This window comes from Puma concolor, chromosome A1, assembly GCF_028749965.1.
Source record: "Puma concolor isolate L17-30 chromosome A1, mPumCon1.1.hap2, whole genome shotgun sequence".
NCBI lineage: Eukaryota > Metazoa > Chordata > Mammalia > Carnivora > Felidae > Puma > Puma concolor.
In genome coordinates, this window is record NC_141667.1 from 141,703,948 (window position 1) to 142,270,431 (window position 566,484).

General features: G+C 37.9%; 1 protein-coding gene and 1 pseudogene across 3 annotated transcripts; one reads left to right on the plus strand and one right to left on the minus strand.

The window, feature by feature from the left end:
- Window positions 1-34,935: 34,935 nt before the first annotated feature.
- Window positions 34,936-35,217, plus strand: LOC112860695 (dolichyl-diphosphooligosaccharide--protein glycosyltransferase subunit TMEM258 pseudogene; annotated as a pseudogene).
- A 142,799-nt stretch (window positions 35,218-178,016) lies between these two features.
- On the minus strand, window positions 178,017-486,804 carry PRR16 (proline rich 16). 3 transcript variants are annotated; one of them, XM_086705653.1, is made up of 3 exons: window positions 485,770-486,237; window positions 280,216-280,972; window positions 178,017-179,292 (listed from the first exon to the last, which is right to left on the minus strand). In XM_086705653.1, the coding sequence occupies exons 1-2, from the start codon at window positions 485,926-485,928 to the stop codon at window positions 280,217-280,219; spliced, it is 915 nt and encodes a 304-aa protein (XP_086561779.1). In that variant the 5' UTR covers window positions 485,929-486,237; the 3' UTR covers window positions 178,017-179,292; window position 280,216. The 3 variants fall into 3 exon arrangements, with proteins under 3 accessions (XP_086561779.1, XP_086561771.1, XP_086561785.1); XM_086705645.1 differs by lacking the exon at window positions 178,017-179,292 and adding an exon at window positions 486,700-486,804 and having other exon boundaries at window positions 278,803-280,972; window positions 485,770-485,931; XM_086705659.1 differs by lacking the exon at window positions 178,017-179,292 and adding an exon at window positions 342,813-342,904 and having other exon boundaries at window positions 278,803-280,972; window positions 485,770-485,901.
- Window positions 486,805-566,484: the final 79,680 nt, after the last annotated feature.

Here is a 566,484-nt window from a genome sequence, read left to right on the forward strand (position 1 = left end):
ACTGAAATAACCAAATCACTGAGATTATTTACAGAGTGCATAAATTCTCTTTCTCTCTCTCATGTACACACAGGCACACACAGACAGAAAATTAACAATAAAATATTTCACTACCATGATTCTCAGGGGGAGTCTTGTAAGTGTCTATAGGAATAAATGTAATTTTGAATGTTTATTGAAAATGTTTCTTTACTTATCAACTGCTAAGAAACATCATACTACATTTATAAACATCACACTTTACGCAGGCAGACTACACAGTGTTCTGGCTTTGTTGATGCCCCTATCAAACCATTTTAGAATCAGAAAGTCTGAACTGTATTTAAATACATTAATTCAGCTTCAATGGTGCCATGATTTTTCTCTGGGACATTTCTCGCAAATTATTACTTTTTTTTCTGATATGTGTAGATTATCCAGAGTTTACTTCCTAAGAAGGGTGGTTTGATGGTGATGATGGGAAGCAGTGACGATAGCCCTGGAAATATCAACTAAATCCAGAGAAATGAACGGCAGATGCTACAAATGAAAAAGCTTCAGAAACTATGTCACTAGTTCTTAGTGTTCTATTTCTAGAGAAAAACACCTTGGTTTTCCATAAAATATTACCAAAGTGTAAATATCAAGCTCCAGCCTTTCTAGTCTGCTCAATTTTCTATAAATTTCAAACGCAAAGTCCATTAATTTAAAAAAAAATATACAGAAATAAGTGATACCCCTAGATTCTATGTATCATTTTTTATATTCAACAAGTAGTTCCAGATATGGTTATTTAGTTACAATATACGTAAATCATTATATAAATATGCTTCGCCGAAGGTTTTCATTAGGACTGCGTATTTAGAAAGGAAAGGAAAAGATTTCTGTTTTACAGTATTTTCCAAAAGAGCTCTCAGGTTCCATTGAATTTTTATAACCTAATTTTTTTCCTGTTTAAAATTTATGACATTTACTGAACTTGCTCCAAGCTAACAGACATTGGTTTACATTGCTTTTGGTATTTTCTGAGCAATTTATTTAAGAGAGTGAATGGTATTTATTGCTCATCCCATGAGACAAACATGATTCTGGCCAAGTTTTCAGTCCAAAAAAGTCTGATGAAATATGAGAAGATGATGCATTCTTATTCAATCTTAATGAAACTTTAAAATTAGCCATATGGACTCAGTGAAAAGCTGAGGTTACTTTTATGCCTTTGAGCTGCGATAGGTCTTGTGATGTTGAGGCATCATTAATTCTTATGCCTCAAAAAGGAAAATTAAGACTCCACCAAAAACATGTTGTGAAAGGGAATTCTGCTGAAGAGCATGGAAATGCCTCAAATGATACTGTTTTGTTTTGTTTCTCAAATGATCTTGTTGCCTGCATCTAGTGCTTAATACTAGCACGGGAAAGGAAAGAAAGGAAATTTGAGCCAAGAAATAAACTAGGTTGCTTGTGCTTGAGAGCGCTTATCTGCCTTTCTTCACACAACTTGCTTCCAAAAATCATTGAAGGAAACAAGAATGTAGGAGTATGGTGGCGATACTGCATAACTTCATAATCAAGAATGTCAGTAACTGGCTCAGGAGTATATTAGCACAGGAACATCATATCACATTCTTTTTTTTTAGTGACTTAATTTTAATTTGTAAGCAATTATATAAAGTATGAAATAATCAAAAGCATTCAAGGAATTTTAAATGTTATCTTATTTTAACTAGTAACTTATTAAGCCCTTTGAAATAGAATTATTTTACTGGAATATAATAACTCTAAATTTAGAATAATAATTCACATTTGGTAGAGTCCGTTAATACCCTCAGAAAGAAATGGCCTTTTCATTAAAATATTTAGTATTTTTACTATTTTTTTTTTGTTGCTGTTGTTGAAGAGTGAGGGTGAAGGGAATATTTGTTTTTACCTAAAACGTACAAGCTTATAGAGTAATATTTTACTATTTGTGTAAGTTATTCAGGGAGTGCTTTGAGTAGCTATATAAAATTTCTCAAACAGGGTTAGGTTACATGAAATCTTGGAATACATGCCAAGTATATGTGAATAAGCTCCTACAGAACAAATAAAGCATATTTAATTGGAATACCAATCTTATTCACATATTTACAGAGGAAAAGTTAGTTAATATACTCCATAAAAAGCTCTTGATGGATATTTAAGGTAATAAAAATGTGGTACTCTTTGAAGAAAAATTAAAAGATCAATGTGGGGGTGACTGGGTGGCTCAGTTAAGCATTCGACTCTTAATTCTGGCTCAGGTCATGATCTCATGGTTCATGAGATGGAGCCCCATGCCGGGTTTGATGCTGATAGTGCCAAGCCTGCTTGGGATTTTCTCTCTCCTTCTCTCTCTGCCCCTCCTGCTCTACTCATGCTCTCTCACTCACTTTCTCTCTCTCTCAAAATAAATAAACATAAAAAAGATAATGTGAAGGTTTGAGTGTAAACACAGACGTGTAAACAAATTGTATTCATGAAGCAGGCTACTTCCAAATCCAGACCAAGCCCGTGATTATCCTTCAAGTTAGGTAGGGAAAACATGAGAAGCTCAGCTCTAATTTAAGTGCATGACAGTAGGTTAGTATGGTAAAAATATTATTACTGTTACCCTGTCCCACCAAGAAAACCTTGAGAAATGAGAAATCACAACTTCTAGCATTACAAAAGAATGATAAAAGTGAATTCACTCATTCAATCATTTATGCATGCACCCACTGCATAAGTATTGAGAAGCTATTATGCGTCTTGAAGAGTCAGCAATGAATAAAATAATCTCAGCCGTTCCTTTCATGGAATTTACATTCTATGTGGCAAATGCTTGGCTTAAATGAACTCAACCACAGAAGACTTTCAGGCAACAAAGCGCCACTTCAGGACATAGTTACGCAGCCTGGGAAGACTGATGAGCATAAGCACCACAAAGATGGCTGCCTCTTACATTATTTATTATCAGGATTGTTTTGAAAAACATTTTTCTCCTTGGATAGATGCAGTGCACAGACTTAGCTACACCCAGTACCCCATCATCTCTGAACAAAGCAGCCTTCAGGCTACAAGCTCAAACCCATTACCTACTGGGGTTCCGTTTTTTTTCTCCTGTTGCTACACATTCCATAATTTATGAGCAGTGGTATACTGGGAAATAATTAATACTGGCTCTCCGAAAAAAAGTATACGGCTATAGATCTACGGAGATGGATAGAGAGAGACATACATCCATCGTAAACTGTACTCATAAATGGATGGCACATCATTTATAAATGATGATAAAATATAAATACTCATTGTCATTTCTACATAGTCAATTAATTCTCACAGAATGCTTTAGTTGATTTCTGCCAACCTCTTGTATTTGTTGCCAACTTACAGTTTCACTTGATGAGGTGGTATAGCGGCATGAATGGTGGTGGGTATTTGGTTTCCTTTAACGAGTAAAATGAAAAGGAAGCAATGAAGAATTGAATTAAAACTTCCCTCATCTGTGAATGATGGGAGCTACATTTTTATTGAGAAAGGTAACAGTTCTCCAACACTGAAGAATATTTCCTCTTTATTGAGTACACTACATACAACGCAACAGTTGGACACACATCATGCACTATGAAGTTTAACCAACATTAACGTTTTCCCCACTGCATTCTAGACCAACAATAGAACATCTCCCTTCCTAATTCGTGCCACCAGTATGATGCCACTGAACGCACAGCTGGGAAGAGATGGGCAGTAGCCTACCATTTGTAGTAGTTCTAACCGTATGAATCCACACAGTAAACATCAATAACCTCAAATCACAGATGTGAGAGGCCTTCTCAAAAATTAGAAAGTGGTGACTTTTGAATATTTAATATTTCAGTATAATTAATTGTAAGTTTATATAATTTAACTTTTAATAACGGTTAGCCAATGGCTTAAACAATTTCTGAAAACTGAACAGTTTTCATGGGCAGCTTTGGCATAGCATTGCTTATGAGCTTCTAGAAAGCCCCAAGTACCTAAAGACCTAGAATTCTTCTCCTGGTTTGCCGGAAACATTCCAGGTTTTAGTGCTGAAAGCCCCACATTCTGAGGAACACTTCAGTCTGAGGCAACCTGGGACATCTAGTTATCCTAATCTGTGGACTCTCCAGAATATGTATGTAACTGCCTACTTACTGATAGAGCTGGTGTCTTTGAACCTTAGAGTCCTTGCCCTCCGCTCTGGCTGTGGGCTTGGAGATAGAATCCATAAAATAAATTATTGTCATGGTCCCGGTCAGTCACTGTCAGACTGAATAGCACAGTGCCGCTCGCACTTGGAATGTGTCCTAATTCAGGAACATACCACCTTCTTTTGCTTTATTGTAACCAAGCCTTTGGAACCATTAAGCTCTTTTGTCTTCACATAATGGGGGCTCCCAATATTTACTTCAAGGAGTAACTCAGAAGATTAAATGAGATCATGTTCACACAATGCTTAGGTTATATGTTCAATAAGCAGTAACAGCATTCTTATAAGTAGTCCTAGTCCCTTTGTAAACCATCTGCTTTTGCTGGTGGCCCCTGCAGAGAGCCAGCTGCCAGCTAGCCTCTGAGTACATGCAAGCCTGTCTCCATCACATGGTAATTGGGTTAAGCAAAGGAGTCCTATGTCTGGCATTGACACCGGAGTAGCATCAGTCATGACCTTATAGCAATGATTCAGTCCTTGGCTCCACACCTTTCCTCTAAGCCAGTTGTAATCAGAGCTAATTCCCATAGTCAACCCCTGTGAACCATGTGTTACTTCAAGCCATTCGTCTCACAAGTGCTTTTTCAAATTTAATGCATGTTCCCATCCAGGAAGAATAGGGGACTGTTTCTTGCCAGAGTGACAAATACTTCCCACCCCCGTGTTATCACTTTGGCTGGAAATCAAATCTAGGAAAAGGAGTGCAAAATGTGAGGAGCAGGGAGTTTTCAGTTTTCTTAGGAAACTGTTTATACAGGGAACTGGACAGATGACCTGGAAGATAATCCAATGCTCTAGAGTAGAGGCCAGCAAACCCTGGTCAGCCCACAGTCTGCTTTTGTAAATAAAATGTTATTGGAACACAGCCTTGCTCATTTATTTACATACTGTCAAGAGCTGCTTCTGCGCTTCGGCAGCACAAAAAAGTTGGGTAGTTGTGACAGAGACCATGTGGCCTGTGAAGTCTAAAATATTTACCATCTGGATCTTTATAAAGAGAATAAGGTTGAAAATCCTCGCTCTAGTGTCTAAATGAGGAAACACTTTTATCGATTCACCTGGTCAGGGGGAAATGACCTGGGAAGAGGGAAACACTGGTTGTCTCCAGCTGCTCCCAGATTTTCAAGTAAGTAAGAGGCTATGCTTACTCCTCCTCCAAATAAAGCCACAAAGGCTTTGCTGTGACTGCATTTACCTAGAATGATTAGAGACCAAGCTTGTGGCCATTGTTTGTTAGAATTTCCTAAAACAAAAGCTAGAGAGTCCTAAGAGCCTGCACTGTCAGATACTGATATGTTTATTCTAAAAATGCAGGAATTATTTCTGTTTCCCATGCAGCTTTCAGAATACCATCATCACTCTCCAGACATTATACCAAAAATCTCTGACAGGGAAGCACTAGCAACTTTTATCACCCTGGGCCAAAATTAAATTTGACCTTTAATGAAAAAAAAAAAAAAAAATTCATCTTTTATGTAGAGAAGTAATCATGAGTATATATTAAGAAATTCTTAGCAAAAGCTGGGATTTATGTAAGAAAAATATAATCTGTCAGTCTAAGAAATGTGTTAATTATACCACGATTCTCTTATTTTGCTTCACCGGAGAGTTGTTTAAATTGGCATCATTTCTTTTTCAGTTGTCACATTGTTTTTCTCCACAGGTTTTCATAAAATAAAACCAAAAGCAAATCACAATGATTATTGAATTTTGTGACGTATGCTTCAAGTGATACAGTAGAAAATTAGGTTAGACTGTCTGGATGGATCCTTGTTTTTCAAAGTTGTTTTTTGTTTTTTTTTTTTTTTAGTCACTTCAGACAAGATGCCACATTCTTGCCTGAAGCACTGGCAATAAAAGAAAGGTGTTAGATACAATAGGGAAGCACTTCCAAGGTTAGCATACAATGCCTAATTTTTTGTTTGTTTGTTTAAGGATTTCATAAGGCTCCCTAGTTGAGTAGCTATCCTATGAAGGCTTTCCGTTAGAAATGATGGCCTGAGTCAGGCCCTAGAAAGAGGCACATTTCTATACTTCAAAGAGAAAGGAAAAGAAACAAAGGCTGGAAGAGAAGGACGATCTACCTTAGGAGTAGATTTCTTTTTTTGCTGTGCTGCACAAGTGTGGGATGAGCGTGGGAGGAACAATTGGGATGCACACTGTACCGCCAGGCCTGGACAGTTCTGAACCAGTAGTCATTACCACCTCTCCCTTCCCAGGGCTCTGCCGCTCTCTGTGGGCTGTGTCTCCCCACCACACACACAAACGGACACACACACACACACACACACACACACACACACACAACGAGTCATTCATGGCTTCAAGAAAATTAAAAAGTAACATAAAAGTTGTCACCTCACAAGCCAGTTTGATCTCACTGCAGTTAAGTACCGACTCTGTCTAATCTTCCTTCTCTGCAACCTTCAGTGCCCCAGGCATGACCAGAGTGAAGCAGACATCACTTCTGCATCGTCACTCTTGACTGAGCTTCAAGCAAGATTAGTTTTAACTTATAGCAGAATCTCAGGGCGCGGGGAAGAAGATGCGGCCTGGTGATCATCATGAAGATTACCTATCCACCTACTCTGCTTCAGGACTCAATCTCTTAGCTATATTTTCATTTGGTGCCAATGGAGGGAAGAGAAGGGCATGCTTTCTGTCGTCTCTGTCGTCAAAACCAGCTCCAGTCTTTAGGGCAAATGTTCCCCTATTTGAAAAGCATTCCTTCACCTGGAGAAGCAGATTTAATTAAATTCTCTTGGGGAGCCTTGGTGGCTCAGTCGGGTGAGTGTCCCAGTTCGGCTGAGGTCATGGTCTCCCGGTTTATGAGTTTGAGCCCCACATCCAGCTCGCTGCCATTAGCCTGTCAGCATCAGCGCAGAGCCCGGTTTGGATATTCTGTCTTCCTCTCTCTGCCCCTCCCCCACTTGCGCTCGCCCCAAAATAAATATTTAAATAAATAAATAAATAAATAAATAAATACTCTTTACTGAAGTACTCAGAAACTGTAGTCCCAGCTTTACCACTTTTTTTTTTTTTTTTTTCCCCAGGGTGACCGATACATAAAGAGACATTCACATGATTTGACTATGACTGAGAGGCCAAGCTGGGGAAATGGAGTGGACCCTTTTTTTATGATTCATTTGTTAAAACCGAATTGACTGACTCTTTCCTGTTTTGTTTTGTTTTTCTCTGAAAATAGACTCTTCTTTCTCCTACTTCAAAACTCCAAACATGAGCAAAGTGACTCTTGTAAGCCATAGATTTCTGAACAAAACACTAGTGATTTAAGATGTAAAAACGGAACAGAAAAACTAATATAAAAGGAGATTCAATGAAATATGCACTACATATTTTTTTTTTAATTTTTTTTTTCAACATTTATTTATTTTTCGGACAGAGAGAGACAGAGCATGAACGGGGGAGGGGCAGAGAGAGAGGGAGACACAGAATCGGAAACAGGCTCCAGGCTCTGAGCCATCAGCCCAGAGCCTGACGCGGGGCTCGAACTCACGGACCGCGAGATCGTGACCTGGCTGAGGTCGGACGCTTAACCGACTGCGCCACCCAGGCGCCCCATGCACTACATATTTTTAAGGCTAAATGTTACAGAATTAATGAATGTTTTGTTATTTATACACATAAGCACAGCTATGTTGATACGCACACAATCTTTTATCTTTGTAACACCATTTGATAAATGTGTATTGGGTTAATAAACAAAGAAACTATTACACGCCTAGAACCTATTTAGTAATCTAAGTAAGTTCAATCGTATAAGAGATCCAGCTCAAGAGATGACATTTTTGCTCCCAAGTTAAATATATAATCTATATAGAAGGATATTATTATCGAATATTAAATTGAGATTAATTTTTTTCTTTTCTAAAAAATATGAGACCTTTCAGACACTGAGAAAATTGATAATGTTTTTAAAAAGCCCACGAACCCATCATGCAGCTAAAATTATATTGGTCTCTTTAGAGACATAATTCTATGAAACATTAGACGTTGATATGTCTATGTTGAGATAAAGATAGTTACAGATAGATCTATTTCACTCATTTTAACTGCTGAATACATGTAACACATTATTTTTCATTCCTCTGTTGGATGACTTCCACTGAATAAGGTTTTTATTTCCAGAAAATTTCCTGCTGCAATGTGATCCTTGAACACATGGAGCCAGTGCTATCCACTGACCAGGAAGGCAGAAGGTGCTGCCTAGAGGGACAAAAAAACTAATCACTTAGACTTGACCTTAAGAAAGGTTTTTAAAAGTGCTTATAGGAAACAATAGTCTGAAGAAAGAAAGAAAGAAAGAAAGAAAGAAAGAAAGAAAGAAAGAAAGAAAGAAAGAAAAGTCTGGAAAACAATGCATTCATTTGCAAGAGCTGGATTTCATTAAAAGCAGAAAACTTTTTTTTTTCTTTTTTTTTTTTTTTTGAGAGAGAGAGTGTGCATGAGCAGGGGAGAGGCAGAGAGACAAAAGCAGAGAGAGAGAGAGAGAGAGAGAGAGAGAGAGAGAGAGAAAGAGAATCCCACCAGGCTCTGTGCTGTCAATGCAGAGCCTGACACAGGGCTTGATCTCCGAACTGTGAAATCATGACCTGAGCCAAAATCAGGAGTCAGATGATAATCTGGGGCGCCCGGGTGGCTCAGTTGGTTAAGTGACCGACTTTGGCTCAGGTTATGACCTCGCGGTTCATGGGTTCAAGCCCCGCGTCGGGCTGTGTTGACACCTCAGAGTCTGAAGCCTGCTTCGGATTCTGTGTCTCCTTCTCTCTCTGCCCCTCCTCCATTCATGCTCTCTCTCTCTCTCAAAGGTGCATACATATTTTTTAAAAAATTAAAAAAAAAAAGAGTTGGATGCTCAACCGACTGAGCCACCCAGGTACCCCAAGAAATTATAGGTTCAAAACATAAAGACAAAAATGAGAGAACAGAGAAGCAGAAAGAGAAAGACCCTTACTAGACTGTAGGGAGGGCAGGGACAGGACTAGAGAGAAGAGAACCAGTTTGCACTTGAGTGCAGAGGCTGACCCTGACCTTTCTTTCAAGTTTCTTATCTACAGCACAATAGGGAAGCCTAGGAATTAAGTTCATTACATATGAAATGACTTAGCTAAGGTTTTCTAGAAAACCAGCTTGAGGGAGGGAATAAGTGTTGATGCTTTCTTGGTGTGATACTGTGATTTATAATAAATATTTTGTCTTTGTCCTCATCGCTGGTACAGAGCTACTAAAACCCTTGGAATTTTCTAAGTAATGAGAGCTATAGAAGTGTCTTGTTTATCTTAACGAGGTCAGTTTTGGAAGCACCTAGGAATAGCGGCTTCTTGCCAGAACTGCCAAACATGTGATTAGGTTAGAAATTTTAGTCCCACCCCACCCCCTGAACTTCAGGGAGGGGAGATGGGCTGGAGTTTGAATCATTTGCCAATAACAATCATGCCTACTTCATGAGGCCACCATAAAACCCTGAAAGACTAGGTTTAGAGAGCCTCCAGGTTGATGAACACATGGAAATGTCAGGAGAGGGTATGGAAGCTCCATGTCCTTTCCCCATACCTTGTCCTATGTGTCTCTTCTGTCTGCCTATTTCTGAGTTATATCTTTTTATAATAACCTGATGACCTAACAAGTAAAATGCTGCTCTGAGTTCTATGAGCCATTCTAGCAAATTAATCAAACCCAAAGAAGGAGGGGGTTGTAGGAAGCTCTGACTTCTATCGGTTGATCAGAAGTACATGTAATAACCTGGACTTGCTACTGGCATCTGGAACCTAAGGCAAGAGTTGTTGGAACCTCCAGTCTACAGCTGATTGGTCAGGAGCCCATGCTTCACACTGGTGTCTGAAGTTTTTGTGGGGGGCAGTCCAGTAAGACTGAACACTTAATCTAAGGGAACTGATATAAAAAGACAGTGTCAGAAGTGAGGTGAATTGTAGGATGTCCAGCTGGTATCTAAGAACTGCTTAGTGCTGTGGAGGAAACCAACCCCAACCTTCAATGAAACTGGTTCCAGAACACCCCAAAGATTTGGTAAGATGTCTGAGCAAGAGAAAGAATATATGAAGTATGGAAGGAAGGGAGCCAACCCATGAAATGGCCTCAAGGCCCCATATTGGCTGTGTCTTCACAATAAACTATTTTCTAAGCAAAGGTCTCCACTCGATGAGAGAGGACATTTCTGGATAAACTCCATAGAGAAACTATACTTTAGGGAAGTTTTTCAGAGGGAAGAAAAAGAGAGATCATGTTTATCTGCAAAGCTTCTTAGAATGTTCTGTCTTCTCCATAGGAAGTTAGTTACCTCCAATTCCAAAGTGTACAACCTTGGTAGATTATTGAAAAGCAGTGTCTCATGCCAGTAGGCAGTGTTTTGTCTCAGTCCAAAAGTGGTAAGAACTCTGAATAAGCAGGCAAGTCACAGGGCAAAGTGGTAGCTGACCCGGTCAAACACGCACACCAAAATAGCTATGCCTGAGGCTAAGCAAACTGCTAAGTGTTTAAAGGAAGAGAAAGCCAAGAGAATCTGAAGAGACCCTTCAAATGTGTTCCCTCCCTGCCTTCTTAGAAAACTGAGAGGAACCATGTATTTGGACATATGACACTACGAGTCTGCCAGCATACAACAGACACAACAGCCATACCACCCCATCTGGTCTCACACACTTCCAGAGAGCCACAGAGGAGATCTAGAAAAATGTCCTGGAGCCTTTCCTGCTGTGGAAACTGAGATTTCCTAGTGTGTGATGAGATTCTTGAAAACTAATAGACCCTTCATCAGAAGAAATGTGAACTCCAGAACTTGGCTTAGTTCCAAGCAAAGCTAGCTGTGGTGTGAAAGGATAACTAAAATTGCACATGGGCATATCTTGAGTTGCAAATGTAAATCTGAAATCGTTTTAGATGAAAATAAACCCCCCCAAAAAAACAAAATAACACCAACACAAACCCCCCAAAAAGATAAGGTACAAATTAGATCAATGGATGTTGCGTACCATATGGACGGCACTTCTCACGACAGAAGCTAATTGATGGCTGGAACATCAGGGACATTTAATAAAGATGGTGTGACTAAAACTAGGCCTCTAGGAATGACGAATTTTGAGAAGCAGAGAAGAGCTCCAAAAGTGTACCACGAAAGGGAAAGAAAGGCAAGAAATAAGGATTTTGGCAGTGCGTTTGATGTAGGTGAATGCAGAAGTGAAATGAACCCAGATCATACGGCTTTGATGGCCAGACATAAGCAAGTGTTATTGTAGAAATATAAGGAAAACAATACACAATCTTAAGCAAGGGAGTAACATGAACTAAGGTAAGCTAGAGGAAGAAAAATCAAGAGGCCACGATAGAGTCTGTTAGGAAGAGAAATGGAAAGAAAACTAAAGTGGCAATCACAATGATCCAGACATGAAATAATAAGGTCTTGAATCAAAAGAGATGACAGTGGAGTCAGCAAGACTCCAAGGAAGAACCAAGTCTATTGTACTTAGAGATCATACTTGATATGGGGTAAACTACAGGAATACTTCAGAGACGACTGAATTTGGGGACTGGCTGACTGGGTCATTGTTGGCTCAAACCAGAGAATTAAGAAAGCCTACAGGGATACTGTGAGAAAAATATGAGCATAAGTTCAGTTTGGGGCTTACAGAATTTGAAAAACTGGTAAGACATATTAGGAGAAATAGCAAGGTGGCAGATATAAATGACATTGTAACTCCAGGGAGAAAAAGACCAGGTTGTAATTAAGATCTGGCCATTCGTACTGTATCGCATTAACAATAGAAGTCAACAGAGAAAAATGATGACCCTGCATCATGGCTATGATGATAAAAGTCAAATACTAAAACTGGAAATCGTGTGTGAAATAAAAGTTGAAAACAAAATGCTCCTATAAAGCACTGTAACAGACTGAAATGTTTGTGTTCCTCTGAAATTCACACATTGGAACACTCACCCTCAATGTGATGATACTTGAAAGCAGGCCCTTCGGGAGGTGATTGGGTTTTCATGAGGTAGTGAGGGTGGTACCTTCATGGGATTAGTGTTCCTATAAGAAAAGGATGAGACCCAAGAACTCTCTCTAGAAGCAGCCTTGAGGATAGGTCCTTTGAGCACACAGAGAGAAAGGAGCCGACTACAAGCCATTCAAGCAGCTCTCACCAGGCACCCAATGTTAATACCTTGACCTTGGATTCCCCAGCCTCCAGAATTGTAAGAAAAAAAAAAAAAATGTCTATTGCTTTAGCCATCCTATCTAAGGTATTTTGTTATAGCAACCTGAACTGACTAAAACAAGCATTTCCTTTCAAGTACAACCTGAATCCTTCTTGTTTTTTTTGAAGGATTTAGTAGCTAAACTGCAAAATAATTTTCTGATAATTTTGTATCCGTTTAGCTTTTGTTATACATAAAAGGATTTTTCCCTGTTTCACTCCTTACTTCTCAGAGCAGCCACATTTTTGGTCTTGGATAATATCTGGCTTTCCCTAGAACCTGAAAGTGTTATTTGGTGTTTTGGGATGTCCCAGCATGGCTTCAAAACTTCAAGGGAGAAGGGGATGATTCAACTACAAAGAGAGAGGGAACTGAGTTTCATGACTGATGGAGAAGGAAGAAGGCTCTTGGAAAAGCAGCTAACTTAAAAAAAAAATCCTTCACTGCACCAGAGAACAGAGGGTACCTGTGAGGGGTTGACTTAGCTACCTGTGGTCTGAACACACACAACGCCCATCCCCCTTGGGAGCCATAGCCAAGGGTCAGCAGTGTGGCATGGCAGTAAGGAAGCAAACATTTGGATTTATGGGGGCTTCCTGCTTTGGAAGAGATTAATTCAGCTCGATCATCAGTGACCAGCATGGACAGAACAACAGAAATTCCTCCCCCAAATTTCCTGCATTACTCAGCTCCAAAGTTTGTGTTGGGGAAGGGGCTCCAGGAAACTACTAGCATTAGCTGTTCCTGCAAAAGTTATGGGAGGGATGTGAGCCGTGTTAATTGTGATTTAGAAAAGTAAACAAAAAGTTAACTAAATAGGACCACTTCTAGTTGCATGCCTTGTGCATAGCATTCTAAAATAAGGACGGGAGATTATGAGACAAACAGGACTGTCTGGCATCTTGCTTTTCATAGAGATTTCCAGACTTGATATTTAAATTTAAGTATTATTTTAGAGCAGGTTATTTTCCCGAAGAACTAAAGAGTGAACAGCTTTTTATATGTGTGAGGAATGTGCCTATTATGATGTAAATTTTCAAAACTCAATATTTTACTGTAATGCCACCTTACAGCGCTTGTCACATTACTGATACTTACTAAAGTGATGTCATTTGCACATTTTTAGAAACTAATCCAAATCATAGCTTGCAATTCTGAAATCCAAAAGACTGAGTGCACAGAAATGCAAAGGAAACCAAAACTATGTAAACAAACCTATACTGTCCTGTGCAACTAAACTGAAAGGCGATGGAACCCTGATATTTTCCTTTGATATGAGTCCATTAAGTGGCATCTCTTTCTAGACAACATTTAAAAATGCACAGTATGGCAGGCTCCCTCTGCACTATAAAAGGATGAGTTAATGTTCTTGGCTCCATTTTTTTCTCTTCCTTACTTCATGTGAACGATTCTATTTAACATTCAACACTTATTTAAAATATTTAATTTATGTTTATTTTGTTTCCATCACTTCAACATAACCAAATTATAGTTCCAAGACTTTACATTATTTATGATATAGAAACGGGACGTCTTGGTAGCTCAGTTGGTTAAGCGTCTGACTTAGGCTCAGGCTAAGATCTCACGGCTTGTGGGTTCAAGCCATGCATCAGGCTCTGTACTGACAGGTCAGAGCCTGGAGACTGCTTCAGATTCTGTGTCTCCTTCTCTTTCTGCCCCTCCCCCCAGTGGTTCTCTCTCTCCCTCTCTCTCTCTCAAAAATAAATATTAAACAAATTTAAAAAAAAAGGAAAAAGAAATGGCAGTAAGCCAGCTTACAAGGAAACTTGTGCTTTAATTATAGGTGAAGTATGTTAAAAACCAAAGAAGTGTTTGAAGTAAATATTTACTTTACTTTTAACTACTCAAATCCAAGGCAGGATGGATTAAAATCTTTGTCTACCTCTTTTAACTTCTCCCTCACTTTTTTCTTCGCAGTAGAGCAAGAAAAGTTTATCAAACCATTTTTCTATATAATACCCTACATTTCATTTTTTTTTTTCAATTTTTTTTTAACATTTATTTTTGACACAGAGAGAGAGCATGAACAGGGAGGGTCAGAGAAAGAGGGAGACACAGAATCTGAAACAGGCTCCAGGCTCTGAGCTGTCAGCACAGAGCCCGACACGGGGCTCGAACCCACAGACCGGGAGATCATGACCTGAGCCGGTCAGACGCCTAACCGACTGAGCCACCCAGGCGCCCCATACATTTCATTTTATAAAATTTTTGTTAATAAGACTTTGTTTGATTAATATAATAATAATTCTATTCCTGTGTTTTCTCATGATGACCTTATGTCCTTATATATGTAATAATCACACAATAGCATATGGACACAAAGGGACTCCCAAAGCGAAGAGGATTCTTTTTTTTTAATTTTTTTGATGTTTGTTTATTTTTGAGAGACAGAGAGAGACAGAACATGAGCGTGGGAACAGCAGAGAGAGAGAGGGAGACAGAATCCGAAGGAGGCTCCAGACTCTGAGCTGTCAACTCTGACGCGGGGCTCAAACCCACAAATTGTGAGAGTATGACCTGAGCCAAGTTGGACGCTCAACCGACTGAGCCACCCAGGCACCCTAATAATGTACATTTTAGATCTCAAAGCAGTAACTTTCTTTGATTTTCCTCAGCTAATTTTGTGGATATTTAAGGAAGATAAATGATCTTGGATCATTATTATTCAGCAAATCAGTAGGAGCAGATAGTTACAAAGTCCTATGGCAAATCCAGATGGCTAAGAACATTTTTGCCAAAATTGCTGAAAGAGCGACAAGTAAATTTTAAAGGTAACATATTTGAATGAAAATGAGGAGTATGTTAATTTTATGAGAGAGTTCTATTCAGAGGTGGAGGAATAACTTTAAAAGGTAATCATGCAGTGGCTCTCCCTGTCAGGTATCCTGATAGGTTTTCTCTTATCGTACTACCCCAAATTCACTTAAACTTGATTCCTGGATCATTTTGTTTAATAAATTCTGTTTTGCTTCTCTCCTGATCTATCCTCCCTGTATGTCTATTATTTCTCATATTGATTTCATACCTTCTTCTCTCTCTGTCTCAATCTTTTTCTGTCACACACACACACACACACACACACACACTCCATCAACTGTTTGTGTATCAGGTACAGATCTTTAAGTTTACAAACATGGGTGTATAAAAACAATCATATTTATTTGTTTTCCTTACAATGATGCTCTGTTTTTCCAGAAGAAGCACCTAAATTCTGGTACCCTGTGCCAAGAACTGGGGCCAGGAACATATCACTCTCAGGTGGTGTTTTCCCTACTTGAATTTCATGCCTGACTTTTCTATTTCTGAGTCCCTCAAGAAGAAACCAGAAATGTTGCATATTGGTCTTTGAAATAGATAGTAATATAACTAACTTTACGAAAGCTGTATTATCTTGATTCCAGAATCAGACGTGTGCAGAAAAACCAAAACAAATAAAACCAAAAAACATTGTGGGTCGATTCTACCTATGAATTTTTATGCAAGAATCCTAAGTAAGATATTATAGAAACACATAAAAATCCTCAGAATAAATCATTACCAAGTATAATTTAATCACAAGAATGTAACTGATCCTTTAACCTTGTGGGCAGTCCCTTTAAGTAGTTCACCAAACTGACCCATAAAAAAAATCAAAAGCCAAATGATAATATTAATAAATGCATTAAAAACTGGGTGAAAGTTTAATGAATCATGATTTAAAATAAAATCTTAGTGAATAAGGAATAAATTTAAGTTCTTTAACTGATAAAGGATCTATGTCAAAAAAAAAGATAACATCACACGTAATGGTGATATGTTGCAAGATATCTCTTAAAAGTTAGAAGCAACATGTGGATGTCTGCTATTATCATTCTCTTCACTACTGTACTACAAAATTCAGGTAATGCAATGAGACAAAGTAAGAGAGAGATTGAGAGAGAGACAGAGACTGATTTTACGATTAGAATAGGAGAAACAGAAGTGTCATTGTCCACTAAATGTGCAACGTATTAATAAAAAAATCCAGAAGAATCTACAAATTATCAAAATTGGTAGGTGACATCAGCTGTATAAGAGTATGAAAGTTTATTACACACAAAAAATCATCTTTTTCCTAAAAACTGGTAAGAAACATTTAGGAACAGAAGTTTTTAAAGTTATTATAATAGAAATAAAAAGTATAGAGTAATTGGAAATACACTAAGGAAAGTTATAAGAAGAATGATTTAAAAATGTATAGAATATTACAGAAGGACATGAAGGGATACTTAAAATGTAGGAATATACTATCTTAATGGATGGGAAAACTGAACAATAAAGATGACAATATTCATAAAATATATCCTATCAAAATCTAATTGGCTTTCTCATAATATTTGAAACGTGTTCTTCAAATTCATAAAGCTAAAATATTAAGAATAAAGGAAGGCATATCCTAGCAGACATGACACTTTTTATAGTGTTATTTACACTAAAGGGTTTAGCAATATGATGAACAAATATACCAAAGGACAAAATCAAGAGCCCGCAAAGAGCTCTATTCATATTTAGAAGTAGTATCAATGAGAGCTGGCATTATATATAGTAAGGCAAAGGAAGCTGGAAATAATACATTTGAATCATCATCTTACTCCATAAGAAAAACTAACCTAGCTACAATTATATAACACGACATCAAAAAGGGTAGGCAAGAAGGGCCTGACTCAGTAAGTCTGGCAAACAGTGCTTTGACTGGATGCTATTAGACTAGAGAACCACACTAGCTCTGCAGCATAGATGGTGAATTCATTTCTCAGAGGGGGAAGGGCTAGCATTTCTGATATTTAGAATCAGTTTCTCACTGTCAGATAAAGACTCTACAAATAAGCAAAGGGGAGGTGGGGGAGGGTGGAATGACTTCCGAGGTGAATTAAGGGTAAGAGATGTCAGTATGAACTCATGTTTATTGTATCCACATGAGAAAACATCACAAAAACAAACTTGTGGGGCTCTTAAAAATATCTACCTGTTACTTCTAAAAAAACACTGTCCATTCCATGGAAAAGAAAAACACTGAAACGCTTTCACAGATCTGAAGACTAAGCACACATAACAACTAAATGCAATGTGGGATCCTGAACTGAATCTTAAAACAAAAAAAGTGGAAGAAAAACTGACAAAATCTAAAGAAAGTCTGTAGTTTAGTTGGAAGCATTGTACCCATGTTACTTTCTTGGTTTTGATAAATGTACCGTAATTATTCAAGGTGGTAATCGTAAGGGAAGTTGGGTAAATCGTATATTGGAAATTTCTGTGCTGTCTTTGGAATTTGTCCTGAAATTTGAAATTATTCAAATAAAACAGTTTAACAAAACAACTTAATTTCAATTTTATTCACTCCTTGTTCCTTGTTTCCTTTAAAAAAAATGGCATACATGTAATAAATTACATAGAACATGAATCTTGTTTTATCTAAGAAATTCATGTAGAAACAAAGTATCAGCAAATACATTTACTTATTCAAAATTAAATTATGTAAGATATGACCTCCTTACACAACTTAACTTCCCATCAAGTGAAAATTGCGTATCTGGGCAGTAAAACTAATTGCATGTTATATTTTCAAGGGAGTTTTTTAACAGACAACTTGTCCTATTTTTTCCTAAGTAACTAAAATATTTCTAGGGCTAACTGAAGTATCTCTTTGTATAAAGAAATAGATCTAAATGAAAACTGGCAGGATTATAACAGTCATTTCTTTAGCAATTGTTTCTTATGTTCATTAACATATTTCATTTTGAAAGATGCTTGTGAAACAAGATTTGATATGAGACTTTGAAAAATTAATCAAGGGGCACCTGAGTGGTTCGGTCGGTTAAGCGTCCGACATCGGCTCAGGTCATGATCTCATGGTTGGTGAGTTCGAGCCCCGCATCGGGCTCTGTGCTGACAGCTCAGAGCCTGGAGCCCGCTTCAGATTCTGCGTCTCCCTCTGTCTGCCCCTCCACTGTCTGCACTCTCTCGCATTGTCTCAAAAATAAACAATAAAAAAAAAATTTTTAAATAATCAAGACAATTTCACAGCTAATTCAGAGCAACACAGAGTCAAAAGTGACTTCTATCTGATTTGTTTCCATTCTTCCATGTGAATTATGCATGTGTGTGTGTGTATGTATATGTGCTGGGATTATATAATAATCATACACATTCCACAAGCAGTCTGTCAGTGGATATAGAACAGAAACAATTTGGGATTTTAGTTGGTTCCCAGTCTCTATGAGGCACATAAGATCTGAACTTCATATTAGTTATTCATTTCCTCTAATTCAGTCAACAGCCTCTTTTGTTTTACAATGCTTCAAATATTCATTATGTAATAATCATATTTTCCCAATACTTATTGCAATGGAATCCCTGTTCTTTAGAACAGTCACTCACAAAGTTTAGCAAGCATTAAAGTCACCTACAGGGTTTGTTAAAACAGTTCCTCAAGCCCCATCTTCAGAATTCCCGATCCAGTAGGTCTGGGGTGGAACCCAGGAATATGCCTTTCTAAGTCCCTAGCTGCTAAGGATGCTACTAGTGGTGTTAGATGCACACATTCTTACTGTTTCTGTCAAATGTCTCTGCTTCCAGTATTTAAAGTAGGTATTTTAAGCTTCTCCTCTCTCCTAACATCCATCATGGCAAGAGAGAATTACAAGCTGATATGTGAAACTGACTAAAGGAAACCTCATCTAAAATGGAGGCCAGAAGAGGGAGGTCTAATGCACCACCCCTCCTTGTCAATTGAAGACCCCAACAGAAAGACACACCTTGCATTCCCAACAGGAAGAAGCTTACTTTACTGCTGCTGCAGGAGAAAGGAAGAACTTCTCCTTGCTCAGCAACAAGTTCAGCCAATAAATACCTTAACTCAACAAATGAGAGGCCATCACCACACTGAATGCTCACTTCCTTCCTGACCTTCCTTCCAAGCAGCTCTTCTCAACTTCCTTCTCCAGGCTTGCCTATGGTTTGCCAGAGCTTGCTGTTCTGAATTGCAATTCCTCTGCTCTTCCTGAATAAAGCACCGTGCTGGCAAAATAACCAGCTGTTTTGTTTTTAAGGTCAACAGGGATTTATACATAATGTGTGTAATATGAATCAACAGGTAGAATGAAACAGATTTGCAAAGAAAGAGTCGACATGTTTCCAAAAGCCATTTTATTTTCTAAGAATGCTAACCCAAATTAAGTACCAATTGACTACACAGCTGTTTATCTCTAGAACAACCCTACATTTTGCAAATCAATATATACTTGTCTGAGTACAGTATAAATCAGAGAGCTCCTGAGACAGAAAGGAGTTCCTCATATACATTGTTCTCCCACCTGGTGAACAATGAGAAACTTCTGGTAGTCAACAATTTCAAAATATTTCCACGGACATTTGCTTTCTCAGTAGTATAGTAACAGCTTTAATCAGAAGTAGCTTAATAAAGGAAATTTACTACAGGGATTCTTGTATTTGTATTTCTGAACTACAGCCATACCTGTGTATGAATTAGTATCACAAGTCTGCTAGGGATTTTTAAAAACTATTATTATTTTTACTGTATTTAGTGGTCTAGTAGCATAAAGTCATCACATCATCACAACAATAAGAATTACATTAAAGTACTGTTTTGTTGTTATTCAATGTAAGGTTGTTTAAAGGCTTTTCTTTTTTAAAGAGTAGTTTTAGGTTAACAGCAAAATTGAGAAAAAGATACAGAGATTTCGCATATCTCCTCTATGCCCACACATGCACATTCTTCCTCATTATCCACATTTACTAGAACGGGGCATTTTTTCACCACGGATAAACCTACACTGACATATCATAATCACTCAAAGTCTATAATTTACTTGTGTTCACTGTTGCTGCTAAACATTCTATGGGTTTGGGAAAATGTTTAACATATATACCTCATGTATAATATATACATAATGATGTATTTTCACTGCCCTAAAAATATTTTTATAACTGTAACCTTTCACTCACTGGTAGTTCTTGATCCAGAAAGTCACAAATATATTATCAAATCATGGGATTTCGAAGGATTCTATAGAAGAGGAAAAAAAATTTCTTCTACCATTCTAGATTCTTGGCTGAGACTATGGTGTAATAAAAAAAAAAAAAAAGATTAATAGGAGAAAAACAAACACAAGTTTAATAACATGTACACCTCCTGTATAAATGAAAGATACTCAGGAACACTGAATAACTCCCCCAAATGATCAAAGCCACCACCTTAAATATCATCTCCAGCTAAAGACAAAAGAAATACATTGGATGGGTAGAGAAGGCCAGTTGCAGGAAAAGATATTGTTCTTATACAGTGTTAAGACCAAGTCTCCTCCACAGATAAGAATTTCTGGAGATTTAGTCCTCCTCTTCCAGGTATAGAGAGGGAGACACCCTTACACATGTAGATTTTACATAGGTAAAGCTCTTTTTACATATGTAAGTTTCTTTTACAAATGGGTTAACTTCTAACCAGAAGGAAGCTTATTTTGGACTGGTATATTCTGTTCCCTTTTAATTTCTTCTAAGACAAGATGGAAGCTACCAAACCCAATGGACAAAGATTCTCATCCTGTAACATTCATGTGCATCTACTTGCCAATTCCCTTAAAAAGTGCATACAAAACTTTAAAATCATTTGCAAATGATTACGAACTCACTAGAAGTTATAAAAATCATATCCTGTTTCAGATATTCATTGGGTCTTCCAAATAGCTCTTTCTAAAATGTATCATTAATTAACAGCAATCATTTTATTATATTAGTGCACTGATCTGTTTTTTATTTTTTTGTAGGTTTTTCTGGAGAATTCTTCTTTTTCTTTGTATTTTCTTAGTATTGGGAGGTTTATAGCCTTATATAGTTAAATAAACGTTCTCAGAGATGAAATTTACTGAGAAGCTATGCCCAAATTTTTTTCATATACTATCTTAAAATCTTCTGACAACCTTTTCAACAAATTTAAGAATGCATTATAATTCTCATTTTGTAGGTGAGGAAAAGAGCTCACAAAAAAAATCACTTGCTTCAAGTCACACAACTGGTAAACATCATTAATATATAGAACTCAAGGATACATTGATTGTACTCACTGTACAAGTAAATAAAAGAAAAGAAGTTTGGGACAGATGTTTTATTTTCTATCAAGTAACAAAAATATAGCAATTAACTTGGAATGGCATTCTCAAGTTTGGTTTACTTTACCCTAAAGAAGCAACTTTTAATTTCCCTAAATTCCTTGAGCCAAGATATCAAGAGAAATGGACTCCAGAAAGGCAAAGGGGAGGGTTGTACCCTATCTTTGGCTTTCTCTTCTGTTTACCTTATAATCTCAACTACATTTCAGTGTTTATCTTCTTTTGTTTAATGGTAACTTATGATTTCCTGCTCTTCAGCAATTCAGCGATTTCTGAATATACTGAGCTTTGCCTAAAGGGAATGACTCCCCACTGATATCTGATTCTGTTATTGGGTATCTCATTTGACTGGGAGGTTAGTGTTGCTTTCAGTTCAGTTAGTTTCCATTTGGGAATACACATCTGACTTACTCAAATCTTAGAATGCCATTTGCTAAAGTAAGTGGAAAATAACATCTTGCAGATCCTCAACTGACTTAAGAAATAGACATTAAACATTATTAGAGGCAGAATTTGTATGATCCTATTCAAAAACTTTCTTCATGCCTTCATACTGTTCCCTCCTTCAAATCATCTATTAGAATTTTTCATCCCCATCTCCCTAATGAAAACCCAGTTATGTTCATTCAGCTGACAAATATAACCTGGGTTTGGCCCTGTTAACCTATACTCTCAGGAAAAAACAGAGAATGGATGAGACAAAAAAAACCAAAAAACAAAAACAAAAACAAAAAAACAAAAAACAAAACCTTCCCTCTTTCCACATATGCCTGATTGGCCTGAGATCCAAAATGTGTTTTATTTAATGGCCTAAGTCCAGAAGCCACTGCTGATTGCATCATTACATTGTCATTTGTTTATTTGCTATTTTTCCCCCCTGACTGACTTGAAATGCTGTTTCTAAAACTTTTTATTTTTTTGTCAGTTTCGCTCCTGGCAGTTGATACCCTAAAATAAGGCAAGTTCCACGACGGTGGACTGTCTCTGTTCCCAAGGCTTTGAACTATCTGGGACAAACCAATTATAATTGGATCACTTAGCTTTTAGAAACCTACCTACCTCTTCTAACTTGTTCATGCTGCCATCCCAGAGTCTGTATGAAACAGGCTATAATGAGCCAGGGACTGCCTTGGAAGAACTCAGAAGATTAAATTCCAGTTATATCAAAATGGTAGTTACTTTTGCTTTCTAAGCAGTGTTTCTGAAGAGGAGATGAGTGAGAATAAATCTAGGCCTCAGGTAAAAACAAACACCAAATAACACAAGGCAGGAAGTCTCATCTTATTCCTGATGATGAATGGTAAGAGCATCAATCTGCTAGTGATCAAGAATGGACAGTTATTTGAATAGAAGCCCAAGAAAGAAAAAGAAAAAAAAAAAAAAAAAGGAAGATTAAAATTAATTCAGGAAAAAGACCATGTAGCTATTTCCTTCCTTCATCATTTATCCTTTCTTCAAAGGGGCCACTTCCCACCTGTCTCTTTTCTTTACTTTCTATGCTTCATGCTTGAAACTTTAAGGTAACAGGTCTCAGGGCAGAAAAGCGGGTGGAGCTGTCAGGACAGGAAAGGAAAAATTTGGTAAAATGATCAGAGGTTGTTTCTGAGGGACGGGTTGAGATGTGTGTAAGGAACCAACTTTCCTTCCAAATTTCTTATATTCCAGATCAGCTCCTTCCCACGATGAAGCTTTGTCTGCTGTGCTCCAGTCAAGGAATCCTGAGCCCTAAGAAAGCACGACTCCAACCACTGTGGCCAAAAGGCTAATTTGTTTCTCACATATCTACAGAAAAAAAAATGTTTCCTTTTTACTTATAAATGCTTTCTCCAGAATCAATAGGATACATATGTTTTAAATATATGCCAAACAAATACAATATATTTTCATAGCTTAAAAAAGTTCCCACTGGTAAATAAATAAACCCATAATTCAGAATTCAGCCTGCCACTATGGAAGGGCTGTAGGGACCTGAGGCTAAAGAGGCTGAAAAGAAAAAGACTCAGAAGGCTGGAATGGGAGTTTCTAAAGCTCAGAAATTCTAATGACTATTTATTTATTTTTTATTTTTAAAAAAATTTTTTTAACGTTTATTCATTTTTGAGACAGAGAGAGACAGAGCATGAATGGGGGAAGGTCAGAGAGAGAGGGAGACACAGAATCTGAAACAGGCTCCAGGCTCTGAGCTGTCAGCACAGAGCCGGACGCGGGGCTCGAACTCACGGACTGCGAGATCATGACCTGAGCCGAAGTCGGACGCCCAACTGACTGAGCCACCCAGGCGCCCCTCTAATGACTATTTAGAAGTGGACACTGACTCTTTAGAGCCATAGGGATGGCTATCACAGAAATAAAATGTTTCTTACCCTTAGGCATATGCAGTGTCCAGGCTTACAAGATTATTGGAATTCTATAAATAAATATTTATAACTAATATTGCAGAGATAATTTACCAAAGATACACCTAAACTGTCCTGGCTGATGCCTTAAATTTCTCCAAAATCAATCTACTCTGTTGGCTTGATGCTCTATAACATTATGGGTGGCTAAAATTTATTTCCAGTGTAGCTTAAATTTTGAGTTACAGATCCATTCCTAACAGTATGGTCAATGGAGAAAAGCAAAGGGTGGCAATGAGGATCTGACAGATTTGGGGAAAGTTATGCCACCAAGGTTTAAAAAAAAAAAAAAAAAGAAAGAAAAGAAAAGAAAAAAGGCAATGAATCTTCAGGGGTTTGACTATTCTCCAAGTTGATTAAGAGGAAGACTTAAACCTAAATCACTATTAGACTCCAAAATTGTGTCATTATGCCAGAACTGAACAAAGGTAAAAGAACAAAAAAACAAAAAACATCTGATTAAAAATTCTTTAAATATCTGGTACTTTGAGCTATCCTATTCAGGATATTAAGAGAAATGCTGTATATTATTACAAGTTATTTTTCCTTCCTGCTCTATTAATATGGAAAATTCCAAATATATAAAGTAGTTGACTATAAGATGAGGATCCTATTTTGATTCTGAATTATATAAAAGAATAAGAAAAGACAATGAACATTGTCAATGGATTTGCACAGTGATCTGAAATTCACTTCTCAACAAGAAGTGACTTATTTTATAAAAGAAATGTTTTCTTTTAATATATATTTATCATATCATCAGTATAGTTGGTAAAGATTTACCACTAATATTATTTTACATTCTAAAAAGATTACAAGCTACTTTCATAGACTGCCTGAAATCTGTCATTTTGAATGACATTCAGAGGGGACACAACACTGAAAAAAATTAAAGATACTGTTTAGCCCCCTGAGAAGCATGGAGCCTGCTTGAAATTCTGAGCAATTCATTGGTTATTTTGAAGGCTTTAAGTTAAAATTAGTAAACTCTCAAAAACTGTTTGCAGCTCTAAGATCAAATTTTATATTATATTTATGCAACACAAATGCAGACATCAGGAACAAAAGGCTTGCCCGTCTTAAAGGCATTCCTAGTTTTAAAATCACAGAGGTTACACTTTTCTCTGTGTGTTTCTGAGTTTACTGTCAAAAAACCCTTAGACAATCTGTTTACTCAGATCCCTCTGTGACCTTTCCTTTCATTTGAACCTTTCATGCATAATACATTTTAATACTGGGGTTGCGCACAGAGTCCACCAACTAAACACATGAGCATTGAATAAACATTCCTGAGGACAAACGAAACTTGTGGAATGTGAAAATCATTACAACTAAGTTTCATTTCTGTCCTTTCTTTATATATATATTTTTAATTTTATTTATCTGAGAGAGTGGGGAGAGGGGCAGAAGGAGAGAATCTTAAGCAGGATCCATGCTCAGTAGGGCACCCAACATGAGGCTTAGGATCATAACCTGAGCCAAAATCAAAAGCTGGACATTCAATCAACTAAGCTACCCAGGCCCCAACATTGCTGTCCTTTTAATTACATAGTTTGTAAGTGTAACATGGCCAAGAACCAGATTTACCTCCATTTCTAAAAAGGTATATGCCAGCCCCAAATCTATGACAATCAACCATTTTGGTCCATTCCCATGTGTTTTTTCTATTTTATCTTGGCTTTTGGACCCTATCTGTAATTTTTGGATGCTCCTCTATTATAAAAACCCTGAAGTCATTCTTTCTGGGTTGTCATTTTTTATTCACCTCTTCTACTCAGTATAACCTGTTCCTCAATCTTCTAGAATGGTCTAGATATATTTTTCTTGATCAGTGTTATCCAAAATGGTATTATATAGCTGTCTTATACAGTTCAGTTTCTGAGATGTGAGTTAGGAAAGGCTGCATTCTACACTGTCTTACATAGTTACCATGGACATCTTACATGAAAGATTCTGAGAAAATCATGATTAAGAAGAAACAAAACTGTTATATATATATAACTTTTTCTCAAATTTATCTAATTACAAAACATTTTTTTTCCATAACACACAAGAAGATCTTAGAGAAAGACACAGTGACAGGAAATATTATTCTGTATTCTAATCTCTTGAGCAACTGCAGCCCTTCACTACTGGCCTCTGATATGCAAACCATTTAAAAGGCATATTATTTTATTTTTTTTTATTTTTTTTCAACGTTTATTTATTTTTGGGACAGAGAGAGACAGAGCATGAACGGGGGAGGGGCAGAGAGAGAGGGAGACACAGAATCGGAAACAGGCTCCAGGCTCTGAGCCATCAGCCCAGAGTAAAAGGCATATTATTAACAGCAAAGTAGTATTCAAGGCACAGGCAATACTCCTAATTACAGATATTGAGAAGGCTATGTTTTTAATTCCTTCATATGCAATAAGCAAAGATCGCATGACTCAAGATGGCAACAGCCAGAAAGTGTCTTCCACCCATACATAAAGGTTAATGAAAGCTTTTTAATTCTTTACTTATATCCTACAATTAATTTAACAGAGCTAACTTGTGTTGTTCCCGTTGTTAGTCACCTGAAGATTATCTATATAAAAAAAAAAATAGAAGAAATTTTACAAAACAAATAGTGTACAATGAAAACTAACCAATCAATAGAATCGGACTATCTCAACTTAATGGAAGAGTCTGAACTAATAAGCTATGTAATAACAAATAATTTTTTTTTAATTTTTTTTAATGTTTATTTATTTTTGAGACAGAGAGAGAGCATGAACGGGGGAGGGTCAGAGAGAGGGAGACACAGAATCCGAAACAGGCTCCAGGCTCTAAGCTGTCAGCACAGATCCCGACGCGGGGCTCGAACTCACGGACCGCGAGATCATGACCTGAGCCGAAGCCGGCCGCTTAACCGACTGAGCCACCCAGGCGCCCCTAATTTTTTTTAATAATAAGCCCACTTAAGGTACAGAAATCCAGATCCAGATATACTCCTTGAAATCTGCCCTTTATATAGACAGAGCCATTTAAGAGATTGACAAGGGTGAGATGATGTACTATGAATTGTCACTGGTTTGTATAAATACTTGTATAAATATAAAAACACATATTGTTATGTAAAATAAAATAGATATAAATAAAAAATAAAAAGTACACATTTATACACACACATATGTTTACATATATGCATATGCACAAAGAATAAGAAATAGATGGCATTGTTCATATCTTTAAAAGAGACATAAACTGAACCACAAAACAGAAATAAGAAAATGATAATCCTCAGAGGTTCTCAAATGATAAAACTGAGAGATCCCAGGTTGTGAGGGGGTGTGCCCTTAACTAATTTAGGAAAGAGGCCACTGTAAGAAAAAATACAAAAGTAAGTTTAAGACCCACATAGTATAGACATATAGACCAATGAAATAGAATTGAGAGTCCATAATAAAAATAAACCCATACATCTATGATCAGTTGATTTTTGACAAGAGTACCAAGATATTCAACAGGGAAAAAAGAGTGTCTTCAACTGGATTTCCACATTCAACAGAATAGAACTACATCCTTACCTTATGCCATGTACAAAAATCAACCCAGAATGAATCAGTGACCTAAATACAGAGATGAACAATAAAAGTCTTAGAATAAATCATAAGGATTCATCTTTATTACTTTGGATTTGACAATGGATTCTTATATATGACACTAAAGCATGAGCAACAGAAGACAAAACAGATAAAGTTGCTCTCATCAAAACAAAGTTAAACAAAACAAGCCTTTTGTGCATTAAATGACATTACCAAGAAAATAAAAAGATAACCTACAGAATGGGAAAAAAATTGCACATCATGCATCTGATAAGGGGTTAATGCCCAAAATATGTAAAGAACCCCTAAAACTCAAAAACAAAGTCCCTTGTAAAATGGGGCAAAAGACTTGAATAGACCAAAGAAGACATATAAATTGCCAATAAGTACATGAAAAGATTCTCAACCCTATCAGTCTTAAGAGAAAAGCAAATCAAAACCACAATGAGATACCAGTTCATATCCATAAGGACGGTATATATAAAAATACTGAAAACAGCAAGCGTTGGCAAGGATATGAAAAAAAATGAGGGACCTCATACACTGCTGGTTGGAATATCAAACGGTGCAACCAGTGTAGAAAATAGTTTGGAAAGCTAAACAGAATTAGCATATGACAGCAATTTCACTTCCAGCCATATACCCAAAAGAACTGAAAAAATAGACTGGAAGAGATATTTGTATTTCAAAGTTTGTTTTGGCTTTATTCACAGTAGCTAAAGGTAGGAAAAAAACAAGTGTCCCTCAGTGGATGAATGGATAAACAAAACATGTTATCTCCGCACAATGGAATATTATTCAGTGTCAAAAGGGAGTACAATGATACATCTGATACATCTGATACACACTATAACATGGATGAACCTTGAAAACATACGAAGTGAAGTAAGCCAGACACAAAAGGGCAAATATTGTATGATTCCCCTTATATGAAATATAAATAAGAGGAAAATTCACAGAAACAGAAAGTAGAATAGAGGTTATAAGGGGCAAGGTTAAGGAGGCAGTGGGGAGTTATTGCTTTATCAGCCCCACAAATATTCAGAATGGTTACAGAATTTCTGTGTGGGTGATGAAAAACTTCCAGGAATAGACAATGATAATGGTTGTACAATACTCTGAATATAATCAATGCCTTCAATTTGTACACTAAAAACTAGGTAAAATGGCAGATTTTATGTTATATTTTAACATTTTTAAGCTAGGTATAAGTAATAAAGATTTTAATTTTCTATTAAGACCATGTATAGATAAAAGATAAAAGAACTATTAAAACAAAATGGGGCACTTGAGTGGCTCAGTTAGTTAAGCATCTGACCCTTGATCTCAGGTTAGGCCATGATCTCACAGTTCACAGTTCATGAGAACAAGGCACACATCAGGCTCTGTACTGACAGTGTGGAGCCTGCTTGGGATTCTCTCTCTGTCTCTCTCTCTCCCTTCCTTCCTCCCTCCCTCCCTCCCTGGCTCGCTCTCTGCTCCTCTCCTGCTCATGTTCTCTCTCAAAATAAACATACATTTAAAAAAAAAAAAAAAAAAAAAACTAAAAGGGAAGAAGGCCCATCCCGTGCTCTTCCTCCTAGGGAAATTACTGAATTTATCTCACAGATGTGTTTATCATATGAACAATATATTAATCTTTAGAAAATCCCTCAAAAAACTAAGCACAAGAGTAAACACTGATTTTGAATAAAGAAACACATCACAAAAAATTACCACTTCAAAAACTCACAAATGTCACACAAATCCACACACATAACTTTTGTATTAAATGACTGCTTGAAACACTCCTATGCTTTTCCTATTTCTTTTTGTTCTTTATTCTTTGAAAGTTTCCTCATAGGATAATGATTTGCAAACCACTGTCTACCAAAGGGACAAAAAGATGATTTTGTGTTTCTTCTAGTATGACCTGTATTAGGAACTCAGCTGTGTGGTGAGAGATTTCCCAGAAGCTTCAATGTCACTTCAGGGAATCTGTCTTTAACTTTGTTTGTGTATGTATGTATGTATGTGATCTCTGCACCCAATGTGGGGCTCGAACTCATGATCCAGAGATCAAGAGTCACCTGTTCTTCCGAATGAGCCAGCCAGGCACTCCTAACAGGGAATCCTTCTTATCCTCCAGCCATTCTAGTTTACTTTCGCTCATCATCAACTGAAACCTCCTGTCCTGCAGAAGTAAATGCATGTCCTAAGGGCCACGTTCATTATCCCAAGGGACTTAATTTATACCTGAGGCAAACTTCTGAGCATCCTTAGTATAACTTCATGTGGATTTCTTGCCATACCTCACTGGACACTTCAGTCTCTGAGAAGTTTCAGGGTTTCCCATAAGGAAAGATATTTCATAAAAGCACTGAACGTTGAGGTTCAAAATGATCATAAAAAGCACCTAGTCCAGAATTTTTTGAACGTTAGTCACTAAGATCTACCCTCAGAGCTTTTTCATTTCAAAATACCTCTTCTTAAATAAATGTTAAAAAAAAATTAAATGCCTCTTCTGAGGCTGTTCATGTACTATCGCTTTTCCAATTTTTTACTTAGTCACGGACTTCAGTCTGACCTGACACCATTCTTTCTACAAAACTGTATGTTTGAATCGCAACATATTTTTTTTTTATAATGGATGTTAAAATACATTGATGGCTGAAAAAAGAAGAGACAAAAAGAATCTCCCTGGGTCCTGCTAAAATTGCCTCATACCCTGTGCACCAATGCAGCAGATGCTTAAACAAAGTAACTCACAGGGACTGGAGAAGACTTTTATTGGGAGAGTTAATAATAGAGAATAAGAAATCCCCTGGGACGCCTTGGTGGCTCAGTCAGTTGGTTGAGTGTGTGACTATGGCTCAGGTCATGATCTTGCAGTTCCTGAGTTTAAGCCCCCTATTGGGCTTGCCACTCTCTGTGCATAGCCGGCTTCACATCTTCTTTCCTGCTCTCTCTGTCCCTCCCCTGCTTGCACTCTCCTTCTCAAAAATAAATAAAACATTAAAATTAAAAAAAAATCCCTTACGTGATGGAAACTACATAGAAATCTTGTTATTTTCCAAGGCCAACGTAATTATCCCTTTTATTAAAGTTAGGTGGTGAAAACAGCTATATGTGCAGTTGTTTTCTTTTTTTTTTCTCTACAAGTGCTTTAACGAAAGTAATGCCGTTCATTACATTATTGCAATGGTTTATGCACTCCAAAGTCATTTTAATCAAATGAAAAAAAATGAGTAAAATTAAGTAATAAAGAAAGCAAGTAAGGGATCCAGACCCAGGGTTAATGAGGGGCAGAAAACAGATCTTGGTTAGTCACTTCCTCCCTGAACCTATGAAAACTTTCTCTTTCAATTCCTTAGTCAGTCTCTACGGGAAGAAACAACCATTCTATGTTTCACATACTACCCTGCCTGTGTAGGCTTTCGCACATTGTTTCCTACTCTTTTCTCTATGCTCTGTAAGCACAGCAAAGGCATTATTTCCATAGACATCCCTAAGTCACGCTGAGCACGTGGAAGGTGTTTCAAATTGTTGAATAAATGGTCAAATGGTATACATAAAAACAGACATCTAGAAAAAAAATCCTTTTAATAACCATCATTAATAATACTTAATAAAATTGATAGCGTTCTTAAAACTAGAGCACCCAGGATAAGAACTGAATAAATACAGATTTAAGAGGAGGTAAGACTGGGAATATTTTTGTTAACTTACATAAGACATCGTATTAACCTATATTTAAGTGAGACAAGTGTTGCCACACTCAACACTATAAAAATATGGTTTTAGTGTTTTCTACCCATCAGTCTGACAGATAGTATTGTTGGCACTTATATGAGATCGAAAAAGGGGAAAGAAAAGATTTCAATGTATCTAAAGCAAACACAGTCTGAGAAGGGCAATGGCAAGATTAAATTCAACAGGACAGAAGTTCACTGGTGGGCAGTAGGATTTAGAAACCACCTGAGTATAAGCAGAAGCAGGACAGAAGGACCCCCATGTAATCAACCTAAAGGTTTGTGGAAGAATAAAAGTGAGAGATGTGGCAGTTAAGTCTGAGACAGTCTGGACATGATGAAAGAGAATCCTCTTTGCTGAGCCTTGGGGCATGTTCCATGCTTAAGGCCTCACCAAATCAACTGTCCCCAGGAGCTGGATGGCTGATACAAATGCACATACATAGTGCATCAGGCAAGGATATGCTGGAGAATACATGGTCCCAATTCAGACTGAAGTTGCTCCCCGGCATCTACCAAGGCTTCATCACATAAAAACAGAGGGCCAGGATTGCCAGCACTGGAATTTGCTAAAGAAAAGCCACAAATCTTGACTCCTACGTGAAAGTTAATGATTATTAAGTCTTAGTGATTACTTACAATATTTAGAATACCATATAGGACAGACAAAACACATCTGTTACTCCAACTTGACCCTTCATCCTTCAGTTTGCAAACTGTGGTGTCACTGCACTCAACAAAATTTAAATTTTTATAGAGGTTATGTTAGCAAAACCATGGCTCTCAAAAGTTTTCCTGTGATTAGAGTGCTAAATATTAATGCATTGAGAATGTATTAAAATGCTAGGAGCGCCTGGGTGGCTCAGTCAGTTAAGCATCCAACTTCAGCTCAGATCATGATCTCACGGTTCATGAGTTCGAATGCCCTGTCAGGCTCTGGGGCTGACAGCACAGAGGCTGGAGCCTCCTTTGGATTCTGTCTCCCTCTCTCTCTGCCCCTCCCCCACTCGTGTTCTCTTTCTTTCCAAAATAAAAATTATAAAAATTTTTAAAAAAGATGTATTAAAATGCTCAATAGAAAGATCACTTCCAAGCATTATATACTTCCTAAGCATTATATTATTGCACCAGATGATGTGAGACCTCAAAACTCTTGAATATGGAGACCACTGACTTTTACATTTTATATAATTGCATTACAGTTTGCATAATAAAATTCTTATAATTTATATTGTTTCTGCCTCCCTCTCTCTTCTAGAATTATGCACCTTAATTCATGGAAGATTATTACCATTAGTCCCTTCCTCAACTCAATTATTTGGTAGATTTCACCTATGCCCCAATCCCATTCCATACCTCCCTAAAAGTATAAACTATTCCAAGGTATTTGATGTATATACTTCTTTTCTGTGTGGCCTCATACATTAAATAGTTTTTGTTCCTACCTTATTTTTTAAATTTAATTTTACTTTTTTAATATTTCAAGGTTTTACTTAAATTTTAGTATATAGTGTAATACTGGTTTCAGGAGCGGAATTTAGTGATTCACTAATTACATATAACACCTAATGCTCATCCCAATGAGTGTCCTCCTTAATGCCCGTCGCTCATCTAGTCCACCCCCACCCACCTCCCTCTATCAACCCTCAGTTTGTTCTCTGTAGTTAAGAATCTTTTTTTTTTTTTATTTTAAAAAAAATTTTTTTTTCAATGTTTATTTATTTTTGGGACAGAGAGAGACAGAGCATGAACGGGGGAGGGGCAGAGAGAGAGGGAGACACAGAATCAGAAACAGGCTCCAGGCTCCGAGCCATCAGCCCAGAGCCTGACGCGGGGCTCGAACTCACGGACCGCGAGATCGTGACCTGGCTGAAGTCGGACGCTTAACCGACTGCGCCACCCAGGCGCCCCTGTAGTTAAGAATCTTTTATGGTTTGCCTCCCTCTTTTGTTTTTCCCTTCCCTTATGCTCATCTGTTTTGTTTTGCAAACTCCACATATGAGGGAAATCATACGGTATTTGTATCTCTCTGACTTACTTCACTTAACATAATACACTCGAGCTCCTTCCATGTCTTTGCAAACAGCAGGATTTCATTCTTTTTGAGTAATATTAATGGAATCTTCCTTACCCATTCATCAGTCAATGGACATTTAGGTTCTTTCCATAATTTGGCTATTGTTGATAATGCTGTGATAAACACTGGGTTGCATGTGACCCTTTGAATCTGTATTTTTGTATCCCTTGGATAAGTACCTAGTAGTGCAGTTGCTAGGTCATAAGGTAGTTATATTTTTAACTTTCTGAGGAAACTCCATCCTGTTTTCTAGAGTGGCTGTGCCAGTTTGTATTCCCATCAAGAGTGTAAGAAGGTTCCCCTTTCTCTACATCCTTGCCAACATTACTTGTTTTCTGTATTGTTAATTTTAGCCATTCTGACAGGTGTGAGGTAGTATCTGTATGGAAACACAAAAGATCCCACATAGCCAAAGCAATCTTGAAAAGGGAAAGTGAAGCTAGAGGCATCACAGTTCCAGATTTCAAGCTATAGTGAAAAGCTACAGCCATCAAGACAGTATGGTACTGGCACAAAAACAGACACACAGATCAGTGGAACAGAATGGAAAACCCACAAATGGACCCACAACTATCTGGTCAGTTCATCTTTGACAAAGCAGGAAAGACTATCCAATGGAAAAAAAGACAGTCTTTGCAACAAATGGTGTTGGGAAAACTGGACAGCGACATGCAGAAGAATGAACCTGGACCACTTTCTTATACCATAAACAAAAATAAATTCAAAATGGGGAAAGCCCTAAATGTGAGACAGGAAACCACTGAAATCCTAGAGGATAAAACAGGCAGCAACCTCTTTGATCTCAGCCACAGCAACTTCTTACCAGATGCATCTTTGGAAGCAAGGGAACAAAAGCAAAACTGAACTACTTCATCAGAATAAAAAGCTTCTGCACAGCAAAGGAAACAATCAACAAAACTAAAAGGCAGCCTATGGAATGGAAGAGGTATTTGCAAATTACATACCGGATAAGGGATTAGTATCCAAAATCTATCAAGAACTTATCAACCTCAACACCGCCCCCCCCCCCAAAAAGCAAATAATCCAGTTAAGAAATGGGCTGAAGACATGAATAGACATTTTTCCAAAGAAGGTAGTCAGATGGCTAATAGACACGTGTTCTTACCTTCTTAACTTACAGAAACAGTACACTGTGTTCTAGAGCTACTTTTACTTTCCTACAAAGCATGTTGTTTTCAACATGTGTGTTTATTTAGTACTGAAATTACGGATGCCCAGAAAGTCTGTAGCTTGCTGGTACCACAAGCAACATTGCACGAATCAATCTGTGTGCATTCCTTTGTAAACTTTAAGGTTCATGTCCAGGACTGGGATTGCTGGCTCAGAGAGCATTAATTTTACTAAGTACTGCTTCAGTGCCTTCCAGGACTCCTGCAGCCATCACATTCCCACCACAGAAGGTGAAGATTCCTGTTGTTTATGTTCTCCAAACATGTGGCATGATCCATGCCCATAATGTATCTAGAATGATATCTCTTTATGTAATTTTCATTTTTTTCTATTCCAGAGGTGGAGCAATGGATTACCTTGCTCCTGGCAAAATGGAGCTCGAGGCCATGAGTAGATATACCAGCCCAGTGAAACTGGCTCTCTTCCCCCACCTGACCACAGTGCTATTGGCTGCTAGCATATTCTTTACCCTCTGGTTCTTCATTTGCAAGGTTACCTCCCCCAAGTGCACTCTGGATATCTACAAAGAGTTCCTCATCTCTTTGGTGGCCTCGCTCCTCATGGGATTTGGAGTCCCCTTCCTGCTGCTCTGGGTCAGCATGAACTCTCAAAGGTTCCAATCAGGTCGCTTCATGGAACCCCTGCTTTGGTAAACTGATTGTTTTACTACTGCTGGGAGCGCCCTCACCAGCTGCTCACAATAAAGGTAGATGTGTGCAAAAAATTTTTCATTTTTGTATTTACCAATGAACATGAGCCTCTCCTTATAAGACTAGTGATTTTTTTAGGCTTCTTCTGTAAGTTCCTGGTCCAAATTTTTGCAATCCTATGTTGAGATATTTATATTTTTCTTACTGATTTGTAGTAATCTCTACTGTAGTAAAACACACACAAACACACACACACACACACACACACACACACACACACACACACAGAAACACATGCATACAAATCACTTGGGGACCTTGATACAATACATATTCTGACCTACTGGGTTTGAGGTGAGTCCCCAAAGTCTATATTTTCCATAAACTCTTAGATGGTAATGATAATGATGATGAGGCCTGTCCAAGAACCACACTTTAAGTGGCAAGGTTGAAGATTATATTTGACTACCTGTTAACCTTTATCCTTCCATTTGTATTTAAATTTATCACAGTTCACAGAAGTATCCAACTGGGGGTTTGCATGATATTGGTCAAAGTAATTAATAATAAAATTAATTTAAGTATTCTAAAAATATATATTATTCTTGATTAAAGGACAGGCACATCTTTCCACTTACCCAGATCATTTTCTATGTTATTAACTTCAAAATTTTTCCATAGATTTCTCATGTAGCTTTAGTTAAGACCTAAATACACATTAGTTTTTGTGAATTTTCTGAAAAGTGTATTATTTATAGTTGGTTATAACTGGTTTGGAGAGGGATGCTATTGATTTTATTATGTTTGTACTTTACCGACAACCGTGTTGAAAACTAACCCTTATTAGTCCAAATACTTTGCTGATCGTTATTTACGGTCATTGTTGTTGTTTTTAGGTACATAACCACTTAATGTGCCCCAAATCCCAATTTTATCTTTTCTCTGTCAATTCCTAACACTTATTCTCAGAGCATTGATCAAGATATCAAATACTATATTATACAGTAGTTGTGCTAGCGAATGTCCTAATCTTGACCTATATTTTAAAAAGAGCATCTAAATGTTTTCAGTAGGTATAATGTTTGTGGTAGATTTTTAGCAATCATTGAACTTAATGGGAAAAAATGTATTTTATATGTTTTTAGATATATTTATTAGGAATATGTTTTTATAGGAATATACCTGCACATATGTACAATTATACACACACACACACACATGTCCTTATATAATATAAAAACAAATACATTTAATAATTATCAGTCCCCAAGTATCCCTAATTTATGAAGGGTTTTTACCAAAACATTACTGAAGAATTTTCTGCATCTAAAGATATCAAAGAGTTTTCTTCCTAGAAATCATTAACACATAAATGGAGTTATATGAATTATAATGATAGAATTTCTGATGTTAAATCATGTTGTAACTTATGTAATTATTATTTGATCATTATGTATTATAAAATACATCTTTATTTTATCTAGCTCTTGCCTTGTTTCAAATTTTTCACATATAATCATAAGAAGAGCCAATACTTTTCTCTTCCTCTTTATCTACTGGGATTAAGATTACAATAGTCTCCTTAAATAACTTTGGAAGGTTTCCTTTTTCTCTTTTCCTCAAGTTTGTGTGGACAGATTAACAGAATTCCTATAAAAACAGACCTTGGATACTTATGGTCACGAAGTTTTGAATACTATCTTTATTGTTTACCTGTCTTCATGTTTTATTTTCTCCTGTTTTAAGTTCAGCAGTTTGTAGTTTTGTAGAAATTTTTCATCTAATTTTCAAAATTATATCAATTTTTTCTATGAAATAGCTTTTAGTTTTGTAATCTTCTCTAGTGTTCTAATTTTCATTTAATGCAAATCATTTAAGAATATATCATTTGATTTCTAAGCATACTGAATTTTTAATATAGCTTTGTGTTATTAAATCTTAATTGCATTGCATCATAACTGAAGAATTTTTTGTGTATAATATTGATACCATGGATCACGCAGGCTTTTTACTAGCCTATCCATAGTCTGTTTTATAAATGTCCTAGTTTATTTAGTATAGGTGCTTTTACAATTAATAATTCAAGGTTCTATTCATTCTGTTGCTCTTGTCTCAGATATCTTTTATTATTATTTCTTACATGATTTGTCAGTCTCTGAGATGTTTAAATGGTTGATTTATTAAGTATTTTATGCAGCCTGTTTTACACACTTTTTTAAGCTATTTATGTAAAAATTCATAAATATGCACTGTTATATTGACTTTCTATATTGTTCCTTTTTAGAGGATAAATTATTAACCATCATTCCTCAGAGAAATTAAATCACTGCTTTGAATACAATAAACTTCTGGTAATCTTTTTCATTGAATTAGGTAAAAGCTGAATTAGATAATGTAACTGGTTTTTAAGAGTGGGCAAACAGGGAATAAGGAAGTGGGAGGCCTACAAATGAATTAGAATTTGCAATATGTCCTTCTCTTCTTGGAATTTTACTGAGATTGAATGTCCCCAAGAGTTTCAAAAGCCAATTTATTTTGAGCTGCAACCTAAAATATCACAAGCTTATGAAACCAAGACTAGAAACCAGATCTTCTAATTCAGTTCGAAAAAGAAAGGGAAACAAAGTCAGAGAGAGAATCCGAGGCATATGCACGCTCAAGAGACCAAAGAATGAGAAAATCAGACGAAGCCAGCAAGAGAAGGAGAAAGAAGAACTGAAAGAGAGAGACAGAGACATAAAGACAGAGAGAAAGAATTGCCACATTCCTTAAGCAATCACTGTGTTGCAGGCAATGGGATATGTTCTTTAAAAATACTATTTTGGGGGCACCTGGGTAGCTTAGTCAGTTAAGCATCAGACTTTGGCTCAGGTCATGATGTCATGGTTTGTGATGTTCGAGCCCCGTGTCGGGCTCTGTGCTGACAGTTCAGAGCCTGGAGCCTGCTTAGAGTTCGGTGCCTCCCTCTGTCTCTGCTCCTCCCCTGTTCATGCTCTCTCTCTTGCTCTCAAAAATAAACATTAAAATATATATATATTATTTTGGTGCACCTGGGTGGCTCAGTCGGTTAAGTGTCTGACTTCAGCTCAGGTCATTATCTTACAATTGGCTCATGAGTTCGAGCCCTCATTGGGCTCTGTGCTGACAGCTCAGATTCTGGAGCCTGCTTTGGATTCTGTGTCTCCCTCTCTCTCGGCCCCTCCCCAACTTACACTCTATCTCTCTCTCAAAGATAAATGAACATTAAAAAAATTAAAAAAAAAATAAAAACACTATTTTGTTGAAATGCACAAACATACTCCACAGAATCATTTTTAACACACATGAAAACCATTTATAAGAGACAGCACAGATCAGATTTTTTCCAACACAGCCCAAATACTTACAGTTTATGTCTTTATAGTCAATTCAATTCAGGACAAGAAGATGATTTTCATAATGCACAGGCATGATTTATTTTTAGCACATTTTGTAAAATATTTTACTAATAATTTTAGCAAAAACTAACAAGGCCAAAAGGTATGCCATTGGCTAGTATATTTTTCCGACATTTCTACTCTAATGCTCTCCAAACCCCATTATAAAACTATACCTAAATAGGGGCGCCTGGGTGGCGCAGTCGGTTAAGCGTCCGACTTCAGCTCAGGTCACGATCTTGCGATCCGTGAGTTCGAGCCCCGCGTCAGGCTCTGGGCTGATGGCTTGGAGCCTGTTTCTGATTCTGTGTCTCCCTCTCTCTCTGCCCCTCCCCCGTTCATGCTCTGTCTCTCTCTGTCCCAAAAATAAATAAACGTTAAAAAAAAAATTAAAAAAAAAAACTATACCTAAATATATATCCAATATATATTGGATCCAAATATATATCCAACATATATGTGAAAGAAATGCCCTTAGGAAATAGAATTCGAATCTGTTAGTAACAAATAATCAATAATTTCTAATGTTACTCAATCTAAAAATCATATAATCATAGCTGCCTAAAATATGAATGTTAAAAAATTATATATATAATATATATAAATTATATATATATAATATATATAATATATATTATATACATATAATATATATTATATATAATATATATCATATATATCATATAATATATATATGATTATAATATATATAATCAACATATATATATGTTGATTTTTTTTACACTTTGGTCTTCAGTTTCTTAATCAGGGATCCACCGAAACTTAGGGTTTTCCATTGGCATGTTTTCACTTGATCTTCTGAATTTCTTATTTAAATCAGCTTGAATTAGTATAATACTAATTCAACTAGTAAAGTTGAAAATAATAATTGGATTGATTCTAATCAACAACATTTATTCTCTCAATAAACCAGTAAAGCACGGGGCAAATCAAGTGTTAAAACTAGCAAAAGAGCAGACTCCCCCAAAATCAGAAAATACTCCACACCTGTAACACCACCTCTTCCCCTGAGAAAACTCTAAAATTATTTGCAAATGTGTGTGTACATGTGTAACAATTAGGGGATTACTTAAGGAGTAATAACTGCTTTGATGAATGACATTTAGATCGCTGATTTTTGTTAATATGTTTAAAACTTCAAAGACGCTAAGTCAAAAATAATTAAAAATCATCTAACCACTAATGCTTTCCATCTGATTATTTGTTGTAAATGAATCTATGAGTCATGTGTAGGAAGACAAAGGTCAGGAAAGTTGTTTAACACTCAATAACCATGGTTGAATGAAAATGTTTATTATGAAAACTTTATTCTCTGACTAGGGATTCTACCACACCAATCCAAATAAACATTTATTACATAGACTTGATTTAGGATATATAAATATGTCCTGAGTTAAATTTATCTCAGGTATAAAAAATTTATATTAAAGGATAAACATAAAACATATGCATTGGTTCATAAAAGATTGTCTAATAGTCTGTAAATGAGCCATCATTTTAAAGACTCTCATCTGGAGATAAGAAATTAATAAGTCTCTTGAGGATAGTAAATTGTTTTAGTCACTTAAAAAAGATTGGCCCCTCAAAGGACACAGAATAAAAGTTTTAGGGCTGTAATTCTTGAAATTGTGACAAATTGTTACCCACACATAAGAATTAGGTACTTGACAAAGCAAAACAATTTCAACATTTATTGGAAAATAAAAGTACAAGAGATGAGACTTACCCTTTGAAAAGCATCTATACTGTGAGAGTATAAAGCAGGAGTATATTGTAAGAACCAGATTTGTTGTTTGTTTCCATTTCTGAAGGAAAGTTATTAGAAACACCAAGTTCAAAACAGTGAAAATAATGTATATTATGCCCTTTATAAGAAGCTATAACTAAAGATGCCATAAAATTTGTTATCCAAAGTGGTAACGTTTAATAGTTTTAATATACTAATTATACTGGGCTGAAAACAGAGGCTTTCCAGGACAAACTGGAAAATATGATTACCTTAGCTACAAAACACTTTGAATCCTTCCAATTTACTTCTTTTTTCCCAGGAAAGACTGTCAGCACATGAGGCTTTGGGCTCTGTCTAGAGAAACAGACTCCGGATGGCAAATTGGTTTCAATTCAAGCATCACCTCCCACTGACGCTTGGAGCACTGCACTAATTGAAAGGCCATGTTGGGACCTGGAAGGAAGGCATGCCATGATCAATTCTTAGTGGAGTAAGTAGTGCTATAGGTGTGTAATATTTTCCGATTTTTATTGAGTCTGCTGCTTTACTAGTTTTAACACGTGATGCATCCCCTGCTTTCCTGGTTTACTGACAGAAGAAGCAGTAATAAAAATGTGCTAGCAAGTTATTGACACCATCTACATTATCAATCTTCAAAAAACTTTATATGATACATTAGAACTACTGTGCCCATTTTACCAATAAGAGAGCTCAGATAATTCAGAATTTTAAAAACTTCTCAAGGTTACAAAACTGATAACTGGCAGAGCTGGGACCCACACGGTAGAATTCTAGCCCCAGATACTGTATATTTAACCAAAATAAAAAAAAATCCCAGTTGGATATTACATGACTACTTATAAATAATGTATATACCAAGTCACCCTAAAACTAACAAATTCCTATGATGAGCAAAAAAAAAAAAAAAAAAAAAAAAAAAATGAAGGGAAATATTTAAGTATGGATGAGACGAGAAAGTCAGAGTCCACAGAAGAGGAGGCCATAAAAATCATCTATATTTTTTTTTATCCATTTTGCTTAAAAGAATCACTTTGTTCACTTCTGTATCCATGGTAACTAGAACATATTTGGTATATTGATGGTGCTTAAGATATCATTGTAAAATGAGTGACTGGCTACAGATAAACCTGTGAGCTTGTTTCTTGTCCTTTATTTCAATCACTGTCCATAAAAGCCAAGAGGGATAAACATTAAGGGAAAAGTGAGGCTTCTCAACAAGCTGTAAGTATATTTAACTGGAACCAGACAATTGGAATGCCATAGGTGATGCCTGGACAGGCCTTGCATCAAGATGAGTAATCAGTTCATTGCCACATTCTGCCTCTAACTGGTGGTCTGGTCTTAAAATCTGATGTGGAAATATGTAAATTCTCTCAGTTTCTCTTACTCCTAGAATAAGAGGATTAAACTAAACATTTCCAATGTCCCTTTGAAATTCTTTCTTCAATCTATTCTGAGAACATTTTAGCAAACTTTTTCCCCTAATGGTTATGATGTACCCTACTTACTTCGGATTGAGCATATCTGATATTTTAAAATTTTTCTGTTAAAACATATTTGAGAAAGATGTGCATCTGGCAAAAAAAATCAAAAGGATGTTACTACTTAAAAGGCTTTGTGTTGGAAGGAGTGATACCCGTTTCTATGTATCCATGCTGATATATTGGAGGGTTGATCTGGGTGGCTGATTATCATCCCTTTGTTGGTTAAGGATTTCCCAATTAGCAAACTGTGGTCCAACTCTATCATACTTAATAGAATGAAGAGATTTCCTCAATCCCTACATTAGCGATTGAGAATAACCTAAAACCCCTGGAAATCATTTCTAATTCACAAAAGATCCCCAGTGAAAAATTTCCCAGGTGCTCAGATCTCAAAATCAAAATGTTTCTTACTTGGGGTCAAAGGAGGAAATTTGTATGCCTCATACTGTTTTATGTGTTGTAACAAAGATATATTACTTTGCAATATAAAAATTAAGTTTGGTTTGTGGAGTATAAGCTTAGGAATCCCCCAGGGCTTACACCAAAGGGTTGACAAGGCATAAAGAAATACACAGTCATAATATGCTCACACCCGAGTTTGGGTAAATCAGATAGGCACCCCAAGAACAGAGCTGTGCAAAGACACCCTGAGAACAGGGAGGCACAAAGGTGCTAGGAATAGGGAGGTGCAAAGGCACCCCAAAACAGGGAGGCGTGCAGAACCCCCAAAAAGAGAGAGAGAGAGGCAAAGGCCTGAAATAGAAATGGTGCAAAGGTGCCCAATACATAGGAATAACAAGATTAGATATTCAGGGTGAAAGCACTCCAAATTTAGTACTATAGCAGAAAGCTGCTTGCACAGGAGGAGAATAGGGCCAGGTTAGGTAAACTGGACTATGGACTGCTGCACTGCAGGCAAAGCAGCCCAGAGCAGAGATGGTAAACAAAAGAAAAGGTGCCTTGTCAACCCTGAGGTTACCCCCCCTATCTGTCTCATCCCCTAGGCTAGCTAAGGTAAATAGAGATACTGCCTCATGTCCAGTGTAAACAACCTCTTCCCTGACAGCCTGGCACCTGGATTTTGTTTTATATTAACCCAAAACCCTAACCATGAATATCTTCAAGACTCCCTTTCCCTCCTATCCACAAGGTAATGTTCACAGATTCATTGTCCCTTTGTGCATGTCCATCACCATGTTTGTGAGCCTTCTGATAATACTAAAAACGAGGCAAGGACCCTTATTTGGGGCTCTTAACTTTTCCCGGACATTAGCCATCTCTTGCTTTCAATCCTGCGTCCACTCTTTTGCTGGCCAAAAGAGAACTTTAGACTTAGAATCTACAACATCGGTTGATTAAAGGTAATAAAAATTTTGTTTTTTTTAAACATTAAAAATTGTGACTGCTAGATGCAAATTGTTTAATACATTACTTTGTACAACACTCAATAAGATAGATTCTATTAAGATCACCAATTTATAGGGGACTTAAGACTTTAATAGTTTTTTTTTTTTTTTAATTTTTTTTTTCATCGTTTATTTATTTTTGGGACAGAGAGAGACAGAGCATGAACGGGGGAGGGGCAGAGAGAGAGGGAGACACAGAATCGGAAACAGGCTCCAGGCTCCGAGCCATCAGCCCAGAGCCTGACGCGGGGCTCGAACTCACGGACCACGAGATCGTGACCTGGTTGAAGTCGGACGCTTAACCGACTGCGCCACCCAGGCGCCCCAAGACTTTAATAGTTTAACAACATAAACTCACACAGTTTGTATATGATTTCAGTGAGTATTTTTTTTCTATCTATTTGCATAATTGAGATGTAGGAAATTCTCCTAGAGGTATAATGGCTGTGTCCAAAGTTTATGTTTTAATTTTCAGAGTTATCAGTAAACTGTCCTCCAAAATTGTTACTTACATTTACACACTCACCATCAAGGAACATTTGCACACTTTCTTTCTAATATGGGTTATCAGTCTTTTTCATTTACCAAACTGACAGGTGAAAACGATATTTCATTTTTCAAAGTTTTATGCCACTTATTTTATTCTTAGTGAGGGTCAACATTCTTTCACATGTTTGTTGCCCATTTATAATTTACTGCTGAAGACCAATATCAATGGAAAAAATACAAAATATCAAAGATATAAGCAGATTTTTTTTACAGTTTCAGAAGAATGATTTTACATGTGGGATTGTGTCTTTGCTAATTGAAAAAAATACAACATCATAACTGACCCCATGAATCGTACTGTTAAAACCCTACATCTAAATATTTCAGAGATAATTATTGGCTATATGCAGTTAACTGTGATATGAAAATAATCCTAATGCAATATAAACATTCCAATCCAAAGTTATCAATTTTATTTCTGAAATTACCCCCAAAATAAGTGACTGTCTTGTATCTCCTCTTTCTTTTTCTTTAAATGTTCTAAAATGTGGATTTGGGTTCCAACTATGCCTCTGTGGATCAATATTGCCATGGATTCCTCACTTAACCACCTTAAGGTTTGATCTTCTAATCTGCAAAATAGGAATAATGATAGTTTCTCTTACAGAGGAATGAAGAAAGAGAAGAAGATAATGGTTGTCAAGAACTAGTCACATTAAATACTCTCAATAAATGTTGCTATGACTAAAATTTGAAAAGCCAACTGATATCTATAAAGGTTTATAATGAATCATTTATATCGAAGAAAAAAATGCAAGGAAAGTTAGAACATGATGAGATTGAAACTGGTTTGAATTTAAATAAAAATGGAGGCTAATGTTGCTCCTTTAAATCGTGTAACTCATTCCACTTCTTTCAGAGGGTCTGATTAAAAGATTAGAGAGGGAACAAGAAATTCTGTAGAATAAGTATTCAACCATATAATGAAATACTACATGGTGAGTGTGGATTAATAAAATGCAAAATGAAAAAGAGAAATTATTATAATTTTGTGTGTGAATTACATTTTAACTTGATTTGTTAAATTATTTTGTTTTGTTTTATTGCAGTAAGAATACTTAACATGAAATCTAGCTTATGCAATCTTTAAGTGCACAATAAATATTGTGAGGTATAGGCACAATGTTGTCCAGATCTCTAGAGTCATTCATCTTACGTAACTGATACTTAACACCTGTTGAACAGAAATTTCCCATTTTCCCTTTCCCTCAGCCATTCTGCTCTCTGCTTCTGTGAATCTGTCTTAGATATTTCATGTAAGTTGAATAAAGTAGTATTTGTCTTTCTGTAACTGGCTTATTTCATTTGGTATAACGTCCTCCAGGTCCACCCATGTTGTTACATATGGCAGAATTTCCTTCTTTTTTGAGGCTGAATAATATTCCATTGTGTGTATACACTACATTTCCTTTATCCATTCATCTGCTGATGGGCACTTATATTATTTGCACATTTTGGCTATCATGAATAACGCTGCAATGAACATGGGACTACAGATATCTCTTTGAAATCCTCATTTCAATTCTTTTGAATAAATACCTAGAACTGGGATTGCTGGGTTATATGTAAGTTCTATTTTTAATTTTTTGAAGAAACCCCATATTGTTTTCCAGAGAGACTGCACCATTTTACATTCTTCCCAGTATACAAAGGTTCCAATTTTCTACATCTTTGCCAACAATTGCTATATTTTGGGGTTTTTTGATAATAGCCATCATAACAGGTCCAAGATAATATCTCACTGTGGTTTTGAACTGCATTTTCCTGTTGATTAGTGATGTTGAACATTTTTTTTATATACTTGTTGGTTCTTTATATGTCTTCTTTGGAGAAATGTTCATTTAAGTTCTCTGCCTATTTATTTATTGCTATTTAATTAACTCTTTGTCAAATACATCATTTCAAATACTGTTTCCCATTCCATAGGCCGCCCTTTCACTCTGCTGATTGTTTGCTTTGTGGTGTAGAAGCTTTTCAAGTCCTACTTGTCTACTTTGCTTTTGTTGCTTATGCTTTCAGCATTAAGCTGAAAAGCTCAAGAGCTTATCCTCTTGGATTTCTACTAGAAGTTATACGTTTCAAATCTTAGACTGAAGTCTTTAATTTTGAGTTGATTTTTTATGTAAGGTGTAACATGAGTTCAGTTTAATAAAGAAAGCAGAGAGTAGAAAGCAAATTTAAAAATCAACAAAGCTAAAAGTTGACTTTTTGAATAGAGAAATACAACTCACAAATTTTAGCTAGGCTAAGAAAAAAAGGAGAGAACACTCAAATAAGAAAGATCAGGAATGAAAGAGGAGACATTACAACTGCTGCCAGAAAGATAACAAGGGTAATAAGAAGCCACTATTAACAACTACACATCCACAAACTGAATGACCTCAAAGAAATGGGTAAATTCTAGAAGTATAAAACCTACCAAGATTGAATCAGGAAGAAACAGAGGTGCACCTGGGTGGCTCAGTCAGTTACATGTCCCACTCTTGATTTTGGCTCAGGTCATGAAGTCACTGTTGGTGATAGCTTTGTACCGGGTTCTGTGCTAGGCATAGAGCCTGCTTAAGAGTCTCACTCTCCTGCTCCTTCTGACCCTCCACCTCTTATGCATGTGCATTGTCTCTCTCTCTTTCTCTCTCTTTCAAAAAAAAGGAAGAAATATAAAATCTGAAAAAAAATTAATAACATGAAAGGAGACTCAATTAGTAATCACAACCTTGTGGGGCACCAGGTTGTCTCATTAGGTTAAGCATCCAACTCTTGACTTCAGCTCAGGTCATGATCTCATGGTGGTCAGATAGAGCCCCCTACCTCAGGCTCCACAGTGGGCATTGCTTAAGATTCCCTCCCTCTCCCTCTTACCTAACTGTGTTCTCATTCAATCTGTCTCTCGCTAACAACAACAACAACAACAACAACAACAACAACAAACAATAAAGAAAAGCCCAGGACTGATGCTTTCACTAGTAAATGTTAACAAAAATTGAAAAAAATATATTAATGCTGAGCATTCTCAAACTCTTCCCAAAAATTAGAGGAATAAACACTCCAAAACCCATCTTATGAAGCAAGAATTACCCTGTTACCAAAGCCAGGCACAGATACTACAAGAAAGCTATAAGCCAATGTCCCTGATAAATACAGACACCAAATCCCTGAAAAGTATCAACAAAATGAATTCAACAGCACATTAAAAGGATCATGTGCCATGACCAAGTAGGATATATACCTAGATCCAAGGATGGTTCAACAAACATAGATCCATTAACATGATACATCACATTAAGAGAATGAAGAGTAAAAATCAGTCATCTCAATAAATGCAGAAAAAGTATGACAAAATTCAACACCTTTTCGTGATAAAAACTTTCAACATCCTAGGTATAGAGGGAATTTACTTCAACATAACAAGGCCATATATAACAAGCCCACAGCTAACATCACATTCAACAGCTAAAAACTAAAAGCTTTTCCTCTAAAGATCAAGAGAAAGGAAAGGATTCCCACTCTTGCTGCTATGCAGTAGGGAACTGCAAGTCTTACCCAGAGCAATTAGGCAAGAAAAAGAAACAAAAGGCATCCAAATCACAGAAGAAGAAGTAAAATTATCTGTTTTTTTTACTGATGACATTTGCTGATTGCATGTTCTTATACATAGAAAAACTCTAAATAATCCACAAGGAAGCTGACAGAATAATAAAAGAGTATAAAAAAGTTGCAGGATAAAAAAAAAATCAACATACAAAAAGAACATCAGTTGTGTTTCTATATATTAACAACAAACTATGCAAAAAGCAAATTAAGAAAATTATCCCATGTAAAACAGCAACAGAAAACAAAACAAGACTTTGGAACAAACCTAACCAAGGATGTGAAACACCTGTATGCTGAAAACTAACAAAATTAATGAAAGACACCAAAACTTTTTTTAAAAAATCAACATTTCACCATTAATAATTGAAGCTGTTGTTAAGAATGAATGCTTTTTAATTTTATGTGAATATGTTTATTATTTTCCCCAACAGCTACTTTAATATTAGCATGACTGATGACTCTAGGGGAAAAGTAAAATTAAAATAATGGAGACTCTAAAGATTTGGAAACAGAAAAGGAACTCATAATGAAAACTTTTAAATAGACTCCAGTAACACGGTGTATTTAAAACTGTCCATTCTGAAAACCAAAACGTCAAAATATAATTAGACGAGAATTTATTTGTGGAAACGGAATTAACTGACTCTAAGAACAAACTTCAAGCAGGTTTTCTTTTTGGCACCAGATAAAATATAATTATACATTTTCAGAAGATTAATGACAAATCTGAGGAGGCAGGTCATTTTGCTAGGTGTTTTCTTTGCAATGTAGACCACAATTGAATCTTTTCAGTAACATGGCAGGGATCCAGGGGAAGGATGAGTTACCTGAAAGGTACTGTGCATCCACTGTTTTAGAAGTTCACATTTATATCAATGATGTTTAATCATAAGCATCACAAGAGTCTCAAAATGCTCATGAAAAAATCACGTGAGAGAAAGTTACTCAAGATAACACAGCAAGTGAGCAACAGAGGTAGCATCCAAACTCATCTCTTTCTGAGGTTAAAAGACACCAGAAATGCATGCATATGTGTGGGCTTTAAAATCAGGCACAAGAGATGTAAAACTTTACCATTAAAATTGCATTTCAAATTCCATTTAATCCTAAATTACTATTTTTCTAGTACCCTAATTTCAATCCCAGTTTCTTTTAGACACTGTTTTTTTTTTTTTTTTTTTCTTTGGTCAATCTCTAAGCCATGGAAATTGTATGAAGCTTCAAAGGTGGTAATTAAAATAATTAACAACTTCCAGGGCTTCGCTGCTACCCAGTCAGAACTGACATCAGGTACTGGCTTTTCCTTTTCCTCTATGTATACTTCCCATTTCCAGCCCCTCTGTTTACCTACCAGGCTAAACCTCACCAACCCTATACAAACTGGTGAGAGGGAACGCCAAGAAAGGATTGGCAGACTTAAAATAACAACTTTAAAGATAAAAAAAGATAGATGGTTTTCTTTTGTTTTAAGTTTATTTATTTATTTTTGAGAGAGAGAAAGAGAAAGAGAATGAGTGGGGCAGGGATAGAGAGTGGGGGGAACCCCAAGCAGGCCCCACACTCCTCGCTTAGCTTGATGCGGGCCTCAATCTCATTACCCTGTGATCATGACCTGAGCCAAAATCAAGAGTTGGACGTTTAACCAACTGAGCCACCCAGGTGCCCCAAGAAAGATGGTTTTCTTGACATGTGTCTCCAATTTAGAAAATTAATAGAGGTAGGCACTTAATTTAAAAACTAAGATAAAAAGAGACTATGATTTAACTAAAAATATCTTATATTGCACTCAACTAAAAATATATAAATGGAACTCTATCCAGTAAAGATGAATATATATTCTCCATATAGTGTTTAAATGACCAGAGTGGTCATATCAACAAAGACAAAACATTAACCCACTTCAAAGTAAAGACTGAAATTCGAGGTGAAGCTTCCAAAAGACAAGAAAAATGTATTACTTGAGGTAAAACTACTATGGTTTTTTACCCAGAATATAGAAATGGAAATTTTTTTAATCTGAACTGCATTTTCTATGCACTAAGCCAGGTGTTTTTCACGTGCTATTCATATTTTTCTCCTAATAACACTGTATTAAAAAAAAATTACTAGTCCTCATTTTACAGGTGAAAAAACTGAAGTCCAGAGTATAAATAACTTCACTAGGGATTGAGTGGCAAAGACAGGGACAGGGCATGCTTTTTTTTTTTTTTTTTTTTTTTTAATGTTCTGCATTCCAGGGAGAAATTCTCCTAGAATAGAAACTATTGCTCATAACTCAAGGGAGTGGGAAGAAAACAACAATTACTACTGGAAGATTTAACTGCAGGTGTATCTAATTTCTGAGGGTTTCATTTGGCTAAAACAATGAGTCCCCAAAACAATAAACACAGAAATATTTTCACCTACAAACAAACCTTTCGTTAAACTACGTACTTAAATAACAGAACTGTTCTCTTTAGGATCCAAAGCTTTCCCTCTTCCTCATCCTGAATGTTACTGAAATTGACGGCACTAACATCACTACATTCCAAAGACTGAAAAATTTAATGACTTGCCATCATAAAATGACACACTTCTATGCTAAAAAAAAGTATTAAAAAGTGTGCTCACGGACATTTTCCTGGAAATCATGATATCTGTGGGACATCCTGTGTTTTGCAGTATGTGGTCAACCAAATAGTGGCTCTGGAACAAAATGGGTCAGTTCCAAAGATAACATTATTCCATCTCCATACTATTCCTCTTTGGAGATTTGGGGAGGGGGGTGGTTACAGATTACCAGTAATTAAAAATATTATCAGCTTGGGGGCTCCTGGATGGCTCAGTCAGTTGAGCATCTGACTTCAGCTCAGGTCATGATGTCACAGTCCATGAGTTACAGCCCCGCATCGGGCTCTGCGCTGACAGCTCAGAGCCTGGAGCCTGTTTCAAATTCTGTGTCTCCCTCTCTCTCTGACCCTCCCCCATTCATGCTCTGTCTCTGTCTCAAAAATAAATAAACGTTAAAAAAAATGAAAAATATATTATCAGCTTCTTGGGCAAAAGCTTGGAGCAAACTTTCTTCTGCTTCATTCTCTCTGAGCCCAGCATCTCGTGAATCCAGCCAAAGGCCTTCAGAGAATGTAATACCTGCAGTGCTTCTGGCATATTTTGGAGACTAACAATGTTTCCAAGCTGTACTGATAAAAGGTTGTGCATTATGAAGGAAGGCAGCCTACCATAACTGTTCCATAACTGGCATACATGCAGCATGTCCTTCCTAAAAAATGCTTGAAAGCCAAGTAAAACACGAAGCCTACTTCTCACTAGCATCTGTTGTATATCTGAACTACTGCTCCTTTGGCCTTCTTGGAGCAAGTGACTATCGTAAACTGAAATAGGAGAGTGCTTTTCAGTCTCCAATGAACTGTCATTCTTTGAAATATTTTATGTTGTCTGTCCAATTCCCTTCTACCCTGCTGAATGCTGGGTGATGGAGCCAGAGGCTGACTGAGTGAATGAGTGACCTTGGGTTCTGCCAGTTGAGGACTCAAGTAATCAGTTATCACCTGAAAAGAACCAGAAGGTCAGGACTGATGCCATGAGCAGAGAATGGAAATATCAGAGCCAAGAAGTGAGCTTCACCTGCTGGGCAAGGCCTAATTCGAAAGAACCAGAGAATATCAGTCATAAATCACAGAGCCAAGAGGTGAGTGATGGGGAGAACAAATGAAAGTAAAGTAAGTGGAGAAATATCTTAGGTTGTTTCTGTGCAATTTTGCCAAAAACTGACCAGACTCAGGAGCAACCCTTTGGGGATTCTCGAGGGATTTCAACTTAGGTAAAGGGTCCAATTTGGGTTGAACACCCTCTTCCTTGGCTCGTGTGGCACAGCTTTCCTGTCTCTCCCTGGAAGAAAAGTGAGGTATATGTAGAGCTTTCAGAGTTACCACGGCTGCCTTCAAGCCATTTCTTTCCAGATAATGAGATTCGTTTTGGTGCAGATGGGGCTCAATATGTCCTCCACTATGGACTCTGGTTCCTGTCACGGGCCACTAGGAATGAACTGAGAGGCACAGAAACATGAAACCACAAGCATTCCAACAGAGATACTAAAGAATGGGCAAGAAGACACAAGGGCTAGGAGAGGGGAACAGTGTACTTCTCACCAGCATCTGTTGTATATCCAAACTACTTCTGGCCTTCTTAGGCAGATGTTATAAACTGAAATATTAGGAGAATGCTTTTCAGTCTCCATTTAACTGTCACTCTTCAAAATATTTTATGTTGTAGATCCAGTTTCCTTTCATATAAACCATGTAATGTTTCATAGTACATGAGTAGGTCATACAGTACAGAAGTAAATAGTCTATAGAACCTGGACCTGTTATGAATTGGAAGGTTTTAAGTTTCTCCAGAGCATGCTGGAGAAAGCTATGCCAGTGTAAAAGCCAAGAATCAAATACCAACCAAACAGAATTCCAAAATCACACAATCACTCTTCTCCTCCTTTCCACACACTTGATTTAGAGGTGAAGGTTCAATAATTGATAGACATGACTAAGCCAAGTCGAGGTTCATTTACTCGCAGGCTGACAACAATGGATCCCATTACTGGGGCCATGATTATATCCTACAAGTAGTGGCTTTAGCATTATAAAGATTATCACCAATTTTTAGAATTATGGGATAAGCTGGTTTCTATTAATAGAATTGGAAATATTGGGGGTGGGGAACAAAAAAAAGGCTCACAGCAGTCATCTGCTAACTTAAGGTACAATCTGAAAGCCAGAGGGTCTCTCCTCCATCTTTGTAAAGAGACTCCCATCTCTCGACATGTTAAATATACTGAAAATCAGCCCAATATACTATGACAGTCACCAAAGAATTACAGACAGGCCTGAATGTACAATTTCAACAAGCAATTTGTCAAATTCAGATCCTTGATAGAAAAAGGAGAAAACTAAGAAATCTAATATGGGGGTATTTGTTAGAAAAAGCATGAGAATCTTGAATCCCCAAATTCTCTGAATCTGATGCATGACTAGGAGTAGCCTATTGATCCACTGGGCAACACGTTCCTGACTGGAATTCATGCAATGACTTCAGATGAAGCTGATGCATCTGATGACAATATGTGTTTCTTCCAGATCTGCCCCAGTTCTCCCCATTGCCTCTATGAAGATAGTGTCATGTCTTTGGACGGCTCAAGTGGTAAAATAAAGCCCCTTCTCCAGGCAAAAATAGCTCACATGCCAAAGAAATATGAGTACTTGTCTAAGTCACATGGGTAGGCACCAGGGGGATGCACGTACAAGTGGATCTTACAGAGCTGGACTAGAACATGAAGCAGAATATATATCAAGTTGGACAAGGAAGAATGTATCTTGAGCCCACTCACAAACTGACATTGAGTGTTCTGACATCTGCAGAGAGTCCTAACTGTCTGCTGGCATGAGCCCTTAAAGCTGTATACAATGTTGACCTACCAGAAATGAGTAGAGATGCTGGACTCCCTCAGTACAGATGTGAGAAAGGGGGTCAGAAGACAGATGTGGCAACGTAAGGCTAAGACGTTATATGAATTTGGAGGCGATAATCTCTCTGATTTGATCTTTACACATTTGAAAGAGAGACATAACAATACCCTACATCAGACTATACATTCCTTGACAGTAGAGACTATGTTTTAATACATTCTTGTATCTCCTGCTCCTTACAATATATCACAAACATTTCTTGATTGAGCAAATAAAGGAATAGGTTTTACTCTCGGGATTCAAGCGACCCAATGTACAGATATACATAAAGTATCTGACACATAAAAGGTACTCACTACATCAAAGATTTCCCTTCCTGACTTGCTTTCTTTTAAATGTACCTCCTATCTTTCCATCCCACTCTGTGCAGACAGTCACATGCTCTGTGCTGTTTAAGACCATTATTATCTTCTGCCATGTGTATTAGAAGGACCTTTTATCTGTTAATCCCTATCAGTTTCAGCACCATTATCCAGAGAGCTGGCTGTTACAATTTCTTTCTCCATCTAAGATCTAATCACACTAACATTTGCTTTCCACTTACATGAGGACAAAGCCGAAATTCTTTACCCTAGAAATCAATGCCCTTTGTTGGTATGGTAGAAACTGTGTGGGAAGAGTTAGCAAATGCTTAAGGAATAGCTGTTAATCAGTGAGTACTTATTGAATTTAATCTCTTAAATTCATTCCTTTATCTGTGGAAGTTGTATACAAACAGCTAATGTAGAGATACTGCTGTAGTGAAGAATAAAAGAGACAAAACTTGGGACACCTGGGTGGCTCAGTCGGTTAAACGTTCGACTTCAGCTCAGGTCATGGTCTCACGGTTCATGAGTTCGAGCCCCGCGTCAGGCTCTGTGCTGACAACTCAGAGCCTGAAGCCTGCTTCAGATCCTGTGTCTCCCTCTCTCTCTGCCCCTCCCCATCTTGCACTGTCTCTCTCTCTCTCAAAAATAAATAGAACATTTTTTAAAAATTTAAAAAAAGAGAGAGACGAAACATGAGAAGCACTTAGGACATGATGGGCGCCAAGTCAGCTTATATATACATGTATTCGTCTTTCTAGAAATACCTCCTGTCATCTCCCCTTTCAACTCATGGTGGGAATCACCCAAGTATTTTGTTTTGAGAAAGTGAGTTAATGATGAGACGATCCAAACCAATTCCAAGTTAATATCCATAAGCTAACAGCTTCTAGGTGTTTTCCATACTGCCTTTCTTTCAGGGTGTCCCATTTCTTTCTTCTCCCAGAAAATTCCTATATTTTATCTGAGCTCATCCCCCAGATGCTCTCTGTGAAAGCACTATTTTCTTTTCTTAATTCTATCAAGTGTGTTGCTTAACTTCATTATATTACTGATCCCACTGTAAAGTAACTGCATGTGCCACTGCCACCTGCCATTAGACTATGTACTCTTGAGGGTAAACGCCACTGAGTCGTCCTTGTATCCCTTCCAAATCTAAGCAGATTCTGGCTCACATGCTCACGTCCAATAAATACATGGATGTGACTCAGTGAATGATCGAAAAGTCCAAATGTCACCAATTTATTTTTTTTTTTAAGTATTAAACATTTAATGACAAAGGTCCATTTAGGTAAAATTTATGTGTAACACATCAAGTATTCCCTATAAAATAATAAAAGGCAATGCACCTTATGAAATAGGAAGGCATCATATTAGAAGACACAGTGAATAAACTCTTTACTTAGGTTATCCAGACACTAGTAAAAGTTTTCCCCAAAACCTTCTGAAAAGTTTGGCATTAAAGAAAAGTGAAGAAAAGCATAAATGCAAAAAGTGAACAAAATTATAGTAGATGGGACATTTTAAAATGGTATATTCTAAAATATTTATGTTTGCCACTTTCTAACAAGAGAGTTAGTGTCTTATGCTATCTCACTGCCTCTCATCCATATGTTCATATTTTGGTTAACAGGTCCCCTGTGAGAGGAGATAAGAGGAGAAGCAGGAGTTTAAGATTGGGAGTTACTACCTGCACTGAGTCCCAGTCCAGAAGGAATAAGGAGGAAAAATAATAACAACAGAAAAGGAAAGTATCAACTGATATGATTTATACATCATTATACCATACAGTTTTCTGCCACTTGCTCAGCCAGCTTTCTTGGAGTTTGACAGTTGTGAAAAGAATTGAAAGAAAGAAAGAAAGAAAGAAAGAAAGAAAGAAAGGGAAAGAAAGAAAAGAAAGAAGAGAAAGAAAAGAAAGAGAAAAGAAAGAGAAAACAAAAGAAAAAAAGGAAAGAAAAGAAAAGAAAGGAGGAAAGGAAAGGAAAGGAAAGGAAAGGAAAGGAAAGGAAAGGAAAGGAAAGGAAAGGAAAGGAAACACTTCATTTGGCGGTAGAATAAATTCAGTGCCTGACTTATTATGTGGGGCCATCAATATCAAGAAAGTAGATGGTAAAAAAGCACTTTGGGGATTCAGTTAAATGTATACATATTAAAAATTATACAAAGGATCCTGACACAGAGAGTCCATGGGCTCCTTCAGATCAAAGCATGATAAAGAACCTTCCAGATGTAAATAAAAATTTAGTTTCAAGCAAAGGGAGCAACCTCTAAGTGCCGGAAATGTTATGCATTTACCAAAATATACAAATAGAGCCTTCCAGGTTTTTAGGTGATTAACTCCTACAAGTCTGGGTATTTTGTACAACAGACTAGATGGAGTTTGCTTTGCATAGCACCTCCAGGAAATAGACTGAATGCAATATTTTAAGTAATAGTTAAGAACAGCAGTATAAAAAGATGAAATATCCTAAACTCGCATCCCATAGTCTTGCAGAGGGGAAAAAAAGGAAAATTAAACAAAAACTAGACATAGCAACTGCAAGTCTTCCTTTTGATCCTCCTCAATTCAAGAGCAATAATTGGATTGGTTCCATGATTAAAACATACGGGCAAAAGTCGATTCGTGTATTCTCTTGTCCTTCAAATGACAATCAAAGTGTGATTTTAATTAGAACTGTCTGAACACATTATACACGGCGCATTTTGATCTTTGACATCACGTTACCAAGTGCTGCCTACATTATATGGACGCTGACCTCTGCAGGCCTGACAACCTCAGCCATCAGATTCTCCTTATATACGGTGCCTTGGATTATTTTATTTTCTACATTAAAAGAATAAAAGAATAAAAGCCTTTGCGTTTTATCTCCACTGAATTCTACACTAAAAACATGCATAGAAATCCCTAAGGCAACAAGATCCTTTTCTGACAACATTCAATGACTGACTTTTTCTATAAATCCACTGCTCAATAAATCTATCAGGAACAGACATTTACATCCCCGCCCCTCTACTTCTTGTGTGAATTAATCTCAATTGTGTTCTTCAGATTCTAAGCCTTTTGGAAAAGGTACATAATTTTTTTTCTGGCCTCCTAAAAGCTGTTAAGACCTAGAGATATTCGCAGCTTCACACACAATAAGTATCTTAGATCATCAGTGGAAATATGTTTGTGAAGCTAATAAGCCTTGAGGCATGTATCCTGAAATCCAATCTGATGTGAAGCAGGTAAACTTAGCTCCAGAATGTATACTGTGTACCTGCCCATTTTGAAGGTACAGACTGAATTACCCTGGGTCATTTAATTTCAATATTTTTAGAAAAGCATTATCTGTAAAAGTAAAAATGACAAGCCATTCCATTTTAAAGAGAGAAGACTCCCCAAGACCTTTAGTAATACTTACCTATTTGGAGTCATGTGAGAAGCCTGGTGACCTACAAATCAAGGGTATGATGAGGAATAATATACCTATCCACTATAGGATCCCCAATGACACTCGATAAACCATGTGCTGGAAGCCCTAAGACATTCTTGGCTCCCATGAATAACTGTGGAGGATCTAAAATCCTGAAGGAAACCAGAACATCATCAATCTTTGTTCAAACTTATATTTAGACCATACTTTTAAATGGCTGCGAAAAGTGGGCTTCCACAGGCTATGCCCAGAACGGTTAGCCCTCATAGACTTCCTCCCTTCCACTCCACCCCAATCCAGAGACAGGGGTATGTAAAGCCTTCTGGGTCTCCCATTGTTTAATAATGATATTCAAATAAAAGAATTGGTTTACATGAGTTCCCTAAGGAGGTAGACAGGCTTTTGGTCCACGTATAAAGGATTTGGGGAAGATACACCCCAGTTCACAAAGAACGATATGGTACCAATGATTCAATAGCGTCTCACGACATATCCTAACTTCGCTGAGCCTGCCAAGCTAAAGAACTATGGACATTAGGATCCCAATTTGAATCACATCATGTATTTCCATGCAGAGCACTTCATGTGTACAGACATAAGTAGAATAGAGAAGAAAGTCTTTTGGCAGTTTCTCTATTAAGATAATGAGGTGTGTTTCAGAGAGTGGACAGGGCATTATGATTTCTTCACTATTTAAAGTAAAGGAACAATTTCTACTGTAGTCATTAAAAGTTCCCAAACCTGAGGTGTTCAGATCACTGCTAGACTGCTAGACAGTCTCAATTCTTTGCATAAAATGGATAAAGTTTCCATATTCTTCCTTAAACTATGCTTTTGGATCCTACTGAAAAATACCCCCATTCTTCCTTGGGATTCTGAGCCCAAGCTCTTCCTAGTTATGTTAGGTTACAAAGCACTGTATAATCTGTTTAAAACGTCCAATCTCATATCCAAGGAAAAGCTCTTTCCTTCCCAACATTCATGCTCCTTTTCACAGACGCTTGCTCTTCTGGGTAGTGGAGAACCAGAAAGATTATAAAGGACCACAGTCTGTTTACTTGGTTTCAGACCACTGCTCATGGAGAGCACAGATGGCTTCTCTGAAATGCACTACAGGATCTCAGATCCAAAAAATGTCTTGATGTGGGTAATGTGGATCTAGCTTCAACTCTTCCATTTGTAGCTGTTCACATATAGCCCCTTTACTTCTGGGGTCCTGTCTCCAGCGAGCAGCCAGCTTGGATGGGGCACTAAGACCCATCTGAGCTATTTCTTTATGCCCGCTGCCTAGGGAAACTAAGCCTGCATCACAACCAACCCCTCCTCCATCTCCCCCCACCCTCTTTTCTTGGTTGTCCATGGAACTGGGCCAAATATAAGCAGATTCACCAAGAAAAATCACATCCTAATTTCCCCTTCTTTCAGAAGTCCCTAAATGTTTAGAACAAGTTTTCCTAATGTTCTATTTTCCAATTGGCTTCAAGGAGGGGAATGAATCACCTCCTCTTCTACTCATTGGAGAAAGAGTCTCTCAGCAAGAATCCTATCCAGTGCACAGACTCAAGAATCTTTCCCCAGGTCCTTTCCCCTGCAAATCAAGCCCCCTCCTCCTCCTATATGCTGGAGTGAAGTGGGGGTCATAGGAGCACCAATCTATGATCCTTAATAACATACTTAGAAGTCTTTAAGCCCCCTGTCTGACAGCGGTGACCTTGTTAGAGTGCAGGAAGACTTATTTTCATGTGTGGGTCCTGGTAGCCAATTCTGGGTCCCAAGAGCCGATTGTAGGTATGTGGAAGAGCCCCTGGAATCCTGTTACCTAGCTTTTAGGAAGAAGGACATTTCAAACCTCCCCCATGGCCACACCCCATAATTAACCTCACCAGTCGTAATAGTAGCTCTGACTCCACTCATCATAGTGGCAGAGCAATACAGAACAAATACAGTCTGATTTTTAATTAAAATCTGTATCAAGGAAGGTATTGTATACACTGCTTAGTTCCACTTAGTTAAAACTCCATTAACTGGATTTCCAGATTATCAATAATCTCTGTGCTCTATGCCCCTGGGAGCAGTAGCAGCAAAGGCCGTCTTGACACAGAACACCAAGCTTGGATCTAGAAAGCATGCAATACATCTCGGCATTAAGCCTCTGCCTGTGAAGCTGGTCGTTTTGTTTGATTTGATTTTTTTTTTTTTTAACCTGCAGATTACAAAGATCTGCTTGAAACTGGTTGGACTAACCCCTCTTCCCTGTTAAAATATAGGGAAGAATGGGGTTTTAGGAACCATTCTTCTCAGATGGCTCAAACAGAGACATTCAATGCTTATGTTGTGGCACTTTATAATAAAAGCAATCTTAGGGCTTCAGAACGAATCAAAATGGTCCTTAGCACAAGAGTCAGAGGATTTTTCATCAATAAGTAGAACAAAAGCTATAAAAATAGAAAGCATTTTTATTTTTCAAAAAGTACGATATGGTGCTGTATTTTTTTAAAGAAGAAAAAGGCATAGGTATTACAAAGATATTTTGAGAGAGGAGCGATTGCAGATCATACTGGTGGAAAGTGGGGACTAGAAGTAGAGCCTCCATGTGTGGACACCCCTCCCACCCCTGGGATCCCATCTCCACTTGTTCCCTGCAAAGTGACTTTTTTTTTTTTGACATGTATATTGCATAATGATGTCAAAGTTAAGGGCATCATTTATATACATCACAGTCACATAACTGTACTGACTCAAAGTTATCAGCGGACAGACAGGTGCAAAGCTTCTGAATCCCCCTGATGAAGCCTAGAGCTGGAAGGGGAGGGACCCTGCCTGCACATATCCGGGATCTGCACATGCAGCCACAAACACAGTCCAGAAGACAATGTGCACACACATACCTCAGCACACCTGTGTACGGGAGTAAGTGCTGCCCCTGCCCCTGCCATACTCTCTATGAACTCTGAAGCGGCTCTTCTCTCCCAAACCTGAAATGCATGCCCTTACTTTGAGGAGATTGACAGGGAAGATGCACAGCCAGCTAGGGAGAAGGAGTACTTTGTAGAAGCTTCGCCTGATCTTTAAAGATCCAATGTGTATGTTCAAACCATTTTAAAAAAAGGTTTTATATGTGAGACAACTTTTCACACAAACTATATATTACCAAGTAAACTCCTGAGCTCAAACTTCTCAACCTACTGAGTGAGCGATCATATGGGATCAGAATTTGCAACAGTATACAAGCTTGCCCTCCCTCCCTTCCTTCCTTCCCCTCCCAACACCCCTCCCCTCCCTTCTGTTCCCTTCCCTTTCCCTTCCTTCTCTTCCCTCCCTCCCTCACTCCCTTCCTTCCTTCCTCTCCCTCCCTCCCTTTCCCCTCCCCCCTTCCTTTCCCTTCCCTCCCTCCCTTCTTTCCTTCCTTTCTTACTTCCTTCCTTCTGAGTTAGATGGGAAGTACCTTTGTGTATTACAAAGGCACTTTATGCAGAGCCTTAGCAAAGTTTATGCTTAAGGAAACCTGAGTCTGCAGGATATAGGAAAAGGAAGGGTCTCAAGTTCCTTCAAGAAATAGGAATGTGTGAAGTTTTGTGAGGAAGAGGATTTTTGATAGCAGAGATGAGGCTGAAAAGAATTTACGGGTAACCAGAAAAACTAGACTAGAGGACAGTGGAGTGATACTGTGAAGTTGTGAGAAGGACTATCTCACGCACTCCAAGAGCCTAAACTGTCAGTGGTCCTTCTGCCATATCCAGCCCATTTTGAAGTGCATGGGAATGAGTTCCTTAAGTCCCAACTGGTAATTTCCTCTTTTTATAGCTTTGGGATGCAGACATGTCTGTTCACTTACAAATAACAAAACATACTGTAAACATCTTTCTGAGTGAGTGGTGTGTGTTCTCTCTGGGGGAGGCTAAGGAAGAGGCAGCATCTCTCTCCAGTCACCTGACCACACTCCTCCCCTGGGCTGGGGGACAAGTGTCTGCCCTCAACAGCATTCCCAGGTGAATAAACCACAGCAGCAGACAACTCCCCAAGCAAGAGAAACCAGAGGCCATTTGTCTTGTTTTTCTCTCATAGCTCACGCAAAGACATCCCACTCTGGGAAAGACAGAACCAGTCCCAACACTAGGGTCCTCCACAGAATTAACAAAACAACTGCTGAGAGAAGATTCAAAAAAAGTTATGTGTTCTCTTGAAGTGGCTAAATATAGTAAATAAGCCAGCTACGATACGCCATTTACCATGTGGCAAGTCTGATAAGGAAGAGCAATCCTTCTCGCTGCCTCTTCCATCTATCTAAGCTATGTCTTTCCCCAGACACACAAAATTCATCTTTCTCCCACTCTGGGATTTCTGGCTACGTTTCTCTACCTAGCTCTATTTTTCTTGTGCCCCTTTTTCCTCCATGTTTCTTGAAATGGTGGTCCATTTCCCCCATCTCTGCTTGTCTCATTTTCTCTTCATTTCATTAATCTGGCACCTTCCCTTTTCTAGTCACCCGGTGGTTTTTGTCATGATGGACATCCATATTATCCAGTGCAAAGAATATTTTTGGAATTTCATTTTTGTAATGGCCTACAGTTTCTAAGATATTTTTATATCTTTCTGAATACATAGTGCCAAAATCTTTTCAGTTTTCTGTGTTCATCTGGGATCCCAGAACTAGACCCTTGGTCTGTATTCTTTGCTCCATGATTTTATCCAGGATTAGGGTTTTCATTACACTGCCCATGTGCTGATGAACCTTCTAAGCCCTAATATACACATTCCACTATGGCTGGACTCACCCCTATAGGATGTCCTTAAAAAGTCACACATCTACCTATCTTTATATTTATCATCTTTCATTGAAAATCTTCCTTTGTTTTTTATTCATGTATAGTCTCTGGTGTAGTCCTTAATCCGCAATATTGCCCATACTTTTTTTTATGTTTTTTTTAACATTTTATTTATTTTTCAGAGAAACAGAGAGACAGCATATGAGTGGGGTATGTGCAGAGAGGGATACACAGCATCTGAAGCAGGCTCCAGGCTCTGAGCTGTCAGCACAGAGCCTAACATGAGGCTCAAACCCACAAACCACGAGATCACGACTGAGCCAAAGTCAGACGCTTAACTGACTGAGCCACCCAGGCGCCCCAGCCATAAATACTTTTTGAATGAATTTGTAATGTTTAATCAGAGTCAATGATGGCTTCTCTAAATTGACTGTGTGAACCAAAGTAGTTTACATATTCACCCAAAAGCATCAAGTTACTTGAGTGTATAGATGTAATCCCAAAGACTGAAAATATAAAAACCCTAATGGGGCTCCTTCTATGAAGACTTTCCTGACTCTTTCTGTTTCTCTACCACCTTGCCTCTCACTAGCTTTAGATAGCTAGGAAAATAAATATGACAATTTGTGTGTCAAATAATATATTACTTCATCTATAAAAGTATAGAGTCGACCACACTGTAACATGGTTAGTTACATATCTGTCTTTCTTACTATAATGCAAGCAAGCTTCCTAGAGGCAAAATAAGACTGCACTTAATTATTTTTATTCCATCTGTGCCTGACATAGTTGGCATTTGATATACTTGGACAAATAGTGAAATCCATTAGACTTTGTTTTAAATGTAGGAGTTTCTTCTCACTTTAATTTTTATGTAAGGTTTTACAAGATGATGAAATATTCGCTTTTAAACATTCTTTAATTAATATGTTTTAAGCCACCTACTCTGCTTAGAATAAAGGACAGGTTAATCCTAACATCACCTGTTTGAAGGTAACCCCATGAGTGATGAATCGTAGGCTCTTAAATATTGAAATAAACAGTGCTATTCAATTTCAGACACAAGGATACAAATATCAATCTTTGGAGAGCTTCTTCAATTGCATGCCAGAGACTCTGATAGCCAATCTGGGCACTTTTCCTTTCACAACCCTCAAAGAGTCATGGCCAGGAGCGATGGAGTCTTTCCTGTCTCTCAGGTGAACAATAATCGAAACACATCAGAGAGGTGATAAAGGTGAAAATTGCCACAAAATACTATTTTCTCCATCTGCAAAAAGTATGTAAATATTATTTTATAGCAATATTCCAAGAATGAATGGTCATCTAAAATAAATAGTGAAACTTACTACCGTTATCAGAGCATTTTTATTTAATAGGACTACTGTTCACATCTCATATCTTAACCCTTCAACCAGCTTTGTGAATTTCGACCAGGAAAATGGCAACTTTTTGGGATATGGATCAGAGTATCCTTAATCAGTCTCCTATAATCATTTCAAATGTCAGACCTTACAAAGACCCCTGACTAGATGATTTTGATTTAGTTTTAAGCTACCCAAAGAAAATGAAGTTAATTACATGGCAACCTGAAAACTTAGTCAGCAATCCATCATTCTTGTGGTTAAGACACCAAACTGGCAAATAATCTATTCAGTGATGTGGCTCAAATGGTTTCATAGTCTGAAATGTTTCTGGTTCATTTGTTGTGGTCAATAATCTGAAAATTGTTTCCTCAATGATCCAGTAAATTCATAATCTTAACTATGATACTGTTAAAAGGGACAACAAAAACATACTTCAGGAACAAGTGACACAAATTGTCTGTTATGCAGAGGAAATTAAAGAGAAGCCAACACTTTGGTGAACAAAGCTAAAATTCTATTATAAAAATACAGCTGTCACCCTACCAAAAATTACTTCTCCCTTCAGAATCCACCAGCCAAGAGGGTGATTATTCACTGACAAAATTTTATTTTTTAATATTTGTTCCCCATAATAGACCTAGGTTAAATTCCTTTGAATTTAAAAAGTTAAAGCAACTCTTTCATAGAAGTAATAACTCAAACGAAAAGCAAAATGAATAAACATGATTTTGCAATCATTCCTTTATCTAAGAACATATCTCAAATATTCACACAGCTCTACACTGATTAGCTGAGTCAATGACTTTTAAAGTGAGTCACTCCACAAAACAAAGACATATAAAGTCATTATTTGCTGAAACCCAAATGAAAAATATACCACATATATTTAGATAATTAATCTCAGGTCCAGTTATGAAAAGGAGAAAAGATCAATGTTTCATGGCTTTAAAAACCAAACATACTTGATTATTTAAGTCTCATGACAGTAAGAGTTTCTGAACAAAATTATTCAATGTTATGTGAAAATATGGGCATAATAAAACCTTCTGAGCACTAGATAAAGTCAGAAGTTGTGGGTCCTGATTTCAGTATCATGAGTCACCATGGCAAATGTGGTGCAAGCTAACTTTATCTCAGCTCTCCTTGTACACATTAAGCAGCTCATGACTACACCATAACCCAATATTCATAAACAGTCTATTACGTAGCTGAGGCTGCCAGATTTTCATTTCCTACTGTCTAGACAGCCAGTCTAAACACTGTATTATGAAGCCTCCATGGAGTATAATTCCCCAAAGACTTCTTAAAGCTCCTGGTGGTGTTAACTATGCCAGACACTCCCATTTTGTTGCCTTTCTATGGTACAGTCTGTGTGCGCAAAGACAGAATATAGGATTCCTTGGGAGAAAAAAAGAGTCAGTCATTCTTTAACTTGTAAAATCAATAAAGCCTTAACAACCAAGCACCCTCTCTCAGCCTAGAATCCTCCCGATGGCTTTTAAACTGTGTTCAGCAGTCAGGGTGCACAGTTTTCAGTAGAGAAAACACTGCATTTTCATGAAATACACAGTGCATAAAATATTTCCTGAGAGAGAAACTCCTGGAATTAAAATGCATGCTTTTACAGATTATTATAATATTCAGGGTATTGACATGCCTAAATACTTTGTAAAAGTATTTGTAAAAAATAAAATAACTCTGTCTTCAGCTTTAACACCAGGTGAAGAGTCAATTATAATCAGTTTTAAACCAAAACTAGAAGAAATGGTTTAAATCTGAGAATACCCAAAGGACAACCAATGACAGTCAGCCAAAGTCAGGCAGGGCTTCCAAAAAAAGTGTGTAAAATAAGAATATAACCTAAACATCAGGTGCAAAAACCAACATGGGATCAAAAGTCAGAGAAAGAAAATGGCAGAAAGAATCCAGGCAATTATGCCGTCCAAAAAACACTCAACGGAAAGTAAGACACTGAAATATGTGAGCAACAGTTTGACATCAGGAGAGTTTCTAAAACTATTAGAGCAGATTACATGGAAATTATTAGTTTGTGTATGCCTTCCTACAAAATTGTGATCTTACAGGCAGGAATGGATTTTTAAATCTAAATCCTTATTATAAAACACCGTTCCTGGAACATAACAATATGGTCACAAGAAGTTTGTAGAACATACTGAAGGAAAAGAGGCAAAACTGGCAGATATAATCACAAAATGATTGATACCTGACTCAGTTTACCTGTAAACCTTAGGCTACACCTTGAAAAGAGAAGTAGATATGTAGGAGTATATGGCAGAAATGAAACAGAAATTCGTCAACTTACAATAAGTACACCGGACATGAGTTTCTCCACGTAAAATTAGAAGGGCAGAGGACACATTCTGGGTTTATGGTATATACGGTACACCAGCTCTTTAATATGTTTTTTTTTTAATTTTCTTAAATGTGTACTTATTTTTGAGAGAGAGAGAGATAGTGAGCGAGCAAGCGGTGGGGTGGGAGTACAGAGACAGAGGGAGACACAGAATCCTAACTAGGCTCCAGACTCTGAGCTGTCAGCACAGAGCCCAACGTGGGGCTGCAACTCACAAACCCTGAGATCATGACCTGAGCCTAAGTCAGAGGCTTAACCGACTGAGCCACCCAGGGTCCCTGATACACTAGCTCTTTAAAACATGATACAGGATGGTCCCCTGCACACCAATCAAATCAATGATCAAAAAATATTTTCTAGTTGTCAGTATTTACATATTTAGGATATACATTTTGTTAACCTTATCCCCAACTATTTTGTGTTGTGGGATGGCACTATAAGTGCAATTTATTTTTTAGTTGTTTATTGCCCGTGTATAGAAATAAAACTATTTCAATCGCTTAAATCCATTAAGACTCATTTTGTGGCCCAGGGTATGGTCTTAATGCATGTTTCCTGCATGCTTGAAAAGAATTTATGTTCTGCTGTTGAGTGGAATGCTTTAGATATATCAACTAAGTCATATTGGTTGACAGTGTTGTTCAAGTATTTTTATCCCTAATAATTTATGACTTACATTTCTATCAATTTCTATGACAGAGATGTTGAATCTTCAATTGTAATTGTTCATTTGTCTATGTTTCCTTTCACTTCTGTCAACAGATGTTTCATGTATTTTAAAATAACTACTATTAGATTATTATATATATCTAGGATTTTTAAGTTTTAGTAAATTGACTCTTATCACTATGACATGTCTCTATGTCTGCTAATATCTCTTGTCATGAAATTTACTTTTATATTTACATTAAATTTTTGAAGGTATATAATTATGTCTAGATTTCTACTCTTATGGTTGCTACATTTTAAGTGGAGAATTTATACCATTTACATTTATAATATTTGTTAATATGGGTTGGTTTAAATCTATCATCTTGCTGTTAGTTTTCTAAATTTTATATTTGTTCTTTCTTCCTTTTTCCTTTTTTTGCTTTCTGGATTACTTAAATTGTAGTATTTCATTTAATGTCTCCCTTTAGCTTACTAGCTACACTTCTTTTAAGTTTTTAGTGGTTTCTCTAGATTTTACAATAGATATTTTTCACTTTTCATGGTTAAGGGTAAAGAATATATTTATTATATTGATTATAGTGATGTTTCATGGTGTATGCTTGTGTCAAAAGTTATCAAATTTATACCTTACAATGCTGCATTATTGCATGTCAATTATTCCTCAAAAAATCTGTCTTAAAAAAAAAAGAGGAAAAATAACATCAGGGTAATTGGCACTAATATTTTTATAAGGTTTCATAAGGTCCACTGCATGGTAAGAACTGTAGTACTAGACAAAATCCTGCCCAGTATATATATACACTATACATGTTGTATGTATGTATGTATGTGTGTGTGTATATACATATATACACATACATATATATATAGCATGTGTATATATATACGTATATATATGTATACACATATGTTATATATGTATATATATTGTGTACATACACATATATACAATACCAAGTAATATTGTTGAGTTTTTCCTTTGGGAACTTAGAACATATTATTTCCTTCTTTATTTATTTTTCTAAAGTTTATTTATTGAGAGAGAGAAAGAGAGCACAAGCTGGGGAGGGGCAGAAAGAGAAGGAGACACAGAATCTGAAGCAGGCTCTAGGATATGAGCTGTCAGCACAGAGCCTGATGTGGGGCTCGAACTCACAGACCACAAGATCATGACCTGAGCCGAAGTCAGATGCTTAACCTGAGCCACTCAGGTGCCTCAGAACATATACCTTTTTTAAAATCCAAGATAAATCTTGAAACATCACAAGTCATTTTTGAAATGTTGGTACCTCCAACTGTCTTAACTACAGAATAGACTTGGAAGAAGAAAAAAAATGACCAAAATTTCATAATTTAAAGGAGCCAAAAATCAAATATTTAACTATGAGTATTTCATTCCAAAATGTGCTCTTACCTATATTAGATTCATCTATTCCATTTTTTTTCCTCTTACTTTTCCTCAGTAATGCTTCTGAAAATAGGTTGGCAATTTTTTTTTCCCCATTAAGGGCCATAAAATAAATATTTTAAGGTTTGCATATTACATTCAGTCTCTGTCTCATATCTTTGTTTTTCTTTTTTATAATGCTTTCAAGATGTGAATACAATTCTTACCTTGAGGGCTGAACATAAACAAGCTGCAGGCCATAGTTTGAAAACCCTGCTCTAGAATAAATTGCTTTTTGATATTATTTGGGACCTCATCAATTACCCTGGGCCATAAGCACTCCAAAGGCAGACACACAATAATTGGGCATCATAGTATACATTCAATATATTTCCTTCTTACATTTCACCTAAATATGTATGAGAAAAATATTCAAAAACTTTTGCCTCTATTCAGTTGGCACAGAGTAAGAATTGACACGTTAACATTTTAGTGGTTTTCTTGAATTCTAGGCTTGGCTTCCAAATACTTTTAAGTTAACGGAAATCTTGAAAAACCTTGAACTAAGCTGAGGAAGTCAACTGTCTTGTTATTGCAAATATATTTTATGCTAACTGGTAATATTTTAGCTGTACAGTTTTCTCATAAGAATTCTCATAAAAATTCATTTTTCCCAAATAAAAGTCCATATACATGTTGTACAATAATGCCTCTCTTTTTTTTGTTTTTTGGAAACTATGTGATTTTTAAAAATTGAATTAGAGGTAATATTTGGAAAGGCTAACAAAAATACATAAAACATTTACTCTTACAGAGCACATTTTTTTTATTTTTTTTATTTTTTAGAGAAAGAGAGAATGTGCAAGGGAGTGAGAAGGGCAAAGGAAGAGAGAGAATCCTAATAAGCAAGCTCCATGCTCAACATGGAGTCACACGTGAAGCTTGATGAAGGGCTTGAACCCACGATCCCAGGATCATGACTTGAGCCAAAATCAAGAGTCAGACACTCAACTGCCCCTAGAGCATACATATTTTTAAAACTGTCTCCTCTATCCTCATTTTGTTTGAATGTTTCAGCATTATTATTTATACATTCATTAGATGTTTATTAAACATCTAACTTTTCTTCTTAGAATACAATGGAAAACAAGATAATCATGGTCCTTACGATGATGGAGTCTATGGTCTATGAGAATGAAAGGTGAAAAAAAAGAAATAGACAACATAATTACAAACTACTGAGAGTGAAGGAAGTAAACAGGACAACTCTGGATACAGTAGCTTCCAATATGAAAGCTAGGACCTAAAGGTAGAAGAAAAGACAACATTTTGAAGATATCAAAGATACCAAATGAAGTGAAAAGATATCAAATGGAAGTAGTCTTCTGCGTTTAAGGAGTTATTTAGAGATTAGTTGTCTGTGGTGCTGCCCATGAGGAAGTGGCCAGAAATAAGGCTGAGGAGGTAGTGGGGAGTAAGACTCACACTGCTACTCAGAAAAAAGACTGGAGGGGGAAAGAGAAGCAGAAAGACCAGGAAAGAATCCATATGCCCTCTTCCCCCAAGGAAACATAGTCCTGAGATGAGAAATGACAGTGGTTTAGAATAGACTGGGGGCAGATGGATGAAAAAGGATGAAGGGACATGGAGGTATAGAGCAAAAGGGAGGTTAAATACCACAGTCTATTTGCCTATCTGTAGGAATGATACAATGGAAAGAGAAAAGGTAAAGACACACACACACACACACACACACACACACACACACGGAAGAAATAAAGATTCAAAGTGCCTTAGAACTTAAATTACACTGTTTTATTCAGCATATTTTTTAGAATAATAAAAATGAGGGAGGGGGAAGTTGTTAGTAGACTAAGCTCCTGCAAAATTTAGAAGTGTAGTTTAAAACGCAAACCATGAAGTCATCCCATGCAAGTTTTAATTCACTAATCATAAATATTTGCTACGTGCCACGCCATATGCTACATACTGAGAATACAAATATGGAGATATATATAACTTGACATCTGTGAGCTTATAATTCTGACACTACTTAGTCACTGCAGTGTAAATATTTTAGATTTTTCCTTTACATTTGCAGTTGTAGACAACTGAACCAAGCAAAGAAAGTAGATATCTTAAAATGGTGCAAGGGCTCTTCCTCTTCTGCCTGTTCCTTTCCTTTTCTGAATAACTCACTTGCCAAACAGTTAAGTGAAGCAGAACAAGGTCTATCTGGACCAGGGGGTGGAGTTGCTGTGGTGGCCCAGAGCTGGATGCTGGAATACAAGAACAATGACAGAAGTGGGATTAGGGGTAAGGCTGGGTAGAAGGAACTGTTCAGCTAGAACAGGCAGAGGAGGGTATCCATGCATCTGGGCAGTCCAGTGAATGAAATGAGATCTCGAGCAGGACGAGGACAGAATCTACACCGGACGGCAACTTGCTGAAGGGTTTTAGAGCCCTAAAAGAGTGAGGAAGGTATTCACACAAAGAGTAGCCCTGTATGTGAGGTCAGAGGGAATGCTCAGTAAGGAAGGCATCCATATTCCAGGGTCAGCCCAGCACAGGGTGTCTGAGTAAATGTTTTATGTATTTTTGTCAGCCTTTCCAAATATACCTTTAATGCAGGAAGGAGTCCCCATATGGGGGCAGCCTGGTGTAAAGATTCAGAACTTAAATGGGACATGTAACGTGGGGCAGAAAGTCTGATATAAGGAATCAGAGCCTCAGAGGAATAGGGAAGGCATCCATGAGACAATGCAGCCCCACGAACTGAGAACAAAAATCAGGCTTAAAGGCACCTAATAGGGTTCACAGGGCATCCACATGGGGACAGAGCAACCATGAAGATGGGTGACTAATTACATACACAGGGATTGTGTATATACTGATAGTAATGGGAGCCAGGATTCTCACTGTCAGAGAGGAAATAGAGAAAAAAATTAAAAAAAAAAAAAATAGAAAAAAACCCAGAGGTGTTGAACTGGAATTAGAAACATCAGTGTGCTGGGGCACCTGGGTGGCTCAGTCAGTTAAGCATCCGACTTCGGCTCAGGTCATGATCTCGTGGTCTGTGAGTTCAAGCCCTGCGTCGGGCTCCGTGCTGACAGCTCAGAGCCTGGAGCCTGTTTCGGATTCTGTGTCTCCCTCTCTCTCTCTGATGCACCCCCATTCATGCTGTCTCTGTCTCAAAAATAAATAAACATTAAATAAAAAAAGAAACATCAGTGTGAACTCATGATATACAATCTTTCTAGATCATATAAAAGTATGTATAAAGGGTCAAATGTATGTAAACACTCTAGCTCTGTCTACTCCGAAAGCCTGATGACAGTAAGCATATCTGTGATCTAGAGTGTGGCTTCTGAATGCATTCTCCTCTAAAAGAAGTACAGTACCTTGAAGATATGGTTAATTCCATTAATGGATCAGGAAAAATGCAAAATAAACTTGGAATCCACTGCTGGCCCAGAAAAAAAAAAAAAAAAAAAAAAAGAGCTTAAAGAAAGAGGCATATTAAAAGGACACAAATAAAGAAGCCAACTTAGATTCATTTAATCAAAAAGATTCCCAACTAACTTCCCAGAAAAACTAGCAGAGGATCAGGATGGCAGTGTGAGCCAAAGGAGGCTGAGCTACAACCAATAAAAATCCTTCGTCGCTTTTCCTTTTTCTCTGAGAAAGAAATTATTCTGACTTCAACTTTTTTACCGGAGATCGAATGGGTTGCTTTCCATTGCAACCACTAAGAATATGAGCGGGAGTAACTGTGCCTCCCACGCAGTCTGAACAGTAGGGAAAATGAGTGAGGGAGGACTGCTCAGCTCAGGGACAGAAGGTAAAGATGAAGGTCCTGAGGATGAGGGCAGAATGTTGAGTGGGCTATGAAGAGCTCCCTCCCGGGCTACCCACTGTCCCTCAATATATAGGCCAAAGAGATCAAGGTACTATTGGTGTTTGGGTTCATGGGAAAGCCAACAACAGACAAAGAATGGTATCAATCCACCCTTGGGGCAGAGGTTGTAGGAAGGTTCTAGATCTGCACAGCTGGGAAAATGTGGTTACCGGCCTCATCCTCCTGAATCTCAAAGAGCTAAGAAGCCCTGAAGGGTGCTTGGGTTGTATAAAAAGTGGTCCATACACATCATCAGATTACCATAGTCATGTATATTCACTGGAGGGTGAGGCCAGGAGAGAAACAGAGAACCAAGATTGTTCAAACTTGAACTGAAATAAAAAAAAAAAAAATTTTTTCAGTTTTTTCCAACTGTGAAGAATTTTGAAGTTTTCTTCACCTGTAATTTGTATCATGAAATTCTTAAATATAACTGAATTATATCTATATACCTATACATATACATACACTATCACAAATACTGACTGATTTTTACACATGTGAATGCATACATACCCATATGAAGTAGATTATATACAGAGAGTGAACATACACAATGAAGTCTCATTTTGTGATGAATTAGATTATACCATGAAGAGTGAAAAGTTCTTGGAAATACTTCAGGGGAAGTGCCACACCTTAAAACACAGACCTGCCCTCCTCCAATATTTATAAACCAATAAAGACTTCTGAGTAAGGAATAAGACATCATTTATTTGGGGGTGCCTGGGTGGCTCAGTCCATGAAGTGTCGGACTCCTGATTTCAACTCAGGTCATGATCTCAGGGTTCCTGAGTTCTAGACCCGCATCAGGATCCATGTTGACAGTGCATAGACTGCGTGGGATTCTCTTTCTCCCTCTCTCTTTGCCCCTCCCCTGCTTGCACACGAACTTGCTCTCGCTCTCTCTCTCTCAAAATAAATACATAAATAAAACATGTTTTAAAAAGCATCATTTATTTGAGGACCACAGGAAGTTGGCAGACATCTCTGTACCTTTAAACATGGGAATGGCACTTAGAATATGGGTTTATAAGGAGATGTGATTCTCAGAACCGAGATGGGCTCTGACGTAGTACATTCCCAACTCCCATCACTTTCTTTCCCATAATGGAAGCTCAGGTGTAAGGAAATACCAGAAGTACTTAAAATATAATCATTTTCTTTTTGTGGGGAAAGTATGCAGATTTAGATTCACATAAATTCAATACACCTGATAAAACTACATTCCATGACTGTGCATTTGTATGTATGGATTGTGTCACAAATCAAAGTGTAGACTAAAAAAATCCATGCCAAAAAAAAAAAAAAAAAAAAAAAAAAAAAAAACTGTAACAAGAATACCTGGAGGAAAATTGATAAGAAAAGGCATTTTACCTTGCCACCTACTTCAACGAATAGCTATGTTGTGCCAATCCATGACTGCATGTCAAGTACCATGAAAAGCCTCTTGCCTAAAGATAGGAGAAAAAAAATTAATTGGGTTGGGGGGTAGCTAACTAAAGGAAAGAAGCTCTATTTTATAACTAAAAATATATTTTAACTTTGCTTTATCATATTAATAAATTATACTAGATTTCAAAACGCAGAGAATTTTTATTAATTCAACAAAACTAGAAATTCTGAAGACTCAATAGGCATTGCTAAAAATAAGAAATCTGAAAGAAAAAACACGTCAGAAAATTCAAAGTATTGGCCGCAGATTAAAGAGTGGGTTAAGTGGGATTATACTGAGCATGTCTGAGTACAAAATTGATGATCAAAGGAAGTTCAGTGCTCAAAATGTGTTTGTGTATATGTAACGTAACATCCACCCTATCCGTGCAACCTGGTAAACTGGAAATACATCTCTTTGCAACCAAACTATAGAAACCAAAACCTATCCCCTGTAGGAAACCAGATCTGAAAAACCAGAAGCCCAACTTGGAATGTTCTGTGAAATCTGATCCATTTCATTTTCCTCCCCCTGCAGGCCCACAGAGCAATCCCTCATGCAACAGCTCCACTGCTGAGGTCTGTGTGGCAGCAAGTGACATAACAGGCCCATATAAATTCTCTTAAGGGCGGCAGGATGGTTATTAAATCACTGCTGAGTCACATCTTTGTTCATCTTACAGAAATGCTACAAGCGTGATGGCCGGTAACTGTGGATATGTCGCTGGCTCTACTTCAGTAATTGCACAGAAGCCAAATCCATCTTGCTTCCTGTGGAGAGTATCTGAGGAGAAAGGAAAACTGCCCTAGCAGGTACGCATACACACACCTGAAACCTAATGTAGGCTGGGGCCTCTCCAGTCCTTGAAAGCAAGGTATGGATGCTGTGAAAGCCTGTGCAGAAAATGCCTCATCTACTTTCTGCTAAGAACTGAGAATTGTTCTCTGTTTCCAATGTGTTTCTCTTTCACACTGTAGTGCTTTATTCATTCCAAATATTGGTGTTCACAAAGTTCTGAAAAGCATATAATGAATTTTAGCAAACTTTACCTACAGTCACAAAGTAGGGAGAAAGCGGGTCAATGGGCACCTTCCCTCTGAACGCATACACTTCTGTCTCATCTCCCTCTTCCATAACACCCTTCTTCTACTCACAATTCAAGCAAAACTTTCTATCATCTAGAGAAGAGACTCATCCTCTTCTTCATAATGCTGGTAGTATCTGACACACAAACACTGATTGAAAGTCTACCTTAAATGGGTTTATCAAGTCAGACACTGATTTCAAAGTCTATCTTAAATGGGCTTATCAAGAAATCACTCTCAATACATTGTGCACTGCAGGAGAAATTTTCAACCTTATTATCTGTAATAGAGAAATGTAAAAGTCATGTGTACTCAGTACAAGTTTAAAAATCTAAACATGTATGCCAATCATTTTTCGAGAAAAAGTGAACTCACAAGGGGCTGAAGAGAGTCAAGAAAGAGGATTAACTTATGACTGTTAAAGCAGGGCTGAGATCATATATTAACAGAAAACCTGTAATAGCTATGATGTTCAGATGTCCCCTTTCATATTCAAGTGTTTACAAAATATGGTTCCAATGGGTCTTCCAGCAATGACCACCAAATGCCAAGTTACAGGGTGGCCACCGTTACCCTGGATTCATACTTTTATGACATTTCTCTTAGAAGAATGCTACTGTCCCCCCCCCCCCACCTCTGTCTGCCCTATTGCAAGAATCTGCCCAAATCTGGAAGAGGGAACTGAATGTACCCTGAAAGCAACTAAGGACCAATGCAATCTCTGCTTCTCCACTGAGAGGGGCTTCCCAGTTCTCTCTCCACACAGCATTTGATACAAGTGCCTTCCCTAAAAAAGCAGATGTGAAATTACCCCATCATGCCATTGTTTGAATATGTTTAGAAGAGCAGTAAAGCAGGGGTGCCTGGTTAAATGTCTGGCTTCGGCTCAGGTCATGATCTTGCAGTTCATGGGTTCAAGCCCCGTGTTGGGCTCTGTGCTGACAGCCTGGGGCCTGCTTTGAATTCTGTGTCTACCCTCTTGCTCCCCCGCCCCTGCTTATGCTCTGTCTCTCTCTATCTCTCAAGAATAAACTTTAAAAAAAAAAAAAAAGAGCAGTAAAGCATTAGGAAGCCCATTGTTAGTACATGCCTAAAACCACATTATCCTTTTTATGTATAAAGTGGCTAACATTACACCCCTCCTTTCCTCCCTCCCTCTTGTCTAATCCACTCATATGTTCTAAACTCTGAGCATCAGTGTATAAGGACAAGAGTCAGTGCTCTCTCCAAAATGTCAACATGATGTAAAGTAGCTTTGCAGAAAACATTTAATGTACTATGATTATGAACTCATCAGTGAGCTGATGACTGGTGTGAAATAACCTAGAATTTCCCAAGTTTACAGGCTCTGTAGAAATATCTTTTATTTACAACCCTGTCCCAGCTTTATATGACCTCCCCCTGCAAAATGACTCAAGCGAACATTTGTCGTGTTTTAATCATCCAGCATTTTTAGAAGATCCATTTTCTGTTTAGAAAATTCCCTGCATTCTAAGTTGTGGGGTTAGTAGGCTCTTCTCTGGTAAATCAACACCATCAGCCTCTAAGCTGGCTCTTAAACTCTCCTGAAATGATGAAACATTTGCAATATCCTTTGATTGATTCCTTGACTACTTAAACTACACTGGATTCTGTTAAATACAGTGAAAAGCCCAAATAAATCTCTGAATCTTTTCCAGGTAGAGTTAACCAGAATGACCCCCACCACCACCTCCCGCGAGTTACAGTGGTCTTCATTCACCTGTGGCTTTGCACCTTAGAACAGTATTAGAACTAAATTATTAGAAATATTATTAGAACTAAAGTTCGAGGTACATTAGATTTTTTTTTACATTTTTCAAGTATTAGAAGAACTTCCCACATCCCCTAAAAGCTTTTGCTAAATACATGAAGCCCTCAAGTTTGTTCCTTATTTGAACTCTGAAAACATAAACTGTCTCTACAATAAAAGTACCCTTACTGAAAATAGATTGCTCCTTAAAGAGAACACAGGGAGCTAATCATTATTGTATACGCACTATGAGATACACACTGAAATAGATGCTTTATGTAAATTATGTCCTTTCATTTTCCCATTGTAACTACAAAAATAACATGAATTTCCTATTTTTTTTTTTATTACAGATGAGGAAAGTATGGTTCACAGAAATGATGTAATTTTTAGAAAGTGACACAGCCAGGACTTGCACACAAGCCTCATATAAATCCAGTTATTTTCTTTCACTACCTCACCGTGATACAGATCTCATTTCCAGGTCCATCTTATAAACTATTGAATACTATGTCAGGTATAGCATGCTGTATTTCAGGCAAATGCCACAGGGCAGGATGGTTTCCATGGAAACATGGGACCACAGAAGAGGGAAAAAAAAGTGAAGCTTGAAAGAGCTCACACACTGGAACAGGATAGGCCTGGCTGGTAGGTCCTTAGGAGCAGGTTCCTAGGAACATCAGTCAACACAGAGTAGTCTCATGCACACTGCAGAAAATGGTTTGCATTTCAAAAGTGATGGCCACTAGAGCAATTTCTATAGTGGCTAGCAGCAAGAAATCTGGATTATAGCTATTCAGAAGCTACAAATGGACCGTAAGGTCACTTCTCATCCATTAAACAGTTATTAGGCATTGACAATATAGAGAATAATTTGATATTTGGGATATCTGACTGCCAGTAGCAGGAATCAGCTGCAAAGTTTTGAGATCACAGCATTATAACAATTCCAAAAGGAGGAGAAATCTAGAGAATCAGAGTGAAAAACAAGTTGTAACCTAGAGGTAGGATCTCAGGCACACTATAGGCAAGAACTGAGGATGATGGAATGAGGGCTGGATCACAATGCTAAGAGCCAGTGGTCACCACATGAACAAAAGATTCCAGAGATAGCTATAGACATAACTGCAATTTCAGTAAAGACCCCTCTACTCTTAGATCCTTGCTTTTAGATTTTAGTAGAGATTTCCAGATTCAAGAAGATTTCGGATTCAAGAAGAGGACACACTGTTCTCTATGTTATGTTTCACATCTTTCCATTAAACTCACTGTAAAAGCATAGTACTGAATATCTTATTGTTCAATTGTAGTTGTAAATCTTAATGTATCACCTATGGCCAAGGTTGCTCTTATACTATATCATAATACTTTCTTATCAATCTATTGAATTTGGGCTATTTTCTTGATGTGGGACAGTGAATATTTCATTTTACATCTCTTGAATACAGGTTTCACGTTTGGGACTGGTCAACGATCATCAGCATAACAACTGGTTATCATTAGAAGGGTAATATTTTTGAAGATGATCTTTGAGCTTTTTAAAATAAACATGTACCTACTATATTGGTGTTGCGTGTGCCACCTGATATGACTGTGGAACTCCGATGGGCAATACGTGTTCTTTTGATGGTTTTTCATGTACTTCTGGATATTCTAGGTAAGTATAAAATTTCCATATGGATAGAGGTATCAAAACTCAATCCAGAATTAAGCTGAATGCTCAATCATCATCACATCAAATGGTTGAAATTTTTCTAAAGTAAATCTATTTTTGTCATCCCATCCCCAGTATTACCTGTTAGAGACAGATCCCAATTACTGATCTTATATTGTTCCCTTATTTCCCTAGTCCTTTCCATAGTGTGTATTGATTTTTGCAGACGTTTTTAATGCAACCCAAAAATCTAAGACACATATGTACCTGTCCTTGGTACACATGATACTCAAATTTTATGATGGGTTGCATTATGAAAATTATAGTAATAGTGACAAACTGATGAATAGACAAATGGAAGTAATTTAGACCAGGGATCAGCAAACTTTGTACAAGTTCATATGAAAAAACATATTAGGCTATGTGGACAATGTAGTCACCACTGCAATTCGTCAACTTTGTTGTTGCAGCGCAAAAGAAGCCATTAACGATAACCAAATGAGTATGGCTATGCTCCAACAAAACTTTAAATACAACAAGGGTGGGCTATTTAGTCTACGGCCCATGTTTGCTGACCTCTGATTAGGCCACCATCTCTAACAACACTGTGGTTTATTTAACTGTGATAAAATTATAGGATGCTTTTAACAAGGGCTCACACATTTAAATAAAAAATGACAATTATTCTGCATTTAAGGATGGCCAAATATAATTGGGACACACACCATACATGAGGGCATAACAAGGTCAATAAAATCAGATCTACTACCATCATCCCCGTGTTCCTCTCTTACAGCTGCCATGACCACTCCACATTCTACTCCTTGATAAACTTCAGAGGAGGAAAAAAAAAGTTTGAGAAATATTGCCGAGAAACAATGCCCCTCTCGGTAAAATGAAGAAGTTATTTCCCCCGGTGTCAAGTTCTCTGGAGGCAGATCTAGCTGAACCACTCACAAATAGTTGAGGTGCTGAGAAGAAAGGAAGACGACCACTTCATTCCCTGGCAGGTTAACTCATGAGCTGTAGAATCCTGAGTTCCATCCTTGTGCCACAGTCAGAATGAGATTGATCATGTGAACTGAGCACAATATCCATTTCTAGCCTCTGAATTTCTAAGGATTTGAAATTTGGGGTGAAAGCTTAGAAGAAAGAGCAAAAAATCATTTATAATATTTTTGTGAAAAAAATATAATCCTCCTCCCCATCTCAATCCTACTTCTTGGAAGGTGTTCTTCAAAGCCTTCACAAGAGGAACTTGGTATTTCTTCTGAAGGGGCACAAACATTAGAAGACGTGGCAAACACTAGAAAAAACACCCAGGGCCATCACATCTATTGAGAAGAGCATGTATTTACACAAGAATTACTTGGAGACATGTACCACTGTCGAGACTGAAAATGAACCAACCAACCCTCTCTGAAGGTTCTTCAGTAAAGAAAGGAAACTGCATGAAATTCAACATCTTCCCAAAGAAAAGCACACACATCCCATACAAAGACAATCACATTGGTGGAGTTGGGATCCACCTGCTGAAGATGAATTCAGACAGACTGACACTTCCCCAAGATTAATAAAACCTTGCTTATAATAAAAAATAGTTTTCTCTCACGTCCATGTGACTCCAATTCTGGTACTATAACTAAACATTAGAGATGGATTTATCATGGTTGCCCATGCCTTCCCCCTTTACTCAATGTTAAGGAACATGAAAGGACATACTTTGTATATCATACCTGAAAACAGAAAAAGTCAAACATTTCATATATTCCATATATGCCAACTCAGTATACAACCCACAGGACAATGGACAGTTCACTAAGAACATTCTTATTTTATTTTTTACACAATACTTGTTTCAAAAAGAGATACAGTGAAAATTACTATATGTCATAGACATTATACATTTTATCTAGACCATTAATCCATGACACTGATTCCAAATTTGGCTAGTGCTTTAGTGTGTTCCTTCAAGAAGAAAATTGTGAAGTCATTTCTGTTCCACCTATTTATCATGAATTCTAGAACATCCAGGGGACAGCCTCCTGGACACATTTCATTTACATATGTCACCTACACCTCAATTAAGAGTCAAGAAGCCATCTCTGAGAGTTGGGCATGGTTAAAGTAGCAGTGCATTGTCAAACTGTAACAGAAGCTTATTCTGTGACTGAGTAATAAATCCAATGATATCATCATGTATCAAGACGAGTATGCCATAGCTATTAGGTGAACTATGTGCTAGTTCACAATGAATTTTTTTCAATTACTATGGGATCAGTTATTCAATATGAGGACAGTAAAGGAATCAGAACTATTAAATATCATGTGAGTATTTAAGTGCCTTGTCTCATAAAATCCTTTAACCAAACAGTTCTGCTTTCACTAACAATGTTAATCCCAAACACTGGAATTTATTACTCTTAGAACATGACATAAAAATTATATATTGTGCCCAGTAAGGAAATGAAAGATTTTATAACACAATTTTATTTTTTTTCTATTAGTCAAGGTAATAATTTTAACAGAAAGTGTTATCCTGAGGGCATCTGGAGAAAAACACGTTAAAGACTCAGAAGCACATAAAAGCAAAAAGCATACAATCTTATTTTTCAACCTAACTCAATATTGTATGAATCCAATATAGAGATGAATATTCTAGAGATTTGAGTAAAGCTATAAGACGGTTGTACAGTATGAAGAAAAAACAATACTGTATTAACTAATCTGGTAGATCAGTGTCTTTTTAATACTTAGAAGAGGTATGTAAAAAACATAAGAGCAATGAATAAGAAAGCAAACAACCATAGCCATAAATGTAGATGCCATGTGATTAAAAAAAAAAAAAAAAAAGCATGATGATAATTAGCTGTGTGGTGACTAACATGAGCCTTTCAATTAAATGTGATGAGTTAAACATATGTTTTTCTTTCTAAATCCTTACTGAAATAATATTCAAAATATATAAAGCCACACGAACAAAACAACAGGAAAGAATATGACAAAATGACAGAAGATTAAAAACATCAAAAAGTTTTGGAAATAGGAAGCAGAAGAGCTAGAGAAAACTATCTTGTCAGAATGAAATATATATATACAAGTACACATATACATATACGTTATATATATATGTATAATATGTGTGTGTGTGTGTGTGTATTTACAATTGCTTGTGGATGAGTAAGCCAACCAGAAGCAAACTCATGGCCACAGCATAATTCAGAGACTAGACACTCCAGGATCTCTGAAAGGCAGGGTGAGGGGTCTGTCTCAAAACAGGAGAATTTTTTGAAAATGTATATATGTGCATCCTAAGATCTTTTCCCCAGTTTCACCCAACACAGGGCTGCTGGTCACCTATCCCAGCAAACACTTAGAAATAATGTATCAAAATCAGGTCAGGAATGCTTCTGGACTTGGGGAAGCCAGGCACAACTGAATGTGATAAAGCTATATACCGAAGACATGATGATTAATTATAACTCTAGATTGTGAATAGTGAAATCCCCCAATTCCCTATTCAAATCTCAAAACAGGCTGGAAAACATATATATATAGAGAGAAATAAATATGTATAGAAATATGTATATTTCTAAGCATTGTGGCCCAAAATGAAATGTAAACTTAAAAGGACTGTGATTATGGCAGGACTTGGCATGGTAGACTGTATTTTGCCTACTATGTCTCTCCCTGTACCATTGGCATTACTGACTGTGATTTTCTTTGTTCAATTATATGTGACCAGAGACAGCACTTCCTGGCAGATGTTGTTAAAGCTCTTTCTTGATTTACTTTATTTCTTTTTCCTTTGCCATCAAATCTTGCAGACATATCAACATGGGTCCCACAGTAAAAACAATATGGAGGAGAGCCACAGTAGAGCAGCTGTGGACAAGTGGCATGAGTGAAAAGTAAGAGATATGGCCTTCAACAAAACAGAACCACTTTGGAATCCAGTGAAAAAATAAAAGACATAAATAATATGTAGAAAGTAATAAGGTGGCAGAAGAGCAAGTCTCATACAAATAATCAGTTTTGTGAAAAGCATCAGATTATTCATTTGAAACACTGGAAGCCACAGGAGAGTGAACGAATGCCTTGCAAATCTTGACAGACTACTGTTTCCAACACTGGTGACTATATTCATATAAACTATCCATAAAATGTGACAAAGAGATGTATTTTTAGGTAATATCTGAGAAACAATGCACTTCTTATGAACCAGGGAAAGCTTCTCAAAGATGCATTCCACCAAAATAATGTAACAAACCAAGAAACAGGATGAAACACTGTTGTACAATGAGAAATTTGACCATTATTTCTGGTCCCTGGAGAAAGACTAAACCCTTGGAATTTCCAAAGTGAGAGGAAGGTCTCTGTTAATCAAGAACCCTTTAGATCACACCTCAGTAAACATTAATGAGATGATGAGGACTAAGGGCTGGTCGAGAGAAAGGCCAACCATCTGATCAGAGGGTTAGGACTTTGAGCCAACCCAACCTCCAGGGAAGATCAGCCATGGGGCCCATGATTAAATCAATCGCACTTACATAATGAAATCCCAATAAAAAATTTCTACATCAAGGCTCACTACAGCTCTCTGGCTGGCAATATGCTTACAGGGAGGCACACTCTGATTCCATGGGGACAGGGTATGGAAACAGGGTAGGAGAAGACAGGATTCAGTAGGCAGAGAGGGAAAGGATTAGCACCTGAGGTCCCTGGATTGGGAAAAACATGTATTTTCGAACAATGCCTGGAGGGTCTGACCACAGCAAACCCCCTCAGGCATAAGGTTCCTCTTAAGAATTTAATAGACCCCACCTACCCCCTCCCCCCACCTCAGCTTTCCTTCAGTAATTTGACAAAAGACTTAACTGTGGCCAAAGACTACCCCTGATACAATGAAAACAAGCCAATCAGGAACGGATAACCCAACACCTAGAGCTATCAAACCTGTAAGGGTAGCATGTGAGAAGGAACAAGGGGGAAGGGAAGATAGAGGGTTGATCAGCAATTTATAAAACAAGGACCCTCCCGTATAGTACTGGGGCATTCACTTAAGAGAATATCACCTCTCTGTAAAGAGAGCTTATCCTACAATTCTTCCTTTCTGATGTTCTAATTTGCCTGCTGCTCATTTTGTGTCAACCTCTCTATTCTTCAAAGCAGCAAGACAAGGAATCCAGGTATTGTGGTAAAAAATCCTGCAACAGAAGCTCTGGGTTTGGGACTCTCCCAGACCTACTCCATAGTATCCTGTAAAATTAAAATGTAATTCTAAGAATACTTTTCTCAGTTCTGTGAGTCTAACAAATTATTGAATTTGAGGATATCCTGGGAACCTGTGAATTTGTATACAGTTGGTCGGAGTTGTGGGTGGCCTTGGGAGACCCAAAGTGGAGCTGGTGTCTGAAGTGAGGGCAGTTGAGAATCATGTCTTTAATTTGTAGCGTCTGTGTTAACTCTGACTCATTATCAGAATTGTACTGCCATATACCAGTTGGTGTCAAAATATATGCAATCTAGGGAATATAAAAGCCACCAAAGGAAAACAGTCAAAAAATTCTAAGCCTGCTAATGCAAGAAGCCGCAGTTCGGTAGCCTGCAGAAGAGCTGAAGAGAAATCAGCCCAGAGCGCAGGATGAAGGAGGCCTTCAACAAGCTGATAGGTGGCTTGATGGTTTTGGTCATATTTACAGAATATTTTTAATTCTTTGATGAATTTTGGGTAAACTTGTGAAAGTTATATTAAAAAAAAAAAACTAAGCAAATAATAAAAGGCACTTATTCACTCCAGATAAGTCCTAAAATTATAGAAAATAGAAAACATAATACACTGTATGTCTCAGTTCTAAATTATAAAGGCATAAAATTTAAACACCCCCCCCCAACTACAACTCTTTTAGAAATATAGGAGAGTAAAGGTTTGTTTGATATGAGAGAAATAAATATCCATCTTCCATATTCTTATTTGTGTCAATACTGTCCAAAATTGGAAATTCAAGAAATTGCATAAAGTGGGTTATTAAGAAATATGAAGGCACAAACCATAAACGGTGTTTGGTTAAAACCTGTTTTTAAAATCATATACATGCTACCAAGTGACAACAATGCAAATCCATTTTTAAAAGGCATATAGGTAAAGAGTCAACCATAATTAGGAAAAAGTTAAAAAATACTTCGGGTCCACATTTTCAGAAAAAAAAACAAGCAGGTTTACAAAATATGGCTGATGACTAAAGGCAAGGAAAAGCAGAAGGAAAAATTCTGAGTTTTCAGTCTTTGAAACTAAAAGAGCCAGCTAAAGGGTGAACCAAACCAGTTAGTATGAGGATAGCCCGATAAATTTTACTATGTAAAAGTACATTTTTAGAATGGAACAAATTCAGTTTATCTTTAAAGAAAATATAAAAATGGTAAATGGTGTTACAATAAATTTATAAAAAATAAATGATCAATACATGCAGAGTATTTGAATGACTTTACAATGGTTGAGAAGAAGCTGTTCTTAAAGACTCTTCACTTAATGGTTTTAGTGTTTGGGCACGGAGATAACATAAAGTGCAGGGGAGGGCTAACCTAACCTTTATTCAGGACTGCTCTTGGCTGACTCATGACTGCTGAGCTCTGAGCCTTTGGAAAGATTTGCCTAATAAGACTGTTTTTAACTGCCTGCAGTCTTGGGCTATACTGTTCCTGTTTGACCAGATAGTTTATGCTAGTAATATGACTTATGGTAAACCGAAGCTTCTTCTCTTTGATGTTCTGGAATTTAACTAGCAGGGTAGTTACCTGTATAAGCCACATGCAATGCCTGCCTGAATGACCACTAATAAAAAGGCTCAGTGCATCCTGGGAGATTCCACTGGAGAAGACACCTAGAAGCTTATGACTGGTTTCTCCAAGACCTTCTCTCCCATGCACCTTTTGCATTTGTTCCAACTGGCGATTTTCACCTTTTTCTCTTCATACTTCTAAGCCATACTCATGTATAGGAGCTCCTATATAGAGCTCTGACTCCTGTGAGTTCATCTAGGGAATCAGTCATAGGGTGGCCATGGGGACTTCTGACATTCGTAATGTTAAAGGTTATCCTAAAATACTAAAATTTGGCATTATGTAAATATGCATGTGTTTCTAATGCCTGAAAGTTAAGTTAATGTGACTTCTCTGGTTAAAGTTGCCAGCTATTGTTACTCTTATTTACTATAAATTTCTTTTAACTTTAGATGTATTTTGTTGTTATTTCACATGTTAATAGCCTACATGCAATCCAAAACTCTTGCATTAGAGTAGAAGTGAGCTTTACCTGCTCTCCTGATTTCTTCTAAGTAGATCCATTACCTCACCAATCCTGCACATAAAATTTAACCCCAAATTTTGCTATGAGCCACAGTAACTAACAGGTACCATATAGAAGAAACTAGTAACCCTCCCAGCTGAGTTCAGGACAGCCAGCCTACCAAAATCTCTTTTTTGCTATAACTAAGGTCAAATTGGTAGCCACCAGTACCAAAAACAGATACACATTTCTCCTAATTCACAGTGCTGTTTAGAAGGCTCACCAAAATAAGGTGCCTGAGAAGGGCTATGTAAACTCAATAAAGATGTCAGTTGTTCCCATGACTAGATGTTTACGGATTAAAGCAGTTGCCAACAACAGGCTCAAATGGTTTCTTTTACTCATGTTTGACTCCCTACTCAGCTTCATCATGAAGAAAAGACTCTCTTGAGATATGTTTGGGTCTCAGTGATGACCCAGTAACAGAGGAAAGATTTTCAGAGTAATATCCTGCTTACCAAGGTAGCACAGGATCTGCAATGAGGTTTTCCCAAAGTCAGGATCAAGAAATCCCTTTTGAGTGGTGTTTATCAGCTCGCTGGAATGGGTCACATTCCCTCAGGAATTTCTAATTTGAAGAATAATTAGAACAGATTCTTTCAGACTAATGAGACTGGGTTTTCAAGGTTGAACACCAAGTGTGGGGAGACTAATTTTTGTGTGTGTGTGTAAACAAAGCTGCATCTGCTGTGATCATTAACTGAACACCTTTCTCTAATACATAATTGATGTTTCCTATTTTTTTTGTTTGTTTGTTTGTTTTGTCTTTGAGCTGTTGTTTGTGCCAAGCATGCCCTGCCCCTTGCTGTGTTTCTGGTCCTTCAGACTCCTGTCACAGTAACAAGAAGCAATCCTGCAGGGAGAGCATCAGGTCTTTTCCTTCCCTCTGTGCTTTCAAAAGTTAGTTTCTATGAAAATGCATGGTGCATGTAGAAAAAGATTACTGTAATGTGTGAAAAGCCTAGCTTCAAATTTTTCTAAGTAAAATGAATGCTTTATTTTCCTTGAGAAAAACAGCAAACTGTAATGTGAAGAGGAAAAGGAAGAGGTACAAACCATCAACCCTCTTCTCTTTCTTCCCCTCATGTCTCACACACAGTACGGAGAACTCAGCCCACCTTCCCCAGCAGGAAACTAGGAAGGTGCCCTTTAAAAGGTAGAGAGAAGTACTGATGTGACTAAAAATATAGAGAGTGACAAAAAGGGTTTGTCTGATCTTTCTCCACTTTCCCTGTTTTCCTTTATTCTTACTCTCCTATTTGCAGCCTGCAAGTTTTAATAAAAGATGAAGGTATTATTGTAGAAGACACAGAGGCCATTACCAATGCAAATCCACTGAATAAATATGATCATGGATTGTTTACACCAAGGATATCCTATTAAAATGAAGAGTAGCCTAAGAAAAACAAAACCAACAAAATCAACTTTCTTCAACATGATTATGCAAACGTACAAAGCCAACACTTCAAAAAATTGTTACTGATCTTATTTCCCTGTACCAATATTTTGTGATAAATTGACAATCTCATTTTGCTTCCAAAGCAAATTCCATCTTTGATTTGCATCATATTTATTCACTCAAAAGCAAGTTACTGACTGCTGGATCTGCTAAGTGCCACTCTTTTAAGGACCAAGGATACAACACTGAACAAAACAGACCAATCTTTCTCATGATAGAATTTGCGCTTTAACGGAAAAGGGGAGACAACACACGACATGAGTTAACACGTTTGATAATGTACCTTAAAAGTAACAAGTGATTTGGGGTGCCTGGGTGGCTTAGTCGGTTAAACGTCTGACTTTGGCTCAGGTCACAATCTCGCAGCTTGTGAGTCTGAGCCCTGCATCGGGATCTGTGCTGACAGCTCAGAGCCTGGAGCCTGTTTCAGATTCTGTGTCTCCCTCTCTCTCTGACCCTCCCCCGTTCACACTCTGTCTCTCTCGGTCTCAAAAATAAATAAACGCTAAAAAAAATTTAAAAAAAAAGTAACAAGTGCTTTGATGAGAAAGAAAGCAGGCTTATGGGTTGCACAGCAAGGGGGAAGGGCAACTTGACATGAGGTCAGAGTAGTAAGGGTACTCAACACAAGGTGGGCTTTGCAAACCATCATTAGGACCCTGGCTTTCAATGTGAACAAAATGAGACAGGCATTGGGCTGTCACGTGAAGGAATGACATTATCTCAACTAAGAATTTTTTTTTTTTTTAACATTTATTTATTTTTTGAGACAGAGAGAGACAGAGCATGAACGGGGGAGGGTCAGAGAGAGGGAGACACAGAATCTGAAACAGGCTCCAGGCTCTGAGCTGTCAGCACAGAGCCCGACGCGGGGCTCGAACTCACGGACTGCGAGATCATGACCTGAGCCGAAGTCGGCCGCTCAACCGACTGAGCCACCCAGGCGCCCCTCAACTAAGAATTTTTTTAAAAATCTCTGGGATATGAAATCTTAGAAACTTATGTCTAACTTCAATTTCTTCTTCCTCTTAGAAGCCTCAGGAATTAGGTGTTTTTTGTTTTGTTTTGTTTTGTTTTGTTTTTTACGTTGTTAAATCTGAAGCTATGGCATGAACCAGCAGACCTGATTTACAATCTTTGGAGGCAAAAGCTAGGTTCAGAAACAAAAAAAGGCTGAGGTAAGCAAATCATTTAGAAAAATGTTCCAGAAATATCAAGAAATGGCTTGACAAAATAAAACACCAATGGAATCATTCCATCTTCTTTCCCTCCTCCAGTTCTTCTTTGTTTTCCACTCCTGACAGTCCCCTCACTCACACCCAAGTGTCAGCCATTCAGCCAGGCCTCGAAGTTACAATGCACCTGCCATCACAGACATTGTGTGGTCACGCCACATCAGAAACACATTATATCCCCTTGACTCAGACTCAGCCTAACTTACTTCATTTACTGCAGTCCCCTTTAACATAGTAATTTTTCTAAACTGCTGTTTTAAAGACCTCTCACTTCAATTCCACAAGTATTCTCAAGTGCATATTGTGCTTTAACCCTTTCATAGATATTCTTCAAAGCAAAAGCCATCTTAAGAAGGCACAGTCTAAATTGCTAATCCCCAAAATGAAGACATCCAGGGCAATTTCCAACCCTTCAGAAAACAAAACAAAACAAAACAAAAAAACAAAACAAACAAAAAAAAACTTTAAAGGAAATAAAACCATTAATTAATTAGAAAAACTTTTATGGACTGTATAATACATCTACATACATTCACTGCCCTAGAGTTTTATATTTGAATATTACACACTCTGAGCTTTTTAGGAGCTCACAGTCCAGTCAATTATAAAGAAAAGAAAAAGCCAAATATCAGTGAGAGAGATAAAGGGAGAGACAGAATATACAGGATTAGTAGCTTCTACACTTTTGGTAGATGGGAGTAGGGAGTTGTTGAGGTAAAGAGTATTTCTGGAGGCACCTGGGTGGCTCAGTCAGTTAAGTGTCTGACTCTTGACTTCGGCTCAGTTCATCTCAAGGCTCCTGAGTTCGAGCCCCAAGTTGGGCTCTGTGCTGACACTAAGGAGCTTGCTTGGGGTTCCCCACTGGCTCGCTCTTTCTCTCTCTCTCAAAATAAATAAACAGACTTAAAAAGTAATTCTGAATACAACTAACATTGTAGGTTAAAGAAAAAACAAGTTCCATGGGGCAGCTTAAAGAAGCTCATGAAGGAAATCCAATCCTCCAAAACTCAAAGGGTGAAGTTCTAACCCTAAATGTGACTTTATTTGAAGAAAAAGCCCTTTAAGGAGGTCATTTGAATTAAGTGATGTCAGAGGGTGGGGCCCTAATCTGTCAGGACTGTTATTTTTTTTTTCTAAGTTCACTTATTTATTTTTAGAAAGAGAAAGCACGGATGGGTAAGGGGCAGAGAGAGAAGAGAAAGAGAGAATCCCAAGCAGACCCTGTGCTGTCAGGGTTGAGCCCATTGCTAGACTCTTAACTCACCAACCATGACATCATGACCTGCGTCAAAGTCAGACACTCAATGGACTGAGCCACCCAGGCACCCAAGAACTGGTGTCTTTATAAGATGACAAGACACCAGGGGCATGTGCAAAAAGAAAAGACTATGTGAGGACACAGCAAGAAAGCAGTCACCTGCAAGCCAAGAGAGGACTCAGGAGAAACCAAATGTGTCCACACCTTGACCTCAGACTTCCAGCATCCAGAACTGTAAGAAAATAATTTTCTGTTGTTTAAACAACAGAGTCTGTGGTATTTTGTTAGGGTAACGTGAGATGGCTAAGACCAAGAGAATCCACACAGCCAGGACTTCAGTAAATATGACTAGAGAACAGGACGTGGGGGAAGATTTGGAGAAAGGGGACTGGCTAGCCTCATCTCTAGTGATAATGGGAATTATCGAATCATGAAGGTGGTTTGGGAGTTAAGTTTGGGCTGAAGCCTTAGAGAGAGGTCACACTTAAGCAAGCTTAGGAAAAGAATACGAAGTGAATTACAACTTGCTCTGAAATACATGCTTGTGTCCCCAAGAAATTCTCATGTTGAAACCCTAATACCCTTCCATTGGGCACCTTCATCACAGACTTCAAGCCTCCAGAACTGTGAGACATAAACATCCGTTGTTTGACACTGGTATTAAATGATCTCTGGTATTTTTGTTACAGCAGCTCAAAACTGCTAGGGTTGTGTGACTAAGACACAAACAATCCTTAAAAATCATGTGGAAAAAAAAAAAAAAAGATCTTTAACACAGTTCTGCATCAAATGAGCCCAAAGGCACAAGATGTAAATTCCAGTGACATCTAACTATATATAACAAGTGTAGATTACCCAATTATGAAGCACACGTGATCTATAAGGTCTTTGAACCTCACTTCCTTCATCTACTCTAGTTACCACAATATTCCCATTCTTTATTATCTCCAACACAACTGAGCAAATCAATGTATCTGTATACAATAAGCAGCATGATTAATATTTTCAGGAATTTACAAATAAGGTACAGAATTAAACAAGGCTTATACAAGAAAAAAATCCCAGGTAGGGACACACTTAAGGTTGAGAGACAGTGCAGCAGTTAGAACTCAGATGTGTTTGGAGTGCCTGGGTGGCTCAGTCAGTTAAGCGCCCGACTCTGGATTTTGCTCAGGTCATGGTCTCACAACTTGTGGGACTTGAGCCCCGCATGGAGCTCTGTGCTGATTCTCTCTCTCCCTCTCTGTTTCTTCCCCTACCCCGCTCACACACGCACTCACTCATTCTGTCTCTCCTAAAAGAGATAAACATTTAAAAAGAAGAAAAAAGAACTTACATGTGTTATGTTTCCCACATCTGCTCCATAAGCTCTGCTTATGGGCTACATACACTCAGACAATTCTTATCACTAAATCCTAAGTAGCTTTAATTCACAGATTGAATTTCAGGAACTATGTAATTGGACAGTCTTGCCCTTATAGATGGTAGAATTGAAACTTAGATGTTTAACTGATGGGACAAAACATCATAGACCAATCTCCTTGTAGATATGGAGCTAGACCTGAGATCTATTGACTTACAGCACTGCTTGGTGCCTAAAGCAATTGTGTACAAGGACAAGGTGGTCAGGGCAGGCAAAAAGAGGATGCACTGTCTGAACAGAAATTAAGACCAATAATAAAACTGACTACAATTTGGTCTGTTTCTAATTATCCCCACGCACCATTAACTCTAAATAATTACCATGCTAAAATACGTCTCCCTGACATAATCTTATTCGTCAACATCCTAAATGATTGTTGAGAATACTGTTTAGTTTTAATAATGGAAGCCTAAGCTTCAAAACTGCACATATTATTTAGCCTTTAATAAACACTGTGTCCTACATGCAGGTAAACTTAGAGAATCCCCAGTTGTACAGTTAAACACCTGGACTCATTTTATGTATCATAAACAGTTCAAACTATGATCAGCTGTTAAGACAGTAAAAACACATTTTGTTTAATAACTCACCTTCAAATATAATTTGAATATATTCACCCCTGCTTTTAAGTTAGCTTTCATTATAAAATAAGTAAGGTCATAGTTAGTAAGACATTCAACAAATCTTTCAACAAACATCTTTGGGGCTAAGAAAGTTTCATTACAACATATGTTTAAAAAACACATGAAAGTTCCCTGTTTTATCACATGGCTTAATGTAGGAGAAATCATGAAGACTTATCTAAGCTGAGCACAGTGAAATACCACGTCTAATAACCTGCATTCTCCATTCTAGTCTCCATATTCTATCAGAGGACAACCTGAAAACAGTCATCGACACACACACACACACACACACACACACACACACACACACACACGTGTATGTATATAGCTATATGTATATTTATGACCGTGTTTCATACTACTTGAAAAAATGTTCTGGACTTTACTACAGGATCATTAACTTACTCGAAACTATTTATTCAAAAAACAGTTTAAAATTACCTCCACTTATTTAAAACTTTTATAATTTTGAATCCAAAGATTCCAGCTGCCTTTTGTTATTATGGACTTACTCAATTTTTCATAAACAAGTTTCTCAAGAATGAATTTCCTTAAGACAAAAGCAATAAATCAAAATTTCTTTAAATCAAAATCTTGTCTTAAATTATTTAAATGTCTTTAAGTCAAAACATTGTAATAACATTTCAGACAGAGGTACAGTTTACTATGTGGACTTTAACTATACAAAGAGACAGATATGAGAATAAAACATCTATACTAAAATAAGTCCAGATTACTATGTTAACCCACTGGAAAATACTGAAGAGAATTGAAGTTTCAACTATTGTGTCATGGTAAAAGCTGTCCCTAAACCTCCAGGACTGAGTGTGGGTGCTGAGACCTTTGTGAAAGCTTCATTTCACTTCAGAGTAAAATGTGTGCCTTAGAGAACATGTGGATGGAGAGAATCCATTCAAAGCCATTTGAATTAAAAGTACTTTCCCTACCATTTTTTAAAGATTAAACTCTTCCTTTTCTTGTTTTGATAAATATACTACTGCCATTTACTTAATGCCAGAGTAATTTTGTTCAGTTTGTACCAGTGAAGTCTTAGAGAGAGGGAGAGCCAGAAGGAAGGAAGGAGGGAGGGAGGGAGGGAAGGAAGGAGGGAGGGAGGGAGGGAGGGAGGGAGGGAGGGAGGGAAGGAAGGAAGGAGAGGAAGAAGGGGAGAGAGAGAGAGACAAAAGCACTAGCATTTTTTTTTATTAAAGGAGGCAAAATTCAATCGCCTGCACAATAAAATCACCATTACTGTTCTACATTTAGTCAGCACAGTTTAATTTACCAATGGCTAGGTTCATACATTAGAGAAATATTAAAAGGTGTCCTTAATGCCCAAGTCACTTACATTATTGTAATTGCTAAATTCACAATTTAAGGACCTTCCAATGCAATGTAAAAAGAAATTACAGAAGCTTTTATTTGCAAATCTCTGGTTTCAATAGGGGGAGCATAACATAAATGAGTAAAGCATTTTTCTCCCTAAAAGATTATCTTCTAGTAAGGAAAAAAAGGCAAGATAAATTTGGGTTTTTTCTTCTTTAAAAATAAAAAAAAAAAAAGGCATGCAACCTAATAGTATTATACTTGCAACCCAGTAACTATTCATTTAAGCACCACTCAGATTTAACAGGGGTTAACTTTTTGCCATATGTAATTTGTTTTTAAAAAAATAAGATGTTAGGTATTTTTCACTTGTTAAATATATTTACCTTTTACTTCCTCCACCTCAGTCCTCTCCCACCAAATTGCCACCCTGAAGTTCGGAATATCCTTCCGTGAATGTACTTACAGCAATGTATAGTAACTGTTTTGTGCAGTTTTTAATTACTAAATGGAAAACATAGCTCTGTTTTAATTTCTAAATAAAGTAGTCTAGCCTTCTCTTTCACCCATTATCAAATATCTGTTATCAACATTTTAGTATTTAAAAAATTGCTCTATTTGGAAAGTGAAAGTGTTCTATTATCTGTGAATGACTGATATAGATACGAATTAATCCATATTAAATAGAGGAAAAATGGTTACATAGTGAACAGAAAAGTGATGAGGATGTTACCTTCACAAACAAAAATTATGAATATATGCTTACTCTACCCTGATCATTTTTTATAATTATGGTTTCAGTGTTTACATCCAATATGTATTTTGCTGAGGAAAGCTATGATAGGGTAGCAGTCATCATTTTGCATATGACTTTATCCTCATCTTTTTGTTATTCACTTTTACAAAATTTCCAACAATTCTTTTATCTACTGACTTTCAAATCATTCTCTGCTGAAATTCAATTATGTGAATACTCTTGCAGATTATCTTTTTTAAATGTCAACTGTCCCATCTCTGCTATAATTTTATCAGTGGCTTTGTTTGTAATTTATACTTAATACCCCTTTTATTAACTTTCTAAAATTTTTCAATTGGCAATTAGTTTACATTGTCTTTTCTTTGTTTCCTGCGACATTAACCACATCAGATTATGAGGAAAGACTTATCAACAAAGATTATAACAGAAAAAATGACGGCAATTAGATCCACTTTATAATAATTCAATTCATCAGTAAATAACTGCACAAATTTTTTTTATTATGAAATACCAAGATAGCCTACTGCTCTTCTTACTTTGACTAAATTTTAGACCCCTTTCTTCCTGACTTCAGGCCCCTTGACCTCCCTTTTCTTAGAGTGTTTACTCCAGAAAATTGACTGCAAACTCTGTTTTGCCCACTTTTACATATATGTGCATCTCCTTTAAAAGTCTCTTGCCAGCTTTAAGACCCAGGAAAAGTCTTCCTCAAATATCTGGAACCCATCTTTTTGAAATGTAATCATCCAGGAAGATAATACCCCCATCTATAAGTCTTTCTGGAAAGGTAAGAGACTAACTTCAGTGGGTATCCTACTGCAAAGTAGAATTGCTATAATGAAGGTACCAGCCGGAAGATACCCTTTCCACAGGGTCAAGGCTCATTAGCAAACAAAAGTAGCCTGTGATAGCCCCACCTGGCGCCAGCCCTTTAAACTCTCTTTCTTCTATTTCATTAGTTTTCAGCAAAGCCTTCCTTGCCTGTTGAACTTGTCTGAAAAATTTTTCTTCAACAAGGTTTTCCCCAATTCATTTTACTAACTGCCAGAACTTCCATAATGATATCTGCTAACCACAAATTCCTGAATTTCAATATGTGGAAATGTGGAGAATCCTAGTGTTTTTTTTAAAGGGCAGTCAAGATGCCTTGAAATGAACAAAATGTCTTTATGAACATATTTACTGCTTAACCTCCATAGTTATGTAGTATTTTTATCATTCAAATAACAATGTTTGATTTTTAAAAACAGGTGTCCTGCTTTACATTTTTATTTCTATAATACCTGACATAATACCTACTGCATAAAATTTATCTCAAAAATGTGTGATGTTCTACGATTATAGCCATTTGATTCCTAGATTCTACATCTCTGAGAAATGGCTAAAATTAATGACAAGTTATATGAAGTTAAATGTATTTACTTGTGTTTCAGATAGCACAGTTACACAAGACATGAAATTAACCTAAGAGTCCAACTGTAGGGAACTGGTTGAGTAATGGTTAATAAAAATGTATTTGATGGGATCACCTGCAATACATATGCCAATATACTTGATTAGAGAAATGAGTGATTAATGGAGCGGGATGTAGGAAATACACAAGGTGTAACTGTGATATCTCAATGGCAAACGGAAGCCATCCTTGAATTTAGGTCTTAACAAAATAGCATAGAGCCAGCTTGAACGGGACAAAATGAAACAATTTGAATACACAATTAATCATACATATAATCATAAATATATGTAAATATATATAAATACATACCTATATGTAAATACTATGTAAGTACAGGGTCAAGCACACTAGTATCAAAAACTTTTGAGTTCCTTCTGATATTTTAAACCAGGAAAAAGAAAAGTAAATCCAAAATCAACTAATTTTATGAAGTCAGAGGAAACTTAGCATCAACTACTTGTCCTGAAAATTATTTGAAAGGAAATAATTAGACATTTATCCTGACTTTCTTGTACAAATAATTTCAGTGTAACCCAACCAACTTAGTTTTTAAGAGAGAAAAAAATTATTTTCGACAGGTAAATTCCAACTAATGTGCACTGACCAAGTTTAAAAAAACCATTATGTTATAAATGCAGTGAAATCAGCGGCTCAGACAGTATTTATAGATATATTAAACCATTAGATGAAATGTTAGGATAGTTACAAAAGAGGGTTCAGGATGCCACGAGCTGAACCCAATGATTAGTCGTAGACTTTCTAAGTCTACGATAAGCAGACATCGCACGAACGTCTCAGGACTCCATGCAATGTGAAGATTAAAATACCACCTATCAAGTATTTTGCCAGAAAAAGAAACGTCTAATCTAAATGTAATCAAGACTGTAGAGCCAAATTACATTATGATAAAAACAAACAGGAAAAGTTAATTGATGTAACAGAATGAAACAGATACAAGGAGAATGGAAATGCTCTGCAAGACATCTATATTAATTTTTTGTGGCTGGTGTAACAATTTACAAAAAACTTAGTGGTTTAAAGTAATACAAATTTCCTGCCTTAGGGTTCTCTAAGTTAGAGGTCCGATGTCTATGAGCTATGGTCAAAATACTGGCGGTGGTACATTCACTCCGGAGGCTCTACTGGAGAATCCACTTCCTTCTCTTTTTCCGCTGACAGAATTCCCCAAATTCCTTGTTTTGTGGCCCTTTTGCTCCATCCTCAATGCCAGAAATACTATGTTTCTCTGACCACCCTTCTGAATCACATTTTCCTCTGAATCTTCTCTCTTGCTGGTCTCACAGTTTGAAGTACACTCGTGGTTACATCGTACACACCTGGATAACCAAGGAAGCTTCTCAACTTGAGGTCCTTAACCACAGCTGCAAAATCTCCTTTTCCCTATAAAGTAACATATGCACAGGTTCTGGGGATTAGGATATGGATATCTTTGGGGACTACTGTTCTGCCTACCTCAACAAACGACTCATTTTCTTTAATGAATCAGTGCAATTAAAAAAAGCTGAGAGTAGAGATGATTGTTCTAAGTTTAGGTATAATTAAAAGACATAACAAAATACTCTGTATGGTCCTTTTAAATACTAATTCAAATTTTACACGGTAATTTTACCAGACGCGATGATTGCATTTTGCGTTGTGGGCAAATGAGAAAATATCCCTATATTTTAGAGATCTATCATTCCATAGTTAATATATGATATGCCTTTCCAGGTAATGCCTATGTGTGTGCATATACACACACATGCACACGCACGCACTCGTTTAAAAAAAAGAATGGATTTAAGTGTGGTTATTACCTAGGATAGTAATTATGGATAACTTCCTCCCTAGTTTTACTTATCTATACTTTATGACTAGCCTAGAGTGAGAATGTGTAACTGTAATGATGAAGACTCGTGATGAAAATGAGAAACCACCAACAGCATAGGTTTATATATTCCAAGACTCAGAAAAAGAGAAGCTAACATGTATTATGTAGTTTGTGCCAGACAATATATCAGAAGTTTTGTATACTTTTTTTAAGTTTATTTCTTTCAGAGAGAGAGAGAGAGAGAGAGAGAGAGCGCGCACGCGAATCCCAAGCAGGCTCTGGTCTGTCAGCACAGAGCTGGACTCCGGGATCCAACAGACCATGAGATCAGGACCTGAGTCAAAACTGAAAGTCTGAACTGAATGAGCCACCCAGGTGACCTGGAAGCTTTGTATATATTTCCTATGACCATTATGGCAGTCCCACGAACCTTACACCATAATCCCCATAAGGTAAGTTCCTCAGCATCCTACTTTCAGCAAATAATCACTTTGGATTTAAATCCCTATCTCTCTGGTTTTGAATCCAATTATTTTTTGAAATGCTGTGCTAGGGGCGCCTGGGTGGCTCAGTCGGTTAAGTGGCCGACTTCGGCTCAGGTCATGATCTCGCGGTCCGTGAGTTCAAGCCCCGCGTCGGGCTCTGTGCTGACAGCTCAGAGCCTGGAGCCTGTTTCGGATTCTGTGTCTCCCTCTCTCTCTGACCCTCCCCCGTTCATGCTCTGTCTCTCTCTGTCTCAAAAATAAATAAACGTTAAAAAAAAAAAAAAAAAGAAATGCTGTGCTAACACAACTGCTTCATCCCCGCACTTAGAACAAACAGGCTTATGCACAAGCTGAACAGAAAGAGCTCCATTCACTTGTACAAGCTACGTGTTGATGTAGAAAGCTGTCACTTCATTTTGAACCCAGCTTGCACTATGGTTCTCCATAAGCTTGAACAAACTTGCCATCACTAAAATGTTTTTAATGTTTATTGACTTTTAAGAGAGAGAGAGAGAGAGAGAGAGAGAGCGAGAGAGAGAGCACGCAAGTGGGGGAGGGACAAAGAGAGAGGGAGACACAGAATCCTAAGCAGGCTCCAGGCTCTGACCTGTCAGCATAGAGCCTGGAGCAGGGCTCGAACTCAGGAACCATGAGATCATGACCTGAGTCTAAGTTGGACATTGACTGGGCCACCGAGGTGCCCCTGCCATCCACTTAGAAATAAGTATCATTTAAATGACATTGCCAAATTTGCTCCCACTCTTCTGAAGCAGCTTCACTTCTGCGATTATTTGCAATTCCCTCAGGCCTACTGGAACTCTGTGGCTGTACTGCACACACTCTCAGAGAGATGGGCTGGAAAACAGTCTCTTCCCCTCCAGGCATGACACCTGATTCCCCAAAGTTCATTCACTGCTCCACCACTCTTCTTTGATGCAGAGCATCTGGGTGACATCTCATTTGTTGTCATGACGCTCAACAAAAAAAGTGGGGCCCATTTTACACAATCATAACAGGAAAAGTGAATAGTGCATGACAGAAGTACTAATTACAGAGAGAAAGCAGATTGCTTTATTTTGTGTTGCTTTGTTTTCAACTTTTTATCATTTTCTTTTCATTTTTATTTAAATTCCCGTTTGTTAACACAGAGAGTAACATTAGTTTCAAGTGCAGAATTTACTGATTCATCACTTACATGCAACACCCAGGGCTCATCACAAGTGCCCTCCTTAATACCCATCACCCCGTTAACCTATCTCCGGCAACCCTCCCTTCCTCAGTTCCCTTCCCTCCGGCAACCCTCAGTTTGTTCGCTATAGTTAAGGGTCTGTTTTTTGGTTTGCCTCTCTTCCCCCTTTCCCAGGATCATTTGTTTCTTAAATTCCACATATGGGTGAAATCATATGGTATATTTGTCTTTCTCTGGCTGACTTACTTCGCTTAGCATAATACACTCTAGCTTCATCCATGTCATTGCAAATGGCAAGATTTCATTCTTTTTAATGGCTGAGTAACATTCCACCATCCCCCCCACCCCCACCCACCCACACATACACCACATCTTCCTTATTCATTCATCAGTCGAGGGGCATCTGGGCTCTTTCCATAATTTGGCTCATGTTGATAATGCTGCTATAAACACTAGGGTGCATATATCCTTTCAAATCAGTATTTGGATAAATACCTAAGTAGTACAATTGCTGGATTGTAGGATAGTTCCATTTTTAACTTTCAGGAATTTCCATTCTGTTTTCCATTTTGTTTTACCATTGGAAACCATTGGTTTACTTCCACTCTGTTTTACCATTTTGCATTCCCACCAAGAGTATAAGAGAGTTCCCCTTTTTCTTCATCCTCACCAACACCTGTTGTTTCCTGTGTTGTTCATTTTAGCCGTTCTGACTGGTATAAGGTGGTATCTCACTGTAGTTTTGATTTGTATTTCCCTGATGATGAGTGATGTTGAGTATTTTTCATGTTTCTGTTAGTCATTGTATGTCTTCTTTGGAAAAATGTCTATTTATGTCTTCTTCCCATTTTTTAACTGGATTATTTGTTTTTTAGGCATCGAGTTTTATGTAGCTGGTCACCCTACAAAAGCAGTACCCATCCCAACTTTCTGTGACACTGTCCTTCCAAATATCAAAACCTTTATTCAACCAAATCTGTCAAAATAAAGGCAAGGGCTGGTTAGTGGACAACAAACATTAAGCTGTCTCCACTAAAAACTAAAACTTAATAGGGGTTGTGTCCTCTGATTTAAGGATTTATTAGAGAATTTCTATAATCAGTCCTCATGCCTTAGAATAAATTCTTACCATTTGAAATCCAAATTCTGTCTTTAAATTAATATATAATTGATATATTAGTTTCAAGTATACAAAAGAATGATTTGATAATCATACATACTGTGAAATAATCACAATACATCTAGTTAACATCCATCACCATACAGTTACAATTTTTTTCTCGTGATAGGAACTTTTAAGATCTACTCTCTTTGCAACTTCCAAATATACAATACAGTATTGTTAAATTCTTAGTGAGCCTGATGTCTCTCACACTAATTACACAACAAAAGGAGATCATTTCCTTAGGAACAAATGTGTTTATACACACCCAGATTTCTAACCTATTACACGACTCTTGAACTACACAGGTTTGAACTGCACAGGTTCGCTTATACGTGGATTTTTTTTTTTACAGTACAGTTACTGTAAATGTATTTTCTCTTCCTTGTGAATTTTTAAATAACATTTTATTTTCCCTAGCTTTATTGTAAGATATAGTATATAATACACATCGCATTCAAAACATGTGTTAATATGTGTCAAAATACTGCGTTATCAGTAAGGCTTCCTGCAATAAAGTTTTGGGGGAGTCAAGTTACATGAGGATTTTTGACTCTGCAGGGCGTCAGTGCCCCTAACACCCACGTTGTTCAAGGATCAACTACAGTCTCTATGCGTTTTCATTTATTTTTGACATATTTCCTGAATCTACCTAACTCTTTTGCAGCCCTTTTACCAGAATGTGTCTCATCATTTCTTTAAGGTAGCTCCCTCCTACCAGGCCACCTGCTTCTGATCTTACCCTTCTTCAAATCACCTTCCACAGTAAAACAGAGTGGTTTCTCCAAAAAAGGAGGTATGCCCAATAGCTTTCCATTAAACAGGAGATACAATCCTAGGTATTTAGCATGACATATATATGATTCTTATGATTTTAGTCTTGCCAAATTTTCTTTTTTTTTAATATTTATTTTGAGAGAGCAGGATAGCATGTACATACACATGCATGCAAGCAGGGGAGGGGTGCAGAGAGAGAGACAGAGAGAAAGAGAATCGCAAGCAGGCTTCTTGCTCTAAGCCCAATGCAGGGCCTGAACCCACAACAAGGGAGATCATGACCTGAGCCGAAATCAAGAGTCAGACGCTTAAGACACCCAGGCACTCCAAGGCTTGCCAAATTTTTAATTTCACCTGTGCTCTGCATGAAATTATCCAAATCCACTCGTATTCCCCCCCGCCCAAAAATAAGTTCAAATCTCAGAAATACTTTGCTTCCACACATACTTCTATAGCCCATAGACATAAAAACAAACAAACAAACAAACAAACCTCCTGCTTAGCAGCAGCACCCTTGGACTCTCTTTAGACACTATACTGTTTGTTTTCTGAAACAGACTCTTTTTTTTTCTTTTTAATGCTATTTATTTTTGAGAGACAGAGCGTAAGCAGGGGAGGGGCAGAGAGAAAGGGAGACACAGAACTCTAAGCAGGCTCCAAGCTCTGAGCTGTCAACACAGAACCTGACATGGGGCTCCAATTCATGAGCCCTGAGATCATGACCTTAGCCAAAGTCCAACGCTTAACCAACTGACCCACCCAAGTGCTGCAAGAAACAGATTGTCTTAATGACTCTATGATTCTCATCCCACCTTTGGTCTTCTACTATGCCTTCATTCTCCCACCAAATGTTCTGCCTTATCCCCAAGTTCTGTCCAGGTTAAAGCCTTGATCTAGGTAAAAGAGACCCCCCCAAAAGAAAACTGTATTTCCTCTTTTGAGAATCACCAGACCTTTCCACCACCATTGACAGCTAGCGGAACTCCTACAACACATTAATTATCAACCCAGATATCATCTTCTCTGAGAAGGTTTCCTTATATCTCCCATGAAGCAACACTCTTGGATCTCTCTGCTTCTACAGCACTATTGGCATATTTTTATAATCTCAGGTATGTGTTTTCTTATCTGCCCTTGCTAGACTGTGAACACCTAGAGGTCACAGGCACTCTTTTATATATAATTTCTAGTGCAGGGACTGGGATATCCCGGCTGCTTTCTAAATATCTTTTTAAATTTACTTTACAAAAAATCAGGCAATCTTCTATTCACTCTCCTATTCATTTTCCTCACCTCAGGTTCTGTGTTACTAGTGCCTTTGGTCCCTACATGAAGAACTAGATTCGAATGACAAGATATATTAAATAAATCTGTGTAGAATCTCAGAGCAAGGCAGGAATTGGTCAACATTTGTTTTTTATAAAAGATGGTGAAAAGATGATTTTATTAATGACCAAAAAAAAAAATTGTATTAACATAAATGAAGTTTCTCCTCCCCCATCTCATGTGAAAGAAACTGTCCCAAACATAATCCTACCACTATGAAAATATGAGAAGCATTACATGGAACCACATGCAGCTAACTCAATCCTAGTAATCCACAGCCCTCAACTGATGCATTACAGTATTTACACTTGCTCTTGTTATTAGAACGGATGAGCACTACCTCCTTAAAATGTATACACTGGTAATGTGGAAAACAAATTTGACACAATCAGTCAGCAATTATTAAAACTGCTCGACTCTAGTTGAAGAATGCTTTTAACCTGTGGGTATCCATAAATCAGAGCCTGATACTTTACAAAAAGGAAAACACTCAGGAAAAGCATATGTAGGAGAACACACTATGGAAGCTGGAAGTTTTAAGGGGCTACAAAGAACATTTTCACCACTTGGTTTCTAGTCATTCTATATTCAAAACAGAGCAGCGCATGAGTAGTAACTCATACTCTGCCAAGTATAGGCTTCACTTAGAATTCAAACAATGGTGAAATTTAATGAAATAAACAAGACCTCTAAATTCCAAAGGGCCAAGCCAATAGGCTACATTGTTAAAGTTCCCAGAGATTAAACGGTCTCTCCTTTTTACTCACCGATGTGCTTTTTCCCCACTCTAAGCAAAATCATGTTATCTAACTCAGAGACTCTTGGCAAATAGGTGCTATATACACCCAAAGTGACAAAAATGGGTTTTGATCTCCTGACGCAACAGGCCAAGTGCAAGTGTGCTCTGGAAGCAAAGTGGTCCCAACTGTCAGAATCACCTGTACTGAAGTTGTAGAGGTGGAATAGACCCAGACAAATGGAAGCTTCTCTTTTCACAGAAACTCCTGATATAATTATATCCTAAATGATTAAAATCCTACAAAATCCTAGGAATCCACCTAAATCCTGTTAGAATAAATGAATTCAGGAGTTTTAGGACACACAAGAAAAAAAAGAAAAATCACTTGTATTTCTATACACTAACATTGAACGATCCCTCCCACCAAAAAAATACAGAAAACAATCCCATTTAAAGTCACATCAGAAACATAAAATACCATAAATTTAGCCAAGAAAAAGAACTGCACTCCAAAAACTAGAAGACGTTAATGAAAAATAAATTGAAGAAGACACAAATAAGCAGAAAAACAATCTGTGTTGATGGATCAGACGAGTTGATATTGTTTCTAATCTATACTCCCTAAATCCATGTACTGATTCAATGAAAACCCTATCAAAATTCTAATGCCACTTTTGCAGACATAGATACATATCCTTAAATTCATACAACCACAAAAGCCTTCCAAGTAGCCAAAGCAATCTTGAGAATGAAATACAAAGCTAGAAGCACCACATACTTCCTGATTTCAAAATACATTATAAATCTATGGTGATAAAACAAGTATGATACTAGCATAAAAACGGACACAAAGGCCAACAGAATCAAGAACCCAGAAATAAGCCTTCATTTATAGAGTCAACTTATATTTGACAACAGCGATTTTGGGGAAAATGGACAATCACATGCAAAAGACTAAAACTGGAACCCTATCTTTTACCACAACAGAAACAACAGAAAACCCTCAAAATGAATTAAAATCTTAAACAAACTTGAAACTGTGAAACTCTTAGAAGAAAACATAGGGGGAAAGCTCCTTGAATTAGTATTAACAATGAGTTTTTGGATATGACATCAAAAACACAAGAAACAAAAACAAAAATAAATAAGGAGGACCACATGAAAAACAACTTAAGGAACGGGAGAAAACATGTGCAAATCATATATATGATAGAAGCTTCATATCTAAAATATACAAAGAACTTATAAAAATCAATAGTAAAAAAAATTAAACAAATAATCTCAATAAAAATGAGCAGATAACTTGAACAGACATTTTTCAAAGAAGATATCCAATGGTCAACAAATACACGCAAAGACGCGCAACATCACTAATCATGCAAATGCAAATACAACAACAAGAATGCTATTTTTTTAAATGTTTATTTGTTTCTGAGAGAGAGAGAGAGAGCGTGTGAGCAGGGGAAGGTCAGAGACAGAGGGAAACACAGAACCTGAAGCAGGCTCCAGGCTCTGAGCTGTCAGCACAGAGCCCTAAATGGGGCCTGAGCTCACAAGCCAAGAAATCACGACCTGTGCCTAAGTTGGACACTTAACCCACTGAGCCACCCAGGAGCCCCAAGAATGGCTCTTCACAAAAGTGCAACAGATAAGAAATGTTGGCAAGAATGTGGAAAAAAGAAACCCCTATATATTGTTGATGGGAATGTAAACTGGTACAGTTACTATGGAAAACAACATGGAAGTTTCTCAAAAAATTAAAAGCAGAATTACCATAATATCCAGCAACCCCATCGTGGGGTATATATCCAAAGGAAGGAAAAGCACTATCTTAAAGATAGAGTGCACTCCCACGTAATCCCATGCTTATTGCAGCATTATTAACAATTGCCAGGGCATGTAAACAACCTAAATGTCCATCAGTGGATGAACAGATAAAGAAAGTGTGTGTGTGTGTGTGTGTGTGTGTGTGTGTGCGCGCGCGCGCGCGTGTGTGTGTATTCTAATATTCAGTCATTAAAAAAGAAGGAAGGGCGCCTGGGTGGCGCAGTCGGTTAAGCGCCCGACTTCAGCCAGGTCACAATCTCGCGGTCCGGGAGTTCGAGCCCCGCGTCAGGCTCTGGGCTGATGGCTCAGAGCCTGGAGCCTGTTTCCGATTCTGTGTCTCCCTCTCTCTCTGCCCCTCCCCCGTTCATGCTCTGTCTCTCTCTGTCCCAAAAATAAATAAACGTTGAAAAAAAAAATTTTTTTTTTAAATAATAAAAAAAAAAAAAAAAAAAGGAAATCTTCCCATTTATAACAACATGGATGGACTGTTAGAACATTATAAGTCAGATAAAATAAGTCAGATAAAAATAAATACTGGATGATCTCACTTACATGTGGAATCTAAAAAATATCAAACTTGGGGCACCTGGGTGGCTCAGTCAGTTGAGAATCTGACTTCGGCTCAGGTCATGATCTCGTGGTTGATCAGTCTGAGCCCCGCATCCGGCTCTGTGCTGACAGCTCGGAGCCTGGAGCCTGGAGCCTGCTTTGGATTCTGTGTCTCCCTCTCTCTCTGCCTGTCCCTGTCACGTGCTCGCTCTCTTTCTCTCTCTCTCTCTCTCTCTCTCAAAAATAAACATTATTATTTTTTTTTTAATATCAAACTCAGGGAGGGTAAACTCATGGTTACTAGAGCTTGGGAAACAGAGGAAATGTGAAGATGTTGATCAAATGGTACAAACTTCCAGCTACAAGATAAATAAGTTCTAAGGATACAAGGTACAGTATATGGACAATTTAGAAAAATATTTTGGCAATTTCTTACAAAATGAAACATACTTTTACCATAAAATTTTTTGTGTGTGATTGAATTTAAAAGAAAAAAGTCTGGGGTGCCTGGGTGGCTCAGCTGGTTAAGTGTCTGACTTAGACTCAGGTCATGATCTCGTGGTTTGTGGGTTCGAGCCCCGTGTCGGGCTCTGTGCTGACAACTAGAAGCCCAGAGCCTGCTGTGGATTCTGTCTCCCTCTCTCTCTGACCCTTCCCCATTCAGGCGCGCTCTCTCTCTCTCTTTCTCTCTCTCTCTCTCTCTCTCCCCCCGTCTCTAAAATAAACAAACATTAAAAAAATAATGAAATAACTAAAAAGACTATATTATTTACATTTAAAAAAAATTTTTTAACGTTTATTTATTTTTGAGACAGAGAGAGACAGAGCATGAATGGGGGAGGGTCAGAGAGAAGGAGACACAGAATCTGAAACAGGCTCTAGGCTCCGAGCTGTCAGCACAGAGCCGGATGCGGGGCTTGAACTCACGGACTGCTAGATCATGACCTGAGCCGAAGTCAGCCCCTTAACCGACCAAGCCACCCAGGTGCCCTATATTATTTACATCTTAACAATGCACATTAAGATTAGGTTATTCCACAACAAAATAACAATTTCTGTGTAATTCATCAGAGGAGAGAAATTTCTCTCTGTTCTAGAAGTCCTTTTTGAAAACTGGTAACCTGACTGAATGTTGCATAACAACGTTACTTTTAAATAGACTACTTTTGAAAGAAGAACCATTACAGATATAAATGTTATCTATTTGATATGTATTTGCAGGCAGATTGATATTATTATAGTAATTACTCAGTTAATATTTTCAAGTAGTTAGTTGAATTTAACTGTTTCTGATAATAGTTGAATGCCTTTAGCAAATATACTTCCCAAGAAAAACAACTAGAAAACAGCTACCAAGGAAACTAGGATTTCAGAGGTCAGAATTCAGGGAAAGAATAAAAGCTCACTGAAGTGAGCCTGGCATAGAAGTGAACTACACTCTTCCCTGAAGGCATGTTGCAAAATCCTAAACTACATAAGGCAGAGAGGCCAGAAAACCAAGCAGGAAAAATAAGCTAGAAGGATAAGAATGTGAGGTAAACTTTCATCAGCCTTGGAGGGTTGGGTAACCCAAAGTTAAAACCTCAGGGCTACTAATCAACCAGGATCTCCAGGGCAATAATTCCAGAGAGAAAGAAAGTGCATTAAAGTAAATACAATATATTGTGTTGCTGAGGCATTTACTGATTTATAAGCAGCTTTGTGGCCAAAAGGCTCAGAAGGTAAGCAGAATACTGACTAAGGACAGAACTTTGGGAAGTTTCACAGAGCAGGGTTAACAGAAATTAGAAATTAGAGCCTGCCAACAGAGAGGGACTTTGGCATACATCCCAGACTTCTACATAGGACTTTGGAAGCTGCACTTCAGGAATAAGAAGAGACCTGAATATGGATCTAACCTAACAAAACACTCAAACCTACCTTTGCATAAATGTAATACCGAACTGAATCAAAGTAATTTGCCCCTACTTTAGCTACAAGTCAGAAAGCAATTACAATTCCTTTCTGGTAAGAGATAACATTTTCTTGTGTTTATAATGGTCTCTTAAAGTATCATAAAAAATGTCTGGTATCCAATTGAAGATTACCAGTTATATCACGTTAAAAAAACAAATGGCTGAAAACCAATGGGGAAAAAAAACAGAAAAAGATTCGAAGGTGACCCGGGTGTTAGTATCTTACACAGATGTCAAAATAACTGTGACCAATATATTCTTAAAAGATGAAAAGTTGAAATTTAACCAGAGAACTGAGTCTATTTTAAAACATTACATGGAAATAAAAAAATAAAAAAAAAACCTAAAATATATTATACCTAAAATTAACACTTGTTCAATAGGCGCTAAGACAAAGTAGAAAAGAGGAAATGACAGGCAATATAAGTAAATAAAAAATATTCAGGGGCACACTGAATTCAGTGGCTCAGTCAATTAAGTATCTCAGGTCACAATCTCACAGTTTGTGAGTTTGAGCTCCATCTTGGGCTCGTACTGAATTCCTGCTTGGAATTCTCTTTCCCTCTCTGTCTGTCCCTCTTCTGTGCGCTCGCTTGCTCTCTTTCTCTCTCTCAAAATAAATAAGCATTTTAAAAATTATTCAGATTTATACATGGACAGCTATAAATGAGGGAAAGTATATAATGTAGCTAGAAATGTGGGATAAAATGTTTTTAATTAATTACTTAATTGAGAGAGAGAGAGGGAGAATGCTGAGGAGGGCAGACAGAGAGGGAGGGTGAGAAAGAGAGAATCCCAAGCAGTCTCCACATCCCAGCACAGAGCCCGACACAGGGCTCAAACTCATCAACTATGAGATCATGACCTGTGCCAAAATCAAGAATCAGACACTCAATTGACTAAGCCACCCAGGCATCCTGATAATAAAAATGTTTAATTGGAGATCTGGGGAGAGAGGAAGAAATATTTGGAGATAATGATTAACATTTTTTTAATGATTAAAAAATGGAAGGCACATACATGAATCTCCCTAGAAACAAAGGAGGATAAATGTAAAGAAAACCACACCCAGGCACAACACAGTAAAACCTTTAAAAATCAAATATCAAGAGAGAATCTTAAAAACAGCCAGAAAAAACTTCTACTGACAAAGAAGCAACAATAAGACTGATAGTTCTTTTTCAACAGAAACAATGGAAACCAGAAGACAGTTAAAGCACGCTTTTAAAATGTTAAGGGAAAATAAATGTCAACCTAGAATTTTGTAGTATTACTCAAAATTAGTGAAACAAAGATGTTTGTAGGTAAAAAAAAAAATAGAATATGTGACTAACAGAGCAATACTAAAAAAATAATTAAAGGAAAATTTATAGGCAGCAAGAAAAGAATTTCAGATAAAATTTAAAAAACTGCAGGAAGTAATAAACATGAATTAGAAAGCATATCCTTGGGAATGCAAGCTGGTGCAGCTACTCTGGAAAACAATAAGGTGGTTCCTCAAAAAGCTAAAAACAGAACTACCCTACGACCCAGCAATTGCACTGCTAGGCATTTATCCACGGGATACAGGTGTGCTGTTCCAAAGGGACACATGCACCCCCATTTTTATAGCAGCACTATCAACGATAGCCAAAGTATGGAAAGAGCCCAAATGTCCATCGATGGATGAATGGATAAAGAAGATGTGGTATATAAATACAATGGAGTATTACTCGGCAATCAAAAAGAGTGAAATCTTGCCATTTGCAACTACATGGATGGAACTGGAGGGTATTATGCTAAGTGAAATTAATCAGTCAGAGAAAGACAAAAATCCTATTACTTCACTCATATGAGGACTTTAAGAAACAAAACAGATGAACATAAGGGAAGGGAAACAAAAATAAAAACAGGGAGGGGGACAAAACAGAAGAGTCTCATAAATATGGAGAACAAACCGAGGGTTACAGGAGGGGAGGTGGGAGAGGGGATGGGCTAAATGGGTAAGGGGCACTAAGGAATCTACTCCTGAAATCATTGTTGCACTATATACTAACTAATGTGGAGGTAAATTTTAAAAAATAAAAAAATTTAAAAAAAAGAAAAAAAAAAGCATATCCTCATCTAAAATGATGGGGACACCTGGGTGACTCAAATGGTTAAGCATCTGACTTGATTTTGGCTCAGGTCACGATCTCATAGTTGTGAGATAGAGCCCCGTGCTGGGCATCATGCTGGTGAGGAGACTGCTTAAGATTCTCTGTCTCTCTTGCTCTGCACCTCTCCCACATGCATGTGAGCTCTATGTCTCTCTGAATGAATGAATTAATGAATGAATGATGATAATGGGGATACTGGTTTGGGGAGTTTAAAATGTAGAATTACAATAATCCATGTCAACAACTGCAAAAGACAGTGTGTTAAAAGGACAAAGAATGGTATATTGCACAAGTGGTAAAAGTACAAAGTTATGTCAGATTTATTAAACCAACAATTCATATTATAAACTCCTGGGTAATCACAACAGAGGAGTAGAAGAATATTTACTTAAAAAGCTAATAAAGGGCAATGATGAACACCAACAACTCAAACCCTGTACTGACAAAGTTAAGAAAGAGAAAAAGAACACAGAGCATTAAGGCATACACGGGGGAACTGTAAGAAGACAGGCTTAAACCCAAATATAAGAGAATTTTATTCATTAAAGTCTAAAGATTTCCAGTTACTTGGCAGTCCCTGCTAATGCTGAAAACAAAATATTATATGAACTGGTAATTACACTCAGAGTCATAGAGCCCACAGAAATGCATGCGTCCTCACATCAAACGACATGCACAAGAAGCTATGTAACAGCATTATTTGTAAGAGCTGAAAACTGGAAACAATCCAAATATCCATCAACATTGAAAAAAATAGACTGTGTGACACAATTTATCCAATGAATTACTACACAGCCAATGAAATGAAGAAACCACTGTCAGAAGAATCACACAGCTGAATTTTGTAAAATTCTATGTAAAAAAAAAAAAAGACATTAAAGAGTATATAATGCATGATCACATTTAGTTCAAAAACAGTCAAAACTAATATACGGTATTTAAAAGCAGGGTAATGGTTAATCTGAGGAGGATGGAGAGGCGTTAAGTGGAAAAGGTACCAGAGATTTTCTAGCGTGCTGTTAATGTTCTCTTTCTCCATCTGGGTAATGGTCATGTGGGATCCCTTTATGAAATCCATTTGAGCCATATATGTATGATTTGTGTTGTTTTCTGAATGATGTCATACTTGAACAAACAAATTCACTTTTAATGTGAATAGGTAATAAGAGGCTCTTGATATAAAGTAAATTTTAATATGCAGGATTTAGCAGTTAATTAAAATAAATTTAACATTTAGACCCACATTGGAACTTTTTTTTAGTTTTGTTTTTTAATGTTTATTTTTGAGAGAAACAGAAAGACAGAGAACAAGCAGGGAAGAAGCAGAGACAGAGACACAGAATCTGTAGAAGACTCCAGGCTCCAAGCTAACAGCACAGAGCCTGATGCCGGGCTTGAACTCACAAACTACGAGATCATGACCTGAGCCAAATCGGACGCTTAACCAACTGAGCCACCCAGGCTTCCCAGACCCATATGTGAACTTATTTCTAAGAGATTACTTTCTCGGGGTGCCTGGGTGGCTCGGTTGGTTGAGCGTCTGGCTTCAGCTCAGATCATGATCTCATGGTTTGTGAGTTCGAGCCCTGCATTGGACTCTGTGCTGACAGCTCAGATCCTGGAGCCTGTCTTGGATTCTGTGTCTCCCTTTCTCTCTGCTTCTCCCCCGCTCATGCCCTGTCTCTCTCTGTCAAAAAGAAATAAACATTAAAAAAATTTATTATTTTCTTGCTTGTCATCAAAACAATAAAATTAGCAAAGGCTAGTTTTCCAGTATGGATGTTTTCCTGCAAAAGGGATTGGGAAATAACTTTATTTTCATCTACTCCTTTGGCAAATACTTTCTCTTCCATGTGAAACTTTAGGGACCTCAATGAATACAAAAAATGTAAATGAAATAGTAACACTCCAGTTTATGTGACATAGGCATGAGAGAAAAAATGTGCTTCCAGGTTAATTTTCCATTCCAGACTATTTTCATATCTTCTCAAGCATCTCCTCCAAGGATGCTATATCATGTCTACGAAATTATAACCAAAATGCTGAGCAAATTTCATGTTAGTTGTTCTCGACTTAGAAAATCGTACCAGAGGTATCCAAAAATTATAAAATTCAAAATTTATTTTCTATATTTTAAATAAACTTTACTAGGACAAATCTATCATGTCTTCCTGCCAATAATATCTGAGAATAAGAAACAAAGCAAAAAATATGGGGGAAGAGCTCACATGTCAAAAGAACAATTGAGAGCATTCTTCATGAACTGCTTGGTTACATTTCATCTCAGACTTTGGGGGCTGGTGTACATTTAAGTTCAAGACTAGGGCATGGACGACTACTTGATGGCAGTCTGCAAGGCCTCTTGAGATGGATCAGAAGATGCCAGGCTGCACTTCCAATGCACCATCTTTCACAGCAGATATTAAGTCCACGACAACCTAGGGAAACATTAAGGCACTAGCTCCAGAGTTGGTACAGAGAAAAGGGGCATGCTCCATCTCTTAGTAATATCCTCTCCAAGGCTCAAGGTCAGTTTTTAACACTTGCTGAGTATTAAACTGCAGCTACATCTGCTACCAAATCCCCAAAATTATATGATGCATCTCTTTATAGAGAAAAAGTGCTGGCGATTTGTAGAAGACATGTGCTGACCAGAAACCTGAAATCTTTGAAATTGACTGTAAACTACTGCCACCTGATCCCTGAGATCTGGAAACAGGTATTTATGAGAACCTGAGGGTTCCTTTAGAAAAGAGGTTCTGTTACACGCAGAAAACCATATGTTCTCACATCCTACACTTCTACCCTACCATAGTTTTTACATTTCATACAGAGAGTTACGATCTAATTTTCAGTAAATCAACTGCACCACATTGGTTGAGGGCCCATTCTTTACTGCCTTCCTGTTGTTGTGTCGTTCGAGGAGCTCACAACTTTGTGGAAGTTATAAAAGAGTACAAGGATTGAAACACTATAATATCAATATAGTACAATCAATCTAGAACCAAATGCCAGACAATATGCACCAAGGAAATCTTGGTTAGGGTGAATTCTAGGCAGGATAAAGAACATACCTGAAGACAGAAATAAAAACAAAACAAATCAAAACAAAATCAGTTGTAATTAGAGATAGTGATAGAAGAAGTTATATGCTTGGGAAAGAAGTTGTAAAATGTAAAGAAAGCATTAAGATGCAAGTAATGTTTCAATAAGCTAGGATGCCAGAATAAGCATTATGGACTCACTTATTTGGACAAATCCAGCAAAGTGTTAAAAAGAGTAAAAAGGAATGAAAGGAGCCCAAAATGGATGAGACAGCTAAAATATCTGTGGAGTTGACTCCAACATGTGGTCTTGAATACCATTTCTAAGTATTAAGGGGGCACCTGGGTGGCTCAGTCAGTTAAGTGTCCCAGGTCAGCTCAGGTCATGATCTCCCAGTTTGTGAGTTCAAACCCCACATGGGGCTCTGTACTGACAGCTCAGAGCCAGGAGCCTACTTCAGATTCTGTCTCTCTCTCTCTCTGCCCCTATACCACTCATGTTCTGTCTCTCAAAAATAAACAACCATTGGGGCACCTGGGTGGCTCAGTCGGTTAAGCATGTGACTTCGGCTCAGGTCATGGTCTCACGGTCCGTGAGTTCGAGCCCCACATGGGGCTCTGTGCTGACAGCTTGGAGCCTGGAGCCTGCTTCAGATTCTCCCCTGTTCATGCTCTGTCTCTGTCTCAAAAATAAACATTAAAAAAAATTAAAAAATAAACATAAAAAAAAAGTCTAAATGAGTGTTCAGCCAATCTTTTATAGTGCTCTTTACTTGACAGAGTTGAAAGACTATACCACAGGAATTAAGATACCTGGCTTTTTAATATGATCCAATAATTCCACTACTGGATATTTACCCAAAGAAAACAAAAACACCAATTTAAAGCAGCACTGTTTACAATATTACAATATTTACATTATTCCAGTAGCTAAGATATGGAAGAAATCCAAATATCCATCATTACACACACACACATACATACACAATGCAGTATTAAGCAGCCCCCAAAAAGGTTAAGATCTTGCCATTTGTGACAACATGGATGGACCCAAATGGTCTAATGCTAAGTGTAAACAGAGCAAACCAAATATCATATAATCTCACTCACATATGGAATCTAAAAAATACAAATGAATAAACAAAAAGCAGGATCAGACCCATAAATACAGAGAACAAATTGACGGTTGTCAGATGGGAGAGGTGTGGGGGGGATGGACACATGCGTAAAGGGTAGTGGGAGCTACGGATTCCACTTATGGAAGGAATAAGTAATGGGAATAAAAGGCACAGCATAGGGCATATATTCAGTGGTATTATGATAGCACTGTATGGTGACAGATTGGTAGTGACACTCATGGTCAACAGAGCCTAACATACAGAAAAGTTGTATGTTGTACACCTGAAACTAATGTAACATTGTGGGTCAACTATACTCCAAAAAATTAAAAAACATATAATATGCACATAAATAATTTTATTTCTAATGTATATTCTGATACAATTGCTAAATATTGAAAAAAAAAAGTTGATAAAGTAAACAAAAGTCCTCCCGACTTTTGTCCATGGAGGAATACAGTTTGGGTTGCTGGCCAAATCTGTGCTCATGAATGGCATTTCTGAGACCCTAAATAAACACTTTTGGGGAGAGATGCCTGGGTGGCTCATTTGGTTAAGCATCAGACTTGGGCTCAGGTCATGGTCTCACAGTTTGTGAGTTCGAGCCCACGTCAGGCTCTGTACTGACAGCTCAGAGCCTGGAGCCTGCTTCTGATTCGGTGTCTCCCTCGCTCTCCTCCCCTGCTCGTGCTTTGTCTGTCTCTCTCTGTCGCTCAAAAATAAATAAACATTAAACATATTTAAGAAAAAAAGTTACCTGGATTTTAAACTTTGGTCTGTCAGTAACTGGTTCTGTCACCTCAGAAAAGTCCATCTTGGTGGCTCACAATTTCTCCACAGATAAAATAGGAGACTGGGGTATTCAGATTCATTTACGCATAAATAAACTAAACTAAACTAAAATATTTACCATTGAATTATGTTTTCAGAATCACCAGGGATTTGCAATTTGCGCTTTTCTGGTTTTGGTATTCAGAGCGATAATGATCCCTTGTTTTTCTTTATAATCAGAGACTTAAGGATGCTTGCTGCTTTCAACCTCGACTTTTAAATACTTCACTTCATAGATGTTAATAAATACTTATTTCTTTCAAAACACATTCTTTTGTCCTGATCACTCTGCCGGTTGTGTTTTATTCTAGATTTCATTGGGTAGAATAACTTTACATTTTTACTATCAGCATTAACATTCAATCATGAGTTATCATTAAACTCGTGATATTATACCAGTAAATCCATTTAACACATAAAGGCATTTACAAAAGACACGCTTAGCATGGATTATACTGGCACTCTACAATTAGGATTCATTCTCTTCTAGAAAATTATAACTATGAGAATAGTGCATGAAGTTGGAAAAAGAATTTAAATTATGGTTTTTAATTTTAAAATCACGATATGCATACACACACGTATATCTAAAAGATATTTTTTGCTACTCCACATCTGGTAGTAATCTGAGTCACAACTTCCTCTTGCTTGAGTTTGGCACTAACTGCTTTCTTAAAATGTTAAGCATAAGCTCTATGAATAGGTTCCAAAGTCAAACAGCAAATCCAGTTAGATAAATTAACTAAAGGATAAACAGATTACGGAGATTAAAGTCAATCTCATGGCATTCAGTTAATTATAATAAAAATTAAAAAATCATATATTTTATATACACTGATTTTTTAGACGAAAACAATAATGAACAGCCATAAATCTGGTTCAGGTTTTCCTGAAATATCAGGAATAACTAAATATTTCATTTTTTCCAAAAACATAAATATGCAGTCCGTCTAATGATATATCACAACACTGGTGTTTCTTCTGTTACATGTAAATTGATAGAATTTTTAAGTCTCCTTCTTTGAAACATGGGAAGCAAAGTTACATCAAGCTGAACATACATTTCACTTGTACTAACTGAACTCTAAGTAAGAAATGAGTGAGAAAAAATATCAATTTTAATAGTTAAAACAACTTTTCACTAGTTGCATAAGCTTAGGCACGAGACAGGAGGCAGAATTTGCTAATTCTCAGGGCATCTGGGTGGCTCAGTAGGTTAAGCGTCTGACTTTAGCTCAGGTCACAATCTCACAGCTCATGAGTTCAAGCCCCACACTGGGCTCTGTGCTGACAGCTTGGAGCCTGGAGCCTGCTTCAGATTCAGATTTCTCAGGTGACTCTTCATCCCACTGTGCATCTTGACATGAATATCTCACTGGTTTTAACATAACAGTTTAATCTCAGCGGATGAAAGTACAACATGTACAACAGGTTTACAACATGTCCCCATACAGTAGCCAAATGACTTCAACATATTTTTGACCAAAAGAAACCAAAACACCAATCTGTCCCCATGGTAAAGACATTACAGGCTTTGTTGGAGTTATTAAAAGTCCTTATATCTCTTACATCCTGCTCGCCCAAGGAATTTTCAATGGTAAACCTGCTAACATGCTACTTTGTTTTTGTCTATCAGACTCATTTTAGAATAAAATTTGTTCTATTGTGTAACTCTGCTAGAATGTGTTCTTCAGTTAGACATCCACGTATTTGTATTGACACTTTATATAGCAATGTAAGCACACACCGCTGTGTTGATTTCCCTCCCCCACCCCATGCTGTGGTGCAGTCCCACAAAACCAAAATAATCTTCTTGTGGACTTTGTAGACAATACATGCAGATGTGAAGACACAAATTCTCCAAAGTATGGGTATCAGACTTTCTACTCCACTCAGCTGGAGGAACACAAAATGTAGAACAGATTCTGAAGCCAAGACCAGATTGCATGCAAGTTCCCAGACTGTGCATGACACAGGACACCTCACATACACAGAGAATTAAAGCACTTGTCTACCTCCTGCATTTAGTCCTCTGGGAGGCTTCTAATTTTTTATTCAATGTTTATTTATTTTTGAAAGACAGACAGAGTGGGAGCGGGGGGGAGGGGGGGTGGCAAAGAGAGGGAGACACAGAATCAGACCAGGCTCCAGGCTCTGAGCTATCAGTACAGAGCTTGACGTGGGTCTCAAACTCACAAACTGTGAGATCATGACCTGAGCCAACATCGGATGGATAACCGACTGAGCCACCCAGGGAGCCTCTCTGGGAGGCTTCTAGGAAACCACCAGATCCTGCTGGGCATTGGGGAGCTCTGATGAACAAAATTTCTGACACATCATGTGGTTTGGAGAGAATAGATTCTACACTTCTATCTGTAAGAGAGACCTAACACTCACCCCTCCCCTAGCCTTTGCTTCTATTAACTATTTGAAAATTAACCAGTTGGAAATCAAGACTCTTGTAAATAAGTCATGAGTTAAAGGGAAAATCAAAACAAATTGCAGATCACTTGAAGTTAATACAAATGTATTTTCTTTAAAACATAAGAGCACTTTGTTCTATGTATCTATTAAGAACTTTGAAATTACTCGGCAATTACAGGAAATGGGTACCTCTGGAGACAAGCTTCTAGAACAGAGTTCAAAAGCGAGGATTTTTATAGTCCTGAATCTGGAACATTCTAACCCCTCTTGAACTTTAAAAGAATTCTGGAACAAAGTTTCTCTCTAGAGAAGCAGCTGATCAAAAGAGCTTTGGATTTAGGCATACCAGGACAGCTGATGGAAAAGACAAAGTGTACTACAGAAGCAATTAGGTCTCTGCATAATGAATGGTGATCTCCAATCAAGACAAGAAAAATAAATTTTAAATGAAAATATACAGCATATATTTTATAATATGCATATCATATATCACAATGTATAAGTTTTACGTTAATATTTTACTATTAATATGGCTGAAACATTAACATGTGAGATTGTATTTAAATAGAGTCATCTCACATTTAGCTAAGTTGAAGCCATAAAAAACCTAGGGCTTTACACATAATTTTTACCTTGCCAACACAATGATATTTTGGTTGAGGGAGAAGGGTATAACATTTTTTATTTAGCAATATGTTTCTGGATCTTTTTTAACTTTTAAGTGATGAGATATGTGAAATGTGGGCCTGCATTTGTATTACTATAGCAGGTCTTACAAATATGAATGGTGGGCCTGTTTTTCTTATGCTAGTTTTCAATCAAAATCTATTCAGTGAAAGAAAAAAAAATACGTGTGTTTTTGTAACACTCACAGGTCATATTTTAACTGAAGAACATTTCTTAACCATCAACTCTACTTATTACCAGAAGAGAACTCAGGATATAAAGCCAGTAACAGACACAAGAAAGGAGAAAGCAGAAATCAGTACTTGGTCTTTATTTTTACTTAAATTACTATCTTTAGAGGTTGTTCATTTTGATGGGCTTTCTCCTATACTTGTGAATGCAGGAGGGATAAATTTAAAGACTTATTTCTTCAAAAGAAAATTTATATGAATGAAACCCAGTATTGGCAAATGGGCTTTACTCAATACAGATTTCTAACAGGAGATATTAATGTTATCTCATTTCTAAAATGAGATATTAATGTTATATTAATGTATTACTCATAAAAGCAATTTCAGTTCTACAAATAGTTTTTAAAGGAGTAGTTATGATAATTGCAGGGTGACTGTACTTTAACCATAATATTGATAAGTATTTAGTAAGCTGAAGGCACACTAAAAACTTCACACTATTCCCTATGAAAAAGTGTGTTGTAGGAACCCCACATAAAGTCATAGAAATAGTCATCCTCTTTCAAATCAGAACAGGTCCATATGCCGGAAGCACAATGCCCCAGTCATACAGATTACAGCTTGCTTGTTTTCCTTTCTTTCTTTTATTTTCTTCTTTCCTTCTTTCTTTCTTTCCTTCTTCCTCCCTTTCTGCCTTCCTTCCTTCCTTCCTTTTTCACTTTTCTTTTCTTTTATTCTTTTATTTTAAAGAGAGAACACATGCATACTCGCAAGCAGGGGAAAGGCAAGTGGGCCCCTCATGCTGTCAGTGCAGGACCTCACATGGGGTTTGATCCCAACCCTGGGATCATGACCTGAGTGGAAATCAAGAGTCAGATGTCCAACCGACTGAACAACGCTGGCACTGCCCCCCTTTTTTTGAGATTACAACTTTTCTAAGACACATGTGGAAATAATATCTGCCCCACAAATTGTTTGACTGACATTTCTTACGACATCAGAAATTTCCTATACCAAGAATGTCAGTATACCAACACCCATGTCCACCAAAAAAAACCTTCAAAAGATAGAGTGATCAAACAAATATTATATATATTCAATGATACCAATCCTAGAAATTTCAACTAAACTCAGCCTGAGTAGAATTCAACTATTAATGGATATTATGAAAAAAGCCATTTGGGGTTTCCTTCATCATCACCTATTTCAGAGGTAATAATGTGGCTCAGAAGGAAGTGACAAGAAGAATATCAAACGTCAGTTCAGAAATTTGCCTAATCACAGATTCCTTGGTGGAACATAAACATTACTTTATGTTTCTAGTCACTAGGGATTGACAAAGTTTTTAATAACTACTTCAAAAATAATACTTTTTTGCCTTTAAAATGTTTTGGGCAGGGCACCTGGGTGGCTTAGTCGGTTAAACACCTGAATCTTGGTTTTGGCTCAGGTCATGATCTCATGGTTTCATGAGTTCGAGCCCCACATAAGGCTCAGCACTGGCAGCTCAGAGCCTGCTTGGGATTCTTTCTCTCTCTCCCTCTCTCTCTCTCTCTCTCTTTCTCTGCCTCTCCCACACTCATGCTATCTCTGTTTCTCTCAAGATAAATAAACTTTAAAAAATAATAATAAAATAAAATAAACCCAATACAACGTTTTAGACAAACTGGAAGCTGGTACAGCTCCACTGTCAAACTGGGCACCTCCAAAGTGGCATAAGGTCAAGAGAGCACAGCACGCCTGGTACACCTAAACAATAACTTTCTGTTTGTGTGTTTACAGAAAGTCTCTGCAGGAGCTCCTTGCTTAAAAGCAGTTGGGAAGATAGATAATGGATGCTTGCTTTGGGAGAGACGACTTTCCAGCAATACATTTACATGAAGTTTCACAAAATGAATGTGATCACTGTACAATTACACATTGTCAATGGAAAGCACTACATGAGAAAAGCCACTCACAGGCACACATCTCAAATTTGAAACAGTGAAAAGTCACCTGAAGTCCAATGTAAACATCCATACTTCTGGAAAAGCTGATTCAATTTGATTACATTTTTAAAGTCTGGAAAGTGTTCTCTTCTGCAACAGTTTCCTAGAATCTGGCAAGAAAAGACTGTTGTGCTTATGTAAACGTGTATGCAGGTAACCCTGTCAGCAGTAGCTTCCTTCTTCTACTCCTGTAAATCTCTGATAGTGTCTTTAATCTTGATATATTTAAATATTTTTTAATGTTTATTTTTGAGAGAGAGAGACAGAGAGAGAGAGAGACAGAGAGAGAGAGAGAGAGAGTGTGTATGAGGCAGGGGAGGAGCAGAGAGAGAAGGAGACCCAGAATCTGAAGCAGGTTCCAGGCTCCGAGCTGTCAGCACAGGGCCTGATGCGGGGCTCAAACCCATGAACCGCAAGATTAATGACCTGAGCCAAAACCAAGATTCAGATGCTCAACCGACTGAGCCACCCAGGCGGCCTTAATCTTGGTATATTTTAATTAAAGGAATAACAGATGGCTACAGTTTTATGTATGTCATTGCCGCTGGCTATAACATTGTTTTCTTTGAAAAAAAAAAGATAGATACTTGCATACTTGGATAAAAGGAAACAAATGTTTAAACACAAAACAAAAGCAACATGGATTTAAATCTATTTTTTGATGTAACAAATAAAATGGACAAGTATCACAGGCAAGTGATAACTCAGGTCACCCTCATGATGGCCCCTAAGAATAGATGCAGCTGCACAGTGAAAAGGCTCTGTGGCTGTTAGATTAATAGCATTGCCACAGATAACATGGCGAACCCAGGAAAAGAATGAAAGCAGGAGGACAGCACAGTGAATCCCATGAGCCAAACTGTAAGAGAAAAATGTAGAGGGGCACCCGGGTGGCTCAGTCAGTTGAGTGTCTGACTTCAGCTCAGGTTATGATCTCATGGTTCATGAGTTCAAGCCCTGCTCCAGGCTTGTGCTGACAGCTCAGAGCCTGGAGCCTACCTCAGATTCTGTGCCTCCCAGTCTCTCTGCCCCTCCCCTGCTTGCGCTCAGTCTCTGTCTCACAAAAAGAGGGAGAGAGAAATATAAAGAATTGTAGAAGTTGTTCAAAAATAAGTGGAAATGATAGAAAAACAAATCATAGTACACTGAGAAAATGCAGTATGGTTCAAAGGAAATGCCTTGATGGGGTGTGAAACTTGTGTGTACACTTGTATCTATGTCTGGGTGTGTGTTTATGGACATGGTATGTATCTGCCTGTCAAGCATGTGTTTTCTGTAAATTTTCTACCCTACTATCAAACATGTAATGGGAATATGTGGCTATGCTGCTTTTGGTAATTAGTCTTAATGTTTAAGCATGTATTTTTGTAGTTATTCTTTGTGCCAACAAGCTACCTGGAAATAAATTTCTTTCAAGATATATTTACAAAGAAAATATAACCTTTTTATTTCACAGTATCTGCTGATAATTTCCCTTTTATAGCTGATATGATTACACAGGCTTTCTACAAACATCTAGGACACTTTTTTTTCCCCTTCAATTTCTTCCATTTCTATTTAAAAAACAGACTGAACTGTAAGTATAGTATTCAGGGTTTTCTTTTTTAAGGCTGGAAATTTCTCAGAATGGACATGGGTATTCTTCAATTACAGTGCATGCAATTAAAGTATGTGCACAGGCAGGAGCGTGCACACACACACACACACACACACACACACACACGTGCACACACACACACCAAGACCTAACTCAATGCATTTTCAAAATCAACCTGAAGGAAGAAAGAGAAATGGAGCGTGTGGTTATGCAATTTGGAAGACAGAGACTAGATTGGAGCTACATCACACGAAGGCAATGGCAAAGGTACTCTGGAAAGCGTCGAGAATGGCCAAATTGCTGGACATACTATAGAGGGAATGCCTGGGAATGGCAGAGGCAAGAAAAGATTTAGGGAAAGTAAAATGTCTCATACAATTTGTAGATTTATATATGTATTTCTCCCTCATTTCCTACTTGACATTCTCCGTAACACCTATACAGCATTCCAAAGCTTTTTCAAATGAACTCATTGGGGAAAATTTAAATTGGTCCTAAGTCTGGAATAAAAGTTCAGAGAGGATGAAAGGCAGAAAAGGGATAAAGCAAGGAATGGATATAACCAGGATACATATGTTCTACAACATTTCTTCTCCATTTTTTATTAAGATATAATTAACATGAAATATTGAATAAATTTAAGATGTACAAGGGGATGATTTCATACATGTATATATTGCAAAATGTTAACAAAATGTTAGTTAATACACCTTTATGCTCACATGAATACCATCTTGGATTGTAACTGTCACGGTGAGAACATTTAAGTTTGACTCCCATAACAACAATATGGTACTGCTTAGTGCCTTGCTGTACATTACATCTCTAGAACTTATTCATCTTATAACCGAAAGCTTATACCCTTTGACCAAAATCTCCACATTTCCCATATCTCCCAGCTCCTGGTAACCATCAATCTACTGCTATTGTGTGTTCAAAGTTTTGAGATTCCACAGATAAGTGAGATTATCATACAGTATTAGTCTTTCTCTGTCTGACTTATTCAGCGTAATGCCCTAAAGGTCTATCCATGTTGTTCAAAATGACACTTTTTTTTTTTAATGGATGAATAATATTCCATTGTATGTATATACCAATTTTTCTTTATCCATTTATCTACTGATGGGCAGTTGTTTCCATGTCTTGGTTATTGTCAATGCTGTAATGAAGGTGGGAATACCAATATCTCTTTGAGATTGTGATTTCATTTCCTTTGAAGATATGCATAGAAGTGAGACTGCTTTTCATTGTATTTATTTTTTATGTTTATTTATTTTTGAAAGAGAGAGAGAGAGACAGAGTGCAAGCAAGGGGAGGGACAGAGAGAGAGGCACACACACAGAAACTGAAGCAGGCTCCAGGCTCCAAGCTGTCAGTAGCCAGTGTGAAGTTCGAACTCGTGAGCTGTGAGATTGTGACCTGAGCTAAAGTCAGACGCTTAACCAACAGAGCCACCCAGGTGCCCTGGATTATTTTTCATATATTGGTTCTATTTTCAGTTTTTTGAGAAACCTCCATGTTGTTTTCCATAGCAGCTGAACCAATTTATCTTACCACCAACGCCACGAGGGTTCCCTTTAATCCACATCCTGGCCAGTATTTGTTATCTCTTGTCTTTATGAAAAAAGCCATTCTAAAAGGTGTGAGACAGTATCTCACCGCGGTTTTGATGTTTTATAATGTTTAATACACTCTGATCTACATAATTCTGAGCTGACCATACTAGAAAAAAAGGATTATAGTGATTATTTTAATGCACTGTCAATGTTTCTAAATCAAGTGCTGTTCTGGGGCCAGTTAGGAAATGGACTAGCACAGACAAAATCACAGGTGTGATTTATGTATAGGCCAGTTAATATCATTCAGTGCTGTAACCAGGGAGTAAACCCTCTCCTTCGTATTTCTCTGCTCTTAAGAAGACCATTGCAAAAGACACATGAATACACAAACACTAGATTTGCAGGGGGGAAAAAAGGCTTAAACATGATGAAACTGCATTACATTACAAATTACAACTGTGCACATTTGACAATTGTTAATGTCATCTTAACAGGTTTAAATGAAGTTTTCCCAATTTTTTAAATGTTTATTTACTTCTTTTGAGAGACAGACAATATAAGTAGGGGAGAGGCAGAGAGAGGGAGAGACAGAATCCCAAGCTGGCTCTGTGCTCTCAGTACACTGCCTGACATGGGGCGTGATCTCATGAAACATGAGATCATGACATGAGCCAAAATCGAGAAATGGAAGCTTAACCAACTAAGTCACCCGGTGGCCCAAGTTTTCTCAACTTCAACACTACTGAAATTTTGGACCATACTAATTCTTGTCCTGTGGGGCTGTCCTGTGCATTAAGATATTTATCAGTATCTTTGTCCTTTACCCACTAGACGCCAGTAGTCCACCACCCTAGTCACAAAAATTAAAATTGTCTCCAGATATTGTCAAACATGTCTGGTGGAACAGGAATGGGGGAAAACTACTAGTTGAGAACTACTAGTTTATACTAAGATAAACTAAGCCTCAAGATGAAATGCTTTGGAAACACAATTTTTCTAGAAACATTAAATTTTAATGTTTACTTTCAAAGGTGAAAATAATGTTTTCTAAACAGTTACTAAATAGCTTCAGCAGTGTTCAACTTTCTAGTGTACCATTTCATTGTGGATATTTCCCCACACCTTAAAGTAACTGAATTGAATGCATGAATCTACATGTGCCTCATAAGCCAATATTTTAGGCAAAAAAGGAACTTGGAAACTGTTTAAATGACAGTTATGCTGGATTTCCAATTAGGATGTCACCATCCATCCACACTCCTAATACATTATATCTGTCCAAAAGACACAGTGATAATAAAATATAAAAAGAATGGGGATGTCTGGGTGGCTCCATTGGTTAAGCATCCAAATTTCAGTTTTGGCTCAGGTCATGATTTCACAGTTTGTAGGATCAAGCCCGGCACTGAGCTCCACACTGACAGGGCAGAGCCTGTTTGAGATTCTCTCTCTCCCTTTCCCTTTGCCCCTCCCCTGCTTGCACATGTGTGCGCGTATTTGTGCACACTTTCTCTCTCTCTCAAAAAAAAAAAAAAAGAGAGAAAGAGAAATGTAACGCTACGATCAAACATAAGATAAAATTTCTATAGCTTCCAAAAAGAATTCCAAAGAAGAAAACAGAGCCACATTCACAAATCTCTCCTCACAATGTTTTAGAATCACAGTGCGGAAGTGGGGAAGAACAGCTGAAAGGTAAAGGTGATAAGGCAAACTGGAACTTAGATTACTGAGAGAAATCAGCAGTTAGATTGGAGTTCTTTAATAAATTAAAAAAAAAAAACCCATTCTGAAACTCTGTCTGGGCCTCAGTTTACATATGGAAAGAACCTTCCTCTCCTGAATTTCTTTTGAGATTTTTGTTTACTTCTTCCTGTAGTTTATCTTTCAGAAAAGAGCTTCCCAAAAAGGGGTGTCCTGAAGAGCTTACAGATGTGCATGAGATACTGGAAATCCCCAGCCCTCGGTGTGGTTGGTGGACACCAGAATGGCTAGAAACTCTGGACTGATTTCTGGACCATGACCATTCTCCTCATCTTCTACCAGAATACTTGAAAAAATATTATTATTTGAGTATGCTGTGATTTGAAAATGCTTAGGAATCCAAGTATTAGTACTTCCCTTCATGAGGGTCTTCATTAAGACTGCTAGGACTGGGGGCGCCTGGGTGGCGCAGTCGGTTAAGCGTCCGACTTCAGCCAGGTCACGATCTCGCGCTCCGTGAGTTCGAGCCCCGCGTCGGGCTCTGGGCTGATGGCTCAGAGCCTGGAGCCTGTTTCCAATTCTGTGTCTCCCTCTCTCTCTGCCCCTCCCCCATTCATGCTCTGTCTCTCTCTGTCCCCAAAATAAATAAATGTTGAAAAAAAAAATTTAAAAAAAAAAAAAAAAAAAAAAGACTGCTAGGACTGCCATAACAAAGTCCACATACTGGTGGCTTAAAAGTTTACCTCCTTACTGTTGTAGAGGTTGGAAGTCCAAGATCAAAGTGTCAGTAAGATTCCTTTCTCTGAGACCTCTCTCTCTGGCTTGCAGATGGCTGCCTTTTCACTGTAAGCTCACAGGTCTTTTCTTTTCAATTTTTTTTAATGTTTTTATTTATTTTTGAGAGAGAGAGAGCACACAGCAGACAGCAAGGAGGGGCAGAGAGGGAGGGAGAGACACAAAATTCCAAGCAGGCTCTAGGCTCCAAGTTGTCAGCACAGAGCCTGACACAGGGCTCAAACTCACAGACCATGAGATCATGGCCCGAGCCAAAGTTAGACACTCAACTGACTGAGCCACCCAGGCGGCACCCTTCACAAGGTCTTTTCCTGAGGCACAGGCCCCGAGGGTCCTTTTGTGAGTCTACATTCTCTCTTCTTATAAGGACGTCAGCCAGATTACATTAGTGGCCATTCTCATTTTTACTAAATATCCTTTTTAAAGGCCATATCTCTAAATACTGTCACACTGAGGTATGAGGGGTTAGAGCTTCAACATGTGAATTTTGAGGGAAAACAATTAAGCACAAATAAGGTCTTATTGTTAATAAACTGAGTATTTTACTTTAAAACACCTTCATCTCACCCCCAGTATTAAGTGATAATTTATTAGATATAAAATTGTCGGTGGAATTATGTAATATCCAAAATATAATATTGCAGATTTCAAATTATCTTTCACATGTATCTACATCTTTCACATATATGTATATACTTACACATTCATACATATTTAAATATATGCTGGAGGGGCATCTGGTATATGCATACTATACATATTTAAAAATAGCCAGGCACTTGAAGATATAAAGCAATGTGAACCAAATTCTTGAGGAATGAAAGATAACAGAGCAGATACCAAGGGCTTCCAGATAGTAGAGGTAACAGACACAGATTGCAAAACAATTATTCCTATTTTGTCCCAGGAAATCAACAAAATGATTGAAAACTTAAGCCCAGAACCGAAAATTTAAAATGATCCAATGGAATTTCTAAAAACAAAAAAATGTAATGACTAAATTGAAAATTTCCTGAATGTATTTACTACCAATTTTCACATGATAATAGCATTAGTAAACTGAGATATGTCAGAGAAAATCTATAAATTAAGCACATAGGAAATATAAAAACATGAAATACTGAAAAAAAAAAAAAAAACTTAAGGGTCAAACATGTGCAGGAATTAAAAGGGAGAGAAGAGAAAAATGAAGAAAAAGCAATATTTGAATAAATAAATACTGACAAATACCAAAACTGACGTAAAACTATCAAGCAACTAATTGCTTTCGGAATTCTCAGGGAAGATAAATATAAAGAAAATTAAACCTGGACACATAATAATAAAACTACAGAAAACTAAAGAAAAGAGAAAATCACACATGCAGCCAGAAAGAAAATGTTCAAATGAACACTGAAGGAGTTTAAATTGCAACCAAACATAATGGGAGCCAGAGACAAGGGAATTATATCTTCAAAGGGCTTTGGGGGGGGGGGGGGGAAGGAGACTGCAAACAAAGTATTTGATTAAAATAAAACACTTAATGCAGTAGAGTGTCCTTCATAATATAAAGTGCAAATGTTTTTGAACTAGATGGAAGTTTTGGTTGTACAACACTGTGGATGTACTAAATGTCACTGCACTGTTCACCATAAAATGATTAATTTTATATTATGTGATTTTCACCTTGGTAAGTTTTTTTTTAAGAGAAGGTAAAATAAGTTCATTTTCCTACAAACAAAACTGGAGAAGATTCATATCACCAGTAAATCTATACTAAAATCACATAATGATCTCAACAGTTTCAGTAAAATAGATATATATATAGATATATATAGATATAGATATAGATATACAGATATATATAGATAGATATAGATAGTTAAAATTTAACAGCCATTCATGATTTAATTAATCTTATACCACACCATTAGGAAACCTCTCTAATGTAGAGTAACATGATACTGAATGGGAACATGTTGAAATCTTTCTTCCTGAGTTTAATAAGGAGCTATCATTGTAATAAAGGTTCTAGCCAAATAAATTAGATAAATTTTTAAATTCTTAAATACAAGTCCCAAGTATCAATCACTAGAGGAACTTGGAAAGACTTTATGTTCATTATAATAATAATAATTAGTAAAATCCAAGCTATTTATATTTACTTTGGAAGCTATATTATTCAAAAAAGATCCACCATGGTAAAGGAGACGTTCAAACCCAATGATTTGTGGAGAAAGAGAAGACAGCTAAAATGATCAGCACTCACCACACACACACACACACACACAAAATTATAAATAGCTAAGACTCCAGAGCAATGTATTTGTTTTCTAAGAAAAATTAACAAACAGACAAAATCACATGAGATGGGATTTATGTTACTGTCGTTATTGGAAAAGACAATAAGGAAGCTATTGTCTAAGTTTTTTCCTTAAAATCTTATCTTTTATTGATTTCACACACAGAATCTAAATTAGTATTATCATTTTAATGAATAGACATGTTTATTTTAGAAACATGGAGTACGAAAGAATTGTCTTCCTTGACTCTCTTTTCTCTTTTAAAAATTTTTTTTTTTGGGGGGCGCCTGGGTGGCGCAGTCGGTTAAGCGTCCGACTTCAGCCAGGCCACGATCTCGCGGTCCGTGAGTTCGAGCCCCGCGTCAGGCTCTGGGCTGATGGCTCAGAGCCTGGAGCCTGTTTCTGATTCTGTGTCTCCCTCTCTCTCTGCCCCTCCCCCGTTCATGCTCTGTCTCTCTCTGTCCCAAAAATAAATAAACGTTAAAAAAAAAAAAAAAATTAAAAGAAAAAATTAAAAAAAAAAAATTTTTTTTTTTAGTGTTTATTTATTTTTGAGAGAGAGACATACAGAGTATGAGCAAGGGAGGCGACAGAAAGACACAGAATTCAAAGTTGGCTCCAGGCTCTGAGCTGTCAGCACAGAGCCTGATGTGGGGCTCAAACCCACCAACTGTGAGGTCATAACCTGAGCAGAAGTCCAAAGCTCAAACCACTGAGCTACCCAGGCACTCCTCTTTTACCTATTCCTGATGAAAGCCTAATGAGATGTGCAAACTTCTATCAAATTCAAGATGATAACCACTAGGCATTAGAAAATCTTTAATTATTAATGAATTATAAGAAATCTGTTGAATACATTTTAAGAAACATTTTAACAACAGTGGCTCAGTCGGTTAAATCTGACTTCGGCTCAGGTCATGATCTCACGGTTCATGGGTTCCAGCCCCGCATGGGCTCTGTGCTGACAGCTCAGAGCCTGGAGTCTGCTTCAGATTCTGTGTCTCCCTCTCTCTCTCTGCCCCTCCCATGTTCACACTCTGTCTCTCTCTCTCTCTCTCTCTCAAAAATAAATAAATGTCAAAAAAAATTTTTTTTAAAAAGCAACATTTTAACAACAACAAAAAAACATTTAAATATGATAAGCCAGAAGATGCTGATCCAAAAGATTTCCAATTATTAGGAGTAAAAAGTTAAAGTTTGTTTAAAGTATATTTATTTATTTTGAGAGAGAGAGTGCAAGAGCAAGAAAGGGGCAGAGAGAGAGGAAGAAAGAGAGACAGACAGAGAGAAGGTTGCTCAAAAGCAAGCAGGCTCAATGCAACATGGGGCTCGAACTCATGAACCATGATATCGTGACCTGAGCCAAAATCAATAGTCAGATGTTTAACCGACTGACTGACCCACCCAGCTGCCCCCAGAAGTAAGAAGTTAATTAAAAATGTGGACAGCCAGAGGAGCTATTTTCATGCATTTACTCCGCCATTCCTTTTCCATGTAAATACCCTGTCAGGGTTAAGGAATTGCAATATAACAAGATTATTTTACAATGCTGCTTCTTTCCAGGATTTTATAGGCTAATCTGGGACCAAATAAGTTTCTTGGTGAAACAGCAGCAAACTGGGTCTTTGGGACATCTCTCCTGGGTTTATCCCTTGTACTTCCTCCCAAATCACCAGGAGTGACACAAAGTATGGCCTAACATGGAAACATGACCTCATAAGCTAAAGTAACTATATATGAGAAGTAGAACCATATAAAAGAGAAGCAACAAAGTGGACATCATGGACCATATACAAACTTTTTAGAAAAGAATGTTCTAGAACTTTTAAAAAAAATAATAAATATCCTAAATTGTATGAGGGACGACATAGTAATATGCTTATGAGATGCTATAAAAGTAATATATGAAACCAAGATTCCATCCAGAATAGTAACTGCAAAGGTGTCGGGGAAGTATGGTCTTCAGCTTTCCATTCTTCCCACACTCTAAGACAGGTCACAGGTGATAGGAAATGCATATAGATTAGGATCATTTGCTATATTTATTTCTAACAAAAATATCAGCAAGAGAGTGGGTAAGTAACTTGTGATGTAGTCATATACTAAAATAATGTACACTATGGACATAAATAAGTCATATCTTCACACATCAAAATGGATGAATCTCAAGGACAGAACAGTGACAGAAAACATCAAGTTGGAAAATACAGTAGGATTCCATTTTTGTCAAGTTCAAAACTATGCAAAACCAAATAGTACTCTGTTCAGAGATACTACTGCATGTGGTAAATGTTTCAAAAAATATTAGATAATACACTTAGTGAGTGTTTATCTCTATGGGTAGAGAAGGACAACAGGATCTGGAATGGACCTCCAGAGGCTTCCAAGATTGGGGAAGTTTCTGCTTTTTTGCTAAGGCAGAAAGGAAATAAACAGGTGTGTGTATCAGTATTCTTTCTAGTTGAATAGAAATGTTATTCTGTAAATATTCAAGTTTTTCTTCAAGTTTTATAAAAATGATTTTGACAAAGAAAAGCAAAAGGAAAAATTCAGGATAACCATAATGAGAAAATAAATATTATGTAGACTTTTTTTAACTCGTTGGAAGAGGGAGGACACTCAGAGAAAGAATTCCACCAAGTAAATTCAAGAAAAGGAGAGCTGAAGCATAAATTGATAAACAGGATCTCAGCAAGTGGAAGGGTAAATGATACATTTGGAAAAGGGAATACAGCTGTCAGGGAAAGGCAAGAAACTGGTGGCTTTCCTGTAGGCTGGACAGAGCCAAAGATGAGAGATGAGCCTGAAAATACAGAGGCAATGTGAAAGGACTTCAGTGCAGAGTTAATGAACTTTATTTTTTAAGAAACATTACAGTTTTGTTAAGAATTTTTCAATGTTTTTTTTTTTTTTTAAATAATAAATCCTCGGGGCACCTGGGTGGCTCAGGTGGTTAAGCATCCGACTTCGGCTCAGGTCATGATCTCACGGTCTGTGGGTTCGAGCCCCGCATCAGGCTCTGTGCTGACAGCTCAGAGCCTGGAGCCTGTTTCGGATTCTCTGTCTCCCTCTTTCTCTGACCCTCCCCTGTTCATGCTCTCTCTCTCTCTGTCTCAAAAATAAATAAATGTTAAAAAATTTAAAAAAAATAATAATAAATCCTCAATATTTGTTGGAAAACAAACCTGTTTATCCTATGGAGGATGAATTGGAAAGAGAAGTTAAGGCACAAGAAGAGGAGTGAGGAGCTCAAAATCATCTAATCAAGGCCTGCTTGTTATGTTTCACATTCAATGCAAGCACTATCCATTTTCATAAAATGCATTTCTGCAATGTGACTTGCTGTATCCCCTTGCTCTGTGACTAGAGGCATTTCCTCCCCACTTTAAATTATTGCACTTCAAATATTTACAGTAGCAACAGTGTTAGTTTCTTTCCCCAGAAAGCAGAGGTAGAAAGAAAGGAAGAGAGAGAAAAGAAAGAAAAAGCAAAAGCTAACATGAATAAACAAAAGTCAAGTAAGCAAAAGAAAAAGAGTGAGCAATAAATAGAGGCAGAGAGGCCAAGAATGTAGTGGGCTGGGAAGAAAACAGCCAAGCTCAGCGAGCCTGCATGGCTGTAAGCAAAGTACTTAACCTTTCTTGTTTTCTCTTTCATCTGTAAAAAGAGACATTCAGCTAGATAACCCTAAGTCCCTGCAGATACATAAATGGTCAGCATGCTTCTATTACATTATACGAGTCTATTAAAAAGGTACAAAGTCATTCTTGGGTAGCTTTCTTGTATTCCAGATGCTAAAGCAAGTATTAAAATGAGACTAAAAATGTATTATACAATTATATAGAGACATTAATTTCAACTTTATAGTGTTTTTAGGGGCTTAATTTGGATCTAGGAACAAAATAAAACATGAATGCCTGCCTGAACCTCTCAGCAAGTTATTATTTTGTTGATGGAAAAAGGGGAGATTCAGTGATGTGCCAGCCCTGCTCACCATCCCGTGTTGTTAGTGAGACCAGAATTCAGTATCTTTTCCCTTTGCTGTTTTAAAACGATCTCATTTTTCCTAACACATGCAGGGTTTTTCATTCTGTTAAGACTGGCCTATTTAAGCAACCTAATCCTTCATTCCCTGATAACTATTCCAAAAAGAACATTTTCAAAAGCAGCAAAGGGAAAGATTTGATGGTTAAAAAATAAATACAAATCAATCAAAATGAATACCACCAATAAAATGATAATGGAAAGAATTGCTATTATTACAATTTACAATTGTAAAGGTTGTGGAATGAGAATGCTCTATGTGGTTAGTACCTCTTAGATTAATTTACCTGTATCTTTCCATTTCAACTCTAAAGCAGAATAATATTTGTGGACTGGTCCAATGTTTTTTTTTTTTTGTTTTTAGTTTTGTGTGTGTGACCTGACCGCAGTTAAATCCTCTTTTGTCCAGGTGCCTTGCTAATAGTTAAGACTTTAGTTAAACGGTTAAATAGTTAAAACTTAATTACTAAAATAATAAAATTCGCAAGTATAATTTGAAATAGCTAATATTGGGCGGAGTTCAACTGCAACAGAAATTTTGCTGAGAAATTTCGGTACATTATTGTAATTAATTGCCAAGATTCTCTCCTAGGCAGTCTTTTCTGAGACCTTTCTCAATGAGGCCTCCACCTGGACCTATAAAGATTTGAACAAAGCACTAGCACAGCTTCTAACATGTTGGTCAAGGCCACAAATCTCTAGGAGATTCTAGGCCCATTAATAGGGCATTCTTGCAAAAACTCAAGGCTACCAAAAGAATTTGCTATTTGCTCTAGCCAACACCTGAAGATAGAGCCCCTGTCTCCAAGTTTCTACAACAAGGTAGGAGTCTAATGTCTGTAAGCTCGGGTTAGAGCAAATCAGTCTCCTAAGGAACAACCCTCCCTCCTTACTGCTTTTTATATTTTTTCACTTCCCTTACTCTACTGAGTCCCAACTCGCCCACCTCCCTACTCCCTCATTTTCCCTATAAAATCATCTCTGTACAAATCAAACTTGAGTTCAGTTCATACTAGTATTTTCCTTATTTTTCTATTGCTGACTAAAATCTGTCCTTACCACTCTAATGTCCAACACTGCTTAACTGTGACACTAGTAAATCCTGATTTCGTGGTAAACAAAAGCCAGAAAAGCAACTTATTCAGCAAGATAACAAAATTAGTAAATAGGAGAGCCAAAAGTTCAATCCAGGTCTTTGTGATAATCACTGTTAATTACCTCACTTCTCATTTGGATAAGTATTTCCTAATATTGAGAATAAATCCTATCTTGAAGGTTAGTGAATGACATAAAAGTATGAGATCTGGGTTTTTAAAACCTATATGCCATTAGAATTTACAATTGAGGGATATAACTTCTGTTAAAAATCAGAGTAAAATAACTGAATTCATAAAGAAAATTATGAAAGCCTAAAAATAGATCTATGTAAAATACAAACAAAAAAGACCATATATTCAAGGAAAAGAATATTGACATGCTTTCCTTCTGGAATTAATGGAATCAGTATTAATGGAAAAAATTTTTTGTATAGAATTCAAACTAGATGTTTATAAAGTTCTTCAGCAGAAGATACAGGTATCAACAGTAGAGTTTATAGTCCTCTGTTTATCGGTCATGTGATGTAGGCAAATTATTTAATTATCTGAGCCTCCATTTCTTGAGCTACACAATAAAGACAACATCATGTTACACAGAATTCCAAGACAGTTTCCAAGATTTCTGGTCCTTTCCATACATGCCCTATGAGGTATTGTTTTTGAATGTGCATGGGACCTATAAATATGATGAACTATCAAGTTCACAATTAGGTTCCATTATATGGTAAAAGTGATCACATTTTGCAGGCATACTAAATTTCCTAATCCATTAATTTTGCAGTATAAAAGCTATTATCCCAGGTAAGTTGGGAAGCTCTAAAGAGAGGATTCTGATGTTAGAGAAACACACTTCTGCTGGCCATGAAGAAGTAAGCTGCTATGTTGTGAGAGGATCTAGACATATAAGTATGCAATCTCTCGGAGGTGAGAGCAGCCTCTAGTTAACAACCAGAAAAAAAAAAAAGAGAGAGAGAGAGAGAGAACCTCAGCCGTACGACCACAAGGAACTGAGTTCTGCTAACAATATGCATCCAGTTCTAAGAGAACCTCTAGCTTCAAAGGAGATCACTGCCTGACAACTTGATTTCAGCCTGCCTAAGACCCTGAGCACAGATCCAGCTAACTTATTCCCCCTTTCCTTCGGATGGCTGAATCACTCCTTGGCCCTATCATAGTACCATCACAGTACTAAAAATGCAATCCCAGATCATAAAGCATTTTTTAAAAACATCTCAGCTTTTTCTCCTACAACAGAGTTAAGAAGGAAATAATAAGGTCCCACTTGACTTATTATCATTTTATTAATTATTTTCAAGACAATTTGGGGAAAAATAAAACCTCATGATTGCCATACTCTTGTTTTCTTTTTTTCTGTACTCCAAATATTCAAATCCAATTTCTAAATATGGAATGAACTCTCATATATAGTCATCTTCTTTCCAAAACTATGGATGGTCACGGAATGGGTCATCTCTGTTACATGGCAGCTATGTCAGTTAGGATCTTTCAGCCACAAGTAAAAGAATATTTGACTAAAGTGGTTTAAGCAAAAATGATGTTCTCTTGTTCCCTATAAAAAAGAAGCCCACAACAGGCTGGTTTAGCAGTTGAATAAGTGGAACCTTGATTTTTCCCAATTTCTATCCTACCATTATCAGATTATCAGGTGTTGGTGATGGTTTTTCTTAGCACAGGATGGCTGTTGTAGTATTGATGGTCATATTCTTTTTTTTTTTTTTTTTTAACGTTTATTTATTATTTTTGGGACAGAGAGAGACAGAGCATGAACGGGGGAGGGGCAGAGAGAGAGGGAGACACAGAATCGGAAACAGGCTCCAGGCTCCGAGCCATCAGCCCAGAGCCCGACGCGGGGCTCGAACTCACGGCCCGCGAGATCGTCACCTGGCTGAAGTCGGACGCTTAACCGACTGCGCCACCCAGGCGCCCCTTGATGGTCATATTCTTAATAGCATTCCAGGAAGGCAGGAGTGGATAATATCATAAAGGGCCTTTACCTTATGATGCCCCTTTTTTTTTTAATTCCTAAGTTGAGCTTGATAAAAAGCACTCCACCAAGACTCCCTGTTAGTCTCCGCCATTAACGCTGCCAAAGGAGAACGGGATTGCTATGGTTGGCACAGACCAATACAACGTATTCCCTAGTAAGAAGCATGTTACCATCCAAATATACAAAGATGTCTCTTAACATGAAAAGAAGGAGAAATGGCTACTGGATGAACTAGCAACAACAACCACCTTAACAGGGATCTTTCCTGGATGCTGTACAAGCTGAAGATGCTTTTGGTGACTGTCTTATACTACAGCTTGGGACAAATTCCATAAATTCCTACAGTGTGGATTAAGGAATAACTTTACTGGGAAAAGGGGAAATTTTTAACATTTACAGATTCTTTGAATAACAAAAGAAGGGAAGGCAATTATTCTCCATTGTCCAATTAGTCTACAAAGAAATGTGCTGGGGCCTGAGAGGTTTGTTGGAACAAAGTTCAGGTTTCTATTTCAGCGAAGGGACCATGCTCCCACATTACTTTTAATTCTTGTATGTATCCATTAAAGGATGCACAGACTGCATGGACACCAGGATTTTGATGCTCCCTTTTTCTAGGAGCTCTGGGGAATGACTGCTGCCCAGCACTTGAGTAAAGTGTGTTCTATAAAAAGTTGCAATGTCCCTCCAAAAAAGAGATCTCTATTTCTATGCAAACTTTTACCGGGTGTGGACCCGTTCAAGCTGGCTCATTTCCCAGGCAATCCAGAATGAAAAAATACAATCATTTTCAAAAAAAAAAAAAAAAAAAACTCTTCCCCATGGTCTCATTAAATATAAATTTTTCCATCATGGGAAGTGGCAAATCCATCTGATGAATGGGAAGAGAACGATGTTATCTGTCATTCCTTCATCCTAATCTCCCATTCCCTGTTTGACTTTGATGTCCAATTAATTGGGATTTACCATTCTTCTTGGGGGTGAATCAAATTGGCCATTTTTTATTTTGTTTTACTGTTGCGTAACAAGCTCTGTGGTGACAGAAGAGTTGAATTTTGTCATCACCACTGACCTCCAAAAACAAGGGGGGGTGAGCAGAGAACCATCCAATGCAAAACCAGTATCTCTTTGGGCCCTTTTAGATACAATCTACCCTTTTCCCATCAAAATCAAAGTAATAACTGGACAAAGATTTACTGTTCTTGTCCCTTCCTCACAGATTTCCAAGATCAGGGGCCCTGCAAAGACAGAGCTTTAGCTGCTCTCTCGATGGACCTTCCCTTCAATACATCCATAAGCAGAAATCATGGATTTGAATCACCTCAAAGTTTCAGCTTTTGACGAGCACAGAAACCACTGTTACTGACATAAGAGATCATTTCCTAAAGTCACAGTTGGCACCAGTGATGTCAAACTGATAATACTGCCGTGAGTGTAGAGGAGTGCATGACCATCACCTCTACCTTCCAAAGGAATTAAAAGTGCTGATGGTGATCCCAGCCCTGAAGTGCTAAGGGCCACACTGCAGCTAGAAATGTCAAGGTTCAGGGGTTGATTTCTAAACAAAAGCCAATGGCTCCCTTTGATGCTGAATCAAGTTCTGCAAATTCATTGTTAACTTAAGTCCTAAGTCTTTTTATTTGTTACTTTCCCCCCCTACAATTCTACCACCTTAAGATTTTTATTTTTCATATTAAGCAGGAAAGTAATTTGAGTGAAATACCCTTTACTGTAATTGTAATATTTTCTGTAGATCAATGACACATGTTTTAATTAACATCCCTTATCATCTTCATTAAAAGTATCCTCATTGTACCACATAATAGACCAATGCTTGTATTAAAGCATTAGATTTCCACACGTGCCTGAATGCTGGGATACACAGAGCACAGGCTCAAGCTAGTGACCCCTTCCTCTCAACTCCCAACATAAAAAGCTAAAATATTTATCCTTTCCAGTATTTATTTCTCATTTGTTCCCCTATGTTGATTGTCAACAAAGTCCCTGAAAAGTAAATAAGCCCAAGTGACTATTTCTAAGAACATCAATAAAAGAGTTGCTTTCATACTCTCCCAAATGTATTTCTACATTGCTTATAAGATTTTAAAGAGCGCGTTCTGTTTTTACACTTTTAAAAAATATAAAAAATAAACAAAAACACAAAGATACAACAGCTAGAAATAAAGAGGAAAGGAATCTTCAGAAGACAGGCAAAGCAGTGACAGCTACTGAGTGAAAAGAAAGGAAGCTGAAGGTTGGGACTGAACATGGGGATTCCTATGAGATCAGGACAGGAGATGCCATCAATCAACAGAAATGACCCTGCCCTGTGGGTTTACCACACCCCCTTTTCCCACTTACATTACTTCTTTCCTTACTTAAGCTCTTCTCAGACCAAAGTTCCTGCATGCTGCATCTAGAAAGGACTAATTCTCCCCCTCTTTCCTTTTTAAATAAAGGACATGGGAACTCTGAAACTATATTTACGATAAAGAGGATGTAGTATTCCCACCACAGATGAGATTTCCTTTCAATGTTACCTTATAGAACAGCAAGTTCAAGGAGCAACAAGATTAACACACACCAAAAAAAAAAAAAAAAAAAAAAAAAAAAAAAAGTCAAACTGACCTGAGTTTTCCATCCTTCAGTGAAAGGCAATTTGTAAAACATTAAAAAAGAAAGAACAAGGATAAGAAGGGTCTGCCCAAAAAATGTAAATTGGAAGAAAATCATCACATCCTGGAGGTAAAAGAAATCTTAGCACTTTAAGTATATTGCATTCACATGTCCAAGTCTCTACCCCTCTTCTTCCTATCCACATCTTTTGCATAGGACTTGGCTGTTCTTCCTCTCAGGAAAGAAACCACATATATATCACCACCCCTTGTTTCTGGGTTGGCCACATGATGTGCTGTGGTTAATGGACTATGAACAGGAAAAAAAAAAATTGTGCTATTTGCCTGCTGTCTTTCACATGTGCCACAACACAAGAATATGCCTGGGCTGGCTGTGGAGGAGGATCAAAGACATGGGCAACTGAGCCACTCATGGCCATCCCTAGCCTAGATCAGTAGACCCTCAGGTGCCCTGCAGATCTGTGGGCTAACTAAATGCATACTGCTCTATACTACTGAGACTATAAGGTTGTCTGTGGCCATAAATGAGCTGATACCACAAACAGCAATTTCAACTTCTTTCATTTACAGAGGAGAAAGTTGGACCCCATGAGTGGAACAAACCAAGTTGGTGGCAAGGCTGGAAATTAGGCCCTGAGACAGAACCTTGAAGGCTTGCACTAGTACTCTACACTTAGATACTTACCATCCTTATGGGCATTGGAAAGCCAGTTAATATCTCTGAACCTCAGGGTTTTATTTGTTCATGGAGGAAATACATACCCTGAACAAATAACTAGAAACCATCTGGCCAAAATAAGGGAATCAATGTGAAAACACTTTATAAAAAAGGGAGAAATAAGTTAAAGATGTTAGCATTTAGTGTAGGCCAAGTATGTGATTAAACACTTACATTATGCCATTTGATCTCACTTAATTATTGGGATAAGATTTAATTGACGAGAAAACTGAGGCCTCAAAAAACCTAAGTAACTTACCTAAGGACATTAACCCCACAGCACTTGGCCTGTTTTTATTGGTCAGTAGGTAGCCTACTGATTGTATCTCAAGAGAACTGTTAACCATTGTGAAATTAATAAATGTCTGCCCTTGGTCACCTAGAAACATGCTACAAAGTTATTCAAATTAGAATGACAGTTTTTGGGGCGCCTGGGTGGCTCAGTCGGTTAAACGTCCGACTTCAGCTCACGTCAAGATCTCGTGGTCCGTGAGTTCGAGCCCCGCGTCGGGCTCTGGGCTGATGGCTCAGAGCCTGGAGCCTGCTTCCGAGTCTGTGTCTCCCTCTCTCTCTGCCCCTCGCCCGTTCATGCTCTGTCTCTGTCTCAAAAATAAATAAAACGTTAAAAAAAAATTTTTAAAAAATAGAATGACAGTTTTTATATCTTTGATCTTAAAAGTACATTAGCAGCATTTCTGTTTTTACATGATGTAGACACCTGTCACCTGCCATCAATGGTCACCTTTGTTGCTAATGACAGCATTCTGCTCTGGAAGATTATTACCCTTCTCTGTGAGGTTCTCCCAGAGGCATCAAGTACATTCCAAATATGCCACATGGGCTATATTTTGATTTGAATGACACCAAACATACCTTCCAAACACATTTAAAATATGTATTTTTAGGTTTAATCCTCTCTGGATGAGAAGGACTGTCTTAGAGGTGTCCCTTAATATTTTTCTAAATTAAAAACATCAAGAAATGCCGCTGCAAAATTGGGGGTAAAAACATGGTAAGAAACAAAACAATTTCATTTGCACCAATAAATACTATTTGAGAAAATATGAGGTCAGTGCCTTAAATTACTGGGAATGCTCATTAGCAGTACAGCATCTTGACTTAAATGGGATTTAAGAGAAGCAACAAAAGAATGAATATTGTATAAGAGCAAATAAACACTCTGAACTTTCTTCAGCCTCAAGAGTCCTGGGTTAAAACTTCTTTACTGGCTTTCTAATTGCATGGTGGGTTGACATATAAGAACAGCTTTCTGTGAGATAAAATCTCATGCAATTTCTTAGGGTCTTCAGGCATTTTGGTTAATCCAGATTAAAGTAAGTCAATCAGAAGGATTAAAGGAATATACTTTTATTCCACCTTAAAATCTCTTTCCCAATAAAATGTGTTTGACATAAATTCTACTAGTAGGTCTTACAACTTGCAATATCCTGAAGAAAATGAGGAGTGAAGCTGAAGAAAGATAATGGAATCCTGCTGAAACGTGAGATGACTTTTCCCACGGCTAAATTTCATTCTAATTATTTTCAATGCACTTAGTCACAAATTTCAGGACACAAAGAAAGGAAGGGGCAAGGAGTGATAACTTCCTCTTCAACTTCCTAAAAAGCATTGTATGTCCATGTGTCTTATTTTTGAAGAGAAATATATTTTTAAATTGTCTTATTTATTGCTTTCACATTTATTTTGGAAGAGAAAAAGTGTGCAAGTGTAAGCAGGGAGGGATAGAGAGAGAGGGATAGAGAGAGAATCTCAAGCAGGCTCAGCACTATCAGCATGGACCCAGATGTGGGGCTTGATCCCATAAGCCATGAGATCATGACCTGAGCCAAAACCAAGGATGCTTAACTGACTGAGCTACCCAGGCACCCCTTAAATTTTATTATTTTTAAGTAATATCTACACCCAACTTGGGGCTAGAACTCACAACCCCCAGATCAAGAGTTGCATGCTCTACCAAATAAGCCAGCCAGACACCCTTTGAATAGAAATCTTGAAGTCATAATTTCTGAGCAAAAATAGACTGTGGACAAGAACTCTGCAAATGTTTTATATTCCTTCCCTCATTAAATTAGCTCTAAATTGTATTGGGGCTTGAAGCGCACAGTTGGAAAGAATCTCTCAGGCAACTTGTTTAATTGTGATAGTTAACTGTTTTAACAGTAAAAAGCTAGTTTAATAGTAAATTGTGTGGGTGCATGTGTGTATGTATAAAATGACAGGGCAGTATTCAGTTCACAAAGGCAATTTTTAACTTGAAAAGCCCTCTTTCAGGGACAAAATATACAGTACTTTCAGTAGGAAAATATGAATGTATACCTTGAAAATTACTAACTGGAAACCTCACTACAATGAAGTCATGAGGCCAGCAGGGGGAGTTATCATGCTCTACCACTTGTCATCAATTGCAGACCCAACAGGAAGAGATGGCCTTTCAGGTAGATACTACTTTGCTCCCTCAGCAGGAGGAAGAAAGGCTTTCTTCCTCCCCTAGCAACAGCCCAGCCAATAGAAGACAGCCACAGCTCAGCCAAGGAAAAGCCACTACACTTCCAACTCCCAATTTACTCTAATAGACTTTATAACAGTCTTCCCAACTTACCCCTTTTCCTCCTTTGTTCAGTTGATTTGTGTATGAGTTTGCTGTAGCTTGCTTATCCTGATTCCAAATCTCTGCTATTCCCACATAAAGCCACTTTTTTGCTGGTAATACAACTGGCAGGTTAATAATGCTGTGGAAGACAACTGTGGCTTTGCAGGAGAATCCTTTCTGCATTTTGTAAACTCTGGGAAGTGCTTGCTGACATCTTGTCTGCATTTCAAACAATACTTAAGGATGTGCCAGATTCAAATTATGTTTTATGTTCACCAATACAAAAGTGCTCTTGAAAAACCATTATTTTAGGGGCGCCTGGGTGGCGCAGTCGGTTAAGCGTCCGACTTCAACCAGGTCACGATCTCGCGGTCCGGGAGTTCGAGCCCCGCGTCAGGCTCTGGGCTGATGGCTCAGAGCCTGGAGCCTGTTTCCGATTCTGTGTCTCCCTCTCTCTCTGCCCCTCCCCCGTTCATGCTCTGTCTCTCTCTGTCGCAAAAATAAATGTTGAAAAAAAAAAATTAAAAAAACAAAACAAAACATTATTTTAGTATTGAGCATTACTGAGGTATAACTGACAAACAAAATTGTAAGGTATTTCAAGTGCACAACGTGATGATTTGATAAAAATATGTGTCTTAAATAAAAGTCATCTACAGGTAGGAGAATGAATTTTGTGTTTGTCATGTGTAATCTCTACCCAAATCCATTTCCCTTTTATTTGGGGTTAACAAAAATAAGCAAGTAAAGCCAGGGCTTTCATATCTTCTGGGTGTGTTAATGCTTAAAGATAATAAAGGATAGTATCTAGGCCAAAACATCTGCTGATATAAAATGAACAAACCTTTTAGAATCTCTAAAAGTAAGAAAGAGAGTTTCAATCGAGCCAAAGTTTGGACAGTTGCCCAGGAAACATGCTCTTCACATGAAAAGTATTGTAGAGAATGAACAGTTTTCACAGACTTATATACTTTTTATATCTTGTCAAAGCTCAAAAGATTATAGATTAGCATACAAGCAGGAATCACAAGGTTTTTTTTGTTTTGCTTATTTTTTTATCTTAAAAAAGGTTTTTTTAATGTTTATTTTACTTCACAAGTTTTAATGTCAAGGAGTGTAGGGAGTAGGAGCATTGATAGATACTAAAGGACAATATGGTTTTCTTTTAGGCTCCACATCTACAAAGCAGGTGCACAATGTATGCTTGGTGGGTCATAAAGTCAGGCTTTTGGTTTAAACAAAGTTTATGTACAGTCATTGCTGACTTAGAAAGATATCCAAAGAAAACACTATAAATAAAACACTTCCTTTCCCTATTTTTTGTCTTGGTTGTGTCTTTTGGCTAGACACCCACCAAGAGATGAACCCAGTTACAGTTAATAGTGGGTCCTGGTCCCTGTCCACAGTAGGCCGAATAACTGAAATCTGATTGTTTCGAGCTGGTTATAGATGCACACGAAGATCACTTGAATCTGTATCTAGCTATCTTTTCTTTCTTTCTTTTTTTAATGTTTATTTATTTTTGAGAGAGAGAAAGAAAGCGAGAGCAGGGGAGGAGCAGACAGAGAGGGAGACACAGAATCTGAAACAGGCTCCAGGCTCTGTGATGAGGTGTCAGCACAGAGCCTGATGCAGGGCTCAAACTTACAAACTGTGAGATCATGACCTGAGCTGAAGTCGGACGCCTAACCGACTGAGCCACCCAGGCGCCCCTCTTTTCTTTTCTTTTTAATGTTTGTTTATTTTTGAGAGACAGAGAGACAGAGTATGAATGAGGGAGGGGCAGAGAGAGAGACACACAGAATCTGAAACAGGCTCCAGGCTCCAAGCTGTCAGCACAGAGCCTGGTACGGGGCTCGAACTCACCAACCATGAGATCATGACCTGAGCCAAAGCTGGATGCTTAACTGACTGAGCCACCACCCAGGTGCCCCTGTGCTTTTCTTTTTAACACTTTCAAAGGCAAATGCAGAATGCTCAAGTATTCTTAAGAAGCCACTCTCCCCAGTGCCATCACAAGACTGAGATCTACTTATGTGAGTCACTGAGGTGGGAAGACACACATGGGCTCATCTGTCAGCCTGAGCCCCTCCAGAAGTAGTTGTTAGACATGGAGGTCACAGAGAATAAAAAGGAGGACAAAGGGGGTAGAAAGTGAAAGCTTTGCATTTCTCAAGGTTCCAGGCAAAGGGTCTGCAGTTGCCAGAGCCCCCACCTTGGTGTGGGGGCAGAGGGATCATTTAGTGAGAAAAGAAGACACAGGCAGAAATCCTCAAACATTAAAGGAGGAATTTGCATTTTGAAGTGATAGGTAGGGCTAGAAGCTCAGAGCTTAAATGTGTGGAAGCACTACTTTGCAGGTCTCTGTTATGCCTCCCTGGAGTGTGATGTGCAGGCGCAAATGTGCCTGACAACCAGGAATGTGCTGGTTACTTATGCTAATTCTGGGCAAGAGCTCTGAGCTCCCTGCCCCAGAGAAACTGCTGAATAAATATGGTTGGATGCCTCTCATAAAGCACAGCTGTGTGAAATAACCTGCAGAACCTGAGGAAAGTTTGAGGAACTAAAAGAACAACTTTGTATTTTCCATTTGTACTTTGCAAATAGCGCTTTTGTATTTAAAAAAAAAAAAAAAAAAAAAAAGAAGCCACTAAGTGCATTTTAAATCATGCTCATAAAATTAAACCTGGGATTCTCTGTAAATATATATACTTTTTTTCTATTTTAGAAAAATGTTTAATACAGAATATCTAATAAAAGAATTTGACAGCTCAGAGCCACACACTACCTCACATTAGAAGGGGTATTTGAAATTTGGACTTTGAGAGAGTTATAAATACAGACTGACTTTGCAAAAAAAAAAGAAAAAAAAATGGGAGCAGGGAAATTTCAAAGAAAAACCACAGAGGCTAGCAAGACTTCATTCAAGACTATAGCATTAGGGAATCAAGACTATTACAGCCACGGAGAGAAACTGAACTGTGTTGAAATAAAAGGCAGGAGATAGCATTAAACTGCCTTGGTTAGAAGGCAGAAGTGGGTTTGGGGAGGATTTGGAGATATGCTTCCCTCCTAGCACAAGGGCACCATCTTAGGAAAACGGCAACTCATGACTTGCAGAACCCTCTTCTGTTATTTAGGAAAAGAAGAAAGAAGCTTTTGTCTCAATCTCTGCCTGGGTTCTTTCGGCAATGGTGTGCCAGGGTAAAGGTTTAACATGTATTTTTCTTTGGCTACAAAAGAACGTTATTTTGTAGTGTTTGTTAAATTCTCCCACTCTGGCTGATTCCCAGCCATCAATGCAATGACACCGAAACGTTAATATGAAAGAAACACATCAAGTCTTCGGAAGTAGAACCAACCAGCTCAAGTAGACCCCCACAGCCTCGTAACCACACAGGCTGGCAAAGGGCAAGCGGCACAGACATCCAGAAATAGTGGCAAAATATCTTACTGATCTAACTTCTAATTAATGCGACTTTAGATACATGCACAAAGAAAAGTTAGGGATATGAACAGTTTAAGAATTATAAACTAGGGCGCCCGGTGGCTCAGTCAGTTAAGCATCAGACATCGGCCCAAGTCATGATCTTGTGGCTCCTGAATTGGAGCCCTCCGCATCTGGCTCTTTCTCAGCGCAGACCCTGCCTTGGATCCTGTCTCCCTCTGTCTCTGCACCTCCCCACCCCGTGCACATGCTCTCTCTTTGTCTCTGTCTCTCAAAAATAAACATTGTTTTAAAAGTGAAAAAAAGAATTATATTGTAAACTTATCAACTTATGATACCTTACAACTTACAGTTGACTTAATTCCCATTACTGAATTCAGATGATGAAACCAAAGGTCCCAGCTTCACATAACGAGTAAATGGCCAAGCTGAGAATGGACCAGAGGACTAACTGCTTCCTAAACTATCTCTTTTCCATAACCTCAACTATGAAAAACATTCACAAATTCTTTTCTCAAGACCCACATTCTCAAAAATATCCTTTATTTACCTAAGAACCCACAATTCTTACAGGGTGATACCTCCTTTAGAGGTAAACACAATTCAGGATATTGACGATAAAATGAAAATGTGTGTGTGAGGGATATCACCCCTCCATCATCATCCCTGCCATATTAGTGTGAGATATTCTGATAGTATTCCATGGGACAAGAAAGGAGCCATTTTTTTTTTAATTTTAAAAGAGAAAGATATAGGGGATTTCAATAGTTTGATGCCCTATGTGATAGGTGGGAAAGCAAATGTAAGTCTAGAGGGGGAAGAGGCAAAAATAAAGGCCCTCCTAACAATAAGCATCTAACTTACTCATCTAGCCATTCTATCAGCCTGTGGCTAACCTCATAGCAGGTGCTGGGTACTAGTTTGAAGGAGAGAGAACTGGAAAGATAGATGAATGGCAGGAAGGGTCGAAAGACAGAAGGACAAGAGGGGAGGATAAAGTATAGGAGGGTTCAAGGGCCCCTGATGGGTTGCAGTCTTAAAAATAAGAAGAATGGGGCATGTGGGTGGCTGAGTCAGTTAACTGTCCCACTTTGGCTCAGGTCATGAACTCACAGCTTGTGAGTTCAAGCCCCATTTCAAGCTCTGTGCTGAGAGCTCAGAGCCTGAAGCCTACTTCAGATTCTGTGTCTCCCTCTCTCTGCCCCTCCCCTGCTCAAGCTCTATCTCTTTCTCCTTCAAAAAAATAAACAAGTATTAAAAAAAAAAATACAAAGAATGTCTGAAAATGGAGCTCTGTTAGAGCTGGGAAATATGGCCTTACTTTGACATGTACTTAGGTGCTGGCTTCTGCAGGCCCCTAAAGTTAGATGAATTTTATCTGTAACCTTCACTGTGCCCATCTTGCCACAACATAGAATTCTCCTGCTCACAAAGGGGAGTCTAATTTGTACTTTTACATTTAACAATAATTACAATGAAACCAACAAACTATGTACATACTTAGATTCTGAATTGCATGGACATGATATGTAACTTTTTCTATGAAAAATAACGGTGACTATTTTATTCAAAGCACATGGCAATAAGGAGTGAAATAAAAGTTAGAGGAAATGCTCCCTTTTCATTCAACTAGGCAAATGGACTCTCCACCTGGAAGACGATACTCTTTTTGGAAGAACTGTCGTAGATTAATGGCAGCTTTTCCTATGCAATGATTGATAAAGGCTTTTTCTGTTTTTTTATAAAGTACGTTCCACCAAGGAGGTTATCATCTCTCCACATGGTTCTTTTACGGAGTGGTTTATTTTTTTTTTCCATTTGCATAATTTTCATTTGTTATTCACACAGTAATACTCTCTGAAGTACACTTAGCAGAGTAGACTTAAGATTGTTAATGAATTTTTAATTGTCACAGTTTTAAACTCAGTCACTACCAAGGGTTAAACAATACTCCATTCTACATGAGAGAATGTAAGGCCTTCCAAATTCTCTGTACTACTGCATGCTTTAACTGCTAAGTTTTCCACTACCCTCAATAAACAAATTGCATTCTATTACCACCACAATGGTAATGATCAGTTGCTTGTTGAGCTGGGATAACTGATTTTCAGAAGCAGAAGCTGATTTTTATTGTATGAGGTGCAAGATGTCATTTGCTTCCTGGTTTATAATCAGTAAAAAGTCTTTTTCGTCTATGTGTGTCTGTGTGTGTCTGTGTGTGTCTGTGTATGTGTTTCCTCTGCTTTATCTCCACCTGTTCAGAAGAAAAATGTTTATTGTTGGTAGGTGCTAAGTGCCTCAGGAAAAGTAGAATCCCTTGACAGAATGGGTTTCCACTGGATGAGGGGAGATGATGGACTAAAGTCATTTTGCTGACTGAGGTTTCCAAAATAAACCAGAGGAAGACATCTGAGATCTATTGAATGAGCTGCTGTGAAGATAAGGCCACACTCTTGTGCCCTCAAAGAATGAGACCTGGGAGAAGCAGGCAGGAGCAACATATTTAATGAATTCAATCAGCTCCTACTCTAGGAGCCTCAAATGCACAGAAATGGCATGAAAATGGATGTTACATTGAAATTTAATTTAATAAATGTTGGGAGATTTTTGCTGCTTACAGAGAAAAAGTGTTTCAACATTCATGTACATCAGAGGTGATGATCAGAATGGCACTCATCCATCAGGAAGGACACAAGTGACAACAGGAATTTTGGGTCCTCCAGGTGTCTTGCCAAACCAGGCTTAACCCTTTAGATGCTGAACCATGGAGACTTGGGGGATGCCGGGTAGAAAAGGTTAATGAATGAGGCGCCTGGGTGTTTCAGTACATTAAGCATCCGGCTTCAGCTCAGGTCATGATCTCGTGGCCTGTGAGATCAAGCCCCACGTCAGGCTCTGTGTTCACAGCTCAGAGCCTGGAGCCTGCTTCAGATTCTGTGTCTCCCTCTCTCTCCGCTCCTCCCCTGCTCACTTACGTGCATGCTCTCTCTCAAAAATAAACATTAAATTAAAAAAAAAAAAAAGGTTAATGAGTATCTACCAATTTCAGCATTTTATTATCAGTGCCTTCTAAGTGAACATAAGTCCTGTACCATATTTAATTTTGTGCATGCTTGTTCTAACAGATACTCTTCACGTTCTTTTTGACTGATGCCAGTTCCTTCCTATCTTCCTAATCCTGATACATTTTCAACCAGGCAATATTTCATCCTGCCATCCAATCATAATGTTTAAAATGTTATTTTTAAAGTGTTTTTGTAATTACTTTGAAAGAGACAGATAGCACAAGTGGGGAAAGGGCAGAGAGAGAGAGAAAGGAAGAGAGAGACAATCCCAAGCAGGCTCCACACCACCTGTGCAGAGCCTTAATGCAGGGTTTACAGACCCTGAGAGCACAACGTGAGCCGAAATCAAGAGTCCGGATGCTTAACTGAATGAGCCACCCAATTTTCAGATTTTTCCAGTTTTCAAATCATTCCATTCTTTTTTCTTCAAACTGCAATTATTAAACTCATAGGAAATGTCTCATCATTTAACTCACGAGACAAAAATTTACTGTCTTATACAGAAATACATGGAATAGCCACAAAAAAAATTAACATCTGAATATTATACCCCCTCCTCCTCCTACCATCAACTTCATCTGAACCCATAGAAGATTTTGCTCAGCACTTTTCCTCTCACCTGCTTAATATGCAAATAAAACAACAGGGGTAGTACTGGCAAACAGAGAAGAGAACCAAAATATGAGTACTCATGTGAGTCATAATTCCTGTTACACACATACAGCTTTAATGGGATTGTCTCGCCTAACTGAAAGAGTAACACTGGAAGAGGTCTTCCAGGTAACAGGTGCTGACTGTGGATTTGTGAAGACATGAAGAGGTTCTGTCCAGGAAGGTTCCTCATTAGATACATCTGCCCAGTCATCACTGCTAGATTACACTGTGTAGTTCAAACTGGGAATAGCCAATTATCAGAATTGGAAGGTAATCTTAAATCAAATTCCTGTAGACTCGCAAATGCTCATTTCACACATTGAGTAATGGCACTATCTTTTTCCTTTTTTAACTGAGTCCTCTAGTATGGTGAAGTCCGTGCAAAGTTAGAGGGGGGAAAATATGATTAAATTCATTCTGTAAATGCTTTCAATACCTAAATGTGCTGACGCATACATCACTCAAAATCCTTTTGAGAGGTAGGTAAGGCACCAGGGCACCAGGCACCAACCAGGCATCAGGAATGCGAGAGAGGCAACAAGGATTATGATGTGGTAATAACAAGTGCAATGATAAGGACAGAAGTTTTGGGTATTAGTTACAGCAGCAACACAGATGACACCCGTGCAAGGGCAGGGGTAACTACGGAAGGCTTTTTGAAGGTGTAGATGCTGAGCTGGGTGAATACCAGTGAGCCTCTCAAAGCAAAGAGGGAAAGGATGCCCCATGCAGTGACTATTGAACATAGTTAAAAAGAAAATAGGCTGTAAAGTTTTAAAGGTGTAATGGGTCAAGGAGAAATCTGAGTCTAAATTCTCTGGTTTAATAATTACTGGGTCTCAGCCGATGACTCTTCTATGCATGTGTTTAATCATAGGCAGCTTTAGAATTACAGAGTGAAAGAGAGCCCTCAGCAGCATGTAAGTACTCTACAAATGATATTTCATCTGCAAAAATCTCAGTGATGCCTTCAGGGGACAGTAATGATTTCTACCTATTTGGAGTGAAAAGATTTAAATCAGAAAATGATAATCAAGGCAGAAGAATTGAGAGCTAACAGATTCACTGGTAGAAATGGCTAGTTGTTGCAGGCTGTGATTTTTCAGAAGCAGATAATGACGTACAACTTGGGATATTTGTAAGGGATCAGAAGTATGAAGGAAAGGATGAAGCAGGGTAGGGAAGACAAGTCAAACTGTGAGGCAAGCCTCCCCCCTGCCCCAGCACCACCCAAGGGAGCTTTTAAATAAGCAATGCACCTCAAAGTTGTGTGAGTGGGTGGAGACAGGTCTTTATACTTCTAGAAGGTGGGGAGCCCCAGGAGGGGCCTGACCTCAGACAAAGCAACTTTCAGCTACTGATAATAGACAAACTCCCTGCAATTTGGCAGACACTCCCTCCTTGAAAGGAAACCTGGAAGATATCTCTCTGCATCTATCAAAATAGTGTTCCTTAAAAACATGTCCTCCTTCCCTTCTTGGTGAATGAAAGATGGCTCTTCTCAGCCCTCTCAGAGCCAGGCAGGGTACCTGACTGTACACAAGGGAGATTCCAAGTGTGTGTCTTCTGTTTTTCTCCTCCCATACTATGGTCATCAAGGGGACTATATGTTCCAGATGAAACAGCTGCTGGAGAGAGGAGCCTCCATCCACTAGCATGGCAGAGTGGCTACATGGATATCATTCAGAAGAGTTTAACCTTCAGGTGTAATGTATTGAGGAAATGTTACAACATATTAAGGAAGATGGTGATCTTTATCAGATCTGGCTTCAGAAAGGTCAAATGGGCTACCACATGAAAGATGGGCTACCATAGGCAAGGCTGAAGACAGACAACTTAGTATCAGCTTTTGAGCGAGACAAATAGGATGATAAGATGAAAGGATTTATAACCAAGTGGGAGAAAGTAAAGTTACAGTAAAGGGTTAACTATACAATTTGATGACAGATCAGATGGAGGGCAGAGTATACAGTCTGGGATATGAGGCTAGTGTCATTTATTTTATTTCCATCAGAGAGGCTCTGATAGGATGATAAAAGCAGCTAATATTTACCAAATACTTTTGTCCATCAGCCATTGTGCTAATAATCACTTTGCATGCATTTCTCCGTCTTCTCAATAGTCATTAGGCATGACTTCTATTTTGCTGGCAGAACCCCAGCTTTATTTAGAAACTAGTTTTTGTTTTTTGTTTTTGTTTTTTTTTAAGCATCCTTAGAGGTCTTCCCCATCCCAAGGAGTGAATGTTCATTAGTCTATGCCAATTGTTATAATTCTATTTTCCTTATCAGTGATTTGTTAGACACAGTGCTGTGACAGAAAAACAAAAAGTGGAAAGTCTACAGAGAGACTTCTGGGATCATTTTCCTCATAATTAAAAAAGAGGAAATTAAAAAAAAATTCATTCCTGCCTTTTAGCATTGCCATGTGAGGCCCCTCTGCTGGTACCATCTTGCTATGCTCCAAAAGGGAAAGTCTAGAGACTCCCAAAGAAAGTGACCAGGATCCCTCACATCATGGAGCCACTGAAGTAACCAGCTCTGATAAAGCCTACCTTCTGAGTTCTTGTGATCTGAGGTAGCACATTGTTCTCATTGTTTAAGCCACTATTAGGTTACTTGATCTTAAAGGATCCTAGCTGATATAAAGGCTGCATTTAGTGTTATCTCTGCTTGAAGGAGGTAGGAGAAATAAGAGAAGAGTCCAAACCCCATATCTCTCTGTGACAGCGGAGATTCTCTTATAGATTTGGTAGTCATCCCTATCGAAGTATAAAATCTTAAATGCCAGTATTTGGGAAAATAATTGGGTCATTTTTTTTTCCCCCTGAGACCTGCGATCAGACTGTCACAATCTCAAGTTTTCTTCTCATTTGTAAGATATCCTTTGTTTCACGGGATTTCAGTCATAGCTATTTCCTCCATTCTTGCTATGACCCTTAAATATTTCACCAGCACCAATCACCACATTAGATAGAGTGCCATTAGCTCTGAATGGTTGTCAGAGGCTGTTAAAGAACTATTGAAATGCAACCTTTCATTAGTGACTGGTGTGCAATTTTGTGACATCTAACAGGGCCCTAGGCTGCTACTGTGGCAGCAGACTTTTCAAGGACTATATTCTTCTGAACAAAAGACGTTACCAAATTCAAAGGTTCTGTCTTTTGTTTCCAGCCTCATTAGTGGCTCAGGTGAAACTATCCTTTTCTTCTGAATAAAATTGTTCATGTTTTCTTCAACGAAAACAACCTCACACTGTGTAACCTTTAGAAAATGCATTATTTTCATTTTAATTTTATAGTAGTTGCCTAATGAAGGCAAGATATTCCTGAAGAATACACAAAACTGGGAAAATCACTTATTTCAAAAAAAAAAAAAAAAAAGAATCAGAGAATTTTAACCAAATCTTAACTGTAACCAAAACTTATTTTGCTGAGTTTATTTTGTTTAGTCCTCCATTGAGTATGAAAGCATAGAGAACAATGACAGTAATACATTCCCTCAGCATGATGTTGTCATTTCCCAAAATGAAATATGGTATTAAATGCCAATCCTGCACCTAATGTTTGCATCCTATGTCTTCTCATCTTCACAGTCTTGTCAAACACTCCCTCTCCTGCATCAATAACCTCTCACTTCTTGATGTCCTATTACCACCAGCATACAAACACACACTAATACTGTTCTCTGTGAAACAAACAAAATAAAACCTCCCTTGACCTTGATGTGAATCGTTTCTGCCATTGCTCCACTTTTCCCCAGTTAATTGTAAATCTTCTTGACAAACTTAAGAGTCGTGTTGTAGGATCTTCTAAATGTCCTCCAATCAGGTTTCTGCCTCTCTATTTCAAGAGAGATATCTCATCAGAGCCACTACAAAAATTTGTCCAGAGGTCAATGTTCTTTCCTCATCTTAACCACAATGATCCATTGATGTCAGCACAATTGCACATCTTTCTTCCTAAAACTTTCTCATCTCCTGATGTCTAGAACCCCACATACTTGTGATTGACTGCCTACTTTGTTAGCGGCTTCATTACAGCCTCCTTTGCTGGTCCTTTTTCCCCTGCTGAACCAGTGCATGTCCCCGGAGCTCTTATCAGCTCTAAATAAGCTTTCTCTCTAAGTGACAGCTTTTCAAGTCTCTGGCTTCAAGCAGAACCTGTTTGCTATGACTTCCATGTCTGTACCTTTAGATCCACATTTGCCCTAGAACTCTAGACTCACACATTGACCCCCTGCTTGATATCTGTCCACAGGTGTTTCAGTAAACTTCTTAAAATTAACACAGCCCAAACAGAACTCTTGATTCTCCACAGGATCCATCCACCAAACTAGCTACTGTCTGACATTAGCTTCTTTGAATAAACAACTTAATTCAGTTTCTCAAATCAAACTTAAGGATTTTTGTTGATTTCTTGCTATCCACCAGAGATCCCCACTCTCAAGTATACCTACCAAATCATCAACATATCATGTTCAATTTTGCCTCAAAAAGTTTAGGATAAAACCTATTTCCTAGTTCCCCATTTCTACCATATAAACCACCACTGCTCAGTCAGATTATTCACAGCACCATAGCTAGCCTCTCTGCCTCCATTCTGTCACCACACTAGATTTTTGTTTTGTTTTTACTGATTAACTCCAGAGAGCTATGATTTACATGCAATACAAAGCACCTATTTTAAGTTAACAAATTCAATGTGTTTGTCAACTGTGGATCCCCAGAAAATCATTACCCCAATGGAATATTTCCAACAACACCCCAAATTTTCCATTTGGCTAATTGCATTTTACCCTCCCTTACCTCTGGCCAAGGGAGTAACTGTTAAGCTCTGTTACTGTGTATTAGTTTTACCTGTTTTGTAATTATAAATACATGGGTTTATATAGTATGTGCTCTTTTGTGCCCTACGTAGCCCAACATAATGTTTTACGATTCATCAATGTTGTAGGTCTAAGTAGTTTGTTCCATTTTATAGCCTGGATATACCACAACTGAAGAGAGAAAAAAAAAAAAGTCAAAGAAAATCTCTGTGACTTTAAAGGGTAAAAGCACTAAGTAGATTATAATAAAAAAATAAACATCACCACAATGAACTCACTAAAATTAGTTAATATTCCTAGTCCTGAGGACTTATTTGATATTAAAATATATTTTCCCATTGTCTTACTGTTAAAACTATAACTTCATATACAAAATGCATTTTCTCTAGATGAATCCACTGTAATGTACTTTGGTTTTTAGTTAAACAGTTTAGAGTATTTCTAATGAATATAATTATTTACATAGTTGTTTTTAAGTATACCATATGACTATCTGTTTTTCAATTTGTCCCATATATATTTTTTATGTTCTTCCTTGCATTCTTTTTGACTGTTTAAATATGTTTATCATTAAATTTTTCTTTACTGTGGTCTTATTAACTGTAATTTTTAAGTTGATAAAGCAGGAGCTCTAGAGCTTGCAGAGCACCTTTTGTCACTATTTTCAAGTATTATGACACTTCAGAGATTGGAAATGCTTAACAGTATACTTCTAACCCACTCTTCTTTATACATTTTATGTCAATCTTCATCTACACATCATAAACTCCCCAAATATATTACATTTAAAATTAAACAATAAAATATATTTTATAGAAATTGAAAAATGAGGGAACATTTTTATTTACCCACTGAGGGACTATTCACCGTACTTTTTCATTCCTTAGTAAAACTTATTAAAACGTTCCTTCAGCTGAAGAAATTTAAACTTTCTTTTTGGGAAGACCTTCTGGTGAGGGATTCTCCAAGTTTTTCTTTTCCTGAACATACATTTATTTTATTTTATCTTCATTCCTGAAGGGTTTTTTTTTTTTCTGGATATAGAATTCTAGATTGACATATGACAAAAAGTCAATCATCTTCTGATGTTTATTCCCCTCCATTTGATCTTATTTTTCTCTTCTAAAATTGTATTTTTAACAATGATTTTATGTAATTTGAATTATGTGTTTTGGACTTTTTTCCCTGATTGGAATTTTTTGAAAATCTGGGACACGTGACCATATCATGTTTGTGCAAATTTGGAAAATGTTAGTCCGTTACTTCTTCAATTTCTGTCAACCTCCTTTTGGAGTTCCTTTTGGAACAACAAATATATTTGTTGCAGTAATATTTTTTTTTCTCTCAGGGCTTCTGTATGCACAATTTCTATCACTGTGTCTTTCAATCCACTGATCTTTTTTCCATGGTGTTCAACTTGCAGAAAAATTTATCAATGCACATAATGTATTTGGGGTTCTAGACATTCCATTTGGTTCCTCTTAAATACTTTGTATTTCTCTCCTCACTATGTTCCTATATACATCAATTCTTGAATGATCTGGATATTTCCTTTTCCAAGAGCTCAGGTACCTAAATTAAAGGTCATGGGTCACTTTGGTCAAGTACTGGGGAATTCTACTACACATTTATCACAGTGAAAAATGATCCTTCATCATAGGCAGAACCTCTCTTTCAGTCAATAGGTTCATGGTCTCAGAAATGGATCACACCTAGAATCCGGGGAAACACTATCGTGTTTTGATGGGCAGCTTCTCTCTGCTTCTTCATCTTCCATTTTTTAAATCTATTTTGATTGTATACATTATGCAAAACCCTTATTTGCTGTCTACTCATTTTTCCTTAAGGACTAACATATTCTGTTAACCATCTCCTTATCTCATTGTGAGGCTAGCCTCCTCTGTCTGCCACTCAGAACTTGCCACCTACTGTGATCACTGCACTTACCTTGCTTTTGATTGCTAAGCATGAGCATCTGGTCTTATTTGAGATGCAACCATAACTAATTGCTATCAGTTCTATAATAGCACCCCCTACTGTCATTCTTTGCCTAGAAAGAACAGCCCTCACTGAGCTAATTTTTTATTCCCCCTTCACCATCCCTTATTGCACTGGAATGTTCTCTCTGCCTTCCCATAAAACATTATAAGCTGTTCATCCAGCCTCGTGTAATAGGTTCTGCCCACCTCTCTGGGTCCTTTAATTCTTTTTCCTGCCATCCACCCTGAAAACTCTGGAAATTCTACTTAATTTACTTCGGCTCAGTATTTGTTCCCTGTTTCCAAGAATTATCCTAGGAGAGAATTAGCATGACTTCCCAGGGTAGATGCCAGAATATTAAATTGTTTCACAGGACACTGCTCCCATATTGATAAACTCTCCTTTCCCCAACTTTCTTTCTCCACTGCCCTACTGTGTTCAGCACCATCAGGATCCAAACTGTGCATAGACCCTCGTCTTCTCCTGGTATACTGATACGTATTAGTGAGATCGTGCAGCAACTTCAGCATGTTGTCACTCTTCTCCTTCCCAAGCCCTATACTTCTTCATATTGGTATTCTGGGATTTGAGATGGCAGTGCCTTATATTGGGTTCCCTGGAAATGGGATTTTTCAATGATAAAGGTGACTGGACAATGCTCTTAGAAAGTTCACCTGAGACAGTGTGGGAAAGGCGGGCTTTGGCAGAAGGAGAAGCTGAATCACAAGGTAGTTGTAACTGAGCCCTCAGCCAATCTACACAAAGTCCTGGGGTTTTGGATGCCCTTTGGAGTTTTTCCCAAATAAGCTAAGGATGCCAGGTCTTCAAATCTCTGCATCATCTGGTCATTGTCCACAGGTTTCCTACCCACACTCCTTACCCCATTTCAGGAAGGAATGTAATTTTGAGCAAAGCAGCTGCTCATTGCCAAATAAGAAATCACAATGAAGGCTTAAGCTTCATGCAAGTCTATCAGCAGCTGGTAGACAGATAATTTGACCTTGAAAAGGTGACCTGGGTGGGACACCTAATATCCACTAAAGACATACACAACTGTTGAAAGCAGTTCCCAAGTTTCTTCTGATTTCCATACTTATGTTTTTTTTTAATTTTTTAATTTAAATTCAAGTAAGTTAACATAGAGTGTAGTATTGGTTTCAAAAGCAGAACTCAGTGATTTATCACTAACATATAACACCCATTGATCATTCCAACAAGTGCCATCCTTAATGCCCTTTGCACATTAACCCATCCCCCCACCCATCTCCCCTCCAGCAATCCTGTTTGTTTTCTATATTTAAGAGTCTCCTACAAGGTTTGTCCTCCTCTCTGTTTTTATCTTATTTTTCCTTTCCTTCCTCTATGTTCATGTTTTTTTTTTTAACGCTACATAAGTGAAATGATGTATTTGTTTTTATCTAATTGTGTTTAGCATAATACACTCTAATTCCATCCACGTGATTGTAAATAACAAGATTTTGTTCTTTTTGATCACCAAATAATATTAGTGTGTGTGTATGTGTGTGTGTGTGCGCGCGTGCACGCCACATCTTCTTTATCCATTCATCAGTTATGTTTGCAATTGCTTGGTGCTTACAAAGCCATCCTGGTCAAATTCAGCATCATGCTACTTCACTCTATTTAGTCAAATCCATCTAGTTTTTCTATGTTTTATCTGTTGGTGGTATCACCATTCACCTTTTTAAACAAGATAGAATTCATCTCTAATTCCTGCATTTTGCTAATTTTTTTTCATGGTCGAAATGCCCTTTCACCCTTTTCTCTACAAAGTAAAATTTTATTCACCCTTCAAGGCCAAGCTCAGGTATCACTTCCTTTCTGGAGCTGTCTTTGGTTGCTCTAAGCAAAATTAATTATTCTGTCCTCTAAGCCACCGACATAGGCTATACATCATACTCCTCTTCTACGGCTGCCTTAACAAAATACCACAGACTAGGGGGATTAAACAAGAGGAATTTATTCCCCATAGCTTTGGCATCTGGAAGTCCAAGATCAGGGTGCCAGTATGGTCATGTTTTGGGAGAAGCTCTCTTCCTGACACGCAGATGGCCACCTTCCCCTGGTCTTCACATCCAGAGCATGTTCTCTACTGTGTCTTCTGACAAGAGTACTAATCCTGTTGTGAGAGCCCCATCCTCATGATCTCATGTAAAGTAATTACCTCCCAATGGCTCCATCTCCAAATATCATTACAATGGAGGTTTAGGGCTTCAATACAGGACTTCGGTGATGGGGACAATGTATAGACACATTTAATCCATAGCACACATTATTCTGTAACAGGACTTATCACACTGTGTTAATGTAAGTAGTATACATGTATACATTCTCTTTAAACCATGGACTTCTAAAAGGCAGGCACAGTCCCATTTCATTTTGATCTCCAGTGACTTACACAGGTTCAGCTATTGGGTTATGCTTAAGGCTTATTTGCTGAATTATAGATAAAACTGTATTATACATGTGCCTTTTTAAATATAAAAAGGCAAGTCTGGGTTCCTAATTCTATGTTGATATCTTGCCAGTATCAAGATTCTGGTAGTGACAAATTAGTTATGCTTAAATGGCAGACCCTATTTTGTACGCACAGAATACTGTACTTGCACTTCACAGCACTTTACAAAAATGTAACGAGTTAGACGTATATTGAGCTCCTTAGTATTTTATGCTCTAGTTACACACAGAGTCTATGTATGTCCTATTTACCACTACATATCTTATGCCTAGTACCTAGAACTTGATAATTTTTTTAATGAAATCATAGACATGAATATATTGATCTCCCAGATGTGGAAAACACAGCTACAGAAAAAAAAATTTCCAATATTCATCAAGGAAAAATTTTAGACAGATTAGCTTGAGTACTGATGGACTGTAAAAAACAAAAAGAGAGACAAGAAAGAAAGAAAGAAAGAAAGAAAGAAAGAAAGAAAGATGTAAACCAAGGAGTGAATCACATAGAAGTAGGACTAAGAAAAGAAAGGGCCCGCTTTCTCTGAGAAAAAGCATGTAGACTATAAGGCTAACTTAAGTTCAAAGTAAGGACTAACTGCAGTTACCAACCAGTTAGCAAAACGTCTAAACATTCCAGATATTGAAAGCTCTGAATGCCCCACATCAGAATTTAGTTCCATACAAGCACATGGATGGAAAAGATGTAGATTCCAAGGAAATAAATGTGACAATAAGCACATTAATAAGCATAGTATTTTCTAAAGCCAATACCAACTCTGCCCACACTGAAGTAAAAAAGGCAAAATGCCTTATGAAGGATTACTACAGGATACGTATTTCACAAAATGAAAATAAGAGGTGCTTACTTACTGGCACATTGAATTCTTAGAATACTAAGTTGTCAGTGGATAGGAACACGACAAGGATTATGTTTTATATTAATATGTTCTTTTTTTTAGTACTTATATGTATTTTCAAAAGTGCAAAAAAATAAAAATGAATTAGTTTCAGTGACTTAGTCAACTTTTTTTTAAACTAAATTTTAGAATTAGTTTCAGTGACTTAGTCAATTTTTTTAAACAAAATTTTATTCATTTTTATTTTTTTAAGTTTATTTATTTTTCAGAAAGAGAGTACAAGAATGGGAGGGCAGAGAGAGAGGGAGACACAGAATCCAACAGGCTCCAGGCTCTGAGTTGTCAGCACAGAACATGACCAGGGCTCAAACCCACAAGCAGGCTCCAGGCTCTGAGCCATCAGCACAGAGCCTGACGCGGGACATTAACTCACAAACTGTGAGATCATAACCTGAGCTGAAGTCGGACTCAACCTGCTGAGCCACCCAGGCACCCTGACTTAGTGAACTTCTTGTTGTTAATAACAAAAATCAACTGAGCCTAGAACTATCTATCGCATCTCTGTTTCATTCTTTGGTTGAGTCTCCTTCAGTTGATTGCTAGTGAAGCAGTGTAATACTGGTTCTTACCAAGAGTCATTTGATGGAGGAAATGGCTTTATCAACTAAAATCAATGCTTGGCTTAAATTATGATATGAACTCAAACCTCCATTAGCCAAAGGACAGTGATAAATACAGCAAGCCCATCAGGGCCTCCAAATATTGATGACTCAACAGGCTGATTTAAATAGGGATGACTCACATTCCAGTAAATTTTCATTACTGTGAGCAAACCAGGTTGTAACCTTTTAGTGTTCTTAGAAAAAATTGGTTATTGATCAAAAACAAAAGTTATAGAATCTGATACACACATAATGCAGTGAGAAACAGGGAAGTATCCTTCATGTTAATGGCAGTTGACACTGCCACGGACCTTCTTCTGAAGCAATTCAGATCGACTTAATGGGATTTTCTCCCATAAGAAACATTTTCCAAACCCTGAAATTTACTGTGTTCATTTCCCATGTTTTGTGGCAGGATTTATTTTCTAGAGTAATGGCTTTAAGCCCATAGAGCTTTCTTCAGTTTTGGACTTATAACCTCCTTGTTCTTATTTCTTTCTTAGTTTATGACTAAATGGAATAGCCCATATAAATCTTCACAATTAATCATTAATTTCTTATAGGCTTTTCTTCATGCAGTCTCAAACTAATTTCCAAACAGATAGTCTTAAGTCTATCAGCAGCCTGCCTTTAAAAAATAGTAAGTAGGGGCGCCTGGGTGGCGCAGTCGGTTAAGCGTCCGACTTCAGCCAGGTCACGATCTCGCGGTCCGTGAGTTCGAGCCCCGCGTCAGGCTCTGGGCTGATGGCTTGGAGCCTGTTTCTGACTCTGTGTCTCCCTCTCTCTCTGCCCCTCCCCCGTTCATGCTCTGTCTCCCTCTGTCGCAAAAATAAATAAAAACGTTGAAAAAAAATTTTTTAAAATAAAAAAATAAAAAATAGTAAGTAAAATATATCTTTTGCCCTATCTCCATACTTTTGGATTAAAGTCTGTTATGTTTTTCCACGACATGTCTCCTTGCATTAGGTGCTCCATGTCAAATAACAATAAATGTTTTAGTATTAAACCAAGGAGTAGAAGGTGTAACAAGTAGATATCTTAAAAATAGCTTCTTTTTAATGATGAATATAAAAATGGCTCAGAATAGGTTGAGATATGAATAGGATCCTCTCCTTTCTTACCTCAATACACAGAAATTATGAATAAAATAAAATCCTGGATAAATATCCTTAGTTGCACAGCACAGTTCCTTGTTAATTAGCATTTAATTACAATTTTTTTGTGTGTCAGCTTAAAAACTAATTTATACTTTAGGCAGAAATACATCCATATGAAATTATAATCTGAGCTCAAGTTTTTGTTGTTAAATTAAAATGCAGAAATATTATGTCATTTATTAATAAATATTAACAATGTAGCAAGATATCTATCTAAGCTCATAAATTCTAAAAGTAGGTCACTAATTATGCATTACTTTGCAAAGCTTGAATGGTAGACATAGCCTTTTTTGGCAGGGCGGCTTGACACATTTAGTATCTCTGATTCAACCTTATGTAACTTTGTAAAATAAGAACATTACTTGAATATTTAAATATATTTAAAGCCTGGGTGGCTTAGTCGGTTAAGCTCCCAATTTTGGCACACGTCATAATCTCACTGTTCAGGAGTTCAAGCCCCACGTCAGGCTCTGTGCTATCAGCAAAGAGCTCCTTTGGATCCCCTGTTCCCCTCTCTCTCTGCCCCTCCCCTGCTCATGCACTCTCTAGCTCTCAAAAATTAAAAAATTAAAAAATTAAAAATTTAAGTGCAATCAGAAGTAGCATGGATACTGTTTGGTTAGAATTAAGCAAACAGAACTTACAAAATTTATAGAACCTTAGTAAAACTGTCAAGAAAGCAGAGAGAAAATAAAATTATCAATATTTGGAATGGAAGAAGGGTATTTTTACAGATCCTTTGGACTTAAAAAAAAGTAAGAGACAATTATAATCAACTTTATGATAATAAACTTGACAACATAGATGAAATTGAAAAATTCTTTGGAAAACACAATTAACCAAAATTGACATGAGAAGATATAGAAAGTTTTGATACCATTGTAAATACTACAGAAGTTGAATTAATTATCAGAAATATTTCCACGAAACTCCATATCATTCCACTGATGAACTGCATCAAACTTACAGGGAATAAATATTACAACTTGACAAAGACATGTCCAAAGATGATAGAAGAGGAAACACTTGCCAATATATGAAGCCATCATAACCCAAGTCCCAAAACTGGACACAGACGTTTTAACAGAAGATTATATAGGTTGACAGAAATCCTCAGATGTAAACTGAATCCAATATTTAAAAAGAAAATACACAATGATCAAGCTGGGTTTCTCTCTGGAATGCAGTTAATTCAACATTTGAAAATCAACCAATACAAGATATGAGAATAAAGGAGAAAAACTATATGTTTATTTGAACAGTCACCAAAACAGAGCAAATTAAACTCACATTCATAATAAAAGAGAGGACCAGAGAGGGAATTTATTCACTCTATAAAAAAAAAGTCACCTAATAATACAGGTGAGACCACATACAATGGTAGGGAATTGAATTTCTGATCCTGAACATCAGTACATGGTATGCATTTCACATATAGTATAGGTTCTAGGCAATGAAATAAGGTGATAATAAATAAAAGATATGAAAATCAGAAAAGAAGAAAACTGTATCTATAACTGTAAATGACATGATTGTCTATGGAGGTAATTCTTCTAATTTCAAATCAACTCTCTCAACTAGCAAGTCAGTCACAGAGAGAGGTTTCCAGGAACAAAGCGAAAATACAAAAATCAATTGTGTTTCTATTTAATTGTAGAAAACAATTGGAAAATGAAATTTTAAAAGACATATGTAAAATACTGTAAATATATCACACTTCGATAAAATTTTTCAAAAAATACAGGATCTTTGCACCAAAAACAGGGCTAAGACAAGACAGAAAGAAATGAAAATATACCTTTTCCATGTATTAGAAGATTCAGTCCTGTTAAAAATGACAAAATTTGACCCCAAATTCAATAATACCAAATCAATATCGCAGCTGGCAGTTTTGTAAAAATTGACAAGCTAGCTCAAAAATTTAAACAGAAATGTAAAGGCGTAAGATAGCCTCAACAATTTTGAAAAAAAAAAAAAAAAAAAGAGCAAAGTTGGAGGATTTAAAAATCCACCTGAATTTAAAGTTTAGTATACAGACATAGTAATCAAGACATTGAGGCATTAGCCTAAAGAGGGGCAAATGGACTAACAGAAAAAAAAGAGAACAGAAATGGACCCATACTTACAAAATCAACTGAATCAATGTAATTCAATGGTGAGTGAAAGTACAATCTTTAAAACAAACGCTAATAAAATAGATAGGTAAAACATTGGGGACAAAGATTATGACTTTTAACTCATACCAAATTCTAAAAGATAAACTTTGAGATGGATTACTGTCCTAAAAATAAAAACTAAAATTACAGTACTCTAGGTGAAACCACAGAATATGTTTGGGATAGGAGTAAGTAAATATATCTTTAGCAGGGCATAGAAGCAGTTCTAAAAGAAAAAAAAAATGACAAACCATCACAATTTCAAAAATCTGTCCATCAAAGGACATTATAAAGAAAGAATAGGTAATCAGAGACTGGAAAAAGTATTGCAAATATGTATCTGATGGACTTACAGCCATAATACATAATTCTACAACTCATTAACTGAGATAAATAATCCAATAAAAAGCAAGAAAACTACTTTCATAAATACTTCACAAGAAAGGTATATAAATAGCCAATAAATAGCAAAATATGCTCAATGTCATGTTTTATTAGTCATCATGGAAATTCAAATGAAAACCACAACAAATACCACTACACACCCACTAGAATGGTAGGAATAAATTTTTAAAAGAAGTTAAATGTTAAAAGACTAACAACTCAAGTTTTGTCAAGAGTGGGGAACACCAGAATTCTCATCTATTTATGGTAGAAATACAAAATAATACAATTATTTTTAAAAATGGCACTTTATTTGAAGTCTAAATATATACCTAGTTTGTAATCCAGTCATTCCAATTCTAGGTACTTACCCAGAAGAAATTTTAAAAAGTACATTCAAAAAAAAAGTTAGAAAAAACAGAGATAGAAATAAGCATAGCCCAAATCTAGAAACAACCCAAATGACCATCAACAGAAAAATGGATAAACAAATTGACTGTAATACAGTCATATTATGCAATACTACTCAGCAACAAAAAGAAGCAAATTGCTTATACATAAAACAGGGTTAAATTTCACAGACATGCTAAGGAAAAGAAGTTGAGCACAGAATATATACTTGAAGAATGAACTTCTCCAAGAGTGAAAACTAATCCACAGGAAAAAAAAAAAAAAAAAAAAAAAAAAAGCCAGAGAAGTGGTCATCCCTAGGTGAGTGGAGATTGAGTGTTAGGGACACACGGAAATTTTTAGATACAGAAATAATGATACAGAACAGAGAAAAGATGGTTACTGAAATGATACCTTGATCAAGCAGCTGAGATAGAATATAGTGCATAAACAGAGGAATTAACTTCAGACAAAAGCACATATGGAGAAATCATGATGATGTGAGGAGGAAGCAGAATATATAACATGAGTGGAAGAGAGAAGCAGAGTAAGCTTTTCAGACAACATTAAATAAATCCCATTGGCTCTTTCTGTTCAGAATTTATAATGGGATGAAGAATGTTGTGTGTTCTTCCCAATCTTATCTAACTTCATGGATATGTATGTGAAGTATCTGAAGAGTTGGATTTAACCATAGCTGCAGCTGAACCCAACTAGCTAATGAAATAACAGAAGACCAAGGGAGCTGAGGGTTTATCAAAAGGAAGGTTTCTAATGATTAAGCAAGTAATTTGAGCTATGTAATGTGGGTAAAGTTGCTGAGAGGGTGAATGCCTATTATTTCAAGTGAATAAAGCAAATGTGGTGTTAAGAGTGACTAGTGAGTACTAAAAAGGGGAGCTGGGGAAAGAGAAATGAAATATAGGAAATAAAGAGGAATAATGCATAACGTGGGGTAAAAATAAGGTCTAGCATATGGCTAGGGAATAAAGAGCTCAGGAAAAAGGGAGGTCAAAAGAAGAGGTGCTCAAGAAATGGAGGGAGCAAGGTGCTGGAAGATTTATCTATGAATCCATGAATATTCACATTGCCACAAATTAAAATGGAAGAGGTATTGATAATGACAGAGCTGAGAGCTAAATCTCCGAGAAATGAAGGGAGAATGACCAAGGCATAGGCAAATGCCAGAAACAAGGAAAGGTAGTGGGTAATAAATCTGTCATCATGAGGTTTAAACCTTGATGGTGGGGGTGCTTAGAGAAGAGCATAAGGGAATCGTCCAAAATGGTCTGAAAACCACCATGAAAAGCAGAGGTGACACAACCTCACCTTAAAGGCCAGTGTCAAAGCCCAGTTAGGGATGAAAAAGCAGACATTGATTAAAAGCTACAGGGGAGGGGCGCCTGGGTGGCGCAGTCGGTTAAGCGTCCGACTTCAGCCAGGTCACGATCTCGCGGTCCGTGAGTTCAAGCCCCGCGTCAGGCTCTGGGCTGATGGCTCGGAGCCTGGAGCCTGTTTCCGATTCTGTGTCTCCCTCTCTCTCTGCCCCTCCCCCGTTCATGCTCTGTCTCTCTCTGTCCCAAAAATAAATTAAAAAAAAGTTGAAAAAAATAAAATAAAAGAAGGGACATGATTGGTCGCTCATCATGATTCACATCCGTTATTTAAAAAAAAAAAAAAAAAAAAGCTACAGGGGAAATAGAGTTTTTAAGGAAGACCCTAGGTTTTTTAAGAGCCAGAAAGCAAAAGTATGTTCAGAGAAGAGTTTAAAAACCCATTATATTATGCTGATAATGGATTATGAGTTCCAGAGAACACAGTAGAAGGGTTTTGGGAAGCTAAGGAAGAGTTTAACAAAGGAAGGGAATGGCAGGTAGAAAGGGTGTTTAGAACCAGTGAGGTGAATGGACCAGGAAGCATGAGCTCCTGGTGCTAACTGTACAAAGGGGAGTAGAGGGTTTAATGGCATTACTTGTTCTGGATTTAAGCCAAATAGAAACAACAAGGCTATAAACGTGGGGGGTTGAGGGGTGGTGTAAGAAGGCATAAATGTATGGTTTACCACCTTGACCTCTGTTGACTGAGAAGAGGAGGTCTGGGATTCAGAACTTGTTCATTGTGTGAAGACCTCTTTATGGCCAGAATGATAAGCATCGAAGGCCTAGAGAGATGTGGTCTTAGATCACTGTGTGGATTTATTCTTGACTTCTGTTAACTTATTTTACACCAAGTTTAGACCAACTTAAAATATTTCTGTGCTTTGTAAATAAAAGCTACACATTTTAATCTAATATGTATCGAGCACTGAGTATATGCCAGGCAATGTCAGTATATGATAAGTGTATACATGTTTTAACTCAATTAAAAAAACCATATGAAGTACATGTAATTATCATCCCTATTTTATAGATGAAAAAAACTAACGCAAAGTAGGTTAAATATCTTTCTGAAGATCACAAAAGTAGTGTTTAGGGGTGCCTCAATGGCTTGGTGAAGCATTTGACTTCGGTCAGGTCATGATCTCCCAGTGTGTGGGTTTGAGTCCCGCATCAGACTCTGCACTGGCAGTGAGGAGCCTGCTTGGGATTCTCTCTCTCTCTCCCTGTCTCTCCCTCTCTCTGCCCTTCTCCCGCTTGTGTGCGTGCTCTCTTAAAAATAAATAAATAAACATTTTTCTTTAAAAAAAACACACCAAAAGTAGTGTTTAAAGCCAAGATTTTAAGAGAGTCCACTCTAGACTGTGTGTTTACTTAAATGCCAATAAATGAGAAGACAGTATTTTTTGTTTGTATTGTTTTGTTGGTCTTAGTAGAGCTTCATTTTTATGTTACAAGCTTGCTTAGAAAACTTCCATAATAATATGTGGAATGAGAAAATCATGTTGTTCTCTTTTAATTCTTAGCCTTTAACAGAACACCTGGATTTACACCTTTTTGATGATGAAAATGATGTGTTTAATGGATTCAATTACTTCCCCTTTGCAAATTTTAACTATTGAACTATGGTAAACATTCATTTTTACTGTTAATTACAGCTATTAGGCAAAATAGAAAGGCTTTTTCACCATAAGAACAGAAATTTAAAGAGTATTTCTGACAACAGTGCTCCCAAGTCTGTTTCTTATATTTAGTTAAAGCAGCCATGAAAGATACACACGTGGGCTGTGAAAGCAATACAGAAGTGCAAGTATCACTGGAAGAAACGGAACAGCTCTTCAAGGAATGAGACGATACAAAGGTCAATTATTTGGAAAGCCATTAGGTAAGAGCCTGCTCTTATTTTCATGCCCTAAACTCTGCATTCGGGATTCCAGGGTGATGAGTTTGATCAAGCATTATTTTAAGAGGCAACCAGATGGATGCTCACTCAGATTCCATGCTTTGGCCTCAAGGAGTTTTCCTGAGAGGTACATTTTACAATATTTCCTACCCTTAGCAGGTGCCTTAACATCCTTCATATAAAATCCCAACTGATGACTAGCCAATGATTATCAAATGAGCCATAACTTTGTCCTGGGTTAATATTTTCTATAAAGTAAATATTCTTTTGTAAATTTAATTATCAAACAAATACCCAATTTTGAATTTTAAAATTTATTCTGTTAATTTGGGGAGAGTTTTGAGAATCATTTGCATGCACCATGCTTCTAATTTATCAGATTTTATTTATCCTTGCTATGACATATTATTAATGTCATCACTCTGAACAGGAGCAGAACACAAATTTCCACAACTGCTGCTTCTGCTTCTGGATGGAAGAAACCACACAGAAAAAAAAAAAAAATCAATAGAAGACGGGAAAAGATTAAAACCTCAAAGTTTAGTAAAGTACACACCATTAGGAAGATTTCTCCTTTTAGTAAAAAAACAAATCTGTTTAATAAAGCCTAATTAAGCCAATGCACTTGGTCCTCGTGGAAGCTAACTATTCAGTCATCTTTTTTGTAAGGATTTTTCACACATTTGACAGTTATTTGTCAATTTGTCTCTAACCTGTCCTTCTCCAAATGAAATCATGTGCAATTATTTTTGTATTGGTCTTTAATCATCTCTGTATGTTGTTTTGCCATACAATTAACAAGATTTATAATGTTCTTCACAGTGAGGTTTTAATGTATGAAGAAACCAAGAGTCTAAAAAATGAAAAAGAAAGTGGGAAATATATTAACTTCTTCCATTATCTAGCATCTTACCGAGACTCCGTGACTATCTCCCCATTTTTAATGTATAATCAATACGAGATGCACGTCCCATATACGAATACAGTGCTCTTGGTACTCAGGACTCAGGAGATTTCCTTGCTGTTTACAGTAGTAACAGTAAAGTTAAACCTAGCAAACACATTTCCTTGCAAACTCCCTTGCCATCACTAATAAGCACTGCTGAGAGAGCTGTAGGGTATCCTGGGACCATGTGTATCTGGAAGTGTCTTCTTCCTCAGTAACCTCGCAGCTGTCTGTTTCTCACAGCCTAGACGTCTCATGCAGTATTCAGAATGACAGTATTACCCAATATGTCCAAGTTCACCAAGGGGAGGGAAGCGAGAGGAAGATCTGACCAGGCCTGCATCAGCTGAACAATGCCCTAATCAGCCTGACATCTAGAAAACTTTGCACAGAAAAAAAAAAAAAAGGGAGGGGGGCTAACTGGGATAGAAAAAGGAGCTCAGGAAAAGCAACTTTATTGATGGGACCTGAGGGAGAATGAGGACCAAAGCAAGATGGTTGGGTTCCTCAAGGTTCTTCCAACAAAGAAGCCTGATAGAACATTCATGATAAATCCTAGCCTGGTAAAAGGATCCTTACTCCACTCACTTGCTGTCTCACATTTTTACTCAAATCACTAAGACAAACCCTCATTTGGAACCCGAAGCTCTGAGCATGATGGCCCACCTTTACTACTTTTATTTTACCAGCTGCTTGTAAGCCTTCTCACTGTGCAGATTAGCACCACAAATACCATCCGTGCAAAGAGAACTTCGGTCCTGGATAACATCACCCTCGACCATCAATTACTGGGTGCTTCTTTTATTTCTTCCTAGTTTGCCTTTTGTAATATATCATGTTTAATTGCTTCTTTTAAGTTGAATGATACAGTCTCTGCTTAAGATTTAACAGGGCCATGAGCAACCTGGACATCTGCCTGGCTACACTTCCAAAGTGAGCATAATATGACTCAGAGTAGCTCATAAATATCACTTGAATTGAATTGGCTGGGGTTTGGAGAGGTGGGAGAACTTGAAAGTGATTTTTCACTAGATCATAGTCCTAGGGCATTGTCACTGTCCCACAGCCAGATGGAAGACGGGCCATCATGATCACCACATGCAGTCCACGCTTGTGGACTCCTCTGTGAGAGGCTGTCAACTTCCTCCTAACACATAAGTGAGCCTAAATAAAATGCACAGATTTTCTGTGGATGGGCCACTATGCTTTGTGCCAAAATAAGTAGTGTCATTGTCATGTCATTTGGGATTTGACCTCTTAGAATGTATTTCTTTGTCACTTTTAATTTCCCTTAGTTTCCTTCCATTTTACTAGTCCATCTTCTACAAATATTCCTTTGCTGTTACCTCTTCAACTCGACTCTAAATACTGGAGTGCCCAAGGACTCTATCTTTCAACCTCTGTATTTATGCTCCCTCCGTAGATGATCTCATCCAGGCCCATGGATTTACTCAACACCTACATCCTGATGATTCACAAATGTATATCCCCATCGTTTATCCGACTTGGAACTCTAGCTTCCTCTCTTGACATGTCCACTTGGATATCTATTATTCATCTCAGGCTTAACATATCCTAAACCAAATCCTGATTCTACCTCTTAAATCTGCTGTTCCACCTACTTCAGACTTACCCATCTGAATGAACAGCAACCTCACTATTCTATTTACTCAGAACTCCAAAAAACAAAATACCTGAAGTTACTCTTGACACTCTATTTCTCCTACAACCCATAATTTATCCATCTACAAACAAGTATCATTAGCTAAACTTTCAAAATATATCCCAACACTGAGTACCTTTGACCACTTTCACTGCAATCTACCTGGGTGTAAGACATCACCTGTTTGCTTCAGGATTATTCCAATAGGTGACCCAACTGTCTCTTGGCTTCAAACTCTGCCCTAAGTCCCATTTGCAGAGGAAAGTGTTCCTTTTAAAAGATAAATCACCTCGCTCCTTAGATCTTGCCACTTCTCAAATATACTCCCTATCATAACTGTTCATTTTACTCAGAGTAAAATCCACAGTCCTAAAATCCCTGTAAGATTCTACAAAGTCTGACATCACCCTGCTACATCTTTACCTCATCTCCATCTCTCTGTGCTTAGTGACTCGGCTCTAAGCTAACTTACTTTTCCTCCTTTAAGCACATTTCTGACTCAGACCCTTCACTCTTATTCTTCCTTATCCTGAAATGTGCTCCCCACAATCACATACTGCTGACTCCCAATGCTCCTCTGGGTCTCTGCTCAAATGTCACCAATTCAAAGGAGTCTTGCCTCACTGCTGTATATAAACATTTTTACAACACTGATTTTCCCAACTTCCGTCATCTCCCATTCCCCATGTACTGCTCTATCATTTTCCGTATTTCTAACTAACAGACATTTGCCATATTTGTTATTAAATATAAAAAATTTGTATTTACTTATCATCTGCCTACTCTCATTATAATGCAACCACTGCTGTTTCTGTGCATAACTATATCCTTGTTCTTAGATGGCGCCTTGGCCCAGAAGACATGGATTCAATTTTTATTGAATCTGTTCATTAGTTTTGTAGTAATGGCAGCATAATTCTTGGAATTCCAAGAGATGTGTTTCTCATATAATTAACATATTCCTAAAGTAATCAAACAGCCTGTGTCTTCTCAAGTGATTTCTGCCCCACCAAATTATATTAACATTTGACTATTGTGTTTCTGTCGTACCGAGTACATTCATAATTTAAGCCAAAATTATGAACGGAAGAGAACACAGATCTCCAAATACATTAAGAGTAAAATACAGGAATTTAAAAATACTAATAATAATATTAATGATTGGGCTAATCATCTTATTACAAGAGGAATTAATTTACATTCATTCATAAAAATCTATTCAGGAGCGTTCCGATATAACTGGAAGAAATCAAAATAGGCAAAGACAACAAAACATCAACAACAAAATCACTATTTCCAGTCCTACAACTTATAAGGAGCTACTCAGATCAAATGGAAGATAAATATTTTTACTAGCATCCTATCAAGTGCCTAAGAATTTCATTGGGTAAACAAGTACTCTCTTATTTCTAAATTCTAATGGGAAGCTTGGTAGAGGTGGGTCTTTAAGTTTATATATCTATTTTGAGAGGGGAGGGGACAGAGAAGAAGAGAGATAGAATCCCAAGCAGACTCTGCACTGTTAGTACAGAGCCTGACGCAGGGCTTAAACTCATGAACCGCGATCACGATCTGAGTCAAAATCAAGAGTTGAACACTCAACCAACTGAGCCACCCAGGTGCTCCTGAGGTGGGTCTTTACTGCAGGAAATATCTCAAATAGTCTTCCTGGCTTTGCAAAATGAGGTCTTAATAGCATACTGCTCTATGTAAGAAAAGGGCAGTAATTTGGGGTTGAAGGCAGCTAGAAAGGGAGAGCAATGGCCTTAATACAGAACGCGCTAAGGAGACAGATGGCTATAAATTTGATAGGGAAAGGAAGAGTAGGAAGTGACCAGAGAGAAATCACCTATCATGCAATACGAAAACGTGGCATTTTTGGTGTACAAACTAAAGTGAGGGCTGCCATTTGAGCAGGATGTAATCCTCCACTTTCTCCTTAGTTTTATTAAAACATGCTAGGCACAGAAAAGTCTTGTGTTGTTTGTGCTTTGGCAAGAAGACAATAGGGGTGGTGTTCACCTGGGGAGAAACTGCATGAAGGAGGACATCTGTTCTGATGCGCAAGATGCAGAACCACGATCAGTGGAAACAGGGAGAAACAGACACTCCACACAGACTCCGGGAAGGAGCTGGTTTATCCCCCAGCATGTACGGGGCAAGAGTGAGGTTATGTAGGGTGAAAACACAGAAATCTAGAGGATTTGGAAACTCTCAAGCAACACAAACTTGGCTTATACAGGAGACAGGCTTTCACATCCAGTCTTCCACTTACTCCAAATTTTGGTCTTGGAAAAGTAAGAAACAACAAACAGAGTGCATTAGCTTACAAGCACACAAAACTTCTTTCACTGAAATGCACAGGACTTCATGGTTGAGCTCTTGGCTTTTATTGAACTTCTTGACACTTTGTCTTATTCTTTCTAACAAATTATACAGCTCTATATTTTCCACTTATTTATAGTTTGTTCCTGACTTCCAGGAAGCTCCAAGTTAAATTCTATGCTTAAGCAGTGAGAATTTGGAACATAAGAGTCACTCGATATTTGCTGAAGGAGTAAAGGAGAATAGTCAATAGCAAGACATTAAATTGGACAAATCTCAAATTCAAGGATAATGGGGTTGCATGAAAAAATATTGATGGTCTGAAAGTTTTGGATGACAGGGAGGGATACTCTTAAGGAAGCTGAAACTTCTCTAAGGCTGAGATATTTTGTCCCTAGAAGAGATGGCAGTATTCCCAGCAGGTGATGTTGACAGATGTTTTCTGCTCTGAAAGATTTAAATCTAAAAGAGCTTCCTTACAGAAAAGGAGGCTGTTTCTTAAACTCTTGGTTGAAAGCAACCTATTTTCCCCCTTCTCTCTTTTGCCTCCTGCTTTGCTCCAGTTATCCAAATTTCTCAGTAAAATTCCATTATTTTACTCAGGAAAGTATCTGGGTGTCCAAATGCTGGAAAAAAACAGATATGCAAAGGAAAATCCACTGGCAAAGGACATTTCTACTTCAGCACGCTTCTTGGCCTCTTCTCAAATGGACTTCTGCTTTGAAAGAGCAGTTAAGAGCTTTTATTTTCTGTTATTTTTATTTATTTTATTTTATTTTATTTTTGCAGGAGAAGCAGTTAGGGTGGGTTTCTGCCTGAGAAAATTAGATGGTTTTAATTTCTCAACCACTGCTAATTGTTCATTATAATAAAATGTTAAAGCCTATGGATGTAGTCATTATCGGGAGAACATTAATATTTTACATGTACAAATAAGATCTTATAGCATTTGAAATTCAAATAGATACACATTTTCATTTAAAAGGAGGGCTAGGCTACCTAAGTGAATGTCTGTTTGCTCTTCATTAATTACTATGTACATTCTCCTGTTGAAAATGTTGATTTGTAAGGGAGGCAATTTTGTGACTAAAACACAGCGATCATAAATTGCCACAGGGAATAACACCCCTCACGTTTTATACTGTAAGTGAACAATAGTTTTTTGTTTTTGTTTTTTTATCTCAAAAGCATTATTTCAGAAAAGAGAATTCTAATGGCATCTTTAAAAAGAAGCCTCAACATTAACTGAAACCAAACAACAAGTACGACTTAACAAACATAGCTGTTTCCAACGTTTTGTAAGCATAATTAAGGAGCATGATTTGCCTTTTGAAATATACCTATCTTCTATCCTCATGTTTCCGAAACTAATGCCTACATCTGTACTTTTGGAAAATAGTAATTACTGTGCCAAATGACACTTCTCCAGTGAAATCTATTACCCCCAAAATCTAGGGCTCCTCTCTCCTCAGTTTCATTTCCTGTTAATTAAACAGAATTTCCTGATATAAAAAGAGACTTCTGACACACCACTACCACTAATGCCAAAGAAGTATAATAATAAAATTTCAAAACCTGTGGCAATGCTACATGCTATATAGCATTGGCCATGTCTGCTTTGGATTCTGTGTCTCCCCCTCTCTCTCTCTGCCCCTCCCCCCTTGCACTCTGTCTCTCAAAACTGAATAAAACTTAAAAAAAATTTTACAGCATTGGCCATGTATATTCGTAAAGAAAAACTGATCTCAATTTTCACCTTAGAGCGTGCAGATGTGCACAGGAAATCACCTATGCTTGTGTTGCATGCAGTGTTGATTATAACAGCAAAAAACTAAATAATCTGAACATCCAAACACAGAGAAATGAGTAAATACTATATATAGGGAATTCCTAGGAGATACAAGTAACAGTGGGGAAAGATCTCTAAAACGTATTCGTCAGTAGAAATTCAGGTGGCAAAACACTAGATAAATTATGATGCCATTAATGTAGAACACACATGTGTTCATATCCATATATACACCAATACTATATTATTCTATTGGTATTTGTATCTGTGCCACAGGTTCCCTTTGGAGAAGGGATAGGATAGACAAATGGTGGTAAATGGGATAAATTTTGTAATTTATCTAATTGAGTAAATTAATTTATAATAAATACAAATTAAACATATATTTTTAAAATAATGTGAAAACTTGAATTTTAAGTAATATAACATGCTGTATACCTTCCTCTTTTTATCCCAAGCTCCTTTCTCTCAATTTCTAAGTACTCTAAGTTAAAATGAGTATTTCTATGGGGGGCACCTGGGTACCCCAGCCAGTTAAGCATCTGACTCTTGATTTCAGTCTCAGGTCCTGATCTAATAGGCATGGGATTGAACCCCATATCAGGCTCCAAGCGCTCTGTGCTCAACAGAACCTGCTTAAGATTCTCTCTCCTGCTCTCTCTGCCCCTCTCCCCCACTCATGCTCGCTCTCTCTCTCTCAAAATAAATAAACATTTAAAAAAAGAGTAGTTCTTTGGAATATGGTAAAATATTGCATATTTCCTTCTTAGTAATTTTCCAAAGGAATTGTCATTAATGTACAAAGTGCTATTCAGGTTTGGTCTCATTTTCATGTTTCATTGAAAAATTTATTCTATGTTAGCATGCAATATAGAAACAGAAATTATTCAAAACACATTATCAGGTTAGCAAATTGTGGGTTCAATCTGTACATCGGATAATAAAGCATAAACACTTCTGGAAGATTCAGACACTTCCCCAGAGAAATTGAAAGAAGCTTGCAGAGCATATGTTCCTAGGCTGTAGAACAGCTCATTTGATCATAGTGGTCGGTTAAATTAGTCATTCATGAATTAACTTTATTTTATGATTAAAAAGACTGAAAAGTCCTGAAAAGTACAGACTACCCTCTTTTTGATCAATCACACTGAATTCCAATTTGCGTGCTATTTTTTATCTCTAAATCTCAAATAATTTCAAACATGTTTAACATTATTGTATGCATTTATAACTGGCACGGGACCAAAGAAAGTCTCTGTGTTTAGGTAAGTGCATACGACTGTGGGGACCTGCATTTTCTATAGGAACCCATACTACACATACTTACAAGCATTTACTTTTAATTTTATGGGTATACTGATTTCTTCTATCTAAGCCTCTGGAATACCTGGATCTTGTCACTATACCCAATGAACAACCCCCTCTTTATGCCCAAACCAAAAAATACTACAGGATGCTTACATAAAAACAGCATAAAATATGCCCGCAAACTTAAGGACCTGTTCATCTGAAAGATGGTAGGCAATTCTAATACTACTTTTTTCCCCAAAACAATTTATAAACCCCCCTACTAAAGTATGCACTAGTGAGTTACTGATAAATTCCATTTATCAGTACATTAGAATATCATAATAATGAGGTATGATAGACTCAAAATGTCCTGTGAAAATTCCCTCTACAATCTATAAAGTGCACTGTTCTTTCTGGACCAGAATCAAAGTGTGTTGAGATACTCACAACAGGAAACATATAGAGATTTTCCATATGATTGTCAATCCTGTGTATATGTCCATAAAAAGGAATAGATGTGAGTGTAGTAAAAGCCAAAGAAGATTAAATGTTCACATGATGTAACGCCACTTGTTATTTCCCTCCTGAAAATATGAGCTGAAAATTGTATTCCCTCAAGCCTGCATATCGTTTAGTGTTTAAAATTTCTAATACTCAACCCAGGGAATGATGAATTGGTGCTACATTTTTGAAGTCCTGTGGCAGAATTAGATAGCTGTGGGTACCATAATTCATTCCCCAAAATTTTCAGTGTCAGAATACCAAGTTTACTCAAAGTGACAAAAGTACCCAGCCAAAGGACTACATTCCTTCGTTCTTATGCTCTTGGGGCCAGTTGAACAATGACAGATATACTAAAATACCCTGTGAAAATTTTTCAGTAAATTTCCTTACAAATGAAGTGGTAAGCTCTCTCCCCACTGTACTGCCTGCAATGTGTATGTGATGTCTGGAGCTCTAGCAATTGTTGTGCACCATAAGGACAAAGGTCATATTCCAAGGACATCAGAGCAGAAAATTGGAAGACTGGATCCCTGATGACTTTAAGGAGGTGCTCTGTCATGTCTGAACAGCCTCTTGTTAGTTTGGGTTCTCTGACACATAGAGGCAAATTTATTTTTACAGAAATTGGTCTCAACATGTTTAAATGTTAGTCTACCTATAGTTGCTCACGCCTTTATGAATTTAAAGATAGCTATTGAATGCATTTTTGCATCTTCATTGAGAACTATATCTTATATAAATAAAAAATGCCCCCAAGGCCATTCTTAATGTTTTTCTTTATAATTCTGCACTCTTTGATTATCTTTTGGAACCCGCCCCCACTCCACTCCCCATTTTTCTTATGGCTTGGATTCAATCAGGTATATTGGGTACATATTTTCTCTGTGCTATCGTCTTTACTCTATTTGCTCCAATCTAATTAGCCTTGTTTTCAGGACTTCTGAAATTCTATTTTCTTTCTCCTTTGTACTGCTTTGCTCATGATTTTGCCTCATTTATCTGGTAGTCACTCTTGAGATCTAGGCTCAAAGTTTACTTTTCCCAATGAGTTACAACCACTGGATATATATAGCCTCAGCATAAAACGTACCCTTCTTTACAGAACCTAGCACACTGTTGCATTTTCTTTTTTGTTACCTAGTGAAATCACATGTTTAATGTATTTCCCTCTCCAATCTTCTAGATTTTAAACTGCATCCAAATAGGACCCATGCCTTTTTTCCGAACCCATTTCTTTTTTTTTTTTTTTTTAATTTTTTTTTTTCAACATTTATTTATTTTTGGGACAGAGAGAGACAGAGCATGAACGGGGGAGGGGCAGAGAGAGAGGGAGACACAGAATCAGAAGCAGGCTCCAGGCTCTGAGCCATCAGCCCAGAGCCTGACGCGGGGCTCGAACTCACAGACCGCGAGATCGTGACCTGGCTCAAGTCGGACACTTAACCGACTGCGCCACCCAGGCGCCCCCCGAACCCATTTCTTTCTGGTGCCTGGAACAGTTCGTGTTGCAGACTAGGCACTCAGTAAATAAAGAGAATCATCTAACCCATACAGATACACCTGGTAATTATGTGAACTGGGGCCAGCAAGAACAGTTGGAGCTGCATGTAAATGTAACAAACCCATACTCCAAAAGCAAATGTCAGGAAGTGGAGATTATCTACATCGGCATGCTCAATTCGAGAAATCTGTAAATAGTAATTCTCAACGGGAACTCAAGATTGTTGAATAGGTTTTGTGAAAGTAATAGTGAACTGTGAAAATAGCAAAAGGTACATCTAAAATTTGAAGAGAACAAAAGAAGAGAACGTGATTTTAAAAAGTGACATAACTTAGAAAGTAAATGTAATTCAAGTTGAAGAAAATAAATGTAATTCAAAGAAAGATTTTTTTTCCTGATATGTACTTTCTCACCCCTACCCACTTCACAGCCTCATTTTTTTTTTTTTTTTTTTTAGTTTATTTATTCATTCTGAGAGAGAAAGAGTGCATGAGAGAGGCACAGAGAGAGAGAGAGAATCCCAAGCATGGTCCACAGTGCCAGTGCAGATCCGATGCTGGGCTCAAACTCCCTAAGCTGAAATCATGAGATGGTGGCTTAACCAACGGAGCCACCCAGGTGCCCTAATTCACTTTATCAATTACCAGTGGTGTTATCTTACCCAAGCGCTGGCTTGATAAGGTCAAAATTCTTTGCAAAATTCTTTAGGGTCTCACGATAGACTATCGCAGAGACAGGACTGCTCAACAACCAGTATATTCATCAAGTAAAGAACTATGATTTTTATCACTTATTTTTGATGGATTTTACTTCTAGATGTTTGGAGGGGGAAGTTGATTTTCCTATTTATGATTAAAAGTAATTCACAGCTTGAAGCAATCAGCATAGACGTTAAAAGAATGTGAATGAGCCCATGCATCCATACTTCAATGCCTAACATCTCACAGGAACTGGCAATTTGATTCCCAGCTGGATTATTTTCACGCACAACGTCTTAATTTTCACGGGTTCAAATCATGCATGGCAAACTGATTTTCATTATGTTACAGGATACTTTAAGTACTACCAGGAGAGATTGCCGACAATAAATCAATTTAAGTGTGCAGAACAAAATGGGAAGTGGTTCCGGGTCATCGTTGGGGAATAAACCTAATGACCTCGTCTTTTAATTACTAAAAATAATTTATCTTAGGTTGTTGGGAGTTCCAGTTCAAGATGGTGACAGAGGAGGATCCCTGGCTCACCTCTTTCCGCTGACATACTGAATCTGAAGCCACATGTCGAACCACCTCCTGGGACAAAACCTAAGAGCAGACCAACTCTTACCCAACCAGGCTAAAGACAGAACGTCCACATCGAAGGCGGGAAGAGGGGCTGGGGCACAAACTCCCCATTAAACCCCAACCCCTGCAAGGTGATCCAGCTGGGAGGGAGCTGAGCTTCTCCCCAAGTGAGGAGTCTGAACCCCACAGCGGGCACCCACATGGGAAGAAACGCTCCCCGCCCCCCTCCCCCACACCAAACGTCCAGCTTTGCAAATCAAACGTCCACAAGACCCACAAGACTAAAAAGCTGAGGAATGGCTCTTCAAAGGCTCTCACAAGGACTCACCCGCCCCAGGGTTCAAGCGCAGAAGCAGCCAATCCAGAAGCTCCCAACTTTGTGGCCCTACTGGCGCCATTTACTGATCTTCAAGTCACAGCCTGAGGGTCAGGCATGTAATCTAGACACACGCAGAGGCTGCTGGCTGGCGGCCACCATCTCCACCTCTCCCTCTCTCGGCCTCACTTCAGCTAACAGGCGCCATTTTTGTCCCCCTAATTTAATGCTAGAGTTTTTTTCTTTCTTTTTCACAGAAAAAGAAATACACATTTCCTCTACCACATACCAAAGCGTGTGCATCTCCCAGAGGACTGCTTTTACACATGTCAGTTGGCCGGCGTTCCGCTACTGCTGCGCGGTGACCGCCGGGCTCGGGAGGGCAGGGCAGTGCAGCGTGTGTTCCTGGGTCTCGCGAGACCACAGCCATGAGCGCGAACGTTCTTGCTAGCCTACCAACTCCAGGGCCCTGCGTTGATAACATACTGGAGCACACCCCCAGTCTTTCTGAGACAGAGGCCTATTTGCCTGTCCTGGAGCTTTGGCCTTGAGGGACAGGCTTCTGATCTGACACACATCTACAGGCCACACATGAGCTCTCAGGAAACAAAGGCCGGTGGATGCTATCTTCTCGGTCTCCCTCTGCCTTGCACCAGCTCACCTGTGTATTGCAGAAAAGAGCTTAGACCCTCAGCTGGTGCCCAATTTTTGTGGACATCCATACATGACTCTGGTGGCCGGGGGAATTACGCTCATGGGTCCCACACAACTGCAATCAATGGAGAGAGTTCTTAAATAGCTCCCATTCTCCAGGGACAGCTGGAAGCAACAGACCCAGGAGCTCCATGTTTCTTAAAAGGAACCCATTAGCCTACCTCCATAGTTACAGCCTGAGGGGCAGGCTTCAAATGAAAACAAGCATCTGAGGGCTCACTGTTATCCTTTCCAGAGACCTCAGAGGGCTGGCCACTATCTTTGCATTCCCTGAGCTGCATTCTAGAGCACCACAAGCCTGACTATAACTATAGTTAATAATACTGGATTGCATATTTGAAAGTAGCTAAGAGGGTGGATCTTGAAACTTCTCACTGCAAGAGAAAACATATATAGCTATGCATGGTGATGGATGTTAACTGAACCTGCTGTGATTATTTTGTAACATAATACACAAATATTGAATTATTACATTGCACGCCTGAAACTAATATATCAATTATACCTTAATAAAAGAAAAAAAATAATTTGTTTGAGCTGCGTGCTACTTATTGGTGGTAACAAGGATCATAAACAATGACGCCTCAAATGAGGATGAACACTGTGAAGGTACTTACTGAGTCCTTAAGCAGAATTTTATTTTTGCTCTAGTACGATTGCCTAGTCTGTCATTTTTATATGCACTAGTGAAAGTTCTCAGCAGACCTCTGGGAGGGCATTAATGAGAACTCCTTAGGCATGAATAATGGTCTTTTAAAAAAAAATCTAATTTTCATCTTCTGGAGCAGATTTCTAGAAAGAGTACGTAGGGAAGATCCTTGCTGATATAATATGCAAACTTTCTTGTTTCCAGCAGTTTCCATATATTAAAACCAACTCTGGGTGATTAGTCTAACTAGAATGTTAACATAGCGCTTGACGAGAAAGTCATGGTGTAAGATAAATCATTTCTTCTTCAGGGTTTAGGAAATAGAAAGCACAATTTGATACCATACAAATGTTTTAAATTTCAGTCTTCCGTGAGTTCTTAATTAATATGACAACAAGTAACTTACTTGTCAAGAAACGAAAACCAAACTGAATAAGCAACTACAAATAATACAAACAACACATTTATTTAGAAAAATAAACTGAAAATGCTGTTTGGTACATTTTCCCATGAAGCATAGATAAATGGCTATAAAAAACTGTTATATGTCAAATACAAATTACAAATGATTTCTTTAATTAAGAGAACAAATAGATGTTCAACACAAATGTTTAGTGTGTAGTTCACTGTATCTGACTTCTTGGCTGCTTATGATAAAAATGATCTTCGCTAAAAAAACAAAACCAAAACCAAAAATAAACTTTTGATCCCTTCTTCATTCCTTTGACCACACTGATGCTTTTTCATTATTATTCTGTAGTTTTTTAATCGGAGACAAGTCCATGTTTTTTTTTAATAAGATAACTGATCTTTACAGAAGAAAGAGAAACCAATGTCTGGAGAATTTTGAAATGTTTCCTTTTGGGACTCGTGCATGTAACCGCTTGTGGCCGCAAAACTCATGGGACCATCTGTGCAAATAACGGCACACATCATTACCCTGAATGGACGTGACAGTGCAAATATTAGAAGTGCATTGAGAAGTAATCAGTAAGAACTGGCCTCCCCCTCTCTTAATATGGAGTGAAGGAGTGAATGCAGAAACTTTTCAAGCAATCAACAACAATGCTTTTATTCCATTATGGCTTTGAGGGTGTACACAAGATGGCAGACATCCTCTTTGCAGACAGCAACATTCTGTCCTAATACTGTTCCTTGCTGACGTGCTCCTCTGTTTGTTCACTGTTTTTGTCTACTTGTTTTAAACTGCTAAATAATTCTAGCTAGAGATACCTCCTATCTCTATACTTTCACCTTCCCAAATGATAAGTCAACTTACAATTTTCTAGCTTAATTGCTGAATATAAATTTTTTCAGGCTCACATCTGGGAATATTTTTTCCAAGGTGAAATAAAATGGGTTGTGTTTGTTTTTTGTTGTCGGTGGTGGTGTTGCTTGTTTAGTTCCTTTCATTTTTTTTTTTTTTTTTAATTGTCTTGGTAATTTCAGAGTGAAGAGTTAAGGCTGTGGCTTTTTTTTTTTTTTTTTTTTTTTGCCCCCAGGGTTCTGCTCATGGCTGTCAGACTGAGGCAGATGATTTTATGCAGACCGTATCAGTGATCTTTTGTGCTCCAAAGTTGAGGGATTTGCTGCTCTAAGATGGACAGGTTCCTGGTTACTTCAAAATTCGTTCTGGCCTCAAGAAGTCATATTGATGAATCTGAAGTGAGAAAAATGAGCTGACATGCCTCCAAATAAAGATATTCCTTCCAACCTGAAGGACCTGTCAAAGGAAGGAAAACAAAACATAAAAGATCAGTTTAACTAGTAAAAACAGTTTAACAAAAACACATTACACTTATTAATGAGCCAATTGTTTGTTAATGGGATGCGTAATTTAAAATTATTTGATTTATCGAGGATTTTAAGTGTCTACGCATATTTTAAACACATATCCCATTTATATTTCATATATAAAAACGTATGAAAAGTTAGTTGTCAAAATTTAGTGGTAGCATGCTTATCTTTCAATGAAAAGATCTTATTTCTGGCAGTTTTTATTTTATTTATTTATTTTTTTAACATTTATTTATTATTTTGTGAGAGACAGACAGAAACAGAGCAGGAGCCAGGCAGGGTCAGGGAGAGACACAGAATCCGAAGCGGGCTTCAGGCTCTGAGCTGTGAGCACAGAGCCCCACAGGGGGCTCAAACTCACAAACCGTGAGATCATAACCTGAGCCGAAGTCGGATGCTTAACCAACCAAGCCACCCAGGTGCTCTAGCATTTTTTTTTTAAACTTCAGATAAATTTGTCCACTTGTGAATGTACCAAGTTCTCAGGATGTTTCATAAATTTTTAGACTATAAACTTTTTATATATACCACCCTCAAAAAATATTTTATCAAGCAATCACTTTCATTAAGATAATCTTGGGGCGCCTGGGTGGCGCAGTCGGTTAAGCGTCCGACTTCAGCCAGGTCACGATCTCGCGGTCCGTGAGTTCGAGCCCCGCGTCAGGCTCTGGGCTGATGGCTCAGAACCTGGAGCCTGTTTCCGATTCTGTGTCTCCCTCTCTCTGCCCCTCCCCCGTTCATGCTCTGTCTCTCTCTGTCCCAAAAATAAATAAACGTTGAAAAAAAAAAATTTAAAAAAAAGATAATCTTTCATTGCCATCTGTATAGTCTTAGTATATTAACAAATTGTCAAAATAATATCCTTTTCCTGATGCAACAGAGCATTCAAAGAGCTAGTCTTTTTTTTTTTTTTTACTTCATGAATATCTACAATACTTTTTAAACTAGCACCTTAAAATAATTTATATTCATATTTGTAATTAATGAACATATTTTTTTAAAAAACAAAAAGAAATGTAGCTGTAGCTCTCACCCTGCCCACCCACTATCCAACATCACTTAATGAGAGAGTGTCTATGGTCTGCTCTTTAAGTTATGATGTAATAGAGAATATTTATGCAATGACTTACTATAATAGGTCGAGAAAGTTATTAAAATAAACCAGATACAATAATCGATTGATTAATACATTACTTTAAAAGTCAGACAGTAATGACTTTAAGTATACATTTTTTAAGTTTATTTATTTTTATATAGAGAGAGAGCATATGCATGAGTATGGGAGGGGCAGAGAGAGAGGGAGAGAGAGAATCCCAAGCAGGCTCCGCCCTATCAATGCAGAGCCTGACTTGGGGCTCAATCTGATGAACCGCAAGATCAAGACCTGAGCTGAAATCAAGATTCAGGCACCTGACAAACTGAGCCACCTAGGCACCCCTAACTATATTTTTTAGCCTGAGAACCTCTTGTTTTAACTCCCTCATGGGGGAGGAGGGTAGGTGAACTCCAAACTCATGATGCTTTCTCCAATACAGAGCCACAAACATACACACAAACAGAATAAATAATTTAATCCTTTTGTGACAAATTCAGTCATTACTGTTCTAGTAGGTTAATCATAATTCTTTTTCATTTTTTTTATTCTCACCTGCCACAGCAAAGTCCTAGTACTAAATAACTTCAACTATGGAAATGAAATAAAGTAATGATCCTCTCTCATTTCCAAGATGAAAACTAGAAAAATCACCATACACGATTAATCAATGTGTGTTGGGGGCTAGCTCTGGCTCATCACTAAAGATGTTGTATGAACAACACAGAAGTAATGGAAGACAGAGTTGCTTACAGTGCAAGAGTATATCAATATAGAGGAATTCAGAGGGCTGGAACAAACTGGCTTAAGCTACCCTTAATCTAACAGCATGATTTGCACCTGCCTATTTATGTTATTTTTGTATGTTCTAGAAACATAAGCCTCCATGCCTGTAAAGGAAATTGACGTTAGAGCTGTTACTAATGTATCAGCAATAGTAATATAATAATGAAAATTTGGGTTTTACTATTAAGTTAGACCATACAAAAGTGACTTTCTACAAGCATACAGAAACACAATTCATGTACTTAGGGCAAAGATAATTAAATATGCCAGTTATATTTTCATGGATCTCTGATATAGCAGTCTTTATCGCTCCACATCATTATTTTTTAAAGCTTATTACAACTGGTAGAACAATCATTCATTCAAAACAATGTATTCCCTACCCACCATATACCAGATACTGCTCTAGATGTAAAAATGTAATGTTCCCTCCAAGTATATTAGTACCCAGAAGGTAAGGAGACACACAAAAATTCATGGTAAAAGCAGATTTGTGCCATAGTGTATCAAATAAAGAAGGAGCATAGGACTAGAAGCTTACAGAAGATGACACATGAATTGAGGCTTAAGGAATCGTTTGAAATTTGCAAAAGTGACACGTTGCTGTTAGTTATGATATAAGGATTTTTCCAACAGAAACAGGTGGACAAAAGTAAAGGAGAGCAGTGGTGCCTTTAATACCGTGTAGCATACAATTGAGAGGAGAAAATGTAGTTTTTTCTGGAGAGGCTTTCAGGGGCCAAGGTGTCCTTTCATACTACGTAAAAAAAAATTTTAGAGTTTTATCCCAAGGGTAACGGGAACTGCTGAAGAGGTCTGATGAGGAGAGTGGCCAGAGGAAGCGTGGAGAATACGATGGAAGGCAGAGCGAGCATACAGAGGGCAGATGCTTACAGCAAAGGAATGGCAAAACCATCAGCTGAAAGCAATAACTAATAATCCCAGTTGCAGATGCTTCCTTAGTGGCAAATTGAAGAGGACAAAAGAACCCATTCCTTTTTAATTAAATTAAGAGACACTTGCATTCAATTTCCATCTATTTAAGATAAGAGCCAACATTATTTATGAAGCTTTTCCTGTCCCCCCAATTTTTGTAGGTATCTAATGGAAGCAGACATTCAGCTCAGTCCTCAGTGACCATACATTAAAAGCAGAGACTAAAATCTTCTAACAGCAGATGTCTATATCCGCTGATTGAATTCTAAGATTGGGTATTAGTGGAATGCATTGAAATCGTACTGAGTTCTGAAGATTTGTTAGTTTTCCAGGCCTCTCCCTGGAAGTAACGGTATCAGATATCACATTCAATCTCTTAACCTCAAGCTCAAATATTTTCTTCCCTACAAAACAAAAGCCCCAAATAATTTTTCATGTATAATTTGCAAATTGAAAAATTTCATGAACTTCGATTATTATCTTTTAAAATATATTTTCAAACCTCCATATGCCCTTTTTTGTATGTTTGCTTCAAATACGCAGACACAACATTCATCGTCACAATTGTACACATTAAATAAATTTACTCAACGTTGAGATAAGGAAACATAAATCACATACACCAAGATCTTGTATACCCAACAATGATTTGAAGCATTCATGGAAATGCTTTGTGACCCAATCTTCAGTGGATTAATTGCTTCATTCTGTCCAAAAAAGCCTTGCTTAAGGGACATTGCGGTGGCTCGGTCTATTAAGTGTCCCACTTCGGCTCAGGTCATGATCTCACAGTTTGTGGGTTCCAGCCCCAGGTAGGGCTGTGTGCTGACAGCTCAGAGTCTGAAGCCTGCTTTAGACTGTCTCCCTCTCTCTGCCCACCCCTTGCTTGTGCTCTCTCTCTCTCTCTCTTTCAAAAATGAAATCATTTCAAAAAATCAAAAAGGCTTTGTTTAAAATTAAAATTTTCTTCACTTTTTGGATGGAATAGGTCAACGATTTCACTCTCTTCAAGGGTCATTTTTTTTTTATTTTTATAAATTTTTCCAGAAACAAATGTGATATACAAAATATGAATGGTAGTAGATAATTTTTAGGCTTTAAGTCATTAAATGTCAAGTTAATTAATTTATATAAGTAGCACTTTAAGTGACTGAAAGCATGCCAATGCAGTAAGAGCAGCCTGATTTTAAATGTCAAAGACAGCACACAAAGTTAAGGAAATGCTAAAAAAAATTACAAAAAGTTTGTACAAACAGAAGGGTCTTGTAATCCTATATTTCTTTGGACCCTGATGGAATTTTTATAATTTTATTTTTTGTATTCTATATTTATTAAATATAAATACAAAATCTGTATATATTGATTACATATTGTTGTAAAATATATGCTTTATAAAATGAATACATACCTATAAATATATATTTCATTAAATGTATAACTTAAAATATTTTAACTATGCGACAGTGTGTCATGTGTCTGCTGCATTTTCAGAAGTAGAAACTATGAATAAATCAAAGGCATTTTCAAGAAAATGTCTTTTATTTCCCCTCTTAAACTAATAGCAGCAAGACATTCACTTCATTCAGTTAAGTGGAAATGTGTGGAAAACCTACTATAACTCAGGCATTATGCCAAGCCTGAGGATACACAATTAAATATTTCACATTTTATTCAATTGTTATATTAAGCTGTGAAACGGATATTCCCACGTGAGGAAATTCTGGCTCTGGTGAGATTAAATCAAGGTCAGCATTACCACCTGCGAGCCAAATTCACTATTCTCCAAACCATCCCTTTGGTGCTGCAAGTACAGACATGAGTATTTATGACAAATAGTATGGCTTACATTGACTAAAATATTTACTATCTGGTCCTTTAAAGAAAAGGTTTGTCAATCCTGGTTGAATCTACCTATGTAATTTGTTATGAAATTACTTCCCAATCTGACCTTTTATTTCTCCAAATGGATTGCCAAATGTTTTAAGCGCAAGTATTAAATTACCCATATTTCACTGCTCTTTGATACGCTATTCTTATCATGTAACAATTCACATCTCCACATGGTTATGTGTGGTGTATTTCTGGAAGCTAGAAATTCACTTCCTCTCCAGTATACGTTTCAGATTCAGGTTTTCTATTTTAGCAGAATGTACATATTCTGTGGGATAACACTGAATTTCTAGAATAATTGGGACAGAAGTGGTACCTGTACAATATTAAGTAATCATATCAGAAATGCAGCCGCCTGTCACATTTATTTAGACCTTCATTTTAGGTCTCTCAATAGTTTTATCATTTTCTTCATATATACCTTTCATGTCTCTTGTTAGATCTCTTCCCGTAGGTTCCATTATTATTTGGATGAAAAAGTTTTTAAATTCTATTTTGCATGTCTTTATTACTAGGTATATATTGAATTTTAAAATATTCTCATATCAGGGCATCTGCGTGGCTCAGTCGGAGACTGATTGGAATTCTCTCTCTTTCTCTCTTTCTCCTTTTCTGACTCTACCCTACTCATATAATAAATAAATAAATACCCTACTCTCAAAATTAAAAAATGAACTTAAAAAATATATTCTTATATGTAGCGAGTTTATGCCACTTTCTTATTGGTTTTAAAGGGCTTTTGTGTATTCTCTTGGATTACCTAGATCAGTAATCATATTGTCTATAAATATTGATACTTTCATCTTTCCTTTTCAAAATTTAGATTGTACGTGGTTTTTACCTTTGTCTTATTTCATTGTTTAGTATCTCCAGTACAATGTTGAACAGTGACAGTGGTAAGCAAAGGCTCATAGAATCATTTCAGTATGATGCCTTAGTTTTTAGTGTGAAAGTTTTGACTACTTTTCACCTTCTTTTGGTATTGTTTATTTAAATGTTTTTGGGGTTTTTTAATGTTTACTTATTTTTGAAAAAGACAGAGTGTGAGCAGAGGAGGAGCAGAGAGAGGGAAACATCGAATCTGAAGCAGTCTCCAAGCTCTGAGCTGTCCGCACAGAGCCCCATGTGGGGCTCGAACCCATGAACGGTGAGATCATGACCTGAGCCGAAGTCACAGAATGAGCCACCCATGCACCTCTTAAACGTTTCTTGAAGCAAATTAGGTTATTTACATTTTTTGAAATAAATTTAACCATTTTATCCACACTTAAACGGAAGCCTTTTAAATGTTCTTCTTGCTGATTCCTAAAGTCACTCATTTGTTTCTTCTCTATTTTTTTTTCTTCTTAATCTTCGATGGTGCTACAGACTGAATGTGTCCCTCCCGAATTCATATATTGAAACCTAATTTCCAATGTGACAGTAGTTGCAGGTGGAGCCTTCAGGAGGTGAATAGGTCATGACAGCAGAACCTGACGAATGGGATTTGTGCCCTTATAAAAGAAAGGCCTGAGAGCTCTTTCACCCTTTTTTTTAAAATTTTTTTTTTGTTACTGTTTATTCATCTTTAAGAGAGAGAGACAGACAGACAGAGCATTAACAGGGGAGGGGCAGAGAGAGAGGGAGACACAGAACCTGAAACAGGCTCCAGGCTCAGAGCTATCAACAGAGTCCGACGCGGGGCTCCATCCTACCAACCAGGAGATCATGACCTGAGCTGAAGTAGGACGCTCAACCGACTGAGCCACCCAGGTGCTCCTTTCTCCCTTTCTGCCATTAAAAAATACAAGAAGTCTCTCTAGAAACTTGAAGCGGCACCAAAAACAACCGAATCAGCCAGAGCCTTGATCTTGCATTTTCCAAGCGCCAAAACTGAGAAATAAATATTTGTTGTTTAAGCCACTCAATCTATATTATTTTTGTTATACCAGCCGTAAGGACTTAGATATATGGGCGGGGGGGGGGGGGGAATCTATTTTGACATTCTTCAAAAAAATAATTTTGAAAATCAAACTTTCCTTTTTTTTGTTTGATCATTTTTCTAAATTAATTTGCTTGTTATCTTTATTAGTTGTCCTCGTCTATTTTAAGATTTTGTAATTCTTTTTACAGTATTTTGAGTTGAATGTATAGCTGTCATTTTGAATTTTTTTTTGCATTTTTTTGCATTTATTTGAAGAAAGCCTTGTTTGGTAATCAAAATCCCCAAATATTTATGTTTCCTAATGTGAATAAAGGGATAGCAAAACATTTCTCTCCTTCTTTGAAAAGAAAAATGAGACTGAGTTAACTTCCTAGCTCTGTTTCCATAGAAACCTGATACTGGTAGAATGTCAGCTGTATTACTAGGCAACATTGCTTCTAATAAAAATAAATTCTGAATTGTAAACTGGATCTGGTCTGGGGGGACTGTGAATGACTATAAATAACCTCTTGGGATTTCTTGACTGGGGTGCACACTTGTAACTGGTCATTTTCTTTGTTTCGGGCTGTTATAACAGATGTTGATTACTATTGTGGCCATGGTGAGTGTTAGGGTAGATCTCACACCTACCCATGATCTCAAACTCTCCCACCTGAGCTGTCACTCTGCATGGTTAGAGAAAGATGTGTACCCTCAACACCTGTGGGAAAACCCTCACGTTAGAGAATCACTGGATACTGCCCCACTGTCGTGTTTTGTATCCTTCTAATCAAACCATGGTCAAGTGTGGCCTTTTGGGGTCACGTGAGATTGATTGTCCAGTTGAGCCCACAACTACTAAGAGTGGGTGTTATACATACAGAGGTTCTTTGTTAGTGATGAATACATCAAAATGTTATTGGCTTCCTATTCTGAGACGTGTTGAGGACTAAGGGTGGTCAGGAAGGAGGTACAGGGAAAGATTGTGGATTGCTTGAAATTGTTATCGAACTTTTAGATGTTAGTAACACCAGAGACCCCTCTGAATCTTGTCCCTGATACTTCCGACCTGCAGCCAGGAAGTCTGATGCAAGAGGGAATTTTGAGTATGAAAGGTACTATCATTCCTTCAGAAAGAAGGAATTAACAACAATAAATAAAATTCTATCATGGAAGAAGTTGGGCAGGGTTTCCTTGAGATGTGAAGAAAAACATTTCAAAGAGCTTTCAATGACAAAAATTATATTTAAGCTGGTTCTTAAAAGATAGGGAGGTAATACATTACCAGTTTGAAAAGAAAAGTGTAGGTGAAGCCACCTAGGTAGTCAGATAAAAAGACTTAGGATCATTTTTAAAACATCATGGGCTATTTCCTTTCACCCATTCAGTGTATTTTATATGCCCATGTATTGGTTCCAAGTTCTACAAAATTTGTTTTAGTTCTTCTACTGATACATATAGAATGTAATGCATATGATCAAATTAGGAAAAAGCCAATTGTGGAGGCACTTCATTGGAATCTTTAAGTTCTATTAAATATTAAGCTACTTCAGGAAAACATTTCATTTCATGCTTCACAAATTATGAATGATGAGAAAATCACCTTGAAAATAATTATTTTAACGTGAGGAAAAGGACACTGCTCATTCTACCAGTGCTTTCTCAATTGACACACCTCATGTCTTGAAATGAATTATCTATGACGTTTTCTAAAATGTGAGACCCTCTGATAGCTGCCTTGCTTTCCTGAGCCCAGTGGCAGGGCAGGTACTGCCCAAGGAATCTGTACATTCATGAGCGAAACATACACTGAACAAACTTGTAAGTAGCACACGCAGTAGAGAGGATATTTAGTAAGTGTAATGTGTCTAACAGAGCAACAGTTTATTTTCTTATTTTTTTTTTAATGTTATTTATTCTGAGAGAGAGAGAGACAGAGACAGAGCATGACTGGGGGACGGTCAAAGAGAGACGGAGACACAGAATCCAAAGCAGGCTCCAGGCTCCGAGCTGTCAGCACAAAGCCTGAGGAGGGGCTCAAACCCACAGACTGCGAGATCATGACCTGAGACAAAGTCGGACACTTAACAGACTGAGCCACCCAGATGCCCCTAACAGAGCAATAGTTTAGAGAGATGATACTCAAGTGTTTAAGGCCAGATAGTCATTTTCTAAAATAAGTACCTGATGCCTTATAATATTATGCACGAGAATGACCCTTCTCATGTGAGCTAGCATATCAGACAACATTCAACAACATCAGTTCCAAGTTACCAAGGCTAGCCACAAAATGTACAAGGTCCAGTGAAAAATGAAATTCAGGAACTTGTTCAAAAAGCAGGAAAAAAGCTTTGTCCTTTCTTGCCTAGTCACTCTGCTTTTTTATTCACTATTTAATACCGGGCTTGTTTAGGCACAAGTTGAGTGCATACCTTGTATATCCCCTTGGGGCTCTGCCCTGCAACTCGTACCTGGAAACCCAGCTGCCAGTGCTGACCTCCATGGATATGGAGGGCAGTAGTGATCTCTTCCTATATGAGGTGAAATGGGTGGCCAGGAGCTCATCCGTCTGGGTGGCAAATATGGAACCATGCATGAAGGGAAGCCTCAAGCCCCCCAACGCATTCCTCATTAGCCCATGGGACTTCACTTATAAAACACAAATTTAAAGATAAAAATGTCAAGTCAGTGACTGCAGAGCATTAAACACCAAGTGTAGCAGGGTGTGGGTATGGTGGCAAGGACTTCTGAAGACAGGGTCTTAAGCAATGGCAAGGGTCACATGCCCTCGAAGATGACGCTGCGAGTCTGTCCCAAATAGACTTTCATCTGTCCCACTTCAAGTCTTTACAACGCAACTCAAAACAGCTCCAACAGCATTCCCAGCTTTGCCTAATACTATGCTCTACTGTGTTTAGTTCATCCAGAGCATTCAAAAGCATATTCCATTCATACAAAAGTAACTACAGAAGAATAATGTACATGAAATATAAGAAGTAACATTAAAGTCAGTTTAAGGAATGACTTAAAAGATTTTTATGCCAGATCACTCCTTTTACTCATTTGTGTAGGTAAATGACAAGTGTCTGCTTATTAAGGTTTTGACATTTTTACATAGAAAAATAGAATATGTATCTGGTATGTAAATTGGCCCTGCAAACTTTACCCTCTAAAATAAAAACTTCAAAAGTGTTTGTAAAGTCCATCTATGATATATAAATTCTTGAAAAAATACTTTGTTGAAATCCTCTATGAAAATTAGCTATGGATATAAGTAAAATATAGAAGTTTTCTTCTTCATGGAACATCTACATTCACCAGCAAAAATCTATTGTTATCTTAAGTTGTATCTTTTTTTTTTACATATGTATATGTCCATGCAGAATGACAACAGTTTGAAAAAAATGTATTTTTCAATTATGTTGCAAATTAATTTTAATTCAGCTGAAATGAGTTTAATGACACAATTTTTAATAATGATGGAAGTTATGTTTTATGAGGGATGTTATTTATAACAGTTGAGTTACAATGATGTGGTAATGTTTCAAGATATTAATATATGTATAATTATGTCAATATATTTTAATACACAATTATTTCAATTTCAATATAAATTTCAATATTTCAATATATTTATATCATAAAGGATTCCTAAAAAGTATATCTTAGAAGCCTACCACAGACCTGTTTTGGGACATTTTTGTCAATCTTTTGAAAAAAATGTTATTATTGATAATAAATTTTACAATTAAATGTCATAAAGTCTTCCATAGAGAAGGAGTTAATGATGAGACAAAAATGACACTCTTTCTTACCCTTTTAGATTCCAAGTTGAAAATATTTGCTGGAAGAATACTTTCCAGAAGTCTTTCTTACTGCTGATGATGGGCCCAACCCACTAACTTTGTCAAGAGTATCACCAACTTATAATTATTAAGTGCAAATTCCAATTTGTACATACAAAATATTCCTTCCACAGAATACACTGCACCATATGCCTGCATGCTCAAAATTAAGCTCTGGAGCTCAAAATTAAGTTTCATTCCACAGTAGCTAGAAGGGTCTGGACAAGATAGTTTCTGAAACTCAGTTTCCTCATCTGTTGAAGAAGAGGAGGATGAGGAGGAAGAAGAGGGGGAGGAGGAAGATGAGAGGGAGAGGAAGATGAGAAGGAGGAAGAAGAAGAGAAAGAGGCGAAATATACATTCATATCTATCCACCTGCATTGGTGAACAAAGTAAATGAAAACAGATAAAAAAAGATTTTGCAATGTTTATGTATTTCCTTTTTACAAAGAAACATAAATACATTGGGGAGGGGTAGATAATTCCACAGCAGTGCTGAACAAGCTACGTGAGAATCAGATTCTCAAAAAAGGATCTCAGGACAGGGCGTCTGGGTGGCTCATTCGGTTAAGTGTCAGACTCTGGATTTCGGCTCAGGCCATGATCTCATGGTTTGTGACATTGAACCCTGTGTTGGGCTCCATGTTGACAGTGCAGAGCCTGCTTGGAATTTTCTCTCCCTCTCTTTCTGCCCCTCCCCTGCTCTCACTCACCCTCTCTCTCTCTCAAAATAAATAAACTTTAAAAAAAAAACAAAGAAAAAGAAAAAAAAAGATCTTAGGGTTGCTTGCTGTATCTTGATAGAACTGCCCTAATCCGGTGTCCCATCTCCCACCACTGAAGGAAGCCATGAAAGTGGATTTGCCAAGAAATAAAAACCAGAATCAAAATATCTTTCCCTCTTTGTTCTACCGTTATTAATAACATCAGCATTGGCACTTTTTGTACCCAAAGAATTATAAATACTTTCTAATATTTAATTACAGTAGAGAAATATAGCACATAGTGTTAGAATACTGAAATATAAATGCTACAGGAACAAATTTAGAAAAATAGTCACCGGGACAATTTTTTTCCATGAACATAGAAAGCATACTGATTTACTTCATTATCTGGGGAAATGGGGGGCTCAGCTCTATAAAAATGCAGCTGTTTACTTATCCTAGTTCCCCTTCATCTTCACTAGAGGTGTTTAGAGAAGAGTTTTAATTTTGTTTTTATTTTCTAAAAGAAAAATCTCACCGTTCATTATGTTTTCAGTACCATAGGCCAAGCGGGAATTTTGCTCAAGCTAATGATTGTGAATTGTCTTCTCCAAAGCCAAACATGCTTTTGACAGCCTCCTTCTTCCTCAATCCCTCTTTTCCTGCTGCTCTTTTTAATTTCCTTTTTATTCACTGATGTGTGCAGTTCAGACAAACAGTTGCAGCCAGACTGGAGAGCACTGTGAAATGAATGGCTGTGATATTCATCCCTTCTTTTGGCAAAACCCCTTTATGGAACTGCATGAAAGCCTGCCTGAGCTAACGTTAACACGTGTACATTCTACTGACTTCCATTGGAAATGAGGTGTGCGAGAAGAATGGCATTGTTTTTCCATGGCACAACGAGAGTACCTTCAATCAAAACAAAATTAAAACACGAGCATTGCTCCCTCCTCCTTGTTTAAACACTTCTGTCAAACCACATTCATTTTGGGTTTTTAATTTATTACATGGAGCAGGCAGTAACAATGCTCCCCCCTCAAATGTTCACTGATGTTTTCCAACGATTAAATTCTGTAGACAAGTAATAAAATGCTGCTCTTGTTTTTACAAAATGGCCTTTCTTTCTTCCTCTGGCTTTTAAATAAATGATCAGATGTGTTCCCTGAATCAGCAAGCTGGACTTATTGGTTGCCTTTTTTATTAACCTAATATAATCAGGTTAACTAGTCTTCCCTCGCCAAGCATGGCAGGGTTAGAAGTCGAGGACAGGAGGTCAGCCATGACAAATCAGCTGAATAAAGTTATGTTATAGTCTGGAAAGGAATCAAGGATTGTCTTTGATTATTAGAGTCTCTGAAGCAACTGGCCTTGGAAAAACATCCAGTCACCTATGCCAAGAGACCATCTCTAGTCATTAAGATCTTTTTTAAAACGTACTCAAAAGGGATTGGAAACAAAACAAAACAGAAGACAGTCTACTTAAATTTTATTTTTCTTCTTCCCAAATGCTTTGCATGTTAAGCATACATGACTAAATATTGTAGGCTCAAAGATAGGAAAAATGTCTTGCATCGACTAACAACAGAATGGTATTTCTGGAAAGTCTGTAAAATGCCACATATAGAAGGTCTCTTACAACGGTTTTGTTTTACTTAAAGGGAGTAAGATAATACTTCAAGGTTAACTGGCAGGCATCCAGGATATTTTTTACTTAATGAAAGGGTCAATTTCCTATCATCTTTTCTTCAATCTTGTCACCATTAGGAAGGAGAAAATGTGAGGATGTGTATTTATACACCCACACAGCCAACAGAAAGCAGATGACCCTTGTAAATGAGACAAATAGCAGAATGACAAGCAGTCTTTACTGTCATTACACTTGGAATTAATCAGAGGGAGGTCTCAGGCTCTCTAACAATATTTGCCATGCTACTTTTCGAATACAATTCACATCATAACACTTTGAAAGACATGAACTCCACTATCTAAGTGCCACCATGCAGAATTCAGTAACTTCGATCATGGTCAAACCAAAACTAGTCTCAGGGACTCTCAAGGCACTTTTGGTTCAGGTGGGGGCCATCCACTTTTACTAGCCTGAACAATGTGCAAACAAACAACCCCTATGATTTCTACATTTTCAATTCCATTGTTATCAGTGGAATTCTGACATTAATGGAACCCCAGAAGTCAGTGTGCTTCTGGATACAATGGACTCAGGGAGAGGGGGCATAATCTCAATAAGGCCTTGTGGTATATACAGTTAAAACCTGGGACTCATGGTTGGGTCAGTCAGTTAAGCATCAGACTCTTGGTTTCTCCTCAGGTCACGATCTCATTGTTTATGAGTTTGAACCCCACATCAGGCTCTGCACTGACAGTTGCGGAGCCTGCTTGGGTTTCTCTCTCTTCCCTCTCTCTCTGCCCCTTCCCTGCTCTCTCTCTTAAAAAAACAAATAAATAAACTTAATAAACCCCAAAAACCTAGGAGCCTAAGGCCATTTAGTGTAAGTAAAAACAACCCCTTGCTTCATAAGCTTTCTATATTGAGAACAAACTGAGGGCTGTTGGGGGGTGGGGAAGAGGGGAAAGTAGAAGATGGGTATTGAGGAGGGCACTTGTTGGGATGAACACTGGGTGTTGTACGGAAAACAATCTGACAAGAAATTATATTAAAAAACAACAACCCCTTGCATTTATTTTAATAGCCTCTAGGTAAATCTCTATTAAAATATAGGGCAATGTTTCTCATTCCTGGCAGTACTAACATTTTTGGTCTCCATAATAGTTTTGGAGGGGCAGGAAGCTGTCCTGGGCAATTGTAGCATATTTAGCCAAATTCCTGGCTTTAGGGTCATTTCATGTCTTAAACAAAAACTTAAATGGTGTTACTTTGTCCATTCACTCAACTTAAAACTTGTGAACTGTGCCACTACCTGCAATGCATTAATAATAAGGAAAAAATGTGCTTAAAAAACAGCACATTTGTTCTATACAAAAATAATGCTCTGTACTCCTAATAACAGTATTTCAGAAAGCCAAAATACAAGTTACAGTGTTTAGAGCTGATAGTGATTTTTTTCATTTCATTCCTTTCATGAATTCATGATCTATTTATTTAGCTGGACCAACAAAGACAATTTTTGTCCATGATGGTCCAGTCCTGAGCAAAGTCTTGCATTTGCATGGCTGTTGTCAACCCAATTATGGAAACATTTATTGGAAATGTACGTACATGCATGAACTGCTCAAGGCACTTGGAAAACAAAGGTGAACACGATATTAAACTAAGTACCAAGTGAATTTTGAGCAGACCTAAAAGAAAAAAATGAACTCTGCCTGAGGGAACTGGAAGAGGGTTTCAAGGCTAGCTTCCTTCAGAAGGATGAAAAGAATTTCAACAAGAGGGAAAAGCATTCAAGCAAAGCAGGGACAGAGTCAGAAGAGCACATATCCACAAACAGACAGAAATGGGTGCACTTAGAACCTGGCCTACAGACTGGTAGCAGTAGCCAGAGACAAAACCAGGAAGGGGGGATATTACCATGTACATAATGGGGAGAACTTCAATGTTTTTAACTAGAAAGTGACTGGTCAGGTTTGCAAGACAGAAAGATGGCTGTGCAGGTCTATAAAGAATGAATCAAACAGGGGGTCCTGGATAGCTGAGTCGAATAAGCGTCCAACTCTTGATCTCTCTGCTCAAGGTCATGATCTCACGGTCCGTGAGTTGGAGCCCTATGTCAGTCTCTGTGCTGACAGCTCAGGGTCTGGAACCTGGGTCAGATTTTGTCTCCCTCTCTCTCTGCCCCTCCTCTGCTCGTGCTCTATCTCTGTCTCTCAAAAATAAATAAACAAAAAAAAATTTTAAGATGAATAATAAAAAAAGAAAGCAGACTCCGAATGAGGGATAGCAGTGAAGAGTCTATTATTAAGGCAGTATTTCAACTGAAAAAGAATGATATCCTGAGTTGAGAAAAACAGCATTAGGAATTGAGATGAGGGAATGTGCCCAAGCAGTATTTAGGATGTAGAATAGAAAGCACATGAAAAATAATCGTAGTGGAAATCAAAGAGGGGAGGGAGATTTTTCTTTATGGTTTCTGGTGTGGGGACTTGGGTGGACAGAAGTGACAATTTCCTGAGGTAAAAGAAGGAGCAGGTTTGGAGGAAATATACTAACTGTAGAGGATAAACTATTACCCCAAACACCACAACACGTGTGTCACAGAGGCCATTTAATATACTCAAATGTAAATTACAGAAATATTGGTTAAAATGGGAAATCTGGCTTCTTAAATCACAGGCTCTTCAAAAGGAACTTTTCTTGTCAATATGACTTCTGTTAATTAAAGAGGATCAGATGGGGAATCTTTTTTTTTTTTTTTTTAATGTTTATTTATCTTTTGAAGAGAGAGAGAGAGCGAGAGAGAGAGACCGACCATGAGCTGGGGAGGGGCAGAGAGAGAAGGCGGACAGGATATGGAGCAGGCTCTGCTCTGACAGGCTGAAAACAGCAAGCCCTATGCAGGGCTCAAACTCAGGAACTGTGAGATCATGACAGGAGCCGAAGTTGGACACTCAACCGACTGAGCCACCCAGGCACCCCCAGATGGGGAATCTTTAAACTTTACTTCTGTAAGTATCATGCCTTAAATACAGTAAGGTTAAAGAATTTGCAGGGAAACTGCCTCAAAGAGTAGCTTGGCTCATTCAGGGGGAGATAATGGCTGATTAATTCACTTGAATTCTTTGGCATTCTAAATAAATTCAGTGGCAGGATTCATAGGGTCATAAATCCCTTGGAGAATCAGATAAAAGCTATGGACTTGGCCCCTTAAAAATGAGCGGATTTATATACAGAGAACATTTTGCTTATGATTTCAAGATGACTCTTCACGAGTACTCATATACTACAAGGAACTTAACTTCAGGGTCTTTGGTTTAAAGGTGGATCAATTTTAATCAGAGATCAGTATTGTTAAATAAATAAGTCAAATATATATTTAGAGGTATCTCTTTAGTGTTCATAAAAAATATTCTCTTTTCCAAATAAACTCATGCAAACCTGGGTTTTACAACTCAATACTGTTGACACTTGGGTCAGGTAATTGTTGAGGCCTGGGAAGGAGATACTAGCCAGCACAGTATAGAATGGTTAGCAGCATCATTAACCTCTACCCACCAGATGCCATTAGCAATCCCCAGTAGTGACAACCACAAATGTCTCTAGACAATGTTAAATATCTCCGGGGAGGCCAAATTGCTCCATTTGAGAGATATCGAGATAGGCAATGACTTTTATCTTCACACAACTCCCACATAAAAAAAAAAAAAAAAGTTGGGTATTCTGTTTCTGAAGAAAAATATTTTAATGGAAACCTTCCTACAACAGATCCCAAGGTTGGTAAGCAGCTAAGGCCAGTGTTTAGATACCCTGGGACAACTCTTTTTTTTTTAAATTTTTTAAAAATGTTTATTTATTTTTGAGAGACAGAGGGACAGAGCGTGAGCTGGGGAGGGGCAGAGAGAGAGGGAGACACAGAATCTGAAGCAGGCTCCAGGCTCTGAGCTGTCAGCACAGAGCCCGACATGAGGCTCAAAGTCAGGAGCCACCAGATCATGACCTGAGCCGAAGTCAGATGCTTAACTGACGGAGCCACCCAGGTGCCCCTCTTTTTTTTTTTTTTTTTTAATGTTTATTTGTTTGGAGAGAGCATGCATGCACACATGTGAGCATACATGAGTGAGGGAGGGGTAGAAAGAGATAGAGAATCCCAAGTAGGCTCCATGCTGTCAGCATAGAGCTTGGGGCTCAATATCACAAACAGTGAGATCATGACCTGAGCTGAAATCAAGAGTTGGCAACTTAACTGACTGAGCCACCAGGAGCCTGTGGGTGGACAACTCTTAATCTTTCCCCTACATTCCTATTCTCATTGTAAGAGAGAAAATTATCTCCTCTTCATAGATGGCTAAGAATTACATAATAAAATCATAGCATAGCCATTGTCTTTTATCTATCTGCTTCTCTCTTCCTCCTTATAAAAAACTTCCTCTTTAAGAAATTAAATGCTTTAACTTAAGCAATAAAGAAACTGATATTTTCATAGCAACAAGAATCCATCAACTCAAAAATAAATCAATCATCATAAAAACTAGTTAGTAATTGAATATATAACCATCTGTAGCATGAGCAAGTCTGTGTTCTTATGATAAATCTTACCTTTAATTAGTTCTATAATGGGAAATCTGCAAGCTATGGAATAGATTGGCAACAGATACAAAAATCTGCTAATACCCATATAGAGAGATACTGAAATTTCACTACAAGTGCTGTTACTCCTCTCTGCCATTTCTTTGTACCCAGTCTTGCTCTGGAAAACGTTTTGTCTCTCCATTTATCACCATTTATATTTCTTTTTATTCTCATTTGTCAACATGCTAGCTCTCTGTGTTTGCTCCCTGTATCCATTGCTTTATCTCCTTATAATATTCTTCATTTTTATTGTGGAGTACAGACATTCCCCATCCCACTCCTTCTCAACAGGTTTTTGGTAGTCTGATAGAAATAACCTTTTTGGGGCACCTGGGTGGCTCAATCGGTTAAGCGCCAAACTTCAGCTCAGGTCACGATCTCACGGTTTATGGGTTCGAGCTCCACGTCAGGCTCTGTGCTGCCAGCTTAGAGTCTGGAGTCTGCTTTGGGTTCTGTATCTCCCTCTCTCTCTGTCCCTTCCCTGTTTGCACTCTGTCTCTCTTTCTCTCTCTCAAAAATAAACGTTAAACAAAAATTTTTTAACTGAATAAAAAAAAATAAGTAGCCTTTCTTTCCCTCAAAACGGAACATCTAATTTTTAGCTAAGCCGCTGCTCATGCAGAATAAATACTACCTTGAAGATATATGTAAACATGTGACAAAATCAGAAAAAGATAGAAGTAAAAATATCGAGCGGTAGCTCCTGGCAAACTTCTTAAAACAAAGCTGGTCCATACCCTTGGCTGAAATTTTTTCTTCCTTTCCTCCAACCTCCTGCCAGGAACATAGATTTGATGGCTGGAGTTCTGGCTGCCAGTTTACACAATTAGTATGAACACAGTTTTGTCAGAGATGGCCACGAGGAATGTTTAAAGGAAACTCAGTTCTTGAGAGCTTTGTAAACCAGAGCTGCCCTATCAGCCCTGATCTGCCTCAAGACTTCCATGTAAGAAAAACACTGGTAATTTATCTTTTTAACATCACTGTGATTTGGGGACTCTACTTCACATAGGGATCAAATCTTAATGGATCCAGGTAAGAATCCATTCTAACCTCAAGATGGAGCATGTGACCTAAGTCTGAGCCAAATACCTGATTGTATTCCTCTGTATCAGAGGGACCCACACACTCTACCAATATTCTATATAAAATGGTACATTTCCAGAACCTGGATTTGCCATAAAGGTTTGATGAATGAACTCAAGGATGCTGTCATTCTGACAAAAGCTCCAAGTGTATTTTGATTTAAATATCAAAATCGACATGAGCCTGGGCCCAAGTAAAACCTTCATGGGATGACTGCGTACAGTTTCAAGGGATGGCACTGAATGACTTCAGGGTTTTGCAATTAAAACAAATATTCAGGCAGCCACAAACATACTTTCTAGGTGCTAAAAGCTATAACTAAGAGAGTCTAATGTGAGTTTAACAAGCTCTGGGATTCATCACTGGTAGACAACTATGGTATTTGGTGCCTCGCTGCATGATACGTTTTGTGACAAAACATTACCCATCAGGTTAGACAATCTTCACTCATCCATCCAACCAGTCCTTCTGGGTCCCTCGCACAAATGTCACAATCACCATGTCTTCTGACCAGTGTGTGAGAAAGACAATAAAGAGGTTGGTTAGTAGCTCTAGGTGTAACAAAAGAAAAATGTAACACAGTAATAATAATGCCAGGAAATATTAGTCTCATTAATAACAGTCTTCAATTCTGTTATTCAATTCAATTCAAATAGAATTTATTGAGCACTTGGAGTACTACTTCAAATACATAGGTCTTGCCTTAGTAGTATGTTAATTACTATCATTAGGCACAAAGAGATTTGACCAATATTGCATTGTGCATGCCCTATATCAGGGAATAGTGTATATATTCCAGAAAGAGCAGCAAGCAAAAGAGACAGAGGTCTTTACGTTTATGGGGCTTACATTTTAGTGATGAAACCATATGCACAAAGGAGCTAAGTCAGATTGTAGAGCACTTTGGCATAAAGATGAGCAGGGGAGGAAGCAGAGACATACTTCTCCCAAGAGAAGAAAACTAATCTCTGTAATTTTGACCTGTTAAAGGGAAGGAAGAAAAAACAGTGTTCCAATGCCTCAAAAGGTGAGAGCGTGTTACATTTTGAACAAAATTATGTCCCGCAGGAGGGCTGGAACTTAAGGTCCGCAATTAGGAAGGGCCAAAGGGGCCTAAGGGGTAGAGGGCGGACAACAATGAGAGTTCCATCTTGTTTCAATCTGAAAAGATTTATCCAAATCTCAGAGATAAGATGTGGAAAATACAAGATGTTTCTATGCTAGTTTTCAACATTAACATATCCTTTAATTTTGAACGAACACATGACTGATGAAAATCCTTGGAAAATACGAACAGCAAAAAATAGTAAAATATACTTTCTGACACACAGAGGTATCCAATATTAGAGCTTTGGCATATCTTACTCCAATTCTTAAAATTTGGTCCTAAGTTGAACTAATTTTCAACATAAAATATTTTTGTAACATGATATCAAAAGATTACTGTAACATTATTTAATGGCTATATATATATATATATATATATATATATATATATATTATTTGAGAGAGAGAGAGAGAGAGAGAGAGAGAGAGAGAGTGCAAACAGGGAAGGGGAAGATAGAGAAAGAGAGAGAGAGAGAGGGAGGGAGAGAGAGAGAGAATCCCAAGCAGGCTCCACGCTCAACACAGAGCCTGACACAGGGCTCCTTCCCACAACCCTGGGATCATGACCTGAATAGAAATCAAGAGTCAGACGCTCAACAAAATGAGTCACCCAGGTTCCCCCATGGCTATATAATATTTTAAGGTAAAGCTATGTTCCTGCTCATTTTTTTTAAATTAATGTGCATAATTCCTTAACACAAAAAATACGAATAAATATATTGGACACATTAGATTTTACACCGAAATAAATACACTTAGAAGTTGCACAAAGTATGCTGTTTTGACATTAGTCCCAGGACATGCTTTGAAAAAAAAAAAAACATAAGAAATGGTCCCGAAACAAGTAAGTTTGTGAAATAATGCATATAAAATTTTGTCCCCATTGGAGAATCTTATAACACAGTACCATTGACATTTTGATAATCATGCTTTAAAGAAAACCAATTGTATTTTCTTCACATTTCCCCACATTATTTTATGACAAAACACACTCTGCATACTTTCTATTTATATGTTACACACTCTAAGGAAAACTATATTAAAGAATCAAAAAACAAAAAGCAAATTAGAGATCAAAATTAATTAGTATATTTCAAATATCCTAATAAAAGTATATTCTAAATACTTCTTAAAGTATTTTTTAAATCTTCTTTTCTAAGATTTTTAAAAATGTTTATTTACTTTTGAGAGAGAGAGAGTGGGAGAGAGTCAGAGATAGAGGGAGACAGGATCCAAAGCAGGCTTTGTGCTGTCAGATCACGACCTGAGCCAAAGTCCAACACTTAACCAACTGAGCCACCCCATTTTTTTTTAACATTTATTCACTTTTATTCACTTATCACAGAGCAAGAGCAGGGGAGGGACAGAGAGGGAGACACAAAGAATCTGAAGCAGGCTCCAGGCTCTGAGCTGTCAGCACAGAACCCAACGTGGGGCTCAAACCCACAAACTGTGAGATCATGACCTGAGCTGAACTCAGATGCCCAGCCCACTGAGCCACCCAGGGGCCCCTAGGCATCCCATGTTAGGGGTGCCCCATGTTAGGGGTGCCCCATGTTAGGGATGCCCCATGTTAGGGGTGCCCCATGTTAGGGGCACCTGGGTGGCTCAGTCAGTTAAGCATCTGACTCTTGATTTCAGCTCAGGTCATGATCTCATGGTTCATGAATTCGAGCCTGGAATTGGGCTCTGTGCTCACAGTGCAGAGCCTGTTTGGGATTCTTTCTGTCTCTCCCTCCGTCTCTGCCCCTCCCATGCTCGCACTTGCTCTTTCTCTTAGAATAAATGAACAATAAAAAAATAAAAAGAAATAATAGATGCTAATATTAAAAAATGAAAACAAGGCAAGCAACTAAAATCTCATTTCTTCACCACATCCTAATTCTATCCTAAGAAATCACCATCATGAACATGTGAGAAATACTATTTCAGGCATTTCTCAAATCACATATGCAGATATAAGGGCAGACAGGTAAGTAGATAAATAGATAATAATAGATTTATAGATAAATAGATGACATTTAAATTTTGAATTATGCTGTGTTCTACTTTTAAGAAGTATTCAAAGGACGCTTAGGTAGATTAGTTGGTTAAGCATCTGACATTGGCTCAGGTCATGATCTCATGATCTGTGAGTTTGAGCCCCTGACAGCTGACAGCTGGAGCCTGGAGCCTGCTTCAGATTCTGTTTCCACCACCCACTCCCCCGCCCCGCGGCCCCCCACTCTCTGCACCTTCTCCACTCACCCGCGCTCTGTCTCCCAAAAATAAATAAAAACATTTAAAAAAAGAAGTATTTCTAATATTACCTTACATTTAACAGAAGCAGTGTAAATTTAGTGTGACCTAAACAAATTGGTAAAGCTCAAGTCCATTTTTTTTCAAGAGATAGAGGGGCGCCTCGGTGGCGCAGTCGGTTAAGCCTCCGCCTTCAGCCAGGTCACGATCTCGCGGTCCGTGAGTTCGAGCCCCGCATCGGGCTCTGGGCTGATGGCTCAGAGCCTGGAGCCTGTTTCCGATTCTGTGTCTCCCTCTCTCTCTGCCCCTCCCCCGTTCATGCTCCGTCTCTCTCTGTCCCAAAAATAAATAAACCTTGAAAAAAAAAATTAAAAAAATAAAAAATAAAAAAAAAGAGATAGAATATTATTTTTTAAATAATCCCTGTAAATTTAAGGTAAAATTTTGATATACGGTAAGAGGTTCAAGTCATTTTTAAACTAAGGGATTAGATTTGAAAAATAGACATTTATGAATTGCAATCAAAGATAAAGAAAGTAGTTCATTTAGATTTCTTTCCACTTCCACTAGATTGAAAAGTATTGGAATGAGTTTTTCTCGAGACCCAGACTCGAGCGTGTGGGATACACTATTTCAGGGAAAATTTCCTCTCACATCCCTGAATATATTTGTGTCCTCCATATTTTTCAAAACTCCAATTACACTTCACTTTATTTTCTTTGACTATTTCCAAAGTCACTTTTAGGTCTTTATGGCTTGCTCTTTAAGTAATCTCCTCCAGTCTCTACAGTTGGGTTTTCAATTGTTTTTATTATGTTTCTTATTCTATCATTATCTTGTCTCTCTCTTTGTAAAAGAGAAGTCACATTTTTGGGAGTAATTTTGTTGCAGTTTGAAGAACTATCTGAAATCTTGTTTTCCCTCCCCAGGTAATTCTTCCAAAATGTAAGTTCTTTAAGAATCTTTTTTCTTCGTTTATAGTTGCTGTTCATAAAGCCGTATGTTTTATCGCCTGCTTTTGAGTTGTCAATAAGAGATAGACAGCCTGTATGCTAAACACTGTCAAATGGTCAGATAATGGAGCAAAAAAGGGGATAAGCTCCAACTTGGAATGATATCATTTCCAGTACTCTCTTACCAAGTTTGATATTTCCTTTTGGTACAAAAACACCCCCATCCTCAAACCATGAGTGTCAGCATTTAAGCAGTGGTGGGTTGGTATAGCTCATTGTGAATTTCCTTCAAATATAAGCACTTCATGTTGAGACCTGGTGATTGATGTTTCCTCTCCTTTGGTCATCCCTCTTGACATCCAGGACTCTCCTTTGCAGAGAACGTTCAGTTACAGAAAATGACTTTCCTTTGGTTTCTCCTGCAGCATGAATTCCATGCCAAGTTGTGAGAATGAATTAGATTTCCCCACAGATGTCCCCCGATGCGGTAGTGGCCTGTCCTAGGGCTCAGACCTCCTCATTTTACCATAAAGACGGTGAGACAAGCCGCCATGACCATGATTCCTCCTTTCATGGATATGTTGTGGCACCTCATCTTACAGGCTTTTCTCTGGATCACACCTGACAGTGGTAGTCTTGCTGATACTTGCATCATTGTGAGCACTGGCCATCAACAGATTTTGAAGGAGGAATATATGTTTAAAATGTTTTCGGGGCCCCTGAATGGCTCAGTCAGTTAAGCATCCAACTTCAGCTCAGGTCATAATCTCACGGTTTGTGGGTTTGAGCCCTGCATCAGGCTCTGTGATGACGGCTCAGAGCCTAGAGCCTGCTTCTGATTCTGCATCGCCCTCTCTCTCTGCCCCTCCCCTGCTCACACTCTGTCTCTCTCTCAAAAATAAACAAACATTAAAAAAAATAAAAATCTCTTTATTCTGCCACCCATAGCATGTATTATTTCTAAAATAAGGGTACATGTAGGAGGAACACAAGTGGGTTTGGATCGATCCACATGGGGCAAGATCATTAAGCACTTTAAGTTTTACTCAGAGAAATAAATAGGGGATAACGCAGTACACAGTTTTGAGATTCTAATGAACTCCGAGATGCAAGACTGACCCCATTCCATCATACAATGAGTCTTTTCCAAGTTTATTAATTCTGCAGAGTTTCCAACTAACACATCTTGTCATCACAGCTTGAACTCTGTCCAGTCAAGCGTAACTACTCATAACGAACAATCCTATTATGCTTAATGCGAGTTTTGTCCTCAGATACTATAATATGAAAGGAGTTCAAATCCGTTATTTAATTAGTTTCACAGTAATACATAAATGAAGTATATCCACTCAAGACCACAGTGGTAGGCAACATCTGAACAATGCTTGTTCTTGAACTGTTCTGTTACTCTTAAGTTGAATTTGCCAAATAATGTGTTTCTTTCAAACATTCTTTGAATTTAATAGAAGTCCTAAGAAATGTAACTTGTGAACAACTCTTACTGCAATCCTTTCATTTCTTCCAAATCATTTTGCAAACATTCATTTCTTGTAATTTCCTGCTCATAAAATCCCAGGTGGATTTGGTGAATAAAATGTATTCTTTTCTCCATACCTATTAAGCCAGGATTATGAGTTCTTGAGGGTCAGGTTTTTGCTTCAGCTTCTCCAAATGTTCAATTAGAGACAGAATCAGAAAGTCACTAAATTCAATTTATTCTTTTGCAAAATGACTGATAATTTCTGAGGAGTGAGAGTAGAAGAGAGTGCCTAAAATATTTTAGACAAATTCCAGTATGAGCAGAATGTGAATGAGTAAAGTGAGTAATAAGCAATATTAAGGAAATATCTAATAAATTATAATATCTAGCCCTGGTTCCTCAAAACTTTTCTGGAATGGTATTGTGTGATTCTACCATTCTGCAGAGACTCATCTGTGTTGATTGGAAACAAACCAAAAAAAAAGCGAAAATTTACCGTAGAGAGTGGAGATCATTCACTGTATGATTTCATTTCTAAGAAATGTCCAAATAAAGCAGATCCATAAAAAAGGAAACTGGTGGCCATTTAGGGCTACAAATGGTGGCAAGGTGTGGTAGGAGGTGACTTTTAATGGATATGGGGTTTCTTTGGGGGCCATAAAATGTTCTAAACTTAGAGTTTAGACAGTGATAGATGCATAATTTGGTGAATATACTAAAAACTACTGGCTGTGTACTTTAAAGTGGTGGTTTTTATGGTATGTGAATCATATCTCAATAAAGTTATTTTCTAAAAAGTTGAGGAGCAAGAACTAGGTTGTGAATTTTTCCAATGCCAAGGATATATATATATAGGAGGGAGAAGTGGGCTCAAGATGCCATACTGACTATTTCTTCTCCTTCTGTTTCTTTGAATAGTGCCTTTCAATGATGACTAATTACATCCGGTGACATCCAAAGATTTTTATGCCATTTTCAACCCCCCCCCCAACATTGTGATTTGGCTGTTGTGAAAGAATACTCTTAAACCCTGTGAAATTCAACCAGTTTCTGGATATTCAGGGAGTTAAGGCTGTTGAATTTAGAACTCAGATGACAAACATCTTCAAATCTTCAAATCTGAGGGCAAGAGGGTTGATTGTGCCGCACTTACAACCCCTTTCTTCATGTCCCTCCTGATACCACTCTTCCTGAAGAATGGGATGTACATTGTTTTGGTGACGTCGAGAGCTCTGTTTGAAGAAGTCATGAAATCCATTGTCTTATCAAAAAGAATCATCAGCACAGAATTTTTTGAGAGTCTGCTCTTTGAGCCGGGCATGAGAAAACATGTTGCTCAGTCCCCTGATGCCATGAGACATCACAAGTCAACCACATCTCCTAAGAACCTGCAATTTGGACTGAGATGTTTTGCCTTGGTAACAACAGGGGTGTCATGGACCTAAGGGTATGAGGTTTCTTTCAGCAGTCTAACATAAATAAGTGAAGGCTAGGTTTTAACCCTTTTAAATGAGTTGCTGTTATTTCTTGCTATGTTCACATCAAAATGTTATTATCCAATTTTGATCAGCTATTTCCAAAATCTGAGCAAATGTGAGGTGATTAAGTTCAAGAACAGTTGCATAGACAGATCTGTTTTAGCACTGGCTTTCACATCACCTTTTAAAATATTTACTCCCTCTTAGTATGAGAATCTCTGGAATCAAGTAACCACTGATATTTTGTCTCCATACAGTCACCATTTTGGGGGCAAAAGAAAAGTTATAGGATTTGAAATGACACATTTAAATAAAAAAAAATTGTACACATCAGAATTTGCCATTAACTGGAAAAATATCGAAATCTTGTTATTTATCTTATTAATATAAAACAGGCACCATTTTGTGAATTGTCACAGCAACATCTTTCAAGGTCATTCATTACATCAAACATTTCATTAGCATCTATTGTATACCCATCTCTAGAATTGAGCTGCTTATCTTCTTGGGGGGGAAGAAGACTTCTGTGCTTTTTGAGGATTCAGGATGTTAGGACATCAGTGAAAGGGAAGATAAGTTTAATCATATTAGTTCAAGGAAGAATTTATTTTAAAAAGGGGGTGGGAATTGAGTTGAATATTTTAAAAATGGGTAAAAATAAAAGACTCCACTTAGATAATGAAAATGTAGCTCATATAGGATGTAGATGATGTTTGCAATGTGCATATCATAGGAAAGATTCATCCAGAATGTATTAAAACTTCTATGTATCAGGAAAAAAAAGTGAGATAACACAATAGAAAAGTAGTTAAGGAGTTGAGGAGATAGTTGACAAAGGAGGAAACCCAAATGGTGGAAAGAGATTTGTTTTTAAAAATGCCCAACTTCATTAAGCAGCAGACAATGCAACTAAAAAACACAACAAGATACCATACACCTCTGTCAGAAAAGATATGACAAAGGACAGGCAATGACAAGGTTTTGGAAGGACGTGGTACAATCAGAACTCTCCTATATCCCTGGTGTAAGTATACATTTGGACAGACTAAAGTTCAACATATGGATACATATCCTCTTCAGTTCCATTCTTAGGTCTGTACTTAACATGCAGACAGGTTTACCAAAGTGCAGGGAATAGAATGTTTATAGCGTCAAGGTTTATGATACCCCAAATGGCAAAATGTACTATTAAGGATGTCTAATTGACACTGAAATGGATAAATAAATTGTGGTATATTTCATAATAGGAGTATATAGCAGTCAGAATAAAATCAAAAGCTACATACAACATGAACGAAACTCCAGACATAGTGTCAATTTAAAGAAGTTATGAAAGTATGTACTTAACCTTCCCATATATATAAAATACAAAAGAGAAAACTAAACTGCGCCATTAGAAATCAAGGAAGCAGTTACCTGGAGTGTGAGAGAGTGACTAGTGACAGAAAAGGAGCATATGGGGCTTTGGAAGTGCTGGTAATTATCTATTTCTGGAACTCAGTATGTTTGGTTTGAGAAAATCCGTTGAGCTGTAAACTGGTGATACATGAACATTACTAGATGCATTTTATAACTCAGTAAGAGTTTTTTAAAATGGGTGAAAGAGGTTTAGGAAAAAGTAAGAAGATTAATTTCTTTATTAAGAGATAACTCTTCACAGGCAAATATTTTCAGAAAGAAATGCTTTCTCAAATGAAAATAAAGATGAAAAGAAAGAACTTTAAACACTCTAAAAAATTTTACCAGGGCTGCATTTTTTCACAGTTTATATAATGCAATCTGCTTAAGCTGATGTATCCTACACAGCCATTCACCACCATCACAGTCCAAAATCAACAATTCTTATTTATATGTGTAAGGTCATTCCAGGGGACATTTGAATCATCAAAGACAGACAAAAATGTGTTCAATTTCATTTATGTCTGTTTGCTTAAATCTTCCCTCTTTGAACATCCATAGGGCCATGTGTGATATCTAAGAGAAAATATTTCTGATTTTTTGCTTAAGGAGATGGTCATGCAAGGGTCTGTGGCCCATTATTTATATTTTAAACACTTGCTACTTTATTTTAGAACCGTGTGGTTTTGTCCTCTATATTCTGTCTTCCTTCTTTTCTTCACGCTGAATATATCATTATACATGCCCCTTCCTCACAGAGTATCTTAAAACTTCCATGCATCAATTTAAAAACACAGAGAAGACAATAGTAAAGTAGGAAAAGTTGAACAAACAATGCACTAAGGAGGAAATCCACATGGCCAAAAGACATGTTTTTTTTTTTTAAATGCTCAAGTTCACTATGCAACAGAAAATGCAAATAAAAACAATATGATACCAAATCCTTTAAAAGAGATAAAACAAAAGACAAGTTCTACCACAATTTCTGTATCCATTGGTCTGTCAAGACTTTGTTGGATTCCATATCTTGATTATTATAAATAATACTGCTGTGAACATGGGAATACAGTTATCTTTTTGAGAAAATGAATTTCTTTCCTTGGATTTGTACCCAGAAGTGAGATTGCTGAATCATAAGTTCATTCTATTTTTAATTATTCGAAGAACCTCCATAATTTTTTCCACAGTGGCTGTATTAAAACTCTTCATGATAGAAAATTTAAAACAAATACTAGATCTCTTATTTCTTCTGCTGGTTTTTTTAAAGTTTATTCATTTTAAGAGAGAGAGAGAGCTCAAGCAGGGGAGGGGCAGAGAGTGAAAGAAAGAGAGCCCCAAGCAGTCTCCACACTATCAGCACAGAGCCCAAGATAGGGCTTGAACTCACAATCCTTGAGATCATGACCTGAGCCGAAACCAAGAGTCAGTCGCCTACCCTCCTGAGCCACCCAGGCACCCCGTTTTTCAAACTGTGTTAAAACTTGCCTAACAAACTATCTTCTATTTGTTGAACACAATTAATACTTGACTAAGGAAAGCAGATGTCCAAGAGACAACATTGCATCCAGAGTATTCATACATTCACCCTTCCCTCATATCCTAAATAGGAAACTTAAATTCAAGGAAGTGAAGCAACTTGAAAGAATAACAGTTAATGAAAAGTAAAACGAATTTAAAATAGGTCTCATTTAAAGTGTTAATATTTACTCTATACTATCTCTCCAAAACACAGGACATTGCATATATATCTATATATCCTATGTTCTCTCATTTCTATCCCACTACCCAAGCAAATAAGTTATTATCTTTCCCTATTCAACTGATATGCAAACACATTCCAACAATTATGCTGATATGGGCATCAGAGCCACTACATGAGTCTGAGTTAAAAATTCACTGGACTTCAAGGCCAGCATCCCTATTCTAACATAGCAAGAAGCTTGCTGGGGAGTCAAGGTTTGAGTATGCTCCCCTGAGTGGAAGTTTTTGACATACACTTGGGTCTGGGCTCACCTTCGTTACATATGACAGTCTGGAGTTACACCATCATAGCTATTCTCCGTAAATCAGAAAATTCATCAACTACACAGGACACTCATTACAGGGTATCATTGCTTGAGTCACTTTTTAGTGCATACAAAAATCACTAAGTGTCTGTCCAACACAGGGAAAAGAAAACAAAGCAAACAAACAGAAAGCAATAACAACAGAAGTAAAATGTTCCCATTGATAAAAATCACGTTCCTGGAAAGAAATTTTGGCAGAAGCTCATACTTTCTCCCGTGATACGCTTCACAACAGAAGAAGAACATACATCATGATAAATCGTGAAACATTTAAAACAGCAATCAAGGAATATCAAGAAAATATAAATTATGACACGAGAAAAGCACAACCCTTTCAATATTATCTACAATACAGTTTCTTTTCTCCTCCCCACAAAAATTAAGCAACAAACATTATATTGAAGAACATCAAGTCTAAAATCTCTATTTCTGAAGTTACTAGACAACTCACAGATCACTTTATAAGTGTTACATTATAGCTAAAGAATTAACATAAACCAGTATCCCAATCAGTAATTTTCCTTTCTTAAGCCTGGATGATCAAAATCAGAATAAATAAACACAATGAACCACATGCAGTAGTCATTTCAAATATTAAGTGCATTGTTCAAGTTCTCTTTGATGATCTTTTCCCAAACCAAATGTGAAATGTTTACTTGAGCCAAAGTGAGCCTATGTGCTAACCGTTAAAGCAACCCAGGTATTATTTTCTTATGGTTTTGAATTTCTATTCTATATTTTCTCATAGAGCTGAGAGGAAAAATCCTAAGTATAAAGAGGTTAAGCAGACCATACTGTAAGCACATGCACACACACAGAAAAACACCCGCCAGCCTGTATTGACCCACAAGTTGCCCACAGGCAGTTAGCTTTTACTGGTACTTCATTTTGTTGTGTCCTCTGTGTTCCTTTCTTTGTACCCAATGGATAAAAAAAATAGACTTTAGACCATGTAAACCAGGGGCCTTGGAGTAAATTGCCTAGGAGCTAAAATTTGAAGAAGTTATTAATACAAACCAGAAAGGTATTTTCAATTAGCAAGAATTTGTATACACTAAGTCCCGCTGAGATTTCTCTGGAAAATGAAGCTGATACAGTAAAGCCTTTATTACCTGAAACTCCAGCTGGGATAATTACATTTTGTTCTAGAAAGTTGTTTCAAAACTACTCAGTAATTGGTTTTGGCTCTGGGAAAGGAACACAAGAGGATTCATTTTTCTACTAAAGACAAAGCATAAAACATTTTTGCTTAAATTTTCCATTTCGCTTATATTACTAAATTGCTGGTCATGAGACTGACACCTCCAAATTTTTTCTTAAGGGGCCCTACTCATCAGAGAGGGTGATGTCCAATCTACCATATAATTGGTATGGTCAATGTCATATGCATATTGTTTTTAAAGCCATGCATAAGGAAAAGGCAGTCATTAAATTGAACACATGGAAGAAATTCACTTGAAATTTCAATAAATAACCATATCTCTCAATTATATTGGATACTAGATAAGTCCTTAGAAATTTAGGCATTACTGCATTATTTTAGTGTCTATCTTTCTCAAAGCAATCAATCAATCAATCAACCTATCTATCCATCCATCCATCCATCTATGATCTGTTGCAGAGATAGAATCTTTACAGAGGCAATGAAGTTAAAATGAGGTTGTTAGGTTGAACCCTAATCCAACATGACTAGTATCTTAATAAACAAGGGGAAAGTCAGAAACAGGCATGTACATAAGGAAAACATGGTATGAAACGAAAGCAGAGATTACATTGATGTTTCAATAAGCCCAGGGACCCCAAACTTTATCATCAAGCCAACAGAGTCATGGTAGACAATCCCTCTCATAGCCCTGAATAGGGACAAAGTGTCAGCAATTTGATCTTGGGATTCTGGCCTCCAGAACTATGAGAAAAAACATTTCTGTTTAAGACCCCCAGGTTGTGGTACTTTTGTACAAAAGCTCTATGCGACTCATACAATCATACTTTATTCAGTTTCCATAGTTTTGCATAATGCTTCTTTTATGTTCCAGGATTCCACATTATATTTCATTATCATGTCTCCTTAGGTTGCTCTTGGCTGTTGACAGTGTCACAGACTCTACTTATTATTTTTTTTTTGACGGTTTGAGAAATAATGGCCGGGTATTTGGTAGGATGCTCCACTATTGGCATTTGTCTGGTATTTTTCATGTGACTGGGCTGTCGTTAGGGATTTTGAGAAGAAGACCACAAGGGTAAAGGGCCTTTTTCATCCCACATGAGCTTATAAATTATCAACATGATTTATCACTGCTGATGTTGACCTTGATCAGCTGGATGAGGTTGTTTTGTCAGGTGTCTCCAGTGTAATATCACTCTTGTTTATTCCCCTTTTCACACTATACTCTTTGGAAGGAAGCCACCTGTATCACTCACACTTCACAAGTTCTAAGTTATACTCCTCTCCTCACAGCATAGTATTTATGCAAAAATATTCGGAATTATCTGCATGGGAGATTTGCATCTTCTCCTCCCCTTATTTGCTTATTCAAATATATTTTTCTTTTTTAAAAATGTTCATTTATTTATTTTGAGAGAGAAACAATGCACAAAAGTGAGGGAAGGGAAAAAAAGAAAGGGAGGATCTCAAGCAGGTTCCATACTGTCAGCACAGAGCCCAACAAGGGGCTCATTCCCATGAACTGTGAGATCATGACCTGAGATGAAATCAAGAGTTGGATGTTTAACTGACTGAGTCACTGAGGTGTCCCTATTCAAATATTTCTTTATATCAGTAAGGACTCATGAAAATTTATTTTACATTCTGGGCTATAATACAGTAATAATTTATTTTATGATGCAAATTTTTCTACCTTGGCCATTGGTGTTCTTTCAATTGGCTTCTATCCTTGACAGATCTGTATCAACGCAGTGTGTGTGTGTGTGTGTGTGTGTGTGTGTGTGTGTGTGTATTTTACTTCCTTATTTTCAGGCACTTACAAGATGCTGAAAGATCATCTTGTATAGTCCCTATCCAGTGTTAGAATCAGGCATTCTCCAAGGATCCCTGGTTCCTTTTTTTAGAAACCAAGGTCTGGGCCCGAAGTGTTTCTCCATTGCTACTGAGGTGCCATTGCTTTTACGGTATCCCACTGATGGCACAAAGCAATATATGTGTGTGTGTATTCTAATCCATGCATACACACCTTTTTATGATCATTTTGGTATGTAACCATCTCTATATATGTTAACCTAAATATGAGCTCTTATTGATCTCTCCAACTCCAATCCATTACCACATGGACATTTCAAGCCTCCTCCTCTTGCTAATCTGTACATCTACTACAACAGTGAGAAATCGGGCTCCTAACATCCACCGTCCACTTACTTAATTGTTCAATTCTATTACACATGTATAATAGCCTTAGAATTAACTTGTACATTGGTATGAAACAACTTAATTAACTAGAGTTCAGTATATATGTGCCAATTCCTTTTGATTTTAGTCTTAGACACTCTGCCCATATCCTCAGTTACTTGGTCAGCACCTTTTATACCTTTCCCCATAGGAGAGTTTGTTTCACCCATTTTTAATACAGTTAGAGTCTCTTGTCATGATCTGCATTGCTTCATGGGACCCCCCCCCATCTTTTAAATAATCTTATAAAATTTTATATATTAAAGTTCACTCTTTGTGCTTTGAAATTCTATGAATTTTGACAAATGCATAATGTCACGTGTTGACCATTCTAATATCACACTGAATATTTTCTCATCTTAAGAAACAAAAAAAACCCCAAAACTGTGATTCACCTATTCAACCCCAATCTCTCCCTCTGAGTCTCTGGCAACCACTTCTGTTTTTACAATATCTATGTTTTTATATTTTCCAGAATATTATATAATTGGAATCATATAGCACATAGGCTTTTTAGATCTTTTGCTTTCTCATTGTTGAGTTAAGTGGATCCTGAGAAACTTAAAAGAAGACCATGGGGGGAGGGGAAGGAAAAAATAAAAGTTAGAGAGGGAACCAAAACATAAGAGACTCTTAAACACTGAGAATACACTGAGGGTTGATGGGGGGAAGGGGGAGGGAGCAGAGGGTGGGTGATGGGCATTGAGGAGGGCACCTGTTGGGATGAGCACTGGCTGTTGTATGGAAACCAATTTGACAATAAATTTCATATAAAAAGAAAAGAGTAGTAAGTATGTTTTGGATACAAATCTTTTAGAAGATAAATATTTTAGTAAGACTTTTAAGTAGCTCTAAAATTATTAGGGTAGTATGAATTTTAATTTTGTTATAAAGAAAATTTTATGAAATAATGCTATAAAAAATCAATGGACAACATCTCCATCACTGCAATTTCTTTTTATGCTAAGAAAAATGTTTGAAAGGACATATGCTCAAAATTTAGAATAGGTTGCAGTTTAAACCACTATAGAAAAATGTATCTTTTGACTAAGTAAAACCAAGGTTACCATTTTTCTGTGCCATTGCTTATGCTCTACAACAGAATAAAAATGTCACAATTCCTTCAAGTGACAGTAGACAAAAACTGATAAACAATAATATTGATAAATAATAAAAAACAATTGCACACGAGTCATGTACCATGGAGTCCAACAATAGCAAGCCTTGAAAAATATTTGTTCTTATTATTTTCACTTATTATGAAAACCAATATTCATATAAAATATAATTTGAGGATACATAAAAGTTTGCTTAACACATTTCATAATAAATAGAAGACATTTTCATTATTTTTGCATCAAATGTGATTCTAAACAAGAGTTACTTTCCTCAATGCATAATTACAAATAACCATCATAGAAAAAATTGCTAGAACAAGTTAATGCTGTAACAATTAACTTACCAACAAAGTAGTTAAAATACAGTTTTACATTCTAAGTTCATTTGAAATCACACCCTCTCTATTTAACTAGTAAATCTAGTTTAAGATTACCTGATAGTTACTAGTTACTAACTAGTAAATCTAGTTTAAGATTAGATTACCTGATAAATTTTTCTCTAAAGCAGTGTCAAAAATGATTATGAAGATGAAAATTATAGTTCCCTTTTTCCTACTGAAATCCAGGAACTAGAAATACTACTTTCACTCTGTGTCTGTGATTCATGAACATTCTTAAAATCAAAACCATAAGAGGCTTCTATTTATATTATATTTATAGTAAGTTAGACACCATCAACTCCCAAGACCTAGGATCTAAATTTATCTGGTATCATTTTACAATCATTACTTTATTATTTAACCTTAAATGAGAAATATCTTGACCTTATATTTTGACAATATCCAGGTCCAAAGGGTTTTCATGACCATTCCAATGATGATAACCAACAAGTTAAAATAATTAATTAAGCTCTAGATTCCAAACACTACTATTTCTCTTGTATTCCCCAGCAAAAGGCAAGCACTAATGGGACCAGTTTCCACCCAGTGCCAACCCTGCCTATCCAAGATATTTTTTAATTGTGAGTAATGGCAAGTCAACTGATTTTACCTAAATGTGGCTCATTATTTCTTATTATTAACAACCAGCCTTCAGCTCTTCTAGTTGTGAGAGACACAGGCTTAGAATGCTTTAGGGGCTGTAGGTTATCCTAAATTGTAGAAGGAAATAAGGAAATTACCATAACAGAGGCAGAGAGAGCCCTCAACAGCTCATTACAATGAAGACGTATTTCCTCTATTTTTGTTTCTTTCTGCTTTAAAATAAAGACAATGATACCAATAATACAGATTGAAGAGTCAATATTTACTGAAGAGAAGTGCTGTGCTATCTGCCTGACATTATACCACATGGAAGGCCTTAGAGGCAAGCCCAATGACTTCATTTTGCAGATGAAAAAATGCAAAAAGTTAAAGAAGTACAGAAACTTGCCTAACTGAACCAGGGAATGGCAAAGCCAGGATTGCAACCTGCAGCTTCCCTCCAGAGAGTACCCTCTATGCCATTCTATTCTCCATTTCTCATTTCCTCTAGCATTTCCATCTAAAATAGTTGCACCCTCCTTTCCACCTCAGGGTGTCTGATTACTGAAGCAGAAAGTTTCAGCTCGTGTATTTTAATGTCACCCTCAGTCTTTTTATTGCCAGTGGTACAGGAGTTAGTAATAAGATTAAACATATGGTCTTCCTCTGCTGAGGGAGAAAAACTCTTGTCTTCTGCTTGAGTTTTACTTATGTCAGGAAATGAAAATCTAAGATCATTTCTACAGGTTTTCTGGTGAATAAAACATACACCTCGCCTAAAACTGGTAACACATTGCGTGTTAACTGGAATTTAAACAAATACTTGAAAAAACAAGCAAACAAAAATAAACATAAGCTTCATGTCAGAGTGCACATAATTAAGTAACTAAGTAACCTTTTTACCCACACGGGTATACTAATAGTTTCTGCCTCATACGGTAGTTGTATGAATTCAGTGAGATCACGCCTATGAATTCACTCCGCATGGTGATGGCCGCAGAGTAGTTCCATGTGAATGTCTCTTAGATCTTCACCGTCACCATCAACATGCTAGTCTGAAGGCTGACCCAAGTTGAATGTTTAGCAAGTATTTCAATTTTTAATATGTCTATATTAATATGTATAATTACTATATACAATATATAATACACACAGTTGACCCTTGAACAATGCAGGGTTAGGGATGCTGAACCCCCACAGCTAAAAATCCACATATAACTTTTGACTCCCCCAAATTGAACTACTAACATCCTATTGTTGACTAGAAGCTTTATTGATAACATAAATAGTTAACACATACTTTGTATGTTATATGTACTATATATTGGAATCTTACAATTAAGTAAGCTAGAATAAAGTGTTAAAATCATAAGAAGGAGAAAATACTTTTACAGTATTGTGCTGTATTTATTTCAAAAAAATCAGTGTAAATGTGGACCCATGATATTTTAACCCATGTTGTTCAAGGGTCAGCTATATGTATGTGTCTGTATGTCCATGCATGTGTATGAATGTGCGTGCAGGTGTGCATGGATATATGTATATATATGTGTGTATGTATGTATGTACATGTGTATGCAAGTGTGTATGTGTGCATTTGTGTATGTACAGATGTGTATATATGTGTATATGTATGCATGCATGTGTGTATGTATTTGTGCATGTACGCATTTGTATATGTGTGTATGTGTATATATGTATGTATGTATGTATGTGTATATTTATATATGTATATATGTGTGTGTGTACACATGAATGCATGTGTATATGTGTGTATGTATGTATATATATATCACCTACCAGTCTTCATCTTGTTCAGTCTCTAAGACTCCATTGTTTACTTTAAAATATCTAAGTTGATCCCAGCAAAGCTGATGCCCTTCTGGCCAGCCTCAACAGAACACTTTCATTATATTCTTGTTTTAGTTATGTACCTGTTCTTTCTCCCACATTAATGTTAACTTATTACTTGGAGGATATAAGGGAAATTTTAACCCCCATATGTCCTTATCTCCAACCAGATCACTCTACTGAAATTATACTTTCATAGGTGAGTGACTAATTTAAAGGTCATTTGTTAACCCCTATACTCCTGAACTTCTTTAGAACTTTTGAAACATGTCAACCAATTTTTCTCAAACCTCTTATGTTTAAACAGCCCCCAAACCACCCTGCACACCAGGCTGACTCTTACAAATGGCTCTTTCATCACATCACTTACCTGCTGAAAAATCATTAGTGTTTCCTTATTCATGAAAGAATTAAAAAGTCCTAACTTTTTCATACTACTATCTGCATTTACCTATAGAGCATATAATTTGGCTTAAATTATATCAGGATGAATTAATAATTTGCCTTATCAGGGGGTGGCTGAGTGGCTCAGTCAGTTAAGCATCCAACTTTGGCTCAGGTCATCATCTCGCTGTTCACGAGTTTGAGCCCTGCGTCAAGCTCTGTGCTGACAGCTCAGAGCCTGTAGTCTGTTTCCATTCTGTGTCTCCCTCTCTCTCTACTCCTTCCCCTCGGCACTCTGTCTCTCTCTCTCTCTCTTTCTCTCCCTCTCAAAAATAAAAATAAAATTAAAAAAAAATAATTTGCCTTATCAGGCTCTTATATTAAGCTTTAAAGATATCAAAACTTACACCTGAATACATTTTTTCCAAGATGCTCTCTGACCATTCAGTTAACAGTTAATTTGTTTCAAATTTCCACAAAATTCTTATTAACTAAACAAAACCTTGCTGTTAAATGCTTGCTACAGAAAGGTATCAAATTTTCACAAGGAAAATGAATGAAAAATGATTCAGAGTATGAACTATGTTGATTTGTATACATTTTCTCTGGCTTCAAGCATGTTCTGATTTTCATTTCATCATGAGGTGAGGGGAAGCAGTTAGGGGAGGCATTTGTCAGAGATCTTTTTTCAACAATAAGTCCATCTAAAACTATATGAGAAAAGTTGATCTGAAATTAGCCTTCGGAAAATTTCAACTTTGAAAATACCCTCTCATACTTTTCCACTACTTACTTCTCACAACAACAGCAACAACAACAAACTCAGAAGAGAGATATTGTGTATGCAGCTTCCTTTCTGTAAATACTTTTTGGTGATATTACACAGTTCCTTCTACCTACTCTTGCTGTTTGAAAATGCATTTTTCTAATTTAAACATAAATAATTATGTTCTTTATTATTAATTATTTTGCATTATAGATGAAATCAGTGGTATTCTTATCAACTTTTCCAATGGGAGAGGAAAAGCTTAATGAGAATTTTAACACATAGCTTGAGGATCTAAAATAAACACTTTGATTACACTGACTGTAATTTTCTGAATTGTGTCATTGTTTTCTCAATTTTCTACATCTCAATTAAGGTAATCCAAATTCAGTTTCAAATCTCAGGTCAAGGTGATTAAAAATAGGCTTTTTTTTTCAGCTTTTTCTTTCTAAAATAAAAGAAAGTTATGTTTACAAAGTGATTTAAATGTTAATGGCATTATGTTATTTCTTTGCACTATTCAGAATAAGAACATCATGAATAACTTTGCCATTAAGTGAGAGATCTATACATTCTGTGTTTCTATTTCTTCAGACCAAAAAAAAAAAAAAAATCCACCATGAGAGAGTCCTTACTATGAACAACAATCAATGATTTAAAAATAAAACATTAAGACTTGCATTTGTCTTTTCTCTAACATTCTAGAACTATTCCAAAACACAAATTTTAAAGCTCAGGTACCATCAACACTCTTCCCACATACAGGTAGAAAATAATTTATGTGACATAACCAAAGTATTCAAGCTCCTAATAAAAAATCTTGTCCTATTTAATTTTAAGTTAAGTTTTGTGTTTTACTTCATTGGAATTCTCTAGTTGCTTCTGTAGTGTACATACAAGTATCCACAGATTCGCCACTACACAATTCTGAAAAGTTGTATTAGCAAACATGAATACGGATATGTTTCTTAATGTAGAACACAATGCTTCTGATAAATATTCTGTATTAATATATATTTGAGCCAAAATGTTTTTTCTGCATGTGACTCAAAAAATGTTTTTGACATTCTGGTGATCTTGTAATGAAACAATATTAGCAATTCAGAGTATTGAGTTACCAGTTTCATCTCAGAGATATAAAAAATTTCAGTTTAGACCTGCAAACAGCATTGCTCCCACCACTAAAATGAGAGAAAAACTGACAAATTGCAAGTTAAATACTTTTCTTGAAATCTCCAGAGACGTGAAATCACAGAGAAAATGACTATCGTGAGACAGGGAGACAGATACCTGCCAGAAGAAATGAAGTGTCACCTAGTAATAGATAGATGCTGCCAAGTGACACATAAGCCAGTAAGAAGACTGAGGGTTTTTTAAAAAACATTTTGCCAAACCAGGGGTGCCTGGGTGGCTCAGTCGGTTAAGCTTCTGACTTCAGCTCAGGTCATGATCTCACAGTCTGTGGGTTTGAGCCCTGCGTCGGGCTCTGTGCTAACAGCTCAGAGCCTGGAGCCTGCTTCTGATTGTGTGTCTCCCTCTCTCTGTTCCACCCCTGCTTGCTCTCTCTCTCTCTCTCTCTTTCTCTCTCAAAAATAAATAAACATTAAAAAATTTTAATAAAAACATATTGCCAAACTAAGTGTGGGCTAGCATGAGATGGTGAAGTCTCTAGGGTTGCTAACAAAGGGCATTCCAATACTCTAAGAGGATCTCCCTACCAAATGGCACCAGGGAAGTTCAAGAAGATGGGCAGTTTACACACAATAATGACTATGGGAGATGAACAGCAGCCACTGGCTAAGTTTACAAAGACAACTCAAGACCCAAATGGTTGCACTGCTGAAACTGATGGAACACTGAAGAAAAAAAATTATGCCAATTCTATACAATCTTCTCCAAACAATAGAAGAAATACTCTCCCAAGTCAGTAAAGGCAACTTACCTTAATACCAAAACCCACTAAATGCTTTTGATTATCGACCTAGTATAAACAAAGATATAGAAATTACTCAACAAAATAGTCCCAAATCAAACTTAGAAGCAACATTCAAAAATCAATAAATATTTACCATATTAAAAAAGAAAAGCTATATGACAGTCTCAATAGATAAAGAAAAGCATATGACAAAATTTAACATCTTCTTACAAGAAAAAATTCTTCAGCAAAGTAGAAATAGGAAAAAAATCTTGGCTTAATCAGCATTAAACAAAAAACTACAACTAACATTACACTTAGTGGTAAAACACTCAATACTTCCCCTCTAAAATTGGGATCAAGATAAGAATATCTTCTTTTATTGCCCCTATTCCACACTGTACTGAGAGTCCCAGGTAGTGCAATAAAAAGTAATAAAAAGCATACATATTGGAAAGAGAGATGTAAACCCATCTCTGAAGATGACACAAAAGTCTTTGCAGAAAATTCAAAGAATCTATACAAAAGTGGCCAGGATTAATTCATGAGTCTAGCATGTTTTCAGAATACAAAACCAAAACACAAAACTCAATCATGTTCCAATATATCAGCATTGAACTGGTGGAATATGAAATTAAAAAAAAAAATACTGGCAATGAAATCACATGTATGACACCAAAGGCACAATCTATGAATGAAATAATTGACAAGCTAGATTTTATTAAAATTAAAAACTTCTGCTTTGCAAAGGACAATGTCAAGAGAATTAGAAAACAAGCCACAGACTAGAAGGAAATGATTTTAAAAGACACATCTGAGAAAGGACCCTTAGCTAAAATCTACAAAGAATTCTTAAAGTTCAACAAGAAGAGAACAACCAACGGGATTAAAAAATGGGCCAAAAGTCTTAAGAAACACAACATCGAAGAAGATACACACATGGCAAATACACAAACAAGAAGATGCTCTACTTTACGTATCAATGAAGAAATGCAAATTAAAACAATGAGATGCCACCACACACCTACTAGAACGGCCCCAAATTTGGACCACTTACAATAGCAAATGCTGGTGAGGAAGTGGAACAAAAGGAACTCTAGTTCACTGGTAGTAGGAATGGAAAATGGTAGAATCTCTTTGGAAGACAGGTTTGGTAGTTTCCTACAAAATGAAATATACTCTTATCATATGATCTGGCAAATGTGCTCCTTGGTATTTACCCAAAGGAGTTGAAAATTTACGTGTACAGAAAAGCATGCCCAAGGATGCTTACAGCAGCTTTATTCATCATTGCCCAAGCTTGGAAGCTGCTTAGGCATCCTTCAGTAGGTGATATATCCAGACAACAGAAGATCATCCATTGCTAAAAAGAAATGAGCTATCGACTCACATAAAGACATGGAGGAAGGGGTCCCTGGGTGGCTCAGTTGGTTGGGCATCCGACTTCAGCTCAGGTCATGATCTCGCAGTTCGTGAGTTCAAGCCCCACGTCAGGCTCTGTGCTGACAGCTTAGAGCCTGGAGCCTGCTTTGGATTCTGGGTCTCCCTCTTTCTTGGCCCCTCCCGTGCTTGCACTCTGTCTCTCTACCTCTCAAAAATACATATACATTAAAAAATTTGTTTTAATAAAAAAAAAGATATGGAGGAAACCTAAATGCATATTACTAAGTGAAAGAAGCCAATCTGAAAAGGGTACATACTATATGATTCCAATTATGTGACATTCTGGAAAAGGCAGAACTATGGAGAGGGCAATAGAGTACTGGTTGCCAGGGGTTGAAGAGGAGGAAGGTAGAGCACAGAGGTTTTTTGGAGAGTGAAAATTCTCTGTCTGATATCATAATGATTGATACATGTCATTATACATTTTTCCAAACTCATAGAATGTAAAATACCAAGACTGAATTCTAAAGTTAACAATGGACTTTGGGTAATTATAATGTCAACGTAGGTTCATCAACTATAACAAATATACCATTCAGTGGGTGATGTTCATAGTGGGTGAAGCTATGTATAATTTGAGGTAGGGGCAATCTGTATATCTCCCTCTGTTTTTTTAATGTTTATTATTTATTTTTGAGAGAGGGTGGGAGAGACAGAGAGAGAAAGAGTGAGAGAGAGAGACAGAGAGAGAACCAGCAGGGGAGGGGCAGAGAGACAGGGAGACAGAATCCGAAGCAGGCTCCAGGCTCTGAGCTGTCAGCACAGAGCCCAACGCGGGACTCGACCCAAGAATGTGAGATCATGACCTAAGCCAAAGTCAGATCCTTAACTGACTGAGTCACCCAGGCATCCCTGTGTATCTCCCCCTTAATTTTATTTACTCTAAAAATTTTACTTTACTCTAAAAAATTAAGTCTTAAAAAAAACCTTTATAGCAGCACCCAAAAAAAATGATTACACTTAGATGTATATCACACAGATTATATGCAGGATTTATATGGGCTGAAAATTATAAAATATTCCTGAGAGCAATTTTAAAGAAATAAATAGAGTAACATACCATTTTCATGAGCTGGAAGGACTCAGAGTTGTTTAGATACCAATTCTCCCCAAAGTGACCTGTACATTAAATGCCAACCCAATCAAAATCAAAGTGGTTTTTAGAGAAGAAATTTAAAAACTTTTTCTGTAATTCACATGGAAATGTACAAGATCTAGAATGGCCAAAATAACTTTGGGAAGAAAAAGCACAAAGTTACAGACTAACCCTGCCTTATTTCAAGACTTTTTACAAAGTTACAGTAATCATAGGGCACCTGGATGGCTCAGTTGGGTAAGCATCCAACTTTGGCGCAGGTCATGATCTCACTGTCCATAAAATTGAGCCCCACATTGGGCTCTGTGCTGACAGCTTGGATCCTGGAGCCTGCTTCAGATTTTGTGTCTCCCTCTCTCTCTGCACCTCCCCCACTTGCACTCTGTCTCTCTATCAAAAATTAATAAACATTAAAAAATTTAAAAAAATAAATAGTGCTTCTTTTAAAATGTCAAAAAAGAAACAACCCAGAAAGACAGTCAGAAGCTTAAGATTTTAACATAGGCAAGAGAAGAGTTCATACTTGAAATAAGAAAGAAAAATTAATTAAAGATTTAAGAGAGATTACAAGAATTACAGGAGAGTAAGACATATAACTTTCTGGCAAGCAAGGAAACAAACAAAAAAAAAAAGATAAAGAAAAAGAAAACCATGAGGAAATAGAATATATTCCATATTTTTTTCCAAGTGAGAACACTTGATTTGTCCAATTCACATACACAAAAAATCAGAGAGATGATTAAAGATCTATCCCTGACGGGCACCAACATAGAAAAGAGATTAAGGAGAGAATTGGCAGAAGTTAAGATGATTCCCAGAAAACAGGAGAGGTACAGATGGGCGAGGTCAGATAACTGAAGACCTAACACTTCCAGCGACAGTCAGTAACAGAGCGTGGTTTAGCCAAGTGGAGGACAGAAAAAGTAGACACCAAAGGCATATTCTTTCAAAGATTGTTTTATATTTCTTATACACAGTCTACTCCATTGACTTATGTCCAATAACCATCCAGATGACTTATGTAAATACATGAAGACAATCTTATGGATCTGATAAAAGGAGAGAGGACAGCCTCCTGTTGAGTGAATTCTTCACTATTTGGTCCAGGGGATTAATTCAATCTCCTTGAGGTAGGAAATCCTATTTATTTTCCTGAGTGACAGGGTCCCCCTGGCCTGCGAGGTAAATGTGACTGCTTGTTGAAACTGACATTGATAGAGATAATGTCAGATTTCATGAAATCACTGGGCTAGGCCTTTCGATCATTTCTAAAGATCAGATGTCAAGATCGAATACAGAACAAGTGCAGGACACTGGAACCAAAGAGAAAGCTTTACATAAATAAAAATCTCAAAACCCTGGATAGCAGGTCATTATGACTAATTCCCTAAAATTTCACAATCAGAAGAAAATAGAGCTGTATTTTTTCACCCTGTCAACAATTTTCTAGTTCCTCTGTTCTACTATCATTTTTTTTTTCCTATTAAAAAGGGACAAAGATTTTTCTAAATCAGAGAATCATGGGCATTCTGGATGCAAAGATATTTTTAACAGTGATTTAGTTTGATAACGAATGTACAGCTTGACACTTGTGTATTCACCAAGATTCTCTGGTTTTAAACAACAGAAAGCAAATCTGGAGAGTTTTGCAATATTATGAAGTGGTTATAAAAGTGAGAAGGATCTCTGAGAACTGACAGTGAAAAGATGCTTCCTTGGAAGAAGTGAAACTAGAGCAACTCCCAACAGAGTTTGGGGAACTCACAGGTAGTTTCCATTGTGTTGGTCTCAAGGGAAGAGTAAGATACCATCTGTGACAGCTCAACTTGTAAAGAAATTCTGAAAGATCTACATCAAGTTGCCCACTTAGCCAGGAGAGGAAGACATTCTATTAGCAGACTCTCTAAACCTTTTCCAACAAAGGTAGATTAGTCTCTTAATGCAAAACTTTATCACTGTGCAGGAATATGGAATGTGCACACTGGGCAGGCAAAAACAGCAAACATTCATGCCACATTCTCTGTGATTTCCAGATCCCCAGCTGTCCATTCTGTTTAAACATCATCAGCAAATGGAAAACCAACCAACCAACCAACCAACCAAACAAACAAACAAACCATAATCAGCAATGGGAATCCACTCACGGTTAGATGACTCAGTTATACATGTTTCTCTTAAATTTAGTAGAGCTCCCTTTGTTTGTAGCTTTCATCTTTTACTTTGAATGCCAGCGCTTCTTCAAACCAGTAATTTCTACTCTTCTCTATCAAGTATTTGAAAGGAATTTCAAACCATTTCAACCAATTACTGATCCATTTGGTAGTCCATATATCCAGTTATGCATACCTGTATTATTTGTTTGTACCTTGTCTACAAAGAATGGGGGCAAATATTGTAAAAATGCCTTGAATCTGTTTTTCCCTGATAGCGCGAAAGAAAGCAGCTGAAATGAACCTGACTTTGTACAGAATCTAGGCTTTCTAGGCTCTAGTGATCACTGCGCTCTCTTCTCTTTTTTATTTCCATAAATTACTCTTTTAATAATATTTTCTAGACTTTTGATGCAAGTGACATCAAGCACACGGGTTATGAGTTTGACTCTCCCCTGAGATTATAAGACTAACTCTTGTCTGTCATGCTGATTCCAACAACCCTTCAATTTCCCACAATCTGTCTTTTAAATGCTTTCTAAGTACTCTGAGAATGTAGTATTTTTTTAAGCCCTAGAGACAGGCACTCTCTTATAAATCCCCAGCATCAACAAACCTCATAAGTTAGAATTTTAAGAAGCTTTAAAAAGAGGTTCTACATCTCTTATAGGTGAAGTAGGGAACAAAAGTCATTTGTCTATGTTACTTACCAATTTGGAGCAAAATTCAGTTATCAATCATGTTACTTTTACCACCTACAGTATTTCCAAGTGCAAAGTCATTATCTTAGATGTTGACCCTTTCTTGCCTCTACTATCAGATCTGATTTTTTATTCATTAAATATATTCATATCTATTTACTTAAATGTTGCTGCTAGCTTAATAGTAGGTAATATTTATATAGACTTTATCATGCTCCAAACATTGTACCTGTTTATGTATAATATCTCATTAATGCTCACAACAGCAAACACAGAGTTTAAAATGGCCTTGCCTAATATCACAAAGGTTGGTTGATCAAGAATTTAAAGCCAGAGGGTCTTTAGATACTACATTTATGAATACCACAAAATCCTGCCTCTCAAAGCTCAGCTGTGAGCATAGCACTGAGCTGCTCCAAGTATATAATAGACTACCAATGTCCTATGTATATATACACATACTCTTCAGCACTGGCATATACTATGGTTTTTGTGATCCAACACAAACTTCGTTTTCTAAAATGATACTCTTCCTGTCTCCATTTCTCGTTAGTCTTGCCCCCGAATCTGCAATGTACATAACAACATGCTCTGCAGGTTTACTCGTAGTATCACCATATTCTTATCATCAGACCCTTCCTTTACCCAACGTGGTTCCTACTCACTTTTCAGTATGCATCTTCCTCTGGTCTGGGCAGTGCTTCTACTGCTTCCTCCCAGAGTCCCACACACTCTGTTTCCTCAACTTTGTACAAGGAATTGATTCACAGATATGCTGTGTTCTCACTCTTTCTCACCGCCTGCCAAGGTCTGCCCAATTCTCTAGGTCTATTTCAAGTATAAAAAAGCCACACATGTTTCTTAATGAACCCAACTTGCTTTTACCTAGACCTCACAACTGCATTTTTTGTTTTTGTTTTTTGTTTTTAAGTTGTTTATTTATTTTTGAGAGAAAGAGAGGGAGAGTATAGGGCAGAGAGAGGGAGATAAAGAATCCCAAGTAGACTTCACACTGTCAGCACAGAGCCTGATATGGGAATCGAACTCATGAACTGTGAGATCAAGACCTGAGTTAAAACCAAGAGTCCAACACCTAACAACTGAGCCACTGAGGCACCCATTCTTATCTCCATTCCATTTGGCCTTTCATTACCTCTAATCCTAAAAATCTGTGAGGGCACTTTTCTACTTAAATTGCAAGTTGACTGAGGGAAGTAATCATAACACACTTCTTTCCAACCACTTAACACCATGATGGACTAAAAGAAAGTGCCCAGCAAGTATGTGTTCGTTAGTTCTTCATCAACAGTTTCAAGACTTAAACAGGGTGGAACCCTAAAATTACCTTCAGCGTGAGAGTATACCATTCTAGAAACTTTATAGAAAAATACTATGGGAATTTAAAAAAGAAAAAAAACTTAAGACTTTTGCTTTCCCAACCCTACTCTGCACTGAGGGCAGTGCATACTACCTGAGGGCAGCCATGCTACCATATTTTAATTCCTAGACATTAGTTTTTCTTTGGCAACTTCAACAATTTTTTGAAAAATGGTTTATCCTGGAGATGATAAATTACATAAGACAGACGTCAGTAGATGTTTCAGTTTAGTGTTACGATGAAGTGCAGGGAGAGAGAAATAGAAAGCCAATACAAACTCTTAGAACTTATGTTTCCAAATTACTAGAAACAAGATGAGTTGTATAATATTTAAATCAGTATGTGTTGTAAAGGTAAATTAGAATGTGGTTACGATAATATAAAGGATATCATATGAGATCTTCAAATGTAAATACTTACACATTTTCTGATGTTTTCTATGAAAATGTGTCTGACCTTGATTTAGCAATAATGCATAGATACATGTATAATGTTTTCAAAGAAAAAACTGTTCTTACACGTATGTCTATATTTTACTATTTGACCTGTGTGGCAAAGGCTTTGCCACACTACAACCACTTGGTAAGGGGATACACAAGAGAAATCCAGTTTGTCCTTCAACAAAACGGGTTCGAAATTCACAGGTCCACTTATACTTGGATTTTGTTTCAATAAATACAGTAGAGTAAATGTGTTTTCTCTTCCATGTAATTTTTTAGTAATTTTCTTTTCTCTAGTTTCCTTTTACTTTATTGTGAACATATACTATATAATACATATAACATACCAAATATGTGTGAATAAACTCCTTATGGTATTGGTAAGGCTTCCAGTCAACAGAAGATTAGAAGTTACGTTTTGGGGAGATCAACATTATTCATTAATTTTTGGCTGCACGTGGGTGTCAGTACCCTTAACCCCCTGCATTGTTTTAAGGGTCAACTGTTCAAGATCCTTTAAAAATAGGGGCAAAAAAGTTAAGCTGTGAAGTTTTAAAAGTAAATTTAAGCAATTCTAACAACAAAATATCACTTTTTGATCCATCTCTGTCACCTCCCCTAAATAAAAGTAAATTTTCATTCTATTTCTAGATTGTTCCATATGCTCTCATTGTCCCTAATACTTCTTTCTCTTGCTCTTTGCCCACCACCCACATGAGCTTTCTTTCAGCTCCTTTAATTCCCCATGCAGATCCTCTTTTATGTCAAAAATTTGTCAGATCTCATTTATCTGTCTGAGAGGGTAGTGATTAAATGAATGTTTCTTTGATTCTTAGATCTGTGCTCAAACATCACTTCCTCCTATAAGCTTTCCCAGACTTCCACTTGAGATAATGTCTTCCAAATGCTTCCTAAAAACTGGTAATCTTCTCTCACAGCATTATTCAAGTTTTATATTGCACATTTGTGTCTTTATTTGTTTAATTCCCATTTCTCTCACGATTCAGTCTTCTCCACATTGACAGATTCTTTCCTAGCTCTCCACTACAGTAGCTGGTATGTAGTAGATGTATATAAAATGTAAAGAGAATGAATGATTCAAAAAAGAATGAATCTTGCATGGAAAGAAAAATGGCGTAAAGGAAATATGTTATATTTTGGCATTGGGTCTCTAAAACTAAGACAAATATGGAGAGAGAATCACAACTATTTGGCCCAAGAAGGTTAATGTCATCCTATTTTGGCCGCTTTATAAGTGTTAGCTTCACTCCCATCTCAACAGGTTGTGAAATGTACATGATTGATTAAAAAACACATGGACAGGGGCGCCTGGGTGGCGCAGTCGGTTAAGCGTCCGGCTTCAGCCAGGTCACGATCTCGCGGTCCGTGAGTTCGAGCCCCGCGTCGGGCTCTGGGCTGATGGCTCAGAGCCTGGAGCCTGTTTCCGATTCTGTGTCTCCCTCTCTCTCTGCCCCTCCCCCGTTCATGCTCTGTCTCTCTCTGTCCCAAAAATAAATAAACGTTGAAAAAAAAAATTAAAAAAAAAAACAAAAAAAAAAAAACAAAAAAAAACCACATGGACAGAAGCAAACCTATTTTTCTATTTCAATATACTCTCTTAAGGCAAACATTATTGAAAGGTATTTGATGATTCTATCCTGCCTGAAAGTTTAACCATTCAATAACATATAAACCAAAAATAACCCACAGAGAGATTTGATAGTGTGGAGATTACTCACATTTTTAAACTGATGGATAATACCTAGAAAATATATGATGTCAACTGATGATGAATCACTTAACTTTGTGTAAGTATTAAAAATATATATAGCAAAATGTGGAGAATAGATTGTTTCAAATGTCAATTTTTTTTTAATTTCTTGAAACTAGATGTACCTATAATGCTTATAATTTATTAAGCCTAATAATCCATGGAGCAACATGAATTACAAATCTGACTTTAGATAAAGTTTGATAAACTAAATTATTTTTCTTCCTTCCTTACTCCCCTTCTTCCTCTCTGTTTCTTTAAAACAGAGTAAATTCCTAAGTTCCCAAAACCATCTGATGCCATGTCTATATCTTGCTATATTTCTTGGCTAAGTAATATCTATAAATTTAACATCATATTGTCTGTCTCCAGGCATCTGTGGTGGGTATAGGTGGCTAATAGGACAGCTTTCATAGTTAATGGGATATCTCCCTTTGGAAGTCTTAGAACATGTGGGGAGTCACCGATCTGATCAGGTCCACCGGCACTGGAATATTTCTAAAAGATGAAGCTTTCCACATGAGTGAGACAGAACCTGACTGAAAATCCATCCTTTTTGTTCTAGTCTGGTAAAGGGCAATGGGTCTCAGCAGAACAAAAGTTGGAATGCTTAATTTGCTGCTCAGATTAAAACAAACAAGCAAACAAACAAAACCTCAAATGGATAAAGCATTCCCAAGGTAAACTTTCTAGTAGCACATCAGGTTAACTGATAAATGTAGACTATATCCTTCTCTCTAGCCTCACACAAATAGATAATCTCTGAACATAAATCTAAATGTCTTTGTTTTGTTTTGTTTTGTTTTTTTGTAATGTTAGGGATTTAAAATATGCATTTAACTTTGAACTCTTTCTTCATAGTGATAGCAAATTTCAAGCAAATCTGAAACCAAGCTTCCTGTTCAACAGTCAGTGAAGAACTTTACCTTCCAGGAATTCTGATAGAGTAAATTACTTTAAATAGAGCTGACTGTAAAAATAAGATTTTAATATTTTCCATTCAAATTTCGAAGGACAGCTTGCTTTCCTTTCCCCAGAAGTAGGTGCTTTTATCCAATTACTACATTGGACAATAGTTTAGATCAATGTAATGTCTCATGTGGCTGCAGGTGAAGGGAAAATAATTTACTTTCATTTATCCTGAAGTGTTATAGTGTTAAGCTGGTATTCCCATAGTTTCACTCCTTAAAAATGGGTATTCTTCCTGATTGATTTTCTGTTACAATGGTTCTCAACTCTGGCTGCACATGAAACACCCCTAGGAGCTTTTAAAAATACCACTGTCAGAGTTCCACCCCAGACAAATTGAAACCACATTTCTGGTGCTAGGATCTGGGCACCTATTGTTTTTAAAACTTCCCAGGTGATTCCAGTCTACAGTGAAGGCTGCCAACCATGAATCCCACATTACATCTGAAAGAAGTGAGTCAAAGACAAATGCTGAAGAGTTAAGAAAAAATGGTTGACAAAATTGGGAGGTTCTGGATGTAGCTCTCAGCTGGTTCAAGAAGTCCTTTTAAGGTAAGCACCTTGGGGCACCTGGGTGGCTCAGTCAGTTAAGTGTCCAACTTCAGCTCAGGTCATGATCTCAACAGCTCAGGAGTTCAAGCCCCATTTCGGGCTCTGTGCTGACAGCTCAGAGCCTGGAGCCTGCTTCAGATTCTCTCTCTCTCTCTCTCTCTCTCTTTCTCTCTCTGTTCCTCCTCAGTTTGAGCTCTCTCTCTCAAAAATAAATAAACTTAAAAAAAAAAAAAAAGATATGCTTCACCAAACAATGTTCCTGAACTTTTGTTGTGGCTCCACATTTCTTAATGACTCAAAGAAAGAGGGTATATTTCAGAAAAGCAATTTTAACTTTACAGAAGAGCTCTTCCCCAGATTCAAATCATGCTCAACTAGAACAGCACCAGGGCTTGGAAGCAGATCTCAGGCGCCTCAGTAACATTACCTTCATGCCAAAGTCAATTATAGTTACGGTTGCCCAGGCCATGCAAATCACAACCACCAACATCGTTCTGGACCAAATATATGTGGAAATGATCCAAAAGAACAAAAAAGTAATATAACTGAGTGGAAGAACAACTACTTTAGAAAAGACTGAGCAAGACTAAATACAAATCTCCAAGATAATACAGTTATGATAAACCTTAACATATCACTGCCTCCAAACCTAAACATATGAGCCCAAATAGGCTGAACACAAAAGGAAACCTACCAGCCAACAGACAAACAAAAAACAATTTCACAAAAGCAACAGAAGCGATTAAGCCAAGAGGTGATAAAGAAAGAGAAGGCTTTTAAAAATATTCTCCAAGGCACACCTTGGTTTAGCTACTTCTGACAGACCAGTAAGAAACACGGGGGAGATATGTGATTTCACAAAATCCTTAAAAAAAATCCAACTAGAAATGCACGGTTGGCAAGAGCATAATGAGAAAGTGTGGAGCCAGCTCAAAGAGGACCCAGAACCTCAGAAAAAAGCAAACACAGTTGACATTCTGGTTTTGGTTTTCCTGCCAGGAGCAAAGCAGAGAGAAAAAGCAGAAACATTCCAAACAGATCTTACCCAGAGGTAAGATCCAATGCATAAACAAGAGTTTAGTTACCTGTAAGAGAAAAAGAAAGAGATTTCTGTGGTGGTAAGGAGAGGAACCTGCTAAAATATCTCCAACCCACTGTAGACTCAACACCTGGGGCTAGAATCAAATTGCCAATCTCATCATCCATTTATGCTTATGGAAGATTTGAAAAGACTTCTGGAAAAGCCAGAGTGGGGGTGCCTCAGTGGCACAGCCAGTTAAACATCTGAATCTTGAATTCAGCTCAGGTCATGACCTCACCATTTGTGGGTTCAAGCGCTACGTCAGGCTCTGCACCAGCAGAGTGGAGCCTGCTTGGGATTCTCTCTCTCCCCCTCCCCACTCATGCTCTCTCGGTCTCTCTCTCAAAATAGATAGATAGATAGATAGATAGATAGATAAATAAATAAATAAATATGTTTTAAAATAAATAAATATTTTAAAATAAATAAAATAAATTTTTAAAAAATAAAAAAAGAATAAATTAAGAAATAAAGACAGAAAGATAGGAAGATCAAAGGAAGGAAGGAAGGAAGGAAGGAAGGAAGGAAGGAAGGAAGAAAGAAAGAAAGAAAAGAAAAGAAAAGAAAAGAAAAGAAAAGAAAAGAAAAGAAAAGAAAAGAAGAGAAAAGAAAAGCCAGGGAGGATTAGGGTTAAAGCTACTTAGGCAGCCTCTCTTGGACAAATGCCAAGACTCTAAATTCTGCACCAAATCCATAGGTGCTATTAAAAGCCTGAATACATTATGGCATGGATATCCCTTACCCCAAGTGACCCCTAGTCACTTGGGTTATAGAAGATGATATACAAGGTACAAGTAAGTGCACGTGATTAGGTTTTACCTAATCCCAGAGGATTCCTGTTTCAGCACAATTTGTAATCCCCTTCTCTCAAACATTCAGAGAACATGCACTGAGGGTATCTGCAGCTCAGAGAGAAGGAGAAGTCAGGTAAGAGGAGATAGCAAACATTTGTAATGAAGTTACACAAACAACATCAGTGGGATGAAAAAGTGTGGGCCAAACTGTTCATGTTAAAAATGAGCCAGGTGAAAAATATCATAAGCTTTATTTTAGAAGAAAAAGAATGGGCAATCTACATGTAAAATTGTAATAGAAAACATGATTCTACTTAATATCTCAAAGATAAAAACATAAAACAAAAGGACGGGATGAAAACGAAATTTGAGGAGTCAGGGAACAAATATAGGGCCAGTGTTTCAGTATTACCAAATTAGTAAATGCCTTTGATGCAGAAAGGAAAAGAACATATAAGGGAAAAACACTTTACTGACAAATAGGAAAAATTAGTATGTTCAGAATGACAGCAAAAGATAAGAAAAAGTAATTAAAGCCTATAGGTATGGAAAGTTGTCAAACATGATCAACCCAAGGATAACGGGTCTTCCAGAAGAAGCAAATCCATTCAAAAAATGTAAATGCTTTCAGAAACTGAGGAAAAACTTCCTGAAATTTTAGAATAGTTGAAAATGAAAATGAAAGCACATAACATTTTCTTGTCTTTTTTAAAAAATAAGTTTATTTATTTATTTTAAGAGAGAGAGAGAGGGCATAAGCTGGGGAGGGACAGAGAGAGTGAGAGGGAGAATTCCAAGCATGCTCCATGCTGTCAACCGAGAGCCAATGCGGGGCTTGAACCCATGAACCATGAGATCATGACCTGAACTGAGATCAAGTGTCAGACACTTAACCAACTGAGCCACCCAGGCAGCCCAAGTAACATTGTCTAGGGAAGAACTGTGATACAGAACCATTAACAATGAAATATAACTTGATTAAATAATTGAAGTTCAAGGAGGAAGAAATTTTGCAAAGACGTTTACAGCTGCAAAAAGATGAGGCTATCTTCAGACTTCTCCACTAATTCAAATGCAGAACACATTAAACTCTAAAATTCTGAAGGAAAGAAAATTTGACCCAATACTACTATACCAACCAAGCTGACCATCACAATAAAAGCTATAGTCCATATTCCCCAAAAAAACAAATCACCTAGGAAACAGAGCACTAGTGAGATAGTCTTGGATGAAACAACAAAAACTTCTCAAAACTGAATTTCACTAATTACAAAATAAAAGAAACACTGTCATTGTCGTCGTTGTTGTTTAACTGAAGTATAAGATGGAACAATTGGGAAACAGGATTACAGGAGATTGTTGGTTCACAACCTTGGGAGTTTCTCCGGGTGAAATCTGAAACTAACCTCTGTGCACAGAGGATAAGGAGAGAATGAAGAGAGAATCCAACCACTACAGACTGGTAGAAAGCAGGTTTAATAAGCAATGGAACTTACTTAGCAGGCTTATCTTGAGAGGCCACAAGACAAGTAACTCTTTGCACCTGCCAACCAGAATCTTAAAATTTTATACAGAAACCTTAACTGGGTTCACTCACATGTAATATCCATGTGGTATCAACAACATGGTATGTCGAGTATGTGTCCTTCAAAAGGGCTCCCATTATCGGAATAGCGGCAGAATGTACATTCCAAAGACTGGGGATAGGGTGAGGAGTCCCTCTGATTGCCCAGTCCAGCTCTTAGGTCAAGCCCTCTCCATGACTTCCTCCAAAAGAGATAAATGTTTGAAAATAAACCATATAAGAATATTTGAGAAGAAAATATTAAAGGAAGAAAAAAAGGAAAGTAGGTGTGGTAGATATAATAATCCTGCCTTCTCTCCCCAAAATGTCTATGTTCTGGGGTGCCTGGATGATTCAGTCAGTTAAGTATCCAACTGTTGATCTCAGCTCAGGTCATGATCTCACGGTTCATGGGATTGAGCCCCACATTGGGCTCTGCACGGACACTGCAGAGCCTGCTTGGGATTCTCTGTCTCCCTCTCTCTCTGCCCCTCCCCTGTTTTCTCTCTCTCTCTCAAAAAGAATACATAAATGGCAAAAAAAAATCTGTGTTCTAATCCGAGGAACTTATAGATCTGTTACATTATGTGACAACAATTAGAAGAGAGGATATGCAGATGTGTTTAAATTAAGGGTCTTGCAATGAGATTATTCTGGGGATTCACTCGGGTTTGATGTTAGCAGAGACTGGACAGATGCTATTGCTGGCTGGGAGGAGGGGCTCATATCCTAAGGATTATGGACACTCTTGGGAAGCTTAAAAAGATAAGGAAATGGTATCTCTCTTAAAGACCATAGGGAACCAGCCCTGTTCATACCTTGACTTTAGCTCAATGAGACTGATTTTTGACTTGCAGATTCCAGAGCTCTGATATGACTTTGCACTGTTTTAAGCTAGTAAGTTTGTGATAATTTGTGAAAACAGCAATAGGAAATTAATACAGATGGAAAACAGTTTGAATGTATTCATTTTTTAATCTTCCTTTAAAGCAAACCAAGAAGTATTGACTACATGAATATATGACAAAAATATGGTTTCAATCTATTTCGTCAAATTATAAAAGGCAACTACGAAAACGTTAAAATTAAAACTAGCAACTCCAGTGGTCAAAGTGGTAGCCAGCATTAAAAATTAAAGGAACTTACACAAGAATATTGTGTATAATATAAAACAAAAAGTTTTTAATATTAATTACCTGAGCAAAACAGACAGTATAGTCCCTAAACTATAAAAAGGCACTCATGGGGAAAATAAAACAAAAATAACAAAACATTGAAAATATAAGAAGCATTAAAAACAGAGAAGACAACAGAATCACAAACTAATATATACACTGAATCAATAAATGTAAATTAGTTTATTCATTGGTTAAAAAAACATGCATTGTATCAAAAACATTCAAGTTCGATACATTTTTTTGAAAGCAATGCATTAAAAATGTAGTAATTGAAGGGTTCCTGGGTGGCTCAGTTGGTTGAGCATCCAACTCTTGATTTCTGATCAGGTCATGATCTCCGTTTGTGAGATCAAGCCCCTTATCAGGCTCTGTACTGACAGTGTGGAGCTTTCTTGGGATTCTCTCTCCCTCTCTCTCCACCCCTCCCCCACTCACGATGCCTCACTCTCTCTCTCTCTCTCAAAATAAATATAAAACATCTTTAAAAAATCTTTAAAAATGCAGTAATTGAGAAAGCATAAATGTAAATGAATGTAGACAAAACAGACCAATGCTATTATGGGAAGGGGGATCATCTCAATAAAGAAAGCTCACTTGAATAAAAAAATAACACTCATTGATGGTTACAAACATAAACTCTTAGCAAAATTAAAAAAAAAAAAAACAAAAAAAAAACAAGGAAACATCACACTTAATGGTGAGATACTGAAAATGTTCCCTCTGGGATCTGGAAGAAGACAAAAATATTTACTATCACCACTGCTATTCTCATTGTCCTGAAGGGCCAAACTTTTGCAATAACTGAAGAAGAAATAAAAGTTGTAGGGATGGGGAGTGAAGAAATCAAACTTTCATGACTTTAGAAAAATGAAAATATCTACATAAAAATTATTAAAAATAAGTGAATTTAGCAAGAAGACAATTTGTCAACATGCAAAATGAGTATAATTCTCTACATAAGAAATAACAAATGAGAAATAAAAATAATAACAAAATAAGTAATTTCTAATACCAGCAGAGTATATCCAATGTGGAGGAATCTATGTATAGAAACACTTTCAAGGCTTCTACATAGAAAACTACACACTATTATAAAAGAAATTAAAGAACTAAATAAATGGAGGGGTTATGGTGCTTTGGATTAGAATACTACATATTAAAAATGTCACTTTTCCTAAAATCATTCTATATATTGAAAAAATTGCTTCAAAATCCTGAGTCTTTTTTTTTTTTGAGGAAATAAATAAATAAGTAAATACCTGGTTATAATATTTATATAGAAATGAAAAAGATTAAGAATGTCTAAGTCAAGATAAGAAGGGAACCAAGGACTTATGCTACCATATATAAACCCATTTTACAGGTCCACTGTAATTAAGATACTGTGGTACTGGTACAGGGTTACAAAATAGGACAAATGCACAAGATAGGCCAAAAACAGACTCACGTGCTTGGTCAGGAGGCAGTGTGGGGAATAAGTTTAAGAATTCCCTGAGTTTGCACCAATGGGTTAACAAGGTTTAGGATGAAAGCACCCAAGATTGATATTATTCTAGAATCCTATGAAGTATAATATGGCCATTTAAGCATGTGAGTATATTTGCCATAGAACAGTTTAGTACATCAAGAGTTTTCCCCTTCCAATTTGATTAATTTATTACACAGATTTTAAAATATGTTTTAGATTTTCCAGTAATTCATTTGAGTCTCACTGAAAAACTACTTGCAGAATACTGTTTTCTCAAAACTCATAGGAATTTCAAACTTTCTGGAAGGTTGACCAACATGAAACATCCCAATATTTTAAAACATAATTAAGATGCTACTGTCTTATAAAATTATCTACTTTTAGAATTTTTTTTTTCCCTAATGAGAGGACAAAGATCTCTGTATCCTATGGCCAAAATAGAATACAGAAAAGATTTTTTAGCAAGTATTCCAAGGACACACTTAAACTCACTGTATGATATTGTACATATGATGTGAAATAGATCCGTCTGTAAAGATAATCTAAACAGACTCTCAGTTACTTGTAAACTTGGTTTTGGTCCCAAATTCATAGTTAAGTGTTCAAAGAAGTTGATTTTTATATAAAACTCAGACCTGACAACTGTATTTTTTTCAACTTTGTCTCAGAGTTGAGTTGGACAAAGAAAAGTAACCCATTCTTTTCTCTTCTAACTGGATAAGGGCTTGAGATTTGCAATTTCAGCCCTGCCTTTTTTTTTTTTTAATGTTATTTATTTATTGTTGAGAGAGAGATAGAGAGGGAGAAGGGGGAGGGGCAGATAGAGAAGGAGAGGAAGAGTCCCAAGCAGGCTCCACTCTGTCAGCTCAGAGCTGGATGCAGGGCTCAAACTCACAAACTGTGAAATCATGAGCTGTGCCAAAACCAACAGTCAGACGCTTAACTGGCTGAGTCACCCAGGCACCCCAGTCCTGCCTTTTAAGGGCAGCACACTCCTTGATGATCCAAATTTGGATGTACATGATTTTAGGAGAGCAAAATTTGAACACTACAAATTTTTTTTTTTAAATCTTTTTTTTTTTTCAACGTTTTTTATTTATTTTTGGGACAGAGAGAGACAGAGCATGAATGGGGGAGGGGCAGAGAGAGAGGGAGACACAGAATCGGAAACAGGCTCCAGGCTCTGAGCTGTCAGCACAGAGCCCGACGCGGGACTCGAACTCACAGACCGTGAGATCATGACCTAAGCCGAAGTTGGACGCTTAACCGACCAAGCCACCCAGGCGCCCCAACACTACAAATTTTTATAAAGATATCTAACAACTCATAATAAACAAAGCATGTTTTTTATAAGCATCTTACTAAAGTATTGCTCTCTGTGATGCATACTTAGCCTAACCCTTCAAAGAGAAACTTCAGTTTTCAATGTCTTTTGCTACCTTCTGTAAGAATGGCTTACCAAAATTTTACCTGCCTAATTATACCACTTGCTACTGCTTACCACTATTTATTTCTATTTATATTCCCTGAGAACTTGAAAGATGCCTTATTAGTCTATTTTTGCCAAGCGCCCAGAAGAGTGTTCTTGTAATATGGAAATACCATTTTTATATGCAGGTATTAATGAAGTTGCACAAAGATTCAGGGAAGTGGATCTCCTCTGCAAAGGTCAGTATTTAATGAATTCTGTGCCTTTTACTTTATCTTAGCTGGTCTTAAGTAGGTGGCCCTGTCTCTCTGCTCTGTGTTGTTTGCTAAATAGCCTTTTACAGGAAGGAAGTATCTGCTAAAAGCAGTAATTACTGACAATGAACACAAGTCAGTCAGTCACCCTCTGATAAAGTCAAATCAAATTGGTACCCCAACGCAGCCACCGAGATTGTATGCTGAATTCTGAGCTTTGTGCTAAAGAAGTAAGATCTAAGAGAAGCTGCAAGCCCATGTGTTTGAAAATGGTTTGGCTTAGGTGTAGACCTAAAAGACCAGTTTGAAAGGATCTTTTAACCTATGTAAAATCATTCCTTTGCTTTTAGTCACAATGATGATGTTGTCAAGCTTGTCAGGTGGACAAAGGTGGGGGACAATCATGTCGGTATTATGACCTGAAAAGTCAACAGCAAACCTCAGATAATTAAAGAAAAGAATGTGTAAAATCACAACATTAAACCTATTTATAAAGAGAATAGATCTTTAAATATTACGAGGATATACTATCTGGGTTGAAAGAATCTAAAGACCAGGCTGGCAAGTTCAACCTCATTTCTACATCCACCCTCCAACTTAATGGCAGAGTTAACTGGTTTATTAAATGAAAGATCAGCACACAGTTATACCCAGGAGCTCCCGTAGATGCATGACTGATATGCCCAAAGCTTTAAAAAGTAATGTCAATCATTCTTCATTGTAATTACTATAAATATTGTATTTTCTATATAGAAAATGTTTTATTTCTGTCCAGTCATTTTTTTCCCCTCTCAGGGATTCTCTCTACTTCCCTAATATCCAATTCCCACACCTTTTACCCCCAAAGGCATTTTCCCTGGCTTTTTTTTCCCCTTTCATATATTTCCTAATTCCTGAATCATTTGCCAACAGGTTTTTAAAAATTTTTTAGAATATAATGCCCGACATCAGTATTAAGTTAGTATACACGTGTATAATATCATTATTTGTCTAGATATTCTGAAGGTGAAACTTTTAAAAACACACATTAGAATTATCCTGGGTATTCAAAACTGCTTCAACTACATACTTTCTAAAGCATATTTTATCCTTTCAGATGTAAGCGTGTAACCATCAGGAGCCAGACAAAAACACAGCCCTTGAGCGCTTTCTTTCTCAAATTGCCCCAAACAATGTGATTCAGACATTTGGTTGGATGTATTTTAATCATTTTAAAATTCTGGTTTGCAAAAGAAATAAAACAAAACCAATGTCTTTACTTGTGCCTACCCTTCTCCTTCTAAACTCCTTAAAATTATGATGTTCTGCGCTACAGCCTGTGGAACCAGGCTCAAGCAGACAAGGGTAGCTGGAAGCATAAGAGGTTTATTTTTAAAGCACAAAGACAGACCAATATTAAAATTCAATGCATGTTAATCATGCTATCTTTCAAGTGTAAAAGAAGCCATTTTTTTCTTTTTTTTTCCTCTTCTGTGTGTCTCAGAATCTAAACAAACACAAAATTCATTCATTCATTCATTCATTCATTCATTCATTCATTCGAGAGACCATGAGTGGGAGAGAGGGGGAGAAGAGGAGAGGGAGAGAATCCCAAGCAGGCTCACACTCAGCACGGAACCAAACGTGATCTCATGACCCTGGGATCATGACCTGAGCAGAAATCAAGAGTCAGGCACTCAACAGACTGAGCCACTCAGATGCCCCAAAACACAAAATTCTTAAAGAACTAGTAGATTTGAGATGATGGGAGAGAAAAGTGAAGGTTATAAACCTATGCCTTATCACTGAATAATTACTTTTCTGAAGTTTCTAACATTTAAAATTTGGAGATTTCTATGAGTTAGTTACAAATGAATTACCAAGAAATTTGCCAAGCTACTTTGAGAAAACATTCTTCATTTTCTCAAATAACTAATTTTTTTTAATTCTAATTTTCCCAATTAAGTCCTTAATTTGTATTCTAAAAATCGGTATACATGTGCTTAGAAGATTCTCGACTCAAACACTTAACATTATTTAAAGGAGAGTACTTTTATAAAAGGGGAAACTGAGGCAGGGGTGGCTGAAAAAGGAAAATTAAATCCTTTGAATTCAAAATGTAGGAGCAAAGTCACTGAGTAGCTAACACATTACTTAGAAGTTCACACAAAGAGTCTTAAGTATAAATAAGTAATTTTGAAATTCAATAAATCAAGAAAAGATTGGAAGATGAAAGGAAATCAGTCAGACAACTTTATCAATGGATTAATAGGATCTATCCCTGCGACACACACTTATAATTTTAATTAAAGGATGATATAAGTTGACATGAAATACATGTAACTTATAAGTACACTTTAACATTCAAGCTAGAATAAAAACATTTTACTTGGTAATGTCTTCATTTTTTTTTTTTTCCAAGCTAAAGGACACATTGTCAGAGCCCTTTTACAAGTTCGGGAAAACTATGGGGAAGCTGTGTAATCTGTATGCAAAAGGTTTTGGAGTCACTATGCTACGAAAGTCATAGATGCTTCCCAGTTGTATACAAAGCTACTGGAGGAGATCACTTCTTACAAAGCTGAGCATAGGTCCAATGCTGTTCATGATTACAGACCTGCTCGAGCCACTGCAAGAAAAATGTCAATAATTTTTAGTAATACAGGCAAAAAATTTGGCACAAACTCTATAATGGAAAGAACAAGTTGAGTGGAACAATGAAATCAAAGGTGATTATGAGCCTGCACACATCAATATGGTACAGTAATGAATGGGTGGGCATTCTGCAGAATTGGGTCTACCTACTCACTGCATAATGTGCTTTCATTTCCATCTCATTGGAATTAAGAAAGGACACACTTGCATTGAGCAACTGTGTTTCAGTGCAGCAGAGCGTAAAGAGAACCCTATAAAAGGAGCAGATAAATGCCAATCACATCGACCTGTCTCTACTGTCAGAGAAGTACCAGTGACATTGTAACAACTAGCTCTCCAGAAAAAAAGGAAAAAAAAAGAAAAAAAGAAAAAGAAAGATGTGTGGTCTTTGCCAACTTCGACGGGGTAAACACTCCCACCATGGTTGATTTCAAGCTATCAACATGACATCACTGGATGGGGAGCTGAGAAAAGGTGTGTGTGAATCATCGGCTTTTACGAGTAGGTGTGAGCCAGATCAGACACACCACTGAAACAGCATCCTCCCCAACTCCATAACATGGGCAGCCCAAATCATTATTCTCAGAGCTTCTGGTATGACTGAAGAACATTTTTGAAGATTGCTGATAGATTGCATAATTCTTCACTATGGACCCAGAATTTATAACACATTTTAACCTACTGTACACTCATAGATACAAATGTCTGATGTCAGCACAGGTCTCTATCTTTTCAAGGGGAACGTTCTATCAGATCCAAGCACAAGGAATTCTTGCTCACTCCTCAGATCTGGTGAATAATGAAGTATGCCTTTTATCTCAACTTTTCCACCAACGTTATGAAATCCAAACACCATGCTCTAAACATTTGCCTAAAGGGCTCACGCTTAACGCTACTTTGTTCTGGTGCATAATTTATGTTTTAATGATACATTCACCCTTCACAGAAGAGAAAAGGATTAATTCTGATCACCATATGTACACTTTTCAGTCTGGGTAAGGGCATGAATGAGTCCGGAGCCAATAAAAGAACAAAAGATTCTCTGCTAAGCATAAGGAAAAGTCAAATTCAGAGGATATAGAAGCACTAGAAAAACATCTCAGGGTAAACAATAATTTTATTTCTCCTATGTGTGATTTATAATTTTGACTCCCTGTTTGATAAATCCACCAGACATTTAACATTTCACACTCACTCATCTTTTCTTAAACTCCACATGCCCTTGGCTTCCATTGATGTTGATGAAACTGTCATAGTTTCCTTTGTACGTCAGTTACAATTACTTCTGTACCTCCTTGCTGGGCTCTTTATCCTACCCTGATCCCTGAAAAGGCAATTATTTTCAAGGATCCACCCTTGGTCCACTGCTGTCTTCTAAGTGAACCTTATTGGTTATTTTTAGTTACTCTTGTAATTTTGCCTTTATGTAAAACACACTCACATCTATGAAATTTGAAATTCAGCCCAGAAGTTTCCCTGAGCTTTGGATTCATCTACCCAACTTTTAGTTGAACACCCACCACAGAACATTCCACAAGCTGTTCCAAGTTTGTAGGACTTTAAATGTTCCATATCTTCGTACTAAAATCTACGGGTGCCTCTGGTGTTTTCCACCTATGATTGTACTGACTCACTATGATACCTACTTTAGAAGCCCGAAAATGTACCCTTCAGAGAGCTGCTACGGTGAGCTAACAAAAATACAGAGGTTTCCATACCATTCCTCTGCATCAAACACTCCAGAGTTGCCATTAAAATCGTATTTTTCTACCTATTATAATGTAGTAGAATTATTCATAAAAATAAACCATAACTCAAAACCCTAAAAATATTACTCAAAATATGTTAAAGAAATAAAAACAGTTCTGGTTGGCACCCTATCCTGGGATTTGGGGGGAAAATGAATCTTCTAGGATAAAGCCCTGTCCACATGGGTTCTTCTTCACTTCCTTGCCAGTTGTGAGGTACTCTGAGGAACTCATGTGGGTCTGCACAGCAGATACTGAAAGCCGCTGAACTACAGAATAAAGTTCATTTCTTGGCAGGGTCCATAACACATTGCTCCTCCCCACCTTACTGTTCACAACCCAGGCATATGAAACCCATGGCGGTTTCTCCTGAAACCATGCTGTTTCTCATTTCCTGCCTTTGCTTATGCTACCCCATCACAAAGGACGCCCTTGAGCCTCTCCACTCATATCATGTAACCACTTACTAAGCAGCTGTAAGACTTGAATCAGATGACATTTCATTCATTTATTTATTCAGTCAAACATCAATGTTTGAGCAAAATATTTGGTCTCGTGAAACTTGTAATTTTACAGAGGGGAGACAGACAATAAGCAAACAGACACGCAAACCCAGTGAATGGAGAACTGCTTGAATCACCTACTGGTGCCATATTAGCCTTGTATTAGACACACAAAAAAACATTAGGGAGGATCTTAAAATTGTGCTAAATGTCTTCATGTGTCTGCTCATTTTAATTATCAAAATTATGTTAAGAAATAAATGTTATTCTGCCACTTCGGAAGATGGGGAGACAAGGGCTCAGAGAGATATACCAATTTACCTACGTAGCCACATAGCCAGAGTGTGTCAAAATATAAACACAAACCCACGAATATCTCATTTCGGAAACCATTTATGTTCATGATAACGTTTGTTTTCTGGTGCTATACCAGCAAACGAAAGGGTGCATCCTTGCCCAAAGTCAATTTACATGTTCAAATCTCCCAGTCCTAGATGGATTTCTCCATAGTCTAGAAACTTAGAGGAAGCTTTACACTGTGGCAATTTAGAATTCAAAAGGATTTAATCATGAGCAGTGCATCTGCAAAATATGCTCTTGGAGCCCCACCGATTCGAGCCATAGGAGAGAACGGTCTCCCGCAGCATCTGTTAAAATGAAATGACTTTGAGGAGGTAGAGGAAAAGCATAAATGCACTGAACACCTGGTAGTCAAGGCATTCTTGGCTATATAAGCACCATATTAAAGCTTGGGTTATTCATTCTGAAAATGTTTATAACTTTGCAGTAAAGATCATCAAATACATGTGGGCTCCAAACATAATCACTAAAAAATGATTCAATAGTAATATACGGTTGTGGTAAGAATTTGGTGAGAATAAATAAACATGTTAACACGAAGTATTTGAGCATATGGTTAGGTTACTTTGCCCAGATGTGGAGAAATACTCCGTTCAGTTTGACAGACAGATAAAGTGTTTCCCTGTAGAGTCTGAATACATGCTCTTCATGAACCTGCCAACATGAATTCCCAAGAGTAAACAAAACCAGAAAAGCTCAAGATCACAGCTGATTCCAAACTATCCCCTTTCGTTTATTGTTTAAAGAGGGAGACCATCTGGGAATTTAGTATAATCCGACAGGTATGATTTGCCAACACTGGAAAACTATCCTTTAAGATCACTTCCTAATTGTTTCATTAAAATGTAATAACTTAAAAACTGCCTCTTTGTAGGACAATAGAGGAAAAGTCATTTGTTGTTTTTGTGTTTATATATATATGTATATATGTATGTATGTGTATATATATGTGTGTGTATATATATATATATGTGTGTGTGTGTGTATATATATATATATATATATGAATGTGTATATATATATGTATATATATATGAAAATGTTTCCAGGCAACTGTGTAAAAAAGTCATTTTGAAAAAAAAAAATAAGATTTTCACTGTTACTGTCTCAAAATATCGTAACCTGTTTAAATATTTATACTTATTTTGTTTGTAGATCAGAGACTACTGCTTTAGCAGTTTGATTTGATTTTCTAAATTATAAAAGTGAGGAACAATAAAAAGACTTTTAAAAGTTAGCTCAGCTATCATATAGTCACAATATGCATTTTGAAATTTATTTTTTATGCAATGCTCTTTTTAAGCATAATTTGACCAAACAATACGTGTACTTCTATACCATAATTTCTTCATGTGATTTTAAATTATAAGCATATTTCTACCATATTTAATATATGCCTAATAGTCCACTGAAATGATATTCTATAGTTTACTTAAACTTGTTTTGGGCATTTAGATAGTTTCTAGAGGGTTTTTTTTTTTTTTTTTTGTATTATTCTTACCTTTTAGTCTAATCTTTAATCAGAGACTTCCTGCACTTTATGTATTTACAAGTTTTCTTAATGGTTCTAAAAATAAACTTATAGAAGAGTCTACTAGTCAACTTATTCAATTATTTGTCTCTATAAAATCTTCATTTAATCTGAATCCATTAAACATAGAGCAATAAATATTTTTAAAACAACGGCATTTGTCAAGTCGACTACCTATCTTCACAGCGATTCTGCAAGGCAAACATTCTTCTCGTTTTACAGATAAACTATTTCAAGCACTTAAGCGATACTCTCCCATCTTGTTACAAAGGGTGTCTGCAAGGGTGACTGGATGGCTCAGTCAGACTTTGGTTCAGGTCATGATCTCACAGTTCGTGAGTTCGAGCTCTGTGTTGGGCTCTGTGCTGACAACTCAGAGCCTGAAGCCTGCTTTGGATTCTGTGCCTCCCTTTCCCTCTGCCCCTCCTCCACTCATTCTCTCTCTCTCTCTCTCTCTCTCTCTCAAAAATAAACATTAAATTTGTTTTAAAAAAGAGTACAAAGGGTGTCTACAAGGTGGTATGAATGACAGCTAACAAAGAAGAGGAACAGTACAGGTTTGTGGAGAGGAGACTGAATTCCTTTCTTAGACACATTGGGATTTTGCGTTGCCTGCAGGATACCCAGATGCAGTTATATGGTAGGAAGGTGAACAGAGATGTGGAGCTTTGAAGACAGTATTCTTCTGAAGACACCAGTTTTGAAGTCCTCAGTGTATGGCATAGGGGGCAAGTGGAGAATCTTGGAGTTGCAGATATATTTGGCAAGAAGAAAGCAAAGTGAAGAAAGAAAGGACTCAAGTTAAAGAATGGTGGGTGACATTTTAGAAATCAAGGAAGGAGTCAATTTCAAGATAGGACATTGATCATATAATGATAAAGATGCCACTGGTGATCTTGACTAAGAGAAATTTCACTGGTGTTCTGGGACCAAAGAGGGCTTTTAGTGGGTTGATTAGCTGCTGTCCTAACTAACAGGAACAATCTAGGGGACAAACGTGGAAAATGGAAAGGACATTTTGCTGCTCTCCTATAAACCATGGTGGTAAAGTTCCTGCACAGGTGGGCAGGAGGACTAGGTAGCTTGTCATGGACATTCTCAAAGGAGCCCTCAGACTATGTAGGGCCCTGGATTTAGCTCTGCTGTATGGGAACTTGGCACAGATAGTTTCTGTCCTGCAGAGCGGATATGTCAGTCAGGAAGGGCAACAGATACGACCTCTCCATTACCCTCCTCCCAAAGACTAAAACCAACAGCAAGGGCTCCCATACTTTCTATCCTGTCCAAGCCATTATTAACTATTAAAACATACTATACTGTAAAATGTTAAACATACTAAAATGAGAATGGTTAAGGAATACAAGCAACACAGTAAGAACTCATGACAATGACAGAGGCCTGAGTTCCCTTGGCACGCCATTTCTACTTGCCAAGAGTCAAGAGAAAATGGTAGGATTCTGGTTCTGAGCACTTTACAATTGTTAGCTTACATCATTTTTATATACCTTTTTATTTTAAAAATATCCATATGGGGCACCTGGGTGGCTCAGTCAGTTAAGCATCCGACTCTTAGTTTCGGCTCAGGTCACGATCTCAGGGCTTCATGGGTTCTCAGAACCCTGCACCAGGCTCTGTGCTGGCAGTGTACAGCCTGCTTGGGATTCTCTCCCTCTCCCTCTCTCTGCTTCCTCCCCAAGTTGTGCTATCTCTGTCTCACTCAAAATGAACAAACTTAAAACTCCATAAATTGTCGAGTATTAAGGAACATTGTGCACACGTGACTGCCCCCCATCCCATGACCTTTAAATAGCTAAGGCCTCATTGTTCACCTCCAGCTGTGCCACCACATAAGGCTTTCAAAGGAAAAATGCAACTGTGATTTCTTGACACCCACAGATAATTACTACTGCTCTCTGAATCTGAAGGAGATAACTCTTTGTTCCGACTTTCTTTTGTTTGACAAAAAAGAACTATTTGTATCTCAACTTCCCTTATGTTTTATATTCAAAGCGTTATCAGAACTACCAAGATCATGGGAAGCCCGTGGCATTTTCTTATACACTGTCTTCAATACCGCACTGACTAAAAACACTTTTAATTCCATGGAATGAACAAATTTAGTACCAAGTACGAGGATATGTGTTTAGCATAATAAACCACCCCTCCTTCCCAAGACAATCCAGAATGTTGGATTACTAGATGGCATCCCTAACTTTGGACTCTCCAAGAGTCTGCAGGACAGATACCCTACAGGCGGAGTTAGTTGAATCCCTTCCTTGGATGACAGGAGCTCCTCTGCCTATTTACTGTAGTATCCAGTCATGCCTCCATTCTAGAAATAAATAACTGAACACCAGTTTTGCCCATTGTGTTAAGACCTTGAACATTCAGAAGAGTGAAAATAATTCCTGCCATGAAGGAGATCACAGTCCAGTGGGAGAAGGTGATCACGGCAGCTTGAGAATTCCACAGTCTGGACAGAAGGTACTTTTGCCATCCAGGCTGCAGGTGATGGGTGCATGGGAGCATTCCTGTGTGCTCCCAGAAGGCTGATGGGGGGGCTGGGGCTGGAGTTTGCTGCAGCTTGCGTCTTGAGATATTTCTTTTATTTTTTTTTTTAATTTTTTTTTTCAACGTTTATTTTTGGGACAGAGAGAGACAGAGCATGAACGGGGGAGGGGCAGAGAGAGAGGGAGACACAGAATCGGAAACAGGCTCCAGGCTCTGAGCCATCAGCCCAGAGCCTGACGCGGGGCTCGAACTCACGGACCGCAAGATCGTGACCTGGCTGAAGTCGGACGCTTAACCGACTGCGCCACCCAGGCACCCCGAGATATTTCTGATTATAAGCTTATTCCGTATAACTTTCTGCCAGCAAGACACAAGTCTGATCACAGGGGAAAATAAAAAAGGAACATTTCCTCTTGAAGGTGCAAAAGTCACTAACCAAATCCACACAGATCGATGAGGAAAGATAACCTCTATATGTGTATCTAGGCCTATATTTAGATGTATAAAATTAATGGTGATATCAAATAAATTGATACTGAAAAATATTAATAAAAATATGACAAATGTGTTTTCTTTTACCAGAGGGTGAACTCTCAATTAATATAAATTTTAATTTTTTTTAATGCTTATTTATTTCTGAGAGAGAGAGAGACAGAATGTGGTCAGGGGAGGGGCAGAGAGGGAGATGCAGACTTTGAAGTAGGCTCCAGGCTCTGAGCTATCAGCATGGACACCGATGTGGGGTTTGTAACTCATGAACTGTGATATCATGACCTGAGCCGAAGTCGGACACTTAACCAACTGAGCCACCCAGGCACCCCTCAATTAATGTAAATTTTAAAGTGAATGTATAAATCGCTAGCTTTAAAAAAATATTGACAATTTTGAAATGTAATTAAGTTTTAAATATTAAAATAAATTTTTAATGTTTATTTTGAGAGAGGGAGAGAGAGCATGAGCATTGGGGCGGGGAGGAGCAGAGAGAGACAGACAGACAGACAGACAGACTGAGAGAGAATACCAAGCAGGCTCCATACTGTCAGCACAGAGCTCAACACAGACGTTGAACTCACAAACGGTGAGATCGAGACTGGAGCCAATCAAGAGTCAGACGCTAGACTGAGCCAGCCAGGTGCCCCAAATATTAAAATACTTTTTTAATATAGCCTCTGAAGGGCAGCAACCATGCAACCACATAATAATTTGTTTTGCTTTCTCTAGGGCGTGCATATTGCCTGATACGGAGGTCAGGCTGTAAACTTCTCTGTTTCAAGTTTGTTGAAGGCTGAGAAAGTGCTGGGAGTTCTCAGGCAACTAAATGTCCAGGATTTTGTGTATCTCATAAAATTGCAGGTTAGTATATATTTCCCTCAATTGCATGATGGAAGAATACAGTGCTTTTTGGTACAAGAGTTGTTATATCTATGCATTAGCTACACGATGACATTAAAAAAGCATAATAGTGGCCATTTTAACTTCCCGATTCTCTGTTTTCATTTCACAGCTATGTGAAATAGAGCACAATAACAACATGAGTGTGGAGAAATAACCTAGACGTCAAGACAAATTTCCCAGAAGGGAGATATTTGGCATGAGTACAAGGGACTTATTTAATAAAGCAGTCAGAAAAACTGCAACTAAATGCTCATTATATGATTTTAGACAAGCCTAGGGAATCAAGTGATGTTTCCAAAGAGGTTGCTGATAAAAATCACCCTCTTTAACAAAATAAAATGATTTGATTCTTTTTAATACTTTGAAAAGTTTAAAACACTGCACTGGGGTTTTGATTTCAATTAATGCAACATGTCTTAATTCATTTTTTTTTCAAGATTTTTCCATCTGTTGGTGCCATAAACCCTTGAGTGAACTTGGGGATTTTTGTATCATCTTGTTTCACAGACAATATGGCAAAGATAACACTTAACTCCATTTATTTCTCTCTGCTCAGACTCTTGGCTGTAATCATCTGTTTACTCCCAGAGAAAACTGAGAGGAAATTATATACCACTTCAGTCACACAGTTTTTTCTCCTTTCCTCAAGCTTCTAATGCACATCTAATAAAATGTGCTCGTACGTAAAATACTAAACAAATATTTAATGAAGAACTATAGGTGTAAGCCATAATGCCAGCGGAAATGATGGCAGGGTGATATCATACACAGTCCTTTTCTTACTTGGTTAAATTTGGTTGGCCAGACACACAAGCAACCATTCAAACAATAAAGGATAATGTTATTTCCTATCCACAGACTCTGATCTTCCTGCTCTGATGCCAGGGCAATGAATGGCCTTTCATATCAGGTCCTAAATCAGAGTATTGGGTGCTGCAAAGTCGGCTTCGTTTCCTTAACCCAAGTATATGATGCATTGGAAATCCTATAGTTTCTACCATGTTGGTATACCTTTTATATCTGACTCCTCCTTCCACTTTCATCCTTTTTTCATCATTTACCTTACCAGGAGACTGATTTTTTTTTACCCCCCAAATTAAATCGTGATTCTATTATGTCCTGCCAGTAAGTCTGCACTTACCTATGGAATACAATCTTAGCTCTTCCCATTGGTACCAAGAGCCCTCATGGTCTGGTGCCACTCAATTCTCTTGCTTCTTTCTCTTAGTACTTCCTGCCCAACTCCCTCCCCCGCCCCCTTTCAGCCACATCAACATGCTGGAGGTTTCTGAACATTATGGCTGCTTTGTTCATTCTGCTTTGACTGACCAGCTATTTAAAAGGCATTTACCCCCGCTTTTGGGTCATTCCTTTTATTATTATTGTCATTGTCATTATCATTATCCAAAAAATATTTACTGAAGACCTAGTATGTGCCAGATTCTGGGATAAGTCTTGGAAAAAAACAAAACAAACAAACAAAAACACAGATCACTTGCACTCCAAGTGCAACACTGCAACAGTCAAGGAGCTCACCATCTTGAAGCCAATAGTGACATTCATCCTATAGTCATGACCTTAGCAGGAACTCAGCTCCTGCCCTTCTTTATATCACACTTTTATATATTTCCCAATTATCTTATTTTACACTCAAAAAAGATGTAAAAATCAATGAATGAATTAATATCATCAATGTACACTCTCAAAGAAACAGTAAAATTAACAGCTTGAAATAATTCCACTTTGAAAAAGAGACTATTTTGAACATTTACAAATGACAACTTAATAAAAAGACAAAGTTCTAGCCAGATAAACGTAGAGTTGACCCTTGACAATACCACAGTGAAGGGCGATTGAAAACCTGTATAGAACTTTGACACCCCCAAAACTTAACTACTAAAAGCCTGCTGTTGACAAGATAGCCTACTGATAACATAACATTCAGTTAACACATATTTTGTTTCTTTTATGTATTGTATACTGTATTCTGAAAATAAAGTAAAGAAAATGTTATTAAGAAAATACTAAGAAAAATGCATTTGCAGTATTGCACTGTATTTCTCAAAAAATATAAAGCATGTAGAAATGGATCTGTGCACATTAAACCTGTGACGTCCAAGGTTCAGCTATATACAGCACAGGGGAAAATTAAATGAAGAATCATATAACCTGAAAAATTATGGACATAAAAAGCACAGAGAAATTAACGAGTTTCAAGTAACTGTTTCTTTTGTGATTAACCTCTTTAAAGCTTGTTTACATTATTAATTTACTAAAGATAACTGCTTCTCATAAAGAATACAAGGGTTTACTCCATCTACCTCTGTGTAGAATTACTTATCAGAGGCACAGAAATTAATCCAATATTATGTTCCATAAAAGCGGATTTCAGGGGCGCCTGGGTGGCTCAGTCGGTTAAGCATCTGACTCTGGCTCAGGTCATGATCTCGCGTTTGTGGGTTCGAGCCCTGCGTCAATTGTGTGTCTCCCTGTCCCTCCCATGCTCACACTCTCTGTGTCCCTCAAAAATTAATCAACATAAGAAAGAAAGAAAGAAAGAAAGAAAGAAAGAAAGAAAGAAAGAAGAAAGAAAGAAAGAAAGAAAGAAAGAAAGAAAGAAAGAAAGAACACAGCACAAATCAAATTGCTCTGAGGTGACTTACAGCATCAACAAAACTTGAGGGCTTACAACCTGCCAGGTACTGAGCTCAGTGGTAAGCACTGCCATCTAATAATTTACCCTGAGCCCTACCTTCAGTAGAACATTCAAAATTACAGATTAGGTTTAGATTCTGTGTCCTGAGATTATTATGTTCCTCAGTAAAAACTCTTTTGAAGGGTGAAGTACAAGGAAGGATGGTGTTGCAAAAAAAAAAAAAAAAAAAAAAAAAAAAGTGACAATTCAAATGTGTTTTCTGTAGAATCTGAAACTGTATGATCCATGATATAACCAGATTGTACATATTAAACATTTCTTTAAATGTTATTTTTAGTACAACTTTATAGCTGATAGATATGGAAAATACTGTGTCAGCCACTATGTTCAGTGTGTGTGTGTGTGTGTGTGTGTGTGAGAGAGAGAGAAAGAGAGAGAGAGAGAGAGAGAGGGACAGAGAGAGATGGAATCAATTATTCAGGAACCTCATTTCTTATTCTTCAAATGCCTATTATTTAATAACTCTTGATCAAAAAGTCAAAAAGATAAATGAGAGCGGATTTCCTTCCTTCCCACCAAATACTGTTTCTCCTAGAAATTGATAAAACCAGGCACAATGAGATAGTTATATGATATTAGAACCATTGCTATTATCTGAATGTAAGGACTACATGATTCATGTATTGATTCATGAATCGAAGCATCTGAGAGGCTTGGGAGAATTTAGTGCCTTTTCATTTGGAAGAGATAAAGAAGATGGTAAAAGATCAAAAGGAAATTTGCTAATTTGGGCTAAGAAAATGGCAGAATAAAGGTGAAGAAAAGAAAAGGAAGAATGGTGCAAATACAACAGAGAGAGAAGAGGGAAATGAAAAACAAGGAGATAAAGCTAGGGTTCATGTCCTGACTCTGATGTCACACATTCATAGAGATAGAGGCCCCAGTTCACAGATGCGGAGATAGAGGCAAGAGTAGTCATCTTATAGCTATAAATATCTACTTTATTCTCACCCCCATATGGCAAAATAAAATACCAATAATATATAGTAAATATTCCTTTTGGGGCACTTGGTGGCTCAGTCAGTTAAGAGTCTGACTTTTGGTTTCGGCTCAGGTCATGGTCTCACAGTTCATGGGTTTGGACCCCACATCAGGCTCTCTGCTGTCAGTGCAGAGCCCTCTTTGGATCCTCTGTCTCCCTCTCTCTCAGCCCCTCTCCAGCTCACTCTCTGCCTCTTTCTGTCCCTACTCTCTACCTTTCAAAAAATAAACATTTAAAAAATCAATAAGGAAGGAGGTAAATAAATAAACAAATATTCCTTTGGGGCCCATATCCCCTCTACCAAATACAAGGCTCTGTATAGAGTTCTTTACATTTTAGTCACCACATGCCATGACTTCTTCCAAATCAATATCAGACTTGATCAATACTTCATTGTGCATGAATTGTATATAGTTTCTAAGGATTTCAAATCAATTAGAAAGTGGGTAGGTGATCCTCACCTAACATAAATTCACATGGAAGATAAAAATAAAATAGTTTTTTAAACCAACTTACTGAAGCTGTGTGATTAATTGAAACTATGTAAATTTCTTCTCTTCGAACTGTCATGCTGTTTTCCTAGCCTCACCTGGAACTGAGAAGATGCATCGCATGAGACAGTAATTGGCTTTTTTGGCTATTGTTGCATAATACGTCTCAAATCATAATACTACTTGCACTTGCATTTAATGAGCGTAAGAACTATTCCCATCAGCTACATATTCAAAATGTCATCGTATCTACCCTTTCTCCTTTTATGATAACTTTAACAGAAAAACGAAACAGGCAACAAATTTTCTGGTATTCATACGACACATAATTGACAATTACGTTAATGGAGTTAATTTACTGCATAAGGCTTAATGATGCTCAGTGTACCAATTCAAAATCCAGAACAAAAAGTTTCTACAACTCATCTGACGTCACGTACAGTCAGACTAGCAGTGCCATCACATCAACATCATGGTCATCTATCATGACTGTCATCATGACTCCGGTCAATCAAATTCACCAGGTCTGAAATAACAAAGTCTACCCCTATAAGAAAGCTTTCAATTTACCTCACTTGTCGATATATATAGTCCAAGAAAAAGTATAATGGTAAGTTATTTGAAAATCTAAATGATAACATGACTGAAGTGATGAAAAATAATTTTGAAAGATACCTTTCACAATCTGTCAAGCATAATCACACAGAAGTAATATTTGTCCTCGGGTCTTCTCAGCTGTACTATCTTCATTTTCTCCCCTCAATCTGAAATCATAAACTCTCCAGGGATGCCTGAGTGGCTCAGTCAGTTAAGTGTCTGACTCTTGATTTCAGCTCAGGTCATAATTTCACGGTTTGTGGGTTTGAGCCCCATGTCGGGTTCTGTGCTGGCAGTGTGGAGCCTGCTTCAGATTCTCTCTCTCCCTTTTTCTCTACCTCTCCTCCACTAGCTCTCTCTCTCTCTCTCTCTTTCTTGCACAACAAATAAACTAAAAAATGAGTAAAATTATAAGCTATCCCTTCTTAGATGCTTCTCTTCATCACCTTCGTGACATCACTTACATGCATCTATTGGAGCTACACACAATAGATGTTAAGTAGTGCTGTTAACAGTCCTTTATTGTCTTATCCATTTCCCACACTAGACTGTCTAATCTTTCAGGGCCAGAACCTAGTTAAATTCGTGACATCCTCTGTGTTGCCCACCAAAGCTGAATCCCTGTAACTACTTAATTCCAGAGTCCTGATTATATTTCAGGTGTGACATTATATGCTGTGTTATCTAGGGAAGGGTAATAGTTCTCCTGGTCGAGGGTGAACCATGGATTATAGCTAAACATTTTAATTCCCTTGTGTTTCCAGTGATTGCTTTAGGCATAGGTGTTAGACACAGCACTGGCCAATGAGAAGTGAGGGGAAACCTTTTGGGTGGCTTCTGGGAAAGGTTTATTAAACTTTTAAAAAAGAATCAGGGAGGAGGTGACCACTGTCCTTTTTCAGGAACTTTGGAGTCTACATGTCATGTCTCTAACCGCGGAAATGATTTTGTAACTGTAAAGAGAGTTTCCTAGAGATGCTAAGGACAGGAAAAAAAACTGGTTTCTTGCTTATATTCATTTTGATATTAATTATATCTGTTGAACCACCATTTCTGGAGTTACATGTCTTCTTGGCATGTAAGATAATTGATGTTTTTTGTTGTTAAAGCCTGATTGGTTGGAGTTTTCTGACATTTGCAATCCAAGGTCTCCTCATATACACTTTTTAAAAACTTTTTAAATGTTTATTTTTGAGAGAGAGTGAGCAAGGGAGGAGTACAGAGAGAGAGAGAGAGAGAGAGAGAGAGAGAGAGAGGATCCGAAGCAGGCTCTGCACTGTTGGAACAGAGCCCGATGAGGGGCTTAAACTCGCCAACTGTGAGATCATGACCTGAGTTGAAGTCAGATGCTGAATCAACTGAACCACTGAGGTGCCCCTCAAATATTTTAAATGAATAATTAACTCTGGTTTCAATGCAGAAGGTAAATACCAAACAGAAAAAATTTACAAAAGTATCATCTGATGCATAATACAACCACTTTGTAGGATTTCTGAAAAAGCAACTGCCATATCAACTTTCAATATTCAAGGGTCTAGCAGGTCTAATGTATGACAAAGATGATGGGTTGAATCTCCAAGGCTTTTGCCTTATTAACAATATATTTCTAGAGTAGGGAAAGAAAATAGCAGAATATTCAATTTCTGTTCCTTCATATTTGCGGTACTGAATGTAAGGCACAAGTTAAATGTAAAAAGAAATCTAACTTACTATTTCTATCTTGATTTATATACAAAAGTATAAAACATTAAAAGTTCCTTATAAAGTTCCCTTCCTGACATTCAGATTTAATGAATACTCTCTTGATTCTTAATAGTGTGGTTCATTTTTCAAATAAAGAGCCCGGAGTCATAGAGAGCACCAGGTGAGGAAGGATATTACACCAAGTTCTTCACAAAGGAAATATTGCATACTGCTCATATCAGCTTTTTTTCCCTGTCAAATGTCATCATCTTTCTAGATTATTACCAAGCAAAAAGAGCCTGTTGATGTGACAGACAGCATTGAAATGTTGTTTGCAGCCAGAGGCTAAGTAGGAAATTGACAATACACAGGTGTAAGAAACAGCTTTGTGATTTCTATGCAAATCTGTCTATCCCACATGAGTTTATTAATCAAATCATTATTTTTGTCAGGTCCCCCATGAGTTTCCTCAAAGTTTTCAAAAACAAATGATCAAAGATAACCAGAAAAAAAAAGTCAGGTAGAATGATTTGACCAGAAATAAAATATATAGGACTACAATATTCCCCTAAAGACAACATTTTCCTCTGGCTAAAGATAAAAACAAAAATCTGTCAATACTTGTAAGTCTTTTATTTTGCACGAAAAGGAAGGAGAAAATGAATAATTAAAGCTTCAAGTGTTCATATATTTTGACCCATGGATTCTATGACAGGAAAGCAATTCAAAATTATTAGTGCAGAAAAACCATTTTTAGTAAGATGTTCATTACTACATTATAATAAAAACACTTTACCATCAAAATACTTGTCAAATGGTGAGTGATAGGGCCCAGAAATTCTTGTGAGACTGTAAATTTGCTGAGTACAAGAACCATTTCCATATTCCCCACCTCCTGCTCTTAGCACATTGCCTGGTACGGAGAAAATTCTCAGGAATCATGATCCATTCACTCACTTGTACATTCTACTTACTCATCCAACAACCAGGTATCAAGCCTTCCATTCCTTCCATGAATCACACCAGCCACTGGGGATACAAGGAAGAAACAATTGTGTCTTCAAGGGATTATTGTTGGTGATGTAGTTGGGGAAGAAAAACAGGACACGTAAATGCAGAGATTGAATGCTCCTGCTCTGCAGGTGTCTGCTGGTTGTTTATGGAGTAGTGAAAAACATGTTTTTTGTTTAGTTTTACCAATGGAAATAAACAGAAAAGTATTAAAAGTTAAAGTAAAAAAAAAAAAAGGGGTAGAATTCACTTAACTTCAAAGATAAAAGGAAGTCACCAATGCTGCCTGAGAGGACGGGCCACATAGGTGAGAAGACAGATCCCTGCTGGTCACAAAGTCAGCGAAGTTGAGGGATTTGAGGAGTTGGATGAAAAAGGAGCCCAACAAATACTCGTTGAATAAATGGAGCAAGAACGTGGGAGAGGATGATGATGGAGAAGAGGCTTCTAGAGTGGCCCATTTGGCATTGCCATTTCCTCGCGTCGGAATACTTCCTGATATGCTTGTTACTAGGTACTCCTGCTTTTTCTTCTTCTTTAAACTTTTTTAATGTTTATTTATTTTTGAGAGAGAGAGAGAGCATGAGCTGAGAGGGGCAGAGTGAGACAGAGACAGAGAATCTGAAACAAGCGCTAGTCTCCGAACTGTGGGCATAGAGCCCGACATGGGACTCGAATCCACAAACTGCGAGACGGTGACCTGAGCTGAAGTTGGACGCTCCACCTACTCAGTCACTCAGGTGCCCCTCTCCTGCTTTTTCTTTTTAGTTTGTGATAGAGATGCAGATGAACGGTCTTCGGGGCTGGCTGATAGCTGCTGCTGCTAACACCTAGAGCCAGTTCACTGTTAAGAACCATGCCAGGGGCATGGCAGGTTGGAGGGAAGCAAGATGGCTCCGGGGTCTACACTCCAGAAGGAAAGAAGGTCTATGTGAGTAAAGCAGCATTATAGAAACACTCCCCTGCTATTCTCTTTACTCTTCATCTGAAAGGGGGTTGGAAAGGGGCAACAGGAGTCAATTAAAAAAAAATAGTGCATTTTCTTTCACAGGTAAAGAATAATAAAGAAAAAACCAAACAGTTTCATGTACTTTGATTTTCATACATCACCTCTGCTTTCACATTTTTTTTGCTTTGTTTTGTTTTTAACATGATAAGAATAGGATAGCACAAGACGATCTGGTACTGGCTCAGAAATGAAATCGTAGAACATGTCTACATACCATGTAGAAATTGAAAGTGTAGAATTTAGAACATATTAACATACAACATTCCTCAATGGAAATCATATTAAATATTCTATGAAGTATTATCATAAATATGAATATATTCATTTAATTTTCACTTATGAATGCCTTTGAGAAACACTCACTTATAGCTTACTTATTACTCAATTATGTCATAAATAGAATATATACAGGTGAATGTTTATGTATTTTACAGTGAGTCACAGAAGATATAAATATGAAATAGTGAAATCAAAGCAGCTTCCATGGCCTCTTCCTCAGTATTTTGTTTACTCATAATAAAGCCCTATAATTTATTTTAAAGGCAAGGCATTCAGCATTCAATAGTTTAACAAGATTGGTGCTTTCAGATTAGACACAGGAAACCAACTGCTTTATCCCACAGCACAGGCCAATTCAGGCAAAACTAAGTATTTTTATCAAAACATTTGCCTTCTCAGAGACTAAATCAGTTCCAGTTACATATGTTATACTCTGTACTTCTATGTTTGATTTTAATAAAACTTCTAGGGACACCTGGGTGGCTCAGTCACCTGACTCTTGATTTGAGCTCAGGTCATGATCCCAGGATCGTGTGATTGAGCCCCATGTCGGGCTTCAGGCTACCACCTAAGATTTTCTCTCTCTTGGGGTGCCTGGGTGGTTCAGTTGGATAAGCAACCGACTTTGGCTCAGGTTATGATCTTGCTGTTGGTGGGTTCAAGCCCCAAGTCAGGCTGTGTGCTGACAGCTCAGAGCCTGGATCCTGCTTCAGATTCTTTCTCTTGCTCTCTCTCTCTCTCTCTGCCCCTTCCCCGGTCATGCTGTCTCTCTCTGTCTCTCAAAAATAAACAAACATTAAACAAAATTTTTTTAAAGATTTTCTCTTTCTCTCCCTCTACCCCTTTCTCCCACTCATGCTGTCTCTAAAATAAAATTAATTAAAAAAAATTCTAACAAGTTGTTCAACATTTATCATCAAATATAATAACACATGCCATTTATTTATTTGGGAATTTATTTTAGTGGACTTAATATTGGTATTTCATGTAATATTATGCATAGTTAGCACAAAGAAAAAAATTGATTGCCTGAAGAAACAAGATATTCAGTCAGAAAGTTACTTTTTATAATTGTGTTCTAATCATAATGTATATAAAGCCAATCCATGGGGGCACTAGAAAGACCATAGGTCTTGAAAATGTATCACATTTTTGGCCAAAGGACAGTTTTCCCATGTAATCTGGGCTTTAATATAGGAAAACTGTGTAGAAAAAGATTAGTTGCTATAGTCAAGGTGTGTTTGAGTGGTTTTATATTTTTCTAAATGTGTTCTTATTTATTGTAGAGTTATATACTTAAGTGTTACAGTTTTCATACTTTCCATATTCTATGAATTCAACCAACTATTTATCTCAAAATTTTAACACATGCCAGAAAGAAAGAAGGAAGAAGGAAATAAAGGGAACAAAAGAAGGAAAGGAAGAAAATGAAAGGAAGACTAGAAAAAAGGAAGGAAGCAAGACAGAAAGAACACACACTACCAACACAGTTGAGGGGGGAAAAAAAGTACTCAATAGAAAGCCCAACTTACAGGTATGACCCACTGTGGGGCTGTGAGAATGTGGGTAAGCCACTGAATCAATATCTTTTGCATTCAGATTTTTTATCCATAATATCAATGGATTAATTACATGGGCTTTATTTTTTTTTTAATTTTTTTTCAACGTTTTTATTTATTTTTGAGACAGAGAGAGACAGAGCATGAACGGGGGAGGGGCAGAGAGAGAGGGAGACACAGAATCGGAAGCAGGCTCCAGGCTCCAAGCCATCAGCCCAGAGCCTGACGCGGGGCTCGAACTCACGGACCGCGAGATCGTGACCTGGCTGAAGCCGGACGCTTAACCGACTGCGCCACCCAGGCGCCCCAATTACATGGGCTTTAAATTGATATTCCAAGATTTAAGATTCTGAATTCCCATTTCCCACTTACATACTATTTCTGAGTTGATACCATAGTGGGAGGAAATAGATTAAAACAAGTAAACAAGAAATTAAAAGAATTGTAATTGTGGCAGGTAGAATAATGTCTCCATAAAGATGTCCATATTCTAATTCCAGGAATATATTATTACAGTATCATATTATAATTATTTTATATATTGATTTTATAATTTTTAAATGGGGAGCTAGAAACGTCATGAAATTAATGCTGAGTCTTTTTTTTTTTTTTTTTTGAGAGAGAGAGAGAGAGATCACGTAAATGTGTGCACCATCAGGGAGGGGCAGAGATAAAAGAGAGAAAGAATCTTAAGCAGTCTTCATGCCCAGCAAGGAGCCAGACCCAGGACTCCATCCCACAGACCGTGACATCATGACCTGAACCAGAATCAAGAGTCAGATGCTTAACCAACTGAGCCACCCTGGCACCCTATTAATGCTGAATCTTTTTGTATTTAGTATTTCTTGTTTATGCTACAAAAAGATAATTACCCTATACACCTGAAAGCATTTCTAGATTGGTCAGGACATTCGTTTTCTGGCCCATGAAAGGCAAGTTATAAAGTAAGGAGTATTCATAGATTGTAGGTATATTTTTGTAACTGGGTTAAAGAATATATTTTCTTTCAATTGCTTCTTTTTTGAGAGAGCACGAGCGAAGAAGGGGAAGAAGGAGAGGAAGAGAGAGAATTTTAAACAAGTTCCACACTTAGCGCAGAGCCTGCCTTGGGGCTCTATCTCACAACCACGAGATCATGATATGAGCCAAAACCAAAAGTCAGACGCTTAACCAAGTGAGCCACCCAGGTGCCCCAAGAATATATTTTCGAGAGCCTGAAAGTATCCCAGCCAGGACTTATCCACAGAGCACTGATATAGAGTAAGAAGCTCATCAATAAGAAAAAAAAGCAAAAGCATAAGACCATACATGTGGTTGAATGAAAGTTGACCACTCAGCACCCTTTTCTCTCGCTTCAGCCCCAGGAGGGACTCCATAGAGTGACAGTGCTGGCCCCTGTCTGCTGGCCCCTCATTCTCCCCAGAGAAACTTCAACGATCTTGAGGTGAATTTGTAAGCAGGGATCGCACTTGGCTCAGCCCAGTCCTCTTTGCAGGTGTTTCTGCTGTAGACAGGATTCTCAGATTCTCTCTTGAGCACTACAGGGTTTGCACCTGAAACACAAGCCAGTCTTTGTCCGGCATTGCTTCAGACTTGGGAGCGGAGTCTTTTGAATGCAAAACAGATATACCTGCAGGACCGCAGGCCCAGACCCCCAACCTCCCTTTGGAGCACTAATCACGGTGACCTGTCGATATCCTTAAGTTGGACCTGTGTGGAAATCTCAAATGGTCCCTAACACAGGGGCAAAGAGGAGAAATATGTGTTGTGTGCCCTAAACCCTGACCAACGGCATGTTTGATATGTTATACTTTTCCATTCATGTATTCAGTCTTCACTCAACCAGTATTTGAGCACGAGCAAGTGAAAAAGACAGACATGATTACTATTCTCACTGAGTTAATATTCCAGTGAGAGGAAACAGCTAAAAACAGGTAAACAAGTACATAAAATGATTGTAGTTGTGGTGGGCTGAAATAACAGCCTTCCAAAAATGTCCACATCCCGATTGCAGGAATCTATGAATAGGTTAGGTTCCACAGAAAAGGGGAATTAAGATTGCAGACGAAAAACAAATTGCTCATCAACCAACCTTGAGATGGGAAATGACTTCGCATTGTCCAGATGGGCTCCCTGTAATCATGAGAGTCTATTAAATGGGGAAACAGGAGACAGAAAAGCCAATGTCCATGTGGCCACGGGCATGGTCACACCATGTAGGACAGACATACCTGGCCATGGCTCGCTTTGCGGATGAATGGGTCGTGAGCCAAGGAATGTAGGCTGCTTCTAGAAGCTGAGAAAGGCAAAGGAATCTGTCTCTAGAGCCTCCACAAAGGAACACAGCGCTGCTGACTCCTTGATTTTAGACCAATGAAGCCCATTTCAGATTTGTGATTACTAGAGATAGAATACATGTGTGCTGTTTTAAGCCATTAAGTTTAGGGTCACGTGCTGTGGCAGCATGGAAATAAATATACTCGTACTAAGTGCTCTGGGGACATCTGTACCTTTTTTTCTTTTTTTTTTTTTTTTAACCTTTATTCATTTTCGGGAGACAGAGTGAGGCAGAGCACAAGTGGGGGAGGAGCAGAGAGGGAGACACAGAATCCAAAGCAGGCTCCAGGCTCCAAGCTGTCAGCACAGAGCCCGGTGCAGGGTTTGAACCCACTGACTGCAAGATCATGACCTGAGCTGGAGTCAGACACCCAACCGACAGAGCCACTCTGGCACCCTGAGACATGTGTACTCTTAATGAGACTGAGCATACCTGGGAGAAGATGGGCAAGCTATCATGCACTTCCTGTCATTATGATGTTTATATGATTACGAAGACATTGGGGAGAACTAATCAAGGTTCAAGGAATTGAGCTATGTATCCAAGTAAGTGATATCCCATCCCTCTGTAGTCTGTTTACTTTTAAAAGTTTATTCTTCTACAGTTTGATAATAAATTATATTTTAAAAATAAAAATAAATAAATAACAGTTTATTTTTCTCGACAACTCAAATTCTGTAGCTCATTTGAAGCAATCACCTCCAAGAACAAACTGTACAAGGAAATGTAAACTATAAATCTTCCTTCCAAAACACGCGCTGGAAAACTTCATTGCAAAGATCTTGTTATTTATACCATGATCTCTGGAAGAACCTGTAATTCACCCTCTACTATCACCAGAGAAAAAGTATCCTTACATCAAGATAACCGTGGTATTTCTTAATTTCTATTTGCTTCTAGAAGGACAAAAATAGTACAGATTCAAAACCTTTCAATGTATCAATTTGTAGCACACCATTGTGAAATTAAAAACACACTATCACCAAAACTAATGTTGTTTAAATCAGGCCACTCTGCTTGTGAGGTCAAAGGGTTATAATCAAAAGGTTCTATGTGGATAGTTTGTGTTTATAAAAGTTGTTTCTTTTGAGTAAACACTTTTCCAGAAAGAGATGATCATGTGTAATATTAGATACAATTATGAGCATCTTTACAAGGAATGCCAAAGACCGAAAATAAAAGCAGAAGATATTTGGACCAATCATCCAATTCTCCCCTGAAGAATCTCACTGCAAAGTAGGAGCATCATTTGCAGATGATCAATTAAGAAGGGCCTGTGGATACCAATAACTAAAGGTTAATTCACACTAAATGTGTTTGATAGGCCCATGTACCTTCTTTAACTCTGCTATTTCCCCCAAACTCTTAAAAAATTGAAGCGGTGCTTGTACATGTTGCCTAATTCTGGTATCCTTTTGAAATAGACATGTTTCCTACACACCCACAATAATCTTCCTCCTTGGGTTCAAAGTCCTTGAAAATGGCTGCTTGTAGCTCATAAAATTCCAAGTGTTTCCTTTCCATTTTCCACTCTACCTGCTCAATAATAATAATAAAATTTCTTAAATAATAGCATTTTTAACTTCCCCTATCTGAGGATTACCAGAATCTTGGCATATTCAAGTAAAAATATTCTGAAGCTAATCCTAAGGAAACCATTGCCTGACACTTAAAATCCAACCAGGAGTTGGGGCACCTGGGTGGCGCAGTCAGTTAAGCATCCGACTTCAGCTCAGGTCACGATCTCACGGTCCGTGAGTTCAAGCCCCGTGTCAGGCTCTGGGCTGATGGCTCAGAGCCTGGAGCCTGTTTCCAATTCTGTGTCTCCCTCTCTGCCCCTCCCCCGTTCATGCTCTGTCTCTCTCTGTCCCAAAAATAAATAAACGTTGAAAAAAAAAATTAAAAAAAAAATCCAACCAGGAGTTCATAACTACTATTATAAAAGAAAATGACCCTTTTTTCACAGAAGAAAAGCTGGTAATCCCAATTCTCTGGAAAAGTTGAGATAAATAACTGATAGCCATGATTAGAGTACTTGGCTGTAATTTTCTAAGCTTTTGATGCATTTATTGTCCAAAAACAGGTGGGGGGGGATTGTTTTGTCTTTCATCTATCCTAAGATCAAAACTTAGGAAGAATGAGCAACTTTTCTTACAGTACTGGGAAAACTTTTCTTATGGACTGGGAAAGATGAAGGTGTCAACAGCCCTGGCACTTAATTCAAAAAGAGATTTCACTGAGGGGGTAAGAGGTGTCTTTCCCTGTCATCAAAAACCCTGAAAGAAACATGGTTGTCTTTTGACAAACTATAAATCAAGAGTAATGTTATTAAAGTGAAAACCGTTAAATATTTTAGGGATGCTAATATTGTGCCGACAAACTTCAATGTTTCCTTCCATTCTTAGAAGTGAAAAGCAAGCTGTGCCTCAGTTAAGCATCCAACTTTGGCTCAGGTCATGATCTCACGGTTTTTGAGTTCGAGCCCCGCGTCTGGCTCTGTGCTGACAACTCACAGCCTGCTCCGGATTCTGTCTCCCTCTCTCTCTGCCCTTCCCGAGCTCATGCTCTCTCTCTCTCAAAAATAAATAAACATTTTTTTTTTTTTTTAAAGAAGGATAAACCTAATCAGTAGCCAATTGGGAAGAAGACTTGAGTCTCCCCGGGCTGTTGGCTTACAGCCTGCCATAGGAATGTGAATTTTCGGGCTCAGATGATGCTTTTCCAGCTGCAAAGCCTTATTAGGATCTGCAACAGAACGGCCCCTTACCCTTGTGGGCCCCTGACAACCTTGTTGCTTTCAAGATTTGAGTGAAGTAATCTCCCTTTATTAATAGTTGTTTTCCTGAACTTTCCTTCTTTTCTTCTTCCCCTTATCACAAATGGTGCCTAACTCCTAAGTACCACACAAGATTGTCATGTAAGAGGCAAAAAGGGAAAACTCTTCAAGCTGTTTCACAAACACTCCAAGAGAATCATGTGCAGCCCGTAAGAAGTCTTTATTAGAAATGTAGAACACGACAGGCAGGCACATGACATGGCTCTTGCCTTATAGTTGCATCTGCTTTTAAGCCCATGAAATACTCAGATTGGTGAAAACTAGAGAACGTGGGGCATATGATAGTTTTAGACAAACAAAACTTCTTTAGACATGATCATTTCCCTTAAGGGGCTGGAGAGCTTCAGGAAATTATTTAAGAATGCAAGCTTTGACAATTCCCGTGTGCCCAGGGTCCTCCCTTTGCTGGGATTTTGACAAGGCTGAAGAGTGTATTGGGAAGGGGTGTCTGGGTGGCTCAGTCATTTGAGCGTCCAACTTCGGAGCAGGGCATCATGTCGCAGGTCTTGAGCTCAAGCCCCACGTGGGGCTCTGTGCTGACAGGTCAGAGCCTGGAGCCTGCTTCGGATTCTGTGTCTCCCTCCCTCTCTGCCCCTCCCCCAATCGTGCTCTGTCTCTCTCTGTCTCAAAAATAAATAAACGTTAAAAAAATTATGTTGGGAAATAACACCGGTTTGGGAGCAGATCAGGATTATGGTCAAGTCAAAACTTCACAGCTTAACAGCTGGGAGACTGAGGGTAAATAAACAACTGCAAGCCCCAGTGTCTTTGTATCAAGAGGAATAAATATTTACCTGAAAGAGGATCAAGATAGGCTCAACTTCCCCTCAACTTTTCACAGGTTTCTTCCTGACCACAGGACACAGACCTCCCTCTTAGAAGAGCATTTACTTTCCACAACAACTTGCAGTTACAAACCCTTTGAGGTGCAAAACTTCTCTCAGTCTCTTGCTGGTTTTACAACTCAGGCATATCTTTCTCAACCTAGAGGCATCCTTCTGAACAATAACCATCAAGAAAGAAACCACCTGTGCCCCTATCTTTCCGTTCTCTGGACGTGGAGGGGGGTGGGGAGGGGGGAACCTAGTTTCAATAAGCACCAAATAGCAAAAACATGAGGTCTCACCACACTGACCAGTGTTCCCAGGTGAAGGTCCTCCACTAGCTCATCAGAGTGCTGAAAACTCATCTGCCTTTTCAGTTCATAACATTTCAGACTTTTCCTCTGTTAGAGTCTTGACCCCTACTGTGGTTGTCTTGAACAAAGTCCTCCCTGTCTATTAAACCTCTACAGTGCAATTTTTTCTTTGCCAAGAGTTGTTATAAAGATGAAATAAAACAGCATATGTAAGATCCCCAATGTGGTTGCTTATTAAACGTTACCTTCTCTCTGTCTTCCTCTCTTTCAAAGCTCACCATTCTTCTCTGACTAGAGGTCCCTGAAAATCCCAAATAGCTCTTTTCAAAGATCAGGTATAGTGTTATGATAGTGCAGTTAAACAACTGAAGAAAAAAAAAGTCCTGAGTGTGTGTGTGTGTTTATGGAAGAACAGATTCAAGGAATCAAACAAGCAAGTTCCACTTGCAGTATCTGCTCAGCGGGCTTGAAGGACCCACACATTAGCACCAATAACGATGATTGGGCTTTGACAGGTGCATACTGATCAGAGGACCCAAAAGGTCTCCAGCCTCAGTGCACTGTCACCAATACCAGAATCCAAGTAGAGAGGACACCTATGTTCCCAAAGCCAAACAGCAAGTTTCATCTTCAGGAACTAAGATCACAAAGCAAGAACACTGGAGTGTCCTCACACCTCGAAGGCTTGTGGCTGACACGCTCACCAATGTTAAATGTAAAATCTCCAAGTACCGATCACTATTCTAGACGTGCTCCAGAGTTAAACCAAAGAAACCCTTCTTGCCAGTTGCTCTCTGAGTTAGAAAAGAATAAAGTCCACGTCACTTGTGGTTCAGTTTTCATAAATTTAAAAATGGTCTCCTCTCTTTTTATTCTCTAGTGGGATCACCCCCTAAGCCTGTTTAGAGCCATTTCTATCTCCACTTCAATTAGTTGCATTTCTCTGAACTTTGCCACATGACTGGTAAAGGGGAATGATAAAAGATACAATGAGAATTTTAAAATCAAAGTGCTTTTTCAAAGATGCCTCTTCTGTTAGGCAATAAGCAATCAATGACATACTGAGATCTTCTCTGTTGGAATATTTAATGATTTTTTTAGATTGAGATGCTTTACTCCTTTTTTCTATCCACAACATCTTATGACAGGCTTCAGTTCAAATTTATTACCTGGAAATATTTATTTCTAAGAGTAATTAATTATCACAGGGTCAGAAAAGGGCATTGCAAATTATTTATAGTTGCTGCTAACTTTGATACTTAATACAGAATTTGAATATGTGTAATGATTATATGTTCTTACTTATGTCCTGAGTGTCAAAAAAGGAGACTTGCTTCCTTAGCCAAAGAGCACCACACACACACACACACACACACACACACACACACACACAAAGAAATAAAGACAAATTTCATGTTTGTTAAAGCTAGTGTGAAAAATATAAGCTGATTATAAAAGATAAACACAATTACTAGAATATATAATTTGGGGGAGGTTATGAAGAATGTTTTCTAAACTTTGAAAATTGACTTCTACTTTCTTTACATAAAAATGAAAGAGGGGCGCCTGAGTAATTGAGTGTCCAGCTCTTGATCTTGGCCCAGATCATGATCTCAAAGTTTGTGAGTTCGAGCCCCATGTCGAGCTTGGACAGCACAGAGCCTGCTTGGGATTCTCTCTCTCCCTCTCTGCCCCTCCCCTACTCGCATGTGCTCTCCCTCAAAATAAACAATAAATAAATGAGAGTGATAGACACTTGAAATTTGTTTAAAGCACGTGTGGAAAATACCAAGATAATTTATTACAATGGACATGAGTTGTGGAAAAGTAGAAACTGAGGGAGGTCATAAGAATATAAGATTTCTGACAATGTCAGAACATTATATTGGATACTTTACATTAAAGTTACCATTAACACTATGAATAACAGCTGACTGATAATGAATTATTGTCATAAAATTAGAGTAATGGTCTATAGTCATAATAGGTTTAGAATTTCTGATACCTAAGTATATTACTAATACTTAAGCAGTATTCTTAAAACTGACACAACTAAACTTTTGGTTTTTGTCACAATTTAATGTTAAATTTTACTTTTAACTTCTTGAAATAGATGTTAACCCAGGGAATCACAGAAACTTTGAGTGGTAAGAGAATTCACAGAAACCATATATTGGCCACTTTAAATTTACCTTAAAGGGATCTCTAGCTGAGGGATTAATTTACCTTTTTTTAACACTGCATTCACTGAAACTAGATTTTAATGCTCCACTTAAACTTTTTAAAATGTAGATTTCTAAATATATTCCTGTCTCTTCCTCCTATGCAAAATAAAGATGTAAATAGGCTCCCTAAGTACTGATTTCATACTATTGCCATTAGGATACAATAATTAATACCAGATGTACCATTTTATTGTTCACTATTATTCAGAGGTTTTTAATCATGATGACGTTCTGGAATCACATGGGTAATTTTAAAATCTTAAAATCTACTGATGTTTGGGCCCACCAGGAGGAGATTCTGATTTAATTGGTCCAGGATGGGGCTCAGGGAGTAAAACTTCCCGGGTGATTATGATGTCTAGTCAGCACTGACATCCACACTGGCATATCCGGCCAAGCAAATGAGTATCCTGAGATCTAAAATATTCCTCAGCACAGTGGTGCTCTAGTTTCTATACCATAAAATGCTAAGAATTTTTAGAACATATATTCTCAGATTTCTTCATCTCTCCATCTGGAAAAGAAAGACAGGTTCTCTTGGGTACAATCAGTACCACTCTTTTATAGGGACCCTGCACTCTTTCAGACTTGCAACCCACCCCTAGGCCAAAAAGGGGAAAAAAAAGGAACTCATGCCAACAAAGTCCATTGCCTATGCTCATAGAAACCTTGCCCCCATCACCACCCATTTCCAAGATCCAAGGTCAGATGAAAATTCTGTTTTCCACAGCACAATCCCCCCAGAACCTACAAGTGCCACCATCTTCATAGGGGTTTGCTACCTCTCCTCCTTCTTTAAGAAGCTTTTTTCTGGGGTGCCTGGGTGGCTCAGTTGGTTAAGTGTCTCACTCTTGATTTCAGCTCAGGTCGTGATCTCATGGTTCGTGAGTTCCAGACCCACAATGGGCTCTGTGCTGACAGTGTGGAGCCTGCTTGAGATTCTCTTCCCCCTCCCTTGCCTCTCTCTGCCCCTCCACCTGCCCACTTGCTGTCTCTGTCTCTCTCAAAATAAGTAAATAAACTTAATTTTTTTTCAAAGGACCTTTTTTTCCTAGGAATTTTAGAGAGGACTGTAAGAGCTTGTGTTCTTATAACACTGTGTTTAAATTTTGATAGAAAAAAATTAATTCTTTGCTTAGATAAACTTTGATGCATTGTTAGTATCTAATTCATTATTTTAAAAAAAAGTTCTAGGACATCTTGAGGTAGTATCTAAGTGGAATATTAAAAAATAAACAAACACCCAAGCTCAGGGATACAGAGAACAGATGGGTGGCTGCTAGAGGCAGGGGCTGCGGAGAAAGAGGTGAAGGGGGTCAAAAGGTAAAATAAATAAATAAACAAGTAAATAAATAAATAAATAAATAATTTTTAAATAAAGAAAAAGAAAGAAAGAAGTGAAGGAAGGAAGGAAAAAGGAAGGAAGGAAGGAAGGAAGGAAGGAAGGAAGGAAGGAAGGAAGGAAGGGAAAGAAAAGGGAAAGGAAAGGAAGAAAAGAAAAGGAAAGGAAAGAAAAGAAAAAGGAGGGAAGGAAGGATTAAGTTACTGTCCATGTCCTAGAGAGGCTCACCTCTAGTAGAGGAAACAGCCATCTAAAAACTAATTGTTACTATAACATGGTAACCATAACAGTATAATTAAAAACAAAACAAAACAAAACAAAAAAACCTCTGAGGGAATACAGAATATTTTGAAAGAGAAGAAGACAGTTTTTAAGACACCTTGAGGTAATATATACTTTCAAATCCAACCCCATTGCCCTGTTTTCTAAAAGAGGAGTGTACTATCAGCTGCTTTTTATATCAGCCCATACGTCATAAGAAATCCAGAGTATCTGCCCTCATTTCTTGGATTAGGAAACTTACTACGACTAACCTTTATAAATGTAAGCTAAGTAAATGTCACACTTCAAAACTATCAATGAGAAAACTCACAACTGAACCAAATATATAAAAAGAGTCTTTTCAGATATCTCTGCCATTTGCCCAAACATTATAAGGAATAACATATTAAATAAAAGCCATAGAAAAACCTATGAGAAAATAGAAAATAACCAATAAAACACTCTAACCTTGTTGTTCATTCTATGGATTCAGTCCACAGACACACATCGAGATGGCTGCTGTGTCTTTATCAAAGCAATTTTATCACGCTCTATAGAAAGAATATTGCACACTCTTACTCACATGATAGGTACTCTCCCGGAAATAAAACATAAGGATTTGTTTCACTAGTTTTAGGAAACACATTTGGTGTGTTTCCTAAACACAGCAAAAAAGGACTATTTGAATGTTCTCAACGGGAAGAAGACTCATGTAACTTTGCATATTGATTCCAGTAAGTGGAGACAGGTTTAGGGTAGTGTAATGAAAATGTCCCAGACACAATTTCAGTTGCAAATTGTTACTTACCTCTTTTGTCTCTGAATCTGGCACTGTGGTCCTTGCCAAAATGCGGGGAGCACTCATTCCTGTCCCCATTATGTCATCCTAGTGACTTGGACAGAGCTTGGCGTGAGATTGATCTTTCTTTTGAATTTTTTTTAAATCTTTATTTATTTTTGAAAGACAGAGAGACAGAGCGTGAGCAGGGGAGGGGTAGAGAAAGAGGGAGACACAGAATCTGAACCAGGCTCCAGGCTCTGAGCTGTCAGAACAGAGCGCACCTGGGGCTGAAAGTCACGAACCACACATTCATGATCTGAGTCAAAGTTGGATGCTCAACTGGCTGAGCCACCCGGGCGCCCCAGGGTGAGACGGATCTTAAGCACATGCGATAGAAAGACTAAATATAAAACTGAAAGTCTTAATCTCATGGGAACATTTATAGGCAGAATTGTCTCTTTGAAATCCTTCTTATCAGCTGTATACATCTGGAGAGGAAAAAGTGGCTTTTCCCCATGTTGTTAGTCAAAGTAGAGTATATCTTCAAATTAAAAAAAAATAAAAATGTGAAATAAGAGTGGTGCGTTATAATAACCTTGGTTTAAATGGTCCAAAATACAACTAAACTTTCACATGTTAAGTGTGTAACCATTTTCTTCCATTGTATTCAGGTTAATCTTTAAGTATAAGATTTCAATTGCTCTTCCTTTCAGTTTCCTTTTCACTTCCTTTCCTTCCTTTCGCCTAGCACTTTCTGCATATGTGACAGTACCTTACATTGTTAGCTCAAATTTTCTAGCTTATTTCTTCTTCTCCGCCCAGATTCTGATTCTCACACACTGATATGCAGCAATCTTTCTTCTCCTAGGGACCGTTTGTCTTAAGTGAATAGGAATACATTTTACATCAAAGAAACTTACATTTCTGCACATGCATTTGCATGAGTTTAATTGTCCTAGTAGGAGGTCAATTTTCTAACCTAGTAAGTGATGGGTCTATAAGTCTCTTCTAATTTAATACTGTATGTTTTGTTTCCCAGTGAAAGCAAATGTCCCTTTACATAATTTTGTGAAGAGAAGACAAACAGTAATTTGCATTTATTTAATTACTAGTTTATTACTAATTTAATTACTATGTTTTCCACATACATCTTTATGTTTTCTGTTTTTAAAATTTTTACCTATGTTGTAACTATTTAACCACTGTGGTGTTTTTACATTCTTAAAAATGTTTTACTTCATTGATTGGTTGACTGATTGATTAGGAAAGGATTTGAATAAATGGTGGGAATCTGCACAGCAAGATTTACAAAACCACAACAGGAAGGAGAAGTTATTTCAGGCCCGCGGCACATGTCCAAGAGAAGGTGCAGTAATGGAAGTAATTCAGGTCAGGGGGTCAGTGACTGAGACCATGTGGCCGGAACAGTCTTACCAGTGTTGGGCTCCCTAGATGGGGAGGTTGTAAAAGCAGCCCTGGGAGGGTTTTTGCTAGAACTGCCAGACCCAGTTAAGAATTTTAAATAGATTGACCTGAGCCTTCGAAATTTCTGGACTGAGCTGAAATGATGAAAGAAAAATTTCTTTGTTGGATATCTGCAGAATCAAGTGGAAATTCAGGCAAGAGGTCAAGTGACCAGGAAGATAGCAAACGAAACATTGAAAATGAGCTAAAAGCCTCTCTGAGTAGAGTGTCACTGGGAATAAATTACAAAAACGAAAGACAGTTGGGAAAAAATCCAAATTACTTGGGTAAAAGGCACCAGGGAGAGGCAGAAATTAAATACAGCTGCAAATTGGATTTTTGATGATCAGATTAGAATTTCATATGGAGGAGCTATTTTTTTTTTTAAGTTGGGCACGAAGCCCAACACTGGGTTCGAACTCAAGTCCCTGAGATCAAGACCTGAACTGAGATCAAGAGTCCAACACTTAATGGACCTCCACGTACCCCTGGAGGAGCTATTTTTAATATTAATTCTCTGTAATAATTAAATCCACTTAGAAATCTATTAAAAAATCAGAATGTCAGTAGTGTATCTCAAATAGCAAGGAAAATACAGTCGTCAATTGGTACAATTGTGAAGTTTTAAAAAGGAGGTAAAGTAAATCCAAATATCTTGTTTTTGTCTTGAAGTGTTGGAATTGGTAGAAAAAGTTCTGGATGATAACTCTGGACTGTTATTAGCCATATTTATTTATTTATTTATTTATTTATACTTAATCCATAAATTAGTATGATCAAAAATTTTAGTCCTTAGTCCTTGTGAAAGATACCTCACTGAAACATGTAATCAAATACATGACAGACTTTGCTTAAAGCAAAACGATGGTTAATGCTTTGTCAGATTTTAATAATATCATTGATAAATGATGTTTTTAATCACAAACATAGACATTTTCTTTTTAAACAAAAGCCTGATGACTTAATCTCTTATTCAAACAAACACTTTTCGAAGATTTATAAAGGCCTAATGGTATTAGACTTTAATTAGTTTGACAAATTAAATTCTAAATGAATTTATTCATGTACTATTAAATATTATCATAAAAAATTAAAACTAAGTTACACGTGTCAAAACAGTTTAATGAGCTGTGCTTTCTGTTGTAGTCACCTAGGATTTCTCTCATGTGCCTTTTCTGACGTACTAATTCATAAAATTAGCTAATTTATAAATTAATAAAATTTAATAAACCAAAAATGAGACTTCTACATATGAACTGGAAAGTTCTAAGAAAATCGTAAGTTTACTTGATCGTATAAGTATAAAAACATCCAAGTAAAATAATTACTTTATAAGTGACATGAATAAAATACCATTTGCATGAATTTAGGCAAATACAAATCAATCCACCAGATTAACAAGGAGCAGGGCAATTTGACAAGAAACATGGCAAAATCATAGCAATGATTGGCATTTGTTTGAAGTTTGAGGTTCGTAAGGTACTTCACATTCATTAAATGATTGGGGCCTTATGACAATATGTTGGAAGGTGGTATACTTTAAGGAGAAACAGAAAAATGTTAGCGAATTGGGTAGCAGTGGGGGATGGTTAAGTACATCAAGGTGACTATAGTAGAACTAAGATGTGTGAATGGGGCAGTGTGGGCAACAAGTACAGATCTAAGACTTTGCAAGGTAAGAGACAAAATTAAGCAAGGGAAATGCAGATCATCTCTAATTTTGTGACCACAAGAGAGACATGAATTGAAAAGAAGTTGGAGTTGGAACCAATAAATGACATCTGGAAAGAATGAGGTGGAATGCATTGGTGATCCTGCCTATTCGGTAGCTCTGCAGACTTGTTGAATCCTGAAGTTGCCTGTTCGTGTGGCTTTGTCTGATTTCCCTTCCAGCCTTTCTGCCTACCAAAGAACTTCTGTGTATGGTCCTGATGCCTTAGAAGTTCATTTAGGGTTTGTGCAGAAATTGCAACATCCTCCTGTTGATATTACTGTCCTCGCCCCTGACATGTAAAAATAAAGAGGGTTGGGTGATCCCAGAATATACAACAGGGGAGGATAGTGATTCAAGAGCCTTATTAGGTAGAAAAGAGGGGCATTTTTATCTTCATTTTAAAGCAAGCCCTAGACTTGGTTTAGCAATTTGACCAGGAATACGTGGGAGTTGGAAAAATTGAGACTCAAATCCAAGCATTCTGTTTTCAAATTTACATTTTTATCATAACACACTGCTGCCTAAGTGAATATTATAAACACACGCCATAATTTATATCATCAATGACCTAAATTTCTATAGTGGAGTTTCATACTTCTTTGGACTATTCTGGATAAATAAGTGTCTTCAAATTAGGTTTATCTATTCTTCTAAAGATAATTATTCATATAGTCACCTAACGTCCTATAAAAGGATCTGTAGTGATTTGACTACTGAAAATTTATTTATTTTTATTTATTTTAATGTTTATTTTTGAGATAGTGCCACCGGGGTAGGGGCAGAGAGAGAGAGGGAGACGGAGGATCCCAAGTGGGCTCCGTGCTGACAGCGGTGAGCCTGCTGTAGGGTTCTAATGCACTAACAGTGAGATCATGACCTAAGCCAAAGTCTGATGGACAACTAACTGAGCCACCCAGGCACCCCGACTACTGAAAATTTAGTACGCAATTCTAAAATGCTGAACTATCACATGTAGGTTGGTGAGTATCCTCAGAAAGAATGTAAATATGGTAGCTAAGGGCTGTAATACAACTTATCCCTCATCTTAGTAAATGCTGTCAATTCCCTCCACTAAGTTTTTAGCAGGGCTGCTGTTAAGTCCATTTCTTTCCTCTCTTTGTTTAAAGTAAGATGTCATCCTAATTTATGATGAGATTAAATGAATATCAAGTAATATGAAAAGGAAAAGATGGGAAGGGATCTATAATAGTCTATAATATACTCGAATTACACACACACCAAAAAAATTACCCCTTTAGGAACAGTGGTAGGTACGACTTGTACTCGTGGATGTGCAGATCTCCTTTCCTTTCTTGGGCATATGGGGACTACAGTGACTAGCTTTGGCCAGTGACATATACAGAGGCTGAGATGAGTGCACAAGTTAAGTAGCTCCATCCTCTGTTGTGGTGGTCCTGGAAGTGGACACTTGACCAGATGGTGTCCCTACAAAACCTGTAGAGCCCGGACTGCTGAATGGCTGCCTGGAGAGCCTCCTGGACTTAAGATGAACTTTGAGTGAACAAGAAATAACTCAGATTCTCCTGAGATATTATGGTTGTTTGCTACCACACTTAGACTATCTTGACTTATAAAGAGAGACTGTTCTCCTCTCATGGTATGTCTTTTGACAGCTTCAGACAAGTTCCAGTGAAATAGGGACCTTAGCTGCACGGGTCACCTGTGCACAATGCAGGGGCTAGGCTTTAGGTGGTCTTGCAATTCTGGCTTGGCCACTTCTTGGCTCTATAATCTTGGGCAGCCTGATGCTGGAGCCATAGTTTCCTCATTTGTAAAATGTAGATAATGATAGTGTCTAATACATTGGGTTGCTATGAGGGAAAATGGTGTTACAAAGGGAAAATACAACATACAAAACACGTAGAAGAATGTTTGGCATACAGGAAGTCCTTGATGAGGGTTAGATATCACATGTTTTGTCAATATCAACCCAAACCTACTCCAGGGCACTCCACTGTTTTATTTAGTTGGTCCAAATTTCCCTTTGGTGGTTGGGAGAATTGATAACTACATTATCAAACAATGGAAAATCACATCTATAGTCTAGTAGCAAAAGGATGAAAAGTTTTTAGTAAAGAGAGCTCTAATGCACTCGTTCTTTAGTGGTTCCATGGAATGGATCAGTTGCTATTTTTAGTGCACGGGTCAATGTCAAATAGATGAAATTTACAAATGAAATACAGGTAATGGAAGTGACATGTTCATGGTCAAAAGGCATTCATACTAAGAAATCAAAACTTCTTAGGGAAAGAAACCAAAATAATAGACAGTCTTTGAACTTAGGGGAAAAAAAAACCCTGAAAGGTGAGGCTGCTGATATAATACACGAGAAAATGAGGCTGGCATTATTCAGCAGCTCATTCATTTTAGACGGTTGCTAAATTGCCTGAAATCCCTTTTATATTCTGCAAAGATCAAACATATTAAGAATGTCAAAATAGCATTAGGTAACCCCTTCCAAGCGTCAAAATAGCTGCTCAGAATAAAGGAAAGATTTGCAAAGTTCAGGGCAATGAAGAACATAATTAAATGGTGATGTGATGGGGGAGAAATTATGGGGAGTCAAGCTGGCATAAAATGCCAGCTCAGTCACTGACTAAGGGGTTGATTTTGGCAAAATACTGAAACTGAGGTCCTGGATTTCTTCACTTGTAAAATCAGAGTAATATCATCTGTCTTACACATTCCTATGAGAACTTAGAGAAACTCTAATGTATGTAAAGTTTGAGAAAACAGTTAATAATATTAGCTTACCTATCCTTGATTAAGAAGTCAGAATTATAAGCAATATTCGGGAGAGGGTTATTGGCAGAGCGTCTTTATGTTCCACTTTAGTTTTTTCCTCAAAAAGACCAGAATGATAAATCCAAGGGCTTCCAACATAATGACACCCTACATAATTGCTGCCCCACGAGACGTGCCTACCTCCAGTTTCATGTTCACCACCACTGTGTGCCCTCATGGAAGTAACCCATCTGTCATTATTTCAGAATCAGGCAACTTGAACGATTCTAAAACTCCAAAATGTTTGGTCTGAAAACTTAAATCGACCTAAAAAGCAAATTGACCTGGAAAATGTCGTGTGATTTGGTGACAGCATCTAGTAACTGTAAGATTCTGTGCATTTTATCTAATTATGAGATGCAGGCTTTTCACAGAGCTTTATTGCTCATAAATCATTCCCTCACTTAGAAATCATCAGTATGTACCAAAGTACATCGCACTGCAATCTGCTACAAATTCAAGGGCAGCAAAATGTGCTACCAATAGAGAATCAGGGGAAAGAAACTGAATCAGGACAACTGCTAGACTTGACATTGCATTACTGCGTATTTTCCATGGAAAAAAGTTTGGTCAAGGAAGGCACCAATTCGTGACTTGATTACATCATTCCCAGTGCAATTAAACATGGACTACTCAAGCTTTTCTTCATGGAGCATCCAAAAATTAGATTTTGTAGAATTTATTAATATTAATAAATATTAATTCTAATTTGCTATAATTAGAATCTGTAGATAAAAGGTTTTGCATAGACAGTATATAGCCGCTGCTCCTGGTAATGCCAAAAGCAAGCAACTACTGATCTGTCCAAAGAAAGTCAAATAATACCATGCCTTAGACCTTTATTCATTAAATAATTAGATGCAGGCAAAATTCAAATGCAAGACTTTTTAGGTTAATTAAACCACTTCAGTTAATACCAGGCTCATTTTCCTTTTTTCTAGAATAATGCTAAGCTAATGAGGGAAGGTAGGAATATAATAACAAACTGGAAGAGTGGCACATTTCTCTTTTGGCATGCCCTGTATTTTTGAGCAGATATTTTAAATTTAGCTTAAGCATGACCTAAAAAAAAACAATCAGTTTTATCTCCTTTTATAACTGCTGTAACTACGTAGAGACGGAAGGGAACTCTGGTCAATTTTTTACGTTCTCTTTGCCTTTCTCAGATAAGATACAATAACCTCCTAAGTCCAAATTGGGATAATCGTTGTTTAAACTAGCAAGACAAACCCTTGCCTAGGCCAATTTAATTAAAAGATAGTACTTTCAAAAACATTTTTTTAAATGTTTATTTATTTCTGAGAGAGACAGAGACAGAGTGCCAGCAGGGGACGGGCAGAGTGAGAGGGAGACACAGAATCCGAAGCAGGCACCAACCTCTTTCAGCACAGAGCCCAATGCGGGGCTAGAACTCATGAACCATGAGATCATGACCTGAGGCAAATTCGGAAGCTTAACAGACTGAGCTACCCAGGCGCCCCCAGATGCTACTTTAAAAACAAACAAACAAACAAACAAACAAACAAAAACATATGTTTCACTCTGAATGAGTGTTGCCATAAGCAGCAATCCCCTCACACCTTTTGTAGGAACATCCCCTTCAAAAGAGGATGGAGGCTAACTTGGGGGTATATACTCCTCAGGGAAATGAAAGGCTCCGAATGCACACTGGGAAAAAGAACTGTCCTGAGGGGTATGAAATAGGAATTTTTGCTTTGGAATCTCCAGGAAAAGCAACTATTTGCCCTGTTTTATGATGATTTAATGGATGATGGGCAGAATTTAAATTTGGAAAGCAATGTTTCCTGATGATAGAAATGGCATTGCCACTTATGACACTTTAATTAGAAGTTTCCAGGCAAATATTATGATGCCCTATGTTCATTGCTTTTCATGTTTTAGAAGTTTACATATATTTAAAGACCTAAGTTCCAGGGGCGCCTGGGTGGCGCAGTCGGTTAAGCGTCCGACTTCAGCCAGGTCACGATCTCACGGTCCGTGAGTTCGAGCCCCGCGTCGGGCTCTGGGCTGATGGCTCGGAGCCTGGAGCCTGTTTCCGATTCTGTGTCTCCCTCTCTCTCGGCCCCTCCCCCGTTCATGCTCTGTCTCTCTCTGTCCCAAAAATAAATAAAAAACGTTGAAAAAAAAAATTTAAAAAAAAAATAAAGACCTAAGTTCCAGGGAATGTTTCAAAATTACCAGTTGGGAAAAAATACATTGGCCCAATACACTCCATACCTTTTTTTAAAAAAATGTTTATTTTTGAGAGAGAGAGAGAGTGAGCATAAGTTGGGGAGGAGCAGGGAGAGAGGGAGACACAGAATACGAATCAGGCTTCAGGCTCCAAGCTGTCAGCACAGCATCACCCAAGGCTCGAACACATGAACCAAGAGATCATGACCTCAGCTGAAGTCAGACACTTAACCGACTGAGCCACCCAGGCACCCCCAATATATTCCATACCTTAATGAAAAAAAATGAAATAACATATGGAAATAAACTCAAAAGAAAGTCCCAACACTCATATGATCTAACATTAATGCTGATTATATAATAAAGTGTAATAAGAGAAGAAGGTCAATACCTCTTATCTTTTTTAGGTTGGGATTTAATTCAGCTTTCCAGGCCAAAATTTACTTGTAAATATGTTGAACAAAAGCAGGTATTGTCGTTTTGGCATATGTCACCAATCACACTTAAAAAGATGATTTCCCCTGGGGTACCTTTGGTCTATACTTGGAAGAAGAGATGTGAATTTGAACCTCACTGGTTGTATCTAAGCATCTGGCTCAATGTCCTTACTGGATCAGCATGAATTATTCAGCTTATTCAATCTGCTTTATTGCAATGGAGTTATCTACTCTGTGCATGATTTGTGGCTGCTAAGAAGCTCTACGTTGAGATCCATATTGGCTCCCAGACATTGACAGGTGTCAGTGTTTCGAACTAAAAGCTAATTATTAGGTCACACATAACTGGCTGTGGAAGGAAGATGGGCTGAAGGGAGAAAGCTGCATGTATTCAAAGACTGCTTATAACACTACATGGTCTAACAATGGATACACATTGGAAAGAGAGTAATTATTAAAACCCAGAAAGATGATGAAATCTTGGATTTATTCATATCAAGCCTCAATGAATGCATGAAAATGTTAAGAATATAATATTTTGGTATTTGGTGAGTCAATTCTTTATTTACTTGGGTCACATTTATTAAATATACTTATCAAACAATGAATAAATTTTAGATGATGGCCTGTCTTTATAATTGGTCTTATGTGCTGTAACTTTCTGGAAAAAAAAAAAAAAAAAAAAAAAAAAAAAAAAAAAAACAACACTGGATTTATTCTGCTTGCATTATCTTCATTGCCAACACACACAGGAAAGAAAATCATGCTGAGTAAATTTGCAACATGACATCCTCTATTTTTTTACTCATGAAATTGTTCCTTCAAAAAGTAATGCCTATTTTTTTCTGTTAATCTGCCTAAGGTGTGCTATCATCTTTTAAAAGGAAGTTGTGAAAAACAGGATTCCAAATTACCATAATACGGCTTGAAAACGGCGACAAAGAAATATGACTATCTCCCTGTAGCAACAAAAAATTAAAGTTTTGAGATCAAAAGCCAGATAGTCTAAAAGATTAAAGCATCCTTTATTAAGCTGCGCAATAAACGAATTTCGACCAAAGATGAATCCCTCTACTCTTGCCACGTCATGGACAACTTTTGTTCAGGTATGCACCTGTTTTCATAATTCTAGGACAGATAAGCTCATTTCTAGTTCACAAAATATCCGATCAGTCCACATCACAGTAGTTGGGAAGTTAACGTGGTCCATGGATGGGTAAGTGACGTAAACTGGCAAGTTAGACTTAAGAGAGGGCTTTTGTAAGATGTTAGGAAGGAAGAATTTCTTCTCTTCCTCCTAAAATATGACAAAGACCCCTGACATATTTCAACTCTGAGGGGAAACAGCGTTAAGGCTGATACTAAAAACATCGTATTCCAGAAGCGTCTTTATTTTCCGCTGTAGTTCTGATAAATAGGGATTTCCTTGGAAGGCAGAGAGCTTGCTGATGCAGGAGGCAAACCATCCCACTGCTTCAACATTCTGGTTTATGGTATGTCCTGGAGGAATGCTCAGTGTGAGGAGAGCCTTAAAGGGCTTGGCCATGTACTGGGTCAACGGGACACTCCATATACGGTCTTGGGGGGACCACAATACATCCTATGAAAATGCGTGAAGTACTATTTATGACCTGACTATGATAGTGAACTTGGAAAATTCTGGCATATGCTCACTGTAATCTTCTCCACACTCTGTCAGAATAGCTACCCATTTCAGTGAAATGAGTTGGGATGAAATGAACCACTGCTGCATTTTAATTCTGAGGAACATCTGATTTTGCCATTATGTACTGTTGTTTATTGACACATGACATTTCCACAGACAAAATCTTTCATTACATAGCTTGAACATATAATTGTATAGTATAGAAAATAAACTTTTTGGTATTGTTCTCAGCATTTAATAATGTAAAACTAGTGACAAACATCTTTAGAAAAAAAATAACAAAATAGTCCTTCAGTATTAAAATTTCTTCCTAAAAAGCATCGGGTCGAAGTTGGGGGGGGTGATATGTTATTAATGCATAGATGAGTTAGGCATGAATAAAATGAATCTAATTCCATCTCTTATACTAAACCAAACTATTTGAAACCTGCAGATCACTGTTTATCACAGGTCAGTTAAACACACACACACACACACACACACACACACACACACACACACAGCATATTCAGCCTTTTCATGGTTCTGTGGTTTCTGGTGATGCAACTTTTTAAATAACATAAACCTGGGATAGAAACAACACACGGCATACTTACCAGGTGGTTTTTTTTATGCCACTTTGCTGAATGCAGAATTAATATATTTGGGCTTTTTATTGCTTGAATAGAAAGTGCTCCTTACTTATTATTTTATGTTTATAATATAGAAATTTAAAAAAAAAGCACAAAAAGTTTTTGAAATGGCATACATCACACTGTGGTAGTGGTTGATTTCCTCAAGATCGTCTTCTGTGGTTTTGGTGCAGTGGAAGGAGGCACAGTTGCAGGTCTGAGAGGGGGGAAGCTGTGACTGTGGCTTATTCCCAGTCCCCCATTCTCTAGGGGGAAAGGAGGGAGGTGGGGTGGAGGAGGAAGCGGGGGGCCTGGGTGAGGAAGCTTTCCCAGTGGGTGGACAGGTTCGCTGTGTAAGTGGACCTCCCTGTTTTTTATGTTATACCGGGGGTCGCAGTCCGGACAGTAGCCATGGTACTGCACTTTCTCATTAAACCGAACTCGTTCCCGAGGTCCTGCCTGGAGACATCTGTCTTTTTCAGGTCTGTGCATCAGAGGCTGTGCTGGAGCCTTGTCCAAGGTACCGGGGGGGATGCAGCAGACATCTCCGTTGGGAATTTTGTTCGGCGGCCCTGGCAAGCCTCCGTTTCGCAGAAGGGTTCCATTGGTCTTTAGAGGATTGACGGCTGGCACCACTCTTTGGGGGTCGTCACACTTCACAGGTGTCAACCGTGGGGGAGGCGGCGGAGGGTTTGGCTTTCTCAGGACGGTGAGGATAGCAGAGGGGTGTGTGGGGGGTTTAATGAGAGGGGCATTGGCCTGCACTTTGATCTTCTCTATGCTCGAGGCCGTCGTGCCGCTGGAGCTACTATTCAGGGTGTCCGTCTTGGAGCTGTCGGTCATCTCATCCTCCAGCTGTAGGTCAGAGGTCAGGGTATCAATCTGGTCAACCACCTGGTGGAAAGGACAAGGTAACTGTGGTGAAGAATGACCCGAAGCAAAACATCCTAGAAACGATGTCTCCCTGTCTAGCTGTAATCGGCTATGTGAGTCTTAATGAATACTGGATTGTGGATTCCACTGTTGCTCAATGTTACCATTAAAGAAATTTATAGAATGGTTACCATAGGAGCGTCGACTGTTTGATAACCTAAGGATTTCACATGCCTGCCATATAATATATGACTTACGTACACATTCTATTCCCGACTCTGCTGAACCCACCAAAGATAAAAACATAACTGATGCACAAACATAACTTATTTTTAATATCAAGGGGCAGGGACTTTCTCCCGGCTCAGCATGTAGAAACCTATGGGACAAACACTAATCTCGTGCTAAAAATGAGAAAAGCCAGCTACTCTGCAAAATCATCACTTTTCTTGAGACCATCACAGAACTGAGATCACAAGGATTCCCAATGAACTGAACCGGAAAGAGTCCCCAGCCCTCTATGGAGAGAAAGGACACAATGACTGCTTCACCTTTGGCAAATCACAGGAAACAGGCAGCCTCCATGAAAGCGAGGAAACAGCTAGAACTTGAATGAATAATTAAAGGTGGCGTATGTGCTATCATGACAATTTAGAATCCCCAGGAGCTCAGACACAAAACAGTCTGTCTTCACTCATTCCATGGGCCTCTCACATGGGGTGATGAGGGTGAGAATAGAATGAATGAGTCCCTCCTGGGCACACAGGCATAAAACCCCAGGTATTTCCCAGATCTCTGTCCCTTATAAAACAGATCACTTAAGCATTAAAGGAAGAGGTTAAAAAAAAAAAAAAAAAAAAAAAACACCTGTAACATCTAAGACACAGGCAACAGTTTCCTGCTTCTGAGAAGGGGTAGGAACCGCAGCTGTTTGACTTTGGGGAAGGGGACAGGAACTTCTCTTGGACCCGGGAACTTAGGCTACAGATGTGTGCTATCACTTGGAGGAGGGACTCAAGTCACAGAATCTCGAGACCTGCCCTAGACACAAGGCAGAGTCAGGGGCGTCAATGAGTCTTGCAGAACCATCAGACCATGATGCATGCCCCTACCTAGTGAAGGAGAATTGATGTGAAGACAGAGAAGTCGGAGGGAGCATCTAAGGCAATGCAGTTCTAAGGATGTTTGCCAAGGTCACCGGGGGGTCACGGTGTTAAAGCCACTCATGGAAGGAATCTAGCATCACCCATAACAGGCTTGCCTTAGGGTCTCAGTCCTGTCCAGTCATTGTCTGGGGGGCAGCTCGTGGGAAGCAAAGCATGTGCTCAAATGCTGGGTATCAGAACACAGTCATTTATACTCCCTGGGTCAGAGGTCTCCGAGTCCATTCTCAGGGTTGCCATCAATGAAGACGGAAAGGTTACAGATTACTTTTTAAATAATTCATTTTTGTAGGGAGATAGTCTTTTTTATCTCACATCTCCATATGCAGATCTTTCTCTCCTTATTCGGGCCTAGGTTTGTTCAACTGTGAAGTTGGCTCTTTGACACATGGTGGCAGAATTGGGCTCAAAATGAAAACATCCGAAGCATCCAGAATTTAGGGAAGAGGTAGAGATTTCACTTCTTCCTCATGAGGGTCTTAAGTGACTGCTTCTTGCTACTGCTGCCAGAGCTCAGCCTTCTATTTTAGCTCCTAACTACTGTATATGTTAAATCCACTTCTCTGCATTTTCATTTCTTTGGTCCTAGTCTGAGCCACCATTATTTACCATATGGGCTCTCCAAAGTCACCTTGCTTCCCCTTTTCATTTCTGTAGCGTCAGTGGATTTTTTAAAAATAGAAATGTGCTCTTGTCGACTCCCTGCTTAAAACCTTTCAGTGCCTCTTTATTTCTCCTGTGAGAAAGACCAATTCTTAACACTGTCTCCAAGGTCTTGTATAGTCTCACTTGGTGTTGTACTGGTTAATGTTTAACAGCTGGTTTTTACAGGTATAAGGGAGTTCTGATTTGAAAAGTGTGCCAATTTCCTTGGTGTAAACTCCCACTGTGGTCAATTTCAAGTCAGTAAATGTGACATCACTGTGTGTGAGGTTGGAAAGCAATGCACAGTTGCACATCATTATAAGATGTTTCTACCATGCGGACAGAATAGGCAAAAATAAACTCAGGAGAGGGGCGCCTGGGTGGCTCAGTCAGTTGAGCGTCCGACTTTGGCTCAGGTCATGATCTCACGGTTCGTAGGTGTGAGCCCCGTGTCAGGCTCTGTGCTGACAGCTCAGAGCCTGGAGCCTGCTTCGGATTCTGTGTCTCCCTCTCTCTCTGCCCCTCCCCTGCTCATGCTCTGTCAATCTCTCTCTCAAAAAATAAATAAACATTAAAAAATATTTAAAAAAAGAATATATAACCCCAGGAACACAAATAACAGTAAAATATAGTAAAATAATTACGAATGACTTGGGATAATTAGAAAACCTTTATTTTTAATGTAATTTATTTAATATGAGTTTATATACTTCTATTTTTAATAATGGGTATTTAGCAGGTGGCTCACACAAAATTTCTGAAAATATAACACTGGTCCTTTTTAGCCAGTACAAGTCGCAATTGTACTGTACAGAGATAACACATCACCACCATCTCTCCTCTTCAAATGACTACCTCAACTCTAATAAATCCCCCTTTTTTAAAAAAAATATTTATTTTGGGAGAGAGAGTATGCACATGCACGAGCAGGGGGAGGGGCAGACAGAGAGAGGACAGTGAGAACCCCAAGCAGGCTCTGTGCAGTCAATGCAGAGCCCAGTGTGAGGGGCTTAATCTCATGAACCATGAAATCATGACTTGAGCCAAAATCAAAAGTTGGATGCTTAATCAACTGAGCCACCCAGCTGCCCCTAAATTTCCCTTTTCCTTTCTGTTCTCAAACCTCTTGGGTCTTCTTTTAGACCCTCATCATTGCCAGTCTGCTTCCTGCCACAGGACATTTGCACATACTAATTTTTCTTCTTGAGATGCTGTGTCAAGTCACAATAAGTCTTTGTAACAATACTACTGCAATTTCCTACTACTACTACTACCATCTGACTGCAATTTCCCATAGAGTTCATGTTAATTTGTTAAATATTCCCAGGAAACCCTATTTCTTTCATTTAAAGCATTCACATACTTGTTGATTGTTTAGTAGTAGGAAGAGTATTGAAGAGTCTTCCCTCTCTAGACTCTAATTTCAGTGAGATCATAGACCTTGTTCGTTTTTACTCTTGTAACCTAAAGGCCTAACGTAGTGAATGGCACTCAAAAGGGGCTCAATAAATACTTGTTAAATAAATGCATCGGGGGCTATTTCTTCAGTTTAACAGTGAATGAAAACATGTTAGATCTTATTTGATTCCTGAAGTTGTTATTTTTAAAAGACACATCTGCTCAGTTATTCTAGAATAAAAGAGGGGACAAGGGATCTATACAGAAATGATCCAGAGCTGGTTTCACATTCTGCAGCTCTAGCCCAGACACCCTGGAAATTCAAGTGGCAGGGCTCCTAAACAATGTGAGAGACAGAGGGACAGTTTCGGCTCACAGGCACTGTATGCTATTTAACATGGGGAGACTACTGACCCTGAGCCTTTTATCCCATTAAATATCTGCAGAGAAGGAAGGAAAGCTGGTCTACTCTGAAGGAAGTGAAGCTCATAGTCAAAGATGAATTAGTACTGCCCGGGTCTCTGATACAAGTGAAACCTTGATTGACAGTAACCTGTTTTGCGAATGTTCCTCAAGACGAGCAAACATTTCTAATAAATTTTAACTTGGTAAACGAGAGATGCCTTGCAATACGAGCAGTATGTGATGCCGAATGTCACATGATCACAGCTGGGCCAATGGTTTTTGAAATTTGCTTTGATAGACGAGTGCTTTGGGTTACAAGCATGTTTCCAGAACAAATAATGCTCACAAACCAAGATTTTACTGTAGTTTTGTAGCTCCTGCCTGGTTTTAGTCTCTACATTGTTATTTCCTGAGTGCCTACAAAATGCCAACAGAAAAACTAAAACCGACAAAATGTAGTTGACCCTTGAACAACACAGGTCTTAGGGGTGCTTCTTTGCACCCACCATTGACTGGAAGCCTTACTGATAACATTAACAGTTGATTAACATACAGTCTGTATGGTATATACATTATATACTGTATTCTTAGAACAAAGTAACCTGAAGAAAAGAGTTTATTAAGGAAATCCTAAGGAAAAGGAAATACATTTACACTATTGTACTGTACTTATTGAAAAAAAATCAGCATCTAAGTGGACCCACATGATTCAAACCTGTGTGGTTCAAGCGTCACCCTTACTGCTCTCAGGGAGCAGGGAATCTAGTGCAAGGGCCTGGCTTTAATTAGATACTCAAACAAACAACGGTCACAGTACAAATGCCCCAGGAGTTCTGAATGACAAATCAAGATACTCTAAGAGGAGAATAAAAACACCTCATCAGAAAAATCAGCAAGGCCTCCTGAAGGATGAGTGGCTGTTAACTAGTAGGAGAGGAGTGATTCCAGAAGTCCACTCAGGAAAGAGCCTGACAGAGGTCCTTCGACAGAAGACAGCACCTGAGGGTGAGCAAAAAAAGAATACTCTAGGCTGAAGAGCACCGTGTGAGGCCTGAGAGCTAGCTAGCAGTCAGGTGGGAGAGTCCTTGCCAAGTGCTGATCAAGTATCATATTTTTCAAGGGTTCCAGAAGTGAGGGAAGCGATGTTCCAAGAGACAATGAATGGCTATTTTTCAAGAATGGAAGCATCACCTGATTCAAGAAGTACACAAACTGAAAGAGTTTCAACAGGACAATAGAAACAAACCTACAGTCAGACATACCATAATGAAAACACAGAACACAGAAGGGTGGAGGTAAGGGCAGGCTGCCCAAAAGGAACCACAATGGCAAATTAATTATTTTGCATCGAAGCTACTTGGGAACTAGCCCAGTGATTACTTGGGAACCAGGCCACAAGGACAATCAAACCCTCCTATGTCCCATGAAAGCAGAAAATAAATCTTTTGTATCAAAAGCACCTTCCCTGTACTAAGAAGTAAAAAGGCAACCTTATCCCCAGAGATAGGAACTTCAAAGACAAGAAAACTGTAGAAACAAACCTGAATCACTAAATTCTACTCCTACAACCAAGACTACACTACATGTTAACTAACCCGAATTTAAATAAAATCTTGGAAGAAAAAAAAATCTTGTTACTTTTTTACCAGTTTATCACCTGAGCCCAAATTCTGCTTAGAATTCCTTAACTAATTAAAGTTCTCAAACATCTGCTTTTTTTTATCCTGTCGATTCTTAAAGAATTCATTTCTCTTTGTCTAAAATGTATAAAAACTGCCTGCCTTAGTCATCTATTTGGGTATATTTCATTACTGGACTTCCATGTACACATAATAAACATTTTTTTGTTTGTTTTCTTGTTAATCTATCCCACATCAATTTCATTCCTCAATCAGCTAGAAAAACCCTGTGAGAAAAGGAGGAAATGTCTCCTTCTCCTAAGAAAGTAATGATAAAAAATTTTACAACAATAAAACAAGAGGCACCAAATATGTATTGAGTAACAAAAATCAGGCTGACTGATTTTCAAACAAGCAAGAGAAGTCAAGGAAAATTTAGGAATATGTTTCATAATGAAAGAAAGCCATCGGAAATTTAGCTGAACTCTTGTAAAAGTGAGGGTGAAATCGATATTGTTAGACAATGAAGACTAAGAGAGTGTGCTTTCCACAGCTCAGTGTTGCAAGTACTGATAAAGGACAATTCAGAAAGAAGTAAGAAACCAGAAGAAAGGGCTAGAATACAAGCAGCATAGATGAGCAGAGACATTGTAAAATAATAAAAGTGTGCATTTATTACAAAACAATAATATACTAATGACTAGTTTGAGAGAGGAGAAAAATGTGTAAGTAAAATACTAGGGAAAGTGACATCTGATTGGAGAACAATCAAGAGTGAAAGCATTTTCAGCTCACAGTATTTGTGTGTGTATAAGGAATCACTAGCTATCTGATACTGATTATGACTCATTAAGTCAAGAACGTATATGAAAAAATTTTAGGGACACTACTGAATTAATAGACAAATGTATACTTTCTAAAATAATGTAAGGCTGGGGGTGCCTGGGTGGCTTGGTCGGTTAAGCATCCGACTTCGGCTCAGGTCATGATCTCACGGTCCGTGAGTTCCAGCCCCGCGTCGGGCTCTGTGCTGACAGCTCAGAGCCTGGAGCCTGCTTCAGATTCTGTGTCTCCCTCTCTCTCTGTCCCTCCCCTGTTGATGCTCTGTCTCTCTCTGTCTCAAAAATAAATAAATATTAAAAAAATTTTTTTTAAATAATGTAAGGCTGAAAACGCGAGTAAGAAAAAATTAGCAAATTCTAAAATGGCAGAAAAAAAAAGCGCAGCAAACAAAAATCTGCAGAAGATAGAAAAACTTCAAATATATTAGTAATCATAATAAATATAAGTAGATTACAATAATTTATTCAAAAAGGGACATGGATTGACATAAAGTGACACCCATAAGATACATCAGGCAAATAGTCTCATGAAACCTGATACAGCTCTACAAACACTAAGCCAAAACAATCTAAATTTTTTTAAAACACTATTGTACTAATTTAGGCAAAAAAAAAAAAGAATGAAGCAAACTTTAGAGCTTATGTACAAATATACACATGAAAACTGGAAAAAATGATATGAAAAAGTAATTGACACAAGGCAAATGCCAAATTTCCAAAAATCATGAAAATGCCAACGACCTCACAAGTAATCAAGGGAGGGCAAACTGAAGACAAATGCAATAGCCTTTCTTACTCAATAGTTTGTGAAAACAAAATAATCTGATAATTCCAACCGATGATGATGATGTGGTGGATAAACGGGAACTTCATACATTGCTAATGCCTATATTAATTCAGTCTGTTGGGAAAATGTTTGACAACATCCTATAAAGTGGGTAAGATCCATATCCTACAATATAGGTCTTTTATGAACAAAGCCTACACTACTCCAGAGGAACTTGAAGAGATGTGCATAGGGTTGAAGAAGCATAGTTCCTTGCAGGCTGTTTGTTTTCTCATAGCATAAGACTGGAAACAGTCTAAATATCTGTTAGCGAGTGACTGGGTATGAAAACATAAAATGGTTCAAAGGAAGTAACTAGAACTATATGTATCAGCAGGGGTAAATCCCAAAAAACTAATGTTGAATGTAAAAAAGTTAAAATATACATACTCAGTGTGTCTGTGTTGTTTATATAGAGAAGGGTGGTTTCATTTATATAATGTGAAAATAAATAATACACGTCAAGTTTAGGCAAAGAGAAACGGGAATGGATATCAAGAGGCAGCAGCCCTACACCTAAAACACTTTATTTCTTTTAAAACTTGATGTAAAGTCAAGGTGCCTGGGTGGCTCAGTGGGTAAAGCCTCCAACTTCGGCTCAAGTCCTAATCTCACCACTTGTGAGCTCGAGCCCCGCACCCAGCTCTGTACTGACAGCTCAGAGCCTACAGCCTGCTTGGTATTCTGTGTGTGTGTCTCTCTCTCTGTCCTTCCCCTGCTCGCTCTCTGTCTCCCCCAAAAATGAATAAACGTGAAAAATATAATTTAAAACTTGATGCCAAGTAATTTTGATAAAGGGTTAACATTTCTTAAGCCTGGGTTACATTCATTACATTAATTTATTTATTTTCTGTCATGTGTGAAACATTTTACAACTTGAAAATAAAATATTTAACACTGGTTAAATAAAGTTAGAAAGAAAGAATATAAGTAATTCTTAGAGCTGCCATGTGGAGAACATATTGAAAGGTGCTGAGGTTTATTTGCTTGGCTGGTTAGATTCTATGGCAGCCAAGCAAGAGAGGAATAAATTAGCTAGACAAGGAACACACTGTGTCCTTATAATTACGCTTCAGTGTTTCCCGAAACTCTTTTAAAGTATCATACTGCGACGAAAGGAATCATAATCACAGGCACGATGGAATTAAAGAGAAAACAAAATGAGAGAAAGTAGGACTAGAGGGACAGATTATTGGCAGATATTGGGAGGTGAGAAGAAACAAGACATTGGTCATCAGTCGAAGAACAGGCACACCTAACCATTAGACGCAAAGGACAAACGTGTGCCTCAAACATGAAACTGAGCCATCTGTCTAATTGTGGCTACTCAGGTCGATAGAGGAATCTGCTAATGGCATTGGCAGGGAGAGTTAAAGAAAGGACAAGGGCAGGTGATGTGCTTGATGATTCTAGCAGGTTCTGGTTAACATCACATACAAGGGAGCTATGGTTTGATTGTAGAATAATTAAGAATAATGGTAACTGTGATTTAGGAATCGCGTAAGCTCAAGGTTTTCACATCTGGGGAATAGCCCTAAATATCTTCGTAAAAGAGAAGCAGATTTGGCAGAAATGAAGTGATCATGTGATCTAAGTTATTTGTGGAAATCCAAAAGTCATTTCTATTAATTCTATAAATACTAAACTACGAAGAATAAAAATAAAGACGATGTAGAGTAATCATTAGAGTGAAATTTGGGAGAAACAGATTTACCCAGAATGAAAAAAGGAATTAGGAGATCCTTTACCTATGTTCTCACGTGGCTTTATCCTTTTGTTAATTCCTTTTTATTATATACTTTCATTATTTTATTAATAGATTGGAATTATCTATTTTTATGTGTTTCACTCAGACCATGGAAGCATGGATTTCCATCTTTGTTTCCCTGGCAGAGAGAACTGATTGCACAGAATAGGTAATATGCTGGGCGAGAGAACTGGACAAAAGTAGTCTCTGGGAGAAAAGTCATGTCTTGACCTCCTTTCCATCCCTCCTTCCTAGCTTTCCCAGCTGGGGTCTGGTTTTCAAGGTCTTCAAACTCACCAATTTCAGATGGTTTCAGGAAGGCACAAAGGAGTGGATTAGGCAGAGAAAAAGGAAGGCAGAAATAAAGCATTGGTGACACGTGACAACCTCTCCTCCTATGTTGTTGACTCTTCAAGCCTAGCTCCACAGTTTGGCACAGAGAACATTTCAGTCACTCTCCCAAACAATGAAGATACTTTAAGTGTTATGTGTATCTTTAAATATCTGTCTATATTATTCTAGATGTATTTAGAACTTTTCTAAATCCTACTCATCTTGTTTAAATAAAAACCACATAATACATAGTTCAATTGCCTCAAAAACAAAGAAAATGATCTTTAAATTTGAGTGAATCTTTCTCTAGGGTCTCTTCAGTAACAACTCTCAACTATAAGCATTTCAATTACAAACTTAATGAGAGGAAAGAAAGAATTTAACCCCAACTTGAGTCTATACAAGAAAATTTATGCATTCTTCTAAGGTCTTTGATGTTGATTTGTCAAAACAACCACATTTTAAATATGTGGCATCAGAAGCAAAGATCTAAAAAGAGAAATGAATGGGAGTCATAGGAATTTCTACCAAGAGAAAGAGACAGCTGAAAACATTCCCTCCCCATAGCTATAGACCATGCTCAATGGTGGAATTTGAGAAACTGAACAGAAGACCATAGGGGAAGGAAAGGAAAAATAAGTTGCAAGCAGAAGTAAAGAAGTAAACAAGATTGAAAACAAAAATAACACCATCATTCCTGCCAAGCCTGATCAATAGAAAAGCAAGATAAAGCTATAATGCAATTTGTCTTATTTTCTGTGTGTTCAGTTGTGTTCAACAAATATTTCTTAGGCAAATACTATTCATCTGTTATTACATGAGGCACTGAGGACTAAAAAAAAAAAAGGCTTTTTGTTTAATAGGGACTGATATTCTGTACTTAGTATCTTCCTCTCTAAATCATATTTAAATGAGAGTACAGGGGGAAAAAAGCAACAAATTCAGAAAATTTTCTCAAAGTGGGGTATATATATGGATCAGAGGTTTTTATAAATACATGGATGAATTAATAAAAAGGTGGAAAAAGCACTGATGGAGCCTCAGAAGAATTTCAGATCTGCAAGTGGGATATAGACAGAGCGAGAGTGAGAAGTAACGTAAAAAGTAGAGTGTGAAGCTATTGAGCGGCTGTAATTCACAGTGGAAAACACTGTGTCGAATGGCCTCATGCTCTTTTAAGGGCAGCAAGGTTAGCAGCATGGTAATAGTCCATACCCCAAAGAAAACCTGAGATTCTAGCTATAAGGAAATTGAACGATGTGTCTGGATAAGTAGGCTGAGTGTAGTTGGTAACTCAGAGCAGAACTCTTCTCCGTTATGTTTTAGTTGGGAACGTGCTGGAACTGAGGTAAGGACAGCTAGTTTCCCTCTATCCACATACTCTGAACTAGTGGACCCCCATGTGACATATTCAGAACATTCAATCAGCACTGCGCCATCCTATTATGGGAAAGACTACAAGACATCTATATACTGTAAATATACGCCTGAGGATCATAAGATAATTTGGGGTAAACAATAGCACAAAAGAGAAAAATCAGGATGAATGTATAGATCAATACCGAAGATGAAACTGCCATTATTAATGAGCCAAAGGGTACTTTACAGTCACTCTAATTAATGGGCTACAGAGATTTGAGAATGTCTTGCAGCTATAAAATAAGAACACACAGTTATAAAAGAATACAGCAGACATAAGAGAAATACTGGGAATATAAAACATAAATGCTAAATTGAAAAAGATTCATAGAAAGCCTGATAGATACAATCTAAGAAATATTCGCAACCATAAAACAAGAATTTTTTTTTTAATGAAAGGAAAATACAAGAAAAAAGTTAAAAGACATGGAGAGCAAAAAAATCTATCCTGGGGCTCCAACTGGTTGGGAAGTTCCAGAAAAAGGCGGGGGTGAGGGATATGTGATATGGCAATGGTCAGAGTATTAATAACAGAAAAGAAATTCATAGTTGATTATACAACTGGACCTTTAGTAGGAAAGCATCAGCTGAGGGCTCATCAGGATAAATGAAAAAGAAAACAAATTCGATCATCTACCAAACTAACCCAGGACATGCAGAAAGAAACCAAAGTGAGATAACCAGGGCGCCTGTGTGGTTCAGTCAGTTAAGCATCCAACTTCAGCTCATGTTATGATCTCACATTTCACAAGTTCGAACCCCCCATCAGGCTCTGTGCTGAGAGCTCGGAGACTGGAGCCTGCTTCAGATTCTGTGTCTCCCTCTAACACTTCTGCCTCACTTGTGCTCTGTCTCTCAATAAATAATAAACATTAGGAAAAAAAAGAAAAAGAAAATGAGATCACCACAGTTCCTTAGGATGCACGAATGATGAAAAATATTTTTACCAGTAACTTCAAAGTTTCTGGTTAGAGCGATTTCAGCCCCAATTCCACAACTGGCTAAATTAATAACTCACTCTAAGTGAAAATTAAAATATTTTTAGGGGCGCCTGGGTGGCGCAGTCGGTTAAGCGTCCGACTTCAGCCAGGTCACGATCTCGCGGTCCGTGAGTTCGAGCCCCGCGTCGGGCTCTGGGCTGATGGCTCAGAGCCTGGAGCCTGTTTCCGATTCTGTGTCTCCCTCTCTCTCTGCCCCTCCCCCGTTCATGCTCTGTCTCTCTCTGTCCGAAAAATAAATAAATGTTGAAAAAAAAAAGAAAAAAAAAATTAAAAAAAATAAATAAATAAATAAAATATTTTTAGATATTAGGAACAAGGCCAGTTTACATCCCTTCTGTCTGCTCTTCAAACATGAATAACCTACAGTAACACAATAAAATGGAATCCAAGAAAGGAACACCTCATTAGAACCAAGAAACATTACAACACAGAAACGTGAAAGCAAACATTTTAAGAATGACCTGTGCCACAGACCTAAAAACCAATTATTTTAAACGAAAACAGGGAATCAGAAAGCTCCAAGAAAAAATAATAATGGATTACATTCAACAGGTCATATAATTGGAAATTGGTAACACAGCAGTGATATGGCGCAGTGTGGTTGGTTACAATTGTGTAAGAAGAGAATTCATTTGAATCGTGAATCGAATTTCCTTCTGGGAGGCTTCAGTTTAGAAACATATGTTTAAAATCATTTCTTTACAAGTTCATTAACACTGCTTCATTCTATTTTTACTATTAAGATTATTGGTTATTGATTGATCTCTCCAACGTATGGAAAAAACAAAGGATCAATTCTTCATATTCCATAAAAATAAGCCAATTGATATGAGTTGAGGTTAAAAAAAAAGTGTCTGAGGGGCGCCTGGGTGTCTCAGTCGGTTGGACGTCTGACTTCAGCTCAGGTCATGATCTCCCCGTTTGTGGGTTTGAGCCCCGCGTGGGGGTCTGTGCTGACAGCTCGGAGCCTGAAGCCTGCTTCCAATTCTGTGTCTCCTTCTCTCTCTACTCTTCCCCCGCTCATGCTCTGTCTCTCTCTGACTCTCAAAAAATAAATAAATGTAAAAAAAAAATTTTTTAAAGTGCTTGAGCATATTACCTAGGTAGAAAATAAAGACAAATAGCTAAAAGGAGTTATGTCTGGGGAAAAGGACTAGATATTGGGTAAAGATGATAAAGTGCCTTGGGTAAAGGTACATCCTTATGAAGAACCTGATTTGGAGATGAGGATATGAGTGCATGTAACTAGCTTGATAATGGTTAAAATCAGACCCAAGAAAATCTAAGATAAAGGATGAACGAGTCCTACTTCTTCCCCATGGAGGCGAATCTTTATGATACATTGCGAGTTAACAGGATTTGCAAGTATAGAAAAGCAGGAGTGATTTACTCTTTCCAAGCAGGTCAATTGGCAGCATTGGTCAGAGATAGTTTCAAGTCAGATGACACCTGGGAGAAGACTCGAATGATAAAATAAAATTTGGAGGAAAAGGAATTTCTTGGCAGAGGCAACAGCATGAAGGTATGAAGTACATGTTTTTTTTTTTTAAGTTAATTTATTTATTTTGAGAGAGGGGGGTCGGAGAGGCAGAGAGAGAGAATCCCAAGCAGCCTCTGTACTCTCAGTATGGGGCTCAAACTCATGAACCATGAGATCATGACCTGAGCCCAAATCAAGAGTCGGATGCTTAACCAACGGAGGTACCCAGGCACCTGGGAAGTACAAGTTTTCATGTGTTCCTAAAGAATGAAGTAGGAAATGGCAAGAGAACATGACACAAGGGTGAAAACAGATAAAGGCCAGGTTGGGTGGGGGTGGGGCGGTAGGCCACATTAAAGAGTTTAAATGCCATAAATTGCAACGTTAAAGGTGAGTCCTCAGAAGGTTGAGATTTATGGCACCGTCAAAAACAAAACAAAACAAAAAAGCATGAAGTTAGTGCTTTGATGGAGAAATACAGACACACGTTTCAGTAGGTTCATTTCCTTTAAGTCATAACTTACTTTACAGCCAGAGTATTGATAGTATGTACAGAGCCTGTATCTAACTACAAAATTTAATTCCATACATTATTTGTCCAAAAATGTTAATGGGCCCTGGCAGCCTTGGAAAATCACACATTTCAACAGGTCATGTTACTCGAACCATTAAATCATCCAAAATTTTTAACTCTACAATTTGCAATACCAAGAAGTTTGATTTTTTTTTAAGCCCATAACACAAAAGTACCTGATTTCATTTAAATCACTTCCGCATAGAACTGTAAGCATTTCTGAGATGCTCCCGAAGGAAGTAGAAATCTTTCAGATGATTATACAGGCATACTTCATTTTATTATTGTGATTTGCTTTACTGCACTTTGCAGATATTGCAATTTGTACAAATTGAAGGTCTGTGGCAACCTGAATCGAGCAAGTCTGTTGGCATCATTTTTTTTTAAGTTTATTTATTTATTTTGAGAGAGAGAGCTCAAGCAGGGTAGGGACAGAGAGAGAGGGAGACAGAGGACCTGAAGTAGGCTGTGTGTTGAGAGCAGAGAGCCCAATGAGGGGCTCTAACTCATGAACTGCGAGATCATGACCTGAGCCAAACTCAGATACTCAACTAAGTGAGCCACCCAGGTGCCCCTGCTGGCATCATTTTTCCAGCAGCATTTGCTCATGTCATGCCTCTGGTGTACATTTTGGTAATTTTCACTGTATTACAGTTTCATTGCTGTTATATTTGTTAGGTTGATCTGTGACAAAGTATCTTTGATATTTCCATTGTAATTGTTTTGGGGCACCATAAACCATGCTCATAAAAGATTATAAAATTAATCAATAAATAGTGTGTATGTAGGGGCGCCTGGGTGGCTCAGTCGGTTAAGCAGCCGACTTTGGCTCAGGTCATGATATTGCGGCCCATGAGTTCAAGCCCCGCGTCGGGCTCTGTGCTGACAGCTCAGAGCCTGGAGCCTGTTTCAGATTCTGTGTCTCCCTCTCTCTCTCTGACCCTTCCCCGTTCATGCTCTGTCTCTCTCTGTCTCAAAAATAAATAAACGTTAAAAAAAAATTAAAAAAAAATAGTGTGTATGTTCTGATGGCTCTACTGACCTGCTGTTCCCCCATCTCTCTCCCTCTCCTTGGGCCCCCCTATTCCCTGAGACACAACAATATTGAAATTAGGCCAAGTAATAACCCAACAATGGCCTGGAGGTGTGTAAGTGAAAGAGAAAGCCACACACATGTCACTTGAAATCAAAAGCTAGAGATGATCAAGCTCGGTGAAGAAGGCACGTCAAATGCTGAGAAAGGCTGAAACCTAGGCCTCTTGCATGGAACAGCCAATTGTGAACACAAAGGGAAAGTTCTTGAAGGAAACTAAAAGTGCTGCTCCGCTAAACACATGAATGATAAGAAAGCAAAACAGTCTTCGGGGAAAGTCTTACTGGTCTGGATAGGAGATCAAACCAGCCACAACATTCTCTTAAGCCAAAACTCTCATCAAGTCTATGAAGGCTGACAGAGGTGAAGAAGTTACAGAAGAAAAGTCTGAAGCTAGCAGGTGTAGGCTCATGAGGTTTAAGCAAAGAAGCCAGCTCTCCAACATAAAACACCACCAAGAAGCAGGAAGGGCTGGTATAGAAGCCGGAGCAAGTTATCCAGAAGATCTAGCTAAAATCATTCATGAAGGTGGCCACACTCAACAACATATTTTCACTGTAGATAAACAGCCCTGATTTTGTAAGAAGACGCCATCTAGGACTTTCACAGAGAAGAGGAGTTGGTACCTGGCTTCAAAGCATCAAACGACAGGCTAACTGTCTTGTTAGGGGCTAATGCAGCTGGTGACTTTAAGTTGAAGCCAGGCTCACTTACCATTTTCAAAAATCCTAGGGCCTTTAAGAATTATGCTAAATGCCTGTGCTCTATAAATGGAACAACAAAGACAGGATGACAGCACATCTGTTTACAACATGATTTACTGAATATTTTAAGCCCACTGTTGAGAACTACTGCCCAGGAAAAGACAAAACAAAAATAACAACAAAAAAAACTCAGGATCCCTTTCAAAATATGACTGCACCTGGTCACCTAAAAGCTCTGATGGAAAGATACAATGAGACTGACACTGTTTTCATTCCTGCTAACACAAAACCATTCTGCAGCCCATGGATCAAGTCTTCGTTATTGAAGAAACACACTGCACAAGGCTATAGCTGCCATAGACAATGATTCCTCTGACATATCTGGGCAAAGTGAATAAAAAATCTTCTGGAAAGGATTCATCATTCTAGATGCCACGAAGAACATCTGTGATTCACTGGGAAAAAGTCAAAATATCAACATTCACAGGAGTCTGGAAGAAGTTGATTTCTACTCTCATGGGAAACTGTGAGGGGTTCAAGGCTTCAGTGGAGGAAGTCACCACATTATGGTAGAAAGAGCAAGAGAACTAGCATTACAAGTGGAGCCTGAAGATGTAACTGAATTGGTGCAGCCTCATGATAAAACTTTTTAACAAAACTTTTGAGAGAGAGAGAGAGAGAGAGAGCGTGCGCACACGAGTGAGCATGCAAGTGAGCGAAGGGCAGAGAGAGAGGGAGAAAGAGAATCCCAAGCAGGCTCTACACTGTCAGTGCAGATCCCAACATGGGGCTTGAACTCCTGAGTCATGAGATCATGACCTGAGCCAAAATCAAGAGTTGGATGCTCAACCGACTGAGCCACCCAGGCACCCCTCATGATAAAACTTGAATGGATTATGAGCTGCTTTTGATGGATGAACAAAGAAAGTGGTTTCTTGAGATGGAATCTACTCCTCAGGAAGATGCTGTGAAGGTTACTGAAATACAACAGAGGATTGAGAACATGATGTACACTTAATTGATACGGCAGGGGCAGGGTTTGAGAAGATTGACTCCAAAGTCAGTAGTGTAGGTAAAATGCTATCAAACAACATCACATGCTACAGAGAAATCATTCATGAAAGGAAAAGTCAATGTGGCAAATGACACTGTGGCCTCACTTTAAGAAACTGCCACAGCCACCCCTCCCTTTAGCAACCACCCCTGTGACCACCCTGACCCATCAGCAGCCATCAATATCAAGGCAAGATATTCCATCAGCAAAGACATGATAACCAGATGAAAGTTCAGATGATGGCTAGCATTTTTTAGCAATAAAATTGTTTTAAATTAAGATATGGACATTGTTTTTTTAAGAAATAATGCTATTGCACACTTCATTGACTACAGTATAGTGTAAACATAACTTTTATATGCACTGGGAAACCAAAAAGAAAAAAAAAAAAAAAACAACTCATTTGACTTGCTTTATTGGGATATTTACTTGATTGCAGTGTTCTGGAACTGACCCCACAATATCTCCGAGGTATGCCTATACACAATTTCTCATGGTCACATGCCAGCTAAATGCTTACTCTTTAGAATAAATGTAAAACAATTAGGGGAGACAAAGTGCCATTAAAGCATAGCTTAGCTTCCTATAATTAAAATGTACTACACATTATGTAAGTCCCACATTTACTTGTCTATCTGTTTCAGCAAGCGATGTATTTATGACTTTTCTTTCCCCTGTAACAAACATTATCCGCAGATTATAATAGCTGAAATGCCTTTACTAACTTTCATAAGGTATCATGTTATTTTAACAGGCAACATGCTTCCACAGAGGCTGCTTGTAAAGTGTGGAAAAGGAAACAGTCCTCATCATAATTGCTTTAGCAACTTAATAGATGTAAAAGACTCATCTCCTTGCACTTTGTGAGTATACACTTCGATAAGATTCCATTATGTTAACAATATTCAAGATGAGGTTGTAACTCATGTTAATGAAAGTGTACATGTTAACACAAGCATACAGCTCTAAATCTATCTTTTTGCATTTGTAAAAGTGTGAATGAAATAAACCTCAGGTTGTGCATTATGCTACCTACTGATGTTAAACTAGCTCAATAAAAATATTCTGTAAACATCATGAGTAAGGTTATATGAGCAAAACCCCCTCTCTACCCAATTCACCCTTCCATTTAATCTATTCCCTGCACTGCAGTCAGGCAGAGCTTTTAAAAATGTATATATATTTCTTACATACATTTATACAACATAAGTAAACCTTACGTGGTATCCTATTGTTAAGATGCAGGACAAATACTTAGTAAGGTCATAATATCCCTCAGATCAGGGTCCTGTCTTCCACACCAGCATGCCCCAATGCTACTTTCCTCACTCTTTTCTCTTTTAATTTCATTCAGTGCTTCAAAGATGTTAAGCTCCCATCTCTGGATCTTTGCAGAAGTCATGAGGGAGAATGTAGGAATCGGCATAGAAGTCTACCAAGACAGAGGCATTCCCCATTGTTTCCTTCCACAAAACACACACCAAATACACACACACAGTCTCACACACTTTGCCTACCCTTAAAACATTAGCCCACATTTCTCCTCTTCAAGGAGCCCTTCCAGAATGTTCTCAAGTCTTATACCACAGTCCTAGAGCTCCGATATCTGTGCTTCCCAGCATATACCACACACTAATATAGTGATTAACTGTGCATTTAGCTCTTTAATGCCTGTCTCCTTGGTGAGAATATAAGCTCCCAGAGGGCAGGGCATCCCATGCCTTTGTCTGGAACAGACATATTTATTGAATGAATAAATAACAAATACTTTGAAATCAAATGAAAAATACCAGAACAAAACATTTTTACATAGGTACTGCTTGCAGTTTGGTGCATATTTATAAAGTTTTGGGGTGATGAACTTGGACTGTAAAAAAAAAATGATATTCATGAGATTTCTCATTTACCTCTCCTTCTAATATTATATATATATATATATATATATATATATATATAATAATAAAACAAATAATCATTTTAAAGTTTTTAAAAATTAAAAATAATATATTAAAAAGATAAAAATTTAAAAATAATAAAAATAAAATTTAAAATAATAAATATATTTTAAAATAAAATAAAAACTAAAACTGACATGAATAAAATAAAATAATAATAAAATTAATAAAAAATAAATATTATATATTTAAAATAATTTAAAAATAAGTTAATAATAAAATGATAAAAATAAATATATATTTAAACATAAAAAATAATAAAAGCACATACACACATATATGCATATCTTAAAAATATGATACTTTCAGACACAGATCTCTTGGAGAGAAGACACTAAGAGAACACATTAAAATAAACTTGTGGGGTGCCTGGATGGCTCAGTCGGTTAAGTGTCCAACTGCGGCTCAGGTCATGATTTCATGGTTGGTGAGTTCAACCGCTGCGTCTGTGCTGACAGCTCAGAGCCTGGAGTCTGGATCCTACTTCGGATTCTGTGTCTCCTTCTCTCTCTGCCCCTCCCCTGCTCCTGCTCTGTCTGTCTCTCTCTCCCTCAAAATAAATAAACATTAAAAAAAATTAATAAACTTGTAAGATTACTGAAACAATTCATTTATTGACACTTCTAAAGAAATATCTACATATACATTAAAGTGACATTTTGACATATGTTTTCACTTTGCACATCTCAGATACTAAGCTAGATGTTTAGTATATAACACAAAGGAAGAAGAAGTTAGCAAATTAGATCATTTTTGTCTCAATTCCCCTAGAATCCATGTGGAATATGAAATTATTTGTCAAAAACATCAGGAAAACTCTGGTACTCCTTTCCATGGTATCTCAAGCACATAATTACACTATAGAAATAATAGCATGTATCAAACACTCAAAATAATGGTACTAGAAATGTTGATGTTGATACCACTATTTGATTTGAAGGGAGGTCATTTGGATGTGATTTTAATGCAGACTCACTAATTAATGCAATGGTGAAAGTGAGTCTTTCCTTTCTGATGTTAGTTCCCAACTTTGTCAATTAAAAAAAAAAGAGAGAGAAGAAGAAAGAAAGAAGGAGACGTGTCTGTGCCATCTGTGATAAGTGCTGTAATATAAGTAGGGATAAAATAATTTGAGAGCAGAGAGGGGAGAACAATGAATTCTACCAGAGTGGGAGAAAACATGTCAGGGAAGGTCCTGGAAGCGTGAGTGGCTGGGTGTGGGTGTTGGTGTGTGTGTGTGTGTGTGTGTGTGTGTGTGTATGTGTGTGTGTGTGTGTGTGTGTGGCGGGGGGGCGGTGCGTGCACTGGGGACACATGAAGGGTCAAGACAGGAAGGGAGAACATGGGTAAAGACAGAAAGGGAAGATGACGGAGGTGAAGAAGTGGTAAAATGTGTTAAAGTGCCTTCAATACCATGTTAAATACCATGAGTTTGGCTTTTATCTCGAAAAAAAAACAAGATTTGAACAGAAAAGTGATGTGAGCATCTATGATTTCACAGACCCCTGAGGAAGTAGAAAGACGTTGCTATAAAGTAAGTCATTAAAAAAGATTACTCTCATCATAAGCAAACCTAGGGATAATTACAGAAAATGATGCAAATGGGAAGGTTATATTACATTATTTTTGCATTAGTGAAAACATGTGAAAATCTCATCTCTGAAGAAATCTTTCCTAACTAGAAACTACCCGGTCTAACTCAATTATGATGAGAGCATGCGTAGCATGAATGTACACAGGGACATTATCTGTGGTTTAATAAAGGTGTGCGAGCATTCTGAGAGTCCCCTCTGTGCCTGAGCCTGAGCACTCTTAATGGAATAAGGTGAGTTGTATTTGGAAATATAACACCTGCATGTCTAATGTAATGAACCAGAATATACAAGATGGAAGAGAAAGAAGGAATTTAAAATTTGGAATTCTTTTAGAATTAGCTTTCTGAGCATCTGTCTTCATTGTCACAGGACTCTGGAGATACTTTATAAAAATAAATTACACATAATTTGAAAAACAATGAAAATTTTCACCAAAGAGAACCAGCAGCCACTTAAATGTGCTAGGACTTTGGAAAGTTATCTTTCAGGGTTCCCTGAAAGATTTTGTTGAAAATTCCCTGAAAGACTTCAATGTGAATTTTTTTCTTCACAAAAACAGAGATTTAATAGTTTTCATGGCAAAAGCTATTCCTATGGGTTAGTTCTAACAACACTGTTGGCAAAGGTACTATACATCTACATGTTCTGCATATGGTATTTGGATAAGCAAAATGAAGAATATTTTTCTAACACTTTTAAAATATTAAGACAATGAATACATGAAATTTGCATTACTGTGAATTTGCATTACTGTGAATTTGCATTACTGACTACTTTTTACTTCTCACAATAACCTTGCCTTCCCCACATCCAGTTTCAAATATTACATATTTTGCTTATAGTTAGGATAAGATTCTTGCATTCTTTATATAACTACATTTAAAACTTTGCAATTACGCAGTTAAGCTTTTGGAAGCCATAAAACCTTGTTTATCTTCACAATTATAGTATCATTGGTTAAAAAAAAAAAAAAAAAAAAGCAAAGCCCTCTACTGGCCAAAATTATATTTATAGTAAAACCTTGGTTTGGGAGCATTAACTTGTTCAAAAAACATGCTTGTAATCAAAGCGAATCTCAGGAACCATTAGCTCAGTTGTGATCATGTCACATTTGGTGTCTCATATTGCAGGACATTTCTTGTTTATCAAGTTACAATGTATTTGAAATGTTTGCCCTTCTTGTGGAACGCTGGCAGAACAAGTTACACACAATCCAAGGCTTTACTGTAGTTCTGTAAGTCACAAATTCCCTATTACTATTAAAAAAATTAATTAGCTTATTCGTTACATTGTTATTATAAAATGCAGTTTTGTCAAAGTAAGATTCTCTCTTCTCCTGAGGTATAATTTAATGAAAAGATGGAACAATTGTGCTATGTAAGTTAATTTCATTAAGAAAGGGATTTTTAAGAACGTTCCATGTAGTATGAAATTATGAGAGTGTAAACCATATGTTCTGTAATTTCAAGATCTAATACATGGATCTTGAATTAATCATAATTATGTATATGGATTTTAGAACATACTATTTTCATGTATGTTAACCAACAGGTAGGGAATGGTGACTAAATATTCCTGGTAATTTGTAAGATCTAGCCATTCAGGGGTGCCTGGATGACTCAGTCGATTAACTGTCAGACTTCGACTCAGGTCATGATCTCACCACTTCTGAGTTCGAGCCCCATGTGGGGCTCAGTGCTGACAGCTCAGAGCCTGGAGCCTGTTTCAGATTCTGTCTCCGTCTCTCTGCCCCTCCCCCACTGGTGTCCGGTCTCTCTCTCTCTCTCTTTCTCTCTCTCTCTCTCTCTCTCTCTCAAAAATAAACACTAAGAAAGTTAACAACAATATCAACAACAACAAAAAAAGATCTAGCCATTCAACTTTTATTTTCTTTTGCAGAAGACTAGGGTTAAACATTAACATGAGAAATATATGAGGAATGTTCAGAAAGTAATATAGCATTTTCAAGCATCCCACAAAGTCAAGTGGTGGGATCCTACAGGAGGAAGGCATATGCATACACTGCAATAAATATAGTGAGTAGCAGCGAATACCACTGTGGAAAGGGAACAGAGAAAGACAGCCCTGTCTTGCCCTTTTTGAAAGATTTCAAGAGAAGCTAGAAAGATTGATTTTTATGTGCAATTTACAGATTTTTCAAGCAATGGTGCAATTAAAAAATAATTGTGCAGGCCAATCCCCCATATTCAGGCATTATCCAGCTGACACATCACCGTTTGGGGACCTCTGGCTTAACAGACTCAGTGTCATTACATGGATATACCCCAGAATTAGTCTCTTTCTACACAATTGAAAAAAATATTTTGGACAAACCTTTCTCAAAATTGAAATACCCGAGGAGTGCCTGAGCGGCTAAGTCGGTTATGCAGCTGACTCTTAGTTTTGGCTTAGATCACCATCTTGCAGTTTGTGACTTCGAGCCCTACATCAGGCTCTCCACTCTCAGTGTAAAGCCTGCACCAGATCCTCTGCCTCCCTCTCTTTCTGCCCGTCCCCTGCTCACACTCTCTCTCTCTCTCAAAAACAAAGAAAAACATTAAAAAATTTAAAATACCCAAATTAGCCTTTCTCAAACAATAAATTAACATAGGGCATATCTCTTAAAACATTTTTATTCAACCTTGTCATGGCCTCATCACATGTAGAAAGATGTGCACATATAGGCTTTCTTACCAGGACTGTTGCAGGAATATTTTATGACACAAGGATTTGTCTTCTTCATACATTTGCTGTTCTAATAGATATATTACTGAATACCATTACTGTTTAAAGTACGTCAATTTTCCAACTTCCATATTTGCAATTGGTAAACAAAAGTTACCTTCAGTCCATCTCAGAACAGGATATAATGTCGGCTCAGGTCATGGTCTCACAGTTCATGGGTTCTAGCCCCACATCAGACTCTGTGCTGACAGCTCAGAGCCTGGAGACTGATTCAGATTCTGTGTCTCCCTCTCTCTGCCCCTTGCCCACTCACACTCTGTCTCTCTCTTTCAAAAGTAAATAAACATTAAAAAAAAAAAAAAAGCAGAGTTTTCAAGATAGGAAAGAGTGAAGGTTTAACTTGAAACGTCATAATATACGATTTTCTTTTTTTATTTTTTTTTAAATTTTTTTTTCAACGTTTATTTATTTTGGGGACAGAGAGACAGAGCATGAACAGGGGAGGGGCAGAGAGAGAGGGAGACACAGAATCGGAAACAGGCTCCAGGCCCTGAGCCATCAGCCCAGAGCCCGACGCGGGGCTCGAACTCACGGACCGCGAGATCGTGACCTGGCTGAAGTCGGACGCTTAACCGACTGCGCCACCCAGGCGCCCCAATATACGATTTTCTAATTAATGTGTATCTTTCTAAACTCCTCAGAATGCTTCTTTTCCTAACCTTCAAATGCCCCTGTATGAGAGCTAGGTAAAGAACACAATCTACTTACTGAAGACAGCAAGACAGATACACAGCATTTCCCAGAAGAAATACAAAGGAAAAGCTTCTGGGTAATAACAAATGGGGGTACGAGGAGTGCACTGAATGAAAATGTAAATGAAAAGACCGTTCATTGTTTTACTTTTTAAACCCTGGTCAACCTTCTCAACCTTGTTTAGCGCATGCACGCATTACTTTTACTCATACAAAGGGAAGTCGCAGTGAAAACTTACCAAAGGAGAATCCCCTTCTGCAGTAACAAATAAAACCACAAATAGGAAAAACTCTTGAGAGCAGACACTGCAGAACAAAAGAGGTGCAACTCATGGTCTTAAATTTGAAACACTATCAGCTAGGGGCGCCTGGGTGGCTCAGTCGGTTAAGTGTCTGACTCTTGGTTTCAGCTCAGGATCAATGATCCCACAGCTCATGAGTTTGAGCCCTGCCATCGGGCTCCGTGCTGATGGTGTGGAGCCTGCATGAGATTCTCTCTCTCACCTCTCTCTCTGCCCCTACCCTGCTTGTGCTCTGTCTCAAGAGAAATAACTAAACTTTTTTTTTTTTTTTAAGTGGTGAACTTTAAATACATTCAGCTAAAGAAAAAGAGGGTTTTAGCTTGATTTCAGTACAGACCCTCAGATTTGCCTTAATGCCTCGGTATGATACAAGTGAAGTAATGTAAGTCCTCACATTCTCACAAATAACACCAAATAGGAAAACAACATGTGGACCGTGACTGTGTTGGGGCAGGACTGCAGAGGAGTGGATGGTAAAACAAGGGAAGTGAGCAAAAGGGGCAGGGAGTTGGTAGCAGAAGCCTTGGGGCCAGGCTGAACTCAAGCAACAATACAACCCAGAAGGCCTTTCCCCGCACGCCCGTGACAAACCCCCGAATGCGGTCGGAGAATGAACTGGAACGCGACATTTGTCTATTCTACATGACGAGAGCAGTAATTCATGATACCTCTCCGTCCCTGCCTCTGCTCGCTCCGCTCCATTTCCCCCACGCCTTCAAGCTATGGGACTGTGGCTAGGACATGAAAGAATTCTGTCTTCACCTCGGGGCTTGCCTGGGAAAATAAATCAGACTGGAACACGATAGGAACACGGTAGAGAAAAGTCACCCACACTGCCTGACGCCCAGGGCAAGTTCCAAGCAGAGCATGTTCAAGCTAGGCAAGATGAAAAGAACTGGCACAGAGACTCTATAAACACTATTGTGGCAAGGGCAGGGGGAAGAAAAACAGACACGTGGAACACATGCCAAAAAGGTGATGGATTCCATTTGGGGGAAACAGAAGAAAATGTGCCCTGAAGGCTCCGTGCTCGAGAAATACTTAATATGATACACTAATCCCATTATCTTAAGAATATCTACGTCTGTATCTATAGATACACAGACACATGATATATAGACATCTTGTGTGTGTATAAATATATTCACACGCACAGAAGAAAAGAGAAACTGAAGAGCCAAAGAAACAAACTGAGTTCTAACGTACCATCATTAACTCAACTAATCAATACAATGCAAACGGCAAGGCAGAGAAGAGACATTACCAAAACTGAATTATGGACCTTGATAAAAAGACTTGGAGTCCAGGTGTGAATGCAGAATTCTTTGACAACTCAGGATTCTGTGTCAGGGTGTGGCAGTGAGTAAGACAAGTGGGGCGCCCGGGTGGCTCAGTCGGTTGAGCATCCGACTTCGGCTCTGGTCACGATCTCAAGGTTCATGGGTTAGAGTGCCACATTGGGCTCTGTGCTGACAGCTCGGAGCCTGGAGCCTGCTTCCGATTCTGTGTCTCCCTCTCTCTCTGTACCTCCCCCTCTCATGCTCTGTCTCTCTCTCTCAAAAATAAATAATCATTAAAATTTTTAAAAAGAAAAAAAAAAGGACAAGCTCCTGGCCTCCCAGCCTCAACCACAACACATCATTCTCCTTTTCCCAACCTGGTCCTCTTCCCCCATGAGGGGCCTCAAAGGACACATGTGTATAACCCAGCCCATACTTCCAAGCTCCGTCCATAGTCTCTGCTAACAGTCATCTTTTGGGCACTCCTCGGGTCTCAACATACCGTGAATTTGGTCGGCTCTCAGAAAGAAAGATCATGACAGGGAGCTACTACAAGTCCTTGAGCTGTGTTTGGAGCTGACACTTGGGGAATTCCAGGATCTAGGATATTGGACTGCAATCTAGATGGGAAATACAGACTCCAGGCGGACATGTGTGCTGTGTCCCCTATGTTAGAAAGAGGAGGCAGAGTGCGGTGCTCTCAAATACAGTGTCTAAGGCAAAGGTCTATCCTGATTACATCTCAAGGCAAAATTTTCTTTTTTTGAGAGAGAGAGAGCATGAGCAGGGGAGGGACAGAGAGAGAGGGGACAGAGGCTCTGAATTGGGTCCTGCAGTGCCAGCAAAGAGCCGGATGCAGGGCTCAAACTCACCAACTGCAAAATCATGACCTGAGCCTAAGTCAGGTGCTCAACTGACTGAGCCATCCAGGCACCCCTCAAGGCATTAATGATTGCAGAAATTATAGAGGAAATCATAGAGGATATCCATCATAAGAAATGTTGGTTTTCTTAGTAAATAGACTCCATTATTGTAAAATAAAATAAATAATATATTCAAAAGGCTAATTTATCTGAAAGGAAGGAACTAGTTTACTTGATTATTAAAACTACACAATGGCCTCTAAGAAATAAACAACAATGTAAGGATAGGCATCCAAGCAGAAAGGGCAAGTTCAAGGGAGACAAATCAAATTAGTATCAGAACTTCCCCAGAGGAGGGGCACCTGGGTGGTTCAGCTGCTGCTCTTGGCTCAACTCCTGCTCTTGGCTCAGGTCATGACCTATGGCTCGTGATCCAGCTCCACAGTGGGCTCTGTGCTCATGGCACGGAGTCTACTTGGGATTCTCTCTCTCTCTCAAAAGAAATAAAATTTAAAAAAGAACTTTCCCAGAGCAATATCAAATCACAGAAGATGGAATGGCAATGTGTATAAAGTTCTGGGAGGAAGAAAGTGTGATCCAAGAATGTCCTCCCCAGAAAAACTGCTGTCCAATATAAGGACAACCAACATAATAGTCTCAAATCTCCAGTAACAAACTACCAAACACCAAAATTACCCAACCTGAAAGATCACAGGAAGAGCTGTGAAGAAAGGATTAGATCAATATTCATTGGCCATGTCTACACATCCTGAAGGAGAAAATTCATTACCAGAGCATTTAAAAAATGATCCTTCAAGTACAGAGAGAACTGACAGAAAATCTCAAGTATATAGGAACACAAAAGACTACAAGATGTCTTAAACACATCTTTAAAAGTAAACATACAGGGGGGCCTGGTCGGTTGAGCATCCATCTCTTGATTTTGGCTCAGGTAATGATCTCACTGTTCGAGAGTTCGAGCCCCACGTTGGTCTCTGCGCTGACAGTGTAGAGTCTGCTTGAGATTCTCTCTCTCCCTTTCTCTCTGCTCCTCCCCCACTCATTCTCTCTCTCTTCCTCTCTCAAAAAAAATGTTTAAAAATGCAAATCCTGTGAAGTATATTAGTTTGTTTTACCATGTAGAAGCTCTGAATATTTTTAATCTATAGTATGTGAAGTTATCAAAATGTAGATTATATGTTAAGAAAACAAACAGAGCATCATGGCAAGCTTCTTTTGCAGTGATGTCTGTCAATGAAAAAAAGTTACAAAATATCTTGTTGCTACGTAAAATGTGTTGCAAACAACAAAAACTGTTCAGAAGATCTATGATTTCAAATTTAAAAATAACTATAATATTTATGTTTGAGGATCAGAAGAAAGTTGATACATTTACTCTAAAATGTTTGTTTTGCTAAAGCAATGGATGTATTTGTACTGTCTTTATGCTAGTTTCGTAATTTGAAGTTTAGTAATGGAGTGTTCATCTGTGACCCAAACTTTACACTCAAGATCGCTGAGGAGGCAATCTAAAACGTGAGTAAGAAGAATGTGACTTGAGAACATGTGTGTGATAACACAGACACAGTGACTGGATTATATGCATGTTATCTCAGCTCCTTCACTGACCAACTCAACAGCCTGTGAAGACACTTTGGCTCTGAAATCTGTCATGTCCTTAACATTGAATGATCTCTCTGTTAACCAAACTGCAAAGCTTCTGCTACACATTGTGCTTGGACGCACTGTGGGAGGAGAAAGAGACAAGCAAATAAATCTTCAGACTGAGTAGGAAAGCTTCAGAAATTGATGTAATTGTTATACCTATGTGAGCAATCTCAGTACTTTCTGGATACACTGGAGTGATGGACATAGGTATTTCTTCTTCTCATCTTCTGCCTGGTTCCATCTTGGCTTGGCACAGGTTGTGGGCCTTAGGGAGAAATGAACCTCAGAGCAGGTCCTTGGCCTCCCATGGAAAACTGTTACAACAGCTGCAGAAATGCCCAAATCCTACAAACCTAAGCATGGCTAAAGTTGATATACTACATAGGGATGTATTATGCCAGAAAATGCCACAGCCATTGCCTTCCCAGCATAGTGTGAGGAATGCCTTCTGTTGTGAAATCACGTATTGTTCCAGAAAACAAAAACTGCGCAAGAAAATTCTGTAGTTCAATCTGTAGTCAGAACAATGGAATTTAAATCTATTAATACTTCATTTTCATATGTGGGTCGATAGGTAGGCCTTTCTGGAAACAAAAGATAACTGAGGACCAGGATTTCCCAGAGGGTACTCAAGAAACAATGGTTGGTTATTGAGGTAGCAGGCTCATAAAGATAGGAAGAAAACTCTCCTCATGGAATGGAAATTTCTTCCCCACAGAGAACAGCAGTATTCCTTAATAGTTAATTCTTAATAGTTAAATTCAACAGGCAAGAGAGCAAAAAGCAGAGGATTGGGGGCAACTTATTGAGGGTGGAGGAACATTAATACCTCTAATGTTTCCTTCCAAGTGGAGTCCTGGATGTTCATATCCTCACTGCTTCTGCCCTTGGGAATGTGGAATGAATGGTTTACAAAGACCAAACGTAACATTGTTCCTCTTCACTTCCCCTGGTGAGTTAGCTATATGTACCCAAGACACGTATTCAGCTCTAGCTGCCAGGAGGGCATCTCCTGGCCTCCCCTGCATGGCGTTGAGTGAGTAGCCCTGGGATTCAGTACTTACACTAATTTATGCTTTCAGACAGCAGTATGCTGTTAAAGGGTTAACAACCAGATCTCCAGGAGGAAAAAAGTCACTCCTATATGTCAACATGGTGTCACTGAACACCGAGCCGGGAAGGTGTGTGAACACTGGGCTCTCATGGCCCCTATGAGCTGGCTCCAGCCACCAGGGTATGTCAGTAACAGTCTTCAAGCTGCCTTTTATCAGTAACTTAGGTGATATTTTAGCTTCAAACTGCTTATGCTGAATTTTTCCATTGGTTTAAAGCCTGGGTTGGCAAGAGGACTGCTAATTATTTGTCTCCCTCAACCAAAATATACAGAGATCCAATACAGAGACCATTTCTAATTTACCCTTACAGCTCCATGAGGAAAAGGGTAACTGAACCCTATGAAACACTTCGAAAATGAAAATGAATGAATACATTTGATTTTATGAGGGTACAGAGATAATGCCATATATACAAAATAGCATGTTATGCAACCTTTATGCAAATAATCTAGACTCTCATATTAAAAAAATCATTTGGCTACTACAAAGGTCAATGTAGATGATGCTCATTCTAAAGCCCTGGGGAATAAAAATATTAGGTCCTTTTATTATTAACTCAAATATTTCTACTGAAAGCATTTACATGTGCTTTCTTCACAAACATATGGTAATCCCATAATAAATGCAGACTGAATGAAATAAATTCCTAAATAGTTTAGTATTGAAACATTAAGCACAAAAATATCACAAATGTAGGATGTAAGTCAAGTGAGTGACTATTTAAATTGATTCTATTTATTTATATTAGACACAAAAATTATATAAATGACTCTCTTAAAAAACAGTACAAAGCTGCTTTGGCAAGGTGTATAACTATGTCAACTTAAATATGTGCCTTTCAGAGCTTATTTGCAGTTATAGTTAATTACTGGATTTTAGATGTTGACTTCTGTACTCACAATTATTTTTCCCCTATTCTGGTATGTTTGATATGTATCTAAACATTTTTTTTTCAGAATCATTACTACCATTAGAAAGTCTTTCTACTTTCTTTGGTGCTCAATGTGATAAGAGATTATGAAAAAAAAACACATTTTTTTTCACATAATCACTACAACCCTTCAACTTCACAGCTATACGATGTGAACAGACAATGGAGCCAAAGAGAAGCAAACACATAACTTTAAATTGGTTACACAATTAATTTTCCTCAGTTGACTTCTTCCTCCATGATGCTGAGGTAGTATAATAGCAGATATCCAGTCAGCAGAAATTAAAGGACAATAAAACTGTAATGATGTGGTAAGTAGGGTCCAAGAGATTCATTAATGTAAAAGGCGGTAATGACACTGTAAGGATAATGAAACAAACTGGACAAGTCTTACTAGTTAGCGGAGTTGGGATGCTATGGGTCTGGATGTGCAACCCAAATCTATGAGGTACCATCTAAAATTAGCTGGTACCTGTCCTATCCCGCATCCAGGGAGTTGGGAAGGATGAATACCAAGACGATGAGGACTTTCCTCAACTAGCCTGCCTCCCCAAGGGGGGTTTCATTCTTCCTTCCATATCCAGCCTTCTTATTTGATCACCTTCACTTAAATATATCAGTTGGGCTAAGGATGAAAACCAATCTTCAATCACTACCACCCAAATGCGCATTATGATGGTGCATGTAATTGCATGCCTTTATTGTATTATGTTTGATTCTAGGGTATTTTTTCTAATTTTGTTTAATGTTTATTTATTTTTGAGAGAGACAGAGACAGAATGCGAGTGGGTTAGGGGCAGAGAGAGAGAGGGAGACACAGAGTCCGAAGCAGGCTCCAGGCTCTGAGCTATCAGCACAGTGCCTGACGCAGGGCACGCACTCAGGAGCCGTGAGATCATGACCTGAGCCAAAGTCGGACACTCAACTGACTGAGCCACCCAGGCGCCCCCTAGGGTATTTTAATGGATAATGCCACAGACCATTTCCCCGAGTTTTTAGATTATAAATTAAATTAAGTGACGTTAGAGAAAAATATGAAGCAATAAATTGGACCCTCAAGTATTACTAAATTACTACTTCTACTCCTCTTTCCTGTCTTTTTGCTTATTTATATGAAACCTTCCATATATGTCCATCTCCTTCTATACTTTCCTTTATACACTAAACTATTAAGTACCATAAAAACCTCTTTTTAAAAAGTTCAGTGATTAAACTCAAGAAAAACCATCCATTGAAAATTCCTGTCAACACAATACATTTCTAACGACTTGATTCTAACCATTCAATTTTATGGACTTAACGTCAACAAGACAACATACACAATCACCAGTGGAAACTGAGCATTTATGTCATTAAGTATCACATTATTAAGCACTCATCATTGCCAAGGGCCAGTTAACATGAGCAATATATAAGCATGTTATGGGGAAAGGCTGGAGGGTTGGATATTAATGAAGAATCAGGGAAACGTGAACAATGAGAGGAGCACATCTCTTTTGCCTTATGAAGCTCCTGAAGCTTTCTGTCCTTCGACCGGCTCTTTGTCTACACTCAGGTTCCACTGATAACTCAATATATCTTGGTATAATTTTCACCACAATTCTTTTCCTAACAGTTAACAGCTATGGCCTCATCACCATTACTGTCATGGCTCACAAAGGGAATAAAATAAAAGTTCACAAAGCCAGGCATATTGTTTATAAATATAAATACTGCTCAACCCTATCATTAATAAGTATCATCTTTCAATGAGAAAATAGCAATAGTGAAAATTTTTACAATATAATAGCCCTGGCAAGCATGTAACCTAAATGGGCTATTTGATTTAGAAAGTCTGGTAGGCAATGTTTTAAATGAGAATATAAAGAGGGGCACCTGAGTGGCTCAGTCGGCTGAATGTCCAAGTTTGGCTCAGGTCATGATCTTGCGGTTCGTGAGTTCGAGTTGCACATCAGGCTCTGCTTTCAGCACAGAGCCAGCTTCAGATCCTCTATCCCCCTCTCCCTGCCCCTCCCCTGCTTGCACTCTCTCAAAAATAAACAACATTTTTAAAAAAGGAGAGAATATAAAGAGGGTCAGTACAAATAACTTACAGACAGGCTGCTCAATGCATTTATGTTACCTAGCTGGGGCATTATGAAAATCTTTGTGCGGGAGCATGTGGCATACTAGTCCTGATGGATAATTTTAAATTAATCAAAATGAAAAATAATCATACCATTTGGCCCTCAATTCTATACCTAGGAATTCACATTATCTGCATGTATGTATTTATACATATGTATTTTTTTCTCATGTTCACTAAAGTAGTATTTGTTATATAGGGACATGTGTATAAACAGAGTTACACTGTCATCATGAATATAAGAATGCTAATTTCGACACCATTTGTTAAAGAGCTATTTGTAAAAAAAAAAAAAAAGCAATAACAAAAGCAAATTCTCACAAATAAAAACAAAAGTTCAAAACAAAATGTTGTCAGTAAGGAACTGACACAGTGCAGCTGCTTCAAAAACTAATGTACAAAGCTCTGCAGGGGCTGACATGGCTGACATGGCAAGATTAAGAGGATATATCTTTTTTTAAGTTTATTTTTTTTATTTTGAGATAGAGAAAGAGAGGGGCAGAGAGAAAGGGAGAAAGAGAATCCCAAGCAGGCCCTGTGCTCTCAGCGTGGAGTCCGACACAGGACTCCATCTCATGAACCAGGAGATCGTGACCTGAGCCAAAAACAAGAGTCAGACGCTTAACCAAACGAGCCAAGCAGGTGCTCTGAGAAGTTGTATTTTTAAAAAATAGCAAAAATATGGTGCAATGCACACAGTGAGGTCAAGGTTCTTCTGAAAAGCCCTTAGGAAGATTCTAAGTTGGAGACTGATATATACTTTTTTCCATAATTCTAACACAGTGAGGTTTTCCTCCAGCCTTTGGACAGATTCACCACTTGATTCCGCACCAGATGAAGTAATTAGCTTGCATTTATTTTTATTTATTTTTTTTTTAATTTTTTTTTTCAACGTTTATTTATTTTTGGGACAGAGAGAGACAGAGCATGAACGGGGGAGGGGCAGAGAGAGAGGGAGACACAGAATCGGAAACAGGCTCCAGGCTCCGAGCCATCAGCCCAGAGCCCGACGCGGGGCTCGAACTCACGGACCGCGAGATCGTGACCTGGCTGAAGTCGGACGCTTAACCGACTGCGCCACCCAGGCGCCCCAATTAGCTTGCATTTAAAGTCCACATCATATGTGTAATGAGAATAATAATGCACATGTGTACATTTATAAATATTAGAATCACATTCAATTCAAAGGGATGTTTATATTATACAATGTTGGCATTAGGGGTCACTGAGACTTGATTTAGAGAAGAATATTTATGTGCCCATTCTTAAACATGTGGACTTTGAACAGATTGCATAGTTAAACCCACCTCCCAGTATCCTTTATTATGCTGAATCTTCACACCTAGCTAAATCCTGAGTTGAAGAACTTCCAATTTATGCTGGAAATCCTCTACATATAATACTCATAGGTTTTAAAGAAAGAAGGGGTGTCTATGTGTATGTGTGTGTGTACACGGAGGTTTCCTAGAAGAATAAAAAATACCTGTGACACAGTAGGACGTATAATGTTCTCAGATTTTGGAATGTAAATAAAAATATACTTTATTGGCATATCTTTTTGTATTTAAATTTTTACCATATTGTATATGCCATGAAAACAAAAATCAAAGTACACAGTGTTAGACAAACAAAGCTTCTCTACAAATAAGACAACAATCCTCTAAGATTCAGAAGGGGCATCTGGAGTTAAGAGTATTTCTCACCCTCTGTTTAACTTAGGCTTAGGTTTACGGTGACCATACTGCCATAAATGATTATGAATCAAATGTGCAACCCTGAGGATAAAAAAAACAAAATCAATTCAGTCATTTAATGTCACTAGCACTGATGTTCTCTCTCCAGTCCCTAAGGACAGCTGTGACATGTTAGACTTCTCTTACTTCTCATGGTTGCCTAATTGCTCAGAGAGCCACTAATTTCATGTCACTTTATCCTTGATGTCACAGCCAGAGTGACCTTTCTTTTTTGTTCTTAAATGTTTATTTATTTATGTGGGGGTGGAGGGGCAGAGCAAGACAGTGGGACAGAGGATCTGAAGCAGGCTCAAAGGTGACAGTAATGAGTCCGATGTGGGGTGGAACTCACTTACCAACCCTGAGATCATGACCTGAGCTGAAGTCTGATGCTCATCCAACTGAGCTACCCAGGCGTCCCCAGCCAGAATGACCTTTCTAAAGTGAGATTTCCTTGACCTAAACCTCTTCAGTGCCCCTCCCCACTGTCTAGGTAAAATCTAAACTCTTAAACAAGACTGTGCATTGTCCCCTAACAGATTCCCTTTTCTTCCTCAGCCAAAGAATACCTAGCTAAAAGAATGTTAACAGGGCAAATGGCCACCCTCTGCCAAAAGTCTACACTTCCTGGGCTCTTGTGTAACTAGTAGATGTGAGGTACTATGTAGGCTTAACTGATGGAAGGTAATGTGTACAACTTCCGGGAAACATCCCTAAGGGAGGAGATTTTGATGTTCTCTCCTGTCTCCTGCCTGTAATGGTGACATGATGGCCAGAACAGCCATTTTGGATCACAGTATGGCAGAGGCACTGGACTACCTCCTTTATTTATTATTTTTAATTAAAATTTTTTTCAATATTTATTTACTTTTGAGAGGGAGACAGAGAGCAAGCAGGTGAGGGGCAGAGAGAGAGAGAGAGGGAGACACAGAATTTGAAGGAGGCTCTGAGCTATCAGCACACAGCCCTATACAGGGCTTGGACTCACGAACCGTGAGATCATGACCTAGGTCAAAGTTGAATGCTTAACCGACTGAGCCACCCTGGCACCCCTGGACTACCCATTTTATACGAAAGAAAAATAGACTTCCAACTCGTTTAAACTCCTGTTATTTTGAGAGTTATTTCCTCAGAGTTAATCCTAATCTGAAAGAACACAAAACATGCTATGGGATCTGATCTCTCTGCCTATCCTTTTAAGTTCATTTTTTTTTCCATTCCCACAGTTGTCCTCTACATGGCAGCTCTATCTGACTGGCACTTCCCTGAGCAACCACACACGTTGTTTCTTACTTCTATGTATTACTCAAAGATGGCTCATCAGTCTGAAATATTCTGCTCCCACCTCTACTCAACCCTCTACTCCTCTGCAAGGAAAACTGGACAATGGACTCATTAGAAGACAAAGATAGTCTTTGTATCCCCCTAGTACCTAACACGTTGTTTGACACGTAATAGTTGCTGCAGAAAAGTTCAGAAAAATTTTAGAGCTGAAGAAAATCTTCTTAGCCTACGCCTACCCCCACTGGCTCAAAGGAAGGGAAAAACAGAGATAAAAGGATCTAGAAAAAAACAGAATGGAGAGAAAAAGTGAACCTCAAATATAAATATCTTCAGAGGGAGACAGAATATACTGCATCCCCTAAAAAAGGATATTGTCCTATGAAAATATGCAATAAAAATAAGAAAGAGCTCCCACATATTTAACATTTTATTACCTTACTTAAAAATCCAGTAAAAGGGACAGAAGAGAAAGTCCCAGAAAGCAGGACAAAATGACTGAAGTGGAAAATAAGTAAGAAAATATAAAAAATATCGTGCCATCAACCTGAGACATTCTGTAATCCGCTTCCAGGAAAGTGGATTTCAGAGAGGAGAAAGGAATGAGGAGAATTATCAGAGACATTACACACGAACACATCTCAAAACAGCAGATGATACTCATGACGAACTTACCTAAGTATGTCTGTATTCATTCTGTCACTCGTATACCAGTCATAACTACTAACTACATGCTACCAGTCAGAACATATGTCACCTGCTAGCAACCAAAAGATCAGTAAGATAATGTTTCTGCTCTCCATGACCTTATTCTATCGAAGCAAGCAGCCATATAAAATGGTAATTACAATAAAATGACATTAAGGACAACACTAAAAGTTTCTAAGAGCTGGGTAGGAGTACAGGAGGGATAACTAATCCAGTCTAGACCCGATTTGGAATTTTACAACACAATACTTACATGCTACATTTTTGGGTTAACACTGTAGTTTTTTTAATGTTTATTTTTTTTTTTCCTGAGAGAGAGAGAGAGAGACAGAGTGCAAATGGGGGAAGGACAAAGAGAGGGAGACACAGAATCCAAAGCAGGCTCCAGGCTCTGAGCTGTCAGCACAGAGCCCCATGCAGGGCTCAAACTCATGAACCATGAGATCATGACCTGAGCTGAAGTTGAACACTGAACTGACTGAGCCACCCAGGTGACCCGTGATGCCTTTTAAATCATTCCCATAAAATGCATTTTGGTGTTTAATTTTTTTTAATTTTTTTTAACATTTATTCAGTTTTGAGAGAAAGAGACAGAATGTGGTAAGTGTGGGGGAGGGGGGGCACAGAGAGTAGGGGAGAAACAGAATCCAAAGCAGGCTTCAGACTCTGGGCTGTCAGCACACAGCCTGATGAGGGGCCTGAACCCACGAACCGTGAGATCATGACCTGAGCCAAAGTTGGATGAATAACGGACTAAAACACTGAGGTACCCAAGTATTGGTTCTCTTTAAGGATGCTTGTTCTGGGGAAACTTTCAGCTGTACCTATAACACTAATTCATTTAAAAATAATGAAGATTTTAATTATTTGGAGAGAAAAATTGAAAAGCAAAGTCAATCTGACCAAGAAACCCTCTTGCAGGGAGAAAACTACCATGTGAGCTTAATGAATTCTGAAGCTTCTATGCAACTTTTCTAAGTTCTAAATGTCAGAGAAGGTACTAGAACCTACTGGTGATAGACAGAAATGGGTTTAATCTTGACATCACCATTTCTTACACTAGAAACCTACTTAATATCTCTAAGACTTGAATCATTCTTTTAATTTTTAAATTTCTTTCAAAGTCTTTATTTTATTTATTTACTTTTTGAGAGAGAGAGAGAGAGAGAGAGAGAGAGAGAGAGGGAGGGAGAGGGAGAAAGACAGAGTGAGCAGGGGAGAGGGGCAGAGGGAAGGAGAGAGAGACAGAGTCTTTTTTTAAATTTTTTAATTTTTTATTTTTTTGCAATATATGAAATTTATTGTCAAATTGGTTTCCATACAACACCCAGTGCTCATCCCAAAAGGTGCCCTCCTCAATACCCATCACCCACCCTCTCCTCCCTCCCACCCCCATCAACCCACAGTTTGTTCTCAGTTTTTAAGAGTCTCTTATGCTTTGGCTCTCTCCCACTCTAACCTCTTTTTTTTTTTCCCTTCCCCTTCCCCATGGGTTTCTGTTACATTTCTCAGGATCCACATAAGAGTGAAAACATATGGTATCTGTCTTTCTCTGTATGACTTATTTCACTTAGAATCACACTCTCCAGTTCCATCTACGTTGCTACGAAGGGCCATATTTCGTTCTTTCTCATTGCCATGTAGTACTCCATTGTGTATATAAACCACAATTTCTTTATCCATTCATCCATCGATGGACATTTAGGCTCTTTCCATCATTTGGCTATTGTTGAGAGTGCTGCTATAAACATTGGGGTGCAAGTGCCCCTATGCATCAGTGCTCCTGTATCCCTTGGGTAAATTCCTAGCAGTGCTACTGCTGGGTCATAGGGTAGGTCTACTTTTAATTTTTTGAGGAACCTCTGCACTGTTTTCCAGAGTGGCTGCACCAATTTGCATTCCCACCAACAGTGCAAGAGTGTTCCCATTTCGAGACAGAGTCTTAAAAAGGCTCCACACTCAGCACAGAGCCCATGGGGGCTCAATCCCATGATCCTGGGATCATGACCTGAGCCGAAATTAAGTCATACGCTCAACCAACTGAGCCACCTAGTTGCTCCTCGTTGTTGTTGTTTTAATGTAATGCCCTATGTTACAGACTTGTTTCGAAGAGTAAAGTGAGATGATAAATGTGAAGTTACCACAGATTCTCTGTAAATTCTAGCTGTTTTCATGGCATACATTTACGTTCAGCAAGGCATCCCTGATATGATGCTTTTTTTATGTAATTTTTTTTAACGTTTATTTTTGAGAGAGAGAGACAGAGTGCGAGTGGGGGAGGGGCAGAGAGAGAGAGAGGGAGACACAGAAGCCAAAGCGGGTTCCAGGCTCTGAGCTGTCCACACACAGTCCCATGTGGGGCTCAAACCCAAGAATCCAATGGTGAGATCACGACCTGATGCCAAAGGCAGACACTTAACTGAATGAGCCACTCAGGCGCCCCTGGCTGGGAAGCTTTGATTCATAAATGCCCAACAAATACAATGTAGATGAGCCTTTTCTAAACCCTGCTTGTATAGATACACTGAGTATGAGCATTGTAAAGCTCAGAAAAGAACTGCATATAAGGAACGTGAATAAATACATTTCGCAGCGTTCCTAAACCTTTTCATATTTTACCCGAGCTTCCCATTTCAGTGACTTGGCAAGCCATGCCTCTCCAAAATGCTAGATCTAATAATGTAATAAGTCCTCTTGCTTCTACTTCCGTAGGACATCTAAATATGCATTTACTGCTGTTTCATTCCTCTGGTAGCCCCTAAATCAGGAAACCCACACTGTTCCCCTACAAATAAAAGTATGTAACCTGGTAATTTCCTCATATTACCTATAAACACTAGTTGTCTGCAAAGTGCTTGAGAAAATAAAGTTAAAACAAAGTCTGACTTTCAGATAATTTGACAAAGACCTAGTCTAGGCTGTACAGAATTTAGAAGGATTATATAAGCTTTCAAAGCAGGTTCAGATGGGGAACCTGGGTGGCTCAGTCGATTGAGCATCTGACTCTTGGTTTTGGCTCAGGTCATGACCCCAAGATGGTGGGATCCACGCTCAGTGTGGAGCCTGCTTGAGATTCCCTCTCCCTCCCCACCCTGCCCCTTTGCTCTGCTCACACTCACTCGCTCTAAAAATAAGAAAAAGAATAATAATAAAAGAAATTTTTAAAAAGGTTCAGAGGTCATCCAAAAGCAATTACAGATTTTAAAAACTGTACTTATGAATAACTCTTAAGAGATTGGAATTTTTTTAATGTTTTAAAATGTTTATTTCCCAGAGAGAGACAGAGAGAGAGAGAGTACAAGTAGGGAGGGGCAAAGAGAGAGGGAGACACAGAATTTGAAGCAGGCTCCAGGCTCTGAGATGACAGCACAGAGCCCGACGTGGGGCTTGAACTCACGGAGTGTGAGATCATGACCTGAGCCAAAGTTGGAGGCTTAACTGACTGAGCCACCCCGGTGTCCCAAGAGACTGGAATTATTACAGAAATAAGCTGAAGCGCTGAAATTATAATAGACTTCAATATGATGGGGTCAAATGCAGTCTATGAATCCATAGAACAAAAAAACTAACCCAAACCAAACAACAAAAGGCATTTGGTAGAAGTGACTGATTATATCAAAGGATAATTACACCAAGAAAAATCTCCTGGCAGACACTGACATTTATCACCCAAATATAAAGTGACTCAGTTTCTAAAAACCTCTTTTTTGGGGGTGAACTCTCTTCAAAAATTAAGATTTCCATGTATCTGGAATGTTTAATTGTCATCTACTTGAAAGAAAGAAGGAAGACTGGAAGATACCACAAAGTTCTTTTCTGTTCTACAAATACATGGTTAAAGCCAAGACACATATTAGTCAATAGCTGAACGACTCAGGCAAAGCTTGTCAACACAGTCAATATTTCTTTCTAAAATTTCTCATCCTAGGCCTTTTCTGTCATAGTCTAATTCTAACGCTTAACTTGAAATTTCTCTGGAGATTCCAGCGGATTATTTCTAATTTATTTCAGAAAGCATTTCATGGCATCGTTTTTATTGTTATTGTCATTCTATACAATGTCCGGTATTGAACATCTCCTACATGGCAGCCTCAGAGGTCTGTAACTGAGTCATCCCCCTAGTGGAGTGACTGCCTATTCTTACCACACATTCTGCCTCGGTACCTCATATCCCTACAAACAGAAACATTTTGTTGTGGTGTTATCTTTCTCTTGGTTTTCCCTTTGTTAATTCATTTTTCTCTTACATGTTAATAAGTCATCTCAATTCTCATCTTTAATGTTGCTAGAAATGCATTTGCTACTTTTTTGTTCCTCTGCTAAGCCCAAATCAGGATCTCAATAGCTTCCTGACCACCCAGTACAGCCTCTGGTCAGACCCGTGCCCACTCTGTCCCCTTATGGTCAATCTATAACATACCATTGCCAAGTGTCTCTTCCGAAAGCAGACCTCTTATGATACCATCAGCCAACTCTGAAACATTCCGTTCTTCTTCATGACTGCTAAGAAGAATCCATGGATTTCATCCTCCGATTATCATCCCTGGAATGTGTCTCACTTTTCTACGACACTCACCCTAAGTTTCAGGCCGGTGGCTGAGCTTTCCGGACTGAGGACTTTGCTAATGATGTTCCCTTGATCTGGAATGGCCTCCTTGCACCAGCTAAAAATTCTATGCATTCCCCATGGCTATGCATTCATTCTTTGCTTCATTCAATAGAGAGCGACATGTTGATGAGTACGATGGTCATTTTTTCTGTCCTCATGAAGTTTCAGTACAGAAGCAACAACAGAAAATAAACAAATAATCTTATAAATTATTGCTTGCAACTGTGATAGGTGCCATGATGGGACAGTTAGTAGTAACATCTTTAAATAATGTGACTCAATATTTTTGCCACTTTCTTCATCTGTCCCTGACAACCACAAAGAGATCGTGCTCATTTTTCCCATGTGGCTAACCCCCATATAATTACTACCTTTCAGTAATATCTCAGTAAGATTTGTGTAGTATGTATCACTCTCTGGCCTGTAAAACACTTATTTGAAATCTTAACTTATCTTCCTATTTGGGGGGATGTAACTCCTGAAGACCTATTCCTCTCAGATGACCAGTTTATATCATTCATGGTCCCCATACTGGATGGAAAGACGTAAGAGGAGAGATTGATGAACTATTTCCAGGAAAAAAAAATTCCTCTGTCTTAAAAAAGATAACCACAAGATTACATGGTATGGTTTTCTTCCTCCTCTTCTGGTCATTGATATTCAAGATGTAATGCCTGGAAGTATTGCAGATAATTAGCCATCAGAGGGAGCATAATACCAAAACCAAGGATGACACAATGGGGGCAATAATAGAAACCCAGTTCTTGATGATATCACTGGGCTACTGATTTCACCAATCCTGTGGTACCCACAGACATACCTATCTGTACACCCCTTATTAAGTTGACAAGAATTTTCCTTTCTGTTTAAGCCAATTATTAGCAGCAAATACTGATATATTTCATTACTAGATTGCAAACACTCATGATGGCGTGTATGTCTTTTTCTCTCCATTTTTCCTATAGTATCTGGCATGACTTTTGCTCATATTAACTGGTCAAAAATAGTAGGGACAATTAAAGTTGCATTTCAACTAAAGTATTTTTCACTTATATTCCCCCCCTTCCTCTTCCCTCCCTTTTTCTCACTGTGTGTGTGTATCCATGCTTTTCAACATTAGTGGCCTTAAATCCCAAGCTCCATTAGAATGTGCTTGCTATGATGCTGTAATACACAGGTTGATACTTACAATGATAGAAAAAGACAAAAAGTATTCAATTTCATTAATCTTTCCTTTACTAAATAAAGGATTCATGTCTTGTCTACATAATAAGGTCATAAACACAGCCAGGTAATCTACAATTTTAAAGAGCATAGAAAAGGTACAACTGTCAGAAAAGTTGAAAATACCGAACGCTCTCCAGAGATGACAAGACGTACAAATGTTGGCAAGGCATCTAGTCAGGAGAGAGCCACAGGAATAAATATTTTATTTTAGTCAACAGCTGGCTTTAGATGAATAGGTTGTCGAGATGAATCTTTTAACTGTAAATGAAAGTCAGGTAAGAAGGCTTTCTATCAAAGGTCTCATTTCAAGTTATTTAAATTCCCATTATGGTTTATGAACTCACAATATGAACCAACTGAAGTATATAAACCAGAAATGTTATTTCACTGTATGAAAGACCCTCAATGACAATGTTCTATGTAAGAAAACAGGCATCATCCATTACTAGAAGAAAGGTTCTGGAATGCCTTTCAAAATGCCAGGTCAAATGAAGAATATGACTAGGTATCATAAAAAATGAGGTAGGCCTGGCCCTCAGCTCAAAAGTGTATGAAATATTCTGACCCAAGAGGCAATATTAAATGAAAATATAAATGTGATTCAATTTTCTGTTGACTTAGCTGTAAATGCAATGGCTTGCTGTCAGACATACTGGGAATCCCTGTTTGCACTCCCTGTCGACGTTAACCTGCACATCTACCTGCCCTATACGTTGTTAACTCCCACTGGGCCCTTGTATTAAGAAAATGAACAAAATTAAACATTATTTGTTAAAATATCAGTGCTTGACATTTGCTAAGCTCTTTGTACTTGGCAAACTTGGACATTTCCTTTTGCCTTTTTCTCTCAGTAGCCCTGCTACAAACATTAGAGCTTTTCAGAAGACCAATGTTCCACATATTGGAGTCAAATAAAAATAATAGCCAGCATTTATTGGATGCCTACTGTATGCCTGGACTTAAATTAGGCACTTTAAGTATATTACTGCAGCGGACATTCACTATAAGGTAGTCCTCATTCTTACTTCTCAGAAGTGGAAACGAGAGAGAAGTTAGGTGACTGGTTCTAGTATCTGAACAGCTCATAAGAGAATGTACAGATTTGGAACCCAGCTCTCTGAGTTCTTCCAGAGCTTTCCATGGCCTCAGCTAAATGCTTTAGTCCCAAGGCTACTCCCCCTGCCCACACTTCATCCAGGTCTACCAAAGGCACACCTGGAAGAGAGATCACCTGCTCAGCTCACAGTGAGGTTTCACTGGTCGGTTTTACATTTTTAGGACATACCATGCAATATTCATCAGGTTCTCAAAATGAATATTTAAAATGAATTTTAATAATTTAAGGTAAAAAAAAAGATAAACCATGATAAGGTATACTTTACAATTCACTTTCCTGGATATTTTCCTAGCATTTTGACCCAAACAAAAGAACGAGTGATTGTTTTTTCAACCATGTTTCCATTTTCCAGCATATTACCTGAATGTAACCTGGACAGAACACAATCCGGAGCGGTGACTTCTGACTGCCAGTATTGTTTCCAGTACAATCATATAGAGAAGAGAAACTGTGAATGGGCTGGGGATTTGGCAAGGTCTGTTCAAATGCCTTAAATTTACTACTAATAAATTAAAGAAGCCAAAAGAGAGAGTTTTACATCCAATATAGGACAATTTAAGTTCTTTCTTGTTTATTACTATTACTACTACTACTATTATTATTACTATTTTTTACCTATATATCTATTCTTGCTTTCAAACATTTATCAACAAAATTACATCTGAATTTTTATTCCATTAAAAAAAAATACAGGTACATATCCCCATAGCAAATGTTTCAAGAGTATGTTTATTTACCTTTGAAATTATTTCAATTCCAATTATAATAATACAAGAAGCAAGTTATCCACTTCTTTGCGTTGCCAGTATTTCTTAGTGACCCACTACAGGCTTAAAGACTATGCCAGGTATTAGGAAATCAAGAATGGAGGCCTGGTTATGGATCACAAGTATCTTGGAGAAAGAGATGGTAAGACATGAGTCACAAAGCAATACGCTATAGAGGTGAAAGTGTAATGCAGCAGGAAACTACAGAAAAGGGAAAGTTTAGTGTGACTGGCAAGGGGGGGAGCGTGACAAAGAACGGATGATGTGGGCTAAGTAACAGAGTCGCCGGTTTGGTGTTCTCGTCAGGAGCTCACGCTCTGGACAGAGAGACGGGTGTTCAGCGCTTCTGTGAAGTAGCAATCATTCACTGGGGATGTAGCCTGAAGACACTGAGTGCAGGAAAGGAGCCTAGACAGGAAGATCATTCACGGTCTACAGGTAACCCAAAGGGAGCTTCTATTTTTTTTCTATAGGTTGATGATTTTCAAGCCGCTGTTCTGCCCTGCAGACACACCTAGGTACCTGAGGCCACTCAGCAAGCCATGATAGTAGGGACCTTTCTGGGATCACTGCTCTATTCTGTCTCTGTCCCCCACATTATACTTCACATCGAATCAGCTCCATGCAGTTGAGATGGTCCTGTTTGCCCAGTAAAAACAGGTTTGAAAACTACTGTTATGGGAAGTAAGCAAACGGTGAAGAACTTTTAACAGGGAAATTGCAAGTTCAGATTTGCAGATAAAAAAACCGGAAGGACCATTTGGTAGCAGACAAGCCTGAGGCTAATTAGTGAGGATGTGGTCCCAAACGCCTGGGTGAGACATGGCGATGGTATGAAGAAATTAAGGAACAAAGTAAGGGATAAACAGTAGAGACATTTGGGAGGTAGGACAGTCGGGATTTGGTGGTTGATTATACGTGAAGGGTAAAGAGGAAAAGGAAAGTTTATTTTTTTTTGTACATTTATTTATTATTGAGAGACAGAGAGAAACAGAGCAAGAGCAGGGGAGGGCCGAGAGATGGGGAGACACAGAAAGTGAAGCAGGCTCTATCTAGGCTCCGAGCTGTCAGCACAGAGCCTCACGTGGGGCTTGAACTCACAAACTGTGAGATCATGACCTGAGTCGAAGTCAGACACTCAACTGACTGGGCCACCCAGGTGACCCCAGAAAAGGAAAGTTTAGAATGGCACCAACATTTCTGGCTGGAGAATATGGATGGACAATACAAGGCATACCTAACAAGGGAAGAACTGACAAGGCAGGTGGCAGGGAGGGGGAGAACCATATGAGGTCAGTGTTCACATACTGGGTTTAAGGTTCTGGGGACAAGCAGATAAATATAATCAACAGGCAAAAGGATGTCATCCTTGCAGATTCAGGTGAATGCTCTGCTCAGTTTAGTAATGGAGAGTGAAGCTACATATGGATGATTCGTCCCTGGCATGTGTTTAAGAGAAAACAGTACTATTTTCTCTTAATTGCTGTTTTCATTTGAAGGAATGAAGGTCAGCTTGAACAGAAGAAAGCCTGACGTGGTCCTACATAAGAAGGGCAAATGGATGGCCATCTAGAGGCGTAGGTAGTATTCTATTTCCTCTCTGTGAGCATGAAGGGTGTGCTTACGGGCAGGAACACTGCCTGAGGACCATTCCAGACTTCATGCAAACAGTGTGAAAGTGTGACCATGCTATCTGAAAGTGGAGTTCTCCTTCATCATAAAAGGTTGGAGAGCTAGTGAAAGAAAAGGAGGGAAAAAAACCGTTTGCTTTCTATCCTATGCCTTTCTTTAAATCTACATAGTACTTACATATTCTGTTGCTGCTTATTAAATTGCATTACACTTACTGGTCTTGTCTGCCTCAGCCATTATTCTGTTAGCTCTGCTAGACCAGGTATGGGGATTTTTAAGGGTTGACTTCTCCACATGTTTCACTCTACATGGCACAGAGTTTGCAGTAGACACTTGCTAGATGGATCTATCAGGAAGAAGGTTTGTTTTTTTCCTTGCATCTTAGAGAAGACTGGTCATAATCTGCTCGGCCTCAGGATAATTTTAAACTGGGTGCACGTTTTGTTTAAATCCTTGATGTTTGCCTTGTCAGCTTGTTTGTTTCTCTGCTCGTATTCCTTGTCCAGCTCCACCCCTACTTGCTCTACTCCTCTAGCCCTACAAGGGTCTCTTTTTTTAAAATTGTAGGCAATGCATACTTCTCTCACTCGCTGCCTCCAGGCTCTGCAGCAAGTCAGCCAAATCACTGACGGCCAGTTCAGGACTGCCAATTCACAGAAGGGCAAGGCAAAAACTGCCTAAAGAGTAAGCTAGCTCAGCCTAAGGGTTAAAGCCTTCGTCGTAGTCCTGTGGGTCAGACACTCAGACACAGGAGCAGAGAAGAGCTGGGTTTTATTCTGTTTTGTCTTGTTTTGTCTTGTTTTGTTTTGTCTTGTTTTGTTTTGTTTTGTTTTGTTTTTGAGAGTAGTAAGGTCATTTGACAGTATTATCCGTCTACTTTTTAATAAAGATGAGAGAGTTGGCCAAAAGTTATCCTGTGAAGAAAAGAGCAGGAAATTATGCTCTACCTCTGGCCCATACGTAATGCTCCACTGACAGGCACATGCAACCTTTTAAATTTAATCCCAGTTCTCTATTCATGTAGGAATGGCTAGTGTATAAAGAAAACACCATGTCTCTGAAGAACAGACTGCCTTCAAAGCTGATACTGTGCTGACAGTGAATTAGAAGGTCTTAGTGCAGCATGACAATGACTTTCATCATGAAACCTTTATGTGTGTCTGTCTCATGTTTTCTTTCTGCAGGGCATCAAATATGTTAGTACCATCAATGTAAAAATCCTTGTAGCTTTCACATATCATACATTTTAATTCAGTGATATTGATTTAAAATGACAGTGAGACTCTTTTTAGGTGAAGAAGAAGGAGAATCGGGAAAGCGACCACCCTTTTGGGGCTTTGAATTCTGAGGCCACACAAAGCATTTCTATAGCATTTTTCACTAAGTTTAGCCTAGTCGGTCAAACTAGAGAAGAAAACAGAATGTAATCTACACTGATAAATCATGCAAGGAAGCAAAATGCTCTTCCAATTAATCAGAACTTTATTAATCTTTGTGCTGTAAAACTGATAATATTAAGGTTTATTTCTTTCTAAACAATTATATGATTTAAACAAACAATAGTATAGAAAATCCTTAAATAATATTAAAACAATAAAAATATATTAATTGAATCCAACATCACATTTAAAATTTTTTTTTCAACGTTTTTATTTATTTTTGGGACAGAGAGAGACAGAGCATGAACGGGGGAGGGGCAGAGAGAGAGGGAGACACAGAATCGGAAACAGGCTCCAGGCTCCGAGCCATCAGCCCAGAGCCTGACACGGGGCTCGAACTCACTGACCGCGAGATCGTGACCTGGCTGAAGTCGGACGCTTAACCGACTGCGCCACCCAGGCGCCCCCCAACATCACATTTAAATATCTAATCTTAGTTAATGGTTTATCATTATGTATAATATAGATAAACATCAAATAATAAGTTACCTACTAATGATAAGTGTCACTCATTTGCTTGTTCTGAGTTAGTAGAAGGCACATATTCTGAATTAAGTCACTAGATACCAAATTCAAAAGAAAACCTTTTGTTTTTCAATAATAAGAAAATAAGAGTTCTAATGATTTCAGAGCTCGTTTAAATTAAGTGCACAGGACAAGATCTTAGCCTCAATCCTATGAAATATGTGCCTTTAAAATAACATCTTTCCAATAGGATTGGAGCATTTGCCAGTGATCAGACAATCCAGTATATTAGGGTCATAATATAAACTGAATAGTGAAAGGTTTTTTCTTTTCCTGTTTCTTCCTACATAGATAAACAGAGAGAGAAAAAGACAGACGAAGGTAGAGATATTTCTAAGATAATTACCACACCACAGGCTGTATGTGGTGGAGTGTGTGTGTTAGAATGTGCGTATGTGTGTGTTCCTGTATGTATATACTAGGGTGTGTGTGTGTGTGTGTGTGTGTGCGCGTGTGTGAAGCAAGAGACAGATAGACTGTGGGAGCCACACTGCGGATGACCTGATTGTAAATCCTAGCTTCACTAAATCCTGGCTACATAACTTTAAGGAGGGGCTTAACTTCTCAGAAAGCCTGGCCTTAAAACAGGATCAGAAAAGAATTTCATGGACTGTTAGAATTCAATGAATAAATAAATGGAAAGCCTTGAAACAGTGCCTGGTTCACAGCCTTATTACCTTATTGATTACCATTATCGAAGTTCTTCTAGCCTCTACCTGTCATAAATTATCCTAAAAATACTGGGTCAAATACATTGTTTAGAGAGCTTTTGGATCTATTTCTGCTTAAAAATATCATAATTACTAATGCCTCCATGAATGACCTTGGGGAAATAAGCTATGTGTGAAGTCACTTCCACATTTTAAAAAAGGTGGCTATGATGCCTGCCAACACTGGAGGAGGAGATCACAAGGAATGAATGAATCTGGCTCAAGTTTCTAACAAGGAGGATGACACAGTAATATTATGGTACCTTAATATTTCTTTGCCTTTATGTGTTACTTTGCATGAGTTTCAAAGCAAACCAACAACAAAACTGCTAAATCAGGGTTCCTTTCAAGAGAGATCTTTTTTTAAAGTGTGTGGGAGAGAATGAGCTGCAAGCAGCAAAAAATAGGAAAACATAAAGACAGAGGAAGGAGATCCATCTAATAAGAAAAAAAAAATCAAGAAAGAGTAATACTCAAATGGTAAATTATTTTCCTTCCAATCTATTTCTTTCCAGGCTCAGCAGAAAAGGAGGGTTCCAGGCTCCTATTATGCATGTGCATATAAAATTAGGGCTCTTAATCTGCCCTAGAATCATGAACGTTAAAATATCAGCTCTTATTTTACTTTGGTGATGTACAAAGAGGAGGTCATATCTATTTTAAGTTCCTTGGATTCCCTCTTAAGTTTTAGGTTTTAAATAAATCTTCACTATTAGCTTATCCTATCATCATTTGTTTCCTTATGATTAGAGTCGAGTCCAAACATTAAAAAATCTGTTTATTTGTGGGCGAGTTGTCAACTTTTAGAGAGAACAGATACACCACTAAGAAATTTTGGAAACTTCTGTGTCCCACAACAGACTAGATTAGACAGACCAGAGAGCCTGAAACTTCTCTAAAATGCCTATTTAGATTTGCTCAAAAAGGAAAGGGGCCATCTAGGTTCCAGGAACAGACATGGAAGCCAACGAGCTAGTACAGAGACAAAACTTGTGAAGAGGAAGGTGACTGCCGGTCTAGGTGATCAAGCAGCTTGAGGTTTGACATTCAGCGTGGACCACAGACAATAAGGTAGCAATACCTGTAAAAGAAAAGAGCTCTAGAGGAGCTCCACCCTCTGTGAAGGGTCAACCAAGAAAACAAATAAATATATCCACTTAACGTAGAGCATTAAGGACATTGTTCACTGCGGGTTCGAGGAAAATGGTGTTCTGTTTGTTTGTTTGTTTTTGGTAACTTTTAAAAATCTTTACCTGATTTGGGATTCAAATGTCAGAATCTGCACACCGTGGCAGTCCCAAGCCAGGAAATTATGAAAGCGTGTCTAGAGGCAGGCTAGTAATAGCACAGAAGCATCTGGAAGAAGTAGAGGCAGGTCACTCTTACAATATTTTGAAGATTTAGATAACTTTATAATAAGCAATGACAAAATGTATAAGAAAGCAACCCACTATGACTGAGTGTCAGCACAGAAAACACACAACAGGAATAGAAACCCAAGAGCTTAAAAATAATTAAAAAAAAAAAGATAAACTGTAAAATAAGTAGGTTTAAAGTGACGAAAGACATAAATTAAAAAATAAACACTGAATAAGATACTGCATATACATGTAAGTAAACATATAAGCAAGCTAAATTCAAATTAGACACAGTTGAAGAGAAAACCAGTGAACTAGAGAACAGACAAGGAAACAGAATGGAGTAATAGAAAGATTTTGAAAATACTAGCAAGTGGCTAGGGGATGTAGATGATACAATAAGAAGGAACAACAGTTAACAGAAGTTCTGAGGGAGCACCTGAGTGGCTCAGGTGGTTAAGTGTCCAACTTTTAATTCCAAGTCAGGTCACTGATGGTTTTTGGAGTAGTGGGGGTCCGAAGCTGATGCTGAGAAAGAATTCTTGAGATGTCTTTGGTGCAAAAAGGTGATTTTATTAAAGCAGGGGGACAGGACCCATGAGCAGGAGCTGCACTGGGGTTGTGAATAGTGACTGATGATATTATATGGAGTTGGGGGAGGTAAAGACAAAAGGAGGCCTCCAGAAGGACTTTGATATGCTAAAGAGGACTCACAAGATAGGAGGCCTTGCTATTGTCAAGCTAAGGTTATTTTTCCTATAGTGAGGACAGCAGGGGGTTCCTGGAGAAATGTTCTACTCTGTATTTGCCTCCAGTATTTGTCAATGGGCTGCAGCTTATAAAGGAATTTAATTTTACCTGCCATTTCCTTCTTGCCTTTGTTCCCCACATTACAATGGAGGGAAGGATGATGTTGGGGCTCCAGGAAACTAAGTCAGTAGGTTTCTGGAGATTAGGTTGATATGATTGCCTTTTTCTTGTAACTTACTAAGACATTTGTAAACTGATGGAGACTCATGTCCTGCATGACTGTGATTTCTTATCAGTTAACCATTTGTTTTCCCCTTTCCTGTGTTCTTGGGCAGCCAGGAGTGCCTGAGGAATGTCATACATATCCCACCCGGCTGGGGGGGTGGTGTGTTTGTGAGTGTCAGCTTACCTTATGCTCCCTCATCAGTCATGATCACAGAGTTCGTGAGAGGGAGCCCCACATCTGGCTCTGTGCTGACAGTGCAGAGTCTGCTTGGGATTCTCTCTTTCTGCCCCTCCACTCACACACACACACACTCTCTCCAAATAAATAAATAAATAAATAAATAAATAAATAAATAAATAAATAAACAAACAAACAAACACACTTAAAAACAACAACAACAACAACAACAACAAAAATCAAACATAAGTTCTGAGACAGAGAGGGAGGGAGGGAGGAGGGGTGAGAATGAAAGTAAGGACAATGGGAATATGTTAATATTTTAAAAAAAGAACGGCTGAGAATTTCCCAGAATTGACGAAAAACAGGAGTCCTCGGATAAAAGGCGAGGTGAGTGTGATTAACAAGGAAAAATCCACAGCTGGGGGCCGTCATAATGGAACAGCTAATGACCAAAGAAGAGAGAAGCTCCTGAAAGCAAGCAGGATGAAGAGCACATGAGCTGCTAAATAATAATACTTATGCCAACAGCTGCATTTAGAGGACTCAGTGCTACAGCAGACACCAGAAGCTCATGGAATGATATTATTAAAAGGCTGAGAGGAAATAACTGTTTGCTTAGAATCCTCTGCCCAGTAAATCTAAAATGGAGAATCAAATACATATTTTTCAAAGCAAAAACAAAGAGAGGCTTCTACTAGCTGTTCTTACCTAAAAAACTCAAGGATGTACTTTGGGAATATGGAAATGTAGGCAGAAAGGAGTGGGAAGTAAAGGTGAGCAAAAAACGGAAAACGTTATCAGTTAATCTAAATAAGCGTCGTTAGTATAAAACAGTATAGAAATGACTACTGTAAGGCATATAAGCCAAGACGAGTCTAAAATATTGGACAGTTAGGTATTGAACAGAGTTAAAACATGCTAGGATCCTTTTATTGGTCAAGAGACATCTAGGAATACCGTGTATGCATGTAAAACCTGCATTTTAGAAACATGCACTGGGAGAAATCAAGCAGGCGTGTTAACAATTGAATGTAGTCTCTAAAAAGTAGAAAAATGTGTGTGTGTTTCCAACAAGGTAAGGGGATTCCACAAGGAAAATCAGAGACTCCCACCTTTAAGATGCTGAATTTTGCATGGGAAAGACATAGCTACAATTTCCTACAACAAAAAAGAAACAAAAATCTGCTTCATCCTCTCTGTCCTACGTTTTGTATCTTCTCCCCTTTACAGCCTTAGTAGAGGCAAAGAGTTCCCATAAACTTACATGTTTCCTAAACTTTAGAAAGCACAGTGCTGGGCGCTGCCAAAAACATATAAACAAAAACAGAATCTATTATTCAACATGTGCTCAGAGAGCTCGAACAAATGTCTGCAAACTTGCCAATACATGTGCTTTAGGTTATGGCCACCTCACTCAGACTCACTTATATCTAAAAGACAAGTGTCTTAAAAACAAAGTGAGTGTAACCAGAAAAACATTTACATAGCTCCCATGCTTACTGCTCTCTGAAAAAGATACCCATCTTTGTTCCCTTGCTGTTAGCACCTGAGTTTCTGAATACAAAAACCATCAAGTGAAAACAGGAGGGCCACAAATACCAAACAAAGCATCCAGGCTTGACGTTCAGCCTTCCAGGGAACAATCCACCTTCGCATGTAAGGAGTATAAATTCACGAGATAACAGAACAATTGAAGAAATGGTTATAGGATCCACGTTGCTGCTAGAAGAAAAAATGCACTCAGCGGGATAAAGGCAACAGAAAGAGAATGCAATTAAGAAATGTTATTGTAACTAAGAACAGGTCAAGAGATATTGTTTAAAACAAAACAAGAAAACACACTAAGGGTTCTTTTATTTCTTTAAGAAAGGGCCTAAGGAGGGGGAGAATGATGTGTGAGCTTTTGACAAATCTGTCTCTAACAGTAAATTCTTGAGTTCATAAGAAATAGACTGAGATCAGAGGCTTTTAAGCGTCAGGGAATATGCCATTCAAGATGCTTCTGGGGGAAGAATAACTTGTAAAACCAGTAGTCTGTCGCTCTTCTTTTGTTTTGATGCATGGAGAGGCAGTACAATAGTTAAATAATCTATAATACCTCCCTAATTTTTTTTCACAAAGCCTGAAGCCCAGGAATGAGAAATGATGCACTCGGGAAAATTATTTTTAAATGGGCAGAGTTTGTGTGGGATCATACTTTTCTCCATCTGCCCATGTAAGATGCCTGATAATGCACAACAAAGACTATTGTAATGCATCGGTACTGAGTCATATTTTAAATCCTTACTGCTTGCAGTTCCAACTTACTACAAGATGTTCAGAGAATCCTTTAAGATGACAGTCATGAACTTGCTTAAGAACCTAGCTATAAGGGGCATCTGGCTGACTCAGTAGGAAAAGCATGTGACTTTTTTTTTTTTACATTTTTTTCACGTTTTATTTATTTTTGAGAGGGGGAGGGAAGAGCGAGAAAGAGGGAGACACAGAAGCCAAAGCAGGGTCCCGGCTCCGAGCTGTCAGCTCAGAGCCCAACGCGGGGCTCGAACTCATGAACCATGAGACCATGACCTGAGCTGAAGTTGGATGCTTAATCGACTGAGCCACCCCTGCATCCCAGCATGTGACTCTTGATCTCAGGGTTGTGAGTTTGAGCCCCACGCTGGGTGTACTTAAATAAATTAAGGAAACTTTAAAAAGAAAGAACCTAGTTATGATATCTACATGGCTCTACCAAATTCATCAAATCGCACTTATTAAATATCTGCTAGTTGAAACAATGAGTTCACAGTATTGGGATCATATATGGATTATATGCGACTAGTATTCAGGACCACTGAGTACGAGGCCAAGTTAAATCCCTATATGCCTCTGTTGCCTAATGTGCACAATAGGGGAAATGATAAATGAACACCCTGCATATCTCACAAAGTAGAAACGAGTGAAAATAAAAGGACAGAATATAATGAAATTGGGCCACTGACTGAAGAAGTATATTAATTAGCCATCCAGGCTAAAATAGAGAGTTTCTTCTACACTTTGCAGAAATTCCTCCAGACATAAATTTAATACCATAATGCAACTTCCATTTAAACATTTTTATTTCAAGTGATGAGCTTTAAATGAGGTACAGAAACCTAATTTATTTCCAAAGTCAGATACTCAGATTATCACATCAAAGGGAAATTATGTATGACTGAATTCTAAATAAATAAAACTTCCTATTTCATTGCCAACTTATTTTGATGCTAACTGTAAAAAAATGACTTTTTTAGCTTTTACTCTACAAATTATGGAGAGAGGCCGGATGAATACAAAAATTACAATGTATTATCAACTTTTGAACTTGATTTTCAGTCTGCCTTATCTTTATCACTTACTACGGAACAAAATACTCAATCTCTGGGCTATCATTAGGTTTATCTTTTTTTTTTTTTTTAACATGTTTATTGAGGAATAATTTGCATGGACAAAATTCACCCACTTAAGTGTACAATTCTTTTCTGGTAAATGATTTTCAGTAAATTGACAGAATACGGTTAATGATATCGGAATACGGTAACAGGATAGATGGTAACTACACTTGTGGTGTATACAGCAGAAAACAGAACCCTGTCAAATCACTACATTGTACACCTGAAACTGATGTGACATTGTGTGTCAACTGTACTCAAACAAACAAACACCAACGAAACAAAACAAAACAACAACAAAAATCAACCCAGAACATCCTGGATGCAGAGACAAAGTAGCAGAACTAGATTACTACCATCAACACTCTTGCTGCTAACATGTCAGTCCTCTTGAATAGGACACTAGACACATCACAGAAGAACATGAATGATAAATTCACCCACTTACGTGTACAATTCTTTTCTGGTAAATCATTTTCAGTAAATTGACAGATGTGTGCAACTTTTGATGTAATCTAGCTTTCAGATTTGCATCACCCCTTAAAAAGATGTCTCAAGGTTATGTGCAGTCAACCCCTAGTCCCAGGCCACCAATACTCTACTTTCCAACTCTAGAGACTGTTTTTTTATGGATATTTCATATAAACCGAAACCTATACTACGTGGTCTTTTATATCTGGCTTCTTTCACTTCGCAGAATGTTTTTGAGGTTCTTGATTGTTGTAGCATGTATCAGGAGTTGGTTAGTTTTTATTGCTGAATAATAGTCTCTTGCATGGATATTTAATATCTATATTTATCTATCATATTTCACATGATAGATATTTGGATTGTTTCCAGTTTTGGGCTATTATTAATAATACTTCTATGGATATCATAGTCCATAGTATGTACTGAATTATACTCATCATATGCCCATGCTCACGTGCACGGTTCCAAATACCCATAGTGTTTATTCAGCCTTGGGGAAGTTGGTGTTGAGATATATAAACCATTGATTTAGACTTTCTAAGTTCTCTGTGATTGTTTTAAAGTTTTGAGGTGAAGAGAATCAGGAGTGTAAAGTGGTTAGGAGTACATAGTCTAGAGGTGGACTTCTTAGGTTTGTAAACCAGTTTAACATTGTATTAATTCTATGTTAGACAAGTCATTAGTGTCTTTGATTTTCTTGACTGCAAAATGGGGATAATGACAATGCCTCTTTTATTTCTTTTTTTAAGTGTATTTACTTATTTTGAGAGAGAGAGAGAGAGAGAGAGAGAACACGAGGAGGGGAGGGGCTGAGAGAGAGAGGGAGAGAGAGAATCCCAAGCAGGCTCTGCACACTTGGCACAGAGCCTGATGTGAGGCTCAAACTCACAAACCAAGAGATTGTGACCTGAGCTAAAATCAAGAGTCAGACGCTTAACCGGCTGAACCACCCAGGCGTCCCTGAAGATGTCTCTTTTATAAGCTTATAGTGAAGGTTAGATGATAAACAGGCTTTGCGCAGTACTCACTAGATATTAACTATTATCATTACTGCTGTGCACCAAATCATCATGGAAATAATTTTTAAGAGGTTAGTACTGCTAGTAAAATAAGATGTTTAGAAGATTTCTCAATCTATTTTCACACTGAGAGACGCAACTATCACTTTTGCTTAATAGAATACACTATTAAGCACGAACACCATATGTTTTCATACAGAGAGCAGGCAAATAACTATTTTCCTGTCTGGCCACCCCCACAGTGATGGCCTGGGGAAGAATATCTAGTAACCACTAGGCAAATAAACTATTGGGATTACATCAAAATAAAAAAGCTTTTGCACAGCAAAGGAAATGATCAATAAAACAAAAGGACAATCTACTGAAGGTATTTGCAACTGATATATCTGATAAGGGGTGAATATCCAAAATATATGAAGAATACAACAGAACACCAAAAAAAAAAAAATCTGATTAAAAAATGAGCAAAAGACCTGAAGAGATAATTTTTCAAAAAAGAAATACAGATGGCCAACAGACACATGAGAAGACGTTCAACACTACTAATCATCAGGGAAATGCAAATCAAAACCACAGTGAGATATCATCGAACACCAGTTGGAATGGCTAAAATCACAATGACAAGAAATAACAAAGGCTCGCAAGGATGTGGAGGAAAACAGTCCCTCGTGCAGTGTTGGTGGGAATGCACACTGGTGCGGCCACTGTAGAAAACGGTATGGAGGCTTCTCAGAAAATTAAAAACGGAACTACCATAAGATCCAGTAGTTGCACCACTGGGTGTTTACCCAAAGAAAACGAAAACACTGTTTTGAAAAGATACATGTATCGCTATGTTTATTGCAGCATTATTTACAACAGCTAAGATTTGGAAACAACCTAAGTATCTTTCAACAGATGAATGGATGAGGAAAATGAAACATAAACATATATATATGTGTGTTGGGGGGGGGATATTCTATAGATGTTCCATATTCCACACTCATTAAAGGGATGAGATTGTGCATGTGCAACAACACGGATGGACCTAGAGCGTATTATGCTAACTAAGTGAAATAACTCAGACTGAGAAACACAAAAATCATAGGATTCAGCTCATAAGTGGAATTAAAACAAATGAACAAAACAAATGAATAAGCAAACAAACGAAAAGCAGAATCAGGCCTAGAAATATAGAGAACAAACTCATGGGTGCCAGTGGGGGGAGGGTTGCGGGATGTGCAAAATGGGTGAGAGAGAGGGAGATACAGGCTTCTGGGTGCAGGATGAAACAGGGGGAAAAAAGGCACAGCATAAGGAATACGGATAATGATATTGGGATAGCAGTGTAACAGGACAGATGGTAACTACACTTGTGGTGTATACAGCAGAAAACAGAACTGTGTCGAATCACTACGTTGTATGCCTGAAATTAATGTGACATTGTGTGTCAACTATACTCAAAAAACCCCCCAAAACAACAACACCAAAAACCAACCCAGAACATCCTGGATGCAGAGACAACGTGGCAGAACTCGATTTGTACCGTGAACATGCTTCCTGCTAACACGTCAGTCCTGTTGAATAGGACACTAGACACGCCACAGAAGAGAATGAGTGACAATAAACAGAAAAGGCAATGACATAGCTTTCTCACCTTAATAATCTCACCAAAAATAACTGCAGTGACAGCACATTTTCAAATGGTGGTATATTCTACACATTTTCTCCCTACTGCATACTTTTCAAAGTGCTAACATTAAGTTTCTGCAAATCAAATTCTATTTTGACATATAGACTTTTAAGAAGCAAAAAGAAAGTCATGCAAAAAGCACTTGATTTAAAGACCGGAAAAAGTTACTAAAATATGGAATGCCAACTTCTAAAAAATGCACCCTTTTCATGTTTTGTTCTCAGAAGACAATATAGAAGTAATGAGTAAGGCACTTCTGCAGCTCTCCGTAGCGTCTTCATTCCCTGGTGACCTCTTTAGAGCATCTGAAAATGGGGGGGGGGGACAAAAAACCTATCTGTAGAAAGAATCTTTTTCTTTCACTCCATACATACTTCTTGAGCCATTACTTTCCTAGATGTTGAGGATTCTGTAGTGAAAAGAAATGATAAGGTCCGTACCCTGAAGGAACTTCCATTTGGCAGGGAGGAGACGGTCAAGAAATTAAAAAAAAAACAAACGCAAAAATGAGAAATCACAGAGTGGTTGGTAACTACCACGAGAAAAGCTACAGAGAGACAACTGTGTGCCAAGTGGCTGAGTGTGTGATAGGGAGTGACAGAGACACATATGGACAGTGACAGCTCAGGCTGATGGTCTGAAAGAGGTACCATAGCCACTGGGGGCTAAAAGAGTGGAAGGGGCCAGTCATGTGCACACTAGTAGCAAAGGCTTGGAAGCACGAATGAGTCTGGGAAGCCCAAAGAACCCAAAGAATAGTTTGCGTTGGTAGAGAAGAAGGTAGAGGCATCTGCCTGATAGGTGAGTTCTAGGGTCAATGGGGCCACAGCAGACTGACCACAAGGTACACAAACACTGGAGCCCTGGTGACAATAGGAGGCCACAGTTTTCAAAATGGGCTGACACTCCTTCTCTCTCTCTCTTTTTTTAATGTTTATTTTTGAGAGAGACAGAGAGAGCAGGGGAGGGGCAGAGAGAGAGGAAGACACAGAATCCAAAGCAGGCTCCAGGCTCCGAGCTGTCTGCACAGAGCCCTACGCGGGTCTCGAACTCACGAACCGTGAAATCATGACCTGAGCCAAAGATGGATGCTTAACCGACTGAGCCGCTCAGGCACCCCATCGTTCTTTTCTGCTTCAACCCCTACTTTGGGTGCTCTGAGGAAAATGGATTGTAGGATGGCAAGGGAGGAAGCAAGGTCTGCTTAGGAATTCATGTAAGGATGGTCTAATTAAAGGATGAGGGGAGTGAAGATGGTAAACAGGAGTCAGGATATGTTCTTCAGTCAGATTTGACAAAACTTCCTAGTGGATAAGACACGCATGGTGAGTCCAAAGGAGGAAGCAAGAACGATCCCAAGACTTTGGGCCCTGGCAGCTGGTGCGATTATGGAGTGATTTACTGACAGTGAGGAAACTGAAGAAAGAGAAAGAAGAGTGGCAGATCTAGGCATTGATTCTTAAGTTCTTCTTTTGACATGTTTATTTTGCAACACCAATCAAACGTCCAACAGAGATGATGCGTGGGCTCTGGGGAGAGGTCAGGGTCAGGGCTGTGAATCTGGGAGTTACTCACATACAGCTGCTGATGGAGCTCTGAAGGACTAGATGAGGTTAGCATGGAGGGGAGGAAGGAAGAGAGCTCTCAGATTGAATATGTGGGCCCAGCAACATCCAGTGGTGGAGGAAGCCAGAAGGATTCAGCCAACAGCACTACGGAGGGGTGGCCAGTCAGAGGGGAAACGTGAATTGACCAGTTCAGCACCCAGAACCTTGGCAGGTACCACAACAATAACCAAAGAGGAGAGCATTCTGGCTTTATTTCACCTACAGCTTTGCGTTTATAGCAAGTTCACTGGACGACATCATTAGAAGTACTTGTGTGCCGCCTAAGGTTGAATGTACACAATACTTGTCCAGAATAACTTCCACGGTGTTTTGATTTAACAATAAAATCAAACAAGCCCGTCTCAGAAGCACACTTTCCTGCAGGTTATCAATCACTGCACACATCTGTGAAGAAATGCAACATGGCCACGGAGCTGCTTCATCATTGCACCTGCAGACGTTGCTGCCATTATGCTCTACAAGGTTTCGCTCTTACCATGTTCAAGGTCATTCATGTGGATGAATAAATTTAAGATCAATTTCATTCACTGTTTTGTTATGGAACTGCACAATACTGCAAAAGTTCTGCTACATAGTCCTCATATTCTTCTTTTCACTTCACTAACTGAAAAAGGAGACTCCACCGTGGCTGGCAAGTTCGTTGCACATCCCATGTTTAAAAATTCTGAGGACTACTGAATAATACTTATGTTATGTTTTGAGCCACACTTATTTTAGTTCCTCTCTACCATCACTATTCATCCTTATTTCCTGTACTCGAATTATTACTTCATATCTTCTCTCTGATTTACTTCCAACTCCCTTCACTTACATTGCTTTTATACAATATATATATATATATATATATATATATATATATGTACGTATATACATATACATACATACATATATATGTATATATATGTAGATATGCGTATGTATATATATATGTATATACATGTATATATGTATATGTATACACACACACACACACATTGCCATACTCTGAACCTATCAAGGGCAAAACCATGTTTTGGTAATCTTCACATCTCTCACTTCTAACAAAGTGCCCAGTACAAAGCACATTTTCACCAAGTGTTGAGTGAATGCATGAATTAAGTAATCTACTAAATTAGTTCAAACTGTTCTTTTTTAGTTTGACAAAAATGATAAAGCTATCAAAGGACTGCTTTATTATATTTAAATTACACACTTAAGAGAAATTTTCAATTTTCCTATTGCTGAGATTTATCAGTCTTCCAAACTGTCCCAACTTTCTTTAATTTGGATATGTAATTTTCATCAGTGTGCTGGTATAATAAACCATTTTGAGTGACAACTGCTATTCAATTAACATTAGACTTTTTTTTTTTCTTAGCCTTAGGAACTAGCAATGTGGTTAAACTCAATAGCATCATTAAATGTTGGATTTTCTCTTTTGTTCAGTGTGGCAAATACTTCTGAAGAAGTATTTTAAAATTTAGAGTCCTGGGGTGCCTGGATGGCTCAGTCAATTAAGCATCTGACTTTGGCTTAGGTCATGATCTCATGGTTCATGAGTTCTAGCCCCACATTGGGCTCTCTGCTGTCAGCACAGAGTCTGCTTCAGATCTTCTATCCCCCTCTCTCTCTGCCCTTACTCCATTCTCTCTCTCTCTCTCTCAAAAATAAAATAAAAACATTAAAGTAAAATAAAGTAAAATTTATAGTTCTTATAAGCATTATGAAAAGTTACCGTAAATTCTATATCACTATTTCTACTGGTCAACTTTATAATTATTTCAACAGTGAATTCTCTGTTTTCAATGAACTATCCTCAGCTAAAAGAGTTAAATATTAGACCTGAATGTTTTTCCTAGAAAAATTATAAATGAGTTGGAGAGGTTCTATCACTGTCTGTTAAGTACAACAGAAATCTTAAAGGTACAAAATACTTCACTGGAGAGCAGATACACTGTCTGGTTGGAGATTACCAAGACTTTATTCTGATGGAAAATTCTAAGCCTGCCTGCAGTGCTCTGCTTTTTCTGTAAAAGTCATATCAAACAGAATACATGGAAATGAGGCCCTGAATTCTCTGGCTCACTAGGTCAGCTGAAGGTCTTAGGAACTCATATTGAATAAGTGACTTGCAAAATACTAATCATCAGTTAATATAAGAGCTAGAATATGAATTTAAGAAATCTTCATTTCTAGTCTTACCTTCACCATGTGATTTGATCTTGGTTGTGTCATTTAGTTTTATGGTGAAATCACATTATTTATGAAAAAGAAAAGTAAAATAAAAAGCAATTCTAAATATCTCTCCATGAGTATTGCCTATCAATATAAATATAGACAGGTTTGCTAATCTCTTTCTCCTGATTTAGTCAAAAACTTACCTTTACTTTCCACTGGGTGTGTTTTTATATTTACATAGACCTCAATAACTTGTATGTTATTTATCTGAAAAGTGGAATTTGAGAAGATAGGTATAGCTAAATCCCAACTAGCATTCCTTCTTGTTTTACAAGTAGGACATATTAAAATGAAGACAATTCGTGGTGTGAGTCCTAACTGTTAAAAACCAGTGTGATTATTACAACTCCATATCTGAAAAAAATGTTTACTAATTACATTATTGAATTCACTGTACAGGTGAATTAACAGGCTCTCAACTACAAAATTGATACTACTCAGAGGAATTCATTTAAAATAGGGTATTTCCAAACACACAACCAAAGGATGTAACTGATTAAAGAAAAATAGAAAAATATTAGACCTGAATATAGGTCTGAATTAGACCTGAATAGACCTGTTTGAAAACAGGTCAAAATATTCCCAATATTTGACATTATCCAGACATCTTTTACTTTTGGTTTTACATATAATAAATTTTCTCTTCAAATTCAATAGTTAACTGACCATGGCATCTTTCAGATTTTATCTAGTGTGGAAAAATTTAGTATTCATATTTAACACAAAGGATAACTGGAGTCCTGTATAGATAGGAACACTGAAATAAAATTATTACTCCAGAAGCATCACAGCTTAATAAGTAATAAGCCCGTATTCTTTCATATATAGAAAAGTACTGATACCAACGAAATCTTTATTGTTACCCTTTGATCGTGGGAAAATAAAAATTTGCAACAAACGAACATTGTTGACCTTGACTGTACATGTTTTCACTTCATTAAGGATTCACAGCTGTTAAAGGTAATGATCCTTCTTATGGTCACATATGGTGTGGCCGACTATCCCTGAATTATGAATGAGTTCTAAACAACACAAATCAACTTTTAAGGGGAAAAAATGAGCATAATTCAATATTGGTTCTAAATAATCATATATTGTATGTAATTTTTGTTTTTTTAATGGCCCAAATGACTAGTTGTCTGTAGTCAATATTATAAAGGGAATTTATGGAAATGCAAACTAGTTTTGTTCATAAAAAGCATAGGTATGCTAACATGAACCCATTAATCCTGGCACCTTGAAAGTTAAATCCTACAATTAAACAGTATAAGTATTCCTTAAAATACCTTTGGAGCTCCACAGAGCAAACAATGCTTAATTTCATGGTATTATTATAGATATTTTCCTCTATGGAATTTAAACATAAAACATAACTTCTATGTTGTGAAAATGACATATGACAACTTATATGGTGATAACTAGTGTTGTGATTGTTACCTGTTTTCAAGGTCATTATTTAGTAACTTGAATATCCAAACACCTAATTGTTAATTACCATTTCTGTATACATTTAGAATAACAAATGATATACTGGACTTGCATGTTTCTTAGAAATGCTGGTATGTGTTGTCCAATTCCCTGCGACCGTCATGTCAGGGTGGGGCTGACCTTCTCGGGCATTTCCTGGTATCCTGTTGTCTGCCTGCAGCACTGTTTCCCTGTTTCATCATGTGGGGAGGTGGGAGTAGGTTATGGAGCTTCTGTTAAAAAAATTAGAGAACTTTTAAAAATAGCGTATTGACTTTAGACTTTTCCAAACACACTGAACTGAACAGGTGCAGGAGATTATGAAGGGGGGAGGGGGAAGCATGAGTCAGGATGAAGGAACTGGCTGTAGCAATGGAGATGGGCACACAGATGAGAGAGAGGAGAAGTTCACATATGAAGTGTGTGCAAGGAGCAAATGCACATGCAGGGGGCTGCATCATGTGGCTGAAAACATAAGAATGGTGGTATAGAGATCAATCAATAAAATGTCCAGGAACTTTTCACTGACTACCTGGTCTTTCTAACAAAAGCTTGCCATATAGCAAGTCACTGGAAATTTTCCTGAGACTAACACATAACCGGTTTTGTTCTGCACACATTAATCGATGCTGTTTTAGTATTGCTGCCCAATGAGTCATTAATGTACAAAAATAAGGACCAGCTCTAGAGACAGTGATCAGGAAGAGAAGGGGCATTCGGTCAAGTGCCAGAAACCAATATAAATACCCCACAAGCAGTGTGGTGGTGTTGAGTAGCATCTGGAAACCAGAGAGCAATCCTCAAATATTTGAAAGGATGCCTTTTCTTAGGAAACCAAGACTGGCTGTGTGAGGGGCTAATGGACTGAACCAACCTCAGAGAAACATCCCCTAGAGCCTGTTAACAAAAGACTACACTAAATCTGAGCGACAGATGAACTTAGAGCAGAGGCTAAGTTTGGCAGTGCTATTGTAAAATCTCTAAGTACCAGAGGGTAGTGAATACAGAGCCCATGGCCTGTGAGGTCTAAATACAGAGTTGATGGTCCATAAGGTTGCACCCAATCCAGAGATGCTAGATCACTGCTCCCCAAATATGGAGTCCTCAGTCCCTGCCTTAAACCTCCAGTAGCAGGTTCTTCAAATACTGAAGTTGCTATATTTGTACCTTGTTCAAACTAGGTATCCACAAAAGGACATGAGCTATGTCATTCAGTCTGCCCAATCATTCACTCATTCTGTCACTAACTACCTACAGAGCCCCGTGCTTTGTCAGTACTGGTAAAGAGAAAGGGCACAATGTTCTCATTATCTAGCTTCTTCCTGTTCAAGTCTTGATTTTCTTTATCTACAAAATAACTTTGAATATTTAATAGTAGAGGAAATGCAAAATCATACTTTGGAATAATCTCAAGGCAGTTAACTTTATCACTTGTCTGCTTATGATGAATACTCACTCATTCATGAAATACTCACTGAACACCAATTACGTGCCAGGAGCCCTTCTAATTCTGGGGAATAAAACACACCCAGAATCCCTGACCACACTTTTATTATATACATGTGGATTACAGGAAACATTTCTGTTAATAATGAATTATAATTATAAAATTTGAATGTAAAAATTACTAATTTAAAAAATAATCAGAGATTCATAAACTTCTAACGCTGAAATAGAAAAGCAAAGAAAGGGTCAAAAATTAGGTTATCTATATCAATACCTCTGATGGAATTTATGCACTTTTGTTTTCCCCTCCTTTCCCCCAAAATCGTTTTTTAAGTGTATTTATTTATTTTGAGAGGGAAACAGAGACATTGCAAGCAGGGGAGGGGTAGAGAGAGAGGGAGAGAGAATCCCAACCAGGCTGTGCACTGTCAGTGCGGAGCCCAACGTGGGGCTCAAACTCAGGAACCCAGAGATCATGACCTGAGCAGAAATCAAGAGTAGGATATTTAACAGACTGAGCCACCCAGGTGTCCCGTGCCCAAAATCTTTTATATGAAAAGGCCACTAAAACAAAGGCCTAAGGAAGGGAATGTCGATTTTTCCCATGGAACACTACTGTTTCATTCTGCACATTAAGACACACGGGAGATGGGTTGTAGAAGTAAGGCATCCACGGCCAGACTCTCTAAACTATGGGCCCAGTGAAGATACTAATTTGCTTCTCTTTTCTTCTCTCTGAGAGGGAGGTATTAAAAAAAAAACAAAAACAAAAATAAAACAAAACAAAAAACCCTAGAAAAAAAAAAAAACACAAAAAACAAACAAACAAACAAACAAACAAAAAAAACCACACATGCATCAGATGATCAATGTAAAAATTAAATGAGCTAAGACATGGACAGGATTTAATACTCTTTGAAGCACATTAGTGTTTACCCTCACTTCTATTATTAAATCCAAAGAGCACGGCAGAAACAATACACATCAGAATCTTCACCGACAGAAGTTGCCAGAACACTTCAAATAAACAATCTGGAACTTAACACTTTAGCCTTGTCATTAATCTCAGTGTCAAATATTCTCTGGGCAATCTAGCAGCAGACCATGCTGCCATAGTTGAGTCTCCCTATGTTCCCCCTCACAGCAAAGTACAAGTGCCAGCCTCTAAGTTCACTGCCAGAACTCACCAGCTTCATAAAGGCTACCACTTTTATTCATGTTTTCCATTCTGACAGTATAGATTCCGTTCTTCTGTCTGGCAGAGACTGTCTGGCTTTGCACCGTGGAAAAAAAGAAAAAACAAACAACTTACCAAACCATTCTAGCCATAATTTGTGATCTTATTCAGCAACAGAACTTTTTGGCCAACTACAAGCTAAACAATGTCTTCCTTCATTCCCAGCCCCCACCATGTATTTCTGAAAGAGTCTCATACTAGGCTAAAACCAAAATGGAAAAAGGTTTCAAAATTATCTGGTAAACATTCGAAGGAAATCATGAAATCGCGTTTCAATTATCCGGAGTATCAGTTCCCATTCTAGAAGGAAAACATCTGAACTCTATGCTTGGAAGCAGCTACTGTGAAACAACAGAATATGATCTGGGTTTGTTAGAGGGGGAAAGCAGCAAACCTGAATTCTTGACAAATGTGCATTTACATTTTTGGCTTTTGCAGAACTAATCAACATCCACAATCTGTTTTAATAACTCCGTCCTGAGGACTTGCTTATTTTTCCAACAACAAGGGGCAGACAAAAGCCCACAGGATAAAAAGTGAATGTCGAAGAGGTTTTTCAAAAAGCATGATAGGTTTTACACTGAGCAGGCCCCATTATCTAGTCTCTTTCTGATCAACCACACACATTTGTAAAATGTGTCACACGCACCGGGTCATGGTCTGGTAATCGAAGAAAAATGTCTCTGTCTTAAGCTATCATGTTTCTCTAGGAATCAAACACACACCCATACCCACAAGCCCCAAAAACCATCAATGGAATCCATGTGTGCTAGTGTGCTTTGCTAAGGAAAGCTCCATTCAAATTCTAATCAGTATCCAACTGGCTGCAATGAAAGTTCCTGAGGGAAAGTGATAACCCCTTACTCATGTTTAGAACATTAGCATCTGAGGATCAAAGGAGATTTGTTTATGGCCAAACAAACTTAATTAATACTCAGCTCTTAGGGTAAGCTTCAGGGCGCTATTGGACTTTTAGTCCAGATTTCTTAAGTGAATCATGTGTCTGGATACAAAGAATTAAAATGGGGTGGCAGGGGTTCAGTCTCATTTTAGTGGCCATCATCTATAGGATCTATGACTGCCTTAAAGAAAAAAGTAATTTTTCAGCATATCAGCATATCACTATGCTGTTGAAATTGCAACAAGAAACCCAGAAAAGCCTTCAGTAAAAATACATTTTAAAAACTGAATTTAATTATGTGATAGATCATATGTGTAAAGCAATCCTATTTATAATAGGACGATTATAAATATAATAGCAATATTCAAATTTTGGATAATGTGTTAGTTACTTTGTCCAAATGGAAGGTAAAATGATGGTTTGGATTTCATGTAAATGATATGGAAATACCTTTAGGGGATTTAAGTCATGAATTTTAGTAATAAAAGGCTTATAGAATTATTGAAAAAATATAGAGCATGGTCTTCCATAGGGCAATTGGAAAGATTTTTTTCTCAAGATTTAAGAGAAAGAAGAAAGTAGCAAAAAAGTTTACAAACTTCAAATTGAAACCAATTGCAACCTAAGTGCTACCAAAAAGACAATGGTGAAATCTGACTATAAAATCTAGCATACCTCATTTATAGTATACCAACACGAGCTATGATTGCACATTCTATGATTATTCAGAAAACCAGCAATTGCACAAGATGCGATCCTTATTTTAAAATTCAAGCTTAATTACCAGGTTTCTCTCACTGTATTTAGATTCGTGCAAGATGCACTATATCCATGATCCATGTATAAATTCATGGGTAAATAACAGCATTATGTGTCCCTTAATTACTGCTGAACTCCTAACTGGATGCTTTTGCCTAAAATCTTCATGAAGTATGCACAACGCTCATGTTTTTATCCAGTAAGAATCTCAGTTGCAGAAAGGAAAGCGATATAATCACTAATCCCTCACTTCAGTAAAATGAAAATGTGACTTTTCAGAATCAAAGTATGATCAAATCACCTAAGTGCTCAATTAAAAAAACAAACAAACAAACAAACAAACAAACAAACACAGGCATTAATACCCATGCTGAAAAGGACTTTAAGGTTTTGTGGAAGGAGGATGTGAGTAATATATACATGCTTCACTGAATAATGCAATAAAAGGATTGCATGTATTAGCATTTTAGAACCCAAAATAACATATTTTTAAGATTATCAAATTAAATAATGTATGTATGGAAGCTTTTTTAGCTTTAAAGTATATTTGACTGTAGTTAATATTGATCTCAAAATTAAGAACTCAGGTTGCCACATCAGATATTCAGAGTTTAAATAAGAGTTCAGCTTTGAAATAGAGTATTTCGAGGCAGGTGAATTTTGAACCAGTTACCTTCGTTGTGCAAGGGAATTTATTGACCTGGCTAGCAGACATATGGAGAGTGATGGACACAACCCATTACCTTCTCGGCTACAAATCTATACACTAAATGGTAAGGAACTGCTTTTCTAAGAGAAACACAGGAATGATTTGATAAAATTTATATTGCTTCCAGTCTACTTTCATGCCTGTATTCCTATTATTTTAATCTTGAAACTTTTCATGGTCTAAAAGCCTGGACGAATGACTCCTCATCCTGAGATTATCATTATCAGTTTCCACATATTTGACAAATATCCCTGAATAGTTTGAAAGGGGAAGCCAAGGGATGTAAATTGATGAAGAATATCCATTATTATAAAAGGAAAGCACATATTTTTGGGAGATATGATCTTCCCAAGATGAAGAGTCAGCTCTATTCTGAATATAAGCAGTTTTGAGGATTAATTTGCCTCACAGAATACTGAGACCAGCAGCAGACATCTTCTTTTTGACAACTTTCTGATTCCAGGACGATAATGAGAATGAAGATCTCAGTTTACACTCCAAAACTCCAACCAAAAATGGGTTAATCTCATTTTATTTTGTATGGGTCAAACACAACCACAGAACCTTGGATCACAGCAGAATTAAAAATAAAAAAATAAATTGAATTAAATTAAAATTAACAAAAAACAGATGAAATACCATCTAGAAGTTTAGGAAAGCTTAATAATTATCACAGTATACTTTTGAAAGAAATATAATTTTTTTAATGTTTATTGATATTTGAAAGACAGAGACAGAGAGTGAGGGCAGAAGGGGCAGAGAGAGAGGGAGGCACAGAACCCAAAGCAGGCTCCAGGCTCTGAGCTGTCAGCACAGAGCCCAGCACAGGGCTTGAACCCATGAACTGTGAGATCCTGACCTGAGCCAAAATTGGACGCTTAACCGACTGAGTCACCCAGGCGCCCCAAGAAATGTAATTTTTTTAAGTTTATTCATTTTGAGAGAAAGACACACAAAGAGAGAGAGAGAGAGAGAGAGAGAGAGACGCACAGCAGTAGGGGAGAGGCAGATAGGGAGAGAGAGAATCTCAAGCAGGGTCCACGTTGTCAGTGCAGAGCCTGATGGAGGGTTTGATCCCACAAACTGTGAGATCATGACCTGAGCCAAAATCAAGAGTTGTACGCTTAACCAATTGAGCCACTCAGGCACCCCAAGAATTGTAGTTTTATCATTAAAAATAGATTAGTAAAATCTAGCCTAATAGAAACAGCCCTATAATTAATAGATTAAAATGCCTTTTTTCAGGATATAAAACCATGAATTAGTATGCTAGCCATTTTTTTCTAACTACTAAACTGTGTATAAAATTTGAACTGTTCAAGCAGTAAACAAATCTTCACCTTGAAGACATGTCTACAGTTTTGTGTTTCTACTTGTTGGACAGCTTTGCACCAACTACTGTTCACTTCTGCCTCCTATTTTGAATGCTAATGTAATCATCATCAATTCTTTTTTTTAATATGAAATTTACTGTCAAATCAGTTTCCATACAACACCCAGTGCTCATTCCAATGGGTGCCCTACTCAATGCCCATCATCCACTTTCCCCTCCCTCCTCCCCCCCATGAACCCTCAGTTTATTCTCAGTTTTTAACAGTCTCTTATGATTTGCCTCCTTCCATCTCTGTAACTTTTTTCCCCCCTTCCCCTCCCCCCATGGCCTTCTGTTAAGTTTCTCAGGATCCACATAAGAGTGAAAACATAAGGTATCTATATTTCTCTGTATGACTTATTTCACATAGCATAACACTCTCCACTTCCATCCACGTTGCTACAAAAGGCCATATTTCATTCTTTCTCATTGCCATGTAGTATTCCATTGTGTATATAAGCCACAATTTCTTTATCCATTCATCAGTTGATGGACATTTAGGCTTTTTCCACAATTTGGCTATTGTTGAAAGTGCTGCTATCAACATTGGGGTACAAGTGGCCCTATGCATCAGCACTCCTGTATCCCTTGGGTAAATCCCTAGCAGTGCTATTGCTGGGTCATAGGGTAGGTCTATTTTTAATTTTTTGAGGAACCTCCACACTGTTTTCCAGAGTGGCTGCACCAGTTTGCATTCCCACCAACAGTGCAAGAGGGTTCCCGTTTCTCCACATCCTCTCCAGTATCTATAGTCTCCTGATTTGTTCATTTTAGCCACTCTGACTGGAGTGAGGTGATATCTCAGTGTGGTTTTGATTTGTATTTCCCTGACGAGGAGCGATGTTGAGCATCTTTCCATGTGCCTGTTGGCCATCTGGATGTCTTCTTTATTTAAAAAAAATTTTTTTGACGTTTATTTATTTTTGAGATAGAGAGAGACAGAGCATAAACGGGGGAGGGTCAGAGAGAGAGGGAGACACAGAATCCGAAACAGGCTCCAAGCTCTGAGCTGTCAGCACAGAGCCCGACGCGGGACTCGAACTCACGGACCGCGAGATCATGACCTGAGATGAAGTCGGACGCTTAACTGACTGAGCCACCCAGGTGCCCCCTGGATGTCTTCTTTAGAGAAGTGTCTACTCATGTCTTCTGCCCATTTCTTCACTGGATTATTTGTTTTTCCGGTGTGGAGTTTGGTGAGTTCTTTATAGATTTTGGATACTAGTCCTTTGTCCAATATGTCATTTGCAAATATCTTTTCCCATTCCATCGGCTGCCTTTTAGTTTTGTTTATTGTTTCCTTTGCAGTGCAGAAGCTTTTTATCTTCATGAGGTCCCAATAGTTCATTTTTGCTTTTAATTCCCTTGCCTTCGGAGATGTGTTGAGTAAGAAACTGCTGCAGCTGAGGTCAGAGGTTTGTCCTGCTTTCTCTTCTAGGGTTTTGATGGTTTCCTGTCTCACATTCAGGTCCTTTACCCATTTTGAGTTTATTTTTGTGAATGGTATAAGAAGGTGCTCTAGTTTCATCCTTCTGCATGTTGCTGTCCAGTTCTTCCAGCACCGTTTGTTAAACAGACTGCCTTTTGTTCCATTGGATATTCTTTCTTGCCTTGTCAAAGATTAGTTGGCCACACTTTTGTGGGTCCAATTCTGGAGTCTCTATTCTATTCCATTGGTCTATGTGTCTGTTTTTGTGCCAATACCATGCTGTCTTCATGACTACAGCTTTGTAGTACAGGCTAAAGTCTAGGATTGTGATGCCTCCTGCTTTGGTCTTCCTCTTCAATATTACTTTGGCTATTCGGGGTCTTTTGTGGTTCCATACAAATTTTATGATTGCTTGTTCTAGCTTTGAGAAGAATGCTGGTGCCATTTTGATTATGATTGCATTGAATGTGTAGGTTGCTCTGGGTAGTATTGACATTTAAACAATATTTATTCTTCCAATCCATGAGCACAGAATGTTTTTCCATTTCTTCGTATCTTCTTCAATTTCCTTCATAAGCTTTCCATAGTTTTCAGCATACAGATCTTGTACATCTTTGGTTAGGTTTATTCCTAGGTATTTTATGCTTCTTGGTGCAATTGTGAATGGGATCAGTTTCTTTTTCTGTCTTTCTGTTGCTTCACTATTAGTGTATAAGAATGCAATTGATTTCTGTACATTAATTTTGTATCCGGCAACTTTGCTGAATTCATGTATCAGTTGTAGCAGACTTTTGGTGGAGTCTGTTGGGTTTTCCATGTATAATATGTCATCTGCCAATTGTGATGCCTTTGATTAACTTTTGTTGTCTGATTGCTGATGCTAGAACCTCCAACACTATGTTAAACAACAGTGGTGAGAGTGGACATCCCTGTCGTGTTCCTGATCTCAGGGGGAAAACTGTCAGTTTTTCCCCATTAAGGATGTTATTAGTTGTGGGCTTTTCATAAATGGCTTTTATGATGTTTAAGTATGTTCTTTCTATCCCAACTTTCTCAAGGGTTTTCATTAAGAAAGGATGCTGAATTTTGTCAAATTATTTTTCTGCATTGATTGACAGGATCATATGATTCTTATCTTTTCTTTTATTAATGTGATGTATCACATTGATTGATTTGCAAATGTTGAACCAGCCCTGCAACCCCGGAATGAATCCCACTTGATCAGGGTGAATAATTCTTTTTATATGCTGTTGAATTAAATTTGCTAGTATCTTGTTGAGAATTTTTGCATCCATGTTCATCAGATATACTGGCCTGTAGTTCTGTTTTTTGGCTGGCTCTCTGGTTTGGCAATCAAAGTAATGCTGGCTTCATAGAATGAGTCTGGAAGTTTTCCTTCCCTTTCTTTTTTTTTTGGAACAGCTTGAGAAGGATAGGTATTATCTCTTCTTTAAATGTCTGGTAGAATTCCCCAGGGCAGCCGTCTTGTTCTGGACTCTTATTTGTTGGGAGATTTTTGATAACTGATTCAATGTCTTCACTGGTTATGGGTCTGTTCAAGTTTTCTATTTTTTCCTGTTTGAGTTTTGGAAGTGTGTGAGGGCTTAGGAATTTGTCCATTTCTTCCAGGTTGTCCAGCTTGTTGGCATATAATTTTTCACAGTATTCCCTGATAATTGCTTGCATTTCTGAGGGATTGGTTGTAATAATTCCATTTTAATTCATGATTTTATCTCTTTGGGTCCTCTCCCGTTTCTTTTTGAGAAGCCTGGCTAGAGGTTTATCAATTTTGTTTATTTTTTCAAAAAACCAACTTTTGATTTCATTGAGCTGCTCTACTGCTTTTTTAGATTCTACATTGTTTATTTCTGCTCTGATATTTATTATTTCTCTTCCTCTGCTGGGTCTGGGGTGTCTTAGCTGTTCTGCTTCTATTTCTTTTAGGTGTGCTGTTAGATTTTGTATTTGGGATTTTTCTTGTTTCTTGAGATAGGCCTGGATTGCAATGTATTTTCCTCTCAGGACTGCCTTCGCTGCACGCCAAAGCATTTGGATTATTGTATTGTCATTTTCATTTATTTCCATATATATTTTTTTTTTTTTAATTTTTTTTTTTCAACGTTTTTTATTTATTTTTTTTGGGACAGAGAGAGACAGAGCATGAACGGGGGAGGGGCAGAGAGAGAGGGAAACACAGAATCGGAAACAGGCTCCAGGCTCTGAGCCATCAGCCCAGAGCCCGACGCGGGGCTCGAACTCACGGAACGCGAGATCGTGACCTGGCTGAAGTCGGACGCTTAACCGACTGCGCCACCCAGGCGCCCCTATTTCCATATATTTTTAAATTTCTTCTCTAATTGCTTGGTTGACCCATTCATTCTTTAGTAGGGTGTTCTTTAACCTCCATGCTTTTGGAGGTTTTCCAGACTTTTCCCTGTGGTTGATTTCACGTTTCATAGCATTGTGGTATGAAAGTGTGCATGTTATGATCCCACTTCTTTCATACTTATGAAGGGCTGTTTTATGATTCAGTATGTGATCTAAATTGGAGAATGTCCCATGTGCACTAAAGAAGAAAGAATATTCTGTTTCTTTGGGATGCAGAGTTCTAAATATATCTGTCAAGTCCATCTGATCCAATGTATCATTCAGGGCCCTTGTTTCTTTATTGATCCTGTGTCTAGATGATCCATCCATTGTTGTAAGTGGGGTATAAAAGTCCTCTGCAATTACCACATTCTTATCAATAAAGTTGCTTATGTTTGTGATTAATTGTTTTATATATTTGGGACTCCTGTATTCGGCGCATAGACATTTATAATTGTTAGCTCTTCCTGATGGATAGACCCTGTAATTATTATATAATGCCCTTCTTCATCTCTTGTTACAGCCTTTAATTTAAAGTCTAGTTTGTCTGATATAAGTATGGCTACTCCAGCTTTCTTTTAACTTCCAGTAGCATGATAGATAGTTCTCTATCCCCTCACTTTCAATCTGAAGGTATCCTCAGGTCTAAAATGAGTCTCTTGTAGACAGCAAATAGATGGGTGTCATTTTTTTTTAATCCATTCTGATACCCTATGTCTTTTGGTTGGAGCATTTATTCCATTTACATTCATTGTTATTATTGCAAGACATGGGTTTAGAGTCATTGTGATGTCTGTTGGTTTCATGCTTGCAGTGATGTCTCTGGTACTTTGTGGTCCTTGCAACATTTCACTCAGAGAGTCCCCCTTAGGATCTCTTGTAGGGCTGGTTTAGTGGTGATGAATTCCTTCAGTTACTGTGTTTTAGGAAAACCTTTATCTCTCCTTCTATTCTGAATGACAGACTTGCTGGATAATGGATTCTTGGCTGCATATTTTTTCTGTTCATCACTTTGAAGATTTCCTGCTGTTCCCTTCTGGCCTGCCAAGTTTCAGTAGATAGGTCTGCTCCTACCCTTATGTGTCTACCTGTGTATGTTAGGGCCCGTTTATCCCTAGCTGCTTTCAGAATTCTCTCTTTATCCTTGTATTTTGCTAATTTCCCTATGATATGCCGTGCAGAAGATTGATTCAAGTTACGTCTGAAGTGAGTTCTCTGTGCCTCTTGGATTTAAATGCCTTTTTCCTTCCCCAGATCAGGGAAGTTCTTAGCTATGATTTGTTCAAGTACACCTTCAGCCCCTTTCTCTCTCTCTTCCTCTTCTGGATTCCTATGATACGGATATTGTTCCGTTTGATTGCATCACTTAGTTCTCTAATTCTCCCCTCAAACTCCGGGATTTTTTTATCTCTCTTTTTCTCAGCTTCCTCTTTTTCCATAATTTTATCTTCTAATTCACCTATTCTCTCCTCTGCCTCTTCAATCTGTGCTATGGCTACCTCCATTTTATTTTGCACCTCATTTATAGCATTTTTTAATTCCTCATGACTATTTTATAGTCCCTTGATCTCTGTAGCAATAGATTCTCTGCTGTCCTCTATGCTTTTTTCAAGCCCAGCGATTAATTTTATGACTGTTATTCTAAATTCTTGTTCCATTATATTGCTTAAATCTGTTTTGATCAATTATTTAGCTGTTGCTACTTCCTGGAGTTTCTTTTGAGGAGAATTCTTCCATTTCATCATTTTGGCTAGTCCCTGCGGTAGCTCCAAACTGCAGGGCACTTCCCCTGTGCTGTCCAGAGAAATTTGTGTTGGTGGGCGGGGCCACAGTCAGATTGGTGTGTACCTTATCTTCCCCCCTCCCAGGGGCAGGACTCAGTGTGGAGTGGTGTGGCCCCTGTCTGGGCTGCTTGCATAGCCAGGCTTGTGGTGCTGCTTCTATGGGATCTGACATATTAGCGCGGGTGGATCCTCAAGGTGCATGGGGGTGGGAGGGCAGACTTAGCTCACTTTGCCCTCGGTGGTCCCCTGCGGGAGGGGCTCTGCAGCACCGGGAGGGAGGAAGGGAGGGAGGCAGACGGGTCAGAGGAAGCATTGGGTGTTTGAGTGGTGCAAGCAAGTTCAGTGAACTGGTTCCCTTTGGGGTTTCAGCTGGGGGATGGGAAAGGGAGATGGCGCTTCCCAGTGCCTTTGTTCCCTGCCCAGCTGAGCTCTGTCTTCCAGGGCTCAACATCTCTCTCTCCTGGTGTCCTCTCACCCTCCTGCTCTCGGAGCAGAGCTGTTGACCTATAACATTCCAGATGTTAAGTCCCATTGGCCTCAGAACTCACGCAGTCCGGCCCCTCGACTTTCGCAAGCCAGACTCAGGGGCTCTGCCTTGCTGGGTGGGCTGCCCCTCCACCGCCCAGGCTCCCAGCCACCAGTCTGTGTAGCGTGCACCGCCTCTCTGCCCTTCCTGCCCTCTTCCATGGGCCTCTCATCTACGCTTGGCTCCAGAGAGTCCATTCTGCTAGTCTTCCAGCGGTTTTCTAGGCCAATGTGGGTGGAATCTAAGCTATCAGCAGGACGAGGTGAGTCCAGTGTCCTCCTATGCCACCATCTACCCTTCCCTCCAATTCTGAGTGTCAGTACTGGTTTCAATATTTCTGCATGAAAAGGGCTCAGAGGCAGCAATCTAATTGGAAACTGTAGCCAGGGTCGAAGCTACTTGGGGTAAGAAATTTGTTTGGCGTACCAAAACTACTATTAAAAAAAAAAATTCTTTAAGCTTATTTAGTTGGAGAGAAAGAGAGACAGTAGGGTAGGGGCAGAGAGACAGGGAGAGAGAAGATTCCAACCTGTCTCCGAGCTGTCAGCACAGAGGATTAACATGGGGATCAAACTCACACACTGAGATCATGTCCGTCCGACCCAGAGTCGGGACACTTAACCAACTGAGGCACGCAGGCACCCCAAGAAAACTATTTTTATTTAAAGCATAGGTTCCATCCCAGGGAGTGAGGGTAAGGTGACATGGAGATTATAGAAGGAAGGCTAAATCTTACTCCATCCTGTGCTAGCAAAAGCCTCTAGTCATTACATCTGATCCATTTAGGTTCAAAAGGAAACAAGCAGACATTTTTCAAGGAAACATAAGGGAAGAGCTTCAACCAAAGCAAGCCAGCATGTCAGTGATGCTGCCCAAGGTGCTCCAAGATGTGCTACCCAATGGAAGGATGAGTTCCTTCCAAGGAAGGAAAAGAATGAGTGATTCAAAGACGTTAAAAGGTAGGTCTCTACCTGTAAGGTGTGTTACTGTTTACTTATGTCTTTATTTTCATGAGAGGACCGATTAGGAAAATATCAGAATGTGTGAAACTTACAAGATTTTCCTTGTTTTTTTCTAAAGTGAATTTTCTGGGCGGGGGGGGGGGGCGGGGGGGAGAAATACAGATATGGTAATAAGCTCCAGGAAAACAAGGCAAACGGAAGGAAACAAAACAAACACCGAAAGAAAATTCTCTGTTGGCACGATTTAAAGGGGTTAGTGAAAATCTTCTTTAATATGCCTTGGGAAGTGGGGAAGTTCAGGGAAAAACTGCTATCTTTGTGCAACAGACTAAAAAAGGCCTTTGAAACTAACACAGGTAGTGAACACAGTACTAGACTCTGAGGAATCACAGGGCAAGGTCCCTAGAGCAGCATTCACAGTGGGGGCACAGTTACTGTCCCCAGCTTACCTAGGTGGACAAATCTCTGTAAATCCCCAATGAAAATTCCTTTGTAGAAGAAAATATCTCTTTGTAGAAGAGATATCTCTTTGTACAAAATATCTTTGTAGAAGAAATGACCCATTGATTTCTAAAAGTGAAAAGAATCTAAGGTTTGTTTTAGTTTCTTCCTTGCAGTGTTAACAAGATAATATTTATTTTTTTTTTAGTATTTTTTAATGTTTTATTTCTTCTTGAAAGAAAGAGAGAGAGAGAGCGCAAGTGTGCTCAAGCGGGGGTGGGGCAGAGTGACAGGGAGACAGGATCCAAAGCAGGCTCTGAGCTGACAGCAGAGAGTGAACTCCTGCATTAGGAGATCATGACCTGAGTCTAAGCCAGATCCTTAACCAACTGAGCCAGCCAGGTGCCTCAAGATAAAAATATTTATTATTATCTTGTGTAATAATTTATTTTTATTAATTGTGATTGTTCTGATTATTATAGTGTATTATGTATTAATATATTTATTATATTATTATAGTGTAATAATTATCACATTTCATACATCATTGGGTCTGGGATATAGTATGTTATAAAAAAATGAGAAGTTTTCAGATTTAAAAAAAATTTTTTAATTTATTTCTGAGAAAGAGAGAGAGACCAGGGGAGGGGCAGAGAGAGAGGGAGACAGAAGATCCGAAGCAGGTTCTGTGCTGACAGCAGAGAGCATGCGGTGTGGGGCTCAAACCCACAAACCGTGAGGTCATGACCTGAGCTGAAATTGAACGCTTAACCAACCAGGCACCCCAGAACTTTTCACTTTTTGTTTGAAGGTGAGAAGAGAGGTCTGTCTTTGCAAAGTGAATAAGCTAAGATCTACATTTCACGACTGGCCCCATGAACAAATTTGTTATAAATCATGGGAAGGTTGTGCTGCTGCAAATACATTTTTGAAACAACTGAACCAAGCACCACTATTTTCAGGTTTTAATGAGGCAGCAATAAAATATAATTTATTAATACATGAAATTCCTATACTGAAAAATGGAATAAAAAGGCCTTCCCTTCTGATGGAATCCTCCAATGCATTTCCTCCATTTTTGAAATTATTTAACAGAGCTTTGTATATTTCCTTGACTAAATTCTTAGGGCCAATGATACATGATCTTAGGTAAAGAATACGATATGGTTTACAACACTTTATCCTAAGAGAATCACACTGGTGGTCAATAAAGTGATTGCAGGTGGTAAATAAAAAAAAAAATTAAAGTTAATAGTCAATGCAATTCAGGGAGCTTGTGTGGCTCGGTTGGTAAGGCGTCTGACTCTTGAATTTGACTCAGGTCATGATTTTACAGCTCATGAGTTTAAGCCCCATATTGGACTCTGTGCTGACAGTGCAGAGCCTGCTTGGAATTCTCTCTTTTCCTCTCTGCCCTCTCCTGCTCACACGCATGTGTTTCTTCTCTCTCTTTCTCTCTCTCTCAAAATAAATAAACTTAAAAAAAAATAAAGTATGCTGCTTCACTTTTATTGAGGTACAATTGATAAGTAAAATTGTAATACAATTAAAGTATACAACATGATGATTTAATCTACATACACACTGTGAAAGGATTTCTACCAAGTTAATTAACACATCTGTCATTTCACATATTTACCTTTTTCTTTTCCTTTCTTCTTTCTTTCTTTCTTTCTTTCTTTCTTTCTTTCTTTCTTTTCCTTATGAATACTGAAGTTCTAGTTTCACAACCAATTTCAGTTATACAATGCAGTGTTATCAACTCTCACCCGACATTTTACATGAGATCTTCTGACCTTATTCATCCTGTAACTAAAAAACCGAATCCTTTTACTTGCCTCTTTGAATTTCCCCCACTCCCTCAGCCCACTGGCAACCACCATTCTACTCCCTTTTTCTATAAGTCTGACTTTTCTTTGTTCTTTGTTTGTTTGTTTGTTTTAATTCCACATGGAATTAATACCACACTGTATTTGTCTTTGCCTGGTTTATTTCACTTAACATAATGTGCCCTCGTTTTATCCATAGGGAGCAAATGACAAGATTTCATCTTTTTTTTAAGGCTGAAGATTTCATTATTAATATAAATACAAGGAGAATATGTACTTTTACATTTTAGAAAACATTACATCTTCTTTATACATTCATCTCCTATTGGAAGTTTACTTTCAGGGCTATGACGAACAATGCTGCAAAGAACATGGGAATACAGGTATCTCCTTGATCTAATGATTTAGTTTACTTTGGACATATACTCAGAGTTGGGATTGCAGGTTCAAATGGTAGTTCTATTTTTAATTTCTTGAGGAACCTCCATACTGTGTTCCACAGTGGCTGCACCAATTTACATTCCCACCAACAGCATGCAAGGGGTCCTTTCCTCCACATCCTCACCAACACTTGTTAATTCTTGTCTTTTTGATAATTCTAACAGGTGTGAGATGACATCTCTTTGTGGTTTTTATTTGCATTTTCCTGATAATTAGTGATGTTGAGCATCTTTTCATAGGCTTGTTGGCCATTGGTATGTCTTCTCCACAGAACAGTTTAATTGGGTCCTTTGCTCATTTTTTTTTTTTTAGAAAAAAAATTTTAAGTTTATTTTGAGAGAGAGAGAGAGAACACACAAGTGGAGGGAGGGGAAGAGAGAGAAGTGGGGATAGAGAATCCCAAGCAGGCTCTGTACACAGAGTCCAAAGGCTCAACACAGAGCCCAAAGTAGGGCTTGTACCCATGAACTGTGAGATCATGACCTGAGCCAAAATCAAGAGTTGAACACTTAACCAACTGAGCCACCCAGGTGCCCCTCCTTTGATCATTTTTTAATTTGGTTATTTTATTTGTGTTATTAAGCTGTATGAGTTCCTTGTATATTTTGAATATACTTCACTGGTTATGTAATTGGAAAATATTTTCTTCTATTCCGTAAGTTGCTTTTTCATCTTGTTGATGGTTTCCTTTGGTATGCAGAAGCTTTTTAGTTTGATATAGTCTTACTTATTTTTTGCTTTTTTGCTTTGCCAAGAATATTCGCTACAAAAAATAGAAGGTGAATATGGAGGAAGAAAAGAAGAAAGAGCAATGAGCTTCACACTTTTGGGAGGATCCTCCTCCTGTTTTTAGACTATTATAAAGTTATAGCAACTCAGAAATGTAATACTGCTACATGGTCTGTGATAATGTCACATAGACTAAGTGAAAGAACAAATGCCCAAAAATATACTTCTGGGGATTTGACATGACAAATCAGTAAGGGCAAAGAATGAATGGCTTTTGATAATTTGCTATCAATATGGAAAAATCAGAATAGTTAATCCTTACTTTGTATGACAGACAAAAGTAAATTTTTACTAATTAAAATTTTAAATGTGAAAGTCTTTAACACTTCTAGAAAAAAAGAGGGTAAAATATACTGGGGTGGAAAACATATGTTAAACACAAACAGCAAAACTTGAGCAATTTTAGAAGAACATGGTATCATTTTATGACTTTGCAATATAAGTGAAATTCTCTAACAAGACTCAAAAACACAAAGCCTAAAGTAAAATGCTGATAAATTCTACTAAAAGTTACAAGATTTACTACATGAACAATGTTAAAAACAACCAAAAGAACAGAAATATTTTCAAAGTTTATATCTTATAAAATACAAGTATTCAAATATAATAAACAAAATCTAATATAAATCAATATATAAGAGACTAATAACCCAGTAGAGAAATGTAAGTTATGTAAATAAGTTTAGTTAATGAGAAAACCTAAAGGCCAATGAGTATTTGTAATCATGGAAATAGTGATTATAACATTACTTAGAGGGGCGTCTGAGTGGCTCAGTCAGTTAAATGCCCTGCTTTAGCTCAGGTCATGATCTCATGGTTCCTAAATTCAAGCCCCACATCAGGCATCAGGCTCTGCTGTCAGTGCTGAGCCAGCTTAAGATTCTCTGTCTCCTTCTCTCTCTCTGCCCCTCCTCTGCTCTTGCACACACACTCTCTCTCTCAAAAATAAATAAACATTAAAAATAAAAAACACTACTGGGGTGCCTCGTTGACTCAGCTGGTTAAGCTCAGGTCACAATTTTGCAGTCTGTATGTTGGAACCATGCATCTGTCTGGCTTTGTGCTGACAGCTCAGAGCCTGGAGCCTGCTTCAGACTCTGTGTCTCTCTCTGCCCCTCCCCTGCTCAAGCCTCTGTCTCTGTCTCTCTCCCTTTTTCTCTCAAAAGTAAATAAACATTTTTAAAAAATTAAAAAGAAAAACCATTACTTACATACCACTTTAATATCCTTAGTAACAATACTAGAAAAACCGTAACCACCAATGAGTGAATATACAAATAAGTTGTTCTATATCTTTATAATGGGATGCCCTTTATATTCTATAATGGAATACTTTCCAGCAGTAAAAATGTATGAACTTTAACCATAAGTTCTATAATGCATAATGTTGTAAGAAAAACTATTTTGCACAATCAATGCGTATGACTCTAATCAGGCAGCATTCAAATCAATTATGTCCATTATGTACAAATGTATACATATGCAGAAAATATAGAAAATACATTACAAAAATAAACATCAAATTAACGATTTTGTTTATGTCCAGGTACCGAGGACGAGACAAAGGAGAGTGGGACTAGGCAGATTTGGACAGCGGTTGTAAATTGTATTTGTGACATTCTGTTAGCAAAACTTTTATAAAAATTTTAGATCAGATACAGTAAAATATTTGCTTTGTTAAAGTCAGGCAAGGGATAGAAAGGTGTGAGTTATCTCACCATCTGCAATTTGAGTATGATTGGAATATTCCATTAGGTCACAAGAAGGAAAAGTTAAAGGGAGGGCTCACACTCTTCACCACACCCAGATAAAGTTCAGGTGCATTATGCAGGCAGAGAGAAGAGACTTTCCCACAGGCTTCAGCATATGCCTTCTCAGGTCTCATGAGCACAAGCCAGACCGTGTGCATTAACCAATCACAATGGACAACGGGTTGGAAAAAAAAAAAAAAAGACAAGGGATGAAGAAGTGGGATCTGTTAGGAATGTTCTATGATGGATAGACTGATAAATAAAAGTACAAGTCATGAGAAGGCTTTTCTGTATTTCAATGGCCAGTTCTAAGGAGTCAAAGCCAAGCCAAGTAATTGCTGACACTTGAGAACAAAGCCATCCTTAACTGTGATGAGACACCTCTTAAATTTTCACAGTAGCTACCAGTGCCCTGCAATGGGGCTCTCAACAAGAAAAAGTGCTTACAAAAGATAACATTTTGACAGGAAATACATTGGATGGTTTTTAAAGATGGAAACAGTAAGAGTTGATTTAAGTTACAAAGCTAAATTCTTCTAATTAGGACTACCATTAAGATAAAGCAATATTAGGGACCCAGAACCTTTTTAAGTATTCATATGAAAGAAAGACATTAATTGATGGAAAAAAAAAATGCTTAAAGGAGAATCCCAGTTCATGTGAACACTCTGAGAATAAAGTGATTTCTCAAGTTAGTAATAAAAGAAGGAAATTCCCAAGGAGGTATCTTAAGGTTTTTGTGTCAAAGAGGTTATCGTTAATTACTTCATGCTATTCCAGAAAATACAGACATCTAGAAGTTACATGGGAGACATGTTAATAAAATACTAATATTTTGAGTGTAACAAAATATTTTCACGTGTCATAAAATAATAACCATTATTGTGAAAATCCAAAGTTAATTATTGGCTGAGATAGAGAATTTACAGTGTCATTAAAAAAAAAAAATATGCTCCTCTAAGGATGAATCACGTAGAGAGTGGGCAGCAAAGAAAAAGGAAAGAAATAATGTGTAGACCTGTTTTATGTCAAATTGCTTCTGAAATAAACCACTGCAAAAGATCATAGTTCCATTATTCACAAAAGCCTGTCTTCTTAATGTCACAAATAGTAAAAAAAAAAAAATCTTCTTTATTCTGATTCATATGCTTCATATAGATGTAATATATCAGTGGATGCAATATATGTCAAAACAAAACAGAAACAAATTGGCTGGTCCTGAATATAGCATTTTACAACTTGGTCACATCAACTGTCAATTTAGTCAAGACTATTTACCAAGCATTCAACATACAGAATACTGCTCTAAGAGTTATTCTGCATTCCATTGCCCGGGCCTACAAATATATTTTTCACATTAATAAGTAGACTATTTTTTATACAAAATTTATGTTTGAAAGAGAGTGCTTTGGAAGCAGCATATAAACTTCAACCAAGGAAAGTGAATGCTACCAAAATTTATGGAAGAATGGTATGACATCATCATTACATATGACAAAATGATAACAAAGTATAATGCTTGGATGATGCTGGTGTATCTTCTTAGACACTATGATGATGAAAGTGAGAGTTGTCCAAAATACCATATAAAGATTTAAGCTATGGTACTGCATAAGAAACAAAGGCTCTGATGGCAATCCTGGGATTTTTCTCTTTTACACATCAAATGGGGACATAAGCTGTACTTGCAAAGCTGTTTTACAGTGTCATTTGGGAAATACACCATTCTAAAACTCATACTTTATTTTCCTTTTAAAGATTCAAGGTAAGAAATTCCAAATCCTTCCATGGAAGTATATTTACCACACTATTCATCTGTATGGGTTTACTATTTTTACTTTATTTTATTTTAGTTAGAGAGAGAGGGAGGGAGAGGGTGTAAACAGGGGGAGGGGCAGAGGGACAGAGAGAGAGAGAGAATCTTAGGCAGGCTCCACACCCAGCATGGAGCCTGTTGCAGGGCTTGGTCTCACAATCAGGAGATCATGACCTGAGCCGAAATCAGAATTGGATGCTTAATTTACTGAGGCACCCAGGTGCCCCAAATTTACTATTTTAAAATCATTTTTACCCTGATATTATATAGCAATTTCTATAATCCTGAAAATTAAAAGCATCCAACATAACTTATAAACCCAAGACACTTAGACCATCCATGGGATTATAGCACAAAAGGGAGAGAGGGAGTCATTGTACAGATAATTAAAAAACAAAAGAAAACAAATGCATACACAAACTACTTCACTATACCTCCCAAAACAAGTACTGTATTTATTAAATTAACTAAATGAAATTCATATTTTGCTCTATAATGTGCAGAAAATTCTCAGAATACTGTAAAAAAGAGATATATTGTCTACTTGTTATAAATCAATCCTGGGCTATAACCATTTACAAAAATACTTATACAGCCTTTAATACAATGATTGTGGCAGGAGAAGAAGAGATATATTCTCTGCTAATGAAGGACTTACTATAAAAAAATATAATACTATAAGTGAGAATAGTTTGAAATACTATCAGATTAAATCTAAAGAATACAAAATAGGTAACAGATGAAGATCAGAGAAGCTTTTTTCCTTTTTTTAATATACTTTTTAAGTTTTTATTTTTGAGAGAGAAAGTGTGAGTGGGGAAGGAAGGGGCAGAGAGAGAGGGAGACACAGAATCTGAAGCAGGTTCCGTGCAGTCTGTGCAAAGCCCCAGTGTGGGCCTTAAACCCATGAACTGTGAGATCATGACCTGCGCTGAAGTCGGATGCTCAAATGACTGACCCACCCAGGTACCCCAGAGAAGCTTTCTTTGTGGTGCACTACTAAAAACCAGAATGGTGATGAATAATTATGAATATGCATTTATTTATATTCATATTTGCTCACAGTAATAATAATAATGCCTAATCTTTATTGGATGTTCCTGGCGAGTCAGGCACTTGAATTCACAGTCAAGGTCTCCTTTGACCTTCACTAAACTATTTAAAAATTTTTCCTTCTCGGGGCGCCTGGGTGGCTCAGTCGGTTAAGTGTCTGACTTCAGCTCAGGTCACGATCTCACGGTCCGTGAGTTCCAGCCCCGCGTCGGGTTCTGGGCTGATGGCTCAGAGCCTGGAGCCTGCTTCCGATTCTGTGTCTCCCTCTCTCTCTGCCCCTCCCCCGTTCATGCTCTGTCTCTCTCTGTCTCAAAAATAAATTAACGTTAAAAAAATTAAAAAAAAATTTTTTTTTCCTTCTCCATTTCACACTTACATAAACTGGAACTTGGGGAGGTCACATATCTAGAAGCAACCTCACAGTGGTATAAACCCAGATCGATCTGATCTCAAGTTCCCCATCACAGTTCTAGGATCATTGTTAGTTGCTAAGGATTCTATACATGTAGCTACTTCTTGTAAGTCAGCAGCTTTCTGAAGAAAGCAACATTTTCTAAAACTTTAATGTAGAACCAGTCTTTACAAAATGAACATAAAATATCCATAAGGGGCTCCTGGATGGCTCGGTCAGTTAAGGGTCCGACTTTTGACTTCATCTTAGGTCATGATCCCAGGGTTGTAAGACAGAGCCCCGCGTGGGGCTCTGTGCTGAGCACAGAGCCTGCTTAAGATTCTCTCTCTCATTCTCTCTCTCTCTCTCTCCTTCTGCCCCTCCCCTCTCAAAAATAAACACTGAAAAATACTAACAGTAATTAGAGATTAAGTATAAACTGAAATCTTTATTAAGAAACTCTTACTGGCAAAAGACTTACAGAAAACAGGTAAACAAGGCAAACCACTCTCAAGAGACTATTTCTTAGGGGGACAAGTCAAACGCACAAGTGACTTCAGTACACAAGTCTGCAAAGATGCAGCTGGGCACAACTTGCCACAGGCTCTCAGAGTCAGAGGAGTAAAAGAGAAAGAATCAAGAATCTGAGCTGGATCTGGAGGGATCCAGCTGAGAAGAGGTTGAGGAATGAGGCCCTGGGTAAGAGAGCATCTGATAGCATCACTTATCTTTTGTTTCTTTTCTGCTGAGGGGGGTACATATTCTTACAGTACTTTCTGAAAATCATGTCTTAGATGGGAAACAAAACACAAGCTGAAATGGGAGTGCAGGTATCTCTTAAAATTTTGCCACAAGTGTAGATATTCTATTAAGTGTTCTTATCACAAAAAATAATGGTATAAAAAGAGGGCAGGAGAAAACTTTCAGAGGTATGGATATGTTTACGGCACTGCTTGTGGTGATCACCTCAGAGGTGTGGAGAAAAACCCAAATCAACAAGGAGGATACAATAAACATGTGCAGCTTTCTGTATGCCAATCATATCTCCATGAAATGTTAAAAAAAAAAAAAACACATATGAGCTGAAGATTCTAGATAAAAGGATTAAAAAAATTAAATAAATCAGCTATGAACCACAGAAATGCTTTCAGTAGAAAAGGAAGGCAGGGAGGGTGACCATCATACATATAAAGCGAAGCTATTCACTGTTCTAAGTTCCTTTCTTGGCAGGCAAATTCAAAGCCCAGTCTCTTTTGGGTTGTGGCCTTTTGACCAGATAGTCTAAAGATCACTGGCCAAAATCCACAGCCTCAGATTAAGCCTGTGAGAAAAGGCAACAAAGTGTGCATCGAGTTGGACATTTCTATACATTGAGAATTTATAGGTACGATCGTTGTGCTGGGCTAGGTTATACCAAAAATTATTAGATCCTAATCAGGGGGAAGTAGGTGGAGGTGTTCTGGTTAAAGACAATCACTTCTGGAAAGGTGTTAAAGTAGGAGCCAATAAGGAACACTCAGAAAATTAGGCTTCGTCCAGGTTAAGAGGAATACACATTTTTAATATATATTTAATGAAGTGTCTTTAAATTAAATAGAAAAAAAAACCCTTAAAAACCAGGCTAATGAGCTTAATTTTTATTCTTTATTAAAATAAAAAGCTTTCTCATGTAATCCTTATAATACTCGTCTAAAGTGGGTTTTATTATTATCATCCCTATTTTACTGAAGATAAAGCTGAAGCCCAGAGAGGCTAAGTAATCTAAGGTCACATTGCTAGAAAATGGTAGAGCCAGGAATCTAATCTAGGAAGTTTACTAGGACTTTTCTCCTATTATTTTTTAAAACAAAGAAATAAAGGGGTGCCTGAGTGGTTCAGTCGGTTAGGCGTCAGACTGTGTCCCAGTTGATGATCCCGCACTTTATGGGTTCAAGCCCCATGTCAGGCTCTATGCTGACAGCTCAGAGCCTGGAGCCTGCTTCAGATTCTGTGCCTCCCTCTCTCTTTGCCCCTCCCCTGCTTGCACTCTGTCTCTCTGGCTCCAAAATGTAAATAAATACTAAAAAACATATTTAAAACAAAGAAATAAGGGAGAATGAGAGATGGATATCTTAATCCCAGATCAAGAGTCATTACACATATTATAGTTCAAGATTATGGTGGTGCAGAAGCTTTTTATCTTGATGAGGTCCCAAAAGTTCATTTTTGTTTTTAATTCCCTTACCTTTGGAGATGTGTCGAATTATGGAACGAGCCTAAATGTCCATCAACTGACGAAAGGATAAAGATGTGGTTTATACATACAATGGAATACTACTTGACAACAAGAAAGAATGAAATGTTGCCATTGGAAGCAACGTGGATGGAACTGGAGGGTATTATGCTGAGTGAAATAAGTCAGGCAGAGAAGGACAGACACCATATGTTTTCACTCATATGTGAACCCTGAGAAACTTAACAGAAGACCATGGGGGAGGGAAAGGGGGAAAATAAAGTTACAGAGAGGGAAGAAGGCAAACCATAAGATACTCTTAAATAATGAGAACAATCTGAGGGGTGATGGGGGGCAGGGGAGAGGGGAAGCTGGGTGATGGGCACTGAGGGGGGCACCGGTTGGGATGAGCACTGGGTGTTTTATGGAAACCAAGTTGACAATAAATTATATAAATAAATAAATAAATAATAAATAAATAAATAACACACTGCCAGGCTTGTGGTGCTGCTTCAATGGGTTCTGGCGTATTAGCAATGGAATACTACATGGCAATGAGAAAGAATGAAATATGGCCTTTTGTAGCAACGTGGATGGAACTGGAGAGTGATATGCTAAGTGAAATAAGTCATACAGAAAAAGACACATACCATGTGTTTTCACTCTTAATGTGGGTCCTGAGAAACTTAACAGAAGACCATGGGGGGGGGGGGAAGTTACAGAGAGGAAGGGTGGCAAACCTTAAGAGACTCTTAAAGACTGAGAATAAACTGAGGGTTGATGGGGGTGGGAGGGAGGGGAAAGTGGGTGATGGGGATTGAGGAGGGCACCTGTTGGGATGAGCACTGGATGCTGTATGGAAACCAATTTGACAATAAATTTCATATTTAAAAAAATAAATAAATAAAAATAAAAAAGAAAATCTACTTCTGTATTTTATTTCTCTATGTAAAGAGTAAATTCCAGGATAATAGGGATCCCAGAACTGAAGGTAATCTGTTAACAAGTACCTGAAACACATATGCTCAGCTGGAAACACTACCTTGATGTGTTGAATAACACAGTGACATTCTTAATGGAATGTAAATATTAGGGGAGAGAAACAAAAATTAAGCTTTGTTTTTAACTGAACAGAAAAATCCTCTTCCTTCATTCTCCTAAATCAGCACAATTTTCTTACACTATTGTGTAGTGATGTGTGGTGCTTTTTTTATTGACTTAAAATTTGATTAATAAAAAATTAGGCTCACTTCACTAAGAAAATGTACTTCCCTCAAGCCCAGAAGTAAAATTGACATGTCTGCCTTGTTCTTATTTAGCTTTTGGAAGTCAACGGATTTTTAGACTGTTTTAACAGTTGAACCTTTCATTTCCCATGGGGGGAAGGTAAATACATGGCTGTTTTATTTTACAAAATACTTTTGAAAGACTGAGGACAACAGGGGAGCCAATCTGGTGAGGTGGAAGAGCTAGGAACACGGATTCCAAGGGGACCTGTTTCAGTCCCACCCTGTCCTGATCACGATGGAAATGACCTCATGTCTCTGAGTCTTGGTTCCTGTAGCATACTATCTGTCTCACAGGATCACTGGGAGGATTAAATAAGATAACATGACAGTTGCTTCCAGAGGACCTTCTAAAAAGTCTGCTCTTAACAAACACTGATGGCTGCTATTTTGGAAGAAAGTACCTTCATTTTATTATTATTATTTTTTGAGGGAGAGACACACACACAGACTGAAAGCAGGGGAGGGGCAGAGAGAATGGGAGACACAGAATCCAAAGCAGGCTCCAGGCTCTGAGCTGTCAGCACAGAGCCTGACGCAGAGCTCAAACCCATGAACCGTCAGATCATGGCCTGAGCTTGAAGTGGGACACTTAGCTGACTGAGCCACCCAGGTGCCCCAAAAGTAGCTTCATTTTAAACATGTGATTTGAATCAGAAGTCAGAACTATTACTCCTGGTTGTGTAATTGCTAAATTTTGATCATAGGCTATTCATAACTCATCAAAAATACATTTTACTCCATTGTAAAATGCAGAGAATTTATTATGTGACTGTCTAAACAAAATTGCACAAGCATCAAATCAGACACTACATGTAATATAAACACAGTAAAACAAATTCCAAATAGCATTCATAAAATACTTTTTAAAAACTCAAGAGTAAGAGTAAGAAAAAAAATTCAGCAATTAACTTTTCTATTAATCAACTATGATACATTTCAAGGAGCAAATTATTACTGTGCATTTAATTAGAATTTTAAAGCTATTGCATGACCTCTAAGATTCTTTCTGATTCTTGAATTTTATAATTTTTGATATAATCCTGTAAAAACTGCTTACCCAGACTCTAAATCAGAACTCAAAAAAGTGAAGACATTGTATGTGTGGAATTCAGGCAATGCCCCTCAAAAATAAAATCTTCGGCACCTGGGTGGCTCTATCGTTGAGTGTCTGACTCTTGATTTGGCTCAGGTCATGATCCGAGGTTCATAGAATTGAGCACCACATCGGGCTCTTCAGTGAGCATGAAGCCTACTTAGGATTTCCTCTCTCTCTCTCTCTCTCTCTCTCTCTCTCTCTCTCTCAAAAAGAAAAAAAAATGAATAAACTCTTTATCTATGTCCTAGATGCTCCTTAATTCGCTAGCCTCAACTCCTATCACATTCTACGTTATCCTATAATTTGTAATTAATTGCTTGGGACATTGTGTCTCTATTCAAGGGCTTTTCCCTCTGCCTAGAAGACCTCCCTTTCTATGACCTTGTATCAGGGCACTGCACTTACTGTGGTGAAATGGCCTATTTGCATGCCTTCTTTCCCTTAGTTATGTTACTGAACAGGGAGGACCTGGTACATTTTAGCATCTCCATTGTAGCAAACAGTGCTTGACCCACAACAGATATTTAATGTGTTACACTTGGCCAATAAAAAAGAGTCAAGACAATTTCTGAAACTTCCAACAAATCCCTCAAATACCTGGGACATCCTGAATCAAATGCCTACGTGTTTACAACTGCTGCATCAGGGCAGCTGAGAATGTGCCCTAACACTGACGACCAGAGGGTAGGCCTAGAGTCAGGGTGCCTGGCGTTTAGGAGGCAGTCACCAAGCAACAAACCGCATAATTCTGAAGCATCTACCAATGTCTGGGGTTTCCTTTGTGTCAGGCAGCTCATCTTAGCTTTGGCAGAACAACAGGACCAAATCTCATGAGGTTTACAAACAATTTCAATGCCATTCTTGACACAGTTACTTCATCCTGGACCTGGTTGTTTTATTTTTAGCTCTGTTTCTGGTCATATTCACAAGGAAAATTCCCAATTCCTCAATACAAATACCAAAATGTATGCACTTAAGAGGGACAGTATAAAAGTCTCTTCTTGTGAGTTGCCCTAACCCGTGCCATGTTTCATAAAATACCTCCAGGAGACAAACGTGACTCATTGCTTCCTACCTGGTTTGCCAGGCTGTGGCAATTTTTAGAACCCTCAGATGGAGTGGCAGATTGTATTTTCTGCAAAGGCAGACACACACACACACACACACACACACACACACACACACACACACACCTTCCCACACACTTCCATTAAAATGTGATGGCAATCCTCCAATGAAATGAGGTGAGGTCTCTGTTCTCTCCTCCTAAACTCTGGGTGGACCTTTATAACTGCCTCAATCAATAATTTTTTAGAAGAAGCAAGGCTATGTGACTTCGGAGGCTGAGTAATAAAGAGCAAAATGACCTCAGATTGGCCCACCTTCTAACTTGAGACACTTGCTCCTGGAACACAGCCACTATGTTGTGAGGAATCCCTGGCTAGATGAAGAGGCCCCATGTGGACATTCCAATCAATAGCCATAGCAAAAGCTACCACCAGATCTGTGACTGAATGTAAACATAATCCCAACCTCCAGCATTTGAGTCTTCTAGCTGAGACCCACAGAAACCGTGACAGATAATGGATGATTATTGCTGTTTGAAGCCACCAAGTTTCGGAATGATTTGTTATGAGGCAATGAATAATCAAAATAGACTTGGCAAGCTGCCTAGTCTTTGGAATATCAATTTGCAACTAGATTTAAGTCAGTCTGAGACCTCATACTCTTTGGGCAATTTTTCTTTTCTTTTTTTCTTTTTTTATTGAAAGACTATCTGCAAATAACCATTCTGAGTTTCACATTCCTGTAACAGATATTACCATTATGGAAGACATAAGAAAATCATTCAGAAAATGCTAACTTAAGTGATAGAAGATTCCAGATTGCTTTTTAAAGCCATCTACAATCTTTCCCTATGTTTTTAACTCTATTTCTCCAACAAGGTTTGCAGAGTAAAGGTTTTTTGTTTTTTTAAATTTTATTAATATTTATCTTTGAGAGAGAGGCAGAGAGAGAGAGCAAGAGAAAGGGAGCGAGTGAGTGTGGGGGCAGGGGAGAAGCAGAGAGAAAGGGAGATACAGAATCTGAAACAGGCTCCAGGCTCTGAGCCATCAGCACAGAGCCCGATGCGGGGCTTGAACTCATGAACCACGAGATCATGACCTGAACCAAACTCAGATGCTTAACTGACTGAGCCACCCAGGTGCCCCGAAGAGCATAGTTTTGTTACTGTTGTTTTTTTGTAAACTTATTTCTTTTTGTGTGAAATGACATGTGAATTCTCTTTGGCAGAAAATGTACAACACTGTAAACTCTAGACACCTCTACTCCATAGTTTCTCACGATGAAGTCTTCATGCATTTGTTTGAATTTACGTTTACCTATATAAACCCTTGCCTCTATTAAAATTGACTCATAAAAATACTCCTCTGAAACAAGCTTTCATTCACTCAGTTTTTGTTCTTAGAATTCTCTCCCACTTCTCCTTAAACCTATGGCTCATCTTAAGCCCTTTGCAACCCAGTCACCCACCATCTACAGATATTCTACAGGTGTTCACAGAACACTCCCCCTTGGAAGATCTCACTCCAATCTGCTAAATAACATACTGCTCACATCAAAATAAGCCCATCTCCTTCCTGGATTATCATGTGCTTTTTCATACATAATGCAGTGTTCCTATCCATTGAAATGAGGCTAAAAGTTTCATCTAGCTCCTAAGGTTGCTGTGAGAATTCATTAAAAATATAAGTGTTTACTAGGTCCAGGTTTACACATAATTATTATGATATATACATCTTCTTTTCACAATGGTATTCAAGACATTTACAGCAGGTTCTTTGTCTCACACTGTCACTGTGTCCAGCCAATTACATCATATTCATTGTACGTGATAATCTGTACTTGGAGTAGGTCAGGATATTAAACCTTGAAATTTCTTACTGACATTAATCGTATTCAAATTTTAGGGGTGCCCACAATTTACAACATAGACATAAAAGTAGAAAAATGATCCTCTTCTAATATTTCATGTAGAATTTACTAATTTTGACAAAACACATGCAAATTCAGGAAGCCAAGTTATGACCAGAACTTCATCTGCTAAGACAGAATTTCACTGAACAGTCTCTTTCCCAAAAAAGTTGTGGCCCTTTCTCTCAGTTTAAAGAGGTACAAGGCACCTCCCCGCCCCACCCCTACCCCACCCCCAGAAAGCTTTGGCCATCTCTCTTTCTCCATGCAAAAGGACTGATGTCAATGAATAATTTTGATAATCAGGTCCAGCTTGGGATTTAGAATAGAGTAATAAATGCTCTGACAGAAGCCTAAGTAGCCTGAAGGTGATAAGGGATAACTTAAAATAAAAAGGTGATGAACACAGCACGCCCTTTGTGGAAAAAGTAAATCTCCATTTGAATATTTCTGATTTGTATTGTTAAAAGGAAGACTAAGGAAGAGTTTAAAAAAAATAAAACAGGTATTATAGTTGTGGAAAAGAAGCTCATTATCTTTCTAAGATTTTAGGAAAAAAATAACACTGAGGTGCTTTATCTTAAAAATCAGTGATACACAGCACAGCAGCAATAGTTAATAATACTGTATCACATATTTAAAAGTTACCAAGACAGTAGATGTTAAAAGTTTTCATCACGAGAAAAAAAAAAATTCTGTAACTCTGTGTGGTGATGGATGTTAACTAGACTTATTTCGGTAATCATTTAGCAATATATACAAATACTGAATCATTATGTTGTATGCCTGAAGCTAATATAATACTGTATGTCAATTATACTTAAATTAAAACAATGATATACAATTTATTGCAAGGAAAGTCACAGTGTCAGGCGGAAAAGGGTACAATACACCATCTCTAAAATAAATATTCTGTCAAGGACCAACTATTTAAAAAGTTTCCTATAAAATGGATATTCAGAGGAGGCTATTAATCCCAAATTGGGAAAAAGGTCTATGAATACTGATGTTCATACTTGTATTATGTATCACAGCAAACAAATGAATGTCCCCAGATAGAAATACAGTTAATTAAATTATGGCTCATTTTCTTAATGTGGTATTATACAACACTAAATTGTTTACAAAGATTTATAGCACCACAGAAAATACTGAAAGCATAATGTTTAGTGAGAAAATAATGAAAGCACATATATCAAAGGACCACAATCAAGCAAATGTATGCACAGCATAAGAACTGGTATGGGGAACAGAAGAGGTTCCTTAGATGTGGGTGTCTAGCTGACTTTTTTCTTTCACATTTCCTGTTATTTTACCTAATATATGATAATGGAAGATAATATCTTTCATAATAGAATATTTTATTTATTCATTTTTATTCTAGAGAGAAAGAGTGTGTGAGTGGGGGAGACAGAGGAAGAGACAAAGAGAATTAAGCAGGCTCCTTGCTCAGCATGGAGCATGACACGGGGCACGATCCCACAACCATGGGATCAGGACCTGAGCCGAAATTAAGACTCGGACACTGGGGCGCCTGGGTGGCGCAGTCGGTTGAGCGTCTGACTTCAGCCAGGTCACGATCTCGCGGTCCGTAAGTTCGAGCCCCGCGTCGGGCTCTGGGCTGATGGCTCGGAGCCTGGAGCCTGTTTCCGATTCTGTGTCTCCCTCTCTCTCTGCCCCTCCCCCGTTCATGCTCTGTCTCTCTCTGTCCCAAAAATAAATAAACGTTGAAAAAAAAAAATTAAAAAAAAAAAAAGACTCGGACACTTCACTAACTACGACATCCAGGCACCCCAATGATGAAATATTGTTAAATTAAGCTGGTCTTTATTATCCTGTCTTCTTCCTTTCTCCTCATTCTTTCTTTTTTTCATTCACAAATTAGCATACCATTTAAGGGTTTGGTCTCCAGATTCCAAAAGAACTGGCTTTAAGTTACATCCCAGGGGCACTTGGGTGGCTCAGGTGGTTAAGAGCCCAACTTCAGCTCAGGTCACAATCTCACAACTTGTGAGTTCGAGCCCCGTGTCAGGCTCTGTGCTGACAGCTCAGAGCCTGGAGCCTGCTTCAGATTCTGTGTTCCCCCCCCCCCCCCGCCCCTCCCCACTCATGCTCTGTCTCTCTGTCTTAAAAATACATAAAAACATTAAAAAAATTTTTAAAAAGTTACATCCCAGCCACTTTATAATAGTGTGAATTTCTGTGAGTTAGTAACTCCTTAAGTTTCTGCATCTGTAAAAATTTGTATAATAATAGCATCTCCACTGCTGCTGGAGAATTAAATAAGAGAAATATAGCTCTCAGCATTGTTCCTGCCACATGGCCATTACTCAATAAATGAGGGTTGCTACTTTGTACTGTATGGCCTGCCACTCCCCCTTGTGTGTCCTTCTTTACTCCCTTAACAGAAATCCAGCATTGTTAACAGAGGAAGAAAAACAGCAAACATTACCAAACTAAACATCTGTGTGTTGTTTAATGTTGCACTGGCTTGTGCAAGGTTTGCAAAAGTCCCAGAAAGCAATGATCATGCAATGGTATTTCCCAAAAATTCCAGGAAGATGTCAATGTTGCAAAACAGAAGAAACACACACAACTAAAAATTATCTTGGAGAACACATTGGTGTTATTTCTTTGCTCCCATTTTATTTCCTCAAAACTGAACTAATGTGCTAATCAAGTTACTGTCCACAGGGAGGATGGATGGGCTAAGGTCATCCTCTAGACCTCAATAAAACAGTGCCTCTTAAGCTTCTACATTTTTCAGAGTTTATAGCCTTTGCTTACTGAGGTTTCATATGCTACTGCCTTCTCAATATGAACACCACAGGGCTTTAAACAGGACATTTGAGATGAAAATATAAGAATGTTCTGGTTTGGATTTCTTTGTTAAAATTTCAAAGTACATTCTTGGAACACATACTGCTTTTGTCTGTACACATTGCTATATATAGTTATACATGAATCATATTAGTGTGAACCCACAAGGATATGCAATTATTCACCTGTTCTGAACCATTTCCTGGAATTCACCCATGCTTTAAAAAAAGCTGTCAGTATGAGAAAACCAAATATTTAAAAAATTCATTTCTGTATTAGTCAGGGTTCTCTAGGGAAATGGAACAAATGGACGCATAGAAAGACAGAAACAAAGAGATAGATTATAAGGGGTTGGCTTAGGAGTTGATGGAAGCCAAAAAGTCCCAAGAGCTGTGGTCAGCAAGCTGGTGATCCACGAAATCCGACAGGGTTCGTCTATTCCCAGTCCAAAGGCCTGAGAACCAGGAGAAGCAATGGCAGAGACTCAAGTTCAAAAGCTGGTGGGGTTAAGACCCAAGGAAAGTCAGTATTTCAGTTGAAGTTTGAAGGCAGGAAGAAAAAAAAAAAAAAATATCCCAGCTACAGTCACTATTTTTTAAATTTAGTGAGAGTTTTCTGATTTTCCCAGGCAAAAATATAAGAACAGTAGCATGAATAAGGAATTATAGCTCAATTTAGCATGATAACTCTCATGTAGAGGGGTGGGTGAACATTTCCTTACTACCAGAAGTGATTTTTTAACAAGGTTAAGGTTTTTGTCTTGGAGCAGTCAACCCCAAGCAATATACTAGCTTCAAATAGATTTCCCTTCATCAATTTCTCTAGTGTTCATGAATACATTTCATTGTAGTGTAGCATGCATACTGAGACTATTTAGAATTCACAAGAGAATTGGGGTGCCTGGGTGGCTCAGTTGGTTGAGCGTCCGACTTCGGCTCAGGTCATAATCTCACAGCTCGTGAGTTCGAGCCCCATGTCGGGCTCTGTGCTGACAGCTTGGAGCCTGGAGCCTCCTTCGGATTCTGTCTCCTTCTCTCTCTGCCCCTAAGCCACTCACATTCTGTCTCTGCCTCTCTCAAAAATAAACATTAAAAAAAAAAAAAAGAGAATTCACAAGAGAACACACCTACAACATCAACAGATAACTCAAGAAACAGACTATGAACAAGCACTCCAGAACTGCTCCCCTTTCATTTACTACATCCCCAGAAAAACAATCCTTATTTCTAATTCCACAGATTCATTTTACTGGTTTTTAATTTTGCATAAATAATATTTTGTGTCAGGCTTCTTTTTTTAAGTTTATTTATTTATTTTGAGAGAGAGCGGGGGAGGAACAGAGAGAAAATTCCAAGTAGGCTCCACGCCTCCAGTGCAGACAGAGCACAGTGTGGGGCTCCATCTCACAAACTGAGAGATCATGACCTTATCCGAGCTCAATACTCGAATGCTTCACTGATGGAGCCACCCAGGTGCCCCTGTGACAGGATTCTTTTGCTCAAGGTAGTAAGTAAAATGCTATGAACTCATACAATTAATCCATGGTGTTGCATAAACTTCACTCTGTTTGCTATATAGTTTTCATTGTATGAAAATATCACACTGTCCATTTCATTATTGATGTGCAATTGGGTTACTTCTACTTTGGAGCTATTTTAAATATTCCTGCTATACCATTACTTTACATGTCTTTCAGTAAACATATGAACAAGTTCCTTTGGTATATACCTAGAAATGGAATTTCTGTCTTTTACTGTATATGTTCTGTTCAGCTTCAGAAGACTCCAGACATGGTTTTCAAAGCAGTCAAACCAATTTATGTGTCTACCAATGACATAATGACATAAGAGTTCCAGTTGTTCCTTGTCCTCATCAGCTTTTCATACTATATTTTTTTCATTTTAATCATTGTGATGCATGTTTATAAATATCATAGTGTGGGTTTTATTTGCATTTCTCTTTGATTAAAGAAATTGGGTAGATTCTTATATGTTTTTTGGTCATTTACATAAATGCTTTTGTAAAATGGACATTCCCACCATTTGTGCATTTTTTTTTTTTTTTTTTTGCATGGGGTTGTCTTTTCTTACTGCTGCTGATTTGTTGGAATGAGTTGTATGTTCTGGAATTAAGTTCTTTATCAAATATACATATTAAAATTCTCCTCCTTGTGTTTTCCCCTTTCACTCTCTTTGTGATTTTTTCATAAATAGTAGCTCAACTGCATTTAGCCCAGTCTATTGATATTTTTCCATTACAGATAGAACTTCCTGTGTTTCTTAAAAAATTCTTTGCTTACTAAAAGGTAATAAAGATATTCTATTTTTTCACAAAAGTTATATTGTTTTCTCTTTCAGTGTTAGAGCTACAGTCATGCTAACAGTGATTTTCTTAATGACAGGAAGGTTCAAAATTCATTTATTATTTCCAGTCTATATATTCAATTGAAATAGCATTATTTACTGCAAAAAAAAATTCTTTCTCCACAGCTGCAGACATTTTTTTAATGCTTCTTTATTTATTTTGAGAAAGAGAGAGAGAGAGACAGAGAGTGCAGGGGAGGGGCAGAAAGAAAGAGAGAGAGAGCAGGTTCTGTGCTGGCTGCCAGCACAGAGCCCAATGCAGGGCTCAAACTCATGAACCATGAAATCATGACTTAAGCCATGAAATCATGACTTGAGCCAAAACCCAAGACTTGGACGCTCAACAGACTGAGGCACCCAGGTGCCCCAAGCTACAGACATTTTGAGTACTAAATTTAGCTTTGTTAATACACAGGCATGAATCAGCAAGTATTATAGATAACTCAGTTGCTTTTTAAAAGTGGTCTGGGAACAAAATAAAAATTAATGCTTATAATCTCATCATATTCCTAATTCTACGACTTTACTAGTTTCTTAGAGAACGAGGAGTTGGAGATCTTGTAGCATCAACAATAGTAACTGGCATGTAGGTGCTCAGTAAATGTTTCTTGAGTGAAATCGCTTCACATTTTCCTAACATCACAGAATGCTTCATTTATTAAAAAAAAAAATCCAGTAAGTATGGCTTTTCATAATATATACCCATATTCAAAATAGCTATGAATATCAATGTGCTTTAACTTAAAAAGATACACATAGTATCTTCATGAAAGAAGTAGAATTCCAAAATCTGACAATTCCATAACACTAACAAATTTTCTTTACCCTACGACTTTAACATTTAAAACTGGTCCCACACAGGGTGCCTGGGTGGCTCAGTTGGTTAAGCATCCGACTTCAGCTCAGGTCATGATCTCACGGCTCATGAGTTCCAGCCCCACATTGGGTTCTGTGCTGATGGCTCAGAGCCTGGAGCCAGCTTCGAGTTCTGTGTCTCCCTTTCTCTCTGCCCCTCCCCCGTTCATGCTCTGTCTCTCTCAAAAATAAATAAACATTAAAAAAATCTTTTTAAACTGGTCCCATGGAAGAAATTAACTACAAGAATTTCTATGTGAGAGCACCAATTTTTGTCCTGGAATTATGTTTTAAGGCATACCTTGTTTTTTTATACTTCACTTTATTGAACTTTGCAGCTCTTATGTTTTTTATAGATTGAAGGTTTGTAGCAACCCTGTGTCAAGCAAGTCTACCAGTGCCATTTTTCCCACAGGGCTTACTTTGTTTTCCTGTGTCACATTTTGGTAATTCTCCCAATATTTCAAACGTTTTGATTATTACTATATTTGTTGTGGTCTTTGATTAGTGATTATGACTTGTTGAAAGCTCAGATGATGATTAGCATTTTTAAACAATCAAGTGCTTTTTTAAAATTTCTTTCTATTTTTTTAATGTTTATTCATTTCTGAGAGATAACGACAAAGTGTCCGTGTGAACAGAGGGGCAGCGGCAGGGGGGGGGGGGGACAGAGGATCCAAAGATGGCTCTGTGCTGACAGCAGAGAGCCAGATGTGGCGCTTGAATTCCTGAACCATGAGGTCAAGACCTGAGCTGAAGTCAGATGCTTAACCAACTGAGCCACCTAGGCACCCTGGCAATAAAGTGTTTTGTAATTAAGGTATGCATGTTGTTTTTTAGACATAATAACTACTGCACACTTAACAGATACAGTATCTGTAAGCATGATTTTCATAGACAGTGGGAAACAAAAAAATTCATTTGACTAGCTTTATTGTCATGGTCTGGAACTGAATATGCAGTATTTCTGTGGTATGCCATACTTTCTTCTTTACATTTCAGTATATTAGCTGAACTTATGACAACGAGTCTATGGTGTTTTTACACATAGGAAAAAAAATGTTATTTTCAAAAGGTCTAACTTGTATCAAAATCTCTGGTTTTCCAAGAGAAGTGTTTCTATCAGAGTTTTCAAAAAGAAGACATTTTGAATACTCTGTAGGGGCAAAAGCTGGGATGCCCTCTTCTATCTGTTGTTAATTATAAAGCTAGAATTAGAAAAGTAGAAAAACCAAAAAAAAATCCCAAACTTCTCTCAAGTTAATTCCTTCCATAAATTTCTTAATTTTTTTGTGCATATACATTCACTTGGCCAGAAAAGTAAACGCTTTCTCTTGGCAAATGTGGTGACCATACAGATGCAGTACCGTTGACTAGACAGAGATGACGACAGAGAGGATGGTATGATGGATTCCACTCCATGGAATGCTAGGATCTTGGCAGTTTGGGAGACATTTCAGAACAGACTAAATCCTGAATTTGGAGTATCTCAAGATTGCCTAAATCAAATTCTGTGTCATGTTTTCCCTCTAGATTAATCTGGAATAATCTGGGCCACTGAATAACTGTCTTAAATCCAGTCCTTTCTGAATTTTTCAAACTAAACAATCCCAATGTTAAGCTTATATTTATAATTATTTGAAAAAAAGAGAAAACAGACAACATGCTTTGCAGTATTGTTTCAGCATACCTTTTGATATATGAATTAATTAGTTTCATGGAATTTATAAATTGGTAGATACCAAGTATAAATAGCTTTCTACTTGTATTCCCCTGGGTGAAATAATATCAAAATGAAAATAAATGGAAAGAAAATTGTCTTTCATAACTTAACAGAGAAAGAAGAGAGAACTTAACATTTTATTTTTTAAAAAGTTTCAGGATTTCTCTTCTTGTAATTTACCTGTAAGTTTAACATAAATACAAATATGTTTTAAAAATCAGGTAACACTTTTTATTTCTTTAAGTCCTATTTATGCTTCTCTAAGCTTTGCTGTTTTCAGCTTAAACACAAAGACTTTTATTTGAATTGAGAATAATCACAAAAACTAGGCAAATCAATACTACTAAAAATGCTATAAAAGTTATATTTGCTATTTTTAAATTTTATTTTTAAGTTAGTTAACATACACTGTAGTAGAACCCAGTGATTCATCTCTTATATATGACATCCAGTGCTCATCCTGAAAAGTGCCCTCCTTAATGCCTGTCAACATTTTAATACACCCCCCACCCACCCCTCTACCGCCCCCAGCAACCCTTGGTTTGTTCTCTGTATTTAAGAGTCTCTTATGGTTTACCTCCATGCCTATTTTTATCTTATTTTTCCTTCCCTTCCCCTATGTTCATCTATCTGAGTTTCTAAAATTCCACATATGACTGAAATCATATGATATCTCATTCTCTGACTTATTTCACTTAGCATAATATCTTCTAATTCCATTTGCATTGCTGCAAATGGCAAGATTTCATACTTTTTCATTGCTGAGGAGTATTTCATTATATATATTATTATATATTATGTATGTTACTATACACACACACACACACACACACACACACACACACACACATACACACAATGACATATTGGATAAAGCGTTGGTATCCAAAATCTATAAAGAACCTACAAAATTCCACACCCAAAAAACAAATATATTTACTATTAATATATGACTTATTTTTGCAGAAAAAGGCACATATAAATCATTTGGCTTCAGGTAGAAAAATATGAAAGGCAATCATTTAACACAAAACTCTATTTCATTGAAATTAGCAATCCAGAAAACTTAAAGAAAAGACCAAGGTAAAAGTACTACAAATTGTCAACCTTAAAAAATGGGTCAGCCAAAAGGTTAAAACAATGTGTTCCAACTTTTATTGTAGAAATGTATCTCAAAATCATATGTTTTATCGATTAAAAGTATTCATATATATATATATATATATATATATATATATATATATATATTCTGATTGTTTCTTGCAATAAAGCATAAGTAGGTTAGTTGCTATCCTATTTCACTAATTTGAATTAAAGCTGGCAAAGGGGAAAGACTGGATATATGACACTAAACAAGTTATTGAACCTTATTAAATCTCAATTTCTCATCTGTAAATGGCAACAATAGTAATTCCTACCCCAATGTATAGGAACAATTCTATGGGACAGGATGTATAACATAATTACCACAGCACCTCTTTCTCTTGCAGTAGTGTTGCAGATGCGATGGTGCCATCATTAACATCACTGCTGTCAAGATCATCCAGTGAGTAGCAGTGAGTTCCTACCAGTGGGGTCAATGTCCTCCAGGCTCACTGTGCTCCTAAAGTTTTAGCAAATTAATCCAAAAGAAGGTTGTAGCCTTGCCACAGTGAAAACACCGGTTCACATACCAATGCCTTTAGAGACAAAGAGGGAAATAATAAGAAGACAGCATATAATGGTATGACCTGTGGCCAGCTGAGAAGTATAAGCCCAAAGGCTTTCAAATTCCATTTTTTTCCTCACAGATTTGAAATCAGAATTTATTCCTCTTGCCATTTTGACATAGTAGTAACAAGGCATTTCCAAACAAGCATTTAAACTCAAAGTGGAGAAGACTTCTGGATATTTAACAGCGTGAGAGGGAGACAGATAGAAACATACTCAATGGCCAAAAACAATTCTAGCCAACATTCTTTAAGTCACAGACTTAAAGTCATAGGCGTTAATTTAGCAAGTGCCCTTAAGTTGAGACAAATCCCCGGAGCCCTTGGTGTCCCCTCTGTTCAGACACAGAGGCCAAGACTGAGAATAGAGACATTTCATGTGGGCCAACAAGAGGAATATAATGTATGGATCCATATAATATATGGATTTTGTCCATGCTCGCTTTCTCTACTTGTTTTCTGGGGCCACTCAGATAGGTTTTTGTTCCTAGGACTCAAATAGCTCCCATAAGGTTCACCAATGGATTCTAGGTGCCAAGATAATATTCAAGTTGTAGTCCTCACCTACGTAATCAGCCATGTGTAACTAATTTGATCATTCCTAGTCCTTCAGAAAGTTTTACTAGGCTTCTAAGACATCATTTTCCCTTGGTTCTTCATGACCCACTCTCTCTTGGCTTCTTTGCTAGTTCTTCCTCCTTTCAGTAATTGCTAATATTTAAAATTCCCTTAGGCTCTGTAATTAGATTTCTCCTCTTCTCCACCTACTCTCCTCCCTAAATGAAGCTCATCCAGTCCCATTAATTTAAATACCATCTATATGCAAATAGCCTCTGCTCAAACCTCTCTCTTGAACTCCACAGTCATATATCTGGCAACCTACTTGATATGTCCATTCAGATGTCTACCAGGCAGCTCAAATTTACCATGTGCAAAATGGAACTTCTGCTTTTGCTTTCCACAATTTTCCCTGTATCAGTAAACGGCAACCACATTCCTCCAGGTGTCTAGATAAAAATAAAATCATACTGCCAAACATGATTCTTCTTTTTTCTTTCAAAGGCACATCTAATCCATTAGCCAAACCTACAGGCTAAGTCCTTAAAACTTAACCAGAATTCAACCTTTTCTCACAATCTGCACCTCTTGCACTATGGCAGGTTATATATGCCCACAAATTCTTTGAGAGTCCTCCCATCAAGACATAAAGCTTAAATCCCAGTCCCTGGAATTTTGGTGGGTCCTGTGGCAGCTATGACAAATAGAATATGACACTAGTGATGTTGCCCCACTTTCTAGATCCAGGCCTTAAGATACTGGCAGCTATCACTTCTGGTCTACTACGATACTTCCTCTTGGAGCTGTAAAGCACTATGTAAGTAGTCTGAATAACACACTGGAAAAGACCATGTGGAGAGGTTCTGAAACTGCATGGAAGGAGAGAGGGATTCAAGGAAGCCCAGCCTTCTTGATCTCCCTTCCAAGGCATCAAGTATGTGTCTGAAGTGGTCTTGGATCCTCCAGATAAGCCACCAGCCATACACCTCAAAATGATCCTTGTTTACTCCTCATGAAGCACAACTTCCAGTTGAGGGCGTTATTTTCAATGTGCGACCCACAAAAATGTGACATATTATACACTGGCTGTTGTTACAAGCCACTAAGTTCAGGGTCATTTATTCCAAAGTAATAGATAACCAGAACAATCATGTTTTCCCAAGGAACCATCACCCTTCTCTTGGATGACTTCAAAGCCTTTTAAGTGCTCTCTGATCTCTCCAATTTCAAGCTTGGCCTTCCCATTTTTTTTCTTTACAAAGAAGCCATAGTAACTCTTTTAAAATTACTGTATCACTTCCTTCCTCAATACCCTCCAAAGGATTCCTATCTAATGGAGGTCAATTGCCAGGTCTTTATAATGGCTTTGAGAACCCTACGTGATCTGAACCCCCTCTGCCGTCCTGACTTTGCACCCTACCATGTTACCCCATACCGCTGTTCTTCATCCAGACTGGCTTCTCTGAAGCTGCTGGGACACCCTAAGCACACTTCCACTACAGTAACTACTGCATTTGCACTTACTCCCCCCCCCCCGCTTCACAGAAGAGATTTCTTCCTGTGTCAACCACACGGCTCCCTCCTTCACTTCCATCCATTCTCTGCTTCAACGCTATCTTTTAAGAGAAGACATCGATGACCATCACATATTAAATAACATCCCAACATTTCCCCTTCAGCATCCTCTATTATCTTACATGGATTGTTTTCCCGAGCCACATGACACTGCCATGTATATTACCCATTCACTTGTTTATTTCTTTTCTGTCTCCTCCCTTTGTGTATAATTCTATTGCATTTGCATGATTCTTAAAAACTACATATTTTTAAAACTCAGTTGGTTTTAAACTTGCAAAAAGATGATCATGTGTGTAATCTTTGGGAATCCTTTTTTTTTTTTTTTTTTTCACTCAAAGACTTATTACTAAGATTAATCCATGTCAACGCATTTTGCTACTGGTTATTCATTTTGCCTATGGTATTATTTTATGAATACACAACAAAAGACTCCTCCACTCTTGTAGTGATTCACATTTAGGTTGTTTTCAAATTTGCTACTTTGCATAGAGCTACTATGAATATGCCTGTACATGTCTCTATGCACATGTGCAAGCGTTTCCATTGGTAAAATACCTAGCAGTATAAAGCCCAGGTGGTAGGTTATTCGAATGTTGGGCTTTCCCATTATTCTTTGTACCAGGCCATGTTTCATGTTTCTACTGAAAATGAACATGAACCACCTGAGCTTCTTCACTCCCTACATTACACATCTGGACCCATATATTTGGCTAAGCAGCACAGCCAGTGTTTGCCTTTTCAACATTTACACTCCTTTTCTTCCAGGCGGGTGGGACAAAGTCAGTTCTAGGAATGAAAGTGACTGGCAGGAACCATTCAATACACCCCATCCTCTCAACCCACAGTAATGCCTTCAAAGGGAGCCAGGGAAACCATTGAGAGAGGTTTGCTGGAGCTTTTATTTCTCGTCCATGGAAATGACTGGGATGTACTCATCTGGATGAACAATATAATCCTTGTAAACTTGAAAAGGAATAAACCCTGGGAACACAAGGTCAAGAAATAACAACAGAGAATCCAGGTCCTGGTCACACCTTCAGACCCCAATCAACCATATCTAAACTGAATCCTATCCCTGGAATTTTATGCTGTCTGATCCAATAATCCCTACTACTTCATTGTTTCTTTAACTAGAGTTTCTGTTACATGTCTCATAAAAGTTATAAAACATCCCTCATTTTATCTCCAAGAGTTCCTTACACTACGAACCTTTCACCCAGCTCTTGCCAGCCACGTCCCTTGCTTCCAAACACCGCCTCCCTCCTGGTATTTATTATGTCCACCTTCCATCTAGCAAATTCCTGCCCATACTTCAGTGCCATGTCTTTATGAACACTTCCCTGATCATGCTGGGACTTCACAGGACACTATGGCACTTTTCTGCTGTCCTTCATGGGGTAATGTTCTGTTTTCGCCATCTCTTTGAGCGTTTTCTGTTCCGACGGATGTCTTCTGCTGTGCTGTGGGATGCTTCTTGCCTTGTTCAACTCATAAGCTTGCTGCGTTCAGGAACCATGATTTGTACTTTACTATCTCTTCCAAGACAGTAAATCCTTATTAAGCGAACACACTCTGTAAAGCATGTCCATGCTGTCTCAGGGTGGTAGCCAAATTCTTACTGGAGCTGCTCTGTTTCCAAGACACAAGATTCCAGGTTGAATGGAAAACCCCCAAAACTCATCACTCTTCAAACTGAAGCCATGAATTTGCCTTAACCCTTGCCTACCAAATGTCTCTCCCCAGAGCATTACATGGGATGCTCTAACAGTTTGGGCACACTTAAGAGTTTTTACACATATTTTCAAGTGCATAAGAGAATACATTTTTTATACTTTGTTTTTTAAAAAGTGTTTTAATGTTTATTTTTGAGAGAGAGAGAGCGTGCGTGCGTACAGGAGCAGGGGAGACTCAGAAAGAAAGGGGGACAGAGCATCTGAAGAGGGCGCCATGCTGACAACAGACAGCCCAATGCAGGGCTTGAATTCATGAACCATGAGATTATGACCTGAGCTGAAGTCAGACCCATGTGCCCTGAGAGCACGTTTGTTTTTTTGTTTGTTTCTTTCTTTGTTTGTTTTCAAAGCATCCCAATGCTCATGGAGGATACAGTAAACAATCAATTTTAAAAAGTCTTTCACGAGTATACAACAGAAAATCTGAGACCATCTAACACATGTTTATAAACATTTATAAATGGAAAGAAAAACAACCTCTAAAGCAGGACAGTGATGAGAAGGATGTACGGAACAGTGCTGTCAAAACATGAGCGAAATGAAACACTCTCACTTGAGTGAGGGGAAGATATAAAAAAAAAAAAAAAAAAAAAAGGAGAAAAAAAAAAAAAACACAAAGAAACCCCACGAGTTGAGAAACCAGACAGGCGAGCTGGTATCGAAGCTCTGAGAAGTGGCTGGTGATTCTATAGTGTGTTTGTCAGGAGCCGGTGATGACAGCGTTACAGAAACATTTCACAGTTGTTATAAAATTAGCTAAATTCATTTCACAAAACTTCTACTCAGATGGTTCTGACAACTTAACCCAGTATATCAAGTCAGTTAGTGTGTAAATCCTGTGTGCCAAAAAAGTATCAAAATCGCTTTACAAAGAAAAAGCTGGTAGTATTATAGGATCAATCACTACCGAACAATGTGTTAATTCTCACTTTTATATTACCCTGTATGCTACGAACATGAAAAGTGCTATAGCCTGTATGCCATGCTATACAACACAGACAATAAATCCATAAATATTAAACAGGAATTTCTGTTTTAAATTGGTTCCCTGGATTAGGATTAGGTGGTAGAGAAAGTGAGGAGATGGAGGGAAACAATGAGTTTCTTTATATTCTTTTTTTCTTTTTTTACATAAACCTTAAAAAGTCATTTCCGCTCCCCCTCCCCCGCCCCACCCAGGTGATTTGACTCTGGTTGTGTTTTTTTTTTTTTTTAGAAAGGTCTTTCTCGGGGCACCTGGGTGGATCAATCAGTTAAGCATCTGACTCTTGGTTTCGGCTCAGGTCACAATCTCACGGTGCATGGGTTCGAGCCCTGCATCAGGCTCTGCACATATTAATTTTAATATGCATTATTTTTAAAAAATGTTTATTTACTTTTGAGAGAGAGAGAGACAGAGTACTAGCAGGAGAGGGGCAGAGAGAGAAGGAGACACAGCATCAGAAGCAGGCTTCAGGCTCCAAGCTGTCAGCACAGAGTCTGACACGGGGCTGGAACTCACAAACCGCTGTGCTGACAATGCAGAGACTGCTTAGAATTCTCTCTCTCCCGCTCTCACTCTTCTCCTCCCCTGCTTGTGTGCTCTCTCTCTCTCTCTCCCTCTCTCTCACTCTCAAAATAAATTTAAAAAAAATTTATAAAAAAGATTTAAATAAAAAAAAGATCTTTCTTATAAAGTTCATCTCTGGCTCTTGGGGGCTGTGATTCCCCACTAGCTATACAGCTGGGCCACCCAAGGAGCATTAAAAAGTACATACTGTCTGGGTTTTAGCTCAGCCCCATTGATGCAGAATCTCCCTGCATGGACCTGGAGACCTAGACTTCTGGGAAGCCAGGCCGATTAGGGTAATGTGTCGCCCTCTGCAGTTCCTGTGACGCCTGCACACTGCCTGGCTCCATGCACATCCATTTTTCTGGATTCCCCAGGTCTCCTAAAAAATGACTAATACTCAAAGAAGAAATTATCTCACAGCACAAAGCTCATAATCACTTGTCCAGCAGTAGTGGTGACGTACAAAGAACCACAGGAAACATGCAAGGCTCTAGTAAATTCACGTAAACTAAAGCTTGTGTCATATCATGTTAGAAATCTACCTTGCAACCACATGAAATCCATACAAATGTCATACAGTCTGTAGCCTCATCCAAAAGACATTCTGAATCACAGCGGAGATGGGCGGAAAGGAGACAGGGCTTGGACTAGATAGGGCCTTGTCCAACAAGACAGATCATTTGTTACACAGGACTGTCCTCTAAAAGGTAGTCACTTATCTTAAGGCTAATTTCCCACCAGACTCTATGAACACTGTCTACTCCAGGCAAATGGGATGGGAAAAGCAAAGTGGTAAGAAGGTTAACTGAAAAAGCAAAGTAAAGTCTAGTCCCTCAGGTAAGAGGCTCTACTGAACAGGTTGCCTGGGCCTATCTTAGACAGTTTGGACTGCTATTACAAAATACCACAGCTTGGGTAACTTAAACAGCAAAAACCATTTGTATCTCACAGTCCCGGAAGCTCAGATGGCCAGCCCAGATCAGGGCCAGCAGATCTAATGTGTGTTGAGAGCTCTCTTTCTGCTTTGCAGATGGCCTTCGACCTTCTACCTTCTACAAGGCACAAGGCCTGTTGTTGGGGAGGAACAATAGGCTCTCTGGTCCCTCATTCTAGGGGCACTAATCCCATCATGAGTACCCCACCCCCTCATGATCTCATCTAAACCAAACTCCCTTTCAAAGGTCCCATCTCCTGATACTGTTACATTGGGAGTTAGGGCTTCAACATAAGAATTTGGAGGTATATAGGGGGCGCCTGGCTGGCTCAGTTGGTTATTAAGCGGCCAACTTCAGCTCAGGTCATGATCTTAGAGTCTGTGGGTTCGAGACCCGCGTTGGGCTCTGTGCTGACAGCTCAGAGCCTGGAGCCTGCTTCAGATTCTGTGTCGCCCTCTCTCTCTGCCCCTCCCCTGTTTACACTCTGTCTCTCTCTCAAAATAGTAAACAAACATTAAAAAAAAAAAAGAATTTGGAGTTATACAGACATTTAATCCATAACAGGGCTCTAGGCAAGTACATTATATCTCAGAAAAAAATAAATTAGTCCAGTAAGCCAGCAATACAGAATGAGTATGAATTTTGAAATTAAGAGCCTATATGGCCCATGGGTAGACACAAGAGAGCCATTAGAGGTGTAATGGCATGCATGAGATATCTGGCTTAGGATAGCAGATTTATTTCTCTACACCAATTTATAAGATACGAGAACCATAAAAACATAACATACACTGATCTGATAAGTATAGAAGACAAAATACAAACCACAGAAAAGCAGTTTACTTAAAAATTTTGCAGAAGCTGAGTTTGCCTTAGGAACAGAAACAAAAAATAATGATAGAACTTCACCACACATGTAAGAAAATCACTTATTTTTTTATTTTTTTTATTTTTTTTACAGTTTAAGAGTAATATATCAAAGACTAGAGTCAAGCCCAAGCACAGCATGATGCTGGCTAAGTTAGGGTAAAAGTGCTTTTGTGATTGAATTCATAGAGAATTACTTCTGGAATATGTATGGGAAGCAGTTCAAGAAACCGTTAACAGCCTTTGCTTCCCGGGAGAAGGAAGCGAGAGGCAGGGAGACAGAGAAGAGACTCGCTGTAAAGTGAATGTCCTTTTGAAACTTAAATTTTATAGAATGTGGAGCCAGAAACTATTTAATAGTTAATGAATTTTACAACCAGAGATGAGTGTTTCAATTTCTCCCTTTGTTTTTCATATACATGGATAGAACCATATTTTGACATTAGTGATCAAAAAAAAAAAAAAAAAAAAAACCCTTCCCTCAGAAGACAGCATACCTCAGCAAAAGTCATTTTTCCAAATGGTTGTAGGGTGAAGAAAGCCTAGATTGTTAGTGAAAACAAATGCCAAAAAAAGAAAAATACGTAAAACCCAGTAGGATACAGAAGCAGTACATGACAGTCAAGGTATTGTTTTGGTGACATCCACTGGAAGGGGCAGGGTAAAGTCACCCACACAGCCAACCATGACCTGTTTATACATTTAACACAGAATATGCCATGATCCATGTGTGAAGAAGCTAAATCAGCCCTGTCAAAATTCGGGGGAAAAACGATTCAGGATAAATTGAAATGTCAAAATACTGTGAAAGAAATCCATTTGTGATGCAATTGCAAAGTTAATTGCACTTATAATAAGCTCAGTACTCAAAACAAGGAAATAGAAAGATATTTTACAGGTATCGGGTTTTAAGAGGCTAACGCATAAGGCTTATTACAATGCAATATAAAACTAGGGGTGCCAGGGTGGCTCAGTTGGTTAAGCATCCAACTTCAGCTCAGGTCATGATCTCACAGTTCATGAGTTTGAGCCCCACATTGGGCTCTGTGCTGACAGCTCGGACCCTGGAGCTTGCTTCAGATTCTGCATCTCCCTTTCTCTCTGCCCCTCTCAGGATAGTGCTCTGTCTGTCTCTCTCTCTCTCTCTCTCTCAAAAGTAAAGAAACATTTAGAAAAATAATGCATGCTAAAATTAAAAATATTTCTTATCCAGCATTCTTCCATCCCACAAACCCTTAAGTGGAGAGCACTACTTTTTATTTTATGTGTAAGGCCAGAGGGGCGCCTGGGTGGCGCAGTCGGTTAAGCGTCCGACTTCAGCCAGGTCACGATCTCGCGGTCCCTGAGTTCGAGCCCCGCGTCAGGCTCTGGGCTGATGGCTCGGAGCCTGGAGCCTGTTTCCGATTCTGTGTCTCCCTCTCTCTCTGCCCCTCCCCCGTTCATGCTCTGTCTCTCTCTGTCCCAAAAATAAATAAAAACGTTGAAAAAAAAAATTTATGTGTAAGGCCAGAAAGTGGCTAGGGATCTTACAAGAAGGAAAGGGTAGAGAAAGGAGTCACAATCCAGCTTTATTTCAAACACCTATTATCTTTCCAGATCACAGGTTGATGAATTAGATATCCAATCAAACAGAGCAGAACAAGTTCTTCTTGAAACTACTGGTTTTGAAATGTTTCTCTGCATTTAGGCAAGGTTCATCTGATTATCTAAGCTGAATAGGCTAGTTTCCACATTTAAGAGTAAAGAACCTCAAAGTCTCATTTCATCTCAAGGACATGTATAATTATATCAAGGTATCACTTTGTATTTCAAGGTTATACCTCCCTTTAATATTTTTTTAAAAATTCTTTTGCCTCTAGTTAACTTCTAATATATCACATATGAAGAAATTAAAAAAGAGCCAGCATTCTAGCACAAGTCCAAAATACATGCATATAAAGGATCACTGGTATACTTTCCAGAAACTGTTACAACCCATTATGCTATTAGATATATCTGGGCATTGTGGATTACTAATACATGACAATACAATTTTTACTTTAATTTGTACTGTTGTGTGCTGTAATCCAAAAATAACCAAAACCAAAATTACTAAAGTATCAAATGAAGCCTGCATATTTTATTGATGTCATAATAGAGTATACAAGCTGTATCTCATTCATAAAGAGTAACCAGTAAAGTGCCTTACAGAAAGTGTATAAAAATGGTTGGAAGATAGTGAAATGAAGATAGTATTATTTGTTAAAGGAATTTATATAATAGGGGTTTTAAAAATAACATCATCACTCAATTGTTTCCCAGAATGATATGACTAATCGTTACCTAAAATAATAAATACATAAGATCATATTCAAAGGTATGTATATAACTGACATTAGAGCCTAGTGACAAGATACTGATTTTGTTTCAAAATTTCCTACATCAAGCACAGAGAAGTAGAGTTAATAACCTATTTATAATCCTTCCAAATATCTGTTATCTTTCTATACTACATATCATGTATATAAATAAAGAATTTACCTCCAAGTCATTATACCAACTTACTTCTTAATGGTCTTTCAGCCTTTTAGTTGGCAAAATCTCAGGGCCTTTATTCTGTTTTGTGGGAAGAATGGATGTTTTATTTTCAGCTTTACTGAAGTGTAATTGACAAATAAAATTGTAACATATTTAAGTGTACAACATGATAGTTTGATATAAGTACACACTATGAAAAGACTTACACAATTGAGTTAATTAACATAGAGAATGGATTATTTTAAACAACAGTTTACATGGAAATGCTTAAATAGTTTAAAAACTTGAATATGATAAAATGCCTCATTTATAACAAAAATCTCCCATACTTTGTAGTTTATTTTAATCAATGACCATAGCCCTGATCCTTTCAAATTTGAAATATTTTCTAATATTAACAGGTTTCACATAGAATGAATTCCAAAATGATTCTTCTGAGGTACCTGTATGTAAGGATTCTAAGTTTGAAAACCATGTTACGTATTTCAAGGGCTACTAAATAATTTCAAATTGTCAATAACCTAATTATCAGATATGGTTCATATTTCTTCTACTAAATATCGAATGAATTTAAATATAATTATATATTACAATCCCATTCAAGAATGCAAGAGAAACCACAAGAATTTTAATGATCTATAATCAAACTCTTTATTTTGCATAAGAAAATGAATATCCAGGACTGCCAGAGATTTACCCAAAGTATTAGTTTTGAAAGTGATTTTTTTTTTCTTTTGGTTTTGACATCAAAAGCACAGGCAACATGGGAATGCAAGCTGGTGCAGCCACTCTGGAAAACAGTATGGAGGTTCTTCAAAAAACTAAAAATAGAACTACCCTACGACCCATCAACTGCACTACTAGGCATTTATCCAAGGGATACAGGGATGCTGTTTCAAAGGGACACATGCACCCCCATGCTTATAGCAGCACTATCAACAATAGCCAAAGTATGGAAAGAGCCCAAATGTCCATCGATGGATGAATGGATAAAGAAGATGTGGTGTGCACACACACACACACACACACACACACACACACACACACAATGGAGTATTACTTGGCAATCAAAAAGAATGAAATCCTGCTATTTGCAGCTACGTGGATGGAACAGGAGGGTATTATGCTAAGTGAAATTAGTCAGTCAGAGAAAGACAAAAATCATATGACTTCGTTCATATGAGGACTTTAAGAGACAAAACAGATGAACATAAGGGAAGGGAAACAAAAATAATATAAAAACAGGGAGGGGGACAAAACAGAAGAGACTCATAAATATGGAGAACAAACTGAGGGTTACTAGAGGGGTTGTGGGAGGGGGGATGGGCTGAGTAAGTGGCACTAAGGAATTTACTCCTGAAATCACTGTTGCACTATATGCTAATTTGGATGTAAATTTAAAAAAATAAAAAATTAAATAAAAAAAACTATTTAAATAAATTTTTTTTTAAAAAAAGCACAGGCAACAAAAGCAAAAAAATGAGCTAGTGGAACTATATCAAACTAAAATGTTTCTGCAAAGAAAACAGTGAACAAAATGTAAAAGCGATATGTGAAACAGGAGAAAATATTTGCAAACCCTGTTTCTGATAAGGTGCTAATACCTACAATATACACAGAACTTATACAATTCAATAACAAAAAAACAAATAACTGTATTAGAAAACGGGCCAACAACCTGGCTAGACATTCCCTCGAAAAGACAAAAATGGCCAATAGGGATATGAAAAAATGCTGAACATGACTAATCATCAGGTAAAAGCAAATCAAAACCATAATAAAGTACTCCCTCACACTTATTAGGATGACCAGTATCAAAAAGTCTAAAACTAACAAGTGTTGGCAAAACTGTGGAAAAAAGGCAATCCATGCACTTGTTAGTCAGAACGTAAACTGGTGCAACAGTTATGGAAAACAGTATCATGATTCCTAAGCAAATTAAAAATAGAACTACCATTTGATTGAGCAATCTCATTTCTGGGTCTATGAAAGGAAATAAAATCAGTATTTTGAACAGATATTTGCACTCCCATGTGTACCGCAGCCTTATTTGTAGTAGCCAAAATATGTAAACATGGTAAGTGTCCATCAACAAATGAATTCACACGCACTGAAATATTACCCTCTAAAAAGGAGATCCTGCCATGTGTGACAATATAGATGAATCTGGAAGATGTTAGGCTAAGTAAAATAAACCAGACACAGAAAGACAAATACTACATAATTTCACTTATATACTGATCCAAATACATACATACATACATACATACATACATACATACATACATAAAAATAAAATCAGAGAATAGAAGGGTAGGTGACAAGAGGTGGTGGTTGGTGGGGTTGGGAAAAAGAGAGATATTGGTCAGATGGTATAAACTTCTAGTTACCATATAAAGAAGTTCTAGAAACTGAAAGTATAGCATCATGACCATTAGTTTTAAAAATGTCCTGTATACATAAACTTTGCTGACATCAATCTCAAATGTCCTCACCACAAATACACAGAGGGGTAACTATGTAAGATGATGGATATGTAATCAGCTTAACTGTGGTAGCCATTTCACAACGAATATATGTATCCAATCATTGCACTGTACATCTTAAATACATGCATTTTATTTGTCAATAATACCTCAGTGAAGCTGGTGGGAAAAAAAGCTAACAAACAACAGGATCAATTATTTGCAGCCAGGTCTCCTGAAACGCAGTTGGTATCTCTTCTCTTCATTATCAGTATAACAATAATGATCACGTAAAGCAATATGCAAAAAATAAAAAAAAGTGCAGATACAATAAAATCAAATATCATGTAAGTAGAATAAAGCAGTGTAAGGAAGGTTTGGAAAGTATGTATGTCTTATACAGATACATGTATGTACATATGTAGCTCTAAAACTCTACTGACTGTAGGTGAGGCAGATACTCAATTTTCTCTTCGGCCTTCAAAACACATGCTTTTCTGTATGCTATAGGAGGAGACACACAAAAATGGAAATTAAGACACATTTCTATTTTATGCCATTTAAAATGGATTTTCCATTTTAGTCTTAGAGTGGTACTGGTGAAAAGTCTGGTGATAATATTCAAAGAATACGACTTGGCTGACATACAATTCCTGCCCAGGAAAGTAAGAGCTTATCATTGAAAAAAAAAAAATCAATTTTCTAGATGGGAAAATAATTGTGACAATGGTCAGAATTACGTTTCAGAAGCTAAAATTTTACCGCCCCACATAGGAAAAAAAAGGGACTGAGAAAGTGAAACTGATAAAACCTTAACAGGTTATCTACCCAATTACATCTATAATTTGGGAAACCCAGAAAGTTATTCATTTTATAGATAAGCCCTGCTATGAATGTTTGTGGGCTGAAGGTTTGCCTCTCCATCGAATTCATATATTGAGGCCTTAACTTCCAAAGTGATGGTATTTGGAGTGGAACCTTTCAGAAACAGTTAGGTTTAGATGATGCCTTACTAAAATCAAGCTATGGTACAGAGGAAGGAGCAATGAATTTACCATTTAGTAAGTCTACCAGATTTTAAACAAGTGTGATGAAATTGGTTTTTAGGGCATATACACTACACTTTGGTTATCACTGCTGTTTTTTAATGGCCTCAGATCATAGCTTAACAGTAAGTCTCCACAGAATTGTGCAAGAATAAAAATCTGTGTAAGCATTTCATGTGATATTTTATTTGTCTGCTAAATGAAAGACAATGATTTACCACTTTGGAATCTGTTATCTTCTTCATTCTTCATGGAATCTGAAGATGTTGTGGAAAAAGCACAAAAATGAGTAGAGGGACTGCATTATATTTTTTAGTTACATTAACTGAACAAATCTGTCTTGGACCAACCAGCTGAAATCTCTACACTATAAAGTGAGGGAAGTAGTCTGAGTGCAGCATTAACCTGGCCCATTCAACTGTGCGATCCTAGAAGGTTGAATATATGAAGTCAAGGTGATGAAACTGGTTAGTTGAGGAGGCAGACTCAGAACTCAGATTTCCTTATCTGAATTCTAATCTTTCATTCATCATCAACATGCAATAGAAGACTCTAAAAATCAATAAGAAATAAGTGCTAAAGAACTGCCTAAGGCATGACATCTGATGGAAATAAGAGCTATACTTACAACGATAATTTCTTTAACATTCTTCTGCAAAATTGACATGGCCCTAAGATCCAATTTGCCTAGACAGAGAAAGTTGCAGAAGAGATTCGCACACAATTTATTTCTACAAGGATGGTCCAAGATCAAGAAACATGGTTTTAGTTTGCATATAAAAAATAATAGTTCTTTAAAATTTTTTTTTTAATTTTTTTTAACGTTTATTTATTTTTGAGACAGAGAGAGACAGAGCATGAGTGGGGGAGGGTCAGAGAGAGAGAGGGAGACACAGAACCTGAAACAGGCTCCAGGCTCTGCACTGTCAGCACAGAGCCCGACGCGGGGCTCGAACTCACGGACCGTGAGATCATGACCTGAGCTCAAGTCGGACGCTTAACCGACTGAGCCACCCAGGCACCCCTAAAAATTATTTTTTACATTTTTATTTACTTTTGAGAGATAGAGAGACAGAGCACAAGCGGGGGAGGGGCAGAGAGACAGGGAGACAGAGAATCTGAAGCAGGCTGCAGGCTCTTAGCTGTCAGCACAAAGCCCGATGTGGGGCTCGAACTCATAAACAGTGAGATCATAACCTGAGCCAAAGTCAGGCACTCAACCAACTGAGCCATCCAGGTGCCCCAGAATAATAGTTCTTGAATGACAAGAGTTTCCCAAAACTATTTCTAACTTAAAACAAAACAAAACAAAACACCAACTCCAATTTTGCAAAACAGGCTATTGCTAGCTATTTTGAATCCACATGCAATTAGAAAATATATTTCTTATTTGCAAGTTCATTTTAAGAGATATAAATGGCATGGGTTCTGAGTGGTAAAAAGATAAATTAATTCTGTGTTTGTGTTTAAGTACGTGTCTTACAATTCCCATTTGACATCAGCTATATTTCAAGCGTCAATGCCACTGCCCAAAATAATACATATGCCATACTGTTTTGGTTCTCTTTATAATTATTTGGCATTTAATAGGTCATATTAATGTTACAACCAGTGACTATCTATAAGAAAGAATAAAGCATCTAGTTCTCAATGCAGTCACTTGAAGGAAGAATGGCATGGAGGAAAGAAGTGTTTACCATTAGTCCCTACTGACAACATCTTCAGTCGTACAATGACAGAAGCCACTGGAAGTTTGTGAAAGACACAAACTGAATTTCAAGTCATTATAATCTTTAGAAGCTCCTGAGGTCTTACTGAAGTGGTCTACTTAGTGCACTATAGCCTACTGCTACTGTGAAAGCTACATGTCACTTTTAGTCCCCAAATGCCATAGGTGACTATGAATTAGGTTCTAAGAGGATGCCTGAGACTCACTTCCAGCAGATATTCTACACATCCTTCACTGAACTCCTGTTGGACATAGCCACTAATCTAATACATTTGAATATTTATTATGTACATAAGGCGTGACGCTACCACAAGAGAACATGTTCTACCAAGTCAGAGAATGCACTAGTACTTTCCCTCCAGTGAGCCGACCAGCCCTTCCATTATGGCTAATGTCTTTTTCTGTACCCCCCACTGGCATTATTTCCACATTATAAATAATTTCTCATATATTTATCATAGCCCACCTTTACATGAATGCACAGGTCTTGCTTGTTGACCAAAGAAAGCATTGGAAGTTGGCAGAAAACTCTTGGACTTAACATACAGTGATGTTTTATAGAGTTTAAACTTAAGTAGGACTTATTTCTGGCATACAGAAGAAACTAATATGCGTTTGTTGTATATTGATTATATACCAGGTATATGCTAAACCAACAACAGCTTGATGAGGGAGTTCCTAATATCCACATTTAAGAGACGATGAATCTGAATCTGAATCTAAAGCAAAATTTAAGAATGAGTTAACACTCACACAGCTTACGTAGTCAAAGAGCCAGCACTTTAACCCAAGATATCCTGACTCTAAAAGTCATGTGCTAATTAACCTTCCTTTTATAAAGAGGAAACACAGTATGGAGGGCTGGTAAGGAATAATGAAGATACTGAAATAATCAGAGCACCTGCCAAGTTCTGTCCTTCCCTTCTTAAAGCTATACCACATAAAAAATACAGTTGACCTTTGAACAATGGGGAAGTCAGGGCTGTCACCCCTAAGCAGCCAAAAATATACATATTACTTTTGACTCCCCCCAAAACTTAACTACTAATAGCTTATTGTTGACAAGAAGTCTTACTGATAACATAAACAGTCGATTAACATACATTTTGTATGTTACATGCACTACATATTCTTACAATAAAGTAAGCCAAGGAAAAGAGAAAGTTTCTAAGAAAATCATAAGGAAAACAACACAGTACTGTAGTGTACATATAAAAAAAAAAAAAGCCCATATGTGGACCTGAACAGTTCAAACCCATGTGTTTCAAGGTCAAATGTAACGTGAACAGCAAGGAAGAAAAGGAATAAGTGTCATGAAGAAAGAGGAAAAATAATGGAGGAAACATCTATGTGCAAAATATTTTGTTGGGTACATCCACAAATATTAACTAAATTAATCCTCCTAATAGTGTTCCTATTTCCACAGGTGCAGAAATCAGTCTCTGAATAGCAGCACCAGGATATAAATCTACAGCTGTTAGATTCAAACACGATGCATCTTCAGTTTTGTTTGCTGCATACAGTGAGATCCGCTCACACCTTCTGTCACACCAACCAGCATAAGGGACACAGGAGCACTTCTGATCAGAGTGGAAGGGAAGCATTACTGCTTTCTAAAATTTCTTTATTTCACATTTATTCACCACCAAAGCCAGAGCCTTCCTCTATCTGGTGCCAGGAAAAGAATCAAACCCACCATGTGCCACTTACTTTTCCTTTGTCTTCGTTTTTCTTTCCCATTTTCAGAGCAGCCAAATCATATCGGTACTAAGGGACCTCTTAGAAAACCTATGCGGTGAGCTGTTCAAACCTAATGACCAAGTCTATTATTTCTCAAGAAATTCTGGAATCCGTTAAGCTTCATTTGTGAAGTTGGCATCACGCAGTGAAAGAAGACTGTATTCTTGAAGATGCTCTTCTAGTGATCATGACAAGCAGGTGCTGGGGAACATTCTGTGCAATACTTTGTTTTCCTGATAACATTTGAAGGGCATTCCATCTGTCCAGTGCTGATACACTTCCTCTCATCGGGTGGTTAATTGGGATTCATTTTTCAGTTTCTTCTCATAGGAAAATTTGTCTGATTTTCCTGACTTTTGCCAAATCCCCCTTTTGGGTCCTTTACAGGGCTGATGAGTGCTACATTTGTTTTTTGTGTGTTTTTTTTAATGTTTATTTATTTTTGAGAGAGAGAAAGAGAGAGCGTGTGCAAGGGGGGGGGGGGGGTGGGCAGAGAGAGAGGGAGACACAGAATCCCAGGCAGGCTCCAGGCTCTGAGCTGTCAGCACAGAGCCTGATGCAGGGCTTGAACTCATGAACACGAGATCATGACCTGAGCCGAAGTTGGACACTTAACCTAATGAGCCATCCAGGTGCCCCTATATGAATGTTGCATTTGTACATTTTGATGAGAGATTAGATAAATCTAGTCCTAGGGGAAGAACATAAACTACACAGAGGATGGGGATTTATCTGCTTTTAATCAACACTATATCACTAAATGGCTTGTCACATTCCTATGAGTAGTAGGTGCTCTATAAGTATTTGTTGAGTTGACTCATTTGCAGGTTAACTGCCTAGGTTTAAGGTTAGGCAGATCTGTAGCCATGGAACACAATAAAGCCTACCAGATTTGAAACAGTTAATTGGGACAATGTCCCATCCACAGCTCTGTTAGCCGGGGCCTGCCTTGGCTCCTAAGTCCTTAGCAGTATGTCATTTTTTCCCAATACCAAGACTACAAAGGTATATTTTAAAGAATCAATAGGTATATATTCAGAATCTTCCAACACATGCTACAGAAGTACAAAGAAATCTATATTATGGTTCTTCCTCTCAAAAAATTTATAATGTATTTGACTAATATGTTGTGAGGAATTTGAGGAAGTGAAAAAGTGACAGCATGAAATAAGAGTAACTAAGAGGGAGATCACTGAAGGCCACCAGAGTCAGAGAGGACCCATGGCAGACCAGGGGCTCAGAGTCTTGTGCTCAGCCTGAAACACACAGAATGTAGATTAAAACAGAAGAGGAGATGTTTCCAGACTAGAGAAATGGGAAAACATAAGCTATTCTGAAGGGAGGGAAGGAAGCCTGCTTGACTCCTGCAGAGGGTGGAAAAACAGTGAGAATATTTTCATATGCAGGGAGACCAGAGAATAAAGAATGTCTTCAAACCAGGCCTAAGACTTCAGGTGATGGGGTAGACCACAAAGTACCGCTTCTAATCCTTTTATGTTTTGCCTTTTTTTTTCTTCTTTAATTTGAGAGAGAGAGAGAGAGAGAGAGCAAGTGTGAGTGGGGCAAAGGAGTAGAGGGAGAGTGAGAGAGAGAGAGAGAGGAGAGAGAGAGACAGAGATAGAGACAGAGACAGAAAATCTTAAGCAGGCTCCAAGCTCAGCACAGAACCTGACATGGGGCTCGATCCCACGACCCTGGGACATGACCTGAGCCAAAATCAAGAGTCAGACGCTTAACCAACTGAACCATCCAGGAACCCCAGCCCCTTCCAATTCTTAACAGTCAAAGGACATGTTGGAATTCATGTTTCAGGAAATTATTCTAACAAGTTTATCTTTTAAGGAATAAAAGTAAAAACCATGCAAGGATAGGAAACTTGGAGGTATAAGGAAAATAGTCAATACACTCTTCTAGAATGGTAATTTGGCTTTATTACGGAAGAAGCAGCAGATATGTATACAGGGGGTTGGTATGTGCATGTGTGTATGTGTGTACAGATGGATAAAGGGCCTAGTTTTGTTTTGTTTCTTGTTCGTTTTGTTTTATTTTTTTTTTAACATCAAATCTCAATGTTTTCAGCAGTCAGATATCAACACATTTAAACTCAGTTGAGTGCATCGAAATCTAATTTGTGGAATCTAACCAAAAGCAGAAAGCATGGCAGTCGGGCAACAGTTCATATCACTGTCTGTTTCCTAATTCTTTAGTCACCTCTTGGCCAATGGCAAGTCAGATGTCACACAGTGTGACATTGTAGTCAGTCCACGAAAAGATAACATGTGTCAAGTCCTTGCTTATTTCCAGCTCTATCAATAAAAGATAATTCCAGGACAACAGGAAAAGAAAAAGCATAAGGCCTGAAGGTCAATTATAACATTTGACCCTTTAAATTGAAGTTACTCTGTCAACCAGCACAGACAGCCTGAAATGAATGACCCATTATTTTTCTATAAACTTCACAATTTTTCTTTAAAACAACTCTGATTCGGGGCACCCGGGGGCTCAGCTGTTTGGATGTCTGACTTCAGCTCAGGTCATGACCTCACAGTTCATGGGTTTGAACCCCGCATTGGGCTCTGTGCTGACAGCTCAGAGACTGAAGCCTTCTTCAGATTCTGTGTCTCCCTCTATCTCTGACCCTCCCCCATCTGCACTCTGTCTCTGCCTCTCAAAAATAATGAAATGTTAAAAAGAATTTAAAGCAACTCTGATTCAAATGACACATTCTCCTTTGACCAGCAATGAAAAGTGTACAATACTTTAAATATTTTCTCTTTATTATTGACTAGTTTAAAGACTTTTTCCTATTTATTAACTGTCTGAATTTCCAAGCCTTCTTCATTGAATTTGCATAAAAAGCTATAACTGAGGGCTAGCTAAGCTTTAGGGAAAAAATATAAAAGACTAGTAACTTAATATAAAAAAAAGTGAATGGAAAACAATCATTTGTCAGGGCACCTGGGTGGCTCAGTCGGTGAAGCGTGCAACTCTTGGTTTGGGCTCAAGTCATGATCTTGCAGTTTGTGAGAGATCAAGCCCCTTCTGAAGCTCTGTGCTGGCAGCCTGGAGCCCCCTTGGGATTCTCGGTCTCCCTCTCTCTCTCCTCGTATCTATATCTGTGAAATAATGGCTACATCTGGCTCAGGTAAGCATTGCTGAGTACAAAGAAAGCTCATGTGTTTACAGGTGCAGTTCAGGGGCACCTGGGTGGCTCAGTCAGTTAAGCTTCTGACTTTGGCTCAGGTCATGATCTTAAGGTTCGTGAGCTCAAGCCCCACATCAGGCTCTGTGCTGACAGCTTGGATCCTGGAGCCTGTTTCAGATTCTGTGTCTCCCTCTCTCCCTCTCCCCCTTATGGGATCATGCTCTGTCTCTCTCTCCTTCAAAAATAAACATTAAAAAAGAAAAGAAAAAGAAACAGGTACAATTTAGGAAAGAAAGTGAATAGGAACATCAATCATGCATGTGTATCTGCAAAATGTGGAAACACAATCCTAGCTTCCTTTTCTGAAATCAAGATTCGCAACTTGACAAACACCCTCTACCTTCCTCAGTATCTCTTTACACTTATTGCCATCATAATCAGCACACAGAAGTGAAGGAGACCCAGGACAAATCAGTGATTTATCATATTCACTCATCCAAAGCTCTGGTGTTTTTATCCTCATTAGCTGGCATTTTTTTTCCCATAACACTGAAATAAGGTCCTATGAAAATTAAACGAAATAAAATTTCTCATCTATTGTCTGTATGCACGCATGCTTTTGTAAAAATTGGTAGATTCACTCACTGTGAATTTTAATTGATTTTTAAAGAAAGAGAATATGTTATTATATCCATATAGACACTGAGACCCGTTTACCCTTTTGTGAATGTTTGCAAGTCTCACAGCATGAAGGGAATAAACACTTGTTGCAGAAATTTTTAAATAGCTTCAAATAGATGAGCGCTTTGCTTGTGACTTACATTCTCCTCTTTAAAATACTGTGCCAGATAACAAAGATTAAATTTTGTTTTTATCCATTATGTTCTTGTAGATAACGCCAAGAGATAATTAATATTACAAAAAATGAAAATTGCATCATAATGAGGATGATTTGCCTTCCTCCGAAATACATCTAAGAATATCAAAGGTTTACAGAGGAAAGCCATAGAAAGAAGAGTCACCAGATATTTTATTTTTCCTCTCAGGACAGGCCAACGGAGCCTCTGAGCTCAGAGAGACGCAGCCACCTGCCTAGGTAGGCTACAGGGGATGGGATTTGATGGGCTATCCCATTTACTGCCTCAGTTAGTAACTATTACTTCCCAAGAACTTCCATATTGCCCCTACCTTTCTTTGTCTTGCCTATTTTCCCAGGAATAAAGAAATATCCAAGGATCTGGAAATTTTTTGCCAATGACTATAGTGTAAGCTCCTTAGACACCACCAGACCCCTTCACTGGGATGACTGGATTATATGTTCACCTTCAAGACACCTGAGAGGAGAGAAGAAATCTGTAGCCAAACCCTTAGTCACTTCCCCACTGAGGACTTTCAGTTCAACAGATCAGGCTGTGGTCATTGACTAGTCACAGCACCTCACCAGTTTCCTCAGGTTAAGTATTGATATGTAGGGATGATTCTAAAGTATTACACAATCAGTAGTCATACCAACCAAGCAGAAAGAGCAGGGGCCTGAGCACTGAGGCAGCCCTCAACAGGTTTCTGCTGTGCCAAGCACTAGTCTGGTCATTTCTAAATTATGGAAGATCTATTGATGCTCTGGGAGAAAACCTGGGTGCTACGTGAGGAGAGGCAAGAGAGGCCAGGTCGGGTCAGTAACTATCTTTCAAACAACACAAAAATATTTCAGTATTTTCAGTCCCACTGATCCATCTTTACCACTGTGTACTGAAATTAGCCATAATTACATGCATAAGCATCTCCTCTATATTCTAGGGAGTGTGGAAAATTAATTGTTGGCAGGCTTGCAAGTAAATCTTTTTTAGTTAAATATGGAGACAATGTAACACAGCGGGTGAAGAGCAGGGCTGTGCCACTGACTGTACAACACTGTTACTAACTCCAGCTTCCTCATTCATAAAATGGAAATGATAAAAATATTCCTTGTAGTGCTTTGAGAATTAATGGAGTGATGTATAAAAAGGACTTTGCATGGCAGGTGCTCAATAAATGCTGGTATATGTCTACCTCAATAGCGGAACGTATCTTCATCTAACTACACTGTCACGATCAGTAGAAAATAGAGACTCCAGGCTATTTTAGGTTACTTAAAAAGAAATTGGCATGAATATATCTTCCTTTTCAAGCTGTTGGGGTATGATGTATTCCTTCAGATTAAGTTTGGGAATTGAGGGACAAATGTATTTTTGTGAGGTCTAAACTTTAAAGAGTTCAAAAAAGTGGTACCCAACGTCTTCTCATTTTATTTTTAATGAGGGAAATTATTTATTATGAGTGGTGCGATACGGATGTGATATTCCATGATTCATTGACAAAATATATGGTTTTAGGATATTTCTCCACAGATATGAATAAAAACTTTTTATACGTCATGTGGCACTTTTTAAAAGAATTTCATTTGGGAAGCACTATATGACATCTTATTTTTATAAGGAAGTTTTAATAATTTCCTTGCCAATAACTAAAAATAAGCCCCAATGACTTAAAGGATAAAAAAGCATATGGTAATACTTCTCAGCCTTCTTTATGACATCATGAAAGTCGTTGCCATATACAATTTGCCTATTATAAAACTATAAGTTATTAGATTTGAAAGAAACCTTGTCAATGAGCTTGACATTAAGTGGAGAGCACTGATTAATTTCAAATATAATGTCTAATAAAATTATCAACCTCATAGAGAGAATCCAATATATAAAACTACCTATAATAATCATCAATAATTTCTAATTATCATCAGAACATTTCATATTTCTTAAATGTGTATTCATTTATTTTGAGAGAGAGAGAGCATGAGTAGGGGAGGATCAGAGAGAGGGAGAGAAAATCACAAGTAGGCTGTGCTGACAGAGATGTGGGGCTCTAACTTACAAACCATGAGATCATGACTTGAGCTAAAATCAAGAGTCAGACACTTAACCAACTGAGCCACCCAAGTGCCCCTTCATTAGAACATTTTACTTTTCATTAGGAATAGATTTTTATTTGCCAGGAAACAACTAAAACATTTAAAAGAGGCAAGGATGCTTAAGGACACAGCTATGTGCATGTGGATAAGCATGAAGACATGTCCTCTGTAGGCAACTGAAAGGAAGAAAATGATCTCTTTTCCCAAAAAGAGTTGTGATGTTCAAATTGAATAGCCTACCTCTGTCCCTTCTCTTCTACCCTCTCTACTTGTCCTTTTTTTCTTAGAGGCACTATTATCTCCTATTACGTTGATAATTTGAGCCATAGAATGTCTACATTCTCAACAGGCAACACATCTTCCACATTAGCTATGGAATGATTCTGAAGATATCAAATTGAGGAAACCATGTCTAAGATATTTCAGATCTCAGAAATGTAGGTGGAAAAATCACATGTAGGCATCAAGAGTACTGCCCTCCAAACTTTTCAGAGGAGCAGTAACTAGGAAGTCAGTCCACTGATGGGTCATAAAAATGACCTGATTTGAATGGGACTGCTGTTTTCAAGAAATGAAATATGAAATTACAGAACAGGAAAGATGCTACGTAGAATAAAATGGAAAACATAATTGTATCATACATTGTATTTCATTATATTTTGCTTCAGTTTCATATACACATACATGCACCTGCATACATCACACACATAGGTGTATATACTATGTTGTGATGAAAAAGTCACTTCTTACTGTTTCAATGGGCAGTGTTCAAAAGCCACTAAAATGAAGCAGAAATCACAAACTGGCATGCAACAGCTAAGTTCCAGTAAGCTGAATATTTAATTTAGCCCACAGAGTGGCTTCCTTGACACTGAATTAGTTGCTAATATATAAAGATTGCAAGAGCTCACATAAAAAGCTATTTATGTGGGTTCTTTCGGAAGGTCAGAAGATCTAGCATCGATCTGACACACAGGCCCCAGGAGCTGAGAAGTATCTGTATCACTAGAAAGGGCAGGAGCTCTCTGGTCATCAGGAACCCTCATTTTCCTTTTGCACTCTGTGTTATATACTTGCCTGATAACTTCAGGCATTTTAATGTGTCCCTACTTGTCTACACTTGTGCTCTAGCAATGATCACAGAGGTCCAGGGACTGTTAAGGAAACTCATGTTAAAGACACGGAGTCTAGAACATATAGGATCATGAAAGAAATAAGTCTAAAATTATCTACCTCTAGGCCAAAAGACCAACAGTAAAGATCAACAGAGTTCTAACCCTTTCATTTCACAGATGAGAAGACTGAGACCCAAAGACAGCAAGTGAAATGCCAAACGTCACAGAGTTAATAGCTCCATGGTCAGAAATAAGTTCTCCTATTTTTTTTTTAAATTCTTTAATGTCTCTTTTTAATTTATTTTTAAGAGACAGAGAGACTGAGCATGATGAGCTATGAGGGGAAGAGAGACAGAAAGAGCCACAATCCAAAGCAGGCTCCAGGCTCTGAGCTGTCAGCACAGAGCCTGACACGGGGCTCAAACTCATGAATCGCGAGATCATGACCTGAGCCAAAGGTGGACAACTGAGCCACCCAGGTGCCCCAAGTTCTCACTTCTATCTTGATGCCTTTCAACTACCCATGGCTGCCTTCAGTTGCATAATTTGCAGGAATGAAAGGCAGTTTTGATGCCACGGAGGCATACACATGTGATGTGGAAATGGTCTATCAGTAACAAAGACATTGCTGGTGAAAATAAAGTACTGGTGATCGACACTGGAGTCACACTGGCATCAGGTTCTGTTCACATCCATTGCCTTTCTCACCTGTAGCATCCAAGTGTATATCACCTGAAGACACACAGCTGGGGTTGGTCAAACACTGCATACCATGTACATTCTAAAATATGAACAACCCAGGCAGGTTAATTTCTTAATTTGGACAAATGCATCAGGGTTATAATCAAAGATGTTAACATTGGAGGAAATGAGTTGAAAGGTATGTGGAACTCTTCACACAATCTCGTGCAACTTTTCTGTACATCAAAAATCATTTCCAAAATAAAGGCTTTGTTTAAAAATATTGAGAAACCATGAATAAAAATGTGATGGGGCTTCCATATTCCTTAGCGGTAAAATCAGAAAAGGATACATTTTTCTTGAAGAAAACATTCCTTTATCAAAAACAAAACAAAACAAAACAAAACAAAACAAAACAAAACAAAAACTACATCAGCGTAACTGTCACCACTCAAAACCTTGCAACAGACTGACTCAAGGCTTATAACAAGGTCATGTCTCCAAGAGGCCCAGAAGTTGCCCCAACGCTGAACTACGGTGTTCCCCTAAGACATACAACACACACACACACACACACACACACACAACACACACACACACAGTTTTAACTAATAAAGACATGTCCTTTCCAGACATTCTTTGTAAAACCCCAGAGAGAAGAAATACCAGGTTTGCTTTTAAAGGGGTACACCTGAGAAGATGTATTTGCTTATTTTTAATCCATGGCTTCAATGAATACTTAAGAGTATTAAAAACAGGTAAGAGAGAGGGAAGATGGCGGCGTAGGAGGACGCTGGGCTCACCGCGCGTCCTGCTGATCACTTAGATTCCACCTACACCTGCCTAAATAACCCAGAAAGCCGCCAGAGGATTAGCAGAACGGAGTCGCTGGAGCCAAGCGCAGACGAGAGGCCCACGGAAGAGGGTAGGAAGGGCGGCGAGGCGGTGCACGCTCCACGGACTGGCGGGAGGGAGCCGGGGCGGAGGGGTGGCTCGCCGGCCAAGCAGAGCCCCCGAGTCTGGCTTGCAAAAAGCGGAGGGGCCTGACGGACTGTGTTCAGACAGCAAGCGCGACTTAGCGTCTGGGAGGTCATAAGTTAACAGCTCTGCTCAGAAAGCGGGAAGGCTGGAGGACAAAGGGAAGGAGAGCTGCTGAGCCCCTGGACGACAGAGCTCAGTTTGGTGGGGAACAAAGGCGCTCGCCAGCGCCATCTCCCCCGCCCATCCCCCAGCCAAAATCCCAAAGAGAACCAGTTCCTGCCAGGGAACTTGCTCGCTCCGCGCAAACACCCAACTCTGCGCTTCTGCAGAGCCAAACCTCCGGCAGCGGATCTGACTCCCTCCTGCTGCCGCAGGGCCCCTCCTGAAGTGGATCACCTAAGGAGAAGCAAGCTAAGCCTGCCCCTCCTGCCCCTGTGCACCTTGCTTACCCACCCCAGCTAAGACGCCAGATCCCCAGCATCACAAGCCTGGCAGTGTGCAAGTAGCCCAGACAGGCCACCCCACCCCACAGTGAATCCTGCCCCTAGGAGAGGGGAAGAGAAGGCACACACCAGTCTGACTGTGGACACAGCGGTGGGCTGGGGGCAGACATCAGGTCTGACTGCGGCTCCGCCCACCAATTCCAGCTATATACCACAGCACAGGGGAAGTGCCCTGCAGGTCCTCACCACGCCAGGGACTATCCAAAATGACCAAGCGGAAGAATTCCCCTCAGAAGAATCTCCAGGAAATAACAACAGCTAATGAGCTGATCAAAAAGGATTTAAATAATATAACAGAAAGTGAATTTAGAATAATAGTCATAAAATTAATCGCTGGGCTTGAAAACAGTATAGCTGACAGCAGAGAATCTCTTGCTACAGAGATCAAGGGACTAAGGAACAGTCACGAGGAGCTGAAAAACGCTTTAAACGAAATGCATAACAAAATGGAAACCACCACGGCTCGGATTGAAGAGGCAGAGGAGAGAATAGGTGAACTAGAAGATAAAGTTATGGAAAAAGAGGAAGCTGAGAAAAAGATAAAAAAATCCAGGAGTATGAGCGGAAAATTAGAGAACTAAGTGATACACTAAAAAGAAATAATATACGCATAATTGGTATCCCAGAGGAGGAAGAGAGAGGGAAAGGTGCTGAAGGGGTACTTGAAGAAATAATAGCTGAGAACTTCCCTGAAGTGGGGAAGGAAAAAGGCATTGAAATCCAAGAGGCACAGAGAACTCCCTTCAGACGTAACTTGAATCGATCTTCTGCACGACATATCATAGTGAAACTGGCAAAATACAAGGATAAAGAGAAAATTCTGAAAGCAGCAAGGGGTAAACGGGCCCTCACATATAAAGGGAGACCTATAAGACTCGTGACTGATCTCTCTTTTGAAACTTGGCAGGCCAGAAAGAATTGGCACGAGATTTCCAGTGTGCTAGACAGAAAAAATATGCAGCCGAGAATCCTTTATCCAGCAAGTCTGTCATTTAGAATAGAAGGAGAGATAAAGGTCTTCCCAAACAAACAAAAACTGAAGGAATTTGTCACCACTAAACCAGCCCTACAAGAGATCCTAAGGGGGACCCTGTGAGACAAAGTACCAGAGACATCACTACAAGCATAAAACATACAGACATCACAATGACTCTAAACCCATATCTTTCTATAATAACACTGAATGTAAATGGACTAAATGTGCCAACCAAAAGACATAGGGTATCAGAATGGATAAAAAAACAAGACCCATCTATTTGCTGTCTACAAGAGACTCATTTTAGACCTGAGGACACCTTTAGATTGAGAGTGAGGGGATGGAGAACTATTTATCATGCTACTGGAAGCCAAAAGAAAGCTGGAGTAGCCATACTTCTATCAGACAAACTAGACTTTAAATTAAAGGCTGTAACAAGACATGAAGAAGGACATTATATAATAGTGACAGGGTCTATCCATCAGGAAGAGCTAACAATTATAAATGTCTATGCGCCGAATACCGGAGCGCCCAGATATATAAAACAATTACTCATAAACATAAGCAACCTTATTGATAAGAATGTGGTAATTGCAGGGGACTTTAACACCCCACTTACAGAAATGGATAGATCATCTAGACACACGGTCAATAAAGAAACAAGGGCCCTGAATGAGACATTGGATCAGATGGACTTGACAGATATATTTAGAATTCTGCATCCCAAAGCAACAGAATATACTTTCTTCTTGAGTGCACATGGAACATTCTCCAAGATAGATCATCTACTGGGTCACAAAACAGCCCTTCATAAGTTTACAAGAATTGAAATCATACCATGCATACTTTCAGACCACAATGCTAGGAAGCTTGAAATCAACCACAGAAAAAAGTCTGGAAAACCTCCAAAAGCATGGAGGTTAAAGAACACCCTACTAACGAATGAGTGGGTCAACCAGGCAATTCGAGAAGAAATTAAAAAATATATGGAAACAAACGAAAATGAAAATACAACAATCCAAACGCTTTGGGACGCAGCGAAGGCAGTCCTGAGAGGAAAATACATTGCAATCCAGGCCTATCTCAAGAAACAAGAAAAATCCCAAACACAAAATCTAACAGCACACCTAAAGGAACTAGAAGCAGAACAGCAAAGGCAGCCTAAACCCAGCAGAAGAAGAGAAATAATAAAGATCAGAGCAGAAATAAACAATATAGAATCTAAAAAAACTGTAGAGCAGATCAACGAAACCAAGAGTTGGTTTTTTGAAAAAATAAACAAAATTGACAAACCTCTAGCCAGGCTTCTCAAAAAGAAAAGGGAGATGACCCAAATAGATAAAATCATGAGTGAAAATGGAATTATTACAACCAATCCCTCAGAGATACAAACAATTATCAGGGAATACTATGAAAAATTATATGCCAACAAATTGGACAACCTGGAAGAAATGGACAAATTCCTGAACACCCACACTCTTCCAAAACTCAATCAGGAGGAAATAGAAAGCTTGAACAGACTCATCACCAGCGAAGAAATTGAATCGGTTATCAAAAATCTCCCAACAAATAAGAGTCCAGGACCAGATGGCTTCCCAGCGGAGTTCTACCAGACGTTTAAAGCAGAGATAATACCTATCCTTCTCAAGCTATTCCAAGAAATAGAAAGGGAAGGAAAACTTCCAGACTCATTCTATGAAGCCAGTATTACTTTGATTCCTAAACCAGACAGAGACCCAGTCAAAAAAGAGAACTACAGGCCAATATCCCTGATGAATATGGATGCCAAAATTCTCAATAAGATACTAGCAAATCGAATTTAACGGCATATAAAAGGAATTATTCACCATGATCAAGTGGGATTCATTCCCGGGATGCAGGGCTGGTTCAACATTCGCAAATCAATCAACGTGATACATCACATTAACAAAAAAAAAGAGAACAACCATATGATCCTGTCAATTGATGCAGAAAAGGCCTTTGACAAAATCCAGCACCCTTTCTTAATAAAAACCCTTGAGAAAGTCGGGATAGAAGGAACATACTTAAAGATCATAAAAGCCATTTATGAAAAGCCCACAGCTAACATCATCCTCAACGGGGAAAAACTGAGAGCTTTTTCCCTGAGATCAGGAACACGACAGGGATGCCCACTCTCACCGCTGTTGTTTAACATAGTGCTGGAAGTTCTAGCATCAGCAATCAGACAACAAAAGGAAATCAAAGGCATCGAAATTGGCAAAGATGAAGTCAAGCTTTCGCTTTTTGCATATGACATGATATTATACATGGAAAATCCGATAGACTCCACCAAAAGTCTGCTAGAACTGATACATGAATTCAGCAAAGTTGCAGGATACAAAATCAATGTGCAGAAATCAGTTGCATTCTTATACACTAACAATGAAGCAACAGAAAGACAAATAAAGAAACTGATCCCATTCACAATTGCACCAAGAAGCATAAAATACCTAGGAATAAATCTAACCAAAGATGTAAATGATCTGTATGCTGAAAACTATAGAAAGCTTATGAAGGTAATTGAAGAAGATTTAAAGAAATGGAAAGACATTCCCTGCTCATGGATTGGAAGAATAAATATTGTCAAAATGTCAATACTACCCAAAGCTATCTACACATTCAATGCAATCCCAAATCAAAATTGCACCAGCATTCTTCTCGAAGCTAGAACAAGCAATCCTAAAATTCGTATGGAACCACAAAAGACCCCAAATAGCCAAAGTAATATTGAAGAGGAAGACCAAAGCAGGAGGCATCACAATCCCAGACTTTAGCCTCTACTACAAAACTGTAATCATCAAGACAGAATGGTATTCGCACACAAACAGACACATAGACCAATGGAATAGAATAGAAACCCCAGAACTAGACCCACAAACGTATGGCCAACTCATCTTTGACAAAGCAGGAAAGAACATCCAATGGAAAAAAGACAGTCTCTTTAACAAATGGTGCTGGGAGAACTGGACAGCAACATGCAGAAGGTTGAAACTAGACCACTTTCTCACACCATTCACAAAAATAAACTCAAAATGGATAAAGGACCTGAATGTGAGACAGGAAACCATCCAAACCTTAGAGGAGAAAGCAGGAAAAGACCTCTCTGACCTCAGCCGTAGCAATCTCTTACTCGACACATCCCCAAAGGCAAGGGAATTAAAAGCAAAAGTGAATTACTGGGACCTTATGAAGATAAAAAGCTTCTGCACAGCAAAGGAAACAACCAACAAAACTAAAAGGCAACCAACGGAATGGGAAAAGATATTTGCAAATGACATATCGGACAAAGGGCTAATATCCAAAATCTATAAAGAGCTCACCAAACTCCACACCCGAAAAGCAAATAACCCAGTGAAGAAATGGGCAGAAAACATGAATAGACACTTCTCTAAAGAAGACATCCGGATGGCCAACAGGCACATGAAAAGATGTTCAGCGTCGCTCCTTATCAGGGAAATACAAATCAAAACCACACTCAGGTATCACCTCACGCCAGTCAGAGTGGCCAAAATGAACAAATCAGGAGACTATAGATGCTGGAGAGGATGTGGAGAAACAGGAACCCTCTTGCACTGTTGGTGGGAATGCAAATTGGTGCAGCCGCTCTGGAAAGCAGTGTGGAGGTTCCTCAGAAAATTAAAAATAGACCTACCCTATGACCCAGCAATAGCACTGCTAGGAATTTATCCAAGGGACACAGGAGTACTGATGCATAGGGGCACTTGTACCCCAATGTTCACAGCAGCACTCTCAACAATAGCCAAATTATGGAAAGAGCCTAAATGTCCATCAACTGATGAATGGATAAAGAAATTGTGGTTTATATACACAATGGAGTACTACGTGGCAATGAGAAAAAATGAAATATGGCCTTTTGTAGCAACGTGGATGGAACTGGAGAGTGTGATGCTAAGTGAAATAAGCCATACAGAGAAAGACAGATACCATATGGTTTCACTCTTATGTGGATCCTGAGAAACTTAACAGGAACCCATGGGGGAGGGGAAGGAAAAAAAAAAAAAAAAGAGGTTAGAGTGGGAGAGAGCCAAAGCATAAGAGACTGTTGAGAACTGAGAACAAACTAAGGGTTGATGGGGGGTGGGAGGGAGGAGAGGGTGGGTGATGGGTATTGAGGAGGGCACCTTTTGGGATGAGCACTGGTTGTTGTATGGAAACCAATTTGACAATAAATTTCATAAAAAAAAAAAGAGTATTAAAAAAAAAAAGAACAAAGGGCGACAAAAATTTGCTAGCTGATTCAGAGAACAATCAGGAGAATATGAAGAGGCTGAGACATCCTGGGGGAAATGTCTTTTCAGTTGATGGACAATGTTCATTTCCAAAAATAGCCCATCTGGGCCCTGAAAGTTACGTGACCCCAATTATCCTGGGAGGAACTCTCCTATGTCTAGATCCATTATTACCAAAGACAGATGTTGGTTATAAAAAAAAAAAATGATGTGGATATGAGGGTATCTCGGCACTAGAATCCTAGGAAACAGGCAATTCTTCAAATTGTCCTCAAGGAGTCATTTTAAAGTCCCATATCTGCTTTGGTGGAAGACACTATTTAATTTCTTACCATCAATTCTTAGGAGAAGAATGCAGTCCTACGTGCATTTTGATCTACACTGCTCAACAAAACCCTGTGCTTGTGAGGGGAAATAATGGTGAGCTGGGAAGTAGATGAAAACATTCAGGCTTTCAAAAAATAGTTACCTATGGCTGTGTCTTTGTGTCTAAATTGTGCTACTTCTGCTCTACCTCAAATACTAAAGCAACTTAGAAGACGTCAAATGATTCCCTTTATAAATTCACAAAAACATAACTATATATTACATTTATATTTGTCTGAATAATATTTATGACACACACCCTGTGTTCATGGCTCTGTACCACATGCCTACATGGAAGGTACATTCTATCTGGGCTTGGAGACAACTTAGCACCATTAACAATATTAATAATTTAGAGTTGATAAATGCTACAAAAGAATAGTACATGGTGTTGAAAAACAGCAAACAAAGGGTGTTAATCTATCCTGGGGTCAGCAAATGACTAAAGCCTATAAGCAGAGTTCTGAAGGACAGAAAAGGATTGGTTAGGGAACACCAAAGGACAGCGGAAGGGAGTGGGGGTTGCAGTATGTCCAAGGTCCAAGAAGGGGCATGACATTTTCAAGTGGCAGAAAAGAGGCCTATGTGACCTGAACACTGGCTGTTCAGGGGCACAAGGTGTGCAGTGAACCCAGAGAAAGAGGTGGGCCAGGTCACACAGGGTCTCATAGGACTGAGACAGAAATCTGGCTGTGATCCTAAGAGCCCTGAATTTTCTGGTAAAGGCAAGTCCATGCCTATAAAAAGTATGTTAACAAGGAAAGCAAAAGGGGCACCTGGGTGGCTCAGTCAGTTGAGCATCTGACTCAATTTTGGCTCAGGTCATGATCCTAGGGTTGGGGGATTTAGCCTCTTGTCCAGCTGAGCATGGAAACTATTTAGGATTCTCTCTCTCTCTCTCTCTCTCTCTCTCTCTCTCTCTCTCTGTCTCTGTGTGTCTCTTTCCTGTTTCATATTTGTGTTCAAAAAAGATCAAACTGGCTGGTGTGTGCAAGCAAATAAGAGTGGCTCCTTAGAGGGCTCTGTTGTGGCCCTACTAAGACTTCCTGTCCTGACCTAAAGAAAAGTTCTCAAAGGAGAAATAGTGGCCAAATACACTTGGCTCATTCAAGAGGCAACACTTTTAATTAATGTCTTCTTTGCCTGATGAACCATCACAATATGCAACCCTGTTAAGTTTCACCAAAATGGAAAACAAAAACAAAAACAAAAACAAAACAGAAAACAAACAAAAAACAAAAAACAAAAACCATGGCCAGGTATACACAAGTATGAGTTTCTGTAGAAATAGCTATGTTCTCAGGCTTTACAAGTGACAGGCACAAATATCGACCAAAGAGACATTTTGAAACAACAAAGAACCTAAAATATAAAGACCATGAACTCTACAAATGATCCAGTCATCTCTCCTATCACTATATATGCTAACCACTCATCAAAAAAAAAAAATAATAATAATAAAAATAAAAATAAAGCTTAATACATGTAAAAACTTTTCATAACAATCTTTGCAAGCAACAGCAAAAACAAAATAATCTAGATACTTTATCTGCTTGAGGCTAATATATTAATTGTTCTTAAAAAAAATTAAGCATCTAATTACATTATATTGAACTGATCACTTAAACACTCAATCAATGAATGATACAAGAATCTTATGCCTCATAATGCTATTCTTTTTTATATTTTTTTGGAAAAATTTTTTAATGTTTATTTATTTTCGAGAGAGGGAGAGAGACAGAGTATGAATAGGACAGGGGCAGAGAGAGGGAGAGAATCCGAAACAGAATCTGAATCTGAAACAGGCTCCAGGCTCTGAGCTGTCAGCACAGAGCCCCATGCAGGGCTCGAACTCACGAACAGTGAGATCATGACCTGAGCTGAAGTCAGATGTTCAACTGACTGAGCCACCCAGGTGCCCCTTCATAATGCTATTCTATACACTTTTTGCCAACAAATATTTAAGTTTTGTGACAGAAAAACATTTAAAGCTGTAAGATTCTTAGACAGTTATTCACAATATTATTTAGTATTAATCTTATAAATTTCAGAATAAAACCTAAATTAAAATCATTTCGAGTAACATATGGTCATTGTTTCTTATTTCTTAGTTCTTCTGTTATTATTGTAATCTTTTTTTTTTTTTTTTAACGTTTATTTATTTTTGGGACAGAGAGAGACAGAGCATGAACGGGGGAGGAGCAGAGAGAGAGGGAGACACAGAATCGGAAACAGGCTCCAGGCTCTGAGCCATCAGCCCAGAGCCTGATGCGGGGCTCGAACTCACAGACCGCGAGATCGTGACCTGGCTGAAGTCGGACGCTTAACCGACTGCGCCACCCAGGCGCCCCTATTGTAATCTTAAATATCTGGTCCTGACTTAGAAATTTTGAAACTACCAGGAAAAAAAAATACTGTGTAAAAACACATATAGTTGCTTTGTTTTACCAAAATCATGATTTTTTAAAACCTTTTCTCTGTCATTAGAAAATATTCATGAGAACCTGCATCCATTCTTCTCTTTGTGTTGTAGAAATGGCCTCGGAGCTGCCTGCCAGAAATTGCACAAGATTCTAAAAGGCATATTGAGCTGTTCTTTCCTGTTTTCTCAGGAGCGCAGGTATTGTGGGGTGGGGGGAAAACCTTCCCTGCGTTTGGGGTCAACTGCTCCTGATTTAGTCATTTTCCTGCATACCAATTTTCCTTCTCTTTATTCCACTTCCCTCACTTTTTCTCAATCTTCCTCCAGGGAACAAACTCACATTACAATTGCTAAGTCAGCAGCCAACGCTTTCTCCCAGCAGTGGTCCTAAGCAGGTGGTACAAATTCGCCAGGCTCCAAGCAAGGCTAAAATCTCTTGGAAAAGAATGGTGAGCTCACTCAGAGGATAGAGGTTTCAGAGGAACCAGCTTATTTGGGAGTTTTGAGTAAAGTCTGAGAAGCAAGGACAATGTTCTTTTGTATTAATGCCAAGGCTGAAGATCCTTTCTGCTTTCAAAAGCGCCCTATGGATCTGTACTTTCTTTTTTTTTTCCTACAGAATTCAAACCACCATGGGGTTATCAAACTTTTAGTAGTGGAAGACTTTATTCAATCCATTAAATCTCCACTAAAAGTGGCATTTTAATAGTACATATTAATGTTTACGAGTTCAAAATTGTCATATGTATACCCCATAAACCGAACTGATGTATATTTAACAACACAAAATCTTGCAGGTGAGGTTGATATACAACTGCTGCTTTTGTAAACACATTACTTGGGGATTTCATTTTAGTTGCAGAGCAATGAAAAAACCCTAATTCACGTAGAAATAGAGCTGAAATTGCCATGTTTTCTCAAGAGCGCCTCTTAAAATCTCAGACTATTTATCAATTAAACCAATTCGGTAGCTTGAAAGAGGGGTAGTAGAAATTTCTTCATTCAGATTAGAAATGGAACATTACTAATAGCTTTCTTGCATTTCCTAAACAGTAAATATTCAACATGGATGGTGCCAACAGACAACCCAAAGCATCTTAATGTCCTTTGTTTAGCAAAAAGTATGCTTTAAGGTATATTTTAAAATTATGATGTTAAAAATATCATTAAAAAAATCCGTTTAGGGTTAAAAAATCATACAAAATTTCAAAACCAATTCATTTCAGGCTGACTCCACATTTTATTTCAGTTCCATTACTGATTTTTTTTTTTTTCAACGTTTATTTATTTTTGGGACAGAGAGAGACAGAGCATGAATGGGGGAGGGGCAGAGAGAGAGGGAGACACAGAATGATGGCGCAGCCATCAGCCCAGAGCCTGACGCGGGGCTCGAACTCCCGGACCGCGAGATTGTGACTTGAGCTGAAGTCGGACGCTTAACCGACTGCGCCACCCAGGCGCCCCACTGATTTTTTTTTTAAGTGCAGTCACTTGCATGTAACTACAGTTAGAGTCAGTAAAGAAACTGAAATATGATCTTGCTTGGCCAAATTCAGCTCATGTTGTTTATAACGGTGGGGGTGAGGCAAGGGGACCTTCCAGTTTAACAATATCCACTAGTATTGTGGATAAAATTGCATTTATGATGGGATGGGTGATGTTTGTGTAATAGTTGCCAGAGCAGCCACTGAGTTTCACCTGATAGGCGACGCATATGCTGCAGGAATTGAGAAATCTGATAGGACTGCAAGTGAACCACATACAGCACTATATCCTTCTAGGCACTAATACATTTTCCAAAAATGCCAGAGGTGTCCAGAGATGGTGGGGAAATCTTTATTTCGAGAGTCAATTTGGTAAAACAAATTAACTATCTTGGTGAACTTCAGCACATTTAAGTATGTTAATGAATCAATGCGTGTTATCCTAGAGCTTTTAAATGATTAATTTCATAAAATTAAATTTGAATCAAGTAATTATTTCTTCTTAAAGAATACTATGGTGCTAGGAACATAGTCAAAAAACCAATAGTGTAAATAAATCTTAAGAGATAAGGGAAGTATGTTGGCTGATATTTGGTTGAGGCAGACAACAGCTAGTCCGAACATTATGACTTATTTAATCAGTGGCCAATACGGACGGAGGTAGATCCTCTAAAATGTAAACATAAAAACCTTGCACACACTTTAAAATTGCAACCTTTTACATGGGCATGTTTCTTTCTATTGACTCAGGTGTGTTTTGCTTAAGTGAAACAGTGTATACGTATACTAATTTAGCGACATTTTTTCCAAAAAGGACACATTTTGGGACCTGTCATTTGCAGAACCTTTGGATAAGATAGTCACATATTTAACTGGGAAAAAAAAAGTTACTTTGTAAAGTACAAAGTGTAATACTATGCCACTAGAAAAGAGATGACCACAGGCAGTATTATGGGAATGAGTGTATCACTGACATTAAACCAAAAGGCCACTAAGGAGATTCAAACAGAATTCTCTTCTGATCACAGGAAGGTCACACACATAAAGTCATTTGTTTCTGCCAACTGTCACAACTTTATAGCAGAAACACTGGCAGCGGTTGATGTGATATTTTATAAATGAAGGTACATCACTTAATGAGAGTAAATGACCTAACATGAGCAACTAAGCATGGGACAATTGATGAAATGTGACAAAAGTCTACAGGCTAGATAACAGCCCTTTATGAGTATAAATTTCTTAGTCTTGATACCTGTACTGTGTTTACCTAAGTGATCATTCTTGTTTTATAGGAAATAAACACAAGGTATTGAGAAATAAGCGCACACCACGTATGCAAATTACTTTCAATGACTTCAGGAAACAATTGTAAGGTAAGAGAAGGAATAATAAAGCAAGCATGGTAAAATGTTAAGAGTTGGGGAATCTGGGTACAGAAGAATTCCGAGTACCATTTGTGCACACTCTCTGTGACTGAAATTCTTTCAAAACAAAACAATGTTTTACAACCATCTTACAAAGCATATTTTCTTTCATGAGGATACTCAAAGGAGAGATCTGCAATGTTACTCTCGACTGTGAAAAGAGAAGCAAACTAACAGATATGGCACTCTATTGTAGCTTTTATTGTATGTTCATTATATACACGTGTATATGAAGTGTATGTATGTGTGTGCCACACAAATGAAACACAGGCAATGTAAAATAAATAGACACAATCACTTTGAATCCCAAATTCAATACAGTCTGCTTTGTTACGTTATCTAGATCCATGTCTGTTACTCATCACAATAGAAACCTTTAAAAATAATTAGCACTACAAAGTTCTGATAAAAATGTTGGTTCATTTACAAGGTTATTACAGAACTGCAAAGGAGTTCAACTACCAATAAAATAAAAATTGTTCATGCCAGAATCTTTCATAATACACATGCTCATAATAGCTTGTTTAAAAAACTATATCTCTCGCCTTTCTAACTTGACCAGTTGGGGCTCACATCTAATTAAATAAAAGCAACAAACATGTTAGGATTAAAAAGATTTATTTTAAGATAATCTTTGGAAACACACTGAAAACAGAATTATGGACCCTTTTGTATGCAGTCTTTAGGGAAAGGGGAAAAAATGATACATAGAAAGAGGTGAGATACAATATATTTTTAAGTACAAAGAGGCTGATACATAATTTCATCAATAAAATGATAGATACCAAAAAAAGATACAACAAATTATTTTAAGGGCAAAATAGTCAATGACAGCTGGGCTTAAGTTGTATTTGCCCATCTCTATTAGGGGCTGTGAAAAGCACATAAAAATGCCTTCTATGTATATGTTCTCAAAAAGGAATATTAGAGTTTAATGTAAAAAAGCATAAAATATAAGAAAAAAAATTCAGAAACATGAGCCAGCAGACATATGTGGGGTGCGGGATTCATCCTTCTAACACTGAGTGCCTCTGGACACAGTCCTTGAACCTCTTCTCCGTATCACTTACTGATTGAGTCAATCAGTCTCATGGCTTTAAATACCACCTATGGCCCAAAAGCAACCAAATTTGTATCTTCAGGGTGGTCTCCTGGCACAAACTCACAAATGATTTACAAAATTGCTTATTAAAAATCTGTCTGGATTTCTAAAAATCACATTGAGCTCCATTTGTCAAAAACTTAACTCCTGATATCTGCCTACACTTGTGTCTCTCAAAGCCTTCCAAATCTCAGTGGAGATAACCCCAAATAATTAGCACCACCCCCCGACCAGAAACAAAAACAAAAACAAAACAAAGAAAAAAAACAGCCTGAATTCATTCGTGACTACTCTCTTGCTATGATAACCCACATCTGATCTGCCAGAATATCTTGTTAGTTTTACTTTCAAAACATACCCAACATCCATCCACTTGCTACTGTCTCCACGGCTAGTTATCTGGTCCATGCCATCACATCATCTGTCACCCACACTGCTGTGACAGCCTGATTTTTTCTTTCTGCCCAATTCCACTCTATAGACTATTCTCAACACACACGTTAGGACAATCCTTTAAAAAACATAGCTCACAGATCATGTGCTTCTTTGCTCAACAGTCCACACTAATCTCCTATTTCACTCAGAGACAAGAATGACAACACTCAATGACCAGGTTTTAAACGCCTTTCCAATTTCACTTCCTGGTGCCCTTTCTTTTGCTCCCTCTGTTCCAGCCACAAATGCTTCCTTGAATGTACCAGGCAAGCATGGTTCTGGCTGGGAAATTTCCCTGGCTTATGTATATACCAACTGAAATGTTTTCCACAAATATATTCACATGGCCAATTCCTCCACCCCCTAGAAGTCTTGGTTCAAATGCCACTCTCATAATAACCATCCTATTCAGAACAGCGACCTATCCCCACCTCCAACCTGACACTTCAGAATCCCTTTATAACAGCTGACCTTTTCTTTTTCCACAGAACTTATCACTTTCTAACATATTATGAAACTTACTAATTTATCACATCTTATTGTTTAATATCTATCTCCCTTTTTAAAACTTGAGCTCCAAAAGAGCAAAGAGCTTTGCTTCATTTACTAATATATCACCAAGTCCCTGCAACAATGCCCTGCACATCATAGGTGCTTGATAAATAGTTGTTGAATTAAATCAAATTGAAAAGAAAACTTAGTAGGGGTATAGATGATTAGGTTGTTTTTGGAATTACTGAATTTGATGCCTTGGCATTGTATCCAGGTGGATGAAAGGCATATATGTAAGATCACTGCAGAGAAATCCAGTAGATTACTCCACATGCACAGGAGTAGTAAACTTTTGGTCAAATTAGTCTAATGACTATTATCCAGGCCCCTAAGTTCCAGCAACAGCAGACGCCTGAGGTAGACAGCAGAGAGGAAAGGAAGTAGAAGATCAGGAATGCAACCATGGACCTGAGACATAAGGGACATTGCTCTGAGTTAGAATGACCTGGAAACACCAAAAATGTTGGGGAGACATTGCCCCAGCCCACTCATTCTACAGATTTTATTTTTACACAGGAAAGTTTTTGGGAATGACCTTTGCAAAATGTAACAATAACTTTTTTCCTGGAGAACAGGCTCTGGAATGGGTTTTTGCCTGTCATTTCTCTAGTATGTGGATTTTCATCCTAAAAAATTCTTATAAAATTAAAAGTTAATTCCTACAGAAAATAAGAGTTCTTCCAAAATCCTATATACATTTCCTTATAAAAAATAAGTCAACATTCTTGAAATATAAAGTTGCATATATTTTTTCTAAGTTCCTTGAATACAACATTACATATTATAAAGTTTTAAACCTTTCAGGCACAATAACTTGGATGATGAATGTATAAAAACTCTGAATACCAGAGCAAACCAGCATTATTAGCCATTCCTCTGAAATCTGATCTCATATAAGAATGAAGAATATTCAAATCCATCTTTATGGTATCTATTAAAGAAAGCCAGAAATGTACTTCAAAGGAACTATGAATAGATTTTCTGAAGAACTTGTATATAATAAATATAGAAAATATTTCTGAACAATGGTGTATTACCTTTGCCCAAAATGACATATCTGGATAATTATAATGAGATTTACATGTAATCTTGCCCAGAGTGAGGGGACTGGGTAAGACGGGGTCTCTGGATCCCAGCCAATAGGGTTTTATGATTTGGAGACCACATTACACAATCATCAAATACATTTTATTCTCATCTTCTCTGTTGATATAAAATTCACTCCATTCTTATTTTTCGAAATATGAGAGAACACAAGGTATTCAAAAAGGAAAGTTTTAATAGATTATTTTATCTCTTCAATTAGCTCCCTGTTAACAAGTTGACTGTGGATGTCTTCAACTCATTAGATGCTGTTAACAACTTCCACCGTTGACTTGTCAACTTATTGTACAATAGCTCAGCAGTCATTTCAGTAAATTAATTATGCTTTGCACCATATTTACATATTTAGTATGTATGTATAAATTAAAAATTAATAATTTAGCACTATGCTCAGAAGATACTACTTCTGTTTTTGTGTTTTATCTTGGGTTCTTTACCAAATGAGTGTCAGTTTAGAGAGTTCTGAAGCAGTATTTAGACAGTGGCACCAAGCAAGGTGCCTAAGTAAAGATATGAACAAGAAGGCAGAAATCAAAAGATTCAAACTTCTTCACAGAGGAAAATACTCCAAGTGAAGCTTATATGGGAACGACCTGCTAGTGAGTGCATGTATTCAATGATTGGCTTACTGGTATTATGGATGAAAGGTGGACACCAGGCATATTCTAGACCTCTGTCTACTTTACTCACTACAACCCATTCTCCATACTACATTCTGGTCATAATGGCACAAGCCCCCTAGAGCACTGTAGAGGGAGGGAGAAGTCAAGGAGCCTCCCAGAAGTATTCTTTTAAAGGTCCAAGGGGCATCTGAGTGGCTCAGTCAGTTAGCGTCCTACTTCGTCTCAGGTCATGATCTCTCAGTTCAGGAGTTCAAGCCCTGAGTCGGGCTCTGTGCCGACAGCTCAGAGCCTGGAGCCTGCTTCAGATTCTGTGTCTCCCGCTCTCTCTCTGCCCCTCCTGTGCTCATGCTCTGTCTCCCTCTCTCAAAAATAAACATTAAAAAAAAACCCTAAAGGTCCAAACCACTAACTCTGAACAACTGCTTCCACGGTGAAACTGAGATCAAATATGGCAACCTAGCATTTGCTACCAAACTACCACTGCTCAAGATGAAATGATACTTTATATTCAAGGAAGGTTCTTACCTGACAGTTTTCCTTCCTTTAAATGAGAAAAGAAAACTTGGACTCTAAGTTTTCAAACCTCCTAGTTATTCTAGCCAATATACTGGAGATACAGAGAAAAGGGAGCCGAGCACTGAGAATGTCTGATGGAGGAGAAGGAGGAGGCTGTCTGTGCATTTCTGTTCATCTTTAATTATTTTTCACCAAATGTATGTCTATTTCTGTTTCTATCTTCTGTTGCACTAACCTATACACTGCATGGAATTAGGTAGGTAAAATTCTAACTGGGATTTCTTTTTATTCTTTTTATTATTATTTTTTTTAGTTGTAATTATTTTGAGAGAGACAGAGACAGTGCAAGTGGGGAAGGGGCAGAGAGAGAGGGAAAGAGAGAGAAGCCCAAACAGGCTCTGCACTGTCAGCACTGAGGCCCACCCCAGGGCTTGAACTCACAAAACCACGAGATCATGACCTGAGCCAAAACCAAGAGTTGGTCGCTTATGTGACTGAGACACCTATGTGCCCAACCCCCACAACTGGGATTTCAATGTGCAGAATGTTTGCTGAAATCTTCTACAATTTTAGTATATAGATTCTATGAAGTTCTCTGGCACAGATGGGAAAACAAGAGCTTTCACCCTGAGTCCTACCAAGGAGACTCACTCATTTTTCAAGTCCCTCTTCTACTAAGGTTGCTCCTTTCCCGTTCCTTCAAATTCCACCCTGCCATCCATTTCTCAAACCCACCTCTCCCATACCCCCTATATGTAATATGCAGTATTTAAGTTAATATATATATATATATATATTATGTCTATGCCATATATATATATACATATACATGATATATATATATATGCCATATATGATGGCCATATGATGATATATATATGTCATATATATGGTATACATGACATATATATGTATATATATGATATATATATATATGGCATATTCACAGAGATAGCTTTTTTTTTGCTTAAGGCTTAAAAATTGCTTGTATTTGGTCTTCAGATGGTCAGTTCCTGTTAGCTCGATATAGGGCAGGAAAAAAATATTTTAAGAAAAGTAAGCTTCCTAAAAAATGACATAAATATGTCATGATGCGTAATGTATTCTTTTCTTCTCATTTCATTCAAGCACACAAAACCCAATTTTGTATTAGTTTCATTTAGTTAAAAAGGTTAATATTAAAAAGAAAGAAAGCCTATAATACCATGTGCAATATTTTCTGGGATTATAATTGAGTGATTTTATCTAGTTACATGCTCTTAAAAGATGTATCACCATGGTAACTAGATCCTTTGACAATTATTCTATTTTAGTGCAAACCAATACAAAGGGGTTAAAAATACCTCAGTCTTGAATCCTGAGATTTGCATTCACTCTTAAAGTTTATCCTTTCCTCCCTTTTCATTTTCAAGAGAATGCTTAAGAATTGCTCTCCATCCTATTTCCCCTCACATCAGAATGATGTGAACAGGAGTAGTTCTTAAACCACAAAAGCTGAGGCACTTTGTGATAGTAAACTCCCAACAGGAATTTCTCCACTTAATTCAAATGGATAAATATCGCCAAGAGTTTGTTACATAACCCAGAAGGTTATTTTAGTGTGCTTGCCAATTTAAGAGAGAAAAATCTGGATTTTTGTCTTAGAGACAGATAATTTTAAATTCAAGGCAGCATATGATACAGCCTCACTATACATTATTTCAGTGCATATATAACCTTAGAGATGATTTGGGTGGTCAATAAGCCACTGTTAAAAGTAAACACTGTGAGCAATTTACAAACTTACCACCTCCTCCATGTTTCTGCAGCCATTTTATGTTTCTCTTCATTAACAGTGACTGTGATGTTAGAAATAATATAATTGTTAAACTATCCTCTCCAGAAAGCATATCAAATTCATCTTTATAATACTAGCACAGCACCAGACACTTATTAGGCTGTCAATAAATGCCGATATGAGGAAAGTTATTACAGTAAACACCAACTCTTTTTTTCAGAAACCAAGTGTATTGGCCTAATACACATTAAGAACTAATATCTGCTGGTTTGAGATTAAATTGCATTTCAGGGAGGAGAGAACACTTAAATAATAAAAAAATATGTTAGCAAAATAGTAAAAAAATGATTTTCTGTTCAAGCCACAGCATCCTCCAGGTAAATGAGACACAGGGTCAACCCTACCTCTTTCCACAAGGCCTCATTGTTTTTGCCAGCCTTTGAAGAACATCACAACTCTTCAGGAATTTGGGGAAACCCATACTCCTACTCTTCACTTTCCTGGATTCCTCACGGACATTCCCATTGTCATCCAGCACGTGGGCGGTCGGTGGGGAGACTTGTCAACTCTCGCCAGACGGCAGCCTCCACCTGCCTTCATTATTTTCCTGCCACTCTCAAACTTCTGAGGAAAGAACGGTGTCCCCTACCCTGCTCGAATGAATTCTTTGTAAGTCACCTCTGGATCCGGCATCTCTACCCCATCCTCTTTGTACCTCCATCCTTCTCAGTCTGCATCCATCTCTGCATTGAGGGGGATCCCATTCTGCATTAGATCTCTAAGGCTGAGCTATAACCCCAGATGCCTTCACTGAGCCCAAATCCCTAACTGACTGAGGGACTCTTTGTGTTTCCTCTGAGGTACCACAGTTTTCCCGCTGTCTGCTTTTCCACAGGCTCTTTGACACTCCAGGCTCTTTTCTCTACTCCATCCCCAGAATATGGCAAAGTTGCCACAGATGGTTGATGCCCTGATTCCTATAAAGCAATGTGTCCAGCAATCACCATTCAGCTGCACTCAAATGAGGGCCAGTTCAGAGCAGCATCAACCCTACTATACTCCAACTGGCTCTCCTCAACCACTGTTCTCTGAAATCACCCTTGTGGCTCTCCACAGTGCTGACTTAGTGCAAAAAGCTTTGGGTATTTTTGTCCCTATTGGTGTCATATTTGGATTCTTTCTTCTGATATAATGTCACCATTATACCTAAATTCTAGAATTTTCTACCGCAGCAGCAGCAGCAGGTAAGAGATACCAGTCCAGGTGCACAAGATACTCAAGGCACAGCAGGAACAGCTAGGTTTCTATCACTATTAGGGCTTCTGCATGCCTTTCCTGTCTGATTTTTATCTAAAATAATATTCATTAACTTAATTTGGCATTTTTTAAAAATCATTTAACAAAGAGTTCTATGAAATAGCTTTGGATTTCCCTTCATTTCTTCATACTGTTTCTCCATTAGGCATAAAGGGGAAAGGTAATTTTTATTCTTGTCTGTTTTCACTACCAGGCTACGTGTTGCTCTAATACAGAAAATAAAACAAACATCCCTCAGCACTGACTTTGATATTTTTCTCTCCTCTTCTTCTAAAATGGCCCCAACATCTGAGAACATGCACATAAGAAGGTATGTGTCAACCCTGTCCTACCCTCTGAGCAGGAAGTTCAAGAAAACATAAAAAAAAAAGAAAGAATACTCAGTTGTAGATTCTAGAGCCTTCCAGAAACCGGAGAACCCATGGCATAGTCCCAAGTTTTGTTTCCAAATGCACTCTACATCTAAATAAGTTCAGACATTATTATAGCTTTACTTTTCACTTCATGACCCAAAATTAGCCAGAGGTGACCCAAACTGTTCCTTGCTAATATGTTAATTTGATCAGAATCTCTCATGGATCTTCTGCTTCTTTAATCCTTTAAGATGGGGGTCAGCAAATTGCAACCCATGAGCCAAATCCAGCCTGAGAGCCAAATCCATCCCACCGCCTGTTTGTACAGCCCATTAGCTAAGAATGGTTTTTACCAATGAATGTTAGCAATCACTTTGATGATAAGGGGTGATAACTTTGAACTATGATTAAGGAAAATGTTGTTTCCTCCCAAAAAAGAGTTCAACTTCTTATCAGTAGATTTGTTGCAAAAACTTGTACTCAATTATGATTCTATTTTGAATTTCATCAATAAAATTTGTGGAAATGTGTTTGTTATATAAGCATCCACATTATGCTCTTGATTTGGACTGTGAGCCCACAGAACCTAAAATAGTTGCTATCTGGCCCTTTACAGAAAAGGTTTGCTGATCCCGCTTTAAGGGAACACAGCTGGAGACGTTCCATGGAATGCAAAGGAAAACCTCCACAGTAGTTAATTAATGCAAGAACTCTGGAAGTTTCAGTCTACAATTAAACCTTATTTTGTAAGCATAATTCAATCCAGAGACATGCTTGAAATCCAAAGCACCTTATACCAAAGCAAATTTCAAGAACCATTGACTCAGTTTTGATCATGTGACATTTGGCATCACGTACTACTCATATTGCAAGACATCACTCGTTTATCCAGTTAGAATTTATTAGAAATGTTTGCTCATCTTGTGGAACAGTTGCAGAACAAGCTACTATATATATTGTGTTTGTGTGTGTGTGTGTGTGTATATGTGTGTGTGTGTGTGTGTGTGTGTGTATGTTTTCAAATATATATTTGTATATTTATATGTGTATTTGTTTTTCTGCTTGTTGCAATGCATATTAAGTAAAGGTTCTAAGTGGTAACTCCTCTACCTGCACTTTCTTGCTAAAACAAGTACAGTATTACTATTTTCAAATCAGTACTCATTTACTGATTACTGGAACTGACTGAATACCTACTAATTATTAGACTTGAAGACCTTCACCAACCACATGAGGTAAGCATTGCTCCTGTTTAAAGATGACGAAATGGAGGCCCTGAAAGGCTCACCAGCTTACATAAGACATAGAGCTAGTATGAGGCGCAGATGACTTTGACTCCTGACCCCCATTCTTAGTCACAGAGAGCGTTTCTCCTGTTGTTTACCCTCTCCTTCGGGGAATTTCCTTTCACTATCTCCAGTTTCCATTGGTGCTACAGGTAGCAAGTCAATGCTGTTGAACCTCTACCATCCCACCCCCCATTCAGAACCACTCACACTGGCAGGGAGATTTAGAAGTGTAGCAACAGCTATGTCCCAATGCTAATTTGAACTTCTGGCACCCTGACCTTCTTTAAATCACAAAGTCTAGAATGCAACTCTGGACAAAGGCAAACATCCAAGTGAGAACCATGCACATGAGCTGGTGCTGCCAGGGTCAAAGGCTTGACGTGCTTTCCTGAAGTGAGGAGCTCTGATCAAGGGAGCTGGGGAGCTTATTTACTGCATCTTCCACTTGGGGACTAACCTAAGTAGGCTTTAACCCTGGGACCCATTTCCCATCAAAGTGAAGACCTATCCAGAATCACAGGAAGTACACATTAATTGATCAGGAAAGGCAATGTGTTAGCAGTAGGGAAACCTAGATTATCAAACCACTTCAACCATTAACTCGCCGAGTGACACTGGTTTCATTTTACATAACCAGGAGTTTACGAGTTGGTGACGATTTTTACTCTGATGATTACTCAAGTTTCTTCCAACTCTATGTTTCCATGATTTCAAAGTTCTAAAATACATTTACACAGTGACACAATCTAGAGAAGAATGCTGTCTGAATGGTGGCCCAAGATGATCAAATGATTCTGATACTGGCTGATCAGATCACACATTAATGATTTTCATCAAAGGCTCATCTGAAATAGTTGGGACACTTGTGCTATAACAATTTCACTAAAAACCTAGATATAGTCTGGAAATGCTTGTAAATTCTTGAAAAATAATTACTACATATTCTTTCATGGGCTACTTTGCTGTGAGTTTCCTGAGATCAGATGGTTCTAAGTCTTTAAGGATGTGATTTAAGCAATTATTGCATTTACAGGCAATATTATTTTCTGACTACTAATCTCTGGGAGAGAGCTGAACTAGTATATACAGCACTGGCCATATTTCCAAAGATGTGCTCCAACCCAGGGTTTAATACACAACGGAACTCAAGGTGCAGACTATGAGATGAATAAATGAAGGACACCTGCAATGATTCATGTTATTTCCTGGATTTGTTGACTTTCGAGAAAATATATAAGGCACAGAAATATATTCCAGAAGTCAAAAATGGAATGAAAGGTATGTAATTATATTTAAATAGCATGCTTTTGGAAGACATGCAGATCTGAAAGCAGCTGTAAAATGGATTGAGGGATAACAAGGGACTGGGTGGCCTGATCTGTGTTCTCCTTGGGAACAGTGGGTCTGGGCAGGACCTAGTGTATGAAGGGAAGAAAGTCTGCAAGGCTCACAGTAATGATGAGAAGGTGGCCACAGGATGAAACTTTATTGCCCAGGCCCACAAAGGCTCTGGGAAACATTTAACACTTTCTTCACAGGTCATTCCCTGGACACCTTGCCCCTCTGAACAGAAAGACTAGGTCCGGAAGTGCAGACCTGACTGTCCTCTGGCTCCATCCATAGAAGAACGAATTAAATCAGAATTCTCTTCAGATCTTATGATTGCGTGGGGAAACACTTTTCCAAAAAGGTTGTTTCTTCTTAAACACTTGAAATTCTCCAAAAAGGGAGAAAACTTATCATTACCCAGTAATTCATCCATTGCCTCGTTAAAAAAAAAAAAGTTAATGCCTAACATCTATTACACCAACTCGACCCTTTGAACTGCACATTGAGTCTTTGCCAAGGCTTGTTTCTCAAAGTGCACTAATAACTTACAAACACTGACATGTAACTGCTCTGTGTGCATCCATTTTGTCTATATTACTTATTCGTGGGTGCAGATTTAGCAAGACAACAGCCCTCACGATACCTAGCAGAATTTCCTATCTGGTAGTTACTAAAATAATGCAGTACTGGGGCGCCTGGGTGGCTCAGTCGGTTAAGTGTCTGACTTTTGATTTCAACTCCGGTCATGATCTCGTGGTTCACGGGTTCACTGACAGTGCAGAGCCTGCTTGGGATTCTCTCTCTCTCTGCCCCTTCACTTCCTCCTCTCTCAAAATAAATAAGTAAATCTTTAAAAAATAATAAAAAAGAATAAAATAAATAATGCATTATTGCTGTTGCCGCTAAGGAAAATCATGTGATCTTAAATTAAGTCACTACTGCATATCCGGAGTGGAGCATCCAAATGAATGGTTTGAAGTGGCACATCTACTTAATAATGTATTTATTTATAATCAGTCATGTTCTGGAAAAAAACTGAGATGGCTTAGAAAGATTCTTAAAGGGGCGCCCAGGTGGCTCTGTCAGTTAAGCATCCGACTTCAGTTCCTGTCATGATCTCACAGTTCATGGGTTCGAGCCCCCCCATCAGGCTCTGTGCTGACAGTTCAGAGCCTGCATCCTGCTTTGGATTCTGTGTCTCCCTCTCTCTCTGCTCCTCCCCTACTCGCGCTCTGTCTCTGTCTCTCAAAAATGAATAAATGTTAAAAAAATTAAAAAAATATAAAAAAATAAAGATTCTTAAAGTGTAGCAAGGCAGCATACATTAAAAGTATGAAGAAAAAAGGGAAGAAAAAAGAAAAACAGTGGTGGAGTTACAATTTGTATTTAATTTATTAAGGTTAAGTCTAGATACAGTTCAAGAAGTGTCAGGAATAAGGAGCTATAATAGGACCTTGTGGTATAGCTTGAGTTATTAAGTGCGTGAACTTGAAGGCAACATCATTTAGTGTATTTAAATATATAATAGAGCCCTCTCACATTTACCGATCACTTTGCAGTAAACAAAGACCATCAAACATATTTATTTCCTTATCTCTGTAAGTCCACATTAGAAATGAGGAAATTAAGTCTCACAAGAAACAGTGTATCGCCATGACAAGTTGCCTTATACAGACAATAATATGGAAAATTTTCAAGGATACTTACAGACTGGAAAAGCAGAATTAGAGAATCTTTTAAAGGAAGTCTCCACAGTACCCTACTGACAACACATTTCTATATTATCATATCTTTAAGATATCACTTTTGATATTAAGTTAAACCATAATGGAATTGCCATTTTGTGGGTTAAAAATTGGTTAAACATCAGCCGTTTCAGATGTTCAACCTCATAGTTTGGATGTCAATGAAAATCAAGTGTGGTATCTTTTCAAGTATCCAAATTTTTTCATGCTCACTTCATTTTGTAGCTTGCACATGAGACATGCCATGTCTTTACTAAGGAAGACGTATAAACAAAGACACACTATCCTTGTAAGATCTTTTTCAGAACAATAATTCAGCAACAAGAAACTCTAGATTCTGGTACTATGTGTTATGTACAGATTTTTTTAGGGGTGGCTGTTGAAAACTATTCCATAGAGAAAGGTAAAGAAAGAATGCGGCACAGAACTCAGCTTAACTCCTGGAATCCTGATTCACACTGGACAGGCTATATTAGGCAGATTACATAAATGTCTGTGTCTCAATTTCCTTCTCTGCAAGTTGAAAATAATGTCATCGCTTTCTCTATTGGTGAATCTACATAACTGAGAAATTGTATCCTTTCTATTTTGACTTCTGAAAAACACAGAGCCAAGTTGGAAGCTTAACTTCAGGAACCACTTTGATCCCTGTGGTCTACATATGAATATTCTCTTGTCTGGTCTTCAGTTATTACTTGTTTATATTTCTCTTGATTTTAATCATCTATTTCTTCTTTATTCCACTTTTAGGAGATAGCTTTTTAAATAGTATCTCAAATCTTTGTGGTATGAGTTGGGTTACAAAATAATCAATAAATGAGTCACAGGAAGAATACACTCTCACTCTGAAAACGTTGACGGAGTGTGAGTTCCACAAGGAAATATATGTTTGTTAATTTAAAAGGCATATAAATTCAAGCATGATAAAGCACTCACTGTAGAGGGTTATAACTACAGTAAATTACAAAGCTCTAAGAAAAAATCCAATTGAAAATAAACATTAAATCATAAAATATTAATAATTTTTATATTCAAAAAACACTGCTACAAATGAAAAGAAATTAAACAGTATGAAGTGAATAAATCATATTCACTGATGTCAATACTAAATGGTGTTTAACTATAATATTCCCAAATACAAATGAATTTATTATATGGATCTGTGCTATGGCAAAGTTAATATATGAAATTCAAAGCAGCATTTGCCCCATTAGTAAATAAATGCTAAAATAATGTTGGCTATTAAATAACACATTCAGTATTACAGGCTATAGTTGAGTTATTCTATTGAAATCTATCTATCATAGAGGCAAACGCACTTAAAAAAGTTCCATATGTTTTTATCACCCCAACACAGAGCTAATGGTTAATTAGACCAGAGTCATAAATAAGTGAAATGATCAGATGCATTATTTTCTAGAAACACATAAGTTATGAAGTCCACCCCTTTAAAATAGAAACAAATAAATGAAAAGACTTAAAAAGTAAATCATTCAAGTCACTCCTTTGAAGTTAATTTAGAATAAGAGAGGTTGGGATTCATGCTTTCTGATTCTAAATGAAGTCAAAAGGCAGATAACAGGCTCAACGTTCCACCAGAAAAATGAGTCTCATAAAGACAGGCAGACTGTAATTTGTGATTATGATCTAGGGTGTGTGAGTGTGCACATGTAACATGCAGAAACACAGTGTGCACATTCCATTACAGCTATTGCGATAACAACAACAAATCCAGAAATCTATAGAATATTAAAACCTAAAGATATGTTCTCTCTGATTATTCTAAGAAAAGTGAATGATCCCAGGCCACACACATTTTATATAGTATAGATCTTAACATACTTTGAAGACAGAAAATGAAGACTCTTTGAAAACCTATTATTTGTTTCCTCTGTCCTTAAACTCATTTCTGATTTATTGCAGGTTTTTCCTTCTTTCCCTCACTACAATTGTTGTAAATTCAATTCTGGATGCTGCCTACTTTCTCTATTCAGAACAGAAGAATAATACCACCAGATGCCTGCTGACAATTTACAACTGAGTCCTTTCCAGGAATCGCCCTGAACCAAGGGAGCTGTCCCATCCAAGGTGACATTCCATTCGGGAAGCACTGCCTACTCAAGGTCTGGTTGAAGGGGAGATAACAAAGGCCCTGGCTTCACATCGGACCTCTCTGAAGAACCATGGTGAGTTCAGCACTTCCTCTGGAACTAGGTAAACCCACTGCTGCAATGATAGCACGTTTTAACTTCTCCCTTGGCCTAACCCTGTTTCTGTTCTTCCCTTAGAGGTGTTTCCAGAGGCACTTCCAAATAAGCCCCTTGAAGACAGACCTCCATCTCCCAAGGAACGTGATCTATGAAACTGTGCTTAAAAAAAAGAAAAGTTGCTATAGCTCACTTTAAGAAAAATTAAATAAGGGGTGCCTGGCTGGCTCAGTCAGTTGAGTGTCTGAGTCTTGATTTTGGCTCAGGTCATGACCCCAAGGTCATGGGATCGAGCCCCACATTGGGCTCCACACTGAGGGTGGAGCCTGCTTGAGATTCTCTCTCTCCCACTGCCCCTTTCTCTGGTGCTCTCTCTCTCCAAAATAAAATATAAAAAATAAAAAAAAGAGAAAAGAAAAGAGGGGCACCTAGGTGGATCAGTCAGCTAAGTGTCTGACTTTAGCTCAAGTCATGATCTCATGGCTCCTGGGTTCAAGCCCTATGTCAGGCTCTGTGCTGACAGCTCAGAATCTGGAGGCTGCTTCAGATTCTGTGTCCATCTTCCCAACTTGTCCTCTCTCTCTCTCTTTCAAAAATAAATAAACATTATTTTTTTAAAAAAGAGACAAAAAATAAAACAAAGAAATCAACAAAAGTGTAATAAAATCTGTAAGAATGTGAGATGGAGGAAGGGGAGGAAGACACGCAATTTTGAGTGGAGAAATAAGACCATCAAAGTTTCATTTTTTTTTTTTTAATTTTTTTTTCAACGTTTTTTATTTATTTTTGGGACAGAGAGAGACAGAGCATGAACGGGGGAGGGACAGAGAGAGAGGGAGACGCAGAATCGGAAACAGGCTCCAGGCTCCGAGCCATCAGCCCAGAGCCTGACGCAGGGCTCGAACTCATGGACCGCGAGATCGTGACCTGGCTGAAGTCGGACGCTTAACCGACTGCGCCACCCAGGCGCCCCATCATTTTTTAAAAATATTTATTTATTTTCAGAGAGAGAGTACATGTGTATGTGCGCAAACATGGGAGGGGCAGAGAGAGAATCCAAGCAGGCTCCATGCTGTCAGCACAGAGTCTGACTTGGTGCTTGATCTCACAAACCTTACGGTCAAGACCTGAGCCGAAATCAGGAGTCTGATGGTTAACCAACCGAGCCACACAAGTGCCCCAAGACCTTCAAGGTTTTAAACAAAGGATTACCATTTTCACTTAGACATGTTTTTAGTTTATGACTGCTTTTCAAATGTAACACATACATGACAACTCACAAAAGATGTTCAGTTGAGGAGAACCATAAACTGAAATGATGAAATATTTACCCATATCAAAGGAAACCCAGTGTTAAGGCACCACAGACAGTAAAATACTGAATGTTTCAGTTATTGTTAGAATAGGGGACCAACATGAACTGAGTTCAGGTTCAATCTAAGTTCTTTCCAAGGGAAGAGGTTATCAATCTCTAGAGGCCCTCTGCCTTAGTTCTGTTTTATTCTGAGTTTACTATAAGTTCAGGAACAGGATCAAATTCTGTGGGTAAATATTCTAATAAGATATTGGACATCATCATATAAAAATAGAAAATTTGATTCTACCCTTTCATAAGCTTTTTAATAATAATGTCCAGGATTAACTGTATCTAGAAAAGGTTTAGAAAAGAACAATAGAAATTAGTTCAGGGATATAGATATAAAAGAGTGAATCAAAAAGATGAAGTATTGGGGTGCCTGGGTGGCTCGGTCAGTTGAGTCCCCAGTTCTTGGTTTTGGCTCAGGTCATGATCCCGAGGCCATGAGACTGAGCCCCACAGTTGGCTCTTTGCTGAGTGTGGAGCCTGCTTGACACTCTCTCTCTTTCCCTCTGCCCCTCTCCCACTCATGTTCCCTCTAAAAAAAAAAAAAAAAAAAAAAAAAAAAAAAAAAAAGTTTAGATATCCTCCTATAAAAAGGGGAAGCTGGATATGAGGTCACCAGGTATTAAAAAATAAAAACCCAAAATCTAAAATGTGTTGCTTCTCAGCAATTCCTCAAGATACCAATTCCCCTACTATGTTACAACCTCTTACATCTGCATTTTGTTTTCAGTTGGATCCTATCCTAGAGCACTAAAAGGCTCTGGTGTCTCTCTTCTTTGATCTGAAATGATTTCCTTCAGCTTCTAAAAGAGAATCCCACCTCCATTCTCCACTGCTATCCCTAACAATCCAATCAAGTTTGACTGCTAAGTCTACTGCCCAAATGAAACCTCTCCCACGAGTTACCTGTCCCCTCAGGGCTACTAGAACCTGGGGTCCTTTCATGCCACCTCACTTCACTTCTCAGCGGCAATGGAGGAACATCCCTCTCTTCCTGAAAAATGTTGTGCTTCTGTCACACAAAATGGCTTTCTTGCTAACCTGTTGGCAGCTCCTCAGGCACACTTTTCTTCGTTCGTTTGCTCATTTATTTGGCAGAATGGAGTCTGGAGATACAACAGTGAGCGATACCAGACATAGCCCCTACTCTCACAGAGTCCATTACACGCTCTCTAGGTTACCTTGCACGATTCTTTCCCAGTATCACTATGTTGCTGCAGGTACCTTGTCTCCACTTCTTAGATTATGAGGAGGTCTTCCTATCTCAATGCGTTCATCTGCATTCCTCCCTCCTCTTAGGTTTGCCCCAGCTAGCCCATCCCTAAAACAGCTGCCATGTCAGTTCCTCAGAAACTCGCCCTGAGACAGGATTCCTATCCCAATGGGTATGTCCTCTTCCTCCACTGCATCCAACTCTTTCCTTCCACAATAACTGTAATCTGTAATTACGAAGCTGCTGTGTGTGTCTGTTTGTCAAGGACTCCGGGAAGTTAAGAATCCTGCTTATTATGTCATCTTCCCAGATCTTAAAGGCCCAATAAAATAGCTGGCACAGTTTTCTCTTTGAAATAAACAGGACCAGGGTGCCTGGGTGGCTCAGTTGGTTAAGCATCTGACTTTGGCTCAGGTCATGATCTCGCGGTTTGTGAGTTTGAGCCCCACATTTGTCTCTGTGCTAACAGCTCAGAGCATGTAGACTGGAGCCTGCTTCAGATTCTGTGTCTCCCTCTCTCTCTCTCTGCCCCTCCCCTGTTCACACTCTGTCTCTCTCTTTCTCAAAAATAAACATTAAAATTAAAAAAAATAAAATAAATAGGACCTAGAACAAGCAATCAAACAGCTACTATTTCACTGTTGGTACAAGAGATGGTTTAGGTGAGAAATCCAACAGGTACTAAGAGATTTAAGTATATAAATGAAAGCATCATCTTTAACTTTTGCTAAAGTTAATATCGGAAAAGATAACTAGGCTTTTTATTACCACATTCCTGGATCATGCACACCCACAAACAGACAAGAAAAATGCAAATCCAGGCAATTTGACTCAAGATCCAATAACTCAACAAAACTACCCATCTTTCACTGTATGGACATACAACATTTTCCCCAGCCAAGGTACTCAATTCAAGCATACTGATCCATTTGCAAACACACTGCTCCATTATGGGGAATCTTAGAACTTCAGAGCTAAGCCCTTGTAGATCTCAGAGAGATCACACCGAGAAAGGTCACAGAGAGAACAGTTGCAGATAAGACACTAGAATTCAGTTCTCCCGGTCCTCAAAACAAAAGTCAAACACTGCACACTGGCCCTTCTCTTTGGAAATAAGGGAGACAGACAGAAAACCAAGTTAAAACTACAAACACTCATTATCTACAAAATATTAACCATGAATACTCTAAAGTACTTCTCTTAAAAAAAAAGAGCAATCTTAAAAAAAATTTAGCTACTTTTTAAAGGAAAGGCAAACTGTGAAATTGCAATATTTTTAAAGACCCTAGAGGTTTTTTAAGGTATATTTTCAACATAGAAAGTTTTTCCCCCTTCATTTATGTTTTATAAAGAAAGAAAGCTGTATTTTTCTATGGGAGCCCATATATATATATATATATATATATATATATATATATATATATATGGAAGATTTTTAAAGAAGTGTATGAAAGTATAAACAACAGTTGTAAGTCTTTTTTTAAGTTTATTTATTTATTTTGAGGGAGAGTGAGAGAGTTGGGGGGGGGAAGGGGAGGGGGGCGCGGAGAGAGAGAATCCTAAGCTGGCTCCACGCTGTCAGCACAGAGCCCAACACAGGGCTTGAACCCATGAACCATGACACCATGACCTGGGCCAAAACAAGGAGTCAGACACTTAACCAACTGAGCCACCAAAGGCACCCCAAAAGTCTTAAGAATCTTAAGTCTTAAGGGTTATGGAGATCTTCTTTTGCACTGCTGGTGGGAATGCAAACTGGCACAGCCACTCTGGAAAACATTATGGAAGCTCCTCAAGAAACTAAAAATACAACTACCCTATGACCCAGCAATTGCACTACTAGGCATTTATCCGTGGGATACAGGTGTGCTGTTTCGAAGGGACACACGCACCCCCATGTTTACAGCAGCACTATCAACAATAGCCAAAGTATGGAAAGAGCCCAAATGTCCATCGATGGATGAATGAATAAAGAAGATGTATATATATACACAATGAAGTATTACTCAGCAATCAAAAAGAATGAAATCTTGCCATTTGCAACTACATGGATAAACTAGAGGGTATTATGCTAAGCGAAATTAGTCAGAGAAAGACAAATATATTACTTCACTCATGTGAGCACTTTAAAACACAAAACAGATGAACACAAGGGAAGGGAAGCAAAAATAATATAAAAACAGGGAGGGGACAAAATACAAGAGACTCTTAAATATAGAGAACAAACAGAGGGCTACTGGAGGGGTTGTGGGAGGGGGGATGGGCTAAATGGGTAAGGGGCATTTAGTAATCTGCTCCTGAAATCATTGTTGCACTATATGCTAACTTGGATGTAAATTTAAAAAAATAAAAAAATAAATTAAAAAAAAATAAAGTATTGATTACTAAAAAAAAAAGGAGTTATGGAGAAAAGTCTGTGGGGGTGGGGAGCAGAGGGAGAAGGGGGGGCCCACACTGGTGGATGGGGGGGCAGATTTCTGCTCCGTCTATAATGTTCCAATTTCTCTTAAAGTGGAATTAATTGAATTCATCCATTGTTTGTGTAACTATAATAAGAAAAATAAAACACCAAAATTGATGTTTTGAAACAAACAAAGTAGACTTTCTAAAAGGATTTAGGTTAAGCAAATCAGCCTATGTTCTCCATCATACCAGTTTTCTCCAAGACTTTTCCAGTACAGTGATGTAAAAATATCTGCTGCCAAAGATTTCTTTCCACCAATTTTTGACTCTGACTCAGGGAAACCCCAAAGAAGCCATCTCTCTGGGTTCTATTCACCTCAGGAGGATTGCTCACAGATTTTGCTAACAATAGAAATCATTCTTGGTTATGATACAGACCCAGCGGGATGTTCAAAATGCCACAGGCTACTCAGTGGCCCTGCTTGGCAAAGCCTGCTGGTAGGTACCATATGAGCCATATGGTAATTGCTAAAATGGGAAATAAAGCAGCAGGCTCTGAAGTCACCAGCTTCCCTTGCCATGGTAGAATTAGCATCAGTCTATGATGCAAAGCATTCCTGCCTCTGAAATGCCCCCTATCCATGGGGTATCACCAATCCATGGCCACATACCAAATGGCATCTCAATATATTCTGCCGATTTCCTTTTTGTTTCTTTGACTGGTGCCTGAAACAACCACATTTTGAAAGAAGAAAGTATAAAAAGACAAGAACCTATGTAGGCCATCCTTGGCTCAGCACAAGTGATGGCCTACAGACATTGTGATAGGATAATTTTGAAGTGCAATGTAAATGTCTTCTAATTGCCAGAGTATGTGTACTACTTCCCTTCTGAGAGATAACATCAAGAGACTTTTTTTTTTTTACTTTCTAACATAAAAATTTTCAAATTCAAATTGTAATGTGGAGACAATGTAGGGAAACAGCTGTCTTAATAAGAGAGGCCAATCAGAAAAGTAAAAATCACCTACCAGAATATCCTCAATAAGAACAAAAACAGCATCAATTCAAATTTGACAGGTGTTTTAGGTCAGGGTGTCTCAAGAGAGCACTGAAGAAAGAAGTTGTATCAACATAATATGTGGAAAATGCTGAAGTTCCCCATGAGCCATAGTTTTACTTCCCAGAGTTCAGTTACCTGCAGTGAGCTGTGGTCTGAAGAAGATGAGCCTCCTGACGTATGATCTGAAGGTCAACAGCAGCCTAAGACTACATTAGCTACGTCACAATGCTTGCGACATTCACCTCGCTCGGTCTCATCACACAGGCATTTTATCATCTCACATCATCACCAGGAGAAGGGTGAGTACAATACACTAGGGTATTTTGAGAGAGACCACATTCACATAACTTTTACTACAGTATATTACTATAATTGTTCTATTTTATTATTATTATTCTCTCACTGTGTCCAATTAATAAACTTCATCGTAAAGTATGTATGTATAGAAAAACGCATAGTATATGTGTTTGGTACTATGCATGGTTTCGAGCCTCCACTGGAGGTCCTGGAGTGTACTCCCCATGGATGAGGTAGACTACTGCACTTCCAACTGAATAAAATCAAAATAATATCAGAATATATAGATGCTATAAAGGAAATGGATGTGGGATCTTTGCATAATCCCAATCCACACAAGGTACACTGTATATTTCTCTTTCCAGGGGTGAACGTTCTGTTAACACATTGCTTTTTGTGAGAAACACGTGTTTACCGTGCAAATGAATATGCACATACATGTGTGAGTACAACATACTATTAACCTGTTTGTTTGTTTTTTTAGAGTGACTGAGTAGATAAAGATTTTATAAGACCAATGATCCATAGGGAGGGCATCCCTGATGCTGTTTAAGCCAAGCAATTTCCAAAGACAGGTGCCAAGATCAGCTACATTACACAAAGTTCCTGCCATCCAGATCATCATCGGTATTACATCCCCAGTATTATCAATCACGTATCACTCTTTCATTAATTTACCAAAGAGATTATGTTAGAATGGCACTTCATCTGAACAGGACATTTAACATTTATCTCTCTATTAAAAAAACAAATGAGGGGTGCCTGGGTGGCTCAGTGGGTTAAGCGTCCGACTTCGGATCAGGTCATGATCTCAGGACCCGTGGGTGTGAGCCCCGCGTCACGCTCTGTGTTGACAGCTTGGAGCCTGGAGCCTGCTTCGGATTCTGTGTCTCCCTCTCTCTCTGCCCCTCCCCCCTCTCATTCTGTCTCTTTCTCTCACTCTCAAAAATAAACATTAAAAAAAAAGTAAGAATTAAGGAGTCCCTGGAAGATATTAGGGGACAGATGATACACTCCGTATACGTATCTGTGGAAGTTAAAGAAAATGCATCAATATTCCTTTATCACAAATCTTAATATTAGTTCTATACAGAACTAATTTTGAATTCTTGGATTTAGCGACTGTGCCAGCATTGTGGATGCCACTTGCACATCATTAGACTGGAACCTTAAGATTCATCTATTCACCATTCACTTATAAAATACTTATTGAGCGCCTACTATATGCTAGAGATGGTGCTAAAGGCTAAGCATATGATAACATATGAGATGGATGTTCTTGCTAGCCTTGTAAGCCTGTCAATTAAACACACACACACACACACACACACACACGCACGCACACACACACGTAAATATAAAAGTCCAAACTGTGACAAGTCCTATGAGAAGTTCTATGAAAAATGGGAACACAGGACAGGGCCAGCAATCAGGATCTCACCATGAATGAGAAGGAATCAGCTGAAGAAGAGGAGGGTCAGGTCTCAAGAAGCAGATGTGAAGCCTTTGAGCCCATAGAGTATGAGGTTTTGAGACCCAGAAGGGGAGCAGTGCGGCTACGGTATAAAGAGCAAAGGAGAATGACGTCTGAGGTAAGCCTGGAAAGGTAGGTTACGACAGATGACCATGATGAGATGTCAAAATTTAAATTTACTAGGAAGTCACTGAAAAGATATAAGCAGAATGACCTAAGTCTTTAAAAAAAAAGTTTATTTATTTATTTTGAGAGAGGGGGTGGGGGTGGGGGTCAGAGAGAGCAGGGGAGGGGAAGAGAGAGAATCCCAAGCAGGCTCCACGCCGCTGTCAGTGCAGAACCATATTGGGGGTGTGAACTCATGACGGGAGCCGAAATCAAGAGTTTGACGTTTCACTGACTGAGCCACCCAGGTGCTCCTGATTTAAGTCTTAAAGCCGGCTCTTTAGAGAGTGCCTATAGGCAATACCTCCTCAGTGTCATCCTCATTTTTCTCTGCTGCCATAATCCAACCTCCTGTAAGATAACATTCATGCATCCCTTCCAAATGTGTGGGAAGAATGGCCAGGAACAAGAGTCCCCGAGGAAGGGACTTCCATATACCAAGTTTCACCAGAGATACTCCAGCCTTCCTGGCACTCCTCCACCCCATCCTCATGACTGCTCATTTTGTTAACTAAGTATAGGAGCCACAGCCAGGAACCCTGACAGGAAAGATACTCATGGAGTTTGAAAAAATTGAGATCTTTTATGGATTTGATCCCCTGGAGCCCTCACAAGCCCGCTGCTCAGAAACCTGCCAGAAACAGGAAGTTATGCCTCCTGGAAAAGCAAAAGACAGCAGTTGCATGAGGGAAGGAGACTTGTACCCTAAACACTAGCCCCTGCATGGGGAGCAGGGAGAACAAGTCAACACAAGGGGAGGCCAGCAATATCAAGAGTTCTGGGTCGTGCTGGTAGCATACAAAGCAGGTAGGTGCCTGAATCTGGGGCAGGGCTGAAATTCAGCACAGCTGTGAGGGGGAAAGTTTTTGAAACTCCATTAGCATCTTTCCTCTCAGGGTTCCTTAACCACACTAATAAAGCGTGACCTAATTGGTGCGGTGAATAAAACTGAATAATTTAACTGTGGGTCTTAGGGACTTCAAACAGATTTCTCTTACACCAAAGCTTCCAAAAACAATGGTTGTTCATTTTCCTAGAAGACCTCCAGTAAGGGCAGGGTTTTTTTTTTCTTTTACTTTCTTTTCTTTAATGTTTATGTTATAGAGAGAGCGAAAGAGCGAGTGTGCACAAGCGGGGGAGGGGCAAAGTGAGGAGACACAGAATCCAAAATAGGCTCCAGGCTTTGAGCTGTCAGCACAGAGCCCGACACAAGGCTCGAACCTATGAACTGTGAGATCATGACCTGAGCCAAAGTCAGAGACTCAGCCAACTGAGCCACCCAGGCTCCCCTATCCTTTACTTTCCTAAGATAAATCAGTGGAAATGACACATCCGCAGGGGTTCTTCTAGGTTTTTGTTTGTGTGCTTGTCTTTTTATTGGACACTAAACTGGGACCAAAATGTAATATTCTTTCTTCTCTGTTGTCAAAATCGAAGGAATTTGATTATTTTCTATAGGATAAGAGTAAACCTGAAAAGTCTAACTGCCTCTTAAACACCAAGAACTTCCCAAATAAATGCATTAAGTGAGTAGAAAGTTGCCCTAGACCTGACTTCTCTCAATATTGAATTAACCTAACATAGGCAGTGAGGAGAGGGCCAGGGCTATGGAGAGAAATTCCACCAAGAACTTAGAAATAAGAGAGATAAGGTTTCCTTCTGAAAATTGAATTATAAAATTAGTACATAATGGGTTAGAGAGAGATAAGGTAAGTCATTTTGAAGAGACAGAAATGGCTCCCAGACATGGAAACCTGGCTATCATCAATAGTAATGAACCAGTCAGAAGAGCTGGCAATGGAAATTTAGAAAGATGTAAAAAGGGAACATTCTCAGAGGCATGGTCCCAGGGAGGGAATGCTTTGGCCCAAAGATATATTCTCTCTGGTCCCAGGGATAAATAAAGCCTTATATGCACAAATTAAGTTACTTTAGATTGATGCCATTTAATCTAAACTGATTTCATCCAACCTGTATAGGCTTTTAATTATATTCTGGTTTCCCAAGTAGCCTGCCTTTAGGAAGAAAATCAGCTAGCCAAAAGCTGATGGCCCCTCTGGTAGTGTTATTTCTCATTATATATTAATACATTGGCATTCTGCTTTTATTCATTAGTTTATTGGAGCTTGTGTGGGGGATCCTAAGAGACAGAGTCACATTCAGTATGCCAATAAATCAGGTTTCTGAAACCATAAGGCTGAACACCAGACCATATCTCATAATATCGTACTGTACTCTTAAACACATGACATTAGTGTTTCCAAGTAAGTAAAAAGAGGCACCCCACGTATTTCACTGATGAGATAACTAAAGGGCCATGGCACAATACCAGGCAGGGCCAGGAGTGCAATTTGGGTCTCCTGATTCCTTGTCCACGCTGCATCAGAGATATATATGACACGCTAATTGTCTATTAAATCTGTCTAAATTCTAGGGTTTGGGATACATAGGAATCCTCTAGTTATTCCAATTTGGGGACCACACTAAGTAGAATTCATTTATCTAATAAGGTGATTTTCAATTTCCCCCTCACTATCAGCCAGTGCATCCTATCCCCTTTATCAGCCATGTTATAAGGTTGCTTATGATAGTTAAAAATAAATAAATAAAGTGGCATCATACCATGTCTGACATCCAATATGTGGGTACAGATGGCATTTCATGGGATATGATCCTTTTCTACAAATGATAGGAAGTTCAAAATAATCCCTCAAAGATAGCAGGCTCTGTTGCACAATGATAAGCAATGCCAGAGAGTAATTTTACATCTTAGCGGTTTCAACTGAGGAGCGGTTTTGACTGTCAAGACCTATCCATTTCTCATATTCCCATTATGAACTGTATTCTAACATACATTAACAAGCTCCTATGTAACACATTGAATGCTATCATTTAGTATTTAAGTAGCCTTCTGAGAACCCCAAGTGTTGTGCCAATCATGAGTACTTTGCTTGTAACTCCATCTCTTGGGAAGCAGGCATAAATCATTCTCCCACTTCAACAGTTGAGAAACGAACACTAAGTCAGAGTAAGTTAATGACAATACACCTTAGTAAGCCTGGCTAGGATAAAACAGGTATTTAGCCAGTTTGGGACATTTTACCATAAGGATCTTTTAACCTTTCATGCACTGGCTCTTCTGGAAACTCTTTTTGGTTAAAGAAGCCTTACTGACACACTAGTACAAATACCCCCTTTTGGAGGGCAGTATGCTGAACAGGGAGTCAGTAATCCCCATACACCAGAAGCCCAACATGTCAAGCTGGAGAAATATCCTGATAAAAGCACTTAACGTCTTGATGATCTATTATGGAGTAAATATGACTCAATGCTGACACAAAATTCAGCAGCACATTCAGGTTATTCATTTCCTGTTAGTCCACACTTCTGATTGAATAGACACAAGGAAAAGTGAACTGCCCTGATAGTCACCTGTCATTTGCCTGAAATTCACAAGAATTTCCTCCCACTCCAATTCAATACTCTAGGGGAAAACTGCAGTTCCATTAACACTGAAACATGACAAAAATTCAACAGCCACCAGTAGCATAAAATTGATAGCTCTCCTCAAATTTCAATCCTCCCCCTCTCTCCCAAGTAATGTCTAGATACTACTGCATTTAACTATGAAGAATGGCAAAAGGAACTGTCAATAGATAGAGAAACCCTGGGGGTAGGGTGCTTCTCAGCCATTATTCCCTATACCCCACGCTGAGAAAACAGAGCCTTGGCAAGCAGCATACTTTCCCCGGCTGCATCAACTGAAAAATTTCAGTAGCCCAGAATGGCTTGCCATCCATCTTCTGGTGTTCTTAACCAGCCCTTTTTTCTCTCACATGATCCCCAAAGCATATGGTTGTAAACAGTCCTACAGATGGAGGCAGAAAACTCCAACAGAAGCCAAGGGGAAAATCTGGCCCACAGATGTATGATTACACCATAGTAGGCCTGTGCTGCTCATAAACCATGTGAGTTAAAGTATTTACAAGATGAATACAAGAAACACAAAACACGCGTGAATGTATAGGACAAGGATTTACTACACTACTGCGTTTTGTCAGCTAATTAGAAATTCACTATCTAGATTCACGGTAACGTAAACAGAAAATAGGGCTATATAATCGACAGCCCATTTATGAGGAAGCTAGGCCCATCACTATATATTTCCAGTTTGACAAATTTTATCTTACTAAGCAAATTATCATCACCATCCAACCTCACCCAACAGAATTTACAAGTTATACAGAATAAAAGCATTTAGTAATGAATGTTTAAATTCAGACAATGACAACCCTAGTACTTCTTATGACATTATGGTTTAATGTACTCATATGCAGCATTTACATATTTAACATTTTCACTGTTTGATAAAGCAGATCATAATCATACAGTAGCTCTGTCCCCAAATTCATGCTTTAAAACCTAAGAGGAGGGGTGCCTGAGTAGCTCAGTTGGTTGAGCATCCAACTCTTGATTTCGGCTCAAGTCATGATCTGAAGGTCGTGTGATCGAGCCCTGCATCAGGCTCCATGCAGAGATTCTCCTTCCTCCTTCCCCTCTCCCCTGCTCAAGCTATCTCTCTAGATAGATAGATAGATAGATAGATAGATAGATAGATAGATAGATAGATAGATAACCTATGATCCTTGTATACAGGAAAAGAATGTTTGCGGAAGGATGTTACCCACTAAGGCGCTGCTAAGTAAAAACAGGTTTTATAACGTAGGTGTATTCTGCACACAGTAGAGAAGTGTGAGCCTATGAGTATGGGAATTTAATGATGAACGGAAAGAGAATACCATTGTTCTAAAGCCCTTCCTTTCTACTGTGATTTCTAAAGTAGTTGGGGCTTCCTGGACTATCAAGTGAAGGAAGCAGATTTTATCATATGGCAGCAGAGGGCTATTAGGAGGTCGAATTGTCATTAGTCTCCACACATTCTCTTTTAAGTTATTTCAACAGCTGAAAACTGGATACAGCTGCATGTAAAAAATATAAATAAATAACACTGCTCTTAGCACATAGGGGTTTACGCGATAGAAAGCCCAATATTAAGCCCTCCAGGGAATATACCACAACCAAAAGAAGTCTAGAAAGAATACTCCAGATATCACCCATCTTTGTGTGTGGCTTTCATCCTCATGGTTTAGAAGGGCAACTGTGTCTCCCTATGCCAGGCAATGGGAAGGGAGGAAAGGAAGGAAAAGGAGAAATTGTATGTGCCACCGTCTACTCCCTTTTAAAAGGTTTCCCAGAAGTGCTACCAATGCCTTACATTTAGATGTCACTACCTGACTGCATCACAATTTAGCAAAAGAGGCTGAAAATTATATGTATGTCGTGGACACGTGAGCACCTCAAACCAAAGCAAGATTGTGACATGAAGGAAGGGAGGAAGAGGGAATCTGCAGGGGGCAGGCAACCAGCGGTATCTGCTACTGATACGAGTGCACGGCTTTGATGTCCAGTTGTCTCCATACAAACCCAACAGGACATAGTTTTAAAAGTTCTGGAAAAGATTTCTCTGGCAGCGACTGCTGTCCTCTGAATCTCTAAGCTCCTGGGACACTCCAGAATGACTCTGCAACTCTGTTCACTATTGTACCTTTCTCTTTCCCCAGCACACACCTGCCCCCGCCCCAATCTGAAATAAAGATTATAAAAGAGCTAGGCACTTTCAGGTATGAAGGTAAAAAGCTAGAAATAAAGAGGAAGGAAGGAAAAGAAACTAAGTCTCTGCTCTGCCCAGGCTCTGTGCTAGGCACGTCCCATGTTTTATCTCACGGAAACATGACTGTGATTCGTGTGGTAATGTCCCCATTTGCAAAGAAGAAAACAGAAGCTCACACTCCCCACTCAGGAACTTGACCAAAGCCGGACGTCTTAAATATTCCGAATCTGTGTTCTCTGACAAAGTTCAAGTTATATCATAATAATAGACTTGAGCATGTAGTTATTAATGGAAAAAAGATGTTTTTAATTAAAATATATAAAACAAAGCAAAACACAATCATAAAAATCACCAAAGTATTGAATTTCATTCTTCAGGCTTTACAGACAGACTATGTCCACATTGTGTCCGTCCCACATTTTACTCTTGCTGCCTCCATAGCTGATATGAACTAGGCATGTTGGTCCTGAGGGAATTCATACTTTTCTGTAAGATGAACAAACTAAATTGCTGAGGTATGCCATCTGTCTGCACGCAGGCATACAATTGCCATTTTTGCTAACTGCAAGATTTTTCAAATTGAAAACCACTACCCATAAATTTGGAATGATAATCAATAAAAAGGTTGTTTTGTAATTGAAGTAAATATTCTCTAGACATAATGTCATCAAAAATAGAAATAAATCTTAATGCCCATTTTAGCTTTGACAAATGTAGATACACACACACACACACACACACACACACACACACATAACATAAAAATGCCTCAGAGAGTGTAAATCTCTATGACTAAATGTGGAGTATTATCTCATAGAAGTGCAGTTGTGACAGGCTTCAGAAAGACAGTATCTTTAGGTATCTAATTTCTGCAGAGCTTCTGGATACACTCTCAAAAATAAAAACTGACTTATAAGTCAAATCATTCAATGATCAGAATGAAAAGAAGTAGCTGCTTAGCTAGACTGCTTTGCCTGGTGTGACCACTGACAGACAGTTGCAATGAATGGGCTGGCAGACATCTCCAAAGCCACTGTAGTTGCCTTCTTCTTCTGAGGCCAGAAAGCTAAACTACTCCCCTTTCTCGCCCCCTTTCCTGTCATGGGACCCACTATGTTCAATGAGATGGAACAGATAGGAAACTTTTTTAAAGTAATAGACGGCTGGCAAGCTTTTCTGAGCCCTCATTAGCCTCTTGCTCTCCTCGCTTCTTTCTGCCTGAAAACTGATGTGATGCTGGACATGCAGCAGTCATTTTATCACCATCAGGAAAAAAAAAAAAAAAATCACATGACATGGGTGGAGAAACAGAAAGACAGAAAATGTCTAAGTGCATCATGATACTATGAATATGTTGCTTTAGACTTGGATTGCCTGCCTCAGAACTGTTACATAAGAAAAATCACCACAATAAACTTAAGCCACTCTTAATCAGGTTTTCTATAATCTGCATTTTTAACAGAGTCCTAATTCACACAAACCAGGTCAGCTTACAGCATGTATGTGTTCAGTGAACATGAAGCCATATCTCTGGGAGAAAATTTCAAACATTATTTAGAAATATCTAAACAAAATATCTATTCCAAAGTTTCTATTTTTATTTGCAGGGATTTCTTATAAAATAAGATCATATTTGTCCTTTCTTTATAAAAGGGAATAAAAAATAGAATTGTAAATAAACCTAAAAGGTAATTTTTATCAAAATTCTAAATGGAAACAGAGACACACAGGGGATGACTCATAGGTAATTCATATGAAAATACTGTATGGTCTCATAGTATATGTTTTGCCTGTTTCTTCATCTGTTTTTAAAGTGTCATTACTGGGAAATCAGTATTTTTAAGTTTTCAAGGCAAGCAAAGTTTTATTCTTTTTACATGATATGACTCTGTCAGGATGTAATATGAGCTTATGTGTGACTTAACAAAAATGAAGTGTATTTTTATTAATATATATATGTACATATATATGTATACATAGATACATAAAACACAAATATACACACTTTCAGAAGAGAGGTAGTAAATTTAAAAAGTAGATATTAGCTTCAGGTAGATGTGCAAATAATTCATGAGCAATTTTGATGTCATACAACTTCTGAGATTTATTAAAAGAGAAAAGACAACAGAAGGTTTCAACCTGTTTAAAACTTACTCCATAGCGATCTGTTGTAAAAGAAAAATGGAAAATTCCATGCCACTTTTTCCATTTAAATAATTGACACTTAATACAACTGCCAAATGCATGTAACCTTTATCCTCCAGTGATGGGGAGACTAATAATTCTTAGGATGAACAATCTCAAAGTAAAATTCGAGAACCACATTTGGAACTTCAGCTTCACCTACTCAAACCCTCTCCATCTGGTAAGCGAGGTGCAAAGGAGCCCATTTGAGAAATCCATTTGTGACTGGACACCTGCCCAAACAGGAAGCAGAGGCTGTATTCAGATACACTGAAAGCAACGAATCCCCTGTTACAGTTCTTATCCAGGACTTGGGCTGTTTTTTACACTTGCTTAGGAGCACTTAATAACCAAATGGATTAGAAATTGTTCCCTTATTAAGGAGCCCATCAGTATTTCTTTAGGCATTCGAGTTTTCGATTCAAACACTTATGAGAAGCCTCATTAAGTTTCTATTATCCTGCAACTCATCTCTAGTAGTCAGAAAAGTATTTGGAAAGGCAGAAGAGAAAGAGCAGGAGAAGAGAAAAGAGAGAGGATTAAATTAACCAGGTGGAATTCTTTTTAGCATTATTCTTGACACTACGGAAACACAGCTTGATTCTCCAGATGACATTGCAAATGTGTAGAGAAAAACGAAATAATACCAAACTGAGAGAATTTCTAAGAACCTGGAGACATGCTATATTGAAAGCTGCCAATATCAAGCACACGTGCTCCTGCCCTCTACCATCAACAATGTCTTCCAGTTCTATTAGTCAGTGGGATTAAACCCCTGAAAATGCAGAACATTTCTTTGCCTAAGATTTGTGATGACGAGCCCTGAGGGATTTCACGTGAAGCCGCAGGTAATTCCAGAGTGTGTGACTCTCTGGCATTCTCATCTGATATGCCTAAGAAGCAGCATGGAAAGGCCACAGCCACTGTCATCCCCTTCAGAGTCCTGGCTTTAGAGCGGCTCCCTGTGGCTAATGGGGACTGTACGGCTGTGCAGCAAGGAACTGGCTCAGTGCCCTCTTCTGAATTCCTGCATGAGTGCCTCCCTACTGACCACATCATCATTTTCTTCCAGAGACTGCCCTTCTTGGACCAAATATTCATTGCCCATGTGAACCCTATGAGGAGTGACTCACTGCTCTCTTTGTTAATTTGAAGTACTTCGCAAAGACTGGAGCAAAAGAGTTTCTTTTCAACATGTCATCCAGGACATGACAGACTTCTTCAAAACAGGAAGTCTCAAAGGAGTAGCTGAAAAAGACTGCACATATCCACATGATTTCTCTACTAACTCAACAGCTTTGTATATAAGAAACGCCGGGTAGGAACACAAAGAAATTCTCTCCATCCCTTTTGGTTTGTCTCCACTAGAATATGATATGTTGCAAGACCCCGAATGCATGTCTACTGATTCTGATTCTGGTGTGTTGCCGGTGACATTTTTCCAGTGTGAGATAATGCACCATGATTGGCTGTTTACTTCCAGCAGAATCAGCACCACGGCCAGGGCAGAGGGAAGAAGAGAGTGTGTTGGTGGGGGGGCGGGGAGAGGGGGGTCCTGAACCTCTGCCAAGTATCACTGCTTCCAACAGGTGGATTATTTTACAGTTTCTTTTCCCAAAGAAGCATGAATCTTACTAGAATGATAATAAATATCTTTAGCTCATGAGGTTATCTGAATCTCTCTGCCCTCTTAGGAGTACAGCAATCAGATTCCAGATTTTCCCTGCAATGACTCCATGTCTATTGTTATTTCTATCAGAGCATACATACTGTATCAACAAACTCATTTTTCATCCCCTTAAAATGAGACCATGTAAGATTGCATCACTTCATGGAAACTGTAAAAGAATAGAATTGTATAATTTCTTTAAAAAACTTCACACTCTTATAAGTTACATCATTTTAAAGTAAATATTTTTCTTTAATTTACATTTTCTCTCCTTTTCCCTCATTTCATCAAAAACAAAATACTTTAGTCCCTAGAGTCTGACCTATTATTTTTATGACATTTTAAAAAAATTCTCAATTCTGATATTTTCTAATTTATACTTAAACTTTCTTAGACTATTGGAATTTGGTGTCTTCAAGATTGAACATGTACCAATTAACTCTTTTCAACCTAGTGGGCCGCTAGTATTTTATTTTTGTGCCTCAACATAACACAGGATTGGGAACCAGGAAAATACTTTTTTTTTTTTTTTTCAACGTTTATTTATTTTTGGGACAGAGAGAGACAGAGCATGAACGGGGGAGGGGCAGAGAGAGAGGGAGACACAGAATCGGAAACAGGCCCCAGGCTCCGAGCCATCAGCCCAGAGCCCGACGCGGGTGGAAAATACTTTTTAAATGAAAGAATAACCTAACCATTTCACTAGTGAGTATGTGAATGTTTGTGAATGGCCAGAGTCTCCTTTGCCTCTTGAAGCAGATTTTTTGAAGATGAAACTATTTGTTTAAGACAATTCAGCCTTAACTCTACAATACACTTACAGATCACTGGTGCTAGGAGAAAATCTATTATTCACTTTATTGTGTTGAACAAGAAATTGCCACTATAGAAATGTTTCAACCAACAAAAACAACAACATCATATGTTTCAACTAATAAAAAGAAAATTGCCTCCAGAGGGATTAACAGACTTGCCAAAGGTTAGTAACAGAGCCGGAATCTAACACAAGATCTGTGGATTCCACACCAGGTGGCCCTGCATTTTAAGCACACAGAGCCTCTTACTTATCGGTTGGCTTTTTATTACAGTTTCTGGTGTCTACCATTTAAAACATTTCGGTCACAGACACAAGAAAGAATTAAAGGGATTTTGTGCCTAAAGAGTAACAAAGACCATAAGAAGAATATTCAATTCTTAACTGGCTACCACGGTATGGGATTGAAATGGGTTAACTATGACAATTTTAATATATGCTTTTGAAAATAGTATTTATTATATTTCTTTACCAATTTGGAAATTGATACTATGAAACAACTGTCAAATGTAAAAGATAAATAGCACCAGGATTAGGAAGAAAAATAATAAACAGTGAAAACAACAGAAAACTGATAGAGATATTTTGATGCATGCTCTTATTTAAATTTTTCTGTGCTTCTCTGATTATTTTTCTTGGAACAGATTCTTTGGAGTGAAATTACTGGGACAAAGGGTTTGCATGGATCCTGACATATCCTGACAAACTTCCCTCTAGAACTATTATTCCAATTTATATCTTCATTAGCTTTGTTTTGAAAATGTCTGACTACCTCCTGCTATCTACAGCAATTTTTCATATGTATACTAGCCTTTTCTTCTTCTTTTATTTTATGAACTACTAGATCAGATTCTCTGACATATTTTTATTTGGAGATTTCCACTCATTTCTATGAATGAGACCCGAACCAACATAAAAAAACACCATCTTAATATAAAAGTCCTTTAAGTTACAGAGAAGATATTGTTTACTGATGACGTCCCCTTAAAAGAGTAAGTGCAAACAAACAGGGGTAGCAAATAACTAGTTTTTCATCGTACAGTCATGAACTAGACTTATTTTTATTTTATTTTTTTTTAATTTTTTTTTAACATTTATTTATTTTTGAGACAGAGAGAGACAGAGCATGAACGGGGGAGGGTCAGAGAGAGAGGGAGACACAGAATCCGAAACAGGCTCCAGGCTCTGAGCGGTCAGCACAGAGCCAGATGCGGGGCTCAAACTCACGGACCGTGAGATCATGACCCGAGCCGAAGTTGGATGCTCAACCAACTGAGCCACCCAGGCGCCCCTAGACTTATTTTTAGAAGTTAATCTTTGCTTATCAAGATCCAGTTTGGTGTGTGTGAGCACACATGGATGTGGATTTAATATCTCCAAGCCATCCGTTTTTTCTAGACAAAAGAAATATCTGGCATCTAATTAAACTTATGATGGATATAATATCCCTCTTCAATTCTGTCACAATATATGTTTAAACCCATCTCCACTGAGAAGCAGTAGAATTCAAAAGCAAAGTGCATTTAATTTCATTCATGCCATTAAACGAAGTGTGTCACCCACAAATAATAAAACCAATTCTGAAGGTTTCTTTATTAATTTATCCTACACATTTTTACTGTCCTAAGGTCTTTCACATTCACCCTATCGACTCATGCAGAACCTTTCATATTATTTCAAATTAACAAGTTTAAGACTTCTGTCATTTGAAGTTAAATGCCTCTTCCCTGAATTCTTGAGGAAAGGAATTCACCTTTTCGTTTTGCATTTCCATTGACTTTCATATTATGGTTACTCACTTTATTTATTTAAAAGATAGCCTTTTTATTTTAAAGTTTATTTATTTATTTTGAGAGAGAGAGAGAGACCAAGAAAGAGTGGGTGAGTGGAGAGGGGCATAGAGAGAGGAAGAAAGAGAATCCCAATCAGGCTCTGCACTGATAGTGCACTATCAGTGCAGAGCCTCATGCAGGGCTCAAACTCATGAACTGTGAAATCATGACCTGAGCCGAAATCAAGAGTCGGACACTTAACAGAATGAGCCACCCAGATGCTCCACTCACTTTATTTTTAAGACTTCTTGGTTATTATGTAGTACTAAGCTCATAAGATCAAAATAGTAAGATCAAATATAAATACAAAAGAGTGGTATCCAAACATTAATTTCTAATCAACCTATAAGGTAAACAACAAAAAGGACAGAAAATGTATAGAATCTAGCCTAACTTAAATAATGTAGACTCTCTTGTCATGGATTTATTTTATCTGGCATAGCCCATTGTAAGACCACTTCTGAAAGACCATTTCCTTTATAAAAAAAAAAAAAAATAGGAATAAGTCATGGCCTTTACTTTATTTCTATATTTGTATTTTCTTTAATGAGATTGACAGAAAATACAAACTTCTTCAGAGGCAATCAGTTCTCCATGTGGTATTTCTATTATCTAATTACAAACAGGCAAGACATCAAGAATTAATGCTTTTCTTTAGTGAATGACATGTTTTTTAAGATTCATGATTGAAATTTTAACATTTTAGCCAAAAAGTTTTAATTTTACAATATGTCTACACCATCAAATATAGAATTTGTTTACTGTTCCCATTGAAAAGCAAATGGTATCAAGGACTTCAGCTTCCAGAAACATGGAGTAGATATACTTTATTACTCCCATGAAGTACAACTAAAATCCTGGACATTACAGGGGCACCTGGGTGGCTCAGTCGGTTAAGCGTCTGACTTTGGCTCTGTTCATGGTCTCATGGTTTGTGGGTTCAAGCCCCACATTGGGCTCTGTGCTGACCGATGGGAACTTGGAACCTATTTAGGATTCTACGTCTCTCTCTACTCTCTCTCTCTGCCCCTCCCCGACTCACACTCTTTCTCTCAGAAATAAACATTAATTTTTTTTAATAAAAAAATAGAATAAAATCCCTGGATATTATATACAAAATGAACATAATAGGACTCTAAAAGAAAGAGAGAAGGAAGAATAGCTAGGGACCTCAAAACCCAAGGGGGAATTAAGGTGGTAAGTCCCCTGAATTTTCCTTTTGTATTACATATCCTTGACTTCTTGGTGAAGGAACCAGCAAGCTGGAACTATAAAGGGAAACAAACTAAGAAGGCCCAGCAAAAAGTTTTCTCCTCTAGCCAAATCACAAGGAAAAGAACAGCCTGACAGGAAAAGAGAATTTGGACAATAGCTGCTCTACTCTAACCAACAACCACAGAAAACACTGTGGACCCACTCCCACCTGCAGAAGCAGAGGCCAAGTGGTGAGCCTAGACTTCCACCCTGGAGAGGCTATAAAGAGGCATGCTGGAAAAGTTTAGGTTTGGAGAGGACCTGAACTTTCATTCCCAAAGGAGAGTAAAGTCTACCTCCCTTTCCTACACCCTTCTTTCATGCCCTTGGGTATCAACAGAGCTGAGTATGGAAACTGGACTTGTACCCACTCTGGCAGTAATGATGTATTATATTCTCTTCACAAACACTCATAACATAATATCCAAAATGTCCAGGTTTCAGTTGGGAATCACTCATCATTCCAATAACCAGAAATTTCCAAAGAGAATGAAAAAAAAGAAAGATAATCAATAGATACGAACACCTTGATGACAAAAAATATCAGATAAAGATTTTAAAGAAAATCACAAAATAATAGCTTAAATAAATAATTGTGAATATGCTGAAACAAACAAAAACATTGAAAAAATGTAGAAATATATTCAGTAAAGAAATCAGAGACATAAAGAAGAGCCACATGTAGGTTTTAGTAGTGAAAAATACAATAATCAAAATTTAAAACTCATGGAATGGGCTCCATGACAGAATGGAGGGGACAGAAGAAAGAATCAGTGAATTTATTTGAATATTATGGACTAGACAGAATAGATATAATCCAATCTGAAAAACAGAGGAAAACAGGCTGAAAACAGCAACAACAACAATAAGACCTGCAGGGATCCATAAGACCTTACCCAAAGATCTAACATTCATTACAACTTGAAGTCACAGAAGGAGAGGAAAAGGATAGGGTTACAAAAAACATACCCAAAGAAATAACAGCTGAACATTTCCCTTATTTTTCAAGACATATACCTTTGGGTTCAGGAAAATGAGCAAATTCAAAACAACATAAATCCAATAAGAAATACAAACCAAGATACATCACAGGCAACTCTCTGAAAACAAAGAAAAATAATGAAATTAGTAAGAGAGAAATAACATCTTGTCTATAGCAGAAAGTAATTTGAATTACAACAAATTTCATATCAGAAACCATGGATATAAAAAACAAGTAGAATAACACCTTTTAAGGGCTGAAAGGAAAGAACTGTTTACCCAGAATCCTATAACCCGTGAAAATACCCTTACAGAATGAAAGATGAATCAAGACATTCTCAGGTGAAGGAAAGTGAAGAGAATTAGTCATGAGCAGACCTCTTCTGAAAGGACTAAAGGATGTTCTATAAACAAAAAGGAAGTAATTTAAAAAGATAATTAAAACATCTGGAAGGAAAAAACACAGTAAAACAATAACATGGGTAAATACAACAGATACTGCTTTGGTCTTAAGTTTTCTTTTCTTTTTTTAATTTTTTTTAATGTTTATTTATTTTTGACAGAGAGAGACAGAACATGAGTGGGGGAGAGGCAGAGAGAGAGGGAGACACAGAATCCGAAGCAGGCCCCAGGCTCTGAGTTGTCAGCACAGAGCCCGACGCCGGGCTTGAACTCACAGACCGCGAGACCATGACCCGAGCTGAGGTCGGATGCTCAAGTGACTGAGCCACCCAGGTGCCCCATGTTTGGTGGCAAAATAATAAAGTGTAAGACTGATAAAATTGTAAATATATGTAGAGAAGATATTTAAGGCAAGTACTATATATGAGGAAGAGTGAAGACATAAAGGGAGGTAAGGTGTCTACACTGCACTCAAATTTGTAAAATGATAACATCAGTAGACTGTGATAAACTATGCATATATAATTTAATACCTAGAACCACCACTAAAAAAGCTATGTAAAGAGATAAACATAAAATACTATAGATAAATCAAAATTAAATTTTAGGGCGCCTAGGTGGCGCAGTCGGTTAAGCGTCCGACTTCAGCCAGGTCATGATCTCGCGGTCCGTGAGTTCGAGCCCCGCGTCAGGCTCTGGGCTGATGGCTCGGAGCCTGGAGCCTGTTTCCGATTCTGTGTCTCCCTTTCTCTCTGCCCCTCCCCCGTTCATGCTCTGTCTCTCTCTGTCCCAAAAATAAATAAAAACGTTGAAAAAAAAAATTTAAAAAATTAAATTTTAAATACATTCAGGTAACATGCAAGAAGTTAGGAAAAAAGAGAGAAATGAAAATGAAAGAAAACAAACAGAAAACAAAACTAAAATGACAGACTTAAGCCTTAACATGTCAATAATCATGTTAAGTGTAAATGGTCTAAAAACATCAATTAAAAGAAAGAGATTAGTAATGTGAATGACCCAATTATATACTGTCTACCAGAAACTCACTTTTTTTTTTTTTAATTTTTTTTTCAACATTTTTTATTTATTTTTGGGACAGAGAGAGACAGAGCATGAACGGGGGAGGGGCAGAGAGAGAGGGAGACACAGAATCGGAAACAGGCTCCAGGCTCTGAGCCATCAGCCCAGAGCCCGACGCGGGGCTCGAACTCACGGACCGCGAGATCCTGACCTGGCTGAAGTCGGACGCTTAACCGACTGCGCCACCCAGGCGCCCCCAGAAACTCACTTTTAACATGATACAGACACGTGAAAAACATGGAAAAACATGAAGCATGCAGGCATTAATTTTAAAAAAATGCAAGAGTAGTTATGTTAATATCAGATCAAATAGAAGTCAAAGTAAAATGTATATATTAAAGAAAGAGAAATACTATACAATTATAAAAGGATCAATTCATCAAAAAGACATAGCAACCCTGAGTATGCACCCAAAACAGAGCTATAAACAAGTTAAGCAAAACCTAGTAGACAAAACCACAGCTGTAGTTGGAGTCTTTAAAACCTTTCTTTTGAAATTGAGAATACAACCAGAAAGAAAATCAGAAGGATATAATAGAACTCAACAATACCATCAACCAATAAGATTTAACCAGCATTCATGGAACACTCTACAAAATGGCAGAATGCACATTTATTTTCAATTATGTATGGAATATATATATGGAATATATGCCAGACTATATCATATTTTGGGCCATAAAAAAGGTTCAACTAATTAGCATAATTGAAATCATACAAAGTGTATTCTCTGACCTCAATGGAAATCAAACTAGAAATCAATCACAAAAAGAGAACATGAAAATCTCCAAATACTTAGCAACTAAACAGCACACTTCTAAATAACCCATGGGTCAAAGAAGAGGTTTCAAGAGAAATTAAAAAGTAAACTGAACTGAATGAAAATAAAAATATAAAATGTTAATATATGTGGGACACAGCTATTGCAGAGCTAAAAGGGAAGTATATACTATTACAAGCTTACATTAGGGAAGATGAAAAGCCTAACAATAAATCCAAATTCCTACCTCAAGAAACTAAAAAAAAAGAGAAACAAACAAAACAAACAAACAAACAAACAAGGTAAAAGAAGTTAATAATAAACACAAGAGCAGAAACCAATGAAATTAAAAACAGAACAAAAACCAATGAAATAGTGAACTGATCTTTCAAAAGAACAACAAAACTGACAAACCTCTAAAGAGTAACCAAGAAAACAAGAGAGAGAGTACAAATTACCTGTATCAGGAATGGAATGGGGATATCAACATAGCTCCTGCTGATACCAAAACAATAAAATAAAATAATACCATAAATAGCTCTACAGACCTAACAGTTGAGAGATGACATGAAATTGATCACATCTTTGAAAAACATAAACTACCTAACTTTGTCCAATATAAAACAGATAATTTGACTAATCCTATAACCATCAAAGAAATTGAAATAATAATTTTAAAGTTCCTAAAAAGAAAAATCTCCAAGCTCAGATGGAGAATTCTATCAAACATTCAGAGAATTAACATAAATGCAACACAATCTCTTCCAGAAAATATAAGGTGTGGGAACACTTCACAATTCATTTTATAAAGCTAGTATCACCCTGATGCAAAAATCAATCAAAGACAGTACAAGAAGATAAAATTACATACCAACATCCCTCATGACTACAGAAACAAAAATCCTCAAAAGTTTATTAGCAAATAAAATTCATGTATATGTAAGTTATACACCATAACCAAATGATGTTTATTTCAGGAATGCAGGGCTGGTTTAAACCACCATATTAAAAAGCTAAAGAAAAAAAATTATCATTTATGATCATATCCATCAATGCAGAAAAAGAATTTAAACAAATTCAACATCCATTCATGACATAAGTTCTCAGAAAAAAATAGGAATAGAAGGATATTTCCTTATGTTGATAAAGGACACCTACAAAATCCTACAGCTAATATTTTACTGACTGGTGAAAAAATGAATATATTCTCCCTGACATTGGGCACAAAAAAAGACAGCCACTCTCTCTACTTTTTTGTAGCACACATTGGAGGATCTAGTCAGTATAATAAGGCAATAAAAGGAAAGAAAAGGTATACAAATTAAAAAAAGGCAAAAATATGACTGTCCTTATTTGCAAGAAACATAACTGTCAGAAAATCCCAGAGAACCTAAAAATAAACTAAAAACTAAATCTCCTAGAAATAAAAAATGTGTTCATCAAATCATAGGATTTAAGATACACATACAAAAGCCAACTGTATCTTTATATACTAGCAATAAGCAGGTGGACACTGAAATTTAAAACATGATAGGGGCGCTTGGGTGGGTCAGTTGGGTGTCTGACTTTGGCTCAGGTCATGATTTCATGGTCCATGAGTGTGAGTCCCACATCAGGCTCTGTGCTGACAGCTCGGAGCCTGGAACCTGCTTCAGATTCTGTGCCTCCCTCTCTCTCTGCCCCTCCCCTACTCACACTCTGTCTCTGTCTCTCTCAAAAATAAATAAACATTTTAAAAAACCCTTAAAACATGATAGATATCATTTATAATCACTCAAAAATAGGTAGCAATCTAACCAAACATGTATATGAATATATCAAGAAAGCCACAAAAAGCTAGTAGAAAAAATTAAGTAGATTTAAATAAGACACATATCATGTTCATTGACTAGAAGACTCCACATTAAAAGGTTGTCAATTCTTCACAAGCTGATATTCAAGTTTAATACAATTCTTATCAAAGTCCCAGCAAAGCTCTTTTAAAAATAAAGATTGACAAAATTACTCTAAAATTTATACAGAAATCAAAGAAATTAGAATGATTTGGCTATTCTAAGACAATTTGGAAAAACAACAAAGTGGGAGGAATCCATGTACCCAACTTCAAGGATTATTATAGTTCAAATAATCAATATTGTATATCACTGGAGGAAGAGACACACAGGCCACTGGAACAGAATACAGAATCTAGAGATAGTACCAGAGAAATATGCCCAAATGATCTCCTGGAAATATGCAAAAGCAATTTAATGGGAGAAAGCTAGCCTTTCTTTCCAAATTGGGCTGTATCAAGTAGATATCCACAGATAAAGCAATGAACCTCAACTTAACTCTTACCTCTTATACAAGAGTTAAATCAAAATGTATCACAGACTTAAATGTAAAATGCAAAAACATAAAATATTAAGAAAAAATAAGAGAAACCTTTAGGATTTGGGTCTAGGAAAAGAGGTTTGTTTGTTTGTTTGTTTGTTTTTAATGTTTACTTATTTTTGAGAGAGAGCGAGGGGAGGGTGGGGCAGAGAGATAGAGAATCCCAAGCAGGCTCCATGCTGTCAGCACGGAGCTCTGTGCAAGGCTTGATGTGAGGCTCGATCTTAGGAATGTTGAAATCATGATTTGAGCCAAAATCAAAAGTCTGACACTTAACCAACTGAGCCACGCAGGGGCGCCCCTAGGAAAAGAGATCAATAACATGATCTCTAAAATGAAAAACTGCTCAAGTGAACTTGATCAAACTTTAAAACTTTTGCCTTAAGAAAGGCCCTGTGAAATAAGCCATACAGAGAAAGACAGATACCATATGGTTTCACTCTTATGTGGATCCTGAGAAACTTAAGAGAAACCCATGGGGGAGGGGAACAAAAAAAAAAAAAAGAGGTTAGAGTGGGAGAGAGCCAAAGCATAAGAGACTGTTGAGAACTGAGAACAAACTAAGGGTTGATGGGGGGTGGGAGGGAGGAGAGGGTGGGTGATGGGTACTGAGGAGGGCACCTTTTGGGATGAGCACTGGGTGTTGTATGGAAACCAATTTGACAATAAATTTCATATATAAATAAAAAAAAAAAAAAAAAAAAAAGAAAGGCCCTGTGAAGAGGATGAAAAGACAAGCTACAAACTGGAAAAATGTAGCAGCAAACCTTATGTCTGACAAAGGACAAGTATCTAGAATATATAAAGAACTTAAAACTAAGAAATAAGCAATCCAATTCAAAGAGAGACAAAAGATATGGACATAACATTTTACCAAAGAGAATATATGCCTAGCAAAAAAGCAAATGCAAAGATGTTCAACATAATAAGCCATCAGAGAAAATGCAGATTAAAACTACAATAAATGTCACTAAACGCCTATCAGAATGGCAAAGATAAAAGTTGTGACAACATCAAATGTTGGTGAAGACACAGAGAAACAGGATCACTCATACATTGCTGGTGGAACCATGAATGGTAAAGCAACTCAGGAAGACTGATGGGTCCTATAAAATTAAACATGTTACTGCCAAATAGTCCAGCAATAATTGCACTCTCAAACATTTATCTAAGAGCAGTAAAAATTTATGTTCATGCAAAAACTTGTACATGCATATTTATAGCAGCGTTTTTTCTTTACAATAGCTCAAACTGGAAACAACCCAGATGTCCTTCAATGGGTGAGTGCTTAAATGAGGTATGGTGGATACATCTACACCATGGAATACTAGTGGGCAATAAAAAGAAACAAACTACAGTTGACCCTTGAAAAATAAGGGTTTGAAGTGTGTGGGTCCCCCTATACACAGATTTCTTATAGTACAGTACTACAAATGTATCTGTTCTTCCTTGTGACTTTATTTTCTCTAGCTACTTTGTTGTAAGAATGCAGTATAGAATACATATAACATACAAAATTTGTGTTACTCAACTGTTTATCTTATCAGTAAGACTTCAGGTCAATAGTAGGCTATTACTAGTTAAGTTTTTGTGAATCCAGAAGTTATATGCAGATTTTTGAGTTCATGGGGCTTGGGGGAAGATCAGCATCCCTAACCTACTAGTTGTTAAGGATCAACTGTATTGATAAAAAACTTGAATGGTCTCCAGAGGATGAGGATGAACAGGGGAAAATGCCATTCCCAAAAGGTCGTATTTTGTGCGATTACATTTATATAACAACTGTGAAATGGTAAATAGGAGAAATGGGAGGACAGACTAGTGACTGGCAGGAGTTAGAGGGCAGGTGGGAGCAGGAGGGAAGTAGGCAGGGCTATAAAAAGGCAACATGAGAGATCTTTGTGGTGAGAGAACTATTCTGTATTTTGACTATATCAATGTCAATATACTGGTCATGATATTGCATTAGAGTTTTCAAGATACTACCACTGGAGCAAACTGGGTAAAAGTACATGGGATATCTCTGTATGACTTCTTACATTGCATTCAAACCTAAAATTATCTGAAATGGCTTTGTGGTGGTGACAACCTCCCCACAAGAATATTCTCTCAAGGGGAGCCTGGGTGGCTCAGTCAGTTAAGCATCTGGCTGGCTCAGGTCATGATCTCATGGTTCATGAGTTTGAGCCCCACATTGGCCTCTGTGGTGTCCCTCTCTCTGCCCCTCTCCTGCTTGTGTACATTCTCTCTCAAAAATAAATAAACATTTTTAAAAAAAGAATATACTCTTGAGAAGGACTTCCTCCATTCTTCTCTAAAAGAGGATAAGAGGAAACACAAGGGGCACCTGGCTCAGTCGGTTAAGTATCCAACTTTGGCTCAGGTCATGATCTCATGGTTTGTGAGTTCGAGCCCTGCTTCGGGCTCTGTGTTGACAGCTCAGAGCCTGGAGCCTGCTTCAGTTTCGGTGTCTTCCTCTCTCTCTGCCCCTCCCCTGCTTGTATGCTGTCTCTGTCTCAAGAATAAATAAACATTAAAAAACTTTTTTTTTCAAAAAAAGAGAGTGTTATGCTAAGTGAAATAAGTCATAGAGAGAAAGACAGATACCATATGTTTTCACTCTTAATGTGGATCCTGAGAAACTTAACAGAAGACCATGCAGGAGGGGAAGGAAAAAAAAAACATTATATATAGAGAGAGCCAAACCATAAGAGACTCTTAAAAACTGAGAATAAACCGAGGGTTGATGGGGAATGGGAGGGCGGGGAGGGTAGGTGATGGGCACTGAGGAGGGCACCTGTTGGGATGAGCACTGGGTGTTGTATGGAAACCAATGTGACAATAAATTTCATATTAAAAAAATAAAAATTAAAACAATTTTTAAAATTTAAAAAATAGAAAGAAAGAAAGAAAGAAAGAAAGAAAGAAAGAAAGAAAGAAAGAAAGAAAGAAAGAGGAAACACAAGAAGCAGCACCTAGTGGAGCATCAATTCTTGCATCACGGTATGAAATGCCCAGGATGCTATAAAGTCACAACTGTCACTAGCGATGTGTAGTTTTGTGTATTCACTGCTCCACTGTTCTCTGCCAACTTACAGGAGGCAAAGCAAGGCTCACAGAAGGATGCTCCTTCAGAAGGGGCACTACAAGCACCCTGAATCAAGAGTGGGAAGTCATCACAGTAAACGTATTTTAGATTTTTTAAAATGTCACTTACCTAAGACTTTGGAAGAACAACACATAAGGAAAAAGGGTAACAGTTAAGGTACCAAGTGGTCTTCACATGATCAGAAGGTTTTTGTGTGTTTATTTCAACTAAAAACCCAACAAACCAAAACCAGCAATGGTTCCAAAACTTAAAGTTTGAAAACTGAACACTGTGTGTTTTCCACATAGGAATTAAAAATAAAGCCGAATAAAGAGACTGAATGCTATTATTTGTTAACTCCATTTTCATTTTTTTGTAGACCATGTACTCTGGTAATTTGTCTTTCCAACTCACTGATTGGAATCAGATGTTCCTAAGGGATTTTGCGATCAAGGCTTTCTGATCTTAAAAGAAACACCATTACCTTATACAGTAGATAGTCTAAAGAAAGAAAATGAATAAAAATAAAAATAAAAAGTGTGTACCCTTAGATCTTGTTTCTAATATAGAATATGCAAGAAGAGCATCACCTGGGTGGCTCAGTTTGTTGAGTAATCAACTCATAGTTCAGGGGTTCGAGCCCCGAGTCGGGCTCTGCACTATCAGTGTGGAGCTCACTTGGGATTCCCTCTCTCTCCGGCCCTTCCCTACTCGTGCTGGCTTGCCAAATGCACTCTCTCTCTCTCTCTCTCTTTCAAAATAAATAATAAACTTAATAAATATATAGAAAAGAAAAAAATGATTAAGGTACAATATTTCTTTTTTTAGTGTTCACTTATTTATTTCTGAGAGAGAGAGAGAGAGAGAGAGAGAACATAAGTGGGGGAAGAGCAGAGAGGGAAGGAGACAGAGAATCCCAAGTAGGCTCCATGATGTCAGCAGAGAATCCAACAAGGGACTCAAACTCAGGAACCCAGGAGATCATGACCTGAGCTGAAATCAAGAGTCAGACGTTTAACCAACTGAGCCACCTAGGCACTCCTAAGGTAAAGTATTTCTAAGGCATTTTCAAACTAAGAGATTTCCAAGAAAATTAATCATTGGACCTAGTCATTTTCCACTCTTTTCAAGTCACTTATCATGCTAAATTCAATATGACAGTAGAAAACATTAAATACTAAATCCAGACATAGTTTACACCAACGTATGCAAAAGATTCACTAGTAACTCATGGTGAACAATTCCACTGCAGTTGGTCTATACTTTGCATGATACATCATTGCTTTCATTTAATAGTACTTCAGGAAATCCACAGCAGGTACATACAGCAGATGTTACAAGCTCGTAAATAATCCTATTAATGCCTGCTTTATGATGGCATTTGCCATCATCCAAAATGCATTTCCAACAAACATATGATGAAAAGTATACCTAATTATATGTACAATCCTTTTCTAATTTTTTTACAAAGAAAATGCCTCAAAGTGAGGATAATCACTATTTATCTTGATACTTTTTTGGGAACTATGGGAAAACAATTTAAGGAAAAATGTGATGCAAATTGATACAAAAGTGCAATTATTACACAAGATATAGAGAAACATTTTAAAATCTACTCTTCTAAATGGGCTAAAAATTATCCTAAAATGTAACAGTTTAGCAAGTTAATTAAGATTTCACTGTAACTGCAAATTAGAAGTGCATAACTGCCATGTTATTAAGAGAGAAAATGAGAAATAAAAATCTATATGACACATTTTATTCTATAAATTCAAAACAGCATTATAGCACTGTCTTCTAATTTACATCGACAGAAGCAAAGATACATTCTGAACATCTCTTATTTCTGAAGCTTACAGTTTTAAGGAATGAAACTTACTTATTTTTTACTTTCAGTACTTGAAATGGCAATCATTTGGAGTGTTTTATGTATTTGCCTGTCTTTTCAAAACAGAGCATGCTACTGGTAATTTAACTTTATTTGGAGAACTTGAATAATTGTGGAATAGAGAGATATCCTCTCCCACTAAAAATATGGTTAGTCATCGTTGTGCGTTTGCTTGCTTTTTAATGGGCCTTCTGGGTTTTTCCTAATTGTTGGTTGTGATGCTTTTGTTTCACACTACTGCCAGTTTACAAGTCTCTGGAGGAAAAAGAAAACCTGCAACTTTCTAATTTGGTAGCTATAACTTGCTATGGACTGAAAACAATCTCATGTTAATATTTTGTGCCAACCAAGAGGAAGCTGGAATTGACTGGAATAAAAAAAAATTCATTTCAGTGCACGATTTCTACACAAAGTAATTAAGAATCACGTAAGTCCATGACCTACATTTCTTTTCTCTCTTATTTTCAGATCCGTGGTTGTGCTCTGACACTTGAGATGGTCAGAAAGTTGCTTTCACAATAAGCTAAATGGCACATTATTTTTCTATTTAGGTTTTATTGACAGATACACTCACAAGTGATGTGTCCACAAATTTACTGTAGGCTAAAGATCCATTAAATGAGCTTTCTTATTTTATGACATATTTTGTGATTTATTCAACCTATTTGATCAAGAAGAGGGTTTTCTCAAATTGTGCCATGGAATACTAATTCTGACAGATGGTCTCCCAAAAAGCTGAATCTTCACTCCAATAATTTTAGGAAATAATGCCAAATTTATTGAGTTTGACAAATGCTCCGTGTATGTAAGAATGTGTGTATGTGTGTGTGTGTGTGTGTCTGTGTGTGTGTGTGTGTGTGTGTGTGTGTGTGTGTGTGTGTGTGTGTAAAACCTATCCAATGAAATGAGCATTCCATAAACCTTATTCTGAAACACAAGAATCTGGAAAGAGTCTAGTGGCCAAGACAACAATGGGTTCATCAAATCCCAACTGATTTTCTTCATCATGGGTTTATGAGAAGAGTTCACTTCCTTTGATTTAGGTTGTTACTATGATTTTGTACGCATAGGCAATCTGTGTCACTTGCAGATTAAATGCAATATATTCTCCTTGCATTATTTTTTGCCTGGGAACCATGCGCTGAGATAGCAGGAACACAAGATCCTGGGTCCCTGAGCGACTCTTTGGATCAGATTCCAAACTAAATTTGCATAGGAGAGCACAGTGTATTGGACAAATAAACTTTTGTTGAGTTACACCTATATTTCAGGGTTCATTTATTATTGCAGTATAATCTGGCCTACCTTAGCCAATACAATAGCTGGATTCTGAAATACAGCAATGCAAAGAGACTTGATATTAGACTTAAATTATAGATGTTCAGATACTGAAAATTCCTTATTCACTCTTTATAGCTCTATACACTTATCAAGAAACAACTGTTATTACACTTTACTTTTATAGGTATTCATTAAATATACTTTGCTAGGCTACTACCTGATAGGAGCTGCTCTTTTAAACCAATAAAGTAATATAAAATCCATACAAGGTCCTTACTCTCATAGAGCATACATCTGTATTGTAAAGAAGAAAATGCCTGGTGGAGAATCTGCTCATTAAAAAAAGGATGGCAATTTTCTTATTAGATAATTATATCTAATTTCTGTTCCCTTGCTAAATTTCATTTTAAAATATAAAAAATTATGGCAGTTACAGCAATACACAAAAAAATGAGCCATTACTCACTTTTTTTTAGAATGACAGATCACATATTAAATCAAATATGGATATTTCTTGGTTCTCTTTTGTAATGAAAACCTATTTGAGTAGGAAAACCTATTTGAATAATCATTAGACTATGTCAAAATTTATTTTGGAAAAGAAATATTCGAGGCAAACTGGTATAAATTTCACTTAATTGTGTAAGAATACAAAATCTTAACTCCTTTTTTCCCCAGCCAAATTCTGTGCATGGAAGTAACACTTCTATTAAGAAGCTTTTCTTAAATTTACAGAACCATCTTATTTTTTAATTATATTCCCAGCAATGTTAATGCATCACTTCCCACCTACATTATAAAATTAATATGCTTTCTATAATTTATAGGGAAAATATTAATGTATTAACATTTTTAACTCTACTTTCAAAAAACAATCTCCCAAAGACTTCCTACACAATGTTATCATGCATACATATGTACTAAATACTTCTCCTATACTAATAATGGAAAGTATCTATAATGATATATTTTATTTATTTATTTATTTATTTATTTATTTATTTATTTATTTATTTTTAACGTTTATTTATTTTTGAGACAGAGAAAGACAGAGCATGAACGGGGGAGGGTCAGAGAGAGAGGGAGACACAGAATCTGAAACAGGCTCCAGGCTCTGAGCCATCAGCACAGAGCCTGACGCGGGGCTGGAACTCACAGACCATGAGATCATGACCTGAGCCGAAGTTGGACGCTCAACCGACTGAGCCACCCAGGCGCCCCTATAATGATATATTTTAAAAGGCTGGTAAAGTGTGTTTAAAGTATCTTGAAAATTAACACATCACAAAGGGAAGTAAGTCAGCTAAAGTGGTGTCTGCTATGTACTTTATGGCTAAAAAATACTTGAGATCAATGTTAAGTTGAGGAGTACTATACAGGGTGGCTTAGAGGAGGAATTTGAAGACATGAATTCAATCAGCACTCATATCTTTACTGTTAGTAATAGCATGAAATAAGACAATTTCATATTATAATTGCAAATGAGATCCAATTTTATGACTAAAAAATACCCAACTGGTTTAGATTTCTTCATAATTTAAAACAATCATCATTCTGTGTCAACTTAGTAATAACAGTCTACCTTTAAGTTCACTAAATATTATAACAATAATTATGTAACTCTAAACATCACAAGTTTTTTGTTATATTTTCCATTGAATGATAACCCTTGTTCTGTTTTTCTTTTCTCTATGCAACTACACAACTATGTTCAGGTATCAATTCTTCTTCATTAAATTTCTTTTTCTTTATTAATTTTCCTGAGGAAAGAAGTCACAAGATCAAGAACTAATAATAATATCATATTGTTAGAAACATTTCAAATTGTTTTTTAATTTTAACATTTTTATTTAATTTTGAGAGACAGAGAGCGACAGAGCACAAGCAGGGGATAGAGAGAGAAAGGGGGAGGCACAGACTCCCAAGCAGGCTCCAGGCTCTGAGCTGTCAGCACAAAGCCAGACACAGGGCTTGAACTCACAAACCATGAGATCATGACCTGAGCTGAAGTAGGAGACTTAACCAACCGAGCCACCCAGGCACCCCAGAAACATTTGAAGTCTAAGAAAGAGCTAAATATGAGAACATAGGAGTTTACTGTGTTTGGTAATAAATAAATTATCACTATACAAGATATGACCACTTTTTAGTGAAATGACAAAAATAAAGGCATTATGGATAAGAATTTGGACAGTTTTTTGATAACTATCCCTCCCCCCAACCCCTATGAAAAAATACCCTAGAAGTGTTATTGGCCAACCCAGTATTCAATACGGAGACTATGAGAACCCAGGTAACCTAAAAGGCTACTTACTGGTGAGCAATGGAATTCATTAGACATTATAAGTATTTGTGACTTCAGGAAGGAGATGTTAAGCTCTCAACGTGGTGCACACTGTCTGTAATGAAACAACCCCAAAGAGGTATGTTGTGCCATGTTATTCTACATATTAAAAAAAAAAAAAAAAGTTAAGTCCTCGAGGGCATACAAGATAGCCTGGTATGAACAAGGCTCAAGTATTGAACATAAATTCCACAGAGTAGACAGAAAACAGTATCTCTAGAGTCACTAAAAGTAACTTAGTTTATTTTTTTACATCATATGATGATGAGTAACTGAAATAGTAGGTATCAAAGTACTTTAATGACTGGAGGGCGTTAACCAAATATAAGTGACATAATTATACGTAATTTAGAAAGATTAACTTCAGAGGCACCTGGGTGGCTCAGTCAGTTGAGCGTCCGACTTCAGCTCAGGTCATGATCTCACAGTCCGTGGGTTTGAGCCCCGTGTTGGGCTCTGTTCTGACAGCGCAGTGTCTGAAGCCTGCTTCGGATTCTGTCTCCCTCTCTTTTTGTCCCTCCCCTGCTCATGCTCTGTCTCTCTCTGTCTCAAAAATAAATAAAAACATTAAAATAAAAATTGAAAAAAAAATTAACTTCAAACAAGAGTCTCTGATTTTTAAAACTTGACAAATAGTAATAATTTAATTATCTTATTTTCTATATGTGTTAAGAAATCATTAATATTTTATAGTAAATGACAATAATATATATCACTTCTTTTCACTCATTTGTTACTCCTAGGGATATTGTGGTTATTTCTTAAGGTAGTGTAAAACCATTGCATTTACATAATATTTCAATATATTAAAGAAATCTGATGTCAACTATTTAAATATTTTAATTTCTATGTACAAACACATTTCTCTAGTTCATATAGGTTTTCTTTTTCACTTTGTATTTAGCATGTGAAAAGGTTTCTGTTCATATCCAAATTGCCCAACTGAAACCTAGAGTTTAGTTTTAAAATTGAAGACAATTTTTCAATATGGTCTTGTCTTTAAAGATGGAATCCAAGAAGTTCAATATTCTCCCTTCACTGAAGCAGATGGACTGAAAATACACACGTGAAAAAACAGACAAGACCAGATCACCACAGGAAAGTGGAAGAGGGAATATGTTTTTTATATAATACATTGAAAGTTCAGTAACTGGACAATATAACCTCCTGCACAAAATAACAACAACAATAACAACGTTAAGAAGGCCCTATTTCTACATTAATGTGCATCCTTCAGTATCTCGATAGGCTAATTTTAAGTACTCATACTTTTGAACACTAGAGGGAGTACATAAAAGAAAAAGAAGAAGAAGAAGCCAAATACTGATATTACCTAGTTCTTGGGTGTTTTACATAATATTGGGTCTTTGCAACAAACTGCTGGCTTATTTCTTATGGACATGGTAGAATGATTAAAATGTTTTTAAACAGTATCAATTATCCCTTTTTCTATGTCATTTTCCAGTTAATTTCAAATTTATAAATGCCTCCTGGGAAGAAAGGTACACAATATTCAAAAAGCAGCAAAACACAGTGAATGCTGTAAAAAGTAGACATACTTTCTCATTTTAATCTACATATTCTTTTAGAAGAGAGCAGATTTATATCTGAAGCACTTCAAAGAGTTTAAAATGACATCTCTGAGCCTAAGGGAATAATGGGCACTTTCAAATCAGAGCCAGACTTTTATCTGGTGGTGAAGACCAGAGGTTACACTTCATTTAGGGTTTTATAGAGACAAGGTGTCTCCAGAGTTTCTGTTTGGGAGGGATAACATGGAACCAAAGGTTGGGTGGTTATAAGCATGAAGACTTGAGGAATTAATATTTTTTTAACACTCGGGGTACCTGGGTGGCTCAGAAAGCTAAGCATCCAACTCTTGATTTTGGCGGCTCAGGTCATGATGTCACGGTTTGTGGGATTGAGCCCCATGTCAGGCTCTGCACTGACAGTGTGGAACCTACTTGGGATTCTCTCTCTTCTCTGTCCCTCCCTACCCCCCTCTAAATAAATAAACTTAAAAAAACATTTTTTTTAATAGCCTGCCTCACACAAAGTAAGCATTCACTGTATGTGCTATTACTGGGAGGTCCTTTGTTCATTTCAAAAGTTAAGAATGTGGGTTGAGTTGAATGAGATGCATTTAGTGTGGTTAAGTAGATTCTGAAATCAAAGGAGGGAAAACAAAAGCTCCCTCCAGCCAACCTACAAACTATAAGCACATGTAATTGGAAGATGAAAAAATCCATGCAGAAGTTGTTTAATAAGCATCTACTATAAACTCGCTTCTTTGGAACTAGTAGATATGCAGTGGAAAGTAAAGGGAATGGTTGGGTCTGTGAGAACTTTGATGGAAAAAGAATCTGAAGGGATCCAGTTATTCATTAATTTGCTAAATGAGCACAGCTCACATGACAGCTATTGCTTCAGGAATTTGAAATACGAATTTGGAAATCATGGACCTGTACATGGAATTTAACCACAAGAGTGAATACAAACACCAAGAAGAAGAGTGTAAATAGTTTTTTTGTTTTTTGTTTTTCAAAAGAGGATCAAAATTTGTATTCAGATATCTGAGAGGAGGAATAAGTAAAGGTAACAGAAAAAGGAAAATCAGGTGAGAAAAGCATAGCATTCTTCAAGCCAAGTGAAGACGGAATATTAAGGAGACTGTCAAATGCTGCCAATAGATTAAATAAAGTGAGGATTTGAAATCAAGGTATGATTAAATGAGGATTCACTGACAACCTAGATACAGGCAGGTGTGGTCCAGTGGTTACAGCATATGTCTGATCAGCCTGAATTTAGACAATAACAGCCTGAGTTTAGACAAAGAGGTGATAGTAAGAAGAGAAGACTCTTCAGGTTTTGTAAAGGGGAACTAGGAATTAGGATGGTAATTTTCAGGGCGAGTCAGGTCAGGAAAGGATTGTACTATCATCTTTATTTTCATTTGTATGCCGAGGGGAATCCTCTGGACCAGAGTGAAAAAGTGAAGGTATAGAAGAGATGTGGAAGATTCTTAATGATTTTCTTGAGCAGATAATCAGAAGCAGGCTCTCCTGCATATGTGGAATGACTGGATTTCAACCCTTAACACCTTTAATAACTATTACTGGGAAATGGACCCTCAAGTTCAAATTCCTCAACAGACAACAAGAGTGAGACTTTAAAAATGTTTTTTTAATTTAAAAATATTTTTAATTTTTATTTATTTTTGAGATGAGGGGGCATGGCAAAGAGAGAGAGAGAGAGAGACAGAATCTGAAGCAGGATCCAGGCTCTGAGCTGTCAGCACAGAGTCCAATGCAGGGCTCAAACCCACAACGTGAGATCATGACCTGGGCTGAAATCAGACACTTAACTGACTGAGCCACCCAGATGCCCCTAAAAATGCTTTACTGAAGATGACATGGTTAGTAATTAAAAGAGAAAAAAATTACTAGATCTTTTGAAAAAGGCACAAATAAGGAAGAGTCGTTAACAACACCAGCAGATGCAAAGCAGTGACACAGTGACTCGAAACATGAAGACTATAGAATGCAAGTCAGGTAAAAAATTGAGATGGTGTCATGATTGTCAGGGAGGGTTACTCCATCCCAGTTACTCACTGAAGGGAAGCCAGAGATAAAGCCAAATAGGAAACATGGGACCCTGATGTCAAGCTGGGAGGCTGGGTTTGTTCATTTGACATTTTAAGTATCAGGAGGATAGCGTACGATCTTTTAAGCAGGGGAGTGGCCCGAAGAAAGCAGCACATTAAGAAGATTAATCTCGCCTGTGTTTAGAGGATGAATTGGCAGAGAACAAAGGAGAGAGATTAGTGGTAGGGCTATTAAAACATCATCCATGAAGTTTACCACAAAGGGATTAGAGAGGTGGCCGTGGGAAGGAAGGCAGCAGCCAATGTGAAATCCCCTGTTTAGCAAAAATATACAAGACTCATCAGTGATGTTATGCTCTTGTTGCATCATGTACTTTTCTCTCTGTGCCCTTGATGCTCCTTAATAAATATTAGTTCTGTCTTCATTTGAAATGACGGCCCCCCACTAACATGTAAGTTCCACATGGGAGGGGTCATGCATACATTGCTTACTATGTTATTTCCATTGCCTTGCTTAGAGTAGGCATTCAAAGAAAACTGATGAATAAATGAGTAAGACCTTGGGTTATAGCAAAGAAGTTGATCAGAAACCAAAGGAAAAAGAAGGGAACAAAAAAATGTGGAAGAGAAGAGGAGGAGACAGAAGGGAAGAACAAGAAAGTGGAAAGCGAGAGATGAAGTAGAGAAGGGAGAGGAGGAAGGAAAGGAAAAAAGAGATGATACTGAAGTTAAAAACCCAGTCACAGAAGAGAAACTGTGTTCCTGCTGGAAAGTGAGGAGCTGATGATGGACGATGGTTTAAAGGGAGAAATATTCAAAAGTCCAACTCCACCATTTGCTCTCCATGAGTGAACCTCTCTGTCTCAGCTTCTCCATACATAGAGCAACCTCATAATAACCTTGTAATAGCCTCACAGGTTAACTAATGAGGGTGATTCAATGAATTAACTCAGAACAGCTCCTGGTACCTGAACAGATGTAGTCACATTCTTGTTCTTGTTCTTCTCATTCTCCTCCTTCTCTTCCTTCTCCTCCTTCACCATCATCACCATCATCATCATCACCATCACCGTATTTATTCTGTAACCTGTGCTATACCCCAGAGCTGAGACACCATTCAAACCTCTCCTATTTCTATAGAAGTGGAACAGGCAGCAGAAGCCTAAACACATTGACAGTTGAGGTGAAGAGCCCCTCCTTCCAGTCAAGGTTGCTATTGACCTTGCCCAGGAACTATGAGTGGCAAGAATAGGAGCACTTAGCCTTGGCCACTGCCATTGTCCCTTCTGAGTCTCTCTTCCTTTCCCCAAATTGTAAAATAGACATGCCGTTCAATTGCTTCAAATTCATCAGGTTAATTTTTCTTTGTGAAGAATGGAAAATGAGATAGGGGGAAGTGATGAATGGAAATGAGAATGTGCCTTTTAAAAGTAGGCTCAGTGAGGGGCACCTGGGTGGTTCAGTTGGTTAAGTGTCTGACTCTTGGTTTCAGCTCAGGTCATGATCTTACAGTTCATTGGTTTGAGCCCCACATGAGGCTCCGTGCTGACGGTGTGGAGCCTGCTTGAGATTCTCTCTCTGCCCCTCCCCTGTTCATACCCTCTCTCTCAAAATAAATAAACTTTATAAAAATAAATAAATAAATAAATAAATAAATAAATAAATAAAAGTAAGTTCAGGGAAGGAAAAAAGAATCAGGTAAATTTAGGGGGAAAAAAAACAGAGATAATGGTTCATTAAAAAGGTGAGAAAGAGAATACAAGATAGGAAAGAAACACAAAGTCCCAATGCTTGAAGGATAAACACCAAGTAAGAGCATAAATAAATAAAAAGCAATATTAAGTAACAGGGAATAAGAAGGCAGAGCTAAAGCAATCATTCTCAACCACAATGACTCCTCCTCCACCGCCTCAAGAGACATTTGGAAAGTCTAGGAACATCTTTAGTTCTCACACGGACATGTTTGGTTGCATCTAGTTAGTAGAGGCCAGAGGTGCTACTAAATACCCTACGATGCATAGGACAGCCTTCAACACCAGAGAATTTTCTGCCCCAAATGTCAATAAAGCCTTGTTTGAGGAAGCCTGAACTAGAGATTAAAGGTAAAGAGGAAAACATGGAAATAGATCAGATCCAGTCACTCTTCTGATCAAAACTACAAAGCCCCCATCTGACTCCAAGAGTGTTAATCCTTAGACATGTTGCTCTGTGTCCCTCTGATGCCTGCACATATGCTCCTGACACAGTGGCGTCCTTGTTCTTCTGCAAATACCCAGCACACATGCTTCCCGTGAGGGCCTGGGACTGCAGTTCCCTCCACCTGGAGAAGGGCTCCCCTACATATACACACAGGATATTCCTTCACCTTCAAGCTTTTCCTCTGACATCGTCATGTGTGTTTCTCAGCCAGGCTTATTCTGGACCATCCTATTTAAAACTGTACCTCGTCTCTGTGACTGCTCTTCCCATTATAATCTTCTCTTGTTTTACAGGACTTGTGGATTTTGAGTATTTGACGTGGCTTGACAATTATGTTGGTCTGTCTTCCTCATGCCCTCCCCAACCTCTGTGTATGCTCCATGAAGGAATTATGTCTCTTTTCTAGGTCACTGTATCCCCAGCAACAAGAAAAGTGCCTGGCATACAGTAGGTTCCAAACAAGTGTTTGTTGAGTAAATGGATAAAGAGGCTCAGACAAATTCAAGGAATAGTAACAATAATTACAGATACATATACAGTGCTCACTCTATTCAGGAGAACTGTTTTAATAAAGTGATTTATATATAATTAGTCTTTCAATCTCTATACCGAGTCTTTAATGTAGGTAATATTATCATTACCATTGCTGTTTTAAAGAGGAAATGAAGTCAGAGTGACATTAAGAAACATGTCCAATACTGCACAGCAGAGCAATATGAAATCAACTGGTCTGGCTGAGAACTTCCCTGTCTACATGATGTTACCCTCCCTGTATGACAGAGCCTCAGAATTTTTCTATTATTAAAAAAAAAAAAAAACGTAATTCCAAATATTTGTCAAAAACATCCAGCTATCCAATCAAAGGATAATAAAATTTAAACTTTATTCTATATAATGGAATAAACTTATTGCTGATACTTAAGTTTTAAGATCACAAGTTATTTTCTGGGACACCTGGGTGGCTCCATCAGTTGAGTGCCCAACTTCGGCTTAGGTCATCATCTCATGGTTCGTGACTTCAAGGCCTGCATTGGGCTCTGTGCTGACAGCTCAGAGCCTGGAGCCTGCTTTAGATTCTGTGTCTCCCTCTCTGTCTGCCCCTCCCCCATTTGCTAGCTCTCTCTCTCTCTTTCCCTCTCTCAAAAATAAACATTAACAATTTTTTTAATAAAAAAAATCACAAGTTATTTTCAATTATTGTTTTATCACTATCATCAAAAGTAAAAAAGAAATGGTTACCCAGATAGCTTTTTCAGCCATGGTCACAGTTTTTAGCTGTTTTACTGAAATTTAATTAAAATGTTTAAATTACATACTAACATAAGTTTGGTTGCCCCAATGTATGTAAAATATTAATGATTTATTTTAACAAATTTTACAGAGAACAGTAACTGGCTGCTGATTGTTTCCAACCACATACATGTTTACTTGGCAATGGAGAACACTGGGAGAGATTTGTCTCACAAAGAGATTTCTGGTGTTTGTAATGTGAATCGAGATGTTATAATATATTAACATCATATCCAAGAATACTGTTCTAACGTGGAATAACCAAGCGACAAACGTATGAATTGGAAAGGCTTGTGCTCATATCCCCAAATTATTAGGTATCATTACAGGAGTTACCACACATTTTACTAAGCAGTGTCCTAAGCAGAAAGAAATCAATTAAAATGGTAAGTGACATGAATGTTTCTCCCATCATTCTTCATTCTAGAATTAACATTATGGCCCTTTACACATTCCACATTGCTTTAGAGAGCCTTCTTTCACACTGGAAGAGGTAGTTCCCTATGATAGATGACCTTCTTCAGGTGCAGTCCCTTAAGCTTATTCATGATTGTATGCTTCATCGTCTACAGCATAGTGTCTTACATAAACCAAGTATTCAATAAATCTTTCTTACTTCATGAAATAATGTCATGCAGGGAAGGAAAAATACTTTTTTGGGACCAGTTTTAAGAGAATATGCTTAATTTACAATAAGTTCTGGAAACATTTTGTCCTGCGTATGATATATCTGTCACATAACCTTTAGACACATAAGCTTTCTATACTCTGGGGAGAGTAGTGAAGTGTGTGTGTGTGTGTCTGTGTGTGTGTGTGTGTGTGCGTGTGTGTGTGTGTGTATCTGAAGTAAACTGTGGATAAACTACCCATCTGCTCCCTGGCACAAAAGCCATCAGATTACAGCCATCAGTATTTCTTTTGTTTTCTTTTTATATACCCAGGACTTTTGATCTTGAAAATTATGGAGCTGGGTTTCAAGTAACTACCTGAAAATTAAAAATGAAAACAAAACACACAAGCAATCATTTGTTTTGTCTCATCACCAGAGTTGTTCTCACCTACCCAAGATTCCCTCAGTATCTGTGAAACCTTATTTTCTTGTGAGCTTTTGTTCCAGGAGAAATATCCATGATTTTGTCCAACTTTCAAAGGGCTCTGTTATATGGGAGGAAAAATTAAGAATCACTGATACAAGGTAATTAGTTTGATATATATCTATATCTATAGATAGATAGATAGATAGATAGATAGATATAGATATTAACTTGTTATTTTTCCACAGCATGAATACAGTTGGAAATCTTAGGATAAGATTTGATACTAGGCAAGAGGCAAATAAAGGCCAACATACCTGTTAGCTTTTGTGTAGTACTAGAGAAGGGAACCTGTTGGAAATCATTAAATTTGTTTTCTCTAAGCAAGTATGGCGCACATTATCTGTAGCTGAGAATCTGTTTATAGTGTGCCAAACATGATAATAACTGACTCATTGGGCACAGGTATGTAATTTGGCTCACTTCAATTATTCTACAAGTAAGCATTTATCCCAAATGCCAATTTGAAGTAGCATTTGCAAAGCAGCAAGAGAGAAGACAAAAATCATAAATATAAGTTCTGTCTTCAAATTGGCAATGTTTTTACCTAGAGCGGGGTCTAGAAGCTCACTTCCTTTAGAATCTGCATCTTCTTTCATTCTCAAAAATAAAAATGCCATGTAAGGCTACATCTGTCCTGAGTTGACAGGCCACCTTGTGAGTGTGCTTTGCTGGGACATTACCTAGATATGTCTATTTCCTCCTTTTAATTAATGTTACTTTCTAGCACTTAGTGCCAAAGAAGCACTTACTCTAGGTTCCCAGATCTTACAGGAAATTTTAGTTTAAAGCAGTTCTTCCTAATGAACTAACTTTGCATAAAATGAAAACATTTCTATTAATATTATATTGGTAAAAAACAAGATTTTAGAATAAGGTTATTTCTTGTATCCCTTATGTACATGGGAAGAGGGGTGGCTTACAATCGACATCACCAAAAATAACATGAGAAATCTAATTATAAAAATACACGTGACCTTTTAGTCGGGTCAATAAGTTTGTGTCTGGTAGAGAGTTAAACAAGCTTTTCTCTTCATCAGTCATAGCAGAATGCTATGAAACTCCAAACATCTAAGAAAACTTAAGGATACTGCATCCCTTCTGAGACCGTTTGATAGCATCAAAAGAAAATAAAAGTTTTCCAATTAATTTGAAACAGCAGCACACAATACTATATATCAGTAAGCTCCCGTATTAGTTGCTCCTTTATTTGCTGTCATAATATAAAAAAACTAAGTAGTATTTTATTAACATTTTTTAATACTAAATAGGCCAGGATTAATTCTGCAGCACATATTTATTTGGATGATGCAAATTTCAAGGTCTAATCAACTCACTGTTAATTCTGACTTGAGACTGGTGCCCAAAATTGAGTGCCAAGTCACAAAACCAATGACTGTTACCACAAATTAATAATTAACTACAAAACAAAAATAAAAAGATTTATTAGCTTCACATAAAATTTAAAAAAGCAGTGTCCGATAGATGAGTGGATAAAGAAGATGTGGGATATATATGCTGTGGAATACTATTCAGCCATAAAAAGAATGAAATCTTGTGATTTGCAACATGGACGGACCTGGAGGTCCATAATGCTAAGTGAAAAGTCAGAGAAAGACAAATACCCTATGATTTTGCACATAGGTGGAATTTAAGAAACAGAACAAAAAACAAAGAAAGCAAATAAGACAAACAAAAGAACACACTCTTTAAATACACAGTGGTTGCCAGAGGGGAGAGGGGTGAGGGGATAGGTGAGATAGATGAAGGGGATTAAGAGTAAATTTATCTTGATGAGCACTGAGAAACTTACAGAACTGTTGAATCATTACATTATATATCTGGCACTAATATAATGTTGTATGTTAATTTTACCTAAAGAAAGAAGAAAAGAAACAATGTCTATATATAATGCTGCTGGGAGTAAAAATTTGTAAAAATTCCCCGGAAAACTGTTAATATGGATCAAAATTTCAAACACTTTTACACTCTTGACTTCTAAGAAAATGTAAACAACAACAACAACAAATTAGGAAAAGTCATAGAGCTTAGTGGTTAAATGTCGGGGCTCTAGCACTAAAATGCCTGGCATTGAAGTCTCCCAAGTGACCTTGGGCAAGTGACTTATCTCTGGCCTCTGTTTTCTCATCTGTAAAATGGCATAACGGTAGTACCTTTCTCATATGCCTGTTTTGAGTATTAGAAGATTTAATATAACTAAATATACTTAAAGAGTACTAAGGCGGAGAGTAAAAATCTAGCTCTTAGCAGTTTTCATTGCCAGAGCAGTTTAAAAATTTTTAGTGATATTTAACAATCACAAAAATTCATAAATTGATAGAATGTCCAACATTCGAGGATTTATACAGTAACTTACAGCAGATCTATATAATCATTATGATCTAATACTCCTTAAGAAAGCAAAAAATATCACTGCATAAAATTTCATAATTTTATGACTTCATCTATGTTAAAAATATGCATACAAAACGATTGAAAGGAAATATAGCAAAGTGTTTAACATATCTATTTCTATTTGACATTAAAGATAATTTTAATTTTCTGTGTAATTTTTAGTTTTTTCCAAAGTTTCTATGATATTCATATACTCTATTGCTTCTGAAATGAGAAAAACAAATGAAATTAGTTCTTTAAAACAAAGTACCCATGGCGTTGGGTTTAGGGAAGGGATGCATAAGTAGAGCGCGGAACATTTTTAGGGCCATAAAAATACTCTGTATGATACCATAAGATGGACACACATCCTTATGCATTTTTCCAAACCCAAAGCTGCACACCACCAAGAAGGAGCCATGTTATGAACTGTGGACTTTGGGTGATGATGATGTGTCAGTAGAGCTTCATCAGTTGTTAAGAAATTCACCACTCCAGTGGGGGATGTTGATAATGGGGGACACAATGCATTGTGTGGAGGCAGGAGGTATCCAGAAATCTGCGCCTTCACCTCAACTTTGCTGTGAGCCTAAGTTGGATTAAAAAAAAACCCACAAAGTCTTAATAAAATACATAAATAAATTTTAAGCTTTTTTAAAAGAAAAAAGTACTGTTTGTTGTTTACTAATCTATTTTCAGCATGAGGTAGGTTACACACATTTCAAACAGCACTGAATTAGTGCCTATTAGAATTCGAGCCCTCTAATTCCCAAAAATTGCCCATGAAATTTTTCATGAACTAGTTCCATGGAAGGATCTGTAGTTTAATTTGTTTGATAAAATATGTTTTACTCAAACTTGCAATTCTATCTCTTTTGCTACATTTTGATTTAAATACCTGAGATCCTCAAAACAGCAAAGGTAGAAAAAACATAATCCAGGTAAACATGAAACCTATTGCATTGGTTTTATTATCTATTTAGTTCACTATTGCCTGAAGCACATTATCTATTTATTGGTTTAAGGTTGCTTGAGTTTCTTATCAGCTAATTCCTTGAGTGTTGAATGGCTTTAATGCATAGAAAATAGAGACAGTGAAACATGGTTATTGGTTATCTTTATTTTCTCAGAACCATTCGTTCTTCCAGTAACATGCTAAGCCGTCATGCTTAAGACAAGAAAAATAAAAAACCATTTTAGCATTTTGTAAATATACTTGAGTTTAAGGAGTCGGACTGTTGCATAGTGTCGTAAAAGTATAGTTATTGGTACAATTGATTGAACTATGAAATTTCATTCATTCACAACTTTAGAACTTGGAAAATATTCCAGAGATCATTCTCTATAATTTATTCTAGTAATGAATTTTACATGCATGGACTTATTAACCAAAAAATATTTGGTAGGATTTCCTAGAGCAATAAACTTGATTGAATAAGAACTTGATGTGAATAAGCCATCTGAAAAGAGGAAAACATTTAAAAACCAAAATATTAAAAAATTTTTTTTAGTGTTTATTTTTGAGAGACACAGAGAGACAGAGCACGAACAGGGATGGAGAGGAAAGAGAGAGGGAGACAGAATCTGAAGTAGGCTCCAGGCTCCTAGCTGTCAGCACAGAGCCCGATGCTGGGCTCAAACCCACAGACCAGGAGATCATGACCTGAACTGAAGTCGGGTGCTTAACCGACTGAGCCACCCAGGTACCACAAAGAACAAAAATATTTTGCAGGTAATTGTTAATTCTGTCAATTCTGTTTCCCTCAGTGTCCAAATGGACCGTTTCCAGTGGGGTTCCAAACTTTTCAAAATTAAACTTAAGTTTAATTTATTTCTCTTTATGACCTCATAAGAAAAATCATGAGTGCTTTCCAGTCCACAGTCACACTACTGACATAGCTTCCCACCTAAGTAGTCCAGTCACTAAGTGATTCCAGGGTGCAGAAAGAATAACTCATCTTAACTGGGTTCTCTATGAGAGACATATCTACTTAAAAGGCTTAGCAATAAATAAATAGATAAATTATATATGTATACATATGTATATATGTATATATATAATGTGTGTATCTAAATACACATATATAATCATATTTATCAAATATTTAAATTTAATAAATTATACTCATTAAACAAATATGTAACATATGCATATATTCAACCTATTAGCAGCCTTATTACTTCACATTATAAAGTGAAACATGGCAAAAAAGTGCAAATTTATAATGAGTCTAAACTAAATGAGAATATAGCTAAAGCAGCAACGAATTTTGTTTCCAAATCAAAAGGTTCTTTACTACGTATTTCAGTGTCTTTCTAACAAGATCTGTGATACCATATTAACAACAGTATTTGATGCAAAACAATTTACAGTGAGATCTTCATAAAATAATAGGCAAAGCGATACCCAAAGATGTCAGATTATTTGACAACTATTTTTAAAAAGTAGTTTTTTTCTATTTTTCTTAATATAAAAAAAGTATATGCCCACACCTAATAAACCAATGATGGCTAATTTTATCCCTAAAACTCCAGTTTCACCACTATTTTCTTTTTTCCAATGTGTAGAAAAAAGCATCATGGATAAATATTGTATCCTAATGCTATTTCCTGTTAATTTCTTCTCCTCTCTACTTATTCAAATTGTAACCACATCTCAAAGATCTAAAATCTTCTGTTTTGACTCTTCATCCCCTCAAAGGATTAATCCCTCATGAAAAACTCAATACATCCAGTTTCAAGACTTGGATAGGTGATCTCCTGTATGTGGCATTGATCCATTTGTGTCAATCATGACAATCTGAATAAATTGTAAGGTCCTTAAAATTCTGTCTTATCATCCTTTTTAAGCTTTGACATTCTTCACCAAAGTCTTGCTACATTACTAAGTACACAGCAAATATCATTGTATAAATCTACACACACTAATTCTTATTCTCAATTCTGCTTTTTATTCTCAAGCCCATTAGATCAGAGTGAGAGTGGCCACTAAAAGCAGTAATAATGCCTTTTTACACTAGTGATGTTCAAAGACAGTTAAAATGCATCCCAAACTGATGTTTTGAGGTCACTGAGACCAGAAACTATAAATTCTTCTTCTTGGTAGCCATGAAAAGATAATACAGTACTTGGCACATAGTAGGTACTCAGTAAATACACTGAATTATGCATAAGGCTTTTCCATTATACTATAGAAGATCAAAAGGTCCTCATTATTTCTGAAAATCATTTAAGATTTTACTGAATACCGAGGGTAGAATAAAACTGCCCTTAGAGTTTCCAGAAATCCTGTTCCTTTTCTTCCAAGATATAATCCAATTATAAATGATGAAGCAATGATCAGTAAATAACTAATCATAGAAGACACTCATCATAGTTTTGTCCTAATTAGTAACGTGTTTCAAGCAGTCACTACTATGTTCGAACCGACTTCAATACCTGAATTTTCAAATGACTCAAGTCCAGAAAACTTCTGAAAAGAAAAGCAATTTCAAAATAACCTCCAACACAGGTCCAGTATTGTTGGTGCAGAGTTTATGTAAGAATAAAAATGGAATATTCAAAAAAGAATATTGCCTTTTAGAATAGAAAAAAGCAGAAAAGAAAAAACAAATACCATATGGTGACTGATAAAGTGATCTAGTCATAATCACTTTTTTTATTTCTAATTTCTGTTCCGAGTTAATAAGAACTCATGGCTAATTTATATCAAGATAGAGTATGGCCTAAAGGCATACCATTGACAATAAAAGAATTAGATTCTAAATATAACAGTTTATGTTCAATATATACCAATGATAAACTGCCAGAATACTGAATCTAACCAATGATGAACAGTGAAATTCATGTTTACAAGTCACAGATCTAGAGACCAACAAGGTTTGCAATTTTACAGTTTTAAGTTACTCCTCCATACAAAACTACATCAAAGATATGTTCGATCACATGTGCAGTATTATCTTCAAAAGATAAATGCTGGACAACTGCAAGATGTCATAGGTTAAACATGCCCTATAAATATTTGTTCTCAAAATAACTATCATTCACATTACATAAATGACCAATGCTCTGAGATTCAGCCTTAGCATACACAACTCCATGCGTAAACCTAGGATGATGATAGCCTCACAGAAGTAATTAACAATCCCACGACATCATTTATCATTCATAAATTTCACTCTCAGGGTAAGATTTTTACACAAAAGGCCCTGGCAGCCAATCAAAGATTCCAAAGCATTAAGTCAAAATTTTACTTCTGGATCTGTCTGGAAGACAGATCCTTTCATTTACTTGGTTGTACATTATTTACGTTTTCCCATACTCTTAATAAACGACCTGTTTTTGTTTTTTTTTTTTTCCCCCTTATAAAGCCTCAAATAAATGAAGACACAGAAAGAGGGAAAGAGAGACCCACAAATTTTCTGATTTCCTTCTTTGGGATTCTAATCAAGAGTCTTAGGGAGGTTAAAAGTTTCAATGTAGATCTATCTGGTCTCCAAAAGCCTATAGAATAATGAGGCAAAGCAGAACCAGGCCCATGTGCAGTTCCTCTTTATTTATTCTGTCTAAAATAGACAGTGGAGTGACACATCGTAACATAAGGAAGCATGTGCCCATAAATGCAGACTTTTGACTGCCTTTTTTCTTAATTCCAGCCTCCTGCCTTGACAGTAAACACATGACTTTGCTGATAAAGGTTTCCCACACTTCCTACCGTAGAAACCTCAACTACTACAAAATTTTGCCAAAAGGAACATGCCCAAATTTGTTCATTTTTTAAAACGCCATAATGTTTCAGATGAAAACACAGCCTGCCAAAGACGTCAAATAAAAGAATAACAAAGAAACGAACAGCATCTTTAGACTTGAATGTCAATGCATAACCTCGCCATCTGTCAACCAGTTGTGAAGCAATGATCCCAGAAAAGCCCTGCAAACACGAACAAGTTAGATCCTTGCACCGATCATCTGTATCAATCTCCACTCTCAGGACCTCAGTGGCAATTATGCTCTATGGAACAACCTACAGAAATGGCATGTGCCACCGGCAAACCGAACCCTGCCAATGAATGGGCCATTTTAACAGATTTTCATTCGGTAACGCGCGGAGTTCAGTTCCTAGAGGTAATGGGAAATCCGGGGAGAAAGGGAGTTGGGCTGTGGGGGAGAGGGGAGGGTCTCTTTCCTCACGTTTGGATTGGAAATTGGATGCAGGAGGTTAATCTCTGGAGGCCAGACATCCAAACAACCCTCAGTCTCCTCCCACTTGGCCTCATGAACAGGAATACAATTTTGGACCTCGCGTCTGCCCCACTCCTTCACTTCCCGCCGCGGCCACCACCTTAGAAGTTACAGTCTGAGCTCTCGCACAACTGCGGGTGCGGACGCCCGGACCGAGAACCGCATCAGCCGTCCTTAGGGAGATGAACAGCGGGCTGGGACTCGGCCACCAGCTCCGCGAAGCCACCAGCTGCCGCCCGGCCGGGCTCGCGGGCGACCCCACCCCTCCCCCACCCCCCTCGCCTGGAGCAGCAGCCGGAGTTACGCAGCCTCAGCCCCGACACCTCCCCGGCTGCTTTCAATCCTGATCACAGGGGTAGGGGTGGGAGGCCAGAAGTGGAACAGAGGGTGAGGGTGAAGGGGCAGCGGGAAAGAACCCAAACAGTCCGGTTGGCAAGAGCCAGGACGCCAAGTGGCAGGACCCCGGTGCACACACACCACACACGCGCACACGCTCACCCACGCGCCCTGCTCCCCCGGTTCAAAGCCAAGCGGCTACAAGATGGGAGCAACGCAGGAGGTGGGGTGGCGGGAAGGCCCGGAGTTACGGGGAGCGACGTTAGGAGGGCAGGGGATGCTTCAGGAACTGCGAAAGTGAGAAAGTCCCAGACCCCCGTCTCCATCCCCAAGTCTGGGCTGCCCTGCCTGCAGCCCCGGTCGCCTTCCACCCAGCGCAGCTCGGGAGGCGGGGAGGGGAGCCAGAGCCGAGCTTCCCCCAGGCTGCCCTCCCCGGCCTGGCCCAGGGCCCGGAACCCGGCCCCCCTCCAGCCCCGGCTTGGGGAGGCTGCCAGGCAAGGAGCGACTTGCCAAAGGACTCTGGGGGAGCAAGAGGGCAGGACAGGAGCATTTTGCACGCTCCGGCCGGGCTGCTCATTTCTTCCTCTGTCGACACACCCCCAGTGAGCCCCCCTTCCCCGACAATACACGCACAGATACAGAGACACGCACGCGTTCGCCCTTCCCACGATCCCAGGTCCATCGATTAAAACACTAGTTGATTTCTTCCTGATTAAAAAGGGAAAAAAAAAAAAAAAAAAAGTGCAGCAACTCTTTTCAGGAGTCGCCGGAGCAAGGAAAGTCCGTCTGCAGGCGTCCTTCTATAGTTTGCTAGGAGTTAAGAAACCTGGCGGTCCCCACTGAGAACCGGACCGGAACCCCGAGGGGGCGAAAGGTGACGAACTCCTTCCCCACCCCCGCGCCTCTCACCTCCTTAAGTTCCTTGGCCACGTCCTTCAGGTCGCCCAGTACTAATTCCAGATCCTCCACGATGATCTTGATCTGTTCCTTCACCTTGGTTTTGGAGGCTGCCGGCGGTCCCTCGGCTGGACAGGACGAGGAGGGGGTCCCCTTGGACTTGGCTGACATTCTCTGGGGACAGGCGAGGCAGGTCAGCACAGGCGGGCGAGCGGAGGCTGCTGCGCGCCCCCGTCCCTGGCGCTGCTGCGGCCGCTGCCGCCACGAGCCCCCCGCATCTTGGACGCTCCCCGGGCAGCGGCGGGTGGCTGCGCTCGGCGCTCGGCAGGGCGGCCGCACCGTGGTGCTGCCATCAACTCCCCGAGACGCGGCGCTGGGCGCGGGGCTGCAGACGGGCGAGCAGCGCGCCTGCGCCTCCTCCCGCCGCCGCCCGCCGCTCTCGCGCACACACGCGCTCGCTCCCCGCCCGCGGAGACGGCCGCCCGGCCGCCGCGCCCCGGGCCGTCAGCTGCAGTCCCCGCGGCCCGGCGCTCCGGGAGCTCTCGCCCGGCACGCGGGCGTCCGCGAGCAGGGACACAAGTCCGCGCCCTGCCCGGCCCTGGCCGTCATCCTGAAATGCCCTCGTCTCCGCAGCCGGCTGGGGGGGGGGGGGGGGGGTCTTCTCACACCTAGCCGGCTTCCTTCCTTCTCCCCAGCTAGCAGAGCCCTGGTTCCCCACCACACTTTAGGACAAAATGGAAAGAACCCCCCCTCCCCCCGCAGGGCCAGGAGTTGCGTTTAGGGGCAGTAAAGCGACCGTAAGTGTTTATCGAGGACCCAAGTATGTTCAGAAGGCCTCCAATCATTCTCCTAGTTGATCTAGGAGTTACAGAGGTGTTCCTACTTCTGCAGGAAAAGAGAGAGAGACAGAGAGAGAGAGAAATGTGCACAAAGACCCCTCACCCGTGGAATAATGAAATGCAGCCACAGTTCTTGAACGAGGTTGCCTAGTCCTGCTGATTCCACAAAACTAATAGCGGATGTATTAATTTCACGTCCCCACACCAAAAATCCCTCAGGGAGACTGAGTCATCTTGGCTGTACTTATCTGGGACAGGTCCTCTCTCTCTCTCTCTCTCTCTCTCTCTCTCTCTCTCTCTCACTATTCTTTCTGTTTTCATGACCTATGCTGATGTATGTTTGGGTAGATACGCTGTCTGGATCTCCTCTTGAAAGAGCTGAATAAGAAGAGTTTGCCTCCAACTTTTTTTTCCCCCATCATTTTTTTTTTTTTTTAATCTCCATTTCAAGCCTTTCGCTACTAAATAGGAAATAACTTTCTGACTGTTCTGCCAAAGGGATCCAGGGAGGAGAGCTAATAGGAAGCCTTCAGTCTCATTCTCAGTAGGTGGCTCCCATTCTCATTAGCTAAAGTTTTAATTTCCTTAGTAACAAACCCATGGGCTATTAGCTACTGACCTCGCAGGATGGTTTTACTTTATTGTCTTCAGTGCACACTACTCCAAATCATTATTTTAATAGGCTCCCCATTTTGGCCATGCCTTAGCAGGGCCCTTGTTTTTTGCTTCTCACACCCTAGGTTGTCCCAACAAGCCTCTTTAGATGAAAAAAATCTTGGCACTTCTCCCCTTCTGACTTCCTTAAGCCCTCCGTAATCAAGCACTGTCTTAATTCTGAACACCTTCCCTTGACAAAATCATTGGAAGCCATATATGAATATGGAAAAAAGACGCACCGGAAGAAAAAAATAGAAATTTAGATAGGATGTCTCAGCAGGAGCTGCTGGGAGACAATTAAAATAAGGAAAGAATAAAAGAACCAGTGTGCAGTAAGAAAACTGGAGAGGAGAAAAAGGAAGAAATAATTAGAAGTGTTCAATAAGCAATATGCTCAACGTTTCTGAGGTAGGGAGAAGAGATTTTTTTTTTCTAAGTTCCTTTATCTCTGCAGGTTCTTTACTTTATAAAGATGTAACAGTAAAAATAATTTTATCAGGTTTACAAACTCTCCTACTGGAAATTTCTGATCTTTAATGATAACTTTATTTTATATGTGAATAAAGATAAATGGTCAGAAATGGCAGGAGAGCATAAGAAAAAAAAAAAAAGGAAAAATGCTTTTTCTCTAGCTTTGAATTGTTGACTCTCAGTTGTAGGCAGGTAGATACAGAAGCCCACAAAACTCAAAGTGTCAAGAACATTGGAGAGGAGGAAAAGAAGGGATGTTTTCCTTTCCACTGACAGAAGAATACTCTTACAACTTAAGAATATATCCATGCTACTCTGAATCTCCTTCACTAAAGATTAAAAAAAAATAAATCTGTTGTCCTAAGATATCCATTAGTATTAATGAACTAAACTATTCTGGCTCAAAATCAAATCATAATTATTGCTCTAAAACATACCATCCATATCCATAGCACAATTTATTCTTAAATAATGGCTGTCACCTGTCTAGATCTGTATTTGAATATAATACAGAGTCAAGTGAAAGGGGACTTCCAAATCCAAACTAGAAAGCTGGTAGGACCCACCAGGGGTGGCTACCACGATCTTCCAGTTATTAAACAGGTATGGGTAAAATATGCCTAAAGAAGAAATTCTTACAAAGAGAGTTAAAAATATTGAAGAGAAGGAAGCAGAATGAAAAGGACACATAAAGTCTATTTACTTTTTTTTTTTTTTTTTTTTTTTACACTTACGGAAAAAACATAATTTATTCCTTTGGCTTACCCTGGACTCTCTCAGAGGTTCATATATGAAGTTTTAAAGCCAAATTATGGGGACCACACCGCAAAGTGACACATAGTAAAATTTACCATCAATCTGTCCATAAATTTGTTTATGTACTAGCACTAGCTGCAAATGGGTACATAACTCAAACCTCATCACTTAGATACACACACAAAAAAGGAAAGCCTTATTCACAGAAGTGGTCGTGTACCCAGCATTTTATTCTTTCTGTCTCTTTATCTATATTTTCTGGGATTTGCAGCAAGAAGGATTGGATAATTATAGGAGATCATCTAGTGGTTGTTTTTTTAGTTACAAGCAGTTATCAGTTTTCTTGAGCGTGTGTGTGTGTGTGTGTGTGTGTGTGTGTGTAATCTATTGCGAAGGGTCCCTAATAATTAACCTGTAGGAAATGTTATGACACTGACATAATTTTTAAATCACAAAGAGTTCAAGAATATTCCAAAATACCGTGTTCCATTTTGTTGGCAGTAGCTCTTATGGATTCTCATTACCTTAACAATGCTTATCGATTCTCAAAAAAGGATGATATGCATAATATAACATCGCTTTTAATGCTTTGACTTTTTCTTTTGCAGGAACTTATTTTTTGTTTGGAAAATCTAATAAAGTTATTAGAGATATTTGAAAATGTAAAAAAAAAGAATGGCGACACTGCTCTGACCAAAACAGTTTTCACTGGGGGACTGAGGAGGCGTGTGGTGGAGAAGGACACGGATGTCTAAAGGACAAAATGTTGTCACTGAAACACAGCTGAGAGAAATTAGGAAAGTTCTCCATATATATGTTGACTATTAAATAAGTATATTGCATATGTCTGGGCAGTGGTTCTCAAACTGGTTAAAGCACTGATTACTAGATCCTACCTCCAGGGTGTCTGATCCAGTAGGTCTGGGGTGGGGTCTGAAATTTGCCTTTAACATGTTTCTAGGCAGCTGGAAAGGGACCACATTCTGAAAATCATTGGTTGGAGAGATTAAAAGAAAACTTGAGTTTTGTTTTTTTGTTTCCCAGAGTAAGCCTTAAAGATCATCTAGTTCTTTTTTTTTTTTTTTTTTTACAAATTTTTTTTTTCAACGTTTATTTATTTTTGGGACAGAGAGAGACAGAGCATGAACGGCGAGGGGCAGAGAGAGAGGGAGACACAGAATCGGAAACAGGCTCCAGGCTCTGAGCCATCAGCCCAGAGCCCAACGCGGGGCTCGAACTCACGGACCGCGAGATCGTGACCTGGCTGAAGTCGGACGCTTAACCGACTGCGCCACCCAGGTGCCCCAAAGATCATCTAGTTCTATCTTTTTATGTTATAGGTGAGAAAACCAAGGCCTTGGGCAGTTAAATGGTACATCAATGTTTCATATCTAGGGAATACAAATTAAGAGCTAGAACTCTGTGTTGACTCATACATTTTGTGGAGTGGTCTCCATTTGTCTGGAGAAATGCCTCCTTTTTATCAACTGCTTTTGGCATGATGTCTACCTACTATAGATAAACGCATACTGGTTTAACAAACGTGATCTGGAAGTTTCAATGGAAGTCTTTAAAGTCAATGGACTTTAATTCAACAATTTTTTTTTAAATGGCTACTTTAGGCACGACTCTACACTATGGAGGATATGTACGACTAGGTTTAGCACGACACAGTCCTAGCAGGAACAATTTTAGATTAACTCCACACATGACTCTAATATAAAAACCGAGATTAACTCAAAGTATCTAATCTTGCCCTCTTTCCCAACTGTGGTCAGTTTATTTTACTTGACATCCAAAGTCAATATATACTTGGCTTTTTTTTTTTATCCACGTGACAGAAACTGAACTTTTGCTTAACTCAACAAAGGAAATTATTTCATAGCCAAAGCAAAGTATGGATAGAAATATCTTCGAGTAGGACTGGAGTCAGAAATTCTGAGACCACTGGGACTATGTCTTTCTGTCCCTGTATCCCACCCTCTTTTCGTGCATTCTTTCTCTTAAACTCATTCCTACATAAAGTTAAAACATGGTCACCGGTAAGTCAAGGCTCACATTTTCACAACTTTTGCAGCAAAAGATCATCACAGCAAGTGCCCAGGAGACGACTTTGATAGGTCTAGCTTAGGCTATGGACACATGAGACAATCACTGTGACTGAGTTGGGTGCAAAGCTGCTACCAGAGTTGTGCCATTTTTATAGAAAAGGCTTACATTTTTATACTTATTACCATGATTTTCCAGCAGGTGGCACTAAAACAAGTTATTCTAACAAAATCTGTATATTATGATAATTTTCTTATATGGAAGTAAAGTGTTTTCAGGAAGTAAAGTCATTTTCAGATTCACATAAAGAAAGACCCCATATGAATCAGCACTGTTTGGGGAGAAACTGACGGCAAAAAAGTACAGTGACTGGACCAACTTCAATCAAGTCGTCTGTACCCGTGCCCTATTTCTCCTCCAAAAGAGGTGTGCCCCTGGGGGGAAAAACAGGTATCCACCATACAGACTTTAATTGGATCACATACCTTGATTTTTTTCTCACACTTAGAGATTGACATTTTATCTTTAAACATTTTTTAATGTGCATTCATTTTTGACAATGAGAGAGAGAACGTGTGTACAAGTGGGGAAGGGACAGAAAGAGAGGGACAGAGGATCAGAAGAGGGTTCAGGGCTGACAGCAGCGAGCCTGGTGCAGGGCTCAAACTCACAAAAGGTGAAATCATGACCTAAGCTGAAGTCGGACACTCAACCAACTGAGCCACCCAGGCCCCTCCTAAAGACTGACATTTTTAAATTGTTCTTGCTTCCCAAAGCAAGCTTCACTCAAGTCTTAGATTGGACATTCAGTTCACCCATGCCAAGAACCCTTCATCCATTCCCATCTCAGGGTCCCAGCTTTGAAGACCTGACCCAGCCCAGAGCTGCTGAACTGCCCCCACCACATGTGGAAGCAATACTGAAACAATTACCCTCTTTCCTCCACTCAGGAGTTTCCACTCATCCTGAATCCCTGGGACCTGTGCCTGACATCTCATTCTGCCTCTCAGCTTCAAAATTCTGGGCCAAGTGAACAGAGAACCCGAGACTTTCAATACTCCAGGACTGTTACAGATGTGCCAAAGAGGTGTTTTTAAGACTTGGCCACTTGCCACTCTGCACAGTTTAATAGCTTAGCAGTCTCTTTCCCTGGAAGGCGATTCAGCCATAACCAAGGAAAACTTGATCATTTAGTAGAAAACAAGACACCCTATTAGTACCAAGATCACTGAAACTTCTCATTCATGCGTCCAATTAATTTTCATAGATACTTGGCAATTGCTGTTCTTAGAAGTTTAAGGGTCCTCAGTTTTTGTCTTAGTTTTTGTTTTGTTCCTTCCAAGAAAGTGAGGGTGAACCGAGAACAATTACTGGTTTTGATAACGTCAGAGAGGAGAAGTTGGCAGTGGTTGTACCCTCCCTCTGCTTAAGCAATACTCTGGCCTTCAGGCATATAAAGCCAAGTCCTGCCGGGTATAAGGTGTCCAGGAATGCCATCCACTGTGTATGGCCAGACAGAGTATGTAGTTTTAGTTCCTTATCTGAAAACTGGGATGGAATGACCTAACTTTGCAATATTCTAGTCTAGAGCATTCTGTACAATGCTGAGTATAAGGACTCAGACACCTTTCCACTCTGAGCTAGTGGACCGTGATACAATCATTGGGATCCATAATGAAGCCACTACTCTATTTAATCTGCATGCTACCTCCATTTTTTATCTCTCTTGCTCATCAAAAGTCCATGAGCTTTCGCCCAAGCCTCAACCTAAACTTCAAATATATATTGTTGCAGTCTGAATGTTTAGGTGCCCAAAGCATTCCTATGTTGAAGGCCTAATTCCCAGTGTGATGGTATTTAGAGATGGGGCCCTTGGGAGGTAGCTAGAGTTAAATTAGTCCATGAAAGTGGGGCCTTATAATAGCATTAATGGCTTTATCAGGAGGGAGGGAGGGAGGGAGGGAGAGAGAGAGAGAGAGAGAGAGAGAGAGGTCTCCTTCTATGAGTGTGCACCAAAGAAAAGCCATGTGAGGCCACTGGGGGAAGACTGACACGCTAGGAAGAGAATCCTCACCAGGAACTGAATTGGCTGACACACTGATCGTGGATTTCCTAACTTCCAAAAACTGTAAGAAAATAAATACCAGTTATTTAAGCCACCTAGTTTATAGTATTCTGTTATGGAAGCCAAAGCTAAGACAGATTTTGTTTTGTTTTTCCAGCTTTAGTGACATGTAACTGACATATAACATTGTGTAAGTGTAGGGTGTACAATGTGATGATTTGAAATACTTGTATATTGTAAAACGGTTGCCACCTTTGCATTAGCTAACATCTTCATCCTGTCACATAATTACCATTTCTTTCTTGCAGTGAAGACATTTAAGATCTTCTCTTTTGAGAACTTTCATGTAATACAGAGTTCTTAGCTACAGCCACTACGCTGTACCATTAGATCCCCAGAACTTACTCATAACTGAGTTTGTACCCTTTGACCAACATCTCCCTTTTTTTTTTTTTTTTTTTTTTTTGCCATTCCCTACCACTGGTAACCACCACTATACTGTCTGTTTCCATGACTTAAGCTTTTTAAGATTCCACTTTTAAATGATATGGCACTTTGGTTTTTCTCTGTTTGACGTAGCATCATCCTCTCAAGATTGATACAACTTGTCACAAATGTCAGGGTTTGTTTATCATGGCTGAATAATACTCCATTATTCAGAGAGGAGAGAGAGAGAGAGAGAGAGAGAGAGAGAGATCTTCCTTACCCACTCATTTGTTGAGTTTCCGTGTCTCTATCCAATGTCTTCCAACCAATTCATAAGTTGTTTCATGTCTTAGCTATTGTGAATAATCCTTCTGCAAACATGGGAATACAGAGAGCTCTTTGAGATCCTGATTTCATTTCCTTTGGATGTATTTCCAGAAGCAGGGTTACTGAGTCATATGGTGGTTTGAAGGCAGATTTTGATACTGAGAAGTGGGGCATTGCTATAATAAATATGTTAAAATGTGGAAGCAGTTTTGGAACTTGGTGAGGAAGTTTTGAGGTGCATGCTAGAACTACAGATATGAGGGCTAGTCTGGTGAGGACCAAGAAAGAGCAATGCTGGAGTGGAAGCATAAAAACTCAAGAACGGAATGTCTGTAGAAATACGGACATTACAGGCCATTGTAGTGAGGTCTCAGATGGAAATAAGGAACATGTTGGTGGAAACTGGAGGAAAGGCGATTCTTTTTATAAGGTGGCAAAGAACTTGGCTGAAATATTTTGATATTCTCCTGTCTCCTAGAAGGCAGATCTTGGGAGCGATGCAATTAGATATTTAACAGAGGAGATTTGGGGAAAGGATCCAAGGAACAGTGTGCCTCCTCCTGGTTGCCTACAGTATAAGGCAAGAAGAGACAGATGAATTGAAGAGACAGATGAAGAGACAGACAGAAGAATTGTTAAATAAAAAGGAACCAGAACTTAAACATTAAGACAACTATTAGCCTTGTCTTGCAAAAACAAATAAACAAACAAACACATTCAAAAGAGGACACCATGTGTGTGGCTGGCCAATCAACAAAGAGATTATAGATTATAGGAATTGAACACAGTTGGTTTGAACTGAAGGGGAGGGCAATGGGTTGAACTGGAGATGGGAGGCGGTCAGATTCTTGGATCCTATAGCATTGGGTCACAGAGATATTAGGATGTGAACATGCATTCTCCTTCAAGAAAGGGGGAAAAGGACCCCAAAGGCAGTTCGTAGAGCATCCGGGCCACCACTGAAGTTTTAACAGGCTCAATAGGCTTCCACCAAAGACCTGAGCATGAGTCCATCCCTCAAAGCCATGGGGCCAGGCTGTCCCCATCCTTGGGGGTGTAACCCAGTCCAGCAGAGCCACAGAGGTGGGACCACTGCCGCAGTCGGCTAGTAAGGCAGAGCCCTGAACCAGAGAGGACTGATTATTCACAAGCTTTAACAACTGATGAAACGTGCCTTTATTTATTTATTTATTTATTCATTTATTTATTTATTTATTGGACTTGCTGGGGACCCGTCACCCTTTCCTTCTCTTCCTCCCTTTTAGAATGGGAATGTCTGTCCTATGCTTGCCCCATTGCTGTATGTTGGAAGCACATTAACGATGTGTCTGGTTTCATAGGTTCATAGCAAAACAGCAATTTTGCTTCATGATGAGTTAAAACCTCCAGTTTCACCCACACTGATTCTGATGATATTTAGATGAGACTTTGGACTTTAGGCTTTAAGGATGATGCTGGACTAAGTTATGATTTTGGGGGCTATTGGGATGGAATGAATGTATTTTGCATGTGAGAAGGAGATGAATTTGGGGGGCCTGGAGCAAAACGTTATTGACTGAAAGCTTGTGTTTGCTCAAAATTCAGATGTTTAAGCCCTAAGCCCAGTGTTATTTGGAGATGGGGCCTTTGGGAGCTAACTGGGGGAACAAGAGGTCATGAGGATGGGCCTTCATCTCAGGATTCGTGACCCTGCTCTAAGAAGCCTTCTGTCAATACCTCTCTCTCACCCACACTTCCTCTTCTCCCTCCCCCCCTCCATCTCCTTCTCCCCCCTCCCCACCCCCTACCCCCCCCCCCCCCCAGTCCCTTTCCCTGTCTTTCTCCGGGCAAGCAGCAAGGACCTGCCCTGTCATGTCAGGACACAGTGAGAAGGCAGCTGTCTACAAGCCAGGAAGAAAACTCTCACTAGGAACCAAACCTGCTGGCACCCTGATCTTCGACTTTGCAGCCTCCAAAACTATGAGAAAATAAATCTCTGTTGTTTAAGCCACACCATCCATGTTTTTTTGTGATGGCAGCCAGAGTTCTCTGAGACAGGTATTACCCATCTCAGAGGAGTTCTAGAATTACATGAGGATGGTGTCATCTCTTAAAGAGTGTTTGAGGTAAGCTGTGGAGTCTGGCTAGTGCACAGAGCGTATACATGAAGAACGTTCTCTGGAGGTTTTGCAACACACAAGCTGTAAAGAATGTTAAATTCCTCTGAAATGGACAGAAAGCAGTAGGGAGAAAGAGACGGTAGTTAGCCCAGTTAGGTTGGTTGCTGTGGGTGTGCAATAGATACAGCCTCAGGGCCTAAACCAGGGAAGAATAATGAGGCTAGATTGGAAATAATCCATAGGTTTTTCAGGAATGAGAAGGAGGCATCAGCCACAGGCTCTGGCAACTAATTCAATACATCAGTGCAAAAGACATCAAGCTTTTGATTTTAAGATTCTGAGTATATGTTATTTGCAAATGCTCATTCAAATAGGTTTTGAAATGTACTTAAAAGCCATGCATAGGGGCAACTGGGTGGCTCAGTCGGTTAAGCGGCCGACTTCGGCCCAGGTCACGATCTCGCGGTCCGTGAGTTTGAGCCCCGAGTCGGGCTCTGTGCTGACAGCTCAGAGCCTGGAGCCTGTTTCAGATTCTGTGTCTCCCTCTCTCTGACCCTCCCCCGTTCATGCTTTGTCTCCCTCTGTGTCAAAAATAAATAAACATTAAAAAAAAAAAGCCATGCATAATCTGGTAGTGATGCATTTCCATGGACTCAAAGAAAAATAAGCGAAATGAATGTTTCATCTAATAGGAAACCAGAGTTCAAGTGTATATGTAAATGATACACTATTTAAAGACTAGATGTTATTATCAAAGTTCATGCATAAGAATAGTCAACATCACAAAATAACCAGATGCCCACACCCTAATGTAAAACACTCATTTATAGCATTGTAGAAAATCTTAGGATTTCAGGATTGGAAATGACCTTAGAAGCCATAGAATCAAATCTTTTAATCTTACGGATACACACACTGAGTTCAGAGAGATTACATGATTAGTCAGAGATCACAGAATCAAGGAGTGACCAGAATCAGACCTGATACTTGGTCATACATGAACCCTCAAGTGATACAAATAGGTCAAGAGAACAGTAGCTGTCCCCAAACTAGCTCTTTCAAAAAGCATTGTATAATAATGAGGGATCATAAAAACCATCTCTCCTACCTTAAACACTCCCTACATCTTGAGGCCCATGGGCAATCTCTAGTACTTTAAAAGGTCTTGATGATAATATCCTTTGAAAGACAGCAGGGATTAGAAAAAGGAAGCAGTAATGTGAGCGGGCCTAGAAAAGCTGGCAAGACCTCCAAGGACAGTATCAGAATAAGATAGAAAAGCAACTGTTAACTTGATAATATAGCAAAAAAAAAAAAAATAGTATGTAACTTTTCATAACAGATTTCTGAGTGTTAGGTTTCAAACTTGAATATATGTATAACGGATGGCAACATATAAAGTATTTTTAACCACCTGTCACTATCGAAATTGGATCAAAGCCTTGATATCTCTGCTATTTTAATAATATTTGGCTCTAATTTTGCTAAAATTTTCTCAATATCCTTTTCCATACTTGCAAGCTGTTTCCTTTCCAATGACTTCTAATTCCTTGAAACTATTTTCAACTCAGCACGTATCTGTAAATGCTATAATTAATAGGCAAGAATGCTCAGTGTTGATCAATTTTAAGACAGTGCCTTTATTCCACAGTGGCACCCCCATCATAACGCCTTCTATTAGAATTCCTTAGCTTTTCACATAATTTCTGTAAAAACTGCTTAGTATTACCATGGATAAAGTCCTCTTAGGCTATATTTTCAGCACTCTGAGCACCAGCTCAACTAGTACTTAAGCAGGGAGTTTGAAAACGGTTCAGCCCTTTCCCACATAGCACAGTGGGACAGCATGGTGTCATTAAATGCCATTCATATCAACTGTCCAGATATCTAAAAAGCCCCCAGAGTGTTTCCTTTAAAAACCACTTCCCTGTGTGGTTTTTAGGATCTAACAGAAGGAAAAGTCTCTATCCCTTATTTTGGGTTTTTAAAGACTAGTACAAAGCGCTGTTTTATTCTTTCTAAACAATCAAGCAGCAGGCAACGGGGAAAACTCAGTAGATGTGACATTAGACATCTTAGGTTTGAAATTCATATTCTGTCACTGGCTCTGTGATCTTAGACACTGAAACTCCACCACCATTTGCTTCTGTATCTGCCAGTGTGATTACATACCTATTTGCAAAAGTGAATGGAGAATCAAAGGAGATAATTATGTGGAAATGTTTTGTAATCTGTGAATTACTCAACAAATGTTAGTCGCTGTTATTCTTCATGTGTTTGTTTTGATGGATGTTCTCTGTGCATCAAGGAACCTGCTACCTCCAGCGCTCCAGGACTTGGCTGCTTTCCAGAACTGCTTGATTAAGTAAACCCCTCTACAACAGCAATTTTTCAAAGTATATTCCAGCAGTGTCAATTTTTAAAAAAAATTGGGAAACACTGCATACAACGTACCCCTCTTACATATGACAAAGTTAAAAATCAGGATATTAAACTCTGAAAAATCTTATCTGTTAAATTTCAACCTCAAAACTTATTCTATTTAACCATGGAATCCCATACTTTCTGCGCCCTTCTTTTCTCTTCCTTTCCTTCCCCCTTCCCTTCCCTTCTCTTCCCTTCCCTTCCCTCTCTTTCCTTTCCTTCCCTTCCTTCTCTTTTTAACATGACACCTGTAAGTATTCTGCTTAAAGAACGTCATGGAACACAATTTAGTAACATGTGTTCCAAAAGTTTCTTGATCATATTTCACTTTTCCTTAGAAGTGATTCTGTGGACCTGGATTATTTGGCATAGGAGGGCTTTATTGGAAGTCGTGTTGTGTGTGTGTTTCTGTAGTATTTTTACACTGATGTATTTTTCCAAGTAACAAATTCTCTTCTGTTATTTTTATTCATGCTGTATTTGTATAGACCTTTACTATTTTCCACCCACTTCCCAATGTCACATCAACATCTCCCTTGATGCTCGGTCTCAAGCAATAAAACTAGAACGGGGAAGTACTGTTATCCTCAATTTAAGGTTAAGAGTCTTTGGTTTTTCTTTCTTTTTTCTTTTCTTTAAGAATTTTTTTAAGTCTATTCTTTTATTTTGAGAGACAGAGAGGCAGAGAGACAGAGAGAGCATGAACAGGGAAGAGGCAGGGAAAGAAGGAGAGAGAGAGAGAATTCCAAGCAGCCTCTGCACTGCCAGTGAGAAGCCTGATGCAAGGGTTGAAACTTCGAACTGCGAGGTAGTGACCTGAGGCAAAACCAAGAATCTGAGGCTTAACCAGCTGAACCAGCCAGACGCCCCTAGGGTTAGGAGTCTTCACTGAGATCACACAACTGTTGTGGGACAACCAGCAGCAGAATGCAGGTGTCCTCATCCTTGCTCATTGAGCTTTCTCCTACGGTGCAAAGCTTCCAAACTCCTAGCCTTTCGTACTGTGCACCTCTAATATTCTTTGCTTTCTGAGCCCAAACTAGTCTATTTTCTGCATTAGGTCAGGATAGAATTTGCTTGCTTATTTTTAGCTCCCTGATGACTGAACTCAATCTTTATTCGCTACAGGGTATTTGGGACTAGGAGAGGGAGAGGTTGGGAAGGTTCTATTTCATTTGAATTACTTAAGGAAAAGTCTCCCATTCTTAGATTCAGACCAAGATTTATTCAAGAAACCTCAAAGACAGTGGCTATGTCAGATTTTTTGAAGCATAAGACTGAATCCACTCAAAGGTTTGGGTTAATAATTCTATAGCAGAACAGTATGTACTATAAAAATGGGACTTTCCCTGTCATAAGGGCATGACAATCTTTTATATGAAACAAAAGCAGTTGTTCAAGTGCTGCCCATCTGGAGCCATAAAAGAGCTCAGAATCCATTAATGCAACCAGGAAAACAAAAGGGAAAGCTTTTTTCCATGTACTTTCCACCATGCATTTGACACAGTGGCAGCTCAGTAACATTCTTGACATTTCTGAGCTGTTCTGTAGAGCAGCACAGGAACAGAAAGTGTGACTTAGACTCCACTGGCACATCACCAGGCTGCAGCACAAGGTAAAATTCAGTCAACTTCTCTTTGATAAGCTGAGTGCCAGGTAATTTATAGCCAAGTGAACTTGGATGTTTGGAATGGTGTGGAAACCACACAGTGAACGAAATTCTGCAATAATGTAACCACTGGATTCAACCGGCTCCTGACCTAGGATTTTTATTATTTATTGTTTTAAGAGCTGCAATGGTTCACTTGGGTGGCTCATTCTGTTAAGCATCCCACTTCCTCCAGGTCATGATCTCACGGTTCGTGAGTTCAAGCCCCACATCGGGGTCCACGCTGATAGTGCAGAACCTGCATGGGATCCTCTCTCCCCCTTTCTCTCTGCCCCTCCCCAACTCTCTCTCAAAAAATAAATAAATAAACCTGAAAAAAAATAAGAGCTGCACCATGCAAATCAATAACTTACGTATTATTGATTCTAGTAGAGGTATCAGCTACTTCTTTTCTACCTGATAACATATATGTTTCTAAGCTTAAAAGTTATTGCAATCTATAGGGGTTCACAAAATCCAGTCATACATTGCATATTCTGAAATTAATTTAATATTATTCTTTTGATTTGGACAGAATACACACATTAAAACCTTTTCAGTCAATTCTGTAAGAATAACTCCTAGGAAAGTTATGAAATTAAAGTGGAGCCCCCACCCCACTTTCTATTGCATCGATTCTGGGACCACAAAACATGTGCTGGACAGTGGGTAAGGGCTAAGACAGGTGATGAATGGAGCCTGATGAGGCAGTCAGTCACCAGAGCAAGAGTTTGAATTAGTGAAACCAGACAAAAGTCCACTAGTTTTTACAGTGATCTGTGCACAGGAGACTCGCCTGTGTGGACGACATCCATGCAATCCTTTGTTCTCTGCCTTCCACGTTGGTTCAGGTGAGAGGGACGAAGGGAAGATTACTCTGGCATATTTCCTGCAGGGTGGGCTGTGTCCCCAAGTCACAGCCTTTCATAAAAGCCTTCCTGGGTTCTGTTTATTCCATTCTTTCCATTTTTCCTTCAGACCTCGACTTCTCACGTTCTGCACCACTGTTTGGTTTTATTACACTCTGAGAAAACATGTCCACTGCCTTTTCATCAAACTTTTGTCAAATTACCCTATGTGGAAGTGCCATGCTTTACCTCACCCTGCCTTATTATATACACTACAAACTCAAAACATGTCTGCCTGTGTATGGCTGGCCAACCAGTTAGGGCCCTACTTGCAAGAATATAAATGAAATGTGTATGAAGTCCTTCACTCTAGGAGAAGAGTGACCTAGGGTCCCAGCTTTAGTCCTAAATTGATAGTCATTGCAGGAAAATAATGTGTGTGTGTGTGTGTGTGTGTGTGTGTGTGTGTGTGTGTGTTACAATATAGGGTGTATCCCCTGGCTCATTCTCCCATCCACTTGCATACCGTGGAATATGAGTGCATTCATAACCAGCTTATTTAGTAAATACTTATATATTAGACGTGCACAGAATTTTGGCAAATTTATTTTTTTTTTTTTTTTTTTTTTTTTTAGCCTTTATTTACTTTTTTGGCACAGGCAACGGACGGGAGAGAGTCAGACGGCAGGCACAGAATCGCAACAGGCTCCGAGCGACAGATACGGAGCCTGACGTGGGGCTTGAACTCACAAAGCGCGAGATTCGACCTGAGATACAGTCAGACGCCCAACCAACTGAGCCACCCAGGCGCCCCGAATTTTGGCAAATTTAAATGATCAAAGTAACATGTTTACAAGTGTACAAAATTTTATATTTGTCTTATGGCTTTCTTTCTTCAGCTCTCACATTTAAATTTTGCAAATAACTTTCCCATCACACATACCTCGTTCAGATTATTTTTCTAAGCTATTAGATATATTTGGACACTCTTAATTTGTATAAGTTGCGCCAATTATTTCTTCCATAAGCATTATCGGGCAAATGAAATAGATTAGACAACACAATCATAGGTGCAAATAAATAGTTTTAAAACACAGTTGAATTATTTTTAATTCCTGTGGTTATATCTTTCATGTAAGAATAGTCAACCACACTGCTAATTAACTTGAAAAGAACATAGTTAAATTGTCTTATATGTTAATTATTTTAGAAACTCTATTAGAAGCTCAAGTTTCTTTTCATGCTATGCTGGCTTCTTCTGCCCATGTAAGTGCTCTCATCTGAATATGTTATAATTACATATGCAACTCTACACTGGGCAGTATCTGACAGCATTTCCATGTTTTTCTATAGACTTATATATTTTTGGACTCCTCCAGTCTCTGCGGTAGTACTAGAAAATGGAAGACATGAAAAGACACATTGGCCAGATTTTCACTGGGGCTTGGAGACGGTGGGGTGTTGTTCACCATATTCCCAAGAAAGTCTGTCAGGGTATCTGGTGAGTGTGAATGTGTCTGTCTTCGGAAAAATGTAGCTAGAAGTTAACACTATATTTAAAAATCTCAAGATTTAATTGGCTGATTGTAGTTTTAAACGTTTTGTGGTGTTTTTTTTTCCTCCTGGGGTTCGATGATACTGCCTCCTTAAATTTTCTTTTCAAAATTAGATACCTAACAGCTAAACAAAATATTAGGTGAAAGCAATCTTAGCCACTGCTGAGCCTTTCTTCTTAATGTGATCAGAATAAAGTGAATGTCCACCTGCATAGCTCAGCCTCCACACAGAGGCTGTGGCTGACAGATAACAACAGAGCAGCCTTGGGGAGAGGGGATATAAGTGCTGGAAAACTGAAACCCGGGTGGGAGGGTAGAGCCCTCAGACGTAAAATTAAGTAAGCAAGGAAATGACCACAACACAGCTCTGCACACTAGAAATTAATTGTATGCTTTCACATAAAGAGGACTTTAGAGAAGTTTGATGTATAAGAATACAGCAGAGTATAAAATATGACCATCTGTTTCTTTTTTTTTAATTTTTAATGTTTATTTTTGAGAGACAGGGCATGAGTGGGGGTGAGGCAGAGACAGGGAGACACAGAATGTGCAGCAGGCTCCAGGCTCTGAGCTGTCAGCACAGAGCCCAACGTGGGGCTTGAACCCACGAACCGTGAGATCATGACCTGAGCCGAAGTCGGACACTCAACCGACTGAGCCACCCAGGCACCCCTAAAATTATTTTTTAAATGTGTATTTACTTTTGAGAGAGAGACAGAGTGCAAGGGAGGAGGGTCAGAGAGAGAGGGAGACACAGAATCTGCAGCAGGCTCCAGGCTCTGAGCTGTCAGCACAGAGCCCAACACAGGGCTCAAACCCACAAACCATGAGATCATGACCTGAACCCAAGATGGACACTTAACTGACCAAGTCACCCAAAATAAGACCATCTCTTACAACTAAGTACCAACTAAGTACTTAGGCCAAGAATTAGCCTGGACTCATACATAATAATGTGCCTTATGGTTATACCTGATATGTGTACTCACATCCTCAATAGTACCCAAGAGGAATGTGGAAAGAACAAGGCAACTGATATTCCATGAGTATCAGCAAACACTGAGATGGGGAGCATATCCCCTTAAATAAGGATGGGGAGCAGCAGAAAGAGAGAGAGAGAACCAAAGAACATGGGGACTGTGATTGAATACTGAAAACACGTAAAAGAATTAACTTGAAAAATAATAAAGGGGATTCTTGAAGAAATAATTTAATAAAGAAACTAGTGGAAATACTTTTCTAAAAGAAGCCCGTTTAGAAATATCAATGAGAGGGGCACCTAGGTGGGTCTGTGGTTGAGCGTCGGACTTGATTTCTGCTCAGGTCACGATCTCGTGGGCTCATGAGACTGAGCACTGAGTAGGGCTCTGCACAGAGAGTTTGGGATTCTCTCTCTTCCCCTCCCCAGCTCACACACACACACACACACACACACACACACACACACACTTTCTCTCTTTCTCAAAATAAATGGACTTTAAAAAAGAAATATCAGTGAGAAATAAGAGAGTATGGCACCTACGGAACAACAGTAGAAAAGTATAAGACAAGAACAGGTTGAGAAGTCAAGTAATATACTTGATCTTTGAATACTCCTGGAAATGTATAATACATATTAATATATTTTAATAAGTAATACATTTGAATACGTTTTCTATAAGTAATATATTATATGGTTTATTCTCTGATCAAAACACATCCAGAAACTTTAATGAAACTTTTAAGATATATTACGAAATGAACAAAAGTATTCTTATAAATTACTATCAAATTCCATTAATAAGATACTTAGTAAATAATGCTAATGGGATCGCTAGCCTCTGAGTCCTGTGAAGCCAGGTAAAATGCTCATCTGATTCATACCTAGTGTGGGCATGTCTGGCACTGGTATATGCTCAATAAATATGTGAATCAACGTTACTATTCTAAATTGGGTTGAGATAGCAGAGTCTGAGATAGAGATTCTTGACTGAGAGAGTACTCTCAGAGGAAGCATGGAAGGATATGAGGAACGCAGGTGAGTACAAAGAAAATAGGCAATAACAAAATACCATAGATTTGCTGGATTAAACAAGAGACATTTATTTCTCAGTATGGATGCTGGGAAGTCCAAGATCAAGATGCCAGAAAGATAAAGCCATACTGAGCCTCCTCTTTTGGCTTGTAGGTGGCCTCCATCTACCTCACTATGTCCTTACGGGGGAGACAGAGAGCAAGGGAGTGAGCCTCTCTAGAGTCTCTTCTTACAAGGGCAGTAATCACATCATGAGGTCACTAATCCACCCTATGACCTCGTCTAACCCTAACTATATCCCAAATGCCTCATCTCCAAATACCATCACAGTGGGGGTTAGGACTTCAACATGTGAATTTGGGGGTACACAGTCAGTCCATAACACAGTTTCAGAAGAATATTGCCTCTTACTATGACCTACTCTGGTCCCATCAAGAGCTCTTAAACATGAATTGCACCACCAAGGCAATTACATATGTATACATATTGTCAAGGCATATGTATCCTTGTTGGTTGCTTCTAAGTATGCCATGTTTTAGGAGCCATCTCCAAAGATAAGCCAGCTGTCAGATGTCTCAAGGCTGCCATTTTGACCTGGATGCTCTTTCTGGTCATTGTACCCATATGGCTTCTGATGGTTAAGTGCTGCTCCCTGACCTTGGCTATTCTGGAATTTCTCATCCTTGGTGAATGACAGAATTTCCCACTGTCAATCCTGTCCTACAGAGGACAGCCATTACTCAGGTAATGAGGAATGCTGGTATCCACTAACATATCCCTTATTGCTTTGACATTTTTAACTGGGGTCTTTTCCAATTTTACATACCAGATTCATTTTAGCACTTGATCTTCTCTGAGCCTGTAGATCCATTCTTGCACACTCTCCCAAAGCTGTTCTTCCATCTCTAACTCACTTAAGGTGAGCCATTGCCTTTTGCAAGTTTATGAGTCATCTAAAAAGCATATTAAAATCATTTCCAAAGGCCTGTGCCAAGGTGTTATTCCTGAGGCATGGAACAAGTGCCTCTAATTGAGAACTTTCTCTTGTCCACAATTATATTCTTGTTCCTTCTGGGTCAGCACCTTTAGTCTCCAGTCACAGGCATACTCTCCAATTCTTTTTGGCACATATTAGGCATGTCATATTAGCCAGGTCTGATAGTTCCTTTGGTAAAAAAAAAAATCCTCTCTTCTCCTCAAATCATGAACTCTTCCCTTTTCGAGTCATGCTCAGATTTAACAAAATTATTGGCATAGTAGCAAGGAGGGTTGTGGAGGGATAATCCTGAATAGGTGAAGACTATTCCGAAAGGCACTTGCCACAGTTATGCCTTTGAACAAGGGTGACTATTTTTCTCTAATAAGGCAGAGTAGACTAAGTCCACAGGCCTAGAAGGCTCAGCAGAATCTGGGAGTTCATATATTTCCACTGCCTATACCTAAATATAGGTCTTTTGGACCCACATCTGATTGAAATAAGCATTTTCAAAGTCCTTGATATGTTTTCCACGCCCTTGAGAAAAAAACCATGCCTTGAACATATTCCAACTCTATATCCCTTAATCCAGTTTATTATAACAGAAATTTATGAGCACCAGTTATGTACAAAGCCTCTCACTGAACACCTCCTTTTCTTGCATATTTTGTGTTAACCAATGTGGCACAGGATAACCACTGTCACTCATATCCATGCCCCGGTATAAAAACCACGTAGCCAGAAGTGCTGTCCTCATTGACTCTCCCTACTTCCACATCTCTTAAGTAAGGCCTAAGTAAGGCCTAATTACAAAGTTCTTAGCTCAAATAGACTAAAGATTCCAGGGGTCAGTTTGCTGCTGAGCAGCCTGTTCAGTTTAGATGATACAAGTAATCAGGAAACAATAAATCTAGATTGTGGGTTGGGACAAGAAAACCACAATGGTAGCACCATGACAGTGGGAAGATATTAGAATGTGTTCTGAAGAAAATATCACAGGGATGTATGAATGACTGTTGTACCCCCTCCCGCCTGAGGGATCACAATAGAGATTTAGACCATCTTTTCAACTCAAATCCTAGGATGATAATATATGCTTGACAGAGAGTCTGGGTGTGGCAGAACAAGAAAAAGATAATTTCTATCATGTCCTTACTATGCACTCTGCTCAATGATCTATATGCATTAGCTCATTCCATCCTTATAAACATCTTAAGTTCTGTAATGCTTATCCCGTGTACACATGAGAACACTGAGGCAGAAAGAACTTAACTGCATGGTGTCACACAGCTCTGAATTAATTCTAAGACTAACTGCAAATTCAATACCTTACCTACTACTCTTGGAACCGAAACCAAAAACAAAAAGCAGACACTATTATCTGTCATGAACCTATAAATTTGAATATGTTTCTGTCCTTTCTTGGTCTCAATTTTTCATCTGTACAATGAACACATTTCATTTTATGAACTCTAATAAATTTCCCACCTGCAATATTTTGTATAACCTATCAATCATTTACTTAGTGAGCTTGCATCAGGTGCCCAGAAATTTAAAGCACACCACTTGATTACCTGTGTAGTGTAAGTTCAAATAATTTACTTGTCTTGCATTACTTTTTTTTTTCCATAGGAGGTTCTACCAGGAGAAAATAATAAGTCATCATCTGTGATTTTTGCTTCTTTCCCTGGATACTTTCTGCCAATATTACAGACACACAGACACGTAATTTTTTCACCAATAGCTGGGGTCCAACTTTCTTACCCCAACAATATTTTCTTTTATTCTAGAGACAGAGACTACTTATTAAAAACACCCCAAATTTATGTAATTGACAAACTATTTTTCTCATTTTCTTTCCAGCTCTTTAATAATGAAACAATGAAAAAAGGGTCTGCAATGTTTTCTCTGATGGCTAAAATCTATTACTTGGACCATAAAGTTGATGTCAAAAAAACATAGGATCTTTTATGCCCACACATTTTTACATCACAGAAGCTATAAATGTTTCCCACTAAGAATTAAAATACTTTTGCTATTCTATTTTTTTGTTTCTAGAAGCCTTACAAACTCTACACATCAGAAATGATTATTCTTACCATGATTCTCTTTTGTGTAAGGATATAATCCATTTTATTAATTACTTAGTATATGTTTTCCCATACACCATGCCATCTTATGAGTAGGTAGACATGTAATGCCCGTGTAACACTTTCATTTTCAAAGAGAAGTCTTTTTCTCCTTGTTCCCTTGAAATAAATAATGCCAGGAAAGACATCTATACTGAATTCATCTACAGTGAGGTATTCTGTGTCCTACTGGCCACAAGCTGGCTCTGTTGGAAATCAGTCAGCCAGGTAGTTTAGGGTCATTTGTCCTGGGTAATTTTGTTACCTAATTAAACCCTTTTTCTATACTTCTCCCCCTAACTCTATTCTGCAACACAGGGAGCACCATTTTTCTGCCTCTTGTCGAATGGCTTCTCGGTAGATTTAGGCAGAGGTGAAAACAGGAAGGTGAGAATAAGAGAAAGTGGAGTCTTTTTTCCTCTCTTATGGGATGGTTAGACACTGTGGCAATGTCTTTGGCAATGGTTGGGTCTCCTCAGCTCATGCAGAACAGCCCATACCTCTCGGCCCCAGCCACTGCAGGCCATGGTTCTAGATCCCCTTATATAGCTTAACTTTTGAATCTGATATCACTGCCTCCTCCCTCTGTGCCATCTGCTCTCAGCCAAGTCATGTTTCCAGCTGTTATTAATCTTTGGTTTGCTTCATGATCCCTGAATGATTCACCTGCAACTCTATCACTATGTCAACAATTCCTTGAATTTTATTCCCTTTTTTTGAAAGACCTAGTACTGTTTCACTTTTTTGGATTGGACTTATAGATTAACCCACACTTACTCATTTCACATTCATTCACCAAGACTTTATTACGTATCAAACTGCTGTAAGGTGTAATGGTAAGAGCACACCTGAAAGTAAGGTACACATTTTCCCCCATCTTTTATGAAAATTATAGTCCAGTAGAAAAGACAGATATTGGGGAGCCCGGGTGGTTCAGTTGGTTAAGTGTGTGACTTCAGGTCAGGTCATGATATCATAGTTCGTGGGGTCAAGCCCTACATCATGCTCTGTGCTGGCAGATTAGAGCCTTAGAGCCTGCTTTGGATTCTGTGTCTCCCTCTCTCTTTGCCCCTCCCTTGCTCATGCTCTGTCTTTGTCTCTCTCTCTCTCTCTCTCAAAAATAAATACATAGTAAAAAAAAAAAAAAAAGATAGACATTGTATACTAACCCGTGGGTATGATACATATTGTAAAGATAAATTCTATGATATTATGGGATCAAATAATAAAAGAGAGTAAGCCAAAATGACAGGTTGGGAAAGGTCTTACTAAGTACGAGACTTTTCAAACAAGATCTAAAATGTGACACAGCCTGGGCCAGGTGTATGAACTATGAGGGAAAGGTGAGAAGAGAGAAAATATTTTAAAAGTATATTCTACCTAACTTAATTTCCCAGTTTACAAATGATCTATAAAATCTTTTATCATTGCTTGCCTTGAGTGTATTGAGCCATATGGCTGGGCAGTGGGGAAGGGAAGGAGAATTTCTCTATTATGTATATTCTACTATAACCAGTGAATAATGTGTTAACAGCATGTAATGTATATTCAAAAGCATCATTTAAAATTACCTAAAGGAGCACCTGGGTAGCTCAGTCAGTTAAGTGACTGACTCTTGATTTCGGCTCAGGTCATGATCTCACGGTTTGTGGGACCGAGCCCAGCATCCAGTTCTGTGCTGACAGTACATAGACTGCTTGGGATTCTCTCTCTTCCTCTTTCTCTGCTCCTCCCCTGCTCTCTCTCTCTCAAAATAAAGAAATGAACTTAAAAAAATAAAATTACCTATAAATATTACCTATAAAACTATGGTTTTAGAGATTCTCTGGCTAGTAGTGTCCCCATTTAGGATGAAGGTGACACACAGCATTTCAAATATTTCAGCAAAAATATGACTGTATGTTAGATAACACGTGACCTCAAATGCTTAAATAATAAAGGAACATTGATATACTAGCTGTCTCTGTGATACTTCATTCAAAACCTCCTGCAGCCTCACTAAAGAGCTATAGGGTTTGCATCTGCAAATAGAAGCATTGAAACCTGTCCCTGTGTGTCACCTTGCCTTTTATTTAGCTTGGAAAGACCACCTTAGGTGAAAGCTATTGAGACTCATTTTAGTACTTTCTTATATTTTTGTGTGTTCAGTTTGATGAAAAATATTTGCAAATTATTTAGTATTTCCCAGGTACTGTGTCTAGCCCTGATGGTGACATAATAAATAAAATGCACATCTTGGCCTTTAGGAATTTTTTTTTTTTTTTGCCTGAGAGATGCAGAAAAGTGAATGTCTGCTTATAATAGCATAAGATACAAGAAGGAGGTTGATGTTGTATGTTATGGGAGCTCAGGAGAAAGGCATCTAGCTAGCCTTGGGAGTCAAGGAATGCTCACTGGAGGTTGTAACAGCTAATTAGAAGAGGAATCAAAAGTCTGTTTTGGTGGACATACATAAACCTGTATGTTAACTCCTTTTTGAGTAACAAGATGGAAACCCAACACTGGTCAATTTCCAAAAGAAGCAAAAACAATATGGTGCTTAATTTATGAGATCTAGTTTATAGCTGTTATAAAAGACTTTAAGTTATTTACATTAGCTCTGTTACCCTCACCAATGCCACGTAAGGGTGATTGCTGTTGAAAGAGATTCCACAGTGTGCCAGCCTGAAACACCATTTTCTTAGAGCTAAAGCATAGGGTTTGTTTTACCCTAAGGACTCCTTATCCCCATAAAAGAATTATAATTAAGGTCATAATTAGTAAAGTTGCTCATTATTCTTAATTCAATTAGACATTAGCTAGACATCAAAAATTATAAGACACACCAATTATTTGCCAGAGTAAGTTATTTATATAATTTGCCTTATGCTTATTGTATAGCCAAATGTAAAATGCAACAAAACAGGACAGCCAAATGTGCCAAATAAAGCCAACACACCAACCCCTCTTTAAAACTCCTTCATAGCTGACAGTTCCATGGTTGTCCAGGGCGCTCACTAGTTCCCTTTGCATGGCTTTATCTCTGTTGGTTCTGAACTTAACTCTGACTCTCAGTAGCTTTCTCTGTCCTACTTCCCAAGAGAAAGTTAGGGAAGGGTCGGGGAGGTATTAACAAACATCTGAAGTCACTAACCTTGGCCACACTCCCTCTAACATGGTGTAAAATTTTTTATTTCATCTCTGTTGGTTTCCAAGCTAGGATGATCGTGTGGCCATGATTCTAAGCTCCCCTTTCTATTTTTCTTTTAGTAAATGGGGGAGCTTCCTTTTTTTTTTTTTTGAAAGGATGAGGCCATTCAACATGATCTCTCTCATCCTTCTTAGTTGTCATTTCACCAATACTAAATTTTTATCACTTCTAAATTCTCTCAGTATAGATAGAAAAACATAGCTCCTGCTCTCTAAGGTGAATTCTTTTACCTTGGCTCTTTGTCACAAACAGTATTTTAAAAAAATCAAGCAAATGCTCTTGCTTCATTATCCTATGTTTTTCTTTTAATTTTTCTTCTCCCTATCCACTGGCTCTTTTGTCTTTGCCCACACATGAACCATTGTCTGTACTTTATACAAAAAGTTTTACCTGATTCTACCTGTGTAGGAGTTTGTCTGTCTTTGTTTCTTTCATACATAAAATATACACATGGAAAGGCATGTATTCTATGCATGTATCATACAAAGATTATACAAACACAGAATAGGGAGAGGGTGACTGGGGAGCTAGAGAAAAGGTTTTTAAGACTGAGGTTTGAGCTAGGTTCTATAAGAATCAATGAGATTTTTCGAGGTCAGAATTTCTCAAACTTTTTTTTTTTTTTTTTATCTCAGGACTACTTTATGCTCTTAAAAGTAAGTGAGGACCCTGAGGAGCTTTTGTTCACGTGAGTTTTATCTCTGAGTATTGTAGTACTATACTTTTAAATTAATTTTCAAATAATAAAAACCCATTAGATGTTCACATAAAAATACACTTTACAGAAAACAGCCAAATTTTAAAAAGTCAGAATATCATTGTTTTAGAATGTTGCAAATCTCATCTCTGACTTAGTAGAATGTTGTTGGCTTCTTGTATCTGCTCTGCATTAAGTCGGTTGCAGAATGTTGTTTTGATTGAAGTATGTGAAGAAAATCCTGCCTCACAAATGTATATTCAAACAAGAAAAGATAATTTTATTTTATTTTTAATTTTTTTAATGTTTAATTTTTAGAGAGAGAAAGAGAGAGACAGAGCGTGAGCGGGGAAGAGGCAGAGACAGCAAGAGACACAAAATCCAAAGCAGGCTCCAGGCTCTGAGCTGTCAGCACAAAGCCCAATGTGGGGCTCAAACCCACAAACCTTGAGATCATGACCTGAGCCGAAGTCGGATGCTCAACTAACTGAGCTACCCAGGGTCCCCAAGAAAAGATAATTTTAATAGCCCTATCACATAATTGAGGATATCATTCTTTAATATTACAGTAACACTCAACAAGTGGTAAACTCTTACAAGTTAGTTGTAATGTGCAATCTGAAACCACATCAATGAATTATTCTTACTCTGTTTCATTAAAAGCCACTGGCTTGTCTTGCACTTTGATAATTACCATGAAACACTATACACTGGTCATTTGAAAATATTCTAGACTTATGCAGAACTTTCCATTTTTGACACCTTCCATTATACATTGTAAAAAAAGTCCCAGTCATTATCAGAATTTCTTTAAGCATTGACAAATGCTCAAGCCTACAGTGGCAAATAAAAATTTCTCAGAATTTCCCACAGTCAGAGAAAGACAAATACCATATGATTTCACTCGTGTAGAATTTAAGACACAAAACATATGAACAATAGGGGAAGGGAAGGAAAAATAAAATAAGATAAAAACAGAGAGGGAGGCAAACCATAAGAAACTCTTAACTACTGACAACAAACTGAGGATTGCTGGAGGGGAGGTGGGTGAGGGATGGGTTAAATGGGTGATGGGCACTAAGGAGGGTACTTGCTGGGATGAGCTCTGGGTGTTATCTGTAAGTGATGAATCACAAAACTCTACTCTTGAAACCAATACCACAGTGTATGTTAATAACTTGAATTTAAATAAAATTTGGAACAAAAAAACATTTGACAATTCCAATAGTTATGTCAAATTTCAAATTTTAGCATTGGTAACACATACTATTAGTTCTTTTTCTTGAAGTGAGAAGCTCAGTTTGCTCATTTTTCAGAGTATGTCTGCTAAATACCCAATTCTGAAAAATGTTAACTTTCAGTTATTCTTTCAAATGCATTTTCATTGAAAAATGTGGCCAGTTCACCTCAAAATTACAGAACTGCACCATGTTTTGGGGGAAAACCATTGTATTTCAGTGTCCAGAATAAATGCTTTATGTGTACTTCCCTTTTAGCCACAGAGACTATTTAAAAGTTGAATCAAGAGGAGTCATGATTTATTTATTTGTTTGCTTGCTTATTAATGTTTATTTATTTTTGAAAGAGAGAGAGATACAGAGCATGAGTGGGAGAGGGGCAGAGAGACAGGAAGATACAGAATCTGAAGCAAGCTCCAGGCTCTGAGCTGTCAGCAGAAAGCCTGACATGGGGCTCGAACTCACAAACCTTGAGATCATAACTTGAGTTGAAGTTGGATGCTTAACTGACTGAGCCACCCAGGTGCCCTGAGGAGTAATGATTTAATAAAAATAATAACCTTACTGCTTCATTAAAGAAAGTGTTAAGGAAAATTCCTCTCTCTCTCTCTCTCTCTCTCTCTCTCTCTCTCCCTCTCTCTCAATTTCAAGTGCCTGACAGTGAAAAATACAGTAATTACTTATATACTTTGGTGCCAATGCTTTGATTGGTACCAAGTTTATCTACCATTTTATAAAATCTTTTGTAATATTATTGCAAATGTTAGCACAGTGAAGAAAGACAAATGGTGTCACAGTGTATTTTGGAAGTGGTCTTGATAACCTAGACACCCTTAGAGGATCCTGGGACTCCCCCCACACCCCACATTCAAGGACCAAGCTTTGTGAACTGCTGCTGTACATATAGAAACTTAAAAGACACTCTTGCAGAAAAAATTAGCATATAGAAAGATTATAATAACACATATTTATCAACAGCACCTAGTTAACTAGAGCTTATAATTATCCACAACATATTACTCTCTGCTCCCCAAACATGACTTTCTCTTTTGGTCTCTACACCCTAAAGGAGTAGGAGAGATAGTAAGATGCCTGGAAACACAGAGGACACTGTGGTTTCACTTGTATTCTGTGCTCCAGTTTGGCGGTGAGATCAGCAATATACTACCTTGCCCTTACGGTTTCAATTCATTGTTTTTCCAAATCTGTGCTACTGCAATGCCCCATGATAGCCATTAACCTAATGTGGTCATGTAAATTAAGCTTAGTTAAAACTAAATTAAACAGCATTAAAAATTTACGTCCCCAGTTAAACTAGTCCTACTCAAGTGCTCAATATCACATGTGGTTGCTGGCAATTATTTGATTAGTACAGACACAGAGCACCGCGGACAGTTCTACCAGACAGGGCTGGGGTCGAATATCACATTCGTTCTACCCTCACCATAATTTACTGCACTCCACTTACCCTACTTACCACTGGCATTTTTGAATCACCTGCTTTATTCATAGTTCTTGGCTATTTCTTTCTGTTTAATACAAACCCCCATGAGAATGCCCTACCCAATCAATATATTAGACTCCCAATTCCTTGATGTCCTGTATTTCCAGTGTCCGTTACCTCCAGGCCAGTCTGTACACAATCCAGAGAAGCCCCATCTCTGAAATGTTAAACTTCATGTCCTCATTCTCAGATCACATATCTCCAACTTCTATAGCTCCCACCTTCTCATTTCCATTCAATATGTTACTTCAGCCTTTCAAGAGAGAGGCACCATGGGCTTATTACCAGGTAAGACTTCCACATCAACATAAGATGACTCTCCCGGCCTGGACTCTTGATTATTATCACTTAAGGGAAAGCTCTGGCATAGGTCTAGGGTGGCATGAACTGACAGGGCTGATCAAAGCAATTGTCATCTTTCTTACTGCCTATGATTTCTTCCTTTCTGCCAATGTCCTGTTCAAATTTCTTTCTACTTGTACCCTGCCCTTTGGAAGCTGGACAGATGCCATGAGTTTCCAAATATAATCTTGGGTTTGAGTGAAGCCTGTTGACTCTCTGGCTCCCCACCTTCTTGAAGTCCTATCATTTGTGTTCTACCACTGGTCTATACCAGCATCCAGGAAGCTGCCCTTAACTACTTCCAATCTTCCATTACCCATATCCAATTGATCACTAAATTCTGCCGTTTGTGCTTTCCAAATGTATTCCAGATCAATTCTGTCCTTTTTTAACCTCTCAAATTAAGTCTATTGGTAGCACTGGGGAAAGGGATTGGTTGATTAGAACTGAAAGTTGCCAAGGGAGAGGTGAGACTCCAAAAGAGTAATTTGGGTGTTTAATGGATATACTTCTAAGAAAATTCTAGACAAGGGAGAGAGCATGGATATTTTAGGTGAGCCATGGCCAGCAATTGAAGGGGCAACAAGGTTGATAATTTCTCAAGAATTAGAGGTAAGATTGGAACCCGCAGCCCAGAACTTCCTGAAGCTGTACAGAGAGAAGAAAATACGCTATTTCAAGCAGTGAAAAGAGCACTTGTCAGGGGCCTGTTGCAACAAAAGGGCAATGCATGACGGTAGCCAGCTGTGATGATGGTAATGGCTTTGTGGAACACAGCAGCTGTCTCAGAGGGAACGGCAGCCTTGCAATGAAACTCCCTAGTTTTTTCCAGTAACACAAAAACTTGCCAACTTTCTATGCCCAAGTTCTCAGCATACAACTTCCTGCCTGAGGCAAGGGAAGGTTGCCTGGAGCAGTATCCCTTCCCCATCGCCCAATCCCACTGATGCACAGGGGAATTAGTAGTCAGAACAGCAGATCGTGGACTATTCCAGCAACACCTCATTCTCGGAGAGCTATCAGGGTAATCAGGAGTAAGACAAGACTGTAGGAGACATCCAGCAAATCATCCTTGCCCCTTAAGTCACCCACCTTCTTATGAGATGGAAGCATGTGCAACAGTTTAGGCATTAGAACTGCTATGGTCCTTACTCTGTCTTAACACTATGCCTGTGCTGTTGGCCTGGGGATATGAACTTTACATAGTTTTTTCTGTATTTTTTATTCATTCAACTATAAAACAAACTCCTTGAGATTAGGACATATATCTTAATAATAACTGCAACCCTCTGATAATGTTGGATACTAAGTGAATCTCTGTTTGTGGTTTAGAATGAATAGTCCAAGAGATATTGTCTCCTTTGAGATTGTATTAACGCAGAGAAACCAATTTAGTAATTAGTTCTCTTAAGTAGTAATTTATATTACATTTTATATTTCCTTCTCTTTTTAAAAGTTTTTACTAGAATAATAAATTCTAACATCTACAATACTATTAACTCCAGTAGTATTGTATAGGATTTATAGGATCTTTAGTGTAATGTCTCTCCCTCACCCTCGCTCTCTGAATTTCTGTTCATATATATAGGATGTCTTTATGTCATACAAGTACAGAATTAGAAGTGACCAAAAGAGCCTATTAGCCTGTGTCCACCACTCTTAAGCAGGTTTGAATTTGTAAGAGTAGAAGTAATGTCTAACAGTTATTATACTAAGCATTGTGTGTGTGTGTGTGTGTGTGTTTAACATTTATTTATTATTGAGGAACAGAGACAGAGCATGAGCCAAGGCAGGGCAGAGAGAGAAGGAGACATAGAATCTGAAGCAGACTCCAGGCTCTTTCCTGTTAGCACAGAGCCTGATGCAGGGCTTGAACCCACAAACCGCGAGATCATGACCTGAGCTGAAGTTGGATGTTTAACTTACTGAGCCACCCAGACTCCCCATGTATGTGTGTATTTTTATATTTTCTAAGTCCAAGACTGAGAATCAGGAATTGACAAAAGACTTTTGTCAAAATTCAAAAGGCATTCAGATGCCAAAATTCGTCAATTTTAGATTAGCTTGACATTTTAATGGAGAAAAAAAGAGTACTTGGAACTGCCTATATCTGGTAGTGTCAACACTTTCTAGCTACTTAACCTGTTTCATTGTTCTATATAATGCTTAGGACTTCAGGATATTTTATATATTAATTTGTTTACTTAGTTATCTCCTCCCTTAGATTATGAACTCTATGAAGTCATCTCCTTTGATTTGCTCAAAATTCCTACCATCTGGAATAGCATATATAGCTCTACTCAAGGAATATTTGAGTGAATGAATGAGTGCAAAACACATGATCATATTGACTAGAGATAAAAACAATTATTTGAAAAAATGCATTCCATAAGATAAATATTATGTTAAATAAGTACTTTATATGCAGACTTTACATCAAAAAAAACATTTTATTTTTAACACTGACAGAAACCTTTTAAATTAGACTCTATTGTTATCATTTTTCAAGAAAAGAAAAGAGAACTTGAGTTGCTGATATAAAATCACAGCTGGTTAGAGAACCATTTCTGATAGAACAGCCTGAGGAGTTCTACAGACCTGCTCCCCATTGAAACTGGTGAAAATTATTTTTAAAAAACAACCTTGGAAGTCGAGAAATTGTTCTAAAAGCATATTAAAGAAGAAAGGTTTCCTTTTAGTTTTGTTGATATTTGCAAATGACATATTGGATAAAGGGTTAGTTTCCAAAATCTACAAAGAACTTACCAAACTCAACACCCAAAAAATCCAGTGAAGAAATGAGCAAAAGACATGAATAGACACTCTTCCAAAGAAGACATCCAGATGGCCAAAAGGCACATGAAAAGATGCTCAACATCACTCCTCATCAGGGAAATACAAATCAAAACCACAATGAGATACCACCTCATACCAGTCAGAGTGGCTAAAATGAACAAATCAGGAGACTATAGATTCTGGCAAGGATGTGGAGAAATGGAAACCCTCTTGCACTGTTGGTGGGAATGCAAACTGGTGCAGCTGCTCTGGAAAACAATGTGGAGGTTCTTCAAAAAATTACAAACAGAACTACCCTATGACCCAGAAATATCACTACTAGGAATTTATCCAAGTGATACAGAAGTGCTGATTCATAGGGGCACATTTACCGCAATGTTTAGAGCAGTGCTTGCAACAATAGCCAAATTATGGAAAGAGCCTAAATGTCCATCAACTGATGAACAGATAAAGAAGATGTGGTTTATATATACAATGATATACTACTTGGCAATGAGAAAGAATGAAATCCTGCCATTTGGAGCAATATGAATGGAACTGGAAGGTATTGTGCTAAGTGAAATAAGTCAGTCAGAGAAAGACAGATATATGATTTCACTCATATGTAGAACTTGAGAAACTTAACAGAAGACCATGGGGGAAGGGAAGGGGAAAAATTAGTTTCAAACAGAGAGGGAGACAAACTTTAAGAGACTCTTAGATACAGAGAACAAACTGAGGGTGGATGGGGGAGGGAAGGGGAAGATGGGTGATGGGCATTGAGGAGGGCACTTGTTAGGATGAGCACTGGGTGATGTATGTAAGCGATGAATCATGGGAATTTATTCCCAAAATCAAGAGCACACTCTATACAATGTATGTTAGCTAACTTGACAATAAATTATATTTGAAAAATAATAAATGAATAAATACCAAAAAAAAAGAAGAAAGATTTCTTAAAATCTACTACACTTTATAAGAAAAATGAGCTACTATTTGAACTAAGACCTACTCCTTCCATCCTCTCTCCCAACTCAGGGAGAAAAAAGGGGAACTCCATTGCACTTGGGCACAGACAAGAACAGAGCTCCTCTCCCTGTAGCCACCAATCAGAGGGCTATGTTCTCCTTGGAGGGCAAGTCTGTCAGCATTTATCATCCTGCACCCAGATAACTTCTGGCAAGTATGTCCAAGAAATGGTGGCTCCCTTCTAACCAGCCCCATTGAAGTCTCCACCTTCATCAGAGCAGAAATACAGAGGTCCTTGGGGCACCTGAGTGGCTTAGTCAATTGAGTGTCTGACTCTTGATTTCAGCTCAGGTTATGATCCCAGGGTTGCTTGATCAACCCCCACGTAGGGCTCCATGCTCAGCGTGGAGCACGCTTGAGATTCTCTCTCTCCCTCCCTCTGACCCTCTCTCTTGCTCATGCTCTTTCTCTAAATTAAAAAAGAAAGAAAGAAAGAAAGAAAGAAAGAAAGAAAGAAAGAAAGAGGGGGACCTTACTGCTTTATTTGTTTATTTTTAAATTAACTACATTATCATAGTAATGAATGCATATAGTTTTAAAAAATACCTCTAAAAGTCTTGTATTGAAAAATAAAGTTGCCTTCTAACTTCTCAACCATTAGTTCTGCTTCTTGGAGTTAACAACCAGCAACTCTTCTATCTATTGTTTATGGTATTTATTTCTGTATTTCTAATTAATGGGCTTATGCTGTTATTTCTTTTTTTTTTTATTTTTTTTTTCAACGTTTTTATTTATTTTTGGGACAGAGAGAGACAGAGCATGAACGGGGGAGGGGCAGAGAGAGAGGGAGACACAGAATCGGAAACAGGCTCCAGGCTCCGAGCCATCAGCCCAGAGCCTGACGCGGGGCTCGAACTCCCACCGCGAGATCGTGACCTGGCTGAAGCCAGACGTTTAACCGACTGCGCCACCTAGGCGCCCCTTGTTATTTCTTGATTCATTGATCTTATGAATGATCTATTTATTTCTGGCCCTAATGGATGATGTTTTAACTTGAAAATGCTCCACTCACCCATATAATCTCTCCACCTTCCTCCTACATTGTTACAGATTTGTTTTTTGCAAAACTAGTCAGTGACAACATTATGACTGACTTTACAAAAGGTGCTTCTCACAGTTTAAACCACTACAAATGTTCATTGTGAATATTTCTCCAAACCTGTATCTCTCATCGTATTTTCCTAGAATTAATAATTGCCAAAGTTTTCATTCATTTTTTTAAGGTGAAGACTATTTATTTTTGCATAGTTGAAGGTTCAAAGCAAAACTGAGGGGAAGATACAGAAATTTCCCATTTACCGCTTTCCCCTACACATTTACAGCCTCCCCCATTATCAATATCCCTCACCCGAGTGGTACATTTGTTACAATTCATGAACCTACTTCACTGTTTTTCCAAAATGTGCTTTTTATACTTTTCTCAGAAGTATGAAATATTCACCACACCTATTACTAGTTTTTACATTTTCAACTACATTCCTTATATTTCCTCCCTTTGAGACCCATCATCTGGAGTCCTTGATTCTTTGGATCTAATTCAACCTATTGCTTGGTGGACTTGCCACCCATGTGTCCACTTGGGATTCTCAATCTCATGATCTTGGAGGATTAGCTTTGTCAGTATCCTTTAATGAGCTACCTTTGTCCTGGATCCCATGTCTTTTTACTTTCTTGGTTTCACACCTCATTTAACAATAGCATATCCTCTGGAAACTTTCTACAAATGCATAGATAGCAGATACGTTATTTAGTCACAGTATCTAAATATGTCTTTATACTTCATAAGAAGTGACTACTGTTTGATCTGGATATAGAATTCTAGGCTGGAAATAATATTTTATCTGGATTTTTATGACATTATTACACAATCTTTTACATTCTGAGGTTGAATTTGCATCCCTGCTGTGCATCCTATTGCTGTGTCTTGAAGTGCGTCTTATTCAGTGAGCGTTTCCGGTCTGGAGACTCATCCCTTCAGTTCCAATTATTTTGCTTATAGAATTCTCTTTCATAATGTCCTTCTTTCCATTTTTCTTTTGCTAAAACTACCATTTTTCAGGTGTTAGCTCTCTTGGATTGATTCTTAATTTCTCAACTATTCTTTCTTACTTTCAATATTTTGGTGTGTGTGTGTGTGTGCACATGTGTGTGCATCTGCATGAGTGTGTGTGTGCACATGTGCATGCATGCATCTGTATGTGTGCATCTGTATGTGTGCGTGCGCCTGTGTGTACACACACTGCTTTCCAGGAGACTTGTTTGGTTTTATTTTCCACCACTTCTAATGATATTTTTTCTCATATATTTTAAATTTCTAGAATTCCTTTCTTCCTTGCTAATTTCCATTTCTCCCTAGACTCTTGTTCTAGTTTCATAACCTTCGTATTTCTATGACAATATGTAGAGGGGGTTTCTATTTTTCACTCTTTTGAAAAGTATTTTCTTCTCTACATAACAATCTCTTCTCCAGATTCTTGATGTTCCTTTTTCTTCTTCTTCATCCTAGTATCTATCTGGTCTGGGGTCTCTGTTGTTTAGGTAGAAGCTTCCTTCAAATAGCTGGTAACTCCTCTGTCCACCCATATTTAAACTGATGCAGCAATCACTGATTACTCTGAGCACATATGCAGTTAGTTATCCAGTGCCTTGTCACTCGAAGTATGGCTCACTGATGGGCAGAAATGTAGAAGTATTAGAAATGCAAAACATTGGGCCACACCCCAGAATGAATGAATCAGCATCCACATTGTAGTAAGATGTGAGGGATTTACATGCACATTTAAGTTTGTGAAGCACTGATTTCATTATAGTCAACTTATAAAATAAGTCAGGCTTTTCATTACCCCATTTAATTTATGGATATCTGGAAGAATTTTCCCTCTCAAGCTCTTTAAAGTTTCTCTAGAGAATAATCCTTTCACCTGTGGGGAAGGGACAGTGCACCGACTTCTAGGTTTCTGGGGTAGAGATAGTAATGAACTATGAAGGTCTACAGAACTCTGGTTTTGACCAACGCCCTTGGTTTTAGCTCCATGTGGTTCCTGGTAGATATGGCTACCTCTAGGTTTTGAGCTTTTTGTAGGTTCTACAGGGCAAACTTCCCTACTTGTCTTTATCATGTCTCTCTGAAGGCAGTTTGGTTTTAACTTTCTGTGTTCTTTTGTGATTCTCCCTTCTGTAATGTCATCTCGGTTCCAGTTATTTTTCTTTTCATGTGATAAAGCCATTAGAAAAAAAAAAACTCACTCACTGTCATTTAGTTAAATATTTGAAGAGACAGCACACAAACACAGTGGCTCATCAGGCAGGTCATTTCAAAGCAGCAGAGAAGTGCTGTGTTGCAGAGGAAGGCTCGGAACAAGAAAGTAGGCTGCCCAGGGGTTCCAGACAGCATGGCAGATTGGGGGATGACAGAAGAGGGAAAAAACACCAAAACAGGCTGCTAAAAAATAAACCATCTGCTTTGCCATTTTTTTCTTGGTTTGTTCCTAACGCCATGGGTCAATTCTAGTGCCAGGCAGGATCCTTGTCAGCTCAATGAGAGGAGATTTGGGTTAATGCAGGTCACTTGGCTCCATTGCCTCCAATGCTCAAAGCAGAAGACCACCATGTTTCCTAAATAGATCTTTGACCCTGGTGTAATCTGGGGAGGTAGCTGGGCCCTTATTTAAGCACAGAACCCTAAGGCAACCACATCGGACCCAGAGTTATCCCAAGCAAACTGGTAGTGCCAGAAGGTTCGAAGAAGGCAAAGTATTACAGTATTCTTAGATGAGAAGAATGACAAATATGGCAAATTGGATTTAGAAGAGCAATTCTCTAAGTGTGTTCCAAGCAACGTTCCCCCAGAAGATGCCCCTAAAAAAAAAAAAAAAAAAAAAAAAAAGGGCGCCTGTGTGGCTCAGTCGATTGAGCCGCTGACTTCGGCTCAGGTCATGATCTTGCACTCCGTGAGTTTGAGCCCCACGTCAGGCTCTGTGATGACAGCTCAGAGCCTGGAGTCTGCTTCAGATTCTGTGTCTTTTTCTCTCTCTGCCCCTCTGCCTCTCATGCTCTCTCTCTCTCTCTCTCTCTCAAAAATAAATAAACATTAAAACAAATTAAAAAAAAAAAAAGAGTTGTGCTGAATCAATTCCACTACAGGCCTTAAGCACTGAAGAACTCAAGTTCATACCCACTGTGAATATCAAAATAAGCACATTAGGCTGTGGAATAAATACAAGTCCAACAAAATTCTGATTTTCCCTGGTGTTAACTTCCTTGATGCATTAGACAAATACTAAACATGGATATAATTTTTTCTTCCCCAATTTGCTGGTGTCCCAAACGTGTATTTTATCTAATCTAATGGTTAATGGCTATATTGGCATAGGTTCTATAGTGAAAGAATTTGGGGGAACTGATGCATTTTCTCTAAAAGATCCATAATGAATGTAAGTATATTAGTTTGACAGTTCACCGGAGAGAAAAATGTGCAGCTTTAACGCGGTGTTTCCAAATCTCATTTGACCAGAGCACCCATTTTTGACAGCATATCTATTAGTTTTCTACTGAACTAATTGTCTGCAGAAGGTATTCGGAGGCCACTGCTAAGAGGACTCAAGTTGGACAAGGAAGGCATCTGGCCCACACAAGCCCCATCGTGTCCAACGTTCTGTACAAGTAGACATCATGGCACCGAAGATTAATCTTTCAAGGCATCTGTTCTTTTAATGTGGAACATAAATCCCAGTCATCTAAATATACTTCTTGCTTTTTCCAGATAAAATATTTTCTGTACCTAACCACAGTGTATGTAACATTATTGGTGCTATTTTAATTGCCACTTGATATCATCTCAGAAGCAGCTGGCTGTGTTTTGACTGTGATAGAATTGACAGAAGTTGTGTATGTGTATGTGTAATGTAATTTGTAATTCTCTAAAGTTTTGATTTGTGTTTAAAAAAAAAAGCACTGTGTACCTCAACAAATGATAAATCACATGAGGGATTTCAGATTCTAACAATCTGGTACTGACTGGACAAAGAGAAAGTAAATTTAAATTATTCATCAACTGAAAGGTAAACAAAAGGGTAAAACTTTTCCTTTGTTTAGTATATTACAGGCAGTGCTACATGGCCTTTGAAGATTATAATTTTTAGATGGTGCCCATCATAACCTACTGTGCCTAGAATGTAAGGAAATATGTATCTTTCATATACACAATGAATATACTGATCTAATAAAGTAACAGCATCTTGGAGGATGAACTCAATTGCTTTATATAACAATCACTTAAAATAACAGGGATTTCAGAGGTGACAGCGCTGAGTAACTCTGATGGAAGTATATTTTGAGGTATTTTTCTCATATAATTTAATGGTGACCTATCTCTCTTGTTCCATTCATCCTGGCTACCAGTGGCCTCAATTAAAAGAAGGCTGTGATTCAGGATATAATCTATGACCAGAGAAAAAGCACAGCTAACTTGCCCAAATGAGGATTATAACATTAGGACAAGGTCTTGTCCAAATAAGTTAATGAACTAGGATTTATAGATTTGCAGGGCATATGGTACAGAAATTCTTCCTATTTCTTATTCCGTCTTTAACATCAGAGCTAAGTGAACATTAGGAAATTTAAATTCACTGCATTGGGGCGCCTGGGTGGCTCAGGCGGTTGTGTCCGACTTCAGCTCAGGTCACCATCTCGCAGTCCGTGAGTTCGAGCCCCGCGTCGGGCTCTGGGCTGATGGCTCAGAGCCTGGAGCCTGTTTCCGATTCTATGTCTCCCTCTCTCTCTGCCCCTCCCCCGTTCATGCTCTCTCTCTCTCTGTCCCAAAAATAAATAAACGTCAAAAAAAAAAATAAATTCACTGCATATCTTATAGTCAACAGAAGACTGCATCAGTGATTATAAAAATAGAGTTAGTATGAATAAAAACTTACCAGTAAATGTTTACTATGTACGATGACCTAAGGTAAATTCATTGTCTTTTTTAGAAAAAAAAAACAAAACAAAAAACAAAAAACAAAACAAACAAAAAACAAACCAGAATTTATTTTTCATAGCAGGTTGTGGATCACAGCAAAATTGGGCAAAATTTATAAAAATTCCCATACACTCTGGGCCTCACACATGCATAGCCTGCACATTGTCAACATCCTCTGGTTGTACCAAATGCACCAACTGATGAAACTACAATGACACATCACCAGATCGCCCTGGTTTACACAATGGTTCATGTGTGATGTTGTACATTCTGTGCCAGTGGAAAAAATGCATAATGACATGTGTCTACTATGATAGTATCATACAAAGTAGTCCCACTGCTGTGTTCTGCCTGGTCACTCCTCTCTTCCCCACAAACCCTGACAAACCCTGATCTTTTTACTCTCTCCATAGTTTCCTAACTTTTCCAGAATGTCATATTGTTGGGATCATACAGTATGTAGCCTTTTTCCAATTGGCTTCTTTAAGTAATATGCACTTAAGTCCTTCTATTTTTTTTACATAACTTGATATTTCACTTCTTTTCAGGGTTGAGTAATATTCTATTGTCTGGAAGTACCACAGTTAAATGATCCATTCATTGACTGAAGGACATTTTCATTGCTTCCAAGTATTGGCAATTATAAATAATGCTGCTACCAACATTCATGAGCAGGTTTTGATATGGATATGAGTTTTCACTCCTTTGGGTAAATACCAAGGAACATGACTGCTAGACTATATGATAAGAGTATTTTGTTTTAAAGAAACCTAAAACACAGCAAACTGCCTTCCAAAGTGGTGGTACCATTTTGCATTCCCACCAGCAATGAATGAGAGTTCTTGTTATTTCACTTTCTCGTCACCATTTGGTGTTGTCAGTGTTTTGGCTTTTGGCCATTGTTGATAAGTATATGGTGGTATCTCAGGGTTTTTAAAATTTCCATTTCCCTGATGACATGTGATGTGGACCATCTTTTTATATGCTTATATGCCATCTGTATATCTTCTCGGATAAGGTGCTTTTTAAGACCTTTGGCTCATTTTTAAATCAGGTTGTAGGTAAGCTCTTTTTTGTATTCCTAGACTTTTAGGTATGAAGACTACCCAAACAAAATCACTGCTGCATGATTCATTTTCTGTTTTGTGAAGGAGGAGAGGCCATCTATTTTTTTTTCTTAATTTTGAAAAAAAAAAAAAACTATCTGAAAACATTGCCTAGAAAATCTCTACCTTTTTAAAAAAATTTTTTTTAACATGTATTTATTTTTGAGACAGAGAGAGACAGAGCATGAACTAGGAAGGGTCAGAGAGAGGGAGACTCAGAATCTCAAACAGGCTCCAGGTTCTGAGCCGTCAGCACAGAGCCTGATGCGGGGCTCGAACTCACGGACCGCGAGATCATGACCTGAGCCGAAGTCGGCCGCTTAACCGACTGAGCCACCCAGGTGCCCTGAAAATCTCTACCTTTTAAGCACACACTACTCATCACCCTTCAGAGGCTGCTGGGACTAAGACCGTTTGTTCGTCTGAAAATAGGGGCCTACGATATTTCAATTAATGTTTCTCTTCTTCAGTTTTATCAGGAATAAAAAGAGTCCCATACTGCAATAGGTAGAAAGTAAATCTGAATTTTTCTATAAAGAATATGTAAAAATTATGAAACATTTCATTACACCCATTAAATAAACCAGCAACAAATATTTTGGGGGATAAGAAGCATAATGTTTTGTACCTTATCCTAGAGAAAAACACTGACTGAGTAGAATATATAGGAAAGTATCAGGTTTTATATTATGGACTATTTTCCATGGAAAGCCTATTTTTCTGGAAAAAATGTTTTACATGTTAAATAATCATGCTTTTGAAAATATCAATCCTTATACATATCAGAATACCTAACACAATTATGATACAGGGTATACACCATAAATATTTGTAGTTAACGTTGTTTGTCAGGAAAGCATTATTTTCTGTAAGTGATTTTAAATATACTGTTCCACTAAAGGTGATTTTTATTATATTCTTAACCCAAAATTCCAATGGAAGGCTAAGCCTAGTAAGCCAGTAGAGAGAATGCATATCATAATTCTACCTTCAGATGTTTCTCTGAGGAAAAGAAACCTTCACTTGTGATCTTCACTTTTCCTGTTCTTAGCACTCTAATCATCGATTATGTGGAACTTTACTAAATCATTCTAAAATTCTTCACAAATACTCCTTAATTTAGCACGGCCCAGCTCCTGTTCTCAGTACTCCCAGAGCTACCACAGAAGTCTCTACCAGAGACAACGCTCCAGTCTTGCCCACGTTCTTCTTAGCCTTACAGAGAATAGTCTCATCTGACAGAGCCGTACACGTATTTCTCTCTCTAATTCAAAGCCTTGTTTTGCTTAGGCCATCTCTTCCTCACTTGACTGAAACTTCTAGAATATCACATGATATCTTCCCCATTTATTCTCATAATAAAGAACTGGACTCCATTTTTCTTAATCGATGTATAGTTCACAGAAGATGTTACATTTGTTTCTGGGGCACGGCATAGTGATTGGACAAGTTTATACATTCTGCTATGCTCTCCACAGAGCAACCTACAGATTCAATGCACTGCCTGTCAAAACGCCAACAGCATTTTTCACAGAACTAGAACAAATTACACTAAAATTTGCATGAAACCACAATAGACCCCTAAGAATCAAAGCAGTCTTGAGAAAGAAGCACAAAGCTAGAGGTGTCACAATTCCAGATTTCAAGATACATTATAAAGCTCTAATAATCGAAACAGTATTAGTACTGGCACAAAACAGACACACAGATCAATGGAATGGAGAGCCCAGAAATAAAGCCATGCTTATGTAGTTGATTCATCTGGACACCATTTTTTATGACTGACCTGACAGCTTTTAGTTTCCCACCTCTCTTTCCTGCTGCCCCCACACAGGGCAAGCACGAGGAGGGTCCCTGTGTGCCACACACCCTATGAGGTCAGTGGCAAACCCACCTGCAAACACTCCCACCCAGCACATGGGCCCTTCCCCAGACTCATGCCCAAGTCACCACAAGGACCCCATGTACTCTCTCTGCTTTGCTCTTGGTTTCCTCCCTTGCAGAATTTCTACACTTCCCCTTAGGAAGTCCTTCAGTGGTCTACTGCATGAATAATAAGTTTCATTTCATATTCATTGGTAGCTATAAGTTGTTTGGTATCCAATATAAATAATATCCAATTAATATACATTCCAATATTTATATTGGTATCCAATATAAATACCAATTTATATTGGTATCCAATATAAATCTTCGGGGCAGTGGGAATTTATAGCAGGAGACACCACCACATAAAATGATTCTTATACATTTATTTATACCAATAAATCTCATCCTTGTCATTAATATTTTTCATTCAAAATGTTGAAAACATTCCTTATTTTCTTTACATCCAATGGAGATATTTATGTAATATATATGCATACAGTATATAATTATATGTGTAAATGTCTCCATCTACACAAATGTTCTCTGTCTTGATGGATGTGAAAACTATTAACAGCACATATGGTCTTCTTTGTTTTTCTGCAATCCGTACATTCACATAGATATTTGAATAAATTCATTTTAGTCTGAAGGTAAATGGATTTAATTAAAATAGAAATAAAGAGTGGGGACACCATTTATTTCTCTGTAGTCTAAAGACTCATATTGTGTTTTCTATTTTACTGTCCAATGCCATATCTTGGTAATACAATATTCATTTTTGTTCAGTTTGCTTTGCATCATGTCTTAGTACATATACAGCTTTCAAAGTCTAATCCTTCATTCCGGTTATTTGTTTCAAGTTTCCTTTCCTAACTTTGGTTCCCAAATGTGCTAATCATCTGACAGGCAGAGCTCTGTGTGGATTAGCACCTGATTCTTTAACTTTACAACAAGGTTGTTTAACCTCCCCTCTTTGTACCATGAGTTACTGTGACTTACAAACTACTTCTTGTGAAAAAGTATCCTTTTATTGTTAGACTTTATGTCAGCCACACAGTATTGAAAACATCTGGAACAGAGAAGAAAACACTTGGATTCTTTCCCAAAAATGTCTCCAAGACCAAGCAGCAAGATCACATAGTCAAATGAACAATACGAAAGAGCAAGAGGGAAAGGCAGAAAAGGCTCTTTAAGGAAGTCAGAGTAAAATCAAATATGTGACGAACATATCAATTATTCTGTCAATTTTCATTTAGGAATGACACATTCATTTGTCCTTTGGCAATAGTTTCTCTGGCATTTTTTCATATTTACACAATCCTAACAAGCATTTTGTACAAATGCAACGTCCAACTCAGATGGTGATCAAATGGCTATGGCGGGACTATAAATGCTCCAGAGCCAAAGACAAAAGTTAAAAGTGCTGTTGGTGCCGTTGTCTTGCAACTAGGGTTTTTCTTGAATTTGTTTAATACCATTGACACTTTTTTTTGCCTAGTAATTTCCTTTTTATTTACTTTAGTGGAACTGTCTCCAAAATATAGCCGATAACCACATGACTTAACAAGTTATCTCAGAACCTTGAGTGCTATTTTCTGTTGTCAGCACATTTATGATAAATTTGCAAAATGCAAATAAAAGCTGTAGGCAAGTGAAAAAGGATTCTCATCTATAAAAATATACACCTCACTGATTTTACATGTGTTGAAACATTTTACAGCTTCTAAATTAGCTGAAATAAGTAGTCTAACCTTTCAAAGGAAAAAGTTTTGATAATGACTTATTGAACAAACATGCTCATACAGAACACCACAGGTAAACTCTTTAGGAGAGACTAGTGTGTCAGTGAATTTACTAGGCAAAAATGACAATTTTATATAATCATTAATTTTAAGAAAAAGTAGAGAGGAAATGCATAATATTTAGTCAAGACTGAGTCTTAAAAATGTTGAAGATGGGGGTGCCTGGGTGGCTCAGTGGGTTGAGCATCTGACTTTTGATTTTAGCTCAGGTCACGAACTCATGGTTTGTGGGTTTGAGCCCCGCATCAGGCTCTGCCCTGACATCATGGAGCCTGCTTGGGATTCTGTCTCCTTCTTTCTGTCCCTCCCCTAATCTCCCTCTATCTCTCGCAAAATAAATTAATAATTTTTTAAATGTTGAAGACAACTTGTGCCCATTAGTGCCTTTCTATCCTACCATGATGGCCTAAGAAAAGAGGGCACTACACTCTGACAGGGTCCTCACTTCTCTGATTCCTTATTCTCTGTGAAGGACCCCCTACACAGGAGACCTGCTGACTCTTAACTGTCATAAGACCCAGTTTCCATCCTTTCCATCCTTCAACGCTCCTCCCTTAAAAACTGTTCTAAACAGAGCCAATCAGAGATATTACCCAAAGAACTTGAAAATTGGCAAAGTAGCAGAAAAACGTCTGTTGGAGTAGAATTACTTTGATAGGCATACCTGAAAAGAAAATCCACATGTTCTTCTTGTTAGGCTCCTCCCAGATTTCCTCATTCAATCTTTCTGTTGGCCTTGTCTCCTCAGTTATTCCTTTGATTCCTATTCTCTGCCCCAGCTACTTGTCCAGAGTTGGTTTCTGTGGCCTGTCAATAAAAGGGATACTTAAATTATACAGATATTGACACCAGAGAGTGAATTGCAGGCAAAAGATATTCAGGGACATGTGGAATATTTAGAATTGTATGTCATGCCAAGAAATTTTGGAAATGCATTGAGTTTTTTCCTTATTTTAGGAGGGCAAATAGCTTATGGAATACAGGGTCAAAACTAGTGAAATGGATTATCTCCTGTGATCCACTGACCATAGTCTCACTGAGGTAGAAACGCTGAAGAATTGGACAAATGACACTACAGAAAATTTACAGCAAATATTACAGGTCTAGGGAAACCATTTTTTTTTCTGATAGCATTAGATAACATAAAATAAAAGACTCAAAATCAGATTTAAAATTCTGGACTAATGTCATGGAATAAAATTCAAAATTCTGAGGACTGCTAAAAATAGGTCTACTCTATTTAGAAACAGAACTTTACGGTATGACAGTTTCTTTCATTGTGTCCTAGAAGTGCAATGCAAGAAGCCTGAGTAGTGCACGTTTATTGTCTGTCTACTTCATCTAGAAGAAAATATGGCCCAGCCAGTGGCTGACAGTGTAGTCTAAGAATCAGGGTTTCAGGTGATAGATGGGGGGTTAATGGCAATATTATGGGAGAAGGAGTATGTGCCTCAGCCTATCGAGATAGTTCTTGAATCTTCTCTAGATGCATACTAAAAGAACCCCTCAAGAAAAAAGCCTTAACAAATGAAAGGAGTAAGGTGACCTTTTGTGAATATCAGTTATCCTTCTTTGCCACCCAGACCTCAGCTTGCTCAATGATCTTGAAAAAGCCGCCATAGGATAGGGAAGTAGATTATGCATGGGCACAATGACATAGGCTGCCTTCTACAAGGTCAACTCTACCATCACTAATGATCCCATCATTACTGCTGGAACTCCGTTTGGCAGTTGAAGGTACATGCTTTTAGAAATTCAACTAGCCTTGAGATCCCTTTATAGTAACATGCATCAAGATACGCTGCAAGCCTTGGTGGCAGACAGATTCTATTAGATCCCTTCCACCATGAAGTGAGCAGTAATTTTCTTCTTACTCCAAATAACAATAAGACACTTATTCTGAATTTACTTCTGACAGTATCATCTTTTGTGTACTTACCAAATTCCCTATATACCATGATGATATTCCACACAATATATGGACATGGGCATAAAAATATGCATGGGCAAAAAAATACATTTAATGAGGAAATAAATAAGTTAAGAGGCACGTGTGTTTGAGATTCACTGGTATTTTCAAGCATTCGATATTTGGAAGTATTGGAACAGCAAGAAACAAAGTCTCACCAGTGGCTTCACCTAGAAGATGAAAATTTACGAATTTGGGAGCTGTCTTGTAGGATGTTGTATATGTTTTCCACTCTGGGCTGTAGTAAAGTTTTACTTATACAAAGAAGGTATAGTTTTTACCAAGTGTATTGAATATTGTGAATGAGTCACTCAGTCCCCCTTCCAAACCACTTCTCATGTGCAAGAGACAGAATAATAAAAATTCCTTTTTGTTCAGGTTCCTTTGCAGCTAAGGCTCAGTATGTGATTGCTGATTCATCAATCAGATATACACACATGTGAGACTTCAAGTCAGAATCTGGTTTGGTGAAAATAGGATATATATTACGCTGGTTGAACTGTGGCAAAATCAGAACATTCATGGAAGCACCAGCTTTGCTATGGCTTATCGAAACGAGAGCAGTCTGCCCAGAGCAAAATCAAAAGCATCTCTGGAGAGGCTCATTCCTTAAAAGTCAAACAAGAATTGTTGCTTCCGCCCTTAATATGTACCTTTCCACTGAAAAGAACCAAATTAGATTCCTTGGTTTTCAGCTAATAAATGAAGAATGCTAATAACTGGAAACTAAAACTATCATTTGACCATGCTGGACCATTAATGTCACGGGAGCAGACAGAAAATAAGGTCACGTTGTCCGGATCAATACCTGTGGAATATCAAAGGAAATAGGTTTGAATGTAAATATTTTAGGATGTCATAACAACTGTGACCAAGCAGAAGTCTAAATGGCTTATGTACCTCAAGAAGAAAACTGTAAGCCACTCTATTTGACAATGTGTCCAAAAGTGCTGGCTGAAAAGCTAAAGAAAGGGAAATGGACGGTGGTAAGATAAAATGACAAGGACCAGCTGCTGCATTGGTGTACGTGATGGGTCCTGAGGGCTGTATTTTTTCCTCTATTTCCCTCCTTGGTTGTTACTATCATTGTTATAATTTTTATATTTTACACTATTACAGCAATTGGTGTGTTTCAAATTCTGTGTGTGTTAAACATGCTAACATGTAGTAAAAATAAAAAATTAACAACACACTACATAGGCTGGTATTGGTAGTATTAAACTTCTGCAGTATTAAACTAGCTCGACAGAAAAGTAGACAAAGATGAGTGATAAATATAGTCATTAGCGATTATTAGTTAATCTATACTTTTCTAATGATGAGAAAATTGGGCTGAAAATAGGGAAGGAAGGTATGAAAGATAGAGGTATTTGATTTTTTAGCTATCCCTTTTTAAAGGTTACCATCAGAGAGGAGAGAGTTTTGATTGCAAGGAAGATTACAGTGGCATCTTCATCATCATTAATAGGTGAATAAACTCTCCTTTAATTTAAAGAGACTATACTACTCCATTCTCCCTACCCAGTAAACTCTCTATAACATTGACAACTTGCCCATGATAGGAATGAGTAAGAACAAGTGACTTCTTCTATTAATACTACACCTGAGGGATCCCTGTCATAGATACTGTTCTTCCACTGTGTGCTGCCAGGTATACTTACCAGAGACAATAAAGTGCTCTGATGGTAGGTTTGTAGAGTGATATTTTTAATCACTTAGTTCACTTCTCAACTCCTTTTATGAAACACTAACATGAAAATTAGGGGAAAAACTAAAAAATAAAAACTGGAAAAACACTTCTTTGTAAAAATCCCCTTACTATATGGGGTGCCTGGGTGGCTCAGTCAGTTGAGCACGTGACTTCTGCTCAGGTCATGATATCGCGGTTTGTAAATTGGAGCCCTGTGTCAGACTCCGAGCTGACAGCTCAGAGCCTGGAGCCTGCTTCAGATTCTGTGTCTCCCTCTCTCTGCCCCTCCCCTGCTCACACTCTGTCTCTCAAAAATAAATAAACATTGAAAAAACAAATTCCCCCACTATCTTCCTCTGTCCTTTAAAATATACCATTTATTTTTCATGACTAGGTGGTTTCAATGATGAATTACATTAAGTTTTAAGGAAAAAGTATCAATAATAATATCAATATTATGCAAAATTTTATGCAAAGATATTTTAAGAAAGAAAACCACAGACCTAAAACTATCATAAACAATGATGCAAAAAATCCTTAACAAAATATTAGTGAATTGAACCCAGTAATATATAAAAAGTATAATAGATCACAACCAAATGTTACTCCAGGAAAGAAAGATAGGTTTAATACTACAAAATTAATTATTTATTCACCACATTAACAGAATAATGTAGAAAAATATCTGTATAATCAACTCCCTTTTATAATAAATAAAAGAGACTCTCAACATATTACCAATACGGAGAACTTCCTCAACCTGATAACATACATCTATGAAAAATTTGTAGTTATGAACATAGTTACTAGCCAGTATAATGAAGCAAGAAAAAGAAATAAAAGAAATAATGATTGAAAGGAAGAAATTGCCTTTGTTCACAATCCATGATTACTTATAGTGAAAACGCCAAGAAATCATCAAAATCTACTAGAACTAACATGTTGCTGAATACAGGGTCAAAAGTCCAAAATTAACTGTATTTCCATATATAAGCAAGAAACAATCAAAGTAAAATATAGAACACATTGATAATAGCATCAAAAATAAAATGCTTATGGAGTAATTTAACAAAAGATATGCAAGATCCCCTTATTGAAATATGTAAAACATTGCTAAGTGAATTAAATAAAACCTAATATGTAGAAAGATATATCATCATGGGTTGGAAGACAACAAACATGATAAGACCTACATTCTTCTAAAATTGATTTATAGATTTAATGTAATCATAATAAAAGTTCCGGGGGAGCCTGGGTGACTTTGGCTCAGGTCATGATCTCACACTTCATAAGTTTGAGCCCTGTGTCAGGCTCTGTGCTGACAGCTTGGAGCCTGGAGCCTGCTTCGGATTCTATGCCTCCCTCTCTCTCTGTCCCTCCCCACTCACACGCTCTCTGTCTCTTTCTCAAAAATAAATAAGCATTAATTTTTTTTTAATTCCAACAGTTCTCTTTTTTAGAAATTTAAAAATTTGTTCTAAAATTTGAATGAAAATAACAAAGGATCTTGAATAATTAAAAAAACACTCTTGAAATATAAGAATGAGCTTGCAAGAGTTATACAACTGTATTTTAAAAATTATGAAAAAGCCACAGTAATCAAGAGCATGTGGTAGCAGTATAGAGACAGAGCAAAGGATCATGGAACAGAAGAGAAAGTCCACAAATAGCCCTACACATGTATACAAAGGCAATTCAGTAGAGAAAGGAAACCTCTTCAACAAATGGTGCTGGAATGACAGATAAAAATAAGTCACTTATTTATAAGAGCTATTGCTTAACATTAGATCCTAATTCAGTATTGGTAATACCACTTTAAATTAAGACAAGGGTTAGCAAAACCTCAGAGAAAACATCTACTGGTTTACTTCTACTTGAAATACAATGGCCAAAATATTATCCCCAACCTTTGCCATGTGCTTTCTGTCAATGAATGAATTGTATGATATCTGTCTTCAATTTTTTTTGGTTATTATACCAATTATTTATCATAAACAATTATACACTTATTATAAAAAATCTATCAGGCCTTGAGCAAGAGTATACAGTGATAAACACAACAAAATAATCTTTATCTTCAAGGACTTTCAGTATATAATGTTTAAAGGTAGAACACTCACATCAGTTAAACAAAAACACAAATATATAATGACTTATTTTCCTAACATAATACAGTTTGTATGATTTTTTTAAATGCTTATTTATTTTGAGAGAGAGAGAGAGAGCATGGAAGTAGTTGAGGGACAGACAGACATGGAGAGAAAGAATTCCAAGCAGGCTTCACACTGTCAGCACAAAGACTTGAAAGACTCGATCCCCTGAACCATGAGATCACAACCTGAGCTGAAATCAAGTAGTATGCTTAACTGACTGAGCCACCCAGGCATATGATTTTTAATATACTCATTTTGGAATGGATCTCATCTCAGTATGCCAGTAGAACTCCTTCTCATCAGATATGAAAAAAACCATAATGTACTTGGAAAATATAACAGTTCCCAGAGAGACTGGGGCTGATTAACTTTTTCAAGGAGGTCAGGAAGTCAAGATTGAGCTGAGATCTGAAGGTTGGTAGGAATTAGTTAAGTACAGAGTATAGGGCAGAGGTTCTGGTTTTGGGAACAAGTGGAAATGTCCTGAAGTGGATGAGAATTTTGTGTGTTTGAGAAACTATAAGACCGGTTTGTATGTGTCTGTGTTTGAGAACTAGCCAGTTGGTCTGGTGAAGAACACGGAGAAAAGGCACTGCCTAGATCACACAGGGCCCTGGAGCTGTGTTACAGATTTTGGAGTTTATCCCAAGGGCACAAGAGTGGGCTTCTAAAAGGTTTTAACCAAGACTGGTGCTACTTGATATACTCTAGATTTTTCTTTTAAAAATTTTTAAATGTTTTATTTATTTTTGAGAGAGCACAAGCAGGGGAGAGGCAGAGAGAGGGAGACAGCAGATCCAGAGTGGGCTCTGAAGAGACCAGTGAGACAGATGTGGGGCTTGAAGTCACAAACTGCAAGATCATGACCTGAGCAGAAGTTGAATACTTAACAGACTAAGCCACCCAGGTGGCCCTGATATACTCTAGATTTTTAAAAGGCCACTGTCTCCTCTAAGTAGGAGACTGAGCAAAGAATAATCCACAGATTTTAGGTACCTAAGGAAACACAATTGTCACATGAAGTGGCATTCTGGCCCGAGAAGACCATCCCACTTCTCAGAGAGCACATAGGACACAGAATATCTGCACACTAATCTAGTTGCTGATATTTTAAAGTTCCTTTGAAACTTTCTTAAACATGTAGATAGATCATTGATTCATCATGGCTCTTGGTTCTTATAACTTACAATAGGGAAAAACTTACTCTGACTTGAAACATTCGAACTGAAATGCAAATCACCTCCAGCAAAGGATAACTTCAGAATAATTCCTACTGAGCATATGACTTACAACCATGTTGCACCCGCGGGGGCCCATCAAGGCATGGCTTGTTGCAAATATACACTTTAAAGTGGCTGAAATGAAGTATTAGAAGGGGCTATACAAAACTGTCTATTTCCACCTTGAAGGTTGTCTTCTAAGACAACAATGCTAGTATTTATAGAACTAATAGCTAGTTACTGTTTCTGAGAGTAATTAGAAGGTGGGCTAGGAAGGAAGCCTCTTTAACACCTTTTAAGGACTGGAATTTAATCTACCCTATTCCCATTCTTAGTCATTTGAGCTACGAGTATTTCATGATGTAGACTCTGAAGAAGCATTAAAAGCCTGAAATTGTAAGCTAAAGCAGTTTAGTTGTAGAAATAAGCTTTCGATGGGCGAAAAGCTCATATAAACACTGAAAACGAAGCAGGCATTATATGCTGATTTCATTCTTTAATGATATAAAAGTGTATGACAGTAACACTTCATTGCATAGTTTTCTCCAAAACTACATTCCCATTCATCCACACCTTAGATTGCAGGACTCAATCATGCAATTTGAGAAGATATTAAAGAACTTTAGGAAGGTAGCTAACAGACAAGATTTACCTCAGGGATTCTAATTCAAATGCTGTTCAAAATCCCACCTCTGATTTCATCTATAATTTAAAAAAATTTTTTTTTATGTTTTATTTAGATGTTTGAGAAAGAGACAGAATATGAGTGGGGGAGGGGCAGAGAGAGAGGGAGACACAGAATCCGAAGCAGGCTCCTGGCTGTCAGCTGTCTGAGCAGGCTCCTGGCTGTCTGAGCTGTCAGCACTGAGCCCGATGTAGGGCTGGAATTCACGAACTGTGAATCATGACCTGAGGTGAGGTCGGCCGCTTAACCGACTGAGCCACCCAGGCGCCCCTCATCTATAGTTCTTGAGTGTGTAATTTAACTTCTTCAGGCTTCGACTCTGCTTTGGTGATCAAAGTAATATTTTACAGGTGTAAAACATGTTCTCACTTCCTTGGTTAAGTTACAAGGAAGTTGGTATCCAACACCTTCAGGATAGGATATAAATTCTCTAATGTGGTAACAACAACACCAACAAACCTTCTGGTTCCTGCCTCACTTTTCTTTTCTTTGTTTTGTTTTGTTTTGTTTTGTTTTGTTTTGTTTTGTTTCGTTTCTTGCCACGTAGACTGAGTTCGGGATTTCAAACTACTGGACGGAACGTACTGTGATATAACAGAGCTGTGACAAATGCCAATGCTGGGGCCTGAGAAAGATTTTATTTTGTTCTCCTGACTTCCTTCCCACTCAATCTGACTTAGAATGTATCATGCTGTACTTTAACTGATTCATCGTAAGTCTTTCCTATTAGACTGTGAGCCACATAAACCCCTGCATCTAACAGAATTCTTAAGACATACCACTCAATTCCTATTTGTTGAATGGATACATTAAAGGCTGAATGAAGCACAGGTTCATTCAGTTATAGAGTTTGGGAGTAGATAGTGTAGCTAAATCAAAATAGAGTATGAATTAGTAGTGATGTGGCTCTGTAAACAGTCCCTAATATTCAAGATTAAGATTCTCTTAGGGCGCCTGGGTGGGTAGGTCAGTTAAGCGTCCGACTTCGCCTCAGGTCATGATCTCACAGTTGTGAGTTCGAGCCCCACATTGGGCTCTGTGCTGACAGCTCAGAGCCTGGAACCTGCTTCAGATTCTGTGTCTCCCTCTCTCTCTGCCCCTCCCCCACTCATGCTCTGTCTGTCTCTCAAAAATAAGTAAACATTAAAAAAATTAAAAAAGACTAAGATTGTGTTGATAGAAGAAATTTACAGCATCTACATTTCAGGAAATAATCAATAGATATTCTAATCTGTGGAGTCATATAAAAACTTGTATTTAGGGGCGCCTGCGTGGCACAGTCGGTTAAGTGTCCGACTTCAGCCAGGTCACGATCTCGCGGCCCGTGAGTTTGAGCCCCGCGTCGGGCTCTGGGCTGATGGCTCAGAACCTGGAGACTATTTCCGATTCTGTGTCTCCCTCTCTCTCTGCCCCTCCCCCGTTCATGCTCTGTCTCTCTCTGTCCCAAAAATAAATAAACATTGAAAAAAAATTAAAAAAAAAAACAACAAAAAAAACCTTGTATTTATTATTTTGTTTTAATATATAATATTTATTTATTTTTAAGAGAGAGAGAAGGAGAGGGACAGAGAGAGGGAGTCACACTATCTGAAGCAAGCTCCAGGCTCTAAGCTGTCAACACAGAGCCCAACACAGGGCTCGAACTCACAAACCACGAGGTCATGACCTGAGCCTAAGTCAGATGCTTAACCGACTGAGCCACCCAGGTGCCCCAAAACTTGTATTTATTGACTCCAGATTTGGATAGCACTAGTAACAAAGGGTGTGAAGAAAGTGATAGTGTAATACTAAATTATATACAATATATAACAAGAGACTGTAGATGTAAAATAAAACAAAAAAATTTTTTTAAAGATTTTTGTGATTAAAAAACATGTTCTGTCATAGTACACAGGTAAGGACATCCATAAGGATTGGATAATACTATACCTCAATGTACATACCACTTAGCCTTAGAAACAGTATACAAACGATACTAATAAAGTCCTTAGTAAATCCCTTTCTGCAAATATGTAAAAAAAAACCCTATTATATGTAAATTGAATAGTTAACTTTTTGCTTCTTTTTCTCCTTTTCTTATACCATTTATTTTTTCTTATTATATTCCTAAATTCGTTAGAACTAATAGAATATCTTTTGAGGAGATGATGGTGAGTATCCTTGTCTTATTTCTGATGTCAAAGGAAATTATTCTAGCATTTCACCAGTAAGATTATTTCCTGAAGTTTTTCAGAATATTTTTAAGATTTCCTTCTATTGCTGATTTGACTATTATAGAATATGTGGTGAATTTTTATCAGAAAGATTTTTAATCCTTTGTGCAGATCATATGGAGTTTCCTCCTTTATTAATGTTAAAACATCCTTGCATCCCTTATTAAACCATACTAGTGTAAAATGTATTCTTTTCGACACATTGGTCAATTCAGTTTGCTGGTATTTTTGTTTTGTTGCAAAAATAAGATTGCCATGAAGTTTCCCTTCTTCTTTCTGAATTTATGTGGGATTTGTATCAAGAATATATTAGCTTTGGAGTACCTAGATGGCTCAGTCGGTTGAGTGTCTGACTCTTGGTTTTGGCTCGGGTCACCATGCTAGGGTCATGGGATCAAGCCCTGCATCCAGCTCTGCACTGAGCGTGAAACCTGCTTATGATTCTCTCTCTTCCTCTACCTCTCTATGCCCCTCTCCTGTGCTCATGCTCTCTCTCTAAAAAACAAACAAAAGCAAAACAAAAATAGAAACAGAAACAGAATATATTGGCTTCATAAATTCACTGAGGATTGTATTGGGTTTCTATTACGGCTGTAACAAATTATCACAAATGTAATGGTTTAAGACCATACGAATTTATTATGTTACAGTTCTACAGGTTAGAAGTCGGACATGGGTCTCACTGAGCTACTAGAAAGATGCCAGCAGGATTGCATGGTTTTCAGGCCCTTTAGAGACTATTCATTTCCTTGCATTTTTGAGCTGCTAGAGGTCACCTTCCTAGGGATCAGAGATCCTTTTTCCATCTTCAAAGCAGCTTTTGGAACCTGCTTCCACTGTTGTATCTCTTTGACACACCTCCTCTGCCCCTCTATCTCATGTTTAAGGACCCTTGGGATTTCACTGGGTCTCCCTGGATAAGGCAGAGTATTTATACTTATATCTTAATACATCTGCAAATTCCCTTTTGCTGTGTGTGGTAACATATTCACCAGTTCTGGGGTTAGGATGCAAATATCTCTGGAGGATGATATTCTCCTTTTCACGGGTATTCATGCTTTTGCTTTGTGTGGAGGAATCTGTAGAGGATTGAAATAATAATTCCTTGTATGTTTGACAAAATTTTATGTGTAACATCAATTGGATTTGGGGGTAGGTTTCTGTGTACGAAAATATTTTAAGATAATGAGTTAATTTCTTCAATGATAACATGAACATTCATATTTCTTGAGTAGGTTTCGACAAATTCCAGGATATATACAGTTAATTTACATTACAAAGAGGGGATTATTACCGTAATGTTTCCAAAATGTTCTTTTACCACCTTTTAAAATGTATACTTTTTCTGAATTAAAGTTCTTTTTTTTAAGTTTATTTATTTATTTGAGAGAGAAAGAGAGAGAGAGAGACAGAGACAGAGAGAGAGAAAGTGGGGGAGGGGCAGGGAGAGAAAAAGAGGATTCTAAGCCAGCTCTGGGCTGAGGACAGAGAGCCCCTTGAGTGGCTCTAACTGGTGAACCACAAGATCATGACCTGAACTGAAGTCGGACACTTAACCAACTGAGCCACCAGGTGCCCCTGAAGTTTCTTGTTTTTTTTTTTTTTAATATGAGTTTTGATCACACTAAAAATTTCTCTATTTTACTAGTCTTTTCTTTGAAAAGATCCTAGAGCTGTTGAAGGTATGGTTGTTTTAATCTCGTTGATTTCCAAACGTGCTGTAATTATTTTCTTCTCTTTTCATTGGAGTTATTTTATTGTTTTGTTTTCATTTTGAATCTCTTAAATTAGATGTTTAGTCCTTTTACTTATATACAGTAAACCCATTCAAGGTAACAGAATTCCCTCTAAGTACTATTTTGGCCATATCCTACAAGTGTGACATGGGGAATTTTTTTTAACATTCAATTAAAAGTTTTATTATTACATTGTTTTCTTCTTTAAATGATTAGGTATTTCAAGTGTGCTTTTAAAATTGTAAGTGTTTGACGTTTTAATCAATGTTTTTGTTATTAAGTTCCAATATAATTATAATGTGCTCAAACGTGGACTATGATACTGAATTTTAAAAACTGGTTGCAGTCTTAAGGCGAGAACATAGGCAACTAAGTAAAATGTAACGTATAAGTTTGAAAAGAAAGTGTAATAACTAATTGTTAGATGAAGTCACAGGCACACACATCAAATTTATGAATATAAATGGCTGGTTCTCCAGGGTTTAGGCAGTAAAAAAAAATCTTCAGAGCCACGAGTGGAGGTCTGTTGGAGTAGTTGCTGTGACATCCTGCAGATGTAAACTAGGGCAACCTGAACGTACTCAGTCATCCAAAAACAGTTGTATGATGAACAGTGCTAGAAGTTGGGCATACAACAGTCAAGAGGACAAGCAAGTTTCATTCTGTCTTGGAAGTCAAAAAAGTCAGAAGTGATAAAGGCTACAAAGGAAATGATGTCACCATGCAAGTTTGACATTATTTGTATTTATGTTATGTGCATAAAAATACACACACACTTCTACTGTTCATAACTACTTTTTTACATAATTTAAAACCTGCTTGATAGTTCCCCTTTGATGGTGGATTTGCTAATTGCTATTGGTAGCTGTGTGTGTGTGTGTGTGTGTGTGTGTGTGTGTGTGTGTGTTACCAGATATATCAAGTCTACTGAAAAAATTTACTATTAATTTTTTTGCCTAAATTTTATTTTGTCTGGTTCTAGAATAGCTATTCCAGCTTTCTTATTTTTTTTCAAGTTTATTTTTTATTTTTGAGGGGGGGGGAGAGAGAGGGAGAGAGAGGAAGGGCCAGAGAGGGAGAGAGAGAGAGAATCCCATGAGGGGCAGAGAGAGAGGGAAAAAGAAAGAGAATCTCACACAGTCTCTGCACTGACAGTGCGGAGCCTGAAGCAGGGTTGGAGCTCACCAGAAATGGGGTCAAACTCACTCAAAGCAGGGCTCAAACTCACGACCCATGAGATCATGACCAGAGCAGACATTGGATGCTTAACTGACTGAGCCCCCCAAGCACTCCCTAGCATTCTTTTAGTCAGTATTTACCTAGTGTATTCGTTTCTATTCTTTATTTTTATTCTTTATGTATGCTTTTTCCCCGACTTTATTCAGATATAAGTGACATAAAACATTTGTAAGTTTTAGGTGTAGGACATATTGATATGATACACCCATATATGGCAAAATGATTACTACCATGACATTAACTCCTCCATCAAATCACAGAATTACTATTGTGTGTGTGTGTGTGTGTGTGTGTGTGTGTGTGTGTGGTGAGAACATTTAAGTTACTCTCTTAGCAACTTTCCAGTATATAATACAGCATAATTAACCATAATCACCCTCATACACATTAGATCCCTACAATTTTTTGTCTTAATAACTCAAAGTCTGTGCCCTCTGGCCAACATTTTCCGATTTCCCTCACCCTTCAACACCATTCTACTCTACATCTATGAATTCAGCTTTCTTAGATTCCATATATAAATGACATGCAGTATTTGTCTTTTACTGTCTGACGTATTTCACTTAGCATAACGCTCTCAAGGTCCACCTATGGAGGTGCAAATGGAAACATTTCCTTCCTTCTCATGGCTGAATAATATTCCATTGTATACACACACACACACACACACACACACACACACACGCCCACACCCCTTCTTTATCCATTCATCTGTTGACAGACTTTCAGGTTGTTTGCATATCTTAGGTATTATGAATAAAGCTTCAATGAACACCAGAGTGCAGATATATCAAGATACTGTTTTCATCTCTTTTGCATATATGCCCAGGAGTAGGATTGCTGGATCATAATGCAGTTTATTTGCCTTTTTTTTTTTTTTTTTTTTTTTTTTTTAGCAAATTCCATGCCGTTTCCCATAGTGGCTGTACCCAATTTACATTTCCATCAACAAGGTACCTACAATAGGGCATTCCCTTTTGTCCATATCCTCACCAGCACTTTGTCTTTTTAATAATAACCATTCTAATAGGTGTGAGGTGAACTCTCATTGTGGTTTTGACTTACAATTGCCTGGTAATTAATGATGCCGAACACCTTTTTGTTTACCTGTTGGCCATTTAAACATCTTCTTTGGAAAAATATCTATTCACTTCCTCTGCCCATTTTTTAATTGAACTGTTTGGGGTTTTTTTGTTTTTGTTTTTGTGTTTTTTTTTTTTTTTTTTTTTTTTGCTATTGAGTTGCAGAAGTTCTTTATATATTTTAGATAATAACACCTTATCAGATATGTGGCTTGCAAATATCTTTTCCTGTACCATAGGCTTCTTTTTAATTTTATGGTTTCCTTGCTGTTCAGTAGCCTTTTAGTTTGACAGAATCGAATTATTTATTTTTGAAATTAGGAAGCATGATACTCCTAGCTTTATTCTTCTTCCTCAGCTTTGCTTTGGTTAGTCTGATTCTTGTGTGGTTTTATACAAATTTTAAACTTGATTTTTCACTTTTTTTAGAAAGTACCATTGAAATTTTGTTAGAGATGGCACTGAATTTATACCTGAATTGGGTAGAATGGAAATTTTTGCAATATTAATGCAATGTATTAATACAATATTAATTCTTGCATTCCATGAACACAGAATATCTTTGTTTTTTTTTTTTTTTTGAGTCTACTTAAATTTCTTCCATCATGGTCTTGTAGTTTTTAATGTATAAATCTTTCAATTGTTTGGTTAAATTTAATTATAAATATTTTATTGTTTTTGATGCAATTGTAAGTGGAATGATTTCCTCTATTTCTGTTTTAGACATTCTTATTAGTGTTTAGACACAAATGATTTCTGTATGTTGCTTTTATATCTTGAACATCACTGAATTTGTTCATTGGTTCTGAGTTTTTTGGTAGACTCTTTAGACTTTTCTATACATAATATCATGTCATCTGCAAATAGACTTTCACTCTTTTATTTCAAATTTGGATGACTTTTATTTCCTTTTCTTAATTTTTTAATGTTTATTTATTTTTGAGAGAGAGAGAGCACAAGTGGGAGAGGGGTAGAGCGAGGAGGAGACACAGAATCCAAAGCAGGCTCCAGGCTCTGAGCTATCAACACAGAGCCCAATGCAGGGCTCAAACCCATGAACTGTGAGATCATGACCTAAGCTAAAGCAGGATGCTTCACTGACTGAGCCACTGAGGCGCCCCTCACCTTTATTTCTTTTTCTTGCCTGATTGTTCTGGTTAGTACTGCAGTACTATGTTGAATAGCGGTGATAGTTGGCACTTTTGTCTTATTTCTGATCTTAGAGAAAAAGCGTTCAATCTTTCATGGCTGGGCATAATGTTAGCTGTGGGTTTGTTGTATGTGACCTTTATCATATTGAGTTATGTTCCTTCTATAACCAATTTGATGATGCTTTATCATGAAAGTATGTTGTATTTTAGCAAATACTTTTGCTACATTTATTGAGTAATTGTATGATTTTTGCCTGTCATTCTATTGATGTGGCATATCACATTTATTGGTTTGTGTATGTTTGAACCATCCTCATATCCCAAGGACAAATCCCAGTTGATTATGGTATATGACTCCATTATTATTATTTTATTTATTATTTATTTATTATTTATTTTATTTAAAATCAAGTTAGTTAATATGTAGTGTAATAATGGTTTCAGGAGTAGAATTTAGTGATTATAGTATATGACTCTTTTAATGACTTGCTAAGTTTGGTTCGCTAACCATTTGTTGAGAACATTTCCATGTATATTTATCAGAGTTTTGGTCTGTAGTTTTCTTATCTTGTAATGTCCTTATTTGGTTTTGGCATCAGGGTAACACTGGCCTTATAAAATGAGTTCAGATATGTTCCCTCTTATTCAATTTTTTGAAGAGCTTGAGAAGGACTAGCATCACTTTTCTTTAAATATTCATTATTGTTCAGTAGTGAAACCATCTGGCCCTAAGCTTTTCTGTTACAATCTCCTTCCTCATTATTGGTCTGTTCAGATTTTTAATTTTTCCTGATTCAGTCTTGGTAAATTGTGTGTTCCTAAGAATTTCTTCATTTTTGTAGATTATCCAATTTTTTGACAAATAATTGTCCATAGTAGTCTTTTATGACACTATGTATTTCTGTGGTCAGTTGAATATCTCCTCTTTTATTTCAGATTTTATTTCTTTGAGTTTTCTTTTTGTCTTGGTCTAGTTAAAAGTTTGCCAATTTCATCTTTTTGAAACACAAGCTCTTAGTTTCACTGATATTTTCTATTATTTTTCTGGCATCTATTTCATTTATTTCTGCTCTGATCTTTGTAATACCTTTTTTTTTCCTGTGAAGTTTGGCCTCAGTTTGTTTTTCTAGTTCCTTGAGGTGTACAGTTATGTTGTTTAAATACCTTTTTTGTTTCTTGATGTATGCATTTATCACTGTAAACTTTGTTCTAAGAACTGCTTTGACAGTTTTTTGTATGCTGTGTTTCCACTTCTGTTTGTTTCAATTTTTGTTTGCTGGTTTGTTTCTTCTTTCGCCTATTGGTTATTCAGGAGTGTGCTGCATAATTTCCACATATTTGTGAGTCATCCAGCTTTTTCTCTTATTATTGATTTCTAGATTCATACTATTATTATCAGAAAATATTTGGTTTAGGGGCACCTGGGTGGCTCAGTTGGTTAAGGGTCTGACTTCAGCTCAGGTCATGATCTCACAGCTCATGAGTTTGAGCCCAGCATTGGGTTCTGTGCTGACAGCTCAGGGCCTAGAGCCTGCTTTGGATTCTGTGTCTCCCTCTCTCTCTGCCCCTTCCCCACTCATACTTTGACTCTCTTGCTCTCTCGAAAATAAATCAACATTTAAAAAAAGATTTAAAAAAAGATTTGGTATGATTTTAATCTTCCTAAATTTGCTATGACTTGGCTTCTGACCTAACATATGATCTGTCCTTGAGAATGTTCTGTGTGTTCTTTAGAAGAATATGTATCCTGCTGCTGTTGGATGGAATGTTCTGTTTAGGTATGTTGAGTCCATTTGGTCTAAAGTATGCTTCTAGTCCTATGTTTCCTTGTTGATTTTCTGTCTGGTTGATCTATCCATTGTTAAAAGTGGGATATGAAGACCTCTACTATTATTGTTTTTCTACCTTCAGATCCGTTACTATTTGCTTAATACATTTAGGTGCTTCAGTGTTGGGTGCACATATATTTGTGATTGTTATGTCTTCTTGATGAATTGATCATTTTATCATTATATAGTGACCTTCTTTGTCTCTGGTTGCTGTATTTGGCTGAGAGTCTATTTTGTCTAATATAATTATAGGTACACCTGATCACTTTTGGTTTCCACTTACATAGAATATCTTTCCATCCCTTCACTGCGATTTACCCTTGGGATATGAGGATGGTTCAAACATACACAAACCAATAAATGTGATATGCCACATCAATAGAATGACAGGCAAAAACCATACAATTACTCAATAAATGTAGCAAAAGTATTTGCTAAAATACAACATACTTTCATGATAAAGCATCATCAAATTGGTTATAGAAGGAATATAACTCAATATGATAAAGGTCACATACAACAAACCCACAGCTAACATTATGCCCAGCCATGAAAGATTGAACGCTTTTCCTCTAAGATCAGAAATAAGACAAAAGTGCCAACTATCACCGCTATTCAACATAGTACTGCAGTACTAACCAGAACAATCAGGCAAGAAAAAGAAATAAAGGTGAGGGGCGCCTCGGTGGCTCAGTCAGTGAAGCATATGTTATACACATAACATAAACACAAAATGTCTTTAAAGCTGAAGTGAATCTTATTGGCAACATATAGCTGGGTCTTATTTTTTTTAATCCATTTTGCTATTCTTTCTTTTATTGGAGAATTCAATCCACTTACATTTAGAGTAATTCTTGATAAGTAAAGACTTATTAATATCTTATTTATTGTTTTCTAGCTGTTCGTTCTTGCTGCCTTTGTGAATTGATGATTTTGTGTGTGGTATTCTTTGATTCCCTTCTCTTATCTTTCAAGCATCTACTGTAAGTTTTGCTTTATGGTTGCCAAGAGGCTTAAATAAAACTTCTTACAGATATAACCGTCTATTTTACACTGATGATAACTTAATTGTGACAGTATGGAAAAACTATATGCTTCCATTCCCCTGTTTATGTCAATACCACAATTTACCTCTTTTTATACTATGTATTCATTAATAAATTATAGTACTTCTAATTATTTTTAGTACACTTATACTTTAATTTATACTGTAGCTTAGTGGTTAAACACATCACCATATTACAGCATTAGAATATTCAGAATTTGATGATATATTTACCTTTACTATTGTGTGTTAAAGTCTTACATATCTACATTTTGTTAATAAGCATCCTTTCATTTCAGCTTGAAGAACTCATTTCAGTGTTTTTGTTAAGGCACATCTAATAGTGTTGAACTCCCTCAGCTTTTGTTTATCTGAAAAAGTCTTATTCCTCTCTCTTTTTTAAGTTTTTATTTATTTATTTTGAGAGAGAGAGCACCCAAGTTGGGGAGAGGCAGAGAGAGAAAGAGAGAGAGAGAAAAAGAGAGAGAGAGAATTCCAAGCAGGCTCCACACTGTGAGTGCAGATCCCCATTTGGGTCTCAATTCCAAGAGCTGTGAGATCAAGACCTGAGCTGAAACGAAGAGTCAGAATCTTAACCAACTAAGCCACCCAAGTGCCCCAGAAAAAAACCTTATTTCTCTTTAAGTTCTGAAGGATAAGTTTTCCAGATGGAATGTTTTTGGTTGACATATTTTTTTTCTTTCAGCACTTTGAATGTATCATTCCTCTTTCTCTGGCCTGTGAGGTTCCTGCTGAAAAATCTACCAACAACCGTATGCAGGTTCCACTGTAATTGACAAGTTTTTTTAACCTCTTTTTCTTTTAAGATCCTTTGTCTTTAATTGTTGATGGGCTTATGAGAATATGTCTTGAAAAAATATTTCTTTGACTTTATTTTGTTTGGTGACCTATGGGGTTCATGAACTTGGAAAATTACTTCTCTTTCCAGATTTGGCAACTTCCCAGCCATTATTTCCTTAAATAAGCTTTCTGCCCCCTTCTCCCTATCTTCTCCATCTGGATCGTCAGTAATTCATAAATTGACCTTTTGAGGGTATCCAATTGATCATATAGGCTTTCTTCATTCTTTTTCATCTTTTTTTCCTTGTTATCATCTGATGAAATTATGTCCAAGTTCTTGTCTCTATGTCACATATTTGAACTTTTCATTTCATTAATTGTATTTTTCAGCTCCAGAATTCCTATTGGTTCTCTTCTGTATTTATCTTTTTTTTAAACTTTTCATTTTGTTCACATATTCTTCTCAAATTCATTGAATTATCTTTGTGTGTTTTCTTATAGACCACTAAGTTTCTTTAAAATTGCTATTTTGATTTCTTTATCTGGTAAATCACAGCTCTTCATGTCTTGGGTCTCAATTACCAGAAGATTGTTGAAATTCTTGGTGGTGTCATAGTACCTTGAATTTCAATGTTCTTTGAAGTAGCAGTAACCTCCTCCAGTTCTTTACTGCTTTCCAGAGAGAAAAACCTTACAACAGCATTGATACTCTGAGGCTCTCTCAGATCTTCTGTAGGTACACCTGCCTCATACTTCTTGCTCCCTGTTATGGCAGAAATCTTAGCCTTGTAGGCCTACTTTGGACACTGCAGTGCACCAGGCCAAGTGCTGACAGCCTCTTTTTTGTTTTTTTTTTTCAAATGTGGTACCAAGGCTGAAATTTGTGGTCTCTTTCTGGTCTGCAGATTTGGCCAAATTTCTGTGTATGCTCACTAGCTATCTGCTGAAGCCAACTTTTGCCACTGTGGGGATTGCACATGGAGAGGTGGCCATAGGGTGAAGTGTAGATGTGGGTGAGGCATTCAGAGCACTGGGTGTGCCCATAGGCCAGTTGAAGGGATCATGAGTGAGGCATTTCCTGGAGTGTGTGGGTGGGCTTCTTGATGGAATCTACACTACAGTTAGAAATCACATCTCTTTAATGTTCTTCAGGAGTTCTATCTACCATTTTCCCTGCCTTCTCCTGTCCCTCAGTCATGCAGCTTATGGCTCAGTACTCTGGATGGTGTGAAAGGGAAATCAGCCATTCTGGCAGCATCCCACATGGTTCAGAAAGCTCGATACTTACTCACACACTCTCCCTTTGCCCCATGGGATAAATCACGAGCCAAGGAAGATCTTTCTTGGCCCTAAGCTGTGCTGCCTTGCAGGCAGAGTGAGTTGGGTAACATAAAGCCATTCCTCTTACTCATTCCAAAGGATCCACATCATACATGCTAGAACTTCTCTGGAAACCCAGACTCCTACAAAGGTTCTCTTGTCCATGAATGACCATCTAAGTTAATGTTCCCCAGGGCCTCCTGAATCATGGCTGAGAGGGTCTGGAGCTGGTTTCACAAACCACTGCAGGGTTCACAGCTGGGATCAAGGTCTATTTGCAGGTTACTGATGCACAGATGAGCAAGACTCCTCTTATGCCCCTTTGTATATGATGTTGGACCCCACACTTCCCTCAAAGACATGTTTATCCATGGATGCTGAATTTTTGTTGTTGAGGAATAGAACAAAACCAAGAGACATTTTATGCCACCATGATGGTAACTTCATTCCTTCTGTGCCTATTTTTAATTATATTTCCTACATATAGCATAATCTGATTTTATCAATTTTATCAAACACTGTGCTAATTTTAACCTATGAATTTGTCATATGCATTACAATTACAGATCTGCATAATTCATTTCTCTCTTTTGTTTTGAGCTTTCTTTGTCCTATTTTGCCTCTATCATTTTTTTCCCTTATTTTACTTTTTCAAGACTGATTTTTTTAAATTACCTTTCTCCCCTGTATGTTTTGGAAGTTGCATACATTTCAATTATTTTAGTGGTTGCCATTCTACTTTTACCACACCTATGTGATTCAAAGATTAATCAGAATTTTTTTTTTCTATTCTACATTAGTACCAGTTGAGGTCACTTCATCTCTCAACAACCCTCTCTTTTGGGCTAATATATTATTGCCCACAATGTTACTATTGGTATTTTTAACTTCCCAAATTAGATAATAATATTGATAACACACGTTCCCAGACACGTACCAATTTCTTTGTTCATTAGTGTTCTTTCTCCTTTGCTATTTTTCTCATTTGCTAAATACATCTTCACTACTTTCTTTAATACAGTCTGTTGTTGACAAGCTATCTCAATTTCTATGTGTCTGAAAATCATAAACAGCAGTACTTATCTGCAGGAAGCAAAGTGCTCTCAGTTTTCATTACCGGCGGTCTGTGGTATAAGCAGCATCACCATTTGGCCTTTTTAATCAAGCACATTGAACGGTGTTTGAAGTGTCTGTACATGAAAGGGATGATAGGAAAATTGCACTAGATGAATCACAGTAGAGTCTTTTTTGGCTTACACTGTGATCTTGGGCTATAGTTGAGACTAACTGCCCTGTTACGAGATACCAGGTAACCACATGACCTCAACTGCCCATCATGAACTGGGTGTTTTCGGATACAGCAAGCCATAAATTCTGACATGACCAGATCACTCCATATCATTTGAAGTGGTTGATGTGGGATAGCCATGAGTGACCAAGCTCTAAAGCAGATGGCTCACATCCTCAGTGTGTTCCTGCCATATTGTTCATCCTTCCTCAGACAACTTTAGCTTCATATGGAGTTTTCTAGTCTAATAAGGAGAAAAAAACAAACAAACCTAGCTTGGAAATGGCTTTATACAGTAAGGCTGCCCTTGCTTAAAGTGGACTCTTAAGATGTCCAGCCCCACCTTGGCATAGCCTTGAAGGACCCAAAGCAGAGAAAACTTCCTTGTAGGGAGAAAATACTTTTTTTTTTAAATACTTAATTTTTTTTAATGTTTATTTATTTTGGAGAGAGAGAGAGCATGAGCAGTGGACGGGCAGAGACAGAGGGAGACAAAGAATCTGAAGCAGGCTCCAGGCTCTGAGCTGTCAGTACAGAGCCTGATGTGGGGATCGAACCCACAGACCACAAGATCATGACCTGAGCTAAAGTCGGTCACTTAACTGACTGAGCCGCCCAGGCACTGGAAGGAAATCTATTTTAAAGTATCGTTGACATTTAAATTTAAGAGAATCACCTCATTGTTTTTTTTTTGTTTTGTTTTGTTTTGTTTTGTTTTGTTTTGTTTTTTCAGGATGGTCAGGGACTGGGAAGGCTGAGTAAAGAGCAGAGTTGGTAAAATTTGGAAAGTTTTCCTCTTGGAAGGAGTCCAGTCTAGGAGTAATTTTGTTCTAAGTGAGTACTCACTCAGCTGCTGAATATGCACTTAATAATTAAGTTGACAAAATATACTACTATATGGATATCAGTCAGCCTTTCCCTCCAGCCACTCCAAAATTTGCTTTAAGATCACTAAAAAAAGTGCCTCTGGTAGAAGACACATAGATGCAAAAACACAGGCTGGCTATCACCAAAGATGACTTTTTTCCAACAATTTTGCCCGATTGAATGTCAGCAATGTCTAACCTTCCATATGGCTAAATTACTAAGAAATCACCTGATGGCAGATAAAGTATTTACTCATAGAGGTAAATTTGTTCTTATTGGAATAAGCACATTTTTGTATATAGTTTTGACATCTCTGTTCGTCACACATCTAAAAGCAGCAATATCTATATTCTTATGAAATATCTTACCACGATGTTATTCCACCTAATCTTTCTTCTGATCAAGAAATTAATATTCTTATAAAAGAAGTAAGGCAATGAGGCTTTCTTATCACTTAGAAACCACATGAATTATAGACCACTAGAAAAGGATAAGAAAGGCAATTACAGTACTTGCTAAGAGATAGATCTTAAAATGCTTTGGAATCCATCCTTCAGGAGGCAGTATATACTCTGAGTCAGCAATTAATAAATAGTTCTGTTTCCTTCTTTGCCCAAACCAGATTATGTGGGTCTACAAACACTGCAAGGCATCAAAATGAAACCAGCCCCTCTCACTGTCACAGCAAAGAACTCACAATGTTGACTGCCCCGTGACCAATTCCTTCACGACCAAATTGGCTATGCTGGATTCTGTTTTATATAAATAAGAATGCTGGCAGATATGGATGCTAATATTATCTATACAAAGTATACTGAGTAAATGTTTTTGAATCTGTGAATGGGCTTCTATGAAACTTAAGAGACATACTGTATGCAAGTTTTATAATCAGTGGGACTCACTGGTCAAAGAAAAAATCACTTATTATTAGAAAAAATGAGAGGAAATTCAGTCACTAGATGATTATCTTGAGGCTTAATTTTCTCACTTATCCTTAGTTTCCTTACAGAGTTGGAAGAATGTTAGTCTCCATTATATTTGTAAAAGAAACGGATTGTGAATTTCTTACATACAAGGACAATGACTTTCATATTTGGTTATATCTAGAATCTACCATGATATCAGACACACTGTGCCAAAAATAGTTGTTGATTTAAATTGCAAAGTTTATGTACTATGTTCATGTTAACTATTCTATTAATGAAGTCAGTGTTTCACAATATTCATTTATCTAATTATAAGTATCTAGATATAAACAAAATGTTTCTTGTGTACAGGCAACAAAATGCCAGACATTTTATTGAGTTAAAGTCATTAATAAAGTTACTTGGAAACTGTATGTCCAGGGATGTGTGTTAGTTGGCACTTACCATGGGTAAATCTATGACATCAACAAGAAATTCTGTATAAGTAAATAGGCATGGAGAAACAAGTTTAGACTTGTGGAAGGACAAGTTGAGATAAAGAAGGGACAGCCAAAGAAGGACTTTATGGGATGATTAACATGTCAAAGGAGATATTTTTATTAAGGTATTTTCCTTTGGAGTTCAGTTTAAATCTTCTTCTCCTTCCTTGAACATGAAACACACATTTTGGGAAAATTCACACAGCTCACTAATGACTTGGTAGTGGATTTAAGTGCAGAGTGCCATGATGAAAAGCTAAGTCCTGTTTCAAGGTCGGGGGGAAAAAAGCAGAGGGTGTTTAAGGAGCAATACTCACATACAGATTATATACTTAAGTTGTTGGTTATGAGTGGCCTCCAGAAAACCTGCTTTATAAATGGATGCAGATTTCTAATTAATATAGCAACTGGGGGAGTTTACATTTTATATGCATTGAACATACTATAAGTTATTTAGGGTATTTATTATATTTATTTTAAAATATCTTCAGGGGCACTGGGTGGCTCAGTCAGTTAAATATCCAATTCTTGATTTCTGCTCAGGTCATGATCCCAGGGTTGTGGGCTGGAGCCTGCTTAAGATTCTCTCTCTCTTTCTCTCTCTCTCTCTCTCTCTCTCTCTCTCTCTCCCCTCTCTCCCTCCCTCCCTCTCTCTCTCCCCCTCTGCCCCTCTCCTGCTCATGTGCATGCACTGTCTCTCTCCAAAAAAATAAAGTTCCTCAAGATTTTTTAAAAAATAAAAAATTATAAAATATCTTCAATGTATAACTTTATATTAGTATTAGTTTGTTCATTCATTCGATCAATCATTTTTAAAGCATCTTTACTGGGACATAACTCATATGCTATAATATTACATTTTTTAAGTATATTCATAGAATTGTATAACCATCACTACAAAATAAATGTAAAACATTTCTGTGCCCTCAAAAAGAAATTTCCAACCCACTGCCATCCTCAGTACCCCTGTCCCTTACTAATTTCTAACTTTATAGTTTTGCCTATTCTGGACACTTCATACAAATGGAATCAGATAATATGTGGTTATTTTGTCACTGGCTTTTTTCACTTAGCATAATATTTTCAAGGAACATCCAGTTGAACCATGTATCAGTATTTCATTTCTTTTTATTGACAACATTCCTTTGTATGAATATGTAACATGTTACTTATTTATTTTAGGTTGACAGACATTGTGGTTGTTCCCATTTTGGACAATCATGGATAATGCTGTTATGAATATTCATATACAAGTTTCTGCATGGATAAATGTTTTCACTATCTTGGATGAAACTCTTGAGTCATCTGGGTACTCTATACTTACATTTTTGAGGAATTGCCATATTGTTTTCCAAAGTGGTTGCATAGTTTTATGTTACACCAGTAATGTTTGAGAATTCCTATTTCTCCACATCATCACAAATACTTGTTATTGTCTGTCTTTTTTATTATACCCATGAATGTGGGAGTGAAATGATAACTTGTTGTGGTTTTGATTTGGATTTCTCTAGTGACTAATGATGTTAAGCAATTTTCAGATGCTTTCTGGCCATTTGCATCTCTTACATGAAAAATCTCTCCTTCAATTTATTTTCCATTTCTAACTATTTATATTTTATTACTGAGTTGTAAGAATTCTTTATACATTCTAGATTCAAGCCTTCTATGAGGTATATGATTTAGAAATATTCTCTTCCATTCTCTGAGTTGCCTTTTTACTTTCCTGCTGGCTTCATTTGAACTACAAAATATTTTTTTTTTATTTTGATGTAATTCATGTGACCTTTTATTCTTTCTTTCTCTTTCTTTCTTTCTTTCTTTCTTTCTTTCTTTCTTTCTTTCTTTCTTCTTCTCCTTCTTCTTCTTTTTTTGCTTATGCTTTTAGCGTCATATCCATGAAGCCAATGCCTTGCCCAGAGTAAAGTTTACCCCTATATTTGTACCAAAGATGTTTGTAGTTTTAACTCTCATATTTAAGTTTATGATCTAATTTATTTTTTGTGTATAACATGATGTAGAAGTTCAGCTTCCATATTTTTGCATATGGATATTCTGTTGTCTTAAAGCAATTTATTAAAAAAATATTTCCCATTTAATTGTCTGGGACTCTTGTCAAGTGACCATAAATCCAAGACTTTGTTTCTAGACTCTCACTTCTAGTCTTCTATTCAATGTATCTATCCTCATGTGAGGACAACACTCTTGTGATCACTGTACCTTTGCAGTAAATTTTGAAGTAGGAAACTGAGTATTCTGACTTGGTCCTATTTCAAAATTATTTTGGTTCTTTTGGATCACTATTATATTATAAAAGTTGTATCTGTAGATTATCCATGACTACAAATGAAAAAAAAAATCTAGGATTTTGATAGGGATTGCACAGAACCTATGGATCAATTTGGCAAATACTGCCATCTTGACGATATTAAGTGCTCTGATCCATGAACATGAGATGTCTTTCCATTTATTTAGATCTTTAATTTCTTTAAACAATATTTTGAAGTTTTTAATGTACAAGCATTGAATTTCTTTTGTTAAATTTATTACTGTTTTGTTCTTTTTGATGCTATTTTAAATGTAATTATTTTCTTTTTTAAGACTTTTTAAATGTTTATTTTTGAGACAGAGAGAGTGCAAGAGAGAGAGAAGGAGAGGGGCAGAGAGAGAGGGAGGCACAGAATCTGAAATAGGCTACAGGCTCTGAGCTGTCAGCACAGAGCCAGACATGGGGCTTGAACCCATAAGCCGTGGGATCATGATCTGAGCTGAAGTTGGGTGCTTAACTGACTGAGCCACCCAGGTGCCCCCAAATGTAATTATTTCCTTAATTTATTTTTTCATCAGTAACATTTAGACATACTTATTTTTCACATATTGATCTTTTATCCTGAAACCTTGTTAGATTGATTTATTAGTTCTAATATTTTTTGATGGATTACTTAGAATTTCTATGTACAAGTTTATGCCATATGCAAAGAGAAGCAGTTTTACTTCTTCCATGAGAGTCAGAATGCTTTTTATTTCTTCTTCTTGCCTAATTTACCTGTATAGGATCTCTAACACAATTTTATGTAGAAGTGTCAGTATACATATTCTTGGCTTGTTCCTGATATTAAATGAAAAGCATTCAGTTTTTACATTTTGTCACTATGGGTTTTTGGTAGGTACAATTTACCAGATTGAAGAAGTTACCATGTATTCCTAGTTTGTTGAATATTTTTATCATGAAAGAGTATTATATATCTTCAGATGCTTTTTCTGAATCTTTTGAGATAATCGTTTGTGTGTGTGTGCTTTATTCTATTACTACGGTGTGTTAATTTGTTATTTAACTGTTAAACCGACATTGCATTCCTGTGATAAATCCCACTTGGTCATAGTCTGAAATCCTGAAATCCTTATTATGTATTGCTGGATTTGCTTTTCTAGTTTTTTGTTTGTTTGTTTGTTTGTTTTTCGCTAAGTATTTTTTAAAAGACGTTCAATTTAGTAACAAGTGCCAGGTATTATGCTAGATGATAAGGATGAAATTGTGATCAAATTCATACAGAATCCCTTCCTTCATGACCTCCTACTTTAGTTAGGGAGACAGAATTTATTCAAATAGTCACACAAATTATTACTAGTAACTAATGAAGACAATGTGAACAGAAGGAACATGGCTCTGGTGAGCCGATAACGATGGAAAAGATCTGAAATGAAATATGGTTTGTTCTTTAATTTGCAGGACAGTTAGTTACTAACTAGGAAATAAAGGAGACAGAAGCATTCTAGAAAGAAGAATAGCATATTTGAGAAACTGGGGAGTAGGTGTGGGAGGACTCCACAAAGACAGTCACTTTTAGAAAGGTCTGCAGAGAGGCTCCAGACCTAGACAAAACCTACATTATCCACGTCCTGCTAGGCTATGTTAATATTTTACAATTTTACTCCAAGAGCAGTAAGAAGCCATTGACAAGTTTTAAGCAAGTGAAGTGACATTATTAGATTTTCAATTTTAAAAGACAGCTCAGACCACTTTATGGAAAACGGAGTGAACGAAGGACATGATTGTCAGGAAATTACTCAGGAGGTCAATGACAGTGGTGCAGCTGACAGGTGCTGGCTGGTATACTGGCATAAGCTGGTGGCAGAGGCGTTCTAGGTAAAAGGAACTATGAAATAAGGATGAATTTTTACCACTGGCTTTTTAAATTACTACAAATTATGAAATGGTATAATTCAAATTCTTCACATTTTATTCTTTACCCTACTGTGAAATTCATAATTTTCAAAAAATACTTGTACCCAAATAATTGATATTTTAGAGCCTTTTTCCTATGGAGGTAACATAAATTATAAGCAGGAAATATATGGGATGCCTGCATGGCTCAGTTGGCTAAGCATCCGACTCTTCATTTTGGCTCAGGTCACGATCTCATGGTTTGTGAATTCAAGTCCTGAAATGGGTTCCCTGCTGACAATGCAGAGCCTGTTTGGGATTCTCTGTCCCCCTCTCTCTCTGCCCCTCCCCTGTTCGCTCATTATCTCTCTCTCAAAAGAAATAAATAAAATTTAAAAACAGGAAATATAGAAACATTTAAGAATTTATGTACATAATTGTACAGCATCAAAACATCTAAACTAAGCTTGCATATCAATGCTCAAATGGTATAAGGTAAATAGAGAATGAAAAACATCTTTGAAGTTTATTTGAAGGGAAAATATTCCAAATCTAAATACTCTAAGTCTAACATTTTCTAATGCACATATGTGCCAGTAAGATAACTAATAGAATTTTTATGCCTTCTTCTTTAATAATATTGTGTTTTAGATTTTTAATGTTTAAAAATAAGTGAACAATTTTATTATGGAAGAAAATTTTTGTTTTTTGTTGTTTTTTTTGTTTTGTTTTGTTATATACATATTGCCACTACAAATTCCAATAAGCAAGAAATTAATTTTCTTGTCACCAATTTTGGTTTCTAGTATTTTCATTTTACAGAATCACATTTGCAATGATGAAAACTCTAATTTGAACAAAAGAGCAATGGAAAATTAATTTAAAAACACATTTGGTTGCACATATGTTAGGAATAAAATTGTTGTTTTAAATGGCTTAATTAGAACAGTTTGTCATACTTAGTGGAAACTGGTATAATGGCATCATTTTAACCACTAAGTTGTGGCAGAAATCGAAAGACAGAGTATGAGAGACACTCTTTTGAAGCTTTGTTCTTTTATGTTTTTCAGAACAGTTCTGTCTGTCTCATTATCTGCAAGGTACTTGTCACTATGAAACTGAGATATTCAGAAAGATGTGAGACTAGAGCATAAAGAAAGATCAGTTTGAGCAAAATAACGTCTATTCAACATTTAGTGCATGCAAACTCTTTTTGTCTTTGAATGTGATATTGGTCTGAAGAGAGTTTGATTTCTAATAGTGAATTTCTTATTCAAAGCTAAATTAATTAGCTCAATGCCTGCAGATGGACAGAAGAGCAGGCACTTTGCTGAACATGAAAAGAAACACACAGCTTAGGTCTCAGTCAGGGTCATGTTTTCCAAAGCTCCTACGGGGCTTTTCATGATGGGACTTGATCTGCACAAGGTAACTATTCACACACTACTTTTCTATCTGTGTCTCCCTCTATTACTCTACACACAGTAAACATTCTGAGCAAATGAGGCCATTTAATCTTTTTCAACACATCCCATGTTCTCCTCATTTGGTTTTAGTGGCAGTGAGCACTGCCACATCTCAACAATGCCCTTGTCCAAATTCTTCCCCCACCTCAAGCAGGAGCTGCTCAAACGCCCTAAACTACCTGAGACCCAGACTCTAAAGGAGGTAACCGTGCCCCTCTCTCCATTCCCACAGTGAGTATCTTCTTCCTCATTTATGCCCTTACAGGTCACTTATACACTTGGCTACCTTATATACTCCATGAGATTATAAACTCCCTTGAGGTCGATTCCTTCTTCATATTTCACCTCTTTCTTTGCCTCAAATAGCTCTTGGTGCACAGCAAAGTACTGTCAAAATGAATTGCCTTCACGGGGTTATGGGTAGGCTCAGGCTCATGACGCATATAATGACTGAGTCAGTGACTCATAGCTCCAACGCAGGGAGAAGAGCCTGCCACTCTTGGTTTTTAATAGTGCCCTAGGGATGCATTTGGAGAAAGACTTCTTCTCACAGCAAAGTTTCTTATATGTCAAAAGAAAAAGAAGGGAAGTAATGGAAAAAGCCAAGGGAGTTAAGAATTTTGACCCAGAAAAACAACAATGGCACTAAAACAAGACTGAGCTAAGCCTAAGCCCTTATTAAAGCTGCGACTCTCCACCGAACATCCCTTGCACCCTTCCTGATGGAATTCTGTGTTGCACAGATGATTTCTGAAAACCAGTCCAACAGAGTCATTTAAAAATTGTCGATTAAAAAATATTAATTGCAGATGGTGGATATTTGTTATTCTTTCCCGGAGAATGGGTATCTTAACTCCTTTTCTATGCTTCCAGAATCACCCCTCACACCTTGTGAACTCTGATGGGATTATCCAAGAGCACTTCCCACCACAGAAGCTAATGTTCCAGATACTCTCTTAGCTTCTCTTGCAGCTGGAGCTCAGGCAACTGACCTGTGTGTTGCCAATCGCATTTCTAGAGATGGCTGACTAAAGAAGCTCTCTGGCAGAGAGGAAAATTACAGCAAGATCAAATGCCAGAAGTAGCCAGAGCAGGGACGCTAAGGTGGGTGTTACAGGTCAAGGCTTAACTCTGCCGAGGTGTTCTAGGCAGCTTTCATTGTGCTGTGGGGCTACATGCTGGTCATCACAACTGCATTTCATGAAGGAGTTTGGGGAATTTTTCTAGACTACTTGACTTTAAGTCTCTGGCATTCTGGTAATTCCATCCACAACCTAATATTCTTTTAGCACATTATTTTCCTTAATGCAGCAGATGACTTCAGTACCTGCCAGTCAACTTCCAACTGTCAGCACCTGCTCTTTGCTTGAAGGCTTGCTCTGGTTGCCTGAGCCCGCCCCATCCTACACAGGCTGGAAAACACGCTGGAAATACTGGAGAATTAAGGGCCTACAGGAACAGCCCTTCATCAGTAATTGCTAAGAGTTGGCTCACAATGCCTAGCTTTCCCCTGAGGGGTAATAATCATTAGGGATTAAGCTACTATAGTGGCCTGTTTGATAATGCACTTTTTTTTTTTTTTGGCTTCTTTCCCCTTTCTCTAACATTTCCCAATTCCTCTGCTCATGTTACTGGAATCACTTCCCAAATAATCTATTTGCATATGAATCCTGTCTCAGAGTCTGCTCCTGGAACACAAACTCAGACACTTAAAAAAATTCAAAACTTGGTTTATGTCACCTATAACTCAGAAACCTGACTACCTTCCTATACTCTGGAATTTGGCATCACATAAAAATGCCGAGTCACAGGATGAGTGATAATCTAAGCTCTCATGATGTTTCTCTCTTTACCTTTATACTCTTTTCTCAATTTTAATCAGAGTTTTGTAAAAAAATAAAGCATGGAAAGTACAATTAGAGAGCTCTTATATTAAATATCATAATGAGCTCTTACTAAGCAAGTGACACTGGACTATTTAACTAATTTTTATGAATCTCGCTTTCTTCTCAGAGAAACTCTCTTACTGTGAAAATACATAAAATAAGTATTTCAAGTGTCTACACAGTACTAGTCACTCTAACAGGCAACATACGAATGTTACTTTCTTCCCTTTTGTTCTTTTGTTTGCTCCCTTCCTTGACCAACCTTCTTCTTTCTTATATAAATGATAATTGAACAAAGTCAAAATATCCAAGGAAATATATATCTTTGGTGCTATAATGAAATGTACAAGGCACAGAGGACCCTAGATAGAACATTTCCTGGAAGGAGGTAACTCTGATTGTACATATGATGATACTTTCATTAATGTAAGGCTCTGCTCAACATGTACTCTGCCAAAGTCACCTTGCACAAAACACATCCGTCTAGTATAGACACGGTCCCTTCAAGAGCTTCTTTCTGTGCCCATGACTTTTTCACAGCACACGCTTCATTCCTTCCCACAGTCAACACACTGAGCATACATCCTTATTGCCCTAAATATTTCTCCAGCCACGGCCTTCCCCAGAGCAGCAAGCTCTTTAAGCCTGAACAAGTAATTTGACTAATCTGGTAAACTAATGGAACCCAACTACGTTTCCAAATAGCATTTGCATTTTTTCCTAGGGCTTTATTAACTCTGAGAAACCAGGAGAACTTTAAGCATAGAAGCAGAATCTTTAAGGGGGATAGATTTTTCACACTGTCAAATCTTATGCCATAGATGACTGCTTATTCCGGTAAAACATAACACTAGGTCTGGGACTTTCTGATGATAATAAATCTCCCATTTCTACACCCTGACTTTGACAATTAGTGACTTTTTAAACTATTCATGTAGCAAGCACTTTTTAAACACCATTATGTTCACACCTAACTTCTAGGTATTAGAAGTTAGTGAATAAAGGCCCCCTCATACTCTAAGAGCTTAGATGTTAGTTGCAAAATCGAAGTATATATGCATGAAGTTGTCATGTGTAAGTCGAAGACTGTATATGACTTCCTGTGCAAATGAATTTTCAAGCACAAAACATTTTAATGGAGTTCTAGAATATTAAGGTGAATGGGATCAGAATAGTTAAGAACGATAGTATGGAGTGTGTGAATATTGGAGCAACCCTTGAAACAAGGGGGAGTATCTAGCTAAGGGAAGACAGAAAAAAATGAGCATCCCACATGGGGGACAATTACTGTAGCAGAGACTGAAGGGAGCTCTCCTAGAGAGTGAAATGACCCAGTGGGCCAAAGCAGAGTTCTAATGTTGAGAAATCAGTGAATAACTTGAGTATGGCCACATTTTGTGTTTAGCTGAAGAGGTATGTGTGCCTACAGGTTGATATTTTATGTTAGAGTGTGTGGGAAATCACTGGATATATATCATACATCTTTCTGAAACAACAATTTGACCCATGTTTAAGGGAAACACAATTGACATCAAATCAAAAAGCCATACATACTGAAAGTAGGTTGCAAGATTAACATGAAACTCAGTAGAATGGCCAGAGGGGAAATGGATTTGAGCTGTGTTAATATCTTATTGGTAGCCAAAGACCAGACTGAGGGTGGGGTCATCAAAAACAGTGTTTTAGAGTAAAAAAAGCAGAGTTTGGGGTGCCTAGGTGGCTGTGTCGGTTGAGCATCTGACTTTGGCTTAGGTCATGATCTCGCAGTTCGTTGGTTCGAGCCCCGCATCTGGCTCTGTATTGACAGTTCCGAGCCTGGAGCCTGCTTCAGATTCTGTGTCTCCTCTCTCTGCACCTTCTCTGCTCTCTCTCACTTTCTCTCAAAAAAGATTAAACATTAAAAAAAATTTTTTTAAGGCAGAATTTGGTGACAGACCAAGAACTACCCACGAAAGAGCTTGAGAGGGACTAGTGGGAGCCACGGGGTGATCAAAGAATCAAATGTCATGGAAGCTACAATAGCAAAGAAGTGATTGTCATCCCTGTCAAACAATGCAGATAATTCAAATGAGATACAGATTACAAGATATCCTTTAGATTTAATTCTTAATAAATTATTAGCAACACCTGACAGAGTAATTTCAGGAAAAAGGTGTTGCAAAGCTCAAATACGATTAGAAGTTTAGACAGTGACAAGGTTTCTTTCTCCATCCCCAGAAAGTGGTTCATCTGTAGGTCTCAGTTTCCCTCAAACAAAACCCTCTGGCTCCCAACAAGTGCCATTAGGAGTCCCTTCTCAACCAGCCTAGCAATCCATATTCTTCCACTGTGCTTCGCAAGGTGACGGCATGACATCACAGGGAGCAGACTTTCAGGATTGATCCTGATATGAGGAAATCAAAACGTGGAGCAAGAGATTTCAAAGGCCAAGGGTGAGGATGTTGCAGGAACTCTGCCCTGCAGTGACAGATCCTTCTCCAAGGAAAAGTACTGTTTTCAAAACAGCTGTAAGAGCTTGAGGCAGAAAAAAGTAACTATGTTGTGGGTGAGGAGTCCCTCTAGAAAAAAAAAGGAAAATATACAATGAAAGTGTGATGCTTAGCATTGTCCACAAACTGTGACCTTGAGACGTGTGGCTCTCCCAATTTTTTTTAATCTTTTACTTCCTGAGGTGATTTTAAGTTAGACATCTCCCCATTTTGAAAGTTGGAATCAATTTTTTTTTGATGATTTTCAATAGTTTCAAAGGATATAACTTCCATTTTGGATAAAACTGTGAAATGACTTTCTAAAATGTATCCAAAAAAAGTTATGAAAATAACCACAATGATGTAATTACCTCATCATTCACTTCAAAACATATGAACCTATCCTTTTTAATATTCAAAAATTTCATGGCTTTTCCTTCATTGAAATCATATTTTCACTCCATTTTCCCTACAAGTTTTTATCTTAATGTATTTTTATACCTGAATGTTTTTGCTGAACACCCTATCATATTTCTTTGCAATAAAAATATATAATTAAATATAAAGGTATATCAACATTTCCTATGAACACAGGTTTTAAATGGCTAAAATTTCTTCTGGAATTATTTTAACACTTACCTGCAGTAACCAATTGTTCAGAAAAACATTATAAATCATCATAAATAACATTTTTAAAACATAAAAAAATTTTTAAAAGCCTTATTGGAAATGAATCTATTGCTAAGATAGATGGGGTCCATCTATCTATGATGTTGTGATTAAAGGAGTTTCCCATTAACACCTGGAAGCTTCTGCATTTCTGGGCAACCCAGCAGGTAAGTTTTGGGATGGGGACAGGTGTCAATAACTGTCGGAGGGGAGGTAGGAAAGGAGAACAGGCGTGTCCATTCAGAGCAAGCATTTCCCCAAGAAAGAGCCTATGTGGAAGTAGAGGATTTGAAAATCAATTTCCTTAATCCATCCTTACTCAAGGACACTTACAATCTCTTGTTATTTACATCCAGGACACAACATTTAAAGAGCACATCAAGGAATGAAGTTCCCCTTAAAAAAGAGTTTTCTTGGGGTGCCTGCTGGCTCAGTCGGTTGAGTGTTCAACTTAGGCTCAGGTCATGATCTCACGGTTCAGAAGTTTGAGCCCTGCATCAGGCTCTGTGCTGATGGCTCAGAGCCTTGAGACTGCTTCAGATCCTGTGAATCCCTCTCTCTCTGCTGCTCCCACACTTGTGCTCTCTCTTTCTCTCTCTCACAAATAAATAAAAACATTTAAAAAAAAAAAAGAGTTTTCTTTCCCAACTTACCCTGGCCATATATATATATATATATATATATATATATATATATATATGGTATATATATATATATATATATATGGCCAGTTACATTAAAGAGCCATATAGGATTGTTTATAATTTAAGGAAAAGAACAGTGGGATTTTATTCCTCCTCGTTATAACTTTTCCTTTCCTTACTCAAGTGCTAACATGACTTTATTAAAAGGATTCTGTTGAAAAATCCAATCCAGAGCTATGCAAAAGACTTGGGGACAGGGAGGAAGGTGGTGCCAGAGTTTACCACGAGGATGCTGTTATTGGAATACAGGAGCCTCTGGTTCAAAAGCAGGGGTAGGAGTGAAGGTAGAGACAAGTAGTGGGATTGGGATGTGACTGGAGATAAGAGTCAGAAAAGGCGCCTGAGTGGTTCAGTAGGTTAAACATCTGACTTTGGCTCAGGTCACGATCTCACGATTCGTGGGTTGGAGCCCTGAGTCGGGCTCTGTGCTGACAGCTCAGAGCCTGCAGCATGCTTTGGATTGTGTGTCTCCCTCTGTCACTGCTCCTCCCCTGCTCATGCTCTCTCTGTCTCTCTCAAAAATGAATACACATTAAAAACCTTAGAAGGCTTTTAGTATAATATAAACAAGTTTTCAAGGAAAGCTCACAAATTTAAGCTTTAAACCACTAGGTGTAAAAATGCCTAACATTTCTCCCTTTCAAGCAAAAAGCATGTAAAATAATGAACTGTAGATTACAGATAGCCACTGCCATCTGAGAATTTTATCAAGTAGTAGAAAACAAATCATTGCACGTTTGAGGAATAACATTCAGGGTGAGCCTGCATTGACAAAACCTACATAGAAATGATTTTACAGAAATGATGCTAATTTTTAGATGATTATGTTGGACCCTGTTTCAGTGGCATGATGAAGAAAACACATCTATCTGGTGTTCTTTCAGGCAGAAGAGCCACATAATAAATGCAAACTGCTGTGGCTGACTTTAGAAGGAACACATCCCACAGTAGTCAAAGAAAAAAATCCAGAAGAAAAAAGAAAAAAACAGAAACGAAGACATTGAGCAAGGTATGAATCATATCCTGTGCTCGTAGAACTTTGTGGTTATATTTGATTTACACAATTTGGTTATGGGAATTAGCCATCAGAAGTTTGTATAAATGTTTTTTTCCCTGAACTGTACAGAACCAAAAAGGACAAACAGTTTCAAACACAGGAAATTGCTACATCTTCAGAGTAAAACCCTGGCATTTACCTAAGTTTGTGTTCTAAATGTCAAATTCAATACAAGATAAAGATAAGGTGTATTTTGGGTTTAATACATGAGAGACACTCTCAGCACAGTGCCCGCTTGCTGAGTGCACACTCAACACCTGTTTAATGAATAAATAATCAATGAATGGTCAGTACCCTCACCACCCCCCAAAAACAAAAATTTCATAAACTACACATTAGGAAGATGTACATCTGACTCTGACATCTGTGAAAACCTGTTGTTACTGTATTAATTCTCAGAAACAGACTTGTTAAAAAATTTTTTTTAACATTTAAAAAATGGTGAATTAAAAATTTAGTTGTATTTTCTTAGGTCTTCCACTATGTCATCTCACATATTCTATTTTTTTACAGAGAGAGGGTGAAGGAAGAGCAGAGAGAGAGGGAGAGCAAGAATCCCAAGCAGGCTCTGTGCTGTGAGTGCTGAGCCTGAGGCAGGGCTCAATCCCACTAATTGTGAGATCAGGACCTCAGCCAAAGTCAAGAGTCAGATGCTTAACCCACTGAGCCACTTAGACGCCCCTCACATAATCTTAATATAATGTATTTATGAATCATTTCCCTCAAAAAAAAAAAGAGCACAGATTCTAAGGTAAAACCTCACGGTTTGTTCTATCTATATACCTATGTATCTATGTATCTATGTATCTATCTATCTATCTATCTATCTATCATCTATCTATCTATCGAGAGAAAGAAAGAGATCGTGAGCTGGGGAGAAGGATGGAGAGGGATAGGGACAGGAAGAGGGAGACAGAAAGAAACAGAGAGGGAGAATCCAAAGTAGTCTCCGCACTAAGTGAGGAGGGGACTGGATCCCACGACCCTGGGATCATGACAAGTTAAGAGAAAGGACTGAGATCTACCTCAAGTAAGGCCACTTCAGTGTAGCAGTTACCTTTTGTTGCTTTAATGTGATGTTTGTTCCTTTGCTTCTTAAGGTGGAGGGGAGCAGCCAAAGAAGTTGAACACCCTATACATAGTGTACCTACTGCAAATGTATAATAATCCACAGATGTGCAAACCAACGGACTCTTAGATGTGGATTTTGCTTTTTTTCCCTGAGCTGAAAAGAAGTGCAAATTGAAACTAAGTTGATCTGGCATTTTATACACAACTGATAGTATTGTTATTAAAAATCTACCAGGAGGACAAGAAAAGGCATTCATCATATCATTCTAATCTCATTTTTTTTTTCTTGGTAAAAAGATGACATAAGAGAGTGCAAAGTTTTTCTCCCTTAGTAAATTATTAGTTAGGGAAATTATTCATACAAATATTAGGAGGCTTATATCAGGAATAATTACAGCGGGCAAATTGGTCTTCTGAGTGTAGGTCAGTCTTTCTGCTGAATTGAGTGAGGGGCTGACCCTGACATATTCATTATGAGTCTCACGTATTTAATAGGTGGTTCACAGAGAAATGAATTTCTGGCGTTACATAACACTAAGAAGGTTGGGGGTCCACTCCGATTAGAGTTTCACAGCCCCTGACTTGCACTCAGAGAAGATGAGTGTTTAGGGCTTAACAAATCGAGTGCTTTTGCTCTATGGTTTTACAGATAAATGAGTCATACCAACGTTGTTCCAAAATAATATGCTACCTCTTCCAAGTTCATGGTAATGTTACCTATTTATTCAGTTTCTAATTTTTAAA

Excerpts from the sequence above, each read along its gene's own strand:
- PRR16 (XM_086705653.1), bottom strand. The coding sequence starts at position 485,928 with ATGTCAGCCAAGTCCAAGGGGACCCCCTCCTCGTCCTGTCCAGCCGAG. Across the intron at positions 280,973-485,769 it reads TGGCCAAGGAACTTAAGGAG|GTGGTTGACCAGATTGATAC; the intron begins GTGAGAGGCGCG and ends CCTTTCCACCAG.